The sequence below is a fragment of the Sorex araneus genome, chromosome 8 (genome assembly GCF_027595985.1).
Source record: "Sorex araneus isolate mSorAra2 chromosome 8, mSorAra2.pri, whole genome shotgun sequence".
NCBI classification, from domain to species: domain Eukaryota; kingdom Metazoa; phylum Chordata; class Mammalia; order Eulipotyphla; family Soricidae; genus Sorex; species Sorex araneus.
The window spans coordinates 11309405-11883907 of NC_073309.1; the positions used below are offsets into that span (position 1 = coordinate 11309405).

Sequence of the window (574503 nt, forward strand, 5' to 3'; positions counted from 1 at the left end):
CCACATGCAGGCGGGAGCCCAGTGGGGAATGGAGAATGGAAGGGTCGCAGGAAGGTGGAGGGTACAAGGCATTTCACACATGGTCTGGGGCTGTAACATGGGCCACGTTTCCTCTGTGGCAGAAGCATCCACTGAAATGCTGGGTTTTACCTTCTTTCCTGGGTGTGGAAAATCATGAGTCAGGAGACCAGAGAGATTGTACAGTGGGTAAGGTGCTTGCTTTGCATATGGTCACTTTACGGTTCAATCCCAAACACTGCACAGGGTCACCAGAGCACTGCCAGGAGTGACCCCTGAGTAGAGAACTAGGAATAAACCCTAAGAGCTGCCAGGTGTGGCCCCAATGCCAAACTAACCGATTAAATCATGAGTTAATGCAAAGAAATTGCCTCCTCACTGACCACACCACCTGCTAACACTGAGTGTGGGGATGGGATTAGAATCCAGGTGGGGAAAAGGGAAAAGGCCACACCAAAGGGCAATTGCCCATTAGGCAGGGGAAACGTTGAAACTCTTCTACCTGAGAACTTTTTCTAATGGAGAAAAATTTAAAGTATAGGAGCAAAGCACTTCTCCTAAAGATATTTTTTCTGGAAAACTGTATTTACAGCCCAGCCTTTCCTGCCCTCTGGTGGAGGAAATATAGAGCTCGCTACCAATATAAATATGGTATTGGATTCTTCAGACTTGCACATGGCTTTCTCCATAATCTACCTGATTACTGCCAGGGCTGGATTCCCTGAAGCTCACATAACTTCAACAGCTGTTAACTGTAGTACCAAAATGAAACCTCTGAATAACAAAGCACAGCAACATCAGGGGTTGGGCTGCAAGGCCACCAGACTTGGGGCAAGGGAGAAACTGCAATAATTAGTTTTAATAATATTTAGATGCATATATATTTTAAATAATTAGAGAGAGTGAGAGTAGAGGAGGAGAAAGAGAGTGTGCAGACCCTTAGCAGCCACCAGAAAGCCCTTGTCTTATTCCCACCTTTCTACACAAGGAATGGCAGAATGGCCCACCACCAGGTCCATCATGGAGGAGGGGGCCTGCCACCTTACACCATCACCTTGATAGGACAGTCTGGGACAGAGAAGATACCAATCTCACCAAACTCCTGCAAAAGCAGAGAATCCCAAAGTTGCTTTTAGTGGCTTTCAAAACAATTCTGTAGAAGGGTCCCTTTCTCCCCACATCCTCTCCAGGAGGTTGACTCCATGGCTTAGAAGCTGGCCTCACATTCTGGGGAGAGGGCAGCTCAGATAGGGAAGGGAACACCAAGTAAAATGTGGTTGGAGGCCACGAGGGGGAAGGGTGATGTGTGCTAAATGTAGACTAGAGACTGAACACAATGGCCACTCAACACCTTTATGGCAAACCATAACACCAAATTAGAGAGAGAGAACAAAAGGGAATACCCTGCCACAGTGGCAGGGTGGGGTGGGGGGAGATGGGATTGGGGCGGGGTGGTAGGAGGGATGCTGGGTTTATTTGTAGTGGAGAATGGGCACTGGTGAAGGGATGGGTTCTCGAACTTTGTATGAGGGAAACATGAGCATGAAAATGTATAAATCTGTAACTGTACCCTCAACGGTGATTCACTAATTAAAAAATAAATTAATTTAAAAAAATTCTGTAGAGGTTCACTCAGACCCTGGAGGAAGGGATTGACCACCATGAGTGCCACATTCAATGCCTAATTCCAACCAAAGGCCAACTTGTACTGTAGCTTTGGCACAAATCTATCCCAGTCACGCACAAGAGGAAGCTTGGACTTATTTCACCATATGTTCTAAAAATCATCATATGAAAACTGCTTTGGTAAAATCTAAAATGAGGGGAATATATGGACTGATGAAGGGATGGGTGTTCTAGCATTATGTAACTGAGACTTAAGCCTGAAAGCTTTGTAACTTTCAACATGGTGATTCAATAAAAAGAATAAATTAAAAAAGAAAAAAAGAAAAATAAATAAATAAATAAAATGAGGGTTTTTTTTAAATCTTTTTACATTTTCTTGTTCTCTTGTTGAGAGCAGAAAAATTCATAATCAATAAAATTATTATGAAAATGCCTTTAAAATTGTGAAAGACAAAGGGCCAGAGCAAAAGTACAATGGGTAGCGTGTTTGTTTTGCACACAGCTGACCCAGGTTCAATCCGTGGCATCCCATATGGTTCCCTGGGCACCTTAGTGTAGAGCCAGAAGTAATCCCTGAGCATTTCTGGGTGAGACCCAAAAACGGAACAAAATTCTGAAAGTCAGCCTAGTCTACTAGAGACAGGACTCTTCCCTAAATTATAGACTCTTGATTCTTCACTGGGCATTTCTCAACATGGTGTTAAATACCAGGACAAGGTAAAAGGAATTTCCCTTGATTCTCACTCAAAAGCACCAGGAATTTTCCCACATACCACCCTCATACTTGGGAGAACCAAGTGTTTGCACAACTGGGCCAAGTTCCTATAGGCACATCAGAGAGTAATAACTGGGCCAGAGAAAAGAGCGGATTTCTAAGGAGGAGATAGGACATGAGGAGAAAAGGAACACTTGTAGGTAGTGGGAAAAGGCAGAAACACAGTCTGGGTAGCCCAGTAAGAAATGGCTAATAAAAAGACTGAGCAGGGTGCATCTGAAAGGCCTGCAAGACATGGTTCTCTAAGGAAAAGCACCTGCTGCAAAAGAAGGTAAGACAAGATGAACAGGGAGAACGGAATCAGATAAGCCAGTGCAGGGGCTGTGAAGCTCAGGTCTGAATAGCATCCACAGAACGCCACAAGTGACATCTGGATTATTGATGACATGTCTGTAGATGACTCTGGAAACTGTGCTTCTTGGTGCCCGGAGAGTAGGGGGGCGTGAGGAGGGAAAGCCCTCGGACAGCTGGCTGTCTGCACTCGGGAGGAGCTAGAGGGATTGTGTCGCATCCACAAGCTGTTGTCTATGAAGATTAATTGAGCACAGTGATTGGTTGGCTGTAAGAAAGTGAACCCAAAGTGCCAGAGGTTTACATTCCATGGGGATGGTGGGACACAGCATTGACAGGATCAAGGAATGGGGCCAATACAAAGTTCACATACTTAATGCTGTGTCTGACTCTCAGGTTAGACCAAAAGTTAGTCATTTTGAGAGCCTGTGATGTGACTCAATGGTAGATAGACGACCTTTAAAGCATGGTGTGGTGAGTCACACACCACCAGTGTGACTCCAGCCACACTGTGACTGTGATCCCCAAGCCACAGGTAGCTCCCACTCCTCTATGTACTGTATCCAATTGAGCCTAAGCAGTCTGACCAAGTGTGTGACCCCAGACATCACACTAAAAACTACAACAAAGAGAAGGAAAGAAAGGGGGGAAAGTGTTTGTTTTCCTTCTAAACTGTCATTAACATAATACTTTTTCAAGTGGTCTTAAAGAAGATTCAGAAGTTCTGAAATAGAACTGTTTCAGTTAACATCCACAAATACAAGGAGCTCGGAGTGCCGTCACAATCACCATCTGTATAAGTAAATACCCATAAGATCACATTAGTGATAATAATGCCAATAATTTTGCAACGCATCTTCATTTAAGCATTTATTGACAACGTGTATATTCTCAACACAGTACAAGATCTGGCTAGGAATTCAAACATAAAGAAATAAAATGAAGACCCTGATCCCCAGCAATTTTTAATCAACAAAAAGAGTAAGACAAGACCATAAACAACAGTAGGAGAAGGCAGGTGATTGGTGCTATCTTAAAGAGAAAGTAAATAAAGCACATGGAATGTCAGAGGAAATAAATCCCTTCAACAAGGCACCAGGGCCTTAGAGTTTCCAGGTCTTGGAAAGCAGAGATCAGGCATGTTGAAGGGCCTATTTTATATGCAAGACTATGCAAATGAAGGCAAAGGACTAGAGCTGTTACCAATTGGATTCCACAGGACGTTAAAAGACTGTGTGGCCACCCACCTACGAGATGGTTAGACTTCTTCGTCAAGACCCTGAATGAACGGTTTGAGGCTCTTGTTCCGGAGCGAGCAGATGCCATTGGGCTACACTAGCATGCGACAGGGATGAATGGAGACATTACTGGCGCCCGCTCAAGCAAATCAATGAGTAACGAGATGACAAATGATACAAGTGATATAGATATGTACAATTATATTACCAACATCATAGGGTTTTGTAAAACCTAACTTTCAAACATGATGTGATTTTGATATAAGTTCTTTTACATAGTACATTTTCAAATATTAGCTCCTGTCTCTTTAAGTCAGTAGCATAGCATAGTCTTCTAATTGAATTTGTGAGTGGAATCAAAGAGGGTTTCTATTGTAAACATCAGAAGAAGAAAGATCAGGGACAAAAGAATTCCCTCATTTTCTCCAGTTTCAGACTTATTGTTTCCTTTAATTTAACATCAGTAATAAAACAGATCAATACCTTGCATGAAAAAAAAATCCTAAATAAAAAAAATAAAAGGCAAATGAGGCAGGAGAGCAAGAACTCTATTCACTGCCAGTGATGTATAAAAGAGGAAACTGGAAAAGTAGAGAAGATCTCACAATTGCAATGGGCTTTGTTGGCAGGTACGCAATTTTTCCCCAACTGCACAGGGAAAGAAGCTACTCACTATCCAAATAGTGATTTTGGTGTGACAGAATATGATCCATCAATAGCCCAACAAAATCAGTGTTCTTGACAACATTTAATCTGGCAGAGATGAGCCTGGGACAAGACAGGGGAAAGACAAAAAAATGGGTTCGAGAACATTGTATGAGGGAAACACAAGCACGAAAATGTGTAAATCTGTAACTGTACCCTCACGGTGATTCACTAATTTAAATAAATAAATAAAAATTTAAAAATGAACGGAATTGGTGAGGATGGAGGAGAGTAACAAAGATGCTCTTTGATAATCAGTATCAGAGTCTTAGAGCAGAAGTATACACAAGTAAACTAGATAAACCACTATCGTGCTCTGGACCAACTTCCAACATAATATAAGCAGTAAGTGAACTTTACATAAGTACACAGGAGCAGGAAAGCCCTACCGGACCTATAGCTTTCATGACATCCCCAAGGCTCACACTGATCTTCCAAATAAGCCACCACAATAGAACCTTTCAGCAGTATTTAAAAACTGAAGCAGCAAGGTATATCTGTGTACATGCTCCTGAACTTTTATTAGACTATCCCAGCCCAAATAAACAGTTTTAATACTGACAAACTCTTCTGAAAGAATATAAAGGCTTTATTGGCTGGAATTCTATCTTTTAGTGCTCACTGGCCTTCTTCACTCCACTTGAGATTAAACCTAAACATGAGGGCTACAAAATCTAGTCCTGGTTATTCAATTCTTTGTTCTAACCCCACATCAGATTATCACAGCCTCTAGACTCATAGAATATATCAATCTGCAAACCCACAGTTCTTTAAATGAAGCGTTGCTGAATTGTAGACAAGTAAAATCACAATGAAACTGGGGACAGAAAGACAGTACAGTAGGTAAGATGCTTGCCTTCCATGTGGCCAACACGGGTTCAATCCCCAGCACCACTTATAGTACCTGAACTTGCCAGGAGTGATACCTAGGCAAAGAGTCAGGAGTAAACCTACAGCATGGCTGGGAGTGAACCAAACCCCTCGCCCCCCCAAAAATAAAATCACAATAAAATGAATAGCAATTAAAAGTTGTGGAGAAAAAAATCTGTGTCTCAAGAAAGGAATTTCCTACCAGTGCAAGATTTCGCATTGGCTGAGGGAGGGGGATGAATACTTAATGTGAAATCACCACATTCAATTAAAGGAATTCTGTCATCTTCGTGGAGAAAGGAAATGTTTCTTTCCTTCTTTCATTCTTCAAGAAATTACTGGCAACCTCCCAGTCAGATCTCAGGCAGCCCAGGGACCACTCCTGCCAATACTCAGTCCAGTACCAAACCAGGCGATTCAGTGTTAGGGCCAAGAGCTTTACTGTACTCAGGCCCAGAGGTGCTGGGGCACACCAAGGACACCCCAATAGTGCTCAGGGGGCTATGCCATGGCAGTGGTAGAATCTGGAGCCTACTTCATGCAAGGTGTGAGATCTAGCCCTTTGAGCTTCCCCACGCACCCCCTATCCCAGCCGTCAGATTTGAATGTTTAACTTAGAAAGGAAGACTGAGCAGGTCCAAAGAGCTAACAGTGGGTAAGGTACTTGCCTTACATGCAGCTGACCGAGTAAGCCAGGAGTGATCCATCAGCACAGAGCCAGGAGGAAGTCCTAAGTGTTGAATATCACCAGGTGTGTTTCAAACTCCTTAACACCCCCCTAAAAAAAAAAAAAGAACCTAACATTAGGGGCTGGAGTAATAGTACAGTGGGTAAGGTACTTAACTTGTATGCAGCTGACCCAGGTTCAATCCACAACTTCCCATAGGGTCCCCTGAGTGATTCCTGAGTGCAGAGCCAGAAGTAACCTCTGAGCATCACCAGGTGTGACCCAAAAACAAGCAAGAAAAGAAACCAACATTAGAATGGAGGTTTCCCAGAAATAATGTTTGAAGGGTCTTTGGACCACATCAGCTGTGCTTGCTCCTGACTCTGCACTCAGGGGACCATATGTGATGCCAGGGCTCCAACCCAAGTTGTCCTTATTTAAAGCAAGCATCCTACCTATAGTACTGCTCTCTGACCCCATAAATAATTTTTATGTATTCATGACTTCTAAATTTCCTGCACTAACTAATTAGTTTTAAAAGGAAAAAACACAAAACTTAGCCTCTTGTTCCTATCTCCCCACTGCTTCTGAAAAACCCACTTAGATCACACACACTACTCACCGAACACCAAGAGGCAAGAAGAAATGAGCATACACCCCATAGGAATGCAACCCCACGGTATCCCTCACTGTCTCTGCTCCTGCCAAGTGCTTCGTTCACTGCTGATCCATTGCGGTGAGTCTATCACTCTATTGATAAGCACTCTAATCTCTAGGCATGTACTCTTCATATAAAATCCTAATATAAAAAAACTAACTGGAATCTCTCTTACTATATCCATATTTGCTCACATTACTGGATTAGAAGTTGGCTTTTAATATTATTTGCTTGTCAAATCTGGATGGATAGGTGTTGGATAATATTGGTTTGTCCTTGTTCTTCCCACAGGGAGTTTAGATCTATTGAGTTACTCCCACAACAGTGCTCCTAAGGCACACCCAATTCACCATGCACTAATAATTCTATATTGCTTTCCTCTTTCCTGTCCTTTGCATGGTTTAGTAATGTCCTTTTTGTATAGACACAGGAAGACAGTTGATGCTATGCTTTTGTAACATGGTTAATTGATTCCCAATAATATTTACTTCAGGGAATCCATCAGATTTACTTGACTTAAGCTTCAGTTGCCCTTATGTCCTAACACCCCCAAAAAGAGGGTCCTGGCGAGGGACAAGGATAGATCCTGGGCAAGCTGTAAGCAACCCTGGCATCAAAAACAGACAAGCAAAATGCCATAAGAAATATAATAAATTAAGAGCACGGTCATAGAACAAACTCTGTCATGACCCAAATTCTGTCATGACCCAAAAAAAGTAACTGAATAAGGACCCTTCTGATATTAGGAAAGAATAACCTGGCTGAGGACTGTAGTCTGGTATATATGGCAAGATGTCCATAGGAAGAGCTAACCTTTAAGCTTAATATATCTCTTACTGTGTTCATACAAAATGACTAGAAATATTAGTAAGAATTAAAAGTACTATGATTGTTTAAATGGATTGCTAGCTGAGGATAGGAGAAAGCAATATGCCCTAGATGGGCTCCCGCCCTTGAGCGGATCTCCTAGTAATCTGGAGTGCTGAACTCTCAGGTGAGATTTGTCCTTGAATTAATCTCCTAGAAGAGCTTCCCTGATGGAGGGGCTTTACCTCTGTTTGTTGTTATGATAATGTCCAACCCACCTATGTGTGCCCCACCCTTCATGATTTCTATATGACTGTGCTGTAAGGAGGGGGGAGAAGAAAAATACGCTGGGGGAGGAAAATAACTGCACTGGGGAAGAAATAACTACCGGGGTGGAGGGGGAGAGAAAATAATGACACTGTAGGGGAAATAACTATACTGAGAGAAGAGAGGAGAAGAGGAGAGAGAAATAAATGGTCACTGATTACCAACCAGCCTGGGGCTCTGCCTTCTCCCATTCCTCCATCCTACATTCCCCTGTCGCCTTTGGCCGACCTGGGGAGGGGACTCTCAGCCACCAAACGCATGCGTCCAGATTGTCCATGCTTTTTGAACTCACAGATAGGGGGTTCATTGTTTTTGTCCATTGAACAAAAACAATGATAATTATTGTACAGATTTTGCCTGCCATAGGGTAGGAAATAGCAAAAGAATTAGTGTCCGTGAGTTCCTCTTTCAGGGTTTTTGCCTAAAGAACTCATCCTAATGATGCCCCTGGTGGCAGGTAACATTTAATTTTTCTCTGTGTCACTGAAAAAGAATTAGATGTAAAACTCAGGTAAGAGATTAATATTTCACACCCCAAGGCTAAATACTTCAACATGAATATTCATAAAGGCCTATTCTGAGTGAAATCTCATGTGAGGGTAGGTTTAAAATGCTTGAATATTTTTACATAGTTCAGAGACTGGGCATTCCATGGAGAAAGGCAAGAATTTGGTCAACTACTCTGCTTTTCATTGTACGTCTGAATAGAGGCCGTGACTAGACACCTCTCTGTGCATGTCTCTGTCAGCCTCTATCTGTATTTCTCTTTCTATATCTGTTTCTCTGTCAGTCTCTGTCTCTCTGTCTCTCTCTCGCTGCTATGCACATGTGTGCATGCATGCGCACACGCACATCCACACACACGCACACACACACAACAATCCTACAGTCTTCCAAAAGCCTGAACCCATCTTCTCTCTTGGTGCCTCCTTTATAGTAATGAACACTAGGCTGAATCTGACGCCACTGTTGTCTGGCTCTCTGTCCTCTTCTAGGTTACCAAGGCACTTGGGAAGAGATTCGGGGGAAGGTTGGGATGGAAAGGAAAGGTAGGCACCATCTCGGTGCTGGGTAGATTCACCTTGTTATAGATTCCCCTCAGCCCCCACATTCTAGGATTCCCTCAAGGGGGACCTATCCTAACTTATCCTTCCCTGGCTGCACAGGGTACTTGGTTCATGATAGTACTTTTTTTCCTTAATGAAAATAAATGATGACTCCAAGAACTCTCTTAAGCCTGGCAAAGACTGAATTTATGTAATCAAAGCCAAAAAAAGAGAGTGAGGAGGGTAGAAATTATAATGACAGAGGAAAAGATATTAAGAGTATTTTTTTTAATATTTAATAAAGGGGCTGGAGCAATAGTACAGTGGGTAGAGCATTTGCCTTGCATGCATCCAACCTGGGTTTTTATTCCCAGCATCCCATTTGGTTCCCCAAGCACCACCAGGAATAATTCCTGAGTGCATGAGCCAGAAGTAACCCCTGAGGATCACCGGGTGTCACCCAAAAAGCAAAAAAAAAAAAGTAATAAATAATAAACTGCCTAGCCACACAATCACTGAGCTAAGTAGGAACCCATAACAAGAGCTACCAACCATCCAAAAAGGTATATGCAGGGCTCGGAGTGATAATACAGCGGGTAGGGCATTTGCCTTGCACATGGCTGACCCAGGTTCGATTCCCAGCATTCCATATGGTCCCCTGAGCACTGACAGGGGTAATTAATTCCTCAGTGCAGAGCCAGGAGTAACCCCTGTGCATTGCCAAGTGTGACCCAAAAAAGCAAAAAAAATAAAAAGGTATATGCAGAGGGGAAAGCTGGATGCAGTACGTGCCAGGGTACCAGGGTACCAGAATGAAACATAATCAATGTAATATGAAGGTACAGCATAACATCCCAACACATCCGCAACATCATAGAATGTTCCCCCATGTGGAAAAATATTATTCCCCTAGGATGAAAATGTTTTTGGATTTATCAGTAAGAAATGCATTTTGTTCTGTTTTGTTTGGGGCACATCCTGTGGTGCTCAGGGACTACTCCTCGATAATCATGAGTCACTCCTGGAGGGCAAAGGAGACCATGCTTTTTTGTGGATGGAACCCAGGCCTCCGGCATGCAAAGCATGTACTCCAGAACTTTGACCTCTTTCCCCAGCACTCAGTAGGTAATATTAGGGCATGAAGGGTACACCTCACATTGCTCAAGGCATACTCATGTCCCAGCGCTCAGGGATTGCTTCTATCAGGGCCTGAGGGACCATGAGGGCCAGGGACCAAACCCATTGGTTTGGGGTCAACTACTATAGTAATGTTTAGGTAATGTTGGGGCCGCAGTGATAGCACAGCAGGTAGGGCGTTTGCCTTGCACGCAGCCAAGCCGGGTTCGATTCCCAGCATCCCATATGGTCCCCTGAGCGCCGCCAGGAGTGATTCCTGAGTGCATGAGCCAGGAGTGACCCCTGTGCCATGCCAGGTGTGACCCAAAAAGCAAAAAAAAAAAAGTTTAGGCAATGTTTAGGTCATTTAAGTAATGTTTTCTGTGGACTGCTCCTGCCTCGGGTTTCCTGTTCAAAGAATATGACTAGAAAAACAGAAAGACCATCTGAAGACTGCACGAAGAACTGAGAAGCCTTTCCCCACCATTCAACACCACATTTGTATAGTACAGCCTGTGCTGGTGTTTCTCTCCCTCTGCCATCACAACCCTCCAGAGGATTCTAAATAAGCCCACTTGTAAACTAGCTAGGGAAGAAAATAGGAGCTATTCCTTGGCTTTCCAGGGGCAGAGCCAATAGCAAGCAGGCCTCTTGATGGGAGATCCCTTTAAGTTCCAAGTTATTTCCTGCCAGTCCTGGTGCCCCTATGGTGCACCCCACAGATCAGATAGACCTGTGGTTCTGATAACCAAGAAGGGTTTGGATGGACAGAAAGAGAGCCTTTGTCTGAACTTAGTTTTTGGATAATCTAGATCATGTGCATTAGGCTGCTACATATACTATTATGATATTTAGCTGCGGTATCAATGTGGCATAAATACTGCAGTAGTATCCTTGGAAAACCAAATTTTCAAGTCTATCCCTGGCAATCAATGTAGACCTATTTTTAAAAAATGAATCATGTTACATGGAAGTCTTGAAAACGTTATTTCCTTTTATAGTATTAAAACTAGAATATTATGTTCATCTAACTGCTATTGTAGAAAACAGGTTCTAGATTTCACCCTTCATCTAAAGTCATTTTTGTTATATGTAAGGGTTTTTTTTTATGTTGATGTTCTTTTTGTTGCATTTAGAATCTGTTCCTCCGCCATTTAAATTTTCTTTTACTTACATTAAAATTCATTTATTTAAAAGAAAAAAAAAGAAAGAGAGTCTTTATGTAGGAAAGCAGACCAACGCTCATTGATGGAAGTAGAGATAGGATGAGCAGGACTGGACACGCCTGCAACAGGCCATGCCCCAGATATGTAGAAGGAGTTCCACCAGTGAAAATACCATCAACTACCCAGAAGTGATGAGATTAGCGCCATGACAGCAGAGGACCAGAAGGACAGAATGGCAGTACGTGAACTTGCTAAGCACTAGCCAGCAGGTAACCCTTGTTTGCCTTGGAAGATTCTCCCTCAGGAGCAAAGGTTCTCTGTCATCTCACTTGGGGCTTCAGTGTTCTCTGCTGACTTTGTTTTCTAGCCAATGATTTCTGCTCTTATAGTTCCTTTTTCTGCTTAGTTATGATTTAATTTCTTTTCCTAAATTTCTAACTCAGGAGGTGAAAGTTTCCTAAGAAGGGGTCACTAAATTAAGATTTTTAACTTCCCTAGTTTAGGAATGAGTACAGTAAATGTCCTCTAACACTAGTTCTGTAACCAACACAAATTGTACCATTTGTGTTCTCACTTTTGTTTAGTTATAAGAACTTTTACTGTTTGTTCTGGGGCCACACGTAGCAGTGCTCAGGGCTTACTCCTGTCTCTGCACTCAGGGATCACTCCTGGCGGGCTCAGGGACCAACTAAGATGCAGGATCTAACCCAGGTCAGCTGTCTGCAAGACAAGTGCCCTATCCACTGTCCTATAGCTCCAGCCCTAAAAAAGTACTTTTCCAAAATAAAAAAATAAATATTGTGGTTAATATGTGGTTTACTTGGAAGCATGCAGCTTTATTTTCATATATCTGATGAGTTTACCTATTTCCTCTGTCACTGATTTCTAAATTACATCAGAAAACTTATCTTGTACCACTTTAATTCTTTTTAGTAACTTGCTTTATACATTGTAATATGATCTGTCTTAGAAAATATTCATGGGGCAGGACCGGCCCCACCTGCCGCTGAGATGTGATCCCAGGGGCCACACTCGTGTGGCACCCCCGCAGCTGCACGAGCATGAGGCCAGCTAGACTACTTTTGGTATGGGCAGCTCCTTGCAGAATGTCTCCAGACTGAGAACTAAGCTGCGGCCCCATGCCTGCCCAGGAGGGGAAAGTATTTCTCTCTCTTGCCTCTTCCTTGCCGGGGGTGAAGGGCGTGGCGACCGCAATATTATGACAACCACAGATGAGAGTTACAAGCTTGCAATGATCCAATATCTGGAAGAAATCTCCCTGGACTTAGTTGCTAAAGTACAGAAATCCAAAACCTCATATCTCTTCACAACAGGTCTGACTCTAGTGGGGAACTCCTAACAATAATAGTGAGGTTTTTGGGGGCTGGAGCGATAGCACAGCGGGTAGGGCGTTTGCCTTGCACGCGGCCGACCCGGGTTCGATTCCCAGCATCCCATATGGTCCCCTGAGCACCGCCAGGGAGTGATTCCTGAGTGCAGAGCCAGGAGTAACCCCTGTGCACCGCCAGGTGTGACCCCAAAAAAAAAAAAAAGCAAAAAAAAAATAATAATAGTGAGGTTTTTGTTGAAATATCAAATGTAACCAAAGTAAAGAGAAAGTAAAGTGAAATTTATCACTTACAGGGGAGGGGAGGGGGGCATGTTGGGAGGTGTACTGTGTTGGTTTTTTTTTTTTTGGTGGTGTAATATGGGCACTGGTGAAGGATGGTTGTTTCAGCATTGTATAACTGAGACTTAAACCTGAAAGCATTGTAATTTTCCACATGGTAATTCAATAAAATAAAATTTTATTTAAAAAAAAGAAAATATTCATAATGCACCTGTTCATTTTGAACATAGTGCAGTTTTACCACAATTGCATGGGATGTTTTATAAATGATAAATACATGAAGTTAGCTGATAATGCTGCTCAAGCCTTCTCTGTCATTCCTGATTTTCTTCTTTCCTTCTTTCATTAGTGAATGAGAGAGAAGAACATAAATAAATATAACTAACTTTTTAATGATTGCCTATATCTTCTGAATTTCAATCAGATTTGTTTAATGTATCTTGAAGAGCTGTTATTAAGTACATATTTACTTTTATAAGAAGATTTTAATTTTTACAAGACTGTATAGTAGGTACATAAATAGTAATTGTATTTCCTCTTGACTACTTGACCCCCCTATGCTTCTATTTATGAATTAACTCTTTATCCTTGAAAATCTCTTCTTAGAAATCTACCAATCAGGGCCTGAGTGGCAGCACCATCAGTAGGGCGCTTGCCTTGAACCAGTTTCACTCCCTGGCATCCCATATTGTCCTAAACCCTTCCAGGGGTGACTCCTGAGCTGAGAGCCAGGAGTAAGCCCTAAGTACTGGTAGGTGTATCCCCAAAACAAACAAACAAAAATCTACTAATAATTCTGAGCAAAAAAAAGAGAAGTGATCAATACCAGAAATGAGGAGTAACATCATTACAGATCCTAGATATATCAAAAAAATCATAAGAAAAAATTTTAAAACTATATGAGTAAGACCAGATAGTTCAGTAGGTAAGGCACTTTCCTTTCTTGAGGCCACCCGAGTTCAATCAACGATACTGGAAATGGTCCCTCCCCCACTCCAAGTCCCACCAGGAGTGATCCCTGAGTGCAGAATCAGGACTAAGAGCTGAGCACATCCAAGTGTTACCCAAAAACCAAGAAAAATATACAAATAAATTAAATAATAAATTCAACCTAGGTAAATGGAAAGCTTTCTTGGAAAACACAACTACTAAAGCTCACTCAGGAAGAAGTTAACTTTGTAATGTATGTCTATTAGTAACACTCCAGACCCAGATAGTTCCTCCTGGTACATTCTATCAATACTTGAGAAAGTACTATGAATTCTATATAAATTCTTCCAAAAAATATTTTTGTTCCCATCATTTTATGAGGCCAGCATTATTCTCATACTCAAGCCAAAGACATAATAAGGAAAAATAGCAATTCAATATGCTCCTTTGAACACATATCATAAAAATTTAATTCATCAGGGCTGGAGTGAAAGCACAATGGGTAGGGTATTTGCCTTGCACGTGGCCGACCCGGGTTCAATTCCCAGCATCTCATATGGTCCCCTGAGCACAGCCAGGGGTAATTCCTGAGTGTAGAGCCAGGAATGACCACTGAGCGTCGCTGGGTGTGACCCAAAAAGCAAAAAAAAGAAAATTTAATTCATCTACACCAACAATACATACAGTGGGTATGACAACACAACTTAGTAGATCTTATGCCAGCAACACAGGTTGGGTCAATAGGCAGATATCAATGAAATACACAATGTTAATAAAATAGGAAAACATGATCATCACAAAAGATGAAAGGAAAATATTAAACAAAATTCATTCTACGTTCTTTTTTATAATAAATTTATTTATTTTTAATTAATGAATCACCATGAGGGTACAGTTACTGATTTATACACATTTGTGCTTATGCTTCCCTCATACAAAGTTCGGGAACCCATCCCTTCACCAGTGCCCATACTCCACCACCAGTAAACCCAGCATCCCTCCCATCCTCCCCAATCCCATCTCCCCCCCACCCCACCCTGTCACTGTGACAGGGCATTCCCTTCTGTTCTCTCCCTCTAATTAGCTGTTGTGGTTTGCAATAAAGGTGTTGAGTGGCCACTGTGCTCAGTCTCTAGCCCTCATTCAGCCCGCAACTCCCTTCTCCGTCATGGCCTTCGACTACATTATAGTTGGTGATCCCTTCTCTGAGTTGCCCTTTCCCCAGAATGTGAGGCCAGCCTCCAAGCCATGGAGTCAACCTCCTGGTACTTGTTTCTACAATTCTTGGGTGTTAGTCTCCCACTCTGTTATTCTATATACCATAGATGAGTGCAATCTTTCTATGTCTGTCTCTCTCTTTCTGACTCATTTCACTCAGCATGAAACTTTTCATGCCGATCCACTTAAATAAAAAATTCATGACCTCCTTTTTTCTAACAGCTGCATAGTATTCCATTGTATAGATGTACCAAAGTTTCCTCAACCAGTCATCCGTTCTAGGGCATTCGGGTTTTTTCCAGATTCTGGCTATTGTAAACAGTGCTGCAATGAACATACATGTGCAGATGTTGTTACGATTGTACTTTTTTGCCTCTCTGGGATATATTCCCAGCAGTGGTATTGCTGGGTCAAATGGGAATTCAATATCTAATTTTTTGAGAATCGTCCAAATTGTTTTCCAGAAGGGCTGAACCAGTCGGCATTCCCACCAGCAGTGAAGAAGGGTCCCTTTCTCCCCACATCCTCTCCAACAGCGGTTGCTTTTGTTCTTTTGGATGTGCGCTAGTCTCTGTGGTGTGAGGTGGTATCTCGTGGTTGTTTTGATCTGCATCTCTCTGATGATTAGTGATGTAGAGCACTTTTTCATGTGCCTTTTGGCCATTCGTATTTCTTCCTTGGTAAAGTTTCTGTTCATTTCTTCGCCCCATTTTTTGATGGGGTTGGATGTTTTCTTCTTGTAGAGTTCAACCAGTGCTTTATATACCATTGATATCAACCCCTTATCTGATGGGTATTGTGTAAATATCCTTTCCCATTCTGTGGATAATCTTTGTATTCTGGTCACTGTATCTTTTGCGGTGCAGTCATTCTACGTTCTTGACCAAAAAAAAAAATCTCTCAGCAAACTAAGTATAGAATGGATGGGAGGGTTTTAGGGTGGGGGACACACTCTCTGTGCTCATCAGGTATCACTCTTGGCTATGCTAAGGAGACCATCTCTAGTGCTGAGGATTAAATCTCACGCAAGACAAGCTTCTTAACCTCTGTACATTCTCTCCAGTCCCCAACAGGGATTTTATATGAAAGAGCTATACAAGGATGTAGGACAATGAGAGTGAATCTTTGGGTTTTCTTTTCCTTTAAAATTAAAAAGATATAGTTCACCAGTTGTATTACTTTCTTATCTGTATTACTGATGATGTCATAGCTGGCTACTCTGTTTCAAAATCAGAGGAGCAGAGGGTTAACTATTTATATAAACTATTAATACTGATATTACACTCTTTAACCAAATTAAACAAATAAGCAGATACTTTATCCACCAACCCAGATCTCTTGCAAATGATAAACCCACTACACCCACAAAAGTGCCTTTTAAAATACATCATGTCATGAGAAAAATGCATTAGAAAGTATGTAAGTCTTTTATTAATCATCCAAGAGGGGGATTTTTGGAAAATGCAGTGACAGAGGTTATAGTCCCTCCTCTTTGAACATGTGCTGACTTCTGCTGTCTGTGGTTCTCATTTGTCAGATTTCTTAACGCTCCTCTTAATGCAGTGTCTTTATTTAGTTCTCCCAGAGGAATATCAGCGATTTCTGGGAGTAAGAGAAAAACTTTCTGTCAATTCTGCATAATGACCAAAACAGAGTGATTGAATCACTTAATTGAGGCTCCCTCATTTGTGATGCACTGTACATTAGGCCCATTCACCATGAAAAAGAACATAGTTGGGGTAGGAGAGGGAGGCTTGGTTTACAGTGAAACAGAGAGCCAAGTCCTCTTTTTCTTCCTGATATATAGATAGATATAAATATTTAGACATATATCTATATAGATATATACACATATTTATTCATTTAAAATATATTTTGTTTGTATTTTAGAAATGCATAGAGAGACCCTGCAGCCAAAAGCCTCCAGAACCCAATCACCACCATGCTCATTGCAGATCTCCACATGCTCGGATGAGCCTCATCCATGAGTGAATCTACTGAAAAAGCCAGGTATGTGGGACTTGTAACTGAAATCTCCAGACTCACATGGAGACAGGAATGAGCAACCTCCCCCAGTCTCCCTGTGCTTCCAGTAGCCTGGCAATCACATCCACGAACTACCTCTGGCACCATATAAGCTCCTTAATGGCCATGATCCAGACTCACAAATAAATCTCTAAGAGAGCAACACAAGAGCAACAAGTCACAGAGATGCCTCCAAACCCCAAGGTCACCATCCAGTTAAAAAATTATATTAACCTCATCTGCATAACCATATTTTAAATTTTAGAACACCTAGAGCTTGTGTCCACTACACCACTGATATCCAAAGATTAGCACACCACATTTGATGGGATGTAAAGTAGAAGGCAACCAATCTTGGTGAGGAAAAAAATGTAGAGATAAATATATGCACACAACAACCTTGAACGACATGTTAGTAATCTCTTATACAAGGGTTTAATGGCTCCAGGGTGAAATACAACAATCTTCACACACTTTTATCTAAGGGACTTTTTGGGACCATTTTTAGCGAATTATTTTTAACAAGCAATACAAAATAATTTTGGTCCTGTTTTGGGAGCAGGGTTTGAGAGTTGGTGTGGAAAGATCTGAAATATGATGGTGGGAAAGTGTAATGGTGATGTGATTGGTGTTGGAATATTAAGTGTAATAAATTGTTGTGAACAACTTTATTTATGAAAATAAAATTTTTAAAAAAGAAAGAAATGCATAGAAACTTTGCATATAGGTTACGTAGGAATTTTATAAACCCTTAATAATTTTTATTAGCCCCCAAAATTGCCTCATTCCTGTCCTCACCTGTTGGTATCCCAACAAACCACAGCTGCAGAATGTACTGCTACAAGGTATGTCATATTGATACCTTAGTCAGATGTCCAAAGGTGGCTGATTTGGGGACTATTCTAAAAACTCTCCCACGTCTGCTGTTCTATGATTATTTGACTGACTAGTCTAGGAAAGGTGCCAGTGCAGTCCATGGCCTGTGGATCAACACCACAGCTTTCTGTCACCTTCTCCCCTTGCTCTTAGCCTATGGAACAATGACAGTGTCATTTGGAAGGGCTAGGCCTGATGTTAGGTGTTTCTTCATTCTCTCTCAGCATGGAATAAAACTATTATCTATCTTAGCTACAATTGCTATTACTAAATCCCACTTCAGAAGAATCAAGTTAAGAGTGAAATGTGAGCAGGGGATATTTTCTTTTAATTCGATAAATATTTTTAATCTATAGAAACAGAGTATTTTAATTTTGCATGTGGTCTTTTCTTTGGGGCTACGATTTCTAACCCAAACTTACCTTTCATTCAATAATTTTCAGACCTTTCCAAGATCAAAAATAGTTGTAACCAACTCCATGAGTAAAAATATCTTTGATTCTGTCAGACAGGCAACGGTGTTTTGAGATTTCCTTTATAATACTGAAGTAATTTTAAGTGGGCTAGAGTACCAGGGAGAGGCAAAGGGGAAGATGATGGCCTCTGAACTCAAGTCTCCGAGTTCCTCCCACGTAAACGCTATCTTCTCATCTAGAAAACCCACTTGGGAAGGTCATTGTGAGGATTAAACAAGATAATCCCGATGAAGTGCTAAATAGAGTGCCTGACATATAAGAGAGTTCTTAAATCCCAAAGTGCTAAGGAAGGCAGAGACCTTGGTGTGATCTGAGAAGGACAGACCGCTCCCGTTCCTCTACATGTAGAAACAACTCTCATTTCCAAAGAAAAATGAATGCAACAATTAATTCATTGTTGCACAGTTTACAAAATTTTGAGGATTTCCCCTCAAATGCAACTGGTTGCAGGGTTGTATTCCAAGTATTTTCATATTTGATTACTGCATTTCTTTTATTTGTTTGGGGGTCACATTTGGCAGTGCTCAGGTTATTACTAGTGGTGCTCAGGGGACTGTGAGGTACAGGGGAATCAAACCCAGTCCTCCTGTGTGCTGAGCATATATACTCCAATCCTTTGAGATGTCTCTCCAGACCTACCGAATTCCTCTTGAAGACTAATTCTTGGCCCAGATCCAAGGTATTTTATTTCTGGGTGCTCCAGAGGACTCTATCTTAAGCTCCAAATTCTCAAGAGTGGCTTTTAAATCATAGCTTAGGCATCCAGGTGTCATTTTGGTGTGCTGATGACTAAGATTTGGGGCAGTATCAGATTTGTGGGAGCATAGTTTAGTTACCAAGAACAATTATGGATTAGAAACTTAAATCACTACCTCTGTAAAGAATGCTGGTTCATGCTCACATGTGACAAATGTTTGAAGCCTGTTTACTTCATCTATGGGTTCCTCTGCTCTCACCAATGGCATCTTCTATACTGTAAGTCCTGTCTGCCTCAGGCCTGTTTATGTTAGTTTTACTTGATATTATAACTATACATTAGAGTTATATAGTTCAATAACATGCAAACTGGTGAACTTTACACAAGAATTGCTTGGGGGGAATGAATACTTTAAAAAATAATTTGACAAAGGGCTGGAGTGATAGCACAGCAGGTAGGGCGTTTGCCTTGCATGTGGCCGACCCAGGTTCGATTCCCAGCATCCCATATGGTCCTCCAGCACCACCAGGAGAAATTCCTGAGTGCAGAGCCAGGAGTAACCCCTATGTATTGCTGGGTGTGACCCGAAAAGAAAAAAAAATAACTTGACCTTCTCTCCCAGAAGGGAGCATAATATGACGCTCGCCATAACATGCCACTGGACCCTGTGCCAGGCTGTTTCACTTGGGGTGCCTCAGAGGGGGCAGGTGAAAGTCCTTACCGCCCCAAGGGACCCAACCCCAGCAGCCAAAAACCTCCAATACTCAACTGCCGCCATGCTCAGGGCTGCTCTTCACAAGCTCTGGCAGAACCTCACCCACGAGCGAACCTATTCCTGGACACTTTATACCACACACCCTACCCATACTCCTAGAGTACCCCACCACACTTGATGGGGTTCAAAGTAAGAAGTAAACAATCTTAGAGGAAAACATTTTTTGCAGATATATATAAATCACATATATATATACACATATATATATATATATAAAGCACACAAGGCTCAACTTCTTCTAACAACATGTTAATGATCTTGATCTCCTGTAGAAGGGTTAATGGCCCTTGGGTGAATACAACAATCCTCACCCTCTTTCCTCTAAGGATACTTTTACTTTTTTTTCTTTTTGCATAGGGGTTACTCCTGGCTCTGCACTCAGGAATTACTCCTGGTGGTGCTCAGAGGACCATATGGGATGCTGGGATTTGAACCCGGGTCGGCCGCATGCAAGGCAAACGCCCTACCCACTGTGCTATCGCTCCAGCCCCAGGATACTTTAACTTTTTGCAGCATTTTCAGCAGTTTTTCATAACAAACAATACAAAATATATTATTTCGGTTCTGCTTTGAGGCAGGGATAGGGGTTCTGGATGGAAACACTTGAATATGGTGGTGTGAAGGTGTAATGGTGCTGGGATTGGTGTTTTAATATTATATGTAACCACATATATAACCATATATGTAACCATATACTGTGAACTATATACTTTATAAAATTGAAAAAATATTAAAAAACTAAAAATAACTTGATAAAATCACATCGCTAAAAATGCTGTCAAATGAAATGTTAAACATTGTAAAAATATCACAGATGTAGTTTTCTAAAATTTATCAGCAATTGTCTTTATAGCTACCCAAGCTGAAAGTTGTAGAAATGGTGTATCTCCAGTGTACCTGTAAACTGATCCTGAAAGATAGTCTTAGTTTTGTAGTAGCACTGTGCACTGTAGCACTGTCATCCCGTTGTTCATCGATTTGCTTGAGCGAGCACCAGTATAGTAAAAGTTGATATTTTACAATCAAATAATGAATGTGTTTGAATGTAGAAAGAAAAATCATTTGTACAAATTAATAAAAAAGAGAGATTAACAGTAAGAGAAAGAGAGAATTGATTTGCAATCATATAATGGAAGTCCTTAATGATGAAAAAAGTCCATATAGATCAGTAAAGAGAAAGAGATTATCCATCACGAACATGATGATCAGTTATCTACAGGTAAGTGAAACATTTATCAAAATATTTTACTGATGAATATTTTTATTAAAGTATAAGATGTTACTTGACAATAATACACTAAGCAAACCATTCAAGATGCTGAGAAATGGGCCAGAGGGACTGGAGAGATAGGACAGTAGGTAAGGCTTCCTTGCATGCAATCAACTGGGTTCAATCCCCAGCACCCTATATGGTCCTCTGAGCACCACCAGGAGTTATTTCATGATGCAGAGCTAGGAGTAAGTCCTGAGCCCTACCAGGTGTGGCCCTAAAACAAACAAAAAAAAAGAGCCAAAGAGATTAAGACACTTGGCTTGCACATGATCAACCCCATTTCAATTCCCAGCACTGCATATGATCCCCCAGCATCTCAGGCAGGCATGCAGGCATGACCCCTCAGTACAGAGCAAGAAGCACCACCTGAGCATTTCCAGTGAAACACACACACACACACACACACACACACACACACACACCAAGAAAAAGTTCCAAAGAAACATCCACAGCATGGCCTGCAGGCTTCTCCTAGAGCTTAAAAAAGGCCACTTCAGATTATTGACCAACCAACAAATCCATAGAGTTTAAAAGTGCAACTTGTTTTGTCTGTTACCAGTTTACTACAGCTCACAAAATACAACTGCAGGGATAAACTCTAGACAAAGTTTGATTTTTAAGAGGTATATTTTCTCAAGAAAATGCAGTAAAACTAAGCTCTGTTTTTATAGTTATCACTTCATGACATTCCAATTTTGAGACCTGAGGAGAGGATATAAATGCAGCGTTTTCCCCAGAAAAGTAGCACTGTAGCACTGTCATCCTGTTGTTCCTTGATTTGCTCAAGCAGGCACCAGTAACGTCTACATTGTGAGACTTGTTGTTACTGTTTTTGGCATATCGAAAATGCCATGGGTAGTTTGCCAGGCTCTGCCGTGCAGGTGGGATACTCTCAGTAGCTTGCCGGGCTCTCCGAGAGGGACAGAGGAATTAAATCCGGGTCGGCTGCATGCAAGGCAAATGCCCTACCCGCTGTGCTATTGCTTCAGTGCCCCCAGAAAATTAAACATGTTTTATTTAGTCCATGGACTAAGGAGTACTAGAATGTTTATAAATTAACATAAGCACTTCTGACTTCTTTTAGAAACAATTGAGAATACCAAATATAGGGACCAAAGAAGTATTAAGAGTCATCAAGATGATAGGTATTACTTGTACTATGGTCTTGGGGTAGTTTGAAACTCAGCATATATTGCCTCTTAGAGAAAATTAGTCTTAACTTGACAACTATTGTAGAAAACCCAAATGCAGAGCATACAGATAAGGCACATGGCTTACTAGTTCATCTCAAATGAATCAATAGGTCTAGTGAATTTTAAGAAGATGTGTACAACAAAGAATTGATGGTGACTTTATGTGGGAAAGTGAAATTATGAATGGGACCAAAATCATCTGTGCCATAACAAGAAAATATGGCACTGAATATGAAGGGAAAGATACAAACAAGTCAGAGGCCACAGTTGATCAGGAAGTGGTCCAAATTCCTTTTTACCTTTTACTGAGTCAACAACAGATATCTCCAAGAAGTACAGGGATCCCGGGGAGAGCCCTTTCCAGCATTAACATAGCCTCTTCCTATGTTACAGATTTGAAATAACACTTATTCTTACTCATTTTCTCACCTTTGTAGGCAGAATAAATCATTGTTATCACCTAATGCTACCACTTGTGCATTTCTATGGAAATTTCTAAATTTATAACTTTACTCTCTGAGAAATTATTAGAACAGATTGGGATATTTCTAAAACATCTAAAAAGTTAAAACGATGAATTAAAATGCCCTAGAATATTGAAAAATAAAATGGTAGCTTTGCTAACACTCTTCTTCTTGTATTAAATAAGAGACTAAACAACAAAAGCACCACAATTCAAAATCAACCCTAAATTATTAGCAAGAAGTCAATCTCACCTGATCGCAAATGCTGTGTAACTGTATCTCATGGTGATTCAATTAAAAAAAATAATATTTTTTTAAAAAGGAAGAAATAGTCCATCTCTTTTCTCCCCTCTTTAGAGCTGTTTCTTTAAAGAGAAGCAGTTTCTGTATTTTAGCAAATAAAATTCATGGGAGGGATTCTTGGGCTGAAGAGTGCATGGAAGCTCATTACTGGATTCCATTGTCAGAACCAGAGGTTGAGGAGAATATGGTTTGTCTAATGTGATGGTGTCTTAAGGTTCTCCGAAATAAGAACCCTTAGATAAAGTTTGGGAGAGTTTATTGAAGAGGTGGTCCCTGAACAAATCAGAGAGGAAATGAAGAAAGGGGAAAACAAGCTGGGGTGTACAAATGAACAACCCACTTCTCAGAATCCCTGTGGTCTTGAGAAGGCCAAGACCAAGGACAGGAAAGTGAGACACTCACCCTTCTCGACCTGAGGGCAGACACGGAACGCCTCCCTCTACAGGCTGCCCCACGCCCAGACTGAAGCCTGCAGAGTTATAGGAAGTCCTTGGGAAGGAAAGCAGAGAGCACAGGAGCTGATAATTTGAGGTTAACACGTCTTCGATTGACCACAGCTGCAGGCAGACACAGGCGAGTTAAAAGAACCTGGAAGGGACTTCAACTATACCTCCTCCAGCAGGTTAGGTCCATTTTCTCTGAGTGTCTTCATCTGGAGTCTACTAAAGTCAGACCACTTCTTTGTAGAAGGTACAGAGACCCTGAAGAACTTTCTCACTGCAAGCAACTGATAGTGCTGGACATTATCATTTCAAACCAAAAAAAAACCCACCTTTAAGGGGATGGTGCACATCCTTAGCATGATGGAGACCCAGTTCAGGCACCAGCACTATCTGATCTCCCAAGTATCACTGGCAACCCCTATGCACAGAGCCAGAAGAAATCCCCAAGCATGGCGAAGTATGACCCAAAAAACAAACAACAAAAAACCTTCATATTCATAGCTTAACTGATAAAAACAGGTCACCCCAGAAGTGAAAGCAGAATGGAAGCCACGATCTGGAAATATAAATAAGTGCCAAAGTTAGCTTTTGTCCCACCTAGTGATGTTTTTTTTTCTTTTTGGGTCACACCCAGCAATGCACAGGGGTCACTCCTGGCTCATGCACTCAGGAATCACCCCTGGTGGTGCTCAGGGGACCATATGGGATGCTGGGATTTGAACCCGGGTCAGCCGCGTGCAAGGCAAACGCCCTACCCGCTGTGCTATCACTCCAGCCCCTCACCTAGTGATGTTATCTTTGTTGTCTGCAATAAAGTTGTGTGGATGGGTGAGAGGCAAGGTAAGGGCCAGAGACTGGGTTTAGAGCTATCCAGTGGGAAATAAACTAATAGAAGATACTCAGATCTATTCCACATTAGATCCTCAAAGGGCCACTGCCTTCAAGAAAGAGTGCCTATAAATAAATTCACCATGCAGAAAGGAAGCAAAGGAACTGCGCTCGTCTTACTGCTGAGAGTATTTGTTTAATATCTGGAACAGGGAAGAAGCTGGGAACAGGATACAAAGGAGCCCAGGACTCACCTGTGTTCTCCCCACTGAGCACCATGCCTGTCCCCCTCTGTTCAATACTGTAAAAGAACAGAAATTATTATTCAACTAATTAACGAATTCATTAAGTCCTAGGAAGCCACATAATATTTTAGAACATTTGAATAACAATCCCGCTTTGACTTTAGAATTATTAATTAGGTTCACTTAGAGATGTTTACCACACCAAGTTTATAGGCACAACCAAAAATTTTAAATATCCCAGGGTGCAATTTTCAGAATTTGTGCTTCAGGATAAGAAGACCTCCACTCTCTTAGAAAGCAATTCATCCATTGATCATGGAATTACACCACCCATTCTCAGTCACCTGTCCAGACTCAGGGGCTCGAAATTCCAGCTCTTAGAATTACATGTCCCTCGTGATGTGGATCTCTCCACAGAACTGCCATTAAAAGTGTCCTTATGGAGCTGGAGTGATAGCACAGCGGGTAGGGCGTTTGCCTTGCATGCGGCTGACCCAGGTTCGATTCCCAGCATCCCATATAGTCCCCTGAGCATCACCAGGGGTAATTCCTGAGTGCAGAGCCAGGAGTGACCCTTGTGCATCGCCAGGTGTGACCCAAAAAGCAAAAAAAAAAAAAGGGGGGTCCTTATGACATGAGAATTGGTTTTACCTTGTGGGCAGTGATATGAAAGTTCTAATTGTTTTCACAACCTGCTCTGAGAAGTCACCTACTGTCACTCCTGCTTCATTTTATTCATTTGATGGATTACTAAATGTAGCCCACACTCAGAGAAAGGAGTACTCGCTCACTTACTAGGGAGATGAAAAGGGCTAAAGAATTATTAACACCATTTTGAAACATCAAGCAACCCTAACTCCAATGCCCCAGAGACCAACACTTTTGAGCTTTTAGATCTTTGTTCTAATTCTACATCTTTATGGGTTACTAATATACTCATCATCTACTCACTTTCTATTAAGAAAAAAATAGGATTTATCAGCTTTATACCACTATGCACTTTCCCTTTAACCACCTATTCCCCCGCCCCAACATACACACACACAAATACACACTATTCCTCTTATAGGGTTGTGGCATAATTTTTAGTTAAATTAATAATCAGTGTTTAACTGATTATTGTTAATGGGAATGGTGCTTACAACTGAACCTTACATTATCATTTCAAACCAAATGGAGTAATTTCTCTATTTTCTAGTACAACTCTTTTCCCTAGAAGTCAACAACCATTTTTGCTATTATTCTTGATATTCTCTAAGCCCAACAACAACAAAATATACATAACCAATTTTTCTGAAAACTCTTCAGTTTCCTCTCAATATGTTGAAGCAAATCAGGCAGTCTGTTCACCAAAATTTTTTTATTATATTCATCCTGCTTCTAAACCCTGTTATTCATCTTGTTTGCTAGAGCCTAAATCTTTCTCTTCCATGATCATTCTCCTTGAAATGATGTCATATAAGTTTATCTGCAAGTATGTCTCTAAGAGTAAGTTGCCTTCAGGAAAAAAACTGATAAGATATCTTGCATGGACAGAAATATCTTTGTGCTACTCTCACAGTGGCTTTCTGGAAACAGAATTCCAGCTAAGAAGTGATTGTCTCTAAGACCTTTGAAGATACTGGCTTCTGGCTCCTAAAATCTTTAGACTTTAAAAACCTTTTTTTTTTTTTTTGCAGAACCAGGGTAAAAGCTACAACTACTCAGCTGTAGAAGCACTTGCCCTACATGTGCAATGGTTTTGGTCCCTGGCAAGAACAACAACAATCATAATAATAACCAATCCCTTATATTTTTTATTTCCTATTTCTTACATATTTGGTATCAATTTTTATTAATTTTGTTGCTTCTGTGCCTGGAACAGAGAGTTCTAAAAGAATTGGTGGAGCAACATTCTGAGTGCTTCTACTGAGAACAGTTAAATCAGTGAATCGCAGTAAGCAGATTGCTCTTCTTGTTGTAGTTGGGTCCATCCAAGCCCTCAAAGGCTTAGAGAGAACCAAAACGCAGATATGCCTTCTATTCTGAGAGGATTCTTCCTGCCTAATGGATAATGTCCCTACTTTTTCCTGACTGGGGACTCAAATAGTAATGTCAGCCCTTCCAGGGTCTCCAGATCGTCAACTCTCCCTGCAGATCTTTGGAATAAGCCACCGTCCATAAGTGAGAGAGAATTCTATAAAAGGGATGACTGTGTGAATGAACAACTCCCCTACTGGCTCTGTTGCTCTCAAGGATCCTGACTCATGACTCACACATTGTATTAGGTTCTCAGTATACTCTTTTCATCTAGATTCCCAAGATCTTCTGTTTGGGGGATTTTCCTTGTGTCATTTTTCAAAACTTCTTCTCCTGTCATGTTTTTCCTCCTGTTATCTGCATGCTGAATCTCCTGCATGAATTTCCATATTCTCTTTTCTTTTTGTACTTCTTCTTGGCTTGCACAGGGCCAACCCAGGTTCGATTCCTCTGTCCCTCTTGGAGAGCCTGGCAAGCTACCGAGAGTATCCCATCCGCACAGCAGAGCCTGGCAAGCTACCTGTGGCATATTCAATATGCCAAAAACAGTAACAACAAGTCTCACAATGGAGATGTTGCAGGTGCCCACTCAAGCAAATTGATGAACAACGGGATGACAGTGCTACAGTGCTACTTGTTCTTAGAATATTTCCTTGATTTTTATCTCCATTTTTTCTATTAAATCTTTTTCTCTTGGATCTCATGCTTAATTTCCAATAATTACTTGTCCCCTCATGAATTTATGTTTACCTAAATTATAAGTGCAGTAACTTCCTCTCTGATCATATTAATAAGCTTGTTCTTTCATTTTGTTTCATTTTCCTCTCTCATTCTCTTTTCCCATCTCTGTTTTCCCATTTTGTTTGCAGCCATTTTACCCTATTCCATTTTTCAGGCATTTCTCAAATATATGGCAATTGGCAACTGTCCATTCATAATTAAGTGTGAGACACTTAAAAAAAAGAAAAAGGTTGGGATCCCTGTAGACAGAGACTGTATAATGATTTCAAACTTGAGCAGAGGGAACCCTGGCCATTCTACTAAGATACTCTTAGCTATCATTATTTAAGGAGATTTCTCTGGAGTCAGTTTCCAAATGAAATCTCTGCCCTCCAACTAGATACAGAGAAACCCACTTCAGGCTTTCTAGGAGGTGGGTTCCAGGGAAACTGGTATTTTCCACCCATTCAGCATATTTATTTTATCTTGATCGTAGTTTAGTGCCCACACCTACACTCTTGGCTGTGCCTGGAATCCTGCAGACTAAAGCTTGCCAGGCCCACCCTTTCCAGAGAGGTTGCTAAATTTGGGGGGCATGAAAGATGCAGTGATGCCTGACAGAAGGGAGGAGTCTCTTATTTTCATTTAGAAAAATAAATGCCCTTGAGTTCTAAGATCCAAAACATCTTACTCTGAGATAGAGACCTAAAAAAATTGATTTTTCTTTTCCTCCCTAGACTTCCATAAAGACAACAGGAGCTGATGGAAACGTGTACAATATAATGCCAGCTGGTTTTGCACAAGGTAATTCCAGGGGCGCTCAAGGGAATTTCTTGACTAGTTCATTAACACTAATAGCAGATGCAAGTTCATATCCATACGGGAAAGTGCCTCGTGGAGTAAAAATACACTAATCTACTGTATGGGTTATTCTGTCATACTCTCAGTATTCTGAGGGTAAAAAAACAGAGCATATTCAATATATAAACATCACGTCCTTGTTAACTGAACTTCCTTTCTCTACTCTCACCCTCTTTAATATGGAAGGGAGGATTTTTAATGTAAAATTTCTATTAAGTCTTGCTATTTATAAGGACTTACATGTTACAAGAGGCATCTGAGGTATTTTATAATAAAATATTTCCTCTGGAACATAAATCCTAAAAAGTAATTTTGCTTTACCCTAAGAAAAAAAGCAAACATTCTACATTTCTGTAAAATATAATTCATCATTATTAAATTACCAGATTACATGCACAATTAAACTTATTTATTAAACAAGACATATGCCAACAACTTTGCAATAATCCTCTAAACCATAATAGCAGATTTTCAACTTTAATAACAACATCATGCAGCTAATACTCAAAGGACTCATTTTAAAAGTAAGGGCATTTGGTAATTGAAACCGAAATTATACAATTAAGCACTTGAGTAATTTAAACATGAACATAAGTGTCCTGACTGTGCTGCTCTTGGCTTTTAGTCAAATTTACTAGTGCCAGTTAGACTTTATCACTCTAATTATTTCTGCTTGTATCAGATCTTGCTAAATAGGAATTGAGAATTATTTGCAGCATTTTTTATTCCTATGTCTTTTCTGCTTGAAAAACACATTACTATATTCTTCTTCTAATTAAAGCTTCACACAGATAATCAAGAACAACCCCATGATACTTATCAAGACTCCATAGAAATTTTTTTAAACAGATATTTATTTGTATACCTATTTCCAGAAAAACTCATCAGAGAAAAAGGCTTATTAGAAGCCGACCGTTATTCAGTGAGTATATTTCTTTGTTTGTTGTTGTTGTTGCTGCTTGCTTTTTGGGTCACACCCGGCGATGCTCGGGGGTTACTCCTGCATCTGCACTCAAGAATTACTCATGGTGATGCTCGGGGGACCATATGGGATGCTGGAAATCGAACCCAGGTCAGCCCTATGCAAGGCAAATGCCCTACCCGCTGTGCTATCGCTCCAGCCCCTTTGTTTTGTTTTAGAGGGGCCTCCACAGCACTGCTGACAGCCATTTAAAACACCATGAGGCTTGGAGGCCACGCAGTATCCGTGTGGCGGTGTCAGGGGTCCAGACTAAAGCCCCAGGCTTGCCAGGAGTCCGCTCCAGCCTTTTGCACACTCTCCTTGTTACAAGTGGTTTTGAATCCTCACTGCTTCCCTTTTCCCCACTACCTCTTCTTCCCATTTTCTCCACCAAATATAAAACTATCTGCTACTCTCTTTGCCTCAACCTCAGGAACTCTCTCATGTAGAATAGGCAGTTCCTGAAAAGATAGGGGAGGTAACTGTCTCTAGCTTGGTAGAAATCAACTCTGGAGCATTTCTTTATATATGGTTAAGACTTTTAAACTAAAATAATAGGTTAAACATTTATCCAGCAAACAAAACCTAAAGGAAACTGGGGGTGGCTTTAAGATGGGAGCAAAACCAGCACCTCTTATATTTGCAGAACCCGGGATCCAAGTATGCAGACTCTCTTCTCCTACTTTGATGAATAAACTTTCAAAACAATCAATAACACTGCCCAAGGTTAAAAATAGAATTTAGGGACTCCTCTGATTCCAAGATTGACACAGGAAACCAAGTAATGGTATGCTGGCTGGCGTAAGCCGGGCCAACCCTCCTGTGTCCCTTGAGGGCCTGCTACAACGTTACCACCTGTCCTGTGTATCTCCCTGCTAATATTCTGCTCCTCATCCCCCTCCCCCCAACCCCCGACCCCTGGAAGTATCATTTCCCTAGAAGATGGCCTTAGAAAAAGGCTGCATGGCCTTGTCATCTGCTTCTTTCATACTGTTGATACTGTAAAATTACTGCGAGGGTTAGAAATATTACATCTTAAGAGGGTTGTTTTTGTTTTTGTTTTTGTCAGTATTCAGATGTAGGAGAGAAAACAAGAAATACTGTAAAAGCCCAAAGAGATAGTACAGGAGTTATAGTCGCTGGCCTTTCACATGGCTGAGCCCCAGTTAGATCCCCAGCACCACAGATAGTCACTGGAGCACTGCCAGGAGTGACACCTGATCAAAGAATCAGAGGTAAGAGGCAGACATACTGCCCCTGAACAATGGAAGAGCTATGTAAGTCAGGCACTAAGAAAGATGTTGTTCACAAGACCTTCAAAATCTCATTAGTAGCACTAAGCACAAAGGACTGGAATGGGGAGAAAGGACATTTCGAGAGCAGAGAAATGCACAAATGAAGGAATGGGGATCAAAGAACTGCTAAGTTCCAGGGTACACAGCTGCCATCTAGATGAGTGTTTCTCAATCTTTTCGTACCTGTACTATCAACTGGCCTCCTAGAGTCATGCTATGACCCCTCCATTTATGTCATTTTCAGCTGGGGCTCCCTTGAAGTGCCCTGGGGGTTCGTGGGAGCCATATAGCACCAGCTTGTGAAGCACTGGCTCGGGGCACACCAGGAGGTAAACTTAACCAAGTGGGTATAGTCAGGATCAATCTGTGTGTGTGTATGTGTGTATGACACTCACATTAAGATTTTTTATCCTGTAGGTAAAGGTGAAGGACTGTTGAGATTTTCAGAATAAAAGCAAGGGTAAGAGCAGTTGAAAGGCAGAGGGGATTAGATCTCAAGACACTAAGGAAGTAGACACTTCATTGATGGTGGCCACATGGATGAAAGGCAGGGAAGAATCTAGTTTGTGATTTATCCTTAATGCTGTTGACCAACTTCTCGTCCGAAGTCTTCCCCATCAATTAACTTTATCATTACATTGATTCACATCCTATCTAAGCCTATCTAAGAAAGGAAGTACGTGCTGAATCCTTACTCTGTGCCAACCAGTCCCCAAGTTAGCTGGAGGAGTTGAAGACCAGGTAAAATAGTTTGTCCCAATCCTCCCTAGTCCATCATCAGAGCTGAAACAATAATATCAACACCCAGAAGCCAAGAAGTCATTTCGTTTAGAGCAGCAATGGTAGAAACCTGAACAAATACTCTAGCTGGCAAAAGATAGGGCCGGTGACCGGTGATATGCTGTGATCCTCTTGGATGCTGCAGTCCTGTCAAAAGTGTTGGTTATAAGAAGGCCAAGGAATCAAATCATTTGGTCAGGCAGGTTATGTCACATGACAGTCCCACCATGGCCTTCGGGCTCAGATTTTCATTCGTTGCCTTCTCAGATATTCATTATGAACTCACCAAGACAAATGCCAAATTCTAGAGAAACAGTAGTGAGCAAAACAGGCTAATTCCTGCCACCATGGTATCTAGAATTTATTTGCCACATCAAACCATATAGGTCCACCATCATAAGCAATAGACTATTCCCCATGGGAGCATATAGCCCACTGTATATTACATAACAATAAGAAGGGATTTTAGGGGTTGTTACGGCAGGTAAGGCATTTGCCTTGCACACACAGACCCACGTTCAATCACTTGCATCCCACAGGGAGGCGGTGAAGGATAGAGTTGGGGGGTGAGGGAGGAAAGAAAGAGGAAGAGGAAGAATGGAAGAAGGAGAAGGAAAGGGAGGAGGAGCAGGAGGAGGAAGAGGAGGAGAAGGAGGAGGAGTAAGAGAAGGAAGAGGAGGAGGTAGAGGAGGATGTATAGGAGGAGGTAGAGGTAAAGGAGGAAGAGGAACAGGAGGAAGAGGAAGAGGAGGAGGAAGAAGCAGAAACAGCAGCTGCATCAAAGAAGATGACAGTTTTTCCACCTTTCATGGAGGGATGGGCTGGAGCAATAGCACAGAGGGTAGGGCGTTTGCCTTGCACGTGGCTGACCTAGGTTTGATTCCTCCATCCCTCTCAGAGAGCTCAGCAAGCTACCAAGAGTATCCTGCCTGCAAGGCAGAGTCTGGCAAGCTACCCATGGTGTATTCGATATGCCAAAAACAGTGACAAGTCTCACAATGGAGACGTTTCTGGTGCCCACTCAAGCAAATCGATGAACAATGAAACAACAGCGCTACAGTGCATGGAGAGATAACTCAAAGGGACTCATGCTAGCAACTGGGTATAGGTTCTTTTTTGTAATCTATGTCTTTTTATCCCCCAAGATATAGTAATTTTAAGTAAATGCATCAAAGTTCAGAGAGAAAGAAGAGGCAGGTTCCCCATGGCTCAAAGCCCAATGGGACTGGGAACCATCCTGTAGTTAAGTCAGTGAGGACCAGCACCAGCAGGGCTGACAGCAAGATGGACAAGGAGGGTTCAAACTCCGCAATGACACACACTGGTATTTAAAAACAACACGTAGACAGCAGAAGGAGAAGCATAGGAGATGGTGTGAAGCTCAAACGATAGAATTTACACAAAGGATTAGAGAAACAAACATGAGGCTAGAAGTCAAAAAAGCAGTATGATACCGAAAACATCTTGGGCTCAAGGCCAAGATCAGCATGATTCTAAGGGTGGAGGCAAATAGGGCTCCTTAGTGAGCAGGAGGGAGAAAAGGAAGAAAACATCCCCTTACCAAACTATGTCTGTAGACAAATAATGAGCAATCTTTTACTGGCTAGGGTCATTTATGATATCAAAATGGCTTGACTTTGCTTATAAGAAAAATACAGAGGCCATTGTATACTGATAAGGGCGCTTGCCTTACACTCAGTCAACCTGGGTTTGAGGCCCAGCACCACATATGGTCCCCCTGAGCACTGCCAGCAGTGTCCCTGAGCACAAATCCAGGAGCTTATATTTGGTATAGACCAAAAATCAAAATACATAATTATATATGCATGTGTACACAAAAAATAGCTATATCTAGTTCTATGGGGGAAATAATACACAAATTCTTCAAGCTTAGACTACTCACTTCACATTATAGAAGGAAGAGGAGCAGGAGAAAGAGGAAGAAAAATGATTCTTCTTTTTTTTTCTTCTTCTTCTTTGCTTTTTTGGGTCACACCCGGCAATGCTCAGGGGTTACTCCTGGCTCTGCACTCAGGAATTACTACTGGTGTTTGATTCCCCCTTTTCAGAAATTCTAGCATTTGTGTGAGCCTGAGAGCAGGAGACACAGTTCTGTAATATTACATTTTGCAGTGCAATGGAGCATCTGCCGGGCAGAGCCAAGGAAGCCTCCAAATGCCTAGGGCTGTGGGCACCTCATCACAGTGTGAGCCCCTGTGCCATGCAGCTTATACACATTGCCTCACTGAATCCTAGAACGACACAAAAATATGAAGCATGCAACGAGAGACAGGATCCCTAATAGCTCCACTTATAGGCTGAAACGCTGAGGTGTTCTTCCACGGAGATGAATTACTAGTGTGTTTCAAATACTCCTGGTCCACTCTGTTCAGTAAATGAGCAGCACCTGCTGAAGTCAGCCCACGAACACACAGAGTACCAGCAGGTTGTTTTGTTTCTAAATTCCTGGGCTGGAGAGCTGGCTCAATGGGTTGAGTGTGTGGTTTGCATGCAGGGGGCCCAAGTGCAAGCCCTGTCACTGCATGGTCCCCTGAGCGATCCCCAAACACAGAGTCAAGAGTAGCTCCTGAGCACTCCCAGGTATGACTGAAAAAACAAAAACAGTTTTTTAAAACATTCTTTTTCGGCCATAGAATCAACTTCAAAGACCTGATATTAAATAAAAAGGAGAAATTGTCCAAGCAAAAGAGACCTGAGGCTACTCAAATTGACTACCAAGCAAAACTGTAGAATCACTTTCAGAGGCACATTAAGAAACTAAAGTCTTCTCTGATTAAATACTTTCTTTGTTAAATCCCTCCCAGGAGCAACCGTCTGCAACATTTTCCATGTGGTGACACTTAGGAGATTAATCTCTAAAGGCTCCGTCTGAGCTGTATTTAAAGGCAAGCCCAGAAAGCCCCTTTATCTGAAGAACCCAGATCAAGACCCACACACACTGGCTTCTTCATCCTAAGGTCACCAAAATGCAAACGTCAGGTGTCTGCTGCTTTCTTTAAAGAACACTGAATTTTAAACCCAACGTGTCTAAGCGGGACTCTAATATAATCTACAAATGACCTTCCTAAGTCTTTCCATGGCCCATAAAAGTATATTAATTGTATCATTTTATTTAATTCCCAACTTGCTGTGATGTATTAGCATATTAACATTAACTGTGGGCTTTGATCATTTCACCTTTGGTGCCAACTTACCTGGACAAATTTGATAAAATGATAGTACCCCCCTGTGGTGTTACCCTCATGCCCTACTTGAACATCTGGTAAATGTTACATTTTTCAGTATCTTTTTCACTAATATCAGTGAATAACTAATTAACCTTTTCTAAATTCCAGGAAAAAAATAGGAGAATTCCGGAGGCTATCACCAGATTGTGAGAACACAGGAGACACTGTGGCATTTCACCATAAAAGAAGGACATTTATCGTCATACACAGAATTTTTAGTAGGAGGGAACACAAGAAGTTATTCTCATGACCTCATCCTTTAAGTTTTTATAGTACCAGGGATCCAACCCAGGGTTTCACACATGCAGGTCAAGTACTCTACCACTGACCTACATCAGTTATTCACTGGATTTCATTTTGCCTTTCCAGTACATTCAATATGAGAAGGGGTGGGGGGAGGGGGCTGATAGTGTTTTGAACAGTAAACAAAAGTAAATTCTTCATAAATCAGGAATGTAAAGGAAGTAGGGTATATATATATGTATGTATGTACATATATGTGTGTATATACATATTTAATTCCCAACTTGCTGTGATGTATTAGCATATTAACATTAACATTAACTGTGGGCTTTGATCATTTCACCTTTGGTGAAATGGTGTATATATATATATACACACATATATATATATCTCACTGTATCACTGTCATCCCATTGCTCATCGATTTGCTTGAGCAGGCACCAGTAACGTCTCCATTGTGAGACTTGTTGTTACTGTTTTTGGCATATTGAATACGCCACGGGCACTTTGCCAGGATCTCTCGTGCGGGCGAGATACTCTCAGTAGCTTGCCAGGCTCTCCATAAGAGACATAAGAATCAAACCTGGGTCGGCCACATGCAAGGCAAACGCCCAGCCCACTGTGCTATCGCTCCAGTGTGTAGAGATAATATTGCAGGAAATGTAGTAAAGGTAGAACACTAGTAAAACAGGATGCCTAAATCACCCTTGACCCTAGAACAAAGGAAGGAGAAGGACAGAGAAAGAAAGAAAGAAATTGAGAAAGGAGAAGCAAGACGAGGAGAAAGGGAAGAAATGGGGGAACAGGGGTCAGGGCAGTAGGGTATACTGGTGATATGGGGAAACAGTAGTAGTAGTAGTAGTAGTAGTAGTAGTAGTAGTAGTAGTAGTAGCTGTAAGTACAAAGCATAGACTCTACAATACTGAAATCATGAGATCTAAACTACAACTGCCAAACTCTGTCAAGGTGGCAGGAGGAGTTGGAGAGCATGGGAAATTTGGTGCTGGAAATGTGGTAGCATGCCTAAGACTCATCTATCAATAATTTTACAAATATGGCTCTTTAAAAAATTGCTTTTTATATATACACATACAAATATATATATATTTAAAAGACTCACTTAAGTATTTCCCTCCATAATTCATTCCATATCTATCAGATATAATTTAACTGAATATTATTGTTATGGTTTCAAATACTCAATTTTAATTTCATTGAAGTTGAAATATCATTTAACAAAATACATAAGACTCTGGGTCCCCTACTACTTAGATACAAAGCTTTTCTAGCTTCATTTAATTTTTTCTGTGCTGATTTGCTTCCCTGCCCCTCCTTTCCTTCTATTCCCTGATTTCCTCACTAATTGATTTTAATCTTTTTTCTAGAATGAGTTTTAGGCTGTAAGGCATGAGAGCACTGAATGAATGAATGACAAAACAAAGACCCACAATATTCTAAGAACAATTCCACTCAGGCAAGAGGGTCTTATAGATCAGCTATCTCCCTGGAAGAAGTGGGCTGAGCACTCACCTACGAGTGAATATATATCATCCCACTGTCACCCAAAAGGCACTTCCACACTCAGAGGTGCTTGAGTGCCTTCTTCAGTAACTAGAGAACAGACCAGTACATTTTCCCAATTAGTTCCACCCTGAGTGTAGCAGTGCTGCAGTTTATCTCTGGTTCAGGCCAGTAAGCAATTCAAACTGATTTACAATGAAAATATCAGGAAGCTTTGTTTCAATTTAGTTCAGGTTCAGGTTCAATAAAATAACAGTTCTAGTTCAGGTCTGGAAACGTGGAAACATACCCACTTGTTTCTGATTCACATTCCGTTGGCTTCCTGATTATAATTTAAAATAAAGAGCATTGAATTGTTCTCACTTAGCTATTCAGGTAACATAGTTGAAGCCCTTAACTATGTCCCAGGCACCGCTGTGGATGTGGGAATACAGAAATGAAATGTAGAGAAAGTCCTGCCTGAAAGACAGAGCCGAGCAAGGACAGTCAGGTGAGCAGGTGTAATGACATGGAGGACACTGCAGTACCCTAAGAACTACAGTAAGAATTTGTTCTAAGGGACAGGGAGACAGCTCAACGGGCTGACTGCAGACTTTGCATGAGGGAGGCTGAGTTCATTGCCTGGCACTGCATGGGCCCCCAACCACTGCCAGGAACAGCCTCTATGTACTACCGGATATGCCCCCCAAAATAGAACAAAACAAAAATTTCCTGGAGCTAGAGAGAGAGGTCAGGGGTTAAGGCACCTGCTTTGCATATGGCAGAACCCAGAACTCCAGAGGGTTCACCAAGCAATACCAGGAGTGACCCCTGAGTACAGGGCCAGGAATAAGCCCTGAGCACAGCTAGGTGTGGCACACACAAAAAAAATGAAATTTAAAATGATAAAGCAGGGGCTGGAGCGATAGCACAGCAGGTAGGGCATTTGCCTTGCACGCGGCCAACCTGGGTTCGATTCCCAGCATCCTATATGGTCCCCCGAGCACCGCCAGGAGTAATTCCTGAGTGCAGAGGCAGGAGTAATCCCTGGGCATTGCTGAGAGTGACCCAAAAGGGAAAAAAAAAAGATTAATATGCTAAAGCAAAAGTGTTCAGGAGAACTAGAAAGTCTGCATGTGCCAGGGGAACACAGCCACCTAGGCAGAGAAAGTGCCTTTTGAACGGAGTCCAGGGGGAGGGAAAGTGGTTACCCGGGGAAAGAACAATGGGACGAGTAGCCGAATCCCAGGGGCAGGGGAGCAGACCCGTGGAGCTGGCTGGGTCTCTCCTGAATTCAGGAGGCACCACCCTGCTCAGATGCTGCTGGTCTGTGTCGCTGGGCAATTTCACACCATCCTCACTGCCCCACCTCGGGCTTCTCCAAATACAGGGTTCCTTCACCAAGAGAAAGATGTAAAGTCCCACCACAGAGGGAGGTGCGGCTTGGTCTCCCCAGTCACCCCTGGCTACTTGTCTGCGGGGAACAGCTCCGCTCCCATGGGCTCTGGGCATTGGGACACAGTGAAATGCAGGCAGACAGGACAGGCCACAGGGCATTCCACACTGCACCCTAAGAGGTGTCCTGTGGTCGGACTCACTAGACCAGAGCCCCTGGAAGCAGGAGCCGCAGCAGTGACTCAGGCCTGCACTGCGCCCTCAGGGGCCTGGCTGAGCTCCCCAGACTGGGCCTGGGTGACGGTTCTCCTGGAGGCTGGGTGAGGCGCTCAGAGGAGGCGCCCACCCTCTGCCTAGGACTGGTGTCCCGAGGAGACAAGGAACTTAGGACACACCAGACAGCTGGTCACTGCACACGGAGGGAAGACCTCAGCAGCAAGGCCGCAGAGGCCGTCTGCAAGCTAAGGAGAGGGCCACAGAAGGCATCAGACTGGCCCATCCCACCGTGCTCTCCTGCTGAGCCCCAGAACCGTGGGGGAGGGCTGCGTGCTGGTTAGGTGACTCCTGTGTCTGTGGTCAGTGGGGGCTGAAGCAGATGACTAAGTGCTGCAGCAGCCCCACCCTGCTGGGCTCCCTGCAGGCTGAAGCGGGGGCCAGACCAAAGCCAGAGGGAACTTGATGGCTGCAAACCACTGGCATCTCGGGAAAATCTGATGGGAAGATTGTGATTTTTTTTCCCGTCAGATTTTCAATTTTCCCAGCAGTGATATGAAAACATACCTTCTTAAGAGTGCTTTTTAACCTTTTCCTTTCCTTTTTATTTTTTTGGCCACACCCAGCAGTGCTCAGGGGTTACTCCTGGCTCTGCACTCAGGGATCACTCCTGGCAGTGCTGGGGGACCATGTGATGCCAGGGATCAAACCCAGGTTGGCCACATGGTAAACACCTAATCTGCTGTGCCCTCTCTGACCCTACACTGAGTCTGACCTGTTGGTCCATATTCCTACCAAGGCTCCTCCCTCCCACAATCCCTTCCAAGGGTCTGTCCCACCCTTGTCTCACTCTGCTGTCCCTATTGTTGTTGTTGTTGTTGTTGGCTTCTAGGCCACACCCATCTGTGTTCAGAAACTATACTTAGGGATGACTGCCAGTGGTGCCCAAAGGACCATGTGACACCAGGGATAAAACTGGGCCCCTCACATGCAAAATCTGTGCCCCAGTTTTTTAGTTAATTCCCCAGTCCAAAAGATAATACATCTTAGGGCCAGAGAGATAATACAGTTAAGGTGCTTGACTTGCACATAGCCTGGTTCAATCACCAATGACTGAATTTCATTGCTGAAGATTTCTTTCTAACCTACACAACCCACAGGGTCAGGGGCAATACTACACAGTAGAGGCAGATGCAAAGACACTGATCATACTGCCCCTCTCCTCCAGGGCCCATCCTGTCAGGCAAAGGGAAGACACACACACACACACACACACACACTCACACACACACACACATACACTGAAGAATACTACACTGGAATGAGCCAGAGCAGAGTACTGGAAGTGAGGAAAAGGGAACTTTGTTCCAGGGGAGCAGGTACAAGGATTTGGAAGCCATTCTCTGAAGTGATATAAGATGATGTGGACCCTACAGACTACAAAGGGGCTACAATTCCCTGGGGCCAGCATGAGTGAAAGCACACAAAATACTAGACAAGCAAGAGGCAAGATATTAGAGGGATTATTTAGAGAATAGCCACTGGCCTGGCATAGCGATGAGACCGAAAACAAAAGGGAGAAGAACGGTAGAGGAGGAGGTAAAACGACTGGGAGCAGTGGGAATATATTTAGAAATATAAGCTGGAAGACCTTGACATAAAGAAATTCCAAGTGGAAAAAGATAATTCTAATCCTAATAATGAGCTTCAAGACCAATCTGGTAAATGACTAAGTGGAAAACTAACAAGCACTATTTGATTTTTGTAAGAGACTCCAAACCCAGTGAGGGAGAACCTTGCATGATCATACCCCTGCCTTCTAGAATTAGTGTGTGTGACTGTCAGAGGACAGAGAGAGCATCCCGGAAAAGAAAGTGGGTTCAGCCAGCCTCTTCCTGGCCAGGAGCAATGCCTGGCTTTTGATAAAACATCTCTGTAGCACCCTCGCCAGACCCTCGTGCTCCCTGTCCCCAAACAGTGCTCTCTCTCTCCCTCTGTCTCCCTCTCTCTCTCCCTCTCCCTCTCCCTCTCTCCCTCTTCTCTCTCTCCCTCTCTCTCCACTTCTCTCCCTCTCTCTCTCCCTCTCTCTCTCTTTCTCTCTCTCTCCCTCTCTCTCTCTTTCTCTCTCTCTCTCTTTTTCTCTCTCTCTCTTCACTCCCTTGCACAAGCAACGATAAAAATGTTGGACCCGTCAGCCGGCACATTGAATTCAACAGCAGCACTTAAATCTGCCTCTCATTTTCCTACTGCTTTCCTGGAATTCCAGAGGACGGGGTTATTGTTCAGTGGCAGCCAGCATTATTCTCACAGCAGTGCACATTCATAATCGTTCAGTATGGTGTCATGGAAGCCTGTGGGCTCTTAGCTGAATTTATTTGAAAAAATAAAGTTTGTTTTTTTCCCCCCCAAAGATCTTTACTTAAGTCAGCATGGAACTCTTGTAAAGATAACTACCAATAAGTCACAACTACCTAAGGAGCAGTCTTGTTATTTTTTTTTTAATTCATTGCTCACCATGACAACATAATAAACACACCTTTAGAGCCTCAGACGTGCCCCACAGTTGAAAATGTCACACTTCCTCCTTCATGGGACTCCCAGGTATCAACTCCCTTTTTCTTTTCTTTTTTTGGAATCTCTGGAATTCCAGTGAAACACCAATTTTCAACTGGAAGCAACTACAAATAATTTTGTGATTTAGTGGCCTTATTTTATAACCCACTAATAATTACTATATTCCTTTTTATTATTATTAAAAGAAAAAAAAGCAACCATTGAGCCAATCTGGTTTTGACATCTGTTTTTTCCATTTTTGTTTGGAGCGCTCTTAGATGTTCCTGTGCCCTTTCATAAATGACTAATAGGAAAGATACAAGACTAATAGAAAACACAACTTCATGCAACTTCGTTGACGGTTGGTTTCATTTAACAGCTGGTCTTTAAACTATCCAACATAAAAGCATACATTTTAGGGGGAAAAACTGACCCCAAAACTGCTTCATAAAATAAAGTATTTCATTTTTCAAAGCTCTGGAATTATTTGAGAGGCTGTAGTACTAAAAAGTCCCTAGAGTTGGTTTTTTTTTTTTTAAGAGAGAAAGTTAAGAGTTTCCACCTTTAAATATCAGAGACTAGAGATTTTACAATACAATAAGTGTCAGAAGTAAAACGCAATTCCCTTCAAAGCCATAATAAAAAAAAAAAAAAGAAGTAAAACCCCTGCAGAAAGTTTTTTCTTCCAGTGAGAAAGTGAGGGCCTAAGATGGTAGCTAAGGATTAGAATGGTCTTTCTGCCATGCTGCCCATACATCCCAGTTAGCAAAAGCTCTGGCCTTCTGTACACACCGGTTGGTAATGATGGATTCCACCACCCACCGGCCACTCCCTCTTGGCTAAGGAAATACAAGCAGAAGCATACCCGGAACTGTCGTGTTCGATTTCCCCCATTCTCTGACCAGATAGATACAGCAGCCCCTTCCCCAGAACATAGATGGCAGCATAAAGGACATTAAAGATGTGCCTTCCTTATCCAAATGAGCATTTTTTTCCTTCTCCAGCACCAATGAAATTGTTTTGAAAAAGGGATTGGGGCAACAGCAGTGATATTACTGAGAAAACATTAGGTGGATTTAAGAAGTAGTTCATCAGACCAAGGATTCAAATAGACAAGGGGTAGTATCTCTCAGGAAACAAACAAACAAGAAATAATCCAAAACATCTCTCCCTGGAGGCTTCTTGGACTCCTGTCTCTGGATGGAGCCAGCCAGGTCCTCACATACCAGGGGAGGTTTGCTTTCTCTCCAACAGAGATAATGGGCTTTTCAGCACTTTGGCCAAATTACTGACAGAGGACCTATTTCCCCTTCCTGTGAAAAGAAACTGATAGTGACAGAAGCAAGAGAATAACTTTAACCACTAAATTATACATTGCAAAGAAAGGACGGGTAAATGAAACTCCCACATAATACCATTCCAAATTCCTTCCTGACTGAAAGTTTATAAGCATGGCCAACAAATCACAAACACGCCTGACCTGAATTACTCCCCCCCCTCCCACCCCCAAGATTTCTCACATCCTCAGCCTTCCCATTGTCTTGGAAACATTATTTTTCATTAATACTGCTATAAGAAGCATAATGATTGCATAATTGGGAAATGCCAAGAGATTTTCCTTGAGTGCCCTTGTCTTTTTTCGAGACTAAATTAACAACGCAGCTTTCTCCATTAGGAATCACACTCAGAATTTAACATTTGTGATCATTTTCTCCCAAGTATAAACACTACCACGATCCCTGGTTCCAAATCACTGGTCTTCTCCCCAGTAATATTTGTGCCTGACACACGGACATGCACAGGTGACTGCTAATAAAGATTATCGGTAGAAATGGACTAAAGTCTAGAATATTCCAAATTTTACCATTGTTTTTGCTCTTCACAGAGAGCAAAAATACTGTAACCTTGTATCCAGGTTAACTCAAAATCTAATGAGTCTGTTTCAAAATCCACAAACGTGTGATCACTCCTCTGGACAGCTTAAAATTGTCCCTGTCTATCACACCTTGCCTTCCCAGGATATTAAAAAAAACATGTTCAAACACAAAGTGAGTTTTGGGAGGAAATCTATAAGGGAACAAGTGGGCATCAAAATTCTGATGAGGCACCTTAATTACAACAAAGAAAATAGTGACTCAAACCCCCAAATGTTACACTCTTTTCAAAACTAACAAAACCAGCTGCTACTAATTTATCATGGACGAGCATTCATGCAGGCACATGCATGTGCACACACACACACACACACACACACACGCACACATTCACACATACGTGCACACAAGGTAGTGCTCCAGGTAAGCCAGGAATTACTACTACACATACACTGGCAGCTGTCCATTGTGTACGGAAAGTAAACAGTGCCATTCAAGGCCAGGTGCTCCAGGTGTATTGTCAGTGTTTTCCTGTGGACAATTTATCATTAGCTGTGGATGAGATGGTGCCAAGTTGCCACCAGAGAGACCCGGCGCGCCCAAGTTAAAGAGAGCGGGGGAACAGAGAATGTGTCTTGGTTATAGAACAAAAGAATTCGTTTTATCACTTGCCTTTCCCGCTGGAGAAAATGGCTCCCGGTGTGCTGAAGTCCGTGATAAATGTGCCCCCTCTAGTTCTTTATTGCCTCTGTAAATCACAGGACTGACAGCAGTTAATAAGAAAAGCTTTTGAGTGGTTTTGAAGTTTTGCTTTGTACAAATAAAGTCTCATATTAAAGATTTTGCTAGTCCTCAAGGTGTAGAAAAAGCAGCATGCGAACTTCCCTACTTTTAACTGTTTGTCTCCTTTTTTTAATTTACAAACTCTGAGAAAGAACCCCTTTCTGATGTGCATGTTGGAAAAATAAAAGCAGATCATGCTTTAAATGGCTTTGTGTGCTCAAAGGGTGGCTGGTGCTCTTGAAATCATAATCTCTTCTGGTTTCTTGTAAGTTGGATATTCAGATAAATACCAGAAAAGATATGTGGTGGAAAGAAGGTTGTTACAGTAGATTTATTATTATGTTTCTGAACATAAGTGTATGTTTTACCTCTTTTAGCCAAAGCAAATTTGGGCTCAGTGTTGAAAAAGTGAACTCTAAATTCCACAGCATCGATCAGCTGCCAGGTCAATCAGAGGTCCTGGATCCTGAAAATCTGAAATCATATTTCAGACTGTAATTGACGCTAAAAGGAATAACAAAGCTACCTCACTGAGTAGCTTTTTTTCTCCAAGGAGCTCAAAATACTTTGCCACAACAGTCTTAAAAAATTCCACAGAGAAGGTTTTATTACAGAGGGAGCCAAGGAACAAAAAAAATTAAATCACTTTTCTTAGTATGGCTAAGTTCTCCATAGAACCAAATCAGGAGGAATTTGAGTGGTTTACCCCTTTCATAAGATTCACTTATTTCACAGTGCACCATGTAAGAACTCTACACATATTTCCCTCTCACAATACCTACACAACAGAATACAGAAAGGCTAGCGAGCGATATAAGTGACTGAGTAACAATGCACATATCAGAAACTGGCCAGTTCACAAACTCTGCTTTGTCCCAAGCAACAAGAGCCAACATGAAACTTTAAATGACCAACTTACTGCTGTGTGCAGATTGGGGGCCAGAAAGGAGCAGGGGTTAAGCAATGGCTCGTTTTGATTTTGGTTTTTAGGGTCTTGTGAGTAAGGACACATTTCGTAACAGTATGCATCCAGAATCCAGCTGACCACCAGGGGTTTTATTAAATGACACTTTATACTAACAAATAAGTATTCACATTCTGGTGGCTTTGTCTCCTTCCATGCCTTGCTTTGTTCTAGTCTAGCACCAGCCAATTTTTGCCAAACATATATTTTCTTAGCTCAGCCCCCCTCCAAATCACTGTATCACTGTCATCCCATTGCTCATCAGTTTGCTCGAGTGGGCACCAGTAATGCCTCCATTACGAGACTTGTTACTGTTTTTGACATAACAAATATGCCACAGGTAGCTTTTCAGGTTCTGCCGTATGGGCGAGATACTCTCGGTAGCTTGCCCAGCTCTCTGAGAGGGGTGGAGGAATCGAACCCAGGTCGTCCGAGTGCAAGGCAAATGCCCTACCCACTGTACTATGGCTCAAACCTCCTCTCCCCCCCAAATAGGAGTGAATAATAACCCATACTCTTACAGTCCCCTCAGCTGAGATTTCCAATCTGTACAGGTTGTCCTGGGACTCAGTCAAAAAAAGCAGAAACCACAGCAGAGTTTCCAAAGCTCAGATGTGGTCATCAAGTCTTGTACACTGATGACAAAAGACAGACATGGTGTCCTCTCTCTGCTGTCATCTTCCTCCTTACATAGATTATTCTGTGAGGTGTCCTCTCCTCTGAAATAGCAAGGTGTTTCTCTGGAGGAAAACTCCAGGTTCTAGCTTATTAGGATGCATGTCCTTAAATTGCTGATGGTAAATGTGAACCAGAGCCCTAGATTTGGAGGGCTAATTTTTGAGGTCTGGGAATGCTCATCAAGTTTATATTTGCCCAAGGAGGACTCAGTAGTACAGTGCCCTGCCCTGCAAGCATGAGAGGATGAGTTAGACCCCTAGAACCACCCCACATGAGATGCAAGATCCAGAAGCACTACGACCAAACATGTGGACTCCCTGATCATGACAACAATGCAACAGAGTGGGGTAATCAGGGTATATGAATGAGTGAGAACAGTGTTCCCAGACCAAAACTGAATCTTCCCGGATGTCGTAGAGTGGGGGTCAAGTCGAGGCATCCAGGAGAATGTCCCCATAGCTCAACAGCACACTTGGCACTAGAGGAAGGGAAAGAAGCAATAAGACAAAATGGGCACCAGGCTCCCTGGGCATGGGCAGATTTTCCAGAGTCAGACCCTGAAGACCATGTTAGGCAGTTTCAGGAGACCGTGAGCCCTGGGCAGAGACTCAGAGACTGATGCTAAGCACAGACAGGCACCAGTCCAGGCTCAATCACCCTTAAACGTCACCAACTTACATAGAACTCCATGTATGTGGGGTGCTTTAAATCTGTCTCCCTGGACTGGGCATGCCTTGGTTTACTGAGTGCTTGCAAAAACCTACCCCATTCTCCACCCCAACCCCCAACCCACCCACCAGGGCAGCTCACTCATTATTTTAGTCACCAAATACACAGCATTTTGCACCTGCTCTTTCACCTAATCCCTAAGCAACTGTGTGGCTGGCCCTTATGTATACGAGAAGGGCATTTTAAAAGAGATGCCAGTCTGGGGTTTAAGGTGAGTGACTAAAGACAGAGATCCGGAGTGAAGCAGAAGGGCAAACCAGTGGTGACAATCTGTTCCCACAGGGGGACTCAGGAGGTGATCTGGGGAGTCAGAGGCGAGCACCTGCCCTGCCAAGGGTAGAACCAGTCAGCTGCAGGAAACTTCGCAGCCTGCCCCTCTCACAGCACCAGGAGAAGTACCATCAGCAGAAGCAGAAATAAGGACATCGACCCAGCCCTACCTCCCACTGTGGACTTCTCAGCCTAAAGCTCCACCACTCCAGGGAAGGGTAAGGAGTTTACTGAACTTCACCAAGGGCCAAAATGTTACACTGGGCAGGTCATGTATATTACTAAAATTAGATGGCTCTTTTGGCTAGAAGTAACCAGGCTGTTTCCACTTCCTCGATGTACCATTGCCCTTAAAATAAAATGTAGTTTTCTATAAAGATCTTTGAAACTAAAAAGTGACAATGGGCTGATGGCACATGTCCACCAACCAATTTAAAAAGTAATTCTGGAGCCAAAGAGATAGTACAGCAGGTTAAGAGCTTGCCTTACATGTGGCATACCAGGTTCAGTTCCCAGCACCACAATGGTCCCCTGAGCACTACCAGGAGTGATCCCTAAGCACAGAGCTAGGAGGAAACCCTGAGCAAAACCAGGTATGGACCCAAAAAAAATAACTATCACCTAAATATGTGTAAATTATGACCTGAGCATGTGTATAGCTTGTGGCTATACTTAAAGATGAGTATTCCATGCTAGCATTGACATCTATATGCATAAAAATTTTGAATAATTCTCTCTCTCGTAATGCATGACTCTTCCAGAAAGCTCTGGGATTGGATTATCCATTCAATCTGTACCTACTCAGTAGGAAGGGGCTGTGGAGTTCCAAGTGAGTAGAAGCTATAACTTTGTTAATGAAACTAGTTCCTATTTTCTATAACAAATCAAATTTATAGTCATGTAGGGTTAATTAAGACTTCCCATCATCTGTACACAGATACTATACAAATATAGGTATAGATATAGATATATACATACACACATAGTTTCACATATTCTGAATCCACGAGGTAAGTCCTTCCTTTACTTCATCTTGCAGAGATCTAACCAGAGATATGAAAAAGGGTATTGTTGCCTCAAGAGATCCAGGTTATGCTGAGCATGCTCTGAGAAAACCAGTGTGAAGTACTGTCAAGGCAAAAAGGCAAGTCAGGGCAGGATCACAGCTAAGTTTCAGAAATATTGGTAAGTTCCTGTATCACAGCTAGGTGAATGCATGTTATTTATGTCATTGTTCTTGATACATCATTCATGTACAGTGGTACATTAACATTTCAAATTTTTCAAAAGCTTTGTATTATGGGTACAGAAAAAAATCAGTAGCTACTAAGGACTGGTTGGGTTTTTGTTTTTGTTTTATTTTAGTTAGGTTTTGGTTTTGGGGGGCATACCCAGTGGTGCTCAGGGCATACTTCTGGCTCTGCTCTCAGAGATCATTTCTACAAGGGCTCAGAGATCATACCGTATGCCAGGGACCAAACCTACCTCATGTAAGGCAAATACCCTACCCATTGTACTATCTCTCTGACCCCGACAGCTACCAGGGATTAGAAGGGAGGGAATACTAAGAGCAATACAACCATTCTGAACAATACTGGCATGGTGGATACATGCCATTATGCACTGTCAAGGCTCATAAAATGTATACCACCAAGAGTGAATCTTAATGTCAATTATGAACTTAGGGTGATAACATGTTAGTGTAGGTTCATCAACTACAACAAATGTATATTGTGCAGATAATGAAGGAGGGCTGCGATAGCAGGGCTGGAGTGATAGCACAGCGGTAGGGCATTAGCCTTTCATGTGGCCGACCTGGGTTCGATTCCTCCGCCCCTCTCGGAGAGCCGGCAAGCTACCGAGAGTATCAAACCCGCACAGCAGAGCCTGGCAAGCTACCCGTGGCGTATTGGATATGCCAAAAACAGTAACAAATAAGTCTCACAATGAGAGACGTTACTGGTGCCCGCTCGAGCAAATCGATGAGCAACGGGATGACAGTGACAGTGACAGTGACATGAAGGAGGCTATGTCTGGGGGGGTGGAGGGGAAAGAAGGATTTGGGGGCTTACGGGAACACTCTGTACTTCACCTTTAATTTTAATGTGAACTTAAAACTGCCATAAGAAAATAAGGCCAATTTAAGATAAAGTTTTAAAGACTCTACTCTTCACATTACTAGTCTCTATGCTTCTGGAATGTTCATCTCCAACAGTACAAAATCTATGTTAAGTAACATCTCCACAATGCCTTTGCCAACACATTTCCTCTTCCCACAGACAGCCCTTTCCTCCTCTTGCAGCTGCCGCATCTCCTGCCTTCCTTCTGTGGGGCAAGCAAGGCATCATCATTGCGTTTCCAAGCATGTGCTGTATGTAACACCCAGCCCAGTTAAAATTATTTCCTATATTTATATAATTTCTAAAAATGATATAGAATAGTCATCACAACTACGACCAAACCTATTTTTCAACCTCAAGTAGACTAATTCTACAGTGATGCTTCCTTCACACCCAGTATATCTGAAATGACACCGATGAGTATTTTAACTATTTTCCTTTCCTTGCTGGTGAGTAATCACTACAGCCGTATGAGCTCATTGGGAGGGATGAAAAGAGCTCTCCTTAAAATCACTTAATAGACCCATGCATAATTATCAATTTCCTCCTGAAGTTCACATTTGCTGAAAGAAAAGGAAAGACTCTATTAATGATCAAAACACTTGACTTTCTGGACCTATTCCATTTAATGGGGGAAACTCGGTTCCCTGTTCTTGGGTTACTGCCAGGTGGTCTTTTACCGGGAATCATTCTAAACTTCTAATCACAGTTCAACAACCATCAGCCAAATCATACACAGGTATTGATATTTGCCACTCTGCAGCTAAATTACATCAAATGTCAATGCAATCAACTCATTAGCGAGCTGCTCTCAGCCTCAGTGCTCACTGTCTGCTTCCGCAGCTCTTTGATGGAGCAGGGTAGGGACTGGGTTCCATGTGTCTCCCAGCTGATCAGCTCAATAATATGGCTAATATAAAATCAAAGAAGCCAAGGAAGGAAGTGCTCAAAACCCCAGGGAGCTTGCTGGTTCCCTCTTATGCAGAGTATCAATAGACTCTAATCTAGCAAGAAAAGCAAATGAAGTTTTAAAATTGCTTAAAGAATCATTTTAACCAAAAGTCACAAGAGGTCAATAAAAAAGCTCCATAATTGCCTCTGCATCACACTTGGCTCTCCTGCTTCCACCTCCCCTGCTTTCTGGGGTTTTGCATCTTCCTTACTAATACAGGAACCACAGCAAAGCTGAAGAAGGGGCTCGATGGGGACTGTCATAGGCAGCGCCTCAGTGTTTGAGGTCACCCCAGCTTGCTGTTACGCTGGCCCACTGCTCCAAATTTTATATCTCTCTGTCCCTCAGTTATTGCCTGACATGATTTAACAACTGTAATTCCTTATTTAACGATGTCAAAGGTTTTTAGGAAATTGACTGTATTTCACCAACGATATATTTCTTCTTGATTACGGAGTGGTTAAAATGATTTTAAACCAAGACAGCAAAATAAAGCAGTAATAAAATCAATAAAAGGTGCTTAAAACATTCCTTCTATTAGGTAATGGCATTTAAAATATCCGTAGCTTGTAATGGCACTTAGGATATGCCCAAAAATCAATGAGCTAAATTACTTATTGAACTAGTTAATTTGAACATTGAGTTTTTTATGTATATTGATAAAATGGGTTACAGAATACTCCTGGCAAGTGGCAATACCCCCAGTTCATGGTCAGATGTCTCCCTCTGCTGGGAAAACAAATTTCCTCCAGTAAAAAAATTAAAAAGACAAAAAATTGAAAGATGTAAAATATGTGACCTTAAAAAGTCCATCCCTGGTCTATGAATCTTTGAAGGCTCCAGGAAGTTATGGGAATAATACAAACTCATTAGGGACTGAATAACACATGCACCTTTCAGAAACTAACCTGGACTATATCAATTTATATTCAATTTCAAGTAATGGGTGAGAACTAAAATTTAATTATTTCAGCACTTCCTAATTTTCTGTCCTTTATCCCAAGGTTTTGGGTTTTATTTTTTTAAGTAACTTAGAATAAGATTTTAAAGGCCTTAAATCTATTCACTCTGGTATTAGGAGGAAAGTGGCTTAAAATTTAAAAGAAAAGGAATAAATCAGTGCTCAAAGAAGAGTCTGCATTCTTAGTAATTTAATTTGATCAAAATCAAGTTTGAACTGCCTTTGCAAATGAAGACTTTTGAAAACTCGAAGTTTTAATCCACTAAACAGCTCCACATTCCTCTCTTCCGAGGGCTGGTGTGAGAGCTTCCAATACTATTATTATCATTATTTTTTCATACATCCACTATTTAAAATGCTAAGTACTTTATTGAAAAGGCTCTTTACTGCTTTTCAATCTCTCCCTGCCACTGCAGTCCTAAGCAGGTGTTAATGCTCTGAAGAGTCTGTCTCTGGACTCTTAACTCTGACTACAAAGAAGGGCTTCAGAAATTATAATAAAAGTTGTTAAGAGCGGAATGAAGGTGAAGAGGTTGTTACTAACCAAAAAATTGTACATTAGTAGCACTTAAAAACTTACAGTTACCCAGACCCAAATGGACTCAATAATAGTTTAGTATTTCTCATTCACGAGTCAACACATTTTATTTCTATTTGAAACAGTGGATAGATAGAAAATCTCATTTACTGGATGAAAATATTTCATTAAAAAGTCTTTTCTCATTCTTTATGGGATTTCATCCCCGCCCCCAGCCATGTCAGGAAACTACAGAGAACAGCATTCTTTATTTGCATGCTGAATAGGAATATTTTTCTGCAGACTGAACACACAGGATGGAAATACTATGCAACATACTATCTTAGTTACACAAGACCACTAACCAAAGTCTCACTCTTGCTTGGTACAGATATCAGAACAGATGGCTGAGAGCGATCCTGGCCTTCACACCTCTCCTTGACAAAAGGACACATAGCAGATGAAGAATTACGTCCCAGACTGATGGATGCTAAAAGAAGGGGAGTAAAAATGCTCCGAAACCTGGAGGAGAGAACTAACACAGCCTGGGGAAAGCAGAAAGAAGCTTCTCCTTAGGGTTCTTGACAAAGACCTGGAAATTCTCTAGAAGGCAGTCAGGACCATGAGCCTGACTGAATGGACACAGAAGCAGAGATGATTAGGAAGAGCTGGAAAGACTGGAGTTCCTGGTTGGTTTGGCCAAGAGCAACAACAGTAGGATTCGAGGGGTCATCTGAGGCAGGACGGAAAGATCTTGGATACCTTCCTAAAATTTAAATTTTGACCCATAGACCTTGGAAAAAATTCTGAGAGAATGTGGGCTGGGAGAGTCCCAAAGCAGAGCTCAGGGGGTCCGGCAACACCCACAGTTGATACTTTATCAACCAGGCCAGATGGTTTACCCCAGCGCCACCCCAGCAGTGCTCAAAGGCCTCCTGGGTCACAGAGGGTGGTACTGAGGGGGACTTGTGTAGTGATGGGGACTTAACTCTAATCCCAGTTTTGAAAAAATTTAAGATATAATATCACTTCACTATGGTGATGGTCAAAGAGAAAATACAGTGAAGATTCAGCTAAATGGTCCTGTCCGAACTGGAGGCAGACAAGAGTGGCATGTAATAATCCTAGGCAGGTGGACCAGGGACTCAAACAATGTTTCTCATTTAATTAAAGATCAACCTGGGTTTGATCCCCACCTAGCATCCCATGTTTCCCTGAGCACTCTTTGGAGTAATTTCTGAGTGCAGAGCCAGGAGTAACCCCTGAGCATCACTAGGTGTGGCCCCCAAAATGAAATAATAATAATAATAGTGTAACAATAATAATAATAGGGAGAGACAAAACCTAGCACAGAGATAGGGAACGTGTGACTATTCAGGAGATATCAGAGGATCACTTGGATCACTTGTAGTCCCGTTGATCTTCGATTTGCTCACGTGGGCACCAGTAATGTCTCCATTTGTCCCTGTCTCGTGCTAGTGCAGCCCAATGATATCTGCTTTCTCCAGGAACAGGAAGAGCCTCAAATCATTCATTCAGGGATTTGACGAAGAAATCTGACCATCTAGGGGCTGGAGTGATAGCACAGCGGGTAGGGCGTTTGCCTTGCACGCGGCCAACCCGGGTTCGAATCCCAGCATCCCATATGGTCCCCTGAGCACTGCCAGGGGTAATTCCGGAGTGCAGAGCCAGGAGTAACCCCTGTGCATCGCCAGGTGTGACCCAAAAAGCAAAAAAAAAAAAAAAAAGAAATCTGACCATCTAGTTGGTGGGCAGCCATGAGGTCTTCTGACGTCCCGTGGAATCCAGTCGGTAACAACTCTAGTCCAGCGGTCTTTTCTGAATCACATTGCATGACCGGCCCGTCTGATTTTTGATGCCTTGGCAAATGAGACAGCATCCCTGATTTTTGACCGTCGACAGAGGTCAGAATTCCGGATTCCTTCTCTCACTTGAGTGAGCCGTAATATTCCCAGCATAGCTCTTTCAATTCCTCTTTGGGATAACCTAATAGCATTCTCATCCTTGTTTGAGTAGGGCCCAGGTCTCTGAGGCATATGTTAGTGCAGGAAGAACGATGGAATCAAAAAGATGTGCCCGGAGTCAGAGGTTCTTCGTTCTCTTAACCACTTCTTGAACACTCTTAAATGCATACCACACTGCTCTCTTCCTCCTGCGCAGTTCTGGCACAAAGTCATTCCTCATGTTGACTTCTCGACCCAGGTACACATAGCTGCTGCATTCGGAGATGTTCGTTCCATTGAGAGCAAATGGAGCTTCAGGGACCAGTTCGTTTTTCATGATAATAAAACATGATCACAAAACCCAAGTTAATGCATTAGGTCCCCCAAGCCTGCCAAGATACTAACAATACTGAAAGGTGGAAAGAGAAATATAATTTGAGTCCCTGGAACCTGCAGGACCCTGGACCTTGCCTGTTACAAAAGATGAGCAATTCCCCTCCTGTGTTTCAGCTAGTTAAGCAGAGTTCCACCATGAGCAATCAAGGAGAGTCTGGCCAGGCCCAGAGCCCACACACACGTGTAAAGAAATGTCAGAGCCAAGGTGCTGCAGCTGTATAGCTGCTCCTGCTCCTGTGCCCATAGCGGGTCCCAGCCTGTATCCCTGGCCCCTGTGCATGAGTCTGTGCTGAGTCTCAGAAACACATACTTGGTAAGGCAAGTGTCCAACCAAATTCTGAATACACGTATAGTGATAAGGTGATGGGAAGAGAGAGTAAAGGGTCTTTTGTCTATAACCAAAGCTATTAGTAGTTTTAAATAAACTTTTATTTGGGGCTGGAGTGATAGCACAGCGGGTAGGGCGTTTGCCTTGCACGCGGCCAACCCGGGTTCGAATCCCAGCATCCCATATGGTCCCCCGAGCACCGCCAGGAGTAATTCCTGAGTGCACGAGCCAGGAGTGACCCCTGTGCATCGCTGGGTGTGACCCAAAAAAGCAAAAATAAATAAATAAATAAATAAATAAATAAATAAACTTTTATTTATCAAAAGTTTTATGTAAGCCTCAAGGTTACCACAAAATAAAAATCTTCAGCCAGCATAGAAGAGAAAAGGAAGAGATTTAAAGAGAGATCTTGGGGCTGGAGCAATAGTACATTGGGGAGGGCGTTTGCCTTGCATGTGGCCAACCCAGGTTCAATTCCCAGCATCTTATATCATCCCCCAAGCACTGCCAGGACTAACTCCTGAGTACAGAGCCAGGATAGCTGAGTGTGACCCCAAAAGAAAAAAAAATACAAAGACAGATCTGATTATAATTAGTGTCTTATTATCCATATTCACAGATAAGGAACTAGATGATAAAACTCAAGAAGTCTGTTTTCTTGTGAAGATTGCATTTTTTTAAACACATGCTTTTCTACATTGCTGATCTGCTAATAGGAAGTTAATTTCCACCCATATAATAATAAATAACTACAGAGAAGTTGTAAAACTTAAAACAGTCAAACAAAGGAAACATATCACTCAATGTCAACATTCCAAAGCAACTCCTGCTGGGCCCGGCAGTGGCTCAATGGGCTGAGAGCATCTCTGCGGGCAGGAGCTGAGCTCCATTCCTGGCTCTGCAGAATGCCTGAGCACCAGCAGGTATGTCAAACAAACAAACACACACACAAGCAATAGCAATAAAAACAACTAACGTTAACAGGTTGATGTTTCCTCCTATGCTTTTTCTGCACCACTACTAATATTTTTCATTAACACTGAAGTATTCACAGAGTACTTTTTAAAGCTAATATTTCACATTTCTTACATTTATCAAGAACCGCACATCCATGCAAATTGTGCAGAAAACTCCTTCACAGAGAGGTTAGAATATAATCAGGGCACAGAGCATAATTCAAGGGCAGTTAGTCCATATTTACATATAGGCTTCTCACAGGTGTATTTGCATACAGGCTTCCTCAAGGGTAGGAAAACATTAAAAACATCCAGAATCAACACAAAGTTCAGCACCATTTGCATAAGACTTCTTAGCAATACAAATGTGCATTTACCCACCTTTCCAGGGGAAAAAAAACGAAAGTAAAAAAAAGTTTTTGTGAAAAACTAAAAGTGAAAGTTCTTTTTTTTTAATTTCTGGAAGCATGTTTTTAGGCATTTAACTTATTCAACAAGTATTTATTATCAAGTGCTGCCCCATGTCTGGCCCTAAGTCAGCAGAAACAAAGATGAATAGTTCAAACCCCCTTCTTTGGAGAGCGCCCCTAGACTACCTGAGAAGCCCTCAAACCAACAGGGGCAGAAGGGCATGGAGAGAAGAACAGATCCTGAAGCCACATGCCTCTAACTGTCCCAGGAAAAGACTGTCATTACATTGGTTCCTGAGCCCAGTCTCAAAAGGTGACCTGGGGTTCTCCAAACAGCCAGCAAGGAAGGTGGAGGAACTTCTCCCTTAGCTGCTCTTTGCAGCATGGGGGGGTTGAGACGCTGGAAGGGCAGGCCGGTGTCAGCAGGGGGTGGGCGGCCTCTTTTAAGTCATCTACAGAGGCAAGAGCTGACTGACCAATTCAATTTCTGAAGGAAAGAAATGGAAAATCTAGTGTGACATCCAAGTTTCTGACCAGGTTAATTGCAAGGGGGGAGGGCGGGTGGCAGGAGAGGGGGGCGCAGCTGCTGAGCCCTACAAAAGCAGCAGGCAGCTTGAGAGGAAAACAGCAAATTACATTTCATCCTGCTCAACTTGAGACACCCAGTGGAGTAGGATCCCTTAGAGACAGAAGCCTATCTAGATCTGGAAATCAGGGAAGAACTGTAGGCCTGAGATATTTTCATAAGTTACCCGTTCCTCCTCAACTACATTAAGGCAACTGCAGAAAACCCAACTGCAGGAAATCCATACAATATTTCTAAGTATGAGGGCCATTCACCAAAGTTGCCCACAAAAGACAGTCTTGGCCCTTGCATGCAGACAGACCATGTTCGATAAAGGAAGGTCAAAAGGATAGAGCAGGTGAGGCCAGAGAGATAGTACAGCAGGTAATGCATTGGTCTTGCATATGGCAGATTAGGGCTCAATTCCCAGCACCCCACATGGTCCCCTGGGCAGTGCCAGGAGTGATTCCTGAGTATAGAGCCAGGAGTAACCCCTGAACATCACCAGGTGTGAGCCAAAAATCGAAAAAAACAAGCAAAAAGATAGTGCAGGGTTAAGCTACTTGCTTCGAATGCTGCTGACCCCAAGCACAGAGCCAGGAGTTGTTCCTGAGCACCACTAGGTGTGACCCAATGTTCCTCCCCACCCTACCCCCCACACACACACACACAAGAAAAAGGGAGTGCAGGGCTTGGGGATTAGAATACTCACTGCTACAAGTGTAGGACTTAATTTGCCTTTAACTCTCAAACGCACAGGGAACTTCTACCTGTCTTATCAGACTTCACATGCAGGTTAGTGTGGGCAAAATGATTTCAAAATATGCATGCTTTAAGCCATGTCTTCAGAATCATTTCCATAACTTAGCCGTGTTTTCCTTGCCCTCCCTTCTATCCCATAGGAGACAGGGTGGGGGTGATGTGACTTGGTGGCAATGAAGGAAGAGGCCAAGAGTTCAGTTGACCAGTGGGTGCTGACTGGGCTGGTTTCCACCCCGCTCTGAGACACTGTCTATCTCTGACTGCCTGGTGGCAGAAGACCTTGCTGGCTGTCATTGTCGGTTCATGATTGGGGCATCAAGGACCCTTTCCTGGGGTCTGACTGCTCTGGGAGAGGTCCCAGGCCACCTGGTCTCCCTTCAACCCTCTGACTGTGCCTGGGCTGGCTCAGGCACCCTGCACTGTGGGATTCCGCCAGGGCAGTGAGCTCCAGGCACCAAGGTCATTTTATGCTGCTACCTTTGGCCATGCCACACAAGAGTCAGTCACTATTGACTCCAGCAGCCCAACTAGAAGCTGTCCTCTCACCTGCCTCCCTCCACAGTCAGGCCAAGTCAGGGAGACTCCAGGCAAGCAGAGGTGGTCCTGAGATCGAAACAAGAAACTAAACAGGAATTCCTTCAGGCCCTCCAGGACCCCCACGCTTCCACCACCATCACCGAAAGTTCAAGAAGGGAGAACAGACACTCATATCTCACCGCCTGGCTCGGCAACTGCCTTCACTTTACTCAGGAAAAAAAGGCAGAGGACTCTCGTTTAGCCCCCTCAGGTCCTGTCTTCTTTCTTCCTGGCTCAGGGTCAACCTTAGTGGTCAACATGGTGTTCCTAAGGTCTCTACGCTAGAGTGGCCACAAAGAGAACAGAAAGAATTAGAAAATAAATTCTCAAAACAATGTCCCAGCTTACAGAGCTATTAATGTAATTAAGTAACAACAACTTTGCACATCAGAAACTAAATGTTACTTCTTTCTCTCTATTTTACATTTTCTTTTTTTTTGGGGGGGGGTTGTTTTGTTGGGGCTTTTTGTTTGTTTGTTTTTGACCACACCTGGTGGTGCTCAGAAGTTTCTATGGACTCTGCACTGAGGAATATATTTTCCTGGTGGTGCTCAAGGGACCATATGGGATGCCAAGGATCAAACTCAACTTCACCACGTGCAGGGCAATGCTCTACCTGCTGTACTATGGCTCCGACCCCCTGCTTCACAACTTCTTGACCCACACTTATCAAAGTCTCCCCAAAAGAGAGCAAATGTTGCCTATGGGAGGAAAAGACAGGAAGGCACCAGTGATTTATCAAAGATAACCCACCTTTCTCACACATCACAGTCTCCACAGGAACAGAGAGATGAGCTCAATGTAATAATCACAGTCCAAATACACATATACACCCTCACATTGCTTTTACTTTTGTATACATTATTTCTAAAACTCTTATCTTTACCTTTCCATTCCCTGTTTTCTTGTAAAGCATTAATTTTGGTTGCTAAACTGCTCACATTTTAAAATGATTTTCTTAGTTTTATGGTAAGATGACAGAAAAGCCTAAAGATTTCCTCCAGGGAATGCTGCCATTAAATATATATATATGTAATATATATATGTGTGTGTGTGTATGCACACACACACAACAGAGGCCTTAAGCTCTGTGTGCAGCTTATAAGAGGCAGGGAGCTAATTATTATTGAATACTTCATACCACCATAACTTCATGTATAATCAGTGCTTCATCAGCCATTGCTTTTTCCTTGTTGCTGAAGAACCCCAGGTCTTTTCTTCTTTATCTCCCAACCTAAATAGTCCCTGGAGCCCAGGAGTATCCTACATGCACACGAATCAGTTCAGACAGAGGACCTGCAGATCCTTGATCTTATTTTTTTCCTACTCTGACTCTGGCCATATTATTTTCACACACCTACCTCCTCCAGAACTACTAAAAATACTGTACTATGTACTTGGAAAATAGATCTAAATTATCTCAACACACATCCACAAAGGTCAATGTGTGAGGTGGTAGAGATATCCACAAACCTTATTGGAGCAACCATTTCCCAATCCATCACAAGGCAGCCCTTAAACAGTCATATAAGCCACCTGTATCTCAAGATATCTGGGGGGAAGGAATTTAATATAGAAAGGCAGAAAAAGATGATCAAGGGAGACAAAGATCCTCTTAAAATCAAGTCCAGAATTTAATGAACAAAAGAAAGCAGATTTCTAGGACCTCCCTGAATTCCTCTGAATGGATTTAGTTCTCAGTAATGGCTGCATCATCATGTCTGATTCTTAAGTCCATTCTAAAAAGAGACAATAAGAAAACACTTTCCTTAAGATTTCAAAGTGGGGGGGCTGGAGCGATAGCACAGCGGGTAGGGCGTTTGCCTTGCACGCGGCCGACCCGGGTTCAAATCCCAGCATCCCATATGGTCCCCTGAGCACCGCCAGGGGTGATTCCTGAGTGCTTGAGCCAGGAGTGACCCCTGTGCATCGCCGGGTGTGACCCAAAAGCAAAAAAAAAAAAAAAGATTTCAAAGTGGGAAGGTGCTGGAAAGATAACACAGTGAGTAGGGTGCTTGTTTTGCACGTGGTCGGCCTGGGTTTGATTCCCAACATCCTATATGACTCCCAAGCCTGTCAGGAGTGATTCCTAAGTACAGAGCCAGAAGTACCCCCTGAGCACTACCAGGTGCCCAAACAAAAAACAAAACAAAACAAAGAGAGAGCACAGGGAGCTGAAGAGCCAGTGCAACAGGTAGGGCACTTGTCTTGCATGCATGTTTGCTCAATCCCCAGCATCCCATATGGTCCCCTGAGCCCTGCCAGGAGTGATCTCTGAGTATAGAGCCAGGAGTAAACGCTAAGCACTGCTGGGTGTGTCCCCACAAATAAAAGATTTCAAATGGGGGGAGGGAGAGCAAAGAGATATTACAGTGAGTAGAGTGCTCACCTTGCACAGGGCCCACCTGTGATCGATCCCCAGCACCACGTATCATTCCCCCAAGCCTCACCAGGAGTGATACCTGAATGCAAAGCCAGATGCAAATTCTGAGCACACCTGGTGTGGCACCAAGGAAAGAGCGAGATTTCAAATGGTTTTAGTTATCCACATTAGATGATTTAGGTAGGAGTAGGGTTAGTTTAGTTGGTTGGTTTCCAGTAGGGGGGCCATAGCCAGCAGTGCTCGGGGGTTGCTCCCTGAGAAGCCTGGAGGACCACATGGTGCTCGAATCAAACTGGGAGTTTCTGTATGCAAAGCATGTGCTCCAGTCCTTGGAGCTAACTCTCGAGTTCTTGTACAATTCAAATTTTTTTCTAATTTGATTCCTAAGCCTTATTTGGCACATAAGGGGGAATAAAGCAATCTCTGATCTTCAAAAATCATTCCTTACAAAATCAGAGGGGGAAATCCTTCCCCACTCCTCATTGCAGGTACCTGGCTACCCTAGGAGAGATAGAACAAAAAAAAATTTTTTTCCATTAGGCACGGAAACCCCAGCCAGCCTATCTGAAAACCTCACAGAAGGCAGGCTGACTTCAAACTGTCTTCATCTAAAAGTGCTCTGAAGCAGCATGCTCGAAGATGACTCAAATTTCTTAAAAAAGAAATGAGGACAGCCCAAAGCAACGTCTGCAGAAGCAGGGAGCATGTCTGTCGTGGGGGTGACGGGGACAAGAATCCAGGAAGAGAATCCGAAGCTCCCTGGTTGCACGGAAGGAGGCGAAGGTTCGGAGCAAAAGCCTCTCGGTCTTCCGCGCCGAGACTCTCTGGGGATGGTACATGAAGGTTAAAACTCAACGGCTGGTCCAACAGCAAAGTAAATTATTCGGGTCTCTGAAGAACTGTGTTTGTTTCTGGACATCGGGACGACTTCGAGAAAGTTGTCGGATTTTGTGTGATCTGCCTTGTCAGGGACTTAAACTGACAGGGGCAGTTGAAGTCCGTGTCTCCCGCGTTTCTCTCTAGGGTTTTCCTTTTCCTTCTCTACTCGTGGACGGCCACCCTGGCTGTAGGTGACCATCTGCGTCCTCCTGCGGGGAGGCGACCGGGGACTCGCTGCAAAGGGGCCAGAATCCACTGAGGAGGAAACTCCCTGACACGAAGCACCACAGTGGGATATGAATTACCACAATGGGAGATAAATTACAATGGGGTATAAGTTCCCGACGCTACTTCAAAGCCACCCTCTAACGTTAGCGACTGAAAGTCAGTCAGTTCGCCTCCCGATTCGGGAGGGTTTGACCGGAAGCAAAAGATGGACATTTTCTGGGAAGTGCAAAAAAAAAAAAAGAGGGACTTTTTCCCTCTTTCCGAAGAGCGTGGGGAGGTGAGGGAGCTGGGAAGGAACTCAGTCCGAAACAGTCTCGGGCTACCCGGGACGGTACAACACAGTCGCCAGAAGGTCCAGCCGACCCGACTTCTCCCTTCGCCTTTGACGTCCCGGAGGCGGAGCCCGCCTGCCCCGCCCCGCCCCGCCCCTTCCCCGCCTCAAGATGGCGGCACGAGCGTCACAGGCCGGGCAGGGCGCGCGCGGCCCTCTGGGAGCGGAAGTGGAGGCCGGCGCGGCGGCGCGGCCGGGCCGGAAGAGGCGGGGCCGGGCCTGGCGGAGCCGCGAGAGTTGCGGGCGCGCCGACTGTCGCTGTTTGCGGGCGCCGAGAGCCGGCCTGGGCGGGCGGGTTGCGTCGCGATGCCGGAGCTGGCGGTGCAGAAGGTGGTGGTCCACCCGCTGGTGCTGCTCAGTGTGGTGGATCACTTCAACCGGTGAGCGGGCGGCGCGGGGCGGCCTGCCGGGGCGGGCGGCGCGGGCGCTGCTGAGTCACGGGCGTGCCGGGGGCCGCAGAAGCCCCCTCGAGGTCCCGGCGCCCGAGTCCCGGGCCTCGGCCCGCTGCGTGCTCCGCTGCCCCGGCGGGGTGGGGAGCCGAGGAGACGGGGACGACCCCCGTGGCCGGCGCGCCCCCCACCCCCGTCACCCCGGGGCGGCCCGGCCCGGCCGACTCCCCGGAAGGAAGCGCAGGGCTGCTCGCTTGAGGGTCGCCCGGCGGTGGGAGCCGGTTTGAGCGCCGGGGCGCCAGGGGACCCCGCGTTCCTCGTACACGAGAGACCCCGGCCGGAGCCGCGGGCGCTGGCGGGTCGGGTAGGAAAAGATCCCGCAGGGCGCCCCCCGGCTCCCGGGCCTCGGAGTGTGGGGTGGCCCCTGCGCCGCCCCGGGCCCTTGCACCCGCTCCTCCCGCTGCACCTGTTGAGCGCTCCGGAGTGGAGTTTGCAGAGCACGCGCAGCGGGTGGACGCAGGGGTGCGGGGAAGGGGGGGGTCTCCGGACCAGGACACCCCACCCTGGCCCGGCCAGCGCTGCAGGCCCCCCTACAGGCGCCGGCGATTGAGCCCTACCACCTGTCACGCGCGCCGGTGCAGGAGCCCGCAGCGGACACTGCAGCCACCCAGGGGAGGGTTTGGACGTTGGGGACCCAGGGCGAAGCCAGGAAGTGTGGGGTGTGCTGTGAAGCGTGGAAACGCCCCTCTTGAGAATCCCCCTCTGCCCCAAATCCAAACCGTCGGGAAGGCTGGGCCCTGCCGGCAGCGCGCGGCCGTGCCCCGGGCTCCGTGGCATCCAAACACCGAGTTCAGTCCGCATTTCAGAAATTGTCAGTGCAGACGTTTCTGGAGCACTAACCCAAGGCAGTGCACAGGCAGCGACCGGACCACCGGGGCGGAGTTTCACAGGGGTCCCCGCCAGTGCTCGGGTCACAGAGTTAGTTGTATTGTGCCTGTGTCTCACCTTTTGCTAGTGGTTCAGAGCAGAGAGAGTTTGTGACACTCTGGTGCCCCCTGAGGACCCAAATTCCTTGGAAGGTGCGATCCGGAGACACTGGGAAAAATCCTCCTCGTCCAGCTGTGCTCCGGGAGGGGCCACCAACAGCACACAAACCTCTGATCAGAGTCATTCTCCAAGCCACCACATGGCCTGGGCACTTTGGGTGGGACTTGTTCTAGTGGGGCAGGTCAGCCCAGAGTGGACACTGCAGAGAAGGGCTGGCACCACAGAGCTGGGTCATCTTTACCCCTGAAAAGACTGGAGGATAAGAAGTGGGTGGGAGAGAGTTGAAAAGCAAAGATGGTAAAATGTGGGGTCAGTTTTTTCAAGCACCAACCAAGTTAATGTTTTTTGTTTTGTTTTGGGGCCAGACCAGGCAGTGTTCAGGGCTACTCCTGACTCTGTGCTCAGAGGTTACTCCTGGTCGGTCTTGGGGAACCGTATGTGGTACACGGGGATGGAACCCTTGTACAGGGAGAGCACACTTCCCGCTCCTCACTCCCTCCGAGTAACCTGTTAAAGGTCCTAAGAGTTGAGGAGTTTTCTTCTCTCCATTTTTGTTTTCTCTAAGTTTGTAACTTTCCTCAGTTGTGAGGTGTGATTTTCATAGCCAACTCTGCCAGCAAACTGAGTACATGGGCACCCATTGCAGTTACACAGATTTACCTGGTACTAATGTTGGGGGTCTCGCCCCCAGGTGAGCTGTGTCTGTAGCCTCAGCCTTCCTATGAAGTATATAACTCTGGGGTTCCGGCTCTGCGTCCATCAGAATGACCGTCTCCTTTCTCATTCAGAATAGGCAAAGTTGGAAACCAGAAACGTGTGGTTGGTGTGCTTTTGGGGTCATGGCAAAAGAAAGTACTTGATGTATCCAACAGTTTTGCAGGTAAAAGACTAATTTCATATTTTTTTTTGGTTGTGGTTAACCTGTGAATTTAAAGAAATGTTATTTACTTTCTCTTTCTTTTTAACTATGCCCAAGAGATTGTATTTCAGAGTTGTGTATATGTAGAAGAGGGAAACTCGACCTCAACTGGATAGTAAACACTTTAAATTCAGGCCAACCATTCTCCATGCCACTACCCGGCAGCTTGAGATGGCAGACAGATGAGGAGCTGTGATGAGTAATGCTTTAGGAGAGAACGAGGCAGTTGGGGGAGTTCATCAGCCTCTGCACTAAGGCTTTAACCTGCCCATGGTTTATAGCTGGAGCCAAGGGAGCCAGGCACTGTGACCCATCACTTTCATGAATCTTGATAAGAACATCTCCCATGAATTTCATGATTTGAGTAACATGAAAGAACCAAGTAACTGCTGGTATTACTTCTGGACTAGAGATCTCTAATGCTGGTATCTAAAAGGACCAGGCAGCATGGGAGAATTAGGAAGTGACGGGCTTTTATCAAACTAAAGAATGTGTCTTTGTTAAAGGGAACAGGTGGCAGGTACAAATCAAACACATGGTTCAGGTCTTGCCCAGGGGTTCCAGTTCTCTTTGGCATCCTAAACTAAACTTTTTTTTTCCTCTTTAGTTCCTTTTGATGAAGATGACAAAGACGATTCTGTCTGGTTTTTAGACCATGATTACTTGGAGAACATGTATGGAATGTTTAAGAAGGTCAATGGTATGTCTTAGGGTTTTTTGGGGTTTTTTTTTAACTGCTATGTTAAGGGGGGGTATATGATGTTTAAATAATTGCTTGTCAAATGTCAATGTATTCACTTAGATGTAGGACATGGTAGTAGAGGAATGAGAAAATAAAGAAAGAGTAAGAGTAGCAATTTAAGTCAGCAGCAGGGGAGGGCCCCCAGGCCGCAGGAGCAGCTGCCCGGGAAGGGCCCCTACCCGGAGAGAGGGAGTCGAACCCAGTGGGCATCTGTCCTCGTGTCCCTTCCCTTGATCTCGTGATAAGCAAGGCTTGGCAATGTCTGTTCCCTCTACATTTAGACTTGCAATCTCTGCATCTTGAACTGACATTTGTTATTTATTTTTGTGGAATTGTTTTCCGGTTGTTTCGTGTATGACTTGTATCCTAAAACCAGAGGATAGTGACTGGGTTTCCTGGGAACTCTGGTTTCGAACCTGAGGCTTTAGAAGTCTGTAAAGATTGAAGTAGAAGCTGGGGCTGGGCGTGTGGCTCCGCAGTGGAGCACGTGCTTGCCCTGTATGCATGAGGCCCCGGCACTGGAAATAAAATTCAATAGATGTCTAGGAATTTTTTTAAAAGTGCAGAACTTACCCACCAGGGTTCTTGATCTTTTCTAAGGAAATTGTAGAGCTCTTCATACAACAGTATAAATGCATTTTTTTTTTCCCCAGCCAGAGAAAGGATAGTTGGATGGTACCATACAGGCCCTAAATTACACAAGAATGACATCGCCATCAATGAACTCATGAAAAGATATTGTCCCAACTCAGTAAGTGTACTCTGTCCCTCAGATTCTTGCTATTCTTGCCAGTTAATTCAAGAAAACGTTGTACAAAGAAAGCAGACCATTTCATCATTCTTCTGTCAGTTACTTGTGTTTTTCAGGGTTTTGTGCCTGTCAGTATGTTCAGTAAGTTACTGTAAACTCTTGCTGAGTGCCAAATATGTTAATTACCTTAAACATCTCAGTCAGGAAGACAGAAAACAGATTCAGAGTGGTTATTAAGGTCTTGGAAGTGTGGGCTAGGATTAAAATGTTGGTCGCCTCTACTCTTATTCCCCCCACTCCCTACCTCTCAACTTAATGGTGGTAAAAAAACAGCAAATGATGAATTCGTTTGATGTGAAAACTCAAGTTTTGCTAAAAATCCAGATTTGTGTCAGGTTGAATGGAATAGCTCCAGTTGCCATTCATTGTTGCTGCCATTATTCCTTTGATGAGGTGGTTTGCTGAGATGTATTTTCTGCCAGGTATTGGTCATTATTGATGTGAAGCCAAAGGATCTGGGGCTGCCCACAGAAGCATATATCTCCGTGGAAGAAGTTCATGATGTGAGTCATTTTGCTATGAGTACTACATTACATTTGCTACTTCTCAAGCAGTTGGACTTCTTTGCCTGTTTCCAGAAAATTATTTTTTATCTCCATACAAAAAGAGGGTTGTTGGGGCTAGAGCTATAGCACAGCAGGTAGGGCGTTTGCCTTGCACGCAGCCGACCCGGGTTCAATTCCCAGCATCCCATATGGTCCCCCAGCACCACCAGGAGTAATTCCTGTGTGCAGAGCCAGGAGTAAACCCTGAGCATTGCCGAATGTGACCCAAAAAGCTAAAAAAAAAAAAAAGAGGGTTGTTTTCTGTCAACAGTTTGCTGTTGCATCTTTTTTCCACTGGGAGGTTTTGAACCACTAAATTTTAGAAATAGGGCCAGAAAAGTCTAAAATTCCCTTTTACACATTAAATTAAGGCCCAAAGTAGAAAATTTCCCATAGGTGTTACCAGCAAAGCTAGCACAGCGCTGAATTTAGTTTGAATCTAACGTATTTTTCATAAATTGGACCCTGCTAAGCTGGAATTTTTCCTTCTTGAAGACTCTATCCCTTTAGAAGAAGTCAGAGGTTTTCAAATAGTTGCCAGAGCTGGTGGGAACCGGTGGCCAAAGTGATCAGACGCTTGACGACCAAGCAGCCAGGTGCCTGTTGGGACTCAGCCTGTGTTCCCCAAGGTGTACACCTTGACCCCACGCTCGCCCCCTTGCCCTGGAGCTGGAGTCTTGGATTTGGTTGCGAACAGCAGCAAAAACCGAGCTCAAACAAATAGTTTGTTGTGAAAGTGCACATATGTTTTCTCATAAAAATTAAGTATTCGCACTTTGGGTGAGCAGAGTTCATTTTCGAATTTCCAAAGTCAAAGTCTGAGGCGTAGATGAACGGCTGTCTTTGGTTTGATTGTGCAGTATGTAGTCTTAGATTAATTGGGGCCGGGGGCACTCAACTGCGCTCTAGGCTGACTCTCAGGGGACCGTAATGTGGTGCCGAGATTCCAATGGGGCCGGCTGTGTGCAAGGCAAGTGCCTTGACCCCCTTATACTGCTTCTCCAGCCCCACATTCAGGGATTTTTTTGGTTTTTTGGTTTTCCTGCTTGCTTATTTTCTTGGTTGGGGGCTACACCCTGTGGGTGTTCGGGAGCAAGGCCAGTGCCGTATCCCCATCCTGTCTTTCCAGACTCTTTCTGTGTTTGGGGGGTTGTCTTTGGTTTTCACTTTTGGGGCTACACCTGGCAGTGTGCAAGGGTTGCTCCTGGCTCTGCACTCAGGAGTCACTCTTGGCAGTGCACAGGGGACCGTATGGGATGCTGGGGATCAAACCCAGGTCAGCCACATGCAAGGCAAGGCGCCTTATGGCACTGTCGCTCCAGCCCTTCTCTGTTTAGTTTTTTAAGTCTAGGAAAATACTGGATTCTCCCAGAAAATGTTTCTTTTTTTTTTTTTTTTTTTTGAGAGAGAGAGAGAGAGAGATGTTTGTGGCTCTGTTCTCTTCACGTGCAAGAGGCGAAGATGGGTACAGGTTAGAAATCAGTCAGGCTTTCCTCAAAAAACAGCCAGTGACGAAGTCCCAGCAGCTCAGTCACTGGCGAGAGGACCCAAGCTTTCAGGGCCACCCTTGCCCACCCCCCAGGAAGACCAGAAGAGCCGGGAGTGATGCCCGGTGTGAGTACTGCGTTGTAAGTCGGGCCTTACAGTTCTCTCTCCTCTCAGGACGGAACCCCCACCTCGAAAACCTTTGAGCATGTGACCAGTGAGATTGGAGCCGAGGAAGCAGAAGAAGTGGGAGTGGAGCACTTGTTACGGTGAGAGCACCCCGACAGCTGCACTCCCTCCGGGCTGGGGAGACCAGGGTTCGAGGCCTGCATCAGCTTGAGGCGCTTGGGTTACCGTTTGTGGCTGGGTAGACAGTGCACCTACCTGGAACCTGTCTTGGGGACTGTCACTGGGACAGATGAGTGACATCAGGCTGCCACATCCTCACAGGTCTCTGAGCCGTGTTACACTGAGAGTCTGCTGGAGGCTTTTGTTTTAAAACGCTTTGGTGTCTATAACTGACTGGCTTGGAACAATCATAGTTTTCTCAACTATTATAAGGTTCCATCCAGTTAAAAATATTTCTGCTGAGTTAAGCTTTTCATGACAGTTTCTGGAAACACAGAGAAAAGGCTTTTTAAAGAAGAGGGACATTGAGGTAGGGAGCTAACAGTAAAGATTAAAATTTACCCAGAACGTCACTGTCAGATTAAGTGAAAATGGGTTTGTTTTGGCTCTCACAGTCCTATTCTGAAAAATGCCCCATGATGAGAGAGAAACTACATTTCTTCTAAGGAAAACAAGATGAAGGCGGTTTATCCGTAAATCTTTATAAGTGGAAAAGCCATCTCTAGGAAGTAGGGGATGCCAGGGATTTGTCCCCAGGGGCCTCACCTGAGCTGGGCAGTGCAGTACCCTGATGCCTTTTCCTGCCCGTTGTGTGTCCCTAGAGACATCAAGGACACTACAGTGGGCACTCTCTCCCAGCGGATCACCAACCAGGTCCACGGTTTGAAAGGACTGAACTCCAAGCTTCTGGATATCAGGAGCTACCTAGAGAAAGTGGCCACGGGCAAGCTGCCCATCAACCACCAGATCATCTACCAGCTGCAGGATGTCTTCAACCTGCTGCCGGATGTCAGCCTGCAGGAGTTCGTCAAGGCCTTTTACCTGAAGACCAACGACCAGATGGTAGTGGTGTACTTGGCCTCGCTGATCAGGTCTGTGGTCGCCCTGCACAACCTCATCAACAACAAGATCGCCAACCGGGATGCCGAGAAGAAAGAAGGGCAGGAAAAGGAGGAGAGCAAGAAGGATAGGAAAGATGAGAAGGAGAAGGAGAAAGAAAAGAGCGATGTAAAGAAAGAGGAGAAAAAGGAGAAAAAATAACCATGTAGCTTTCCAATTTGTAAATTAAAATCTTACAAATGAACTTGGTGTGCGGCCGGCGGGTTCTTTTCACTTGAGTGCTTGTCCGAAAGCTGCGGGTCCCGCACGTGGCACTCCAGAGTGGACGGACAGAGGGACGGGTCCTAGACCCAGGGTGCAGCTGTAAGGCGGGTGTGATAGTTCAGGCTTCAGATTGTGGGAGAAACACGAAGTCAGTACAAGTCTTGGTACTCTAAACTCTTCTGGCAGTGAGACCAGGAGGCAGTTGACCCATCTCAAAGACTCTGGGTTTTTGGCCGTTTGTGAAGTTGCCAACCGGATTGCCTGGATCCCCCGCGTGCTTTGCCTCAGCTCACCCGAGTCCTGACCCTTCTGAGCTCCGGGTTGGGGACACTTAGGTGTCCTCTGGGCGTGGCTCCAGCCCAGTATACTGTTTACCTTCAAAGACACGATTAAAACGGCGTGGTTTGTAAATCTGTGTCGTAGTCGTCCTTGACTCGGTGCTGAGCCGCTGTTTCCAGCAGTTGTGATAGTCGATATGCCTCACATGCAGCAGGCCCTGGGTTTGCTCCGCAGTACCAGGAATTTTTTTTTTTCATTTCAGATTGAAATCTTTACAAAAGCACCTCATTCCCTTAAAGACCATGAGTCCTAACTGCATCCACTAACTACATCCAGTTTATTCCCTGAGGTCAGAAGCGGGTTTCCAGAAGGGACACAGGCAGACGCCCACAGCCAGCCTCTCGCCAGCAGGTGTCCTTCCTTAGGAGTTTGGTGATGTCCCATAGGAAAGACCAATGTTCCAGGATTTGAAATAAAATGGCCTTTTTTCTTTCTTAAAAGAAAAAAACACTCCCTAATGCTGAGAAGCTTCAGAGTTCCCAAAGCATCTGTTTTAACTCGATAGGCCTGCCAAAGAGCGAGTTAGTGGAAACTTAGGGGTTAATAATAACCACACTTTTACTCTCCGTGGAAGAAGCAGGTCTGTGGAACTGATCCTTACACAGTCCATTACGTTCCTGGGATAGACGGGAAAACTAGAGACACACGGTCAATGTCAGAGGGCTGTGCTATCCATCTAAATAAAAGAAATACATACAAGTCATGTAGAAATGCACCTAAAGTTAAAGAAGTGTTGAGGCACTTTGGCACAGATTGAACAAGAAAAGAAGCCGGATGCTCACTTTCTCATTTTTTAGTTTCAAGGGCAGGGAAGAGGCAGCCGCAGCAATTGAGGGCTGAGGCTTGGGATAGGGCCACCATCAACGTCCCAAGGGTGGCAGATCCTTGTGGAAGGATGTCATGAGCCTCCCCCAGCTACACAATGTGACAAAAATGTCACAGATTTCCAGTGTGCCAGAGGAACTGGGATGTTTATCAAGCACCAAAGGATGAGGGAGTACTCAGGCCCTGTGAGGTTTCTAGATGTGCTTATCCGCACCTTCCTCGCACGCTCTTCTCATGGAAGCAGCTGGTGGTCTGTGGTGTGCCTCAGGCAGAACCGTGTCTGCCTTGTTAAGGGGGACCTTGTCTTAAAAACAGCAAGCTTGTTCAATCCCCAACACCCTACATAGTCCCAGGTCACACCTGAGCATCGCCAGGTGTGACTCAAAAAGCAAAAATAAATAAATAAATGAGATGTTGGTATGAAGCTAATGTGCTTATCAGTGTTACCTGAGCAGTGTGAGCGCGGGGCTTTGAAGAGGCTTGGTGTTAGGCTGGAAGGTCAGGGAGCTCTGACAGGTGAATCTTATCAGATCAGGCTCTGAGGTTATTGCCTTCCCTCGTTCAGGGGTATCCAAGGGTCACTCGGATAAAGCTGAAAGAAGAGCCAAGCTGTCTGGTGTTTCTGATCTGGCCCAAAAGAAACACTGCTCGAGTTTGGTGCTTAATGCATTTGCTTCCCACACTCCAATAAAACACACTTTATAAAATGCTGTTTTTAATTATGAATTTAAAACTGACTCCGTAACGTGGCACACTTGTTAAATGGATATAAGTCAAACGGTCTTTTCACACATACATCACAGTGTGAAAGACTTGACTGAAATTATTCCCAGTATATTCAGTCATGATATATGGGCCTGAAGTCGAACATTTTATGGGAAATAACTTATTCATTTAATAGTAGGCGTACGTATGCTGAGAAAAAAAAATGGCGTGAAGAAACGTAAAGAAAGTTCCTGATGTTATAAGCCACTTAAAGAGTGAAAGGAGAGAAATTCGTGAGACAAATGTGATGTCACAGAGATGGAGAAGGATCTTAACTGTCCTCCACCAGCTCCTTTGGGGGGCAGCCAAGTGGAGCCGTGCCTCAGTGGCCCCAGGCTGCGAGTGCTAAGACCCCCTGGATGTTTCCTGGGGACAGCATTGGCCTGGCACACGGCTGACGCATGTTGGATCCCTGGCATTCCACAGGATCTCCCAGAGGAACCCTTAAACATCGCCAGGTATGACTCCAAATATTTTTTTTAATTATTCAAGAGTGGGGGTCCCCCTAGGGGGGGCCCTTGATCCAGCCTGCAGCTGAAACTGGCTGGGTTTATTTCCCTGGGTGTTCCCTCTATTTGGTTGCGTTGCTTTTTTTTTGGGGGGGGGCGGTCACACTCGGCGGTGCTCTAGAGTTACTCCTGGCTCTGCACTCAGGAATTACTCCTGGCGGTGCTCGGAGGACCATATGGGATGCTGAGGATCAAATCCAGTTCGGCCGCGTGCAAGGCAAACGCCCTGCCTGCTGTGCTATCGCTCCAGCCCCATCTGCTTGTTTGAGTTGACAAGCAACTCAAACAAGTTGGTGAGGAAGCTAATACGCTTATCAGTGTTACCTGAGCCGCTGTGGTCACACCCACACCTGTGGTCAGTCGGGGACTTCAGACAAGAGAGATGCACACAGGCTCAGTGGGCCCAGAAACAGTCATGCGTGTGGACAGACGGCTGCCGGCCGGCTACCCTCCCAGGGCCTGTGCTGCCCCAGACCCCCACGACGAGTGGAACACACACACACACACACACACACACACACACACACACACACACACACACACCGAAAGGCCCCATCCCGGGCCCGGTGTCCCCCTCTCCCAGCCACTCTCCCCTGCTGTGCTTCCCTCGGCCTGCGGGACCCGCAGCGCCCCTCCCCTCCTGACCTGGGGGATCACCCGCCACACAGAGTAGCATCATAGATGACACCGCGGGCCCAGAGCAAACAGTCCAGTCTCAGGCCGACTCTGATCCTGTTAATGTTCACCCCCTCCGGCTCTGCCAGCTGTGCCCGGGGGGCGATATAAGCAGCCCCGGGCAGCCCCGGCAGCACTGGCCCACCTGTCCCTCTGCGGCTGACCAAGACGGAGCAGGTCACCATGGAGAGGCTGCTGCTGACCACCCTGCTGCTGCTGCTGCCCCTGCTGGCCGTGGACGCGGCATGTTCAAGTGGGTGCTGAGTGGGGAAGGGGCGGCTCTGGGTTGTGCTGCTGCTGGGGACGGTGAAACCCCTCAAGCCCTCGCTCACCTCCGATTCAGCAGCTAATACGGCAAATGCGACTGTGCCTCACCCTGCTGGGACAGGGCCAGGAGCACTCGCCCTCCTTGGGAGCACTCACCCTCAAGGGAGCACTCGCCCTCCTGGGGAGCACTTTCTATTCAGGACCAGAAGTACTCACCCTCTGGGGGAGCACTCCCTCGGAAGGAGCACTTACTCTCCTTGGGAACACTCACCCGGTAGTGAGCACTCGCCCTCCTAAGGATCATTCTCTCAAGTCAGGACCAGGAGCAATCGCCGTCCTTGAGAGCTTTCACCTTCCTAGGGAACACTCGCCCTCCTGGGGAGCTCACTCCAGGAGCAGGTCCAGGAGCACTTGCCCTCCTGGGGAGCATTCACGCACCTGGGGAGCACTCTCCACTCAGGACTGGGAGAACTCATCCTCCTAGGGAAGACTTTCGCCCAGAGATTTCAAACGCAGCCACTTCTCTCATGGCCCTCAAGGAGGCCCCCATGGTCATCGATTCCAGGGTTTGATGGTCTCCTCAGGACCAGAGTCCAGGGAGTGTGCAGAAAGGGGAAGGGATGGGGTGCAGGCCGGGGTTCGGGGTCGCTACAGGGCACCTCTGTCTCTGCAGACCTGGAGGGGAAGGCGATCATCTTCCCCCGGCAGTCGGTCACCGACTACGTGTTGCTGACGGCAAAACATCAGAAGCCGCTGCACAGCTTCACGCTCTGCATGAAGGCCTCCTCCGACCTCACGCGAGACTACAGCCTCTTCTCCTACAGCACCCGAGCCCACAGCAATGCGCTGCTGCTCTACCTGAACAGGCCGGGCGAGTTCTCCCTGACCATCGGCCACTCCGAGATCGTCTTCAAGACGCCCCTGGCCTCGAAGGGCCCCATTCATGTGTGTGTCACCTGGGAATCGGCCACGGGCATCGCCACCCTCTGGGTGGACGGGAAGCCCCAGGGGAGGAAAGGCGTGAGCAAAGGCTATGTCCTGGACGCTCACGCCAAGATCATCCTGGGGCAGGAGCAGGACTCATACGGGGGCAAGTTTGAGGAAAAACAGTCCTTGGTGGGGGAGGTGTGGGATGTGCACCTCTGGGACACCATCATCCCCATAAAGCACACGGGGCCCGCCCACCGAAACGGCAACGTTCTCAACTGGCACTCGCTCAACTTCCAGTCCTACGGCTACGTGGTGATCAAGCCCAAGCTTTGGGCTTAGACCCCCAGCCCACCCCGCCCAACTCTTCCAAATTAAACGCATCTATCTGCCTACCTGCTTTCTGTGTCTGCTGAGCTGGCACCCAGGTGCTGGGGAAAGGTGGAGGGCGGGGACTGAGTCATAGGACAGCAGGGAGGGCACTTGCCCTGCAGTCGGCCGAGCTGGTTTCAATTCTCAGCATGCCATATGGTTTCCAGAGCACTGCCAGGAGTCATTCCTGAGCACAGAGCCAGGAGTAACCCCTGGCCACAAAATCAGATATAAACAAAAGCCAAAATAACCAAAACCAAAACTAAATTAAAAATTTGAAAGGGGGGCCACTGAGCGACAGCACAGTGGGGAGGGCGTTTCCCTTCACGCGGCTGACTGGGGTGTGATCCCTAGCATCCCATAAGTACCCTGAGCACCGCCAGGAGGAATTCCTGAGTGCAGAGCCAGAAGTAACCCTGTGCATCGCCGGGTCTGACCCAAAAAGTCAATAAAATAAAAGATGGAGGAGGAGGGTGTGAATACATGGGAGTCTCAGGCTCAATCCCTCAATCCAAGCACCACTTCAACCAGGGTCTTCTGCAAGAGCACTGAGCTGGGAGCAATGCTGAGCACCGGCAAGTATGGCCCCAGAGCCAGCAGCCAGCACGGGCTGTGGGGCCCAGGGGCGGTAAGCGGCTGCCCCTCCTGACATCCCTGTCATGGCCGAGCCGTTGGCAGCCCACATCCGGTTTCTGCAATGTAGGGAGCCATTTTACAGAGCTTGGCTCTTATCTTCTGATTAAACAGAGGCTTACTTAAATTCCTGTAGCAAGGTTGCACTCCTGATCTTACTGATCTTATCCTACCACCATTTGTTATCACTAGCTAATGCCCATGCCACACCCTGCATTTCTATTGGGGGTCCCGGCAGGCATACCATCCCACCTCCCCCCAGCAGAGAGGCATAAAGACTGCAACTGCCATAGAATAAACGCTCTCTAGCTCCTCCTTCTGGCTCTGTGTCTGTTCATTCGGCTGCGTCCCCTTCGAAGTCCTACAAGGGTCCTCCCTGCTGGACAGGACGGGACCACCACACTGCAACAGCACCCGGCCGAGACAGCCCCCACCAAGCTGCTCCCTTCGGGAGCAGAGTCTGAGCCTCTCCAGTCAGAAGCACCCAAAAAAGTTCCACCCAGAGGTCTGGGTGCCACTCTCTGAGCCATCCCAGAGCAGCCCCGAAGCCAGTCCTGCTCCTGAGCACTGGTCCGGGATGGAGAAGGGGAGGGGGCGCCTCCTCTGCCCCCTCTCTCCAGAGACTCCCAACAGGTGTCCTGCAAATACAGCAGACCCCACCCATGCCAAACATGGCCAGCTCAACAGCCATCTGGGGGGGTGGGGGAACAGAGGGCAGGCGGTGCCCCGGAGAGAGCTGGGAGCGGGCGTGGGGGGACAGGCCCCCGAGCAGCCCCGCCCTTATCAGCGGGGCAGGCCTGATCCCCCAGATACAGGCTGAGTTTCCTTATTTCTGTGCCTCGTGGCCCTCGGAGTGGACGTGGGGGCCGGTGGCTCCAGGGTCAGCAACTCCTGCCATGGACTCGTGCAACCTGCTCGCCCGGGCCCTGCTGCTCCTCAGTGAGTTGGGCGCCCTCGGGGCAGAGGGGGCCGTCCCGGGGTGACTCTGCCTGGGCCCCTGGGGCTGTGGGGACCAGCAGGGCAGGGAGGGGTAACGAGGGAGGGGCTGCAGCTCTCGGGGGGCCTCGCCAGCCCCAGGGCCCGGCGGGTGGGCACACTGACCCTTCTCTGCTCCTTTGCAGCCCTGGGCAGCGTGGCAACAGGTGACTGTCAGACCGGCCGTGCGTCTGCGCCCGTGTCCCTCCCGCCCCCGTCCCAGGCCAGCGGTCTGCTCCATCTGTGCTCGTCCCCCCCACAGGCGTCTCGTCACCCTCCACCCCTCCATCCACCACGTCTGCTGAGCTCTCAGCGTCTCTGCCTGGAGTCCTCCCCCTTCCCTGTCACTTCTGTCCCGTGGATGGTGCTGGCCCAGCCGGGTGACCGGAGGTCTCAGCCACCGTGGCCTGGGCCAGGCTGTCCCCTCACCCGCCCCTGCGGCCCCTCCCCGTAGGACAACCCCCATCACAAGCCACCATGAGCCGTGACAGTGTAGAGCTGGGCCACCCCGACCCTCTCCCGCTCCTCCCCTCCCCTCGGGGGAGCTTGGCAGCCCCTGGGTGCTGGGAAGGGGCAGTAGTACCCCAGAGCGCCCATGGCCAGGCCCACTCATCCACCGGGCCTCCCGCTCAGCGCCCTGACCGCCTCTTGTGACAGCTCTCGGCCTCTGTCTGGGGGCCTGTCCCCGGCCGGGGTGGTACACGCCAGGGAATGTGGAGCGAGGGTTCTTAGTCTGCACTTTCTCTTTCTCTCTCCAGGATCCGCCCGTCTGCAAGTCACCCCAAAATCGAGGGTCTCCCTGAGCCCCCCGTGGAGCAGAATATTCCGGGGCGAGAACGTGACCCTCACCAGTCATCTCGGAAACAGTTCCCTGTTGAATGGCACCACCAGCTGGACACACGACAGCAGCCCTCTGACTGAAAGCACGTCCAGTCCGACCATCTCTGGACCCAGAGAGCTGGACAGCGGCGAGTACAGGTGTCAGGGAGGGGACGCGCAGCCCAGTGACCCCGTGCGCCTGGGCGTCTTCAGCGGTGAGTCTGGACAAGGTAAGACGCAGTGTCCTTTGGAAGCTGGTTCATCCCCCTGTGCCCAGGAGGCCAGACCCCAGCCCTACCCCAGCCAGCGTCCATCCACCTATCTGCAGGCTCCCCGCCCCCTCTTCTGTGCATGTGTGCAGGTCAAAGGGCAGCAGGCACTTTCTCATACGACCCTTGTTTCTCTGTCATGCTGGAGATGAGGGAGGTGGGTGCAGGCGTGTGACCTGGGTGAGTCTGACCCCAGTTGGAATCATGGTTTGCTCCCAGCAACACTCAGTGTGGACCCAAGTCCAAAACACCGAGGAATTATCACTGTATCACTGTCATCCCATTGTTCATCAATTTGCTCGACCGCCTGGAACATCTCCATTTGTCCCAGCCCTGAGATTTTTTTTTTTTACCTTTTTTGGTCACACCCAGCAATGCACAGGGGTTACTCCTGGCTTTGCGCTCAGGAATTCCTCCTGGCCATGCTCAGCGGACCCTATGGGATGCTGGGAATCAAACCCAGGTATGACGAATGCAAGGCAAACACCCTACCTGCTGTGCTATTGCTCCAGCCCCAACCAGCCCTGAGATTTTAGCAGCCTGTCTTTACTATCTTACCCAACCATTGGAGGCTCTCTCAGGGTCAGAGGGATGAGACCTGTTATTGTTACTGTAACTCTCACATCAATTACACCACAGGGAGCTTGCAAGGCTCTTCCGTGAATAATATAGCACTGCATCACTGTCTCACTGTCATTCCTTGTTCATCGATTTCATACGCAGCCTCTTCTCTCATGGCCCTCAGAAGAGGCCCCGCTGGTCAGCGGTTTCAGGGTTAGATGGGCCCCTCAGGACCAGAGTCCAGGGAATGTTCAGGGCAGGGAGGGGATGGGGTGCAGGCCGGAGCTCAGGGAAACTACAGGGCACCTTGTCTCCTGCAGTGCTGCGGGGGAAGGCGATCATCTTCCCCCGGGAGTCGGCCTCCGACTACGTGTTGCTGACGGCAAAACATCAGAAGCCGCTGCACAGCTTCACGCTCTGCATGAAGGCCTCCTCCGACCTCACGCGAGACTACAGCCTCTTCTCCTACAGCACCCGAGCCCACAGCAACGCCCTGCTGCTCTACCTGAATAGGCCGGGCGAGTTCTCCCTGACCATCGGCCACTCCGAGATCGTCTTTAGGACCCCCCAGTCCTCCAAGGGCCCCATTCGCGTGTGTGTCACCTGGGAATCGGCCACAGGCATCGCCACCCTCTGGGTGGACGGGAAGCCCCAGGGGAGGAAAGGCGTGAGCAAAGGTTATGTGCTGGATGCTAACGCCAAGATCATCCTGGGGCAGGAGCAGGACTCATACGGGGGCGGCTTCGATGCCAAACAGTCCTTGGTGGGGGAGGTGTGGGATGTGCACCTCTGGGACACCATTATCCCCATGAAGCCCACGGGGCCCACCTGCCGAATCGGCAATGTCCTCGACTGGCACTCACTCAGCTTCCAGTCCTATGGCTACGTGGTGATCAAGCCGAAGCTTTGGGCTTAGACCCCCAGCCCACCCCACCCTCCTCTTTCAAATAAAACGCATCTGCCTACCTGCTTTCTGTGTCTGCTGAGCTGGCACCCAGATGCTGGGGAAAGTTGGAGGGCGGGGCCTGAGTCATAGGACAGCAGGGAGGGCACTTGCCCTGCAGGCGGCCGAGCTGGGTTCAATTCTCAGCATGCCATATGGTCTCCAGAGCACTGCCAGGAGTCATTCCTGAGCACAGAGCCAGGAGTAACCCCTGGAACAAAACCCAATAGAAACAAAAGCCAAAATGACCAAAACCAAAACCAAAAATAAATTAAAAATTAAAAACGGGGGGCACGGAGCCATAGCACAGCGGGGAGGGCGTTTGCCATGCACACGGCTGACCGGGGTTTGATCCCCAGCATCTTATATAGTCCCCTGAGCACCTCCAGGGGATTTCCTGAGTGCAGAGCCAGGAGTAACCCCTGTGCATCGCCAGGTATGACCCAAAGAGTAAAAAAAAAAAAAAAAAAAAAAAAAATGGAGGAGGAAGGTGTGAACACATGGAAATCTCAGGCTCAATCTCTCAATCCCAGCACCACTTCGTCTGGGGTCTTCTGCAAGAGCACTGAGCTGGGAGCAATGCTAAACACCGGCAAGTATGGCCGCAAAGCCAGAAACCAGCAGCACGGGCCATGGGGCCGCAGGGCGGGAAACTAGCAGCCCCTCCTGACATCCGTGTCATAGCCGAGCCGTTTTCAGCCCACATCCGGTTTCTGCAATAGCCACCCCCAGCCGAGACAGCCCCCACCAAGTTGTTTCACTTGAAGTAGAGTCTGGGCATCTCAAGTCAGAAGCCCCCCAAAAGTTCCACCCAGCGGTCTGGGGGCCTGACTTGAGGGCATTTGCCTTGCTGACTGGGGTGTGTAAAAACACAAAAATGAAAAGGGAGTAGGCACCACACCGGGAGGTTGATGCTGATGATGAGGCAGGTGAAGGAAGGAACAAGGGCCTGGCTTGTTGGTCTCTGTTGCAGTGTATTCCATTCCCATCTCCATTCTCCTCTGCTTCTCCTCCTGCTTCTTCCTCCCCCATGCTACTTCATTCTCCTTCTCCTCTGGATCTGCATGTGGATCTAGCTTCTCCAGATCTGGCCCTGGGACTCGCCTGGGCCCCAGCCCACTCTTACAGCCTCATTAAATCCCCAAGAATGAGGGGATGGGGCTTACACATAGGTGTGGTCACAATCAATAGGGGTAAAGTTCTTTGCCTCATGGGATGCTGCTTCCAGGACAGATTCTCTTTCAGCAGGACACCCACCCAAGGGCGGAATCCCACGGGTGTGTTTCTCCTCTCCTCATCCAACTAACATATAAGCATTCATAATGTTAGTCATTTTGTATGGATATAGCAAGAGATGCATTAAGCTTATAGAATTACTCTCCTGGGGTCATCTCTATCTCAGACTACAGTGCTCAGGCCAGATTAGACTTTCCTATCCCTAGCAGGGTCCTAGTCTAGTCGTTGCTTTTGAATCATGACATGATCTGTCCATGACCAAGCTTTTAACATATAGTTAAGCATTCGGCACTTTGGCAAGGCCCATCTCGATGCCAGGGTAGCACATAACTCACCACTTGCCCTGGGTCTGTCCCAACTCTCGTCGGGATCCTGCTTTTGGGAGAGCTAGGAAGTAAGGGCAGCTGAGGCTTAAGTCGAGAAAGCAGATGCCCAGGAGTGAATAATATTTGAAGCCAATTAAATCCCATGTTACCAAAGCATATTAACAACTGTCTTTCTTTCTCGATACAAAAGGATATTGCTTTAAAGTAAACTATTCAAAAGACATAAGGAGAGGAGAAAGGCAATATTAACTTACTACACAAGTTCATCATGTTAGCAAGGTCTGACCTTACAAAATAACAGAGTCTGATTAGGGGAAGAGCTGATTAACTAGTTGGGGAAGGGGCCATAGAAGTGATTACATATAGACAAAGGAGTGGGAGTGACTCAGGAGCACCTTGATGGCGTGACTGATATACATAAGCTCCTAGTGGCAAGGGGATCAGGACATACCAATGTAGTATAGAATTGTATAGAGATTATTACCAGATAAACCCAACTCTGTGGCAAGGCAGAAAGGACAAACCAATGATATCCTACATGAGGGTTTGATCCCCAGCATCCCCTGAGCACCGCCAGAAGAAATTCCTGAGTGCAGAGCCAGGGGTAACCCCTGTGCATCGCAGGGTGTGACCAAAAAAACAAAACAAAACAAAAAACAAAATTAAAAACTGGAGGAGGAGGGTGTGAACACATGGGAGTGTCATTCAATCCCTCAATTCCAGCAGCATTCCAGAGCACTGACAGGAGTCATTCCTGAGCACAGAGCCAGCAGTAACCCCTGGCCACGAAGTCAAATATAAACAAAAGCCAAAATAACCAAAACCAAAAATAAATTAAAAATTTGAAAGGGGTGGGGCGCGAAGCCATAGCACAGCGGGGAGGGGGTTTGCCTTGCACATGGCTGACCAGGGTTCGATTCCCAGCATCCCATAAGTACCCTGAGCACCGTCAGGAGGAATTCCTGAGTGCAGAGCCAGAAGTAACCCTGTGCATCGCCGGGTCTGACCCAAAAAGCCAATAAAATAAAAGATGGAGGAGGAGGGTGTGAATACATGGGAGTCTCAGGCTCAATCCCTCAATCCAAGCACCACTTCAACCAGGGTCTTCTGCAAGAGCACTGAGCTGGGAGCAATGCTGAGCACCGGCAAGTATGGCCCCAGAGCCAGCAGCCAGCACGGGCTGTGGGGCCCAGGGGCGGTAAGCGGCTGCCCCTCCTGACATCCCTGTCATGGCCGAGCCGTTGGCAGCCCACATCCGGTTTCTGCAATGTAGGGAGCCATTTTACAGAGCTTGGCTCTTATCTTCTGATTAAACAGAGGCTTACTTAAATTCCTGTAGCAAGGTTGCACTCCTGATCTACTGATCTTATCCTACCACCATTTGTTATCACTAGCTAATGCCCATGCCACACCCTGCATTTCTTTTGGGGGTCCCGGCAGGCATACCATCCCACCTCCCCCCAGCAGAGAGGCATAAAGACTGCAACTGCCATAGAATAAACGCTCTCTAGCTCCTCCTTCTGGCTCTGTGTCTGTTCATTCGGCTGCGTCCCCTTCGCAGTCCCACGAGGGTCCTCCCTGCTGGACAGGATGGGACCACCACACTGCAACAGCACCCGGCCGAGACAGCCCCCACCAAGCTGCTCCCTTCGGGAGCAGAGTCTGAGCCTCTCCAGTCAGAAGCCCCCCAAAAGTTCCACCCAGAGGTCTGGGAGCCACACTCTGAGCCATCCCAGAGCAGCCCCTAAGGCAGTCCTGCTCCTGAGCACTGTTTTGAAATGGAGGAGGGGAGAGGGCTTTGGGCTTAGATCCCCAGCCCACCCCACCCTCCTCTTCCAAATTAAACGCATCTGCCTACCTGCTTTCTATGTCTGCTGAGCTGGCACCCATGGTGCTCAGAAAATGGTGGACGGCAGGGCCTGAGTAATTGGACAGCAGGGAGGGCACTTGCCCTGCAGGCGGCCACGCTGGGTTCAATTCTCAACATGCCTTGGGGTCTCCAGAGCACTGCCACAAGGAATTCCTGAGCACAGAGCCAGGAGTAACCCCTGGGTACAAAACCAAATAGAAACAAAAGCCAAAATAACCAAACCAAAACCAAAAATAAATTAGAAATATAAAAGTGGGGAGGAGCAGAGAGATAGCACAGCGGGGAGGGAGTTTGCCTTGCACTCGGGTGACCAGGGTTTGATCCCCTCAGCACCGTCAGGAGGAATTCCTGAGTGCAGAGCCAGGAGTAACCCCTGTGCATCATCGGGTGTGACCCAAAAAGAAAAAAAAATGGAGGAGGAGGGCGTGAACACATGGGAGTCTCAGGCTCAGTCCCTCTATCCCAGCACCACTTCCTCCGGGGTCTTCTGCAAGAGCACTGAGCTGGGAGCAATGCTGGGCACCGGCAAGTATGGCCCCAAAGCCAGAAGCCAGCACGGGCCGTGGGGCTGCAGAGGCGGGATCCTGGCTGCCCCTCCTGACATCCCTGTCATGGCCGAGCCGTTTGCAGCCCACATCGAGTTTCTGCAACAGCAACCAGCCGAGACAGCCCCCACCAAGCTACTCCCCTCGGGAGCAGAGTCTGGGCCTCTCCAGTCTGAAGCCCCCCAAAATTTCCACCAAGCGGTCTGGGGGCCCGACTGGAGGGCGTTTGCCTTGCACGTGGCTGACCATGGTGTGTAAAAACACAAAAAAGAAAAGGGAGCGGGCACCACACCGGGGAGGTTGATGGCGATGATGAGGCAGGCGAAGGAAGGAACAAGGGCCTGGCTGGTTGGTCTCAGTTGCAGTTTATTCCATTCCCATCTCCATTCTCCTTTAAACTCCTCCTGCTTCTTTCTCCCCCATGCGACTTCATTCTCCTTCTCCTCTGGACCTCGATGTGGATGTAGCTTCTCCAGATCTGGCACTGAGACTCTTTCAGCCTAGTTAAATCCCTAAGAAAGAGGGTTTGGTGCTTACACATAGGTGTGGTCACAATCAATAGGGATAAAGTTCTTTCCCTCAGGGATTCTTCTAGGACAGATTCTCTTTCAGCAGAACACCCACCCAAGAGCGGAATCCCATGGCTGTGTTTCTCCTCTCCTCATCCAACTAACATATAAGCATTCATAATATTAGTCATTTTGTATGGACATAGCAAGAGATGCACTAAGCTTATAGAATTGCTCTCCTGGAGCCATCTCAATCTCAGACTACAGTGCTTAGGCCAGATTAGTCTTTCCTATCCCTAGCAGGGTCCTAGTCTAGTCGTTGCTTTTGAATCATGACATGATCTGTCCATGACCAAGCTTTTAACATATAGTTAAGCATTCGGCACTTTGGCAAGGCCCATCTCGATGCCAGGGTAGCACATAACTCACCGCTTGCCCTGGGTGTGTCACGTCCCTCGTCGGGACCCTGCTTTTGGGGGTGCTAGGAAATAAGGGCAGCTGAGGCTTAAGTCAAGAAAGCAGATGCCCAGGAGTGATTAATATTTGAAGCCAATTAAATCCCATGTTACCAAAGCATATTAACAACTCTCTTTCTTTCTCCATACAAAAAGGATATTGCTTTAAACTATTCAAAAGACATAAGGAGAGGAGCAAGGCAATATTAACTTACAATACAAGTTCACTGTCCTAGCAGGGTCTAACCTTACAAATTAACAGAATCTGATAAGAGGAAGAACTGATTAACTAGTTGGGGAAGAGAGCATAGAAGTGATTACATATAGACAAAGGAATGGGAGTGACTCAGGGGCACAGTGATGGGCGTGACTGATTTACCTAAGCTCCTAGTGCCAAGGGGAGCAATACCAAGGAAGTCTAGAGTTGTATAGAGATTATTACCAGAGAAGTCCAAACTCTGTGGCAAGGGAGAAAGGACAAACCAATGATATCCTACACCGTGGATTGATCCCCAGCATCCCATAGGGTCCCCTGAGCACCGCCAGGGGTAATTCCTGAGTGCAGAGCCAGGAATAACCCCTGTGCATCCCCAGATGTGTCCCAAAAAGCAAAAAAAAAAAAAAAAAAAAAATGGAGGAGGAGGGTGTGAACACATGGGAGTCTCAGGCTCAATTCCTCGATCCCAGCACCACTTCGTCTGGGGTCTTCTGCAAGAGCACTGAGCTGGGAGCAATGCTGAGCACTGGCAAGTATGGCCCCAAAGGCAGAAGCCAGCCCAGGCCATGAGGCCGCAGGGGCAGGAAGCTGGCTGCCCCTCCTGACATCCCTGTCATGGCTGAGCCGTTGGCAGCCCACATCCGGTTTCTGCAACAGCACCCAGCCGAGACAGCCCCCACCACGCTGGTGCCCTCGGGAGCAGAGTCTGGGCCCCTTCAGTCAGAAGCCCCCCAAAGTTCCACCCAGAGGCCTGGGGGCCCGACTCCGAGCCATCCCAGAGCAGCCCCGAAGCCAGTCCTGCTCCTGAGCACTGTTCCGAGATGGAGGAGGGAAGAGACTGCATCCTCTGCCCCTCCTCTCCAGAGACTCCCCACAGGTCTCCTGCAAAGACGGCAGACCCCCCCCCAAATACGGCCAGCTCCAGGGGGCACAGAGGCCAGTCGGGGCCCCGGAGAGAGCTGGGAGTGGGCGTGGGGGGACAGGCCCCCGAGCAGCCCCGCCCTTATCAGCAGGGCAGGCCTGATCCCCCAGATACAGGCTGAGTTTCCTTATTTCTGTGCCTCGTGGCCCTCGGAGTGGACGTGGGGGCCGGTGGCTCCAGGGTCAGCAACTCCTGCCATGGACTCGTGCAACCTGCTCGCCCGGGCCCTGCTGCTCCTCAGTGAGTCGGGCGCCCTCGGGGCAGAGGGGGTCGTCCCGGGGTGACTCTGCCTGGGCCCCTGGGGCTGTGGGGACCAGCAGGGCAGGGGGGGGTAACGAGGGAGGGGCTGCAGCTCTCGGGGGGCCTCGCCAGCCCCAGGGCCCGGCGGGTGGGCACACTGACCCTTCTCTGCTCCTTTGCAGCCCTGGGCAGCATGGCAACAGGTGACTGTCAGACCGGCCGTGCGTCTGCGCCCGTGTCCCTCCCGCCCCCGTCCCAGGCCAGCGGTCTGCTCCATCTGTGCTCGTCCCCCCCACAGGCGTCTCCAGGCACAACCAGGAGTAATTCCTGAGTGCAGAGCCAGGAGTAACCCCTGAGCATATCTGGGTGTTTCCCAAAAAGCCAAAAAAAAAAAAAAAGGAATAGTTTCTTTACCAATAAACATCAGAAGAGACTAAAACAATACATAATAAAATACTACTTTTGAGAATATAGTGGGGACCATTGTCTTTTTAGATATAAATTTAAGTTCATATGATGTACCTTCTGCCCTGAAGCATCCAGAAAGCTCTGGTTTCACAACAATCCCCATGTGGCTCTTTCACACACTGTGTTCAATCTCCAGCACCTCATTATCCCCTAAGCACTGCCAGGACCAACCCCCCAGCACAGAGCCAAGGAAGCTCCTGCCTGATCACTGCCAACTGTGTCCCCACACCCCCCCCACACACACACACACAAAATAGAGGCTTTCTATATTCCAGGATTGGAGCGATAGCACAGCAGGTAGGGCATTTGCCTTGCATGCGGCCAACCCGGGTTCCATTCCTCCATCCCTCTCTGAGAGCCCGGCAAGCTACCAAGAGTATCCCACCCACACGACAGAGCCTGGTAAGCTCCCCGTGGAGTATTCAATATGCCAGAAACAGTAACAAGTCTCACAATGGAGACATTACTGGTGCCCGCTTGAGCAAATCAATGAACAATGGGACGACAGTGCTACAGTGTTCTCTATTCCAGTGTTGGATAGCCAAGGCCCCCAATATGCACAGAGCACCTGCAGAAAGGGCTGGGGAACGAGCTGGAGCTCCCCTGTGAACCACATGCTCCATGTCTCAGGGTCTGTGAGCCTACTGCAGAGCTGAGTGTGAAGCCCCAAGCTCACAGGTGAAAGGAACAGCCTTGGGGAGGGAGGGAGGGAGTGAGGGAGGGAGGGAGGGAGGGAGGCCCACTGAGGCAGGAGATGCACCACCCACCTCTGCGGGAAGCCCAGGGCCACAAAGGCCTCTGGCTAATTTGCTGCCATCAGGCACCCTTGCCCCTGCAGCTCACCCGTCAATTACACAAGAAACGGACCCAGAATTGTCCTGGAGAGACTGGACATGACTGACCAACTGGGTTTGACTAGAGACCAAACAAGCAGCTCTGGCTTCCTGCAGCGCAGACCCTACTGTGGACTGGGCAGACTCTGCCTCTGACATCCTGGAGGTGAGGTTGTGGGCTGGGAAGGGCTGGGAATGAACACACACACACACACACACAAACACACACACACACACACACACAGTATTTGCAGGGGCTGGGAACACACACACAGAATATTTGCAGGGGCTGGGAATGATCACATACACACACACACACCAGCATTTGCAGGACCCAGCCTGGTAATGATCACACATACACACACACACACACACACACAGTATTTGCAGGGGCTGGGAACACACACACACAATATTTGCAGGAGCTGGGAATGATCACATACACACACACACCAGCATTTGCAGGACCCAGCCTGGTAATGATCACACACACACACACACACACACACACACACACACACACACACACACACACAGCATTTTCAGGAGCTGGCCTGGTACCTGCCTGCCTGCCTGGTCCTTGTGACCCTTGGAGCTGTACTTCATCCCCAGACCAGGACGCTTTCCTGTCCTGGTGGAGGCCACATTCAGGTCCAAGAACTGGCCTTAGTTCCTCACTGACTTGTGTGGACAGGGAGTTGCCCTCTGTCCATGCCGTCCACCATGGCCTCTCCAACACTACACTGTCATCAATGCATACTAGTCTAGGGGCCAGAGCAATGGTGCAGTAGGGAAGGAATTTACTTTGCACAAGTTGAGTGGGGTTCAATTCCCAACACCCTGTGTGGTCCCCCCAAGCCCACCAGGAGTGATCCTTGAGCCAGGAGTAAGCCCTGAGAACCGCCGAGTGTGGCCCAACAACAACAACAAAACCACACACACAAGCCTAGTGGGTGTCAGAGAGGCAGCTGGCTAGGAGGTCCCAGCCCTCCGTGGTTTCATATGGATGTGACAGGCAAGCTCCCCATGGCGTATTCATCGGCCAAAAACAGTAAGAATGATGGGTCTCATTCCCTTGACCCTGAAGAGCCTCTAATGAAGCACCATTGCAAAGGACAAGTAAAGAGGCTGCTAAAATCTCAGGGCTAGGACGAATGGAGACGTTACTGAGCAAATTGACAATCAACGGGATTACAGTGATAGTGATAGCCCATCCTCTGCAACAGCCCAACCCGTGCACAAGGAGAGGAGACCACCGGGATCCCCCGGTCTGCCACCAGCTACCCCATATGGGAACAAGATCTCCCAGGTCGTCCACAGGTTACTGTGGATTTCTTCTTTGCCCTTTTGTGTTGGGTGGGGATTGAACCTGGGCCTTGCACCCATGGCACATGCAGCACCACTCATGAACCCTGTGCCTAGCCCATGAGTTTTCGTTTGTTTATTGAATTTGGAACCACACTTGTATAATATGCTCAAGGGCTATTCCGGCTATTCCATGATCCCTGGCAGTGCTTGGGAGGATCTTACACAGTGCTAGGGACAGAACTGGGATTGGCTGCATGCAAGCCTAGGGCCTTACCCCTGTACTATCTCTCTGACTCCAGGTTTCTAATTCCAACACCTAAATAAGTTCTTAGAATGAATGTTCGTAGGAAATGCAGCAGTAAAACACCCCTCTGTGGATAAAAAGGACTCTGAATGCCACCACTGGCTTTGGAGATCAGACCAAAAGGAAACAAAACGAGCCGGAGCAGGAATCCAGCCTGTGCTCTCGGGAAGGTGGTTTGCAGTGGGCCCGACTTGGCTGGTTCATGATGCGACACAGATGTGGATTTTTCTCTTCCCCTTTACAATAACGTAATAACTGGAGAGATCCCGCATTTCTCCTGGCCCTATGGCCCAGACCAAGGGGCATGGACTAGGAAATCCAACTTGTTTCTAGAAGGAGGAAAGCAGGAGTGATGAACTATGTGAGCCCCAGCCCAGATGTACCTAGGACAGACTCGGGCCCGAGAGCGGTCAGGGCCATGGGGTAGCTCAGCAACGCCAGCTCCCAGGTGCCGCCTCCTCTGCCAGACAGAACTATCAAAGGAACAGAGCTTCCCAGGCTGATTAAATGTCGCTCCATGCTCTAGCCACACTCACTCACAGGAAGCGGGGACAGCACGTCTGCTCCGGAGCTTCCCGGGAGACCCTCGCCCCATGTAGCCAAGGTCCAGCCGCTGTCAGGCCCAGGGTCCCCAGACCCATACTTCAGTCTTGCCCGACACTTTGCACTGATTCTGTGTCCGACCACGGAATCCTGTGTCTCGTTCCTGAACTGGCCTTTGTGGCTTTCTCTCTCTACGTGCTGCTGCAGCGTCACTGAGTTTGCAGCAGAGAGACAGACCTGGTAATGGAGTCATGGGGCCACTGGGACAGAAAACCCATTTTGGCTTCCAGTAATGTCTAGCACTCCCAAGCACGAGGGCTCCCGGTGGGGGCTAGCAGTGGTCTCTGGGCCTGGGAACAGGACACAGCCAGAGCATCAGCCACCTTGTGACATGTATCCGAGAGGAGGCCGGAAGTCTTACAGAGACCAGCTCAGAGGGGTCAGGCCCCGCGTCGAGGGTGATGCTGAGAGGTTGCTGGGGGAGGGAAGCATGTCACACGGGAGTCACGGGCTCCAGGCTTTGCCACTGACCCGGGTGTGACAGGCAGCAGGGACCACAGAGAAATGTGAGTGTGGACACAGATCAGCTCGATCCAAAGACACCCTCATGCCTGGCCCAGAAATGGGCCGCATGGCGCAGACCATCCGGAAACTGGGCACTAAGAGATTCCTTCCCCGAGATGAGGCTGGGGCACTGCTGAGACCCGGAAGCTTCTCTCTGCACGGGGCAGGGTCACAGTCGCCCTCTCGGTGGGGTAACAGCAGTGAGAGACCACGGGCACCGTGGGTGACAAAGGGATTTGAATCTCTCCACTCCCAAACCCTTCTTGCAGCACTGGCTGATTATTTCGGGGACAGGGGTCATTCCCTGCCCATCACCTTTAGTTTGCAAAGCATCAGTCAGGGAAAGAAACAATGGAACAGTGAGAGCGCAGAGGGGCTGGAAGAGCCGCCGGTGAGCACCGAATGCAGAAGCAGCAACATGGCTGCACCAGGGCTGGGGGCATGGAGCAAACAGTGCCCAATCAGATGCGCGGGGCTAGGGCGAACACTGCACAACTGATCAGAGATGTGGGTCTAGGGTGAGCACTGCACAATCAATCAGAGATGTGGGTCTAGGGTGAGCACTGCACAATCGGTCAGAGATGTGGGTCTAGGGTGAGCACTGCACAATCGATCAGAGATGTGGGTCTAGGGTGAGCACTGCACAGTTGATCAGAGATGTGGGTCTAGGGTGAAAACTGCACAATCGATCAGAGATGTAAGTCTAGGGCGAACACTGCACAGTTGATCAGAGATGTGGGTCTAGGGTGAGCACTGCACAATCGATCAGAGATGTGGGTCTAGGGTGAGCACTGCACAATCCATCAGAGATGTGGGTCTAGGGTGAGCACTGCACAGTTGATCAGAGATGTGGGTCTAGGGTGAGCACTGCACAGTTGATCAGAGATGTGGGTCTAGGGTGAGCACTGCACAGTCGATCAGAGATGCAGGACTGGGGTGAACACCATGATAGATCAGAGACATGGGTCTAGGGTGAACATCATGATCGATCAGCGATGCGGGACTGGGGTGAACATCGCACACGATAAATCAGAGGGGCGGGGCTGCTGTGATCACCAAGCATGGCCAGAGGCACGACATGGCTTCCGCTTTATGGTTTTCTGAATCATCCTTCAGAGGAAGCAGAGATTTCACTCTGGCTGCACAGCAGAACGGAAACTTCTTGTCCACACAAACATCTTTTGTGAAGTCAAGAGGCAGAGCCAGGAGCTGGCCCAGGCCCGAGTGTCCGAGTGGGTGAGGCCTGAGCAGCGTCCCGGCACCTCACTGAAGGGGACAAGACACTGTCTGGGGGCGTCACCCGGGGGCCTGACCTTCAGACGAGCACACAGAATCATCTGAGGGGTCCACGGCAAAGCCGGGGGGGGGGGGGGCGGGGGGTGTTTCCTCTGGAGCGAGTCTCGAGACACTGACGGAGACTTTGGCAGAAGCTCGGCGCTTTCTCAGTCATTTCCTCCCGGGCGCCCCCGCAGCAGCCTCCCGAGCACTGCCAGGTGTGGCCCCCCAACAAAACACGTACCAAACGTGCCCCCCAATTACACGGCCCATCAAGCCAAAGGCCTGGGGATGTGGGGGGCAGCGGTGGATGCAGCTGAGACCACCAGGGAGTGGCCCCAGCTCCAAACAGCTCAACTCCCTGGAGGGGGGAAGGGCAGCTCCGAGGTGGACAAAGGGCCTTCCGGTGTCTAGCGTGAGGCTACCCGGGGCAGGGGTCCCGCAGTGAATAGCCAGTACGTGTGTGACCTCGAGCTCAGACCAGGCTCCCTGCACCGCCCCAGACCCCCAGCCTGGCCCTCGCCCAGCTGCAGTGTCTCCGGGGCCCAGTCCACCTGCAGCTGTGGGCATCCGTGTTCTGCAGTGGGACCCGGGCAGGTGGGGGGAGTCTGGAGGCACCCAGGTGACCGAGGACGGTGGCCATGACCTCTGGGCCCGACTTGGCCGCCTGCCCAAGTGCAGCTCTTGGTGCACGCCACCCGTGCTTCCCCAAGCCGAGCTCACAGGGCCCGCAGACACCCACGCTGACACGGACGCCGCTGCTGACTGTTTATTGCACGAGAAACTGGCAATACGGAGAGGCAAGGGGGCAGGCGTCACAAACAGCCTGGAGACCAACCGAGAGCTAGCGAAGGGCATTCCCGACAGACACCTCAGACAGACACGGATGCACACGCGCACACACAGACACGCACTCCCGAGCCCTGCTCCTACCCCGGGCAGACGCTGCAGGCGGTGGGCAAGTGACCACCACGGGCTGGACCTCCCGGGACCCTGGCGTTGGGGACGGGACGGCCCCACAAAACAGCGGGGTGCCGGGCTGCTCTCGCTAGCCTGCAGTGGAAGGTGCTCACTGTCCCCCTCAGACTGCCCCCACACTCTAGCCACCCAGGGGTGCGGGTGGTCACCTAGATGGTCTCAACAACCCCTCGGCTCGGCTCGAGCCCAGGCAATCAGGCCAAGGCAGGAAGCCAAGGGTACCCGGATACACTTCATTCCTGGCAGCGCCATCCAGCAAAGGGAGCGCCTGTCCCAGGGAGGTGCCAGGATCTATGGCCTCGGGGGTCCCAAGCCCTCCCCTGGCCCTCGGACACGGGGAAGCTGAGCCCCCCTCGCAGACCAGCCTGAGCTCACAGCACTGCTCGGCTGCCGCCGAAGAGGAGCGGCTGTCCGGGCAACGTCCAGGGGCTCCTGGAGGGGGGCGCCAGCAGCACGCCAACCACAGAACCGGGAGCAACCCCAAAGGCAAGTCTGTGTCTAATGGGCAGGGGCAGGGTCTGCCAGCTCTGTCCCCTGGACGCCCAGAGCAGGGTCACCGTGTCAGTGCCTGGCGGCCCTTGGCGGACGTGGGGCAGCCACCCCCCATCTCCACTGCAAACAGCTACGTGTACTGGCGAAGACCCCGGCCCGCGGCACGGGGCAGCGCCCCCTCCTGGTGGCCGCCTCCTGGGCTAAGGAGCCGGATGCCCTGGCTTGGCTGGATCCTGGCCCGCCCGCCCTCGAGGGACACGGAAGGGGGCATGGCAGAGAGGGGCTGGCCCCCAGACTCTGCGACGTGATGGCCAAAGGCGGCCAGGGGGGCTTTATTCCAGACTGCCACCAGCAGGGAGGATGGCGGGTCGGGCAGGCCCTCCTGCCGCCAGCGGGGGACAGTGTGGTCCCACACACAGGGCCACCAGGCTCAGGGCTGTGCGGGGGGTGGGGGCGCTACTCCTGCCCAAAGCCCTCCGTCTCCTCGATGGCGTAGAGAAGCTTCTCCTTCAGCTGCTCGTAGCTCTTGTACGGCGGGAGGTCCAGGCGGTTGAAGCTGCGGAGATGAGAGCGGCACCATGGGGCCAGCAGCCTGCGGCTCACACAGCCTGCCCGCCTGCCGCCCGCTCCACCTGCCACCGCCCACCTGCACACCTGCCACCAGCTCACCTGTCCACCTGTCCATCTGCAACCTGCTCACCTGTCCACCTGCTACCTGTCCTCTGGCTCACCTATCCCCTTGCCCACCTGCTCACCTGCCATCCTGCTCACCTATTCACCTGCACACCTGTCCTCTTGCCCACGTCACCTGCTCACCTGTCCACCTGCTCACCTGTCCCCTTAGCCCCTTGCTCACCTGCGCACTGTCGCCCTGCTCACCTGTCCACCTGCAGGCTCAGGGGCAGAGGGACAGTGCTCCCCAGGCTGAGACAAATCAATTCCCCAGCAGTAAGAAACGCAGGCTGAGGCACCTGACACTTCCCAGCCCCTCCATGGCACCCCAACCCTGGGGCGGCACAAAGCCAGTCCCAGCCCTGCCCCACACCCTATCTGTGAGCTCCAGCCACCCCCAAGCCCGCGCATGCTCACCAGGTGTGGCTCCGTGGCAGCCAGGCCTCCTTGCCCACCTTGTCGATGCAGAACTTCTGGGGTCCGTTGCTGCCTGTGCTCCGAGACATGCCAGGGTCACAGAAACATCCCTTTCCCCGACAGGGGGCAGAGGAACTTTCCTCCAGCTTCAGCCCAAGGTCCAGCGGCTACTCCCCACCCTGCCCCCGCGGGCCCCGGGCAGGACGGGCGCCCTACCAATGAGCTCGGCGAAGCCGCCGACGGGCAGGCGGCAGGTCCCGGTGACGAACTGCAGCAGCCGGATCCGCTTCTCATTGTCCATCTCCTTCACCACCTGCAACGGCCGCGCCCCCCACCGGCCCCGCACATCACTTTGCAGACACGAGCCAGGCGGAGAAAACCCCGAGAGCCCCCTGAAGTGACTGCCTTGGGGGAATTTCCCCTTTGCTCCACGAGCATCTCTGGGGCCCACGGTGGCTCTTCCTGTCCCGCTCAGCTGCCCAAACCCAGAGGACGGACGCCCTGCTCGCAGGGAGAGGAGCTCTGGAGTGAGACGGGGCAAGGCCGAGGACAGCGAGAAGCCACCAAATGGACCCCCTGGAGGTGTAACCTGGTGACTACAGCCCCTGAGCTGCCCTGCCACCAACTATCCAGCTGCCCCCCACGCAGGCTCCGGGGCACTGTGGCGTGCCCCCCCACACACACACACCTCCGGGATCCTCAGGACGCACCTGCCAGAACCACTGCACCTGCTTGCTGCTCTTGGTGTAGTGCCGGTACACCGTGTTGCGCTGCCAGTCGCTCATGTCGATCTCCTGCATGCCGCATAGCATCAGCTGCGGGCACACACGGGGCTCTGTGGGCACTCCGGGGCCACTGCCACGGGGCCATACCCCGGAGCAGGGCTGCAGGGAGCCGGGAGAGGTAGGGGGGCTGAGGGCTCACCTCCAGCTCCTTCTCATCGAAGTAGCGCAGCCACTCCAGGGGCGCCACCTCGTTGAAGCCGTCCAGGAAGGCCTTGGTCTGCTCCTCCACTCCCCGGGTGAAGCGCCAGTCAGTCAGCAGCCTGCCCGGGCACCACACAGGGCAGCTGGCACCGTGCCCGCGCGGCCCCCGCGGTGCAGGGCAGCCACAGAGGGCCAAGGACCACGGGCAGGTGACCCCGGGGACTGGGGTGGGAGCCCCGCGTGGGCGCTCCGGGGACAAGAATGGGCGAGCCTGGCAGTGCACCCCGCAGCCCCAGGGGGAGGCTCACATGATGTACTCCTCCTTGTTCTCCTCCGTCACCCGGATGTTCTCCCCGCCTTCCTTCAGCTCATGGGTGGTCACCTTGCCCAGCGTCTCCATGTCCTGGATGAAGTAGAGCTCCAGGCCGCACTCCTCCAGGTTGTTCTCTCTGCGGACGGGCGTGACGAGGGGCGGAGCTAGGCGGGTCCCCCTCCGTCCTGCCCTCCTGCCCGGGGTCCACTCAGGGGCCAGTGCCCACCCAGGGTGGGGGGAGGGGAAGGGCAGAGAAGAGGAAGCCCCACACCCCCACGCAAGGCGGGGCGCAGCCTCACTTGATCCAGACGATGGAGTTGTAGAACTCGGGGTCGATGGACTCCAGGTCCTTGAGGGTGGGCCGCTTGTTGAGCATGCGCTTGTAGAAGGGCAGCGTGAAGCCCGTGTCGATGAACTTGCCGTGGTACAGGGCCTGGGGGACGCCAGGCACAGAGAGGCTGGGGCCAGCCCCAAGGCTCAGAGCCGCACCTGTCCAGACGGGCACCCTCGGGTGGCCTCTCGTGGCCCTGCCGTTCCCCGGGGATGGAGCAGGTGGCCACCAGGAGCCTTGGGCAAAGGGCCGCTCACGCCCTCGGGGACGGTGCTTAGCGCCCCGTTCGGGGGCTGCCCAGGCGCACAGACGCCCCAAGCCGGCCCGGAGGCAGCCGAGAATAACACAGACGCCGGGGTCAGCCAGCAGCGGCCAGCCGGTGAGTAAGAGTCTGGGTTTTCCTGGGCCGGGCCGTCTCCCTCGGGCAGGAATGTGCCCACTTCCTGAGCCTCCCGCCGGCGGGAGGGAACAGAGCCTGTCCCCAAGAGGGCAGCGGGCAGCACCGGCAGGAAGGGAAGTGGGGGGAAGGGTGGGCCCGAGGCCTCCCAAGCCCGCCCTCTGCGTGGCTCTCGAGACAGAGCCCGAGGAACAGCCCCTCTGCGCTCCCCACCGTGCTCCTCTCGCTACAGACGTGGGTGCCACGGTGCGCTGCCCCCTTCTCTCGGGTCCTGTGGGAGCTGCGTGGGCCCACACCCAAGGCCTCATCCAGACATGGACAACTGTGGGGGGGCTCTCATCCCAGAGACAGGCGGTGGGGGGCAGGTCAAGGGGCACCGAGGGCGAGTGAGCACGGAGGAATGGCCAGGGTGGTTTCTACCTGGTCACTCCCCCCAAGTCAGCCAGAAACCCGCTCGGTGCCTCTGGGGGATGCGCAAGGCGGGCGGCTGGTCTTGGGGATTCTCTCACTCGGGGCATTTTGTGCCAGGAGTCCTGGGGGCGGTGAGTGGGGAGAGGGGGGTCGCGGCGCAGCCCTTACCATGGCAATGAACCTGCCGATGAAGCGGAAGTAGGTGAGGTGGTCGGGGTTGATGGAGGAGGCGGGGTTGATCTGCAGGCAGTAGTTGTTCTTCCCGGCGTACTCGAACAGACAGTACATGGGGTTGAGCACCTCGTGGGACAGGAGGAAGAACCACTCCCTGGGAGGGAAGAGGCAGCTCTGGGCTCCCGCCCGGCCCACCGGCGCTGCCTCCCAGGGCGTCACCCCCAGCCCCAGAGCCCGGCACGGGGCAGGGGCCACACACCTCAGCACCCGGCCAGGGCTTCGCCGCCAGGAGCCAGAAAGGGGATGGGGAGGGCCTGGTTTTCTGGAGACGCAGCCCTGAACCCCCCTCCGCCTCGCAGCCGCTCCAACTCCCACCACCGCAGCTCCCGTGCGCCCCACGGCCCCTTCCTCGCGCCCTTCTAGCGCAGCCCCTGCCCGGGTATGAGCATCAAGCCGGGATTCGGGGCACTTTGGGGCTTGAGCCAAAAGAGCAGGGGAAAGCGCCGAGGGGCGTCTGTGGCCGGCAGCCGAGGAGTCGGTGGACGCAGAGGGTGCCCCGGTATCCTGTCCGTGGTTCTACCCTGTGGTAGAACAGCATGACGTAACCTACCATAGGGTAAAACCACTGGCAGGACACAGAGAGAGACACACAGGCGGGTCGCACCGGAAGCCACCGAGCAGAGGCTGCAGGAGGTCACCAGGGGAGGCAGAGCGACCCACCACAGCCAGCACCCGGAGCAGGAGGCCCGAGGAAGCACGTGAGCCCGCCACCAAGCGAGGGGCCAGGGGGCTCCCCCTCTCTGCCTCGGCCACGGGCAAGGTGTGGCCAGGGAGCCCACTGGGGTGGGGAGACAGACGGGGTTAAAGGGGCGACCACATGCCAGGCCCCGGGCTGAGCGCCGGGGTCGAGGCCACTGGCTGTGACGCAGCTCACGCACGTCGGGCACCCTGACACCCCACGGAACCGGACTTAAGGGGGGGGAGACGCCCCCGGAGTGGGGACCAGGCGAGGCGGTGGCTGGAAAGAAGCTTCCAGGCTCCTGGAGACCCAGTCACTGGAGAGGAGTCGGGCCCTACTCCCTCACCCTCTCCTGGGGACCCAGCCAGGAGGGGTCCTGGAGTGGAGAGGGGGCGCCCCGCTCACCTGGCGATGCCCCCGTAGTCCAGGCCCTCCTCGCCACGCATGATGATGTAGAGCCGGCGACGCAGGTCATAGGGCTTCATGTTCATGATCTGGGGAGACAGAGCGTCAGGCCGGCCTGCCACGCCCTTGCCCACGGGGTGAGTTGGCAGAGGCGGGAGGGATGGGGGGCTGGGGGGGTAGTGGCTCAGGTGACAGAGGCAGGGAGTGGACTGTGTCCACCCTGGGCTCCCTCGCCAGGGCCACTCTCTAACCTGCTGGAAAGAGTCCTCAAAGAGTGTCTGTCTGGACACGCTGACCTTCACGTGGCTGGGGAGGGCGTTGGACTGCGGAGGACAGAAGGCGCAGGCTGAGATCGGGCCGGGCAGGCGCTGGCCCGTCCGCTCTCCCTCTGGACGTGGCCCCCCGAGACCGAGGCCCTCCCGGAGGCTGGGTCGGGCTGAGACAGGTGCCGAGGGAGGCCCAGCCCCGCACTCACGTGGCAGAGGAAACGGAACTGGTGGTACTTCCACCGGAAGCTGCGGTCATAGGCGCCAGGCGACCCTTGCTTCGCCCTGGGAAAAGCAGAGCGGGGCTGGAGGGGAGAAAGGCCCCCGGGAGAGGGTCTGCAGCTCTCGGGCGCTCAGCAAGAGCCCTGCGGCCACCAGGGGGCGGGAGCAGCCTTACCCGGACTCGAAGCCCGGCCGGGGGTCCTTGAAGGTGGTGGTGCGCGTGTTGTGGTCCACGAAGTAGCGCACCCCCTCGCTGGTGTACTTCATCTCCCAGCCCGGGGGCAGCGCGGGCTCCTGGATCATCCTGGACACAGAGCAAGGCTGGGGCTGGCCTCACCTCCTGGGGAGCACTTAGGACGGGGCCTCACGGGGCTGCTTCCTCTGCCCCCGCCCCCGCCCCGGCCCTGCAGCCCTGACCAGAGGGACGGGAGGAAATGCATCCCCCACACCCCACCCCTACCCCGCAAAGTCCTGGGGTCGCTGACCACCCCCCGACCCCACTATCCTGAGGCCCTGAGAGTGGCTCAGGGTGTCTGTCCCTCCACTTCCTGAAGTCGCGTTCTCGGCTGCAGCAGCCACACCTGCACCCGGCAGCTCTGCCGGGGGTCTTGGGAGGCCGGCCCCATGGTGTCAGGCACTGGGGCGGGGGTTGGGGCGGGGGTTGGGGTGGGGGATGCCTGCTGGCCCACGTGCTCACCCCTGGGTGCGGGGATCCTCCCACTGGGTCGTGCGTGTGTTGTGGTTCACGTAATACACCCGTCCGTTGTCCTGTCTCTTCTCTGCGGGGGAGAGACGGTCACTGTGAAACCTCCCGGGTCCGTCCGCTGCCCCCTCCCCGGCCTTCGAGAGAAGGTGCACCCCCACCCCGCCCCACCCCAGGAGAGCCAGGACAGCTGCGGCAAGAAGGACGGGGCTGGGGGGGGCGCTGGCCTCCAGGCTGGGGGGAGGGACAGGACATTCGCAGCAACTGTGCACCGGGCTCTGGCCACACGGGCCGGGCGCTTTGTGGTGGCGGCGGGGGGAGGGGCAGGGAAGGGGGCGGCGAGGCGGCCCTCGAGAGGGTGCAGCCCCCACACACGCTGAAACCGGAGGCCTAATTACAACCAGCTGTCCGCACAGGGGGGTCCGTCCTCCACCTTCTCTTCGCCCCCAGCCCACAGCAAAGCGGGGGTCTAGACTCGTGCCGGCCCCCCTGCACACACCGCACGTGCAGATCACCCCGGGGACTGGGCAGACAAAGGGTCCACACCTCCGAGGGCGCCTGAGATGGGCCCTGGGCGGCCCCGGCCCCCGCGGCTCCTCTCTCTGGCTGTCCCTGAGCGGGGCTAGTGCGGGAGTGGGGGGTGGGGGAGAGGGCAGGGGGGCTGGGGGAGGAGGAGGGGGTGGAAGCCCTAGAGGACACGTCTGAGCTGCTGGTTCTCGCTGGTGGTCTGGGGCATGGGGACAGCGCCTCCCCTCAGGTGGACAGGAGGGGTCCCGGGCAGACCCACCTCTGCCCTGAAGGCCAGACGCAGTGGGGCAGCACCCTCCCCACAGCGGGGCGGGCAGAGAACCAGCCCCTCTCAGCGCGGGGGGCGCGGAGCACGCGCTTCCCAGCACGGGCTGGGCCTGGTCCCCCTCGGCTGTCCCTGGCAGCCCCCACCCCAGGGCAGAGGTGAAGGGAGGGGGCCCGGCCAGCAGCCTGCGGGGGTCTGAGGGGGGCGCAGCGGCTTCCCGCCCAGAAGCCTCCGATTTGAACTGGATCCGCGGCGTGCTGCAGTGCCAGCGGCCACAGCCAGAGCCGACCGCAGGCCAGGGGCCCATCCAGCGCGTTTGGGGCCTGTGCCCCGGGCCCTGGCATGGCTCGCCGTTGGGGAGCCCTGGGGGCTCTGGAGCAAGGGCCGAGCTGTCCACAACTCTGGAGTCGTGGGGGCCTGGGAAAGTCCTCGAGCGAGCACTGAGACTGACCCCATGAGGCAGAAGCGGGCACGGGGCTGGGGCTGGTGGTCTGGGGCATGGGGACAGCGGGGCGGCAGGTGCAGGGACCCACACTGGGGGGCCTGGCGGGGCTGAGCACTGTGTCCCGGGCGTGCTGTTCTCTCGGTTCCCCACCAGCCCCCCAGGGGGAAAAGAAAAATCCCCGCAGTGCTCTGACCAGGAAGGCGCAGAGCAGTCGGCCTGTCTGAAGCCTGACAGCTCGGTGTGTTTCTGACCACTGTCCCGGACCCGCACCCTCCGACCCGCACCCTCTGACTCTGACCAAGCAGGTACAGGAGCCAGTCACCCAGGCTGCAGGGGCAGAAGTGACCCGGCCACTGGCTGGAGTCACAGCATCACCGGCCACCATGTGCCACTCCAGACTGTCATCAATGGGGTGCCGGTGTCCCCTGCTGGACGGGGCCCTGGCGGATGCTTGTGCTTGTCCTGCAGCCCCGCTGAGGTTACCTGTGCTTCCTCGGCTCAGGGACCGGGGGGGGGGTGGGTCCGGGACCGCTCACCAGTGAGGAAGTCCCACCGACACCCCCACCCCACCCCAAGGCAACACTCGTGAGAATGCAGCGGCACTTAAAGGACTCCAGGGGCTGCAGAGGGTCAGCTCGGAGGCTGCCCTTCCTGGGGGTCACCCCCTCCCCAGAGAACACCCTCTGCTCTCGCCCCCAAACCAGCACTCACAGCCTGCAGCCGGCCCACCCAATGGCCAATGCGGCTCCCACCAGGCCCGGGGCCACACGCTGCCCCCATGCTCGCCCACTGCAGGGCACAAGTGCCCGCAGTGCTGCCTCCTGGAGCCGTGCCCTCAGCTAGGAGCACGGCACCCAGGGAAGGCACTCGGGCTCCAAGGATGAGCGGGTCCTGCCGGGGTCCCAGGAAGGAAGCGTGTCCAAGTCTCCCCCGCCCCCGCACCTGATCTACGTCCCCCTGGCCACACCGCCCACCCCGCGGCCCCTCATCAGAGCAGGCTGTGGTCGTCCAGCTTAGCTGCAGAGCGAGTCCAGGGTGGCTCCTTCCGGGCATGCTGCGTCAGACCTGCAACAAAGGCGTCTGGACATCCCGTCAGGACCAGGGTGGCCGCAGACGGGGCACCTGGACAGTCGGTGGCACCCAGACGCCAAGGGTCCCCACGCGACGTGCGGGGCTTCTTCTGTCGGGTTTCCCTGGCCTGCCTTTGGGTCCGGCGCACCCCAGAGGGCAGTTGTTCTGCCCCATGGCCCACTGGGGCTCCAGCGGGGCAACCCCACACGGCGGGCTGGACAGGAGCCACACGGGAAACTGAGGCACCGCTCGGAGGCGGGTGGGAAACAGAGCGCGCACCCGGTACTTACCCCAGCCAGGAGGGAGGGGGCCCAGCGGGTCCTGGTCGACGGACACATTGGAAGACTAGACCGAGAGACAGCAGAACACAGAGGTTAGGGGGGCAGCGGCGCCGTCCCGGCGGCAGGCGACGGCCGAGGAGAGGGGCGAGCGGTCCTCGCGCGCCTGGACACAGGACGTGGCGGAGCCCGGGGGTGGCCGCTCCTCTTCTTTTAAAAAAGAGGCAGCCGGTGGCAGGGAGCCCCGTGGGCTCGGGGAGGGTGGCGCCCCAGGAAGACAGCCGCCTCTGCTCGGCTCCCGCGGCCAAGGCGACTGAAATCACCCACCACCTCCAACTTTCTCCAAGAACCACACACGGGAGGGGAAAAAATATCGCAGGCCTTTCCAATGAAATCATTCCCACAAGCCCTGCCCACGCCCAGCGCTTCCTGGCTGGGGGCTGGGCCCTCCCCGGGCCGGGGGTGCGGGAAGGGGCGCGGGCAGCGGTGTGCAGCGGAGCCCAGACTAAGGGCACATTCACGGCCGGGGGCCCTCGCCCCCCCGAGGAATGTTTGGCTTCCCCTCACAAAGCACCTTTCTTCTCCGCGCCCGACCTGAAGTTGCACAGTGTCCGCGGGTGCCTGTCTGAGGAGGTGGGGCCGGGCCGAGGTGGCAGCACCGGGGAGGGGGGCCGCCTCCCGGACTCTGGGGTCACTGTTTACCTTAAGACCCCCCCACACCTCCACCCCCGCCTCACTCTAGCGCCGAGTCTCAGGGGAAGGGCCGAGAACAGCCGGGTCCTGCAGGGAGGGGGCGCTCTCACAGGGTTCAGAGTTAAATAAAACAAGTATTGTTCGGCGCTGCCTGGCGGGCTGGCCGTTTTTTGGTGTGTATGTGTGTGTGTGTGTGTGTGTGAATGTGTGTGTGTGAGTGTGCATGTGTGAGTGTGTATGTGTGTGTGTATGTGTGTGTGTATGCGTGTGTGAGTGTGTATGTGTGAGTGTGTATGTGTGTATGTGTGTGTGAATGTGTATGTGTGAGAGTGTGCATGTGTGTATGAGTGTGTGTATGCGTGTGCGTGTGTGTATGCGTGTGCGTGTGTGTATGCGAGTGTGTGTGAGTATGTGTGTGTGTGTGTGTGTGTGTGTGTTTTCCTCAAGCATTTTCACTTCACTTTACTGAGATGGCATCGCTACCCGGGGGCGCTGAGTTCTCCGCGCAGACTTGGGGCTGCCTGGCGGGCCCGTTCTAGGGGCCACGGAGCCACACACGGGCAGGAGGATGAATGGGGCTCAGTCTGGGCTTAAGCAAACACCGGTGGCCGTCTGCTGCCAGGAGCCCCCCTTCCCACAGCCCTCCTTCCACCCCCGGCCCGCGGGACACAGACGCTTTCTTTCCAAGGTGGCAGCACAAGGAGCCCTTCCAAAGCAAATTCCAACAAAGACGTTTAAGTCTTGAAACCGTGGGTTCAGCGGAGGGGGCCTCCCCCACCCCACCCGCCCGCCGAGCTGCGCCGGGGTGTGGAGGCTCCGCTCGGGGTGACCCACTGTGATTCACGTGGAGGGGCGCAGGGAGAGGGATCCCCAGTCCCAGAGGCCATCCTGGTGGGGTGGGGAAGCGCATAAAACCCAAGTTCCTCTGGCATCTGAGGCTGGGACGGAAGGAAGAGCAGGGGCTGGAGTATTCGAGACCCAAGGCAGAGAAGGGCCGTGAGAAACACGCGCACGGCAGGGCAGGGACGGGGGACTGCATGGGCGCCGAGGCCCTGCAAGGGAAGGTTCCAGAAGAAGCCACTGAAAGGCGTAGAGGGAAGTGGCATTTGGTGCAAAAAGGCCTCAGGCCTTCTTCCAGAAGGAGTGCCTGGCCCAGGAAGCATCTGGAAGCTCTCGATGGGAAAGCAGCTCCCAAGTGGTCCCTGCTGGGCTGGGGCTGGGCGGGGGGCCCTCTGTCCCCTCTCCTCCTCAACTCTACGGACCAACAGACCCAGAGGCCTGTGCGGACGGCCCCCACGACCTGCGCGGACTAGAAGCTAGCATTCACCAGCCCTGCTCCGCATCCTCGCCTTCGCCCACGTGCCCCGAGGAGAGAAGCCAGAGGAAGGGAGTGAGGGGGAGACAGACCCACGGCCACGGGGGAAGGACTGCCCCGCTCACGGGGACGGCGGAGCGCCTGGCCACCTGACATTCCTTCCCAGTTGGCACAGCCCAACCTGAGCAACCCGACGAGGAAATGAGCGGATGCCAAGAAGAAACAGGAAATGAAAGCCCCGCGCCTGGGTGGGAAAACCCTCACGGCCCCCACCACCACCCCGTGTGCCATGAGCCCACCAGCAGCCCCCTCTCCTCCCGTTACAGCCCGTGAGATGGGGGGCACCCTCAGACCCCCGCGGAGCCCGGAGAGCCCCGGGCTGGTTCTCTCACTCAGCACACGGGCCGGGAGACGTGGGGTGCAGGCCCCGTGCCAGGGAGCTCACGTGAGCGAGGTCGCGTCTCCTGGGGATGCTGCGTGGCCTCCCAGGAATATTTTAAGGCACAAAGTCAGAAATAAAGAATGTCTAGTGAGTGCCGCCAAGAGCACCCGGGGCTGGAGAGGGCCCCGGGCAGTGCCCCCGGGGAAGGCGACTCCCCTCCTGCGGGGGTCCTGCTCGGGTTCCCCTGAGGCTGCCCCACTTCCACACCACGGGAGCCCCAGAGCTCATCCTGCCAACCTCCTGGCCATGGTCGTGGGCAGGAAAAGGAATAGGAACAGCAGCAGGCCCGGCCACAGGGGGCATCTCGGGGATGCCCAGCTGCCCAGGGACAGGCACCCTCTGAGCACCAGAGGACAGAAGGCTGCTGCCCGGGGAAAACACTCGGTGGGCATGGAGATGCCAGGCCAGCAGGGCGCTGGAGAACAAGGACAGAGAAAGCGAAAAGGGCGTGCACTGAGCAGCCGCCAGGAGGGGGCTCTCGTCGGTACACCCCGGGTTTCCTTGATTTCCGTTTTGAGCCGCATTTCAGGTTCTTTGTGGGGCAGGGAGGAAGGACCAAGTCTCCAACTCAGACAAGCAGGAGGAGGAGGAGGAGGAGGAGGAGGAGGAGGAGGAGGAGGAGGAGGAGGAGGAGGAGGAAGGGAAGCTGCTGGTGTAGCGTCAGCTCTTCGGTCAAGCCTTGGGCCCAGGCCAACCCCCAGAATAAGCCTCAGTAAGCGACTCTCTGTAACCAGGACAGGGCACCGCAGCAAACAGGAGGGGCAGCCCAAAGCCAGAGGGCGGGGAAGCAACGGCTGGACAGACGTCGGGAACGGAGTCAGGAAGTCCCTGCTTTGCCGTTCCACAGGGGACCCCTCCACTGAGGACCCTCCAGCCCCAAAGCCCAGCACGCTGAGAGAAGCTCATCAGAACACTCAGACAGCCGCACCCCGACCACACCCGTTCTGCCTGCAGAGCCCCTGCCGGCCCCAGAACACCTCGGACCCCAGGAAAGGGGGAGGGGCCGGCAGAGGCGCTACGGTGCCCGGAGTTCTGCACTAGAAAGTGCAAGTGAGACAGACAAAAATGATGGTGACAAGCATGGAACAAAAGTGCCCCCCACGCCCGCTTCCTTCACCCTGCACTGTGACAGTGATCTCCAGATAGCCCGGAGGCCCAGCAGACACACTGCGGGGAAAGGGGAGGAACCAGCGGCAGGTGGGCTCAGAAGCTGCCCTGACCACCTCGCGGGGAAGGACTGGACCCTCTCTACCTATCTGCAGGCTTTGTAGGTGACCCAGCCTCGGCCGTGCTTGTCCAGACCTGATGGGGCCACATGAAAGCAGCCACAGTCAGGAAACCACTGGACGTGGCACTTGCCCATAAAACTTTTCTTTACAGGACGGGCGGGGGCTCGCTGGATTCCAGGACCCCAGTACGCCAAGCCCTGATCTAGAGCACTGTTTCTCAAGGCGGCGTGGGGGAGGGGTGTCACAAGGCCCCTGCAGGCCCCCGGGATATTCTAAGGGAATAATGGCATACGGAGGGGGTCACAGCAGGAAACTGGGGGGAAGGGGACAACTAATTGGATGGGTGGAGGCAGGGGGACCTCGGGAACCAAGGTCTGAGAGAAGAGGATTGTAGATGAACCTTCAAGGTCCTTCTGTCCTTCTGCTCTTGGAAATCTCTCAGAAAGCTGGTGGCAGCAATGAAGGGAGGATTGGAGGGTGATGGGGGGGGGGGGGCTGCTCTGCTTTGGAGAGCTGGGGTGCAGAGGGGGGATCCCTGGGACGACCGGGCTGGAGGGGCCAGGAGAGAAGGGCACGGCGGGCAGGGTGATGGCGCGTCCCCGCCCAGACGCAGGAGGCCGGCGGCGGAGTGGTGAAGAGGAGCTGTGGAATGTCACGGCGGCGGGTGGAATGCCGGGGTCGCCGCGGGCCTCTCACCTGGTAGAGGAATCTTTGGCTGAAGTGCTGCATGGCGCCCTGCAGCTGGCTCCGCTGCGACTGCCACTGCTCGTAGTTGCGCACGTACTCGGCCGTGGGCCGCTGCCAGGTGGTGGTCCGCGTGTTGTGATCCACATAGTAGAAGCGGCCGCGGGGGTCGGTGCGCTTCTCCCAGCTGCAAGCAGGAGGCCCAGAGTGAGTCCCGGGGCCGCTCCCGGTCCCGCCTGCCAACGCCGGCTCCTCTCGGGGCCAAAGTCTGGCCGCCCCCCCGGAGCCATCACGGAAACTCCCGGGGACTCGGGGATGCAAGTGGGCATCTGCGGTACCCGCGGCCACAAGCAACCCCGTCCTGAACATCAGGTCTTGGTTCCCGCGTGGTCAAGGTGGGCTACAGGGGGCGGAGCCAGGAGTGGGTCATGTGGCTTGAGCGAGCCAATCGGGGTGGAACTCGGGGCTTTCGCTAGGGATGCTGGGAAACGTCAGCAAACTCTCCTGGGGGCTGCCATCTTGAACTGGAGACCCTATGGGGTTTGGTGGTAGGGCAGGAACACTGGGGAGAACGCAGGAGAGGGGTATTGACCCAACCATTGTAAAGGGTTGCGTCTGAAACCAGGATATCTACCCCGAGAATTTTCAGTACACCAGCTGGTTCAAGTCATGCTTTGTAGAATTTCCCGTTTTCTAGACGTTGGCTGATGATGGCTTCCTACTACAGCCTAACACTCTGGAAATCAACACTAGAATTATCTCTTAGCCCGGTCCCTCCTGTAAACTGGTAGTTACAAGAAGAGGTTTGATCGAACCGATCCTTGCTTGAACCGATCTGAAACCCAGTTTGTGTGGTTGGTAACTGAGCTCTTCATGACAGGAAGTGTCGGTGAAAAGGAGCTGCATGGCCCTGTGAAGAAGAGTCGGGCTCAACGGTCTGATGTGCCACAGTGTCTGATGAGGATGCGATCCTTCCACTGTGGGTTCTAATCCACCCCTGGGCGAGGCTGCACTCCAGCAGATGGGGAGGTTCTCAGCTGTGTGTGCTAGGTGGGACGTGATTTCTACACACACACACACACACACACACACACACACACGGAAGTCACCAAGAAAAGGAAAATCTGTGGGACAAAAGAAGTAATTACACTTTGAGGAGGTGTGACGTGCAGGAATTTATGTACTTGTCCAAACTCAGCATACTGTCTGTCCGAGATCAGTACATCTTACTGTGAGTAAATTACAATTCAATTAAAAAAAGAAAGATTTAGAATTCAACCAAACTTCTCCTTATAATTACCAGTTTACAGAAAGGACAAGGCTAGAGAGATAATTCTAGAGTTGATTTCTAGAGTGTTAGACTACAGTATGAAGCCATCATCAGCCAACATCTAGAAAATAAGAAATTCTACAAAGCAAATGCCCAGGCATGACTTGAAAAAATTAATAAGTAGTGGACAGGACGGTTCACAGATTCAGAGGCTTGGGAGACACATCAGCCTAAGAGCAACCTGGAGCTTGCAGTGACGGGGCATGTGGGAGATCTCAGGATGAGGGCATTACTGGCATGCTCTCCGCCCAGACGAGATCCCGAGCAGCCACACACGAACAGCTCCTCCGCTCCTAAAAGACCATGATCCTGGAGGCCCACTACTTTCGGAACCCAGCGGCCTTTTGCAGAAATGCCTCTAGACTATGAACTGAGCTACGGCCCCATGCTGCCCCAGGAGGGGAACAGTTTTTCTCTCTTGGCCTTTCCTTTTAGTGGCAGCAGCGGCAGCGGCATGGCGACCGCCATCTCATAGAGCCCACTAACCAGAGGTACAAGCTTGCAGTGACACGACTTCTGACAGAAATTTCTCTGGACTTAATTACTGAAATACCAGAAATCCAAAACTGCGCAGCCACAACAGCAGCCGCGTGACCTCAGATGCTCTTCATTCTCAGCAATGGAAAACAAATTATCAAATGATGCCTTTTTGGCAGGTCTGATTGTTGGGGGGAAATTCCAAATAATAATAGAGAGGTTTTTGTTGAAATATTGAATGTAATCAAAGTAAAGAGAGAGTAAAGTGAAAAATTATCAGCCACACAGGCGGGGGGGCAGGGCAGCAGATGGGAGGTATACTGGGGTTCTTGGTGGTGGAACATGTGTACTGGTGAAGGGATGGGTGTTTGATCATCGTATGACTGAGACTTAAACCTGAAAGCATTGTAACTTTTTTCATGGTGATTCAATAAAAAAAGAAAAATCAATCAATCAATCAATAAAAGCAACCTGTTGGCCTTGAGTTTGGGTTGGATTGAACAAATCAGACAAATCATTGAACAACGAATCAAATGTAAAAACACTCAAGATGACAAATGGGATAAGTGGAACATGGACTAGATATGATAACGAAATAAGGCAATACCTTTCATCTTGTTAACAGGCTGGGATAATAGCGTACCTTGGTTTTTAAAAAACAAAACAACTGGTTCAGACCTTTCTGTGCCAATACTCTGTTTTGATTCGTCTCCGATGATCCACCTTTGCCTTACTTTTCCTTGCCAAACAACTCTTTAGACCTTGGATCTGTGAATGACCTATTTCCAACTTTAATCCTCCTGTCACATTTTTAAAATGTGTGCTCCCCTTTACTAATAGATTCCTAATAGATACCTAAAAGCCTTTTCTGGCACTTAGTTTTTGTTTTGGGGACCACTCCCTGTGGTGCTCAAGGATCACTCCGAGCAGGGCTCGGGGGACTGTACGTGTTGGGAGAGAGCCCGGGTTGCTTGAATATAAGGCACATGCCTTAACCCCTGTCCACCCTCTCCGGCCCCTCTGGTATGTTTTCCCTATTTTCCACAGAGCTCTTGTCATGGTGTCTGATTCTTGCACGGATGCCCTATTTCCTCCTGAACTTTTTTGGAGGGCTAAGAGGTGAAGCTCAAGAAGGATCTGGGCCACACCCCAAGGGGCTCAGGGACCACCTGTTCCTCCATAACTAAATGCAGTTCCAGGGAGCAAGCTGAAGTCAGCCGTCTCTGGGGCAGGTGTGCCCTTACGCACTGTGCTATTTCTCCAGCCCTCTCCCAAACCACTGAGGACATGAATCACCATTCTGCCTCCCTTGTAGACACTCTGGCCAACTCCATACTTTGTTTTCCCCAAAGTCCTTTTTATCCACCTGTTGGTTCATACTGAAAAGTCAGCCACGGACAGGCTGGCTGGAATCTGTGACTGGTGTCTCACCAGCTGCTCCTAAAAGGTTCCTAAATATCACCATCTGTAGCCCCTTCCCTGACACTGGCCCTTTTCTCTGCAAAAAAAAAAAAAATCCTCATCTCGACATGGGGATTGCACCCCCAACCCCTTTCCCAAGTTTACCCCTGCCTTGAGCTAGAGGCCACACTACCCCCCTACCCCAGGGTGCCAGGGCCTATTAGTCCCATGGCTGCATGTATACACATGTGTCTGTGTGTGTGCACATGGTGGCCGACGGACAGAAGCCACAGTGACAACCTGAGACTAACCTGCCCTGCACATTTCCCTTCCTCCCCCCAACTTCCTCTCCCCCCTCCCCGCCCCTCCCCTGTCTTTTTTGTGGCTGCTGTTACAAAGTCCAGGGGTCACACACTTGGTTGAGGTATTCCTGGAGTCACACACATGGCCACAGTGTGCCAGAGGTGATACTTGTTGTGGCCCTGAGGTCACAGTAGCCAGGGGTTGAGCTCACAGACACGCATGCCCAGTGGGCGCTCGCTCCTCCATCCAGCCAACTCATCTGCAACTGAACTGCAGGCTTTGGGGCCACACTTGGCAGTGCCTGGGCTACTCTCAGCGCGTTGCTAGGGACCAAACCTTGGCCTCCTGCAAGCAGACCACGCGTGCTGGCCCTGTGGGCCATCTTCCCGGGCCCTGAATGAAAGCTTTCAGTCTCAAAGCACACACAGGCAGGGAAAGGTCCTTAAATATCACCATCTGCAGTGTGTGCACGCACGCGCACACACACACACACACGCACACACACTCTGTGTGTGTCTCTGATCGCTGAGGTTTTCCAGGCTCCAAGGCATGGCCAAACATCCTCAGACACCGCATCTCATCTATCCCTTGGTCCCTGAGGCCTGCACTTGCTTCTTACCCTTTGTTGCCATTTGAGCAGGGGGAGGAGGGGTGGGAATGGAAATCTACACCTGGTCAACCACACATGTAACTGGGCCTCCTCTGCACTGCTGGGGTTCCTATCTGGGACAGCACCCCTCCCCCCTCAGAGAAGGTGCTCCTTGCTCAGTCCCTCAGCACAGTCTTCCCAGACCAACAGGGGGAGCCCCTGCTCCCCGGCCTCAGCGGGTGGGGGGGTCCTCCTCTTCCTCAAGGGCAGTCCATGACTATCGCCCCATGCTCCAGGCAGTTGCCAGCAGCTCCGGGAGCAAAGGAGCCTTGTTTCAGGGCTCAGATGGGGGTCGGCGGAAGGAAGCGAGTCCACAGGCTCCACTGTTCCCTGGCTGCAGCCCACTAGTGGCCAGCTGCCTCCCCCTGAACACGCCCTGAGCCCTCAGATGAAACTGAGGGCTTCTGTCCTTCTGTCCCTCTCGGTTCCCCACAAACGCCATGGAAGCAAGAGCCGGGGAGCAGAGGTCTGGGCTGCAAACGCAGGAGGAAGTCCCGGCACGCAGGGAAGATGCCGATGATCCCGAGAGGGAGCTGGGCCACATGCCCCCTCAGACCCTCTGCCGTCGCCGGAGACACTGTCCCTGAGCATCTCTCTCACGTGCCGGCTAGGCCCAGGCCTCCACACTCACAGCCAGAGAGCTCAGGGCCGCTCCAGCCAGGGACACAGCTGCTCTGAACCCCCACCTGGGAAACAGGGTGCACACGGGAAGAGGCACACGGGCTCGGGGATGGAACCCCGGCTCGGACCCGGACATCACATGGTCCAGGGCTCTGCTGGAAACAACCCCTGAGCACCAGTCACCACTGGGTGTGTCCCCATAACCCAAAAAAGGAGTCGCTGATACCCATCACTGGAGAAACTTGGAAACCACAGGCTCTGCGGGGGGCCATGCCGGGGGGGGGGTGGAACCTGGGATCTCACACACTGGCGCCAAGTGCTCTGCCGTGAGCCCCATCCCCGGCCCAGAGTCCGGAAACCGAGAGACGGCTCGGTGATGGGGCAGAAACAGCAGGAACGCGCCAGTGCTTCTACTTTCCACCAGAGAACTGCTCAGGAACATGCCACGAAGAGAGCCGAGCGACGTGACGTCTGGGGTTTGCCCAGCGCAACAGGGAGGGATGGGTAAGGATTTCAGTCAGGAGTTGTCAACTTTCCCACTTTCCCTATGAGCAAGCATCTGTGTGCCGGGGAGCATGGAGACTGCACCTGTCAGGTGCTGGATCCGAGCCCTTGATTGCAAAACTGAAAACAAACACAAACCCCCAAGTGCGCGTGGGCCTCCCACCACGCCCATGGTCTCTGTCACATCCTGGTGGCAGGGAGGGGCCACCCTCCAGGGAAACATTCGGCACAAAAACAGCCCCCGCAGCCGGTGGAACAGGATCACTCTTCAAGATCAGGGTGGCTGGGTGCATGTTTCTTTCTGGGATTTTGGTTGGTTGGTTGAGATTTGGGCCATGCCCAATGGTGCTTGGGGCTTACTCCTGGCTCTGCGCTCAGGGATCACTCCTAGCAGTGCTTGGGGGATGCAGAGACTGAACCCAGGTTGGTCATGTGCAAGGCAAGTGCCCTCTCCGCTGGACCACTGCTTTGGCCCCCGTGGCGCACATTTCTGAAAAAGTTCCGTGACATGAAAATCTCCACCACTGCATGATCGACTGGTGGTTTTCTAAGAAGACAGCATCTCACAGGATGGCAGGTCAATAGTGAGCGCTGGTAGGACCCAAGGCTAAGCCCGGGCTGAGGTGATGGGCCACGGGCCAAGGGGGACTGTGCTGGCACCTGCCTAAGGGGTCCCCATGCTCGCAGAGAGCAGAAAAACGCCAGGGCCCGGGAGACACTGCAGTGTGAAAGCATCTCCCGTCACTGGCAGACAAGAGCCAGAGGCCCTTCCCTGACAGTGTCCCTCGTTCCGAAGCCTGCCTCTTTCCCTGCTCTGGGGAGCTCAGCGGGTTCTCGAGGCAGCGGCTGCCCATGGCACGTGAGTGACCAGTGAACACTCCTGTTCTCCCTGCCTCCCTGTGTCCCACACACGCCCTCCCTAAGTCCTGGGGAGGCCCAGAAGCCAGCACGTGCCTGGGTCAATGTCCCTCCGTGGCCAGTCCTGGAGGTGAAATGCACGAGGGCCTCCATGGAGCCGCGGCCCGGCCCCACCGTCCTTCCCCCAGACTCCAAGGCCGACCAGGATAGCTCTCAGTTCCACAGGGAAACGCCCAGGCCTGCCAGCCGAGGCCAACGCAGGGGTCACGGAAAGGAAGGGAAAAGGAGGAAGGAGTGGGCAGGGGTGGGGGGAGAGTGACAGGGGGAGGGGGGTGGGGCAGGGGCACAGCCTTACCCTGGCGGCAGAGGCCGCTCCCAGGTGGTGGTCTTGGTGTTGTGGTCCACGTAATAGACACGCCCGTTGGGCAGTTCTCGCTGCTCCCATCTGCAAAAGAGGAGGGTGGGGGTAGGGGTGCTGGTTAGGAAGAAAGTGCCACTAACGGCCATGGATTTTGTTGGGGTCTGGTTTCCTGTTTTAGGGGGCCACACCCAGCTGTGCTCAGTACTCAGGAAATCACCCCTGGCAGTGCGCTGGGGAGTATATGTGATGCTGGGGGTGGAACCTGGGCCGGCCACATGCAAGGCAAATGCCCGGCTCGCTGAACTGACACCACGCTGGCCTAGTAGCACGGGTGGACTTTGGAGGAAACAGCAGAGACACCCCCACACGTCCCAGCCTGGGGTCCTGTAGCCCAGAACACCCAAGGGTTCCCCGTGAGTGTGTCTTGAGAAGACCCCAAACCGCCCCCAGCCCTCCAGAACCAAACTGTGTGCTGGGCCAAACCACAGCCACTGGACACCCCTCAATGGCCCCGACGAGGCTTTCCTGAACTGGTATTTCTGGGCTGTTTGGGGATCAAAGTGCTGAGGGGTGCCAGGGACACATAGGCTGTTTCCTTCCCAAAGGTAAGAACCACTGCAGGGTCTCGGGGACACACCTACGTTGGATCCCAGGCACTTCCAACCTTTTGAACCCTCCTACCTCTTTTTTTTTTTCTTTTTCTTTTTTTCTTCTTCTTTTTTTTTGCTTTTTGGATCACACCTGGCGATGCACAGGGGTTACTCCTGGCTCTGCACTCAGGAATTACTCCTGGCAGTGCTCAGGGGACCATATGGGATGCTGGGGATTGAACACGGGTTGGCCGCGAGCAAGGCAAACGCCCTACCCGCTGTGCTATCGCTCCAGCCCCTGAACCCTCCTACCTCTTAAAGCCACACAGCTCACCTCCCCTGTCCACCATGTCCACGTTTGTAGGACACAGAATTCCTTAAAACCTGGGTGGAAATACTGGCTCCCCACCCGAGGCCAGGGGTGCGGTGAGCATGAGGCTGGGTGCAAAGGGTGGACTGTGGGTGTCAATGGGAAGAAGCAGGTAGCAGATGGCCCAGGGAGAACAAAGCCCAGTGCAGGCCCACGCACCTCTCACCCCACGGCCTCAGTGAACTATGAGCCTGGCGCCCACCAGTGACACAGGACCAGCCACCCCTTGGAGCCCGTGTCCTCCACTCGGACTCTATTTGCTTTTAGCCTCAGGACACTACCTGGCAGGTGACCTTCGGGAGCTGGAACAGACGGTTCTGCCAACATGCTTGCCTTGAACGCGCGGGTTTGAGCCAATGCGGTGAAAAGGAGAGACTGGGATGAGCTTCATGCGAGCATCGAGACTCTCAGATCAGGTCTGCGATTGTTCTCCCTAAGTTCAACTCCATCCTGGAGGGATCCACACCCAGCAGCTACTGCAGCTGACCAGGGGGCACCCGGCCTGCCCCGCCCTCCCCCGTGCCGCCTTCCCTTGGTGCTCCCGAGAACCCTCTGTGTACCACGTGTCTAGTGCGCTCGTGAGCACCGGCCCTTCCGACGCCTCCAATCCCCTGTCACCGTGCTCCCTGCCTCTCTCCCACTTGCCTGTGCTCACTGCACCGCTGTCTTTTTGATGGCCCTATCATTTGTGGCACTAACAAAGTTCTGGACAGTCAGGCCCCTCGTCCATTTTGTTTCCCGATAAGCCCCGGAGTTCTGATATGGTGGCGTCACAGAACGCAGCTATCTGTAGGGAAACAGATGGCCGCCAGTCGCAGTTGACTCCTTCGCCTTGAATTCTGCCATGTGATGCTAGAAGTGCGGGGCTCCGTCTGCACCAAGGAGATCTGGTCGAGGGTCTCCCTTTCCCCACAATCAGGAAGCATCCCCAGAGTCAGCCTGGGTGCTTGGCTGCCACGACCGGGAAAGCCAGCCATGGTGAAGGGACAGGGGGCTGAAACACATTCTTCTTCTCTTTCTTCCAGAAATCCTTTAGTCAACGGCCACTTTCATATGACAAGGAGTGTCCTCTTTCGACTTCTTTTATGCTTCATCTGGGGCAAGGAAAGGGAGAGACATGTCCGTGTGTGACGGGGAGGGGGGGTGTCACTGGGGATTCCTCGCTGAGCTGGAATTAACACCTCCCACAGACAGCGCGCTCTCCTGCGGCCGGCCAGCAAGGGGACCGGTGACATTCCAGTCGCAACTGCCCATTCCGCACCTCCATGAGCTCTGCCCAGCCCGTCTCTGATGCCTGCTGATGCTGCCATTGTCCAGGGAATCTCAGTGTTCTCCTGCGAACCCTCTCAATCGGCTGAGCTCGGCAAACAGCTACCAGAGGGCCAGACCTTTCATCCATTGCCTTGCCGCTTCCTTTTTTCTTTCCAATATTGACTTCTTCTCCCCCACCCCTTTTCAAATTGGACTCCTGCTCGGATTAAATGTCCAGGTGGGCGCTCCCTGATCCATGACCTGGCCCAGCTGCTTTTCTTAGAGAACTCGCAACTCCTCCCGAACCCCGCACGGCGCCTGGGAATTCAAACGAGCCGCTCCCCGCCATTCAGGCGACACAGCCGGGCGGTTCTCTGCTCGGCCACCGCCTCTCGCGCTCGTTTGTCCGCAGTCACCGCTGACCCACATAGACGCGGCCTTTCAACTGGCGGGGTTTGGTCTCCGCAGTGAGTCTGGCGCCGACCTTTCATCCGCCGGGGCTGAGGCTTCGGGCTCTTCTGGGCCCGCTGAGATGAATGGGCTTTTCAGGGCCGCTACCCCAGGGTCTCGGCGCGGCGTCCTGGTCACGTGGGTCACCTCCTCCGCCACTCAATAGCACTCTTTGATGCTCTCAGGAACCGTGTTCAAAGCCTCCAGCCCGATGCAGGTCCCTTCCCCACACATTGCTCCTTGGCCTTGGATCAGTGGCACTTAGAGGCGCCGGGAGCTACACAGCCTGGTGTGTTTGGAAGTGCTTAAAAAGTTGCCTCCCCATTCAATTCATCTTAGGGGCTTTAAAAAAAAAAATATATATATATATATATATATATATATAATTTTTGGAACCTGAATTACCTTGTCTCCTGTGGGTGCTAAGAGGCCTCCAGCACCCTACTGTCATGGGGGAGAAAGTGGACGCCTGAATCCCATCACAGCCACACCTGCCCGCTCCTCGCAAGGTTCCTCAAAGGGTCTTGGGGAAATGAATTCTCCGTCCCCGGTCCCGGCAGGCTACACGCTGCCACCCCGATTCTGTCACCCCCAGTTCCTGCGGAGTTTCCCCCAACATGTGGACGGAATCCCAGATTCCCAAGGTGCCGGATTCCATGGGAAGGGATTAAAGGTGGGTGAGAATTTCAGGTCCTCACAAACTTACTTATCGATCAGCTCAAAATATCTACCCCCGGGAGGCTGGCCAGAGGCCCAACGACGCATGCAAAGCCCAGCCCCGCCCAGCCGCCACGCACCCTCCCGCAGCCCTGTGGGAACATGAACACATGTCACTGAACACACACTTTCTCCCCCAGGGGTCAAAAGTCACCCTGGCACCCATCGACACCACAAACAGATGGCTTGCCCGCGCTGAGACAAAGACCCCACTCCAGAAAAAGGGCTGGGAAGGTGTGAGTGGATCTGGCCGTTGCCTGCGTGAGCCTGAAGCTTCCAGGTGCTTCTCTGAACCCGAGAGTGGCATGAGATGCTTCCCCTGCCTCGGGGGTCAGACTGCAGCAGAGTCTGGGCACAGTGGGTGGGGCGAGAAGCAGGAGACTCAGCCGCTCCCAGAGGCAGTCCTGGACCTGCGGAGTGACCCCTTAAGCCCCAGCAATGCACACAAACCCCTTTACAAAGCTCACGCCTCCCTCGTCCCCCTGGACCCCGCAGGGCTGCGCTGTCAGGAACCAGCGCTCTCTGATGCAATCTGATTTTCTTCTCCTTCCACCATTCCCCTCTCTCTGCCTTGGAATAAATCATCTTCTGGGCTCTTCAGGGGAAGGTGAGGACGGAAAGAGACAGGCTTTCTGAGGCTTTCCGAGTGGCCAATCAGTTCCCGGAGATGGTTTCTATAAAAATACTTTTTAAACATTTTGGCAGAGCAAAGATTTCGTGGATGATTTGGCAATGTGGGCAGAGTTGCTCTTAAAAAAAGAAAGAAAGAAAAAGGAAAGCTGGTGGGAGGAACAATGTGTCTATTCTTTCCCCAGGCACTTGGGCCGTTTGGTTGAAACCCCTATGTAAATATCCTTTAGGTCTACCACGTGGCCTGCGGAAATAAGTATTAAAACTGTAGCTCTATCTGTTTCACAGTGTTACTGTATAAATGTGGTTGTATCTATTACAGAATGTTACCATGTGCTGCAGAAAACCTGGAAATGCATAAAAGACGCCCTAATGCAGCTCAGTAAACTAAATTATGTTTTATTTCCATAAGAATTCAGCCACTGAAAAAAGTCATTGGAAATAATAATGGCTTATTCAGATATTTATGTTTTGGGTAGAAAAAGCAAGCTTAAAATAAGGTACACAAGAGGCTGGAGAGATAGCACAGCAGGTAGGGTGGTTGCCTTGCATGCGGCCGACCCGGGTTCGATTCCCAGCATCCCATATGGTCTCCTGAGCACCACCAGGGGTAATTCCTGAGTGCAGAGCCAGGAGAAACCCCTGTGCATCGCCAGATGTAACCCAAAAAGAAAAAAAAAAAAAAAAAGATACACAAGCTACCAATCTGTGACTTAAAAGCTGTATGAATACACTGTTTTTCAATGGACCTAAAATATGATCAATTGTAAGTTAATCTTACCAACATGGAATAAATGAGCACTGTCAATTAAACTGTGGCACTTTGATGCTTGAAATCACATCTCAATTTTAAAGAAGTTAAAATGGAAAACAACATGCAAACCAGAATGAATAGGCAGAGTGAATAAAAAATTTTGTGATATCAAATTTGGGAAGATTTTTTAGGGAAGGATCACACCTAGCGATGCTCAGAGGTTAAACTCCTGACTCTGCACTAAGGAATTACTCCCGGCAGTGTCTGGGGGTTGGTGGAAGACCATATGGGATGCCAGGGATAGAGCCCGGGTCAACTGCATGTAAGGAAAATGCCCTACCTGCTGTATTATTGTTCCAGCCCCCAGGAAGGGTTTTAGACAAGATCTATTTAAAAAGACTATAATAGTAAAAATAGTAAATATATTTAAAAAGACTATAATAGTAAATTTCTATAATAGTATAAAAATTTATACTATTTATAAATAGTAAATTCAAACTATTTACTATTATTTACTATTATTTATTATTATTTACTATTATAAATTTCAAATATGAGTTTCTGAACAATAAATGACAACATAAAAGTTAGAAAGATAGGGGCTGGAGCAATAGCACAGCAGGTAGGGCATTTGCCTTGCACGCAGCCAACCCGGGTTCAATTCCCAGCATCCCATATGGTCCCCTGAGCATCGCCAGGGGTGATTCCTGAGTGCAGAGCCAAGAGTAACCCCTGTGCATTGCCAGGTGTGACCCCCCCAAAAAAAAGTTAGAAAGATAATCATGCCGATATGCTAAATACCACTAATCTGTATAATCAAAATAGCTAAAATTATCAATTTTGGATACGCATATTTTACCACAATAAAAACCAAAGTGAAAAAAATCAAAACTGACCTAATTACTTTTTTTTTTTTAAGAGAAAAGACACGGGCTGGAGAGAGAGCACAAGGGGTGACATGCCGACTAGACACTGGCAAACCTAGCTCACTCTCCGGCACCACACCTGACCCCCACATCTCATCCCTCCCCCAGCAGGTGGGATTCCTGAGCACAGATGCCTGAGCGCCACCAGGATGGGACAACACAAAAACAAAAGAAAAATTATTACAGAAAGAAAAGAAAACTAAACCTCCGTGAAAAGGCAAACCACACACAGGGAGAAAATATTCTCGATGCGATATAACTGAGACATATTAGTATTAAGGAATCTTGCTGGGGTCAGACAGTAGCCGGTAGGGTTCTTGCCTTACACATGGCAGACCTGGGTTCGATCCCCAGAACCCATATGGCCCCCGAACCTACCAGGACCGATGCCTAGGCAGACCCAGGGATAAGCCCTGAACATTGCCAAGCGTTGGCCCAAAACGAAACATATTTTCTTTATAAAGAAACCCTCTGGATTTGGGCTGAGAAGGCAGCCCTGTAGGGGACGGGAGGGCGTGTTCTGCATGAGGGAGCCCCAGGCTCAATCCCTGACACCTCACAGTCCCTCAAGCCCTCCTGGGAGTGGCCCCCAAACCTACACCAGGTGAGATTCCCCCCCACCCACCCATGAAATAAAATAAAATCCTGCAGATTAAGGTGAAAAACACACCAAGAAAAATAAAAGATAAAAATATAGGAGTTGGCAATTCACAGAAAAGGAAACCAAAAAGTGAAATTTTGAAAGGCAGGTAAAAAGAGGCCGGCTCTCCCTGGGCGCGAGGAAGAAAGCCATACGGTGACGCCATCCACAGCCACAATGGAAACCAAATCAGACGCAAGTTTGCTCCGCATTCGGCTGACGCACACTCGGGGGCCTGTGCGCTGGGAACTGACTCAAAGAAAAACAATTTGACGGCAGCTACTAAAGGAAGGAAGCCCGGAAGAAACAAGCGGGTACCACAGAAGACTGTCCAGAGGGAACTCGGCCGAGTGTCGGGCAAGCGCCCGGCGAGCTGTCCTCGCGTCACTGTTTCCCAGGGAAGGAAAACAAGGGAAGGGGCCGGAGTGATAGTCCAGTGGGGAGGCACTTGCTTTGCACATTACTGACCTAGGTTGATTCCCCCATACCCCACATGGTCCCCCAAGCCCCGCCAGGAGTGATTCCTGAGTGCAGAGCCAGGAGTAAGCCCTGAGCATCGCTGGGTGTGCCCCCACGCCACCCCCCCAACACCCTTTAAAAAAAAAAAAGGAGAACAAATTCTGGGACAGGAGCACAAAGTGAGAGCACCAGATTAGGGGGAGCAGGAGGACTGAGGTTACCTGGGGACATGAGATGGGGCAGGTACTGGGTACACCTAGACCACAAATACCAATACCACTGGAAACATAACCCATGGTATACTTAAAATAAATGTAAATTTTGAAAGTGCTTAAACAGCCTCCAGAAAAATTTCACTGTGGTATTGTTTTGCACTCAGAAGGGATCATTTAAAGCAATAGGAAATGTCACTGTCATCCCGTTGCTCATCGATTTGTTCGAGCGGGCACCAGTAACGTCTCTCATTGAGAGACTTACTGTTACTGTTTTTGGCATATCCAATACGCCACGGTAGCTTGCCAGGCTCTGCCTTGCGGTCTCCATACTCTCAGTAGCTTGCCGGGCTCTCCGAGAGAGGTGGAGGAATCAAACACGGGTTGGCAGCGTGAAAGGTGAAAGCCCAACCGCTGTGCTATGGCTCCAGCCCATAGGAAATGTATTATATTTTATTTAAAATGTTACGATACACAGTAACTTTTCACTTAAGTAGCACAAATAAATGTTCACTTAGTCATACAACAGAATACCATCAGCAGTTGAAAGTTCTCTTTTGGGAACGTTAATTTGGGGCCACCCCCAGAGGCATCAGGGCTCACTCCTAACTCAGGGATCACTTCTGGTGGGCTTTCGGGACCATCTGGGGTGTCGGGGTGAAACGCAGGTCAGGTGCATGCAAGGCAGGTCTTACCCTCTACCCTGTCCCTGCAGCACAAGGACCCACACTCAGCATCTCTGCGAGCGGGGACTGGCTCAGGCTAGGGGGCTTTCATGATGAAAGGGAAGGGAGGGCTTTAGCAAAGGCACAGGGGGTAGGGGGTAAGCTCACAGGGATTTCTTTTGGGATGGGGGCTCCCAAATTCTGTTCATGGGTCCATAGGGCCACTTTCAACAACACTGTGCAAAGCAGGCCAGACAGTTCAAAGTCGGGGATCCTCCATGCAGTGGTGCCCATGCCCAGTGATGCCAGGGTCCACTGGGCCATCCATACCCAGCAGCCCACGCAGTGCCAGGGAGCCAACTCAGACCCTGCACCACAGGGCAGGCGGGCCCGCAGCACGCAGAGATGCATTTCTTATATCACCCTCCAGTCTCACATGCTTAAAATATTTGGGGTTTGGGGGGCTGGGGAGAGCTCTCCTGCTCGGTGGGCTCACCCCTGGCTCTGTGCTCAGGGACCACTGGCCGTGCTTGGGAGACCACATGTGGTGCCAAGGACCGGACGTGGGGAGTCACCTGCAAGGGAAGCGCCTGACCCACTGTACTTTCTCTCTGGCTCCCCCAAATACTTTTTATTCTTAACTTTACAAGTACAGTTGCCGAAGTGAGCCAAGTTCAGTAGATGTGTGTGTGTGTGTGTGTGTGTGTGTGTGTGTGTGTGTGTGTGCATGACAGTATATGTGGTCTGGGGCCCATGAAGGGGAACAGCAGCGCCTTTGCAGCGTCGTGAAGACGGCACAGAACAGTCCGTGGGCCTGTCTGCACCACAGCGCAAGCACCAAGCCCGGCATGTGACGGAGGAGGCAGGCAAGACCGACCCTCGGTCCAGGAAAGGCACTCACGGCTCAGCCTGGGGGATGTTTGTTGTAGTTGCTGGTTGGGTATGTGTGGTTCTCCTCTATTTTTTTTAATTTTTTCTAAAAAAGACTAAAAATGCTAACAGGCTACAGAGAATGAAATCATTCATCCCATCACTCACCCACCACGTCTCCCTCCAGCTCTCCAGAAGCCAAGCATTAAGCCAGGGGCTGGGTAACGAGGACGTTATCCCCACTACAGAAAACTCACTGTCACACAAAGCCCTCTACACAGAAAACGGGGGATCCATCTCGTAGGCCAGCCTCCAATGAGAGTGGTGTCAGTACGAACAAGGTATTCGTCCAGAGGGAGGCCAGGGACAGCAGAAAAGGACAGTTAGGCGATGCCCTTCACAGAGTCCAGGAATAGTACACAGTCAGCAAAACGGCCCTGCTCACCCCATAAGGCCCTTCAATCCCACGCAACTCAAACTAAGGTCGGCATCCCATCCTGGGCTCACTCCTCAGGAACCAGTGAGGAACTCAGAGAACATAAGCATATTGGAAATAAAACTCCAGTACCGACACAGCACTGCCGCACCCTCTGGCCCGATGAGTCCATATCTCTCGTGGAAGAGCCAAGAACAAAAGAGCTCATAATAGATTGGAAATTCCAAAATCGAGTAAGGCAGGAGCAGGGTTGGGCGGGGTGGGAGGACTGGTTCTCCATGGGTAGTTTGAGAAACTCTGGCTCCAAACCTCTTAGGAAGGATTTTGTGCCAAAACCGAGCTTGGAAGAAAATTTAATGGCAGTGGCTGGTTTGTAGTTTAGCAGGAGTTCCAAATGCTAGTCTGGAAACCTCTCGACAACTGGGCCAGCCGGGCGCCTGACAACTGTCTCCAGGACCACCTGGAGGATGGGCTTCTCTGGCCCTCCCAAGGTGGGAGTGTGTGCATGTGTGCATGTGTGTATGCATGTATGCATGAGTGTGCAGACACATGTAATGTGCATGTAGGCATGTATGCTTGTGTACGTGTGCAAATGTGTGTGCATGGGTGCATGTGTGTGTATGCATGTGCGTGTGTATGCATGTGGTGTGTATACATATGCAAGTGTGTGTACGTGTGGTATGTGCATAGGCATGTATGTGTGTGCTTGTGTGTGCACGTAGGCATGCAAACGTGTGTGTGTGTGTGTGCGCGCGCGCACACACACGTGCATATGCGTGAATCCTAGACTCTGGGGCTCATGGATTCTCCTGCAGATCTCGTGGCTCCTGGGCCCCGGTGACATGGGCGGGCTGGTGTGAAGCGGGGGCGGGCGAGTCTGCAGCCGAGCACAAGGGCCGCCCTTCTGTGAGCAGCCGAAGCCGAGCTCGGCTGCCAGCATGAAATAAAGCCCCTCTGTGTGCAGGGGCCGCGCGGGCACTGGGCCCCGCACACACTCGGCGTTTATCTAAGCCATGTACACATGGCCTGTTAATGAGCACTCGGTCCCCTGATGGAAACCAGATGTGGGGCGGGCCATCCAAGTGGACCCCTCCCCAGGGCCTGCGGCCTGCGCCCCGTGTCCTCCCCCCAGGCTCTCCTGAGGCCTCCCGGCACCCCCTTCTCTGCTGAGCATTTGTGACCCTGCCAGTGGGCTGCTTTGCTGACAGCTAAATGAGAAGGGACGGGGAGCGGGAGGGGGGTGGGGGGAGCCCAGAGGGGTGCTTGGTTTCCACTGGCTTCGGGAGCCTTCCGTCCCTGAAACAGACGTGCCCATCCAGACACGTACAGGTGTGCATGTGGACACACGGCGGGGATGAACTGTCTCTCTCCTCAACGACCGACTTTAGAGCAGCAAATTCACCGCCTGAAAAGAGCGGGGCCGGGGGCTCCCCGGGCAAACCCCCTGAGTCCCGGGGTCGGCTGCGGAGCCGTGTGAGGAGCAGCCCGCGCCTGGCCCGGCCGCCTTCTCAGAGCACAGGCACTCCCGGTCTCCCCGCCATGGGGGCTCCCACAAGGGCAGGCGGTGCAGAGAGGAAGCCCCCACACAGCCCAGCCGCTGCCGAGGCTGGGAGACGTCAGGGCTGCCGGGCATGTGGGAGCCCCAGGCTCCATCCCCAGCACCCCTACATGCGGCCCCCACACTAAAACGCCCAAGAGTGAGGGTGCCAGGTTCCTGCTCTCGGGAGGAAAACACGGGAGTCTTCTCAGAGCTGCTCTCGGGGGCGTCACAGAAGCAGAGAAGTCCCCCCACGGCGAGGGAGAGCGGGCGCTGGGGTCCTCGAGTCTCCTTGGTGCCAGGCTTCCTGTGGCCCTGGCACAGCCAGCGCAGCGGGAACCCGCACCCGGGCCCGGGGGGAGGGTGAGCCTGAGGCCGGACAGGGCCCGAAGAAGGAATCCAGGGCAGGCCAGCAGGCCAGCGAGGGCGCCGTGAGGAGGAGCGGGACGGAGCTGTGCGGGAGATGACAGGCTGTTCGGGTGGGCGCTGAGGGGCCCTCACACGGGAGCCCACTGCAGCGTGCGGAGGGACCGCCCGCTCCAGGTTCCATTCGTGGAGGCTCCAAGAGTTCTGCAGAAGCAGGGACGGAGACCCTCCCTCCAGGCCGCCCCACCTCATACCCCAGCGGGGCTGGTGTGGGTGAGGCGGGAGGGGTGGAAGGGTCCGTGGCAGCCTTGACCACCCATGGCAAGCCCCCCACGCCCGACCCACCTCCAACCAGCCCCGGAGACTGCAGCGGGCCAGCGCTACCCCTTCTCTTTTTTTTTTCCTTGCTATTTTTTTGGGGGGTCACACCCGGCGATGCACAGGGGTTACTCCTGGCTCATACACTCAAGAATTACTCCTGACAGTGCTCAAGGGACCCTATGGGATGCTGGGAATCGAACCCGGGCGGGCCGTGTGCAAGGCAAACGCCCTACCTGCTCTACCTCTCCAGCCGCCACCCCCTTCTCTTACTGACGGCCCCCGGAGGCCAGCTTTGGCCGGGAAACAGGGGCTGGACACCCACTCTGGACAGCGAGGCGTGTGCCCGTGGGCAGCGGCCTCCTGGGGTTGTAAGAGGCCTAACTAAGGAAAATATGCAAACTCTACCTCAGGAAAGTGCCCTGCCCGGGTGGTGCGGGCAGGGATACGCCTTGGGGAGGGTGGGGAGGGGTGGGTATCCCCCAGACGTGAATAAAGAGCGTTTTCAGGGCCTGGAGTTTTCCAGCTGCCTGGAAACAGGAAGAGCCCAATCCATGAGAACAGTGACCCTCACACACGCGCCTCCACGAAGCCGCGGCCAGCCCTGGGCCGGCCTGCCTGTGGCTGAGGGTGCGGGCGGCAGCCTTCCAGGCATTTGCTCAGCAGAAAGAAAACAGAACAGCTCATGGGGCACACGGGCGGCCATTTGCTCTCCCTCCTGCCAAAGCGACTCTGCTCCATTTTCCCCAAATTATAGCGTGCAGGCTTAAAATTAAAAGCTACCCGGAGATCTTTCGAGTATCCCTAACCACACAAAGAGAAAAGGAGTCTCGGGTAGGGAAGAGCTGGACACGAGTGGCTGGTTATTAATCGTTTCTCCGGAGCCAACACCCCATGAGCCCTTCTCGGAGGTGCCCCCCCAGGTCCCCGCGCCCCACTCCCCGCACCCCACAATTCCCGAGTTGCCACAACTTGGCAGGACACAGTGCTCCAGGGAATTGTGCGATACTTTTCACTTGTTCACTGTTTTCGTAAGAAACACAAGCTGGGGAGTGCGCGAGATGCGACGGTGCACCGTGTGGATGGCAAACACCGTCTGTGAGCCCCGGGTCCGGTTCCGAGAGAGAAAGTGGGTTTTCTGAAGTGACTGAGGAAGGGCATGACCACCCTGCGCAGCGCGGGGTGTGGTGAGCCGGGCCTTCCTCTTCCCGTCAGAATCACCACGGCCAGGCCACCGCAACTCAGCACCACAGTGATAACGAGGGTGGGCGTGGGGCCCACGGGCAGACTGGCCCTGACTGAGGAGTGCAGGTGAGGAGACAAGACTTCTGCTTCCCATTCGGAGCCATTCCCCTCTTTCACGGTCCCTCGAACACCTTTTGGGGGTGGAGTTGGGGGTACCACCAACCAGGAGCTTCTTTTCCTGGGGAGGCGTGTGCGGCTGCTCCCGCCGCCTCACCAAAGCAGACAAACCCTCGGCCGGGTCTTGCTGGGGGTGACAGGAACAAAAACCCGGGCGAGCATACTCCTGTGCCCACGCACGTGGGCCCCACACTGCCACCTCCATCAGTTCACCCGAGGCCTTCCCCATCGGACCTGGTTCTGAAGGGGAGGGGGCGGGCGAGCCCGTGGGCCGGGCGGGCACTGGCCTGGGCCGCCGGGAGACGCAGGGACCACAGGCTGCTGGAAACCTCAGCAGAGAACAGCCGTTACCGGGCGGGATCTGGGCAAACACCCTCCGACGACGGTGCCGGAGGACAAAATGAGCTCCTTGTTCTGCAGCCGCCGCGGGCCCGGTCAGTGTGAGGCAGCATTGATTCGCGCCCCAGACAGCCGAGACGCCGTGGAGATTTATGTTGAACAAGCGGCTCTTGCACGCACTGCTCGGCGGCCGCCTCCCCAGAGACCACCAGCTGCGGAGCCATAAATCTCCCTGTTGTTTCTGCCTTGGGAGGGAGCCCCACGGGGTCTCCGTGAGGGGAGGCGCCGCGCAGCGGGGAGAGGGGAGAGCGGAGGACAGGGGCTACTCACCCCGCGGGCAGAACGTCGAGGGCAGGGACGGAAGCGGGCAGCTGCGGTGCGCCCGAGGTGCTGGGCTCCTCTCCTTCGGCCGGCGCAGCAGGGCCTGGGAGAGACGCGATGGCGGGGTTCGCCGTCACGCTGGCCACGGCAGCGGGCGGGGACGTCACACCAACGACGACCACGGAGGCATCTTCGGGATCGGTGACGGCCACAGGGTCATCGTTCACTGGAAACACAAGAAACCGGGCTCAGGGGCCACCAGGATCAGAGGCTTTTTGCACTTGCTCGCCTGGCATGCGCCCAGCCCAGGTCTGATGCCTGGGTCTCACCTGGTCCCCGATCTCCCGCCCCCAGGAGTGATGATCCCAGAGCACAGAGCCAGGAGTTAAGCCCGGGGCACCGCAGGGTGTGCAATCCCCAAAACACAAAACCCCCAAGACAAACCTGCATCACACTGTATCACTACCATCCCGTTGCTCATTGATTTGCTCGAGCGGGCACCAGTAATGTCTCCATTGTGAGACTTGTTACTATTTTTGGCATATCGAATACGCCACGGGTAGCTTGCCAGGCTCTGCCGTGCGGGCGGGATACTCAGTAGCTTGCAGGGCTCTCTGAGAGGGATGGAGGAATCAAACCCAGGTCGGCCACGTGCAAGGCAAATGCCCTCCCCGCTGTGCTATTGCTCCAGCCCTAACTACGGAAATCGAACAACTCAGTGAGCGCTTGCTCACAGAACAGGGAGGTGGGCCTAAAACCCAAGCACTCGCTTAGCTGGTGCTTCCATGAGTTTCCGCAGCACACCGTGGTGACAGGCGAACCACGAGCGAGTGGCGGAAGAGAGGCAGGCCACAGACCTAGCTCCCAGCCTGCCACCTGAACAGCACCTTCCTTCTAAGACACACTATGCGCAAGGAACCCCCCCCATCATGTGTGTGTGCCTGGAAAGACAGCCCAAAGAAGGGAGTAAGGGGTAAGACTCCAGACAAAAAAGAAGGGGCTCCAAAGAAGACCAGTGACATGTTTCCAAGGCAACACGGACACAGGGCCATGAACAGGCTGATTCCTGACCATTCCATTTTTCAATCTTCTGATGATAACTGACGGTCACAAGGCACCCAGAGCAGGCAGCGCCCTCTCATCCTCCCACTCACCAAGGAATCGGGGAAGGTCTGGAAGACGTACCCTTGGGTCCGCCTAAGGCACACTGCAGAGAGGTTTTCTACATTTGCAATTGTGCGTGTACATCGACGAAGAATGTGCATGTGTGGGAAAGCACACGTTTCATTTAGCCTCATCTTCCGAACTCAGGATTTCTTGGGCCAGAGAAAGCGCTCCGGAAGCAGAGCACACGCTGTGCATGCAGGGGCCCAGACACAACTTCCAAGCGCCCCTGCTGACGCGCACAGAGCCAGAAGCAGCCCCCAAGGACCACCAGATATGCTGCCCCTCCCCCATGACCAAAAACCAAAATTTTAAAAATTGTTTTTTGCCATTCCCCTAACAAAGCGCAAGCAAGACGCTTCTTGAACGTTCCAACGAAGAGCTTCCTTCACGCTGCCATTGCACTGTGGGACAGAGGTGCTGGCTTTTCCCACTGGCTGGTCCCCCGCCACCCCACCCCCCGCCCCGTCCAAGTCCCCGCACAACCCACAGTAAGACTCTGGCCTCCCCATTTCGTATTGGCTTCACAGTCGCCATGCAGAGGTGGACTCGCTGATCTAACCAGGTGGCTGACCCCTCTAGATTTTTCCTCAACTGCGCCTTCAGCATGGAACCAGGAAGTGAACGTAAGAAATTGGACCCCTGGGCTCCTACCTCCAACATAAGCGATACCAGTTAGCAGCCACAGGGCTCCAGGGGGTGCCAGGTGGTTCCCCAAGCATTTGGGAGGATCTCGCTCAGCCTCACACACAACCCCACCAGGTGGGCACGACCCACAGCACCCCGTTTATCCAAGGCAGCCCAGTTCTCTCCAGGCCTCATCTCTGCACATCCTCTGGCTCAGGCGAGGAGAACCCTGCCAAGCCCCGGGCGGCTCTCGGCCCTGGCGGGGAGTGGGCAAGCGGGAAGGAAACCACTTCATGGACGTGAAGCTATTTGCTTTGGATTGGGGGCCACACCCACTGTGATGGGGGGCTATTACTAGCTCTGAGATCTAACCCGGCCCTAGCGGGCAGGGCCTGCTCTCAGCCCCAGGTGCTCTCTCGGACCCGCCAGGCTTATTCCCTAAGAAATGGACAAGATCAGGGGCTGGAGTGATAGCACAGCAGGGAGGGCGTTTGCCTTGCACGTGGCAGACCCAGGTTCAAATCCCAGCATCCCCTAAGCACCGCCAGGGGTGATTCCTGAGTGCATGAGCCAGAAGTGACCCCTGTGCATTGCTGGGTGTGGCCCAAAAAGAAAAAAGAAATGGACAAGAGCACAACTGATGCTCAATTCACTTGCTTCCTCCCCCTGTATGTGAACTAGTCTCTAGCACACGGACTGAACTCGCTGTTTAATAAGTGACTACATCCTGTGAAATGATGTTTTCCCAACACGAACACACAACTTTATATTTAAATTTCTTTCTCTCTTGCCCGAGTGAGTATGCCAGGGCAGATGGCATTTCTCTCTATGCAAATGTATAAATTTTATTCAGTCTTTAAAAAAAAAAAACAAAAAACCCAAAACATGCCATATTTTTAGTTTATGAGAACTCAAACAAAATCATCCTAAAATGTATAAGAGAAATGAACATCACAAGAACAGTCAAGAAATTCTAGGCAGGAGTTCTGTGTGTACACACAAGCAAGGATTGAATTTCTAAAGTATATTAAGACATACAATAAAGGTACAGCAATGAAAGCAACATAGCTCTGACACACGAATAAGCTGAAGTCAAGTGAATGGACCATGAAGAATCAGGGAAGTGGGTCCGTGGTGGAGCACGAGCCTCATGTCTGAGGCCCTGGGTTCAATTCCCAGCAGTGCAATTAATTGATCAATCAACCAGTCAATCAATCAGTAAAGAAAAAGGAAGTTCAGCACAGAACACGAAAGAGAGAGGGAGAGAGAGAGAGAATGCAATGAACAGACTGTGACACCTGAGTCGTGTACTGAAAACAACGGGGTGGGACCTGTTTCTATTGAGCACAGTCAGGAGTGAGTCCTGAGCACAGCTGGTTGTGGCCCCAAAACAAAAACTGAAGTTTCCAAAGAATCTAACAGGACAGCCTGGGGGTCGGCGGGAGTTGGCTCACACTGTGTTCAGGGGCAACGCCTGCCTCTGCTCCTGGCGGTCCTCAGGGGGTTGGACCAAGGTGGCGCCTGACACCGCCACACACAGGTCAAGTGCCTTCCATCCTGCCTTCCCCTTCAGTCCTAGGATACCATGCTTGTTGTTGTTATTATGGGGAAGGGATTGCTTGTTTATTTGGGGGCCACACCCAGCAGTGCTCAGGAATCACTCCTTGCTCTGCACTCAGAAATCACTCCCAGCAGTACTCAGGGGCCCATATGGGGTCCCAGATATCAAACCCGGGTGAGCTGTATGAGGGCAAATGCTCTACTCGCTGCGCTATCACCCCAGCCCCGGATACCTCACTTTAAGCCCTCAGATTTACAAGAATGAAAATATTTGGGCTGGTAGTATAGTAGGCAGGGCATTTGCCTTGCACACGGCTGACCCGTGTTCGATTCCCAGCATCCCATATGGTCCCCCGAGCACCACCAGGACTAATTACTGAGTGCAGAGCCAGGAGTAACCCCTGTGCATCGCCGGCTATGACCCAAAAAGAAAAGAAAGAAAGAAAGAGAGAAAGAAAGAAAGAAAGAAAGAAAGAAAGAAAGAAAGAAAGAAAGAAAGAAAGAAAGAAAGAAAGAAAGAGAGAGAGAGAGAGAGAGAGAGAGAGAGAGGGAAGGAAGGAAGGAAGGAAGGAAGGAAGGAAGGAAGGAAGGAAGGAAGGAAGGAAGGAAGGAAGGAAGGAAGGAAGGAAGGAAGGAAATATTTAAGTATGCTGATGGTGGGGGGAACCAAACGTGTGACTTTCACCTATTGCTCGTAGGAGAGAAGCTGAGAGAGCCCAATGGAGGCACAAACAGGCAGTGACAGTGAAAAGCAACAGTGAGTAGGTGGGTGGGGGCAGGTGCAGAGGCTCAAGAGGCCCTGAGTCGGTCAGAGCTGCAAGTGGGTGGCGGGTCCGGATAACATGAGTTCGATGCTGTGACCTCAGGTGCATCAGAAGGCCTCCACGGCCCGTCTGTCCCCCCTACCTAGCCGGGGCCTCAAGCAGCAGTCTCCACTCCGTCATGCCTTTAAGGAGCAACTTCCCCTCAAATGTGGTTCCCTGGAGACTGCAGGTTTGTAAAGAAAGGGGGGAAGAAATACTTGAGGTTTTTCCATTTCCTTTCTCACTTTTCAGAATAATAATTTCCTCGTGTCCTCTACAAACAGTAAAACAAACAATAAAATCTTGTTTTGTTTCAAAACCCTGACAAGTTTCTGTGGCCCACGGAGCTCTGCGCTCTGAGTGACGCTCCCGCCCATCCCCGCCTCTGCAGCGCCCCAGAGATACGGAACGCTTCAAGCATCGCGATGCAGGGGGAAAGTGTAGAATAACACAGTCCGAGTCCCTGTGTGAGTATTTTTGAAGAAAAAAAGACATATATGTGTGCATGTGCAATGTCAAAAGACTCTGCGAAAGAACAGAAAGAAACAAAACAGGCTTGTCTCTGGGGCAGGAACAGGAAAGAGACTTTCTCGGGCTTCAGCTCTTGTGCTCTGAAAGGAATCATGACGTGTTATGTCCTACCTATTAAACGAAATAACACAAAATTATGGACTGGAAAACCTGAGCCCCGTGGCATGTCGCCGGGAAAGAGCCTCCGATCAATCCAGTTTGGACCTGACCCTTCATGACACAGCAAACTGAGCTGGGGATGGGGGGCGGGGGTTTGCAACCAGGGTGGCGTCGGTCCGGACATCCCCGAGGGCCACGGGGGTGCCACAGCAGCTCACCAAGTGAGGTCTGAGGCCAGACCCCGCTCTGGGAGCAGAGAGCAAAGCCGGTCACCCAAGACAGGCGAACTTTCAGGAGGGGTTGAACGACCCTCTGCAGCCAAGCTGCACCGTCACAGCCCGCGGAGAAGACGCTGAGGTTTAGACAGTGAAGCCCCCGGCGCTCAGCGGGGCACGCCGGGCTGGGGCGCGGGGAGAGGTGAGGAAAGCTGGACGGCCGTGGGTAAGAAAGTCCAGCCCGGCAGGCCTGAGAGGAAGGTGCCCCACCCGGCACAGGCGCCAGGCGGCTCACACACGACTCTCCTCCGACGCCCGGGTCCTTGTTGGGGATGACAAGGTGGCTCCGTCCCGGCTCACACCTTCCCCTCCTCCCGCTGGACTCTTGCCTGTGGCCCTCTGCTCACCGCCCCGGCCCGGGTCAGCAGCCCAGCCGCCTTCCCTCCCCAGGGCGCGCGCCTGCCTTTCCGCCACTGGGCCCCTCACTTCCTGCTGGTGTGCCCTGCGCTGTGTCTTCTCAGATTCTTTTCCTGAAACAAACCTGGGGCCACGCCCCCATCCTGTCCTCCTTTAGCCTGTCCAGAGCGCTTAGTGAGATGGCCCTCAACGCATGAATCTCTGCCGATCAAACCGAGAAGGTGCTGAGACAAGACCCCTCACCCTAGAGAACAGCAGCATTTAGGAAGCCGCGCTCTTGCTCTCGCGCGCTCTCTTTCCTCCTCTCTCTCCCTCTCCCTCTCCGATTTCTGAAATAATTTCACATTTAGAGAAAAGTGGCAAAGGCGGACTACCCTCCACAGGGCACACCTGTCAGTGCTCCAAAATCGACGCTAGCGAACACCATTAGCCACACTGCAGATTCCGTGAGCATCTCACCCGCTTCTCCACTACTGTCACTGCACTGCTCCAAGACCCGCCACGGTGCCCTGCGTGGTTATTATTCCCGCTGTCCTGACGCGGGACAGAGGCTCACAGAGGTGCCGCCCAGAAGCCGCGCCCACACCCACAAGCCCGGGAAGTCGGGGCAAAGGCTGGGCAGGGGGAGAGGGAAAGGACGCGGCGTCACCCCGAAGAGGAGCTGAACGAGCTGTGAGGGTGAACGGACCAAGACGGGAAAAGTCAGTGGAGGCGAAAGGTCCCCGTGCGCTGCGGCCGAACACTCAGCTTCCTGCACGGGGCACTCCTCTGGCTAAGACGTTCTCGGCGCCCTGGTAGCTTCGGAAAAACACAGGGAATTAGACACTCTTCTCCCTGCGCCTGGACACGCGGCCGCCTCACCATCTGGTGAAGGTTCCTTAGGTGCATGTGGGGTGCCCGCGGGGTACACACTGGCCCTTTCCCCCCACAGCTGGGCAGGAGAAGGCGCATGGCAACAATGGAGGCTTTCGAAACCCAGGATGGCTCAAAATACATGATCACATGGTCCAGGAGGAGGAGGAGGAGCAGGAGCAGGCAGCAAAGATGACAAAACAAGCCCTAGCAGGGTACCTGCTGGCAAAGTCCCAACCTCCCCACCCAGCACCCAGATTCACTCCTTTTCCAGCCCACCACACTCCCAAGCGTTCGAGTCTGGAACTGATTTTGCAAATGTATAAACTCTCACAGACGATCGTGACGCAACCAGACGAGCCCTTCCAGACACTGGAGAAATCCACAGGATCGCACCAACGACCCACAGCACAGGGGCCCTGCTCAAAACAGGGAAGACATAAACAGGAGTCACGGTTCCAGAAATGAGGGAACACAGCACAGAGAACGCGGGGAGGGACAGGAAAGCCATGGCAGGAAAAACACCAGGTCGCTCATGTTTCTCAGGTGTGGCTCAAAAAACAGCAACAGCAGAGAGAGCACTGAATAACTGGACACAGGCGGAGGCTGGAGAAAGAACAGCAGCTAGGCAGGGTGTTTGCCTGCACGCAGCTGGCCCCGATTCCGTCCAGCATCCCATGCGGTCCCTGAGCCCACCAGGACTGATTCCTGAGCGCAGAGCCAGGACGCATCCTGAGCATCACCCTCCAAAAACAAAACAGAAAACACAAAGAAGCACGCGCACGGAAGGGGGTGATGTGATGTGTGTTGTTTGCGGGCTCTCGGGGCATCTCTCTCTCTCTCTCTCTCTCTCTCTCTCTCTCTCTCTCTCTCTCTCTCTCTCTCTCTCTCTCTCTCTCTCTCTCTCTCTCTCTCTCTCTCTCTCTCTCTCCCTCCCTCCCTCCCTCCCTCCCTCCCTCCCTCCCTCCCTCCCTCCCTCCCTCCCTCCCTCTCCTTGCGTTCGGTGCTCTGGAGCCGCGGTGTATGGACCGGATTGGGATGGCTCCTCCTTGTGCCCCGCTTCTGTGCGTGCCACTGTGCTCTCTTCTATCTGTCTATCTCTGTCTGTGGTCTGTGGTCTCTCCTCTGGTCTCTTCCGACCTCTCTCTGTCTCTGGCGTCTCTCCTCTGGTCTCTTCCAATCTCTTCTTCCGATCTCTCTCTTCGGAGCCCTTCTGCTTCAGCCTCTGGAGCCCCACTCGCTCTCACTTTTTTTTTAGGGGGGGGGTCACACCTGGCAATGCACAGGGGTTACTCCTGGCTCTGCACTCAGGAATTACTCCTGGCAGTGCTCAGGGGGCCATATGGGATGCTGGGATTAGAACCCGGGTCGGCCGCTTGCAAGGCAAAAGCCCTACCCGCTGTGCTATTGCTCCAGCCCCACGCTCTCACTTCTGACTCTGACTCTGATTCTCACTCGCTTTGTGCTCTTTCTTTCCCCTGCTTCTGGCTCCGACGATTCTCTTTCGCTCTGTGCTCTGCTGCTGTGTCTTCTCCCTCACTTCTGTGTCTTTTCCTTTGCTTCTGTGTCTTCTCCTTGCTTCTGTGTCTTCTCTCTTGCTTCTGTGTCCTCTTTCTTGCTTCTCCTACAGTCTTAGTTTATAAAGCAATCACATAGGGTGGTGACACAAAGGTGGGTTGAACATTAACAAATCAGCAAAGTGAGGTAAGACCACTCCTCCAGGAGATTAACAAAATCTCATCTAAGGAGGTTACTTCAGATTACTAGGAGATCTGCTCAAGGGTGAGATCCCATCCAGGGTGTGTCACTTTCTTCTTTCCTCAGCTAGTAATCCACTTAAATAGTTATAGTAAATTTACTTCTAATATTTCTAACAATGTCATTCTGTGTGAGCACAGTAAGAGATATAACAAAATTAAAATCTGGTTCTTCCTGAGGACATTCACTATATATTCCAGACCACAGTCCTCAGGCCAGGTTAGTCTTCCTAACCCCAGCAGGGTCCTAGTCTCATCATTACTTTTGGTTCATGACAGCATTTGTCTATGACCATGCTCTCAACTTATAGTTGAGTATTGTGGCGCTTTGGCCTGGCCCATTTCAATGCCAGGGTCCATTCCGTCCCTCGTCAGGATGCTGCTTCTGGGGTGCTAGGAACTAAGGGCAACTGTGCCCAAGAGTAAATATTATTGGAGTCAATCGGCTCCCAAGTTACAAAGCATAATAGTAACTGTCTTCCTGTGTCCATACAGAAAGGGCATTGCTTTAAGGTAAACAAAGTTCCCTGCGACAAAGCTAAAAGGACACACCCCATGTTATCCTACAGGCCACAATATTTGTTAGTAAACTCACAGCGTTGCCGAGGGAAAGAAATAAGGCTTATTCACCACTTGAGGAACAGACTCTGCCCAGCTGGGGCAGATGATGTGCTTCGACCCTTTGAAAGGGAATCCAGTGACTAATACTGGATCTCCTTCTTTAAAAATCCACCTCCTGTCACTCAAGGACTTGGAGAAGAAACAAAGGTGTGGGAGGCAATCGGGACTCTGTCTCCACCATACAGAGGAACTCAAAGGGTTGAATGAGGGCTAACTACGACATAGTTAAAAAAAAAAGGGGGGGGAAACATTTATTTAGACTGCATGATTTGGGGGAGGGGGGTCACACACAGTGGTGCTCAGGGGTTGGTGCTGAGAACGGCTCCTGAGAGGAAACCACAGGAGACACCGGGGATCGAACCCGTGTGCTGCACTCTCCCTCCGGCCCCGGGTTCGTGACTTTAACTATGAAATGACCGTGAAAGGCTGTTTGAGAACTGACTGAGTCCAAGCACCGTGCCAGGCACTCGACATGTTTGAGATCATTTTCTTACTGTAACGACCCTCTGAGAAGTAGACGCCTGTCCTAATTTTATTAACAGGAAAACGAGGACACAGGGAGTCACCTTCTACCTCCCTGTGCCCGGGGATCAGAATCCACCGGCAGCCGGCCGGAGACCGTGCCAGATCTTCAAGCGTGGAAATCAGATGTAAGGCTGCGGGGAGAGATGTTGCTTCAGATTAAGTGTTTGATAAAAAAAAAAAAAAATTCAGACAGTAAATCACTGCAAACAAGCCGCCGGGAAGCGCGGCACGGTGATTAGGCTTTTTTCTCAGCCCCCACTTGGGAAACGTGGCAAGGTCCCCTCGACACAGACGAGCGGCCGTCCCCTCTCATTTCCTACCCTTGGGAGGCGTCACAGCTGGGAGACCACGAGCCACCGCCAGGCGCTCGGCTCCGGTTCCGCCGGCGTGTGTTTTTGCACGCCTGCTCCATAAATCCCAGATCCTGGCGTCTGTGGCGGCGCCATGGGATGGTGGGGAGGGAGGGGTGGCTCGTCCCAGCGCCGCCTCAGCTGGCCTCACGGCTCCAACGCCAGAGCCCTACAGCAGGAACATGCCCACCCTCGTGTGTGCAGACCCCCGAGACTCGAGCTCCCACGCGGGGGCTTCTGTCTAGTCCCCAAAGGAAAGGCTGAATCTCTCTGGAGCGCCTGGCTGGGCGCCGGAGGGTCCAGCGGTCCCAGCTTTCTGGGAAGAAGAGCAGCGACACCCCGGCAGGAAGGAGGGACGAGACTCGGGCCCGAGGCTCACCCCCACACAGGAGTCCCGACGACGCGACTCCCACCCCTCACGGGTCAGGCCGGGGACTGTCCAGGCACTTCCCCCATGGCCCGTGACACAGTTTCAGGTTCTGGAGGTGAGACCGCGGGCTGCCGCGGATGCTCTGGTGCCTGCCCCGTCTGCCAAAGCACGACATCCCTGCAGATAAGGCCGAGACCCCAAGAGCAGATCTGCTGAAACGGGCTGAAAAGAGCGATCCCAAAGAGGCACAACACTCTGCCACACGAGCAGAGGCCAGGAGAGGATCTCAGCAACAGTCTGGGCAAGCCCAGCTCGCGGCGTCCCTGGGCGCAGACCGGGAGCCAGGCCAAGCGGGTCCGGCTGCTGCGCACGGCGGCCCCCAGACACCCTGAATCTGCAGTCCGCAGGCTCCTCACCCTGCCAGCACCCTCGGCCACAGGGTGGGGACAGGGCCATCACAGGCAGGAGCCGTACAGGACACCGCCCCTCCCCGCTGCTCACACGGACCCTGGGACAACTCCCGGGGACTCTGCAGCGCAGGGGGTAGGTAGCCGGCCAAGAGCTGAAAGGAACCACAGTGATTCCTGCAACTCGTCCCGCCTGCCCTGCCCACGGCCCTGCCCCTGGGAACAGCAGCGCCAAGTCCATGCCCCCACCTCACCTCGATGACTACCAGCATTTTCCGGGACACTGATCTAAACACCTGCATTCCCCGGGCACACCTACGTCTCTGAGCCTTCCCAGCTGCCCCGGATTACAACAGATTACCAAGTGACCAGTTGTCACTGAAGACTGGACAATCTTGGGACTGGTGGGGTGGTTCGATGGGCTGGAGCACATGCCTGGCACGCACGGGGGGCCTGAGCTGCATGCCCAGCACTGCTGGGCAAAGGCCAAGAGGCCCTGCCATCACTGGGGTTGCCCTCCTCCGCCATTTTTAAAAAATAGAAACAATTAGGGGCCGGGGTGATAGTACAGCAGGGAGGGGATTTGCCTTGCACCTGGTCAACCCGAGTTCGATCCCCAGCACCCCATAAGGTCCCCCAAGCACCAGCAAGAGTGATTCCTGAGTTTAGAGCCATGAGTAACCCCTGAGCATCGTCAGGTGTGATCCAAAAATAAAAAAAAAAAAACAATTTTTTTTAAAAGATTTGACAATCTACATCCCTAGGAAAATTTGATCCCCGGCCCCCTTCTCTGACATGTACTGTCAGCATTATTCTGGGGGCCACATCCACAATGCTCAGGACTTTCTCCTGACTTTGACTCTGTGGTGCTTAAGGGACCATCTGCAATGCCAGGGATCGAACTGAGGCCAGCCGCACGCGAGGCAAGCGTTCTGTCTCCTGAACTGTCTCTCCTGCCTTTCCCTTCTTTCTTTCCTTCTTTCCTTTCTCCTGTTTCTAGATGAGAAGGTGGATGTTCACGGAACCTATCGGCCGGGTTATCACTTCACAGAATATGCATATTTTGAGAGGGGTGGTTTGGGCCATACCTGCCAAGTACTCTGGGGCTACTCCTGGCTCTGTGCTCGGGGGACCAAGTAGTGCCAGGGATGGAAGTGGAATTGGCTGCAGACCAAGACACGTGCCTACCCCCGCACTCCGTCTCTGGCCCCAGTTCACAGTGTGTGCCAATCACACCGCCAGGCAGTGCCCTTAAACACTGGTGTGCATCGGTTATTCCTCAAAATCCTGGAGGGGAAGGCGATATGAAAATGTTCAACAAGTCTCTTTCCCCCTTCTCTGTCAGGATGAGAGACAGCAGGGCCGCAGGGAGTCTCTGTGCAACACAGCCTCTGTCCCCCACTCACAGGGCGCGCAGATGGGGCCTGTCCACCTGGAGGCAGCAGGGCTGGCTCCCCACCACCAAGGGAACCCGGAGTGTCCCCAGCGGCCACCGCGGGGCTGTCCAGGCCGCCTCCCACCCCACTCCAGAGCGCAGCTATCTCCACTGACACTGACCCTCACCCACAAGCCACTGTCTCCTTTCCCCCACCTCGGCTCGTTCCCTTTAAGAACTGAAAGGTGCGGTGTCTCGAAGGATGGCCCTCCCAGACAAAGTCAATGTCGACGGCAAACACACAGAAACAGCAGCACCTTTCACTTCTGAGCAATAAAGAGGGTGAGGGGTGGACGCTGGCCTGGCTCGGCAGAACCTGCCCAGGACCCGAGAACTTGGGCCAGTGGAGAGATGAGAGGATTCAAACCCATCCAAGCACAGGGGTCTGGTCATACACCCCACATACTGACACGGCAGGCAGAGGCCAGAGGTCAGAGTCCCCACGCCCAGAACAGGGGCGGCCGCGCAGGGCGGTCACTCACCTGTGACATTGGCCAAGCTGCTGTGACTCGGGTTCTTGACGGGCTGGCGGTGTCGGCTGCTCCCGGCAGGGCTCTGCTCACCGGCTGTGGCGGTGGTTCTGGCGGAGCTCCCCGAGTGCCTGTGCGTCCTGTGGGGGTCAAAGCATGAAGGACAGGTATGAGGTCACTGGGAAGGAGCAAGGAGTGTGTCGCACCTAACTTGGCGGGTTCCCTCGCGCCCTTTATTGGAGTAAGAGTTTTATTAGCCCCTCCAGCCTTGTACTCGGCCAGAGCTGGTGCCCAACAGAGACCCAGGTAGGCATCCTTCTTGGGGAACGGCCAGAGAGCAAATTTTGTGCAAACTTTTCCACTTGAAGTCAACAAATCCAGAGCCGAGTGCCCCGCACACTTGAAGGGACTTGCAAAATATCCTGTGACTATCATGCTGTTTGGATTGGGCTCAGTGTCATAAATAAACAAGAATCCCTGGACAGGCTACAGATGAAATAATTCCTCCCTGAGGCAAAAAGAGCCTCAAACTTAACCAAGCTCATTTTCTCTAGGAAGACGCTTCCCCTGAGGATGGCAGCAGGGGCGCGAGGTGGGGGGGGGGGGCGTCAGCCCGGCCTGTGTGCATGCAGCTGATCCAGAAAAGACGGCTCATGGCCCGCCCGGCTGGACAAGGAGGGTACAAGGAGGGATCTGGATCCCAGGCGAGAAACGGGGCTCACAGGGAACCTGGGTGACATCTGCAGAGAACACAAGGTTCCAGCCAACAGCAAAAGTGCATCTGGTCATGCCTCGCTCACTCGGCCGGGGCCTCCTTGTCCAAGGAGATTCTGTTCCTCGGTCACTGTTCACTACTGGCCAACAGTGAGACGACTCAGTATTGACCGGAGACAAAAAGACCAGCCTCTCCCCAGGCAAGAACAGAGGTGCACAGGGCAGCCTGGGTCCTGCAGGGTAAGGCAGTGAGAACACTGACAATCAGACACTCAGATCCTGACACTAGCTCTGGAGGATCCCCTACATCGAGTCTACAGTGTGCATGTCACATCTCATGTACACATCATGTCTCATGTACACATCACGTCTCGTGTACACAACACGTCTCATGTACATGTCATGTCTCATGTGCATACTGTCTCATGTACATATCATGTCTCGTGTGCATAACATGTCTCGTGTACGTATCATGTACCATGCATGTCTCGTGTACATATCATGCCTTGTGTGCACATCCTGTCTCGTGTGCACATTCTGTCTCCTGTATACATCATATCTCCTGTATATGTTATGTCTCATGCACATCATGTCTCATGTGTACATCCTATCTCACGTGCACATTATGACTGTGGCCAAGAGACGGCTCAATGAGCTGAGAACACACTTTGCATGCAGGAGGCCTGGGTTTGATCACCAGCATCGCAAGGTCCCCTAGCACCACCAGACATGACCTCAAGATCAAACCCAAAGTGTGGGGCCACAGAGAAAACACTGAGGTTAAGGCACTTTCTCTGCATGTGGTCAGTCACAATTGGAGCCCCCAACATTACATCTGGTCCCCAGAGCACTACCAGGGCTGATCCCTGAGTGCAGAGCCAGGAACAGCCCCTGAACACTGAACACTACTGGGTGTAGCCCCAAATCCCCTCCCCCCCATCAAAATTGAAACAGTGTATCACGTGCTGCCGGCAAGCGCTCACTCTCCAGGCATATAAACCAGCGGCTCCCCAGCGCCAGGCTAATCTCAAGGAGACACTAAACCGCTGGGCTGTCCGGGGGAGACAGTCTCCAGGCTGAGAACTCTGGAGCCTTCTTAGGGCTCGGGGACTGGCTGAGCCCCCACCCGGCTCAAAGGCCCAGTGCCCCCCCACACCCAACACCCTCCAGCAGATCAACAGTCCAGTTTCACATGAGACACCTCCACATTTCACACTACTGACGGGGCCCTGCAGGAGCACAGCAAATTTGATGGGAAAGTTGCGTCGAGGCCTCGAAGCTCAATGAGCAGAAACGACACAGCTCAGCCAGCACACAGCAGCCCAGTAAACACTCAGTGACTTCAGTGACACCTCTGGAGATAACACAGTTTTCACAAATTGTCTTTACTGCACTATTTTTTGATAATTCCGTTTGCCATTTAGTTTTGACAAGCAATATAAAGTAAATGATTTTTCGGCTGCTAAGGGCGCAGGCCTGGGGCTTGGCTGGGGAGCTGGGGACACTGGTGGAGGGAGGGCCACGGCGGACTTGGAGCTGGGACAGCGAATGCCTAAAACAACTAGTTACTGAGCAACTTCATAAATCATGGTGCATAAATAAAGTTCAAACTTTTTAAATTTTAAACAGTGCCTGCACTTGGGTTCGAAGCTGGCACCGGCTGGTCGGCTCCTGGCCGCGTTTTCCCTGCCAGTGAGATAACGGTGCCCCCCACCCACGGGCAGCTCTGCGTCTAAGACTCTCATCCGGGTGCCGGGCTTCACTGCAGGACCACAAACTTCCTGGGGGAGGAGGAAGCGTCCCCGCCAACTCCCTCCTCATGGACGTTCCCAGCACGGCGAGGTCTGAATACTGGTCGGGCACCGTTGGGAAAAGCAAAGCCCGAAGCTTTAGCTTTGCCTCTTGTGTTTTTCTCGCTGTGTCTAGTTCTCTTCATAAATACTTTGAAGGGTAAGAAGGTAAGAAAAAAAAATTTTTTTTAATTTCCTTAGTGGGGACCAGGTAGGGTCTCTACTTTCTTTTCTCCCATTTTCCTTTTCTATTTTCTAATCCCCTTTGAAAAACAGATCTTCCTTCATTTACAGAGCTTTAGGCCCAGGAGTGCGGCTCTATTCCTCTGTACGTGTTCACCTTGCCTGCCACGACGATTTCAGGACCTTCCAAGCCAGAGTCGGCCTCCTCCCTCCCTCTCTTCTCACCCCTCGTTCCTTCCAGTAACCACCGTAGTTTTCACCGAGTCTAGGAGTTAGAATTGCTGAAAATCACAAAATAAAGACAGGCGGAAGGAAGGAAGGAAGGAAGGAAGGAAGGAAGGAAGGAAGGAAGGAAGGAAGGAAGGAAGGAAGGAAAGAAGGAAGGAAGGAAGGAAGGAAGGAAGGAAGGAAGGAAGGAAGGAAGGAAGGAAGGAAGGAAGGAAGGAAGGAAGGAAGGAAGGAAGACTGAGGGGACTGTCTCAGGCCCAAAACTACCACCACAAAAAAAAAAGAAGAAATCCAGCAAATGTGAGGCCCCCTTCATGCCCCCAGACTGCGCGCGGCAGTAAAAGATGGGGTGAGACCGTGCCACTGGGCTGTGGAAATAAAAGTTTAATTTGGACTCTCTTTTTCCATCTTATTTTCCCCCTGAGCTAATTTCATAAATCACATGCTGTCAAGCCACGCCTCGGTCCGGTGAACTATTCCAAGTCCCCAGACTCCAGGGGGCGAGGGGGGGGGCAGGCTGGGTGCAGCGTTTCCACGAGGGCCGAGAGCTCCCGAGGCAGCCGTTGGGGACACTGGTCAGCAGACAGTTTCTCTGAGGAGGACGAAAGGGGGCAGGGGGTGGAGGGCCCATGGGACTCGGGTGGCCCTGGCACCCCGTGCCTCCGCAGAACAGCTGGGCAGGATGACGGGGCTGCCCCCCTTCACGCGAAGGCGTGCGGTCAGTGTGGGGAGGGGACGCTGTCAGCAGAGCCTGACCTCTAATGAGAGCCGTTGCTCGGGGAGGCTGGGCCGGAGGCAAGGAGCTGGGAGCACCCCACACAGCTCCCGGTCCAGGCTCCCCTCCCCCTTCCCCTCCAGAACGCTCTTTGGGGGCCCGGGAAGGGTGAGGGGAGAGCTGGGCTGAACCGCACCCGGGACGCGGCTGCACCGGGCCAAACACAGACGGTGCCAGTGCAGAGCTGGGCCCTGGCACAGGCCTGTGTGCCAACATGCTCGGGGGCCACGGCGGGGCCGCGAGGAGGGAAGCCGTGCAGTGGCTGGGGCGGCTGGGGCAGGTCTGCGGGTGTCCCCTCCCTGCCGGGTCGTCTCTCTTCCCAGGGCGTCCTTCTCTGCTCCGTGCCCCAAGTTCCTCCCTCAGAAGCTGAGGCCTCCCCCCAGGAAAGCCCATCGGGCATCGGGGCGCTCTCCCCGTGATGCCCAGTGTCCACGATGCGGCCGAGGCTCCCTGGGAAGCCTGTCCCCAGGGCCAGCTTCCACCCCAGCTGCACCCAGGGACCCCGGCACGCCTTGTCTCGCTCACCCCTTCCAGACGGCCCCTCAGCGTGTGAGGGAGGGTTACAACCACATGGACGAGACTTTGACCTTTACGCCTGTGCCAGGCGCTGAGATTGTTCGTGGAAAGGTGGTAATGGGTCGTTTTGCCCCGAGATGAATCTGCCTGACACCCCACGATGCTGACACTCGGGCCCTCTCACTCGGGGGCTGGGCTCTCCGACCCACGCCAGACATGCGACACCTTCCAGGGGTGACTGACACATTCTGAAAGGAAGCCAAGGCCTGTCAGCGCAGGTAAGTGCCAACAAAATGAATGGTCCAAAAAGAGTGAAGGCTCAGTGGCCGGAACCTCCATTTTTTTTTTCTTGATTAAAAAGTTTCTGGAGGGGCTGGAGCGATAGCACAACGGGTAGGGTGTTTGCCTTGCACGCGGCCGACCCGGGTTCGATTCCCAGCATCCCATATGGTCCCCTGAGCACCGCCAGGGATGGTTCCTGAGTGCAGAGCCAGGAGTAACCCCTGTGCAGAGCCAGGTGTGACCCAAAAAGCAAAAAAAAAAAAAAAAAAAGTTTCTGGAGAGATGGCTCAAGGGTTGAGCAAACACTATGCAGGCAAGAGGCCTGGGTTTGACCCGAGGTACCTCCTGGTCCCCTGAACAAACCAGGGATAATCCGTTAGGCACCACCAGGTAAGGACAAAAACAAACCAAGAAGACTATAAATTTGGTGGTGGCACAGAAATTCGCGATCATTGAGTCACCCTTGTCCTTTACATGGAAATCAATTTTTTTTCTTTTTTGGGGGGGAAACAGCAGGCAGTTGGGTAACACCCAGCAGCGCTTGAGTGTTACAACAGGCTCTGGGCTCAGGGATCACCCCTGACAGGGCTCAGGGAACCAGATGCTATGCCGGGGATTGAACCCAGGTCAGCCAGGCCCGGGGCAAGCGCCCGACCCACTGTTCACTCTCTCCAGTCCTGGGAATCAACTTTACAAAGCAGCTGCCGACTGGGGCCAGAGCTGTAGCAAAGCGATAGGGCACTTGCCTTGCATGAGGTCAAAGCTGGATTTGATCCCCATTACCCCAAGTGGTACCCAAGGAGTGAGCCCAGAACCAGGAGTAAGCCCTGAGTACCGCCAGATGTTGCCCCCGCATCCCCCCAAAAAAGAAGTTGATGACTTCTAAATTCTAAACTCCTATTCTTTCAAACATACTAATAAGAAAATGAGGGGGGGCATGGGGGGAGATCCACAATTGGGGAAATAAACATGGTGAACAGTTATCTACTGAAGAGTTTGGAAGCAGAATATTTTAGAACACATGAATTGAAAGAGTCATTTGCACCTCCATATTCCCAGCAGCACTGCTGGCAAGAGTCCGTTACCCTGAAGTCCCATGCCCCAAACAGGTGACGAGCAAACACGCTGTGGCACAGTCACTCCAGGGGCCCCTGCTCTGGCGCTGAGAGATGAGAAGACAGGCTGGGATGAGGCTCAGCACTGGCTCTGTATGCGGGAAGCCAGGGCTGACTCCCGGAACTGCCTGGTCCCAAGCCCTGCCAGGGTGACGCCCCCACCCCCACCAGCACCAAGCTTGGAGTAGCCCCTGGGCACTATCAGGTTGGCCCCCATATTCCCTCCCAAAAAAGATACACAATATGAAAATATGTCATTTGTGACAAATAGATGGAACTTGAGGTGGCTGTGCTAAGAGAAAGTGAAGAATAATTACCAGGTTTCGCTCATCTATGGGATTATGACACAAAGGGAAAAAATAAGCTAGCAAAGAAGGGAAAACACAAAATGAACTCCTAGACTCATGAACACTATGGCCAGTGCCATGACAGGCAGAGAGACAGGGTGGGGGGACAGACAGAGGGCGTTAAGGGCTAAGAAGGCACTGGCGGGGCCAGAGTGACGGCGCAGCAGGTAGGGCACTTGCCTTGCACACGGCAGACCCAGGTTCGATCCCCGACATCTCATATGATTCCCTGAGCCTGCCAGGAGTGACTCAAGTGCAGAACCAGGAGTTAACTCTGGCATGTGTGTGCACGCGCGCGCGCACACACACACACACACACACACACACACACACTATGGGGAGTGAAATCTCCACAATCCCCCACTATAAATCAGCAATAAACACATAAAAAGGCACCTCTTAGAAACCGGCCCGGCACACTGAGAATTCCTCCCACTGCCCGGTGTGCGGGAACGCATTTGTCCGAACGACAAGAACCAGGAGGGCACGGCTCTGGCCCCCTCAGCGGACACCGGCTTTTAATAGCAGCATGGAAACAAAACTGAGCGAGGCCAGGCCCCTGTCCAGCGAGGCCAGCGGCAAAATACAGGCCCTGAAAATAGACGTGCAGAGACGGGACGGGAAGCGGTGAAGGTGGGAACAGAAACCGTGTGGCCCGTTCCGAGGGGCCTCGCCAAGCACGCCTCCTCCCCCCAAACCTGCACACAGCAGGTCAGAAGGCAGAGGGAGAGCGGAGAGGGAGAAGCGAAGGGCGGCCGGCAGCGGCCAGGAGCCGTTGCTGGGAAACTGCGGGACCCCTGGCCACCAGCCTCAGCAATGGCAGAGGAGGGAGGTAAGACTCAGAGGGCAGATGATGTGCTTCCAGCAGCGGGCGTCGGGGCCTCTCCACAGCAACTCTGGCAGACCAGCCAACCCACCCCCGGGAGCGTGACGTGGACAATACACTGTGACTCGGCTGGTCGGATTCTAGGCTGGGGGTTAGAGTTCGAGCTTCCTGGTGGCCCCAGGGCTTTGCTGCTGCTGCTCTCCTGGGCCTCGCTCCTCTGTGCTCCTCCCCCAGCCGGGTCCCAGGCAGCCTGTCTCTGGGCCACCAGCAGGGGCCCTGCACTCTCACTGCCATCCCTCTCTCCGGGACACTTCCTCTTGTCATGACGGACTTGTCTGCACCGTTTTTGTCGAACCTGCATGAAGGTCCATGACATCAGGAAGCAGGTCCGGGGTTGTTTGCTCATTTGTTTGGGGAGTGGTTTGGGTTTGTGGGCCACACCCAGAAGTGCTCATTCCTGGCTCTGCACTCAGGGATCACTCACTCCTGGCAGGGCTCAGGGGACCATGTGGGGTGCCAGGGATCGAACCCAGGTCTGCCTTCTGCAAGGCAAATGCCTGCCTGCTGAGCTCTCTCTCTGACCCTGGCTGTCTGTACCTTTGTGTCAACAGTACCACACACACACTTGCCCGACCCCCCACCACAAGCATAAACACACAGACATACACAGACACACACACACACACACAGACACACACACACACACACACACGCTGAGTGAGTGGAGGCAAAGCACTCCTGGGCCCAGAACCTACCGATGCTCAGGGGGACCTCATCACTCACCACCCGCCCCCGCCCGCCAACTCCTGCCCCCTCCTGCAGGAATGAGGCTGCACCCGAGAAGGGCTCGGCCTGACTGGGAACTGGCGAGTCAGAGCTGCTTTCCCGGGCAGGTGTCAGAAGTGACGGGCAGGAGAGAGAATGAGAGCCATCCGAAGCACGAGGGAAGGCTGCTCCCGCCCCGGGCCGGCGGGAGGAAGGAATTCAGGTGGGCCCGAGGAGCTCACCCCACCCGCACCCCCTGGAGCCAGCAGGGAAACAGGGACCTGAGTCCCACAGCTGCACGTGACCAAGTCGCGCCGACACCCAAGGGCGCCGCGGCACGTTCTTCCTCAGCGTTTCCCACCGCACACGCAGCCCTGCCCAGCCCGATGCGGGCGGCACAGCGTCAAGTCTGCGGCGATTCCTCACACAGCGACGGAGACCAGGATGTCTTCTCAGTACCAACAACCGCCAATGTCCACGGAGGGCATGACCCACAAGCCTGTGGCGAGGAAATGCCGTGGGCCGAGCCCTCGCTGCCTGTGCCCCCTCGCTCCAGCCCCGGGGCCTTCTCCCAGGCATGGCACTGCCCTCGGGACACTCGGTGTCCACTGGGAACAGGGCCAGCGTTTCAGGGATGGAAGCGGGCGACAGCCGTTTCTCAGATGCAGTGATCCCTGGAGAACTGAGTGAGGCCTTCTGGTCAGCTGCAGGCACGGGGCCCGGCAAGCTGTCCTCCACACAGGCTGCCTGTGTCTGCGCTCCTCCCGGCTTCCAGCGCTAACCACAAACGCGCCAAGGGCTTGAAAAGAACCGTCTGTGGAAAAGGGTTCGACGTGGAGCCATCAATCACGAAGGAAAAACAGATAGAGTGCAAGAGAGACGGCGCTCTGGGCGGCCAGGCCCCGGCTCGGAAAGTACACGGCGGTCCTGATAAAAGGTCTCCCACACCCCGGGCCCCTGGAGCTGTCGGGGCTCCGGAGTCGGGGCGCCAAGGAATGTACACGGGCAGCAAAACCCACCCTGAAGCGCTGGCAAGTGGAGAGCAGGAACACAGGAGTCTTTCAACTCGACAAATATTTACTGAGGCTGCTACGTGCGGCCGGGCACCTTTCTCGGAGCTCACCCAACGCCGTGCACGTGGCAGGCTTCCCCCTGGGCCTCAGGCCCTCGTGGGAAAGAAAGACAAGAAGGAAGAAGCTTCTCCTTCACCCCCGAGCCCCGGGTCTTTCTGACGGGTGAAGCAAAGGCATGAAGTTTCATTTAAAACAAAGCTTCCTTTGACACCACGTCCTACTCCAGGTTTTCACGAGCTTGGTGAAAACCTTCTTTCACTGTTCAGTTTTTTGTTGTTGTTGCTTTTTTTCTGTAAAACTGTTCTTTCCAAGGCCACGTGTCAGCACACAAAGCAGACCCCAGGCAGAGGCCCGGGGTGAAGCCAGACAGCATCTCCGGGCAGGGAGACGGAGTTCTTGTCCTCCTGGGGAATGTCAGGAGGCAGAATCTCAGAGTCCTATCAAATAAGCACTGGGCTGTAGGGCCTGTCCAGCCTTGAGACTGAGAAACGGCAGGCCAGGCCAGGCCAGGTGATGGTGGATGGGTGGACCCACAGCGGGGGCAGAGGAGCCGGAGAGGGCAGGACAGATAAAAACAGGAAGGGCAGAGGATGAAAACGGCTTCAAAGGCCACAAGGCTGATGCTGCTGTGAGCCATCCGTGCGGTGTGAGCCCTTCCGTGCTCGACCCCACCCCACACTGAGACACACGTGTGGACGGGAGAGAGGGACAAGTCCAGTGTGTCCCGGGGCCTATTTCAAAATTCATATTGTGGACGGATAAAAGAACCCAAGTTCACAGGCGGAGTTTGGTTTACTCCCTCCTGCTCCCCGTCCTTCCCCCGTCAGTGGCTGTTCCCCCAGCGGGTTCTTCCCCAGACGGCTTCATGGCCAAATGTCTTCCCCACTCCACGTCTCTGCTCAGAGATCACTCCTAACAAGGTGTCTGTTGAAGAACTCACTCAACACAGCATTCTACTCTCACGTTCTCCATTTAGGTATATGCTCACACGCTATTCAGTCAAGCCGAATAATAAAGATCAGGGGCCAGAGAGAGAATACAATGGGCAGGGCAGGTTGCGATGCCGGCACCCCCATAAGATCCCCCAAGGGCTGCAAGGAATAATCTCTGAGGTCAATGCCAGGAGCAAGGTCAAAGCATCACCAGCCCAAAGAACAAAACATTTTAAAATAATAAAAATTGGGCTGGAACCATAGCACAGCGGGTAGGGCATTTGCTTTGCACGTGGCTGACCCAGGTTCAAATCCCAGCATCCCATATGGTCCCCTGAGCACCGCCAGGAGTAATTCCTGAGTGCAGAGCTAGGAGGAACCCCTGTGCATCTCCAGGTATGACCCAAAAAGCAATAAAAAAATAAATAATAAAAGTAAATAAAACGAAATAAGAAATAAAGATTAAAAAAAAACACACACACACACACAGAGGCATGCTCAGGGAGTCAGAACTGCCTGGGCCAAGACACGGAACGTTTCCAGGAAGGATGGTTAGACCTGCTCAGAGCCCCGTGACGGCAGAAGGCGTCAGACTGGGGCGAGCTCAGGCAAGCATGGGAGCCAGCCAGGGGCCCGGACAACAGCGCAGACGGTATCGCTCTGTGTTACCCGTCAGCGAAGGGCGCTCGCCGGCTTCGCTGCAGCTCCATGAGACTCCGTGACTCGTGGGACCCAGAGCAACGTCAGTTTCACACTTCAGCCCAGCGACCATGACGCCTTCCGAAGGTGAAATGGAAAAGCTCAGCAGAGCACGGCCGCAGAGTTGGAAAGGGTCTGTCCCGTCTGGGCAGGGAAGCCAGGCAGCGTGGACCAGACCCCAGAGCCCCACCCCCATGGACCCTGGCTCGGAAAAGAGCAGCCACATGCCAAGAATTCAGTGGTGAGGTCCCGCCTCGCCCACACCACCAGAGCCACGGACGCCGGGCTGGCAGCGGCCACGCGGCCCACCACCCGTGCAGTTCCACTTAATTCTGCCTCGTCTTCCCTTGGGACACAGCCACGCTCCCAAGCCCCGTCTTTCCATTTGTGTCTCACTCAGCCCTTTCCCTTTTCTTCACAATTTCCTGGGATGGGAACTTTGGTCAAGGCAGACGTCAGCCCCGCCCAGTGCCCGCCAACGCCGTTCCAAGGGGGCAATAGTCTCGGCTCTGCGGCTGGAAAGCTGCTTTTCACTTGGAGTGGGTTCTTTTAATCATTTTTTTCTCCCATGTAGGGTGCCAGACCTTGTACAGGAGGGACAAGTGTTCTGCCCCCGAGCCAGGGCCGGCGTGGGGTGCAGGGGGCTGCCCGTTCTTCATCCTGCAGAGGATTCAGAAACGGCTCTGCCTGGAGCCACTCAGCACCACTTTCCCCAAGCAAGCACTGGCCGATCAGGCTAAGGGAGCCCCCCGCTCCGCCTCCCACCCTGTGGCTCTCCTACCACACGGGGGCCTGGGGGTCCCCGCTCCCCTCCACACTCACGCCTCCCGTCTCCGCTTGGCCCAGAACGTCAGTCCACACCTGGCTCTCCTCTCCTCTCCCCTCCCCCGCCCCCTCGGCCCTGGGTGGGAGCAAGAGGGGCTGCACGGGTGGGCAGGCAGGAGGCACAGCCCGCTCCCGGGGTGGCGGTGACTGACGGCCGGCCGGCTGCACGCTCCGCTGCGCCAGCAGCTCCCTGACATCTGGGCTGCAGCTGCAGGGCCGGGCGCTCCCTCCGGCCCCCTCTTGCTGGCCGTCCACCCTGCGTTCTCCCAGTTAAGCCATTTCTGCTCAAAAATGCCTCGGCTGGTGTCCTGCAGTGAGCCCGGCGCGGCCAGAGCTTCCACTCACCCAGCAGACCCTCTTCTCAGTAAGCGACCCCCTTCAGAGCTCACCCGTGGGAGGGCTCCAGGGACCCTGCCCCTCTCCCTCCCCTGGGGACACTTGCCACACCCCACAGGCACAGGAGCCGCTGCCCTTGACAAGGGGGGTGCTCCCGTCACTGGCCTGGGGAGTGACTCTGCCCGCCCGCCCGCCTGCCTGGCTTCTTGTTCTCAAAAAGCTCCCGGCCGGCTTCCTACCGCACGCCACACCTCTCCTGGCGCATGCGGGGAAGTCCCCACCAAACGCCTGCAGAGTAAGTAGGACGGGATCGATGGGCCCGGAAGCGTGACCGACACAGCGCTCTCTCCCCGCTCCCTCTGCAGTCTGGCTCCGAGAACGCTGTGGGGCCCGTGTCCAGGTTCTCAACCCTCCTGCCCAGATGCTCCCAGGAGGGCCCTGCTGGCCCCCTGTGCCTCAGTGACCCTGCGTGCTGAGGGCCTGGCTCGCTCCTCCTCTGACGGTGCTCCCGTCACTCCAAGTCGAATCTGGTGGGGGCCCAGGGGCGAGGCTCGGTGGGGGAGCACCTGCCCGGCAGGCACGAGACTGGAGTCAGGCCCGAGTGACCATCACACATGCCAGGTGTAACCTGGACACACGGCCACAGTCGAGTATGTTGGAACATCACAGCTACAGTGTGTGACCCCCGGGGAACGCCACGCAGACATGAGTGCGCATGACCCGCCGGCCACGGCAACAGCGGAGAGGGACAGGGAGAGACGGAAAAGGAAAGATCCGCCACTGGGCAGAAGTGGAGAGAAAAGGCCGTGGCGGGGAGTGGGCAGTGCCGAGGGCACCACGGCCCAGAGCCCGCAGCCTCCGTCCCGAGCAGGCTGCAGGGCCCGCCGAGAGGGCCCCTCCCCTCCCAGTGCCCACTGGGCTCTGCCCCCCGCCCCCCTGCCCCCTGGACTCCCTGGGGCCTTCCCAGCAGAGTTCCCAGCAGACTCAGACCCAGTGGAGTTTATTTTTCTTTCCTTTCTGGGCCAGGCTGTCTGCGGACACCGACGATGAGCTATTTAGAGTTCACCAGAGAACCAGGGGCCCTGTCGGGGCTCCCAGGTCACGGACCGTCGGGGTCATGGATGCAAGGCGAGAGAGCGCGTCGGTGAACGGGGTGTGTTTTCTTCAGCTCGGCATGAAAAGGAACGTTCAATAACGAGAGGGGAGAGAACGTGCCACCTGAAGCTCCCGGGGGCCCGTGGAGAAGATGCTGACCCACACCGGCAAAGCCACACTACATACACACTCACGCACATACACCCCACGCATGCGCACACACATATATCCTCATGCATGCTCACACACTCACACTCACTTTCACACAAGTTACACAAGCCTGCTCTCACACACTCAGTACACACTCGCACCCCCTCTGGCACCTCACGTCGATTCCACAGAGACCCTCCCCGGCACACCCACTCACTCTCACACACTCGTCTGTGCGTGGACTGGAGAAAGGAAACCAACTCTGAGGCTCCTACACAAGAGCTTTCTCATTCAGGAGCTGGAACAGTAACACAGTGAGCAGGGTGTTTGCCTAGCATGTGACTGATCCAGGTTCGATTCCCAGCATCCCATATGGTCCCCCGAGCACCGCCAGGAGTATTTCCTGAGTGCAGAGCCAGGAGCAACCCCTGAGCATTGCCGAGTATGACCAAAAAGCAAAAAAAAAAAAGAAGAAGAAGAAAAGAAAAAAAAAAAGAGCTTTCTCATTTAATCCAGGGAAATTTCATATCTGGTTTTCAAGAAAGTCTATTTCTCCATTACAGACACTTCTATGAAATGAGCCTTTTCTTTTTTTAATCCCTCTGCACACCGGCTCACTCCCCTGTTCCCCACCCTCTGTTGCCGTCTGCCCTGACCAAGGCGGCAGCCTGGGTCGTGGTGCTCCGTCCGGCACATTAGCTGCAGTGGCCCCGACTGCTCCTCTGTGGCGCTGGGGACCCAATGGCAGTGACCTGGGGGTGGCAGCAGCGGTGCCAGGGGCCAAGCTCCCGGTCTCATGCTGGCAGGGCAGGCGCTCTATTGTGGGAGTATGGGAACAACCGGGTGGGCGTGGACAACTGCCTCCCGGGAAGCCCACCCCGGTGTGCAGACCTGTGACTGACGGACACTCTGCAGACCCCTCGGCAAGCACCTTCCTCCCCTCCCCAGGAAACAGTCCCAGTTCCCTGTGAGAGACCTCCAGGGACAGCCTTAAGGCCGTGCTCAGAGGGACAGCGGCTCTCCAGGGAGAGATGCCTTAAGGCTGTGCTCGGAGGTGTGGCGTCACCTGCAGGCAGCCCTCTGGGTTTCACCTGGATACCCTGATTTCATGCCATGGTTGGGGAGGGAAGGGGGAACACAAAATCAGAGGTGAGGAGAAAAAGGGGATAAAAAAAAACACAGCTCAGGACTTGCTGCCTTCCCACTCCGGAGCTGACCACCATTTCCAACCTGCCACTAACTCCAAAGAGGGCTGCTGGCGCCAAAGAGGCCCCCCGGCACTGTCTCCCCTGCACCCCAGGAGCTCACAAGGGCACAGATGGGCCCTGCAAGCCCGGCCCCGGCCCCGCGCTCCCTGCTCGGTCCTTCCTCAGCCCCGTCCGCTCGGAGCCTCCTTTGCCACTGGGCTGTGAATGTGGTGCGGAAGGCAGGGCCGCTCCTGGCACGCGCCGAGCACTGTGTGCCATGCTGGGCAGAGAGAGCTGCAGAGCCGGCACGGACTTAGGCCCGGTTCCCAGACCAGCGCTCATGCCCACAGAGGGAAATAAACATGAAAGGGTGTGCCGGGCACGCCCTGTGCCCCTCGGCGCGCACACGCCATGCGCGTGGGCGGGAGGAACGCTGGCAGGGCAGCTCACAGCGCCACATCACGGTCCCTGTGGCAGCCAAGCACCCGCCGCAACGTTAGCTCTGCGCTCGCGAGCCCCCACGCCTGGTCTGGTCTGACACACGAGCTGGCGATGACTTTCCGCCCTGTGCCCATTCCCCTGGACTGGAGCGACAGCACAGCGGGCAGGACATTTGCCTTGCACACGGCCAGCCCGGGTTGGATTCCTCCGTCCCTCTGGGAGAGCCCGGCAAGCTACCGAGAGTATCCCGCCCGCACGGCAGAGTCTGGCAAGCTCCCTGTGGTGTATTCGATATGCCAAAAACAGTAACAAGTCTCACAATGGAGACGTTACTGGTGCCCGCTCGAGCAAATCAGTGAACAAAAGGACAACAGTGCGACAGTGCGACAGTGCTCGTTCCCCCAGCGCCCCAGCCGGATGCTGGGCCTGGGATGCCTCAGTGAGGGGAGCTCGGCAGACTCGTCTATCAATCAGGGGCTGCCCTGTGGCCTGGCACAGGGGGCACGTCAAGCCCGAGCTCTGAGATCTGCCGGCCTCTGAGATCCTTCAACCTCCCGGGACTGCCACGGGTTGATACTTTCTAAGAGCAGTGAAACAGGGACCGGAGCGACAGTATAGCAGGGAGGGCGCCATGCTGTCTTTCTAACCCTTTTCCTTCTATTTGTTTTTATGCCACACCCAGAGGTGCCCAGGACTTACTCCTGGCTCTGTGCTCAGGGATCACTCCCAGTGGTGCTCAGGGACATAAATGCAGTGCCAGGAATCGAACCTGGGTCAGCTGCCTTGCATGCATCCTCTCTGGCCTGGTAATAACTTTCTTTACTCAAGCAATACCACTAGTGGCATGCTAACCGGTCTGTCTGTCTGTCTGTCTGCAAACCACCCGCTGTCCACGGACTGCTGGTGGTGACCCCATGATGGCTCAAAATGGGTCGATCAGAAGCTTAATCGATGAAAGGTGAGTCACCTGATCATTCATCAGGTGTGGGTCAGATTCCACCAAGGGAAGGAGTTCGGAGCTGGGGGAACCGCCACACTCCAACAATCCTTCCCCGGCTCCAGCTCCGGAGCTTCATGGAGACCGAGAACGGGAGGAAAGTTGCTAAGTCGCGGTCTGGGATCCCGGTGCACAGCACCACGCCTCAGAAAAACCCAGCCTTTGCCCGGGGAGGCAAGTCACTTCCCCTGGGAGACGAGGAGCAGAGCCCTTCCTTCTCAAGGGGCAGGGAACCAGGCCAGGAGAGCGGGGTCCCTCATCCCCTGTCCGAGGGCCCACGGTGAGCATGCAGCAGCACTGCCCCCTTCCCACGTGGGGACACAGGCTTGGGAGCACAGGAGATGGCTGGTCTGCTCTGCTTTTTATGTTTGGGGCCACGGGTGACTCCTGGCTCTGCTCAGGGATCACTCCTGGCAGGGCCCAGAGGGCATATGAGGTGCCGAGGACGGAACCGGGGTCGGCCACATGCAAGGTGAGCATCCTACCCGCTGTGCTACTGCTCCGGCCCTAAGCCGGCTGGGCTGGGTTTCAGCACAGCCCCCGGCCCAGCATGGGTGCACGGAAACTTCCCACCAGCTGGCAAAAGAGGCGGGTGCTGGGCCTCTCAGCATCACCAGCCAGCCAGTCCCCCGCTCTGACGAAGCACCTCTGACCCTCCCGAGAATTCTGAGTGCCATCGTCCCCTCGGGCGTCCCGAGCACCCGAGCGGCTCTAACTGCTGGGAGGTGCAGCAGCTTCGACCCAGCTCCTCCTCCCGCCCGAGCACGGCCTTACCGGGATCTGCCACCAAAGCAGTTTGTGCTGGGGGCTTGATGCCGAGTGTCAGGAGCCACCGCGGTGCCACCGGCGTCTCTCGAGGGCGGCTGAGACCCTAGAATGAGGACCCGGCACAAGAGTAAGTCAGAGACACGGAGAAGCTCGGCCTTGTCTGAGATGTGGACACAGGAACAGAGCTCACGCAGGCATCAGGCAGACACGTCACTCCGAGCAGGACGGACTGTGGCACGGAGGGTCTGGGGACAATCAGGTGACATGGGTCCACCCGCATGGGTGGGGCGTCTTCCTCTGCAGGAAGGGGCCAAAACCTGCCGCCTCACACACTGAGTGAGTTTCAGCCACACCAGTGTGAGTAGGAGAAAGGGGCTGACCACGCACAACGGCGGGCGAGAAATTGGGGTGCCTCTACTCTCGGCCAGAGAGAGAGTCAGGTTCAACCCTGGCACCGCCCGGTCCTCAGGAACTACCTAGGGCAAACCCTGAGAATGGACCAAACATTATTCACTCGTTCAAGAGGCAAATTGGGGAACAGAGAGACAGCACAACGGGTGGGGCATTTGCCTTAGCACTTGGCTGGCCCGGGTTTAATCCCCGACATCCCATATGGGCCCCTGAGCACGCTAGGAGTGAGTCCTGAGTACAGGGCCAGGAGTAACCCCTGAGCACTGCCAGGTGTGGCCTAAACCCCCTGCCCACCTCCGGGAAAAAAAGGCAAATCGGAATCACCAGCTGATACCGTTTATCAAAGTCTGACACCGTTTACCAAAAACCCTCCAAAATTTTTTTGATTCTTAGATGAGCTTCAAAATCCTTGCCAGTGTCTTCAAGGCTGAGCCACCTGCCTCTCAGCCCCCCGCCCTCCCTTCCTGCTCCCCACAACCCAGCCACCATGTCACCACTGTTGCACCACAGGCCAATCCAGCACCCACACCTCCTGCCTGGGCACCCCGTGACCCCACCACCCTGCTTGGCCTCTTTCAGTGGATACCCGCTTGCTCTGAGCGGATGCGCCAGGCCCCCCGGCTGGATGGACTGGCCCGAGCAGCCACCTAACCGGTCATGCACCGGGCCAGGGAGGGGAAGGCCCGTGGCCCCCCTGCCCTGCAGCCCTCCCCGGTGCAGCGCCCAGCCCGCACCTCAGCTCCACCACAGACCCCAGGCTGCTCGTGACGAAACACGGGCCGCCCTGCAGTCCTGGGCATGGGTGGTCCGGGCAGGCCAGGCCCTCTGGCCACTGGGATTCCACCCTCCAGCCCTCGCACGGCAGGGCAAATGTCTCCCCACCCTCGAGCTCCAGAAAGCCTGTCTGGGGCCTGAAAGGGACGAGGAAAATGACGGGAGAAGCCTTCCCAGTTCAGACTGCAGGACACTTCCCCGAGAGATCCGAAACGGCTCGTGTCACACAGGTCAAAGGAGACCAGGTGTCCCCACCCAGGACGGAGCCAGAGACACTCTGTACCCGGCTTCTGTCTGTTCTCCATCAGCCCCAATCCCGAAGGCCCGGTCCCTGTCCCCACCAAGACTGGCGCAGGAAAGACCCCCGCCACCTCCCTGGGCGGTTTCCCTGGGTCTGGGAGAACATCGGGCCCAGGTGCCGCCGGGGAGAGATGCCGACTTCCCAAAGCCCGGGACACGAGATGCTTCTCTCTGCTCCTCGGCCGACAAGCGCGTACTTCGCAGGACCTGACATTACCCAGGTCCCTCACCAGAGCCCTTGACAAGCCAGGCCCTGCATGGCACTGCCCCGGCTGCTGGCCGAGAGAGCCGGGGCGGTGCCCCTTGCCAGAGTAGGGCCGAGCGGTCCCCAAGCCCAGACACCAGGAGCGAGCCTGGGGCTCCCAGCCCTCGCCCTCCCCTCTGCCCTTGTCTGCACAGCTGGGGGTGTGGGGAGGCACTCACCGTCGGCCACGGCACTGCCGTTAGGCACGCTTCCCAGATCAACAGTCGGCCCGTCCAGGAAAATGGTCAGCTCGCCGCCCGAGACGCCGCCCGCCTTGTTCTCTGTCTGTAGGTTCAGGGTCAGCTGCGTGTTCTCCACTGCCGGACACAAAGGGCGAGAGGGCGGGTCTGAGGACTGGGCGGCCCCCGCGAGGCACCCCCTGGCCCCTTCTCCTGCCTCTCCCTCTGCGTGGGGGGCGCGCGAGAAGGACAGGGAGCCGCTGGAGCCGGTCAGCAGGGAGGCCCCCGCTCCTCCCTGCATGGCCTTCGCAGGCCACGGGATTGCTACACGGCCACACCGGGGGCCCGGGGAGAGGAAGTGTGGACGCGTCAGAGGCAGGAAATGATCACACACGAGGCCCCCTTCCCCCGTCCCATGTAAAGAAAGTGGTGGGGGTCGGCGGGGAGCGGACAGCAAGGAGAGAGGTGGGCTGGGCCGGGGCCCAGGGAAACGCGACCCAGATGCAGAGCCCAGGGCCACTTCCCCCATGTGCTGACATGGGCTGGGTTTGTTTTCAAAGTTCAAGCCTGAAGATGTTTCCCCAAGGACAAAGTTTTTCGAACTCCAGGTTCTACAATGGGCCATTTCTCCCCGGTCACGTGGCCCAGGGCTCCTCGGGAAGGCGGGACCCGCTGTCCTTGGCTCTGTGACAGGTGACACTGGAGCCCGGCTGCCCAGCCCTGGAACAGGAGGCAAGTCCAGGCGCCCTGGGAGACGTGCCGCAGAGAGAACCAGCACACGCGGGCAGACGGGAGGCAGGAGCGCCAAGCCCCACGCGGGCTGGAAGTGTGTGCGCAGCCGCCGGTACCCCGGCCCGGGGAGGGCCTTCTGGGAGAGCGTGCCAGTGATCGGCGGGTGAGAGCACTGTTTAGGAGGATTTGTAAAGCGGAGCCGGCCTTCGCCACCTCTGCCCCTGACAAAACAGGCTGGAAAACCGGAGCCCGGCGACCACCCCGCAGCGCGCTGCCTCACTTTATCCCAGCCGCTCCTGTCCTGGTCAAACCTATCCTCCTGGCTCTCGAGAACGAGACAAGACGTGGGTAAGGAAGGGTCTCTCTGAACGCTCCTGAGGCACAAGTTCCCTGCCACGAAGAGCCAGGCCCCAGGCTCTCTGAGGAACGGACAGGGAGGCAGGCAGGTAGCGCCCTGCGTGTGGCAGGGCCAGGGGCTGTCCCCAGCACCCCACTGTCCCCCGGCACCGACAGGAGTGATGCCCAAGCACCAAACTGGGAATAACACCCCAGAAACAAGCAAAACACACACACACACACACACACACACACACACACGCACGCACACACACACGCGCGCGCACGCACACACACACACGGATCAATCTGAGGGTTTATCGTAATGAGGGAGAAACCAGCTCCCCTGCAGCCTCCCCGACTCTCGGAAGCATCTCCACATCCCCCATCACCGCAAACCCTTGGAGTCTTCTGCTGCTCCCGTGACGGGCTGGGCCAGCCCCGAGGGCACTTCCACCTAAAGACTGGCTGCTCGCGGGGTCCAGAGTGGAGGGACGAGCAGGGGCCAGCTGAACCCAGGAGCCGCGCGGCCCAAGCCTGCACCGCTGGGGCTGAGAGATCACCAACACGCCCCACAAGAAACAGCACGTGTCATGGTATCCGCATCTCCCTCCGGCAGGCTGGGAGCCCCGGCGGGGTCCCGAGCAGGGGCCAGCCAGGCAGAGGGGGTCCGAGTCTCAGCCCTAGGAAGGCACTAAGCCTAGCACCCAACCTGAGTGTCATCTCCCTCGCTGCTGCCCCAGGAACGGCACGAGATCACTTCTCAGGGGACGCGGGCACGGGACCAGAGGGCGAGAGCAGGCCCCAGGGAAGTCGCCGTTTTCCTTCCCTCCCTGCGGACGTTGCGGTGTTCAGGCGGGAGAGCGCTGGTCTCCTCAGTGCTGGCCTGTCGGTGGTCCACTCGCTCTGCCCTTGGCCTGCCCGAGCTTGGAAGGTCGTGGCAGCGAACTCCATAAATCCCCGTGGAGGAGCCCGTCACCCCGGCGAGGGCACGTCCCCCTGGCTGCAGGACGCCGGCACTGGCAATACAGTTCAGGTGCCCTGAGTCCCTTCTCGAGGTGGCCGGGACCCTCTGGCTCCCCCTCTGCCCAGGAGGGGGGCGTGAGGGTCAGCAGGAAGGGTGGGGGGTCTCTGCCTGGACACCTCCGGCCACTACGGGCCCAAGAGTGCTGGGCACGAGCAGAACTGGCCCGTCCCTCGTCACATCTGCGGGAGACGGTGCTCCTCAGCACTGTGCCCCGAGCTCCTCTGTGTGGGTCACCAACAGACTGTGCCCCACCTGTCACAGCGGACTCGCAGACACAGAAAGAATCTTACAGGGCCAACGAGAGAGCACGGGGCTCAGGGGCTTGCCGTGCATCCTGCCGACCCCCGTTCGATCCCTGGAACCGTGTATGGCCCCCAAACACCACCAGGGCCACTCCTGAGCTTTGCAAAAGTCCCTGATGGCTGTGGCCCAAGTCGCCCCCCACCCCAGCCAAAATTAACTACCGTGCAACACTTTTCAAAAGCTACACTTGGTCTTCAAAAAGAGCCACAAGGGGGGCTGGAGCAACAGCACAGCGGGGAGGGCGTTTGCCTTGCACGCGGCCGACCCATGTTCGATTCCCAGCATCCCATATGGTCCCCTGAGCACCACCAGGAGTAATTCCTGAGTGCAGAGCCAGGAGTAACCCCTGTGCATCGATGGGTGTGACCCAAAAAGCAAAAAAAGGAAAAAAAGCAACAAAGGGGTTGGAGAGATGGTCAAGTGGGTAAAGCACTTGCCCTGCACTCACTGACCCAGGAGACACAGTCCGATGAGTAAGGCACTTGCCTTTCATGCGGCCAACCTGGGTTTGATCCCCATCACACATACGTTCTCCCGAGCCATGCCAGAAGTGAACCCTGAGCAGAGAGCCAGGAGAAAGCCCTGAGCACCACTGGATATGGCCCAGGAACAACAATAACAAAATAAATAATAATAATAAAGGAACGGAGAGAGGAGGGCCAGGGACGGCTTAACAGACTGGAGACTCTGCACGCAGGAGACATAAGGCCCATCAGTGTGGCCTCCAACATTATAAAATAAAAGGAGAAAGAGGCCAAAGACACAGCTCCATGACGAAGCGAGTATGCAAGGACCTTGCATGGATGAAGCCCTAGGATTAATCCCCAGTACTGTTAAAAAAAAAAAGTAATAATAAAATAAAAGGATAAGAAGGAAACTTCACTATTCAAAGAAAGCTAACTGTTAGATACAAATTTTGACTAAAACCTTGGTTTGGAGAAAAACATTCTGGAGACAAATTTGCACCCAAACTACATCAGAGAATGTCCAGAATTACTGTCCATTCCCTTGGGTTCGGCATTTCAAACAAGACTGTTCTTATTTGGGCTGAGAGATACCGCAGTAGGGAAGGTGCTTCCCTTACATATGGCTGACCTGGGTTTACTCTCCGGCACCACAAACAGGCCCCCAAGCCCCACCAGGAATGATCCCTGAGCACAACCCAGTACGGTCCAAAAGACAAACAGGGGCCGGAGTGATAGTACAGCGGGGAGGGCGTTTGCCTTGCATGTGGCCAAGCCAGGTTCGATCCTCGGCATCCCATATGGTCCCTCAAGCACCACCCAGGCGTGATTCTTGAGTGCAGAGCCAGGAGTAAGCCCTGAGCATAGACGGGTGTGACCCCCAAACAAAAAACAAAAAACAAATTAAAAAAAAAAAAAAACGGTTCACAGAAAACACAGTTCTTATTTATTTATGGAGACGGGAGTAAACTAGGACCGCAGCCTCATTCTCAAATGATTTGTTAGAACAGGCTGAAGTTTTTAAGAGTAAAACGTCATGACACTCACAATTGGCCTTCAAACGGTTCAAGATGGAAAGGAAGAAAAACAAACCCACACCAGCACCAACCAGGCTGGCCCAGAGGCAAAACCACCCAGGCCAGGCCTCGCAGGAGCTCCCCGGGGGGGGGGGGGCCGGGGGGGGTGATCGGACACGAATCGGGGGCGGCCCCAGGTTCTTCCCTGCTTTCCATTTCCAATCCCTTCACATGTTTGATAGTTTCATCACGAGAAACTGGGAAAATGCGGTTGGGTTTTCCTTTTTCTTCATTAGTAAAGCTATTAGGAAACGAAGCCTCTTAGAACAGTGCGTTCCATTATCCTTTTCAAAAAAAAAAACCCCTGAGCCAGGGGAGCCCACAATGCATAATGGGCCTAAAGAAACCAGCAGCTAATTGAGTGACGGGCGCTGCTGCAAGGACCCTGACAGGAGGCCCGCGTGGCTGGAGTTCTCGCTATAAATAGCCACACGCGCCCGCCTGCCACGGGGCCTGCGGCCTCGCACCCGACGCCCGGCGCCTGCCGCTCGCTCCACAATGGGCCTTTCTCCTCGGGCCTGCCAGCCCCACTGCCTGCGAGACACGGCTCAGGAATGGAGGGACTGACCGGGGTGGAGGAACCCAGCTCATTCCTCTCCCTCGCCAGAATCAGATCTGTCGGAGGGACATCACCAAGAGGGGCCGGCCGTGCTTCCCACGCACTCGGGCCCCGGGGCTGGACGGGAGCAGGACACACAGCTCTGCTCTGGGGCCTTTCCAGTCAGGGCAGACCATGTGCACTTTCTAAGTAAACCGCATGACCTCTTGAGGGCCGCAGATGTGGGAGAAGAGAAAGAGGGCCGGAGAGAGAGCACAGTGGGTAGGGCGCTTTGCCTTGCATGCAGCCGACACAGGTTCGATCCCCCGCATCCCATCTGGGCCCCCAAACACTGCCAGGAGTAACTCCTGAGTGCAGAGCCCAGAGTAAGTCCTGAGCATGGCGGGGTGTGACCCAAGAAAGAAAGAAATGAAACAGGGAAAGGAAATAAAAGGTCCTAAAAGAGTTGGGAGGGCGGCAGGAATCAAAAGCCTCCCGGGGAAGATGAGAGGAGCAGAGTGTGCAGGAAGAGCGACATCTGTATCTGCAGGAGGAAGACTCAGGTCAGAGCTAAGGGAGCACTGCCCCAGGGAGGGAGCACCTAGTCTGTCTGACGGCGGCCGGAGCAGGGCTAGCAAGGAGGGGCAGCCTGGGACCCTCTCTGGGACTTTGGCATTGGCTGGACAAGTGGTCGAGAGGCCTGAAAGGCTCAGCACAGAGGCGGGCGGGAGTTCACCCCAGCTATGGAGGTGGGGAGGGCGGGGAGTGGGGGGGTCTGCCAGGAGCACAGGGCTTCAGGGAGATGCGCGCCTGGGCCTCCCGCTGGGCTCCCCGAGGCCCATCAGTCAGGGCCCGTTGGTCTCACGGTAGCCACGCTTCCGGCAAATCCAGGCGCAAATAGTGCCAACTCGGAGCGTGGCTGCAGGAATTGGGCGACCACATCACACACGGGCGAACAATGAAACTGCTCTGCTGGCAAGAGCCTCCTTCCCGCCCCGGGACGCCAGAGTCCCCAGCTGGAGGGAGCATCATTGATCAGCACGGCCTCGGTGGAGGGACCCCGGGGGCCCGGGGAAAAAGACAAACAGGGGCCAGAGAGCGGGTCCCGGAAGGCCCCTGCCAGCGTCAGGACGGTGTGTTAGAAGGCGGGGAGAAGAATCTGGAAGTTTCCCAGGGTGGTGCTGGGGATCCTGGTCAAGGCCAGCAGAGTGAGCGGGCGAGTGAGACCCACAAGGGGGCGGCTGGAGAAAGCAGTGACCACCCCCTCAAAAAGTCACTAGCCTGGGCCAGAGCGCTAGTACAGCAGGGAGGGCATTTGCCTTGCACGAGATCAACCTGGGTTCGATCCCCGGCATCCCATATGGTCCCCCAAGCACCCCCACCAGGAGTAATTCAGTCACTGCAGAGTCAGGAACAACCCCTGAGCATTGCCGGGTGTGACCCTAAAAGCAAAAAGATAAAGAAAAGAAAAGAAAAGAAAAGAAAAGAAAAGAAAAGAAAAGAAAAGAAAAGAAAAGAAAAGAAAAGAAAAGAAAAGAAAGAGTAGCGGCTATCAGAGAGGCCCACAGAGCCGGGCAGTCCTTCGTCTCAATGCTGGGGGGCGGCGGGGGACAGTGGCTGGAACCATTTTCTTTGGCGCCAGCATACCTGGAGCAAAAGCGACCTGCAGAGGAGTTGGACACTGTCCACCGTGAAGTCCACCAAGCTGGGGCAGCCCCAGCACGACATGCAGCTCAGCCTGCTCTCCCCGGCCTCTCCTGCCAGTGTGCAAGTCGCCCCCCCCCACCCCGTGAAGAATTTCCTCCTGGAAAGGGCTGAGCCCGGCCACGAGGATGAATCACGCTTTTCTAAGAGTCTCTCCCTTTCTAGAACATTTCCTTCTTCACTGTGTTTTCTGCAAACGGGACCCATAATTAGAGGTAAACAGGGCCTGGAGGAGCCTGCCGCCCTCGGCCCAGCAGCGGGACAGGCCCTGGGCCCGGCCGCCAGGCGCAACGCTGCCAGGTGGCTCCGTTAGGAAATCTCCAGCGCCCGCCTGGCCTGCTTCTCGGAAGCATCTGGAAGAAAGAACTTTCTGCTTTAGGATCGGTTATCGTCACCGACCCCCCGCCCTGCTCCCGTACCCCCAAGACACACTCCAGTTACAGCCTGTCAAAGGGAAGCCTGTCTTCACTTCCAAGCGCAGAAGGTCCATGCGGGGGCGGGGCGGGGGCCTCGGACAAGGCACAGAGGTGGGATGGTCGGAGGGGGACGGCGGGCTCTGGGCCCAGGCTCGGGAGGCCCTGACAGAGCCGCCCAGGGGAACACACAAGCCCGCTTTCTCCTGCACAGCACTGAGAAGAAGCGGCGTTCACTCTCCACAGAGCCTCGGAACACTGGCCCACAGTGACGCGGCCGGAGGAGAGGCCAGAGGGCAGAGAGCAAACAGTTTCCTCGCCGCGCCCCCCACCCCCCCACCCCGTGCCCCATCACTCACACACAGGCTTAAAGAGAATCTGCTTTCACCTTCTCTCCCGCGACAGCCAGCCAGAAGCTGCCAGCATTTATTCACCGGGGTCTCTGGCTTCCCGGCTTAGGCAGAGCTGAATGAGCAAAAGTCTTGTCTAACTAATTAGCACCGGGTCTAGAATGCCAGAACTTGGGGGGACTCGGAGGGCCCCTGTTGATGCTGCTTCACTCACCCCCTCTCCATCCCCATCACTCATGCTCTGACAGGGTCTTCTCAGAACAGAGGGTGTAAGGAAAAGCCCCCCTGGACCCTAGAGACTCCACGAAGACGCCGAGTTAAAATCAAGAATGAGGGGCTGGAGCGATAGCACAGAGGGTAAGGCATTTGCCTTGCACACAGCCAACCCGGGTTCAATTCCCAGCATCCCATATGGTCCCCTGAGCACCTCGAGGAGTAATTCCTGAGTGCAAAGCCAGGAGTAACCCCTGTGCAGCACTGGGCATGACCCAAAAAGGAAAAAAAAAAATCAAGAATGAAAAGAGGGCTGGAGAGATAGCACAGCGGGTAGGGCATTTGCCTTGCACACGGCCGACCTGGGTTCATATCCCAGCATCCCATATGGTCCCCTGAGCATGACCAGGAGTAATTCCTGAGTGCAAAGCCAGGAGTAACCCCTGTGCGTTGCCAGGTGTGACCCAAAAAGCAAAAAAAAAAAAAAAAAAGAATGAAAAGAAACTCTGCTTATTCCTGGCAGTGCTCAGGGACCGTTTCTGGGGTGCCGGGGATCAAACCCAGAGAGGCCATGTGCAAGCACCTCACCCACTGGGCTGTCTCTCTAGCCCCTAGACAAGAATCCTCAGGGGCCAGAGTTCCGCTCTGAAAAACTTTCTCACTTACAACTTTTCATTTGCTTGTGTCAGAGACCAAACCCAGGGGTCACACGGATAACGCACGCCCTCGGCCCGTGAGCCAGAAAGCCCTGACTTCTGAAAAATTACACTCTCCGGCGAATGGAATATTATGTCCCAATTAAGACTTAGGTGAATGACTGCATGTACAGAGAAGCGTGTACAGCAACACGGAAGATTTATTCACACCACCATGTTGAAACAACAAAAAAATAACCATGAAGTTACAAGCCTACCCGATTTTGCTGACCCTCCCCACGAACACAAGGCATAACTACAGATGTCCCTCCCGGAGGCCCAGGGCAGCAGTGACCCTTCATGCCCCGGCACACAGGTCGTGGCGAGGCCAAGGAAACGGCTTGGGTCCCAGCGAGCAGCAGCCGCGGCTGATTGAAACACGGGGTGCCCCCAATGCGTGACCACAGGGCGGGCGCAGAAGGGAGAGAAGAAACCCTGAGACTACACAAACGGGACGGTCCCGGCCAGCCAGGGCAGACCTGGAAGAAAAGCCTCTAAGTCGGCCTCCAGACGGGCTCTGTTCAACGCGGGCCCGCAAGCTACCCACAATCACCATGCGCCAGAAATGCGGCCGGTCTGACCGAGACGCGCCCAGAATGTCAACTACACCCCAGATTATAAAAGCTGATCGCCCCAGTAAAAGCCTTCTGTCTTGGGGCCGGAGCGATAGCACAGTGGGTAGGGCGTTTGCCTTGCACGCGGCCGACCTGGGTTCGATCCCCGGCATCCCATATGGTCTCCCCAGCACCGCCAGGGTAATTCCTGAGTGAATGAGCCAGGAGTAACCCCTGTGCATCGTTGGGTGTGACCAAAAAGAAAAAAAAAAAAAAGCCTTCTGTCTTATTCCCAGAGTCTTTGTATTGACTCTGTTAAAATGGTAACAGTCTAGATGGAATAAAAGTAAATGCTTTATTCAAGTTAATTAGCCCTCTTAGGTTTTCCTTTTGGGGGAGGAGAGGGGCCCATACCCAGGGGTGCTCAAAACTTATTCCCGGCTCTGCCCTCAAGGATCACTCCTGGCAGGTTCCAGGAATCACACGTGGTGCCAGGGATTGAACCTGGGTCACCGCATGAGAAAGGTAGGTGCCCTACCCATTGTACTATCTCTTCAGTCCCTGCTTTTGCTCTTTAAACAAAAAGATTTGATTCATACAGCAGACACACCCAGGGGTAGGGGCCTGACGATGTGGTACTGGAGGCCTACTTGGTGCTTAGGGGGTCACTGGAGCTGCCAAGGGGTGCCGAGGACCGAAGCCAGCCTCATCCACGCTGAGCGTGTGCCCTCCCCCTGGGCTATCTCCAGTCCTGGCACTTGCTTCAACACGGCCCCATGGGGTCCCCTGAGTCTGCCCAGAGAGAGCCCTGAGAACAGAACCAGGCGCACGCCTCAAGTAAAGATGGGGAGTAAACACCTGCCCCTTCCCCGGGGGCTCCCAGTCCTAGGGAAAAGCCCTGCAGGGCAGAGGACAGCGACCACGTCCCCTCACACAGAGCCAGGATCCCACACCGAGAAACCTTGTGCCTAGAAAGAACAGAAAAAAGGAGCGAGGGGCTGGAGAGATAGCACAGCGGGTAGGGCGTTTGCCTTGCATGCGGCCGACCCGGGTTCGATTCCCAGCATCCCATATGGTCCCCTGAGCACTGCCAGGGGTAATTCCTGAGTGCAGAGCCAGGAATAAGCCCTGTGCATCGCCGGGTGTGACCCAAAAAGCAAAAGAAAGAAAAAAGAAAAAAGGAGCAAAGGCCGAAAGAGCCCAGGTGACGGAGGGGTGGCCTTGGCGGGCGCGGGGAGAGCGCGGGGGCCGAGCGAGCCTTCGAGGCGGCAGCAACCCCGACAGTGCCGAGGTGGCCCCGAGCAGGGGCGCTTGGACCGAGGGCGTTTTCTCTTTCTCCGGCAGGGCTTCCACAAGGCGGGTCCGCTGGAACGTTCGCTCGGGGGGCCCATGTGTTTCCTTTTGAGAGTTCCAACTAAAAGAGCCTTTTCTTTTGCATCTCCGCGGACACCGCAGCCGCGAGGGGGTCGGGCTGCAGCCCGGAGAGGCTCGCGGGAGGGGGGGCTTTTGGCTTCCGCGGGAATTCCTTGAGGTCCGGGGCTTGGCCGCGTCTGCCTGAGGTGCGGGGCGACGGAAAGCAACATACAGAGAGCTTTTCAGACAGCACTGAAGAGCGCTGTACACGCCAACGCCAGGCATCTGGTGCCAATCAAGAAAACAGCAGTCGCTGATGGAGCAGCCGCCATCGGGGGAAGAGAGCCAGGCCAGCACCTCGGCTGGGGATGGACGGCAGCCGCTGGACACAGCCCCGAGCGCTCCCCGGGTCCCTCAGGGTCCCAGAGCCATGGCATAGGCCCCGGAACTCGGTCACAGGAAAAGACGCTCGCACTCGCTACTCAACAGAGAACGGGCACCAACACAGCTCATGTGTGTGCAAGTGTGTGTCTGTGTGTGTAAGTGTGTGCATGTGTCTAACTGTGTACATGTGTGCACATGTGTCCACGTTTGCATGTTCGCATTTGTGTGCAAGCGCGCATGTGTGTGGGTGTTGTGATGTGTGCGTGTACACATGTGTGAGGGCCCCAAGAGGGCTTAGAGTATCTGCCGCCAGTTCCAGAGTCTTGGAGCAAGGCCAGGTGGACGCAGGGAGATGGACGGGGCCTCCCCGCCTCCTGGCAGCACAGAAGTGATGGCGATTTGGGGCTGGGTGCTGGGAGCAGCGGTCGGTAAACTGTGGTGCCTCTGTACCCCCTTAACCAGATGGCAGTCCCACTCTGGAGTCAGGGATGGCACTTGGTGGTAGGATGCAAGTTTTACATGAGTGAAGCCTTAAGTTCAATTCCTATACCACACACACACACACACACACACACACACACACACACACACACACAAATACCGGTTGAGATGAAAAAAACTGGGTGAAATAAGAGCAAAATTAAAAAGCAATATGCATGGGGAGGAATCTTATGCACACATGTATGACTTATATACCAAAAAGGTGTGATGGCATAATATAACAAAATATTCACAGAACTAGCTCAGAATAACAGAAACCCATGGGACTCTCTCCTCCTTCCCCGGAAAGCAAATTCTGCAGAATTTATGGGCAAAGGTCCTGTTCAGTCCCCACAGTGCTGCCACCTACAGAAGTGACCTCGGACAAAGGCCCTGACCTTGGACAGCCTGTTCTCACCACAGGAGATTCTGTCCCATTCACCTCAAAGCTATGCAAAGGGCCGGAGCGATAGGACAGCGGGTAGGGGGGTTGCCTTGCATGCGGCCAACCCAGGTTCAATCCCTGGCATCCTATATGGTCCCCGAGCACTGCCAGGAGTAATTCTTGAGTGCAGAACCAGAAATAACCCCTGAGCATTACTGGGTGTGACCACCCTTCCCCCCCCCAAAAAAAAAAGCTCTGCAGAAAGGCTGAGCCCATTTAAAATATGGATTGAGGAGTCCGAACAGCCCGACACAGAGTAAGCAATCATAACGCTTTTCCTCCAAAAGTGCTAAATAACAGCAGCTAGGTATGTGGGGGGGGGAGTCGTGTGAAAAAACATTTCCAGTTTTAGGAGCACGTGTTTCTTTTACAATCAGAAAGAAATAATGCCCAGTTTGGGGAACAGGAGGAAACGTCTCAGCAATGTCTTGGCAGCGTCGCCCAAGAGGGAAGTCGCCAGGCCTCGAGTCTACCCCGTCGGGGCAGTGCCCGAGTGGTGGTGGACAGGCTGCGTCTCCCTCTCCCAGCGGTCACTCGCCCTCCTTCACAGCACCAGCTCACAGGAACTCAAAATTGGTTTTGACTCTGCCTCTTGCCCGCCCGCTTCTCAGCTGAAGAAACAGTGAACGATTTTTCAAGTTTAAATTTTACATGGCTTTTAACTGAAGCATAATTTGAAAAAAAAAAAAATGTTCTCTCTTCTCCCTCTGTCTCAAGTGCCAGGGACTAGCAGGGTTATTTATCTTTCAGTTGAAAAACTGGAAAAACAGCAGCGTGTTGACTTTCAATAAATGCATGCACTGTCCGCCAGCCAGCCCCCCCCACACCCCGACACGCCCAGCACCCCCCCACGAGAACCCTCCGTCGTAGGAGGGCGCGGTGGGGGCCTCCTGGGGACCCGCCTATCTGTTCCAGGCGTGGAGCATGCATGACAGACTCCACTTAGAAGACGCCGAAATAAACAGAGACTATTTGCTTTCTTTTCCTTTTTTTCCCCTGAAATCTGGGAGACACACATGGGCAAATAAAGACACACATAGAAGCAACTGGCAGGGGCCGGGGGGTGGGGGGCGTGGGTTAGGCCCACCCTGAGGCCCGCCGAGACACACAATGGGGCGCACTGTTGGGGCAGGAGCAGAGAAGGAGAAGGGGAAAGCATGGGGCCGAGGGGCGCCCCACACGGAGACACACCGCCGGCCGAGGGGTCTGTGTGTGCACGGGCAGAGATGGACACACAGTCGGCCGGGGAACATGAGGGCACGAGAGCAAGGGATGCGCAGAGGGAGAGAAGCAAGAGGAAACAGGATTCTCCAGGGGCTGGAGTGATAGCACAGCGGGTAGGGCGTTTGCCTTGCACGCAGCCGACCCGGGGTTTGATTCCCAGCATCCCATATGGTCCCCTGAGCACCTCCAGGGGTAATTCCTGAGTGCAGAGCCAGGAGTGACCCCTGTGCATCGCCAGGTCTGACCTAAAAAGCAAAAAAAAAAAAACAGGACTCTCCTGGTGCGGAGACGCCCCGCAGACAGCCCTGGGTGCCTGTGAGAGCCGTCAGGAAGGGACCGGCCAGAGCCGTGCCGGTGCAGCCAAGCCCCGAGCCATGAAAGGGCGGGACGTGGGGCCGGGGGAACGCACAGCAGGCCCGGGCTCCATCCCTGGAGGAGGCCCTGAGCACACAGGCAGCCTGGAGCCGGGAGCTGTCTCGCTCCGTCCTGCTCCATTTCCCACTCACCGCGGCTAACACAGTTCCTGACTCCTGCTCCACATTCACTGTTTTCTAACCCTCCTCCCCCAAAAAAACACACAGCAGACTACCTGGAAGGGGTCGAAGCCTGAGGGTGCTGAGCCCCACCCCAGGGATCCCCAAACCTCCTGGAGGCTGACAGAGGGCCTGAGACTTCCATTTCGAATATGCTTCCCAGGGGTCCCGAGGGACCCCCCTTGGAGAGCCACTCGCTATTGGCTATTAGACCTTAGGCCGAGGGTGCTAAGCTACCTTTCCCATGAAGCAAACTCCCTCTCTCTCCTGGATTATAGAGCCGGATAAAAACACACCAGGAGGTGGTCCGGGAGACACTACGGAGTGCCGTCCCCATCCCTACCTCCCACCCCCACCCCCTCCACCCCTGGCACTGTGTAATCCCCTAAGTATCACCACGGATAGTCCTGATGGCTCCCAAGCCCAGCTGGAGGGGCCCTGGTGGCTTCTTTGCATGAACCACCAGCCTGCTGGGTGGACACTGGCCCGGGGAGGCCCTGGGTCTCCTGAGCACTGCCCGGGAGACCTCGCCACACACACCCAAACTGTATGAGGAGGCATGTTAAAGGAATACAGGAAACAACTTGAAGACACACGCACACACACACACACACACACACACAGTGGGGAATGGACACCTGAAGACGGGGAGTCACTCACACACACACACACACACACACACACACACACACACAGAGTGGGGAATGGACACCTGAAGAGGGGAGTGGCGCCCAGGAGCAGAGCCCAAGGACTGCGTGTGTGCGGTCCCGGGTTCTGCCCCAGCAGCCCGGGGGAAAGAAACCGTCAACCTCGCCAATGACCAAACGCGCTGGCCCGTGTGCTCCTGACGGGAAGCGCCAGGAAGGAACCCACATGGCTTCGGAGGCGCCCTGTCAGACACGTACACCCCAAATCCACTCGGGAGGAAATCAGCAGGCAAAGCCTACGTGGGCGCCTTCCAAGGCTGACGTGTACTTTTCAACAACGACAGTGCCACAAAATTAATAGGCCAGGGCTGAAGAACTGATCCCAGATTTGGGAAGACTTGACCACAAAGAGCAAAGCATACTTTTTTTTTTTTCTGGTTTTGGGGCCACACCCGGTGGCTTACTCCTGGCTCGGAGCTCGGGGACCACTCCCGGGAGGGGGACTACACGGGGTGTGGGGATCAAACCCCAGCCGACCACATGCATGCAAGGCAAGCACCCTACTTGCTGTACTTCCGCTCCAGCCCAGTAAGGCATACTCTTGCACAGACTCCTGGGTCAGGGAGAAAATTCACTCCAAGTGCATTATTGCAATAAATGGGAAATCTAAATTAGATATCAATATTTCCAATATTTTAAATTCTTGATTTGTGAGACTATAATAAAAAGTTTTTTAAAAAAGCACTCTCTTCCAATTCATCCATTTGCTCAAGCGGGCACCAGTAATGTCTCCATTGTGAGACTTGTTACTGTTTTTGGCATATTAAACACACCATGGATAGCTTGCCAGGCTCTGCCGTGCAAAAATGTTGGTTAGATGCCACGAAGTAGGTTGCAGTGCCTTAACTATATGCGTGCTGCGGGCCGAAGCCTCTTCCATCCTCGTCCAGGGGAGTGCTAACCTTCTCTCCTTTCATACAACACAAAGATACACTAATACTAACAGTCAGTGAATACAGCTCAGAGGGAGAGCAAGTGCTCCCATGTGTAGGTTTGATCTCGGGCACACACACAAATTAGACATATATGCATACATGTGTATATGTATACAAATGCAGCTGGGTAGTACTATACTGTAGTACTGTCATCCCGTCGTTCACCAATTTGCTCGAGCGGGCACCAGTAACGTCCCCATTATGAGACTTGTTACTGTTTTTGGCATATCGAATACGCCACGGGTAGCTTGCCAGGCTCTGCCGTGTGGGTGGGATACTCTCGGTAGGTAGCTTGCTGGGCTCTCCGAGAGGGGCAGAGGATGCAGTTGGGTAACAGGCACAAATGGAGATCTTTGTCCTACTCCTGTAACTTTTCTCTAAAATTGAAATTCTGGAAGGGGGATTTGGGAGCCACACGCAGCAGTGCTCAGGGATCACTTCTGGCATAGCTCAAGGATCACATGGGCTGTGGGGGATCGAACCCAGGCTGACTGGTACCAAAAAAGTGCCCTACTCACTGCACTATCTCTCCAGCCCCAATAAATGACTTCAAAATAAAGAAGTTAGGGACCTGTGCCCTGAGCAATAGCACAGCAGGGAGGGCGCCTGCCTCCCTCACAGTCAGCTGTGTTCAATCCTCAACATCCTCTATGGTCCCCGGAGCCCCGCCAGGAGTAAGCCCTGGCACTGACGGGTGTGGCAAAGGAGGAAGAGGAAGAGGAAGAGGAAGCAGAGGTGGCCTGGGACGACACAGGGGCCAAAGCACCCAACTGCAAGCCTGCAGCCACGAGTCTGACCCCAGCGCCACCCCCATGCCCCAAATACATGCCAGCAGCTCTGTCTGGGAGCCCTGGCACCACCAGCACAGGTGATCTCCAGCGGGCCGTGGCCAGGCCTGTGCCCACATCGCTGCGAAAATGTGCATCCCCCGGTGAGAATGCGTGCGAGCGCCACAGCCCCAGACGGAGCCCGACCCCCAAGCAAGCACGACACTCCCAGTCACGGCACCTTGGCAAGCACGAAGGGAAGGTGAAGTGAGCCCCACACCACGGCACCACGAAGGTAGCATCCAACTGCACGCCTGGTCTGGCTCGCGCTACCCTGTCCCCCTCGAAGGCCACGGCGGGGCGGCTGCAGGCGAGGAGAGCTACGGGAGCAAGCGGAGGGTGGGGCGCTGTCCCCAGCCCAGGGAGAGAGGACCGTCACGTGGGGTAGCGTCTCCCACCCAGGACGCCTTCCCTTACAGGAAGGTCGTCAAAGCTTGAGAGCCAACCGCAGCCCCTGGCTTCCATGCAGAGGGCAGGCGGGCCGCGCCCCGGGAGCCCCCCTCCACTTCGGGTGGAAGCCTTGGGCCGCCCAGGGCGCGGGTGCGTGACTCCCGCCAAGCCCTCGGCCACGGCAGCCACGCCAGGGCCACTCTCAGCCAGGTTTTCGGGGGGCGCGTCCAAGTCTGCCCAGCTCTGCCTTGCTCTTTAGGGAAGCGGCGCCCCCCAGGCCCCCGACACCCCACGTTTTCCATCAGATTCCAGTATCAGGCACTTCACAACCCAACCCAAAGCTGCTAAAGCTGAGGCCAGCCAGAGCCACAGGTGCCGTGGGCACGGACTGGCAACGCGCCCCCAGCACAGAAACCCGCCCTGAGCTGCCGTGCGGGACTATCCGAGACAGGCCAAGACGCCCGGCGAGGCTCAGGGGTTGCTGCCGGGAAACGGCCTGAGAGTCTCTGGGGGAGCCGAGCGGCCGCCCCGCGGACACGCGCTCACGGGGCCTCGGGCACGGGCGGCAGAGAATGCTCTTTGCAGCTCCGAACAGCCCCAGCGCCCACCCAGAAGAGACCAAGTGTGGCAGATTAGTAAGAGAACCCTCCATACGCCAATAAAAAAGCCAACGCCTGCTCCACGTGAAACCACGGGCGAGCTCACGCCTGCACAGGGACCCGGGACACTCGCGCTGCACAACCTCACTGCGTGAAGCCCAGGAGAAGCCAAACTCATCCTGGTGAGATACTGGAAGGGACCAGAATGAGCACGAGGAACGCTCTGGAAGGGACCAGAAGGAGCCTGGGGAACATTCTGGAAGGGACCAGAAGGAGCCTGGGGAACATTCTGGGGCCCTACAAATTTTCCACATATTGAGTTGAGTAGTGGTTACACGGACCTGAACAGATATAAATCTTCATCGAGCTGTATCGTATCTGTGCATTTTAATTTAAAAGAGAAAAACTTCGGTGTCTGGGGATGAAAAATCAAAGTTACGGTCAAAGATAATCCAGTTTTCATAATCCAACAAGAAAGGACAAAAATAAATGGACTACAGTTTCAAGTTAAATTTTCTGAAGGTGTGGTATGATTGTGATCAACAAGCCCAAGAAGTTTCCCTGTGAAAAACAGCATTTAAGAAACCCCCAAGTTGAGAGCAGGCGAGACTGTTCAGCGGGCAGGAGCTGAGCAATGGGAGCAGTCCAGCCTGACCCCCGAAGTGCCCCGAGCAGCCCTGGGAGGGACGCCCGCCCAAGAGCAGGGCTGGGAGCAGCGCCGCACACCAGGACAACCAGAGGGGCTGGAGTGATAGCACAGCGGGGACGGCACTTACCTTGCATGCAGCCACTCCGGGTTCAATCCCCAGCACCCCACATGGTTCCCCCCTAACCCACCAGGGGTGATCCCTGAGCACAGGGCCAGGAGTATAGCCTAAGCATCATTGGGTGGGACCAAAAAAAAAACTCAAAAACTAAAATTAAGGGGCTGGATCGATAGCACAGCGGGTAGGGCGTTTGCCTTGCACTCGGCCGACCCAGATTCAAATCCCAGCATCCCATATGGTCCCCTGAGCACTGCCAGGAGTAATTCCTGAGTGTAGAACCAGGAATAACCCCTGTGCATCGCCGGGTGTGACCCAAAAAGCAAAAAAAAGAAAAACAAAACAAAAAAAACCTAAAATTAAAAAAGAAAACACGATAAAACAAGATCGCCCAAACTGATCCACACACACACACAAAAAAAATTTGGACAAACATACAGAAAAGAAATTTAAATGAGAAAACTTAACAAATATCATTTAAATGAGAAAGCTATTTAAAAACTTTATTTTAAGTATGAAAATCTCATGAAATGATTTTCTCAGAAAATATGAATTAACAAAACTGATGCAAGATGAATCAGAAAAGCTGAACAAACCAATCATTATGGAGAATATACTGAAAAAAATCATCAAAGAATTATTTCAAAGGACGATGCCAAACCCTGCTGGTTTTATGGGTGAGCTCTTTCCCGCACTCATGGAACAGATAATTCCCATGTTATAGTCTGTTCCAGAAGCTGGAAAGCACATTAATTTACTTTATAAAATTAACTTAACCTCAAGATCTGAGCTGACAAAAATAGTACAAAACTGAGGCAAAAGTCACTTCTGGTTACAAATGGAAAACCCTCAAATAACTGCTAGCGTTTGTCAGCAAAGCTAACGAGATTTTCAGGGAATAATCCACCGTGAACAATTAAGTACATTCTAGAAATCCTAAGACTACTGCGATTGGGAAATACAGTGAGCTGAAAGAAGAGGGGCCAGAGAGGTAGAACAGTGGTTATGGCGAGGCGTGATCTCTGAGCGCAGAGCCGGGAGGAAGCTGGGCCATCCTGGAGCACTGCCCAGGATGGCCCAAAATAGCAAAAAGTAAAATAACGCAAAAGTAAATAGGATGAAAATCAAATAATTATTCCATTGATTATTTAAAATATACTTACAAAAACTTTTTTGATTTAATTTTCTTGCAAAAATATTCAGTTAAAATAAACCGAGCAGAGCTGGAGTGATAGTACATCGGGGTAGGGTGTTTGCCTTGCACACGGCCAACCCGGGTTCGATTCCCAGCATCCCATATGGGTCCCCTGAGCACCACCAGGGGTAATTCCTGAGTGCAGAGCCAGGAATGACCCCTGAGCATCGCCGGGTGTGACCCAAAAAGCAAATAATAATAATAATAATAATAAAATAAAATAAACCGAGGCAGATTACTAACACCTACCCTATACCTAGGTAAGAGTCACCAGAAGTACAATTAATGCTTTGGTAAACAGCACAGGAAGACCATCTCATCACCACTCACACAGGAAGTTGCATGCAAAGTAATTAATAAGAAAATATATAATCATCTGCCAGAGTGAGCAAAAAATGATCAATCTTAACAACCACATAAATGTCTATCAAGGGGGCAGAGAGACAGAACAGCTTGGAGAGCATTTGCCTTGCAAGTGACAGGGGCAACCCAGGTTTGATCCCTGGCATCCCATAGGATCCCCTCCCCCCACCTTGAGCACTGCTAAGGAGTGACCCTGAGCATCACCAGGTGTGGTCCAAAAACAAACAATAAAAATGTCTACCAAGAAAATCAAAAAGAAGCTATGAAAAACCTCCACTAAAACTGATTGCGGGGGCCAAAGCTATAGCACAGCAGGGAGGGCATTTGCCTTGCATGCAGTCAACCCGGGTTCAATCCCCAGCATCCATCCCATATGGTCCCCCCAAGCATCACCAGGAGTAATTTCTGAGCACAGAGCCAGGAGTAACCCCTGAGCATCACTAGGTCTGACCCAAAAAGAAAAAAAACTGATTACAGAAGAAAAATACATGAGCTAATCCTCATATACCAACAACACTGCGTTTGAAAGACAACAAGTATACAGGGCATACTTGATATCCCACCTTTTCTTTTAGGGCTGGAAAGACAGCTCCAAGGGCTGGAGCGCGTGCTTTGCACACAGGAGCCAGGGTTCAATTCCCAGCACCGGATGCTCCCCCAGGCACCACCAGGAGTGAAGACCCAACCCAGCCCCGCTCTCCACATACCCCCCACACCCCCACACACACGCGCGCACATGCACATACACACACACACACATGCGTGCACATATGCACGCATGCACACTCACGCCCGTGCATACATGCACACACGCACACACACATAACACATACACAACACATGTATCTGAATGAATTTAGAATTATTTCCCGCTCCTGAGTGGGGAAGATTCAGCATGAAACTGTCCCTACGCTAACTTTCATATAAAAGGACTTCAGGGGCCAGAGAGAAAGCACGAGGGTACAGCACTTGTCCCGCACGTGGTCGACTCCAGCTCTCTCCCCAACGCTGCTCTGGGACCCCCTGCCTGCTCGGAGCAGTTCCTGAGCACAGAGCCAGGGCGAGCCCTGAGCCTCGCTGGGTATGGCCCAAATACCACCAAGCAGTGAGGATTATAATCAAATCTAGAAGTAGAGGAGCGAGGAAAAGGCAGGAACTGGACAAGACACTTTAACTTTCATGCAATGGTATCACATACGCAAAGAAAAGGTGGGGCCGGAGCGATCGTCCAGCAGGTAAAGTGCCTGCCTTGCACACAGCCGACCTGGGTTCCATCCTCGGCATCCCATACGGCTCCCCGAGCACCAACAAGAGTGAGTCCTGAGCACAGAGCCAGGAGTAACCCCTGAGTATCGCCAGGTGTGGCCCAAAAGCAAAAGGAAGGAAAGCAGGAAGGATGGGAGGGAGGGAGGGAGGGAGGGAGGGAGGGAGGGAGGGAGGGAGGGAGGGAGGGAGGGAGGGAGGGAGGGAGGGAGGGAGGGGAGGAGGGAGGGAGAGAGAGAGGGAGAGTGTTTTCGTGTGTGTGGTGCCAGGAGCTAACCCCACACCATGGCTGGGTGGCAGATACAGGCTGCATGCGTGCAGGGCCTGCGCTCGACACTGGGCCCCGGGCCCAGCCCCAGGAGGCTGCGGGACTCGGAAAGGAAGAGGCAGCTGATGGGGGAGATGGATGTCGCAGAACTGTGACGTCCGGGCAGGTGGTTGGAAAAGGCTGATCCAAGAAGGGGTGAAATGGGGAGTCCCTAACCAGGCACGAGTATGCGCGCTCTTAATGGACGCTGAAGGAACAACTCATATCACTGGGGGGAAGATGCATTACTTGATCAGAAGTAATATAGAACTCTCATAGCCGAGGAAAATAAGATCCCTACTCACACAGTACAAGCACGCACACGCACGCGCGCGCGCACACACACACACACACACACACTCTTACTCGAGTGAAAAACTAAAAGTAAAAAAAAAAATCAGCAAAACTCTGAAGTAACTGACTCTAGCTAACCTCAAAGCATCAAAGAAAACTTTGAAAATATAATGGGGACATGGGGCTGGAGCGATAGCACAGCAGGTAGGGCGTTTGCCTTGCACGCAGCCAACCCGGGTTCGATCCCCAGCATCTCATATGGTCCCCTGAGCACCGCCAGGAGTAATTCCTAAGTGCAGAGCCAGGAGTGACCCCTGTGCATCACCAGGTGTGACCCAAAAAGCAATATATATATATATATATATATATATATATGTATATGTATATACATATATATATAAAATGGGGACACATCTAATTACAAAAAAACTAAAACATTTGTTCATTTGTTGGCAGGGGGCGGGGCGCAGGGCAGTAACTTACAACATGGGCATGCAAATAAAATACAGGAAAAACATTTTCAAATCCTCACACCTTAACACAGAGCTCAGGAGAGGAGCAAGAGTACAGCGAGTGGCTGCCAACTTGGGCTTGATCCCGGCACCCCACGGTCCCCCGGCCCCCAGCGGGAGTGATCCCGGAGTGCAGAGCCAGAAGCAAGCACCGCTAGCTGTGGCCCGAAAGCCAAATCAAACACAATGACCGTGCCGACTTGCTCCTCCAGCCGCGTTCTCCCCTGCACACGTGTCCCGCGTGCTGTCTCTCAGTCTCTCCGCTTGCCTTTTTCCACTCGGGAGGAGCCTGTGCTCTCTCTTGCACACGAACTTCCTCTCTTACCCTCCCCTCACACCTTCCTAAGTGAAACGACCCTGGAAGCCGGCGACTGCACCGCGGTAGGATCTGGAGAGAGACCTGTGTGCGCGTTGCAGGGTTCTGAAGCGTTCCCGGTTCACCGTCAGCAGACGCGGGCGGGCAGCGTCAGGCCGAGCACACGCCTTGCACGTGCAAGGTCCTAAATTCAACCCCAGGATCGCGTGTCCTCCCCACTGCTGGGGGCAGCCCTTGCTTTGAAAAGGACAGAGACATGGCTCAGAGGTAAAGTGCATTGCAGGCGTGAGGCCCGAGGCTGATCGCCAGCACCACAAAATGTAGGAATAATAATTTTCTTAAATGATTGGGGAGTGGGGGAGGAAGCAACCCAAGGGTCCGTGGCTGGGAGAATCAACCACACGTGCCCGGTCCACACAAAAGAATACGATTCCGTTGTGGGAAAGGATACTCTGCTTTCTTTCACTTTTTCTCCATCAGTGCCAGGCTGGAAACCAAGGTCGCCCCCCTCCAGGGCCAGTGCCCAACCACTGCATACCCCACAAAGGAGCTGCAGGTACCCACTATTCAAGGGTCGGGGCAAAGGGCAGACACCCACAGCTTCCACTCCCAGGAGGGACGGAGGGGGTGCTGCATGGGGACAGGGCTGGAGTGGGGCGAAAGGGGTGTGTTCGGTCACAGGACAGGGAGCACGTAAGGGCTCCAAGGGCATTTTGAGGTGGCGCCAAGCCAGCAGGGCCAGGGAGAGCCCGGGGCCAGGACACGTGCCAGGCGCTTGGCGTCCTCAGCAGAGCCGCGAACAGCCCTGGGGGCCTCCGGCCCAGCCAGGCCTGAGCACCGACTGTCCGCCCGGCTGGCCCAGGACCACTGGGAATGGCCTCCGACCTCCCTGGGTGCAGCTCGGGAGGCCCCGAAATAAGGCAGTAAATAAATAAGCTATGGCGGAGAAAGAGAGGCCGGCTGCAAAGCATACTGGTGTATGAGTTCAGCTTGGTTTCAGGGAGGGCTGAAATCCTGATATCCATTTGTACGGAGGGAGGGGGTCCCGAGCCACGGGTCTCAACCCTGACGATGCCCCTCGGAGCAGAGCCTAAAGGGGGCTCCCTTCCTTGGTCTGTGTGCCGCTGTGTGGCTTGTAGTTTTCCTACAACTTGGTTTTAGAATCAAGGGGAAAAGCACCTGAGAGGACACTGAAGCACGACCGGGCCCTCCCACCCCGCGACCACAGCCCGTCCCAAGAGCCCCCGACGGCGGGACGATGAAATGCAGACGAGGGGCCGAGGACACCAAGGCCCGCTGCACCCAGGGCATGGCTGGGGCTCCCTCCCGCTGCCCTGGCAGGGCCTGAGCCGGCACGGGGGGCTCTCGCCTACTCCCACCCCACGTCCCGCCCCGGCGGGGGCCCCTTCCAAAGCGCAGGAGGAGAGGGGGCTTCCGCGCTCAGGCCCAGCCGGCCCCGACCCGCCGCTCTGCAGAGTGGCCCCGGCCACGGCAGCTGCAGCAGTACCAGGGGTGGGGGCCCATTCCCATGTCACGTGTCGCCTACAGAGACAGAGTCATAGCACAGGCCCCACGTGCACACATACGCACACACGCACACACATGCACGCACACAAGTCTGCATGCACACACGAGTACACACACGTGCACACACATGTGTGCACACATATGTGCACATGTGCACACGCAGCTCCCTCGCTTGGTTCAGGGCTCGGGGTCAGAGAGGGCTGACCTAGGCTGGCGGCACTGGACAGGCCAGCGGCTCCTGCTCCAGAAAGAGGGGTCACGCGCACCTGGGGCCCCGATGGCCACCCGGCCCACCGGGAGACGAGGCGGAGGCAGCCGCCCGGTCCCCGCCCGCACCCCGGGGCCCGCACGTACTTCTGCCCCCGTTGTTCTTCAGGACGCTGGAGAGGCTGACGGAGGCGGTGCCCAGCAGCTCATTTCTCAGGGTGTGGCAGCTCCAGACCTTCAGATCCAAGTGACTCTGGGCCGTGACATTCCTGGAAAACAAGTGCCCGATTCATCCCTTCCCGGCCCATCCCGCCACCCCGACCACTAACAAGAAACAGATCAACGGCACCCCCCCCGCCCCCCAGAGCAGGGCCGCGCTTACAGAACGATGATCTCGTTCCACAGCAGCTCCGAGCTCCCGATGCGCTTGCCCGTCTTCTTGGTCTCGCTGGGCAGGCCGTCCACCGCCACCTCCACGAACGAGTTGATGCGCGGCTGCCGGCTGTGCACCTTGGGCTTGGCGGACACCACTGCGGGGAGAGAGCCGCGCTGCTGGGGCGCCCGCCGCCCCCTGCTGGCCCTCGGGGCAGACTTGTTTTTTTTTAAATCTATTTTTTTTTTGCTTTTTTTTTCCCGATTTTTTAAAAATGTTTTTATTTTAATGGGAGGACTCTTTTAAAATTGTGAAGCTCGGGGGCTGGAGCAATAGCACAGAGGGTAGGGCATTTGCCTTGCACGCAGCCGACCCGGGTTCGAATCCCAGCATCCCATATGGTCCCCTGAGCATGGCCTGGGGTAATTCCTGAGTGCAGAGCCAGGAGGAACCCCTGCGCATCGCCGGGTGTGACCCAAAAAAAGCAAAATAAATAAATAAATACATAAATAAATAAAATTGTGAAGCTTAATGAAAAGCAATCGCTCCTACCAAAAAGAAAAAAGACAAAGAGAGAAAAGCAGCACTCCAACCTGCCAACACCGGGATAATCGCGGCTTAGGCTGGGCCAATCCGGGGACCCAGGATGGTGGCGGGGAGCACGCCGGGGAGGGGGAGGCCCTGAGCCACCCCACGCACCCAAAAGTCTGAACATCAGTACAAGCAGACTTGTCCCATATGCCTCTTTCCGGTCCTGCCCGGGGGCAGGGTTAATACAGAGGCAAGCCGCCCTGTCACCCGACCCTGGCCAGAACCCCAGCCCCACACATGGCCCTGAGCACTTCCGGGGACACTGCCGGGAGCAGCCCCCGAGCACTGCTGGGTGTGGCCCCGAAACCTGAAAGTCAATTCTCCCCCTGAGTCGACTGTGCCGAGCACTGCCGAGGAGACAGCCTGCACCCGGGGCGCCAGAGCAGAGCCAGGCCCGCCGGCACAGCGCAGACCCCAGCCCGGCCCCGGGCACCTCTCTGGCTCCTTCCAAGTTCCCAAAACTACCTGGGCTCTGCTCAGAACGGGGGACCCCAGCAGCACTGCGTGAATCTACCCACCTCACCCAAAACCACCCCAGCGCTCAGTGCTCCATCTTTCTATTTTTCCTCAATATTTTATTTGCTGAAGGCACTATGAGCCAGGAGAGAGTGAAAGGGAAAGCGCCTGCCACAGAGGCGGTGAGGGGTGGCGGGAGGAACGCTGGGAACACTGGTGGTGGAGAATGGGCACTCGAGGGATGGAGGGACGGTACTCGAGCATCGCACGGCTGAAATGTAATCACGAGAGTTTGTAAATCTGTAACTGTACCTCAGTGATTCATTTAAATTTTTTAATTTTTTTTTTTTTTTGCTTTTTGGGTCACACCCAGCGATGCTCAGGGGTTACTCCTGGCTTTGCACTCAGGAATTGCTCCTGGCAGTGCTTGGGGGACCTTATGGGATGCCAGGGATTGAACCCAGGTCAGCCGCGTGCAAGGCAAACACCCTACCCGCTGTGCTATCGCTCCGGCCCCTCATTTAAAAATTTTAAAAAATTCTATGTTCATTGCAGCACTGTTTACAATGGCCACAATCTGGAAAAAAAACAGAATGCCCAAAAACAGATGACTGGTTAAAGAAACTTTGGTACATCTACACAATGGAATACTATGCAGCTGTTAGAAAACATGAAGTCATGAGATTGGCATATAAGTGGATCAAGATGGAAAGTATCACGTTGAGTGAAATGAGTCAGAAAGAAAGAGACAGACGTAGAAAGACTGCACTCATCTGTGGAATATAAAGTAGCAGAGAGGTACGAGCTTGCAATGATGCAACATGCAATTAAAGTAAAGAGAAAGTAAAGTGAAATTATCAGCTACACAGGCGGGGTGGGGGGCTGGGGAGCTGGGGGGCTGGGGGGCTGGGGAGCTGGGGGGCTGGCGGGGGAGGTTTACGGTGGTTCTTGGTGGTGGAATATGTGCACTGGTGAAGGGATCGGTGTTTGAGCATTGTGTAACTGAGACTTAAGCCTGAAAGCTTTGTAACTTTCCACACGGTGATTCAATAATAAAAAAAAAAGTAAAAAGTTTTTTTAAAAAAGGGGGGTCCCTGAACCACTGAGTTATTCATTGCTGGCTTTCTAGCATAAAACGTTTCCTCACCAGTCCCGCCACCAGCGTCAACTTCCTCCACCCATGTTCCCGTCTCCCTCAGCCTCTCCCTCCCGCAGCCCTTGCCCCGGCCGCAGCTGCCCTCTGGACGGGCACCAAGAAGCTGTGGGTATTAAAGTTTGGGTCTTCGAAACGGGGCCAGCAACACCGGGGATCCAGACGGAGGAGGTACAGCCAGCACACCTTCTCCAGATGGAGCCCCAGCGACACTGAGCAGCAACTAACACGGCTCCCGGATGCGGGACTGGGACACATCCGCGGCCGCGCGACCTTTTCTAAAAACTGAAAACATACAATCTTTTAATGGAAAACTAATTATCAAATGCTTCCTTAGTAGGGCTGTCTTTCTTGGGGGGAAACTCCAACAACAATAGTTTTGTGTTGAAATATGGAACGTAATCAAGGTAAAGAGAAAATGAAGTGAAATTCATCAGTTATACAGTTGGGGGTGGGGGGCGAGTCAGGGGGTATACTGGGGATTTTGGTGGTGGAATATGGGCACTGGTGAAGGGATGGTGCTTGAATATTGTATAACTAAGACATAAACCTGAGAACTTTGTAACTTTCCACATGGTGATAAAATAAAATATATATATATTAAAAATAAATAAAGAAAATAAAGTTTGGGTCTTGAGAGGAGGAGGTGTTGCCTCTGTGGCTCAGATATGTAGCGTCTTTTTCCCCCACTCTGCAGATCGGAGAGGTGTCTCACGAAGGCTCCCGAGGGCCAAGAGGCCGGGGCACTTCTTACAGGCACGAAACTGAAGCCGCACAGCGGACCCAGCAGGCCAGGGACCCCCAGCGTCCCCTGGGGAATGTCACCATGCCAGGCCGCCGAGCGAGCCAGGCCGAGGCCAGGGGTGCAGGGAGCAGCTGTGTCAGCCCGGGCCTGGCCCCGGAGCCCCCGTGCCCGCGCCGTCTGCACCCTCTTCTCCCCCCACTACACAGGGCAGCAGTTCTGAGCCTTTGCTTCTGGTCCCCCCGTGCCAGGCCCAGCGAGTCCCGCCAGGGGCTGGGGGAGCCTCTCCCGGGTTGTGGGACAAAGCCGCCAAGACGAGGCTCCAGTCGGAGCTCGACCTCCAGTCGCCCGCCTGAGGCTGGCCAGCCTCGACCTCCCGGCTGTTTCTGCCAGCTCGTCTTCCTGAGGAGACAGCAACAAGAACAGAGGCTGAGATTCAGAGGCCAAGCGGGAGGGTACCCGGCGGGGGAGTCATGATTCTGGGCAGCGGGGAACAGAGCAGGAAAATGTGCCCTGAGACGGAGGTGGGCTGGCGCCACCTGGTGGGGACAGCATGGCTCTGCATGCGGCCCCTAAAAACAAAATAGGAAGGAGCAGGCCCCGGGTCTGGAACGGGCGTGGTGGACACGAGTGAGTCCAAACCCTTGATTTATGAAGTGGGCCAGAGCGAAGCAAAGAACCCGGCTCCCAGCTCGCAGGTCAATTCTTTCAGCTCCAACATACTTCATACTTTCTTTTCTGTCTGAGGGGGAGTATTTCGCTTGTTTTGGTTTTGGGGTCACATCTGGAGATGCTCCGAGATTATTCCTGAGCTCACTCCTGACGGTGCTCAGGAGGCCAGATGGGATGCCGGAGATCGAACTCTGGTTTGCCGCATGCAACGCAAGAGCCCTCCCCGCTGAACTATCGCTCTAGTCCCCCTCTTGTCTGACCTCTAACCTTTTCCTGCTTTCTTTTTCTTTTTCATTTTTCATTTTGACATTTCAGATTATGCAGAAACATTGTAATAATAGTACAAAGAAATCATATCAATACATCTCCCAGAATCTTTGAAACACTTTTCTCTCCTACTCAGTTTATTCATCTCTCACCTGGCCTTCATACGCATACCCTTTTATTTTGTTAAACTTTTTTTGGGGGGTCATACCTGGTGATGTATAGGGGTTACTCCTGGCTCTGCACTCAGAATTACTCCTGGCAGTGCTGGGGGACCATATGGGATGCTGGGAATCAAACCTGGATCAGCCACGTGCAAGGCAAACGCCCTACCCGCTGTGCTATCGCTCCAGCCCCGCTCCAGCCCCGCTCCAGCCCCGCTCCAGCCCCGCTCCAGCCCCTATTCTGTTAAACTTTTAAGAGTGGGTTGTCCCAGCCATGTCAGTGCCCTGTCCTAAGAACACTGATATTCCCAAACAGAAGCACAGTATGGTGCTTAACATGGGGAAAACAGGCATTTCTGAATACTATCTGCTTTCTTGACTTATGCCTCAGTTGCCTTTAGTTTCCAGCACCCCAAAAGCAGGGTCCCAACGAGGGACTGAAAGGAAAGCTATGAGCTAGCCTGGCATTAAAATGGGCCAGGCCAAAGCACCACAATTCTTAAGAGCCTGATCATGGACAAATGCTGTCATGATCCAGAAGTAACGACGAGACTAAAACCCTGCTAGGGATAGGAAAGACTAATCTGGCCTGAGCACTGTAGTCGGAGATCGAGATGACCCCAGGAGAGCAATTCTATAAGTTTAATGTATCTCTGTGTCCATACAAAATGACTAATATTATAAATGTATGCTTGTGGGACTAAGGAAAAGAGAAACGCACCCCTAGATGGTATTTTGCCCTTAAACGGGTCATCTTGCTGTATGAGAATCTGTCCTAGAAGCAGCATCCCCTGAGGGAAAGAATTGTGACCACCCCTATGTGTAAGCCCCAACCCCTCATGCTTGGGGATTTAACTAGGCTAGGCTGTGAGAGTGGGCTGGGGGGGCCAGAGCCAGAGAGAGAAGGAGAATGAAGTAGCATGGGGGAGGGAGAAGCAGGAGGAGAGTCAGAGGAGAATGGAGATGGGAATGGAATAAACTGCAACTGAGACCAACCAGCCTGGCCCTCGTTCCTTCCTTCACCTGCCCATCGACATCGACCTGGGGGGGGAAGCGACGTGAGACTACCAAAGGCGAGTGGCGGGAGAGACAGAGTGCCACTGTTCCCTTTTTTGTGACTACACAGTGTTGTAAACCATGGTGCCTCAAAGGAGAAAAGAAAAATGTAAAAGTGCCTGCCATAGAGACAGGCTGTGGGGGTGGCAGGGAATCTGGGGACATGGGTGGAGGGAAGTAAAGGGATTGGAGTCAGAACACTGGACGCCTGAAACTCAATCATGAATAACTTTGTAATTCACAGCAATTTGATTAAAAACTATTAAGAGTGAACCGACTGCATTTGGAAGTTGTCACTCTGGTCTTTTAAAATCTCAAATGCTCTTCCCTTCTCTTTTCCATGACAACGAATTTTAAAAGAAATCCTTCCATCAGCTGTCTGAGAGAAGGGGCCAGATTCTGAATTTTTCTGATAGTTTCTTCTCAATTTCACCCGAGTTGAGCATTTTTGTCAGAAGCACAACAGACTATCTCTCTGCGTCTCATTCTGGATACACCGCCGTGTCCTCTGTGGGAGGCTTTGGTCTGGACACTGCAGGTGCTGTCAGCTGAGTCCCCGGGAAGGGTGTATCCTCGCCTCTCTAATGGATAGTTCTTCAGTGCAGTGATAGTTTAAGTATTTCTTGTTCTTAAAAGACAACCAACAGAGTGGAGCGACAGTACGGGGGTGAGGGTGCTTGCCTTGCACACAGCCGACTTGGGTTCGATTCCCCGGCATCCCACGTAGCCCCCCGACCCCCCCAGCATCCGTAGGAGTAATTCCTGAGGAGATCCAGGAGTAATCCCTGAGCTGATTATCACTGAGTGTGGCCCAAAAACATAAACAAAACAACAACAATGAAGAATGACAACCCAGAGCCGCAAGACAGAAGTAACTCGATCTCGAAAATTGAGGACATGTTTGATGACACATAAATGCTAACTTCTTCTACACAGAGGCACATCTTCACATAGCATTTAGCTTTTAAATTCAAAATATAAGGGAGGGGCTGGAGTGATAGCACAGTGGGCAGGGTGTTTGCCTTGCACGCAGCAGACCCAGGTTCGAATCCCAGCATCCCATATGGTCCCCTGAGCACCGCCAGGAGTAATTCCTGAGTGCAGAGCCAGGAGTAACCCCTGTGCATTACCGGGTGTGACCCAAAAAGCAAAAAAAAAAAATATATATATATATATATACATATATATATATATATATATATATATATATAAGGGAGCCGTAGGGCCAGAGCAATAGCACAACAGGGAGAGCGTTTGCCTGGCATGCGACTGACCCAGGTTAGATGCCCGGCATCCCATGTGGTCCCCGAGCACCGCCAGGAGTAATTCCTGAGTGAATTACTGAGCCACGGGTCACCCCTGAGCCTTGCCGGGTGTGACCCAAAAAGCAAAAAAACAAAAAGGAGCCAGAGCAACAGGGCAGCAGGCAGGGCATTCGCCTTATACACGATCAACCCAGCTTCAATCCCCGGCACCCCACAGGGTCCCCTGAACACCCTGAGCGCAGAGCCAGGAACAAGCCCTGGGAACCTCAGGTGTGGCCCAAATGCCAAATAAATAAATAAAGTCAAAAATAAGATAAAAATCACATGTGGTGTCAAAAGTGGCCCCTGAAAAGGTCACGGGCCGGCAGCAGGAGAGAGACTGGCAGACTAACTTCCAACAGCCTCCACACCACCACCGACTTTCATGCCGCATTTCTCCAGTGTTCAGTACTGAGTTGAATATCAGACAAAATAGCTTCTGTTTCAAGACCTTGATGTCTTTTCAAAGTCTGTCTTAAAACTCCAGGCCCCGGCTACAAAGAGACACACAGGAAAGAGAGCAGAGGGGGAAGGGCGCAGCGACGCGCCCCACATTATACCCAGGCTCCAGCTGGGAGAGGCGGGAGGATCACCCCCGCCAAACTCTTGCTGCTTCCCCGCTTGCTCCATCTCCCCATTTCCTGGCACGAGATCACGGAGTCCCTGAAATTAAAGTCACAGCTGACCTGCATTACTGTCCGCTCTCTACACTAGTCAGAAAATGCTCACGGGGCCCAGAGCGATAGCACAGCACACGGGGCACTTGCCTTGCACACGACCAACCCAGGGTCGATCCCCAGCACCCCGTATGGTGCCCCGAGCCCTGCCAGGAGTGAGCTTTGAGCACAGAGCCAGAAGGAAGCCCGAGGTACTGCCAGTTGTGGTCAGAAAAAAAAGAAGAAGAAAGGAAAGAAAGAAAATACCCAAAATCATTCTGAGGAAATATCTGGGGCTGGAGCAATAGCACAGCGGGTAGGGCGTTTGCCTTGCACGCGGTCGACCAGGGTTCGATTCCCAGCATCCCATATGGTCCCCTGAGCACCGCCAGGGGTAATTCCTGAGTGCAGAGCCAGGAGCCAGGAGTGACCCCTGAGCATCGCTGGGTGTGACCCAAAAAGCAAAAAAAAAAAAAAAAGAAAAGAAATGTAACCAAAAATCTCTGGATGTCCATGTGTATTCTAGATCACCCGAAGCGACCTCAGACCTCAGGATGGCACCATGCTCCGGGTGCGACTACTCTGACCGAGGCTCGCTGAGTACTAGAGGTGTGAGTGAGAGGCTGGAGTCCCCTTCTGAACCTTACAGCTCTCATTCCACCAACACTGTGACCAAGGGCCCCTGAGAGGTCACTGGGGAACCAACAGTCAGCAAACCAGATCAAACATCCCTCTTCGAGAACATTTACGTTCCATCAAAGAGAGCCTTCCAGAAAGGAAAGAGATTCCGCCTGGCAAGGATCAAGGAAAGGTGGCCCTAAAAGCCACAGGCATGGCCAGAGGGACAGGACAGCACGTAAGGGACTCACCTTGCATGTAGCCACCCCTGGCACCACCTGGTCCCCCGAGCACCAGTAGGAATAACCCCTGAGCACTGAGCCAGGAGTAAGCCCAGAGAACCTCTGAGTGTGACTCCCCGCCCCATCCTCCAGAAAAGAAAACCACAAACTTGACCATCACCTAGAAAAGCATTTCTCAACTGAATATTCCAAGGGGTTGGCGAAAAATCTCTTACGTTAAAGGGCCACGGAATGAAGCTGGTTCAACCAGGGCCATGGGGCCGCAGAAAGAAACAAGGTCAGAACTGGGGGAGGGGGGCCCAGTCGGGAAAAGGTTACGACACATGGACCCAGAGAAGACATGGGTCTGAAGGAACCACATCAGACTTTCCTGCCAACAACTCTTCTTTTCGGGTCAGCACGATAGAACAGCGGGGAGGGCATTTGCCGTGCACATGGCTGACCGGGGTTCAATCCCCGGCATCCCATATGGTCCCCCAAGCATCCCCAGGGGTAATTCCTGAGTGCACAGCCAGGAGCAACCCCTGAGCATCGCTGGGTGTGACCCAAAAAAGAAAAAAGAGAAAAATAAAACAACTTTTCCTTCTTCAAGAATTCCAACTCTTGGGTGCTGGAAGATGGCATGACTGAAACACAATCAGTAACAACTTTGCAACAGTGTATCTCTTGATGATTCAATAAAAGGAGGTTGAGGGAACGGTTAAAAAAAAATCGGGAAAGTGGTTCAGCAACAAAGCAGTTATCTGGCATGTGTGAAGTCTTCCCCGAGTTCCATCCCAGGCACACACACACGCAAACACACACGCACATGAACACACACACACACACAAATGCACACATACATACATATGCACACACACGCACACATACATACATATGCACACACACGCACACATACATACATATGCACACACACGCACACATATACACACGCACACTCCAGCCATTGCCTGGTGCTCGTGCCCCTTGACCAGATACCGGGTAGACCCCGGCCACCTCTCCGGCCAGCGCCACCCACCTTTCAGCGTGAGCTGCGACTTCTCGAAGGGCGGGGCCGCTCCTGCCCGGCTGGCGCTGGCGGACGCCATGTCATCACCAGGAACCTGCAAGACAGCAAGCAGGGGGCTGAGAGACTGGCACGAAGATGCAGGAACTAGACCCCGTCTGAATAGCTGAGCGGAGAGAATCGGAAGCAAAAAAGCACCGACGTCCATGCCCATGGGGCTGGCCAGGGGTCAGCAGGGCACAAGGCCCCGAGTGCGGCCCCCAGGGGAACCCCCGTGCCAGGCCCGGGCCCCATGACTCTGATGCCCAGGACCCGCAGAGCTGAGTCACAGCAGCCAGTGGGTGTGGGCACCACAGCCGAGCGGGACGCAACCCCAGGGACACTGAGCCTCCAACAAGCACACGGGTCTGTGGCGCGGCCCCCAGCCTCGAGACCAGCAGGAAGCTCTCCCGAGCACCACAACTGAGCCGAGACTGGGGCGGAGCGAAAGTCCAGGGAGGAGGGTGTTCGCCGTACAGGAGTCGGCCCCGAGTGGATCCCCGGCATCCCGTATGGCCCCCTGAGCCCGCCCGGAGTGATCCCTGAGAGCAGAGCCAGGAGCAGACCCTCAGCAGGGCCGGGTGTGGCAAAAAAAGACAGAACAAAACCCAGAAGGTTCTAGAGGAGAGTCACAATTCAACAATGAAAAACAACTAATTTCACTGGAGGGGGGCGGGGCTGGGGGGTCAGGCTACACCGCGGAGCTCCAGGGTCTCCCTCGGTGAACTTGGGACAGCAGATGCCGAGGACAGAACTGAGGTCAGCCACGGGCAACACAAGCGTCTGGCCCCGGGACAATCTCTCCAGTCTTCATCCCATTTTTTTGTTTGGGGACTACGCATGGCAGTGCTCCGGGCTTACCCGTGGCCCTGCACTCCGGGATCACTCCCGGCAGGGACCGGGGGCCGTACGGGGGGCCAGGATCGGCCATGTGCAAGTGAAGTGCACTAACCACTGTCTCATCCCTCTGACCCCCCAATTCCATTTTTTCTAAAGTAGGCAAAGGACCCGCAGAGGCATTTGTCTCTCCAGAGCACTCGTGAAACGGGCCGTGAGCAGGCTCTGCCCACCGCTGGCCACCACGGGACTGGCCAGAGGCAGAAGCCACCTCGCCCTGAGAGCAGACCTGCGGCTCACGCTGCCACTTGTCACTGGCAAATGAAACACGCAGCTCCCCTCCAACGCTGACACACTCCGGGCCCATACCGCCAACTCCTGTCTGGGAACGCCACCCCAACTTCTTCCGACGAGTCTCTAGAGCTGGGAAGCGGGGCCTGAGGGCCAGGCCAAGAGCCGGGGGAGCACGCGCCTGGCCGGAGCAGGCCCAGGTTTGAGCCCCCCCGCGCTGCACGGCCCCCCCCAGCCCCACTGGGCGTGGCCCAAAACAACAGAGGAAAGAGCGGAAGTGGCCATGTCCGGGTGGCAGGCGGTAAGGGTCCCAAGCTTCCATTTTCCACCTGAAACTTCCCACGACTGGCACCAGCAGCCCTCCTGGGATGCCAGGCTCCGCCCCACTCGTTGCCAAGGAGGCAGCTGCCAAAGCCCAGATGGAATCGCTTCCATTTGTTCGTGTGTTTTAAGTGGAAAACTGGTATTTCAGGACAAAAGTCACTCACCCGGCTCGTGACTCTGGGGGATTGGTGCTCGATCCTGGCGTGGCCACCGTACCCACACAGAGGGGGAGCGGGTGGGGGTCCCCTCGACCTCGGCACGCAAGAGTCAGAAGCCAGATCCCTGGGGCCACCCGCCCATGCCAAGTGCAGGCCAGGCAGACGGGACTGTTCTCTGGGACCCCCCCCCAGCTCTGCAACAGGCTGCAATTTCCAGCACAGGTGTGTGGGAGACCCCCAAACAAGAGCTGCAGACCCCAACAAACACTGCGGTGAAAGGCAGGCAAGCACCGTGGCCAGAAACACAAGCCCCAGCGGGCCCCACGGCGAGGGTTATGGGGCCCGGGTCGCAGCCAGGACTCAGGGCAACCCGACAGCGCTGACACCGTGACCTGGGAGGGCTCTGCCAAGCACGTTCTCCCGGGGCGGGGCCGAGAAGCAAACCAGGCCGAGCACCCGGGAGGGCAGGACCCTGGCCTCCTCCCCATTGTGTCCGCACCCTCGGTGCAAGCGGGATCCTGGGGGGAACAGTCTGGACCCCGCAGAAGAGTCGGGGCAGTGGTCAAAGGTGTAAGAGGCTTCGGGACCCCGTTTGTCCTCTGCCTTTCCCGAACAGCAACTGAAAGTGCAGTGAACACGGCAGGGGGCGGCTCAAAGGGCTGTGCACAGGCTGGGCAGGAGAGAGGCCCAGGTACAGTTCCTGACACATCAGGGACCCCCGAGGGGCCACCAGCAGCGATCCCCAAGCACTGAGCCAAGAATAACCCCTCGGCACACCCGGGTGTGGCCCCCAGATAAAAATGCAAACGACACACATGATGAACTGGCTCTAGGGCTCTGGGAAAGGAGTCCTGTAAGGGTAAGTGTAGCTGCAGCTAGGAAGCATCGACTTGGACGCTTCTACTACTCGAGTCAAATCATTCCATGTGTGAAGATTTTAATAAAAACAAAAAAGAATGCGCCTGCCTTCCAGGCCCAGCCCAAAGAAGAACGTTAAAGTGACTCATTTTTTTCTGGACTAATCCATAGGAGGCGAAAAGGCAGGGAGAGCCCTGAAAGTGCTCCTGGAACAAAGGCAATCCCTCTGGAGGGGGCAGAGCGAGCCCGGCGGGCTGGACACAGCTGCGCACGCAGGGGGCCCGGGTGTGATCCCTGCCACCGCGAGGCTCCCACCAGGAGCAGCCTCGGAGCGGGAAGGCAGGCGCGGCCCCAACTAAACAGAAACAGGGAAAAGGAGCCGTCCGCAGACCAGAGCTCACGCAGCGGGGAGGGCGTCTGCTGGTATGGTCCCCTGAGCACCGACCAGGGTAACTCCGGAGTGGAGAGCCAGGAGTAGCCCTGAGCATCACCACGTGTGACCCAAAAAGCCAAAAGGAAAAGAAAAAAAAGAATTCCCGGTTCCTCTACAGATGGGCGTGATCCGCCAGGGGCAGGGCATGCTGCCCCCACCCCACCCCCCGGGTCAGCTCCATCCTGGTCCTCTCCCCGGCCCCCACCTGGCCCCTAGCTCCCAAGGAGCCCACCTGCCTCGTGGCTTTGATCTGTGGTACCACTGGCCCCTGAGCACCGCCAGGAGGGCGTCTCCCCGCCCCCACATAGAGCTACGAGCAGCCTCTGGTACAACTGGACAACTGCGGTGCACCCCCAAACAAAGAACAAAAGCAACGGTCTTGAGGGGTTTCTTTTATAAGTTTTTCTTTCACTGGGGGGCGTGGCAGACCCAGTGGTGCTTTGGGGACCATGCGGGGCTGGGAATTAAACCAGGGACTCCCACATGCAAAACTGTGCGGACTCCAGGTATCCGAGCATCCTCCCCAGGGGATGAGCTTGAAAAAGCCCCTGGGCACTAAAGGGACAGTACAGCGGACCGGGTACTTGCCTCGAACTCAGCAGACCTGGGTTCGATCCCCAGCATCCCAGATGGTCCCCTGAGCACCACCAGGAGTACTCCCTGAACACAGAGCCAGGAGTAATCCCTGAATATCTCCGGGTGTGGCCCAAAAGACAAAAAGAAAAACCATGTAATGAAAAGTAATGGCAAAGCACCATGATGCTCCCCCATCACTGCTCCACTGGCTTCTGCCCTCCAACCCCGTCAGTCAAATCTCTATATTCGGGCACGGTTCCTGCATCACAGAAGTCAGGTCGATCATGCCACGCGGCAAGGCCACCCAGCGGCTTCCCGTCTACGGTGGAGTAAAAGTCACAGTTCTAGAAGGAGCTCGGAGGTACAGAGCGGTAGGTGTCCCCCGCCCCCATCTCCCCAGGGTCATCTCCCATTTGTCTCCCCGTCAACCCTCAAGGTCATGCCAGGCCCGGCCCCCTACCGGGCTTCTAACCCTTCCCTCTAAAATGTTCTTCCTCAGCGGCCCACATACACAGCTCACTCTTTTGCCGCTTCCAGGCATTTAACCAGATGTTGCTTGCTGACGGGCCCTTCCCTGAGCAGCCCGGGAACCCGGGCTAAAACACACACACACACACACACACACACACACACACACACACCACACACTCTCTCTCTCTCTCTCTCTCTCTCTCTCTCTCTCTCTCTCTTTCTCTCTCTCTCTCTCTCTCTCTGTCTCTCTGTCTCTGTCTCTGTCTCTCTCTCTGTCTCTCTCTCTCTCTCTCTCTCTCTCTCTCTCTCTCTCTCTCTCTCTCTCTCTAGGCTCCTCCTGCCTGACCTCTCGGCCCGCACCCTGGCCTGCTCCCTGTCGGGCCTCCGTCCCCTGCAAGGCGAGGGCGAGCTGTGCGCCCCTCGGCGACCCCTGCAGCCGGCCCCTCGGGCGGGCCAGGCCCCGTGCGGGCTTTCCATAAATACTAATCCAGTAAAACGAACCAGGGCGTCCATTTCCTGGAACGTGAAAGGATGATGTTTTGACTCCCTTCGACTAAAGTTGTTTTAATGAGGCAATAAAAAGACTGTCTCTAGGCATCAGATTAGCGCACGATTAGAAGTCTGACAGTAAGTGTTTTTTAGAAAGCTCACCGGCTTCCCGAGGCGCATCGGCTAGGACCTGGCAGCCTGCAAGAGAGCACAGGGCGCGGGGCCAGAGAGAGAGAGAGAGAGAGAGAGAAAGAGAGAAAGAGAGAGAATCACGGGCGGGGCACTTGCCTCTCGCGACTCTGACCCGCCGCCATCCCCGGCACCCCATATGGAGAAATCCCGGGCTAGAAAGCTTAAAACCACAAAGAACACAGCACCTAGCAGGGTGCGCAAGGCTGCCCTGAAACACACAGCCGCTGTCTGGGGTGTGGACACCCCCGGCGGAAGGACAGTAGAAAGGCTCGCTCGGCCCGAGGGGCCCCGGGAGTTCAGAAGGGAAGCGGCGGCCTCGGGGTGGGGCGGGGAGCAGAGGGACGGCAGAGGGGGGCAGAGAAGGAAACTCCAGCTCTCTCTGCAACCATTTCTGTTTTAAAGGAAAAAGTGCCGAAGCCGAGATGGTAAAACGTTCCTCTTCATTAAACCCAGATGGCGGCTTTTACGAGGGCTTGTTATCTTAGTCCCTGACCCATTTGATACGTTTGATCTTTTATGCAATTTAACAATCATTTTATGGGGAGGAAAAGATTGGATCTTGAGTAAGGAAGGAAAAATTAAAGATTATAAACTCCGCCTCGAGGGTCCAGAGAGACAGTACAGCTGGTAAGGTTCTTGCCTTGCACGCAGCTGAACCCGGTTCGATCCCTGGCATCCCGTACGGTGCCCCGAGTACCACCAGGATTGATTCCAGAGTGCAGAGCCAAGAGTAACCCCTGAGCACCGCCGGGTGTGGCCAAAAAACAGAAAACCAAGTAAACAACAACAACAACAACAAATACTCAGCCTTGGGTCTTTCAATAACTGGGGCTAAAGCATTGAAAGTAAGAATTCCATGAGTTACAAGCATGACTTGTAAACAACAAAATCTTTTTTGCTCTATAGTGATGCTTTCCCTACATAGGCAACTCAAGAGACGATAAATTCTTAACTCGCTTCTCATTGAGCTGGTTTAGCCTTTGGTCTAAACTCCAGAGACAGAATTTGCAAGAATGAAATTCAAAGCCCCCACATGGCCTATTCCAAGGGGGAAAGATAAAAAGTCTTGATCTACATTTCACAGCCCCAGCGCAAAATCAATTGCATAAGCTCTAAGGAAGGCTCAGAAGACCTAAAGTCGCCAGGGAAACCGGAGAAACCGCAGGAAACACCGCCATACTCTCTTTCTCCAGTGCCTTTTCACAAGGATAGTCATTTGTCATGAACAGTGACCCAAAGCATTCGGTCCTGTCTGTCTGTCCATATTCTGTCGGCAAGACACCACTGATCAGTCTTGGCTGGGGAAACCGTTCCCAGGCACATCTGCTGAGCTGACCCTTCCTCCAGACCCAGCTGCCATCCCACTGGGGGGGGGGGGGAGAACCAAAACCCAAAATTCCTTCCAAATAAGTGTCACTGAGTTTGATTCGAGTACTCAAGTCTTCTTCAGTTATTGGGTTCTGTCACATAGAGTTCCCCAGGGCTGCCGGGGGCCACCAGCTCAGGAGGTCCTCATGCCAGGCACTGGTGCCAACTCTTTGGAGCTATCTCCCTGGCCTCAGAAGCACTTTTATCATTCATTCATTCATTCATTCATTTTTGCTTTGGAGCCACACCAGGCAGTGCTCAGGGATTATTCCTGGCTACTCCTGGCAGTGCTCGAGGGACCACACGTGGTGCCAGGGATTTGATCCAGGTTTGGCTGCATGCAAGGCAAGCACCTTCGCCCCTGTATCATCTCTCTAGAGTACGAGCTCTTTTTTAAGTGAAATGCAATTCAGGACAGCCTGTGCGTACATCATACCTAGAAAGTGTTATTCCTTATAGAGTTGACTCCACTGTATGTTTATACACACATATGTTGTGTCACGATAGAAAAATCCATGTCAAAAATGGTTGCAGCCAAAATAACTTGAGAGAAACAGCTCTACCAAAACCTCCATGGGGGCAGAGACACAAACACCCAAAGGAGAGAAATCTGAAAAACAGGAACAAGCACCAAGGAATGTGCACACTTGAACTTGGAGGGTTTTGTTTTTGTTTTTGCTTTGGGGGGGGGTCAAACCAAGCGGTACTCAGGGCTTACTCCTGGCTCTGCACTCAGAAATCACTCCTGGCAGGACTCAGGGGACCCCTTAGATTGGACAGGGGTCAAACCTGGATGGGGCGTGGAAGGCAAATGCCCACGTCGCTGCACAATTTCTCTCAAGCCCTCTAGTTTTGGGGTTTTTCTTAATTTGGGGGGGTGTCACACCCAGCAATGCTCAGGGGTTACTCTTGGTTCTACACTCAGGAATTACTCCTGGAGGTGCTTGGAGGACCATATGGGATGCTGGGGACCGAACTCTGGTCGGCCACGTTTAAGACAAACACCCTCCCCACTATCCTATCACTCCAGCCCCTAAACTAGTTCTTAAGACTCTGAACTAAGAGACTGGAACGGTGGGAGTGGAGCAACAGCCCAGTGGGGAGAGCACTTGCCTTGCAGATGGCCAATCAGGGTTCTAGCCCTGGCATCCCACGTGGTCCCTGGCAGCATCAGGAGTGACCCCTAAGTGGCAGAGACAGGAATCAGCCCTCAATACTGCTAGGTCGTGGCCCCTCTTCCACCCCCACAATAAAAAAAAAAAAAATCACTGAACCACGATCCCGTCATGAGAGGCCCAGTGGAGCATATAAGCCAAGGAAGCGAGCGTCCAGGCCACTCACCAGCACCCGAGTCCAGGCGTCTCCCTTGGTTAGCGGTTAGCCAGCTGCAGACACAGGCAGGGCTCCTAGTTATGCCACTCAGCCCACCCGGCACCCACTCCGGGAAGACAGGGCTCCGCTGGGAACACTGCACCTTCCCTCCACACGCGCTCATGCTTGTCCAGTGCTCCCCAACATCAAGGCTTCCTTCTTGGCCTCCTGCCTCTGTCCAGCATCGAGTTACTTCCCCTTCTCCAAAGGCCCAGACTGGGAAACAATCAAATGGAACCAAGCTCTGCCAAGGGACATCCGAACAAAGACCGGGCACATAGAGCGAGGGCGGGTGGACGGGCGTACGGGCGTGCGGGCGGGCGGGCGGGCGTGGAGCTGCCCCGCTGGAAGCACAGTGTGCTCAGAGGGCCAAGAATAAGAGCCTGGGAGGCGGGTCTCGGGGCAAAACAGGAAGCCGATGGCCGGGGTGACACAGGAAGAGGACCTGGCCGAGGTCAGGACTGCCAAGTGTTGGTACGTGGTACTTTCCTAGAAGGAGGTATCGACACTGGACGTGAGTCACTGAGTGCTGCTTTCGCACGCCAGGCAGAGGGGCTGGGGCAGGGCACCACATCCGACTGGAGCACCTCCAGCTGGTCTGTTTCCGAGGGAAACAAGACCCTCGCTCTCCTTCCAAGCTCTCAGGAATCCCAGCATCCATCAGAGCCCAGAGTCAGTCGAGAGCAGCTCCTGGCGAGCTGGGGTCGGGGTTCAGCAAAAGGGGCCCCTACTCCGGGCAGCCCAGAAGCAAATGAAAGCCTCTTGTCATGATGGGCTGGGCGGCCTGCCTTTGACGGTTTCCAGCACCGCGTGGCCCCCCTGGGTACTGCTGGGAGTGACCCCCATCACTGCCACGAATGGCCCCTGAGCACCACCAGGTATGGCCCCAAAATCAAAAGGTGGGGAGGGGGTTGGGCGGGGAAGGAAGGCATCTCAGAGATGTGACTGAGGGTACATACCTTGTACCCGGGAAGCCCTGGGTTCAATGCCCAGCTCCACACTGCCGGCAGGGCTCGGGGGCGACTCCTGGCTCTGTGCTGGGTGTCGCTCCCAGCAGAAGTGGGGGACTAGAGGGTGCCAGGGATCAGGCTGGGGCCTCCTGTGGGAAAAGCCTGTGCTCTGCCCATTGAGCCATCTCTCGGGCCCTACCCTGTCTCTTCCCGATGGATGTCAGCAAGTCAGGAGGCCGGGATTCAAATCGCAGCTCGCCTGTCTAGCTCACCACCCCAGCCAGGTCGCCTGCACTCAATCTGAAGCCGGAGGGGCACCCGCCGCAAGGTAGGAGAAACAGCGACTCCGAACCTTAGAAAACCATTGCCCTGGGTCCCTGGCTGGCTCTTTCCCACCCTCTCGGAGGCCTCTCAGTCACTTAACCAGCCCCGAAAGTTCCAGAAACTGGCACTCGGGCTGAGTCCAGCACCAAAGACGCGCACTTGGAAGAACCATGTCCTGGAGCCAAGAGAAACCCATTAGCTTGTGGTTTTCAAAAGGGCCTTTAGATAAGAAGCAAAAGGGAGAGAAAACCAAGGTCCCAGGACACGGTACGTGTTTTGCTGTACTGAAAACGCCTCCAGGAAGAGCAACATAAACGGAGTTCTTGTTTCACAATGTCACTCCAGGCTGGAAGCGCTCGTGGGTCCTCAGACGCATGGCGCCACGGTGCCCTCGCCTGGCATCGTGGCTTGAGCCCACACCCCCGCCTCGGGTCCCAACAGGCACAGTGGGAACAGGATCTGGCGTCCCCTGTGCAGCCCCCGCCCCTGCCTTGGCGATGACATGTTCTGTTCCTCCAGTTTCGTGCCCGAGACCGACGCTCACCCTTGGCTCCAAAAGCTCTACTCACCCTTCACCCCATTGGCTGGCCTGCTCCGTGCTGGCCCCCCGGGACCCCCTCACTGAGCTACTGCTCAGACCTCGTCCCCGTGCCTGGCTCCCTCTTACTGTCTCCATTCGGCAAATGGACTGTGTCCCCTCCACTGTTCAAAACCCTCCAGGGCCCCGACTCCCTTGAAGCAAGACCCCCATTCTTGTCATGGCCGCCCCCAATCTCTCTCCCTGCCCCCAAGACCACTCTGACTTCGACCACCTCCATTGCCTGGCCCTGTTCCCGCCTCTCCAGACACACTGGTCCCGCAGCCGGCTCAAAACCACGCTGGGAATGTTCCCTGTTCATTCTGAATTTCTTTTTTTTATTTGGGGACCACACCCCGTGGTGCTCAGGGCTTACTCCTAGCTCTGCACTCAATTACTCCTGGAGAGCTCTGGGAACTGTAGATGGTACCGGGACGGAACCCAGGTGTGTAAGGCAAACACCTGGCCCGCTGGGCTTCTGTTCCAGCCCCAACGCCTCCTCCTTGGTGCCACTGGCCTGGCCTTTCCTCTGCCTGGACCTCCACATGCCCATTCACCCACAGGGCAGGCACTGACCCGGGACCTGCTCTCCCGGCAGCCCAGTCCCTGCCCGCCCCGAACCCCGCCTTCTCCACCCTGCAACACAGCAGTGGTCTAGCTAGGAGGTTCTGCCCACTGAGCTCCTCGGCCGAGAGGACTTTCTGATGCCCTACAGTACAGTGTTTACAACAGCACCATCCAGCACAATGTTCTCTTTCTAAAAATCCACTTATAGTGGAGATGAACCAATAGTACAGCGGGTAAGGTGCTTGCCTTGCACACAGCCAACCTAGGTTCCATCCCTGGCATCCCATATGGTCCCCCTGAGCCCACCAGAAGTGATCCCTGAGAGTCAGGGCAAAGTCCTGAGTACCACCAGGTGTCACTGTCACTGTCATCCCATTGCTCACTGATTTGCTCGAGCGGGCACCAGTAACGTCTCCATTGTGAGACTTGTTACTGTTTTTTTGGCATATCAAATACGCCATGGGTAGCTTGCCAGGCTCTGTCTCGAGGGTGGGATACTCTCAGTAGCTTGCCGGGCTCTCCGAGAGGGACGGAGGAATCAAACCTGGGTCGGCTGCATGCAAGGTAAATGCCCTACCCGCTGTGCTTTTCGGCTTTTTTTGGCTCCAGCCCCCCAAAAATTAAAAATGCTTTTTTTTGGGGGGGTTCCAGGGATAGAAGCCAGTCCCTCACACATGTGAAGTGTGTGCTTGGCCACTATGCTATAGTCTTGGCCTTCAAAAAAAAAAATCACTTCAAAATGGTGCTCAGGGCTTACTCCTGGCTCGGATTCAGGGATCACTCCTGGTGGGGCTAACGAAACCATAAGTGTTGTGAGGAATCAAATCCAAGCTGGGTACATGCAAGGCAAGTGCCTTCTTGGCTGTACTACTATCTCTCCAGCCCCAGAAAACTGAATTGTCAAAGTGAAAAGGTGAAACCTAGAATATTTCACAGTTCACATTATGCTATTATATTAAAAATATCACGGGGATGGGGTGGGGGTGGGGATCAGGCAATTAATAGAGTGTATGCAGAGTGCTTGCTTTGCATTTGGCCAACCCAGGTTCAATCCCTGCCACCCCATATGGTCCCCTGAGGCTGCCAGGAGTGACTCCTGAGTGTAGAGCTAGGAGCAAGCCCTGAACTCAGCTGGGTGTGACCAAAAAAATAAACGTGTGTGTGTGTGTGTGTGTGTGTGTGTCTGTGTGTCTGTATGTATATAGACATAAAATTGGGGCCCCAGGGAGATGGCACAGAGAGTAAGGTCCTACCTTGCACATGGCGTACCTGGGTACAATCCCTGGTAGGGTCCCCTAGGCCCTATCAGGAATGGATCCCCGAGCACAGAGTCAGAAATAAGCCCTGAGCACTGCCAGATGAGGCCCCAGTCCTCCCAAAAAAACAGAGAGACTTAACCCTTTTACCTAGTCTTCAAAAGCCCAGTGTTTCTAACCCATACGTATCTCCAGAACACAACAGAGCCCCATGGCTATGACCACCATGCTGGCCAGCACAACCCGAGAACACTGCCCAGCACAGCCCAGGCACTTTTAAATATTCAAGGTGCAAGGCGAAAGCCTTTTTCCCAGGGGCAGAGGGGAGAAAGGAGGGTTTTGTGAACTTCACTTGCATTCAACACTCACAATTTCCGCTGAGAACTATGTCATACTTTTGATACTTAAAACAAGGTTTTAAATTTTGGAGTCACATTCCGCTGTACGCAGAACTGACTCCTGGCTCTGGGCTTGGGGAGCACTCCTAGGATGCACTAGGGCACCATGTGGGGTGCCAGAGATCAAACCCGAGTCTGCTGCATACAAGGCAAGTATCTCACCTGCTATGCTCTCTTCGGCCCATATATATATATTTTTTTTAAGGTAAAACTTAAGGGTCAGAGAGAGATGTCAGTGGGCTGAGGTAGGACACCCCCGGCACCACAGGGTACCCTGGGCAGCACTGAGAGCAACTCATGACAAACAGTAACCCTCCTCCCCCCAAAGAAAAAAAAATTTTGTTTCCTTTTTGGGTCACACCCGGCGATGCTCAAGGGTTACTCCTGGCTCTGCACTCAGGAATTACTCCTGGCGGTGCTGGGGGGGACCATATGGGATGCTGGGAATTGAATCCAGGTCGGCCATGTGCAAAGCAAACGGCCTACCCACCATGCAATGACTCCAGCCCCTCCTCAAAGAAAATTTTTAAAGCAGCTTTCGGAACCAGATGCATCACAGCATTAGAGCACATGCCCCACGTGTCTGTATAGAACCCAGGTCTGATCACAGATAACAAACAAAACCTTTGGTTGAGGATGTAGCTCCGAGATAGAGAGCGGACCTTGTGAAAGTGAGGTCCTGAGTTTGATTCAAAGTACACCAAAGATATAAATAAATCCAACATATTTTCAGGGGCTGGAGAGACAGCACAGGTGTTAAGGCAGAGCTGCCCTGCACATAGCAAGGGTTCCATCTCCAGCACCACATATGCTTCCCTGGGCAGCGTCAGGTGTGATGAGAGGGAACCATGCAGAAATCGAAAATAACCTTAGGGCTGGAGAGAGCTTAGAAAGCGAGACAGACCACAGGCTTGGCCTCCAGGGGGCCCAGGCTGGAAACTTCGTACCACATGGTCCCCAGAGCACTGCTGGAAAAGGCTCAAAAAATGTTTAGAGGGGCTGGAGCGATAGCACAGCGGGTAGGGTGTTTGCCTTGCACGCAGCCAACCTGGGTTCGATTCCCAGCATCCCATATGGTCCCCTGAGCACCGCCAGGGGTGATTCCTGAGTGCAGAGCCAGAAGTAACCTCTGTGCATTGCCGGGTGTGACCCAAAAAGGCCCAAAAAAAATTTTTTTTAGAAATTAAAAAAGAAATTTTTTAAGTCTGGATTTGGGCTTGAGTTTCTGTTGAACGATTCCCTTCTTCTGGAACTGAAAGCAAGACCTTCGCTAGGCCTCGGTTTCTGCAGCTGCCCAACAGGGACGGTATCAACCTGCCCAGAGTGGTGCCTGTTACAAGATTTGTTGGTAGGAGCTCCTGGGGAGAATGCACAAGAGCTTGAGGCACCCACCTCGGCCTTTTTCCATGACCCAGATTCCATGCCCCGAGCCCCACGGGGAGTGATCCCTGAGCCAGGCCCTGAGCACGGCTGGGTGTAAACTTCAAGCTTTTATGACTGGGCGCTAGGGCTTGCTTAAAGCCCAGGTCTTCACTTAGAGCCACATAACCTTCAGGAATCCCTTTCTTCACCAGGCACGTACCAAGTGAGTTAGGCTAACTCACAACCTGAAGGGCACTGAGGGAAGCAGCCAAACAAGAACCGTGCCCTTGAGAGATCGGCAGGGAAAGGAGACCGGTAAACAAGAAAGAGCAAAACCAAGTCATCGCTCAGAGGACTGTTTATTCACGGCGAAGTAAGAATAATACCTTCCCAGCCTAACTCACGGGGAGGCTCCAAAACTTACTAGTTTGATGTTGCCCCAAAAAACCCAAACGCACCGACTCTGTAATACACCTGCAGAGTACCAGTGTTCCCCTGACTTGGAACCCTCCCCCGGACACTGGCTCCTGGGAAGGCCGAGTCTAGCCATCCAGCGTGACCCGGTGCACCCGTGACACCCGTTTCCCTTCCTACGCCTCTCAGCCCACACGCCGCGCAGACAAGAAACAGCCCTCAACACGGGTGTTTAATCTCAAAATCACCGTCTACGTCACGGCCCCAAGCAACACAACGCAGACCTCTCCAGTCACCCTACCTAGGGACGGCCCGTGCAGATAAGCACTCCCAGGGCCGGGGTGGCTGAATAATTTAGACTGAAAAGAAAAGAGGCAAAGTCACCCAAAGTCGCAGCCACCTGTCCGAGGCTTCAGTGGGGCTCACCCCCCCCCTCAGTCATCTCCCCCCAGCACCTGGCCGAGGTCGTGGGCACCGCGGCGGGCAGGCTAAGTCATGCATGGACACAGCTGCATGCCCCCCCGACTTTTTCTTTCTTTCTTAAGTCTCTAAGTTGATGTGATCTGGGCATGGAGACCAGGTCAGAGAAAGAAGAGCCGAAGGGCTCAGATGCCCCAGAAGTGGAAACACCCTCCTCCCCAGGCGGGTAAGTGGGTGTGACGGAAGCAGGGCGCCGAAGATCCGGGGAGCCCTCCAGAAGTTTCAAAACTGCAGGGGCCCGACGTGCAAGTCTGCGCGCAGCTGCGTTTGCAAAGAGCCCGTGCGCCGGGGGTGGGTGGCGCGGCTCCCCCTGCACCGGTCTGCGCCCTCCCCTCGCGACCCCCGCCCGCCGCCCCGGTACCGCTGCCCCCCTCGCCCCCACCCACCCCGCTCCAGGTCCCTCCCCAGGGGTCACCGCCCCTCCATCCCCCGCGCGCGGCGCGCCCACCCGCACCGGCAGGCGGGAGCCGGGACACCCCTCCTCGGAGGCCGGAACCGCCGGCCAGGCCCCTCCCACAGGAAGCCGCCGCCCCCCGGCGCCCGGGCCCCGCCGCCCCCCGGCCCCGGCCGCGCCGTCCGCCGCCCCCCCGGCCCGGCCCGCCAGCCCCGCGCGCCCGCCGCGCCCCCGCGCCGCCGCTCGCTACCTGCCGCGGCCACACCGGCGGCGCCAACTCCTCGGCCACTTCCGCCTTGCACCGCCCGCACTCGGCGCGGGTCACGTGGCCGCGCGCGGTCACCTGACCCGGAAGAGGCTGGCCGGCCCGCAGGTGTGGGCCACCTAGAGGGCCGGGCCGGCGCGCGCCCCGTAGCAGCCGCCGCCGCCGCCGGGCGCCCTGGGCCGCTTTCCCCCTCAGAACCCGGAGGCCTCGCGCTCGCCGCCCGCGCCCCACGCCGGCGGATGCGCCGAGGCTCCGCCGGGCGCCCCGGTGATGCCTCGGGTCCAAGCCGGAGGCCGCCGGTAGCCCCGCGGACAGGTGGCAAGAGGCCTTTCCGCATCAGCAGCTCGGCAGGTCCGACAGGTGACAGACAGTTCGCCCAGGTGCAGCTGGGCTCCAGGTCAACTCGCCCGTAAGCTGCGTGTCCCCGATGCTGCGTGGGACATCTGTACGTGAATGGCTATGTCTACCAAAGCCGGACCGGGCAGCTGGTGTTGCTGGCTAAGCCGCGCAAACCTACGCCCTCTCTGTGCCAGACAGCGTGCTAGGCTCCAGAACCGCCAAGAGCACGGCCGTGGTGAATGGAGTCTCTGTCCTTGTGACAACAATGGATGGTCTTCAGAACGTGTCCCAACACAAAATCTGCTCATAAGGGTAGATTGAAGGACTTGGGGAGATAGTACAGCCGGTCGGGTGCTTGCGGCCCTCTGAGCACCGCCACGAGTAAGTCCTGAGTGCAAAGCCAGGAGTAATCCCTGAGAATCGTCAGGTGCGCGCTCCCTCTCCACCCCCCTTCCAAAATTAAAAGAAATCCATTTTAAGTGAAATCCATTTATGGGGCAAGAGAGCCCGCCCTCGGCCTGCTGTGCTCCAGCAAACAAAGCACGCACTCAGCCCTTTGCATTACCGCCCCAACCCCATTGACAAGTTCAATCTCTCAATTTTTCATTTATAGTTACCAGTAAAATTAATACTAATAGCTAATTGTTTTAAAGCACTGTGCATTCATTATTCTAAGGTCTTTGCCTTTGGTGGGCCCTTTTATGTGTACAGATGCAATCTCTAGTCTCTACTGTTCCTGTTCACATTTCAAATCCAGGAAATGGCTTATCTCCCTCCTTTAAAACCTCCTTTAAAACCTGGGGCTGAAGTGTTAGCACAGCGGGTAGGGTGTTTGCCTTGCACGCGGTAGACCCGGGTTCGATTCCCAGCATCTCATATGGTCACCTGAGCACCTCCAGGAGTAATTCCTAAGTGCAGAGCCAAGAGTAACCCCTGTGCATTGTCATGTGTGACCCAAAAAGCAAAAAGTAAATAATAAAGCCTTAAACCCTACATACATTCCATTCAGAGAATTACTAAACGCTTTTTTTTTTTTAGTTCTATCAGTGCCAGTTTTACTATCCTCATTGTGGAGCAATTAGGGAAGTTCTTGATTTGGTGGCACTGAACAGGTGTGTGGAAAAGAACTGAGGCAAAGCACGCTGCACTGGGCATCCTTGGCACAGCCTCCCTCTGTATGAGTATCTGCATGTATATGCAGTCATGTCACCTGGTGAGGATGTGTTGGGAGAAATGCGTCCTTAGATGATGTCTCAGCGTACATCAGTGTCATTAAGCAAATCTAATGACAGACCTACCATACAACTTGGCTTTATGGCATAGCCTATTGGATCCTATTCGTCATCCTTTATCAACAAGTCATCGAGGGACTGGAGAGACTGTACAGGGGTTAAGGCACTTGCCTTGCATGTGGCCAACTAGGGTTTGATCCCATCACTCCATATGTCCCCAAGTACAGGAATGATGCTTGAGCACAGATCCAGGAGTAAGACCTAAGCACAGTTGGATCTGCCACACACAAACACACCCAAAAAATAGCCATCAAGGTTAAGAATGAAAATACAGTAGGTAGGTTGCTTGCCTTGCACGTGGCTGACCCAGATTTGATGCCCATAATCCCATATAGTTACCTGAGCCCTATCAGGAGTAATCCCTGAGTACCGCCGGGTATGACCCACCTGGAGTGATCCTTGAGCACAGGTGGATGTGCTCAAAAGTTTTTTAAAAAGACAAACTTTGTCAACATGACCTTCTGATAGACAAGATCTTATAGAGAATCTGTTTTGAAAAGAAACTTAGACGTCAACTAATATCCCTCCAGTTATATTCCTTGTGCTAGCAAAGAATTATCTGCTAGCACATTCCGTGCCCAGCACATGGAAGGACGCGGGAGAGAGGGGGGTCAAAGATACCGAAGTAAATAAGGCATAGACTCTGAGCCCCAGTGGCTCAAAATGAAGTCGGGGTACCTATACAGCAGTACTGGCACTGCATATTGGTTCCCCAAGCACCGCACCAGTGACTCCTGAGCACAGAGCCTGGTGAAGTTCCTGAGGACCTCTGGTGCGGCCCCCAAATAAAGACAAAGCAAATTAGAATGACTGCGATCACTAAATCAGAATGGCTGTACCGGCCGACTTTTAACGATGAGCCTGTTTTTACACCCATGTGCAAACGTCAGGAAGACGCTGAGCTGTGGATGCTGCGGTACTGGCACAGGCGTCCCCAAGGCTGGAGTTCTCCCAAGGAGCGAGGCAACTGCACGCATGCGCCCGGCTGGTCCCGCCTCCTAGGCCCAGGAATTGGGGGCGGAGCTGCATGGCTGGTCCCGCCTCCGAGAGAGTCGGGGGCGGAGCTGCATGGCTGGTCCCGCCTCCGAGGCCGGAATCGGGGGCGGAGCTGCACGACTAGTCCCGCCTCCGTAAGAGCCGTGGGTGGAGCTGCATGGCTGGTCCCGCCTCCGAGGCCAAAATCGGGGCGGAATTGGAGTCGTGCGCACGCGCGCGCATGCGTGCGGCTGCACAGACGCGGCCAAGATGGCGCCGGTGGAGCACGTTGTCGCGGACGCCGGCGCTTTCCTGCGGGACGTGGCTCTGCAGGTCTCGGGACCAGGGAGCTAGGGGCTGGTGGCCCGAGATGGAGTACCGGGGGCGGGGCGGGAGTGATTTGGGCCCATCTCCCCGCAGGATATCGGGAAGAACATCTACACGATCCGGGAGGTGGTGCGCGAGATTCGGGACCGGGCCACGCGCCGGCGGCTCGCCGTCCTGCCCTACGAACTGCGCTTCAAGGAGCCCTTCCCGGAGTACATACGGCTGGGTGAGTGCCGCTGCCCGCGGGGGGCTGGGCTCGGGGGGCTTCCCCCGCTGCCCGGGAAGGTCGTGAGGATTCCTGGTCCCCGGCCGGGAGGCGCCGGCGCGTCGTCGCCCGGGATCTCGGCCTCGCCGTGGGACGCGTGACCGCGGCCCGGATCTCCGACGTGGCCAGGGACGCCGAGCTCGCAGCACCTGCAGTCGCGTGTGCTCCCAAACGCCGCCGGCCCGTTGGTTTTGCGTGTGTCAGAAGGCGTTCGGGGGGTGGGGCGTTTTCCAGCCTCGGGTCGGAAAGAAGCGGCTGTTTCGGTCTGGCGTGAATCCCGGAAGGGAACGAACCCGTTATCCCTGGGCTCAGGAATCCGTTCCGACCTCTTGCTAAGAATCTAAGCGATGATGCCCGGGAGAGGGCCCAGGTGTCCAGCTCGCGGACACTTCCCAGCACCCTCAGCTCGTGACTTGGAGTCCTCGCTCTGACAGCTTGCCCGCTGTGCCGTCTCGGTTCCGGTTCTGTTTCGGGTCCACACCACGTGTGTTCTGGAGCTGCTGCTTGTTTCGGGGCTCCAACCCTGTGGACCGTCTCCCCAACCCTAGGTTAAGGTTTCTCAGTCTTTCTGCGGAAATACTGTTAGTGGTTCTTGGGATTTGGTCATAGTAACTGCCAGTTAAGTTATAGCTGCTCTGAGTAATGCTCGATTTATATTTTAGGAAAGGGCCACAGCCTGCTTTTCCTTAGGCAGTGCAGCAGGGGACTCAGCCTTTGTGTCTGGTGTATCAGGAGACAGGCTGTGACTGGCATCACAACTACTCTTATAGGAGAGATGCATGTCCCTGTTGTGTTTTTTGGTTTTTGGGGTTTTTTTTCTTAATGCACAAAAACTCCAGTATTTCCAGGCAGCCTCCTTTTTTGGGTTCATCACAGACTACCACGGTTATTGGTGCAGTGAACTTTCCATCCATCTTGAAATCTGATCATACTATCAGGGTGCATTTTTAGGCTTTCAAAGAATTTTAAAGCTAGGAGAGAGGAGAGTTTCCATTCTCACATCATACAGCTGCAGAAGGCGCACTCCTAGCTTACAAACACTGTTGACGTTCGTGACTCCTCATTTGTGCTGGAGAGCGATGGTCACAATAAACCTGCCTGGCAGGAATCTTGATGGTCAAGAATACAGGGTCCAGGGGCCGGAGCGATAGCACAGCGGTTAGGGCGTTTGCCTTGCACGCGGCCAACCCGGGTTTGATCCCCGGCATCCCATATGGTCCCCCAAGCACCGCCAGGAGTAATTCCTGAGTGCAAAGCCAGGAGTAACCCCTGAGCATCGCTGGGTGTGACCCAAAAAGCAAAAAAAAAAAAAAAAAAGAATACAGGGTCCATACAAACAAAGAAAAATCTGGCATTGAATGAAAATGTTTGCATGTTGATTTTAAGTTCTGTTCATACTTTTACATGGTTATCCAGGAAGTCTTCTGGCATTTGCCCCTAACTGAAATTGGACTGTCTTGCTTGCAGTAACTGAGTTTTCAAAGAAAACAGGAGACTATCCCAGTCTTTCTGCCACGGACATCCAGGTGCTGGCGCTCACTTACCAGCTGGAAGCAGAGTTTGTGGGGGTGTCTCACCTTAAACAAGAACCAGAAAAGGTAAAACAGGAGCATTGCTGGGTTTGCTTTTGATTTTGATTTTTGTTTTGGTTTGGGGGGGCCACACCCGATGGTGATCAGGGATCACTCCTGGTAGTGCTCGGGGGTTGTCAGGGTTGTTTGTGAGCAAGGCAGGTGCCCTTCCTGTTGTGCTGTGGCTCTAGTCGCTCCTTGTGTTTTTGAATTATCTGGCTTTGGGGGTGTGCGGTGGGGAGTGGTGTCCAAGCTGCATGGCTCTGCACGGTGCTACCAGCGTTTCTCCTTTTCCTGCCGCAGGTCACGGTGAGCTCCTCCATTCAGCACCCAGAAACGCCTCTGCACGTGTCCGGCTTCCATCTCCCTTCCAAGGTGAGGCCTCTGTTCCCCAGAGGATGCACGATCCTACCACCTCTGGCCTCTCCCTCCCTCCCTAACATTTTTCGGGGGTTAAATGTCATCTTTCAGCCTCAGCAGCCGCACCAACCCGCAGAGTCCAGGCACCCGGCCACTGAGTCCCAGGAGCTGGAGTTCAGCTCGTTCGTGTTCTGGAGAAACCCTCTACCCAGCATCGAGCAGGACCTCCAGGAGCTGCTGGTGAGGCCCCGGCGTGTGGCTCTGCCTGCCGCTCGCACCCGCCTGGACACTCACCCCCGCCTGCTGTGTTTCAGGGCAGCACAGGTGACGGCGCGACCAGCGAGGAGGAGGGCTCCGAGGACGGGGAGGATGAGGACAGTGACGGGGACGGGGGCGGGTGGATCACCCCCAGCAACATCCGGCGGGTGCAGCAGGAGCTGGGGCAGTGCACCGTCCCGCAGGACGTGCGGGTGGGCTGCGTGACCACAGACTTCGCCATGCAGGTGCGGAGCTGGCCCGGGTGGGGGTGGTCCGCTGTCGTGAGGTGCCTTGTTCCATGCCAGAGACGGGGGTTTTCACGCGTAGGGCAGGGTGACGGATATTTTTTGAGTTTTTTGGTTTGTCTCTGGGCCACACGCAGTGATGCTTCAGGGTTTCTCCTGGCAGTGCCCAGGGGACTATATGGGGTGCCCGGGATCAAGCACAATTTGGCCGCGTGCCAGGCAGGTGCCCTCTTTGCTGTGCTGTGACTAGGCTCAGACGAATCTTGGTTCGCTGAGTGTTTGCTGCTGAGGCTGCCAGGCTGTTCTTGTGTCTGTGTGGGTCGGTGACGCTGGGTTCCGGCTGGCAAGTCGGTGCCGTGCCTGACGAGCCTGGCAGCCCAGTGGAAGAGCACCTGCCCTGCTTTGTGGGAGGCCCTGGGTTTGTTCCCCGAAAGCCCTAGAGCACATTCGTCTTTTCCTTCCCTGGTTTTGGCATCACGCCCGATGCTTGGGAAACCCGCGGTGCCCGGGACAGCAGTCAGGGTTCCCACCTGCAAATCTAGTGCCCGACTGAGCCTGCTGCCATCTCCCCGCCCCGGTCTCCTTGCACAAGCCCTTGAGGGCCCGAGCAGGGCTGGGGTGGGGGGTGGTGGGGCGGGTTCGAGCCACTGCACATGTCACTCCAGAATGTACTCCTGCGGATGGGGCTGCACGCGCTAGCGGTGGACGGCATGGTCATCCGCGAGGCCCGCAGCCACGTGCTGCGCTGCCACGGCTGCTTCAGGTACGTCGGGCGCCGGCCCCCTGCAGCCCTCCCCACCCCCCCCCGCCCCACCCGGCTGCCTGCGGTGGCCCCCGCCCCACCACCCCCTTGTGTTTCCAGGACAACGTCAGACATGAGCCGTGTGTTCTGCCCCCACTGTGGCAACCGGACACTGAAGAAGGTGTCCGTGTCCGTGGGCGCCGACGGGACGCTGCACATGCACTTCTCCCGCAACCCCAAGGTGCTGAACCCGCGCGGCCTGCGGGTGAGTGGGGCACGGCCCTCCTGGGTCTCCCGGGTGCGCTGTCCGGCTGCTTAGGGATCCTTTGTCTGCGTTTCCGGAACCATTTGAGAGTCAACTGCAGGGGTGGCCTTTGCCTGCTCGAGCACATATACTCAGCAAAGGCTTGTGTTTTGGGCCCACCCAGTGGTGGTCGGGCTTAGTCCTGGCTCTGCTCAGGAATCACTCGTGGTGGGGCTCGGGGGCCATCTGGGAGCCTGGGTCAGCCGTGTGCAGGGCACGCGTCCTGCCCGCTGTGTCTGCAGCCTGGTCGGGCCGGCACGCGCTCCCCTGGCTCCCTCCCAGGGCTCCTGCCCACGGCTGTGGGGTTTTGGGTCTCAGCTCCCGACCTGGAGGTACATTAGCCGGTAACCCTGTAGACTGCCCCTCAGTCCCGGCCAGGCCACCCGCCGATGGCACGTGCCACCGCCCTCTCGGGCACTGTGGTAAGGGCTGCCTTGGGAGTTAGGTGACTGTGGTCACCCTGTGATGGCCCACGCCACTGTGGGGGGTGTCGTCCCGGGGCTGCCGTCTGACCAGGTGTGGCAGGCCTGGCCCGGTTTCCTGCAGTTACGTGAAGCAAAGTGACTCTTGTGACCGTTGGCAGGGCGGGGTGGCTCCTGCCGAGGCACGGGGCTCGGCCCTTCCTCTCTCGCCCCTCATTGAGCTGGACTCTCGGTCGGAAGTTGGCGGAGCGTTTCTCATGAGCTCGCAGGCTGCGTCCTTCCTTCTGAAGACCGCAGCTCCGGGCTGCCTGTGGACCTTAGCCCGGATCCTTGACGCCGACTGTGCCAGCGGGCGGCTGTGCCTTTGCAGGTCCCGGGCAGCTGGGACTCGCTTGTCACTTGTCACAGATTGAGCCTTGTCTCCGGGCGCTCAGTTGCTGGTGGACAGTGGGCCTCGGCAGACCCGGGCGCTGGGCCTACAGCCCGGCCCCAGAGTCCGTTCTGTCCTCATAGCCGCCGTGCGCTGCCCCTGACTCCGCGCTGTCGTCTGCTTATTCCAGCACGACGTTGCTGCCGCTGTGGAGGGGGCCAGGCCGTGTGCGCAGGATTCTGCCCGCTCAGGAGCCGTCAGGGCTCGAGCGAGGCCGGTTGCGTGGTGGGCCGGGCACAGGTCAGACCTGCGGCCCCTCTGACGTCCCCCCGCCTCCTCCGCAGTACTCGCTCCCCATGCCCAGAGGCGGCAAGTACGCCGTCAACCCGCACCTCACTGAGGACCAGCGCTTCCCGCAGCTGCGCCTGTCCCAGAAGGCCCGGCAGAAAACCGATGTCTTCGCCCCCGACTACATCGCCGGCCTGTCCCCCTTCGCGGAGAATGACATCTCCAGCCGCTCGGCCACCCTGCAGGTGAGAGACGGCGCCCTGGGCGCCGGCAGGAGGCGCCTGAATCCCAACGCTTCCAGGAAGAAGTTTGTGAAGAAAAGGTGACGGGCACGTGCCCCCCAGCCGGACTGGATCGTGTGGCCGGACGCCGGGAAGTTCGGCCCCCACCCCGCACGCCCCCTGTGGTGCCACTCCAGAGGCCTTGCAGGGAGAGCTGCGTGCCCGGCCCCTGCTCTGCCCACCGCTGCTCAGGGGTGTGTGGGGCAGCCGGGCCCTCCCGGGGCTGGAGCCAGAGCAGGCCTCGGCCGTTCCTGAAGGGGACTTGACAGTGACCGTGTCATTTCTAATAAATGTGGTCACAGGCTTCGTTGTGTTCCAGATTGTTCCTGTCTTAGGCCTGGAGACTGACGCCGGGTTTCTGTGATGGGGGTTTGTGTTGGATATTTGGGCCAACATCGGGCTTTGTGCTCAGGGCTTGCTTCTGGCGGGCTCCAGGCCACCACATACGAGCCAGGCTCAGCCGCGTGCCGCATTACCCGGCCCGTCTGGGAGAAGGCGCCATACCAGAACAGGGCTTAGACCCTGGTCGGCCACAGGCAAGGGAAGTGCCTTATCTCTGCTGTGACTCTCCTGCCTAAGAAGGCTCAAGGCCAGTGGGGTTGGGAGCACTCCTGGCTCTGCTCAGGGATTACTGCTGGCAGTGGTGGGACAAATTGAATTAGCCCAGTACTCCCGTCCCCAAGGCTGCACACACTCTAGATCACCATCCAGGGATCACATGTTTAGAATATTTGTCAAAAAATCCTAGGAAATATGAAAGTGTGTAACTGCCATTTGGGCCCTGGTGCCTTCCTGGCCCCCGGCCCTGGTACCACATAGGCCCCCAGAGTGGCCACCGGCTATTCTCTCTATAAGACATCTGGGGGCGGAGGGGGATGGGCAGTGATGGTACAGTGGGTAAGGCAACACAGCCAACCCCGGCATCCCATGGGGTCCTTCAAGCCCACCAGGAGTAATTCCTGAGTGTAGAGCCAGGGGTTAGCCCTGAGCATTGCCAGGTATGACCCCAAAACAAAGCTTTAAAAAACGTTGGCAACTGGAGAGTGCACAGTGGGTAGGATGCTTGTCTCGCGCCAGGCCAACCTGGTTAGATCCTCAGCAGCCCAAACGGTTTCCCAAGCACTGCCAGGAATGACTCCTGCCAGGAGTGCAGAGGCAGGAGAAGCCCCTAAGCACTGCCACCCCCACCACATGCCCAGAAAAGGTCCCAAGGCAAAGTGCTACCTCAGAGCTCCTTGGAGCTAACTCCTGCGTTTCCTCAGCCTCGCACGTCTGACTGCTGGGACCCTGTGACAGGGCCACATTGCTGAGAAAGCTCAAGTTTATAACCCAGGTGGACGCTGTGGGTCCTCTGTCGATGTAGCTGCCCAATACTGGGCTTCAGGCTGCACCTTGTTCAATCCTGATTTAGCTTTTGTGAAGCTACTTTGTCTCCTGCGGCCTTGGTCCTGCACTGCCCCCACACCCTCGGTCCGAGTTGCCCACACGGCTGCCCAGGCTCGCTTTGGGCAAGGCCACCACCAAACCCTTCGACGCTGCCCGCAGACCTGCATTCTCCCACTTCATCCTTAGGAAGACTGAGCCTTGGCCAGACGTGCCGCATAGCCAGTGAGCGTGCAGGGGAAGATTTCCCCTCGCAGCAGATGTGCAAGTGGGGGGCCTAGAGCACAGAGAGCCCCACCTCTCCCCATCTCCCCATTCAGACTTGGGCCAGCCGGGAAGCCCGGGGTGAGCAGAAGGGGCCCCAGGGAGAGGACCCCTGCCCTTCCCGCCCCCTGCCTGCTTCTGCGCTGCCACAACCACATGCAAGGCAAGTGCCTTCCCTCCTGCCAGGCCTGTAATTGGCAATTGTATGTGTGTGTTGCCGGGAATCAAACCAGGGCTTCACAGGTGGAGACCAGTACTCTACCATGAAGTGTATTCCTGGTCCCCCTGTGAAGAAACGACTTTTGGGGGGCTGGAGCGATAGTTCAGAGAAAGGTGTTTGCCTTGCACACAGCCAACCCGGGTTCGATCCCCAGCATCCCGTATGGTCTCCTGAGCACCACCAGGAATAATTCCTGGGTGCAGAGCCAGGAGTAACCCCCGAGCATCCCCGGGTGTGACCCAAAAAACAAAAAAATCCCACATTTTAACAACTTTTTGGAACCATTCCTTTGGAGTAGGCCACAGAAAGGTGGTGGCGCTCCCTCTACAGGTCACTCAGGGAAAAGCAGCCGGATCCAACCAGACAGGGATTCCCTTCACTCCCTCAGATTCCTGGACACAGCAGGAAGACGGGAGAGCTTCTACCAGCAGGACTCTCCAGCCCCAGCAGAGTGCAGTTCTCTCCTGCCCCGTTTCTCACGGCGACCAAAAGGCATGAAACCTGGAAAGACCAAAGCTAATTTCATAGCCCCAGCTTAAGGCCCCTTAATCTTGATTCCTTACACTGACTTCCTGATCTCGGCCAGTTCCATTCCAGGCCGAGGCCACAGCACTTTTCGGAGACTGATTTGCATAGCAGAGCTCCCCGGAACTGCCTGCATCCCTGCTGCTCTTTCCATCCGGAAACTATATGCAGTGCCGGGGATTGACCCAGGGTCCACTGCACAGAGGACGCCTCATCCGCTGGACCTCGACTGCTAGCGTGACTTGTACCCCCAGCACTTGGGAAATCTAGCGTGAAGATGCCGCACTGTTTGTGAGCGCGTGTATTTACATATTTGGGCTTGGGTCCACACTGCGCAGCGCTGGGACAGAACCCAGGGCTCCCGTGGGTGGTGTCGCAGGCACTGAAGCCGAGCTCTCTTAGGCGACGTTCCCTGTGACATAACTGAAAGGGCGGGGGCTGATTCCAGAACCAGGAGGACAGGAAGCAGGTTGAACCACAGGCTCACAGCCCCAGGCCTTGGCCCATGTAAGGGCATGGAGACACGGGCAGGGCCTGGTGTGCCACCTCCTGGAAGCCCTCAGGGGACTCCCAGGCATCTTTCCAAACACTTCTGACACAGAATATGTGAGTCAGAGATTTAAGCAAACAGTTGGGCGGGGCAGGAAATGGTTTTTTCCTTTTGTTTGCTAGTTTAGTTTGCTCTCCAAAGTCACAAGTGAACCGCCATCACAGGGTGGCTGAGGAATGACTTGTCCTGGGAGAAAGCAGCAACAGAAACGGGCCCCCAGCCCCTTCCACGCCTCAAGTTCTCTGGTCAGAGCCCAAACACCTTCTCTGTGGGGCAAGAGGCTTCTCTTCCAGAGCTGCCCTCTGAGAGGGGTCTCCGTGTCGCCCACCGCGCTGAGTCCCACCAGGAATGTGACTCAGTTCCAGAATGTACCCAAGGCGAGCAGCTCACCCGGGGGTGTCTGACGTGTCCCAGGTGATGTAGATGATGGTGCCAAGATAGGGGGACAGGCGGGGTGGGACCGGGTGACAGCAGAAGGCTCAGATTGTGGACCTGAGCGGGAGCGATAGCACAGCAGGAAGAGCACTTGTTTGCACACGGCCGACCCTGGTTCAATCCCCGGCATCCCAGATGGTCCCCGAGCACTGCCAGGAGTAATTCCTGAGTGCAGAGCGAGGAGCTGGTTCCTGCAGGGACATTGGGTGGGTGGCCACGGGTCCACCGAGGACACAGATATCCAGGTCCCCGAGCAGCTGGACCGGCTCTGAGCACTCAGTGCAGCCCAGCCACACCACTCAGAAAAGCAGGGGGCTTTGGGGGCCCCGCGCTCAGGGAAGCAGCTGCTGCGCACAGGGCTCGGGCCGAGCAGGGGACTAATGAGGCTGTTTGTGTTGGATCATCGGGAGGAGGACGCGCACCCCAGGGGACTCTCCCGTCCCTGCTTCTCTTTTCTAGATAATGAAGACAAGCCCTCGAAGCATCCTCCAGGTCCTCCAGCTCCACGGCACCCGCCGGCTCCCAGGGGGGCGGGGAGAGGCCTGGAGGCCCCTGTGCTCGGCTCACACCCCTCGAGGTCCTCCTGGGCAGAGGCCAGCTCAGAGAAGACCAAAGGGATGCTATTTTGGGAGGGGTATTGGGAGGGTGTTCAGGGCCACACCCAGGGGTGCTCAGGGGCTACTCCTAGTTCTGCACTCGGGAGTCACTCCTAGAGGTGTTGGGACCACACGGATGCCGAGGATCAAACCCGGGCTGGCCATGTGCAAGGCAAGCGCCCTACCTGGCATACTACCTCCCCAACCCCACGACCGGAGGGTTCTACAGTCTTGAATAGTAGCACATTAAAGCCAGTAGGACTGGACGAGGAGGCTATCAGAGCCGCGTGTTCACCCCCAAGGCCCGGAGTGTGACTCAAGAATTCAGACTCTGATAGCAAGTGGGGCAAGCTTGGGGGTGCAGCTGGAGGCTGAGTTCAGGTTCCGGTTCTGGTTGGCATCAGTGACAAGCTATGGAGCTATGGCCAAGCCACATCCCCGCTTGCTGCCTCAGTTTTCTTGTCTCTACAATGGGTCTTCACTCACATCAGTTCACATCATAGACAAGAAGTCCTTCCAAGCATGTTATAGACGTAAGCACAGAAACTCCAAACAGATTCTTCAAAGGAACCATTCTGTATGTCTCGGTTACCTCCAGGCAGGCGGATGATTCCTTAGACATAACACGACAGCACCCGCAACGAGAAGAACGGCCAATAGGACGTCATCAAAATGAGAACTAGAGATTTCAAAAGATATCATCAAAAAAGTGGAGGGAGGGGCTGGAGCGATAGCACAGCGGGTAGGGCGTTTGCCTTGCACGCGGCCGACCCGGGTTCGAATCCCAGCATCCCATATGGTCCCCTGAGCACCACCAGGGGTGATTCCTGAGTACAGAGCCAGGAGTAACTCCTGTGCATCGCTGAGTGTGACCCAAAAAGCAAAAAAAAAAAAAAAAAAAAGTGGAGGGGAAAAAAAAAACAGAGAACAAGAGTAAGTATTTCTGAGGCCTGCATCTGATAAGGAACTTTTTCGACAGTTCAACGGCTGAGCAGGCACTCCACTCTGGGAAGCCTGGGATCAGTTCCCACCACCACCACTTGGTTTTGGTTTTTTGGTTTTTTTTTTTCTTTTTGGGTCACATCCAGTGATGCTCAGGTCTTCTTCCTGACTGTGCTCAGAGAGCTCAGGGATCACTCCTGGTGGTGCACAGAGAACCATATGGGATTGAACCTGGGTTGGTCACATACAAGGTAAACATCCTACCTGCTGTACTATCACTCTGGCATCACATGGTCCCCTAATCACTGCACAGAATGGCCCCTCCCAAGCTTAGAGCTGGGAGTAACCCCCAAGGATTTCCAGGTGTGACCCCCAAACCAAAAAGAAAAACATAAAGTTTTTTAGGAAAAAAACTTTATAACTGATAAAAAGGCAAATTGCTCAATTGAAATTTGAATTTGGGGGGGTCTAGAGATAGGACAGGGGTTAAGGTGCTTGCCTGGTGAGTGTCCAACTCTGATTCGATCCCCAGCGTTGCATTTTGTTCCATGAGCTCTATTGAGTGCTGCCAGGTGTGGCCACAAAACTAAATAAAAGTTGAATTTTGGGACCAGGGATTGTAGCTCAGTTGTGTAAGGGTCTAGATATGATCCCCAACTCTGCCAAATATATTAAATAAAAACTGAACTTTAGATTTGAGTAGACATTTCTCCACAAAGGATTTGTGAATGGCCAATAAGTACATAAGTGATATTAAACATTAGTAACTGTTAGGGAAACACAACTAAACCCCCACACACCCACTAAGGCGGCAGTAACTAGGACAGGCATTATTGAGATAACAGAAAGGGCAGTCAGTCCCAGACTTTGCTCGTGGGACTGTGACATTGGGAAGAGGTGGAAATGTGTCAGCTGCTCAGCACAGATCCACAGAAAGTCTAGTATTCTACAAGGAAGGAAAAAAAGATGGGTCCGTGCAAAATCTTGGCACGACCATTCAGACACTCGGAGCCACAGTGCTCACACTGCTGCATTGTTTACACATCCAAAAGGGGACGGACCCCCACATTCACTGTGAGTGATGGGCGGGTGAGCCACACGGGAGAACGTCATACAGTGGAACATCACTCAGTTACTCAAAGCAATGTTGAACTTGCCGCAATGCAAACTTTGAGGCGCTCTAAGGGAAAGCAGCCAGCCCCTTGAAAATGTGCTCTACCCCTTGCAGGAAACGCCCGCAATGAGCAAATCCACAGAGATAAAACGCAGTTAGTGGTTGCCTAGGACGAAGGGGAGCAAGGCAGGGCGGGGTGGGGCTGGGGGCTATGGAGAGGGGCTGCTGAGGAGTGCCAGATTCTTTGGGGGAGATGTTAAAAATATTCTAAAATGAGGTCGTGGTGCTATTTGCTAATTTCTAAAGCACTAAATGCCATCTGACGGGTCACTTTATGTAGTTTCGTTTGGAGCTGCACGGGCAGTATTTAGAGCTTATTCTTGGCTCTTTGCTCAGGGATCACTTCTGGCAGAACTCAGGGCCAGAATGTGGTGCTGGGATTGAACCCGGGTCCAACACACGCAAGGCAAGCGCCCTGCCTGCTGATCTGGGATGCTCACACACACCTGGTTTGGATGCAGTTTTTTTTTTTTTTTTTTTGCTTTTTGGGTCACACCTGGCAATGCACAGGGGTTACTCCTGGCTCTGCACTCAGGAATTACCCCTGGCCGTGCTCAGGGGACCATATGGGATGCTGGGATTTGAACCCGGGTCGGCCGCGTGCAAGGCAAACGCCCTACCCGCTGTGCTATCGCTCCAGCCCCTGGATGCAGTTTTAACCAGTTTTTTTGCATTTTGGGGTCACACCCGGTGATGCTCAGGAGTTATTCTGGCTCTGCGCTCAGGGATTATTTCTGGCGGTGAGCGAGGGGCCATATGGGGGGGTGGGGATCACTTTCAGCACCTGGATCATGGTGCCAGGATCTTGTGGGGTGTATGTGGGACACACACCGGGGGTTGGGACTCATGACCTGACAGGCACTCCGAGCCCTGAGCCAGTCCTCCGGGCCTGCGATGACCCCTTTGAGAGGGCCTTCCTTGGTTATTGCTCCTAGCTTTTCCAATGGCCATTTATCCCTCGAACCGTTGCAGCCCCCTGGGCGCTGTAGGAGGAAGGCGTCTCTTCTGCTCGGTCACCCTAAGCAGGTCCTTGGCGTTCTGGGCCTGTGATCCCCCACACCAGCCCTGAACCCCCTGCTGCAGACCAGCTCATTCAATTCCCTGCAGAGGGTCAGAGGTCAGAGGTCTCGCCCCCACCATCCCCCCCCCCCCGGGGGACGGTGCCGAAGAGGGGCCCTGCCCTGAAAAGCAGAAGCCAGTGCTCCCCCAGGGGACCCCTCTAGGCAGTCGCTTTCCGAGCCTCCCTCTTCAAAACCCAAGTCTGAAGTCACAGTGACTCAGCACAATCCCAGCCTCAGAAAGGACGGCTGGGCTATAGGCCGAACCTGGGCCGGCGGGGGCTGGGGTGTGGCACCCGGCACAAAGGGAAGGGCAGCGAGTGGACCCAGCCAGAAACTGGCTCTTCCAGTGTCCAGGTGGTTTCGGGGTCTCTGTCTCCCACCCCGCCCATCCCGAGTCCCCCGGGTGCCCTCCTGCCCCTCCCGTCTCCCACCCAGGGACCCTTGTAGACTTGGCGCCCAGGGTCCCTGCCCCACAGGCGACCCCCCAGGACTCTGCATCCTTCCTAAAGCTGCTGACACTGCGGGCTCCACCCTGCGCCCCAGGGTGCTGCCCCCAGCCCCGCCCTTGCTGGCTGCCCAGCTCAAGTGGGCAGGGCTGGCCGGGTATAAAGTAGGAGCCTGCGCCGCTGGCAGCACGCAGAGCCCTTCCACTCTGCAGCCCAGCGCCTGAGGACCTTGCCCAGCCAGCGTTGCTCCAGCAACCAGCAGCCAACCGGCCAATCAGCGCAGCGCCAGAGCCATGGCCGGTGAGTGCAGTGAGCGGGCACCGGGGTTTGCCTTCCCTTCAGGTCCTGATCCGGAGAGGGAGCCCCTGGTTCTACCCCATCCCCCAGAACTGGTTCAGAGGATGTTTGACCTAGGAAGCAAAATTTCCTTTTTTTTTTTTTTCATTTTTTTTTCTTTTGAAGTTTTTGGGTCACACCTGGCAGTGCTCAGGGCTTCTGTTGGTTTTGGGTTTTGTTTTCGGGCCACACCGGTGGTGCTCAGGATTTGTTCCTGGCTCTGCACTCAGGGATCACCCCTGGCAAGCTTGGGGGACCATCTGGGGTAGCCAGGTTTGGGAACCTGGTCAGCTGAGTGCAAGACTTACCCGCTGTACTACTGCTCTGGCCCCGGGGCTTACTTTGGACTCTGCACTCAGTGACCACTCCTGGTGGGCTTGGGGGGATCATATGGGATGCTGGGGATTGAACACGGGTTAGCTGCATGCAAAGCGAGCACCCTACCTGCTGTACTAACGCTCCAGCTGCAAAACTTCCTTCCTAAAACAGATGGCTTAAGAGAGCAGCAGAAGCCAAATCTGGCCACTGGCCCAACTTCCCTGGCCTTGCAGTAAAGTTTGTGTGTACATATGTGTGTGCATGCATGTGTGTGTGTTTGTGTGTGTGCATGTGTACATGTGTTTGCATGTGTGCATGTGCGTGCGTGTGTGTGCATGTGCGTGTGTGTGCACGTGTGCGTGTGTGTGTTTGTGTGCATGTGTGTGTGTGCATGCATGTGTTTGCATGTGTGTGTGCATGTGTGTGTGTGGCCCAGTTTAACCAAGTAGGGAAACAGACAGCAAAATCCAGGTGCATGTGGGAGACGCGGCCCAGCTGATGGCTCCGCTTCCAGGCACGCTCCCCTCTAGCTTCACCACCAACTCCCCGCCCTGCTCCCAAGTCTTCGTGGTTTTGGGGGGTTGCTCTTTCCCAGAGAGCCCCTCTGAGATGCCCTCCGAGGTCGGAAGTCAGCTGTTTCCTCCACAGGGGCAACCCTCAGCCTTTCTGTAACTTCCTTGCGTCTGAAGCGTGTAGACACTCGCAGAGAACCTCATCTCACTGAGAGGAAGCGGGCGAGGCCGGCCGAGGGATGGGACAAGTGACCTTTGGAATCGGAGAAGGGACCCAGCTGGGTGTCCAGGGGACAGTGGGCATTCGGGAGGCGCTGTCATGGCTCCCTGGCTGCCTGTGGCCTCTTCCTTTAGCAGGGCAAGGAGGATTTCTTGATTTCTCAGCTATGGAATGTGCTGCATTTGTCTGTGATTTAGACCCCCAGAGGGTGGGAGGGGCGGGCTGTGTCACGAGGGATGCTGGCAGGTCTGTGGCGTGTAAAGGGCCTAAGCCATAAGCTGCACTCAGCACACAAAAACCCATTGTTGGGGCCAGAGAGAGCACAGTGGGCAGAGCACTGGCACAAGCTGGCCAGGAGTGATCCCGAGTGCAGGGCCAGGAGCCAGCCCTGAGCACTGCTGGTGCGGCCCTAAAACAAAAGCAAAACAATCTCCCCAAAACCTTTGCTTTCCGTCAGTTGCTTCTGACCCGCCTGCAGGGAGCAGGGCTGGGGGCCTGTCACAGAATTTTCCTGATTGATTTTTCATTCCTGCCAAAATGATCATGAGGATAATAAACCTTTGTTCAAGATAAGGGGGCAGCTGCCAGAGAGGTGGTACAGAGGTTAAGGCGCTCACCTCATATGCGGCCAGAGTTCAATCCCTGGCACCATATACAGCCCCCCCAAACAAAGCCAGGAGTGACACCTGAACGTAGAGCCAGGAGCCCCTGAGCACAGAGCCAGGAGTAGCCCAGGAGCACCCCCAAAACCCAAAATAAAAGAGTTGGGCCAGGAATGTAGCTCAGCAGTCGGATATTTGCCTTGAACGTACTAGGCCCTAACACTGCCCAGAACAGAGTGAAAAAGGTAACAGGACTTGACATGACACTGAGGTAGCACAATCTTTTGTTTCACTAAATTTAATCATCAATGAAAATGCAGGTTGGTGCTATCCAGGTTGACCTGAAGCGTTAGGAAAAGCTCTTGCTTCCGGATTTGCCTGAGGTGGAAGAGAGAATGTTGCAAGGGTGCCAGTGTAGACCAGAAGTCAGCTCACAAGGGACGGTCTGAGGGTCAGAGTGTATACCCACAGAAGACAAGCGTTCGTCTTGTCTGTGTGCAAAGCCTGTGCTCTGGCCACGGAGCAATCTCTCTACCCCTGTTATTTATTTATTTATTTATTTTTATTTTGCTTTTTGGATCTCACCTGGCGATGCACAGGGTTTATTCCTGGCTCTGCACTCAGGAATTACTCCTGGCAGTGCTCAGGGGACTATATGGGATGCTGGAAATAGAACCCAGGTCAGCCACATGCAAGGCAAACACCCTGCCTGCTGTGCTATCGCTCCAGCCCTGACCCCTGTTATTTTTATTTAAAAAAAAAAAATTGGGGGGGCATCTCTGGCAGTGCTCAGAGCTTCATCCTGCCTCTCTGCTTAGGGATAACTCCTGGCATGCTATGCGGACCATATGAGGGTGCTGGGGACTGAATCTGGCTCAGGTGCATGCATGGCAAGTGTCTGATTGGCTGTATTATGGTTCCAGATCTGTTTATTATTATTATTATTGTTATTAGTTTTTGGGTCACACCCAGCAATGCTCAGGGGTTACTCCTGGCTCTGCACTCAGGAATCACTCCTGGCGGTGCTCAGGGGACCATATGGGATGCTGGGAATCAAACCCGGGTCAGCCGAGTGCAAGGCAAACGCCCTACCCGCTGTGCTATTGCTCCAGCCCCTCTGTTGTTTATTTTTAAGAATAACTGACACGCCCCAAACCAGTAGATGTTGAGCCCTCAAAGCAAAGGAGAGAAAGTCTGAACTCCTCATTTCGAGGGAAGTAATTTTATGTTCAGCATTTAGGCAAAGATTGTTAGTATTGATAACAAGGGGCTAAGGCACTTCTCTTGCACACGGCCGACCCCAGTTAGACCCCCGGAACCCGTAAGGCCCCCTGAGCAACTGCCAGGAGAGATCTCTGAGCACCACTGTGTTGCCCTCAAATAGAAAGAAAAGATTGGTAAGTAAGGGGCCGGAGCGATAGCACAGCGGGTAGGGCGTTTGCCTTGCACGCGGCCGACCTGGGTTCGATCCCCGGCATCCCATATGGTCCCCCAAGCACTGCCAGGAGTAATTCCTGAGTGCAAAGCCAGGAGTAACCCCTGAGCATCGCTGGGTGTGACCCAAAAAGCAAAAAAAAAAAAAAAAAAAAAAAAAAGATTGGTAAGTAAAACTAGGGCTGGGGGCTGGCTCCACAGGCTGGAGCACGTAATTTGCACGCAGGAGCCCTGCATGGCCCCTGAAGCACTGAGAGTGGAGTTGCCCCCGGGTACTGTTGGGTGTAGCCTCGACTCAAATGTACCCATCTTGTCTACACTATACAATGTGTATATTGCTAGAAAGTGAGCCGACGCGTGCTAACTAGACCAGCGGTCTCGACTGCTGCTGGAAAAGGCTGAGAACCACTGCATGCTACTGACCAGCTTCCGGCTCCCCTGCTCCCCTAAAGACCCTTAATTTACACGGGAAAATAGAAAAAGTTTGAGCCTTCCCAGCCCCCAACGACCTACCAAATAGCACAAGTCTTAAAATAATGCACAACTTGCAGCGGAAGTGGGAACGCCCTGGGCAGTCGGCAGCCTGCAGAGAGCAGCCCCCAGGAAGGCTCTCAGCAGAACTGCTTCACTGCAGGGGTGCTACTGCTTCTAGAATGTTCACTCTAGACGAATGCCCTGCCCAAGCTGAAACTCTCTTGGGGGCCAATAATGCGGCTCAGTGGTGAGCGCATCCTTCTGTGGTTAAAAAGCCCTGGGTCCAAAAACAAACAATCTCTCTCTTCTCTCTCCCCCTCACCCCCCCTTCCCCCCCTTTCTCTCCCTCCATATAGAGCAGGACCCTGTGTTGTTCTTTCAGTTAGGTGTTCTGTAAAATGCAACGGCATCATGTGACCTTTCGAAAAGCAGGGATTAGCTGTCGTGCCCCTGAACTAGCCCAGGCGGTGCACCCACTGTAACCCGGGAAGCCTCCGAGAACAAACCCCGCGAAACTGGAGCAGGCAGCCTGGCTACGAGCAATGCCGGGATCGGTGCCGCCCACCTGCTCGTCCCACTCACGTTTTTGTCCAACAGGGTGGAGTCCAGGGTGGAGATGAGGGGCCTGGCTGCCTTCCTGGCCTCGGCCGGGGCTCAACAGAACGGTCGCTTCCACCTCTGAGCACTGCGCGTGCACCCACCTAGCAGGGGCTCAGCCCCCACCAGGGGCCTGAACCCTGGCAGGTGAGGGTAATGTTACAAGTGGGAAGAGCCATGAATGGGCCCTTCCTGCTTACTGACTTTTGCTAAGAAGTTGCAGGTGCCGGGGTAAGCCCTGAGCTCAGCTGGGTGTGCCCCTGCAGAAACAAAGCAAACCCTGGCAGCTGCTTCTCTCCCTGTCCCCACAGGCACGCGGCCAGGCGCAGGTGGGGGGCGCTGTCGCGGGAACTGTTTGTGTTATTAAATCCCTAAAGCTTGGTAACTTGCTGAGCATCTCAGCTCTCATCCCTAAGGCGCGATTCCGACGCTTCTCACTCCGGAGAAGCCCGGGTTCTCTCTTGAACACAACCCGCACCCACCCACACGCTTCTCTTAAGGAAATTTTTTGAAATAAGGATGACTTTGCTTCTCTAAAAAAAAAAAAAAAAAAAAAAAAAAAAGTGGGGCAACACTACTTGTTTCGCATCGGGGTGCCGTGGCTGGGAGAGCCGGAGGCAGGCTAAGGAGGAGCGCCCCCCTCGCGGTGCTCTTCCCGCAGGCTCACAGGTTGCAGAGGTGGCTCAGCCCAGAAGCACCAAGCACGAGTGCCCCTTCCCTCTGCTCATAGCCCTGGCCATCTCCTTTTTTTGGGGGGAGGGGCTCACACCTGGCGATGCACAGGGGTTACTCCTGGCTCTGCACTCAGGAATTACTCCTGGCGGTGCTCAGGGGACCATATGGGATGCTGGGAATCGAACCTGGGTCGGCCTCGTGCAAGGCAAACGCTCTCCCCACTGTGCTATCGCTCCAGCCCCGACTTCTTGTTCTTATCTGGTTTTTTTTCCCCCTAATTATTTGCAGGCATTTATTGGGACTTAAACTCTGTGTGGTAGGGGTTGTGGATGTTTTCTAGCTGATTGTTATGTCTTTTGGTAAAATATAGTTAGAATTTGGTGGGTGAGGGGTTTGGGTCCGCTGTGCTCAGGCTGACTCCTGGCTCTGGGGGCTGCTATGCTGCTCAGGGGCCATACACGAGGCAAGAGTCCTACCCGCTCCCTACAGCCCCAGTGTAGTCATCCTTTTTACGTGGCTTTATCCATCAAGCTCCCCTTCGTGGTTTCTGAACCACTAGTCTTAAACAGCATTGGCCCTCGGGTGGCTTCAAGTCTCCCTGCTGGGGGATCTCAGGACTCTGGTGGGTGTAGCAGGACTGCAGATATCAACAGTGATGTTGGCATCACTATAAAAAATAGTAATATCAGAGGGGCTGGAGCGATAGCACAGCGGGGAGAGCGTTTGCTTTGCACGCGGCTGACCTGGGTTCGATTCCCACCATCCCATATGGTCCCCTGGAGCACCACCAGGAGTAATTCCTGAGTGCAGAGCCAGGAGTAACCCCTGTGTATCGCTGGGTATGACCCCCCCAAAAAAAATCTGCCTTTCCTCCCATAGTATTTTTGGTTTCCTCTGGCAGTGCCAGAATTGAACCCCTAGCCGCACTCATGCAAGGCAACTAACTGTCCTGCCACTCAGCCACATTCTTAGCCCTCTCACCCAAAATAGCATATTTAACAGATTATATCTTTAAGCTGCCATGGAATTATGGCTTTATCCATCTAGTCACTGTTTCATCCAAATTGTAGCAGTGCTATAGTTCCTGGGCTAGGGTGCAGCTAGCTCCAAGGGGGAACAACTGCCTTGCTCGAGGCTCTGGGCTGGAATCCTGGCACTGCAAAACAAACCTCATCATGTCAAAGACATAACTTTTTATTGGCAGCTGGGCACACAGGTGGTGCTCAGGAGCTCCTTCTGGCTCAGTGCTTGGGAGGTGGCCCACATCTGGCAGAATGAGGGGACCATTCAGTGCCAGGGGTCAAACCCAAGGCACCGGCCCACAATGCATGGATTCCAGTCCTTTGAGCTCTCTCCTTGGCAAAGGATCATTTTATTTTCATGCCAGTGGCTGAGTATGTAAGCACCATTTACTAAGTGAGCCACTGTTTTCCCACTCCATTTAAAAGGCCTCCTCTCTTCCATTGGTATTTGGGTGGGGGGCACTTCCGAAGTAGTGTCACTTGGGCGCTGCTAAGTCTTCCAGGTCAGATGGCAGAGGGCGTGGACCTGGCAGTGCAGGGTGGCCCTGTGCAGGGGGGGGTGGGCACGGGTCTTCTCACGCTGGGCATGTGTCCCAGCTCTCTGTCCGTCCAATAGTGCATTCTTTTTTTTTTTTTTGCTTTTGGGGTCACACCCAGCGATGCTCAGGGGTTACTCCTGGCTTTGCACTCAGGAATTGCGCCTGGCAGTGCTTGGGGGACCATATGGGATGCCGGGGATCGAACCCGGGTCAGCCGCGTGCAAGGCAAACGCCCTACCCGCTGTGCTATCGCTCCGGCCCCCAATAGTGCATTCTACCTGGGTCTGGCTAGAGGCTGCCCGGCGTGACTAAGTGTCACCCTTGGCTCTGTGGCGGTTGCTGAGTGGCTCTGCCATGCCCTGTGTCCCCTGTCCAGGGAAGAAAGCCCTGGTGGTCCTGGCCCACTCCGAGAAGACATCCTTCAACTACGCCATGAAGGAGGCGGCTGTGGAGGCTCTGAAGGGGAAGGGCTGGGAGGTGGCCGAGTCGGACCTCTATGCCATGGACTTCAACCCCCTCATCTCCAAGAAAGACATCACAGGTACCGTCCGTGCCCTGAAGCCTGAGGTCTCTCTGCTGCCTCTGCCTCTCCCCTGGGCCTCGCCAGCCGCCCTGGGCCCCAAGCCTCAGTTGCTTTGTGCCCGGCAGGTAAACTGAAGGACCCCGAGAACTTCCAGTATACCGTCGAGTCCGTCCTGGCGTATAAGGAGGGCCGGCTCAGCCCGGACATTGTGGCCGAACAGAAGAAGCTGGAAGCTGCTGACCTTGTGATTTTTCAGGTGTGACGGAGGAGCAGCGGGGCTGGGGGGCCGGGGAGAGAGCTTGGCGAGGTCTGGACGCGCTCTGCAGGCAGGACGCCTGGCGTTAGGCCCCCTGACTACTGCTGCCTGCACCGTGGCACCGTGCGGGCTTCCTGGCCGGCTGCAGCCGCGCTCCCGCCCGCCCCAGGCGGCTGCCCTCCACTCAGCACGCAGGGTGGCCGCTGCCTGGCACACGCGCCTGGCTTCTGCCCCTGTTGCTGGCTTTGACAACCCTCTCGGTCCTTGTTTTCTACATTTCCCATAGTGGCGGTGGCGGCCTCCAGTCCTGCCTCTCAGGATCACTGTTTAGAAGGATTAGAAAGGGAAGGGGGGGGGGGCGCCAGAGGGCTGGAGCAATAGCACAGCGGGTAGGGCGTTTGCCTTGCATGCGGCCGACCCAGATTCAAATCCCAGCTTCCCATATGGTCCCCTGAGCGCTGCCAGTAGTAATTCCTGAGTGAAGAGACAGTAGTAACCCCTGTGCATTGCCGGGTGTGACCCAAAAAGAAAAAGAAAAAAAGAAAGGGGGGGCCAGAGCCATAGTACGGCGGGGAGGGCATTGGCATCCCATACGGTCCCCCGAGCACCTGTAGGAGTGATTCCTGAGTGCAGAGCCAGGAGGACCCCTGAGCACCGGGTATGATCCCCCCCAAAAGAAAGAAAAGCCAAAACAAGCCAAAACAAAACAACACCCAATTGGAAAGGATCTTGGTTCTCTGCTTCTCTGGGACCATGACCTCCCTTTGATACAAATGAGTTTGTGCTGCAAAAGAGCACAACATTGAAGGCAATTTAGACCTTGCTGATGTGTCCGCTCCATTCCCCACAGGCCCTAATAGGGGCCAGGGCAGAGCCCAGGGCACTTGCCTTCTCCCGGGGAAGGAAGAAGCGCCTTAACTCACACCAGGGGTCATGGGAGCCACGCCCTGCTCCAGTGTCTCTTCCTGACGGAGAACCCACTTCCCGTACCCCACTATTACTATTACGGGATTCTGTTCTCAGCTTGAACAGAACATTCCCAGGGCACAAAGTCATTCACCTTAGGAGCTGCAGACTGGGCGGCCCTCAGGCCCCAGACAATTGAGAAGACCAGCAAGTGCCTGAGGGGCAAAGGTCACTCGCACAGCTGGTGGGAGATACTGGCCGGGAACACAGGGCTCACATTTAATCGGACATTCCTTACCCCACCGGCTCCTTCCCACACACAGATTCCTTCTGATGGAGTGTGTTTCCCTCCTGGAAAGTGATGGTGATTTTTTTATTTGCTTTTTCGGTCACACCTGGCAATGCACAGGGTTACTCCTGGCGGTGCTCAGGGGACCATATGGGATGCTGGGAATCGAACTCAGGTCTGCTGCGTGCAAGGCAAACTCCCTACCCGCTGTGCTATCGCTCCAGCCCCAGTGATGGTGATTTTTAATTCCTGAGTCAGGAGAGGAAGAGCAGCTCCGCCCTTACAGGGCTAGGCCAAACACACTTTCTTCCCCAGTTGCCAGGACAGCCCAGGCCCTTTTGTTTGGGAGCAGGGCTGTGCGTGCCCGAAGGACTGCGTCCCACAGGGCTGGGAGCCCAGTCCAGGCTTTATCACTTGGTGCCACGCCTACGAAGGTGATTTAAGGCACCACATCCAAGCAAACCTTATCTGCAATCGCTGAGGCTTTGCTGCCAAACATGATTTTGTAAAAATGGATTTTATTTAGGGCTGGAACTATCGATAGCCCAGTGAGTAGGGAGTTTGTCTTGCACGTGGCTGACCAAGGTTCAATCCCCGGCACCCTATATCATCACCAGGGCCTCGCTAGGAGTGTTCCCTGAGGCCAGAGCCAGGAGCAAGCCCTGAGAACGCAAAGAAAAAAAAAATTGGTCTGGAGATTTCTCTAAAGGTCAGGAACAGGAGCGGCCAATTGACTGATTCCGGAATGGTCACTTTCTTTTCTCCAATGTGCTAAGTCAGGTTCCCACAATTACTGGGCCTCGTGCCCTCTTTGCAGAAGAAAATCACTTACCATCACCTTTTTTTTTTTTTTTGCTTTTAGGGTCACACCCAGCGATGCTCAGGGGTTACTCCTGGATTTGCACTCAGGAATTACTCCTGGCAGTGGTTGGGGGACCATATGGGATGCCGGGGATTGAACCCAGGTCATCCACGTGCAAGGCAGACGCCCTACCCGCTGTGCTATCGCTCCGGCCCTGCATCACCTTTTCTTTAAGCCAACAACTAGAGCAACAGCACAGCGGGTAGGGCATTTTCCTTGCATCCAACCCAGGTTCGATTCCCAGCATCCCATATGGTCCCCTGAACACCGCCAGAGGTAATTCCTGAGTGCAGAGCCAGGAGTAACCCCTGAGCATCACCAGGTGAACCCAAAAAGAAAAAAACAAAAAAAATATCAAAAACCAGAAAGTGCCCTCCAGCTGCATCTGAGGCGACTAGGGACCGTCCCGGGGGAGCTGCATTGGCCATTTTGGGGATCACCGTTCTGAGTTCCAGAAAGGACAGGGAGGGCCTGCAGAAGAACAGCTCGGTGGACTCGGAGGGCCTGACCTCTGTCCTCTCTCCCCAGTTCCCGCTGCAGTGGTTTGGAGCGCCCGCAATCCTGAAAGGCTGGTTCGAGCGCGTGCTCATCGGGGAGTTTGCCTACACGTACGCAGCCATGTACGAAAAGGGACCCTTCCGGGTAGGTGTGCTCGGCTCCCAGGGGGGTCTGCCCCGACGCTGACTGGGCGCAGCCAGGGGCTGACCGGCCCTGGTGAGCTTGGGGAGATTCCCTCACTGACAGGACATGATGCTTGGGACCGAGTTTAAAATATATCAAGGAGGGGGTACAGAGCCAGGAGTCAGTCCTGAGCACCTCAAGGTGGGGTCCCCAAACTGAAAACAAAACAGACGAGGGGCTCCATCCCCGGCACCACATCTGGACCCCGTGAGCAACACCCAGAGTGATCCCAGAGCACAGAGCCAGGAGTAAGCCCTGAGTACTGCCAGGTGTGGCCCCAAAACCCAAAGCAGAATGGAGGGAAATAAAATGTCCCTAGATAAGGGAGGCAGTGGGGCTCTAACGGGACATGAGACCGGCAGGTCCTAAGGGTTGAAGCTGTGGGGGTGCGGGGGTGGGGGGTGGGGTGTGGGGAAGGTGGATTTTGAGAGTTCCAAAGTATAAAAGAGTAGAGAAAGTCTGTCTTCAGATGCCAGAGATGCAAATCTGGTGGCCCGGGTGTGATGCTCTGCTATTGTATGTCGCCCGTGCAAGGCTGGAGCAACCCCCGAGAAATCGAGTGTGGCCCCAAAGCCAGGGGTCAAAAAAGAAAAGAGCAACAAATGAAGAGCCGGAAGGGACTCCCCCTTCCCGCTGAGCCCAGCCAGGATGGGCTCCTGGGCCCTAGGCTGGGACTGCTGAGAGCCCGCGCGAGAAGCCACTGACAGAGCAATCGGGGCAGACCCCGGGTGTTCCCTGCTGGGGGCGGTTTCAGAAATGCGGGTCCCAGGGTGACGCCTTGTCTCCTGCAGAACAAGAAGACGGTGCTCTCCATCACCACGGGTGGCAGCGGCTCCATGTACTCGCTCCAGGGCGTCCATGGGGACATGAACATCATTCTCTGGCCGATTCAGGTACCTCCCTGACTACCAACCTGCAGGGGGATTCATTACTTGCGCTTTCTCTGGGGCTCGGAACCCCCAGGGAGCAGCTGAGAACAGACATGAGGCGTGAAGAAGCAAGTGGCAGGAGAGTGCCCTGTTGCTTCCACTTAGCAGCCCTGTGTCCCCAGGCTCTTGGACCCACAGAGCAGCCGTCAGAGACCCTCAGCTCCACCCCCCCCCATTCTCTCCTGCCCCTAGACCCCGGGGGCCAGAGGACCCCATCCTTTCCAAGGCCCCCATCTCCCCCCACTCCCTCCCGCAGTCTCCCAGGCCGGTGGGGCCCAAGGCCACTTTAGTGATGATTTAGTGCAGTGAATAAATCTGGAGTCTAACGGGGGGGTGGGGGGGTTGGGCAGTGCCCAGCCTCTTAAGATAATGTCTCTCGTGAGAGGGGGGTGGGCAAATGAGGCAAAAGACAAAGGTGAGGGAGGCACAGAGCAGCGGAATGCACAGCTGCCCGTATGGGCACATGCCACCTGCCAAGAAGCTGCAACTCTCCCTGATGTAATAGAACTTCCGGCACTTTTGGCAGAGGATCCGGGCTGGCAGGGTTTCAAGATTTTATTCACTTAGAGGAGAGCACAGCGGAATGGGCTAAAATAGGCAACAGGCAGGCACGGGGAGGAAGCGTGGCCGGGAACCGGCTCTCCAGGGCACCTCCAGTATCTAATCTGGGCAGACAGCGTGCGTGCCCCTGGGGGGGCCGGGGTTCAAGCTGGGCAGGGCTTGGTGTCTCCTCAGAGCGGCATCCTGCATTTCTGTGGCTTCCAAGTCCTGGCACCGCAGCTGACCTACAGCATCGGCCACACTCCCGCTGACGCCCGGATCCAGATCCTGGAAGGGTGGAAGAAACGCCTGGAGACCATCTGGGACGAGCCCTCTCTCTATTTTGCTCCAAGCAACCTCTTTGACCTGAACTTCCAGGCAGGGTTCTTAATGAAAAAGGAGGTCCAGGAAGAGCAGAAAAACAAGAAAGTCGGCCTTTCCGTGGGCCACCACTTGGGCAAACCCATCCCAACTGATAACCAGATCAAAGCCAGCAAATAAGATTCAAACAATTTAATTTCTTTTAAAAAAGAGCCTGGTCGGGGCTTCTCTAACCGGCGTCCTTGATTTACTTTAATTTTTAGAATCGCTTCTCGGCCTTTTGGCTAAGATCAAGTGTAGTACTTTAGTTTTTAGAGGTGCGAGTGACTCTCTTCCTACCAGGAATGAGAGAACAGACTGTATTCCTACATGCTGGGATAGTTTTATTATTAAACCTGATTCTCAGATCTTGGAAAATCTGACTAGGCACAAGGGGCTACTGAAGATGTTAGACAATACAAATACCCATTGTATTGTCTCTCCAGGTGGGCTGGAGAGACAATACAATGGGTAGGGCATTTGCCTTGCACAGAGCCATCCAAAAAATAAAAAGTCGCTCCAAAAAATAAAAAGAAGATGTAAAACAGGAAAAAGTAGAAAGATGCTAGGCAATATTCTTTAATGTCTTCTACAGAATTTGATTCTTTTAGAAAGAATTTTTGTAGGGAAAAAAATCTGGTTTGACAGCATTCAACTCATTATCTATTTTTAAATTACCTCTCTTATGGCTTATGGCAGCAGGGAATTTGCTTAGAGAAAGAAATGACTGAAGCTGTCTGACCTAAGGGACTTGTTGAGCATTACTGATCCATAGTTGTTTATGAGGTATAAATACATTATGCGATATTGGTTTAATTGCTGCACAGTGACCGACATTCCCATTGTGAGTTACTCTCCCTTCAGCTTTTGTTGTTGGATACAGTATACCCAAGTACCTTGAAATGAAAGCTAATTAAAAAGTCTCTTATTTAACTGTCTTCTAAATGTCTGCAGAAATAAACCAACAAATCTCAAAACACCTTTGTCCACAAACAATCCTTCTGATGTGTATAAACCTCAAAGATTTTTTTTCTTCACTAGTCATCACTGCTTAAATGTGTGTGTGTGTGTGTGTGTGTGTGTGTGTGTGTGTGTGTGTGTGTGTGTGTGTGTGTGTGTGTGTGTGTGTGTGTGTGTGTGTGTGTGTAGGCATACCCAGAGGAGTTCAGGGCTTACTTTTGGCTTTGCACTCAGGGATCACTCCTGGCAGGCTTAGGGGATCATATGGGGTACCGGGGAAGGGACCCAGATGGGTCGTATGAAGGGCAGCACTCACCTGCTATACTATCTCTCTGGCCCCTGACTTTCATTTCATTTACTTATTTATCTTGTTTTGTTTTGGGGTCAGGCCTGGTGATGCTCAGGAGCTACTCCTAGCAGTGCTCAGGGGACAATATGGGATGCTGAGCACTGCCAGGAATAACTCCTGAGCACTGTCCCGAGCTGGGGATTAAAACCAGGCCTGCTGCATGCAAAGTAAGAGCCCTGCCCGCTGCCGTACTATGGCTCTGGTCCCTGATATTCCTTTTGAAGACGTGCTCTGATTCCATGACTTTGGAAATAGAACGTGAGCCTAGGATCTCACCAAGTTTGTAATACTCTTCTTTCTTGGTGGGGGGGGGCACACCTGGCCCAGGGATCACTCTTGGCGGGCTTGAAGGGACCAAACGGGGTGCCGAGTATTCCTTCTGGACACTAATTTAAGAATTCTGGACTACACCAACTTTCCTAGAAGCCTCCTGCAGGCCCATCTTCAGATCAATCTTTTGCCCACATATACAGCATTTTGGATCTAAGTACTTTTCACATCCATCCTTAGTAAATTTCATTTGGTGATCTTATTATAACATCTAGAGATGTTGAAAGTTAAGACTTATTGTTTTTGCAGAGTCAAGGGACTAACCTTGTGCCTCATGTATTCAATATGAACATTCTACTGCTGAGTTAGACTTTTTCTTGTTTGGGGGTGTGGGAGAGCACACACGACAGGGCTCAAGGCTTTCTTCTGGTTCTGTGCTTATCCTCGAAGGGCTGGGGGCACCATATGTGATGCCATGGATTGAACCCATGTTGGCTTCATGAAGGCAAACGCCCTACCCACTGTACCCTCTCTCTGGCCCCTAAGCTCTTATTGGGGTGGGGGGCAAATCTGAAAGTGCTCAGGGGACCACATGCAATATATGTAGGGACATGTAGGGAGTGAATCAAGTTAGCTATGGCAAATGCCTTAACCCCTTTCTAGCTCACTAATGCTCAGCTTTCCCCTCCCCAGCCCCCCAAGAACATGAGCTGACCCAGGGTCTCTCCCTATGAATTTTCACCCTAAAATGTTGGGGCAGCCCAGAAGGCCACCAGGATTTATACACAGTGGTGCCAGGGACTGGACTTAGGGCCTTGCCCCCATCTCTTGAACCATGTCCTTAGTTTTTTTTTTTTACTTTTTTTTGGGTCACACCCAGCGATGCTCAGGGGTTATTCCTGGCTTTGCACTCAGGAATTACTCCTGGCGGTGCTTGGGGGACCATATGGGATGCCGGGGATCGAACCCGGGTCGGCCGCGTGCAAGGCAAACGCCCTACCCGCTATGCTATCGCTCCGGCCCCCATGTCCTTAGTCTTAAAAGGAAAAATTTTTATTATTATTTTGGTTTGAGGGCCACACTCAGCAGGTGCTCAGGGATCAGTCCCGGCAGAACTCGGGGGACCCTATCAGGCACTAGTATCAAACTCGAATTCGGGCTGGCAGTGTGCAGGGCCAGCATCCACCCACTGTGCTATGGCTCCGTTCCTTAAAAGAAAACTCTTGCTTTTGAGTCACACCTGGTGGTGCTCAGGGCTCACTCCTGTCGGGCTCAGTGGACCATACTGGGTGCAGCAATCAAACCCAGGTTGGCTCTATGCAAGGAAAGAGCCCTACCTGCTGCACTATCTTTCCGGCCCCAAAAGGAAACTTTTAAACACATTTAGAACACATTTACTTTACTGAAGTATGTATGGTCTTTTAGAGAGAAAATTGATTACATATGTGATATATATTATAAATACGTGTGTTTTGACTTAGATATGTTAATATGTTATAATATGTTACTAGCAGGCCAGAGATAGTGCACAGTTATCTCTAGTACAGGTACTTGCCATGCACATGGCAATCTCTGGTGGATCCGAACACCATTGAAGTGATCCCTGGGCAGAACCAGGAGAGATAAAAGAGCAGGTAGGGCTCATGCCTTGCACACAGACAACCTGGGTTTGATGCCCAGCGCCCCCCAGCCTCCCATCTGCCAGGAGTAAAGTCCTCAGCAACAGGAGGTGAGGCTCCAAACAAAACAAACTCAGAGAAGCCCCTGAGCACTGCCAGGTGTGGCCCTAAGACAAAAAAATGGAAAATCAATTAGCTGCTACTACAAAACCAAGATTATTATTTTTTTTCCAGTAGGATATATGCTCAGCAGTACTCTGGTGCCACCTAGTAGTGGTCAGATGGGAAGGCCATGTGATACTCAGCCTTACACATGTGCCTGTGTTTTACCACTTGGGCAAGCTCCAGGCTCCAGACATTACCTTTGATAAGAAAGCTTAAGTGCACTGTGTAAAGGAGCACATCAGAAGCTTGTTCTTTGTAAGTCATTATTTGTGAAAGCCTTGAACTATTAGTTTGTAATATTTTTCCTTAACTCGCTTTTCCTCAGTCTACTATGTCTAAGGACTGGAGCGACAGCACAGCGGGTAGGACATTTGCCTTGCACACGGCCGGTCCAGGTTGGATTCTTCCGTCCCTCTCGGAGAGCCCGGCAAGCTACCGAGAGTATCCCACCCGCACGGCGAGCCTGGCAAGCTCCCTGTGGCGTATTCAATATGCCAAAAACAGTAATAAGTCTCACAATGGAGATGTTACTGGTGCCTGCTCAAACAAATCTATAAACAATGGGACGACAGTGCTACAATGTATAAGCATTTTTCTAATGCATATTAAATCATGTCTAGTATGTTTAAAAATAATAGTCACCCATGCTTAACTTGTATTTTGAGTACCACTATTAATATACTGTTTTATGTACCATATTCTAATAAACATAAATTTAGTATGTGGATATAATTTCCAGAAGACAAAAAAAAAGACTGCCTCTAGATATGGGATTAAGACAGTTCTCAATGGAAGCATTTCCAACTACATGAATAGCTATCATTATTATTTATTTATTTTTGCTTTTTGGATCACACCCGGCGATGCACAGGGGTTACTCCTGGTTCTGTACTCAGGAATTACCCCTGGCGGTGCTCAGGGGACCATATGGGATGCTGGGAATCGAACCCGGGTCGGCCGCATGCAAGGCAAACGCCCTATCCGCTGTGCTATTGCTCCAGCCCCAACTATCACGTTATTTAAACTAATAAAGATGAGAATTCTGTCACACCAAGTCACTTTATATACTGTCTGGCAAACTTCTAAACATACAGTAAATACCTTAAAATATTTCAATGCTTCATTTTTCTAAGTGATTTTATAATCAAGCTAATCAAATTTGACTTTCATAAATATGATATTCATGAAGTTTGAGGGGGGAAAAGAAATTACACACTGCAAAATGAAAACTTTCAATGTTTATTTTTGACTGCAGCTGTTTACAGAAATATATTGCGAGTATACAAATGTTCTGATAGAAGCAAAATATCTTTTTAATATTTAACAAGTTATCACAGATAGCTAAAAACATATATGCAAATTAAATTCCCCCAAAGAACAAACTGAAAGTATCTGGTGTCAGTGCTCTGAATCTCAACTATGAAAGCCATATACACAAAAATGTGACCTTTATGTCATTGCAGAACAATGGAAGAAGGCAGGTCAGTGGTTGATCAGTGTGCTCAAGCAAATGAAACTAAATACAAAATTTAAATGGCAAAATGACAGATAAACCACTTGAAAATAGGTTAACATTTATAGTATAAGAAAAGACTAAACGAAAATAAATGTCTAGAAGTAAGCAATTACTTGGAGCTTATCAATTAGAAGGAACAAGGTGAGCAGATACATTCATTCGATCCAAAGACTCAGCTCAAGGTCACTGGAATCAGTGTGTAGCTGTTAGAGTCATGAACACTTCAGTGTAGGACATTCGCCTGATTCCAAACCCACTCTCAAACATCTGATATGCTGGATGTATGTTTGTGTTGTGTTGTCCTGAGATTCATTAATAATAAGGAATCCCTATAAATGATTTCAAACCAGGAAAATTTCTTCTAAAAAAAAAAAAAAAGAGTAGGATGATATGGTTAAACATATTGGTTTTTTTTCCACTGGTTTTTGGGCCACACCCAGAGATGCTCAGGAGTTACTCCTGGCTCTGCACTCAGGAATTCCTCCTGGCGGTGCTTGGGGGACCATATGAGATGCCAGGGATTGAACCCGGGTCGGCCATGCACAAGGCAAATGCCCTACCTGCTGTACTATCATATCACTCTGACCCCTATATATGGGGCTTTAAAAGGAGATATTATAAGGCTGGAAATGCACCGATGTCACTCAGTGGTAGAGCACGTTTTGTATGTATGAAACCCTGGGTTTGATTCCTGACACTGGGGGAAAAAAAAAAAGACATTAACAAATTGAAATCAAACATAATTGTGATAGAATGCTTTGGATTTAAGTATATAATATTCAATAAGGTGGAGGTGTGGGGAGAGGGAGTAAGAAGGAAATAATGTAGCTAAAGCATCTCCCGACAATTTACCTATTAGCCAGCACCAAAGTTTGTAGAGTAAGCCACTTATATTTCCACTGCTAGTTTTAAGTAAAGAAAGCAGTGATTTTTATATAGCGCACATTTTATTTTGAAATGTGCATAATCTTTCATGAGTTAACTGATGATCTGTAAACAGTGGTAGGAAGATTGGAACAATTATATAGGTACTGAATTATATAGGGAGATTAAAATGAATAAATGTACTTATCTTGTGGTTAGTTTGTAATTGGGAAGGGAATAAAACCCAATTATATATGTACTGTTTTCTTAAAATTTATTTTAGTAAACAATATGTCTCAAGCATAAGTTCCAAAAGTAGCTCTTGTACTTTTTTAATTTTTTGTTACTTTTGGGCCAAACCTGGGAGTGCTCAGGGATTACTCCTGGCTCTTTGATCAAGAATCACACCTGGCAGATCTCAGGGAACCAAATGGAGCATCAGGGATCGAATCCAGGCCTGACACATGCAAGGCAAGCACGCTACCTGCTGTACTTACTATTGCTCCAGTTCTAAAATAAGTTTTATCTGTTAAAAAAATAATTTCTGCTTTTCTGACCTGACTAGCCATTTTATTTGGTATCTCAGATGTACATAGGAGTACAAGAAAGGGTAAATAATTTAGTTCAGAGAGTTGGTCTAGTCAGAGCAAAACTGTGGTCTGCTGGTAAGAGGCAATGAATGGAAAGTTTATATTATCACTGCCCACGATATACCAATTTTAGGGATAAACAGGAGGCTTTAGCACCCATCAGTAATATTAGCTACTTAAATATCATAAGAATTCAAAGAAATATTGTATATTGCACTTACATATTTAAATCAGCCATTTAATGTAAACTTTTTAGTAAATGGTAGGGAAATGCCAAACTAAGTTAACCAAATTATCAGTAATTTGTGTGTGTACTTAAAAATATATTTCTATAGGCAATTCTAAGAATAAACTGTTACTGCCAATAAGTGATTATGGGTAACCAAGTCAAGCTGAATTTACATAAAGAATAATATATACTGGCATCTATATATAGAGAGAGTAGAAAAACTTTCTAGATCTTACTAAATTTATATCATTTATACTAGCTCCTAAACTTGAATGTGCATTAGAATCATCTGGAAGGCTTAAGACGATTGCTTAGCCTTTATTCCAAAGTATCTGATTCAGTATGCTTGGGATAGGGCTCAAGTATTTACATTTATAAATAAACACTTATAAGTGTACTGATGTTGGCTGGTAGGCTGAGGAGTCATACTTTAAGAATCACTGATTTCTATATAGTATATATAGAGAAAATTATACCATATATTTCTACACAAAACACAGGAAGAGGGCTGGCTGGCTTCACTCTCAAACATGTAACTCAGTAAGGTGTTTTAACATTTTAACATGTCTAAATCGATCTGCTGAAATATGATCATTTTTCTTGATAGCCAATTAGACTTTAAAGTGTTGAAACCTACATTAAAAAAAATAAAGTGTTAATTAAGACCTACAATATAGTCATTTTAGAAAATAGTCATTAACAGTAAACGAAGTTGGCTAACCAAAGTAAAAAGCAACATAAATATCATAAACAGTTAAGATGTACTAAGAAGGAATTACCACTACACAGCGTTCTTGACTTCTCTGCATTGAGTAAAGTGCATTAATACCAATAGTGTATTAGGGATATTGCATAAAGGTCTGTATCTTCAGTGCCACTACAGTCAGGAAATACTCGCACAGGGAAGGCCACTCTCTAGCTTGGACTGCCCTAACCTGACGCTGCTGGTCCTCTCTTCATAGTACCCTCCATCATGTTATAAAGCTGGGAACACAGGCAGACTTGATAAAACAAACAAACAAACAAACAAAACAAGGGAATTGTCAATCCAACAATAAATGGCTACAAGGAATTCTTAGTTTTCTGGGGACTCATGTATTATCTTCATTTCCTTGGACATTATTTTTCCAAGGCAGACTAACTGAAGTTCTGACAAGTACATTATAATGAATTACTTAGCCCTGTCCAATTAGAAAAACTGATGCTACTACACTGAAATTATGTGTTGCTAAGTAATTTATTTCCATCAGAAGAGGCTTCAAACACTTCCTGACATTTAATTACATATATGTGTCCATGGACTTTGAAATACAGTATAAATTTCACTGGCAGTGAAATAAAAATGATCATTAATTGGCTGAAATGAAGATACATTTAATAAAGCCTAAGCAGTATAATTCTGTAGTTTTGTGTGTGATTGAGGTGGGGGGAGGGCATACCTGGCAGTGTTCAGGAACTTATATGGTACCAGGGATAAAACTGGGACGGGCCACATGCAAGGCAGTGCCTTAATTCTGTGACCCCTAATTCTGGAATCTCTTAATTACCCTGGCTTAAAGGAACAGTTCTAACAGGTAGCTTTTCTAATATTTGTATACCAAAGGGAGTTAGAAACCGAAGTTGTTTTCTAAAAGTAATCAAGAGATGAAAAAATGAAAGATAAAATAGAAAAATATAAAGTCAGAGCTTTTTAAAACCACTTGTTTTTGTGTTTTGGCAATACAACAGCAGAAAAGGAAATTATAAGAAAGGGGCATTATCCTGGTTAAAAAAAGGCACTTTTCCATAAGCATTCAGATATAAAATAGTAATTAAAAATATTTCCTAGAGGACAAAGTGGGGGGGAAAAATAGAATTTATTAATATATGAGGCAAAATAGCTTAAAATAAATGACTTAAGAATTAGGGCACTGGGGCAATTCACAAATGATATTGTATTTTAATATTGATTGCAATTATAAACATAAGCTCTCTGACTCAGCCCTAGTGATATAAACAGGCAGAGGAGAAATCCCCTACTTATTTATTTATTTACTGTTTGATTTTTGGGCCACACCCAGTGGTGCTCGGGCTCTGCGCAGGAATCACTCCTGTGGGGATGGGGGACCACAGGGGGTGCTGAGGATCAAACCCAGGTTGGCTTGCGCACAGCAAGCACCCTACCTACTGTACCAATCCAGCCCCCAATCCTCTTTTCTATAAATGTTTATTCTGCCAACCCATTTATTAGGGTATAAATTTGAAGTTATTCCAACAATAGTCACTAAATTGTACAGTCTATGGTCATGAAGCAGAATAAAGAGGTTCCAAACAATCTTTCAATTACAAAAATACCAGGAAACAATTAAAACATAAATTTCATCAGAAATATGAGCACTCTGAAATTATTTCTAGTGAATATTTATAAACCACGTTGAATTCAAAGCTGATCATTAAAGCATTTAATCTGGTATTTAATTATTGATGTCTCTGAACAGATTTCACATTTGGAAAACAAGCATTTATAATGGCTTAAATGGTCAAAAGGAATCATTATCTTAGTTCTATAAGGGCTCAGATAGAACTTCTCTCACATTTCCTTTGACACCATTTTTCCTAGGCACATAAATTGATGTTCTGATGGGTGAAAAATACACTATAATAAAATTCCCAACTACAGCATATACAGTAGTTAAAAAAAAAAAAGAGAGGCAAGGAAGAAGGAATGGAGGAAGGAAAGCAAGGAAGTCCCTTATTAACACTGCATCTATAATAAACAAAGCCTTTAAACAACCTGCCCCAGAGTGACTAATAAAAACAGATTTACATTGGCTAAATAATGACATGATAGTCTTATTACAAACACAACATGAAAAAGCTTGGAAACAAAATGACTTATAATTTTATCTTCCCCTATTGTTGGTATTGTTATAAAATGGAATGACAATAAAGAAATACATAGAGATAAGCTCCAAGCATTAATGTGAGTTGCTAAAAGCAAGAGTGTAACAGTGTAAAGTAATAAAATGTGGTTCATAATTTAGTCTTTCTGCCATAAATAGATAAAAAATTGTTTTCAAGGCCTTTGCTGGCTCACTGACTCTCTTCTTTAAAAAAGCAACAACTTGTAACAGTAATCTGAAACTGCATTATTAATTAGCACATGTATCAACCACTGACCACTGAGCAATTCTTCGATAAGAAGACAAATACTTTTTGTAACCAAATTGTAGATTAAGAATGCTGTACTTAAATTAACATTGACCTTTAGAGATAAGGGACATTTAACAATGTTAAAAAAAAGTTTTAATCCATCATTACTGAATATGAATATGGTAGCATAGCACAGCCCTTGTATAAATAACCACAAAGTTTACGAAAATAAAAATTGGGTTTTCTGCCTCCATTCAATCACAGTACTACAGTTCAGGTGTTTGTTCTGTTCTAAACTTAATTATAAGACAGAATATTGGTCCCTGGTGACTTGGCATTGGCAACTTGCATTTGACAATGATAAACCTTTGCTGAATAACAGAACAGAACTCAGCACACAAGCCAGTCTCCTCGAATCACTGCATCCATAAAGCAGTATTAACATTGTTTTAGATTGGAATTTGGTGAAGAGTCTCATCTGTAATCTGTTAGGAAAAAAATTCAGAAAAACTCAGAAATCAATTCAACACAATTTTACTTCTACTTGTTTTTGTACCGGCTGGGAGAGCTTTGAGACAACCCCCAGTTGCCAGCTTTACACTTTAAAGTTGAAGCACTGGATTGTGTGGCTGGTCCTTTTCACAACCTGAACTAGACTGGGTAAGTTTTCCTAATACGGGTGGAGAGAGAAGAGAGATTGAGGAAAATGCTTTTGGTTCAGAGAATTTATAAAGTAGTTCTGGATATTACAAGATGGGGAAAATGTTATTAAAATTACAAACATGTTTTTTAGTGTCTTTATAAATAATAGGCATAGAATACAGAAAGCCAATTAATAATAATAATAACAATAATAAAATATTAAATATATAGTGAGCAAAGACTGAATGGCTCATTCTTATGAAACACCATTTGACACACTGCCTTTATGGGTTTCCTTACTCTTCATTTTGCTGAGTGAAAAATCCAGCAAACACACAGTAAGTTGCCTTTAGCCCACAATAACATTAAGGAACTGCCTGATGGAATGGCCACCGGATGAACAGGTCATTTGTTTCAAAAGATACTTAAATACTCAATAAAGACATAACAAACCCTCCCCCCCTCACGGTTATCAGACGCCACGTTGTGGTAGAACATCAGACAAACTCACAAATTTACCACAAAAATGTGTGGCAAAAAAAGAATAGTTTATATATATGTATATATATAAATTTCTATATTTATGCCAATGTACTCACTCAGTACAAATAGCAAAATAGTATACCATTTCCTAAATACAAAATATAGCTTTCCAAAAAAATGAAACACACATTAGATATAAACCATCCAAAACTTGAACGATTGAAAACTGTATTCAAAATTAAATGACCCAGAGTAGGTCTCTTTCTGAAAAGTTCCCTTCATATCGGCAAGAAGCCTGTACTACTGAAAACGTAATTCAATGCCTCTCAATCAGAGAGAGAAAGAAAGAAAGGGTTGAGGGTTCAGGGAAGAATATATGAGAACGAGGAGGAAACAAACTTAGAAGACTAGCACATTCAAAGAGTGAAGGAAGACCATCACAAAAGGGGTAGGGGGAATCTGGAGGAATAAACAAAACCAACACCACTATTCCACAAAGTTCAACTAAATGTAGAGGATAGAAACGAACGAACGAACAAAGACCAAAACAGAAAGTAGCCCTCAACAAACAATTAGCAGGCTATTTTTTTATACACTTACAAAAATAAAATGGACAAGAATACCAAAACATCTTATCTACATATAGAAGCCACACACAATTTGGCCATAAACTGTATTAATAGCTTTCTACATGCCAAAAGGAAAGAAAGACATAAGCATGTATCCAGACAACAGGTTGTAGTGAGAAGCAGGCATCCCACGGGTGGTGAGAACACCCAAAACTGTGTAACTAATGCTACAACTGCAAGTTCTGGAGTGTGTGATTTTGCTCTTTATAGATGTAACATGAGTTAATTCTTCATCTTAAGTCAATGATATGACCCTGTAAAGCCTAAGGCTTGTGGGAATCATCAGTAAGTGACCACTTCAAACTGTAAAGCACTGAGGTGACAAGTGAATTACACTCACTACCGCTCAGGGAGAAGTGATATTTCAAGAAACTTTAGTTTGCTTTTTTTAAAAAATAAAATTTATACTGGTTCCTATTAGAGGGGGGAAAAATCGAAGACTTCAGAACAGCACCGTTCGTGAAAAAATAAAATGCATTGTTTCTTGTTTCTCAAAACTGAAGATAACCCTTCTCCTTTGCCTGTGCTGCAGGAGCTAGTTACTGGGTTACCTCAGATCAAAGTGGCCTTTTCCTTAGCTGCTACAGGGTCACAAAGCTAGCAGTATATTACTAATCATTTAAAAGAAAGTGAGAAATAGGGGAAGGATAATATAAATATAAAAAGGGAACATAGGTCTAAGACTGGGTTAAGAAAAACAGAGTCAAATTACTGTTAGTTAAAACTATTATAGGAGGATGTCAGAACATAATTTACCATAAAGTCTCCCCTTTGCTTTTTTACAGAGCAAGTTAATTACTTTTTTAAGCACAGTTATGGCTAAAACCCTTTAATAGAAACACAGAGAATTAACAACTCTCTGAAAAAATAAAATCAAAAGCATTCCAGCTGTCCCCAGTTTGTGTGTTAGGTAAAGAGGCCTCTTATTTGTGGAGAGCTCTTAATACAGCTTATTTGTCAGAGTAATAATTTTTCAGTTTCTCTATAAAAACTGAAAAAGAAAGATTCCTTCACTTTGGCCAACTGAAGAAAAGATTTCTTCACTTTGGCCAGTAGTTGTGTTTTTTATACTGAAAAAGCACAGCCTTGGTTTGATTTTAATCTTACTTTTTCAAAAGCCATTACTTGACTAAAACAATGCAGGAAAATAATGAATAACAAAAGTAAACATGAATTATTTTCTAATAGCAATTATAACTGAGTCCTCCAGCTTTCAAGCTTTCAACTATGCTTATTTTAAAGAAACAGTGCCTAGGAAAATACCAACAATGAACTCTGTCAGCTGGAAAACACAATAGATTCTCAGTCATCACTGTTATTAGAAATAAAATATGAAGACGTTAACGGTGGCTAATCACTGCAACAGGTAGCATAGATGTGCTCTTTTGCAGTCAGGGTAAAATCTATCCATTTACTCGATCACAGTTCTTTGTATTTTGTTGTTTTTAAAGTAACAGTTCAATAATTGTCATGGAACCACAAGATCTCAGGGCATTCCTGGAATCAATTTTCTTCAAGGTATTTCTAAAAACAAAAAACAACAACAAAAAAGTAATTTAATATAACTGAGCACCACTGAGCATGTACACACACACACACACACACACACACACACACACACACACACACACAAATCCAACACTTACAACTCGAGTTAAAAAGAGCCAGTCAGGTTGTTCCCTTGGTTTTGCAATGAAACAAGCAAATCAATCTTTTCCATGTTCTGGTTGGTGTTTATGGAAGATGCCATTGGAGAATTCTCTGACATTTGCTGAGAAAGAAGTGTTGTCACTGGTGGCTGGCCCTCACTTTGTGGCTGACCTGGCTGACTTATGGCCATCAATTGATCTGGCAATGTGGCTGGTCCAGAAGACAAAAGTTGACTACAGTCTGCAGAGACATTTAAAATAGAAGATTCTTGATTAGTAACTTTCTGTTAAGGTTCATAAGAAGATATTTAGTAATTTCTGGGGGAAATTCATGAGAGGGCGGGGGAGGGCACATTTTGGGTCACACCTAGAGGTGCTCAGGAGTGATCCCTGGTAGCACCTGGGGGACTATACGCAGTGCTGGAGATCAAACCAAATCAGCCTCAACCAAGTGCCTTATCTCTCTGTTCCCAGAAATTCATTTTTGTATCCACTCTACACAAAACTGAAAATGCCAGTTTAGAGCTGCTGCCTTATACCTTATAATGTATGCCTTAAAAGCATATGCACATAATGTATATGCACACTTATATATGCTTATCTACATACATGTTTATACATGCTTATTTATGTTCATGTATCCTTAAATGCCCATAACTTAGGATTTATATGCATGTATGTATCACTTATGCAAATAGCTTGTGCAGCTATTTACAGCTGCCCAAAATGTTCCCAATCATAACTGAAATCCCTGGGTTTTCCTCTAAGCAGTGCAAAAATACAACTTTGCTTATTAATTAACTTATGTCATAGGTCCCATATAATTTTCTTGGTATACAAATACTAAAGATGGATTTCTACCTCCTTAGAAACTTACTGGCTGAGGTATTTTTTGCCACTGTTAAACTATCAGGTTGATAACTTAAAATGGCAAACACATGCACGCTTTGCTTGTAGGAGTCCCGGGTTCAATCCCAGGCACTCCACAGACCCCTAAGCACCACTGGGAGTGACCTCCAAGGATTGCCAGGTGTGCACTGCCCCAAAGGGAGGGGGAAAAAAGAGAAAAAGGCAAACACATATACATTACCAGATTTAATCCTCCCAATATCCTTGTCAAGTATGTGGTATTACCACCATTTTAGATGTGGAAATTGAGGTTCATGCAGATCATATAACTCGCCCAAGAGCTCAGTCTAATTGCTACTATAGCTGGGACTTGAATTCAGTTCTAAGCGCAATCTGTGCTTTTTAAGCCACTGGGTTTTGCTTCCTCCTAATAGTAACAACCTGACCATTTCAATCAATGACTTTTAAGAAATGAGAAAATAGAGTGAGTTTCCTTACTATTTTGAATGCCAAATAAGAACATTCCTGAAGTCTGTTGAGATGACCCAGAAGAATTCTGTAGTTGGTTCATGGTGCCTCCTGTAGTGTTATGAAATAAAGCAGGTTGTGGCTGAGGTGAAGATGTGGCTCCTTGAATGCCAGGCATGTTGTTCTGAGGAGAATAAAGGGGAGACTGTTGCATGTCTTGTTGGTTTATACTGGTCTGCAATGCAGACATGGATGCTGGAGAGAGGAAGAGTGTTACTTGTTGCTCTTGAGAACTGGGTGAGCCTTGGACCAACTGAATCTGAGGAGAGCTGTGGAACAAGGTGCTCTGTGATGATTCAGACTGGGGAGGACCTGGGTTCGGGAGCGTGGACACGGTGGGCTGGTTCTGAAATTGCATAGGCTGCTGCTCCTGATTCATGGGGGCCATATTATTTTGTTGGTGAAAAATTGATGGATTCTGTTGCTCCTGATTAGCCATTGGATTCTGACCTGGGTTGAACATCATGTTTGGCGAGGGCTGCTTCTGAGACGCCATGGTGGCCATGGTATTCTGACTACTGAATAACATGCCCTGTGGCTGCTGCGGCTGCGGCTGCTGTTGCGGCTGCTGCTGTGGCTGCGGCTGCGGCTGCGGCTCCTGGGATGGAGAGCTACTCTGGATGGCAACTATTGAGTGCTGCGGCTGGAAGATGGTTCCTTGTTGGTTCTGAGGCATTTGGTTCGGAGGAAGGGAGCCCAGGGACACCTGAGGCTGGAACAGACCTTGGGGCGAGGACTGAGCCTGCTCCTGCGGGAGCATTGGCGTCTGGATGTGTGAGATGGGAGCCTGCTGTTGGAAAGCCGCTTGTGGCTCAGGGTTGGAAGTTGACTGCAGGGGAGATATTGAGTTCTGAGCCGCGAAAAACGAGATCTGCTCTTCCTGGGCGACTGTGTTAGTCTGAAGATTATTCATCGGATTCTGGGAAAGAAATATATTGGCGGATGGCTGGTCTTGAGGAACAGAAGAGCCCTGGAGCACGGCCATGGTACTTTGGGAATGGAACAGTGGAGGTTGCATTTGTTCCGAGGAGGTTGTAGAAGCCTGGCTGTGGACAATAGGACTAGGACTGTGAAAAATAGAACCTTGTGTTTCCTGGGAAAGATTCTGAGCATCAGCAATAGGGTTCTGAGAATGAAAAAGTTGAGCCTGTGAATGAGAAGACTGCTGCAAAAAATTGCCAGGTTGGAGTGAGATCATCTCATTACTCTGAGGGAATAAACCATTGCCTTGTTGCTGGGTACCACTATTCTGAACACTCATCATACTTTTTGGAGTTGGAAAAAGGTTAACTTGAGACTGACTATCCCCACCGTGCTGCATCTGAACCATGGTCTGAAAGACACTGCTCTGAATCTGTTTCGCTTGCGCTGCAGTTTCTTCTCCATCTCCTGAACTTGATGTCTGGAACAGGGCAGTGCCGGGGGTTGCAACCTGCTGTGTGGTGGTTGTAGCTGTTTCATTTCCAGAAACTGCAGGAGGAGAAGAAAACAATTCACACTGCATTTGCATGTCCTCACTGGAAGGTAACGCACTCATTATGTGAGAAGTCTGTTGGTACACTGGAGACTGCTGAAGGTTTCCGTTCGCTGGAGCAGTGGAAGGGAATAACTCTGACTGAATCTGGGCAGCGGCCTGGCAGATACTCTGCTGCATCTCCATCACCATTGCAGCAGAAGACTCCATCACTTGCTGTTGCTGCTGCTGCTGCTGTTGATTCGATAACGTGTTTTCAGTCTGTGAGTGAACACTCTCAGCTCTTGCAGCTATTAAATTGTCTGGTCTGGTATGGACCGGTGGCTCCGTGGAGGGAAACATTCCAGGGCTTACACTATTTTGGATCTGACTGACTTGCTGAAAAATGTCTGCACTAAGCTGTTCTTGAACATTTTCATTACCATCTGCAGCAGAAAATAAAACTGAAGATAACTGTTGCTGTGCCTCTAAAACTTGCTGGACCAAGTCGACGTTTCCGCTGCTGCCACCAGTAGTACTGCCCGAGAAATTTCCTGCTTGCAAATGCTGAATTGTATTCTGTAACTGACTCACGCTACTTGGGGGCGGGAAAATATTTGACGAAATCTGCTGCTGTAAAGTTTGTGCTTGCTCTTGGAGTGGTGACTGCTGCTGCTGCTGCTGCGCTTCAGTCAGGTGAGACAAGTTAACAACGGTCCCATCGGACTGTAATACCTCTCGAGACTGAGTTTCTCGGGTCTGGAACTGTGTAGCCTGCTGGAGTAACGCTTCACTGCTTGAAGCAGGAACTGTTGAGAAGGCCCCAGGCTGTGAAATGTCCTGTGTCTGGATAGTTGTCAGGGTCTCTGGGTTGTACGCCTTGGGCGGAATCTGTTGCTGCTTTTCATTCTCAGAAGGTAAGTGGGAAGACGGTGATGAAAAAGATCCACTTCCTGGTATGTTCGAAATATTTTCTAATGTTTGTTGAGTTGATCCAACTGTTTTTGTAGTCTAAAATAAAAAGGACCAAGTCAATATGTAAACACTGAAAGAGCTCCCACAACACTTCAAATATTATTAAAAATATATATATATACACACATACATAGGATAAATTTTCCATTCCCTCTTTCTATGTATTTTTTTTTAAGTAAAACAAATTTTATCTGGAGGTTTTAAAGGGAAGGAGGAAGAGAAAGTGAGAGAGTAGAGAGTAATGTGCTCAACAGAGAACCCAGGCTTCTCCAAGGGCGGAGAGAGCCCCTACACACATTCCAGCATTAGACAGGAAAGCATGAAAGTACACATCTGAAGGGGGAAGATGTGGGCAACATATGTGCTCTGGCACCACATGTGCTCAGCCATGTGGGCGCAAGCAGCACAGGGGCTCAGGAAGCATATGCGCTCTATGTATTTTTTAATTTTGGGGTCACACCTGGCACTGCTCAGGGATTATTTCTGGCAATACTTGGGGGGATCATATGCAGTCCTGGGGACTGAACCAGGATCAGCCCCAAACAAGGTTAAGTGCCTTGCTCCCTGTACTATCTTGGCTCTTTCCACTCTCTAAATTTAAAAAAAAAAATTTTTTTTTGGTAGTGTTTGGGATTAAACCAGAGCTTCACACATGAAAGGCTACAAGTCCAGTCTCACTTTATATATTTAAAAAAAAAAAACCTTAAGGCTATGATTCTCAGTGAAAAGATGTCTGATAGTAACTGGAATTTCCCCTATGTTCCTGGGGAATTGAACTCAAGGCCTTACACATGCAAGGCAAGAATTCTACCATCAAGCTACATCCTGGGTAACATCTTTGGAATTTTTTGAATAACTTTTATAAGCAAAGATGTCCAAACAAAGAAAAGAAGAATAAAGAATTACTGATATTTATTAGACAATGTGAGCACATTAATAAGTCACTGAAAAAAAAAATCTCCATTTTTTCCATTAACATTACATAGGTAAAAAGTGGAAAAGAGAAGGGGCTAGAGTGATAGCACAAAGGGTAGGGTGTTTGCCTTGCACATGGCCGACCTGGGTTCGATTCCCAGAATCCCAGTTGGTCCCCTGAGCACCGCCAGGAGTAATTCCTGAGTGCAGCAGAGACAGGAGTAATCCCTGTACATCGCCAGGTGTGACCCAAAAAGCAAAAAAAAAAAAAAAAAGTGGAAAAGAGGAATGATTATAGAAAGACTGGAAAAGAAAAATGTCTTTGATATTGAAAATGCTAAGTCAGTACATTCATAATTAATTTTTGCCATGTCAAGATATATATATATATATATATATCAGGCGTTTATACACACACACACACACACACACACACACACACACACATAAACGCCTGAAATGGCTGGAGCAATAGAACAGCAGTGGGGCATTTGCCTTGCACGCAGCCGACCTGGGTTCGATTTCTCCGTCCCTCTCGGAGAGCCTGGCAAGCTACCGAGGGTATCTCGCTCACACGGCAGAGCCTGGCAAGCTACCCGTGTGCTTTCGATATGCCAAAAATAGTAACAAGTCTCACAATGGAGACGTTACTGGTGCCCGCTTGAGCAAATCGATAAGCAATGGATGACAATGACAGTGACTTATATATAAACATATATAGGAAGGCATTTTACAAGTGATTCATTACGTGTATCCAAAGAGAACAGAGAAACAGAAAAAACAAAAAGCATAAACAGAAATAAAACAACTCAAGTTATAGTAATTTTTATTTTGCTTAATTCATGGTGTATCAATGTAGCTCACCTTAAAAATAGAGGAAGATCTTTTTTCCGCTGTTACTTCCATTGGAGTAACATCTTCACTCTTAATCATGCTGCTTGATATGAGTGGAGTGATCAGAGTGTTAGGAAGGATAGTTACCTTATCCAAGTTACATCCAGTAGTTTTCATTGCTGCACGTACATACACAAACAAAGAAAAGTTTGAAACCACAAAAACCATCAACCACTCCACAGTACCCTCCCATTAAAGTAGCATTAACTTAAAGGCGCCTAATATGGGCCCAACACTAGGTAAAATACCTACAGCAGTTCTGTATTCTTTTTGGACCACACTTGGCAGTGCTCAGGGATTACTACTGGCTCTGTGCTTAGGAATCATGCCTGGCACAGCTCAGTGCGCCTTATGTGGTACCAAGGATTGAAGTGTGATTGGCCAAATGCAAGGCAAGCCCCTTAACCTCTGTAATGTTATTATTATTATTTGAGGGGAGCCATACCCAGTACTGTACTATGGCTCTGGCCCCAGAAAGTGCATTTTTTTTTTCTTCCTGGATCACATCCAGCATTGCTCAGGGGTTTACTCCTAGCTCTGCATTCAGGAATTATTCCTGGCGGTGCCTGGGGGAATGTATGGGATGTCAGGGGTCGAAACCAGGTCACCTGCATACAAGGCAAGTGCTATACCCACTGTACTTTCTCTTCAGCCACTCATATTATTTTTAAGCAATAATCCCAAGGATCTTTCTAAGGTTCCTTGAACTGCATTGCTCAAGACCACCAACCAACAATATATTATAGGAAACATTTATCTGTAAGGAAATCTCCAAGAGGTTAAAAACCATTTGATTACCATTGTTCACTCTTTGCGTATGGTAGCCTGGGAGTATAAAATCTCAGAACTTAATATTTTTCAGTAGTGGGGATCAAATCCAGGGCCTTATAAGTGCAAGGCAAGGTGCTCTGCTGCTCAGCTACATCTCTGACTCTAAAGTCTCAAAAGTAATTCTGTTGTTTGTTGGGTCATACTGGCAGTGCTCAAGTACTCCTGGTGGTGCTTAGGAGATTATATGGGATGCTGGGGATCAAACCTAGGTTGGCTGCATGTAAGTAAATGCCCTGCCTGCTGTCCTTTCTCTCTGGCCCAAGCAAGGAAAATTTTGTTATATTTTATTCATTATATCTATCACCCCAATTTCCTTTTCTTTCTTCTTTGTTGCCTACTTCAGGCTGCCATTGGCACTTAGTAGAGCCTATAGATACGGACACTAACAGTCCTCTGATTATATAACCAAATTCTGATTTAAAATCTAAGCACTGTTTTGAGACGCTGTGGACAGAAACGAACTTCTCTAAGAGGCATAGCTGTTAAATTTCTTATTTGATACTGAGAGAAATTTCAGATGCCAAGCAGGTATTTAATGGTATATATCAGTAGAAAAGATATTTTCTAAGCATTCTGATTAAAAAATTTTTTTTGAGAAGCTGAACAGATGTAGAGCAGGTAGGGCTCTTTCCTTGCATGAGGCAAATCCAGATTTGATCCCAAGCTCCTCAGATGGTCCCCTGACCCCACCAGGGAGTAAGCCCTAAGCACAGAAGGTGTGGCTCAAAAATTCAAAGCACAAACTATCATTTTTCAATCCTAGAAAAGTGACCTTGGATAAATGATTTAATCCTTCTGGAACCTTGGTTCCTCATCTATAAAATGTGAATAAAAATGGTCTACCACATAAAACTTGGAAGATTAAATGAGATAGTATCAGTAAGTAGTTTGGCATATTATCTACCACTTAACATATGTTCAACATTAGCAATGGCTACCCGGAGCTAGGATTTGTAAATTTTCCTGCAGCTGAATCAGATAATCTTGGAAGCTTAATTAATTGCACAGTTTCTAACAATCTACTCTGCAAAGTGTTCATGGTTAGAATTTATAGTATACTGAACACATACATAAGAATGCAGAATTCCCTCCTGAAAGCCATTCGGTGCCTGCTCTTCAAGCCCGCGTTCTCCCTTGAACATGTATCTTGCTTGCTTGTCTCTGTTTCTTTGCTTGCTTATTTCCACTTTGGAGAAGCCTGTCTTCTCCCTTGAACACATATTTCCCCTTTTTCTCTCCTCTCACATCTTTCTAAGCATGTTTCATTCAATAAAAACTACCTTCCTTCACACATACACACACACACAAAAACAACAAAAAAACAAGAATGCAGAATTTTACTACTGACAATAGAAAAAAGTTATAGTTGTTTGATAAAATTTATTAAAACATACGCCATGGGACTGGCGAGATAGTACGGCAGGTAGGGCACTACCCTTGCACACAGTAGACCTAGGTTCAATCCCTGGCACCTCATATGGTCCCACGAGCACCACCAGGAGTGACCCCTGAGCAGAGAGCCAGGAGTGAACCCTAACCCTGCCTGCTGTGGCTCAAGCACCCGCCTTTCCAACCCCCAGCCCACAAACAAAACAAAGCATATTATGCCTCTTAAGAACAAGTACTTTTTAATCTGGGGAGGGGAAGTATGGGGGTCTCCCAAGCAGTGCTTTGGGGCCCCAAAACCACTCTCAACAACTCCTGGCTGGTTGACTGCTAGGGCCTGAAAAAGTGGTGCTGCTCGGGCCTTAAGGTGCAAGGGACCACCAAAGGCTGTACCTAACAGTGCTTTGCATGCCTCTCACCCAGGTACTATTTCCCCAGTCCCTTAAATTTTAAATTTGATTTTTAACTTATGAATTTTAGGGCAGAAACATTCAAGTAAAAAGTGTATCATTAAGTAACTGACATCTTCATACAATAATTTAGTCTCTTTGGTTTCAGTGTTGAGCACTAATCTTATTGCATCAAGAATCTATTTTATATACATTATTTACATATACTTTAAAGATTTTAACAGAGAATGAGGGAAATACCAAGTTGGGAACTAAGTCTGCATTTGAGTTAAACAAGTATTTATATTATAATATGAAAGATACCTTGCAAATTATTCCAAGTACATAAAACAAAATAGTTAAGACTTGTAAGAAATATAAAGAACCATTTATTTACTGTTTTGGAGAAGAATCAACTTAGTACCTTTCATGGCCTCTTCAAAAGAGCAAGGCCTTGCAGGACTAGAAATTTCCTTCTTCACATTTACATTCAAAGCACCAGCTGCTGCTATTAAAAAAAAAAAAGTAATTAAAGTTTGTTCATCTTAAAAATTTTTTAACTGGTATACTTTTTCATAAAACATTAAATTATTTAATAGAAATGCTAAGATATTTTAAAAACTTTTTTGGGGGGGCGCAGGGGGTTGGGTGCCTGCCACCGAGTCTGGCAGGTGCTCAGGGTTCACTCCTGACTGTATTCAGGGATCACTCCTGGGAGAGCTCAAGGGACCATATGAGATGCCTGGGATTAAACCTGGGCCCTAACTGCAATGCTATCCCCCTGACCTCTATTTTTATTAGTTTTTGTGCCCAAGGCAAGCACCCTATCTTCTGTATTATCTCCAGCACCAAGGCTAAGATGAACTCTTAACCATTCTTAACCATATGCTAAGATTCTTAACCATAAGGCTAAGATGAATTCTTAACCATATGCTATAAAATTCACCAAACCAGGTACCTGATAGAACCAGGAATGGAAAAGAAGAGGGTCATGCTTGGGGGCCAGAGCAGTAGCACACCTCGTAGGGCATTTGCCTTGCATGTGGATGACCTGGTTCAACCCTCAGCACCACATATGGTGCCCTGAGTCCTGCCAGGAGATCCCTATCACAAAGCTAGGAGTAAACCCGGAGCACCCTATCCACTGTAACTCTCTCTGGTCTCAAAAGGAAAACAATTTTTAAAAGATGAACTTATGGGCCAGAGCAATAGTACAGTGGGTAGGGAGTTTGCCTTGTATGCGCCCAACCCAGGTTTGATCCCCGGCATCCAGAATGGTCCCCTCAGCACTACCAGGAGTAATTCCTGAGTGCAGAGGCAGGAGTAACCCCTGAGCATCGCTGGGTGTGAGCTAAAAAGCAAAAGCAAAAAAAAAAAAAAAATTATGCTAACAATTATCTAAATGTGATCAAATGTAGCCTTATTTATGAAATATTTAAAGCAGAAGGCTTAAAAGTTTATCTGTTTTAAAGGGAGATTTCTAATAATCAACATTTATCACCAAGAAATGATTAATCCTTATTGATTGGGAGGAACAATCTGTACAACATAATCACACAAGGGGCTAACATCCAAAACACATAAAGCACTCGCAAAGCTCAACAACAAAAACAATCCCATAAAAATGGAGAGAAGAGATAATCATATCAGACATTTCTTTAAAGAAGACATAAAGATGGCCAACAGGTACACATAAAAATGTTCATCACCAATTACCATGGAAATGCAAATCTAAAGGACTGAGACACCTCACACCAGCAAGAAAGTCCTATATTCTGGTCTTTTTAAAAAGACGGGAAACAGTAAGTGCTCATGGACATGTAGTGAAAAAGGAACTCCTGTTCACTGCTGGTGGAAATCCGCTTTGGAAAATGGCTTGCAGACATCTCAAAATATTAACTTCCATCTGACCTAGTAACTTTGATCTTGGCATCTGTTCCAAGAACACAAAAACATGAATCTGGAAAGACATGTGAATTATCAATATTCACTGTGGCACTATTTATGATACCCAAGATCTGGAAACAACCCAGGTATGGTTTTGGACCACACCTGGCAGTGCTCAGGGATCCTCTTGCAGGCTCAGGGGACTATATGTGGTGCTGGTATCGTACACAGGTCTGGGGACTATACTGGCACATAGCCCATGGAAAACTGCCATCTTTCCCTGATGCTTTTTTTTTTTTTTCCACCTTGTACTACACGGGGTTAGTAAACTTACAGATATAGAAGACTGGTTCATTCTGAAAGTATGCCTCAGACAGGAATGAACTGAACCAATGGAAGCAAGGCAGAAATCAAGAACTGGGGGCCGGAGCGATAGCACAGCGGGTAGGGCGTTTGCCTTGCATGCGGCCGACCCGGGTTCGGTCCCCGGCATCCCATATGGTCCCCCGAGCACCGCCAGGAGTAATTCTTGAGTGCAGAGCCAGGAGTAACCCCTGAGCATCGCTGGGTGTGACCCAGAAAGCAAAAAAAAAAAAAAAAAAAAAAAAAATCAAGAACTGAAGAAATTCCTTATCCAGAATGGTCTCTCTACTTTTGCCAGGAAATGCCACACCTGTGAGGCCAGGGGTTACTCCCAGCTATGTGCTTGGAGGGGAGGGGCCACTTCTGGCAGGATACTGTGGTGCCAGAGATGGAACATGAGCCTTTCACACGCAAAGCGTATGTTCTAGTCCTTTAAGCCATCTATCGGCCCCAAGTCTCTGGTATTTTTATCACATAAATTAGAAAAGATTGTAGGCAATAGCTCCATGTCATTATATCACTTATCACCCCAAGTTTACATCTCCAAAAATCCGTCCTATAAGTAAGTTAGAATAAATGATCAGCAGTTTTCTAAATTGTCACTTTCACCTTATAAGGTATATTCAGTGAATGGCAATTCCTATTACAAAATAACTTATAAAATAATTTATGAAATAACAAAACTTATAAAACTTAGAGTTTTCTAGATTTTCTTTTATTACTAAGCACAGAAGAATTATTTCTTTAGGGGCCAAAGATACAGTACAAAGGGGAAAGTGCTTGACTTGCATGTAGCTGACCCAGGATTGATATGGTCCCCTGAGCACAGCCAGGAGTCACTCATGAGCATAGAGCCAGGAAGAGCCCTTGAAGACCACCAGGTTTGGCTCAAAAAGTCTTTCTCGCCGCAAAAGAAATTATTCCCTAACAATGTGTAAACGCAGTGTTCAGTGGTCATCTTCTCAGGAAATATGCCATTTCCAAAAAAAGAGAAATGACAACCAAACCCAATTCAACCTAACTTGTTCATTTTAGAAGAGAAATGTTTTGTTCGGCTGGTCTTCTTCATACCTTTCTAAAGAACTAGAAAGTACATGTTTAGTTCAGATATTTTTCTTTTAACATACCTGGGTCTGGAGTGTAAGTAAATGGCTGAACATCATGAGATCTTCCAGCATTGGTCACTACATATATTCCCACCGATACAGGTAAAGTTATATGTTGGTCATGATATGGAGGAACCTTCACAATCAGATGATTCTAATTTAAAGAAAACTATGAGTCAGAAAACAAGCAATATTTAAATTTTAAAAATAATTATAATTAAGTATACTTCCTGTAAACTGTAAGGTTGGAAAAGTATGAAGAGAAAATCAAAGTATTTTAAAGGTTCAGATTCACAGGCCTAGGGACAACAATCTTAAGATTGCTTTGAAAGGGGCCAGAGAGACAGTACGGCCTTGCATGCAGCTGACCCCAATTTGAATCCCTGGCACTGCATATGGTTCCCTGAGCACTGACAAGAGTGACCTCTAAGCACTGCTAGCTGTGGCACTCTTCTTTCCCCCAAGAAAATTGCCCATAAGGTAAAATTAAAATTTTTACAAGTTGTTCTTTCTCCTGTCAAATTCATCTCATCCCCATTCCTCATGAGGTCGCTGCCTTTCTACTTGCTTTGCTTTCCCATTCTTTCTTCCCCCTTTCACAGAACTAGGTTTGTACCTATTTTCAGGCCTTACTCAAATGTCACCTCAGCGAAGCACTTTCTGATCATCCATCCTCTTTAAAGCAGCACCCCTCTGTAAATGGTCACATATATTTACTTCTCCAAGAGCACTTATTACCACTTGAAATTACTGTGTTTTCTTACCTTTCTTTGTCACTCTCCAACCACAAGAATGAATGCTCCATGAAAATTTAAGATTATTTATTCTTCACTCTATCTCCCCTTCCAATAAGCACTTACACAAAATACACTCAAAAATTGGGGCTGGAGCAATAGCACAGTGGGTAGGGTGTTTGCCTTGCACGCAGCCAACCCGGGTTCGATTCCCAGCATCCCATATGGTCCCCTGAGCACCGCCAGGGGTAATTCCTGAGTGCAGAGCCAGGAGTAACCCCTGTGCATCGCCGGGTGGGACCCAAAAAGAAAAAAAAACACCAAAAACAAAATACACTCAAATATGTGTGTGGAATGCGAAAATAAATTTAAAAAATAGAAGCCACACCTTGGCTATGATAGGGAATAAGGGATCAAATTCACAGCCTCAACCATACCAGGCATGTGTAACACCACTTGAATGATCTCTCTGACCCTCAAATAAAAAATTCTGAGGGGGAAAAAACACCAAGCATGTTATCAGTTACTACATGTTTTGTATAACCTTAATAGTACTGTAGCACTGTCATCCCTTTGTTCATCGATTTGCTCAAGCAGGCACCAGTAACATCTCCATTGTGAAACTTGTTACTGTTTTTGGCATATCGGATACGCCACGGATAGCTTGCCGGGCTCTGCCATGCAGACGGGATACTCTGGGTAGCTTATCGGGCTCTCCAAGAGGGATAGAGTAATAGAACCTGGGTCGCCGCATGTAAGGCAAATGCCCTACCATGTGCTATTGTTCCAGTCCACAACCTTAATAGGGAAATGTATTTCAATACAGTTCACTGCTTTCTTAACTTTCATTTATAGTAAAATAGAATTCAGCTTATCTGAATCTATTTTTGACATGAAAGAGGCAGAAGGATCAATTTTTCTAGAACAGTGGCAAAAAATGGAAAGGGAGGGGCCAAGAACATAGGGAAAATGATTGGAGCATGCATGGAGCACTTGCCGAGAATGAGCAAGGTTTGAGTTTGATCCCTGGTTCCACATGGACCCCTGAACACCACTGGTGTGGCGCGGTTGGTCCCCTAGCATTGCTAGGATGGCTCTGGAAGACCACAGCACCAAGTAATACTGCATCACTGGGCATGGGTCTGAACAGCTGTCAGGCCAAATATAATGGTCTCCAGGCCTGCTATGTAGATCCCAAAATGGAAAAGAAAGGGAAACAGTTTATAAATGTTTCACTGTAACTTCATCAAAGGTACTACAACCTTTTGGGGATGATCTAATTTTGTATTGTTTTGTAAGCAAGTGCTCTACCCACTGTTTTGTACCTAGAAGCTAATTTGAACCATATCTGACATTTTCTCCTCTTCCTTAATGTACTATGGTAATAGGAAGAAATCACTGTTACTGTCATCCCGTTGTTCATCTATTTGCCTGAGCAGGCACCAGTAACATCTCCATTGTGAGACTTGTTACTGTTTTTGGCATACTGAATATGTCACAGGTAGCTTGCCATGCTCTGCGGTGCGGGCAAGATACTCTTCGTAACTTACTGGGCTCTCCGAGAGGGATGGAGGAATCGAACCCTGGTCGGCTGCATGCAAGGCAAATGCCCTACCCACTGTGCTATTGCTCCAGCTCCAATGGGAAGAAATACCAAGGGGAAATGATTATGTTTTAGGACATGATTTGCAGGTGGCTGATGCAACTGCTGACGGCTGAAGCTAAGGTAAACTGTGTTGGGGCCACATCCAGCTATGCTCCTAGCACTACACTCAGGAACTCAGGAATCACTCCTGGTGGTGCTTGGGGATCATATGGGATGCCAGGGATCAAACCTGGGTTGGCTGTGTACAAGGAAAATGGCTTACCCACTGTACTTCTTTTTTTTTTTTGAGGGTGAGGTAAATTTGATGACAATTTTTATTTTGCTAGACAATACTTGGTTGACTCACATGAACAGACTATGTGACAAATGGGCCAAAATTCAAGATCTCAATTTCTATCCCTTCAATTTATTTCTCAAGCCTCTTAAAACATTTTTAGAGGAGCTGGAGAGATAGCACAGCGGGTAGGGCGTTTGCCTTGCACGCGGCCGACCTGGGTTCAAATCCCAGCATCCCATATGGTCCCCTGAGCACGGCCAAGGGTAATTCCTGAGTGCAGAGCCAGGAGTAACCCCTGTGCATCGCCAGGTGTGACCCAAAAAGCAAAAAAAAAAAAAAAAAAAAAAAAAAAAAATTTAGAAACAGTTACATTATAAATATTTCTGTTTTATGGCATAATAATGTCTCCTAAGTTAGTTAACTAATTTTCTTTTTTGGAGAGTAGGGGAACACACTTGGCGGCTTTCCCCGGGCTCTGTACTTAGAAATCACTCCTGGTAAGGGCTTGGGGACAATATGGGGTGCCCAGGATTGAACTGAGGTTGGCCACGTTCAAGGCAAGCACCCTACACATTGTACTTTCCAACCTCTGTATATAGTCAGATATCTTAAGACAAGCTATGCTTTTAAAATCAGGTGAGAAACATTTGTTGGGGGGCAAAAATGGGAGAGACATAAATACATTGTTCTCCAAAAACACATCTCTATCAATCCAACTTACAAATGTCTTGAATCTTGTCTACCCTCATTTTCACTTTTTATATTGATGCATGCATGTATGTATGTATTTATTTTTGCTTTTTGGGTCACACCCAGCGATGCTCAGGGGTTACTCCTGGCTTTGCACTCAGGAATTGCTCCTGGCAGTGCTTGGGGGACCATATGGGATGCCAGGGATCGAACCCGGGTCGGCCGCATGCAAGGCAAATGCCCTACCCGCTGTGCTATCGCTCCGGCCCCTCATTTTCACTTTTTAAACTCAACAATTATATCACAAAGCCATCCTATCTAGAGTTAAGGAGATAGTGTAATGGGTAGATATAGTATTCTAGTCTTAAAGCTATTTGGCAAACTAACATTAAAATTATTTTTCTGAACAAAAAAAATTGTCTTTGGTAATTAGTGATGAGAAATCAGTATATAAAAACCAAATTTGTATCTTATCAGCGTGCTTCTATTCCACTTGCTTTGAGAATACAGTTAAAGAAACCTAATTTGAACCCTTTCAAAAACTAAAAAGAGCTCATTTTGTTACTACTTCTTTAAGTTTCCTCAATCTGAATCTAGAAATTCTACTATGTTGGGAAGAGGAAACTACAAGAGATACAAGGACAGTGGTGGACGGTCTTTGGCACTTAGGGACCATATGGGATACTGGGAACTGAACCCGGGTGAGCTACATGCAAGGAAAGCACCTTACACACTGGGTTATTGCTTTGGTCCCTATTTTTTAACTCTTACACTCTAAAATATGCCACATGAAGAATCAAGAAAACTAAAGCGGATAGTTACAATTTATAATTTTCTCTTTCTGAATACACTAGTGCCTAGTCCATGTTTCACAAAACAAGTCACTCATAAATAAAATTATATACCTCTTCCAAGTTTCTCATATACTTGCTTTTAGTCTCTCTCCCTCTCTCCCTCTCCCCTTCCTCCCACTCTACAGCATTTGATATATATAAAACACAATTAAGGTCACATAGAACTCATCTAAGTTTGTTAAAATGAAAAGATACAGAGATACAAAGACCATATATGTGCCTTTCTTATTTGGTTACAAGAGCAGGGGACTTAGAAGCAAATATTAAAGTATTGTTTTTATCAGAATTTCTTACATAATCAGAAATGTTTAATTTTGTAGTTATAAGTGAACAGCTATAACAATTGCTGTTCACTTATACTGATAAATCTCCCAAATTATCTCTAAAAATTTTTATCTATTATATCACTTTCTGGGCATTTTAAATTAATTAATTTTGGGGCCACACCTGGTGATGCTCAGAAATTACTCCTGGCTCTGCACTTAGGCATTATTCCTGGTGGTGCTTGGGAACCATAAGTAATGCTGGGGATAGAGCCCAGGTCAGCCATATTCAAAGCAAGTGTTCTACCTGCTGTACAATCTCTCCAGCCTCATTTTAAATTTTTATTTATTTATTTTTTGTTTTGGGGCCACACTGGGAGTACTCTTGGCTTTGAGCTCAGACCTAACTCCTGGAGTGTCTCGGGGACCATAAGAGCTCCAGGAATTGAATATGGATCTGAGTGCAAGGTAAGTGTCTTAATCACTATCTTTCTGGCTCCCCTGGGTATTTTTTTAATAGGGAAGCTTTTTCAAATATCTTGTATAAACCTGATATTCCTTCACTGACCATATTCAGCAATTCTTTTTTTAAAAATACATTTTCTGAACACTTTTTCTTTTAAATATTTATTGTAAAAAATTTCTTTTAAATATTTAAATATTTACTGTAGCACTGTAGTCCCATTGTTCATCGATTTGCTCAAGCAGGCACCAGCAACATCTCCATTGTGAGACTCGTTACTGTTTTTGGCATATCAAATACCAACAAATGTAAAATACCTGCCTAGCACATAGCAGCTACTCAATGTTCCCTTGGGCTGGGGAGAGCTCAAGGACTAGAGGGCATGTTTCGTAGACAAAAGGCCTGAGTTTGATCCCCAGCATTATATGGGTCCGGAGAACTAAATTAGAAGTTGTCCTGAGCGCCACAGGACACTGCCCCAAAACAAAACAAAAGTTTTCCTTTGTTTTAAATAAAGAGCAAATTAAGGTAACCCAAATTACCCAAGCAAATATTGATTTATTAGCAATGGAATTTAAAGTTTCATTTTAAAAAATAGAGAAGTTTCTGGGCTGGAGAGAGAGTATAAAGGTTGAGTGATGCTTTGCACACAGGAGGCCCAATTTCTACCGCTGGCATTGCCTTTCTGCCTAACACTTGGAGAAGCAACCCCCAGCACAGAGCTGGAAAGGAGCAGTCATCACTGGCAGGTGTCAGCGCCCCCTCCCCCTCCACCGCCCCCAAGTGTCATTTAGTCATCAACACTTAATTTTATGTCAGTTAAGAAAATTCAAGAAAGAATCTTCACTTAAATGATTTACAACAGACACAGATAAAGAGGAAATTTAATCTGCTGATTCAGGAGAATTTCAAAACAAAATGATTTCTCAGAGTAAATAAACTACAGAAAGGTTTAAATTATACCTGATGAAATAATTCCATGTCGATTTCAGCTTCCGACTTCCAAGAGTTTTCATCTAATAAATAAATAAACAGTGACTTACTAAATTTTTGAAAAATATTTTACTTCTAGCTGTGATTATTTATTTGCAACCAAGTGAAACATACAACAACGTGTATGCCAGTTTTATCACTACTTACCAGAAACATTCTCTTGAAAAATAACTTTAGTTCCTTTTAGAAAATTTTTGCCAATTAAAAATACTTCTTCTTCTCCTTTCACTGAGCAGCTATGCAAGCTTTTCTTTAGGATTTCTGGCACTCCTGCTGGCTGAGCTGTAGGAATACATTAACATTACATAAAAACAAAGCCACTAACATTTATTTCCCATCTATAATCAGCTCTTTTATGGCCCTACTAGTTGTCTTTATTATCTTTGAATTTTATTTCATTTATTCACTTTGTTTGTTTTTCCAGAGGCTGGAAGGAGGAAGATAGGGGAGTTAATATTTTGTATTTCTGGTTATACAAGGTAATACAGTTCTACCACTGAGCTATACCCCAGGCTCTTGGCCTGTATTTTGCAACTTAATTTTTGTACTAACAGAGAAAAGAGGGAAAAAATGTAAAAGATCATATTACATTTTAATAGTACAGTAAAATTCTGAGATAAAATTATTATCTAAGATAATTTATTATGTCATCTTTGCTCAGTTTAATAAATCATAAAAATGCCCAAAATATAAATTTGATCAACTTTTTCTTTTTCTTTTTTTTTTTTTTTGCTTTCTGGGTCACACCTGGCAATGCACAGGGGTTACTCCTGTCTCATGCACCCAGGAAATACTTCTGGTGGTACTCAGGGGACCATATGGGATGCTGGGAATCAAACTTGGGTCAGCCGTGTGCAAGGCAAACGCCCTACCCACTGTGTTATCGCTCCAGCCCCTCAACTTCTTATTTTTTTATTTTTTGGGTCACACCCAGAAATGCTCAGGGGTTACTCCTGGCTCTGAACTCAGGAATTACTCCTGGTGCTGCTTGGGAGACTGTATGGGATGCTGGGGATTGAACCTGGGTCAGTAGCGTGCAAGGCAAATGCCCTCCACACTATACTCTTGCTCAAGCCTCAACTTTTTATCTTAATATTAAAAAATTCAATCTGAGGCAGGGTGGGGGTAGAATGGGGGTATACTGGGGTTCTTGGTGGTGGAACATGTACACTGGTGAAGGGATGGGTGTTTGATCATTGTATGCCTGAGACTTAAACCTGAAAACTTTGTAACTGTTCCCATGGTGATTCAATTTAAAAAAAAAAATCCAATCTGAAGGACAAGAGAGATAGTAGAGGAGTTAAAGTGTTTGCTTTGCAAGTGGCTGATCCTAGTTCAATCCCTGATATCACATGATCCCCCAAGAACCATGGGGGGAGTAGCCCTGGAGTCCCGGAGCACCACTGGCACGGCATGGGTAACCTACATCTTTGTCTATACAGAGATCAATAGAGAAGTGTATGTATGGTGTGAAGGATGGAACTAAGGCCTCAAGAATGCAACAAATATTCTGTCTGTTTATGGACCTATATATTTTTTTTACTGCAGTTGATTGAGTAGGGATCATACTAGGTGGGGCTGTGGGAGGAGGAGCTCAGAGCCATACTCTCTGTCTTGCTGGGGTGAGGATGGGAAGCATAATCAGGCTACAACACAACACTGCCGAGTGAGAACATGACAAGGTGAACACGCAGTATGTGCTCTGTGACTGAGTCTCATAAAAAATTTTCTTTAAGGTTCTAGACACAAGATTCAGAGGATACATATCAAAAGAATACCTGAAAATAAGACTGAACCCAATTCAATATAATTTTTTAAAATGACTTGCTTTGGGTTTTTGGTATTCAGTGCTGTGTTTTGGCTCAGTCTGAGAATCTCTCCTGGCTTGGTTTGGGAGAATCGTATGAGGTGTTGAAGGTGAAACCCACATTGGCTGCATGGAAGGTCCTACCCACAGTCCCATCTTTCTTGCCCTCAGCACGTCCAAGGAATTCTACCTCTAAGCCACACCATGGCCCTCAAAATGATTCTTTTAACAATTTTTTTGTTCTTGGGCCACACCCAGAAGTGCTCAGGGGTTACTCTTGGCTTTGCACTCAGGAGTTAATCCTGCAGTGCTCAGGGGACCAAATAGGATGCTGAGGATCAAGTCTGGGTTAGCTGCATACAAGACAAGTGCCCTACATGCTGTACTATTGCTCTGACCCCTCAAAATAATTCTTTATACCCAAGGATCATTCCTAAATTGGTACAGTCTAAAATTAAACAATGCCGGCCGGGTTTTCGGCCCGGGCGCCCATGCCCCTGCAGAGCCGGTGGATGTGGAACAAGCGGGAACCAGAGACAGCTTTAGGAATTGGGGTTCCAGCAAGTGCCTGCACCCATGTATGGAGACTGTGAATTAAGCCTTTGCCCCACGCCGGCTAACGGAGGAAAGAACCTTCCTTCTTGGTCTCTCTCCCCTCCGGGAGAAGGCGTGGAGTCCGACATTTTGTGGGTCCGTTGAGAAGGTACGAACTTGGTGGCGCGGAAAAAAAAAAAAAAAAAATGTGTGCTTTGAACTTGAAACAGCCGCAGGATACAGAGCCAGCCCTAGTCGGGCCCGTGCTCGGCTCCGGCCGGCCGGGTTTTCGGCCCGGGCGCCCATGCCCCTGCAGAGCCGGTGGATGTGGAACAAGCGGGAACCAGAGACAGCTTTAGGAATTGGGGTTCCAGCAAGTGCCTGCACCCATGTATGGAGACTGTGAATTAAGCCTTTGCCCCACGCCGGCTAACGGAGGAAATATGTAATTTCTGGCAGAATTTTCCCAGGATTTTATACAGAAATCCAAAACCGCGCGGACGCGGCAGCGTCCGCGCGACTTAACATTTATAATTGTCATCAATGTGAAAGGGTTCCATTTGAACAGGTCAGACTTGGGGGGGAAACTCCAAATAATAACAGTAAGTTTTTGTTGAAATATTGAAGGTTCTTAATGTAACAGCCACCCCTGGACTATGAGCTAAGCAAAAGCCCCACGCTGGCCAATGTGGCGTGGAGTACACCATACTATGAGGCGCAGGAAGGGGGATGAGGGGGAAAAATTAAAAAAAAAAAAAAAAAATGGAAAAGGAAAAAGAGAAAAAAAAGAGAGAGAGAGAGGTATGTCAACTATAGTGAGTTTTGTGTTGAATTATGGAATGTAATCAAGGTAAAGAAAAAATGAAGTGAAATTCATTAGTTATACAGTAGGGGGTAGGGGGTGGGGGCGGGGGGTAAACTGGGGTTTCTGGTGGTGGAATTTGGGCACTGGTGAAGGGATGGGTGTTTGAATATTGTATAACTGACATATAAACCTGAGAACTTTGTAACTTTCCACATGGTGATTTAATAAAAATTTAAAAAAAATAAAATTAAATTAAATTAAACAATGAAGTGCAGGGCTGGAGCAATAGCACAGCCGGTAGGGCATTTGCCTTGCACGCGGCTGACCTGGGTTCGATTCCCAGCATCCCATATGGTCCCCTGAGCACAGCCAGGGGAGATTCCTGAGTGCAGAACCAGGAGTAACCCCTGGGCATCGCCAGGTGTGACCCAAAAAGCAAAAAAATAAAAAAAAAATGAAGTGCAGTTTTCAGTTATACAAACTAACCACAGTTAAAATAAAAGAGGCTTACAAGGTGTTTTTTTTTTTTTTTTTTTTTTTTTTTTTTGCTTTTTTGGGTCACACCCGGCAATGCACAGGGGTTACTCCTGGTGGTGCTCAGGGGACCATATGGGATGCTGGGAATCAAACCCAGGTTGGCTGCGTGCAAGACAAACGCCCTACCCACTATGCTATCACTCCAGCTCCTGGGCTTACAAGTTTTGAGCAGCTAGATCTAATGAATAATTAGCTTACCAATTTCTGTAAGCCAGGATTTCCCAATGAAAACTTAGTAGGTATTATTTAGCTAAACTGGTTCCAAAGTCAAGTAAATCTGGGAGATACTGAATCAAGCAATTTAAAATAAGCAAAAGCATTTATTCTAGTATTTTCTATTCTGATGTATTTTATAAATGCCCAAGGAGCAAGCATTGCAAACTGTTTCCCAAATGGATTTCATTTTGTTATTATTGTTCTAACTTTTTTGGTTTTGGGGCCGTACCTGGTGGTATCCAGAGCTCATGGAGCTTGGGGGACCAAATGGGGTGCTGGGGATAGAACTCGGCGTTCAAGGCAAGTAACCTACCCTCTGTACTAACACTCAGGCCTTGTTCCAATGTATTTGACTCCAGAAACTTTCTTTCTTATTGATACTTTAATAGCTTCTACCAGAATAATCTCTGGGTTACAGAATGTAATTACATACCTTGTAAATACTCAAAAAGTAACTCTCCTTGAGATGGGCTACTTCCCCCCACTTCCCAATACTCCTGGAAGCACTGGTGTCACTCTCCATGAACCAACGACAGTGCCACCATGTAAGCTCTACTACAGCCTTACTTCAGAGACCCATATATACAACTCAAAAGAGATCAAAATCTGCAGTTAATTTCGGACCACACAAGGCTGAATAGACCGGGATGAATTGAAGAGGGGCAGGCCAGCCTGGTGCCTGCCCAAGTAGAGTCCACGCAGCTGCTTGCTCCCACAGTCAAACTCGCCCATCATACCCCTGACCTGACCCACCATCTCAGGACAGATCTCATGGAGACATAATCTGCTGAAAATTCTGGCATAGAGGTTTTGTGACTGAAATCTCCAGGCTTTCTCAGGCTCGGGATAGGCTACCTCCTCCCACCTCTCTGTGCTTCCAGAAGCCTCGGCAGTCACATCCACACCGCAAAGCTGCCACTCAATTGAAAAGCTATTCCAGTCTTACCATCCTGATAAAAATACCGAATACCCTGAACAAACACCATGACCCCTTAGGACCTGTATTGCAAACCATAATGCACAAAAGAAAAAGGAGAGCAAGAAGGAAAGTTCCTCCCATAGAGGAAGGCTGGGGGTGGAGGGTTGGGTGTTGGGGGATGATGGTAGGGAAACAAGGGAAATTGGTGGTGGGAAATGTACACTAGTGGAGGGATGGGTGCTAGATCACTGTATGACTGAATAGCTTTATAATGATCTATCTCATGAATATTCAATTAAAAAATTTTAAATATAATGTTCATGCCCAATTCAATTAGCTTAATCAACGGAAGAACAAACAGCAGTACTCCTACATTAAAAAAAAAAGTAATTCCCTGGGCCTGAAGTGACAGTACTGAGGGTAGGACACTTGCCCTATAGGCAGCTGACCTGTGTTCAGCCCCTGGCACCTGATGTGCTTCTCTAAGCCTAGCAAAACTGATTCCTGAGTGCAGAGGCAGGAGTAAGTCCTGAGTACCACCAGGTGTGAACTGAAAACAAACATTAAAAAGTGGGGGCTGGAGCAATAGTACAGTGGGTAGGGAGTTTGCCTTGCATGCAACTGACCTGAGTTCAATCCCCAGCATCCCATATGGTCTCCTGAGCACTGCCAGGAGTGATTCCTGAATGCAGAGCCAGGAGTAACCCTTGAGCTTCAACAGGTCTGACCCAAAAAAGAAAAAAAATTAAAAAGTGATTCTCCTAAAGATCCCGACTACTTTGACACACTTTACTATTTGTTGATTAAATGAACCATTTATGTTCTGTACAAAAGAAGACTTAAATACTGCTTTCCTAATTCAACTTCTAAATTAATGAGACTTTTAACTAAATTCCTTCCTCTTTACTTGCACCTTTGATATTTAATTTTTTATTTATAAGGATGCAATATGGGAAACTGTTACTGTCAAATTATTAACTGCCCCGCTTTCCTTAGTAGACCCTACAGAAAAGCAATAATTTTTCTCCATTAATAGCTGGCTTGCCCTGTGATTTGTTTGAATAATGAAATGTAAACTGAAGTACTGTTTTAGTTCCAGTGGAAAGCATTAAAAATAATCACAAAGTTTCATCTCCTTTTTTTTTTTTTTTCAGTACAAAAATAACAAGGTCCCAGCTAAGCCCGAATTTCAGAGTGAAGAGAAAGGACCTGTTTCCAAACTGCAGCCATACTCGGGAAGGGGAAGGAGAAATTAAAGTGTCATTGTAAACCACTGAAATTTTATTGGCTCTGCAGCATCATTTAGCCTTGCTTACCAACACAAACAGTTCATCTTATCAAATATTTGACAAGATTTTGCAGTTGTCAAAGAGTTGAAGAGAAATTATGACTACATAAATAAACACTATCTAGAATTGAGTTACTGTATGAATAGAACAGAAGCAGTTATTGGCCCTACACTGGCAATATCCCTTTATTTATCTGGGCAGTATCCTGTTAAATTAAGAAATAGCTTATAAATTTTAGAAGTAATTGGATCTATATACTTGTTTATAAAAGATATTCAAGGGGCTCGAGTGATAGTACAGCGGGTAGGGTGTTTGCCTTGCACGCGGTCGACCTGGGTTCAATTCCCAGCATCCCATATGGTCCTCTGAGCACCGCCAGGAGTTAATTCCTGAGTGCATCATGAGGCATGAACCAGAAGTAACCCCTGTGCATCGCCGGGTGTAAGCCAAAAAAAAAAAAAGATATTCAAGCTGCCAGAGAGAGAGTATAGCAGATGGGCTCCTCCCTTGCATAGTCAAGCCAGAATTGGTCACGACACTCCGACAATCCGTATGATCTTTCAGCCCCACCAGAAGTGAAACCTGAGTGCAGAGCTATGAGTAAATCCTAAGCACAGCTATGTATGGCACCCAAACAATAAAAACAAGTCAAAAAGAGATTACATTTTTGGGGGAGGTGTTCGGTCCACAGCTGGTGGTATGCAGAGCTTACCCTTGGCAGGGCTCAGGAAACCATAATGGGTGCCAGGACCTGAACCCGGGTCAGGCAACTGCCATATCACACTGTACTGTATCTTCAGCCTTATAATTTGCCATATTTGAGGGGGGGCTGGAGAGGGTACAGTGGGTAGTGCATTTGCCTTACACAAGATAATCTGGGGTTTATTCCTGACACCCCATATAGTACCCAAGCCCCTAAGGGAGTGATTCCTGAGTTCAGAGCAGGGAATAATTCCTGAGCACTGCCTGGTGTAACTCTAAACAAAATAATTAAAAATATAGCAATTTTTTAAATTAGAAAATAAGACTTATAACGGTTATTATTTTACATTGTAAACATGGCAGATCATTACGTTGTATATCTGAAATGAATTTCCCTGTCAGTTACACTTCAATTGAAATAAAAAGAAAACAAAACAAAACAATAGGAGATACGAATTATAACATTCATCATATGAATATGTAGATTACATTAACAAAACAAATAAGAAGTCTATAATCTTCTTCCATCCTCTAATACAAGGTGGAAAGTTTATGAAATTGATGTCTACTGGGGCTGGAGGGATCGTTCAGCGGATAGGACTTGCCTTGCACAAGGTCAACCTGGGTTTGATTCCCAGCATCCCAGATGGTGCCCTGAGCACTGCCAGGAGTGATTCCTGAGTGCAAAGCCAGGAATAACCCCTAAGCACTGCCAGGAGTGACCCAAAAATCAAACAACAATGACAACAAACTGTAATTAATGACTATGAAAATATATTACTTATGGCATTAAAATATGTATATACATATATATATACACACATATATATATACACACTAAGGGTGGGGGCTGGAGTGATAGTACAGTGGGTAGGGCATTTGCCTTGGTGGCCTACCTGGGTCTGATAAATAAACAATGAATAAATAAGGGAGGCTGTTCACCTGAAGGTGTAATGTTGATATATCCTCTATATATTTATATTACACAAAGAACTAGCGCTTGTTACTCTTCAAGGTAATTTAATTGCCTTGTTTTTGTTTTAGGTCACATGTGGAGGTGCTTAGGGCTCACTCCTGGCTCTGTGCTCAGGAGTTACTTTTGGCAGCTCTTGAGAAACCCATATGGGGTGTCAGGGATTGAACCTAGGTTGGCTGCATGCAGCCCTCTAGCTCTTATTTTAGTCCTGACTCTAGAAAGTGATCACACTGCTTAAAAACTATTAAAAAGAATCAGCCACCTTCCTGATTCAACAAGCACTTTTAGATATTTTTTTGATAGTCTCAAAAATAAAATTGAGGGGCTGGAGTGATAGAACAGCAGATGCATGCAACTGACTCACTTTTGATCCCAGCATTCCCCCAAGGACTGCCTGGAGTAATTCCCGAGTGAAGAGCGGGAGTAACCCCTGAACTCTGCAAGGTGTGGACCCAAAACCAAGCAATCATCCCACCTTCCCCAAAAATACTCACTGCCCTGTCTGCGACCTCTGGGTCCCTGGACTGAGGAAGGCCCTCCTCCCACCCAACCCCTCTAGAAAAAAATAAATAGGAAAATATTTTTCCAACTTATAAAAAGTGCTCAGAATGCTTTATAATAATGCTTGTGAAAGTTAAAAAAAATGTGAAGAATTTGTTAGAACTCAAGGATAAGCTTTTCCTAAAGTTGTGGGATACACTGAAATTTGTTAAATTCAGTCAACTTTAGTATAATAAGCTTTATAAGAAAATCTTATATACATTATTACATTTTCCATGTGTAACAGTAGGGTGGTTACTAGAAATGCAAAAATTTTAATTCTTAATTTGGTATAGCCAAATAATATAAATACACCAATATTACAATCACATATACCTTTATCAGGCATATATAAAGATGTCAAGGATATAATGTAAAAGATTCGTTCATGACCTTAAAAACAAATAAAAAGCAAAAAATGGGTTCAATGGATGATACTGTATCACTAAGTAGAACGCAAGGCTTTTGTTAAGGTCACCAGGCACAACAACAATGAATTCTGGCATAAGCGCTTCCTTCCAAGTGTCCGTAGAAGGAAAATCAAGTGCCTGTTTCCTCTCCTTCCTTCTGCTTTTATCCCTTTGGCTCCTCTTCCCTTTCCACCTCCCTCTCATCTTCCTGTTTCCTTCTCTCTCCCATTCCAATTCTAAACTTTAGCCTACTCCCTTTCTCCAGTCATTCTATTCTAATTTTCAAAGCTGCCAAAATTTAAAAAAAAATCCATATTCGTGGAAATAAACACAAACCTGAAATCCAAAACATCCTCTGGTGGCTTTTTTAGGGCCACACCTGATTCTCCTCTGTGGACCATGAGATACTGGGGATTAAGCCCAGGCCTCCTGTGTGTAAAAGCATGTGCTCCAGCCATTTGAGCTATTTTTGTCAGAACAAAAATTCTTAGTTTAGCTTTTTATTTATAAAAAGATTTCAGGGTCCAGGGCTGGAGCGATAGCACAGCGGGTAGGGCGTTTGCCTTGCACACTGCCAACCCGGGTTCAAATCCCAGCAACCCATATGGTCCCCTGAGCACCGCCAGGGGTAACTCCTGAGTGCAGAGCCAGGTGTGACCCAAAAAGCAAAAAAAAAAAAAAAAAAGATTTCAGGGTCTGTCGTTTTAGCTTTGTATTATTTATGCTTATCTGACTTTCCCTTCAGAGATCCCTACTTCAAAGACTGTGTCCAAAACTGGTGAGGATAAAATTCAAGACACACAAGTCTTCTTTATGAAGAAATGTAGCCTATGAAGAAATTCTAGTTGCTTCAAATCTTCCCACTTCCTCATGTGTATCTTTTTATTCCAATTACATCAAGCTTTTTAATGACCCTAAAAGAAGCACAAGACTTCAGGGAGTGTTTTTATACATTCTTCCCTCTGGCCAAAATGATCTACTCATCTAAGCCCTTCTTCTAGGCTTACCTCTGTCCTCTAAGTCATAGCCAAGCAATTTGGATAAGACATATTTTGCTATGTTTTCATGGTGCTTTATGCAGCTATTATAGTCTTTGTATCAATCTACATGGATATAATTATACAATATATAGAAGGTTATAGAAGGAATTTACTGTTTTCCCGCTAGACAGTAAATTCCAGCTTAAGTAACTCCATCTCAAAGTTTGGCACATTACAACTATTCATTACACTGAAGCTTTCCAAAACATTCATAAAAGCCCCATCTACAGTTAATTCTGCTCAGGTAGCATATTTCTTTTATTTGATGCACTAAAGGAGGCTCTAATACACAGCCACAATTAAACCGGGAGTTTTTGGAACATTATATGACTGAAACCCAATCATGAATAACTTTGTAGCTGTTTATCTCACTGTGATTCAATTTTTAAAATGGAAATATTTATTGTATTGCTTTCAGAGGAAAAAAATTAAAAATTCTCTATCCTCTACCATTAAGAGGGGGGAAAAAGCATTAACAGAATGACTAATGAAATGAGGCACTAGTTTGATGAAACAAAACGAATTTTAGTAGTCTCATTTGATGCAACAGTTGAAGACATCAAAACATTTTACTGTTGGCCAAATTTACAGCTGATAACATGAATATGAAAATTTTTAGCAGTTTTTAGAAAATGGGTTAAGCAGTCCAGAGATGGCCCAATGAACTAAGCACATATTTTGCGTATGAGAAGCTTAGGTTCGGTTCCTGCCCTGTCTGGTTCCCTAAAGGGCACCAGGAATGAAGTCTTAGCAACAAGCTGTGAGGACTCTCAAGTACCACAAGATGTGGCCTCAAATTAGATTTAAAAAAATAATATAATAATAATAATAATAATAAAGAACAGAAAATTATCAAATCGAAGGAACTCAGTTCTCTTTGGTATTTTCAGAAAGATGCTGAAATTGATAACATTTTAATGTTTTTTTTTTTCAACATTACAATATAAATGTAGGGGCTGGAGCAATAGTACAGTGGGTAGGGTGCTTTCCTTGCAAGAGGCTGACCTGGGTTAGATCCCCAGTATCCCATACAGCCCCTGAGTACTACCAGGAGCAATTCCTGTGTGCAGAGCCAGGAATAACCCTTAAGCATTACCAGGTGTGGCTCAAAAACCAAAACCAAAACCAAAACAAAAAAGGGTAATTCTATGAGACAGAAAGCATGAACTTGAATCTATATAAAGTAAATGATTATCTATTTGCTAATACTTAGTTATTACAAGCTATATAGCTACAGCTATCTACTATTACTTTATAATTGATTTAAAATAAAGTTCTTTTTTTATTCTGTAGAGGCAGTAGTCCAAAACAATGAAAATTTGCCATCTACTACCTTGAGCAAACAGGATTTCTTCCCTTTCCCTTAAAAAACAAACAAACAACAAACAAACAAACAAAAAAACAAAACCCACCACCACAACAAAAAAAACCAAACAAATCATTACCATTCTAATAATATCACAAAGTTGCTAGGATTAAATGGGATAATGTAAGCTCCATTGCAACACTCACTTAAGAAAGGAAAAACGACTTGCCTGCCTGGTAGCTGGCAGCAGGTTCTGGGTATGATTTGTCTTCTTTTCCTGCTCGGTAACTGTTTACTTGCACAAAGGACACCGTTTACTTGGAAACTTTCCCTCCTTCCCTTCGTTGCTATTATTGCAGTACTGGGGTTTGCCAATGACCATGGCACTTGCACACTTGATAGTGGTGCAGATACATGTGCTGTCTGGAATGCTTGCTGGGGTTACCATACTTCTCTCAGACACCTTGTTGTGCTCCAGAGCGGGAAAACTTGGCAGTGACATCAGAGGTTACAGTGAAGCTAGGACCACACTTGGAGCAGGTGGACAGTACTAAGGGTCAAACGCATGGCCTCAAGCTTGCAAGACAGCCACTTTTAGCCACTGACCCACCCCAGGTCTCAATTCATGAACTATTTTCATTTGAATAATCAATATCAAACTCATTAAAAAATTGTTTTGTCATTTGACAAGCCGAATAGAACAATTTTCTTTTGCTCTTCTGAATTCAGGTATAAATCACAAGGAAGCAATGACAAAACTACACTTAATGAAAATCTTAAGTGAAAATTTTCCTATCGCTAAAGGGAAATGTGAGGCACATACATGATTGAATTTAAACGCATACAAATGTCATTACTTTTTATGGCAAGGTTAGAAAACTACAATTTTCATTTACCACTTTCCAGCACTAGAGACTGCAATCAAAACTCCAATTACTATATATTTACAAAGTTCTGCTTACTCTGCTCTTTCTCACATTCTAACACGAAACAATTATAGTAATTTACCACACAATAAAGATCCTGGGAAATTCTTTGACTCTGCAGTTTACTTCTGGCAATCTATTTCAATTCCTTGATTTTTATTTATTTATTTAATTTGGTTTGGAGGCTGTACCTAGAGATGGTAGGGAATTGTTAAGTAGTGCCAGAGAACAAACTGGGAGTGGCTACAGGCAAAGCAAACACCCTACCTGCTGTGCTACCCTTCTTGATTTTTAAAACTATTTTAAATTTCTTTCTTATTTACTGTTTTTGAGACCACACCAGCGGTGTTCGGGAGCTACTCCCAGCTTGGGAGTCACTACCAGCAATGCTCCAGCCCTTTAGACTCACTCTATGGCCTGACTCCTTCACTTTATTTTATTTATCTATCTATTTATTTATTTTTGGGTCACACCCGGCAATGTGTTGGGGTTACTCCTGGCTCATGCACTCAGGAATCACTCCTGGTGGTGCTCGGGGACCATATAGGATGCTGGGAATCAAACCTGGGTCAGCAGTATGCAAGGCGAACACCCTACCCGCTGTGCTATCACTCCAGCCCCATGACTCCTTCACTTTAAAATCCAGTAGAGGCTAATAGGAAACTATAAAATGCTCAATATATCTTTTGGACTTTATTCAAAATTATCCACCTTTGCATTTAGCCTAAAAATTCTGACTACTGCTCTTAAAATATTTCAAATTTTACTTTATCACAAGTGGGGCATATAGAAAACATTTACAATTTAGTACTGTCTAGAAAAGGTAAGCAAGCAAATAAAAAAAACTCCACATATTTAATACATATTCTTACTTACTACACAAAATTGGAGAAGATGGTGTTTGCAGGGTCAAAGTGGAGCCATCTTTTCTTGTGATATTAACTCGGAAAACCAATCTGGCACGAGTGCTTTTTTTCTTGGAACCAGCAATTCCTATTCTTGCTTCGACATCAGCATTCCTTAATTTCAAGATTCCTACGCAGTCCACCCTATTATACACACACACATGTACACAAAATACGTTAATATAGTTTCTGCTGTATATTGTTCTTAGTAAGTTTCTTTTCTATTCTGTATTTGTAATACAATCATAAGTTTTCAAATTTAAAATGTACATAAAGATACATTAAAAAATATCTATGACACCTAATCTTTTCAACTTTTGTATATAATAACAGAAAAATAGTAAAAAAATAAAATCACTTCTAAAATCTGATTTACAATAAAAGATGCTTTATTTGTGTTAAATAAGCTTAGTGTTTTTCTTAGTGCATTCAGATACTATGCAGATACTATTGTAGCACTGTAACACGGTCACACTGTCTTCCCATTGTACATCAATTCGCTTGAGTGGGCACCAATAACGTCTCCATTGTGAGATTTGTTACTGTTTTTGGCATATCGAATACACTACAGGTAGCTTGCCAGCTCTGCCTTGTGAGCAGGATACTCTCGGTAGCTTGCTGGACTCTCCGAGAGGGATGGAGCACTCTAACCCTGTAGGATAACATGGGGTTTGTCCTTTTAGCCTTGCCTCGGGAACTTTGTTTACCTTAGAGCAATGGCCTTTCTGTATGGACACGGGAAGACAGTTAGTATTATGCTTGTAGCTTGGGAGTTGATTGAATCCAATAATATTTACTCCTGGGCATCTGCTTTCTCAACCCAGTTGCCCTTAGTTCCTAGCACCCCAAGAGCAGGGTCCTGAGGAGGGACGGAATGGACACAGGGCAAGCTGTGAGCTACCCTGGCATCGAAATGGGCCAGGCCAAAGCGCCACAATACTCAACTATAAGTTGAGGGCATGATCATGGACAATGTTGTCATGATCCAAAGGTAACGACGAGACTAGGACCCTGCTGGGGTTAGGAAGATTAACCTGGCCTGAGGACTGTGGTCTGGAATGTATAGTGAGATGTCCTCAGGAAGAACCAAACTTTATATCTCTTACTGTGCTCATACAGAATGACATTGCTAGAAATATTAGAAGTAGATTTACTATAACTATTTAAGCAGATTACTAGCTCCCACCCTGACACACCCTTGTTTGGAATCACACCCTTGAGCAGATCTCCTTAGATGAGATTTCCTTAGATGAGATTTTGTTAATCTCCTCAAGAAATGGTCTTACCCTTCTTTGTTGATTTGTTGATGTTAAACCCACCTTTGTGCTACTGCCCTATGTAATTTGCTATATAAACTAAGACTGTGGGGCAGAGAGGGAAGATAGAAGAAGATCCAGAGAGAGATCCAGAGCCGGGAGAGAAGCAGGGAGAGAGAATGAAATAAACTGATCGAGCAACCAGTTTGGCCTTCTTCCTTCCGTTGCCTGCCCTTGACCAACAGCCACACACAGCGATTCCAGAGCACCGAAAGTGGGTGGCGAGACAGAGCTGCCCAGAGAGCCCGAGAGTGCACACGCCTCCTGTCGGTGTGGCTTTAGTTTTTTACATAATCCGGTGTGCCTCTTACAAGGCAAACACCCTACCCACTGTGCTATCGCTCCAGTCCGCAGATACTATTAACACAGAAATTCAGTGTCAGGGGCAGAACAATAGTACAGTGAGTACAACACTTGCCTTACATGTGGCCTATTTAAGTTCGATCCCTGGCACCCTGGTCCCCATGCTCTGCCAGAAGTGACTCCTGAGCACAGAGCCAGGAGTAAGTTTTGAGCACTGCCAGGTATGGTCTTCCCTCCCCCACAAAAAAATTAGTGTCAAAAATATAGCTCACCACTGGAACACATGCTGTGCAAGTGTAAGACCCTGCGTTTGGTCACTCATACAATATCTAAACCCCTCCAAAAATACATAGTCCCAGAACGTTATTATTATTATTACTATTATTAAGTGTAGGAAAACAAAAGGTGAATCTAGATCAGCAAAGTTTTTCACATCAAGATGAATCATGACACCATGAATGATGTTTGTTGAATAGTTTTTCTGGTTTTTTGTTTGTTTGTTTGTTTCTGGGCCACACCTGGCAACGCTCAGGGGTTACTCCTGCGTCTTCACTCAGGAATTACTTCTGGTGGTGCTCAGGGGACCATATGAGGTGCTGAGCATGAACCGGGGATCACACCTGGTTGGCCACATGCAAGGCAAGCACCCTGCCCGCAATACTACCTTCCCAGCCCAAATAATCTGCACTGCAAATTACAATCCCTCCTGCTATTTGCAAAGTTGTACTGTACAGTGAGAAATATTCTCCTGAGTACTCACGCCAGAGTCATGTTGTTGCTTGGATCGAGGCCGACTTCAATGACAGTAGTGCCTTCAATGTCAACTTCTTTGCAGGGGGTTGTATTTCGCCCGGTTACTCTGCAGGCCTGATAAAATCCGTGGGGTTTCACTCGACCAGAGTCATTGCCCACAAACACTTGCAGCACCACTGGTTCATTATGGCCTTCCAGCTGTAGTAAGAGACCATGGAATTTAAACATTAATTAGCCTTTCAAATAATGTTACTGTAAAGTCTCTCTCTTCCCCTCCCTCTTTCCCACTCCCTACTCCCTTCCATTTTGTGTTTGAGCCATATCCAGTGATTGCTCCTGGCCATACTTAAGAGGCCTTATGCTATGTGAAATTGGGGACTTAACCAGCATGCAAGGCTTGCAAGGCCTCACCGACTCCGTACTGTCCTTCTGGCCCTTAATTTATTTTATTTATAATAAAATTTAGATGATATCAAGGTGATGATATTTTGCTCACAGTTTAGCATATTTTCACATATATATAAATAAAATTCATATATAGCACTGTAGCACTGTCGTCCCGTTGTTCATCAATTTGCTCAAGTGGGCACTGATAACGTCTCCATTGTGAGACTTGTTACTGCTTTTTGGCATATCGTGCGAACGGAATACTCTCGGTAGCTTGCTGGGCTCTCCGAGAGGGACAGAGGAATTGAACCCAGGTCGGCCGCATGCAAGGCAAACACTCTACCCACTGTGCTATTGCTCCAGTCCAAAATTCATATATATGTGTATATATTGTATCGGCAGAGCCTGGCAAGCTCCCCGTGGCTTATTCAAAACGCCAAATATAGTAACAATAACGGGTCTCATTCCCCTGACCCTGAAAGAGCCTCCAATACAGCAGCGTTAGTAAAGACGAGTAAGGAGAGGCTGCTAAAATCTCAGGGCTAGGACGAATGGAGATGTTACTGGTGCCCACTTGAGCAAATTGATGAACAACAGGATGACAGTGATACAGTGATACAGTGACATATTATATATATGAATTTCACCTTTCTATCATGGCTAGTTTGTTAGTTAAAAACTAAATGCCACAGGTCAGGGAGATAGCAGTTTAGGGTGCTTGTTTGCCTTGCATGCAGCCAACATGGGTTTGATGCTTGGCATCCAAAAAGTTCCACCAAGCACTGCCAGAAGTAATTCCTGAGTGGGAGCCAGGAGTAAACCCTGAGCACAGCTGGGTGTGATGATATATGCCCCCACCCCCACCCCCGTCAAAAAAACCCTAAAAAATCCTCTAAATGCCAACACCACCATAAAGATACTGCTTAAACCGTTAATAAATTTAGGAGAGCTAGTAAGTAAAACAAGACATTTTTTGTATATTGCTGAATGAAGTAAGCACCTTCACTGTAGGAAAACCTTGCTGTGTTCTATCCTTCACAGAACCACGGCTACCCTCAGTCAGGTACCGAGCTCGGTGCTGGGTCTCGGGCTGCACAACAATCTTCAGCTCCTTCCCCTCGCTTTTAACAGGATACTGTCCACACAACATAGGGCTCTTCTTTGCTCCAGTTCCTTTTTGGTTTTCTAATGTTCTGAGAAGTCAAAGAACAACATGGAAAAAGATCAGAGAGTTTTCTATTAAGTTATCGAAGATAAAGGAAGAAACAGAATAGACAATAATGTCAAAAACAACTACCAACAAAATAAAACAAAATCCAAGGGCATATACATTTAATTAGGTAAAATATCTTTAAAATTTTATAATAAAGTTTAACTATGAGATGCAAAACTAAGAGTGACTAAGCTGGACAGGGCAGATAAAAAAGGCACAATGTGTGGTAGGAGGAAGATTAAATGCACAAACTGGGAATAACAGGAAACAGAATAACTAATGTCACTATAATCTTTCATGTACTTCAGTCAAAATAAAATTCTTTAATTACGTATTATATGAAGCAACAAGATCAACTATAATTATTTTTAGTGGGATTTGCAAAGAAAAAGAAAAGTGCAGTGGTAAAAAGAAACAAGTAAAAGACCTTTTAAAAAACCAAAGTAACAGGCAACATGTTCTTTTGGTTATCTTTCTCTGTATTTGAAATAAAAAATTAGTGATTCAAGTTTTAGTGGAAAATTAGCTTTACTCACAAGCTTTTCCTAGGTCTGCAATTTTTATGAGATTAAATAAATCTCCGGGTCTATACAAATTTTATAATCTGAGCTTTAAGGTGGCATATATAAATTTTAAAACTGTATTTCTACGATAATTTATTTTCTATGTGAAATGTATGTTTAAAGAAAAGTATTTCAAATGATAAAATTCCATGCTGCCCATTTAAGTTGAAACATTATATATAAACAGAAAAATAATGTCAGTTTTAAAAGTTTTATTTATTTCTTTTTGGTTGTTGGGCCAACCCAGTGATGCTCAGGGTTACTCCTGGCTCTCCATTCAGGAGTGAGTCATTCCTGGCGGTGTTTGGGGGACCATATGGGATGTCAGTGATATAACCTAGGTCAGCCGCATGCAAGGCGAGCGCCTTACCCACGTACCATCTCTCTGGCCCCTTAAAAGTTTTTTAAATGATCAATGTGCATTTTAAAATACAGTTAAAATCATGGGATGTAGCTCAGTGGCATAGTACATGGCCTCACACATGTAAGGTCCTGGATTTGACTGTTGGCACTTGGAAATTTAAAAAAATAGCCATAGAGTCTGGGTCTATGAGGTTTTCTGAATGACAATACCAAAGATCAAACCCAAGACCTCATGCATGATGTACTCCATCACTCAATCAGGTTCCCTGTTCTCTATGACTCTGTATATGAGATTTACACTCACATTGAAGATCCAGGAGCCAAGAAACAACAGGAAAAGACTTAAACTATAAAAGCAAACAGGCCCCAAGAAAAAATATAACTTCAAACATAAAAAAATAATGGTTTAGCAACTTTTAAACCTGGCTCTAATGTTCACTGCTCTAGCTCTAATTATGTTATTGCTTCGTCATCATGTATAGAGAAACGGCAGTACTTCACTGCTACAAGGCTGAACTACAGCAGTTCAGGATTATTATTAGGACAGAGATAGAAGAATGGAGGAAAAAAAGGATGCACAGGTATTAAAACTGATGAGGTAAGAGGGAGAGTTCTAAGGATAACTACTTGTGCCCTTAAGATGTGTCTAATCACCTTCATATTCCCTGAACCTTGCACAGCTCCTGAAAAAGTAGTTGCTGGAAAAATATTTGCTGATGAAGGCAAACAGGGAAAAAGGGACAAAAGAACAGAAAGCAGAAAGGTAAAAAAGAGAGCATCTAAAATTAAAACGAAAAAGACTAGATCCTACCTAACTGGCTAAGGAAGGCCATTCATGTAAGCCTGACATACTCAAGTCATTTAAAAGATTCTAGAAGAATTAAGTTCTATAAACCAAAACATTAAACTGAAGCTGGAACAAACTAAACCTTATTTTTCTTTCTATCATTGTGTATAAAAATTCAAACGCTTGCTCCGAATAAAATATACAGTACACCCTTACACATAATTCTACAATGCTACTGCTTTTCACTTATTCACTTATTTTAAAGTCAAAGCAAAAAAATTTATCTACAGGAAGTATATAAAACCTCCTCAAATATGCATCGAAAGAAACTGAAAGAAAATACAACAAAATACTAACAGCTATAATGAATGGTTAGAATGTGAATTATTTTCTTCTATTTTTGCATCTTACAAATGTTTAAAAGTGGTGTTTTATACAGACAGAAGAATGATTAAAAATGTCAATGTGGCAAAATACTGTTTTTATATCCTCTTTCTAGTCAAGCTAATGTTTATGAGGGTAAGTAGATGATAAGGATTATTTGTTATTTCATAAAACAAGGTATTTCATTGGGATAAAGACCCTTATGGCTGGGCCACAGACCAAGCTCAGTAGTAGAGCAATCGCCTTGCATGTGTGAGAATCCTGGGTTTGCTCCCAAGGATCACAAAACAAACCTCTGTCTGCACTGACAAAATATACACATTATGGCTTAAGAATGCAGGTCATTAAACAGTTTCACGAACAAATCCTTAAAAATTTCTTTGAATTTTTTTTGAAAATGGAATATATGTGTTTGTACTATGCTGTAAAACCACACACACACACACACACACAAAAAAAAAAAAAAAAAAAAACCAAATAATTCTTAGGAGTAGTCATGTAACTTGAAGACTTGAGGACTTGAGAAAAAGGACGGGAGGAAAGCTCGCCGCCCCCCCGAGACCATGCAGACAGACTTGCCAGCTGCCTCGGGAGGGAGGCCTGAGCTTCATCCCTAGCACCTCAAGGTATGCTAAGTACCGCCAGGAGCTTACCAGAGCACCCAGCCAGGCTGAGCACTGCCAGGTGTGGCCCAAAGAACAAAAAGAAAAAAAAATTTAAAAAAGAAGTCGATTAGCACATGGGATTTTACTTCTAAATGGTATCTATACAGCAAACCACTCTTGGTATATTCTATTTAGAAGTATTCAAATATTTCTATTTTCTCTGTCCTGCTTTAGGTTTTCTATGTCACAAAAACAATTTTTACTACAAAATACCTAAAGTAGGTTTCACATCCAGATGACATCATCTTTTCATTTTTAGACTATCTAGAAAAAAACAGTGCTACTAATTCTTGAGACAGTTGAAAAATTTTAAAATGACATGGACTGGAATGTCTAAATCACTAACAGTCTTTAAAAACATGGTTAACTTTCTTAATAAATTGAAATGTTATATAATATTTTATAATACAAAATGCTATTTTCATAATGAAGCTCAATAAACTGTTGTAGCAACATATTTGAGAGCACATTCAAAAAATATTTAGCAATATATAACTGCAAATGTAAGGTACATTACAGCTGAGGCAATATACTTTGTCTTTCAAAACATTTCTAAATTTCTTTCACTTCTAATATCTTTCTCATTGAAGAACGTAATTTTTATTTGAGAGCCTCTTATTTTCAAAGGACTACTTTTCTATATATTTATAATGGTTTTATCTTTTTTATTGATATCATTTTATAAATTCAAATTTTAAGCTTCCATCATTTCCATATATGCCAGTGTCAAATATTTTTCCATTACCTAAGAAGCTGGACATTTCTTCTGCTGCTTGATGAGTTTCTGTTCCATGAATTATTTCATGAGAGATTTTTGTCTTGACAAATATTATTATACTTTCCCTGGGTAACCTCAAATCATTTCTAAGATATATCTATCATACAAAAGTAGAAGCAGAAAAGATGTAGGTCAAGTTATCTCTTTAATAGCAACTGAAAATCATGTGTGTTGACTATCTCTTAAGTCAAAATCTTATCCTTCATTTGAAACTTAACATTTATTTCAGTATAAAAATTAAAATCTCGCCTGGAACTTAAAAAAAAAAAAAGCCTTCATTATTGCCCAAATAAAGATATACCAGTATCTGATGATAAATATAAACCTCATAGATCTGTGCTATTATGTTTAAGAGTCTTATTCTATAATAATCTATAAATATTATGTTCTAGAATGTATCATTTTAATATTTCCTTTTAGATTCATTTGTTAATCCGAATTTTCTAAAAGTAAAGAACATTTAATGTGCATTTTAATTTAAATATATCACTCCTGCTGAGGATATGGCTCAGTAACAAAGCACTTGCTTTGCATGCGTGAGACCTGGGTTCGATCCCCAGAACCACCACCAAAAAAAAAAAAAGCGTGTGTATATGTAACCCCAAAGATTTTTTAAGTGAGAGCACAGAAGAAAACACTATCGAATAATGGCAGCTACTGCTTTAAAAATATACTGAGAAAGTAGCTAAAGATATCTGTATATCTTTATAACGATCTATTAGTCAATATTTTAAAAAATTATCAATGATGTCATCAAGTAGTAAACCAATAGTTTTTCTTTCACTTTGGGGCAGTTTGAAAGTGTAGATGATTATGAGCAAACTAAAGGGCCATACCTTGTCTCCAAAAAAAATATCTCTCAAATCCAGTGAATCTAGTCAAAAAGTCTAGCCATTAAGTATTCGAATGAAAGTACTGAAGAAACTGAAAAATTAAAATAGGTGATAGAATTCTATATGTCAAAGAATAGTCTGAAATATATTTAGTGAATGGTGAATGAATTTGCGGAGTGAAAGAAAACTCAAACATGTACTAAGGTCCTGTTCTATCACCTTCGAATAAATAACCCAGAATCACAAAAATATTAGTGACTTTAAAATATGAATTTACACATTAGGGCAAATAATCTTGAATCTTAAAGTACACAAATCTAAATGTTGATAACTAACATTTAGATTTAGTGTATCTTGTTTCCAACAAAGATAAATAAAAGAAAGCCTAAAATCCTCACAGAAACAAACATAAACTGAGTTCTATGGGGAGACAGCATGAAAGAAATAAACTAGGCCTTGTGAAAACGAGTTGTTTGAACTACAGATGTGTAATGGTACTATTTCTATGACTAAGAGTCTTTTAAATCCTTTAACAGTATTAATCCATCTGAAATATGTTACTTCAAACAGACTTTTTCCTATACTTAATATTGATAAAATAAGACCTGTTGCTAAATCCTATTAATAGCTTTTCTAGAGTGAAACTTGGTGATTTAAATTTTTCATGTATTTCAGTGACAAAATTAGTATCTTTGCTTTATATGAGAACGAGCAGAGTAATTAAGGAAAGTGGGGAATGATTTTTTTTTTTTTTGCATAATGGTGATAGAACTTTAAAAAAAGGTGAATACCAACCCATTTCCTGCTTTTGAGTTGCCTTTGTTGTCCGTGGTAAGCTGAGAAAGCACATAGTGAGGTGCTTTGGCACTGTCGGCATCAAATATATCCATATTAGATTCTTCACAATCTCGTCGTTTGACCCCCGGCCTCTGCTTTGGATTTCGTTTTCGTGATTTACGAGGTACCTCAGTGTTATCATTGTAGGAACTGGTGCTCATGTTACTGAAGTTGGAGGGGGAATCCTCCATCCACATACTGCAGCTCTGCTCAGATTCCAATCCACACCCCTCATCCTGGCAGGACATCCGACTGTTATCCAGCAAGTCCTCAGGTGGTGGTGAGATGTACAAGACTGTGTGCCTCTTCGGTGTTGATGGATGCTGCTGAACTGTGTTACTGGTTAACTGCTTGTCACTTACCCCTCTGTTACTTACCCCCAAGGCTGAGGAGCAGCTCTCCACTTGCATAGCCTTGCTGTCGGTGACTGAGGTAGAATAAATGGTAGGGCTGGAAGAGGTGGTAAAGGAGCTGCAAGCACCGCCCATGGAGGAAGAGGAGGGAGCTGAAGAAGCATCTGCAGTGTACAATTTAAGAGTAAATACACTATACATGTTTTTACCTATACTGGCTAGCAGTCCCATTGAAAATGTGATTTGTGAACTGATTGTTTTTCCCCAAAATGAATAGTTGGAATTTGGTCATGTTTTAGATATTAACGCTTCAAGCAATACAAGGCCTAAGAAATGCAATTTTTAAAATGTCCAAATAGCATTATTTTACTCGTTATAATTGATAAATTTTTTAAAATCTAATTTAATATTTTAAGCTGTAAAGCAAGAGTAAAGCTTTTATTGCCTCAGCCAGATGTTCTGTTGAATTTTAATCATTGTAAATAATAAAGAAAACCCCAATATAAAATATATGCTTGTGGTCCACATTCAATGCCAATTAAATAATTCATCATAGAATTTGAAAAGTGGGACTGTGCTTAGCCACAAAATATTAAAATAAGTTTCTAACCTATGAAGCAGAGAACTACAGGTCATTTTTAATGCAGACACTCCCTGCTTCAGAGGCAAATCCTGGAATAAAAATATGAGAAAATAAATGAGAAAAGAGCTGCTGATTATTCCAGATATCAATTATAAAATGAGAAATAAATAGGAAAAAAATAAAATCAACTGAATTGGAGGTAAAATGGAACTGGTACCATCAGTATGATTGCTATAAAATCTAGAGGAATGAGAGTGGGAAAGGTTTGATTTGGAACATGCTGGGCTGTAGAAAACAAGTTAATCATTGAGGGTCTCCAGAAATTGGAAGTGGCAATTCAAAACTATAATCTCTAAAATAAATAAATCCATCTTTTATAGTAGACTAAAATGCAGAGTAAAGGTCAATTACTGGATGGATTTCTTTTATAAATAGTTGATAAAACATTTAGTAATTGATTACCACTGTCCATTTCATAACTTTTTAACATCTGTCTGATGTTAAATAGTAAAGGAATTTTCTAATGTGAGTAATAATAAATTCATTAGCTAAGTCTAACAACAACAAAAAATTCTGGAGATTACTAAAATTAGTTTCTAGAAAACCATTTGTTTATTCTGTTGAAAAACAACAAAAAAGATTTAAGTAGATCTTTTTCAAAATGTAAGGCAACTGGCAGAACAGCTCACTGAAAATACTACTTTAACCTTAACAATGCAAGCTCAGAGGCATACTAGTACTGTTAAGGTTGGAAGCTGTCAGCCCTAAAATTTTATAAAAACTACTTTCTCTTGTGTAAGATATAAAAACATTTATAATCATACACATATAAAAATAAAAACAGATAACATGTGACAGACAACTGAAAAACATGCTTAAATCTAAAATTAACTTTACCTATAACTAAGTATGCCACTGTTTTAAAGTGGCCTGATAAAACTTAAAGCTGTGATGTGCAGTAACAGGAACTGCAACATTCATAGCAATAATATAAAGAATAAAATATAAGAATGCCAATGTTTAGGTAATAAAAAGCTAAGAATTTATTGATTGGGTTTTTGGGCCATACCCGGCAGTGCTCAGGGCTTACTCCAGGCTCTGAGCTCAGGGATCACTCCTGGCGGGTGCTGGGGATCGAACCCAGGGCGGCCACGTGCAAGGCAAGCTCCTTACCCCCTGCACTATCTCTCCGGTCCCCAAAGATCTATTTTAAAAATGAAAACATGTACCAAAACACTCAAATCACTTGAAAGAATTTAATTCATCCATAATTTTTCATTGCAGTCAAAGCTGAAGAGAATAGTAATTAATATTAGCTTTCAATAATATAACCTATATAGTACCACATGGAAAGATTTTTCCCAACTACCGTTAAGTGAGAGCCTAGAACAATTAGATGATACCAGTTCCATTTTCCATTTTGTATCCTTGTCAAATGCAGTAACTGAAATTGGAAAATTCAGTCACTTTAAACTGCATTCCAATTTAAAGAAAAATTTATCAATTTTGTCTCATGCATTAAAGCAATGTTTTTTTGTAAATCAATCTTTTTAAAGATTTGTAAAAACTATAAAATCTATATGCTAATGTCAGTGACAGTTTAGGAGCTGATTTGTAGCCACTTTGGGTTTAAATATAAAGATTTTTTTCCTTTTTTCTTAAAACATTATATAGTTTATTTTAAAAATTAAAGAAAGAGTGTAACATTCCTCCATCTGTTCCAACTATTGGCAAAAATAAACCTAATTGTTTTTGGTTTGTATGAGCCTATATGCTTTATTTTCAGAGAAATACAAGTATGCAGCATGTAATATTTGCAGTATAACACATAAAGCATGCAGCATTAATGCTGTGAACTTGTATTTCTATTATGACTCCTTTCTCCCACCCACCCATTTTAAATCTAAGTAACATGCACATGAGAATGCAGAATATGAACATCTCAGGGATCCCTGTCCATGACAGATGGTAAGTACAAGTGAAAAACAATCATGAACTCAAAATCAAGGTATGTGGCACGTATAAATTTAAATGGAAGATTTAACCTCACATTGCTCTTTGCTGAGCTGTATATAATCTTATCTTTCAAATCTCATCAAAACATTCCTGGATATAAACCCAACTGATATAATCATACTAAAATGTTTGTTCTGGGACAGGTATGCCAAGCTGTGATCTCATACCCTACATAAATTAAAATATACTACACATTTTCCTTGGATACTTAACATAAAAATTTTGTATTTTACCTGAAGTTTCCTGTATTAAATAAAAAGGTTCATTAGCACAAAACTATAAAACTGAAAGCAAACTGTCAGAAGACAGCAGCCAGCATCTTTTAATAAAAACATTACTTTAAAAAGTCTACCTCAGTTTGATCCTGAATTACAAAGATTCTATTCATTTTAAGACTGTAACAACTGAGGCAATTTTTTTTTTTTGGTTTTGCTTTTTGGGTCACACCCAGCGATGCACAGGGGTTACTCCTGGCTCTGCACTCAGGAATCACCCCTGGCAGTGCTCAGGGGACCATATGGGATGCTGGGAATCGAACCCGGGTCGACCGCGTGCAAGGCAGATGCCCTACCTGCTGTGCTATTGCTCCAGCCCCTGAGGCAGTTTTTTAAAACTATATGATTGTTTCCAAGATTATCACTGTGCTCTGTTGGTGATGAGAATGGAACATAAAATCTTTTATAAAGTTGTTACACTTCCTTGGGGACACTGTTGGAGGGAACAGGACAGGACACTCTGGTGGTGGGTGAGGTGCTGGGATGACGTATGCATGATACTATCATTAACAGTATGGTAAAATAGAATAAAAGGAATGTGGGCCCCTTATTATGAATAATACTTTTTGTAGAGGAAGGGATCTCCCAAGCAGTGCTCAGGGAGCACAGGGGTTGAAACAGGCTGGACAGTTCACTGTTAAGAGTCCAAGGATGTAACACTGCTAGGGCCCTTCACGCCAGGGACTACTAAGACCACTCTAGGTACTTGAGAGGCTCCAGGGCTATACACAATGTTGCTCCAAAGACCATTCAGACCATTCAGTGTGTCCTTTAGTATGAACAAAATAGTTTAACTCACATTGTATGAAAGGACAATGCTGATGCGTATTGCTTTATCTATACTTTATTTATTTATTATTATTATTATTTTTTGCTTTTTGGATCACACCCGGCGATGCTCAGAAGTTACTCCTAGCTCTGCACTCAGGAATTACCCCTGGCAGTGCTCAGGGGACTATATGGGGTGCTGGGAATCGAACCCGGGTCAGTGGCATGCAAGGCAAATGCCCTACCTGCTGTGCTATTGCTCCATATAGTTGAAACTACACTTGAAATATTTAAGTTCTCTCTCTCTTTTTTGTCTTTTGTGCCACACCTGCTGTGCTTGGGACTTAATCCTGCACTCAGGGCCTGCACTCTGGGATCACTACTGGTGGGCTCCGGGGACAATATGGGGTGCAGGAGATAAAACCCAGAAATTTATTTAGAACTAAAGTTTGAACAACAGCTTTTACTGGCTCTCTGAGCAGAATAGCCATGATATATTTCTATCATTTGAGTTGCAAACAAGGCGTGTGCTTTACCCACTGTGCTATCTCTTTGACCTCAATATTTAAGTTCTTGTGAATGAAATATATAAACTACCTCCCCTCCATTTTTTGCTTCTTGAGTCACACCAGTGATGCTCAGGAGTTATTCGTGCCTCTGCACTCAGGAATTACTCCTTGTGGTGCTCGGGGGACCATATGGGATGATGCTGGGGATCGAACCCAGGTCAGTCACATACAAGGCAAACACCTTCCCTGCTGTACTATCCCCTGGCCCCCCTTCCCCTTTCTTTGAGTGTGTCAAAAATTGAGTCAAAAACTTTATCTGTCAAAAATTTAGGAACCAATCCTTTATAAAGTTGGATATTTTTTCTCATTTTCTTCTTAATATTATCTCACTGAAATAACATGTGATAAAATTTTTTTTTTTTTGCTTTTTGGGTCACACCCAGCGATGCACAGGGGTCACTCCTGGCTCTGCACTCAGGAATTACCCCTGGCACTGCTCAGGGGACCATATGGGATGCTGGGAATTGAACCTGGTCGGCCACGTGCAAGGCAAATGCCCTACCCACTGTGCTATCACTCCAGCCCCATGTGATAAAAATTTTAATGAAAATATTATCTTTAAGCCTAGAAGACTTTATTTTTCTTTGTCTATTACAGTTTTGGTGGGGTGGGCACAGCTAGAGGAGCTGGGAAACCAATATAAGAGCTCAGGGTTCAAACCAAGGTTGGTCACATGCAAGACAAGTGTCTTATGCCAATACCACCTCTTTGGCCATGACTTTTATTCTTCTGTAGCATTTTCTGTGACCTGAATAAGTTCAGTAAACCAAAGGGAATTGGACATAAAAGCCATTTCTACAATTTATTAATATAAATATATAATCTTAAAATGTTAATACAAAAATTTGTAAGAAAAAGGAGGGAACATTTACTTTATATGTAAATCATATATTAACATTATTAGCATAGCCAATTATACCAAATGCCAGTAATAAAAAGGAACTTAAATTGTATGTGTGTGGATACATATATATATATGTGTGTAAATATATTATATATGTACATAATGTATATACACACAGAGATGCATGGCCACTTTTAAGACTAGATGAAATAATGAAGTTTCACTAAGACTATTCCAACTAGCTAGGATAAAAAGAATGCAGATAACATAACAGCTACATAAATACTCCAGAATTTGCAAGTGTTAATAACTTTACGTGAAAACGTATTTTAAGGCTGGGGATGTATTAATAGTAAACTCTGTGCCTTGCATGTGTATGAAACATGGGTTTGAAACCAAGCACCATATACATAAAATAGATTTTAAAAGGTATCATATACAGAAACTCATGTAGGTTTTATGTACTCTACGCTTAGACTACATTTTGAAATTAAGAACACACACCAACTACTTGTTATATGGGGTTGGAGTGGGCCACACCAGTAGTGTTCAGGGACTGTTCCTGTCTCTATGCTCAACAGTGACCCCTGGTGATGCACAGAGAACCATATGAGGGGCCAAAGATTTGAACCAGGATCACATCCATTACAGCTGCACTCAAGAAAAGTAGCTTGTACTATTCTCTTCAGCCCCTATTAGATGTTTTTTAAACTACCATTTTATTTTAGTGTTTAAGATACCATAAGGAGATATTAATTTATACTTTTCTTCTTATAGAAAACTTTGGAATTAGAAACGTTCTTTAAAGTTCTCAAAAAAAATCGATGTAAAATGTGACAAATCATGATATTTAACTTTCAAAAATAAAAAAAAAGGGTGTGATTCCTGGCATTTAAATATACTCAAAAAATTATACATTTTTAACATTACTGTAATATCTGTTAAGTCTACTTTAAAAACCATAAATACATTAAATTTTCAAGTGTATTAAGTGAACCAATAGTGGAACGGAGAAGGGGTAGCTGTTGGCTCTTCAGAAAATTATAATAAAAACAACATAGGATATTTGGAAACAATTTCTGGTCTGAAACACCATAGTTATTCTTTTCATGTTTTTCTTTTCTTTTTTTTTTCTTGTTGGTAACAATAATTTCAATCTAAACATCTTGCCTGATAAAAGTCATCAAACATAAGGACATACTTTAAGATGGAAGAAGAGATATTTAGAGAAAAAAACCCAGCAATTATGGACAACATTCTTGTTGCCATGGGACTGGGAACATCTAGAAGACACAAAGTGGCTGCAAACCTGCTTGGTCAACACCTTACATGCCAACCTTCGTTTTCTACTTTTCTTCTTCTTCTTCTTATAATATTTATGTAAAGTTTAAAACTTTACAAAATGTTTAGTTTTAATCAGTATCAATCCACTATTTAGAAACAAAGAAAAATAAAGGAAGGAAGAAAGAAAGAAAAGGAAAAATAGACTTATAAAGAAGTCTGAAACAAGACCGACCTATCCCCTGGGTGAGACTGGATGGGGAAAGTATCTCTGGTACTATTTGTCTTCACTACTGACAGACACTGTCACACAACCCACCACACGAGGCCTGTCTTTGAATGGCGAAGCTAGAATGCAAGTTAAGTGCATTAATAGAAAAAACAGCTAGCATCCCAGCACATAAAATAAGCAATCCAGATTACTTTATAAAACCACAAAACTTCAAAAATCGTAGGAGTGATCATTTCATCCACATGTTTAAAACAGTTTCAATTTCCCATCTATATTTTCCCCACCCAATATAAGTTTACATGCTAGGTTCTAAAACAATTTAAAAAATTAAAACTATAAACACCTAAATAAATTAATGTGGGAAAATTTCTTATCCAAAATATTTGTTAATTCATATTCACCAATTCTCCCATTAACAATGCAATCTAATCCATAAACCAGAATGCTTTCGCTCAGACAGCATTTTTAGGGTATGCTCTGCTCCAAGCTCTTTTAAAGAGTACAAGAGACTATGAGCTGACTGACAAACTCAAGCAGTAAAAATCTATCTGTTCTTTAAAGGTAAAAGAATTGTTTAATTTCAAATGCTTCATAAAAGGATTTTTTGAAACCTTTATACTTTACAAGTTATAAATGATATGTGCACACAATGTCTGGTCCTAGAAGCTTTATTTTAAAAAACAACAGTTCGGGGGTTGGAGTGATAGTACAGAGGTAGGGCATTTGCCTTGCACCTGGCTAATGAGGGTTTCATCTCTGGCACCCACTATGGTACCCCAAGCATGCCAGTAGTGATTTCTGAGTGCAGGTCCAGGAGTAGGCCCTGAGTATCTCTGGGTATCACATAAAAATCAAAACCAAATAAAAACACAACAGCTACAACCATTGCTGGAGCTGAAAAGTTTGTTACTGATATACTGAAGACTATTTTTTAGTCTTCCAAAATGCCAGTTATTGCAAAACACAATAGTAACTTTCCCAATTTTCATAAGAATTCTCTTAAAATTATTTACCTTGTAAGCGTAATATATTCACAGAATATTTAAAAATGTCTACTGAAAAACAAAACCACTTAATTCTAAGCAATGTTTTAATATAGCTGTTGTTCTATTCAACCCAGAGTAAGCACTAGGTAAGCATGATAAAATTTTGTTTTAAAAACTTTTTCTACTGGAGGAGAAAGATGGTTTCTATAGTGTTTTAAGTACTACTGTGGTATCACTGATTGATACTTGGTAAAGAAACTTAAGTCCAGAAAGAACATTCTACCCCAAATAATTTAAACATAGAAAAGGAATCATTATACTCGCTGATAACTATATGTATTACACTATAAAGACTGCAGGAAGTTCATGTTAAAAATGAAGACAACTATTCCTCAAAGACTCATCTGTATCATTACAATCTTCTAATTTAATTGGGTTCTACACTGGGCCTGGACTAAAGTGTATATTAGACCAAATTGTGAACAATATGAGCTAGGTGGAAAAATAAAAAAAAAGCTATAATTGCTCTACTAAAAGTTTTGACAATTGATCAACATTTTTATCACTTCCTCTTTTTTAAAAAAAAAAAGTGAGAAATCTAAAAGGTCTTTTTTGTTTTAGGGCCATCCATGGTGTTGCTCAAGGGCTCATGAGGTATTAGGGATTGAACCCCAGGCTCCTGCATTTAAAGCATGCGCTCAGTCTTTTGAGCTATTTCACCAGTCCAAGGGAGAACTTTTAAACAATCAGTACTGCAAAATCATCCAGTGGCTTTTTTTGTTTGGTTGGTTTGGTTTCTGGATCACACAGAAGTGTCTACTCCTGGTTCTGTGCTCAAGGATCTCTTCTGGCAGGCTTGGTAGACCATATGGGATGCATGCAAGGCAAGCACCCTACCCACCTAATATCAATCTCGGTTATTTATTTTGTTTTGTTTCTAGGCAGTACTTGGCAGTGCTTAGGGGATACTCACAGCTCTCTGCCGAGGGGTGAAGCTGATGGTGCTTGGGGAACATGAGGTGCCAGGGATGAGCTGAGCCTCCCACATATAAATCATGTGCTCAGCTCACTGAACTTTCCCTACAATTCTCCAACGTGTTCCTAGTGAGAGAAAGTGAACCCCATGGCTCAGGTATAGCTGTACCCTGACTGAACTTCAAAGTAAGATAAAATAATCAACTTTGTGAAAAAAATCTAAAATTTATTGTTTTTATTTCTGAGTTATACCTGGCAGGGCCCAGGAGCTAAGTCCAGTTCCCAATGTTGGAGTTGGTCCTGAAGGTGCTGGAAAGACCATCCAGAGCCAGGGAATGAACCCAGGCCTCCTGTATGCAAAACATGTCCACTGAATTATTTTTCCAGCCCAAACTTTTCTATAAATGTCTTTTTTTTATTTTCTTTTTGGGTCACACATGTCGATGCAGGGGTTACTTCTGGCTCTGCACTCAGGAATTACTTCTCGAAGTGGTAAGGGGACCATATGGGATGCTGGAAATCAAACCTGGGTCGGCTGTATGCAAGGCAAATGCCCTAGCCGCTGTCCTATCACTCCAGCCCCGTCTTTTGTGGTAAATGTCAGAGCTATGTGATCTTATTTTAGAGGGGGATAGGCTTCTTGTGCAGAGCTCAGGGTGCTGTGGGACAGCTTTGACAACTCAGTCAACCGGCCAGACTACTCAATACTATGGCCTGAGTAGCTACATCTAGAGTGTCGGGGATCAAACTTGGGTCCTGTGCATGCACTGCACATGCCCCTGACTTCTGAGCTATTTCCCTGCCCCCAAAGTAAGATCTTTTTTGGGGGGCATACCTAGCAGTGCTTAGGGCTTATTCTTGGCTCTGTGCTCATGGGCCATTCCTGGCTGTGCTTGGGAGACCACACGTGGTGTCAATGATCGAATGGAGGTTGGGTGAGTGCTGGATGATCTTTCCAGGCTGGTAAAATCTATTTTTAAATCTTACTAACTTAGAAAAAAACATATGTGGGAGGGAGGTCAATGTTTACTGATGATGGCAAACTGTCAATTAACATTAAGCATTTTAAATATTTATCTTCATAATAATCTTAAAAGTTGATATAATTGTATAGTTAAAAGACTATTAGAAATTTTTATGACTTTCACAGGTTTGTATCTAACATCAGTGCTTCCAAAAACCACCCCCATGGGAAAGAGGTTGGAATGATCCAGTGGGCAATAGTAACCATAGTGTAATAGGGATGCTTTCTGTTCATTTAAAGAAGGTACTGAGTAATTTTTTTTTTCTGAAGAGAATCAAGTTTGGGACCTATGTTTCATGATAGAAATGATACAATGATCAGATACAAATTAAGACTTTGTGATTCCCAAAGCCTACGGGAATCTTGTTAGATTTCATACATGGAATAAGTAGAAATAAATAAATCTCTAATGCATATAAAGAGGGAGTGTGCTAGACTTAGAGGTGCTTTTTCATCATTCATTTTTAATTATTTTATTATTCATTATTATAGGGAATGGCCACACCCAGAGGCCACACACCAGAGTTTCTGGTTCTGTGCTAGGGAGCAACTGACTCCTGGCTGTGCCTGCTGAACCATATGTGATACTGGGGACTCAGGCTGGGACCAGTGGGATGCAAGACAAGGGGGACCAAGGGATGCCTTAACCTCTACCATTTCTCTGCCCCTAATTTACTTTTTGTCATAAATTTGTGCCACACATGGTGCTTCTCAGGGCTTACTCCTGGCTCTTCACTCAGGGATCACTACTGGTGGGGCTTGGGGGACTATATGGGATGCCTGAAATCAAATTCAGGTTGGCTGCGTGCAACGCAAGCACCCTACCTACTGTACAGCAATAGTTGCTCTGGTTCCCCCAAAAGTCAATAATTTATTTTTATTGACAGTAATACTGAGGGGAGGGGGAGGGAGGGATGAGTTAATGTTGCCACGGTGGACTAAATTAAGTACAGCCAATGAACATATACATGCATTTAAAAATAAAATTAATGCACTTATGCCAGAGGTAGATTCATCATTTATCTGATATACTCTACAATTTTTGTTACTCTTTTTGGGAGTGGGGGTTGGTTTTTATTTCTTGAGGGGTGCACTCCTAGTCTTGCTTGGAGCTAACTCCCAGCTATGTACACCCAGCAATGCTAGCAGATTATGGGATGCTGGAGATCAAACTGAGGTTGCCCACAGGTAGTCAGGCACCTTAAACCCTGTACTCTTATCACTCCAGCATCTTCTGTCACTTTCTACATTTTAAAGAATCTATCATATGGTTATCCTTTAAAACTATTTTTATAGAGGCCACTTCTGAAAATACTTGAGCCTTGTGGTACTCAAGAGATCACCAGGGTCACACCCAGTAGTGCTGGGGCAGGTGATGCTGGGGATCAAACTCAGGGTCCTGGAATGCCTGTGCTGGACACTTGAAAACATCTCCTTGGTCCCTACCTGCTGTGTGTTTTATTTGTATGTCTGTTTGGGGACGATATGTGGCAATGCTCAGGGTACCATATGCAATGCTGGGGATTGAAATTGCAAGGCAAACACCTTAACCCTGTATATCATATCTCTCTGGCCCCCAACTTGGTATTTAAAAAATATATATATTTAATATTTAAAACTAAAACCCATATACCCATGCTCAGATTTAACAAATGCTAACTTTTAAGCATGATTTTATATTTAAAAGAATATGATCACAAAAACCCCGCATTTTGCAAAAACAATACCATCAATTCATTTGGGTAGTTTTTGGTGTTGTGAAAATGGTTTGTCTAAACTACTGAGAGAAAAGTCTCTATTTCTAAAACCTTTATTCATTTACATACTGAACCTCAAGCTCATAGCTACCTTACTTATAAGACAAAAATAGAAGTCTTTTTTTAAAATGGGGAGGAATACAAATTTCAGATGGGTGAATTTCAATTGCAGCTTGCAGATTTTGATACTTGGCTCCATGGAAAGAGAAGTTGTGTAGAAATACGTCCTCCCCCCAACCCACCCCCATAACTTACCAATAAAAAGATGCTACTGATGAGAATATGTGAATTGTGAGTAGTATTAGAGGCAGAAAAAGGTTTGAGAGACACTCTTTTATCCAATATTCTGGATTATGGATTAGCAGCATCATGTTTACTCACTTTCTCAGTAGTATGTAAAAGGGAAAAAAATCTAGATTGGTGAATCTAAGAAATACATTTTTAACAATTAAATAATAAAGAATGTACATGAAGACCTATATGCCCAGTTTCTAAATTTTAAATTGATTTAGAATTTGTGAAACACAAACCTTTATAGCAGAACTAGAAGTCTGTTTCCATCAGGCCCTCATACCTGATAGCAGCCAATCCTGCTCCTTCAAAACTCTGAAGAATTAACTATGTCAAGAGTCATCATTTTTAACCATTTCATATTTAAACAGCAAATGCTATAGATTAAAAAAAATCTCTCAGAAGTCTAAATTAATTTGTCTTTCCCCAGACATCCAGTCTTTTTGCTTGCTTTTTTTGGGGGGGACATACCCAAAAGTGCTCATTGCCTACTCCTGGCTATGCACTCAGGGTTTACTCCAGGCAGGGCTTGAGGGACCATTTGGGGTGCCAGGGTCAAATCTGCTGCGTGCAAGGCTAGTGCCCTACCCACTGGTACTATTAAGTCCTGTCCTTGCCCTTCTGACCAGGAAACACTGACTGGTTATTTAACTACAACTACCTCTCCTTGACAATATGTCACAGAGGATAGTAGTATCAAATAAAAAGCAACCTTATTGTTACACACTAACTCATCTCCCTACAATAATTATTCTGTTAAATTCTCTTGTCCATATGGAATATGACAAAGATACCTATAATACTATAATTTGAGAATAAGGCTACTGGTTGCTAAGTGCAATATTATTAAATGTAAACTTATGTTTAAAGTTACAAATGAATTGGTTTTAGATCATATAGTCTTTCTGTACTATTAGAAAACTGAAGGCTACCTCTATTCTCTTCACCATGTTCACAGTATCAGTAACTTCTGGATCTAAGATAAGATTCTTTTACTTCAAACTACTTTCTTTGGTCATTTTTTTGTTTTTTTATCATTTTCAACTTATACCAGACAAACTAATTTATCTGAAGCTAATTTTCTCAAATATATGGAAAATCAATATAGGTGACTAATTTATACACTTTCAATATTTATAACACTTTTGAAATTGAATTTAGTACTATTTAAAAGGAAGCATTCTTTTCTCAAACCTAGCTAACATTCTTTCTTGTTTGTTTTTTTACTTTTTGGGTCACACCCAGCAATGCTCCAGGGTTACTCCTGGTGCTCTGCATTCAGGAATTACTTGTGGCAGTGCTCAGGGGACCATATGGGATGCTGGGAATTGAACCTGGGTTGGCCGCGTGCAAGGCAAACACCCTACCGGCTGTGCTATCACTCCAGCTCCATTAGCTAATATTCTTTCAGCTTGTAAAAGGACTGGATCTACTGTCAACAGATGCTACACAGCACAGAAGAAACAGACTTTTAGTTCTATTCAAATTCAAGATATCTTTAAAAACCAATTCCAAAATACAAAGTCAATTTCTACCTGTGGATTTAAAGTAAAGTATTTTATTAAAGTCTTTAAAATTAACATCTATGATTCTATATAATTTTAAAACTAGACTTAAAACTTTAAATTTCAGAAAAATTGTTCAGGGACATTTTGGAATCCAGTGGATACAAAGTGAAAACAGTCACGTTGCCAATTATTAATAAATGTCCACAATTAAATCCACAGACTCTCCAATAAAATATCTGACAATACATGAATAGGGAGCAGGGCAGGTTAAGGTTCTTTGATATATTTAAAACTGCCCTAAGCTCAACGAGGAAGGCTGTCTACTGCAGCCCAGAGCAAAGACTGGTTAGGGGCACACTGGTCAGTGCACAGGAGAAAAATATCTGAAGCATACTCAAAGTCTTCATTTAAATGACAATCCTCTACTTCACTTGTGTTTAATAAAAAGAATTTCTTCATCATAATGCTCTAATATACTTTACATGCCATTATGCATCATTAATAGGGCAGAAAAAACTTTGGAACATATATATACATATATATATATGTAATTTTCCCTTTTAAAATACCAACAAACTTAGCAAACTATAAAAAGAACTGGAGCTGGGAAAGCAAATATTATTGAAAGCATTCTTAGTAATTTATCAACTTTTTTATTAGTTTATCATCTTTTACCTAATTTAAAATAAAAATTTGTACCAATTTTATGTAATTGTAAAGTGTGTGATTTGAGAGTTGAATAAAAATAAATTTCAAACAGTACTTCTATTTCATGAGTATAAGAAAATGTATTTATATTACAAAGATTATATTAAAATCTTCCATTACTTTTTTTTTAATTTAAATTTTTGTTTCTTTGTTTTGTTTTATTTTTTGGGTCACATCCTGCGATGCACAGGGCACTCCTGGCTCTGCACTCAGGAATTACTCCTAGTGGTGCTCAGGGGACCATATGGGATGGTAGGATTCGAACCCGGGTTGGCCGCGTGCAAGTCAAACGCCCTACCCGCTGTGCTATCGCTCCAGTCCCATTACTTTCAAGTAAATTTTTTAAAGTCATAAATTTTTAAACAGAGAGAAAAGGTTATAGTAACATGCTACAAGTAGAAAAGATACTTGAGTCCTTTTCCAAATTATACAAAATATTTTCTATCTGAACTAATAAAAAAAAACTGTTAGAGACTCAAATACAATTTTCTATCCATAGCCTGGTATTTAACCTTTCTCAATGTATAATCAAAAAACAAGCTTTAAAGTCATTCTCATCTTCAAAGACATGATTCCCTCTCAGAGAAGGTCTAAGAGAAATGCAAATATGAAATTTTAAGAAAAATCATATTTAGAAAATTTTAACAGTATAGATTTTAAAAGTTCTAAAATAAACCCTCAAATCACACTCCTTTTGATATAAACTTCGCCAACACTGTTCATGTTGACTTGGTAATATACTAGTTTTCTTTAATAAAGTAAATAAAATGCATACCAGCAGCAACTACAGCTGGAGGCGGGGAGCCTGCCTCACCACCGCTTGTCTGACTCATTGATGCTACAGATGTTTCTCGAGATGGAGGTAACTGTAACTCCTTTGGGAGAAGATCATAGACAGATTCTGTAAGGGAGAGAAGGAAAATGTTTTAAGAATATTAAAGTCAACAATCTGGGAGATGAGTAAGAAAATTAATTGTTTTTACTTATAAGGAAAAATATTCACATAGCTAAAAAACTTCCATCCCTATAATTACTGTTGTGAAAATTATTAAGTATATAATTTTGTCGTATAATTTTACTAAAAGACTAGAGGGGTTGGGTCACACTCCATATGGGGTGCTAGGGAGCAAATCTGGGTTGGCTGGGAGCAAGGCAAGCATTCCAACCACTGTGCTTTGGGCTCAGACCCCGAAAGAATTTTCCATTCATTCCGCTCTTTTTCTTTCTTGGTTTTATCCCTTAAGTTCAAGATGAAAGCCTCTAGGAAAAGTTGGTAAGTTTTTCTTAAATGGGTAAGACATGACATAATAGGAAAAATGTCAAATAATCCAAGATGATTCAATATCTTTCCTCTGCCATGAGCACAATTAATGGCCCTTTACATGAGATATGTACAGAAGTGGGAATCAGCTTTAAATTACATCACTGCCTAACTGTGTGGGACTTTGGTTTTTTTTTTTTTGCTGTTGTTGCTGTTGTTCAGGGACCATACCTGACGGTGCTCAGGGAATGCTCCTGTCTATGAACTCAGGAATCATTCCTATCAGTATTCAAGAGACCATAGGTGATGCCAGGAATTGAACTGTGTGCAAGGCAAACATCTTAATCCCTGTACTTTTCTCTCTGGACCCTGTACTATCTCTCTGGCTACTAATCTAAGTTTTGACCCAGTACATTTTAGCAAATAATTTTATTCTCTACCAAAATGTGTTTTTACCTCCTAAGTAAGCTAAAAATAGAATGTCATGACTCAAGGAAAGAGTTCTTCCTAGAGGGATCTCCAACTCCAGAAAGGCAAAAGCATACTTATAAGCCTAAAAGCATAAATGTCTACATTCTATTATGATTACTTCTTTATCACAGACACAAGAATATGCATGTTTCCTTGGGTTTTTTTGGGGGGGGGTTTGGGCTACACCTCGTGATGCTTAGTAATGACCCTTGGAAGTGCTTCAGGAACCATATATGGTGCCAGGGATTTAAATCAGGGTCACGGTTGCCACAGCTATATACAAAGTAAGTGCCATAACTCCTATGCTATGCCTTTGTCCCCAAGAATATATATTTCTAAATTATTTTATAATACTTTAATATCCCCATTAATATATTTCTACTATTTGGGGCTGGTGAGATAGCACAGCAGGTAGGACGTTTGCCTTGCACGCGGCCGACCCGGGTTCGATTCCCAGCATCCCATATGGTCCCCTGAGCACCGCCAGGAGTTAATTCCTGAATGCATGAGCCAGGAGTAATCCCTTTGCATCGCTGGATGTGACCCAAAAAGCCAAAAAAAAATATATATATATATATATATACACACATATATATCCACTATTTAAAAATTCACTTATATTGTTGTATACTTTTTGGACAAAAAGTTTTAAAAATATACTGTAAAGGTAGCAGAATCAATGTTGAAAGGAAGTTCAAAAGGTCAATCAGAGCATAATATTTTATTTCAATTACAAGACAGCAATCTTTTATTGAAACAATTTTTGGTTTAAAACTGCATGGAGAAGCATATCATTTTGAGGGCCTTATTATTTACATTAGTAAGTTTAAAAAAGTAAAAAATAAAACCCTAAAATCCAGAAAGACATGTATTATTTTATTCCTTATAACAATACTTCTAGTTGCTGATTACAAAATTACTAACTACTTTGCGCCTCCCAGTCAATCACGAAAGTATGTATCTTAACTTGGATGTGGACATCAGTAAGAAAAAAAAAATGATGGAAAGCTAAAATTAGAAACTGAACTATTAAATGAATTTTAAATCCCAGCAAAGCATCAACTTAAAAGTTTCTCTGAAAATAACTCTGCAATTGAGCTGAGGAGATAGCTCACAGGGCTGAAGTACAAGCAGGTCTTATGTGCTCAAGCCCCCGTGTTCTCTCGATACCTCATGGCCCTGCCTCACGCCCAGCACTGCAGGGCCCAAGCAGCTCTGCCTCACCACACCTGCGCACTGCACAGCCCTGGGCATGGAACAGTCCAGGCCAGCTGGCAAAGAGTATCAGCTCGAGTGCGGAGAGGGTCTCATAAGCACTGCTTGGGAGGATCCACTCAAAACACCTTACTAACTAACACCTGACACTTTCATCTTCAAACTCCTTACTGTCTGAATGTAACAGACCTGACTGAAATTTTTCAACTTGTTAAACATTGCTAAAAGCCTGCAGTAAATTATTTCTATCTTTCAAATATATGCATGCAAAGTAAGGAGAAACTAAGTAAACCTTAAAGGCCATATCATCAATCATTTACCATTTTAATGTTTAATTATTAAAATTTGTTTTGGGAGCAATACCCAGCAGTGCTCAGGTCTTACTATTAGCTCTGTACTCAGGGTTCTCTACTGACTAGAGCCGGAGGGGGTCTAGAAAGCATTGGGGGTTGAACCTGGGCTGGTGCTTACCCAGGTACCATCTCTCCAGCCCAATCAATTTTAAATTTTATTTATTTTGGGGTTTGGGGACACACCCTGTGGTGCTCAGGGGTAACTCCTGGCTCTGCACTCAAGAATTACTCTTGGAGGTGATTGGGGGACCATACGGGATGCCAGGAATTGAAAACGGGTCAGTTGCATGCCAGGCAAACACCCTAATTTCTGTACTATTGCTCTGGTCTTTCAATTTTTTATTTTAATACAATTATCTTTTTCTACAGTATTGAAGAGTTTGTTATACATAAAAGTAAAGCATATTCAAGTTCCTATTTTTATCCAAACAAAAAGGAAATATCAAAATATGTCAAGGGGGAAAAGTTAACTTAGTTCCAATGACTAAGAACATCTTACTGGCCAAGCCTAGCTCTCTACTTTTCTAATTATAACAATAAATCAAAGCTAAATCGACCCTTGTGGATGGAAGCATTCAATCTTTCCTAAAGCAGTGTAAAAGTTGGTACTGAGAGCTACAGAGAGCAGGGCGCTTGACTTGGTTCAATCCTCAGTATGCCATATGAGTGATCCCTGAGCACTGCTGGATACAGCCCAAAAAATAAAACCAAACAGGTAGAAAGCTGTAAAATAAAGTAGCTAAATACATTTTTTACTGTGTTGCTAATACTACTGCCAACTAGTGGTAAATTATATCGGAATGATGCATTTTAAAATCTTCACTAGTCAAAGAACTCTTAAATAAGAGCACTGGGACTTTGAATCCACAAAAATAGCAGTCCTAAAGTAAGTCTGGGGCATGTGTGTGGGTGAAATTTATTATATATGTTATACATCAGTAAAACTTTTTTAAAAAAGACAATGGAAAGAACAAGTATACACAAAAATTGCTCAGGAGCAAGGTGGGTCTCAATGTTGCTAAAAAACTTCATAAATAAAAATATCTCTTCATATAACATCTATTTGTGAAAAGTAAAATAATGACAAAACTCAAGTTGTAACTTGCTTTTTTAAAAATCAGAAAAATGCTGTTCTTACTAAACTCAGTAAAATATCTCATCTTTTAAAATTCTTTTTTTCTTTTAGCCACAGCGAGCAAGTGTCCAGGGCTTATGCCCGGCTCTGCATTCAGGATTCGTTCACTCCTGGCAGGGCTCAGGGGACCATATGGGGTGGAAGGGACCAAATGTGGGTTGGCCATGTGTGAGGAAAGTGCCCCACCCACTGGTCCCTCTTTTTTATAAACAAAAATTAATTAAATAAATGACTCTGAACAACAGCACCCCCCAAAACATATGTGTTCAATTTGGAAGGTGCAGAGATTACATCAACATCAACAACTTCAATAAAGATACTTAACTCGAAAATGATACAGGTCCAAGGAGAACAAATCTAAGAGATGTCATAATTCATCACAGAGCATGAAAGGTTGAAATACATGCCCAATGAATGAATAAGGTGAAATTTATTAAAAATGAAATGGCTGGCAAAAAAGGCTCTTGTTTGCAAAGTACTTAAGCACATTCTCCCTTTTTTTCTTTCTGGCCACACCTATTAGAGCTTGGAGGGGGGGGGAAGGTCTGTCACTCCCTGAGGTGCTAGGGGTCCAATCCAGGACTCCATGCAAAGCATGTGGTCCAGTCGTTTGAGCTGCCTCCCTAACCCCATTCTTCCTCTTTGAGTCTAGAAATGATTTCATTTTTGTTTTCAAAGAAATTCTCTCCTTGGTCTGCCAGGATCTGGCTAACATATTATCATTTGCAGGGGCAGGGAGGTTGGGCCACATCCAGCTGTGATTACTCCTGGTTCTGTGCTCAGGAATCACTCCTGGTGGGGTCTGGGAGACCACATGCATAGTGCTAGGGATTGTGAGCAAGGTAACTGCCCTTCCTCGTACTCTCTCTCTGGCCCTTGGTTGATATAGTTCTATTGTATATATCTTTTCTATTGATGTTGCTAATAATTCTCATAATCACACTAACTAAACAGTTTGTTATGAATTTTAGTTCATTATGAATTTTAAGTGCACTGTAAGTATCCATATAAAACAAAACTAGGGCAAGTGAAATATGATAAATATTAACATAAATTATTAAATAAGTGTATGAAAAAAGAAATTAGACAGAATTTCTTATTGGTGAAATAGCACAGGGAAACTGGGGAGAAGAAAGAGACAGTGGAATAAAATAATTTTCAGATCTTAAAAGCAAATTAATTCTTGCCAATGTTTCATCCAGTTCCTCACTCCTCCCGGTACCATTAAATTCCAAAATTTTTGTAACTTTTATCCCCAACTCATCCTTGTTGACCTGACAGGCAACATTTAATATTTGATTGCTTTCAGGAGGGAGGGGAATGGGGGTGGGATTCAGGCCATACCTGCAATGCTCAGGGCCAACTGGCAAGGACTATCTGCTGTACTATCATTCCTGCCCCAATATTCAATTGCTTTAAGGTCAGAAAACAAAGACCAAAATTATTAGAGCCAACCTACTTTACAATTTTCTGAAAACTACTTATTTATTTTCAGGTAACAAAATCAAGTTTTGTTATTATAAAATCAAGTTTTTCTATTACACCTTATAATAGAAAAATCAGGTTAAAGGAACAATATAAATGGGAAGAAAGCTCTATAAATAATATTTTGTTCAATTGCCAAGCAGCTAACCAAAAATATCTGTGGTAATACTTTTAGCTTAAATTTTTCAAAAAGTTAATTAATAGTACAGATTTTAGTTATTCAGATAGTAGATGTTCCCAATACTGGAAACACTGAAATATACATCTTTAAATGTACCTTTAAAAAATAGAATTTTAGGGGCCAGAGAGATAGTACAGTTGGTAGGGCATGTCTTGCATGAAGCTGACCTGGGTTGGATCCCTGGCACCCCATATGGTCCTCCAGACCAACCTAAGAGTTATCCCTGAGTGCAGAGCCAAGGAGTTAAGTCCTGAGCATCAAAAGGTGTGGCACCCAAGCAAACAAAAATGATTTTTTTTACAAGGCTCTAAACACAAAGTAACCCTTTAGGGACCCCTAAAAGTTAAGATTTTTCAGAGAGAGAGAACGAAAGGGAATACCCTGCCATAGTGGCAGTTTGGGGTGGGGGGAGACGGGACTGGGGAGGGTGGGAGGGACGCTGGGTTTACTGGTGGTGGAGAATGGGCACTGGTGAAGGGATGGGTTCTCGAACTTTGTATGGGGGAAACATGAGCACAAAAATGTATAAATCTGTAACTGTACCCTCACGGTGATTCACTAATTAAAAAAAAATAAAATAAAAATGAGTTCAAAGGCCAAAAAAAATGCAATAAATAAAATAGGAGGAAAAAAAAATAAAAGTTAAGATTTTTAACATGCCCTGGGATAGAGTCTGGGAAGTGCCTTGCTTCTGCATCTCTCTATTAATTCTCTCAGTAAGCTGGTCAATGCCAAGGCTGTGGTTTCAGGTCAAACATTCTAAAACAAAATGTCTAGCAGCTCCACTATGCCAACATAGTTCTGCATTTGAAGACAGGCAGCATTTATTCCGTGAAAAACACTTCATGCTTGACAGTCATCATCTTGGCTTCTCCATTGGAAAAACATACTGGCTGCAGGTCTACTGGATATCTGGTTTCTAAAAATTTACGAAGTCCAAGAATAACTGGTTGGAGATGCTCTGTTTTAAGAAATTTTCATCTAAGTCAATTTACTAGTTTGCTGCCACATTTACTTGATCACATGATTTATCCCTGATTGTACTGAAGAAATTGGGTTTCTGGAAGGAGGTAGCTATACCCAACAATACTCAGGAGACCAAGTGGTGTTGGGATGAAATCCAGGACTCCCATATGAAAGCACGGACACCAGACCACGGAGCTATCTCCCTGTCCCTGATTGTACTATACTATATAATTCCCCTAAAGTAATGTTTTAAGGTAATTTAATATAAAGCAGAATAAAACTAACTTCAGTTCTATGATTAAATAAAGCACATATTTTCTTTTCTAGAGTTATTTTTCACTTAAAAACCTGACAATTTTTGCTACTGCTTGGGTCAACTGGCAGTGCTCAGGAGCTACGTCCAGCTCAGGGGTTGCTCAGGGTTGCTCCTAGAAGAGGAGGAAGTTGCAGGAGGAAAGGAGGTAAGAGAACCGCACGATGTGAAGTATCAAACACAGGCCTCCTGCAAAACCTGCTCCAATCTGCTATCTCCTGGTTCCACAATTATTTTCTAAATAATTAAATACATATATATTTAAAATAAATACATATTATTGAATTGTGGCAAGATACTGTTACAAAGTTGTTCATTATTGAGTTCCATACAATGTTCCAAGACCCATCTCTTCACCAACATATATTTCCCATTTCCCCTCCCATCCCTCAACCCCTGCCTGCCTCTATAGTGATACTTTTCTGCTTTTAAAAAAATTTTTGTTTTGAAGAATTGTGGTTTGCAAGACTGTTACCGTAAGGTTATCTTGCATATCTCTTTACCTCCTTTCAACACCCAGTTTTTGTCTAGTAGAGTGATCACTTCCAACAATCATTGTCATAGTGGTCACTTCTTGTCCTAACTACACTCCCCCTCACCCCACCCCCATCCTTGGGGCAAGCTTTCTACCACAGACCAGTCCTCCTGCCCTCGTTTCTATTGTCTTTTATTATTATTCTCATACTATGTTTTTTTATATCCTGAAGATGAGTGTGATTATTCTATGTCTGTCCTCTCCCTCTGACTCATTTCTATGTCCATCCATGTAAAAGCAAATTTCATGGCTTTGTTTTTCCTAACAACTGACGACTGCATAGTATTCCATTGTGTAGACGTACCACGGCTTCTTTATTCACCCACCTGGGTACTTGGGTTGTTCCCAGATTCTGGCTATTGTGAAGTGTTGCAATGAACATAGAAAAGCAGATGGTTTTTCTGCATTGTATTCTGGCACTCTAGGGTATATTCCCAGGAGTGGTATTGATGAATTAAACGGAAGCTCAATTTTTAGTTTTTTGAGGAGTGTCATATTGTTTTCCAAAAAGCCTGAACCAGATAACATTCCCTTTCTAAATAAATTTAATGATTATAAACACAAGATAAAGTACACTAAACATTTTGAATTATATACATTGTTAGCTGATATTATTTCCTGAAGAGATGATTTAAGTCTGTCCCATTTTTCACTCCAAAAATTTCATTTGACACAAATAAATATGGCTCATTTATAATTTTCAAGGATCTTAGATCAACTTTTTTTTCTAACGAGTTTTAAGAACTGAGGTAAAGGTAAGGTAAGGAGGCCCAATAAAGGTAAGGAGACCCTGGGGCTGAAATGTAATAAGCCTAGAAGGTTGAGAAGAGATTACTTGGAGGAGGGGTGCCCTTAAACAGCATGAAGAAAAATATGGGGAAGGGGGAGACCATGAGCAGAGTTCAAAGAAGGTAAAGAATATATGGAGGGTTGAAAGCAAAGAGGCAGAACACAAGGAGAACAGGAAGATGAACCAAACACGGGATGGAGTCCAAGAAGGTAAGATGAATAGAATATATAGGGGCCACAGAGCTGGTACAGAGGTTAAGGTGCTGCCTCGCACGAGGCCAATCCCAGCTGACCACTACTGGGGGTTGCTCCTGAATAGTGTCAGAAGTAGTGTCCAAGAACTGCCAGATGTAGCTTCCAAACCCAACTATGAAAGAACATACATGCAAAGCAGGCAAGGTTAGATCCTGGGCACCATGAGGTCTCTGAACAATGCCAGGTACAGCCCTGAATGTGCCTAAGCAATGTCCTGGTGGCCCATGATTGGGAGTAAGAACCCAAGCAGCAAAGAGGACGTCCACATAGTAGGAACTGTTCGGGATGAGAAAAAAGAGTGCAAGAAGAATGGGGGCTAGGGAGTAGAAAGAAGACAAAGCAGCTCAGGAATTCTAGCTACAAAATATTAATAGAAAATGCTACTATTTCTTATAATAAAATGGGATAAATCTGGAAAGAGATTTGTTTTGCTAGAAGTTGAGGTACTTACAGATCATTCAAATTAATGTCCTAGAGGTGCTGGGGATCAACCCAAGTCACCTGCATGCAAGGCAAGTACCTTACACACTGTACTATGTCTCCAGCCCTGTTTATTTACTTATTTTGGTTTTGGGGCCACACCAGAAGCACTCAGGACTACTCCTGGTGTAATGTCTGGGAGGTAATATGGTGCTGGGGATGGGACAAAGGGCTCCCATATGCAAAGCATGTGCTCTAGCAATCTGAACTATCTCCCCTGGGCTTGGGGGCTTTATTTTTGCTTTCTTATACAAAATCTATTCTTTTTTTTTTTTCTTTTTGGGTCACACCCGGCGATACACAGGGATTACTCCTGGCTCATGCACTCAGGAATCACTCCTGGTAGTGCTCAGGGGACCATATGGGATGCTGGGAATCGAACCTGGGTCAGCCTCGTGCAAGGCAAACGCCCTACCCACTGTGCTATCACTCCAGCCCCTAAAAAATCTATTCTAACCTAAAATAGAAAGTTACTAATCTAAAGTTATCACTTATTTTTTCATGTGACTTGGTGCAAGTTACTTTATCTCAAATATAAGATGTCAGTAACATCTGTCTACCTTGTAGAGTTGAGAATGCTAGCAATAATAGATTCAACATATCTAGAATGCACTGTCCAGCATAAGGTAAATATATTTTAATTTTTCTAGTGATTAATTAATTTAAAAGCAATTTACTATGAGTAAATAGCAAATTGAACATGAGCCCCCACCAAAAAATGTTTTTGTCCTTGAGTCTTTCTGAAAAAAAACAAACAAACAAACAAAAAAAAAAACAGAAGATTAAGAAAATAGTATTAGAAGTTCAAAGTGGAGTAGAAGCTATAGGAAAAAATGCATGCACCTTTAATAAAGAATAATGTGGACACATTTTAATAAAACAGTATTGGCATGGATTTGAGGGAAAAAATCCTCATCCACTGCTGGCAGAAATGTTGAGTGGCTCAACATTTCTGGAATACAATGTGGACACATCTCAGAAAACTAAAAATTGAGCTTCCATATGATTTAGTAATTCTACTTCTTGGTATCTACCCAAAGGTCTCAAAATCACTATTCAGAAAAAAAAACATTTTGCATTCCTATATTCACTGCAGCTATTCCTATAGCCAAAATACAAAAACAACAATATGGAAACAATATGGAAGAACCAAGAATCCAAGAACAGATAATAACTGGAGAAAGAAACTCTGTGTGTGTGTGTGTGTGTGTGTGTGTGTGTGTGTTTTACAGTGCTGTTAATGATAGGGTTTTATGTATACAATAATACATTACTTCTTCCACTGGAGTGGACCCCACCTCAACACTCCACCTCTGTCCCCCACCATGGCAAGTTTTCTCTAGACCAATTCTCAGACTCTTGCTCTGGCCATCTGTTATCCCCTTATTGGCTTGGGTTTTTAATTTTTTTAGTTGGGGGTAAGGGGAAGGCATGTATACACATACACACACACACACACACACACACACGGAATAAGTATAGCTATGAAAAAATATGAAATGCAATTTGTCATTCCATGGATGGAACTGGAAGTCATCATCATGCTGGGTGAAGTCAGACACAACAGGGACAGATACTAGATCTCTTTCATGTGTGGGATAAAGAAATACAGAAGGGCTAGAGAGACACGATAGGTAGGGCATTTGCTCTGCATGCAACAACCCAGATTCGATTCCATGGTCATTCAAGCACTATGTGGAGTGATTCCTGAAGCACAGAACCAGGACTAACACCTGACTCCTGAGTCTTGCTCAGGGGTGCAAACCGCACCCCCACACACACCCCAAGCAAACAAACAAAAACCCAGTAAGGGAATAACAAATGTCCAGAGCAAGAGTCGGAGAATTGGTCTACAGAAAATTTATCATGGTGGGGGACAGAGGTGGAGTGTTGAAGTGGGGTACACTCCAGCGGAAGAGGTGATGTTGTAATGTTATATACATAAAACCCTATCATTAACAGTACTGTAAATCACGGTGCCTAAAATAAAAGGTAGAAAAGAAAAGATGTGGGCACTAATTTAAAGAGAAAATAGTCAAAGAAGGATTCTCTGAGAAGTTCCTAAGGATAAGGGAAAAAATCAGCAACTCATCAGAGAAAGAAGCCTCACAGGGGCAGGAGAGAGAGTAAAGAGGGTAGGGTGCTTGCCTTGCACGAGGCTGACCCGTGTTTGATCTGCATCAGGCCCCCCACAGACCGCTAGGAGTAATTTCAGAGTGCAGAGCCAGGAGTCACCCCTGAGCAACAACAAAAGATGAAACATCACAATATGAGGGAACAGCAATATGCAAAACCCTGCCACAAGTGGGGGTGGGGAGAGGGAAGCGCAGTAAGGACTGAGAAGGGACCACTATGACAATGATAGTTGGAAATGATCACTCTGGACAAGAATTGAGCGCTGAAGGACGTAAACTGATATACATGGTAACGAGAGAGAGAGAGAGAGAGAGAGAGAGAGAGAGAGAGAGAGAGAGAGAGAGAAAGAGAGATAGGTGTCTGCAATAGACTGGTGGGGGCAGTGGCAGGAGAGAAACTGTGGACACCAGAAATGCACACTGGTGAAGGGTTGGGTGTTGGAACATTTTATGACTGAAACCCAATCATGAACAACTTTGTAACTATGTATCTCATGTTGATTCAATAAAAAAAAAAAAAGCAAGGGAAGGGTCCTTTAGCAGGAAAAGATATGGCGTATTTGAGTAACAAAAAGGTGCATAGTGGGGCAAAAATATAATTACCAAAATATTTATCCTGCCCACAGGAGTTAAGTTTAGGGAGCAGATGATAAAGAGTAAACTGTGCAGGGCCTTGGCATTTTTATAAGGTCAAGAATATGTTTACTGTATGAAAGGACTGGAATGGTTACATGAAACATAATTCAAAGCTGATAAAAATAAAGGGGGGTGGGGGCTGGGAAGAGAGGAATACCAATTTTGTCAGTCCTTTTTGGTTTCTTGTTTTGTTTTGTTTTTTCGCTTTTTGGGTCACACCCATCGAGGCAGTGCTCAGGGATTACACCTGGCTTTGCATTCAGGAATCATTTCTGGTGGTATTCAGAGGACCATATTCGATGCCAGGGGTTGAACCCAGGTTGCGTGCAGGGCAAATGCCCTACCCATTGTACTATTGCTCGGGTCCTTTCAGTGCTTTTTTGCTTTGTCTGCTTGCTTGTTTGGGGGTCACAACTGGTGGTGCTTCAGGGCTACTTCCTGCTCATTGCTTGATGATTGCGACCAGTGGTAATTATATTTTAGGAATGGGAAACAAGGTAAAACAACAACAGAAAAAGAACAAACAGGGGCAGGAGAAACAGTTCAATGAGCTTGAACTTATGCTTTACATGCAGGAGGCCTAAATTCAATTCCCAGCACTACTTGGTCCCCCATGAACTAAGCCAAGAGTAACCCCTGAGCACTGCTGTGTGTGTATATGTGTGTGTCTATGCGCACGCATTTGAAGTAACCCCAAACCACCAAACAAAATGGCAATAATTATTATCCAAGCAAGGCTACAGGCATAGATGCAAATATAAACAAAAGCTAAACACACATTAAACAATATAGTAGTGCCACAGTTTCCCAGAATTAAAATGTGCCAACAGTTTACACATAAACCGATATGCTCTTAAAACACATCCCAGGCCTCTTGAGTATGACCTGGGTGCCCACTACACTGCCCACCGGAAAAAGGGTGCCTGTAAAAAATACGGAAGTTAGGGCACATGCCTAGCAGGTGCACATGCCTAGCACCTGCCCTGGGCTCACTCCCCAGCACCACATGCTGCAGCCCTGGAGGCCCTGGCACTCTCAGGGTGGCCCAGATATACCCACACTGCAGGTCCAGAGCTGCACCACATCCTTCGGCCGGGTTGGGTGAGAAGAGTAAGTGGGGGCCCTGGGCACCCAAGCACTGCTTGGAAGCCTCCCACTCCACAAGAAAAGAAAAAACCACAAAAACATAGATAGCACTCATGCCTGAGAAGTAGTACAGGGGTTAAAGTGCTTGCCTTGCTTGTGGTTGACCCCAGCTGGATTCCAGCACGGTCCTTTGACCACCAGCAGCAGTGATCCCTAAGCACAGTATCAGGAGTAGCCCCCCAGCAACACCAAGTGTGGTCCAAAACCACATATAAATAAGCCTGGAAAGTAAAACACAGGGGGCTGGAGAGATCGCACATTGGCTAAGGGTTTGCCTTGCACGTGGTTGGCTGACCTGGGTTTGATCCCAAGCAACTCATATAGTTCCCAGGAGTGGTTCCTGAGCACAGAGCCAGGAGTAAGTCCTGAGCAGTCAGAAGTGGCTTCCAAATGATAAATAAAACACAGAGCTCCCCTGAATGTGATCACTCAGGCACTACAAAATAAAAAATTCTTTCTGTAACAAAAAAAACCTACACTTTCTCCAGGATACATCTGTACACCCCCAATCCTCCCCCAAACTCCCACCACTCCCCACCCTAAATTGTTCTGTTTCTTGTGATATCTTCTGAAAAGTTTTGAATTAGTTGCCACCTTTCAAGAATGGAATTTTATACAAAAGTCCTGGACTAAGTATATATTCCCACAGTTAACTGGAGCTACCTCTTTATACTGTGTCTTCCAGTTTCTAGTTACCATTTAGTCAATTTCACTGATTAACACCATCTCACTCCTGTTAGTATCTGAATTTTTATCTCTATTTCAGGGTTGCAAGATTACCATCTTTTAATAAAATAGGAGAAAATGAAGACGAAACCCGAGTCTGCTGAAAACACTTTGTAAGAGCATAGATACAAAAGCAGACTCAATGTTCTTTATCACAAAGATCATAGCTTTCTGGGTTCCTCTCTAAGGCAAAATTAATGAAAAAGTACACACAATAGTCAAGGGCTGGTAACTACCTTATTCTGAGGAGGAAGTAAGAATGTAGTACTTGGGCCAGGGGAAAAGCTAAGTAAAATCTGTTTGATCCCAGCTCTACATGGCTCCAACTACTGCAGTGGTGCGGACTTGCATGCAGCTCACCCAGGTCCGATTTCCAGCATCCCATGCAGTTCCCTGAGCACAGAGTCAGTAACAAGCCCTGAGCACAGCCAACTGTAGTCCAAAACCCAAAACCAAATAAAATAAAATGGTTTGATGAGGCAAAGAAATAGAAGGTCTATCAACCGATAGCAAATCTTCGGCACAGATTACAGAACTGAAAATGCCAAGTTAAGGAGTGTGTCAAGAGGCTGGAGTGATAGCACAGCGGGTAGGGCGTTTGCCTTGCATGCGGCTGAACCGGGTTCGATTCCCAGCATCCCATATGGTTCCCTGAGCACCGCCCGGAGTAATTCCTAAGTGCAGAGCCAGGAGTGACCCCTGTGCATCACCAGGTCTCACCCAAAAAGAAAAAAAAAAAAAAAAGGAGTGTGTCAAGGGGAATGGTGAGGTTGACTTGATACAATATACAGACCCTGGTCAAGGGCCTTGGGCACTCTGGTAGTAGTGGGGTGAGGTAACTGTGTCCATCAAAACCATAAGCATTTTACACAACTGGAAGCACAGTGATACGAACTGTAATATTTTTTTTAAAATGTGCTTGCCAAGGGGATGTGGGGGAGAGGGACTGGACTTGAGGCAGTGGAGGAGAGATGCTGACGGTGGTGGTAGATATGGAACAGTGGCCCCTGAGTATTGCCAGTACTGTCCCAAAGCTAAAATATTTTTTTAAGTGTATGTGATTATATTTGAGTCTCAATAAACACATTTTAAGAACAATTCCCTACTTGACCACCAGGTGGAATATGCCACCTAACCTGAAGCATCCACTCTTATTAGGGGGAAAACACTTCCGCATATACTAGTAACTGAATGTGTTGCTAGATATTGTAAGAACATCTGTTTCAGCAAATTTCATACATAAACAAGAGATAAATTTATCATGGAGAAAAGAAAAAGATGGTTTTCCTTTTAGTACCATATGAATCCCAGTTCCAATGTACTCCCGTACAAATTACTTTTTTTAATCTCTACTTTTGTTCTGAGGACTGAAATGATAATGCAAGAATCCAATTACCCAAGTTCTTAGAAGAAATTAAATTTTAGCTGTTCATATTAATTAGGATTATCAATAATATGCTAAATATTTGGAGGCCTCCCGAGCGATGCATAGGGATACAGGAATCAAATTTGGAGTCTCCCAATAGCCTTTGAGCTATTATTAATAAAATTAGCTGGTCTGTTATTATTAATATTAGTGACACTTAAATTTAATAACTGGTAAGTATCTCCATCCCCAAGAGCTGCTAGCACTAACATGTTAATTGCTCACATCTCAAAAAAAGATATATTTTTTTTATTAAAGTAATACATACAAGGGACTCAGATAGCTCAACTGAGAGTACATCAAACTTAATTAGAGGATTCAGGTTTTAAGTTTTATTCCAGCACTACCTATCTGGCTTTTAGTATTTAATTCTTACCAATAGCTTTGGGAAAAAGATGGAACATATATATGTATATATAAATGTATACATATGTATGGAATGGTAATCCTAAATTATACACATCACAGAACCAGGCATTAATAGATTAAATGTTTTGTTACAAATACTATAATGCATAAATTTTAAAAGATTTAGAGCTCTAATAAATATAAATACTAAAAATTATAATCTATGAGAAAAAAATTAAATGACGCTGTTATAAAGCATCAGAACATTATAAATGTTCTGATACATAAAGGTGACTATTTTGACATTTTAATATTTAAGTTATAAAAAAGTGATAAAAATATATAGATAGTATGGGAAGGAAGGAAGGAAGGAGGGAAGGAAGGAAGGAAGGAAGGAAGGAAGGAAGGAAGGAAGGAAGGAAGGAAGGAAGGAAGGAAGGAAGGAAGGAAGGAAGGAAGGAAGGAAGGAAGGAAGGAAGGAAGGAAGGAAGGAAGGAAGGAAGGAAGGAAGGAAGGAAGAAAAAGACAGGCAGGCAGAAAGACACCCATAGACCGAAGGACTGAAGCACAAGCTTGTGAGGTCTCTGGATCCAATAATCAACACTACATGGTCCCTCACAATGCTGGAAGTGATGTTCAAACATAGTACCAGGCGAAGCCTGAGTACAGGTACTGCCTCAAACGAAAGACTGTTATTATTATAGGAAATATGGAAATATTTTCTATCTAGAAAGAAGAACATGAAATCACTTTAATTCCCACTTCTTAAAGATGACATTACCATTTTAGTATTTTCTACCTGTCCTTTATAAAAATGCTTAAAAATCTGGACCAGAGAGATAATACAGCATGTAGGTGCTTGTCTTGCACACAGACCACCTGATTCAACCCTAGCACCCTTATGATCCCAGAGCGCTGCCAGGAGTGATCCCTGAGCATAGAGCCAGGAGTCAGTTCTAAGGATGGCCAGATACGGCCCCAAAATAATTTTTAAAAAAGAAAAACCAATCATTCAATTATTTGAATAATGAGTTCATTTATACATTAAGTAAAAGATAACCAAGATTTTGATGACTGTTCTTAATTGCAAAATAAAGGATATTCACAAAATAAAATGTTTAGTAATTAGTTTATCTTATAAAAGTCTTGTTATGTTTTGGGCTGGAGCGATAGCACAGCGGGTAGGGCGTTTGCCTTACACTCGGCCCACCCGGGTTTGATTCCCAGCATCCCATATGGCCCCTGAGCACCGCCAGGAGTGATTCCTGAGTGCAGAGCCAGGAGTAACCCCTGTGCATCGCCAGGTCTGACCCAAAAAGAAAAAAAAAAACAAAACAGTGTTATGTTTTAAATTCCTTTCATTTCACAAACTGGAACATTTACGTTTAAGATTCCTACCTATAACTAAAGTAGCAGAGCTAGGACTTGAAGCCAGATCTCTCTGACTTATATACTATTAAACGTGTGACTGTACTATTGGATAAGTTTGGGTGTGGTCATGAGGAAATCCTTTTATTCTATTTTCAAGATAATATTAGGGGCTAAGAGATAGTTCAATGGTTAAATTCCTGGCACCAACCCCCACTCCCAGTATCACAGGGAGGATACTCCTGAACACTGCTGGGTGTGACCATGGAGGTCCCCTGCAACACTAGACTGGCCTGGATATCCCTAACTATGAGGGCCCAAGAAGCATCACATTCTCAGGCCTTTGCATCAAACCTAAAGCCAGGTTGGCTGAGGACCTCCAGTGAGGCCCTAACCTCCTGAGTACCTCTTGGGAGCCCACCAAGTAAAACTAAGAAAATGAAATACTGGACCAGCGATATTAGGTTGGGCTCTTGCCTTGCTTTGACTGACCTGGGCTCAATCCCCGTGACTGCATGTGGTTCTCTGAGCACAGCCAAGAGGGATCCCAATACAGAGGCAGGAGTAAGCCCTGAGCACTGCCAGGTGTGGCTCCAAAACAAAGTAAAATATTAGAGTCCATGAGTAAGGAGAATATTTAAATATATTTTATTCTTCCTACAAATTGTAATAGACTTACATTTAATGATTTCAGTAAGTGGCTGAGAAAACAATGTACTATATAATCTTATTTAAGCCGAAATGCAGATAGTTACATGTAAATCTAAAAAAAATCTCATACATGTAAAGTGTGCACTCTATCAGAGAGATACATTCCACTTTTCCATAAGTTTAAAACTTCAAAGCAAGTGTATGTATACATAAATTAATTCTAGATTAAACATAAAGCAATATTATCAAGGCAAATACAAAAAACAAGATCAAAGTGAGGTAAAGTTGAAAAAGATGAGTCTCTACTTTGAAACATTTCCTACCTCACTCTTATTGTTTTCATATAATATTAATCTTACTAATTATGCTCAATTCTGAAATTACCCGAATCACACATGTGTGCAACATTCTCAAAGAAGAGCTTTTAAACTTTGACAGGAAAAATCAGACACAAACTAATATGACTATGAATTAATGGCCTAGCTCAAAGCAGTTCAAAGATATTTTTGTTTTAATTTTAGGCAACACCCACCAATGCTCAAGGGTTACTCCTGGCTCTGTACTCAGGAATTACATTTGATAAAAACAAAAGTGGTATTCATTAGTCGCCTCCATTCACTTCCTCCACTCAAATTTATTATTCAATCACCAGTTAGTACTTGGCTTCTGTTTCCACTACTCCATTAAAACTGCTGTTACCTATAAACTCCTAAGTGACTTATTTGCAACTTCTGTCACTACTGGTTACTCCCACTTTCTGGAAACTTCCTTTCCCATTGTTTCTCTCTCTCTTATTTTTTAAACTTCACTGGCTCTCTACTCTTTTTTTTTTTTATAATTTTCAAATATTTGGGGTTTTTTTCCTCATGATTGAAAGAAAATGGTTTATAATTTTACTCTCCAATTATAATTTCAACTTCAACCATGCAACATATATATGTTGATGATTATCAATATGTTAGCCTCTAGTTCCACAGATACAAGTGCTTGCTCAGAATCTTCATCTGGATATTTATGTAGACCTTTCATCCTTAATATGAACAAAACCAATCTGTCTCATTTTACTTCCTTCCACCTACCTGCCCACCAGACTGAACGCCCTCTCATTACAAAACTCCTTTCTTCTAACTGCTCACAAAAAATAAAGTTGGATTATCTTCCTTTACTTTTATCTTCCTTTTACTTCCTTTACTTTACTTTTCCCTCACTTTCATCCCATTGATAAACAAATTCTGTCTGTTCTTCCCAAAAGATATATATTCAGTATGCCATTACTTCTTACTACGTCCACTAGTATTTAGTGGTATGTCATTTTACATGGACTAACACGACTGCCTCTTAATTTATTCTTTCCCGCCTACAGTTTATCATTTATGATGTAACCTGATAATCCATTTAAAAGCTATTTCAAATGGCATGTCTTAGCTCCATCCCCGAATAAAACACATTTTTGCAAAAAAAATTCCCTTCCATTCTTCTCATTTTATCTCCTAAACTCTCCCCCTTATGCCCACTACCTCTACTACCTCATCACCGCCTTGCTATTCCTTTAAAATGCCAAGCACCTTCTCAAGTCTCAAATCCTCCAAATGGAAAGTTATTTCCCCAAAAAACTTCATGTTACTTTCTCAATTCCTCTTGGTCTGTACGCAATCACTTCTTTGAGGCATTTTGGCCACCCTATATAAAATGGGACCAGCTATCATATCCTTCCTAATCTTAGAGTCTATAATTTCCTGATATTTTAAGACTAAGTTGTAAATCATATAATGTAAGGAACATCTTTCAAAAGTGATTAATCTGGTGGTTTTGATTATATTCACAAAGTTCTACAGTCATCACCACTATCAAATTTCAAAATTTTTGTTTGTTTTGTTTTGGGGTCACACCCTATGGTACTCAGGGCCTACTCCTGGCTCTGTGCTTAGGGATCACTCCTGACAGGCTTGGGGGATCATATAGGGTTTGGGGGATCAAATCGGAGTTCTCTACAAGCACCCTACCTGCTGTATTATTGCTCCAGCTCCTCTAAAACATTTTTATTTATTTATTTTTTGTTTTTTTGTTTCTGCTTTTTGGGTCACACCCAACGATGCTCAGGGGTTACTCCTGGCTTTGCACTCAGGAATTACTCCTGACGGTGCTTGGGGGACCATATGGAATGCCGGGGATCGAACCCAGGTCGGCCGCGTGCAAGGCAAACGCCCTACCCGCTATGCTATCGCTCCGGCCCTCTGAAGCATTTTTATAAGCTGAAAAGAATCCTTATACCCATTACCAGCCTAGTTCCTAATTAACCACCAATTTTTTTTTTCTTTTTGGGTCACACCCAGCGATGCTCAGGGGTTACTCCTGGCTCTGCACTCAGGAACTACTCCTGGCGGTGCTTGGGGGACCATATGGGATGCCGGGGATCGAACCCGGGTCGGCCACGTGCAAGGCAAACGCCCTACCCGCTGTGCTATCGCTCGGGCCCCAATTAACCACCAATTTACTTTTCATCTCTCATGGATTTGCCTATTCTCACCCTCTGACACTTGGTAAGTATTTGTTTATTGTCTGTTTCCAACCACTGGAATATAAGCCACAAAGGCAGGGACTTTTCTTTTTTCTTATTTCTATATCCCCTCCACACCTAGATTACTGCTTTGATGCATAGTGAGGTTATCCCACAATCAACTTAATTTCAACATATCTCAAACTGAACTAATTATCATTTGCTGCCTCACTTTCCACTATGAACCATCTGTGTTAAAGTAGCTCTTACCAAATTACAATGAAATTGTGTCTATCTGTCCTGTTAACAATGGCAAGACCCTTTATATCAAGCACTGAGCACAAAATACAATAAATAAATGGTCATTTTTCATATTCAGTGTATTTATGATTTAAATAATGGTTAAAGTTAAACACCATTGTGGTAACAAACTATAACTTTTATCTCTTTATCCTTGCTTTTACCCTGTTTTGACCTAGTAGCTTTTTCTCTAGACAACAGATTACTAAATCTAGCAAGAATAAGAATTCCTTAGTTATCTATCTTCTGTTTACTTCAGGTTTACAGATCATTGGCATCCCTGGGAATGACGGATTCAGACTCAAGTGATAGGGTGTAGTAGCGAGGGGAGGGTGGTTATCTTGCATGTGGTCGACCTGGGTTGAATCCCAGGCACTCAAGCCCTGCTAGGAGAGATCCCTGAGCACTGCCGGGTGTAGCCCAAAAACAAAAACAGAAGCCAGGCTAGAAATGAATCGGTAGCAAGAGAATCTAATAGCCAAAGTCAATTTTCAGAGGTGAAAATTGTACCCAGGGGTGACACCATGCCAAAGAGTATATAAATTTAATTGTTTTCAACTATCAGGATCATATGCCTTTTGCTATACAAAGGAACCACAAGGCATACATGATAGGCATATAAAAGATTATCTGTTGACAACATTTCTATCACATTTACTTTCCGTGATACTCAGTCCTCTTTCCATTCCCACTGGACTAACTCTGTCTCTTATACAGGGCCTTTATCAATCTTATATAGTCATACCTTTCTGCCCTACTTAGCTTTCCCTCCCCTATCACAGCTCTATGATCTTGTTATATTGAATTATCTTCAATTCTCCAAACATACCAAATTTACTCACCTCCAAATGCTCCAACCCCTGGCACCACAATGCTTATGGTCCCCTGAGAACTGCCAGGAGTTCTATACTATCCTGAGTATAGAACCAGGAATAAGCCCAAACATCTCCAGATGTGGTCCCAAAGCAAAACAAAAACAAATGTTCTGACTAGGTATTCTAAGCGCTCTTTCTCTATATAATATAACCTTCATATGATCTTTGTTGCCAACAATAGAAAACATACAACCTAATGATGCCATTCCGACAGGTCTGACTGTTTGGGGAAAAACTCCAAATAATGATAGTGAGTTTCCTGTCAAAAAATTGAACGTAATCAAAGTAAGGAAAGAGTAAAGTGAAAATCATCTGCCGCACAGGCAGAGGGGGAGTGGGAAGGGGGGTATGCTAGGGCTCTTGGTGGTGGAACATATGCACTCGTGAAGGGATGGGTGTTTGAACATAGTATGACTGAGACTTGATCCTAAAAGCCCTGTAACTGTTCTAACGGTGACTCAATTGAAAAATAAAATAAAATTTAAAAATATATAACCTTTTCATATATAATATGTATATTAAATATTATACTATATATAACTTGATTCATTTTTGTTTTAATGATTTCAGGGTAAGTTTAAACATCACTTCCTAGTCAAAGACCTCTCTAATGACTGGCACTCTCCTGTGTCTTGTTTCTCATGGATCTGGACTTTTTTTTTTTTCAGGGTACCTATCATACTGTAGCACTGTAGCAGTTGTCTCGTTGTTCACTGATTTGCTCGAGCGGGTACCAGTAATGTCTCCATTGTGAGACTTGTTACTGTTTTTGGCATATTGAATACGCCACGGGTAGCTTGCCAGGCTCTGCTGTGCGGGTGGGATACTCTTGGTAGCTTGCCGGGCTCTCCGAGAGGGACAGAGGAATCGAGCCCAGGTCAACCACGTGCAAGACAAATGCCCTACCGGCTGTGCTATCGCTCCAGTTCACAAACATACTGCTTTTATTTATTGGGGAGGAGGGTGTTGAGGCCACAGTAGCTCAGGGCTACTTTTGGCTCTGTACCCAGGGGTTACTCCTGGCAGTGCTCAAGAGACCACGCAGTGGAGGGGATTGAACCCGGGTCTCCTACAGGCAAAGTATGCATTCCACTGAGCCCCCTCTAGTCCTTACACACTATTTTTAATAGATTACATGCCAGTCTGTCTCCCCAACTAGAAGTAAGTTCAGCAAGGGTAGCATGAGATTTTTACTTTTTACCATTAAACCTATAATTAGTAAGCAACTGGTCTTGGCTGAGGTTGTAGGAAAAAGGGAATGGAACAAGTCAAGATACTTTTTATTTCACTTCATAGGATCCCTGACTGTGGGGCTATGCGGACTGCCTAGCCCCATGCAGTGACACAGGGATTAAGCTCAAGGCTCCACACTTGCCTTAGGCATTCTGAAAGCCATTGAGAGCTGGGTGTTTTCTTGCCAGGAATCTAGCAGGGCTGTCATGATAGCCTCAAAGCAGGTGGCATCTGGTTTAAAATCTAGGTCTTGGGGTTTGCCAGGCAAGCACATTAAGCACTGAGGCATCTTCTGCGCCCCAGGATATGTAAACACACACACACACACACACACACACACACACACACACACACACACACACACACAGCTCTTCTATTAAGTGGTTAACTTAATACAGTTAAGTTAATAACTTAAAGTCTCTTAAGCATCTGGGGTTTTCATTTTATTATCTACATGATGGAGATAACTATCTCAGGTATCAAAAAACTTAAATATATAAAGTGCTCCACAAAATTCTGTGCATTTTAAAATCTTCTTTCCAAACAATTCGCTTTGGCCTGCTTTTGATACAAGATTAGTATAAGCTATCTACTTGCCCACTGTCCTTTAATGTAATTTTAGCTGTTGTTCATCTTAACATGTCAGTCCATTATTGTTCAAGGTAACTTTTCTCAAATTGAAATCAATTTGATGTATGTACTAGAAAAAGATTAGCTTCAATTTCATTCTTACCAATTTCAACAAAACAGTAGTAAGACTTTCCCATACTTATTTAAATAGTCAAATGCTAAATGAACTAAGACTAAGATAAAGCTAGTTGAAAATAACATTTGGAAAAAAATTCTAACATTAGGGAGCTGCAGAGATAGTACAGCAGGCAGAACTCTTGCCTTGCATGTGGCCAACCCGGTCAGATCCCTGGCATCCCAAATGGTTCCCCAAGCACAACCAGGAGTGATTCCCTTAGCAGAGAGGCAGAAGTAAGCCCTGAGCACAGTCAGGTATAGCCTCAAACAAAAAACAAACAAAATTCTAACAAGAAGAAAGTTTCAAATAAAGCTTTTTTTTGTTTTTTGGCCACACCCAGCTGTGCTCAGGGCTTGCTCAGGGCTGACTCGGGGCTCTGAGCTCAGGAATCACTCATAGCCTTGATTCAGGGGATCATATAGAAAAATAATAAAATTTAAAATTCAATTTACCATTTTGCTCCATTAATTTGATTCCTTTTCTTCACTGCATTCTATACACCCACAACTTTAGCTTTACATACCCTTTTAAGCTATAATCTCAAAATAACTGTTAAAAATGTAACTGTGCTTGCTACAAAAGAAAACTAAAGGTGAATAATCAAGTCAAATGCCATTTCAACTTCTGTCTCACATGTTTACATTGTCTAGAAGAGAAATATAAAAACAGTAAAAATGACATTTTTTAACTTGACCAACTGAAATTCTAAGATCTGGAAAAGATTGTGGGTTGAGCACCCCCAGCAGAGTTCAGGGCTTACTCTTGCTTCTGTGTCTAGGGATCACTCCCAGTATAATATAACCTAGAGAAAATCTGGAATTATACTGGACATTTCCATGAGTCTTCACAAAAACTAAAACAAAATTGCTGATTAAGTTTTTAAAAAATTAATGATAAATTTCCCAGGTAAATGGATGTGAAGTCATTCCTATATTTATGCCTCTCTGCCCAGCTTCTAACTTCGAAGCATATACACTATTAAATTAGCACTGTAGCACTGTAGTCCATTGTTCATCGATTTGCTCGAGCGGGCACCAGTAAGTAACATCTCCATTGTGAGATTTGGTGTTACTGTTTTTGGCATATCAAATATGCCATGGGTAGCTTGCCAGGCTCTGTCATGCAAGCGGGATACTCTCGGTAGCTTGCTGGGTTCTCTGAGAGGGATGGAGGAATCAAGCCAGGGTTGCAAGGCAAATGCCCTACCTACTCTGCTATCACTCCTACAAAAGCAAATTACTCCATTCAAAAATTTAAGAGACCAACCTAAAAGAACTATTTTAAAGAAATTAGCAACCGAATAGTAAACCCTGATTAGCAGTTATATCTCAGCCCTAAGATCTACACTAACACATCAGATCCTACACTGAAATTACAATGCTAGTATTGTTGAAACACAGTATTTGACTACAAGTACCTTGGATAGCTCAGAAACAGCAAACATTCAAATCTGAGATTAATAAAGAGGTAAGATCACAATTTCTGCAATTATTAACAATATATATTTCCCGATGTTTGCCTTAAGATAGCAGAATTTCCAAGATAAATTAAAATTAAATTTTCAATAACTGAAGACTTTCAGCTAATACATGATACTAACACAGATGCAAGGAAATTGATATTGATAATTGAAAATTATATTAATAATATAAACTGGTACAACGATGTTTTGTCGGGGAGGGAATCTTCCAAACAGTACCTAGAGGATCCATAGGCTAGTCCCAGTAGCACTTGGCCAACTGGGTTATATGTTCAATGTAAAGATAAGCATATGTAAGAATGTTCTCTCCAACTGTTAACAAAAACAAAAACTAGAAGTACCGTGTATGTCACCAATGAGAGAGTTAATAAACAGATTGTGGCAATGAAAGCATACACACATAATACGATGAAGTCTTCAAAATAACTCAGGCCAATAAGCGGGTAAGGCTTCTGGCCTTGCACACAGCAACCTGGGCTCAATCCTTGGCACCACATATGGTCTCTGAGTACCACCAGGAGTAAATCCTGAGAATAGCCAGGTGTGGTTCAAAAACAAAAAAAGTTAAAACATTTTCGAAGAAAATAAAGACACTGGGCACAGGAAGGGGTCGGGGTAGAAAGCTGAAAGATAGCTTTCCTCTGTCATCCAGGTATCTCGAGATTAAATGAATTGCAAGCGATAGAAGAGGAAGCCATTTTTGGAATCGCCTGACTACAAAATTTTTCCTTCCTCAGATAAACCAAGAATGAGAAAACTGAGCACAGGGCTGGAGAGAAGAGACAGCACAGCAGATAGGCCGCTTGTCTTGCATGCAGTCTGGGTTCAATCCTCAGCATCCCATATGGCCACCCAGGCACCACCATTCCTGAGTAAGAGCCAGAAGTAAGCCCAGCGCTCCTGTTTGGGTGAGGCCCCAAAACATAGAAAAAACAAACATGAAAACTGAGCCTTGAAATTTAGTGCAATCATCAATTGGGGGCACAGAGAGCTCAATATACTGAGTGAAGGCTCTGCATGTAGGATGTCTAGGTTTTATCCCTGCCACTACATACAGTACCCGGAGCACCTCCAGGAGCAACTCCCAAGCACAGAAATAGGAATAACCCCTGAGAACTGCTGAATCTGACCCCCCAAATCAAAAACACACACAAGAGAAATGAAATAGACAATAGAAGAACAGCAGAGAAAATCAGTAACGCCAAAAGCTAGTTCTTAATAAAGATTAATAAAGTTGACAAAATTTCAGCTAGACTGACTGAGAGAGCTCTTTAATAAAAGTGCAAAATAAAATAAATAATAAAATTAAACTAACCATCATCTTTCTTCTGAAGTTTGCTACCCCAAGCAGTCCACTACAATCACCAAATGATTGTAAGGCAACCCTGATTACATACTTAAAACAGATATTTTTAGGAATAAGTTGGTTTCTGTAATTAGAATTAGAATAGAAAAAAAATGAAGTTTATAATCAAGATTCAATCAGTAAATTATTATGTAATATATGGACCAGTCACTTTATTAAAAATAACTAGAAATTCGGGCTGGAGCGATAGCACAGCGGGTAGAGCCATTTGCCTTGCATGCAGCGAACCCGGGTTTGGTTCCTAGCATCCCATATGGTCCCCCCGAGCACCATCAGGAGTAATTCCTGAGCACAGAGCCAGAAGTAACCCCTGTGCATTGCCAGGTGTGACCCAAAAGCAAAAAAAAAAAAAAAAACCACCTATAAATTATCAAAGTACCTAATTAATACCTAAGATACTCTTCATGAAATCTAAGTGCATTTATCAAGAAACATAATTACTGATCAAGATTAATTTAATTTTACTAACTTAATTATGGTTAGTCTTATTTTCTAATAAATTCTGAGCTGTAACAATCTAAGAAAACATTCTTCTAAATAAAAAGCATTTTAGTAGTTAATAAATCACATTAAAGATAAATTAATTAAGCACTTTAATGTTCACACAAAACAAATACTGAACCACCCAACACTGCCTCTTACCCAGTCCTCTGATGAATGGAATTATACTGAAGTTTAACAAGTATCCACTGTTCTCATTAACTTCCACTAATATCCAATTAATATTACAAATACAAAGAGAATACCTTTTTGAAACTAACATTTTATAGTTTCCATAGCTACAGAAGTATGTCTCACTTCACTAATGCAGCTTTTCTTTTTCTTGTCTCACTGCCACAATTCTGTGACATTTATCAGAAAACTTGTGATTCTCTTGCTACTATTAAACGTAAACATTTGCTTTCCAGAAATCAACAAATCAATCATAGTACTAATAGTAAAAAATTTTCCAATCTAAAGACAAATAGGTGTACTTAAGTTTTTCATAAAGTCACATAAAGTTTTTTTTTATTATCTAAACACAGATCTAATCTTGTTTAGATCTTTATTTACACTTAATGCTAAGATTTCAGGTCCTATACAGAAAATAAAAGAAATTCAAACTCTCTGAAACAGAGAAGAAAAAAAAATAAGCAATTCTGACAACCAAAATATATTGTTAAATGTGAAAATGAAGTCTCTTTTCCATGCTATCACAAATTACTTGTCACATTAACTTTACATTAAAAAAGAAATCACTACTCTTAAATACAACTTAAATACCTTTGCTGCTATTAAAAATATATAATAGTTGTCCTAGTAAACGAAACGATATAGACTCTATTCACAGTGTGTTTTTAGAGCCAGTCATAAAGGATGAGAGAGAGTACAAGGAGGCAAGAAACTTGCCTGGTATGTTGCTGAAATCTGACACTGCATACAGTCCTCCGAGCACTTTCAGAAATCATTCCTGGACCCAGAGTCAGGAATAGCCCCAAAGGCCTGGGTGTGGCCCAAAAACAGAAAAGAGAAAAAAAAGGAAATCTTGCCTGTGGAATAACATGAATGAATCCTGAGGACATTATGCTAAGCAAAATAAGTGACAAAACAGACAAACACTATATAACCTCACATATATGTTAAATCTATTCTGTTGTTTTGGTGGCTTGAGAGACCACACCCACAGTGCCCTGGGTCCAATGACTTAATCCAGGACTCCTACATGCAAAGTATCTGCTCAATTAGCTAGGCTAGCTCACCAGTTCCTATGTGTAGAATCTTTTTTTCTTTTAAGGAGAGAGAGCACTAGGCCCCATCTAGAGCTCAACTGGCAGAGCATGTACAAGGCCCTGCATTTAATCTGACACCACATGGTCTCTTTCCCTAGCACCTCAGGAATAGCCATGGGGGACCTGTACACTGCTGGTCTGAGCACCAAACCTTTACACCACAACTGATGTCCTTGCTGAGCATCAGTGAGTGTGAACTCTACCTTTTTTTTTAAAAAAAAAAAAAGATGAATTCATGATACAGGAAAGAGGCTGGTGGTTTCCAAGAGGTAGAAAAAGGATGGGGGTAGGGGATAAAATGAGTGAAGGTGATCAAAAGTTAGAAACTTCTGTTTGTAAGATACATATGCTCTGGTGATATATTCTACAGTCTGGTGACCAGAGTTAACAGCCCAAGAGAAGCTGGGGGTTAAGTTTAGTGGCAGAGCACTAGTCTTGCATGTTTGAGTCAATGGGTTTGATCCCCAACACTGTTTTAAAAAAAAAAAACTAATGAAAGTATTTAGTTATTCTACTGCTAGTATTATACCAATGAAGTTAATACAAGTACAGCTATCTCAATTAGTGTTTTAGATGTTTAAAACTCCCTAGGGCCCTTAAGAAATTTAAGGCTAAAAAAGAAAACATCAATCTATAAATAATATTATTTTTGTACTGACACACTCGTTGTCATTGTTGGTATGGTGTATATCTGGCAGTGCTCTGGGGATCCTGTAGTGCCAGGGATCAAATCCTGATGCTAACATACAAAACAAGCACTCCAGTGCTTTAAGGCATCTTCCTGGCCCCAACATATATTTTTATGTTCTGTGTGCACTTAAAAAATATATATATATGGATATATATATATGGGGCTGGAGCGATAGCACAGTGGTAGGACGCTCGCCTTTCACGTGGCCAACCCGTATTCGATTCCTCCGCCCCTCTCGAAGAGCCTGGCAAGCTACCTGTGGCGTATTGAATATGCCAAAGACAGTAACAATAAGTCTCACAATGAGAGATTTACTGGTGCCCGCTCGAACAAATCGATGAGCAACAGGATGACAGTGACATATATATATGTATGTGTATATATATATATATATACACACAATCTGTAGTTATTTGAATGAGAGTACTGAGAGTATCCTGCCTGCACAGCAGAGTCTAGCAAGCTCCCCGTGGCGTTTTCGATATGTCAAAAACAGTAACAACAAGTCTCACAATGGAGACATAGTACTGGTGCCCTCTTGAGCAAATCGATGAGCAACGGACTGGCAGTGACAGTGAACTCTAAATATATATAATCTGTAGTCATGTGAATAAGAGTACTGAGAGTATACTGCCTGCACAGCAGAGCCTAGCAAGCTCTCCATGGCATATTCGATATGCCATAGACAGTAACAATGATGGGTCTCACTCCCCTGACCTTGAAAGAACCTCCAATGCGACACCGTTGGTAAGGACGAGTAAAGAGAGGCTGCTAAAATCTCAGGGCTAGGACGAATGGAGACATTACTGGTGCCCGCTTGGGCAAATCAATGAGCAACGGGATGACAGTGATAGCGATATATATAACCTATAATATAGATATACAGATATCCAGAACCCTCTCTTAAACTCCCTATACTGGATCTGGAGAGAGAGTACAGTGAGTAGGGCATTTGCCTTGCACATGGTCAATAGGGTTCGATTCCTATCAACCCATATGGTCCCCAGAGTACCTCCAGGAGTAACTCCACAGGCCAGAGCCACGATAATCCCTGAGCATCGTTGGGTGTAGCCCAAAACAAACCAAATAAAAACCCAAAACCAAAAAATTTTATACACATTTTCTTCATCTCTTCCAACCCATCTTCTCTAGTATCAATACTTGTCATTTCTATTCTATAATTTATAATATTTTTGTCCATTCATCAATTATATTGCACATACGAATGATAACAATGCAGTCTTGGCCATTCTCCTAATTAATTTCACTATGCATAATTCCCTTGATTTCCTTCCATTTTGCTACAAATGGCAAAATTTCATTTTTTGGTAGTTGAGTAATATATGCATAGACACACATCACATCCTATCCAATCATCTATTGATAAGCACTTTGGTTCTTTCCATATTTTAGCTATTATAAGTAATGCGGAAAAAAACATATAGAGTGATATAATTTTAAGTTGATGTTTTCATATTTTTTTGATATACACACAGAAGTGATGTTGCTGGATCGTATGGTAGTTCTATTTCCAGTGACAGTTTTTTAATTTTTTTTTCCAGTGACCTATTTTTATGGGGGGGGGTTGTTGGGATAAGGGGGTTGGAATTTGGCCCACATCTAAAGGTGATCAGGTGTTGCTCTGGGCTTTGTGTTCAGGAGTAAGGATCATATGGTATTTCTAGTTCTTGTGACATATTATTTTATTTTATATTTAAAAATTTTTTTCGTATAAACTTATTTGGGGTAAGGTTTGGCCCACATCCAATAGTGCTCAGGGGTTACTCTGGCACTGAACACATGTTTAGCGGTCACTTCCAGGGGTACTCATGGGATTATATGTGGTACCGGGGATCAAACTGGGGTTGGTTAGAAGCAAGGCAGCACCCTAAACCCTATACTATCTATCTCCACCCTCTTCTATGATTTTTCAAAAGTGAACTTGGTTCCTGGAATATCAGTCTAAAATAATGTGATCAATTAATTCGGGGGGGGGGGGAGATTCACACTGCAAAACCTCAAGTGCTCAGGGATTCCTCCCAGCTCAGTGCTTGGGGAGCCATGCAGTGCCAGGAACCAAAGCCAGGCCTTCAAAGCAAGCACACGCTAGCCCTTTGAGACACCTCCCTTGCCCATGAGATCCATTAACAGTTGTTTGGGGTGGGTGCTGAAGACTGAGCGTCAACACATTCATTCACACACATACTCTACATTCTACTCATCCCCCCAAATCCTCCCAGATCTGATATTCTGAAAAAGGCAACAGACATCTCGCTTGCCCCTTTACTCAATCTTTATTTTTTTAAGCAATAATTAAAGACATAGTCATCTGACCCAAAGCATCTACTTTCAAGTATTAGATACAGACAGGGCCAGGGAGATAGCTTAAATAGGCTACAATATAAGCTTTGTATTACCAGGGTTGATAACTGTACCACATGGTCCCCCAAACACTGTCAGGAAAGCTCCTGGGCACCAAGAGATAGAGCCCTCATTCAATAAACAAAAAATTATAAATTAATCTTCATCTTAAATTCAATGTGATAAATAAAATAGCATTTTAAAAGGTTTGAAATTTAAAATATACATTTTAAAAACTTTAAGTACACTTTTAATTTGTAGTGTATCTAACATAGAATTATCTATGTATTTATAAATAGAACACTACTCATTTACTTATAATACTTATTCCTGAATATACTTTTTATTGCTCATGCTTGTGGACATTTAATTCCATTTTACATAGTATACTTCAAATAAAATCTTTGTTTCATAATAAAAACCCGGTGAACAAGCAACACTTAAAAACTGGGGCAGGGAACCAGGGAAATAGCTCAAAGGGCTGGAGCACATGCTTTGCATGATAGAACCCTGGTGATCCCTGGCAAGGTCTGGCTGCCCCCTAGCACTGCCAGGAGCAGCCCAACACTCCCTCTAAATAAATACATGGAGCTAGGTGGATAGCTTAAAGGGCTGAAGCACATGCCTAGCACACCTAAGGTCCCAAGTTTATGCTCCAGAAGGATTCAGCCCACCACTTAGCAATGCTGGGTATTGGTGGTCCCAAGAACCACTGGGCCTGAGCACTGAACCGCCCAGCCTACACATCTGGGTTAGGTATCACCAGAAGTGGCCCCGCCCCTCAACACTACTTAGGAAGAACTCCTCTTTAAAAACAAAACAAAAACTAGGAAAAAGAAACAATATCCAATTCTCTAATACTTTCAATTACAACTTCATTGAGAAAAATGCCTACAAGATACATTTTATACATTTTTTTAAATTTTATTTTACTGAATCACTGTGAGATAGTTTGGGTTACAATCTCACAATGATCAAAACACCCATCCTCCACCAGTGCACATTCCCCACCATATCCCCGGCATACCCCCCCTTTCCTACCCTCCCCCTGCCTCCATGGCAGACAATATTCCCCATACTTTCTCTCTACTTTTGGGCAAGATAGCTTGCAACACGGACACTGAGAAGTCATGTTTGTTTGTTTGTTTGTTCTATTATCTACTTTCGGCATGCATCTCCCATCCTAACTGATTCCTCCAGCCATCATTTTCTTACTGATCCCTTCTCTATTCCATCTGCCTTCTCCCCTCCGCTCATGAAGCAGTCTTCCAGCTATAGGACAATCCTCCTGGCCCTTGAATCTACTGTCCTTGGGTGTCAGCCTCATTCAATACTCCACAAATGAGTGCAGTCCTTCTATGTCTGTCCCTCTCTGACTCATTTCATTTAGATGATACTCTCCATGTCTATCCATTTATAAGCAATTTTCATGACTTCATCTCTGCTAACAACTGCATAGTATTCCATTGTGTAACAAAAGATGTGAGCCTGGAAAGATAGTGGAGCAGGAAAGGCACTTGCCTTGCATGAGGCAGACCCAAATTCAATACCTAGCACTGCATATAGTCTGCAGTCCCTGCTAGCTGTGGCTCCTGAGCAGAGCCAAAAGTAAGCTCTGAGCACAGACAGGTATGGTCCATAAATAAAATCAAAACAAAAAGCCCCACACTAAGAGTTGTGTTAGCTTATTCACATGACTACAATGAGGGGCTGGAGCAACAGTACAGCAGGTAGAAGATTTGCCTTGCACAAGGCCGATCAGGGTTTGATCTTGGACATCCCAGATGGTCCCATATGGTCCCCTGGGCACCGCCAGGAGTAATTCCTGAGTGCAGAGCCAGGAGTCCCACACATATAACCTCTTGCAAAAAACTATAAGCAACACATGGTCATAATCTACGTGTAATTCATGAAAATACAAACACTATTATTAAGAAACATATTTTCACATAAGTATCAAAAATCATCCCTAACTTCTAGAAACAAAGCCAGGAAAAACCCCTAGCATAGGCCAGTGTGGCCCAAATTTCCCATTTTTATTTTTTATTGATAAATCCTATAGGGGGCAGATAGTATAACACTTTATTTTTACTTTGCTGGTAGGATAATATTAAACACAAAGGTGTGAAGCTAAAGTATTTAAAATCCATATTACTATAAACCAATGTCAAACTAATATTTTTTTTTTTTTTTTTTTTGCATTTTGGGTCACACCAGGCGATGCACAGGAGTCACTCCTGGCTCTGCACTCAGGAATTACCCCTAAGTGCCACATGCAAGGCAAACGCCCTACCCACTGTGCTATCTCTCCAGCCTCTGTCAAACTAATTTTTAAAATTATTTTAAAGAACTTTATTTTGAGAGTCACCCACCCTTCTTATTCGACATTCTCCTTACACGTGCCTTGCACATGGCTGACCCAAGTTCGATCCCCAGCATCCCATATGAGCACATCCAGGAGTAATTCCTGAGTGCTGAGCCAGAAGTAACCCCTGAGCATCACTGGATATGACCCAAAAAGCCAATAAAAAAAAAAAAATTTAGCATCCTCCCTTAATAATTTCACTTCACGTATACTTCTTTTCTTAAACCTTTTTTAATGTTTTCCCTTTTTCAGGTCTGAGGAGTTCACTCAAGTGGTACGAGCACTTACTTTGGCGCTAGGACATAGAGTAAAAGAAAAGTGCCTTGCATCCTGCAGACACCTGGAATCCCTGGAACCACATTATGATCCCCTGACCACCACCAGGGGTCACTCCTGAGCACAGAACCAATAGCCCTTGAACACTGTTGGGTATGGTCCAAATACAAAACTAAAAAAAAAAAAAAAAAAGCAGATACCTAGCACACACAAGACCCATGGCTCTCTGACCCCATGCAATGCTGGTGAACCCCAGTAGCACGGTGCATCAAGGTAAACAGCGTTGCACCACTGGGCCAGCACTGAATACATCAGGCCCACAATGGAAGTATGAGCATCTTGCTCATACAGGTAGGCCCCCCCCAAGACCTGTTGAGTACAGGCCCTATTTTGAGAAGATTTAATTCTTTAAAATGCTTTCCCTTTTAGGTTTTGATTAACAACAAACATTACAGGGAAAGGAGTAGAGTATACATTGTATAATCTATAACTTCTACTCATTTATATGAAATTCCAGTGAAAAGGCAAACTAATCTACAGTAAGAGAAAAACAGTTCAGCCTTGAGAAAATGGAGTGGGAAGAAGAGATTACAAAAGAGGGGTGACTCAAATGTCCTATATCTTGACTGTGATGATTACACAAAAGCATAAATTTGTTAAAAACCCACAGAACATTTAAAAATCAGTATACCTCTGTATCTGGCATAAGACAGTTTTCAGGTGCTAAAGCGATAGTACAAACGGTAGGGTGCTTGCCTTGCATGTGTCCAACCCAGTTAGGTCCCCAGCAGTCCCAATGGTTCTCCAAGCCCCAGGAGTGATTCCTGAGCAGAGAGCCAGGAAAAGGACCTGAGAGCAGCTGAATTTGTGCCCTTGCCCCACCCCACCCCCAAAAAAGCAGCCTACTCCACATCACAAAAATACATAAACGAATGATTGTTTGGAAAAAAGGGGGACAGTACAGGGAAAGGAAGCATGCAAGCAGTGAAAGTGGAACAAGCAAAATACAAGAGGCCTCAAGACATGCGTGAAAGACAAGCGGGCAGTGGCTTGAAGTTAACGGAGCATTATCACTATTCAAACAGCACTTTGTAGTTTTCAAAGTCCTCATTATTTCCATTGTTCATTCAATTAGTGAGCAATAATAATAATGTCTCCACTGAAGAAAGGAAAGTGTACATAATTTTCCACAGGTTCTCAGGGCAAAATCAGAGTTAAAGTCATTATCTTCTAATATCTAACAAAATTATCAGGAAATTGAGGAAACAAAGACCAATCACAGCATAAAACTGAACTACTGAGGCCCTGTTAGTACTGTTTTGCTGTTATTGCTTATCTCTTCTCAAATTTAAGTTGACTCTGAAACATATCAGCAAAAACAGGGAACAATGATTTCTAAGTTTCCATAAAACTGTCAATGAAATCAATAAATCCATGGAATCCCTCATTTCCAAAGCAATTCTCCTTTAGAGGTGCCCTTTTCACCCTTTTTCATACCATTGCCACACTACACAGGTGGTCAGAACAAGCCATTTGCTTCAGCCAAATCTTAAAGACACCCACCAAAGCTGGGTAATGAATGATTCGCTGATTTTGAATGTTAAAATCCTTCTCACTAGATGAAAGCTGTTTAAGAAATCCTATATAAAGTATGCTTTTTATACCATCTGACCAGCATCACATACCACTTTACTGGGGCCTAAAGTATAAAAAGCTGTTTGTACTCTTAGGACACATAAACTGAAAACTCTGGTGTAAAACTGTTCTTTTAAATTCCAATGTCCTCCAATTGCTACATGCCTTGGGAAATTAGTGAATTCTTTCATACCTCAATTTGCTCATCTATAAAATATAGATACAGATAGTACCTCAAAAAATAACTAATATTGAATATTTTTAAAAATTGTAAATGTTGGGGCTGGAACAAAAGCACAATGGGTAGGGCATTTACCTTGCACACAGCCGGCCTGGGTTCGATTCCCCGCATCCCATATGGTCCCCTGAGTACTGCCAGGAGTAATTCCTGAGAGTATAAACCAGGAGTAACCCCTGTGCATCGCCGGGTGTGACCCAAAAACCAAAAAAAAAAAAAAAATTGTAAATATTAGTACACATAATTTGCTCAAAATATTCTTAACTACTAGACCAAAGAGACAGATAGCTCAGTTGGTCGTAGAAGGCCCAAATTTAATCCCTGGAACCACACAATTTCTTAAATAGTGCCAGGAATGAATGAGCTGAAAGTAGCCCCTGAGCACCAATGAGTCTATTCCAAAATCCAAACATTTTTTCAATTATTAATAGCATGGGGTTTATTTTTCTTCTTTTAAACTCTCAATGCTGTTTCTTTTAATGTATTCTACGGAGACTGCTTTAAGTATTTTGTTTTTAGCTAAAATCAAATTTATAGAGTTCAGCAACTTAGCTCACTATAAGGAATTTTTCTGTTCTTATTTTACCTTCAAAATCGAGTATTAAACTTACTAAAGAACTAACCAAGTATTTTTAAATGGCAAAGAAGTTATCATGTCTGGCCAGTAGTAATCATTATCAACTAATTATCAAATAGATACTAATAAAAATAAAAGCAAAAGCAAAATATAATAGCTACTGAGAATTTTTAAAATTTAGAAAATCTCAAATAATGCAGATTTGGAAGCTGAACTTATTATCTTCAGTTAATCTGTAAAGAAAATATCTATCTTTTCATTAGAGTATGTGCTCATAAATTAATCTTATACTTTATTAGTTATTTTAAACCCTCATATTTTTAATTTTAAGCAGCATGGTTTACTGTTACCCTTGATTTTTAATGAGCCATTAAATAGAACCTAAATCTATTAAATAACTTGAAATGAAATCTGAGTAAAAGATATACTACAATAGTCAACACTTCTACTGAAGACTGTCTTCTATCTTCTTATTATTTATTTATTCATTTATTTGGCGTTTTTAGGTTGGAGCGATAGCACAGCAGGTAGGCATTTGCCTTGCACGCAGCAGACCCAGGTTAGATTCCTCTGTCCCTCTTGGAGAGCCCAGCAAGCTACTGAGAGTATCTTGCCCGCCCGGCAGAGCCTGGCAAGCTACCCATGGCATATTCAATATGCCAAAAACAGTAACAAGTCTCACAATGGAGACATTACTGGTGCCTGCTCGAGCAAATCGATGATTAACAGGATGACAGTGATACAGGGATTTGGCTTTCTGAGTCCTACCCAGTGATACTCAGGGATTACTCCTGGCTCTGCACTCAGGAATTACTCCTGGCAGTGCTCGGGGACCATATGGGATGCTGGGGATTGAAACCAGGTCATCCGCATGCAAGGCAAATGCCCTACCTGCTGTACTATCGCTCCGACCCCCTTCCTTGTTTTGGGAGCCACTCCCAGCAATTTACTCCCTGCTAGAGTTCAGGCGTCACCCTGCTGTGTGTTGTGAGGTCCATGTTGTCGGTGCCAGAAATTAAACCCAGTACCTCACACAAAGTAAGTGCACTACCAACAAGTGATATCCCAAAGCCTTAAAACTATTTTATTTCTCTAAAGTTAACAGTACTATTCTGAATCACTACATACTCAAGGCCAATTGATGTTTTAGGTTAATTTATCTTTCATTGTTTTCTCAAATTATGTTGTTCTTAAAACACAATCTGGAGTAACTTTCTTCTAAAAAAAGTTACTTTCTTATGTAGCACTGTCCTCCTTTGTTCATAAATTTGCTCTAGTGGACTCCATTTTGAGACTTGTTGATACTGTTATTGGCATATTGAATACGCCACGGGTAGCTTGCCAGGCTCTGCCGTGCGGGCGGGATACTCTCGGTAGTTTGCCAGGCTCTCCGAGAGGGACAGAGGAATCGAACCCGGGTTGACTGCATGCAAGTCAAACGCCCTACTCTCTGTGCTATCGCTCCAGTATGTAATATAAAGTAATAATATTTCATGTTATATAATATAGGAAATTAGAATGCTAGTATACTAAGAACAGAAACTCTAAGTGAGACTACCTTTTTGCTTTTTGGGTCACACCCGGCAATGCATAGGGGTACTCCTGGCTCTGCACTCAGGAATTACTCCTGGCGGTGCTGGGGGGACCATATGGGATGTTGGGAATAGAACCTGGGTCAGCCCCGTGCAAGGAAAACGCCCTACCCGCTGTACTATCGCTCCAGCCCCCTGAACTAGAATCTTAACTCTATAACTATATGACTCTAAGTTAATGAGAGCCCTTATGTCTCGCGCGTCCTCATCTGTAAAATGAAAAATACTCAATGGTTGACAATTCAATGAGATCTGGCACGTAAACCTCCCAGCATAAAGTAAGCATGAATATTTAAATTTTTATTCAGCTAACATTTAAGTGAGAATTTGTTACAGGTTAGATTTAAAGCTTTAAATAAATTTGCCTCAGGGTTGGAGAGATAGAACAGCAGATAAGGCACAGATCTAAAGGATCTGTGCCAACCCAGGTTCAATATTCACAACAACATGAGCCCCACTCCACCCCTAACTCAGAGCAAGGAGTTGCCCCCAGTACTTCTAGGTGTGGTCCTGAAATCTGTAATTTTTTTTAAAGTTATAAACGAAGGGTTGGAGAGATAGCACTCCAGGTAAGGCTTTGCATGCGGCAGACCCGGGTTCGAGCCCCAGCACCCCCATATAGTCCCCTGAGCACTGCCAAGAAAGACTCCTGAGTGCAGTCAGGAGTAAGCCCTGAACACTGTTGGGTGTGGCCCCAAAATATTATAAATAAATCTGCCCCAAATAATCTTCAAAACTGCCTATGTATGAAGACGCTATTACTGCCCACATTTAAAAGTGAAAAAAATTAAACCACAAAATGATTAAATGATTAAACTGAAGCCACACGCAAACAAGAATTTGAATCCAAGTCTGACCTCACGGCCTTTAATGTTGATACATATTACGAGGTACACTATGGATCAGAAACAACTTCCTATCGTATAACGTATCTTTGATAAGTGGGATAGGGAGACATGGGAGACTTTAGAATATATATGAATTAGTGCCTTTCCTGGAACAAAACAGAGTAGTTTAAAAGACAAGCTATAGATCACTGTAATACAGAAGTACTCTGTATGAAATATGATACCTGATATTTGCTTTAAAATAATTCTGCTTGGGGAAGGAAGGGAGAGGATAAAAGAAGTCAGATTAGATATACACAACTAATTGCCAAAGCTTGGCGATGGGTATAAATATAGAGGATGTTATTTCGTTCTTCTTTTGAATATTCCTTTAAAAGCCCGTAACAGGGGGCAGAGAGTGAGTACAGCAGTAGGCCTACTTTGCAGGGTCTACCTTAGCATCCCATATAGTTCCAAGAGTCCATCAGAAATGATCCCTTGAGTGTACAGTCGGGAATAAACCCTAAGTACTGTAGATGTGGCCCAAAAGAGAACCCACAAAAGCCTGTAAAAAGGAGCTGGAAAGATAGTACAGCAGTTTAAGAGCTTGCCTTGCACTCGGCCAAGCTGAGTTAATCCCCAGCAATACATATAGTCCCCTGAATCCCATCAGGAGTGATTCCTTGAACAGAGTAAGCCCTGAGCACAGCTGGGTGTGGCCCAAATAAAACAGAATGCCCATAATAAAAGGTGAACAACAGAAATAAGATAAATTAAAGCTATTCATTATACAAGTAAAGAATTTTTTACAATACGTTGTGTACAGATACAAAAGAACACCACATACTTGATAACTCTACATTTTACATTTACGTGTAATCTGAACGGGCTGGAGCGATAGCACAGTGGTTGGGTGTTCGCCTTTCCCGGGGGCTGACCCGAGTTCGATTCCTCCGCCCCTCTCGGAGAGCCTGGCAAGCTACCCATGGCGTACTGGATATGCCAAAAACAGTAACAATAAGTCTCACAATGAGAGACGTTACTGGTGCCTGCTCAAGCAAATCGATGAGCAACCCTAATCGATGAGGATGACAGTGACAGTGTAATCTGAAAAGAGTCCTACTTTTAAATAACTGAGTATTCACCCAAGAGTACTTAAGTACAAACATGTAACCATGTACAAAATTATTTCTATTTTTATTAACTTGCTAAAATACTTGCTTAAACAATTAACATACTTTTCTCATCTCTCTGCCTCTATAACTCTGGTTTGCTGTCCAGAAAATGAGTTTGTGCAGATAAATATGACTCTACAACATGGTTACAAATTGAACAAAATGAATAAAAAAACAGAAATCTGCTTTACTAGGAAACAGTTCAAAAAGTCCCTCATTTCAAATTGCAGTTGATTTTCATACTTATATGTATCTATGGGTTTCTTCTTCTTCTTCTTCTTTTTTTTTTTTTTTTGCTTTTTGGGTCACACCCAGCGATGTACAGGGGTTACTCCTGGTTCTACACTCAGGAATTACTCCTGGAGGTGCTCGGGGGACCATATGGGATGCTGGGATTTGAACCCGGGTAGGCTGCGTGCAAGGCAAACACCCTACCGGCTGTACTATGGCTCCAGCCCCTATGGGTTTCTTCTTATAACTGTTATGAACAATCTGAAAACCTTCTGGACTGGAGCAATAGCACAGCGGGTAGGGCGTTTGCCTTGCACACAGCCAACCCGGGTTCGATTCCCAGCATCCCATATGGTCCCCCGCACACCGCCAGGAGTAATTCCTGAGTACAAAAACCTGGAGGAACCCCAGTGCATTGCTGTGTGTGACCCAAGGGAAAAAAAAAAACTTTTATATGCTTTCAGTTATCCCTAAGATATTAGCTGACAATAAGCCAGACACTACAGTAGGCATTTTCATATATATTAGCTCACTAAATTTAAGATATATACTTTCTTCAAGGAGGGGAGCCACACCCAGCAATGCTCAGAGGTCACTCCTGGCTCTTCACTTAGGAATTAGTCCTGGAAGTGCTCTGGAGACCATATGGGATGCCGGTAATTGAACCAGGGTGGGTCATGTACAAGGCAAACGCCCTACCTGCCCTACCTGCTGTCAAGTCCAGCCCCAGTATATACTTTTTTTTTTTTTGGCTTTTTTGGAGGTCACACCCAGCAATGCTCAAGGATTAATCCTGGCTCTGCACTCAGGAATTAACTGCTGGCAGTGCTTGGGAGACCATATGGGATGGCAGGAACTGAACCCGGGTCTGGCCATGTGCAAGGCAAACGCCCTACCAACTGTACTATCACTTTGGCCCGCAATATATACATTTTTATAGAAAAAATACCAAGTATAGAAAAGCAAATCATTTAACTCAGTTTACAAAACGAGTTAAGTAGCTAAACTGGTATTCAAACTTAAGCTTAATTTCAAAAACTTGTTTTCCTTACCTACCATATGAAATCAAATACCTACACTCGAGTCAAATATTTAAGTCCTTGGGGTCAGAGCAATAGTACAGTGGGTAGGATATTTGCCTTACATGAGATCAACCAGGTCTCATTTGATCCTTGGCATTGCATATGACCCCCTGCACACCACCAGGAGTAATTGCTGGTTGTGGTCCAAAAACAAAACAAAACAAAAATTTAGGGTCTCTGTAGACTACAAATGTTCAAGTACTGGTTACTCACATTTTATAGTAGTAGTTTAGCTTTGGGTGAATAGCACCAGCCAAAACATGAAGCCATTTTTTTTTCTGTGCCTTCCCCAGCCCCTATCTCCTCACTTTTGCCTCAGGCTGCCTATCTCAATGGAGGGAAATATACAAACATCCTTGCTATCCAATTAAAGAAATAGAAGATTCAAAGATGATCTATGTGAAATCACTCCAAGCATTTCTAAAACAAGACACACATTCTTTTGTTTCTTAAGTGATTAACACACACACACACACACACACACACAGAAGGTTTTCCCAAATAAAGGTCAAAAGCTTAAAATTATTCTACACATTTTTTTGGTATTTCCAAAATCTTTTTCTAAGCACAGTTCAATAATCATCTTTATTATATGTCTTTCCTTTTGCTAAAACTAACGTAATAGAAAATACATTAATGCTTTTATAATAATTAATATATCATTTTGAAAAGCTCAATCTATAGACGCACTAAATTCTGGGGGCTGGAGAGACAGTACAGCAGGTACAGTGCTTGTCTAGCATGTGGCCCACCAAGATTTGATCCCCTACACCCCAAATGTCTCCCAGAGAAGGTCAAGAGTGATTCCTCAGTGCAAAGTCAGGAATAACCCACAAGCATTGCTGGGTGTGACCTCAAAACCCAAAATTAAAGAAATGAAAGTTCTGAATTCTGAATTTTCAAACTTAGTGTTTACTCTATTTAATTTTATTCTTGATCTTACTGTTTGAACTTTTCATAGATTTGTCCTAAGCTAGATTTAAGATCTGGAATTCTAAAGTAGAACACCCAACACACAATTTTAGTGACTTGGGAAGGTTTCCCCCCCCCCCCCCCAAGGCTTCTCAAAGTATTTACAATTAGTAACAAGCACATCAAATACAGTAACAAAATTCACTAGAACATTCAACTGCTCTAAAAGAAGAATCAGGCTCTTTAGGAGAAAACTACATTGTATGAGTTTGCAAAGTTTCACACTTTCTCAGATAAACTCCATTTCAGAGAAAGTCTTTGCATACGCACACAATAAGCTTTAAAATGGCACTTTGCTAACCTTCCAATAGTCCAGCTCTATGAAAATTCTGTGATGGGTGTAACTTCAGAGAATCTGAAAAACACAAAAAGCATTAAGTACTTTTTATGCTGAATAACTGAACTTTAAAAAAAGAAAGAAACCCAGGATAGTATAAGCACTAAACCCCGTCTTTGTGAACAAACTGCACCAAAAGGCTGAATTGAATTGGCGCTCTCTATATTGGTCTGTATGTTTAACTTAGGCTCTCATAAAGTATTTATTTCATGAAAAATTATCTGATGATTACTGCATAGACAGTGTTAATATCGTGACTATTTTTAGCACCCAACTCTACCACATTTACCCTCCAAGAACCATCTCTGGACTTGGTCTCTCCCTTCTGACTTTCAAAACTATAACCTTCCTAAGCAAGTTCAGGTAATACAGCCGAAAAGACACACCGGATGGTGACTGCCAACTAGAGTCATCAGAAGAACCAGACAATGGCTACAGTTACTAAGTAGGGCTCTGTGTACAAACTCAGGACAGTCCGTCTATAAAGTCCAGCACCTTCCAGGGCAAACCACGGCAACTCTGATTCACTTCAATCACTAAAACGCACTACCGTGCCACTGAACCTCAAACACACACACACGCGCACACACACGCACGCACACACGCACACATGCATAAACACACACGCAAACGCACACGCACACCCGCCTTTTGGAAGTGGAGGAATCAGCGGATGGATACAACAAACTGGAGGACGCTGAATTTCTCGGGCAGGAGGAGGTTCACACACTGGACACACTTTTTCTTTTCTTTTCAGACGGGGAAATGTCTAGTTTACAAGTCAGGTATGTCTTTTTTTGCTCCCCGCCCCCATTTGCCGTGGTTTCAAATTAAAAACAAAAATGTTTCTAAAAAAAAAAAAAAAGGACGGAGCTGGTGAGTGAGCAGCGCCGTGGGCGCGTTTGGGGTGGCCGGCCCGGGCACGGGGAACCTGTTTAACACATTCTTGCGGTGTCCAGCATCGGAATCTCACCCCAGCTGAGACCGGCTCCCACGTTCATCAGCCCATCGATCCCGGGGATCCCCTTTGCAAAGGTCCTGGCCGGAAGTTTGAAAACAGGGGGTGGTGGAGGTGTAGGGAGGGGGTGGGGGAGCATCTCCGTCCCGGGGCCGCCCCCCACCTCCCCCCTTTCCCTGCCACAAAACCCTCCCACGGCGACGGCGAGAAAAATTCTCCAAGGGCAGCAGCGCCTGTTGGCGGAGCGGATCCCCCCCACCCCCCCCCCCCGGGACGGGCGCGGGATCCAAGTAATCCGGAGAGAGCACCCCAGCTCCGTAGGAGAGAGGGCCAAGGGGTAATTAGAAGGCTGCCGAGGGGGGGAGGGTTAAGGCGGGGGGGGGGGGAGGCGGCGGAGAAAATTCAGGAGCTTTCCAGCCGGGCGATGACGGGCAGAGGAAGAACGCTGGGCGCGGGGGGCCGTCCCGAGCCGGGGAGGGAGTGGACTAGGCCGGAGGGAGAGGGGGGCCGAGCCCCGGCGCACAAACAAGCCGGGGCGCGGGGGGGCGGGGGGCGGCGGGGACCCCCCCGCACCGCGCGCGCGCCGGGCGCCCCCCCCCCGCCCCCGGGAGCGGCCGCGGCCTCGGGTGGCCGCGGCGCTCGGGCGCGGGGCGCCCTGCCGCAGCGGCCCGGCCCGGCCCGGCCCCGGCCCCCGGCCCCGGCCTGCCTCACCTCTCGAGTACAGCGACTTGGGCGACTCCAGGTCTAGGTCCGCGCTGAGCAATGAGATGAAGTCCGAGGGCATCGCAGCTCGACCCAGCCCGGCCCGAGGGCGGCGGGAGGGGGGGAGCGGCGGTGGCGGCGGCACCTCCTCTCCGGGACCGCGGGCACCGAACCGGGGGCGGCGAGGCGAGGGCGGCTGCCGCTGCCTCCTCTCCTCCTCCTCCTCCTCTCCTCCTCCTCCTCCTCCTCCTCCTCCTCTCGAGGGCAGAGACTCGCACCGGGCCGAGCACGGAGGAGGAACGGCGGCGGCGGCGGCGGCGGCGGCGGCGAGGCGGGGGGCGACTCCGGCGGCGGCGACTGCTTCCCCGCGAGTCCGGAGGGGGGTGCAGGGCGGGGAAAGGGAGGCGGGGAGACGGCCAACGGGTCCGTTTCGTGCTTCTCCTCCGCGCACACTGACGGTCGCCGCCACCGCCGCCGCCGCTGACAGGAATCCGGGCCCCGCCCCCCGCGCGCCACTGCGCAGGCGCGGCGGGGGGGCGGCGCGCGGCGGGAAGAGCCGGGCCGGCGCGCGGAGGGCGGGGCGGCGCGCCGCGGAACAGCATCAACACGGGCCTCGCTTCCTGCCGCCGCGGCCGGAGCCGCCGGGCCCCAGCCGGGCTCCGGCCGCGAGGGCGGGAGGCGGCCGCGCCTGGGGCCCCGCAGAGGGGAAAAGGCTGTTCGCGCCCGCGCCCGCGCCCGCAGGAGGCCGGTCCCCGGGGCTGCGCGCGCCCGCCGCCGACCCCCCCCCCCCCCGTCCCCCAGGGGCGGGCAGGCCGGTGGAGCTTCGTGGCTTGGACGCAGCTTTTGGGGGGCTTGTCCTAGCGACGACGTCTAAATGCAAACTGGCCAGGGGACTGTCACTCCTTTCTTAATTAGGAAATGGCAGGCCAGCTCCCCAACACCTTGAGTGCTGTGTTTTTTGGTTTTTTTTTTTTTTTCCATTTAAAGTCTCTTTCTCTCTTCCCCGGGCCCATTTCTTTCCCACCCCCACTTGGTCCTTTAGAGACTCAAAAACTAAAAGGATCTTTCGGATGGTGCTGGAGGGGTCGGCTTTATTCGAAGCAGAAGGTAGAAGACAATTTAAAAATTTGAGCCTATGACTCCCAACTAGAAGGGGAAAAAATATACGGACACGGACAAAAGCAAACTTCAACACCACACTTCCAACCTTTAAAAAAAAGGGGGGGTTTTGGGGTTTGTTTTTTTTTTTAGCCCTTTGGACTAAGCAGGCAAGAATGGAAGAACACATTAAATTGAGTTTTTGCTATTCTGTTCATAGTGCCCGAAGTTTCCGTTGCAAAAACTGAAAATCCTCCCTTACACCGCAGACCGTTTCCTGAGTCTTAATAGCCTTTTGCAGATTTTTAAAATCAAGTTATTAAAATATCAATTGGAGTGCAGAGTAGGCATCTTGGGAAATAATTTGGATTTTGTGTGGAATATTGATGCCGGCAGCCACCTGGGCTACATTTTGAAGCTATTTGAGATGGTTTCATTTTTTTGTTATTTTAGCTACAAGGATAGTTAAGAGTTACAGATCCTTAAAATTGGTCTATTGTACTCTCTTCCCCTTATATAATGTCTTTATTTTCTCTCTATAAAAATTATAACTTCCTCCAGGAAGTTGTGTCATTTATCTGGACTTGGAGTGTGGGACTAAGAGAAACTCCCATCCTTGGAGGCCACTGGGGGTACCCCTGGGGTGCGGCCTTTTGCAAAGCTTCTACCTGCAGACCTAGAATTTAAACCTGTGTCATCAGAGCCTACCTATCTTTCCATCTGCACATCTGATGTAGGTTGCCCAATTATCTTCGCTGCAGTCGGCATAGCAATTAGCCCTATGAACATTTTCTTCCTGTTACAAGTGAGAAAGCATTACAAAGCCACCCCAAGATGGCAAAGCAGCCTAGGAAATGACCCTCAGATCTCCATGCCACTGGACACTGCTGTCACAAGTCCCAAGGGAAGGAAGTCCCTTCCTAACTGCTTGGAGTCCCACTTCCCTTGGAAGAAGATTCCAAGCCCACATTGCTCAACCCGCCCAGGCTTTTGAATTAGAGCAAACACCTCTGCGAGCCTTCTCCTCCCTCCATTAGTCAACGCATAATGTAAGGAGAGGAAATTGCATTGCATGGGGCAGAGCCCCCAAACTAAAGGGGAAAAAAAAACCCAGAAAACTTGGATGAATCACTATGCACATACCCTTTTTCCCCAGACCTATGATCATTCACCAAACTTAGGGTAGAGAAGGAAATCCCCCACCGTCTCCTGACCCTAATTAACAAGTCAAGAATTGACTAGGCCTCTTCCTTCCCCTTTCCTCAACACTTCTCTGCCCAATTGTGACTTTTTGTTTTTCCCAGCCTAAGTGCTATGTTTTCCCCTGATTAGGTGAGAACAAAGTGAAGAATGCGACCCCACCCCCCCACAGGTGAGGTTTAACCCAGGCTTTGAATTCCCCTTAGATTGGGGTTGTTTGGATTCAGGGTCCTACTCTATCAAGTCCTGCACCAAGCAATGATTATTTCTAAATGGCTGTTTAAAAATGTACTGATCCCTCTCTTTGTCTTTTGATAAACCCTTTTTTCGTTGTTTAGTTGAAATTGGATAATTTTCATAGTTCCATAATTTTCAAAGCTGTGCTTTACAGTTATAGAGGCACCTATTTTTCATTTGTCCTTCCTGTTTCAGTGACTAAAACCACAAATTTATTAGTAAATAGTATTTGACTCTGATCACAAAGTATCATAATGTCCTTCAAAACCAGGATTACTGGAACTAATTATTTGAGTACTGTGTCCTAGGTAAATTACATATTACTCCTAGTTCCAGTGATATTTCTCTTTATGGTCACCAATGTCTCAGTCACTTCCCCATTTATTTTATATCTGAAATAATCTAAAGTTGTATAGATAGACATAGATATGGGCCAGGGCCATGGTATAGCAGGTTGGGCTCTGTGCTCAGGAGTGGTGCTTAGAGAACCATATGTGGTACCAGGGTTCCAAACCAAGATCACAGCCACCACAGTCACCTGCAAGGATTTGATATTACCTCCTATACTATCCAGCCCCTAAAATTATCGCTGTATCACTGTCATCCCGTTGTTCATCGATTTGCTCGAGTGGATGCCAATAACGTCTCCCTTTATCCTAGCCCTGAGATTTTTAGCAGCCTCTCTTTACTCATCCTTCCCAACGGTGCTGCATTGGAGGCTCTTTCAGGGTCAGGTGAATGAGCCCCATCATTGTTACTGTTTTTGGCATATTGAATACGCCACAGGGAGCTTGCCAGGCTCTGCTGTGTGAGCAGGACACTCTTGGTAGCTTGCCGGGTTCTCAGAGAGGGAGAACTAAAAAATAAGAGGTCGCATGGCCACATATACAGTCGCTTACTTCTGGGAGCTTTGTTTTATAGTCTCCGGATCTTGTTCATTGATGGGATTACACGGCACTGGGGCAGTTTGTGGATGTGACTGCCTAGCTACTGGAAAATAGGGGATCTGGGTGGAGGAAGCCCAGTCCTGATCTGAGCAGGCTTAGAGGTCTCAGCCCTGGGTCCTGTACACCTGGGTTCCTCTGCCGGTTTCTTCACACGTGTGGCTCATCCAAACTTGTGGAGGGTGGCTTGAGCAAGGCTGTGGCTGAGTTCAAGTGGCCTTCGGCTGCCGGGGCTCTGCTCGGGGCAGGGAGGGAAACTCAACCCGCCCCCCTCCAATTTTTAAAAGACCGTAGGGGGCCAAAGAGATAGTACAGTGGGTAGGGCACTTGCCTTGCATGCAGCCAACTTGAGTTCAATCCCAGCATCTCAAAAGGTCCCCAATGAGTACCACCAAAAGTGGTTCCTGGGCTGGAGCATACATCGGGGAGGGCATTTGCATTGTATGCGGTCGACACAGGTTTGATCCCCAGCATTCCATATGATCCCCAGAGCACCATCGGGAGTAATTCCTGAGTGCAGAGCCAGGAGTAGCCCCTGAGCATTGCCAGGTGTGACCCAAAAAGAAAAACAAAAGTGATTCCTGAGTGCTGAGCCAGGATTAACCTTGAGTGCAGAGCTCAGAAGTAACTCCTGAGCATTTCCACATCTGACTCCCCCAAAACTAAAATAAATAAATAAATAAATAAATAAACAAATAAGAGTACAAGCAGCCATCACCCATGCATGCACATTCATGAAATTTTCTGTTTACAACAAAAAAGTAAAACATTAAGCATGTTAAATTTGGAAATTTCCTCTCATTGAAAATGACAATAGAATTGCAGAACAAAACATAAAGCAGATTTACTAGCTTGAAGAATTCCTTTATATCACTTCCCAATCATATATCACATTCCCTCGTTACTTGATTCAAAATTTCATAAGAACCCAGACTCAACTGTAAGGTTGTGTATCTTATGCAATGCAGTGGTAATTTTTATATTGGTGGTGTGTTCTTTAACCCCTCCTGGACCTGTTCAGGCACTTAGTGAATTGTGTAGCTGGATCTACTCTAAATGGAAGAGGTTCAAATATCAACCCCTGAAAAGGAATTAAATAAACTCATACAGAACAGAGGAATGTGTTGTCACAAGATCTACAGAATCTTTGTCATTGTAATACAATTAAGGCTGTTAAAATAATTTTAGTCACACGTATATTGTAAAGAACCTGCTAAACAAACACAAAATCTGAAAGGAAATTTTCCAGAACGATTCAAGTCAGAGACAAAAAAGTTTAGACCGCAAATTATCTTTGCCCCACCTTGCTAGCGCTCCTTAATAATAATGGAGAACTGATAGTGGTGGGAAATAGCAGTGACCACATTAGTGCGGAAATTGTAACCAGATTCTTATTTGTTTATATGTTGTCAATTTCCACCCTTAGAACTTGTTCTAACAAATATTTCTGAAGGTGAAATTCATTTCACAAGTTTTGCCATTAGATTTAGAACATTCTCAACTCTCATATCTTTCAAAGTGTCTGAATCTGATTGCTAGGCACTGAATTCACTTTGAAGACGTACTTCTGTTCTTTTTGAGTTGATCTGCATCCAGGTGTTCATCTGAAGTCTTCCAGAGACCATTTCAGTCCCACAGAATCTAGGCTAATTGAGGTCCTGAGATACAGTCCAGGGCCAGAGTGATAGTCCAGTGGGTAGGGCTTTTGCCTTGCACACAGCTGACCCGAGTTCCATCCCCCGCATCCCATATGGTCCCCTGAGCACTACCAGGAGTAATTCCTGAGTGCAGAGCCAGGAGTAACCCCTGGGCATCGCTGGCTGTGACCCCCCCCCAAAAAAAAAGGAGAGAGGGGCTGGAGCAATAGCACAGCGGGTAGGGCATTTGCCTTGCACACAGCTGACATGGATTCAATTCCCAGCATCCCATATGGTCCCCTGAGCACTGCCAGGAGTAATTCCTGAGTGCAGAGCCAGGAGTAACCCCTGGGCATCGCTGGCTGTGACCCCCCCCCAAAAAAAAGAGAGAGGGGCTGGAGCAATAGCACAGCGGGTAGGGCATTTGCTTTGCACACAGCTGACATGGATTCAATTCCCAGCATCCCATATGGTCCCCTGAGCACTGCCAGGAGTAATTCCTGAGTGCAGAGCCAGAAGTAACCCCTGTTCATCGCCAGGTGTGACCCAAAAAGCAAAGGGAGAGAGAGAGAGAGTAATCTTCCCCTGATGTGAGCGGACTTGTGGATTGTAAGAATAAAGGTAAGTGCCAAGAAACTGAAAGGGTATATTAGGGAGGAGACATTTCCACAGGAAAAGAGAAGCCTTTGGGACTATCAAGCCAGGAATGGAAGGAAAATGTCTTTTGGTTATTCCAAGATTAGGCAGGTCAGACATGTACAAAAGTCCTGACTGACACCTTACATTTACCTTTTCCATATCTAATGATCATATTCGAGTCTAGCAGCCTCGCCTCAGTCATCATCTTAGTTTGACAGAAAATATAAATTAGAGATGATTTGGAGGATGTGTTGGGGCACACCCAGCCATGTCAAAGCTACTTTCCATTTGGAACTCGAGCTCACCCTGACAGTGCTCGGAAGATGTTGAGGAGCTACAGGCTTAATCTGGGCCCATTGGATTCAAAGCACGTGCTCTAGACCATTCGACTATGTTTCCAACCCTGGATTAGAGATGATTTTACAGTTTCCTATCACCCTTTCTCTTCATTGAGGAGCTTTCCCCCTGAGACTCGTGGCTTTGTTCCATGCATCTGTGGTCTCCCTGAACTTGTATATAATATACCAGTACGTTCAAGCCCGACTTATACATGGCTTTTTCCCAGGAGAAAGGTCTTTATTTTCAAATAATATCTAAGTAATGAAAAAAAAAGAGCCAGGGTGACAGTACAGCAGATAGGGTGTTTGCCCTGCTTGCAGGACTGACCCAGGTTTGATCCCCTAGGGCACCATGTACATCCCTGGAGCCCCTCCAAGGGTGATCCCTGAGCACAGAGGCAGGCCTGAGCCCTAAGGACTGCTGGATGTGGCTTAAAAACAAACAAATCAATAACAACTAAAACCTAAAGAAAAAAAAAACACCCATAATTCAGATAAGATGGAAAACGTTCCACATGGAGGAAATTCATTCTTCCCTCCCCTCATTCCAGAAATGGACACCAGAAACGATGCTGGTACAGGAAACATGAAGCTCTGACAACCAGGAATACAAGGGGTCACTTTTCAGCCTGATGTGGGAGATGAGTGAAAATAAATGTTTGCTTTATGACGGTGTTGGAGTTTTGTATAGATATCTAGAAGTAAATTATCCATTTGCTTTCGTAGCTGATAGACGGGGAAAAGAGGGAATGTTATCCAACACACATCACTCTGCCCTGTCCACTAGCTCCCTCACTGATTTCTCTTCACACCAATCTCAGTTTCTCACCTACCGCAGTTACATCAGGCCAGACAGTGACAGGGCAAAGTCCTGACGACAAATGTTTACATTGGGCTGTATCACAGCCATTATGTGCCGATACAAATATTCCACGAAATACCTGGGCTCCACTGGACTTTGTCAGCAGATGCTCAAAGAAACACCGAGTGTCTTTTTCAGCTTTGTTGAGGATTATGACTCAATACTTAGGTTAGGGAAGCAACGATAAAATTGTTGGATTGCTCATCCACAACTAAGCCCCAGGGTTGATGAGCTAAGTTAGAGTTATTGGATAAACTAGAACGACTTTAGAAATAACATATCCCACCTGGAAAGAATCTGTTCCAGCTGAATAAAGAAATCAGACTATCCCAAACTTAGGAGAAGACATACAGGGATCTACCCACAGGTGTTTGAATCTGACTCTAAAATATTCACCTCAGAAAGAAGAAACTTCATTTGTTTATTCATTCAATGTCTCATCTTGCAAACATGCTGCTCATCCTTCAAAGTCCAGTTCAGATATTATTTCATCCAGTATGAACTCATCCTGAATCCATCCAAGGATATTAATTGTTTCACCTCTGAATTTCTATGACATCTGATTCAAACTGTTGAAAATGATCATCACAGTGAATTCCAGTACAGGAATCTCTAATAATTGTAAACACTTGATTGTACTGTCTTTGAGAAGAACAAAATAAATAAAACATACCCCAGCTTCAAGTAACTTAATTGACGGGACTAGAGAGATACTACAAAGGGTAGGGCATTTGCCCTGCGTGCAGCCAACCTGGGTTCTATCCCCAGAATTCCAAATGCCCATATGATCCCTTGAGCCTGCTAGGACTAGTTCCTGGTGCAGAGATAGGACTAACCTCTGAGCTCTGCCAAATGTGGTCCCCAAACAACAACAACAAAATAACTTATGAAGTATGCCAAGCACATATTTTAGCACGCAGGCAGAATAAAACAACAGATAAAGTGTCTGTTGATATTATAATAGGAAACTGATAGTAGGTACGGAGATTAATGGAATAAAAGAATAAACTGGACAGCAAGAAAAGGGTAGAGCAGAAAGGCTTTAAACATTATACCAAGGATTTTGTCTTTATCTTCTGGGCACTAAAATGTCATTGAAGGTTTGGAGACAGGAGCTATATTTTATTTTGTTACTTTTTTGTTTAGGGGTCCACCAGCAATGTTCAAGGCTTACTCCTAGCTCTGCGTTCAGGAGTCACTCCTGTTAGTGCTCAGAGAACCATAGATAGTGGATTAGAACTAGGGTTGGCTGTGTGCAAGGCAAGCACCTTAACCCCTGTGCTATCGCTCTGGCCCCAGAGCTTTTTTTTTTTTTCTTTTTGGGTCACACCCGGCAATGCACAGGGGTTACTCTTGGCTCTGCACTCAGGAATTACCCCTGGCGGTGCTCAGGGGACCATATGGGATGCTGGGAATCGAAACTGGGTCGGCCGCGTGCAAGGCAAACACCCTACCCTCTGTGCTATTGCTCGAGCGCCCCCAGAGCTGTATTTTTAAAAGAAAGTAACAGTATTTCATTCTGGAACCGATGGCATCTCAACTGGGGGTGTGTAATCTCTTTCTTTTAATTCATGGGGCTCTTGCCTCTCTCTGGAGAAGCCCATGTTCTCCTTGAACGGGTTTTCTATTTCTCACCCTTTTAATAAATCTTCTATACTTCCAAAACAAAAATTAAATAAAGAAAGTAACAGGGGTGGCAGCATGAAGTGTGAATTGGCAATTGAGAGACTGGAAATAGAGCCTGGAGATTACAAGTGACAAGTGAAGTACAAGTGAAACCCTAAAGAGAAGGGAAAATGTGGGGAAAAAAGACTCACATATAACTTAATGGAAGTAGAGGAGAGAGAGAGAGAGAGAGAGAGAGAGAGAGAGAGAGAGAGAGACTAGGTATGTGCTTTACACATGGGTGACCCTGGTTCAACTCCGGGTACCATATATGGTGCACCCCCAGCACTGCCAGGAGTGATGCCCTGAACACAGAGCCAAGAGTAAGCCCTGAGAAGAGTTAGGAGTAGCCCAAAGCCTCTCCCTATCCCAAAAGAAAATTTCATGTAAGTAGAGTCAAAAGCACTTAGAAACTGCTTTAATGATGAGTGGAAGAAAGAAAAAGTCTAAGAATAAAAAAATAAGGAGATGTAGAAAAAGTTTTGAAATACCCACAATAGTTTTTTTTTTCATAATTAGAATCACGGATTATCCTACAGAGAGAGAGAGAGAGAGAGAGAGAGAGAGAGAGAGGGAGAGAGAAGGAGAGAGAAGGAGAGAGAGGGAGAGAGAGAGAAAGAGAGAGGGAGAGAGAGAGAGAGAGAGAGAGAGAGAGAGAGAGAGATAACAGAGAAGCAAATACCACCAAACATGAATCACCCAAGAAAAGCTCTACTTTATTACCTGGAATGGCAGCAAAAACTCTAATCAGAAAAGAAATGATCCTAAACTTACGTCATACTGGTAGGAAATCCAAGTGAATACAACGCACTGAAACTCAGTAAGAGAGTAAATTGATAAGAAACCAATCTACATGAGCGTGGCATTCCCAGTTTTCACTCCAAACATTCTTGAGCATTAACATTTAAGCCTTTAAATGCTTACTTTCATCATAACTGAATGTGGAAGAATTTCAAGAATCTTAAAGAATCGTAAAGGTCAACAATTCTTCTAAAAAAAGAACAAAAGCTTGTAGAAATAATAATTTTTAAAAAGTAGTCATAATGTCTTTAAAAAGAATCAATTTGCCAACTTCCCATTCACGGAAGACTTGAATAATGATGCACCTGAGGCTTACACTGTAAGATGAACCAAGGACCAAAAGCCAGGTACAAAAGAGAGTGAGGGAATTCTGTACTCTGCCTGACAGCCCAAACTGGAGTCTTATGGGACAAAAAGACTGCTTAATCTTTGTAGTTATTAAACACCATTTTTTAATGCAAGAGGAATATTTTATTTCATTTTATTTTATTTTTTGCTTATTGGGTCACACCCGGTAATGCTCAGGGGTTACTCCTGGCTCTGCACTCAGGAATTACTCCTGCCAGTGCTCAGGAGACCATATGGGATGCTGGGAATCAAACCCGGGTTGGCCGCGTGCAAGGCAAATGCCCTACCCACTGTGCTATACCTCCAGCCCCTTTTTCTGTTTTGTTTTGTTTTTTAGGAGGAATATTTTAAAAAGAAAGAAACATTTAGGAAGAGAACAACATGAGAAGAAGTGTTTAGGAAAAGAATAGCATGAGAATACGTCCACTTCACTCCATCGGGGAAGACAGGATGGAGTAATCTAGATCACGGGTGCTAAGCAGACCAACCCCAAGGCCCCAGCCTGATGTGGGCTTCAGCATGTGGTGCTCGATTCAGATGTGGTAGCCAGTGAGTTCAATATAGAACTGATGTCTCCTAGAGTATTCGTATTCCTTAGTGGCCAAATGTTACCCAAGGACAGTGCCAGGGAGTTTGTTCAAGTAGTAGAGCACGTGCCTAACGTGTGCCAAACTCTGGCGGCCCCTAAGCATTGCTGGGTGTGCTGAGGGGCCACCAGGAATTAAAAGTTACCAAATTAAATTAAATTAAAAGTTACCAAATAATTGCAATAATGCAATAATTCGTATGACCCAAGGAGATATCTGATATAAGCATATTTCTGACAGATGTCCCACATACCTATTTATGTCGCATCTACCTGAGATGATTTAGTAGAGTAGAAAGTGGATTGACTCAGAACTAGGAGTTGTACATGCCAGTTTCAGGCACCTCGTAAACAAGGATATTTGGGATGTCAGCAGACTATCACTGTACTCCTCAGGTGTCTGGCTTTCTTCTACAGAGGAGTCTTAGCTTTCCCTTTGGATTTAATCCCAGCTGAGGTGAGGCTGGAGCAACAGGCACCATCTTGCCACCAAGAGGAAAGAGCTTGTCTGAGAAAGGGGAGCAGAGGGAGCATTGAAGAGACAGGAGAGAGTCAACCAGAACCTGCAAGAATTATTTGAGTCTCTGGAAGAAGCCATACGTGACTTTAATCACCCAAACTGATAATGCACACCCCACATGCCCCTATTATGTTGTTTTACAAGAAGTCCCCCCTTCCTGTCACTTCAGAGTGAGAAAGTCTTCACTTGATTTCAGGTTTATGAAACTTTCTTGTCTCCTCTGGATGAAGTAAGTGGGAAAGATTATCAGGCAGACATTGTGTTTGGCTGCAAATAGCAAACACCAGTGGCTCAAAGGCTTTCCCCCACACACACACCCCGCCTCCCCCAATCTAAGAGCTCTGGATAAGGTAATCCAGGGCTAACCTCCCCAGCCCATGATGTCATCAGGCTCACAGGCCTTCCACCTGTTATCCAGATGGTCCTTGTTCTCACACTTAAAATATGGCAGCCAGGGGCTGGAGTGATAGCACAGTGGGTAGGGGCGTTTGCTTTGCACGCGGCCGACCTGGGTTCGATTCCCAGCATCCCATATGGTCCCCCATGCACCACCAGGGGTAATTCCTGAGTGCAGAGCCAGGAGTGACCCCTGTGCATTGCCGGGTGTGACCCAAAAAGAAAAAAAATGGCGGCCACCTCCAGGCATTACAGGAGGAGATATTCAAGATGACAGGAGGAAAGAAGGGGAAAGGACCCAGGGGACAGCTCTGATCACTGCAGGATCCTTAGGCTTCTACTTACAAACCTTTGGCTAAAACTCATCACTCCATCTGAAAAGAAGACTGGGAGATGGGTGGGTTTTTTAAAGCTGGGTTCGTTGATTTTCTGTGTGCTTTCTGAGGGTCAGATGGCAAGAAGTGAGAAAGGATAAGGTTGGTTAGATATTTACAGATTTGGCTATGGACCACATAATAACAAAGGGCTTCTTTTATATATGCATATGCACACACATGTGTTATATACGTGTATACATATATATTTCTTTTCACCATTTTGCTTCTCAGTGGAAAAGAGCTATTTTCTGGAAAGGGAGAACATTTTTCAAAATCTTAAATTAGAGGAACAGGTTGGGGAATATAGTAGCAAGAGCTGGAGCTCAGGCTTTGCTCTGGGAGCTCTGGGTTCTATGCCTGGGACTGCGTGATTCCTTGAGCACTGACAAGTGCCCCTCTTCCCCCTCCCCCCAACTGCAGACACAGAGGCAGATCTCATAGATGAAATGTGGATGGGAGCTTTCACACTGTTCGTCACAAATCTTCCCTGAAGATTTCCAAAATTTTAAAATTTCAGTCTTTGGACAGCATATGCACACTAAAACTTAGGATTTGAATTCCTTCTTTTAGTTTTTTTGGGAGATTTTTGTTGTTGTTGTTTGAGTAGGTTTTTGGGTTTTTGTTTGTTTGTTTGTTTGTTTTTTTTTTTTTTGGTGCTGGGGATCAAACCCAGGACCTCACATGTGTAAGGCAAGTGTGTACCACAGTCACATCCTTGGCGTTTGGATTCCTTTATCGAATCAAAAAAAGTCCTTTGCTTTCCACTTCCAGTTTCCAGTCCTCACCTCAAATGATGCTGTCTCTTTCCAATTAAATTGTAAGCTTGTAAAGAGCGGAGCCTAACACTTTGCACAATGCAGGATTTGTAGTAAGCGATTGGTAATGTCTGAGCAATGAATGGCTGAATGAATAATTGAAATCTTCATTTTTATTGCTCTTCTTTCCTCTGTCCTCAATACATGCTTGTTAAGTGACTGCATTTCAGCGTCATTACCAAGGTGATTTGTATCCTGGGAAGCCAGCTTGAGAAAGTCCTTTATTTTCTACCTTTAAATCCTCTCTCCCATTCTATACTGAGCTCAGCCTCAGGAGTCAGTCCTCCAAGCACCTCCCTTCACCTAATTGCTTCACGCAGGCCCCTTCCCATTTTAACAGATTAAAGGTCTTACCTTCAGGAAATTCTGCTTATGTCTAAATTAAATTCAGCACACAGCCATTTCCTCTTCCTTTGCTCTCTAAGTTGGCAGAACACAGTAGGTAACATATTTACCAATGCTTTATAAAGATCTAACTAGTTTTTTTGTAAAATAAAAAATAAGTTATGTGGGTGTTTTTTTTTCTCACTACAAAAACAATACATGTTCATTGTAAAACCCAGAAATAATAGCAGAGAAAATAAGAATATAAATTTTTCTAAGAAAATAACTCAAAAGGAAGATCACTATATATATATTTCTTCCTGAAATTTTCCTAGGTCCATTTGCCTCACATACTACCAAAATTAGCTCTACTGCATACAATGATCCTGAATTTTTTTTTTGCTTTTTTTTTTTTGGTCACACCCAGCGATGCTCAGGGGTTACTCCTGGCTTTGCAGTCAGGAATTACTCCTGGCGTGCTTGGGGGACCATATGGGATGCCAGGGATTGAACCCAGGTCGGCTGTGTCCAAGGCAAATGCCCTACCCGCTGTGCTATCGCTCCGGCCCCGATCCTGAATTTTTTTTTATTTAACTGTGAACATCAGTACACATAAATATTATTAGTATAGTATAAGGACAGAGGGATATTCCATTACAGAATATAGCGTAACTCATTTAGAGAATCCCCTACTTTGGCATTTAATTTGTTTTTCAAAAATTCTTGTAAATACCACTGAGATGAACATCCTTGGAGCTCATCTATGCTTCTAGTCTTTTCTTATTTCCTTTAGATATATCCCTTAGTAAGTCATTCTCAGATTCTCAGTAAGAAGGAAAAATAGTATAATATGGGCTAGAGGGAACCTAGTCCACAGAAGCTCCTTTTCATTATTTTGGGGCCTAAAATGTGTTTGCCTTGCAGGTTTCAGGGCTTATTCAGCATAATGCAATGCAGTGGTTTTAATACAACCTGTGGCGCCACACCTGGAAATACAAGCTCTCTGCAGAATCCTGAGAAAGTGCTGATCACAAAACATAGGACTTCATGCTACAACTGAAACCATTTCTGTTTAAAAAAAAAAAACAAAACTCTGTGAAAACCTTGAGAAAATTTGGCCTATTGATTTTTCCCCCTACACTAAACTGGCATGACATGAAGGTTTAACTTGTAGTTTCCAGTTTAATTTTTTTGCCTTTTAGGAATATACTTTATGCTACCTATGATGAGCCTGGCAAGCTCCTCTTGGCGTATTCGATATGCCAAAAACAGTAACAATAGCAGGTCTCATTCCCCTGACCCTGAAAGAGCCTCTAATCGTTGGGAAAGATGAGTAAGGAGAGGCTGCTAAAATCTCAGGGCTGGGACAAATGGAGACATTACTGGTGCCCACTCTAGTAAATCGATGAACAATGGGATAACAGTGATACAGTGATACAGTGACACACTAAACTGGAAAAAGACTGGCATTATTGGATTTAGTTGAGCTCAAAAATTACTAGTTCCGGGGCTGGCGCAATAGCACAGCGGGTAGGGCGTTTGCCTTGCACGTGGCCGACCCGGGTTCGATTCCCAGCATCCCATATGGTCCCCTGAGCACTGCCGGGGTAATTGCTGAGTGCAGAGCCAGGAGTAATCCCTGTGTAATGCCAGGTGTGACCCAAAAAGAAAAAAAATTACTATTTCCTTTTATTTGTAGTCTATACTATGTCTCATATTAAATGGGGTGCTGGTGAACCACACCCACTGGTGCTCAGGGCTTACTCCTGGCTCTGCACCCATGGATCAAACCCAGCGGGGTGCAAAACAAGCACTGTATCCATTGTACTCTTGCTCCAACCCTAACCTACATGTACAAATCTCTTAATCACCCCAAAACCAGTCTCCCCATTTGCCATTCACAGAGTTATCATAAGGAGAAAATGAGCTAGATTATAAGAATATGCTTTGTAAAGTCTAATATTATAACACAGATGTTATCAGTAATTAATATTGTAATAGGGGAAAAGTTGAAAAATTCAGGTTTTACTAGAATTGAATTTATCTCAAAGATCTAACATAAACATAAGATGCAATGATTTGAAACCACTCTAACAAATCTTCACTGAATCTTTATGATAGATTCAAAGATAGATTTGTTTCTTATAGAAACAAACACCAGGTCAACTTTCAAAAGGTGGGATTAAATAATTCCCTCCGGAGAAGGCAGATGGAATAGAGAAGGGATCAGTAAGAAAATGATGGCTGGAGGAATCAGTCGGGATGGGAGATGCATGCTGAAAGTTGATAATGGACCAAACCTGATGACCTCTCAATGTCTGTGTTGCAAGCCATAATGCCCAAAAGTAGAGAGAGAGTATGGGGAATATTGTCTGCCATGGAGGCAGGGGGAGGATGGGAAAGGGGGAGGTATACCGGGGATATTGGTGGAGGGGAATGTGCACTGTTGGAGGGATGGGTGTTTGATCATTGTGTGATTGTAACCCAAACATGAAAGCTTGTAACTATCTCATAGTGAGTCAATAAAATTTAAAAAATAAAAAAATAAATAATTCCCTCCAGTCCTAAAATGGAATTGTCTGTCAAGTGGGAAGGGACTCCCATTTCCTGCACTTTGATTCTTGTTGTTCTGCAGTTTATTCCTATTTGGAGACTTAAAGGAACCTGAAGCTTCAAAGCAAGTAATTTGAGGGTCGAGGTGATTACTCAAGGACTTCGGGGCTGGAGCGATAGCATAGTGGATAGGGCGTTTGCCTTGCACGTGGCCGACCCGGGTTCGATTCCCGGCATCCCACAGGGTCCCCTGAGCACCACCAGACCACCAGGAGTAATTCCTGAGTGCAAAGCCAGGAGTAACCCCTGTGCATTGCCAAAAAGCAAAAAAAAAAAAAAAAAAAAAAAAAAAAAAAAGGACTGTTGTACGTGCAACTCTGGTACCACTTGGTCTCCACCCCCACTACTGGGAGCAGATCCCTGAGCACTGCACCAGGAGTAGCACCTCAGCACCACCACGTGAGCCCCAAAACAACAACAAATTTCAAAATACAGAATATAGTTCAATATTATAATCATAAGTACACAAAAACATACATGAAGAAGACCGAAAGTTGTTTTTGCTCTTCGATGGCAGCTTTAGAGTCTTTCTTTTTTAAGTTTTATTAATTGTGACATAAATTTTACTTCAAATAAAAATTAGAAAACATTTTCTTTTGTTCTTGGGCCAATGCAGCTGTGCTCAAGGCTAACTACTGGTCTGAGCTCAGGGACCACTCCAGCTGGTACAGGCCTTAGCAGGGATCAGAGCAGGGTTGGCTGTCTGCAAAGCAAGCATTTTACCCTTATATTCTATTCCAGTCCTCTGGTCTTTTTTGTTTGTTTGCTTGTGTGTGTGGCGGGGCCGGGGGCGGGGGGGCGGGAGTGGGGAGGGGATTGGGCCCATCTGGCTGTGCTCCAGGCTTGCTCCTGGTTCTATACTCAAGGTTTATTCCTGGTAGTGCTCAGGAGACCAACTGTATGTGATATCAGGACCCATTTGGGTCAGCTATGCGCAAGGCACCCTACCCGCTATCCCATTTCTCAAACCCCTCTTGCCTTTTAATTTTATTTTATTTTATTTTTTTGCTTTTTGGGTCACACCTGGCGATGCATAGGGGTCACTCCTGGCTCTGCACTCAGGAATCAACCCTGGCGGTGCTCAGGGGACCATATGGGATGCTGGGAATCAAACCTGGTTTGGCCGCATGCAAGGCAAACGCCTTACCTGCTATGCTATCACTCCAGCCCCCCTCTTTTCTTTTTAATGTAAGCCATTCTCACAAGCTGGAGCAAATGATTTTGAGGAAGACCTTATGGGTAAAGTGCCCTTATCATCTCATTACACCAAGGTATTCTCTCATATGACCCACAGGACTTCCATCTTGCTGTTGACCTTGATCACCTGGCTGAAGAGTAAAACCATTTTAGGGTTCTAACATTCGAAGTGTGAAAAAGAGCAAAGAGAAAGGAAAAGAAAACTTTCCTTTATTGCTGGTGCTAGTGGAAGGATCAAGAGGCAAAATAAGTGAAAAACCTAACTGCTTTGCATACAATCCAGCAAACCCAGAAGAGTTGAAAAACTCATGTCTATACAAAAGCCTGCATAAAGATGCTTTGAGTAGCTTTATTCATAATTGCCAAGGCTTGGAAGCAATCAAGATGTTCTTCAGTACCGGTAAACTGGGGCTCATTAAACAATGGAGTAATATTCATCACTAGAAAGGAAACAAATTGCCACACCATGAAAAAGCAGAGAGGAACCTATTGCTAAGAGAATGAAGCCAATCTGAAAGGCTATGTATTGTAAGAGTCCAACTAGAGGAAATTATGGAAAGACAAAATTATGGGAGGAGGACTAGAGTGATGGATGGCACAATGGGTAGGGTGCTGGCCTTGCACTAGCTGACCCAGGTTCAATCCCCGGTATACCACATGGTCCCCCAAGCATGGCAGGAGTGATTCCTGAGTGCAGAGCCAGGAGTAACCCCTAAGCCCAGCCGGGTGTGACCCCCCTCCAAAATACAAGAAAGGGGGGGGAAAAGCTATATAGGGAGTAAAATCAATGGGTTCCGGAGGCAGTGGACAAAGATAAATACGGGGAGCACCAAGGATTTCTTTAAGGTGGTGAGATTACTCTACATAATAGTTATACTGGTGGATACATGTCATTACCCAGACAATGTGCAGTAAAAAGAGTGCACTGTGCTATAAACTCTGGGCTTTGGGAGGCTATGATGTGTCAATAGCTCATCAACTGTGTAAATGTACCACTATGAAGGGGAAGTCAAAGGGAGAGGCTCTGCATGGGAGGGGAACTTAGGGAAAGTGGGAAATCTCTGTACTTTCTCCTCTCTTTGGTGTGACCCCTAGTAATATCTTTTAACATAATGAATTCTTTTTGTTGTTGTTTTGAAGCCCCACCTGGGAGTTCTCAGGATTTACCCCTGACTCTGCTCAGAGATCACTCTGCAATACTGAAAAACTAAAAAATGGGACATAATATGATCACTCAAAACCCTGCATCCAAAGTCTTGGCTTATTGAAATTGGACCAGTTTCCCAGCCCTGAGATCTTAAGTTGCAACTTAAGCTCAAATAAAATTGGACAAATAAAGTTCCAACTTAAAGACCTTAAATGACTTAAAGGTCATTTGAAATGGTTTTTCTGTCTCTTGTCATTTCATTATACCCTGATAGATACAACTGATATTATCACAACTTCATCCAAATCCATGCCAAATATTTTTAATGTTCCATCTTTTTTGTTTTGCTTTTTTTTATTGAATCACTGTGAGATAGACCCTTACAAAGCTGTTCATGATTAGGTTTTAGTCATATAGTATTACAATACCCACTCCTCCACCAATGTATATTTTTCAGTACCAGTGTCCCAGATTTCCCTCCCATCAGCCCCTGGCCCCACTCCCCAGACTGCCTCTATGGAAGGTGTTTTTCTTCTCTCTCTCTCTCTCTCTCTCCCTCTCTCTCTCTCTCTCTCTCTCTCTCTCTCTCTGTCTGTCTCTCTGTCTCTCTCTCCTTTTGGGCATTGTGGTGTGCAATATTGATACTAAAAAGTTATCAAGAAACATCTCCTTACCTACTTTCAACACTCAGTTTTTGTCCAGCGTGATCACATGCCCAATTTTTTTCAACTTTTATTTTAAAAGGAAAAAGACAACAAATGTTAAGAAAGCCTAAATGCCTACACTTTAGTCCCTAGAGGATAATTAAGCACACAGCCATCATCTCTAGGGTTTACAACATACAAATTATTCTGGTTAAGTCTGTTGATCAAAGCATAAAATCAATAAATGAAATAAAATAAATACTTGAAGTGGGAGGAAGTGGTTTGTATAAGATGATGCCTGACAAAGTACTATATACGTATCAATTAGTTCAGATCAAGTGATTCTTTACTTTTTAAATGAGTAAAATTTCAAGGGCTAGAGCAATAGTACAGCAAGTAGGATGCTTGCCTTGCATGTGACCAACCCAGGTTCGATCCCTGGCATCCTATATAGCTCCCCCAAAGCACCTCCAGGAAGGAGTAATTCCAGAACGCAGAGTTAGGAGGCCAGGAGTAACCCCTGAGTATCACTGGGTGTGACCCAAAAAGACCAAAAAAAAAGGTTAAATGCATAAAATTCCAAATACACAGGAAATAGATACCTGAGATACATAATCAAGATTGAACAAGTACAACATTTCCTAATGTTTAGAAAGGAATGAGGCGTTCTAGACAATGCTAAAGTCTCCCTCGTCATCCTTTTCCCTCCCCATCTCCCTCGGCTTTAGTAACCACGATTCTAATGTCGGAATTGTTGTACTTTTCCTACATATCTACCTTTCGTTGCTCAGGTTTGCATTTTGCTATCTTTTAGCAGATGCAAATACCATTTCATATAGATTCTGGCCAATGGAGATCCCCTTCTATTTGTTTGCTTTACCTGTTTTTCTTTTTCCATTTGGGCTGTCTTTTATAGCACTGTTAATATATACTAGTTACAAATCTGTGGTTGGATCTATGTGTTAAAAAATGCCCTCTGCCTTGCCCTGGCTTGCTATGCCTGGTTTAATGGCATCTTCTGTCATACAGAGCTCCTAGAGGCATTTGAAAGACTCATATACAATAGCCAGGTCTTGAATAAAAAGGGCCTTATCCCATAGTTGATAAATTTGCTCTGAGATCACAACATATGACTGAACAACTGCCTCTAAAACAATTAAATTAAGACCTTTCCAACAGGACCAGTACTCTGTGGGATGCTCCAAATGGTCTGACATGAGGACACAGTTGCCAGTGCGAGTTCTGGTGTGTGACAGGAGACACTTTGGAGTCTCCAGCTAAGCTCTCTTGAGTGGATTAAGACACAAAAGGGCTGTTCCTGGGCATGCATGCCACCTAAGGAATCATACTTTACTTTTAAAATTGTGTTTTGGTTTGGAGTCACACCTGGTGGTGCTCAGAGCTTACTCCTGCCTCTGTACTCAGGGATCAATTCTGGAGAGGCTTGGGGGATTTATGGAATTCCGGAGATCACCCAGGTTGGCTGCATGCAAGATACGTACCCTCTAGTCCCAGAAATCATACTTTAAACCAAGATTCAAAGTGAATTCTGCATAAAAACATGAGTTCTTTAATTGATTATTTATTTTTGTGTTTTCTTTTTCTTTTTTATTGGGGGGTGGGAGAAATGGGCACACCTGGCTGTGCTCGGGGATTGCTACTGGGTCTGTATGCAGGGATCAGTCCTGAAGGCTCAGGGGACTATATGGGTTGCTGGAGATTGAACCAGGTTGGGGGCGTGCAAGGCAAGTGCCTTACCCTTTGTACTATCTCTCCAACCCCAAACATGAGTTATTTTAGGTGTTTTTAAGTGTCAGTGAAGCAGAAGGTTTCTGTGATCACAAATGTTTGGGAAATGTTGGGATAGAACTCCTCTAATTGTGGTCACAGTGATGGCATAGCAGACAGGGCACTTGCTTTGCATGGATGCGACCTCAGTTGGACCTGGTGCTACTGCATGTGATCCTCCGAGCCCTGGGCAGTAGTAAGTCAGTAGTAAGCCCTGAGCACAGCTAGGTGTGAACCAGAAGCCCAAAGTCCACCTCCATCTTGGACTTCAACTGGGATTTTGCTCCGCCCTATAAACCATGGGCTGGTTAGAACAGTCAGGGGTTCCCACCCAAAGTCATTTAACCATGGAACATTTTTCTGTGGATTCTTTCTTTTTTCTTTTTGGGTCACACCCGGTGATGCTCAGGGGTTACTCCTGGCTCTGCACTCAGGAATCACTCCTGACGGTGCTTGGGGGACCATATGGGATGCTGGGAATTGAACCCAGGTCAGCCGCATGCAAGGCAAATTTCCTACCCACTGTGCTATCGCTCCAGCCCCTCCATGGATTCACTTTCAGCAATGAAGAATTGTTAAGTTTGGGACCAGAGAGATAGTACAGGGGTTACGTTGTGCAACTGACTCAGGTTTGATCCCTGGCACCACATGGTCTCCTGGGCACTGTAAGGTGTGGCTCTGGGGGACCTGAGCTTTGCTGAGCTGGCCAAAACTTGCTGCGAGGGTCCCCTAGAGCACCACTTAGATCCCCCCACCAATAATTGCCTATTTAAGATAAAGTTTAGGATTTAAGTTAAGGATCAAGTTTAAGATGCAGAGAAAGAACAAGGAAATAGTAGGAGTAACAACAAACTACGCTAATAATAATAATCATAAACTGTTAGTTCTTTAGTGCTTAAAGTAGGCACCATAAAGACACTTCATTGTATCATAATCTTGCCACTGCACCCAAAAGATAAGTAATATGATCCACATTACACATATGAGAAAAGTGAGACTCCAGTGGCTTAAGTTCACAGAATAGAAATAAAATTAAATTAAAAAAAAAGAGAATTAGGAACAAACCAAGAGCTTTCAGAGCTGAAGAGAAGTGAAATAAGACATAAAATACAGAGATCGAGTCCCTCAGACTCATATTCCCATAAGCCTCATTTCATCATCCTCTGATCTCCAGGGGGCAGATACCATTACTGTTCCCATTTAACAGCTGAAGAGTCTGAGGTTTCACTTTCCTTTCCTGGTGGGTTCTCGTTCTTCAAGAGGGATCCTAAACTCTGGGTTCAGGATAGCATCAGTCTAAGCACAGTATGAAAACAAAACATCCCCAACACAACACATACTTTTTTATATATATATTTATTTATTTATTTTTAATTAGTGAATCACCGTGAGGGCACATTTACAGATTTATACACTTTTGCGCTTATGCTTCCCTCATACAAAGTTCGGGAACCCATCCCTTCACCAGTGCCCATTCTCCACCACCAGTAAACCCAGCATCCCTCCCACCCTCCCCAATCCCATCTCCCCCCACCCCACCCTGCCACTGTGGCAGGGCATTCCCTCTGTTCTCTCTCTCTAATTAGCTACAACACATACTTTTTTAATAAAAGAAAGCTAGGGACAGAGAGATAGTATGGCAGGTAGAGTGCTTATCTTGCATATGGCAAACCTGATCCCCGACACCAGCACCCTATGTGGTTCCCTGAGCACAGAGCCACGACTAAGCCCTGAGCACTGCTGGGTGTGGTCCTAAAATATAAACAAACTAAAATACAAAAGGGGGCCTGAGTGATAGTATCGAATTAGGATACTTGTGTATGCAACTGACCTGGGTTCAATTCCTCAGAACCCACATGGTCCCCTGAGCCCTCCAAGAGTGATACCTGAGTGCAGAGCCAGGAGAAAGCCCTACACATCGCTGGGTAGGGCCCCAAACAACATAGTCAATAAACAAAAACAAACAAAAGGACCCTATGAATAAGAATAAAATGAATGAAGTCAGCAAAACAAAAACAAATCTATATGCTAAATTATTGGCTACTAGAAAGAGGAAGGGAAATTAGGTAAAAGGGGTTCACCTTATGGTGAAGAAGGGTATTAGACTTTAGTGGTAAACTTAGAGTACTATGCTCATACAGATTTGTAACAATGTACACTTGAAAACTGAATAATGGCACAAACCAATACCACAAATTTTAAAAATTGGTTAAAAAAAAGAGAAAGAAAAGTAATCCTTAATAGATTTACTTTCCAGTTTTTATTGCAAGGTCATGTGAAGTTTTTAATAAAATGACAACACTTAAATTTTAAAAATGAGTATAAATTTTACACTCAAAAGGGCATTATTTTTTAGTGGGTTGGGGGGTCCTGGGCCACCAGGACTATACCCAATGTGTTAGGAAGGCCATGGGATGCCTGGAATTGAACCCAGGCCTGGAACTGACCTCTAACCCCAAGAGCACTGTACTGTTATATACATAAATCTGTATATAACTCTTACTCCCTTTCTCTCTCTCTCTCTCTCTCTCTCATTCTATCATCTGTAGCTATTTATTTTTACTCAATGAGCAAAGTGAAAATTCCTACCTCTTGACAGACGATGGTGCTTAAATCAGTCTTAAACGTAATCTTCAATTTCTGTTATAAAGGGAACAAATAAAGGTTGGTAGCAAATATTACAAAATACCTATTTTTTTCCTGATGTAATGGTAAGTACATAGGTACATTTTCTGGTTTTAATTATTTCTATCTTGAACTTCTTAAAATACTAAGAAATTTTTGTTGTTTTGTGGGCCACTCCCGGCAGTGCTCAGAGGCTACTCCCAGTCTGGGCCCAAGGGTCGCTCCTGGTGGTGTCACTCTTGGCGGACCATGCGGTGCCAGGACTTGAAACCTGGCTTCCCGAATGCTTTGTCTGTGCTCAATCCATTGAGATATCTCTCTGGCCCTAGCAAAGAATTTTAGTCTCCTGTGAGGAGGCGCCATGATAAAGTGTTTGCTTTGCATACTTGAGATCTGGGTTTAATTCTCAGCACTTGAAATATTTATGTAAATTGGAGGGAGCAGATCAGCCATACCCAGCAGTGCTCACCAGCTATTCCTGGCTCTGTGCTAGGAGTGACTCCTGGCAGTGCTCAGGGGACCATATGTGAACTCTCTTGCAAATGTGAAGTCAAAGATTCAAACCGGGGTTAGCTGCATGCAAGGCAACCACCTTAATCTCTACAATCTCTCTGAGCCCACAGACATATATTTCAAAAGAAAAAGGGAGAGAAATAACATTAAAAGATGTTATTCTGTGGCTGGAGCGATAGCACACCGGGTAGGGCATTTGCCTTGCACATGGCCAATCCAGGTTCCACCCCCAGCATCCCATATGGTCCCCTGAGCACTGCCAGGAGTAATTTCTGAGTGCATGAGCCAGGAGTAACCCCTGTGCATCACCGGGTGTGGCCCAAAAAGAAAAAAAAGTCATTCCTTTATTCTTCCTTCTGCTTTTCTATAATTTTCAGAATTTTATAATAAGCCAATCCATAAGGGAAGGAAAGTCACCCAATCATTTTGCTTCATGCTTCAGTTTCGTTTGTGGCAAAGTGAAGACAAATATCTTGTTAATGTCAGAAACAGCATCAACGCTGACCTCTCCTGCATACCTCCCCATTTCCCTTCCCTCTGCTGATGCTGTCGTGATGACCAGGCTTGGTTGCGGTACCAACACTCTGGCAGGAGAGTCGCACTCGTGGCCGTGGTCTTCAGTCAGGGATTTGATGCTGAGGCACATTCTGATTATAGTATTTGTTCACCTCCATGTCCACTTACGGTGCCAATTCCCGACTGTGGTGCTCACACCTCTCATGGGCGCTCCCAATAAGTATTCTAGGACACCCGACTCTAGTGCCCACTGAAACTGCTTGTGGTGCCTGGAGCTCACAGACAGCAAAGCTCAACTCAGGTGGCAACGGAGTGAGGGACTGAACGTGTGGCCTTAGGCTTCCAACTCAGGCTCTTGAAGCCACTGAATTATGTGCAGGACCTTATCTGACATATTTGTACGTACATTTTTACCAACATAGCCCAGTACCAAGAATCTTGGGTTAAGAAAGTGACAGAAAAGCCCCTCCTGTCCTAATGGTATTCCCGTACTTAGATAAGTGGGCTAAGCCCTCACATGAGTGAATCACATGGGCATGAGTCACGGACAAGATGTTGAGGTCTATTGTCCCTCATTTCTAAGGAACAGAATATATATTTGCCTGCACGTGTGCAAATTCTGATCTCCTGAATTGTGGTTACTGCTCAGAGACAATGGGCACATTCAACATTAATAGAAATGAGAGATTTACCGGAATTAGATAGGGCTCCTCTTACAACGTTTTATCATTCATTGCCTTGACATTACCAGTTGGGTAATAGCAGGTGTGAGTGAGTGGGTAAAATGACTCTGCGTCACAATCACATGGGGGGTGGGGGGGGTGAGAAAAGCGTGCAGAGCACGGAAACCTTTTTTACTTTTGTAGCTATCTGAGCAAGCAAAGCTTCAAGTTTCCAAGTCAAGTGACAGATTTATTTTAATGTAATTGGATAATTGGAGTTTTCCACTGTCAGAAACTTTTATCCACTTCATTACTTAGGGGATTAAAAAGAAAATCTGATCTGGTGTTTTATGGAGCTTTCTCTTCCCAGGGAAGAGAAACTGGGAATACAGGACATGGGATATTATCTATTTCCGCTGCATCTGACCGAGCACTGTATATTCTAGATCATTGCCAAAAGTGTAAAGTCTGCCTCCCAGTTCTATTGTCTCAAAATGATTAGGTTTTAGCTGGGAGAAGTAATCACTGAAGCCCTCTCATGTTACAGGTTTAAAAAAAACTCAAGCATAATTTTGACCAGAACTAATGAAATTAAATTTATCCTTAGTCTTAGACACAGCAAATCCACTCAAAAGAGTTCAAGGAGAAGCCGAAGGAAGTATCCAAAGATTAGTTCATTACAGCATTCTTTGCAACACCAATAAACAATAATTTAGGAACAGTGTAAATGTCCAACAGTAAGAGGGTGGCTAATAAAACACACCATAGTACTATGCTAACTGGACAGAGATTTAAAAACAAAATGATTCAAAGAGTGAAGTTGCAAAAACCTATAAAAAATACATTTGTGTTTTTAAAAAAAACCTTTTTTATAGGGGTACAATATGCATAATATGTAATCTGAAACTGACTATAAATATCTTCTAAAATGTCTAGTACTGTATTATTATTATTATTATTATTATTACACAGGCAGTTATATAAATTGGGCAAGGGATTGGACCACACCAAGTGTGCCCTGGGACTGTTTCTAGCTGTCTCTGTGCTCAGGAATGCCTCCGGGAGGTGTTCGGAAGACCATATGCAATGCTGGGAATTAAACCAAAGATGCAGTCAGAGGGGTTACATTACATGCAAGGCAAATACCTTACCTCCTGTTCTATCCCTCCATCCCTAGCTAAACACATTTAAGTAAAGTAACACTAGTCATTTTACAAGTGTTCAATAGCCTCATGTAGCCAGTGGCTACTCCATGGGGCTGGATAGATGCATACCATTCCCATAACTTCAGACAACTCTATTAGTCTATGCTGATTAGAAAAACACAAGTCAAAATCATAAGATCACAGAGATAGTAGCAAAACCAAAACTGAATACTACCACTAAAGTGTCCTTTGCGTAAGGATACTTCTGAGTCATGGATGAATGTTTTTTGGGTTTGTTTGGGGCTACACCCAGCAATGTCCAGTGCTTACTCCTGGCTCTGTGTTCAAGAATCACTCCTGGTGGGGCTCAGGGGACCATAGGCGATGTCAGGGATTGAACCCGGGTTGACTGCATGCAAGGCAAGCACCTTACCTGCTGTCCCATTTCTCTGGCCCAGGAATGGATGGATGGGTCTATTCATTTATTTAGAACCCCTCACTTAAAACGTGCTAAAACCTGGGTTTAGACTTTGGGAAAAACAATTCAGTCTATGTTTTGCCTCAGTTTCAGAGGACAAGGTAGGCAGCTGTCAATCACCAACTGTACCCAAAATGTCTTTTCTGAGAGGCCCTGTGTAAGGACTGTGTCATCAGTGACCTAAACAAAGTCCCTGTCCCCCAGGAACTTGCAATGCAGCCAGGATTCCCCAGACTCTGAATATTTCCATGAACTGAACTGTCCTGTAAGATGTTTAGCAGCATCCCTCACTTCTTCCCATTAAATACCTGAGTAATCCCCAGTTTTGAGAGAACCAAGTGTCTTCAGACGTTGCCAAATGTCTCCAGCGGGACAAAATATCCTCCAATCAAGAGCCACAAGGAAAGAGTGACATTAATCAAATTGAAACAAATAATTTAAGCGGTGACAAGTGTGCCAAGGACTGAAAAGGGGACCTTTTCATGGGGTCCCTGAAAGCATTTGGCAGGAGCCTGGCCTCACCTTTATGGGGGAGATGAGGCCATGGCAACAGTGCTCTCTCAGCCAGACCTGGCACCGGCACCTTCTGAGCCAAGAATATCATGTGGATGGTCTGGGAGGCAGAAAACTGGCAGAGGAGGGGAAGTCAGGAAAGGGAAGGTAGGCCGGGCCTGATGCATAATTATTCATTTCGGATCGGACTTTCTAAAGCTCATTCAACTGGCACAGCTTGGGCAGGCTGCCATCAGCTTCAGGGTTGGGCCGGGAGAGAAGGAAAGAGACTAACCCCAGCGCCCAGCTCCCACCCAGAGACGGGGAGGTCAGACAGAAGCAAAGCACGGGTCGGGAGTTTGCTCATATCTCGTTTCTCCAAGCACTGGGACAAGAGCTCCCTTCGCTCTACTCTGAGCGCCTACAACGAAACAAATCATAGCGAAGAGCAAGGGAAAAGACCTGGTAGCTACCAAATACTGCTATTCCCAGTGGCCCCAGGAGGCATGAGTCCCCAGTGGGGAGCTGTGATCAGACCTTTAGCTGTTCCTCCCCTTAATGAGGCCAAAAGGGACTCCTTGGAGCTAGGGAGTTTATTTTAATATTTTGGAAACTGTGTTTTAAGTGTCTGCATTCTACTTTAGCTTTCTCATTTTTCCTCCTCTGAAAACCCGTGGGCCTGGGCGATAAGAGAAGGAAGTTAGAAATCTCTTGTCTTACTCATGTATTTCACAGACAAGCCATTGAGGCCCAGAGTGAGGAGGCAGATAGCTTACAGTTGTGCCATCAATCCATTTGAGGCAGAGTCAGCCTCAAATCTGCTCTTTTTCCTGTATTTGGGAACAATAAAATAATATTCATAGGGCCAGGAATGTGGCTCAGTGGTAAGAGCGCGTGGCTCGCATGTACACTATATTTGTATGTGTGTGAGCAAATGAAAAAGTAATTTATCTAGGGGCCAGAGCCATAGCACAGAGGGGAGGGTGTTTACCTTGCAAGCGGCTGACCTGGGTTCAATCCCTGGCACCCCACATGGTCCCCTGAGCACCAACAGGAGTGATTCCTGAGTGCAGAGCCAGGAGTAACCCCTGAGCATCACCGGGTGTGACTCAAAAAGCCAAAAAAAAAAAAAAGTAATTCATCTCTATGCAATGTGAGCATGTAATTTTGAAATTAAAAAAAAAAAGGACAATGGAACAAATTGTAAAGTCCTAATAAAATCTGAATTTTTTAACAATAGAAATATGTAATAGTAAGAGTCATAATAGGTAATTGTAACATAGTAATAAAAATAATTATATTTAACAGCAGTAACATTTAATAGCAATATGAAATCATATTAATAAGTTTTACTAGTAGTAACATTTAATAGTATCAATATTGCTGTCTCAGTTTTGAGAGAGGCCCATTGTTATTTAAGATGGTTCACACATCTGTCCTTGACCCTGTTCCCGGTTATCTCTGGAGTTCTGGGCAGGGTATAATCTCTGTGCTATTTTTGCAGATCTTTCTAAATCTGAAATTACCCCCCCAATATCATTTTTAAAGCACTAAAAATGCATTAAAACAAGTTCAAGCAAAACAGATTCAGGTAAAGTAGCAAAAACAAGGTTATATGAGTCTATTTTTAAATTCGAACCACTTTTACTAGCTCAGAGTGTCTTCTAGGCATTTTCTGTCTTTCGATTATTTTTCTGAGCACCACAGCCAGCAGTGCTCAGGACTAACTCCTGGCTCTGTGCTCAGGGGTCACAGCTGTTAGGGTTCAGGGTGCGCATGTGACACCAAGGTATCAAACCTCAGGCAGCCCTGTGCAAGGCGAGTTCACTACCCACTGCATTATCTCTCAGGTCCAGGCATTTGCTTTTAAATACATTCAAAACACACAGACTTTAACCATTCTCTCTCCATGGGCCCTTTTTTTTTTTCTTTTTGGGTCACACCCGGCGATGCACAGGGGTCACTCCTGGCTCATGCACTCAGGAATCACCCCTGGCGGTGCTCAGGGGACCATATGGGATGCTGGGATTCGAACCCGGGTCGGCCGCGTGCAAGGCAAACGCCCTACCTGCTGTGCTATCGCTCCAGCCCCGGACCCTTTTTAATGATCATAAGAAGGTGGCATTAAACTCAGGAAATGCTATAGATACTGGGGACCTGATCCAAAGTGGACTGGACCTATCTCCAAACTCCAGGCTGATCCTGGGGTTCAGGAGGCTGTGCCCTGCTCAGTGGTGCTAGGCTTGGGGTAGGGTGTTGGGGGGTGGGTAGAGCTCATGGAGGCCCACTCGATGCGTCCCAATCATATACTCTGGCACGGACACAGCCACGGCTGTCGGCAAGAATAGCGAGTGCGACTTGGGATGTGTCCTGTAAATATCCTTTACAGATCCTGTAGATATCAGGAGCCAGGTGGGATGTGTGAAACTTTAGGGCCTCGGGACAGCAAGGTCACATCCCCCGGTGACGGACCCCCCATCCCGGGTGTGCTGATTTGAACCCATGGTCAGGGATTCAAAACCCCACTCCAGCTGCACTCTCTTACCGGGAGCCATGCGCTCCGCTTGCCAGGAATGGAATTTTCACACATTTAAGGTCAAAGTGGAATTTCTGGGCGGGATCTCAGTGAATCATCAAGCTAGCGACCACGTGCAGGGGCCCTGAATAGGAGGAAACCAACACAATAATACGTTGAGTTTTTCAACGCTGGGCAGTGGGCAGTTCAGGACCCTGAGCTCCCAGTGACCTCCCCAACTGAAAAATCACCTCTGGTTACGTTAGCAGAGCGGCATTCTGCATGACTCTCGCTGGCAAAACAACCTGCAAGGGGGGCCCCTTGCAAAGGAGGAAGCCATGAGCTTGGCCTCAGCCCTCCGGTGAGCAAGCCCAGCGGGAAGCACATTGACCTGCTCTCTGGTCCTCCCCTCTCTGCCACAGGGGAGGGTCGGTGCTGTCATCACCGACTCGACAGGGAAGGAAACTGAGGCCCCAGAAAGGCGAGACTCCCCCCCCCCAACAGGCCCTGCAAGTACTAAGCCACGGGGAACAGAGGCTGAGTCAAGCGCTTCACAATGTTTCAAAGTTACTTTGCCAGTAAACTATATATATATTTTAATTTCCTAAACCTAAAAAAATAAATAAATAACTTGCATCGACAGCATATGCTATCCCCATACTGCGGTTTATGTTCTGAGACCAGATGGCAAAATAAAAACCAACCGTCGCTTCTGGCACTCAAACAAGCTCTGGTTACACTTATCTACATCAAGGAACATCTATTTTTTTCCCTCCCTTATTTTTTGAAAAAATGGAGGCCTCACCTGGTGGTGTTGGGATGGGGAGGGAGAAGGGTTGGGGGGTTCCAAGGATCAGACTCAGGACCCGGCACATGCCAGAGAGGTGCTTATCACTGGAGCGATCTCTGGAGAGCTCACGGCAGATGGAAACAGATTTGCAAGGAAAATTTTCCCAAGCACAGAGTCCGCAGCCATGACCATGCTAGGTATCAAGTGTTGCCCTTGCACCTGACATTTGCTCCTGACACCGCTTTAGCATTTCATTATTTAGAAAGTAAGCATGGCATCAACAAACATGACATTTATTTGTTTAGATGTTCTTTTTTCTCCTCAGCACTTTATTCTGAAAACTTTCAAACATATAGACCAGTTAAAAGATTTGTTTTTTAAAAAAGACTTACATACCCATGACCTAGATTCTACCATTAACATTTAACTTAACTGCTAAAAAAAAAAAAAGTTTTTAGTAAGTGCCAAGGGCCAGAGAGATCGTACAGAGAGGTCAAGGTGCTCGTCTTGAAAGCCACCCAGACAGGTTTGAATCGTAGGCGCTGCCAAGGGTCACTCCTGAGCACAGAGCCAGGAGCAGCCCCTGTGCAGTGCCTGGTGTGGCCCTCATAAGCGAAAAAGGTGCCAAGAGCTCCAGTGCTTTATTTCCCGTAACACATTCACACTGCCACGTCATGGATGAGGAGATCGAAACGCAGAGTTGGAGTGACGACAGACTCCTCTACAGAGGAAACCGCTCTAGTTTTGTTTGGAACGATGGAAGCTAAATGAATTTAATTTGGTGGAATTTTATTTATTCAGTTCATTGAGGATAGAAATTCGTTTTCTGAATCAGAAGTTTCCACTTATAAAATCCAGCAGAAGGATCTATGTGCTAAGAAGAAAGGGGTGGTTCTTTTAGTTCCCATTACAAGGGATATGGATTTTTTTTTTGGGTCACACCCGGCGATGCACAGGGGTCACTCCTGGCTCATGCACTCAGGAATCGCCCCTGGCGGTGCTCAGGGGACCATATGGGATGCTGGGATTCGAACCTGGGTCGGCCGCGTGCAAGGCAAACGTCCTACCCGCTGTGCTATCACTCCAGCCCCTGGATTTATTTTTTTAAAAAAGAAAAATGGTACAGCGTAAACACATGCACAAACATGTTGGCTGCAGTGTTATTTAAAGGAAAAAGAAAAAAAGAAACAATTTAAACGACCATATGAGAAAGACAGATGATTCTGGTATGTTTAAAAGCTGGCACATGACCCAATTGGGAAAGATTGTCTTTCCAGGGCTAGGAGGATGGTTCAAAAGGTTGGAACACATGCTCTACATGTGGGAGCCCCAGGTCTGACTCTTGACACTGCATGGATTCCTGAACATCACTGGGAGCAATCCCAGAGCACCACACTGGGAGTAAGCCCTGAGTACCACCTTGTTACCTGAAAACATGTCACTCTGTCATAAAATCACACATGCACAATCCCAAAGTAGTGTGTTGTAGATGCTAAGATTAGGTATAATTCTGGAGTATACGGAAAGACTATCCTGAGTACAGAAGAGGAAAACTGCAGTCGAAGTAGACTTTGAAGGACATTGTCATCCGAAACATGGGTCGAATGTATTTAGTTTCATTGTCGAATGCCAAAGATAGTTGGCCCCAGAACAATATGGGAGCCTGAAGGTGCCAGACCCCTGCACAATTGAAAACATTCTTATAACTTTTGACTTTCTTCAACTTGAACTATTAGTAGTTTTCCAGTGATCTGAAGTCTGACCCATAAATAATCAGTTACGTTATTTTTTATGTTATAGAGGTAATGCACCATATTTTTACAGTTAAGTAAGCTAGAGAAAAAGAGAATCTTACTAATAAAATAGAAGGAAAAAGAAAAGCATCGGGGCTGGAGCAATAGCACAGCAGGTAGGGCGTTTGCCTTGCAAGCGGCCGACCCAGGTTCGATTCCCAGCATCCCATATGGTCCCCTGAGCACCGCCAGGAGTAATTCCTGAGTACAGAGCCAAGAGTAACCCCTGTGCATCGCCAGGTGTGACCCAAAAAGAAAAAAAAAGAAAAGCATCATGAGGAAAGAATTTGTAGGAGCCGGGAGCGAGTAGAGTGGTTAGAGAGTACTAGGAAGCACCCATTTCTATAGCATCACCAGGTGTAGCTCTGCAGGCCCCAGTACCAATGGGGTGGTCCAGGTATCCCTGGTGCCACAGGGCCCAAGCTGCGTCCCTCGTGCATTGACCCAGCAGTCTGACTGGCCAAGAATCCCAGGTGAGACTCAGACCTCTTGAGCATCTCCTAGGAATTCATCCCACCCCCTTAAAAGAAAAGACAGCATTTACACCATCATACTATATCAATATTGTTTTTTTTTTATTTTGGGCTTTTATTGGGGGGCAGTGGGGGAATGCCACACCTACACCCAGCAGTGCTCAAGGCTTACTTCTGGCTCTGTGCTCAGGAATGACTCCTGGCAGAGCCCAGGGGGCCCTATAGGGTGCCAGGGATCCAATGTAGTGTGGCCGTGTGCAAGGCAAGCACCCTCCCCGCTGTCCCATCACTCGGGTCCCACTAGATCCATATTGTAGGTTGATGTTGTCTGTTTCCCAGGAAACTCACCACAAAGTGGACCCACAGTGTTAGAGCCAGGTGGCTGGGGTCCACCCCGGAAGGCAGAGCAACAAGAGTGCCACATCCCTGCTCCTGTGAACACCTGCATCAGCAGGGCATCCTGCCTCCCTCCTCTCTGGGTCACAGCGGACTCCTCTGTCTTACTACTCAGAGCCACTGCTCTCTGCCTGGCTCTTCTTTCCACTGGAGGCTGCTTGGCCATGCCCACATTTTTGACGGTCACAACTTGGAGGGACACTGTTGCCAGATGAAGATTGACACTAAACAACCTATAATACACAGTGTCGCTCCCTCCCAACAGCCCCTCACACACAAACACACACACACACACACACACACACACACACACACACACACACACACACTCCTCTCAAAGAAAAAAGAGAAAATGGTTTGGTTCAAAGGTCAATAGCCTTTGAAAGGTTGAAAAATGCTTCAAGTTTAAGCTTCAGGATCTTTCCTGGAAGTTACAGAGAGACCTCGGCAGGGGCGGCGAGCTGATGGCATGCAGGAAAATGACAGCCCCAAGGGCACAGGCGTCCCTGAGGGAGGACTTACCCCTGGGATTTCAGAGGTTCTGGGGGAAACCTGTGGGAAGACAGAGTCCCGATTTGCTGAGAATCCTGCTCCAAAGGTTTATTTGCAAATTGCTTCTTTGGCAAGTCCCAGAGCGCCCGCCTGCCTCCCTCCAGAAGGAGGCCAGATGGCGGAAAGCAAAGGCTCCAGAGATAAAATCAGAAGGCCTCGATCGGATCCCAACTTTGCAAGAATGAAAATCTACTCTGCTTCTCTAAGCCCCTGTTTCCATTTTTGAGAAACAGGGCTGGGCCTGCTCCCTGTCGCCCTGCCGAGGACCGGTATTGGCGCATGCCCGGGTCTCTGCAGCGGGTCGGGCAATACCATAGGATCCTTTTCGTTGGTTATACTTTCAGGGTGACAGGGAAAAGAGTGGTAACAAGCCAGTCCATATCGTATGTGTCCAATTTCTGTTCAATATGTATCACTGCGGAGAAAATAGCTGAGAAGTAATGATAGCAAATGGCTAACACAGATTGTCCCAGAGAAAGGAGAAACATAATACACACAAAACACGGGGGAAACACAACATGAAAACCACACTGCTTTGGAATTGCACGGTGAATAGACGTTATCTGAAGTATTGCTATCTAGTTCGGGGGCTGGAGAAATGGTTCCTGTTTTGTGTGTGGGAAACCTTGGTTCAATCCTCAGCATCACAGGATCCCCCAAACACTGCCAGGAGGAATCCTCAAGTTTCGAGACAGGAAGTAGCCCCTGAGCAACACTGGCTGTGGCCCCCAAATCAACAATTAAAAAAAGATTTTTTTTCTCCCAAAGGATCTTTATGAAGTAAGGACATCCTTAAAATGTAATGTAAGCAAACAATCATAAGACCTGGAAATTATGGCGATTTATTATGGCCATTGGGGTGTCCCTCGCCTCAGAAGGCTATTGAGCATTTCAATGTGGCTTGCCCAGAGTGAGATGTACAAAAAAGAAAGAAATAGATCATATTAATAATTGTATATTGATAGCACCGCGAGTAGGGCATTTGCCTTGCCCATGGCCGACCTGGGTTCGATTCCTCCGTCCCTCTCTGAGAGTCTGGCAAGCTACCGAGAGTATCCCACCCGCACAGCAGAGCCTGGCAAGCTACCCGTGGCATATTCGATATGCCAAAAACAGTAACAACAATTCTCACAATGGAGACGTTATTGGTGCCCACTCGAGCAAATTGATGAGCAACGGGATGACAGTGACAGTGACCCCATGGTACTCAAGGGCTACCGTGCTACTCTGGGGATTGAACCCCAGCTTGCCACATGCAAAGCATACATTTAGTCCTTTGAGTCATCTCTCCAACCACATAAATAATTGTTTTAGATGTGTGTTATAAAAATTTGACCATATAATAAAAAAAAAAAAAGAATGCAAGGGGTGGGGGAGTGGAATGGAAAAATACCAAACTTATCTCCATGATCAAATCTAAGTGGTAGGATTATGGGTGACATCTCCAGCCTCTTTACACTTTTTTGTACTTTGCAAATGTTCCATGAGGTACAGATCTCCTTGTGATAATCCCCGAAAGGGCAGAGCGACTGAGGAGTCTCTTCTGCATTCTAGGGCAAGTGTGCGCTTTCTTAAATGACTGCCTCCTCTGGGGACTGTTTCTTGGTGACTCAGAAATCGGTTTTCTAGCTCGTAGACATCTTACTCTGCCCTCCACTCTCCCGGAGGGTAGGGGGCTTTTTCTCGGGCCTTCCAGGAGGAACAGAGGCTGTGAGGCAAGTGGGGAGCAGTCCCCGGATGTTCAGCTCATCCCTGGGCAAGGAAATGAGTCAGGAGTGAGTCAGCCCCGCACCCTGCTTCCACCGGCGGGTCCGTTCCCCATCTCTGTGCAGTCTGTCACCCTTTCCCCTGAAGCACATATGCAACCTGGAGGTGGGCCAGGCTGAGCCTGCTGAGGGCTCCCAGGCACCTTCCTTCTGGTGCTGCCGTGGGGTCACCACCAGGTCCCCTTGGAACTGCCCTGCACCCCATTCTGCACGACTGGGAGATGCACGCCCATTGTGAAAATAATGACTAGGAAGGGGCTGAGGCAAGATCTGAATTCAGGCCCAGATCCCAAGCCTGTGTCCCCACACCTGGCCGTACCCCAGCACTCGGGCTCACCTCAGAGCTCTCACCTGTCTCCCTAGAGAAAAACCTAAAATAATAAGTTGTGCGTCCCTGGACCAGAAACTGAAGTGGTCAGCTACTGTCTTCCACCTGACTTCACGGGTTTCACCCCTCACAGTCCCAGACCTTATGCCGAAATAATAGAAAAGAAAAAAAAAGAGAAAGAAAATGGGTGCGACCATTATGTGAAGCTTATTTTAAAACTGTGCATTCTTAAAAATGGGAAAAACACAAAGCAAAAAACACCAAGCTCTGAGAATTATTCGGTGGCTCTTGAGGGGAAATACAGTGGCAGCAGGGTGGGGAGGCCCGGGCTGAGGCACAGGAACACGTGACAGGGCCGCCCCAAGAATGCCGCCCCCTCGCAGCTTCCCCGGGCAGAGCGGCAAGCCTAGGGAATAAGCATTTGCCTTTAAAAAAAAAAAAAAAAAAGACCTTTTTCATTTGGATGGTGGGAGTGTTATTTATATTTTGTGCATAACATTCACATGGTTCCAAAATTATATAATAGATATATATGCATGCCCCGCCCCACACACGTCCTACTGGAAACTCTTCCTTTGATTGGGCCCCCATCTGGCTAGTTCCTGCCCCACTGTGTGGCTGCTCCTCTCACTAGGTTCGTGCGTATCTTTCCAGAATTTCTTTATGCAATACAAATAAATGCATACACACACCCAGCCGCCCCTGTATTTCTACAGAAGTTGCACAATCTTTCTATAAAAGTAAAAATATGAGGCCAAGAGAGATAGCCGGTGGATGCATGCCATGGGACTGAGTTCAGACCTCACCCCCACAGACACCCCACCCCAGTGCAGAGACCTGCCCACCACTCCCTGTCACCGTCGGATGTGACCCTGGAGACCCCCATCACCTCAGGTCCCGGCAATTCTGAATCTTCTGCCCTAGTCCCTAGGCCCCTAAGCACTGTTTAAGAGATTAAGGGACAGCCCTCCGAAAATAAATGCTGGAGGATACATACTGTTCCTAACGCTACAGGGGAAAGGAACAGTATGTATATAGGTACTTCTTCCTGAGGACATCAAGCTTTTCCCGTTGTTTTCATAAACGGGGTGGGGTAGGAAGGTGGGGAATTGTCAGGGATGAGATCTAGAGTCTCCCACACGTGAGGTATCTCCCTGCTTCCACATTTGCTAGCAGTCAAACTTCAGGCGGGAGAGAGAGGTCAGCGGGAAAGGCGTTTGCCTTGCATGAAATTGACCCAGGTTTGATCCCCAGGCTCGATCCCCGGCATCCCACATGATCCCCCAAGCTTGCCAGGAGTAATGCCTGAGTGCAGAGTCAGGAATATCCCCTGAGCATCAGTGGGTGTGACCCCAAAGAAAAAAAAACCAAAATGTCAGATTTAATGAGGCATAATTTAAATAGCAGGAAAGTCTCTTATTTTTAGTTCTACAAGTTTTGATAAATACACTCACTTGTGTAGCTGAAATCTAGATATAGTCTCTCACCCTCCCAAAGTGTGTGTGTGTGTGTGTGTGTGTGTGTCTATGTGTCTGTGTGTCTGTGTGTGTGTGTTCCCAGGGATCTACTCAGGGCATTACACATGCCAAGCACATGCTTCACCACTGAGCCACATCCTGGCCCTCCACCCACAATTCCATCGTGCACCTTCGCAGTTCTGTTACCTCCAGCCCCTACCAGCCACCAACATGCTCTCTGTCCTGATAGTTTTTGCCTTTTCCGGATTGTCGTATAACTGCACTCATGCGGTAGGTGATCTTCTGTGTTTTCTTTCATTGGCAGAATGCATTTGCAATGGGTCCCGTCATGACCGTGGGAGCTGTGTGCAGACAGTCTATTCTTTGTTATTGGAGAGTTGGATTCCGTGGGACAGACGGAGCCTACTTGCTCTGTCCAGTCATCAACTCAAAGCATCTGGGTTGTTTGCAGTTTGGGGCAGTTGGGAATAGAAATGCTGCAAATATCTGCATCTACGTTTGGTGTGAAATGTTTGTTTCCGTTTTTCTTGGGTAAACAAATATATCCAGGATTTCCGGTTCAGAGGAAAAACCTCTGTCATCTCATCTTTTATTACTGTGGGGGCCACACCTGGAGGTGTTCCGGGGTGCCAGGTACCTGACTCAAGTCCTTACATGTTGTCCTACCACTGGCACTGCCATTCTGGGCTCTCACTTGACTCCTTGTCACCAAGCTTTCTAAAGAGAGAATCCCAGGGGCTGAGAGGGTTAGTGGGTTAGCTCCCCCGACACACACCAGCCATCAGGTGAGGGGTAAGCTGAGATTTACATTTTCTTGTCGCCGATTTTTATTTCTGTGCTGGTGGAGGCAGTGGGTGAGGGGGTCACTCCTGGAGATGCTCGGGGGACCCATGGTAGTTGGATCCCAGACTTCCTGCATGCAGAGCAAGCACTCCAGCCAGCTGGGCTCTCTGTAGCCCATGAGTGGGGATCTGAACTCAGATCTGATGGCACCCGTGGAGTGGGGGAGGGGAGCAGAAGGGGAGGAGAGGGGAGGGGGGAGGGGAGGGAGGGAGAAATCATGCACCTTTTCAAAGGATGTAATACTGTGCTTCTGCCACTATGTTAAAGGGAGTCCAGGACGCCTAAGGTGTGAGAGCTAAAGTCTCAATAAAACCCCAAGCCCCCCCCCATCCTTTTTTCCCTAATTCTGGCTCCCTGACAAGAATGCAGACTGGGGGTGAGAGGAAGTGCTGGCAGGGCCTCCCCTAGGCTGGTGGTACGCTCGAGTGCCTCGCGAATACCAGCTTTCCCAAAGGGAATGAGCCCTAATGTTTATGAGCGGGGATGGAATGTGCTCTTAAAAGTTTATAGTTCACTTAACATGCATCATCTCATCAGAGAACGATTTCACGAGGGGGCGGACCTGTCTCCCCGGGACCCACCCACAGCGCCTCCAACACCTGGCGAGTCAGCTCGGAGGGAGCCTACTCGTGACCCTCCTTGCCCCACGCCCCCCAGAGCTGCACCACCCTCCCTCGGTGAGCGACAGCCTGGCGATTCCACACGCCCTCCTGGCACGCCTGGATTGGCAAACTGGTGGCCTGGAAAGGGCACGGGCTGCCAGTCCTTCCGTGGGGAGCTGGGGGACCTGACGCCGGCTCTCTGAGTACCCCCGCTCGCCGGCTCTCTGAGTACCCCCGCTCCACGAGGCGGCGAGGCGGCCGGCAAAGCCTGGCCCCCATCTAGTTCTTTGACAGAGGCAGATGCCACGGAATAAATGAGCCCTGGGGGGTCGTGGCTCCCCTGCCTGCCACCTCCAGGCGCCACAATCCCATTTTCTGCAGTGCCAGGATCAATACAGACTTGACACCGATAGCGGTGGTGTGGGGTGGGATTCCTCCCTCTCCTAGCACAGCCTAGATGTTGCGCCCGTGGAGGGCAGCGGGAAGCCGCAGCGAGGTACACTTTCCTGTACCCCTAAGGCCAGGCCCCAGGGGATGCAAAGCGGGCGGTTCATCAAGGGTGGGGGAATAAATGATCCTTTGCTTGTGCATCTTCGTCAGGTGGAAGCAATGCTGACCTCTGCCTCCCTGGGCCGCAGGGACAGGCGCCCGCAGGACACTTTGCTCAGTGGCCTCCCTGCACTGTTTCCGGGTGAGCTGAGGCCTCATGTGTGAGTCAGGGGTATCTCCTGAGTCCCATCAAGTGTCACAGGGGATGACCCACTTGTCCTGATGTTCAGTGAAAGTTCCGCATCCCAGAAAACCTCTTAGTCCCAATCAGATGCAGAGTCAAGCTACTGTCCTACCTAGCTCTTCCGCAAAATTCACTCCTAGCCAATGCTCAGAGCCTAGAAGTGCACTTTTGACATTCCAAACACCTGGAATCCGAGAAACTATGATCATGAGTCTGTGTCCACAGTTGCACATGGAAACAATGGGCTAGGATGGGGGGAGGGGCTAGGATACAGGCAGCAATGTCTCTTAGAGAGAGACAATAATAATGCTGGAAATGGCACTTTGCCACAGATTCCACCGGTCCATGTTACTCATTGGTCTGACCTCCTAGCTCCCAGAACACTGGGGTTTCAAACCTGTGGTAGGAATCCACTCTGATCTCAAAGGAGTTTCCAAGTGTGAGGGATAAGTTGCCTCTTGGCTGCAATTTTTCAAATGGTCCAAGATAGGACTATTTTAGTAACTGCCAGGCAGCAAAAATTTCGCAAGTAGTAGAGCCTATGCCTTACTTATGCGAGGTCCAGGCTCAAATACGCCACGGGTAGCTTGCCAGGCTCTGCTATGATACTCTCAGTAGCTTGCCGGGCTCTCCGAGAGGGACGGAGGAATCGAACCTGGGTCAGCTGCATGCAAGGCAAACGCCCTACCCTCTGTGCTATCGTTCCAGTCCTAACTAGCAATAAATAATAATTTTTTCAAAAGCCAAAGTAATGCAAACTGAGACTCTACATCATTTCACATCAAACTTAAAGTATTGTCATTTTTCTAATGTAACGGGTAGGGCGTTTGCCTTGCACGCAGACTGGGTTCAATTCCTCTGCCCCTCTCGGAGAGCCCGGCAAGCTACCTTGAGTATCTTGCCCGCATGGCAGAGCCTGGCAAGCTACCTGTGGTGTATTTGATATGCCAAAAACAGTAACAACAAGTCTCACAATGCAGACGTTACTGGTGCCCGCTAGAGCAAATCGATGAGCAACGGGATGACAGTGATAACACTGAACATTAAATGTATGCTCAGATGTTTTTCTGAATTGACCCTCAAATACATATTCTAGTTGCAAGTAACAGACACAAAGCAGGTTAAAGGGAGAAAAAATGAGAAAGCAAAGGAAGAAGGGGTAAATGGAGAGGGAGAGAGATGGAGACAGAGAGAGAGAGAAATTTAATTGCTTCTGCAATCCAACTGCAGACCTGTGGGAGTGGATGTCTGGATCCAGGGTCAGCTGGATGCAGAGGCCTAGGCTTGGCTCCAGCTAAACTCAGATCCAGCCATTGTTGCAAATCAGCTTCATTCTCTTGGCTACAGTGTCTGAGGAGGAGAAGAGCAATAGTAGCTCCAGGCTCCTGTCTGTTACTACTGACTCTGAAACGGGTGGGGGTGACGGTGAAAACTTCTTTTCTAACAACCGAAAGATCAGTTAGAAAAATCCTGAGGGGGGTAAAAATAAGAAAGGAAAATAAAATCCTAGGGAAGCGTTCTATTTTAAATTTTATTTGTTTATTTGGGGGACCACACCCAGCTGTGCTCAGGGACTATTTCTGGCTCTGTGTTCAGGAGTCCTGGCAGTGCTCAGGAGACCGCGTTTGTGGTGCTGAGGATTTGAACAGGGGGCCAGTGGGATGCGAGTCAGAACCTTAACCCCTGTACTATCTCTACCATCCAGAGGAAATCTAATGGATCTGGTGGATCTGGCTTTGTTTCTCTGGTGCCACCTGGACCATCATGAGTTTTTCCCCAGGAAGTGGAATGGGTGGTAGGCAGGCCAAAGCATAGCCATCAACAGTTTGCTCTCCCCAGTTAATGGTTCACCTCCAGGGGCTTGAGAGAGAGCACAGCGGGCAGGGTGCTAGCCTTGCATATTGCCAACCCGGATTCCATCTCGGGCATCCATGCGGTCCTCTGAGCACTGCCAGGAATGATATCTGAACACAGAGCCAAGAATAAACCCTGCGCCCAGCTGGGTGGGGCCCCAAAACAAGACCAAAAAATAAATCCTCTCCTGGCCCCTCCAGGCCGGGCAGGTCTGGCCTGAAATCTAGGTTTTTAGTAGGGCTTCCTGGAACAGCAAGGCTCACCATGCAGGTGCTGCTTGAATGGTGTGGCTTATGCCATCTCATTTTACCTTCTCTTGGGTCCTCTAAGGGACTTGATTATCCCTGTTCTACAAATGGTGAAACTAAAACACAAAGCAGTTAAGTACTTAAGCAGCATGCCTAAGTGGCAGGGCTGGGCGTCCATCACCTGGTCTGGCCAGAGATCGTGTGGCCCAATCTCCCGCTGCTGACCTGCAGAGACCTACACACTAGATGATGAAAGCTTTGTCACAAGTGCCTGAGTTCGAGCAGCGCTCAAAGGTATGGCCACTAATGGCCTGGCTTTTCATCTGTGCGCGTGGGTGGGGTACTGGGTAAGAGGTCCCCCAGATTCCTGCCATGCTTGCTGCCCGCACTGGGAAGCTGGCTTTGATCTGCCCCTGAAGCCACTGGGCCCAGCACTATCTGTTCATCAGCCTTCTGCCAGGCACCTTGGCCCAGACTCTCCTGCCGCATGTTTGCTTCTCACCGAGTCAGCCGCCAGTGACCTGAGTCCTTCATCACAAATCAGAAAAGTGGTATTTTGGGGTGAGTGTGTGTGTGTGTGTGTGTGTGTTTTGGGTCCAGCCTGTGTCTCTAAACGAATACAAACAGTAATGTGTTTCTTGTTTGTCTGGGGCTTAGGGGAATTCAGTTCAGTCAAAGAAAAGTGTAATGAGCTGCTGCCCTGAGTAGAACTATGAGGTCAGGGTTATAGGAATAAATGAGAATCAGATTCTGATCTAAAAAAATTGTTAAGCTACCTCTCCACACCCCTCACCCCTTATCTCTAAAACGCTGCATTCTGGATTAAGTTAAAGCTTTCTTGAAGGTCTGGGACCCTTCAGTTTCTCAACTTTTCCAGATTCTCCTAAGGGCCAGTCTCATTTCCCTAAAACGCTGCTCTTATTCAGACCTGGGAGGTCTCTCCCCAACACCACCACGGCTAAATCCAACCTTTAAATCTGATCTTATTTATGTCTGATAATCCTCTCTCCTTACCACCCCAATCCAAGAGAAAGAGTCACTCCCCGCAGTGTTAACTTTAGGAATTTGGTGGGTTTTTTTTCTGCTTTTTGGGTCACACCCGGCGATGCACAGGGGTCACTCCTGGCTCATGCACTCAGGAATCACCCCTGGCGGTGCTCAGGGGACCATATGGGATGCTGGGATTCGAACCCGGGTCGGCCGCGTGCAAGGCAAACGCCCTACCCGCTGTGCTATCGCTCCAGCCCCAACTTTAGGAATTTGGGTTTGTCGATTATCGATTATCGCTACCTGGTCCACAAAACCTTCCATGGAATTAAGATGAGCAATTCTTGGTTGGCTTAGGCCGCCATGTTTTAATCACATGATCTGCTCCTCTGCCCACAGCAGATTGGTTCTGAGTGATCACCTGACTCAGGGTTCTCCACCCATAGGCTCACCTGGACCAATCAGCTGCATTTCCCTTAGCCTTAGAGGTCTCTGGGAGTAGGTGAGGATGAGAGACTCTGGTGTGGCAGTGTATTGTGTTCAGCTGTGAAACTTACATTAAGTAAATCCTAGCAAGAGAGGGAAGAGGGAGAAAAGGGCATCGCGAGAGAAAGGGGCAGAAGTGTGAGAGCCTCTTTGAGGCGCTGCAGACAGAGAGGAAGGGAGGAGAACCAAGCCTGTTTATCAAGTCAAACCATCTCGCGTCTCTAGCAAACTCCTCTTTCCAGCCTCGGATGTCCGGCTTACTTTGAAGCAGACCGAATTAATTTGAGCAAGTTTAACGCAGCCTTACTTTCTTGCAACTAGACCATGAAAATGTCCATGCCATAATTATGACAGCTCACAATCAAGTGGAGATTCTCTGCCTATTGTCAAGAGAGAAACAGCCTTTTATTCGTCATTGTATCTCCACCATTTTGCCTCTGTGGCTAGGTCATGTTCAAAAGTTCGATTTAAAGGGGTTGGCGGATGGTCATGAAGGACTTTTCACCTGTTAAGTCCTCTGCCTGGCTTTCCAACCTTTCACCAGCCATCCCCGTATCTAACCTCATTTCCCACTGCTCCTCTCTCCACACCCTTCACGGTGGTTAAACCAGTGTGACCAAGACATTCGACTCATGCTGGAATGCCCTCCTCCCTCCCGTTCACCTATTTATCTAATACCAGCCCCCTCCTTCACTCGATCCTCAGATACGGACTTCCCACTCTGTGCCGGCCATTGTGCTAAGAGCCAGGCGGGGGAACAAGTGTGAGAAGCATTCTCTTACCTAGTGGCTCTGCCGTGGGGTCTGGCTAAGAGCTGCCCAACACCCAATTCGTTGTCCTCTTTTCTGATGACTTATGAGATTAATTCTTAGTGTGCCCCCCCACCCAACCCCCTCACTGCTAATACTTTCTCCCCAGTTTCTTGTGCACCCCCATCCTCTTGCTAACTGCATTCTCTGTGCCTTGCAGTCTTGAGTCTGAATGTCATCCTTTTTCTATGTACATTTATAAGACTCTGCATTGGAGACTTCGTGAGCACCTAAGGAGCAATTCTTCACCGCCTGCCCTCCCGATTGAAAGTGTCTCCTGCCCCCTTGGCCTGGAAAAATGGCAGGACAGAGAGGTATTTGTCTTTGCAGTCCCAGGAATAAACAGCCAGGGTTTCAAGTGGGTCCCAACAACCCTGGCCATAAAGCACCATCTAAATCCAGGGGAGAGATGAACAAATAGAGGTTTTATTTGTTCTGCGCAGTCCCCGGGACTGGGGTGTTCTGGAGGAGGGTTTCACAGACCTCCTCACCACAAACCCACATGCACAAACAAGAAGCCACTTCTCTGCAGCCTCGTGTCCAGCGCGCTCTCACCACGGTCACCTCCTTGTCTCCAGCACGTCTGAAAGACACCTTTCAGCTCTGCCTCAGTACTGCAGGGAGAGGGGGCAGGGGGGCAACAGGGGTGCTCGATTTCATTCTCTCCCCCAGACATAAGCCAAGGTGGTTCCTCCCAGACCCGGCCCAAGAAGCCCTCACCACAGAATGTCCCTGCATAAAGAAGGTGCCTTTTTTGAAACACAAAGTTCCCCTTTCAATGCAGGAAGGGAAAAACATAGTCCACCAACCAACCCCCAAACCTGTCCGTGGCCAAAAATCTGGAGGTGCCCGGCAGGATGGAAGTGAATCATTGCTCTCTCCTCTGAGTGCAGCCGCAGCAGCAGTAGGTGACTGGAAGCGGCCGTGTGCCCGGCAGAGACCTGATTCGGAGTCTCTTTTGCTCGGAAGCTATCCATGCTGGAAGGGAATTAACTTGAAGCTGATTGGTTGAGTTCAGGGACTGACAGTTCTGAGGAAACTATGGCATTGTCCGTTAGGGACTGAGCCTCTTGAGGCTGAAGCATGAGGCCCAAGAAGGAGCAGAGAATGAACCAGGGTGGGCCACGTGCAGGGCAACCTCCTCGCACTATCTCTCTGGCCCCTGCTCCCGGTTTGAGACACAATGCCTTTGACAAGAGATTTTGGGTTTTATTTTCTTCTATTGGGCCACACATGGATTCCTCCCAAACCCAGCCTAGTCTTACCCCTGCACTCAGGGACCACTCCTGGTTTCCAGGGTAACATATGAGATGTTAGGGATTGAACCTGGGTGAGTTGCATGCAAGGCAAATGATCCACTTGCTGTACTGTTGCTCTGACCCAAACTTTGGATTTTTTATAAAAACGTAGTAGATTTTAACTTTTATTCTGCCCTCACTCCGGGGATGCTTCTACCATGCCTGGGTAGATCACTTACTTGGTACCATGCTCTTCTAATTAATTGTTGGGGCTCTCACACACTTGGTGGAGTGCACAGGAAACCACAGGCTGTTGGGGCCAAAGAGAGAGTACAGCAGGTAGGTGTTGCCTGGCATGCCTCAACTCCAGGCTGGATCCCGGGAAACTCATATGGTCCCCTGAGCTTGCCAGGAGTGACCCCTGAGTGCAGAGCCAGGAGTAAGCCCTGAACACAGCCAGGTGTGCCTCTGCCCCACAAACCCCCCCCCAAAAAAAAAACCCAAATCCTAGAAATCACATATTGTTGTGATGCCACGTATCCTCAACTGCAAAGCCAGTGGGGTCACACTTGCTCATAAGTGGGTGGGTTCTGGGGGTTAAGCAAGAGGTCGCACTGGCTTCAGCTTGAAGTAAGACAGTTTTTATTGAAAGATTTCATTTATCTTTCAAGAAGATTTCTTGAAAGATTTCAAGGTTTATTTAGAAAGATTTCAGCGAGAGACAGAAAGGAGTGTGTGTTCAAGAGAGAACAGAGGTTTTTTTCAGAGTGGACATAAGCAGACAAAGAGACAGGAGACACGCAAGCAAGACATGTGTTTAAGGAAGAACAAGAGCTCAAAGAGCGAGTCTCACTGGCTTCAACTTATAAGGCAAGAGGAGCTCAGCCACGAACGCTCCCCTGGCCCCATACATACAAGTTCCCCAATATTTTAAGTTCGACAAAATAGTCATAGCTAGAAACTCAAAAGTAAAGTCATCCTAAATTCTCTGCCCGTGACTAACATTATCGGTATATCATTCAATTAAATTCTAAAACCAACCAACCAAGAGCTGGAGAGAGAATCCAGTGCTGTGGGTAAGGTGCTCGCCTTGCGTGCCACCCCACAAGAGTCAGCCCTGATGTGACCAAAACACACACCAAAACACACACACACACACACACACACAGTTGACTGGGTCTGGAGAGAGAGTGCAAGTCTCTCAAACCCAACCCATGTCCATCCTCCAGCACCACACGCGTGGCCAGGACAGCCCTGGAGCCCCAGGCCTGCAGGGCCCGAGAAGTACCACATCCTGGGGCCTCACTTTGATCCACAGGCCCAGTGGCCAAGTATCACCAGGAGTGACCCCTAGGTCCTCTTGAGCACTTCTTGGGAGTTTCTACAGTCCCCCCAAAATATCCCCCACAATCTTCTTGTTGTAAGAAAGCTAAGGAACTTATCTCGGGGCTATGTGGCTCTCCGGTTTAGGTAGAGTCGTTTTTTGAGCCTCTTACAAGGTGTGCCTTCCTTCCTGAAGCCTGGTAGGGGTTGACAACCAAATTCTTCTGCACTGAGCGTTTTCCTGGCAGAAGAGGGAATTGGTGGGTGTGTCAGAGCCTGGGGACTGGGAGCAGGAGGGCTGGAGAAAGATGGCTGGCAAAGCGTTCCCAGGGCTGGGGCTGGGCTGAGGAACCTGTTTTAAGAAGTGAGGTCTAACACTAACTCTCTCTTTTTTAAAAATTCCCTTCAGTTTTTGGTCCACACCCAGCTGTGCTTAGAGCTCACTCCTGGCTCTGCACTCAGGGCTCACTCCCGGCAGGCTCGGGGGACCATGTGTGGTGTCAGGGATCAAACCTGGATCACCTGTGTGAAAGGTAAGTGTCCTACCCACTGCTCTACTTCTTCTTGGCCCCTAACACCACCTTCTTAAAGAAACAAAACAACTTTCACTGAAGTAACGATAGTTTTTTTTTAATTTTAGTTATTGTTTTCTATTTAGTTTATTTAGCGGTGCTCAGGGGTTACTCCTTGCTCTGCCCTCAGGAAGTACACCTAGCAGAACTCTGGGGACCATATGGGATGCCAGGGATCTAATCCAGGTTGGCTTAGATCCCAACCTTACCCTTTGTACCTCTCTCGGGCCCAGAGTAATGAGAGATTGATGGAGAAATTTGTGCCACTACTGTCTTCACAAGTAGCACCCCAGATAGCCAACACCAGGTCAAGCACCCTGAGAGCCCCCTTCTTGCTCTCGTCCATTCATTCCTCCACCCAGGTCAATCACCATTCACTTTGAACAGCTTGGACTAGTTTTGCCTGTTCTGTATATTATCTGAATGTGTCATGCGTTTAGTCTCCAACTTCTCTCATTAAACTGTATTTGTGAAGTTCATCCATGTTGCTGCAGATAATCATAGATCTTTCTTTCTTGTCACTATAGTCTATTCCATGGTATAATTATAAGGTGATTGATCCATCCCTTCTATTGTGATGACACTTGATTTCATTTATAAAGAATGCTTCTATAAATATATTCAATATGTGTGGTATTTCCTTTTCCTCCCAGTTAATTTTAAAAATGTCAAGCATATAGAAAAGTTGTATAATAGATAGATATATGCATATAGAAAAGTTAAAATCATTGAGAACAAATATAGGAAGTGCATATATAAATACATTTAATGAGCATGTACGTGTATTCTAAATTAGCATGTTATAATATTTTAATCACAGTGATATGCCTCCAACCATCCATAAATCCACCTTTCCCTGATCCCTCTGAACGCATTTCAAAGGAAGTTCACATACCCTTTTTACCAAATTTTTGGTATTACTATCATTGATGTAAATTTAATATTTTATTGTGGGTTTTTCTTTGAGGGAAAATCTATACAAAGTAAAATGCTTGTATGTTAAATATCACCCAATAAGTAAGCTTGACAAATACATAAACCCATAAAAACCTAATACCTATCAAAATATAAAAAGTATTATCCAAAAAAATAAGGAAATGCAAATAAATCCTCTGTTCACAGGTTGAAAGGATTAATATTGTCAAAATGACCATCCTACTTAAAGCACTATATGAATTCAATGCAGTTCCTATAAAAAATATCCATGACATTTTAAAAAAGACATAGACCAAATGTTGTTGAAATTTATAATGGAGTAATACCCCCCACTACCACCTGAAAAGCCAAAGTAATCCTATGGAAAAAGAAGATGGGAGAATTTTTCTTTCTCAACTTTAAGTTATACTATAAAGCTACAGTAATTAAGACAGTATGGTACTGGAATAAGGACAGACTCTCAGATGAAAGGAATAAAACTGAGAGTCAGAGGCAGATAATGAGGTTTATGGTCAGCTAATATTTGACAGAGGAACTAAGAGTATGAAGTGGAACAAGGACACTCTCTTTAACCAATTAAGTCTTTAACCAAATGGTGATGGAAAAACTGGTCAACCATGTATTGAAAAATGAAGTCAGATCCCTAGATCATATCATGTTCAAAGGTCAATTTTAAATGTATTAAAGAACCCAATATTGGACTGGAGCAATAGGACAGCAGGTAGGGCATTTGCCTTGCCTCCAGCCAACCCTGTTTCAACCCCCAGCAGCCCATCCCTGAGGCCTGCTAGGAGTGATCCCTGAACGCAGACTCAGAAATAAGTCCTGAGCATTGCTGGGTGTGGCTCCAAAACAAAAATAACAATAAATAAAAATAGAAAACAAAGACCTCTATAAAGGAGCTGAATCCATAATTATATTGAGGAAAACATAATCCTTCCTGACATTAAATCTAGAGGCATTTCAATGATTCAATGCCACCAGACAAGCTTCACAGAAGCAAAGATAAACAAATGAAATTACACCAAATTAAGAAGCTTTTACACCACAAAAATAAACAATAAGCAGAATAAAAAGACATCCCACAGGGGGCCCAAGAGATAGTAGAGATACGGGGACACTAGTCATGTGTACAGCTGACCCAGGTTGGAGCTATGGCACCACATATGGTCACCTGAGGCCCACCAAAAGTTGATCCTTGAGAGTAGAGCAAGGAATAAGCCCTGAGTACTGCTGGGTGTGCGCCAATTACCCCCACCAAAAAAAAAAGACATCCCCAAAATTCTCTTCTGAGAGGATATTTGAGCTTCTATGTTCATTACAGCACTGTCCAAAAACAGGTGACCGGATAAAGAAACTATGGCGCATTGCCCAGCTCAATCAGCTTAATCAATGGTTGAATAAATAGCAGTACTCCCACATTTAAAAAGAAATAAATAAACTGTGGTACATATACACAATGGAATACTGCTTGGCTATAGGAAAAAATAAAATTATTCCGTTTACTACAGAAGGCTTAACCTGTATCATCTTAGCAATCTTTTTTACAAGGACTTAATGGTTTCAAGGTGAGATACAACAATCTTCATTAACTTTCCTCTAATTAAAAATCTAATGATAAAATTTTTATCATTCTCTTAGTAAATTATTAATAACAAACAATATGGAATAAATTATTGAAGGCCTACTATCGGAGCAGGCATAAGGGGTGGTTGGGAAAATTGGAGATGATATTGGAGGGAAGGTGTAATGGTGGGGGAACTGGTGTTGGAACATTGAATGCTTGTAACAAATCATCATAAACAACTTTGTAAACCACAGTGTTTATATAAAGTGTAAGGGGATGGGGGTATGGTGCTGCCATCAGGCCAACCTATACCTGTGGGGCGAGTACATCAGCAGCCTGATGGTGCCTTCAGACTTCCTGATACCCCAAAGTCACCGCTGTGCCTTTGGCCAGACCCCAACAACTTGGGACCAAGTTTACCAAGAAATTAAGCAGCCAAAAGTTAAGTATGTAGGAGACACACCCACAAACCACCTGTGGCTCAGCTATATAAGCTCAACACAGGCAGGGGAAGGGTTGGAATGGAGGGAGGAGGCGAAAATACTGGGAATTTTGGTGGTGGAAAATGTGCACTGGTGAAGGAATGGGTGTTTGATGATTGTATGACTGAAGCTCAAACGCGAAAGCTTTGTAACTGTGTCTCACGATTAATTAAAAAAAGGGGGGGAAATAATAACAAAATAATAAAATAAAATTGACATTCAGAATATAATTTTTAAAAAAAGTAATGTGGAGGGGCTGGAGCCATAGCACAGCTGGTAGAGCATTTGCCTTGCATGCGGCCGACCTGGGTTTGATTCCCAGCATCCCATATGGTCCCCGAAGTACTGCAGGAGTAATCCCTGTGCATCGCTGGGTGTGACCCAAAAAGAAAAAAAAAGTAATGTGGAGATTGGCCACCATCCAGATCACAAGGCTGTTTCTCCTGAAAGGGAGCATAACATGAGGCCCCCATAACCATGTCACTGGACTCCATGCCAGGCTGTTTCACTTGAGGCGCCCCAGAGGGGGACAGGTGAGAGCCCTCCCCGCCCCAAGGGACTCAACCCCAGCAACCAAAAATCTCCACAACTCAACCACTGCCATGCTCAAGGCTGCTCTCCATGCACTCGGGCCGAGCCTCACACATGAGTGAAAATGTGGAACTTTGTGACCCTGCACTCTGGGCTCAATGAGACCAGGAACGGAGATCCTCTGCCCGCTTTCCCCAGTCTCCGGTGACCCAGGGATCACACCCATAAACCACCTCCTGCTGGCACCAGATAATCTCGCCATCGGCCACCATCCAGATCACATGGCTGCTTCTCCCGGAAGGGAGCACAACATGAGGCCCCCATAACCATGCCACCAGACTCTGCGCCAGGCTGTTTCACATGGGGCACCCCGGAGGGGGGTGGGTGAGAGCCCTCCCTGCCCCAAGGGACCCAGCCCCAGCAGCCAAAAACCCCCACAACCCAACCACTGCCATGCTCAAGGCCACTCCCCATAGCTTGGGATGAGACTCACATATGAATAAATATTTTCCTGGACCACGCGGCTGCTTTTGCAGCCACACGAAACATCATGAAACACACCCTACCCACTCTCCATAATTACCACACCACATTTGATGGGGTTCAGATGGTAGGCAACAAATCATAGAGGGAAATATATATATATATATATGCATATGTACATATTTTCAGATATATATACCAAAGCTCACATCACCCAAACTTTATCAACATGTTAGTGATATCCAATAGGATGTCTTAATGGATCCTGCCAAAATAGAACAATCTTCACACTGTTTCCTATATGAACATTTTTTAACATTTTTTTATTATTATTATTTTTTAATTTGTGTTATCACCATGTGGAAAGTTACAAAGTCCTCAGGCTTATGTCTCAGTTATACTGTATTCAAACACCATCCCTTCACCAGTGCCCATATTCCACCACCAAAATCCCCGGTATACCCCCCGCCCCCCACCCCAACTGTATAACTGATGAATTTCACTTCATTTTCTCTTCACCTTGATTACGTTCCATATTTCAACACAAAATTCACTATTGTTCTGGGAGTTCTACCCCCAAACAAGATAACCCTACTAAGGAAGCATTTGATAATTAGTTTTCCATTAAAAGATTGTATGTTTTCAGGTTTTAGAAAAGGCTCGAATGTGTTCCAGTCCCGAATCCCGGAGCCGTGTTAGTTGCTGCTCAGTGTCGCCAGGGCTCCATCTGGAGAAGGTGTGCTGGCTGCACCTCCTCCGTCCGGCTCCCCGGTGTATATGAACATTTTTTGTAAGCATATTCAGCAGTTGTTCATAACAGACAGTATGAAATATACTATTTTGGTTGTGTTTTGGGACAGGGCTTGGGGCTTGGGATGGAAACACCCCGAATTTGGTGGTGGGAAGGTGTAGTAGTGGTGGGATTGGTGTTTGAATATTGAAGGTAATCAAACATTGTGAACTAACTTATAAAATAAAAAATACTTTTAAAGTAAGGTGGAGTTCATGCTCAATTCAATCAGCTTAATCAATGGCTGAATAAATAGCAGTGCTCTTACATTTAAAAAATAATAATAGAAAATAAAGTGTAAGGGGAAAGTTGGAAAATGTAAATAAATTAATTAGATGGCAAAAATAAAGTTATTTAGCTTGTTGCCATGTGGATGGAAGTGAATGGTGTCATTCTGAGTGAAGTGAGTCAGAAGGAGAGCGAAAAACACAGAATCATCTTTCTCTTAAGTGGGGATATAAAGCAACGTAGTAAAGAAGTAACAAATATCCAAAAGCAACAAAACCTAACAACTGGTCTAAAAAACTGAGCTTACTGTGGAAGGTAAATGGTAATGGTAATGGGATTATTGTGTGGGGGGGTTACCCTTAGACAAGGGTGCAGGGAAGTAGATACTTTGGTGGAGGGTGTGGTGTTGGAACATTGCATGCATGAAATCATCATTAAGAATATTTTATCACAGTGACTAAATTTTTTAATTACCTAGAAAGCATTTCCCAATCAATGTCAATGCCCTCCACAATCAGTTCTCTCTCTCTCTCTCTCTCTCTCTCTCTCTCTCTCTCTCTCTCTCTCTCTCTCTCTCTCTCTCCCCCCTCTCTCTTTCTTTGCATATATTAGCTTTGCCCGCTGCTTTAGAACTTCATATAATTGCAATCTTACAGATCTTACAATATAGGCCTTTTTGTCTAAAGTTTCTTTCACTCATAAGCACAATGTTTATGAAATTCATTCATGGTATTGCATGAATAAGTAGTTTGTTCCTTTTTATCACATGAATATACCACAATTTGTTTATCCTTTCTCCTATTGACTGACTTCTGGGATATTTCCAGTGGGATCTTTATATGGAAAAAGGCTGTCACCCTTGCCATCCTAGTCATTTGGTGGACATATGCTTTTATTTCTCCCAGGTAAATAGCAAAAACTGAATCTGCAGGTCATCCCAGTTTCACATAAAACTTCCAGACCATTATTTCAAAGTTGCTATATGATCTGATGCTCCTACCAAGATAGATAAATTAGAAGAAAAATTAAAAAGTGGGGAGGATAGTTGGGCCACACTCAGTGATGCTCAGGTTTTCCTCCTGGCTCTGTGCTCAGGAATTACTCCTGGTGGTGCTCAGGGGAGCTTTATGGAATACCACATCAAAGCCAGATCGACCATGTGCAATGCAAACACCCTATCTGCTGTACTGTCACTCCAGCTCCAGCAGGAAAATAGCAGTCAATATTTTTTGCCATATTTGGTGTTGACTTTTTAAATAATAACTAGAGGACATACCGAGTTGTACATGGAAGCCAAGGCCACACTTGGTGGCGTTGGGGGTGTGTATGGGCATGTGGTAATGGGGATCAAACCAAGGACCTTGCACATATATGGCATGTGCAAGGCATATACATACATACATGTAAGGCACATGTACTACATACCTACATGTAAGGCATGTACTCTACTACCCAGTGCCATGTCTGTCTTTTGAACTTAATTTATTATAATGGATATATAGTGATGGTGCATAGTAGTTTTAATTTGCATTTTATAACTATAGCTTGCTATACGAGCTAATAATGACAATGAGCATGATTTCAAACACTTAGTGGCCATTCATCCACCTTTGTGAAATATCTGCTTACATCTTGTCACAGATTTTATTGGGTTGTTTGCCTTGATAGCTCTTGAGTTTTAAAACTTCCTCCTAAATCAAATTCCAAGCTTTTGTTAGATATGTGTTTTCTTTTAAACAATGCTTGCCCGTCTATACCTGCCTATTCAATTTCTTGACTGTTTAAAAAATTCTGAATTCTCACCAGGTCATGAAAATGTTCTCCTAATTGTCTGGATTGACTTAGTCTCTACCTTCAGGCCTGTGATCTATCTCAAATTAAATTTTGTATGTGGTAGAAGTTTGTTTGTGCAGATATCAGCTTGTTCTAATGTCAATATTAGATAATGTCAGTTATTGAGAAGGGTTTAATCTCCCTATTAGATTATTTATGTACTTTATTTACGAATATACTATAGAATTATTGGAAGTTTTAAAGTCCTCTTAACTTTTCTTTTTCTCCTTTTCTCTCTCTCTTTCAGTATTGTTCCAGATATTGTAGGTTCCAAGTATAAATTTTGAACCAGCTTGTCACTTGGGGGAAGGCATTTTGGGGTTGCACTAGGCAATACTCTAGGGACCAAATGTGATGCTGGTAATATAACTGGAGCTGCTGTCGCAAGGCTATGCAAGGCAAGTGCCTTGATCCCTGTACTATCTCTCTGGCCCAGCTTGTCATTTTATTTATTTATTTATTTATTTATTTATTGCTTTTTGGGTCACACCCAGCAATGCACAGGGGTTACTCCTGGCTCTGTGCTGAGGAATTAACTCCTGGCAGTGCTTGGGGGACCATCTGGGATGCTGGGAATCAAACCTGGGTCAGCCACGTGCAAGGCAAACGCCCTATCCACTATGCTATTACTCCAGCCCCTCAGCTTGTCATTTTAAATAGAAACCTACTAGTACTCTGAAGTAGAATTTGCTAATTATAGAATTGTTATCTGAACAATATTGAGTCTTCTGGTTCTTGACATGACATAGTTACTTAGATCATTTTTTTCCTTCTTCTTCTGAGCAACAATATACAGTTTTCAGAGTACACAACTCATTTCTGCTGAATTTCACTTGTATCACTTGTCGTCCCGTTGATCTTTGATCTGCTCAAGAGGGCACCAGTAACGTCTCCATTTGTCCCTGTCGCGTGCTAGTGTAGCCCAATGATATCTGCTCACTCCAGGGACAGGAAGTGCCTCAAACCATTCATTCAGGGTTTTGACGAAGAAGTCTGACCATCTCGTTGGTGGGCGGCCACGCGGTCTTTTGACATCCCATGGAATCCAGTCTGTAATAGCTCTAGTCCAGCGGTCGTCTCTGAGTCGCATTACATGTCCTCCATGAACTGTATTGTGGATTCACCACCAGGATCTCACCATTCTACAAGGAAGTGATCATTGACGTAAAGAGAGGGGGTTGACAGGGTGATACCATTTCACCGAAACTCTTCAGTGCCACCCTCGAGAACGTCATGCGACAACTAGAATGGGAAGGAATGGGAGTGAAGATAGTTGGCAACTACACCACCTCCGCTTCGCTGATGACATCGTTCTCATAACGCCAAATGTAAAAAACTAAAGCACGCCGAGGGGCACGTGCACTTTCGGGCTCTCTGGGCGGCTCTGTCTCACCGCCCGCGTTCAGTGCTCTGGAACTGCTGTGTAAGGACTGGATCGGGACGGCGTTGGTCAAGGGCAGGTGACGGAAGGACGAGGACCAAACTGGTTGCTGATTAGTTACCGTTTATTCAATCTTCCATCTTTCTCATCTCCCGCACTCCCCGCTCCGTCCTCTCTCTGGATCTACTGCAGCCTCTCTTGCCTCTCCTGTCTCTCTCCTCCCTCTTTCTCTCTCCCCCCTCCCCCCCCCCCCCCCCCCCCCCCCCCCGCCCAGGCTACACACAGCCAGGTAGCAAAATCATCATAAGAAAGCCCTTCCCGAGGGCTGGGCATTCCAAAACCCTTCCTGATTCTTAAAGTGTTTTTCTCCTCTCCTTAGTCCAAAGACTCATTAACATCTTAATCCTAGTTTATTTTTGTATGGACATAGCAAAAGATACATTGAGGCTTGCAAGGCAGCTCTCCTGGGAACATCTTGCCAAACTCAACTACAGCACTCAGGCCAGATTAATCATTCCTCACCCTAGCAGGGTCCGAATCTAGTTATCACTGTTTGGATCATGACAACAGTTGTCCATGACCAAGCTCTTAACTTATAGTTAAGCATTAGGCACTTTGGCCAGGCCCATCTCGATACCAGGGTAGCACACAACTCACAGCTTGCCCTGGGTCCGTCCCGTCCCTTGTCGGGACCCTGCTTTTGGGGGTGCTAGGAAGTAAGGGCAGCTGAGGCTTAGGTCAAGAGAACAGATGGGCTGTTGAATTTATTCCTCAATATTTGATATTTCTGGCTGTGCTCAGGACTGAACCCTGGTGGTATTTGGAGGAACCATATACATTACCAGGGATCAAACCAGGGTCTGCTGCATGTAAGCCAAGTGCTTACCCTCTTAACTATCTCTCCAACCCTCCTTGTATTTTCTGCTGTGGATTCCTTAGTATTCCTATCTAAATGATCAGGTTATTTGCAAATAGAAGCTTGACTTTTTCCATTTCTAGTCTTATCGCACTGGCTAGGATCTCCAGTATTGAACACAAGAGGTGGGATATTCTACCCCACTGGTCCACATGGGATATTCTACTCCACTGTTCCCAATCTACAGGTGAGCACTCAATATTTACCATTTATATAAAGTTGACTGTAGATTTGAAAGAGATTCCCTTTTTCAGACTGAGAACTATTTGTTATTACTACTTTTCTGAACATTATTATAATAAATAGACGTAAAAATTGTCTATTTTTTCTACTTAGGATAACTATATTTTCCCCTCTTTTTGCTATTGTGGAAAGTTATGATGATTTTCAATTGTTGGATCAGCCTGCACTACTGAGATAAACCCCACATGTCATAATAAATTATTCTTATACAGTCATATTTTATTAATATGATGTTATGGATTTTTGCATCTTATTTCATTCAAATATTCCTTTATAACATCCTTCCTCTCTTCCCTCTCCTTCATCTCCCTTTCTTGTTCTTTCCTCTTTTATACTGATTTTTCGAGTTTTTGTATCAAACTTATACTAGTTCCAAAAAAACAGACCCTTTTATATTTTCTGAAAGAGTTTGTATAGCATTCATAATAAAATTTTATTCAGTATTTGATAAAATTAATTATGAACCATATAGATATGAAGTTTCCTTTGTAGGAAAGATGTTGATAATGTATTAAATTTATTTACTAGCTAACAGAATACTCATATTTTCTATTATATTAATTTGGTATAATTTTTTAAAAATTCACCATTTTACATACATTATTTAATTTGTTGGTGCAATATTTATTATGACAATCTCTTATTAAACTTTTTGTGTCTGAATATCTTTAGTAATATATCTTATTTCTAACATTAGTAATATATCTTCTCTTCATGTGGTAGGGGAATGTGACCAGTTATAGAGAGATTAATAAATTTCATTTATTCTTCAGGACTAGAGTGATAGTACAGCGAGTAGGGCATTGACTTTATATACAGTCAACTAGAGTTTGGTACATGGAATCCCATAAAGTCCCTGGAGCACTTCCAGAAGTAATTCCTAAATGCAAATCCAGGAGTAACCCATGAGCATCACTGGGTGTAGCCCCCAAACAAAAAATATGTAGATATATATTTTTCTATTAACTAACTTTTGGACCTAGTTTATAGATTATGGAATTTTTTTAAATGATTTTTATAAAATCAATCATGATTTATTACATTCAATATTCCAACTCCAGTCCCACCACCAGTGCACCTTCCCACCACCATTAATTCCAGTGATCCCAACCACCCCTCAACACTGCCCCTATAGCAGGCCCTGAATAATTTATTTTATATTTCTTATTATATATAATTCACTATAAATGATCAAAAAATATTTCCTTAGAAGAGGGTGTGTGAGGGGCTGGAGCAATAGCACAGCGGGTAGGGCGTTTGCCTTGCACGCGGCCGACCCGGGTTCAAATCCCAGCATCCCATATGGTCCCCTGAGCAACGCCAGGAGTAATTCCTGAGTGCAGAGCCAGGAGTAACCCCTGTGCATCGCCAGGTGTGACCCAAAAACCAAAAAAAAAAAAAAAAAAGAAGAGGGTGTGTGAATATTGTTGTATCTCACCATGGAGCCATTAGACCAGATTATAGGCTTTCCATTTTATAATTTCTTCTCTTTATTATTTCCTACCTAGCTTTTAATTTAGGTTTTCTTTGTCCTTTTTTCTAGCTTCTGAAAGTTAAACAATAAAACTTTCTTTTCTAATATAGGATTTAAAGTTATAAATGTATTATTTAACAAGTTTTGCTATGTCTCATTTTTATAATAATTAGGCTCAAAACATTTAATGATCTCTATGATTTCTTGGACTACTATTTAGAATTATACTACATTTACAAGTATTTAGGTTTTTCAACATGTTATTTTCATTGATGTACAATTTCATTCCATTTGTGGCCAGATAATATATTCTATATGATTTTGTATTGGGACTTATTTTATGGCTCAGGATACAATCTGTTTTGGTAAATTCATCAGGAGCACTTGAATTTAAAATTATGTATATTCATTGTCTGTTTTTTTTTTTGTTTCTTAAATTTTTTTGCTTTGGGGCCACCCAAGATGGTAAAAAGGAATTACTTTCAGCTTGATACTTGAGGTACCAACTCATGCAGAGCTGGGGGACCATGTCATACTGGTGATCAAATCTGGGTTTCCTGATGCATAACATGTACTACAATCCTTTGAGCACGTCCCCAGTCCCTGACAATACTGTTTTTTTGTTTGTTTGTTTATTGTTATTGAGCCATACCTGGCAATGCTCAGGTATTACTCCTGGCTCTGCACTCAAGAATTACTACTGGCAGTGCTCAGGGAACCACATGGGATGCGGGGGATTGAACCCTGGTCAGGCACACACAAGGCAAGTGCCTGACCTGCTCACTGTGCTCTTTCCAGCCCCTGAAAATAATGTGTATTCTTCTGGATGACCATTTGTTGCCAGGGTTTGAACCTGGGCCTCTTACATGCAAAGCCTGTGCTCCAGCCCATTATCTATGGGCATTTCCAACCCCTGAAGGGACATTCTCCAAAGAACATGTACAGATGGCAGCACACATATGACACATTGTCCATCTTTTATTATTAGCGAAAAGAAAATCAAAACAATGATCTCTCCCCTCACATCTGTGAGCATAGATGCTATCCAGAAGACAGATACAAGTACTGAAAAGGTGTGGAGAAAAGGGAACACATATGTGTTGCTGGTGGTAATGTGAATTAGTGCAGACATTTTGGAAAAGTGTGGAGGTCACTCAAAAAGTTAAAAATTAGAGCCAGAGCAACAATACAGCAAATAAAGCCTTTGCTTGCCTCGAATGTGGCAGACCCAGGTTCAATCCCCAGCATCCCCTATGGTCCCTCAAGGACTGCCAGGAGTAATTCCTGAGTGCAGAGTCAGGAGTAACCCCTGAGCACCACCAGGTGAGAGCCAACACCCCTCTCCAATTTTTTTTTTAATTAAGGGGCAGGAGAGATAGTACAGTGGTGGTGGGGCACTTGTCTTGCATGCAGCTGTCCCTGGTTCGATCCTGGCATCCCATATGGTCCCCCAAGCTCTGCCAGAAGTAATTCCTGTGTGTAGAACCATGAATAACCCCTGAGCATCACTGGGTGTGCCGCCAAAACAAAAAATTTAAATTTAAAATCCCATATGGGGGCCGGAGCGATAGCACAGCGGGTAGGGCGTTTGCCTTGCACGCGGCCGACCCAGGTTCGATCCCCGGCATCCCATATGGTCCCCCAAGCACTGCCAGGAGTAATTCCTGAGTGCAAAGCCAGGAGTAACCCCTGAGCATTGCTGGGTGTGACCCAAAAAGCAAAAAAAATAATAATAATAAAAAAATAAAAAATAAAATAAAATAAAATCCCATATGTTTGTTTATCCCATGGCTGCAATATTTACTCCACTACCACACACACACACACACACACACACACACACACACACACAACCACTTTTAACTCTGAGCTAGAGATACACTATGGCAGTTGAGGCACTTGCGTTGCATGCGGCTGTTCTGGGTTCCACCCAAGCACTGCATGATCCGCTGAACACTGCTGGAAGTGACCCTCAAGCACTGAACATGGAATAGTGCTTGGCCACCACCAGGTACAGCTTTACTCCCCGCCCCCAATACTTAAACATTATCTTGAAAAGATATATGCAACCTGTATTCAACAGGTCATTGTTCATAATAATCAAGAGTTACAATCAACCAAAGCACCCTCAGAAGATGATGGAGAGGCTAGAGCAATAACACAGTGGGTAGGGCGTTTGCCTTGCACACAGCTGACCCGGGTTTGATTCCCAGCATCCCATATGATCCCCTGAGCACTGCCAGGGGTGATTCCTGAGTGCAGAGCCAGGAATAACTCCTGTACATTGCCGGGTGTGACCCAAAGAGCAAAAAGAAGAAGAAGAAGAAGAAGAAGAAGAAGGAGGAGGAGGAGGAGGAGGAGGAGGAGGAGGAGGAGGAGGAGGAGGAGGAGGAGGAGGAGGAGGAGGAGGAGGAGGAGGAGGAGGAGGAGGAGGAGGAGGAGGAGGAGGAGGAGGAGGAGGAGGAGAAGGAGAAGGAGAAGGAGAAGGAGAAGGAGAAGGAGAAGGAGAAGAAGAAGAAGAAGAAGAAGAAGAAGAAGAAGAAGAAGAAGAAGAAGAAGAAGAAGAAGAAGATTGACTAAAGAGGATACACAATCAGCCATGAAAAGATTAAATCCTGACATCTGCAACAATATGAATGGGCTCAGAGGGTATTATGCTTAAATATGTCAAGTGGAGAAAGAGGAATACCATATGGTTTTCACTCATATATGACTAATGTCAAGAAACCAAGTAAGGAGCTGGAGTGATAGTACAGTCCGTAGGGCATTTGCTTTGCACAAGGCTGACCCAGGTTCGATTCCCAGCATCCCAAAGGACCCCCTGAGCACCACCAGGAATGATTCATGAGTGCAGAGTCAGGAGTAACCACTGTGCACTGCTGGGTATGACAGAAAAGAGAAAAGAAAAGAAAAAGCAAATGTTTAGACTCTGAGTCCAAACTAACTCTTACCAGAAGGGCAGTGTAATGGGCAGGGGGAAAACTGGGTAAGAGGGGCCAATTGTATGGTGAAGGCTGGAATTAGGCTTTGAGTGGGGTTGTATAGGCAGATGTGCTACCGTCTGCACACCTGGGACCATATATCCCGTTAGGATGGGGCCCAGCGGCCAGCCCAGGGACACAGAGCACCTGCTTTGTGAGCAGGGGCTGTGTGATCAATCCCTGAGGCCAACACTTGCGCTGGGCAAGAGCCAGGCAGCTGCTGCCTGTGCTTCCCATCCTGGCAAGTGATTTCTGGTCATACTGCAGAGAAGTGGGCAAGTGACACCGACCTGATATGTGACCTCAGGGGAGCCCCACAACCAAGTGTGTGCGTGACCATCACCCTGCTGCAGGGTTCACTGCAATGACATAAGCAGAGGGATGGAAGCAGAAAACATTCAGTGAAAATGTTTTCATTGAATGTTCTCCCACTTGAATTGCTCACTCCTCATCTCTGTTAACTAAGTATAGGTCATATTCATTGCTCTTGATTTCTAATTTTGAAAAAGTAATACTTCTATTTTAATTTGGTTTTGTTTTTTAGGGGTGTATCTTGACTCCACACTCAGGAATTTCTCCTGGAGGTACTTGAGGAGACCATATGGTGTGCCAGGGATAGAACCCAAAGCAAGCGCCTTACCTGCTATACTATCTCTCCGGCTCAAAGAATAATTTTGTTTTGCCTGGGGGTCACACCCAGTGATGCTCAGGGGTTACTCCTAGCTCAGCATTCCAGAATTACTCCTGGAAATTCTGGGACCATGTGAAATGCTGGGAATCAAACCTGGAGCAGCCGCTTGCAAGGCAAGCACCCTGCCCACTGTACTACCTCTCCAGCCCGGGAACACATAATTTCTTTTTTCTTTTTGGGTCACACCTGGCGATGCTCAGGGGTTACTCGTGGCTCTGCACTCAGGAGTTACTCTTGGCAGTGCTCGGGGGACCATATGGGATGCTGGGAATCGAACCCAGGTCAACTGCATGTAAGGCACCCTACCAGCTGCACTATCACTCCAGCCTGGAACAAATACTTATAAAGAACATCTTGGACAAAAAGGAGACAGGAATAAGTATAACCAGATTTTATTTAAAAAGAAAAATGAAAATGATTGCAAAATGTTTTGGAGCCCAACATGCTGGGATGCGAGTGCCAAACGGGAGGGAGTCAGCGTTGCTAATCAGCAATTTCAGAGTGTTCGGGTGGACACTGGTGAAACATTAGTTGTTCTGGTTGATAAAAGTCTGAGTTTATCATCTGGGCTCGAGCTCAGGCAGGCAGAGGGAGCAGCGTGCGCCAGACCACAGCTACTGTCATTCCGACATGCTGGGAACACACTAGCTCACCAGGACTTAATCAGGAATCTGGTTTCTGTTGCTAACTTCCTCAGCAAAGTCAAATTTCCTCAGAACTGATTTGTTATTTGATTGCACAATATTCAGTGATAATTCTTTAATTATTTTAACAGATCATTTGTTTTTATGGGGGGTGGGGGAGGGCGCAACACCCAGCAGTGCTCAGGGGTCACTCCCAGTGGTACTTGGGAGCTCATGTGGTGCTGGGGATTGAACCCGAGTCAGCAGAGCACGAGGTAAGCGCTGTGACCCTGAGCTAACCCAGACCGCTTCCTTTTCTTCCCCACTCTGAACTCCAACATTTCATCTGCAGCTGCTGGCCAGGTCAGTCTCATAGAAACTTCCCTAAGCACCCAGCAAAAGAGATACAAGTATCTTTTAATATCTTTAATATATGTTATATTGAGGTGACATGGTTACAATTGTGTCATCTTCACCACCTTCAAAGTATCAAAGGAAACATTAACAGCTTGGGAGTGAAAATGAAACCCCTTGAGGACCTGCTGAGCGTTTGTCTGTAACTGCATTACTGAGATATAATTCATGCACTACGCAATCCATACTCCATAACCTGGGCCAGAGAGACGGCTCGCAGGGCTGCAGGGGAAAGAATCTGGGGGGACCACCGGGGGCCGTGCTCTGGGGCTATTCCCAGCTCTTTGGTCAGGCGTGACCTCCAGCCAGTGTTCAGGGGACCCTATGTGGCGCTGGGGATTCGAACCAGACTCATGGTCACTGCAAGCTGCATGTAAGGCGGGTGGCATTACCTCCTGCACTATGTCTCCTGCCCCTCCATCATTAATTCTTGCAGGGAAGTGTCCCCTGAGCTTGGTATCTCCTACCGTTTCTATGGGTCAGGAACCGGGAAGTGGTCGAAACGAGAGGCTGCTGCTGGGCTCACAAGGCCGCAGCTGAAGGCTGGCTGGGAATGCAGGCCCTTAACTGGGGACCTCAGGCATGTCTGGGTATAGTCAAAGGAGCAGGCTTCCCCCTAGAGAGCCGGCCAGGACACAAAGTGCAGACCACCTTTGTAGCCATACCCTGGCACTCACCTCATCTGCCAGCCACTGAGCCAACCTGCTTCAGGAAGGCGTCTTAAAGTTCAAGTCACCATTGTTTCTGGGGTGATGATCCAAACCTACAGACCTGAGGGGCAAGGTCTGACAAGTTGACGGGGGTCCAAACGGCCCTGTAATGAGCACCCACGAATTCAAGCATGGAGGCTTGTATCCTGGCTCTCCTGCTGGGAATCTGAGGAGAGCCTTGATGCATTAGGACAGAAAGGATAAGGGACCAGGACGAGCGCTGGCCTTGCACACTGCCTGCCTGGGTTTGATTCCCAGCCCCATATGTGGTCTCCTGAGCCCTGCCAGGAGTGATCCCTGAGCACAGAGCCAGGAGTAAGCCCTGGGTACTGCTGGGGAAAGAAAGAAAGAAAGAAAGAAAGAAAGAAAGAAAGAAAGAAAGAAAGAAAGAAAGAAAGAAAGAAAGAAAGAAAGAAAGAAAGAAAGAAAGAAAGAAAGAAAGAAAGAAAGAAAGAAAGAGAGAAAGAGAGAAAGAGAGAAAGAGAGAGAGAGAAAGAAAGAAAGAAAGAAAGAAAGAAAGAAAGAAAGAAAGAAAGAAAGAAAGAAAGAAAGAAAGAAAGAGAGAGAGAAAGAAAGAAAGAAAGAAAGAAAGAAAGAAAGAAAGAAAGAGAGAGAGAAAGAGAGAAAGAAAGAAAGAAAGAAGGGAAGAAAGGGAGGAAGGGAGGAAGGGAGAAAGAGAGAAAAAGAGGAAAAGAGAAAGAGAAAGAAAGAAAAAGAGGGAGGGAGGGAAGGAACAAAGTTTATAAACACACACTCACACACACACACACACTCACACTCACACATGTCCCAAACAACTCTGAGCTGTCCTTGGATTAAAGCCCCTGGTACTCAACTCTAGCTGAGGCTGGCCTTTGTCCCCATCTATCTCAGCAAAGCTTTCCTGGAATATCACTTGGGTTATTTAATCTAGTCATTAAATCACTTTCTCTCCTGGCAAGCCAGCAGGTTTAAGCATCTACTGTGTGTCCCCAGGAGCAAATCCCAGGATCAATTGAGACTAGGGTAGATGATAAGCCACAAATGTCCCGGCTTGGCCAACAAAGACCATTGTCAAACCACCCCCCACCCCCCACCCGCCCCCCATCTTGAGGACTCAGAGGCCAGGGCCGAAAAAGATTCTATTTTCAAAGTTAGCCATAGAGAAGTCACAGCCTGGAGAATGTTTCCGGATTTATCTACATTTAGAACCCTCACGAGGACAAGAAAGAGAGAGACTGAGTAACAACTCTAGATGAAAGGAAACTAATGACATCACACAACTCAGTGTGGTTCAGCTTCTCGATGGGGGGAAAGAATCATATTTAAAGCAGGTTCTGGCCAGAGTGACAGTACAGCTGGTAGGGTGCCTGCCTTGCATGTGGCAGACCTGGATTCTACCCCGGCACCTCAGCGCTCTCCGGGAGTGATCCCTGAGTGCCCAGCCACGAGGAAGCCCTGAGCACTACCGGGTATGGCACAAAATAAAAATACAATAAAAATAATAAAACGTGTTCTGGGAAATTGTTGAGATTAGAATATAAACTGTAGATGTGACCACAGTTTGGGATCAACGCTAACTTTTGGAAGCTTCATAACCATGAAGCCGCTAGGGAATAAAGCCTTTTTGTTCTTAGGAAACACACTGAGATTTGAAGGGGTCGAAGTGGCCCTGAGATGCAATAAAACATTCTGCATACACAGATGTGTAGGCACCGTCGTCCAGGAGCTGGGCAGGAAGGGGCTGTGGTCAGCACCGACTCAGAAGCCACCGGCTTGATCGAGGCCCGGACGGTGCCCCAGTGAAAGTCCAACACGTTGGCCCTTTGGCCCTGAGGACTCACTGACTATAAACCACAGAATAGCTTGCTGCCAGCCAAGCCTGGCATCACCAGCTGCCGCAGTGCCGACCCACTGACTTCCAATTAGCGGCAGGAGGAAGCAGAAAGGCTGCGAGGCCCCGGGGCTGCAGAGAGGAGGCCGGGAGATTCCTGAGCAGAGCAGCGAGATGAGGAGGCAGCGGCCTGACGGCGGCAAGAAAGGGCTTACTAGACCGTGAGGGCCCTGGGCGGGCCCGGCCCCCGGGACACGGCCTGCGGTGCGCGGAGCAGGGACCAGCCTCCCGAGGGTCACCACTTCCACGTGACGTGAGTGTGTGGCCCTACCTGGGCCCAGCAAACGCATCAGCACCCAGCGAGCTCTCCTGAACAGCCGACGCGCCAACGTCCTCCACCACCTGACTCTCTCCACTGAGCGTCACGGACAAACTCGGGCCACCCCCTGCATCGAGTGTTGCCCTGAGCCCCTTCCCAAAGACGTGGGAAGGGGAGGAGAGGGGTGATGGCTCAAAGTCGCTGACCTAGAAAATGCCCAGGTGGGGATTCACACGCCAGGCTGGGACACGACTGTGAAGCTCCCAGCCACTGGGTGGCCCGAGAGCCCCCCTGCACCCTCCACCACCGCAAGCTGCTTCTGAAGCCTCAGACTGGGGAAGTAAAGGCGGGTGGGGACAGGAAGAGACAGATCGGGGGTGGCTGTCAAGCAGGCCGGCGGCAGAGGAGAGAAAGGTTGGGGTCTGCTGTTCCCTAGGATGCTGGAGCTCCCGTGTCTGTCCCAGTGGGAGGACGGAGGAGGGGCCTGAGCACCTGGCGAACTGCTCGGAGGAGGCGGCTTTGGGGTGGAGTGAGTGGTGCTGGCGTCAGGAGAAGGGTGGGGGTGGGAAAGAAAATTTGGGTTGATGGAGGGACCACCCAAGAAGGCCATCCCCCGTCCCCACCCCACCCCCAGCCCCACCAGCACTACCGCCTTAGCATTCCCCAGCGGGGCCGGGGTTTCCTCCTCCTTGCTCTGTCTGCAGCTGCTCTGCTCTGGTGGACCTTGACGTTTGATGAATGACTAAGTGGTCTTATGCTTTCAAGAGGAGAGCTCTGGGGTCCTGAGGGAGACCGTCACGAGGCAGCCCACCCACGCATGGGGGAGTCTCCAAAGGCCGAGCAGGAGACGCACTTAGGGACTGTGAAGAAACACACTGCTGGGCTGGAACCATAAGACAACGGGCAGGACATTTGTGCTGCACGAGTCTGAGCCCAGTCCAACCCCTGGCACCCTAATGATCCCCTGAGCACAGAGCCAGGGGTATGCCCTGAGCACGGCCAGGAGTGGCCCAAATATCAAAAAAAAAGAAAGAAACACAAATGCTCATTCCGTAGATGTGGTGTGGGGGACTGTCCATCTTCTTCTAGTTGGCTCCTGGACCCCACTCTGAGCAGCAAGACCCCCCAGTGCCCACATTTGAACACCCCAGCCTCTGCCCCCGGCCCCCAGGCCGCCGTAACCACGGGTTCCCCTGTCCCTCCTTCTGCCCCATCCTGCTACCGAGCGGTGGTCCTGTGGGCCTGGGGCCTGGAGCAGGAGGGGACAGAGAATCAGTGTCCCAGAGTCCTTATCTTCCCAGCCCTCCCGGCCCACGGGGAGCCCAGTGCTTGCTGCCCCCACTCCCCGCCCTCTGGCTCTGCCCACTCCCCCCTCCTGTCCCCACTCCGCCACCTCCTGGGGCTCGCTTTGCCTCCTGTCAGGCTCTCTCCGACACTGAAGGTTGCATTTTTATCAGGACGGGTTCGAGCCCAAACAATGAAGATCCAACTGTAGCAAGGGGTGGGGGAGAGACAAGAAGGAACCAAAGAGAGAAGGCATTTGCCCTTTGCAACTTTGAGTTTTTTTTTTTTTTTGGGGGGGGGGTTGTTTGTTCATTTGTTTGTTCATTTGTTTATATTACACCCAGCGATGCTCAGGGGTTACTCCTGGCGGTGCTCAGGGGACCGTATGGCACACTGGGGATCAAACCCGTGCTGGCCGCGTGCAAGGCAGATGCCCTACCCACTGTGCTATTGCTCCAGCCCTGTGTTCGCCTTTTGTTTGTTAATCTTTGGGTCACACGTGGCACTCCTGGCTCAGGGGTGGGGAGGGGTACACCGGATGTGCTGGCAAGGCGGGGGCAGTTTCATACAGGGACCCCAAATCAAAGTCAAAGCTCCAAATGCAAAACACGCTGGCGCCTTGGAGCAGTCCGCCTGCGGAGAGACGTATCTTTTGTGCTTGTATCTTTTGTGTCTTGTACCTTCTGTTTCTCCTCCGGGGCGCCAGGGACGGAATCCAGGGCCTCCTCGCACACACGGGCAAGTGCTGCACCGCGGCCCCCAGCCGAGAAGGCACTACCTTTGGTGTGTACCAGTGTTTCCCCAGGTTTTCTTCTAACTCTGCCAAGGGCCCGAGGTGCGTCTTCTTCAGGGAGCTGGGAGGCGGCGGGTGCCAAGGGCGTCAGCGCGCAGGCCGTGTGCAGGGCCGCCGGCGGGTGAGGCGCTGCAGTGGGTGGAAGGCGACAGGCAGACCTCACACAGAGACCGGCGGAGGAACACCAGGCAGCGGCTTTGTTCTGAGGCTCAGGACCTGGCGGGACCTCAGGTGGGAGGGTGCGAGGTCACTGAGAACCATGGAGGAAGGGGGAGAAGACCCAAAGGCAGCCCCAGCCCAGAGGCCAGAATAGACTCTCCTTTGTGGCCTCCTCCAGGAAGCCTTCTGGTACTCCCAGGCCATTCTCTTGGCTTCTGTGCGGAGACTCCCCCCATGTAAGAGTGAGTCTCTCCCCCACTGGCACCCACTGGCCGCAGGTGCCTGGGACACACACAGTCCTGGGCCGTGTGTGCAGAAGGTTCATCAACCTTCCCAGCCACCATTTCCTAGCTAAGAAAACCGAGGCTCAGCCAGAGCCCGTCCAGGGCTTACGAGAGGCTGGCAGAGCGGCATCTGGGTGCGGACTGCCTGTGCCTGCCAGGGGGTGTCCGAACCACCCAGCGGCGCCCAGGGCCTCAGCGGGCTACACCTCCTTGTGGTGCCTGGGATGGAACTGGGGGTAACCAAATACAAGGCACGGCCTGAACCCTGCACCGTCACCTCTGCCTGAATGTTTGTTCTTTCTCTCTCTCCTCTTTCTTTCTTTTCTTTCTTCTTTTCTTTCTTTCTTTCTTTCTTTCTTTCTTTCTTTCTTTCTTTCTTTCTTTCTTTCTTTCTTTCTCTCTTTCTTTTGTCTTTCTTTCTCTTTCTTCCTTTTTTCTTTTTCTTTCTTCCTTCCTTTCCTTTTCTTACCTTTATTTCTCTCTCCCTTCCTTCCTCCCTTCTTTTTTCTCTTTTTCTCTCCCTCCCTCCTTCCTTCCTTCCTTCCTTCCTTCCTTCCTTCCTTCCTTTCTTTCCTTTATTTCCCTCCCTCCCTCCCTCCCTCCCTCCCTCCCTCCTTCCTTCCTTCCTTCCTTCCTTCCTTCCTTCCTTCCTTCCTTCCTTCCTTCCTTCCTTCCTTCCTTCCTTCCTTCCTTTTTCTTTCCATATTTCTTTTTTCTTTTTCTTTTCTTTTCTTTTCTTTTCTTTTCTTTTCTTTTCTTTTCTTTTCTTTTCTTTTCTTTTCTTTTCTTTTCTTTCCCTTTCTTTTTTCTTTTTTTCCTTCTCTGGGGGAGCACACCTAGCTCTGCTAGGAATCACTCCTGTCTGGCTCAAGGGACCATGGTGGGGGGGCGGGTGCCAGGGATGGAACCCAGGTTGGCCTCATGCAAGGCAAGCACCCCAGCTGCTGAACTATCACTCCGGTGCCAGAAAAGTTTTCTTCCCAGCACTGCGTGATCCGCCTGGATTTCTGGCTCTTTCAGGAACTGCTGCGGCCACCACCCAAGGAGCAGCGCACACCCAGCACTTCACTTATTCCTCACAGCACCCCCTTGAGGAAGGGCTTAGGATTGCTCCTATTTTAGCGGAGGAAGAGTGAAGCCAAGATGTTACTTCACTTGCTCAAGGGCATGCTGCCAGGTAGGCCGGCAAGCCAAGGTTGGAACCCAAGAGACCAAGTTGAAGTTCATGCCCCCGGCCGCTCCATTCCTTCAGGGAAAGGCCTAGGCTGTCAGCTTTAAAAACAGACTTTATTTTAGGGCCAGAGAGATAGTACAGAGGGTAGGTGCTTGCCTTGCACACAGCCAGTCCGGGGCAGGATTCCTGGAACCACAGATGGTCCCTGAGCCCTGCTGTGAGTGATGCGTGAGTACAGAGCCAGGATAAGCCCTGAGTGTCACCAGGTATGCAAGCCCCTCCCCCCATAAGAGAAGCTGACTTTATTTTGCAGCATGGTTTTAGATGTATAGAAAAATGATAAAGAAAATAACAATGCTTTCCTTAGACCCCCCCCCACGGCATGTTTTTCTTATCATTAACATCTTTTAATCCTGTGGCATGCAACCACAATTATACCAGTGTTGACATGTCATATTAGCTACAGACCATAGATTATTCTAATTTGTTTAGTGCCAAGACCCTATCCAAATACTACCTTAAGTCTACAGATATAGTGCAGGGGTTAAGGTGTTTGCCTTGCACACAGTTTGATCCCTGCCACCAATATAAAGTCCCCCAAGGGGCTGGAGCAATAGCACAGCGGGTAGGGCGTTTGCCTTGCACGCGACCGACCCGGGTTCGATTCCCAGCATCCCATATGGTTCCCTGAGCACCGCCAGGAGGAATTCCTGAGTGCATGAGCCAGGAGTAACCCCTGTGTAATGCCAGGTGTGACCCAAAAAGCAAAAAAAAAAAAGAACAAAAAAAAAATAAAGTCCCCCAAGCACCACCAGGAGTTATCTCTGAGCCAGGAGTAAGTCCTGAGAACTGCCTGGTGTGGTCGAATACACAAAACAAAAATGAACACTACATTACCCTGAGTCATTTTGTTTCCATTAAGTACCTTTTCGCTGTGACAATTTCTCAGCCTTTCCTTGTTTTTGTTGACCATAGGAGTTTAAAAATCTTTGGCAAAACCTGCATGACAAAAAAAAAAAATTGTTTGCAGTGCCCAGGGCCACACACTCACAGGTGACACGTGCCCTATTACTGGAAAACAGCTTCACGGTTTTGAAGTTTGCAGTCCAAGAGGTAAATATATTCACACTTCTGCACCACAGAGAGGGTTCAAGAGGTTTTCATCTTGCGATACTGAACCAGTATACTCACTAAACCACAAATCCTCCTTCCCTTCCTCCAAGCTCCGGAACCCTGTGTGCTGTTTCTGTGAATCTGACTAGCAATCCAGGGAAGTGCAGCTTTTTCAGTGAGTATGATGGCCTCCAGTTCCACCCATAATATAGCATGGGTTAGGGAATCCTTTTTAAGGGCTGAGTAATATTCCCATAGGACCTATTCCCACATTTCATCATTTCATCAGTTCATGAACATGATTTGCTTTTTACCCTTTACTCTTGTGTAAATGTGTAAATGCTACTGTGGAGCTGGAGCTATAGTACAGTGGGTAGGACTTTTGCTTTGTATGCAGCTGACCCAGATTTAATCCCTGGCATCTCATATGTACCCCCAAGCATTGCCAGAAGTAATTCCTGAGTGCAGAGCCAGAAGTAACCCCTGGGCATCGCTGGGTGTTACCAAAAAGCAAAAACAAACAAACAAAAAAAAATCATCATAATCATCATCCCATTGATCGTCAAATTTCTCGAGCGGTCTCAGTAACGTCTCCATTCGTCCTATCCCTAAGATTTTAGAAGCCTCTCTCCACTCGTCCTTCCCAACGATGCTGCATTGGAGGCTCTTTCAGGATCAGGGGAATGAGACCTGGAACAAAAAAAAACAAAAAAAGAAAATGCTGCTGTGAATGACCTACATCTTAGCTGTTTCCCAGATTTTTTTTTTCTTGAGTTGGACCCAGGAGTGAAATTGCTGGATTATGGGCAACTGAGGAGCCACCATTCTGCTTTCCAGAGTGGATGGAGCATTTACACTCCCATTCACGGGATGCGGGACTCCACTACCTTCCAATTCTCTCTGACTTCCAACCTCTACCCGCGCTTGAATTTAGTTTGCTTGGGTTTGCCATTGTTGTTGTTGCTGTTATTTATGCAGTGGCCATCCAGATGGGTGTGAGGTGGTAGGATTGTCTTGATTTGCATCTCCCTGATGAGTAGTCCTGGGGGGCATTTTTTCACATGTTTAAAGGCCATTTGCTGTTTATGAAGCTGCTTATGAAGAGCAATATTCCCTCCTGCCCTTGGCCTGTACTGTAACTGGGTTGCATGGTTTATTGTTGCTGACTTAGAGGAATTCTTTCTGTAGAGGAGATGGAATTCCTTATCAGGTCTTTAATCCGCAAATACTTTCTCCCACTCTCGGCTGCCTTCTCGCTCTGTTGACCGAGTTCTCTGAGGCCCTCAACAGTCCTGTGGACAGTGATCAGGTACTTTGTGGCGGGCCCTGGCGGGGATTAGTGGGACGGGCTTCTCATGATCTATCTGAACTTGCAGGTCTGGGGGGGAGGGGGGCGGAGTGCCACCAAGTGCCAATTTCATCACCACATTTCAAGGCTCTCTGACTGTTGACTCTGTCGAGTCACCGGGCTGACGCGGTGGCAGGAGTCCCCGGCGTCCACTTCCTCTCTCCCCTCCTCCACCCTGCGCTCACTGAAAGCAAATCTTCACGTGCAACTTGTGCGGCTTTCTCTACCCTGCACACACATCAATACATAGTCTCACTCGCAAATTCTTTAAATTATCCCTGGGGCCCAATGATGTATACAAATAACATATTCATACTTAAAAACAACAGTAATGGGCCAGGAGAGATGGTACAGTGGGCAAGGCATGTGCCTGCACATGGCTGACCTGGGTTCAATCCCCAGAGCCCTGAGGACTGCCTGGTGTGGTAAAAAAAAAAAAAAAAAAAAAAAAAAAAAAAAAAAAAAACAAACAATACTTCCAGAATCAGGAAAATAGTTCAGAGGGCTGAAGACCAGGCTTTGTATGTTGGAGCCCTGGGTTGCACCCCTGCTACCACATGGTCTGGTGTCATCAGGAGTGACCTCCCAGCCATCACCCCTGCCAACACTGTGTAAGGAGTAGCCTCCAGCACCACCCCCTTTTCATTTAGGTGTAGATCCTACATTAAAAGGTAAAAAACCTAAATATGTTTGTGAACTAAAAACCAACAACTTTTGGGGCCGGAGCAATAGTACAGCAGGTAAGGCGTTTGCCCTGCATGCTGCCAACCTGAGTTCGATCCCCAGCATCCCAAATGGCCCCCCCGAACACCGCCAGGAGTGATTCCTGAATGCAGAGCCAAAAGTAATCCCTGAGTATCACTGGGTAGGACCCCCTCCCCCCAAAAAAGCCAAAAAATACCAAACAACTTTTGCCTCCAGCACTACCAGAGTTTCAGGTTAAATCATCAGGCCCAGTAAGCCCAGTGATGCTGGGAGGGGCCCCCAAGGGCCCCAGCACTGCTCAGGAGGAACCTCCCTCCTCAAACACTTTCTCAGGCGAACCAGATCGAGTCTACACAAAGCACACAACAGCCCCTGCTCCGAGCTGCAGCAGTGCTCAAGGTTCCTCTGCTTTTTTCCCCTTCTTTTTGGGTCACATCCGGCGATGCACAGGGATCACTCCTGGCTCTACACTCAGGAATTACCCCTGGCGGTGCTCAGGGGACCCTATGGGATGCTGGGAATCGAACCCAGGTCGGCCGAGTGCAAGGCAAACGCCCTCCCCATGGTGCTATTGCTCCAGCCCCGGTTCTGCCGCTCTTGTCCCACCCGTGCAGCTCCCCTCACTTCCCCTCGCTCCCCTCCTTCACCGCCAATGTCTCAGCACCCCTTTCTCTCCTGTTCCAGGCAGCAGTCACACGGATCGCGACAGGAAGATCTGAGGCTGCAGCCCTGGAATCTGAGGGTACAGCTGGGTGACACACACAGCCCTTCCACAGTCCTGCCCCGAGTTTCTCGGCCTTCCCCGATCACGGCCCCTTCCAGTCTTCTTTCCCTTCTGTGCCCTCCCCCCATCCTACCAGCTGACCCTCTAGTTTTGTGGGGCCACACAGTGGGACACAGGGTCCTGTCTAGCAACACCAATCCTGAGCTGAATATCCCGTGTTCACTGGTGTCGTGTGGGTCCCACCACGCCCTGTCCAGAGTCCCCCCTCCTGGTTATTCCCCCACCCCAGGTTCCTTTTGTCTTTTCTAACCCAAATGGAAGTGCACAAGTTTTCCCTGTTCAGTTTTTGTTTGTTTGTTTGTTTGTTTGAGACACCTTCCATGGAGTGGAAGGTGTCCATGACCTATTCGAGTGTCTGGTCAGTATTTCCCCCCATTTTACTGCTGAGCAATATTCCAGGGGCAGTGCAGGACCCCAGTCTCTCCACTCTCCTAGTGGGGACCCATGAGCAGCCTGTGGGAAGGTGACTCGAGCTGATGTGAGCAGTCTGTATTTGTGGGGAGGCAGGAGGGGGTGCCAGGGATCGTGCCCGGACCCCCACACACACATGTGCTTCCTCTACCAGCCTTTTTTGCTTGTTGTTTTTCTATGTTCTCATTTCTCTTGGATAGGCTCTTGACAGTCACTACCAGCGCTGAGAACCCAGTTGGTATTCAGGGGGGGAGAGATTCGGCTAATGGAGGTATGGAACAAAGAGCCGCGAGCTGGCAGAGATGATTTTGTGGGATAAAGCAGATTTTGTATTAAAAAGTGCCAGCGTTGAGCATGAACGTCAGCTGCAAAGGCTGACGGAAAGGAAAGGACATCTGAGGTAGCGACTCCGATACTCAGCGGAGAATCTGGAAAGAGAACAAGCTTCGAAGCACCCAGACAGGGGGACGAGAAGGAGACTCCCTCTGGCAGGGGACAGAGACGTTTGCCCCCCTCACTGCTTGGACAGGGGGTTCTGGGGTGCCCGTCCAGGTCACAACCCAGAGGACTTTGGGGGAGGAGAGTCCGGTGAGAGGCTCACCCGGCCAAGGGGCGCATAATTAGGGCAGTTTTTTATTTTAGTTTATTTTTGGGGAAGGGGAGGGGGGGTCTTTTACACCCAGCTGTACCCAGGGGTCACTCCTGGCCATGCCCAGGCAACCACACGGTGCCAGGATCAAACTGGGGTTAGTCACATGCAAAGCAAACACCTTCATTACACTGTTTTCTCTCCCACCCACCCCTATATTTCTCATCATCTCTATCTTTGGGAGGAACATAAACATCATCTGTTTTTTCCTGCTGAGATGGACTCCTGAGTGGCCACACAGCAATTTCGGTCCTGGCCATGGTCATCCAGGAGAGGATCTGGCTGGGTTTTCCGCTTGCTCTTGAAGATATTCGTGTGTGCAGTTGGGAAATCTGGGTGTCTGCTGTTGGCTGGCCATGAGCACGTCTGCCGTGAGAAGCTACTTCCAGCTCAGACAGAGTCTGACCCTTCTTTATAGAAGGGGAAAACTCTTCTTCCCTCAATAACCGGATTTTTTTTTCTGATTACAAAGCATTGTTTGCCATAGAGTTAGACACTACAACATACGAGCAGAAGAAAATAAAGATCACTCATCACTTCACACTTCCCTCGGTGCTAACTCATATTAATGTTTACCAACGCACTGAATGAGGGTTTCATGAGTGCCTGCCATGAACTGGGTCTCTGGAAATCTAGCTCGTGAGGTTTTTGATATTTACGACTTCGTGGAATTATCCACTTTGTCACCTGCCTTCCACTGAGTGGAAGTCATGAGCAGTGAGCACACATCATTAACCCATCTGCAAATATGTCCTACAAGGTTCCAGCTTTTCACATTAATAAACATTCTCAGAGATGGATTTTGAGCCAAATGATGATCATATTTCTGGGCTAGAGAGACGGTATGGGGGGAAGGCAGTTGGCTTGCATGTGGCCCCTTCTGGTCTGTTTCAGGCAACAGTCACACGGATCACAACAGGAAGATTTGAGGCTGCAGCCCTTGAATCTGAGGGTACAGCTGGGTGACACACAGCCCTTCCACAATCCACCCCTGGGTTTCTCAGCCTTTCCCTGAATACGGCCCCCTTCTGACCTTGTTTCCCTTCTGTGCCCTCCCCCCATCCTACCAGCTGACCCTCTAGTTTTATGCTATGTCCCCCTTGGAACAGCGTGGGGCCACACAGAGGGACACGGGGCTCTGTCTAGCAACACCGATCCTGAGCTGTCCATCCCATGTTCACCACGTACAGCATGGTCCCTAAGCACTGTCAGGAGTGACCCCCAAACACAAAGCCTGGAGTAGCACCCCCTCCCCATCCCCAGAACACACAGTATGGTCAACACCTCCCATCCAAAGATTATCTTTATTTATCTTTGGATGACTGGTCTGCAAACTTGGCTGTGCTCCGGGCTTATTTCTGGCTGGGCTTGGGTACACGCAAGACAAGGGCATCAAGCCCTATACTATCTCTCTGGTCCCCCAGCGGTCATTTGCTTAGGGTGATTCCTAGAAGTACGATGCAGAGTTGACTATGGTTCACACTTGGGGTGCTTTGAGCAAGCGACAGCAGCAGCGCCCCCGCCTCCAGCCCGTGTTTATACGCCTCTGTGTGCAGAGACAGTCTGGGACTCCGACCTCCCGCACAGTGGGCACAAGGCACAGGGGCATGCACTTTTATTTTCAGTTAAAATTCAATAAAATTAAATAAATAATTCAGGTCTTCCGTTACATGGATCGAATTTCAAGGGCTCCACGGGCATATGGAGCTGGTGACCCCTCAGCCGTGCAGGGGAAGTGCCCCGGGTGCCTTCGGGGAAGGACGCTCATGGCCCCGTGGGGTGCAAAGGGTTGCAGTGATTTCTCCTTTTTTTATTATTTTTGTTTTTTTGCTTATTTTGGGTCACACCTGGCGATGCACAGGGGTTACTCCTGGCTTTGCACTCAGGAATTATCCCTGGCAGTGCTCGGGGGACCATATGGGATTCTGGGAATCGAACCCGGGTGAGCCACGTGCAAGACAAATGCCCTCCCCGCTGTGCTATCACTCCAGCCCCTATTTCTCTTTTTATTACATTTCTTGGCACCTTTATCATGAGCATTTATCAAGTATTATTTTTATGCGCTATATGTGAAATGCATATATAACCTATTTTAAACATCTATTGAGAATCCCTTCCTCTTTATAAGGCCTCTACTTCTTGGCCACTGCCCATCTCTAGATGTTTGTGGAAAGTTTTCAGAGTTTCACCACGGGGTTTGAATTCTAATTTCTTTCCTCGAGTAGCGGTTCAAAGATTCTGTATTAAGAATTACTATTTAGGGGCCAGAACAATCATAGAGTGGGTGGGTAGGGAATTTGCCTCACGTAGAGCCAGCCTAGGTTTGATCCCCTGCACCACACTGCGGTCCCCTGAGACAGGAGTAAGCCCGCAGCACTGTCAAATGTGGCCCCCAAAACAATAACAACAACAACAACAACAAGAGAATTTCTTTTTTTTTTTTTTGCTTTTTGGGTCCCACCCGGCATTGCACAGGGGTTACCTCCTGGCTTTGCACTCAGGAATTACTCCTGGCGGTGCTCAGGGGACCATATGGGATGCTGGGAATCGAACCCGGGTCGGCCGCGTGCAAGGCAAACGCCCTACCCGCTGTGCTATTGCTCCAGCCCCAACAAGAGAATTTCTTTTCAGGGACTGGGAATAGAGCTCAGTATAAGCATATTAACCTCACACATGAGGCAACCTGGGTTCAATCCTTGAACCATGGGGGAGGGGGAACGTCACAAATTTCTATATCAATTTACATAAGCACAAAGCAGTTCTGGAAGGCGACATAAGAAGTGAGGAACATTCCTTACCTACAGCAGGAGAGTGGGTGTCTCTGCAGTTAGGGACGAGAAGGGGAGGGAGACTGTCCATGTGCATTTATCACCTGTTTAAAAATAGATCACAGAGTGTGATGGCACTGGGCCTCTGCGGTGGGTGTGTGAGACAGCTCTGTGCCGAGGAGGCGGGAAGCTGTGCCCGGCCATGCTGGCGTGTGATAAATCAATGGTAAATCAATAAAATTGAAAAAATGAAGACTGGGGCTGGAGCAATAGCACAGCGGGTAGGGCGTTTGCCTTGCACGTGGCCGACCCGGGTTCGATTCCCAGCATCCCATAGGGTCCCCTGAGCACTGGCAGGAGTAATTCCTGAGTGCAGAGCCAGGAGTAACCCCTGTGCACTGCTGGGTGTAACCCAAAAAGCAAAAAATTTAAAAAACAATTAAAAAAATAAAAATGAAGACTAAAATGGATCATGAGGGCTAGAGAGATACTCTGAGTGGTAAGGCACTTGCTGTGCATGTACCTACCCCTGTTTGATCCCGAGCACCCCATATGGTCCTCTGAGCACTGCCAGGAGTGATCCCTGAGCACAGAGCCAGGAGTAAGTTCCGAGAACCGCCGGGATATAGTCCACAATCCCCCTACCCCAATTAAAATGGATCAAAATACAAATTTAAATGATCTTTTTAAATATGATGCATCTCAGGAGACACGCACATATACACACAGACCCAATTTTAAAAAATTGTTTAAATTTTATTGACTCACTGTGAAATTAGTTACAAGCTCTCATGTTTGGGTTACAATCACACAATGGTCAGACACCCATCCCTCCACCAGTACACATTCTCCACCACCAATATCCCCGGTATACCCCCCTTCCCACCCTCCCCCTGCCTCTGTGGCAGACAATATTCCCCATACTCTCTCTCTACTTTGGGGCATTATGGCTTACAACACAGACACTGAGAGGTCATCATGTTTGGTCCATTATCTACTTTCGGCACACATCTCCCATCCCAACTGGTTCCTCCAGCCATCATCATTTTCTTTTTTTTTTTCTTTTTGGGTCACACCCAGCGATGCTCAGGGGTTACTCCTGGCTTTGCACTCAGGAATTACTCCTGGCGGTGCTTGGGGGACCAAATGGGATGCCGGGGATTGAACCCGGGTCAGCCGCGTGCAAGGCAAACGCCCTACCCGCTGTGCTATCGCTTCAGCCCCAGCCATCATTTTCTTAGTGATCCTTTCTCTACTCCATCTGCCTTCTCCCCTCCGCTCATGACGCAGTCTTCCAGCTATGGGGCAATCCTCCTGGCCCTTGTATCTACTGTCCTTGGGTGTCAGCCTCATGACACACAGACCCAATTACCAGCAGTGGGAGTTCCCTCCCAGCGGGGCACTAACCCGGCTGGGGAGCAGAGTTGTGCGGGAGAGCCCATCTAAGCCCACCAGGCGACCCCTCCCTGCTTCAGTGACCCAGGGTCTGAAAATACTATACACAAAAGGATGGATGGAGAGAGAGTGAGAGGCCCTAGTCACATACCTTTTCATTTTTTTGTTTAAAAACATATTTGGGCGTCCATCCTTGGTGGTGCTCTGGGGCCATCTAAGGCCGAGAATCAAAGCTGAGGTTCCCAGGGACAATGTAGGTGCTTCAGTCCCTTGGGCCATTTCTCCAGCCCGCCCTTGAATGTCATGATAGCCTACTGTTAAAATCATTCTAGTTACAAGTGGTTATTGTTCATCTCTGACCATTTCCAATTTATAAATAAAATGTCCTCGGTACAGAAGTACGGGAGGAAGCAAGGTATATAGCAGGTTTATATATGATTGGAAGCAAACAAAGGGGTCTCGGAACAGATTCCCTGTCCGACAAGGGACCCTCATGGCAGCGATGAGTAAGAATCTGTGAGGATCTATAGGAAGGAGCCGAAAGGCTCAGATCTGAACCCGATCCTCATGGCTTTGGGTAATCAGTGAAGATTCTGCGTATTCCTTGGGCTTCCCCAGAGCCCTACCTCCTTCTCATTCTTTTAACTGGGGTGGATGGGCGGGATTTGGGGCCACACCTGGTGGTGCTCAGGTGATGCTCAGGAACCACACGGAGTGCCAGGAATTTGAACCAGGGTCAGTGTCAGACAAGGGAAATGCCTCGGTCCTGTCCTACCCCCCGGCTCCCCCACACTCCCAATTTTCTAGCAATACTAATGAGCACAATAAAAAGACAAGGCCCCAAGGAGCCCGAGAGAGCATGGAGCGGTGAGGATATTTGCCTCGTCTTCGATCCCCGGCACCCTAGAAGGTCCCCTGAGCACAGCCAGGAGTGATCCCTAAGGGCAGAGCTTACTTAGTAAGCCTTAAGTACTGCTGGGTGTGGCCACTCCAAAAAAAAGAGGGGCCCCCAAACTTTCCTCTTTTCCCTGCCTAGGGCACCCTGGACAACCTCTCCAGATCTCCTCACAGACCCCCACTGTCAATCCGTGTCCATCGGTGGCCGTAAAGCTGGGACAGGTCTGCCTGTCCCCGCGCCACCAGCTCTGTGCTGGAGACGTGGCCGTGGGCCTCCCGTCTCCATCCATCCTCCAGGTTCTCGGCCGCTCCTTTCCAGAGCAGCGGGATGAAGCCGAGATGATCGTCGCCAGATCCTGGGTGACATGTTGGTGGAGGGAACAGGCGGGGACGGGGCACACGTTACGTCCAGGGTTCTGCAGGCAGCCAGTGCGGCACCCTGATTTCCTCCTGGCCTGCTTCGGTTCTGAATCCACTTCCAGGCCTGCCTCACATGGACCGAACCTCCTTGGCTTCGCTCTCTGCATAGGGGGTGGCCTTGGGCCTGGACCCGGGCTACTCACCGGCTCCTCTGCCCCGGGGCCCCAAGCTGGGAGTCAGGGGCGTTTCCGCAGGCCTGGGTGCGACTGGTGTGGGTGTCGGGAGGAAGTGGGGACACAGTGTGAGTCACCTTCAAGTGTCTGTGAGGCTCAGAATTCGCCGCCCAGGACCTGGAGCGGGTAGAGAACCCCCCCTGTGGTGGGTGGCCGGGACCCCTCCCTCCAAGGCCAGTAACAGGTTGAGCCCCAAAGGCCGCTCTACCAGCCCCGCCGGACTGGAACCGGCCAAGCCGCAGGGACGGAGAAGAGATTAATGATTGCCAGGGGCTGGGGACGGGGTTTGGACAGTGACTGTTCCTGAATCCAGGTGACTTTCTGGAGTGAGCAGAGTGTTCTGGAGTCCACGGCTGTTCCGTGAATATGCTGAACGCCACGGCCCCTCTGACCCTTTGTGCCACAAGCTGGAGCCTCCCGGACTCCGTGCTCCGCGTGAGCTTCAACACGGCGACACGTGTGTCTCTCCACGGCGGATCCTCCCGGGACAGCCCCCGAGTGACCCTTCAGCACAGTTTTCAACAAAAAAAAGGGCACCTAACAGAGAACAAGAGAATTCACACACAGAAGAAGGGTATCGTTACTCGGTGGAACTTGCCTTTCGGGGACGACGAAAGAGCGGCGCTTAGCCGGGGAGCCGCGCTGGCGCAGGGGCCTGGGCAGGCTCCGTGTGGAGCGTTGCCCACAACGACCCCCTCAGCCGGCTCCTCAGTGAGGGAGCAAGGCCTCCCCCTGACTCCCGAGCGGACGCTTTTCAGCCGATCCTCCTCTCACAGGGATCCCAACTCCAGCAGAAGCGTCAGACCCAGGGACACAGTGTCTGTCCGTCAGACCCAGGGACACAGTGTCTGTCCGTCAGACCCAGGGACACAGTGTCTGTCTGTCAGACCCAGGGACAGTGTCTGTCCGTCAGACCCAGGGACACAGTGTCTGTCCGTCAGACCCAGGGACACAGTGTCTGTCCGTCAGACCCAGGGACACAGTGTCTGTCTGTCAGACCCAGGGACAGTGTCTGTCCGTCAGACCCAGGGACACAGTGTCTGTCCGTCCAGCTCAGCTCACTCACTCAAGCACACAAACAGGGAGGGGAAAGACGACGGTTCTCCCTCAGGAAGAACTGGGGCGGTGGGCGGCGGGCAGGCGGCCCCTCAGAGGGCTCAGAGCACCACAGAGTCTCCTGTGGCCCCGGGCACACCCCTGGTCTGGCGGGTGGGGGGTGGGGGGTCGGCCTGGCCCTGGGTCCATCACCAGGACCGTCACCCGCCTCGCTGTCAGGTGGTCCAGCCCATACCTTCCTTTCCTGAAGGTTCCAGAACGGAAAAACTCCGGGGTGGCAGGCCTGCTCCTACGGAGTGTCGGCCCAGGGGTCCCACTGGCAGCGTTGAGAGTTTGCCGGCCTCACCCGCACCCCGAGGTGTCCCACAGAGCAGACGACGACGAGCGCATCAGGTGGGGCTCAGGGCCCAGGATTCCCTCGTCCTTGTCCTGACCCGCCTCCAAGACAGGTCAGCCGCCACCATCAGTCTGTCATTTTGAAAGGCAAGCCGGGGGGCACAGGCGTGAGCTCCCAGGGACCCCTGGTTGATTTCACCTCAGTGGATTTGTTGTTTTCGTGAACGAGCCCGATGGAGACCCACACTCCACCTTTCTCTATAGGACTCACTTGGCTCCTTCGGGCTTCCGGCCAGTTAAGGCCTGCCCTACCTGCCCTACCTGCGCACTCGGCACATCCATGGTCTGGGAAAGCCTGTGACTCTCCCCCTCCCCACCAGGAGCCTCGTTTTCACCTGCGGAGAAGCAGAAACTCTGGGACAGGGTTGCAGGAGGATCAAGGCGTCTCCCGGGCGCTGGCCTGGGCTCATTAGCCAGGACAATGTGGAAAGCATTGCAAGTCAGAGGATCTGGTTTGGATCCCAGCTCTGTCACTTGTTAGCTATGCGACCTTGGGCAATATACCTAACCTCTCTGAACTTCAGTTTCCTCATCTCAAAAAAAAAAAAAAAAGGAGGCTAATAACACAGACCGTGCAGGTTTATTGCGGGATTAGATGAGATCAAGGTATGCAGTTGGCACTTAATACCCACCAGCACCCCGTCTCTCCCCTGCGTGCCAAGGAGATTAACATTCTGCGGAAACAAGAGCGGCCAAGGAACTTTCTCCCGAGGAGGACTTGCTTCTTTGTTGTTGTTTCTCTCGAAAGGGGCAAGACCTCCACCGCGTCTTCTGAAACGTGGCCAGTGAACGTTTGTAGGGACCCACCTGACAGCTCACGTGGGCCCCCACGGCCGCTGGAAATCCTCCTCCCCGCACAGAGGTTGAGGTCGCATGGAAAACTGCAAATCAAATCTCATCCGCCCTCTGCTCTGGGCTCCAGTGAGACGCCAGCCTCCCGGCTAAGCGCCCGCACATGCGCTTTTGTGCTTCTCTGGGCCAGCTGGCCCGGCCTCGGGGCCTCCGCCGCTTCTGTTCCCTCTGCCGAGCCTCCACCTTCCAATGGGGGCACCGCTTCCCACGCCTCAGGACTCGGCTCCCACACCCCCTTCTAGATGTTTCCTCGGGTCTTTTGGTCAGGGGGAGGGGAGGAGTTGGGGCCAGCAGTGCTCAGGGACCGTCTGGTGCCGGGGATGGAACCAGGGTCGCTGACATGCCCTGTGCTCGCTGATCACGGTGCCCCCCTCTGACTTTTCTTCCCTGCCCTCATCCCTGGGTTAAATCCTCTGTTCACCATGTCCCCCGGGGGCCCGGAATACAGCAGGCCGCCATGCGTGTTCGTGACATCCATGCACCCCTCCGTCACCCCATCTCCGCATTCATCCGTGAGGTGCAGAACGGGCCCCGCTCGGTGCCGGAGCGTCTGCGATGCAAGTGTCTAGACGGCCCTTTTATTTTTGGCATTTCTGGCAGAGGGACTTGCTTCTGGAATTTAACAAAACCAGACAACGCCTGTCTCCCCAGAGCCTCGCCCAGCGCGGTGCCCCCTCTGCCGGGGCTGAGCGGGGCGGCCCAGAGAGAGACGAGGTTTTTGATGAATCCTGCTGGAATATTCTGCAGCTTAAAAAAAAAAGAAATGGAGCCTCTCTGGGCAGCAGCCTTGAAGGCGGCGGCGGCGGCCAGCAACCAGCCCTGGACCCTGCTCCTCAGCAGTCCGGACACATGGGATTAATTCAGCCCGGGCCAGGGAAGAACTGAAAGGGCCAAGAAAGGGGTTTGTAAGAGCCTGACTGAAAACAAAACTTGGCTGCGGTGGGGGAGCAGGGGGTGCTGTGGAGGGCTGGGCAGGGCGCCCTCTCTTTGGTGGGTGGGGGGGAGATCTCAGCCTGCGGGTGCTTTGGGGCAGGGGGGAGTGTCTCATGTTTCCGTGGGGTTTCTTCGGTAAACTCTGGGCCCCAAAAGGTTAAGAACTGCGCCGGGGCCGGCCCACACCATCTCCATCCTCAACACAACCTGGACTGAAACGATCACGAGAAAGGAAAAGTGCTTCGTGCTCCAAAGAAAACAAAGGCCGTTTCCAACAGGAATTGGCTGTCACATTCTCTGCACTTGGAAAAAAAAGCAACCGAGCATCCGCCCAGCCCGCCCGAGGCCCATCCCTTAAGCCCAGGTCTCCGGGGAAGGCCGCCGGCTTTTGTTTTCCAGCCTGTGGGCAAGCGGCTGGGCAGGGAGCCAGAGGGGAGAGAAGCTCCGAGGAAAACACGAACCGGGGTGACAGTGTGCGGTCTAGCAGCCCCGAAGGTGAGCTCCGGCCGGCGCCCCCGGAGGGGCCGGGCAGGGCTGTGCCAGTGGCAGATTCCATCCAGGCCCGTGGGCTCCGTTTGACCCTGCCCGGGGTGTGGGGTCTGCCGTGCCTGTGGCTCGCCCGGGCCCACCCCAGTACTCCTCCCCGTGTGGGTGATGGGGATCGGACTGGCCTGTGGGGGGCCCTATAGTGCTCCCAAGGGACTCTCCCTGCCCCCCACCCCGCTGGCTTCTGCGGGGGGACCTGGGCCGTGGCAGGACTCCCACCAAGCACTGGGAGGAGGCCGGGGCGAGCAGGTGGGCCCGGGGCCAGCGTGCCGGGCCAGCACCCACTGTAAGCTCCAGGGAGGTGCCGTCTGCACATGTCCTGCTTCTGGGAGGCGGGCCCGGGGCGGCAGCCCCCCGCCGGGGCCTCTGCGGCCCAGCCTCACCCCAGCCCTGGGGACGCACTGGCCAGCACTGCCCGTGTTTGTCTATGTCAGAGGTCTGCAAGCGTCTTGGCCCGAAAGCCGCTTTCACAGAGGAAGAGCAATCACTCCGCGCTCCCAGGAAACTGAGCTGCTTCGAGCAGAAAAACAGAATGGGGGGGAGCCCTGCGCCCCCCACCCAGCTCCGGCCCGCGCCCCACAGGGGCCGGCATCACCCACGGGGGGGAAACACTGGTTTCTGTTCTGTCTTTGGTGTGCTGGGGTCGGGGGGCCCTGGCGTTCTCCTGCAGGCTTCCCCTTCCCCGGCCAGAGCACGGGGTCCCGCCTCCCGCGGCGCGCCCCAGCTTAAACTCCTGAACCCCAAATCTTTTGGGGCCACACACCCCCACGTGCTCTTCAGGCCGCCGTTGATTGCCTCCCGTGACCCTTTTCTCTCTGTGTGTCTCTCCACGCGTCAGGCCCGCGGGCGAGAGGCGGCTCCGTGTCCTGCAGCGGCTTCTCCGGGCACCCCGGCCCTTTCCCCAGCCCTCGGCCGAGGCCCGGAGGGACGCACAGGGGCGCCTTCTTGGGGCGACCTGGGACCAACCAGGAAGTACCTCCCTGTCCCTCACCAGGCTCGCCCAGGCTTGCCCGCACCACTGCAGACGGTCCCTTCCTAAGCCCCGACTCAGAGTGTCTGTCCTGACAAAGGTTTGACCACACATGGGTCACGTTTCCCTCCAAGCCCCCCCCCCACCGTGGCCCTAGCAATGCACTAACGGACCTCTGGTGTGTCTGAAGTACTGCCTCCCGGCTTTGAGTGATTTTAATTTACATCTTTAGATGAGACCGACCACAAAGCACACATCATAAGGGACGGGACTCAGTGGATTTTAATATAGTCACAAACTCACAAATAATGAGGTCATCAGTAGGGCCTAATTCTAGAACATTCTCGTCACGTCAGGCAGGAACCCTGCACCCATTAGCGGTCACCCCCCCCCCCCCGCCTCCTCCATGTCCCTCTCCCGCTACCCCCCCTGGCAGCCACTTCGCTCCTTTCTGTCTCCTGAATTTGCCTGTTCTGAACATTTCACTCAAGTGGAATTACGTAACGTGGTTTTCCGCATCTGGCTTCTCTCACTTCGCATCATGTTGATGCTGTAGCTTCTGTGCAGTTCCTTTTCTGCTGAATAACACCCCCTGGCGCGGGGACTGTGAGTCTCCTTTCATCCGCTGATGGGCCTTTGGGCCTTCTGGCTATCACGAATCTGTGGCAAGGAACATTCGTGGACCCGTTTTCGCGTGGAATTGTTCTCGACTGTCTTGGGTAGAAGTGGAATTACTGCGCGTGCAGGACCCGGAGCCTGACGCTGGGGGAGAGTGCTGACACCCCGGTGGCCCAGGGCACCAACTGGGCACGGTCTCTGGCCTCCGTGTAGGAGAGAACCCACAAAGGTGTGACAGGGATATAGCCAGAGGAAGCGTCCAGCCCCGCACGCCCACACGAGGCCGACGCCAGGATGTCCATAGCGGAGACAGAAGCCTGGGCATATGTCTGTGTGTGAGGGGGGTGAAAGGCGCTGACACAGTGACAACCAGCAGCAGAGAGGGCGAAGGTGAGGAAGAGACAGCGCCCCCGAGGTCTGCCCGGCCACGCCCGGTCTTCAGGGGGTTGCTCTGGGATTTCCCCACAGGCAGCACGAAGGGGAAGGAACGCTTCCTGCTCTGGCTGGACCCGCTGTCCGTCTCCATCCGGCCGACACTGGCAAATTGCCTGCTGGGTGCCAATATCAGAAACTCAACAGGGGTCTCTGGGTGGTTGGCCCAAAGAACCACAGTTCTGAGGAGGAGCCCTACGAAGGCGGCTCCTAGAGGGGCCGGGGGGCTGGAGGCCACAGTATCCACTGCAATTAGCCTGTTGGTGGTAAGAGCCGGATGAGGTGAAGCCAATGCCCCATTTTACAGACGAAGAGACTGAGCAGGGCCAGGCTTTCTCAGCAGCAGCGCCGTGGACACTCTGGGCTGGGGTGGGGAGACTGTGTGTGGACCCCTGGCCGGTCGCCGCAGGAGGCTAACGCTGCTCCTCCAGTGGTGACCAAACCCATTGTCTTCATGGGTGCCCGAATGCTGCTGCAGCCAGGAGCCAAGGCAGCCCCAGTGCACGCGACACTGTGTCAGCTGTGTTCTCTTGGGTAGGCGGATGCAGGTCACACCATACTCAGCGGTCTCACAAGTCGGGATGAAGAAACGCAGAAGCCCCCTCAGAGCTAACGCTGGACAGAGTTGAATCCAGACACATACACACACACACACACACACACACACACACACACACACACACACACACACACACACACACGGCCAGCACCACTGAGCTACCTACCCTCTACATTCTCCTTCTGGGGAAGGGTGGCCACACTTGGGAGTGCTCTGGGAATGCTCCATGAGGTGCTCAGGGGGACCACGAGGTGCTGGGGACCAAACCTTTTGCACGCCAAGTCTACATTCTGCCCTGGAGATCTCCCTCCGACCCACGCACCGTCTTCTGAGTTTTTGTTTGGGGCCCACACCCAGTGGTGCTTAGGGCTGACTCCCGGCTCTGTGCTCAGGGATCACTCCTGGCGGGCTCAGGGGACCATAGAGAGTGCCAGGATCGAACCCAGGCTAGTAAGGTGCAAGGCAAGTGCCCTCTACCCACTGTTCCTGTGCTTCCGGCCCTCGAGTTTCTCTTCCTACACGCTGGGATGCGAATCCCTGGGTGCCGACTGGGAATTCCTGGGGCCGCAGCGCCAGCCATTCCCCGTTTGGCTTCACGAGGGGGTGACTCTCCACATGGAAGTCTCTCCCCCGTGAGAACCGGCCTTGCCAGGGCCTTGCTGCCGCGTGCCCAGCACTGCTGCCGCTGGTACGGCCGAGGGTAACTTTCCTCAGCTGCTTCCCTCTAGGGAAGCCAAATCCTTCTCCAGATAATTTGGTCCCCAAAGCCCATATATTCTTCCACAAACAACTAAGCGCATTGTCTCTCCACAGACTCGAGGTGTCGGTCGAGTGGGCCGGCCATAGGCTGATAACAGCCGAACAATGCGCTTCCAGAGGATTCTAAAATACAGCCTGGCGTGGCCGCCCAGAGAAGGCCCGTGACGGGTTAGTCATATCCTTCAAGATATAAACAGCTCGTGTGGAGGTCTGGGGACCGCAGAATACTTTTCAGTAAATATTTATTTTTTAAAACTGTGGCATAACTTACCTGCAGAAAAGCGCACAAATCACACAAATCATACACAGCCCAATGAACTCATCCCAAAGTAAACACGCCCGTCGGCTCCCCATCCGGATGAAGAAATGACGGGCATTCCAGAAGCCCCTCTCGGCTCCCCTCCCAGAACTCGTCGCGCCCTCTCGCTCGCTTCAACCACTATAATTTTCGTCTTCTGACCTCCATATTTTGGATGTATCTGATGGCCCAGATAATTCACTGTGGAGGCCAGAGTTCACCAGGGGCTGGGAGGAGGATTGCTGCCCCGTGACTCATTCCTCCTCCGAATAGTTTACCCATGAGCTTCCAGCAGCGAGTAACAGCAACCCCAACTCAGATGCTCGAACAATAAGAAAATTTATGATCTCCGCATCAAGGGACGTCCTGCCCGAGGGGGAGCCTCCGGGTTCACTGAACTGGCAGTGCCCAGGCCACCAGGAGCCAGGTACTTTCCATGCCTCCACGTGCCGTTTGGTATCGGCCTCACTCCCCAGGCTGCTGCGGGCAGACACTGCGGTTCTTCCCAGGACACCTCCTCCTTGGAGTCTTCAGGAGGTTCTTGTCTCACTGGGGACAACTGTGTCATGGGGGCCAGAGCCGTAGCACAGCGGGGACGGCGTTTGCCTTGCACACAGCTGACCTGGTTCATCCCGTGTGGTCTCCCGAGCACCACCAGGAGTAACTCCTGAGTACAGAGGCAGAAGCAAGCATGGTCGGGTATGGTTCCCTTCTCCCCACCCCACCCCCCCCCAAAAAAAAAAAACTGCATCCCTTGTAGCACCAAACATGGGCGCCGGGGCTGGGATTACCCTCAGGGTCCTAGACTTATCATTGGCGTGGGGTAGTTATTGAAAAGATCACGCTAAGCTTGGGAACGGGCAGGCCCAGAATGGACCCAGAACCTGTTCGGTTCAGCTCATTCACAAGCACGCCTAATGTGGCTAAATGGTAACAAGGGTTAGAAACAGGGGAGATTTGTGGCTAAACAGACGGGTGTGGATTCAAGGTTAGAGGTAAGTAATTCTCTGGGAGGAAAGAATAAATTGACCGTGACAAAATAAACACAGCCGTTCTTGCCCTCTCTCTCCTCTGCACGTCAATGAGCTTTATCTCGGAATTGCCCTTATGGGCAGTGAATTGTAAACCTATTTTTTAATTTAGTTGCATTTTTTGATTCCCCCAATTTATTAATTTTTAAAAAGTGGTCGATGTACTGTGATTTACAATAACGTTAGTGATGGTCTCCTGTGCGTATCATTCCAACACGGCACCCGGCCACCAGGGCACCATCCCCCTGACTGCAGCCTCCCCGGGGCCTCCCTCTAACACCACCAGACTCAGTTCTGTGGCTCAGTTCTCTCCTGTTCATTGTTTTTGCTGTGTACCTTTAAGCCCCACACACCAGATCATTCTGTATCTATTCCTCTCCTTCTGACTTCACTCAAATACCTTCTAGTTCCAACCTAGTCACACACATCTCCTAACTCTGTACTTTGTAGAGCTGCATAGTATTCCATTATGTATATTTACCACAATTTCTTTGTTTTGAGCCATCCTGAGGTGCTCAGGAATTACTCCTGGCTCTGGATGAAGGAATCACTACTAGCGGAGCTTGGGAGACCATAATTGGTGCTGAGGATCAAAACCCAGGTCATCCACGTGCCAGGCAAGCACCCTACCTGCTGTACTACCTTTCTGGTCATATCTGATTTTTTTGTTTGCTTTGGGTCATACCCAGTGATGCTCAGGGGTCACTCCTGGGTCTGTACTCAGGCATTATTCCTGGCGGGGCTTGGGGGAGCACATGGATGCCGGGGATTGAATCTGGGTCAGCCACATGAATGGAAAAAAAAAAAACCTCCCCGCTGTGCTATAGTTCTGGCCCCTCTGACAATTTTTCTTTTTTGGGGGGGGTCACACCGAACAATGCCCAAGGGTTACTCCTGGCTCTGTACTCAGGAATTACTCCCGGTGGTGCTCAGGGGACCATATAGGATGCTGGAAATCGAACCTGGGTCAGCCACATGCAAAGCAAATGCCCTACCCGCTGTGCTATCGCTCCAGCTCCTCTGACAATTTTCTGATCTGTTCAGCTCAAGTTGAGCATTTGGGCTGTTCCCAGATCTTGGCTATTGTACCAAGCTCTGTGATGAGCATAAGTGTTCAAATGCATATATTCTTTCAAAATAAACCTGGTGGGTTTTTTTGTTTTTCTCTTTTTAAATTTTTTAAATTTATTTATTCTTAATTAGTGAATCACCGTGAGGGTACCGTTACAGATTTATACATTTTTGTGCTCATGTTTCCCTCATACAAAGTTTGAGAACCCATCCCTTCACCAGTGCCCATTCTCCACCACAAACACAGCATCCCTCCCACCCTTCCCAATCCCATCTCCCCCCACCTCCCCCCACCCCACCCTGCCACTGTGGCGGGTATTCCCTTTTGTTCTCTCTAATTAGGTGCTGTGATAAACCTGGTTTTTAAAGTTGTCAGGAGTTTGTGATCAAGTGGTGGAGATAACATTTTGGTGTCATTAGGACAAAGCTCTCTTCCTTGAAAACCACATGAAGGCACGTCACACACGTGGCATCTCATCTAAACACTGTCCGGTCAGTGAATCACGGGTTGTCAAAGGACCCCGGGTCTTTCAATTACTGTGGTAACACGATTCAGACCCAATATATCTGAATACCTTCCACATAAAATAAACTAATTTTCAAATAAATAATATTACAAATGAGTCATGGACACACACACACGTGCATTTGCGGTACTGGGAATGCAGCCTGAGTACACCCCTTTTACCAGTACCTACTCCATATTAGAACAGGTGAAATTCACGGGAGGGCGTTCAGAGAGATGTGAGTGGGGAGCCAGGCTCATCAGTGAAAGGTCACGACAGACACAAAAGTGTCATTTCTGTGCTATAATAAACATGAGCATGGATAATAGGACAAATAATATTTCAATTATTGTCTAGGTACGTACATTTTACATATACAAGGGCTTGTGTCCCAGTATTTTTATATTTTACTTTTGAAATCTGTTTCTGTTTCTTGGGTCACACCCAGCAGGACTCAAGGAAGTATTCCTGGCTCCATGCCAGGGGTCACCGTTGCAGTGCTCAGGGGATCATATGTAGTTTCAGGGATTAAACCAGGGCTGGCTGCATGTAATGCAAATGTCTTAACCCCATATTACCTTTCTGGCCCTTAGAAAAAGTCTTTAAATCATCATTCATAGTGGATGAATTTGTAAGAGACTATTCTCAGACCCCACAAGAAAGGATGAAGACAAGGACAATTCCAACTAACCACTGAAAAATCCCGGATATCCTTCTGAAATCTAGCACAAAATTAACATTTTGAGGAAGTGTCTTTCTCACAAATGTTTCCAATTTTAACTGGCACTAAATTTATAAGGCAGTGAACATATCAACACAGGCATTACATATCAAATAGGTACAGTTTGGATATGAGCAAATTCATCAATGACACGCCTGATCTCAGAGGGTCTCAAGCTTTAGGGAAAAAAAACTACGTAAAAATATAATAGCCCATCATCATCATCAATCACGCCAGCCATGCCAGAGCTACTGCACATCCACCAGGTATGAAATGCGCTAAAAATTCCTCTTCTTTGCGAACACAGGAGTTTGGACTGGGATTTCAGCTCAGCTACTAGGGCACGTGCCCAGCGGGTGCAAGGTCTGGAGTCTGAATCCCAGCACCACATGTTCCGAGGACCCCCTAAGAATGGCCCCGAGAAAAAATAGTTCTGTATTATTCCTGGCACAGAGCTAGACAGGCATACCACTGGCGCTCAGGGGTCTGTCCGTTTGCTTTTTGGTATAGGCACTTTTAAAAGAAGGTTAATACTTCGTGATACCAAGATTCAGTAGGAGAAGAATCTTCTAGTGAGGAACCAAGATGTTATGAACAAGCCTCTGTTAATTTCAGCCCTAAAGGTCATATCAAGGTCGTAGAGAAATGCTCTTTTCCACTGGACCAGCAGAGGGCGCATTTCCCAGTTCACTGTGACTACGCCGGCCACCAACCCAGTGTGTTCTGTGCGTCCCGGAGAACAGACCAGGTGAGGATTTCTCTTTTATTTCATTCCTTAGCCTCGTTATTGTGTGGCTTTTGGAAGGGGGCGGCGATAAACAAGTTAGTTCAAACTACTGTGTTCAAAGACCCTTTCCTGCTAGTGAAAAACAATCAAGTATAAAATTCTATGGACCAATCTCCCGTGCAGAATCCCAGATAATGTACAGTCTGCCGGCACGGACACAGAGCACCCCCTCCCCTGGCCCACCCCATTTCTTAAGCATACACAACCTCAATTCAGCAGGGAAGGAACAAGACAAACAGTAACTCTCTGGGGAAGAAACTGATACATACCACAATGCAGGCCAGCATCAGAAACCATGTCAATTGGCCTGTGTCCCTGAGATGAGGTGATCACAAAGTGTCAGCTTAGGGCTGCAGAAAGGGTACAGAGAAGCACAGGGTACAGTCCCCTGAGCACCACCAGGAGTGACCCCTGAACACAGAACCAGGAGTTAACCCAGTCCCGCTGGATGTGCCGCACCCCACCCCCATGCAAAATAAACAACAAACAGTAACAACAGGGCCTCTCTACCTCTATCATCTTTTCCTTCCCCCAACCCTAATCTGTCTAATCATGAGAAAAACTCAAATTCCAACAGCAGGCATCCCTCAGTGTACCTGGCTAATACTCAAAACCCGGTAACAAGCAGTTCCAACCAGGACAGGTCGGAAGCCTGCCTCGAGGAAGGGCTGGGGAAGTGGGCAGTCGGGGTAGTGAAGGGGCCAGCGTGACTATGATGGTTGGAAGGGATCGCTCTGGATGGGAGATGTGTGCTGAAAGTGAGTCAAGACCTGAACATGATGGCCCTCAGCATATACAAACCATAATGCCCAAAGGGGGGAGGGGAAGGGGAAAGGAGGGAGAGGGAGTGAGAGAGGAGGAGGGGAGGGAGAGGGAGTGGGGAGGGAGACAGAGACAGAGACAGAAGTGCCTGCCAGAGGCAAGCTGCAGAGGGGTGGGGGGTGTGCAGGAGGATTATGGGGGATGCTGGTGGTGGGAAATGTACACTGATAGTGGGATGGGTGTTGGATCACTGCACCCAATCACGAAATGCATCCCACTGTGATTCAATAAAAAATATAATTAAAAAAAAAAAAGAACAAGAGCCCAAGAAACCATCGCAGGAAAGAGGAACCTTGATAGTTCGGTGACTAAACGTATTAAGGTGTCCTGGAGACTCTAGGGATGCAGGACATTAGGTGAAACGGGACTGATGCAGCATAAGCTATTCCAGCAGTGGGCTCATTAACCGTAACATAATAATGTGAGGAGTTAATAACGGGGGACACGGGGCATCTAATTTATCAGAACTCTCTGTACTATCTTCACAATCCTTTCTGTAGATTAAAAGTTGTTCCAAGCAAGTTTACTAAAAATATTTCTGCATCACAAAGGCTGGCAGTCGTATCTACTGAGAACATCCGACTCGCCTGTGGTTTGCAGGCATGACGAGACACTGGGACTTATCTCAAAGTTTGACTTGGGAGTCCTCAGTGCTCCCAGGTCCAAGCTGGCTGTGATGGAGAGCTCAGACACAGATAAACCACACTGAGGCAGTAGACACGGATACTATCTGGTCAACCAAAGTTGGATGGGCTTCTAGGAGTTTCTATCAGGTGTTTAGAGGGAGACTCATGTAGCCACCCTGAATTCTATCCTCTTCTGAATTCTAGTTCGGATCCAGCTGGCTTTCCCGCCCTTCAGTTCTATGAAATACCCATTCCGAACTAGTCATAACAATTTCCCTTTTATTGACGTTAGCTATGCTGTTTTTATTATCCAATGGCAAAAACAACTAATCTCAAGTGTTTATCTTTTTAGTGAGGAAGATTTTTTTTTCTTCCCCATAATACCTAGATGGCACGGAGTGAAAAGAATTTCTGCCCTGTGGGAGAGGCATTGCCAAGGCAGGTATTTTAAGGAAAGAAAACATACATTAGCAGATAGATGCGTCTCCAAAACCAACCAAAGTCAATTACGACAAAAAGTAAACCACGAATTCCTCCATGAAAGATCTAGAGCTAAAATCCAGCTCTCCGTCATGCCAATAGTGATGTCTGAACAGGCCGCAGTTACCATGGACGGTCCAGATTAAAAAGTACTCAACTTCGGTTCTTCCTAATACTTTCTAGGCCAGCTCATTGGGCACATTTTCACAGAATACTAGAAAACAAAGACATACACATGGACGTGCTGTTTTGTCACTGGTTAAAGGAAGGAAAAGGTCGGATAAGAGCTAACAAAAAATAACAAAAGTGTCCCAGGGTCCGAAAGTGAGAAGGGGGTCAGATCCTTTGGCAAGTTCATTTTCTTGTGTCCAAGGGCTATGAATGTCTCCCAACTCCTTTCTTCCTAACTAGGTTTCCTCTCTGTGTGAACGTGTGTGCAGACACACTGTCACTGCAGACACCGTCCTACTGTTCTGGAAAGTAAGGCATCTCCAATTTTTTAAGTCTTAGGTGAGGAAACTAGGGGGAACAGTCCCCAAAGCTTCTGTAGGTTAAACGCAAGCACCTGGGGTCTTCTCTTACCACGTCCCATGCGGCTCAACACTGGCGCCGGTGTTTTGGCAAGACTGAAGCAGGCACAAACAACAGGCCACTGCTGCTTCGAGGCTGGCACCAAGGGATGAAAAGTCCTGTGTCACTCCTGTAACAAACAGCGTTTGTCTCTGTGCCTCTCCAGTGAGCGGGAATCTTCTTGTGCTCCAAGTTGCAGAGCAGAAAAACGGACTTCCAAACCCTATGCCTCGCGACGCGAAGCACAGTTCCAATTCCCACGTGATTTATAGGAATTCTGAAAAGATGAAGGCCTTGCAAGGGGCCAGCCCAGGTCAATCCCCAGCGTGGTGCCCGGGGCCAGCCAGAAGTAACTCCCGAGTGCAGTCACAGTGAACCCTGCGCACCGCCAGCTGTGCCTTCCCCCAAGAGCAAGACTACAGGGATATGAACTATGAGGATTCAGGATTAAACATCCTATTCTGCGGAATGGGTTCTCATTTCTAGTTACTAATCCCCAGCTAATGAGAATGAAAGACCAATGCCTCCTTAGAACTGTGAAGTGGGCCATCGGTTCATGGTAAAGCAAACTGTAAAAATGATTTATCTCCCCTTTTTATTAACAGTCACTGTAACCTCAATTTCAGTACTGAAGTCTCCCCACCTGTTTAGCTATTTCTAAGAAAACCACCATTTGTGGATGAGGACTGCACAGAAATGCTCACTTTGCACTGGCTTCTTGACTGATTTCCGTGACAACAGAACTCCCCTCGGGCCTCTCGGGTTTCCACGTCCCACCCACCAACCACGGCAAAGCGTTGACTGTGCATCTCATGATTACCAAATGGGCCACTCGCTGCAGTGAGAAGCTGACAACTGCAGAACTGCCCCCACGTCACGCTGAACACCACCAGCACAAGAACGAGTCGCTTGGGCCTTTTTTCCATCCAGAATCCATGAGGATTTTTCAGAGCCAACATTTCCACATTTTAAAACAAAAAACTTAAAAAGAAAAAGAAAAAAGGACAACTGCAAGGCAGAGCAAGAAAAGGAAAACAGTATCTTTATTGTGTTAGTTTTAACAAACATTCACTGTGTGCACATTCCAGCAGAAAGAGACAAAGATCTTTGTTCAAAATATGCTGAAATAAAATAGGTAAACAAACTCCATTATTGAATACACAAAAGGAATGTCCACGTTACTTGTCCACAGTGGAGGGTGAAGTAGAAAGAAAGGAAGTGAAAGAATCAGAATAATGTTCTGGCCAAGGCAGGGCCCAGGTGTGGGCAAGGGGCTGTTCTGAAGTCCTAGCAACTCGGGATGAGGGCCGAAACTTGATTATTTCTGCTCCTTGGAACCTCCCCTCTAAGATCACCCCCACAAATTCCAAACCGGTCCCTTTCAGAGCACAACAGCCAAATGTGACTAAACTCCCCATTACTTCTGTGATACTTGGCAAGAGATACTCCTTTTTTTTTTTTAATCAACTTCTTGTTGAGACAAGCCATGTCTGAATCCATTTCTCCTGGGGAAGGAAGTAGTGAACATTTAATGTTTTGCCTTTCACTCTCCTAAGATGGAATTTAATCAGAAAGATATCACTTGAGATTTTAAGCATGAGATCCCATTAAGTAATGCTATGCCTGGCCTGAAAAAGCATTTTTCGTTGCCCTACATCAGAACTAAATGAATCTAAATTCAACAACACTCCTATTTCACAACAGACGCACTCGGGACAAGCTAAAAGAACTTCAGGGGCTCAGATGACAGGTTTCAATGGCGTTTTTTATTTCCATGTAAGAAATAAACAGAATATAAACTTTATCCCCACTGCTTTGAAGATGGTAGAAATCCTTTAGAACTAAAAGCAAAGGCTGATCCCCGCAAACCAAAACCAAAACCCATTTCCACAGAGGGCGGCTGGACAGACGCTGGTGTTCTGGTGGCCCAGCTGGGCCCCGGCCTTCGGGATCCTCGGTCCTGGTGGCACCGGTGCCACGCCGCAGCCTCTCGTCATCCTCAGGAACAAACAACGCGACACCCCAGGCCTGGCCCCGGGGCCCTGCTCCTCTGGAGGGGTTTCCACCACCTCCCTGTGTGCACTGTTTGGAGAATCCAAGCCCGCCTCTCTGGGAAGGGCTTTCTCAGACAGAAGCCCCTTCTAACAGGTCTGGCTACACACTGTATTCCTTCATTGTTCAGAGAGCCCCGCGCAAACGGTGCAACAAGCTACCTTTCAGCCGGCTGTTGATGTAGGCAGTGGAGGAACAGCACGCGGCCCAAGTGTGGTTTTCATACCACAAAGTGCCATCACATCAGCAGCAGTTCAAAAGTCCTGGGAATTGGACACATTTTATTCTGGGTAGATACAAAGTCCGAGAACCTTTTCCTCTGATTCTGAGTAAGAACAAGCCGAGATATAAACAGGAAAAGGCAGCCAGTATGAAATTTTAAAAAGACCTTTTGCATCGGTGTTTACAATAAAAAAAAATATCCAAAACACCAAGTTCACTCGACTCGTTCTCCAATGTTTCTTACAAGCCAGTTTCAGTCTATACGGAGACTGCCAACAAACTTTTACTTGATCCAGGTTATCTTCTGGCTTAGTTGCAGCCTGAATGTTCCCTTTCGAGCTCCTCAATGCTCCTTTGTTGGCGATCCCTACCCCACTGCAGCCCCGTGGCATCCTGCAACGTAACTTTAGCGCAACTTTATGTGCGGCGAGTCTGTCTGCCTTCACACAGAGGCGCATCAGTTAGCCCCCTGCTGTCAACAGCCAAGGATTATTTTATTTCCAATTAAATTTTATAAGACATACAAAACATTTTCTAAAGATAAAAGTGGGACCACACCCATACCCCTAGTATATAAAAAGTCAGGCCCAAGTCCCCCAGGTATTCCAGAAGGCCACCAGCCAATCGTGGGAGTACAAGGCTTGATGAACTCTGAATCCACCCAACTGCAAAATCACAGGAGACGGGCCTGGGCCGAACTGTTCTTAAATAGTTAGCTGGGCAGTTTCCTGTCTTGTCAAGCCCCTGGCCAGCTGGAGGGAGGAGGCGTAAAGAGCCGCGTGAAACCAGCAGTGCTCCCAGGATGGGACCAGCAGTGCTCCCAGGACGGGAGCGTCACCACCAACAGTGGCGAGCAGGAAGCAGCCAGCGTGTCTGCTCAGGCGCTTCCGCAGAAAGAGAAGGCGAGTCGGAGATGTCAGAGAAATTCCTTAACCACGAGGGAATAGTAACGGATTTCTACATAATCACCTTCTCAAGGAAAACATTCATTCAAGAGAAAAACTACCAGTTTTTTGTTTGTTTTTTTTTTTATTCTCAATGGAAAACAGAATAAAACCACAAATTGGAGCCAAGGAAGTAAAAAAGAGATGACAGAGAAAACACCTGCCATAACTGCCCACATCCTCCTCACGCCGACTCGCAAGGAAAGTTATTTTACCGGGGTAAACAGATCAAATATTCTACCTCAACTTTTATAAAAGGTAGGATCAAGTTTTTGCTAACCAAGAAAAACATAAAAGCATCAAAATTTTCTGGTAAAATCCTACAGACGTAATTACAAATTTGTATTTGACCAAGAAAAGTTGGTTGCAGGAAGGGGAGGGGGCAGGAACAGCTCAGCGGCGGAGCACTCGACCTAGGAGTCCTGATGCGAGAGAGACAGAGAAACAGAGAGAGACAGAGACAGGTGGGGGCGGGGGAAGTAAACAGATGGCGGTAACCCGGTGTTAATGTGCCGTTTCGAAACTCCTGTCCTAATGTTTTCAACAGTCTTTTAGAAGGAACATTTGCCATGGCATTTACCATCGCACCCGTCTCCATCTCTCCCTTTCCCTTTTCTCCGCGTTCTCAGTAAACAACAGGGAAGTACCGCGCAGCGCCAGGTGGGAATAAGCAGCCTGGACTCCTTGGGTGCATGCCCGGCCTGCCACACTAGCCCAGGGAGGAGGGGAGGGCGTTTGCCTCGCACGACAAAACCCGGGTTTGCCCCCTGGCATCCAAATGGTCCCCCGAGCACTGCCAGGAGTGAGCCCTGAGCGCCGCTGGTGGGGAAGCATCCTCCTGTGTACTTCCAGAGAGTGCTCGCCGCCTTCTGGCGCGTCTAATATGCAGTCCAATGTTTTGAAAAGCATTTTAAGGGGGGGGGCAACGTGACTAAGAGTGACAATCAGGAAAATGAGTTCGAAAGGTAGAGAGCCTGTGGGAACCGAGGCAGAGGAAGCTGAGGCAGAACAAGAACGGTTAGCAAAGCTCCGAGTCGGTGTGGGGGGCGGGGTGCCTGGCCAACCATCGCGGCTCCAAGGGGCGTAACGGGGCTAGGATGGACAGGACACTCCTGTCCACGGGGCAGGACTCGCAAACAGGGCAGTACTCAGCGTCCCAACAGTCTCTGGTTCTCACTCCCACGTGGGTTTGCTTTCCAGACTCCGACAAGGCCTCCTCAGGAAGATCGGCTTTCTGACGTGAAGTAGCGGTACAGGAAGCCTAGGAGAACAGCGCCTATGATGGGGAAGATCCAATAGGACCAGCAACTACGGGCGGGGGGAAAGCAATAAAGACATCAGCGTTGTGGACCAGACGTTTGTTTTCAACACTCACATTTAAATATCTTTACACGCAAAAAAGGTTGGTGTTCTTCGGTGACTTTAACTGCTTTAATACACACAGCAGTTGGGGTGGGGGGAAGCAAGGATCTGGAATGGGCAGCATTATTAAGCAAAGATTTTTACAAGATTAAAAACAATGTATTACACGAATATATATGTATATGCAAAAATACACATATGTATGCCTATATATGAGCACATACAACATGGGCTATAGGCTAGTTCTGGGTTATAGTATTTAGGATAAAGTTTTTTCATGTTTTTCGCATATCCTAGAATTAATATTTTAAATAGGAAAAAACACGGCTGTGTGTGTGTGTGTGTGTGTGTGTGTGTGTGTGTGTGTGTGTGTGAGAGAGAGAGAGAGAGAGAGAGTGAATTTTGAAGTAGTATCATGTAACTACTGGCACCTGGCTTATATGTGGTGTTTGTTTTTAAAAGAGAAACTCCCCACCCCACCCCCGATTTTTTTCCCCCTTTTTGGGTCACACTCAGCGATGCACAGGGGTTACTCCTGGCAATGCTTGGGGGACCATATGGGATGCTGGGAATTGAACCCGGGTCGGCCGCGTGCAAGGCAAACACCCTACCTGCTGTGCTATCACTCCAGTGTACACCCTCACTTTTTGGGTCACACTCAGCGATGCTCAGGGGTTACTCCTGGCTCTGTACTCAGGAATTACTCCTGGCGGTGCTTGCGGGACCATATGGGATGCCGGGGATTGAAGCTGGGTCAGACACGTGCACGGCAAATGCCCTCCCTACTGTCCTAGCTCTCCAGCCCATTTTGGTTTTTGTCTTTCCCTTTTCATTTTTCAGGACCACACCTGACTGCACTCAGGGCTCTCTTGGCTCTGCCCCAGGGATACCTGGTAGGGCTCAGGGACCGTACGGGGTGCTGGGGATCGTACCCAGGCCAGCTGCATGCGAGGCAGTCGCCCTCCTGCTGCATAGTGCTCTGGCCCCAGTCCTGCTAGCTTTAAGGTCTGGTTCTCCCATGACCCAACGACCGAGTGGCCCTGCTAGTGAGAACAGCTGCAGTCTTGGTATTAAAAAATGCTGAGGCCAATAAAACCAGCTGAGGTTCAAGACTGAAAATGATTTTCTCTGCCTCAACATGCCTAGCACTCTGTACATTTAAGACCAGCAGAAAGCTGCTCAGGATAATTTAGAATGTCAGCCAGGAAGCTTTGTTTAAAACAGGCAAGCTGGCATGTAAAGCCGCAACGTGAAACATAGGAACTTTGCAGAAATCTCCCCCTAAGAACGATGAATTCAGGTATCTCCAAGAGCAACCTCAAGAAACAATTCAAAAGTGGGACCTTTGAGAACTCAACCCTGAAGAAAGATGCTTCCGCTGAAGAGATCGAGACCCCAGAGCCTAACAGTCCTGAAGCGCTGCTGAGGCTGGGCCAACAGTTCCTGGCTGCTCCAGGGACAGTGCTCCCTTGCTGGGAGAAGCATGCAGGTACCACCGGGAGCTGTGATTCCTTTCCCTTTACGGCAGTACTCCACTGTACTACTGCCCTCCCCCTTCAACTGAATCACTGTATTAGAGACTAGGTATCTGGGCTGCTCCTGATGTTTCTTGTACAGGGTTCCTATTACATGTGTGCAAACACTTCTGAGTATAATATCCCCAGTAGTGAGTCAAAAATCAATCACATTGTCAAATTTACTAGACAATTCCAAGGTGTTTCACAAAGTGATCATATCCATTTTACACCCACAAAATGTGGATCTACTTCCTAAGTATCTTATTTTTGGTATTTAATTTTGTTTTGTTTTGTTTTTATCTCATTTGCTTTTGGGCCACATTGGGCTGTGCTCAGGAATCTTTCTTGGCAGGGTGAGGCGAACAATACAGGTGTACCAGAATCAAACTAAGGATGGCCGTGAATGGGAAAGAACACCACCTATTCTAAGAGCCCCAACAATTTTAGTGTCCGACAATCAAATATGTATGAAATACACTTATCATTTGACTTTGTATCACTGAGTTATTTGAAAAGCCAATTTATAGGAATTCTTTATGTACCCTGTGTAGTGGCTGGAGCAATAGCACAGCGGTTGGGCGTTTGCCTTTCATGCGGCCGACCCGTGTTCAATTCCTCCACCCCTCTCGAAGAACCCGGCAAGCTACTGAGAGTATGGAGCCCGCACGGCAGAGCCTGGCAAGCTACCCGTGCGTATTGGATATGCCAAAAACAGTAACAATAAGTCTCTCAATGAGAGACTTCATTGGTGCCCGCTCGAACAAATCGATGAGCAACGGGATGACAGTGACAGTGACCCTGTGTAGTGATTCTTTTTTAGTTGTTTGTGGGGGGGTACCTGTGGAAGATGCTCAGGGCTTACTGCTTGCTCTGCGCTCAGGGATCACTCCTGACTGGATTTGGGGGACCACATGGGGTGCCAGGGATTGATCCAGGCCAGCTGCATGCAAGGCAAGAGACCCCTGCCCCACTTTCTGGTTGCCATTTGTTTCTTAATCTGTTCTAGGCACACCTAAGTCTGCGCAACTTTACAAACCATTTTGTAAGCCTTCTTTATACTCTCTGTAGGGATTCTTCATCACCTTCATCAAGCCTACATTTATGGCAAGTTTGTGGCTTATGTTTTCAAAATCTCTAAAAATCTTAAGTGCTTAACATTAAAGGAACTGAATTTACTAATAGTTTCTTGGAATTATGCATTCGCAATACTTTGTCCATCACTTCAAACTAAAAAGATGTAACAATTTTATGAGAAAAAAATGACACATTTTCTGCCTTTATGCACTAAATGCTTTAAGTCAGATATAAGATAAAGATACTCTTGCACGGGGCTGGCTCTGGTATGATCCCCAGCGTACCATATGGTCACCCAAGCACCGACAGGAGTGCAGAGCCAGGAGTAACCCCTGAGCATCGCTGGGTGTAACCCAAACGCCAAATATGCAATCCCTTTTATTTTGTTTTGTGTTCACACCTGGTGATGCTCAGGAGAAACCCCGGCTGTGTACTTAGGTATTACTCCTTGCAGTGCTCAGGGGACCATTATGGGTTACAGAAAAATCAAACCTGGGCTGGCCACATGCAAGGCAAATAAATGCCTTACTGGCTGAGCTATCACTTCACGGCCCCCCTCCTATTTTTTTACATATTAAGGACTACAATCTCTCAAGTAGAGACAATTTTAGGATGGGTATGATTAGCTTTCAGAATACTTGTATATGTATTACTATTAAAACTGTAAGAAGTGTATTATAAGTAAACCCTTGAGAAAACCCAAATCCCCAATATGACTATAGTACATATCTTTTCTTGTGCAAACTATGAAAGTAGCACCTATGCCAGAGAGCAGTTGTGAAGACTAAATTAGATTTCTTTAAGTGGAAGGAGCAAGGTGGGCTAAGCCACAGACCTGGCAGGGGCTTCAGAGCAGTCACGTATCCATGTGACCTCTAAGTGCTATATATATATATTGATGCCAATATATATCTCAAAAAAGACTTAATAAAGGGCCGGAGCGATAGCACAGCAGGTAGGGTGTTTGCCTTGCACGCGGCCGATCCAGGTTTGATCCCCGGCATCCCATATGATCCCCCAAGCACTGCCAGGAGTAACCCCTGAGCATCTCTGGGTGTGACCCAAAAAGCAAAAAAAAAAAAGACTTAAAAAAGGGGTTGAAGCGATAGCACAGCGGGTAGGGCGTTTGCCTTGCATGCGGCCGACCCAGGTTCGATTCCCAGCATCCCATATGGTCCCTGAGCACCACACCAAGAGTAATTCCTGAGTGCAGAACCAGGAGTAACCCCTGTGCATTGCCAGGTGTGACCCAAAGAGCAGAGAAAAAAAAAAAAAGACTTAAAAACTACTCAAGGCACAAATTTGAGATTACTCAAAATGACTAAAATTCAAATTCAAATATCCAAATCCTAATGAACTATTAAACTGACCAATAATTTTGGCCAGAATTAACTGTTAGAATGCCTTCCTCTTTTTGCCACGCTGGGGGAATCAAGCTTGCAAGGCAAGAGGTGCTCTACCACAGCCCCACAGCCGCAGCCCCGCACTGTACTCTTCGGTTACATTGGGGAGGTGCTTAAGTCTCTTAAGGGGATACTGACCTTTGGCACGCATCGCTTTTCGAAGGTTCCTAAAGATATGTATTAAAAAAAAGAAAAAAAAGACGATTAACAGAGTATATAAATCTTGAGCATTTTTTATAAATACTGTAGCTATCAACAGAACATCATCTTTCATACATTTTGAAAATTTAGATGTAAAAGGTAGACTGGGAATACTATTTCTGATTACATGTTGGTTCTTCCTAATGAAAAATCAGGGAGGAAAGCATAGAGAAATTATCTAAATTCTTTTAGATATATAAAAATGCTTCTGATACAAACTCTACTGAAATGAACTAAAATGTCACGATGATATGACTGGTTCAACTGGGCTTGCTACTGGCAGTAGCTAGCAGTGCGATTTCTGACAACATTAAAACTCTTTTTTGGGGGGGAGGGGCGGGGGGGCTCAGGGCTGACTCCTAGCTCTGTGCTCAGGAATCACTCCTGATGGACTCAGAGGACTATATGGGGTGCCTGGGATTGAACCAGGGTTGGCCCCATGCAAGATCAGCACCCTACCACCATACTATTACTCTGGTCTCACATTTCTAAAAATATTAATTGTCAAATGCTCTAGATCACACACATGACTGTTTCATGGATAAGAAGAATAAATTTGTTTATCTCTGAAATCACAGGAATTATGATAGAGACCTTATTTTACAATGAAAGGGAAGAGAAATACCAAAATAAATTTAAAAATAAAACTTTGACAATAAAACATAATAAAATAGTAATATAAGTAACAACATGATGAATCCTGAAAACATTATGCTAAGTCAAAGAACCAGATAGGAAATACCTTATGTTATCTAATCAGTTCCTTTATGTAACTATTCAGAACAGGCAAATCTATAGAAGCAGAATATAGATCTGTGGCCTCCGAGGAGTCGGGGAAAAGCAGCGGGGAAGAAAGGGAAATAACTACGGGGCATGTGGTGCTTTTGGAATGTTGCAGAATGGATTCTGATTCTGACTGCGCAGCTCGGTGGATAGGGTGCCCTTATAATGCTCTGTCCGCATTATAAGGACAACTAGATGGTATAGAAATGGATTTTAGGCCCTGGCCAGCCAGCCTTGCTCCGGGGAGCGGGCAGTGCTGGGAACGGAACACAGGGCTCCCGCATGCGGGCAGTGCTGGGAACGGAACACAGGGCTCCCGCATGCAAAGCCTGTGCTCCATTTGTGCCCTCCCGTTCCTAAACATTTTCATCCAATCGAGGCAAGTATTAAATGAAGTTGCAGCTGATTCCATTAACTAGCTTGGTGGAACAAAGGTTTGTTGACTCACTGCCAGAGGCCGGGCATATCTGCAGCTCAAAATATCATCTTTGCCAATAGGTAGAGGTATGCTAGAGTGTGAACACAGAATGATCCACTAGTTAACCTCTGTTCTCAGGCATCTCCAAGGATTTCCAGAAACCCTACATACAAGCCCAGAAACTGTAGAGCAGAACATGAATTTCAATTTTGTTAAAAAAAAAAAAAACTATCATGCAAATGACTATATGCCCCAAACCTGGAAAAAAAAATTAATCTACAGGCAAGTGAAACTTCTAATTAAAAGATTTTAAAATGGCCACATTCAAACTATACTGTCAAACTTTAAAGCCCTTGATATGACTGTTTGGAACATTTCTGCCAGAATAGTTAAGAGTCAGGTTAATTAAAATGTGCTACAGGCCAATCTTTGAAAATTACATTTAAGTAGCTTACAGATTTGGAAGGTGGAAGCGACAGTGATTGTATATACAAAATTAATTCAGATTATCCCTTTTAAAAATTCCACCAGGGGTCGGAGAGATAGTACAGAGAGTAAAGCACTCGCCTTGCATGCAGCTGACCCTGGTTCGATCCCCGGCATCTCATTTGACCTGTAAGCTGCTAGGAGTGATTCCCGAGAACAGAGCTACAGTAAACCCCAAACACTGCTGGGTGTTGCCCCAAAAAAACCAAAACAAATAAATTAAAAAATTTAAACCGGGACAGGAGCAGGAGCAGGGAGAGAACTCAAAAGTCAGAGTGAATGCACTATACGCTGGTCCTCTAAGCACTTGGCCAGAGTAGCCCCCAAGCACTGCCAGGTCTGGCCCCTAAACCAACCCTCTTCCCCGCCTAAACAAAAGACACACCCAAAGCTGTGATAATTTGAAAACCTTACGAGATTACAGAGTACAAATGTGACTTCAATCTGTACTTAGGCTAAAAGCCATATGGTTTATGTAACTATATGCACTACGTCTCAAAACTCTGACCCAATTTTTAATGACCCAAAAGTCCTGGATGCATGCTAATGACAGTGAGTCTCGGAAATAAAAGAGTGACTGAGAGAAGCCAGAGAGTGAATCAGGACTGTAATACGGGAGGCTGAAGATACGACAGCAGGTAGGAAGCTTGCCTTGCATGCAGCCCACTCAAGCTCCATCTCCAGCACCCATATTGTGCCCTGAGCACTACCAGAAGTAATTCCTGAGTGCAGAGCCAGGAGAAAGGTGTGGCCCAAACATGCCCCCTCCCCAACAAAACTGTAATATGCAAACTCATCATCATTTTTGTTGTTGTTGTTATTTAGATTTTTTTGTTTGTTTTGGGGGGCCATACTTGACAAGAAGTCGGAAGTGCTCAGGCAGTACTCATGGCTCTGTACATTACTCCTGGTGGTGCTCAGGGGACCATACTGGGTGCTGAGGATTGAACCCGGGCTGACTTTGTGCAAGCCAACTGGGGACTGAACCGAGACTGACTCATGCAAGGCAAGTGCCCTGCCCACTGTACTATTACTCCACCTCCCCCACCCCTTCTAATAAGCAACACAATAAAAATATATGACAAAAAATGGATTTTTCACTGTTAAATCTACCTGGAGGCAAAAGGCGAACTGGCCTAACTGGAGGAAAGGGAGACAGTGTATCCTCTCTGCAGTGCAGGGGTGGGGGGTGGGGAGAAGCAGCCCTGTGCCTTCACTCAGAGCCATGGAGGACTCGCTGAAGGCACTGCCCCTTGGGAATCAAGTGCATTAGTAACAGCGAGGAAGAAGTCGGAAGTCGTTTTTAATTTTACAAAACTGAAAAGAAAAAGGCGTGGGCCCCAGGATGGCTCCCTGGGAGAGCACTGCCCTGCCAGCCCTTCAGCAGCTGCTGTCGGGGACCCCGGCACCACCACAAAACATGCCGTCTCAGCTAGAGCGCAAACCGTGGCGAGAACCACAACCCAAACCACCCCGTGCACAGCCTAAGCAAGTGTGCGACTCCCCGCAGCCCCCGGGAGCACTGGGCAAGAGGCGCGGCCGGCTCTTCCCAACAGCAAAGGGAAAGGGAGAAACAGCGAAAAGAAAAGAAAAGAACGGTGGGGAAGGCGGAAGGAAGGACAGCAGGGCGAGGAGGGTGGGAGGAGAAACGGGCTCCGAAACGCATTCCTTCAGCCCACCTTCCAGTCTCTATGCACTGTCCCCACGGAAAGCCAGAGTCTGAGGGGCGTTTATGTGAAATTCCTATGGCGCATGACCGCCTTAATGTATTCCTTTAGGGTGTTCAGGCATATCTAACATGGTTCTATTCGTTCCTACACTAAGCTTCAGGCAAAACTTTTGGTCAAAAGAACAAATACATGATCTTTGGCAAGGGATGCCCAAATGGGAATGCTTTCAGTTACGAGGGCAGATCAAAACCAGTTCTTCTAGGAACAGTCTTACTGAGTTATTAATTAAATACATGTCTGTCCATTTCCCACACAGAGCGTGGGATATACTTCCAAATAGCCCAGCAGCTTTGGGTCCACTCTGATTTTAGCTCAGAGTCAACTATTTAGGGGCGCAGCAATAGCAGAACATGAGGCACTGACCATTCACATGGCCCAACCCCACATAGTCCCCCAAGCCCGCCAGAAATGATCCCTGAGTGCACATCCAGAGTAAGCCCTAAGCATCGACTCCCAAACAAAAAACAACTTTTTATTGACCCCCATACAAAAAAAACCTTTTTATTAAATGAACTAATTTCTAAAGTTCACTTGAATTCACTGAGGCTTCAGTTTCCCATAAAATAAATCAACAGTGGGGCTGGAGCGATAGCACAGAGGGTAGGGCATTTGCCTTGCACACAGACGACCTGGGTTCGATTCCCAGCATCCCATATGGTTCCCCAAGCACCACCAGGAGTAATTCCTGAGTGCATGAGCCAGGAGTAACCCCTGTGCATCGCCAGGTGTGACCCCCCAAAAAAATGTATCAACAGCATATAAATGCTAAACTGGGGGTTCCATTCCCAGCACCCCATATGGTCCCCTGAGTACTGCCAGGAGTGAACCCTGAGTACAGAGACAGGAGTAAGCCCTGAGCACTGCTGGGTACAGCCCCCAAAACAAAAACAACAAAAATAAATGCTGTTTTAAACATGAGTTTTACAGAATAAAAGGAACTATTTCACTTTATTAAAAATGTTAATAATGCTGCTCATAAATGAAAATATACCTAATACCTTAGATATAAGACAAGGTCAACGCTAAATCTGTTTCCCTGCTTGAAGAGGTTAAAGGTGCAGACCAGATTAATTTGAATTCTCTTTGTTTGCTTGCTTTTGGGGGGGTTATACCCAGAAGTGCTCAGGATTATTCCTGGCTTTGCAGTCAGGGATCACTCCTGGCAGACTCGGAGGATCATTTGGGAACATGGGTTGGCCGCACGCAAGGCAAGCACCCTACCCGCAGTACTGAATTCTTCAGTCATAATTAAGTAAGGCGGCCTCGTTTTCTAACATATGCACATCCTGGCAAACGCACAAGCGTGGTCTCCCAAAGGTCAGGGAGAAGGGCCCCTCCTCTCCTGTGGCTCGATGGAGACACATAGGAGCTTCTACTGCCACACACAGGACTGCCGTGTCACAGCTGGTGCATGAGGGTATTTAACCAGATGATCCATCCTCCCAGAGGTACAGCCACACGGCCCTGGCCCTCTCTGCTCCAGTTACAAGGACAAAGAAATGTCCCGACCTACCAACCCACGCCCCATGCCAGGGGTTTGTGTTGGTAACAAGTTTCCCCAGCAGCCCTGTTTACATAACTCCCCCAGAAGAACCCGAGAAGAGGCCAGGCTGTGGACTTTGGTCACCGGGACATGGGAAACAATGCTCAGAATTACCATGAGGGCTCTTTGAAGTCTGCAGGCCGCACACTCTACCTTCAACCTGAACAGTCTGTACTGAGACTCTCACAGGCTTAGGACATACAAAAGGAGCTCATGGTTTAACTCCTCAATCGCGTGCTTGCCATTCTAAGAGGATCCAAACATTTAAGATCAGAAGTGTTTGAAGACACAGGACACCTTCAGCATATTTAATAAGAAGTACTTGGGTGGCCGGGTAATTTTGCATCTTTTTACTTAGAATATATTTTGGCATCCAGGTGGGTAGGAACTGTGTACTTTTTTTGAACTGTACTAAAAAATCCTCCATATTACAAAACTCATGGCATGAGGTATCACTATGAATTTTAGTGTGAAGTTCATCATACAACCTAAACATTTTCTATAGTAAAGTACATGGTTTCAACGTCTTCTAGTCCCATGACATAACCATGGGGTATGAATCTTAAGGACAACTTTCTCACAAAGCTCCAATGTAGTAATATCTCTCCCACGATAAAAAATATTGTTTACCAATCACTAACTTCTGGGGCATATATCCCTAAAGTCAGTTCAGTGTACAAAAAAACCTATTCTTGCATTGAAGAGAAAAGTCCAAAGGTGAAAAGTACCTCTAGGAGCTGGAGTGATAGTACAGCCAGAGAGCGGTTGCCTTGCACGCAGCTGACCCAGGTTCAATTCCCAGCATCCCACATGGTTCCCTGAGCACGGCCAAGAGTAATTCTTGAGTGCAGAGCCAGGAGTAACTCCTGTGCATCGCCAGGTGTGACCCAAAAAGAAAAAAAAAAGTACCTTCTAAAACAAATTTTAAGGCTGGTGGATGTGGCTCGGAATAAACACTTGGCCTGTAAGTGTGGACCCCAGGGTCCATCCCCAGCACTATCAAATAATAGTAACAATAATAAAAACAAACTTAGGGGCCAGCAAGATGGTACAGCACTTGTCTTGCACACAGCTGATCCCTACTCAGTCTGAGCCCCCAGCACCAAGTATGGTCCCCAAGCACTAACATAAGCAACCCCAGGGCACAAAGCCAGGACTAAGCCCTGAGCAGCACTGGGTTTGACCCCCAAATCAAAAAATATAAAATAAAATTTTATGCAACTCTCTCAAGAACTTATGTGCTTAGTTATATAACACATCAGTGCATAAAATAATGAAAACAGAATTTCTACTGGGACCTAGGAAGTAATAAAACTTGTTTTACTACTAGAAAGCTAATTTGAAAAGGATTCAACCTTGTTTTCTGACACTGTTTTGTAAAACAACGCTTAATTTTAAAACAGATCTTATCAAGAAGTCTTTAATCCTTGTGATCTTCAACAAAAGAGCACTTTGTCTTTTTTTAATTTATTTTTTAATAAGTGAGTCACCGTGAGGGTACAGTTACAAATTTACCCATCTTTGTATTAAGAGCACTTTGTCTTAAAGAGTGATTTTTCCTTTACATTCTAAGCTTTTTAAAGCCACTATGCGAAAAATTAGATAAAAATAAGGAACAACTAGACAATGAGACAAAAATTCTTTGGTAAATAGCAATCACTAGTCATCACAAAAGCCACCCAGGACACAAAAATATATTCAAGTACAACTGACAGACTGCATCTAATATGAAGGAATTCAATGAATTTTTCTAAGTTAAACTTCTATTTGACCCCTGGCACTTGACAATCGAGTACAGAGGCAAGCACAGTACTCATGTGCAACCCTCAGAGAATACTGCGACAAAAGATGTGTGTGTTCACAACTACAGCTGAAGAGGAAGAACTGGGCCTCACAACAAAGGAGGGGAAAAGCTGTACTCTCAATGCACGCTAAAGGGCAGGAGAGATGGTGCAGTGGGCAGGCGCCTGCCTTGCGTGCAGCCGACCTTGGTGTGATCCCCAGCATCCCCTTGGTTCCCTGAGAATTCCTGGGTGAAGAGCCAGGAGAAACTCCTGAGCACCACCATGTGTATGCACGCACGCACGCATGCACGCACGGAGGAATGTGGCTCACTACTAAAACCTGGATTAATCCCTGGCACTGCAAAAATATATAAATAAAATGGTTGATTAAAACACATGTATACATGTGTTAAGCAGATTTTTTTCCCCAAAATAAAGATCACATTTTGATTCCGCAAATGTGAGCTTATCCAAACGTTTGTGTATAGAACTCTAAGAATCTATTTAAAAGAATGGAGAGAGAAGGCTGGGGAGAGAGCACAGTGGGCTGGGTGCTTGACTGGCACATGGCCGACTTGGTTTGATCCTGGTGCCCCATATGATCCCCTGACCTTGCCAGGAGTGACTCCTGAGTGCAGAGGCAGGAGTAAGCCCTGAATACTGCCAGGGGAGACCCCCCCAAAACAAAAGAAGAGAGAGAGAGAGAGAGAGAGAGAGAGAGAGAGAGAGAGAGAGAGAGAGAGAGAGAGAGAGAGATCTTCATGAAATAAAAAATACTAGGAAAATTTAAACTAAAAGAAGCAAGGCATATTCAGCTGGAGGAAAAAATGCATCAGGTAAGGGGCTTCCTTGCACATGGCCTGACCAGGGTTCGATGTCTGGCGACCCATCGGTGTCCCCTGAGCACCTCCAGCAGTGATCCCTGAGTGAAGGGCCAAAAGGAAGCCCTGAGCACCTCCAGGTGTGGCATAGACAACAAAAAAATAAAAGAGAAACAAAACAAAATTTACAGAAAATGGTCAAGTTATTAGGATTATAATTTCTAACAAGATTTGACCAGTGAAGTAGCTAAACCTAAATATTAGCTGTTGAATAAAGGAACTAGTGCACATTCTTTTTGGGTTTTTGTTTTGTTTTGTGGGCCACACCTGGCGGTGCTCAGGGCTCACTCCTGGCAGGGGTCAGACACCAGGTGTTGTGCTGGGGACAAACCTGGGTTGGTCACCCAAGGCCAGCGCCCCACCGCTGCGCAATCGCTCCAGCCCCTCTTCTGCATATTTATGTATTGTGGTACTGGCCATCAAACCCAGGACCCCAAACACATGAGGTACGAATTCTACTCTTCATTAAACACGCCGCCTCAGGAACGCGCCGCAGGTCCCCAGGACGTTCTTGCACAGACGAGTCACGCTCTGGACCTGGTCACTTTTATTGTGCGGGCTGCTGAAGCAAGCAGCAGTGGCCAGTGTCTCTCCTGAGCCGACGACAGACTGAGAGATAAAACTACTATGGAATACAAAATCAAAAGAGAGACTTGATGGAACACAGCATTTCTAGGTTAGCTGCAAAGCGCGGAAACAGACAACTGGCACAGAAAACACTAAGTCTGTTTCTAAGGTAAGTTTCTATAACCAAAACAGTTTGGGGGGGAGGGTTTTTTTTGTTGTATTTAAGTGCTAGGAATCAAAGCCAAAGCGTCACACACACAAGACAAGTGCTCTAGGGCTGCGCTACATGCCTGGCCTGACAAGAAAAATCTCAAGCTTAGGGGCTGTAGCCATAGTACATTGGAGGGGATGCTTGCCTTGCACTTGGTTGACCCAGTTTCAACCCCTGGCATATGGTTCCCCAAGACTACCAGGATAGTAACTCAATGCACAGAGTTAGGAGTAACCCTGGAGCATCACCAGTGTGACCCAAAAAAAACAAAAATAAGTAAAAGAAAATTCAGGTATTCTCAATCTAGTAACAAAATAACAGCGACCAATTATTTGCTTGTGTTATACCAAATCCAGCATGTTTAAAGTAAAAAAAAGCCAACTGGGAGGGGGCCAGAGATGTGATTCAAGTGGGTGGGAGGCCCTGGGTTCCACTCCTGCACTGAACACAAGTGGGTGTGGCCCTGGAGGCTCCCAGGCACCAATGGGCCTGAGCACTGTGGGGTGAGAACCCACAACAATCATATAAATATGTAACAAAAAACAGGGATTTAACTTAACTATGTTGGGGAAAAGACCAAAACCACCTGCTGGATCTTTCCCATCTTGCCTTTTCCTGGGCCTCCCTATTCTGAGACACGATACTGAAATTAATAATCAATAACCTTGCAAGGGCCTCTAAGGGTTCAAGTGAAAGCTGAACAGAGTCACAGGTTCAAAGGGCTGGAGAGCATTCTCTGCATAAAGAGGGACCAAGTTCAATCCTAGCACTGCACCATCCCTCCAAGAAACAAAAACTGTGAGGGCGAAAAGGAGGCAGGGAGTGAGGAAGGAGGAAAGAAGAAAGGAAGGAAGGAAAGAAAGGAGGGAGGGAAAGGCGATCACATGCTTCTCGCTTTAAGGCAAAAGCTAGAAATCACTCACATTAATGAGGAAAGCATGTCAAAAGCTGGCATGAATTCTGGCCCCTTGGGAAAGTTCTTGAAGGAAATTACAAAATATGTCAATGACCACATTAACAGTAGGAGGGAGGACCAGGGAAGTAGTTCAAGGGGCTATAGCACATGCTTTCACTCAAGAGCCTTGGGTTTGATCCCTGAGCACCGCTGGGAGCAATCTCTGAGCACTGAGCTAGGAACAGACCCCAAGCATCACTGGATATGGAAATTTTTTTTTAAAAGGCAAAACAGTCTTTATAGCAGGCATGACCAAAGTTTCAGTAGCCTGGACAGAAAAGTACATCGGCCCCAAGACCCTAACTCTTCATTTCAATGAAGGCTGAGAAGAATGAGGAAACTGGAAGAAATATTTGCAACCAGCAGGGGTGGTTTGTAAGAGACTCAGAAAAGACCCCACTTAAACAGCTTCAGGCCACTTCCGTAACTTGAAGGTAAAGCAAGATGTACTGGGGCTGGGGAAGCTGCAGGAAGGTATTCAGACGACCTGACTAAGATAAGTTCAATGTAGGGGAAACAGCCTTTATTATTAATACTGTAAATCACTCATGGTATCTAAATTTTAAAAAAGGAAAGAAGAAAACAGTCATATTGGAAGATGCTACAAAGGATTTGCACAGTTGGAAAAAAAAAAAAAGACAAGTTAATGCCTGCATTTACCCTTCAAAGGATAGGCTCTTTCATTAGAGGATAACAGAGCTGGTTACTTTAAGTTGAAGCCAATGCTCATTGATTGCACTGAAAATCCTAGGGCTTTAAGAATTAAGAATTAATTCTAGGCTAGGGAGATGACTCAAAGGACTGCAGCGCAGGCTGTGCATGTGTGAGCCCGGGGTTTGATCCTTGCACATAGGATCCCCTGAGCACTGCCAGGAGTAAACACTTGCAGGAGCTGGGAGCAGTCCCTGAGCAAGACCAGATGTGAGTCAAAAACACAAAAAATTAACTCTGTTCTGCCCGAGCTCTGGAAAAGGTACAACGAAATCTGGGAGGACAGTACATCTGTGGCAACATAGCTAACTAAATATTTGAAGTCCACCTGAGCATTAAACTACGGCACCGTGCCAACCCGGGTAGGGAAAGGTGTTTGTCCCTTCCACCTTTTCTCCCCGGCAGCGTAGTGGCTGCCACCTTTTCAGAGCCTACTGGACAGACAGGTATGAGAGTGCACTGATGTGACATGCGGGGCCTCTTGGGATGGGAGGTGGAACCGGCCCCTCTCCCCACCCCAATGAGGCCCTGAGTTGCCGCCCACAAGTGGCTCCTGACTCCTGAACGGCCATGATCCCAGAAGCACAAAAAACAATCTCAGAACCCAGCGGCATTTGGCAGAAATCCCTCCAGACTTATTACTAAAATATCAGAAATCCAAAGTGCTCTTCATATCAGCAATAGAAAACAAATTATCTAATGATGCCTTTTCGGCAGATCTGAATGTTGAGGAAAATTCCAAATAATAATGGTGGATCGTTTGTCGAAATGTTGAATGTGATCAAAACGGAGAGAGAGTAAGGTGGAAATCATCTGTCACATAGACGGGGGTAGGGATCTGATGGGGGGGTATACTGGGGTTCTTGGTGGTGGAGGGTGTGCACTGGTGAGGGGATGGGTGTTTGATCATTGTATGACTGAGACATACTGGAAAGCTTTGTAACTGTTCTCACGGTGATTTAATAAAAAATTTTAAAAATTAAAATAAATAAATAAATAAATATTTGAAGTCCACCATGCAGACTATGGACACTGAACACCGGCTATTTAGTGCAGCCTCCTCCACTTATTTAGTGGGAAGTAACTGCAGATAGCACAGAAAAGAGCAAGAAAATTAGAGTTTAAAATCAGAAGTTGAGCATAAAGATAGAATTGAATTATCATGAGACTGTGATCTCAAGATAAAACTTTTAAGAGGAAGAGTCTCTTATAAAGGAACAAAGGAAGTGGTTTCTCGAGATGGAATCTCCTGGTGAGGAAGCTAAGATCATTACTGAAAAGGCAAGTAAGATTTAGAACACCACAATCCACTTAGTGATAAAATGTGTCAGGGTGGAAAAGGATTTACTCTGATTTTTTTGTTTTGCTTTGTTTTGGGGCCACGCCCAGTGACTGAGGACCATATGGGATGCCAGGGATAGAACCTGGTTGTTTGCAAGGCAAGCACCTCACTGGCTATAATATCTCTCTGGCCCCGATTTACTCTGATTTTAAAAGTTCAACTGTGGGGTAAGATATTATCAAAGAACTTGGCATGCCACAAAGAAATCTGTTTTTATTTTTCTGTTTGGGAGCCACACCAAGCAGTGCTCAGGGGTTACTCCTGCACTTTGGAATCATGCCTAACATGCTCGGGGGACCATATGGGATGCCAGGGATCAAACCCATGTCACCCCCTACAAAGAATTCTTTCAGGAAAGGAAAAGTCAATCAAAGCTATTAAGCATAATTGCCTTATTTTAAGAAACTGAGGGTAGGAGCAAAGTTCCAACCTGGGCCAGCCACATGCGAGGCAAATGTCTTATCCACTTACACTATCTCTCCAGCCTCCACAATAAAATACTCTTGGGGTACACTTTCCTTTTATTATTTTTTTTTACTTTTTGGGTCACACCCAGCGATGCTCAGGGGTTACTCCTGGCTCTGCACTCAGGAATTACTCCTGGCGGTGCTCGGGGGACCATATGGGATGTTGGGAATCGAACCTGGGTTGGCCGAGTGCAAGGCAAAGGCCTTACACTCTATGCTATTGCTCCAGTCCCACACTTTCCTTTTAGACATAATGACAGTATATACTTATTAGACTCTAGTGCAGTGTAACCATAGCTTTCACACATTCTGGGAAACAAAATATATCTGTGTGCCTGGCTTTACTGCAGCCATGTGCAATACAAGCCTCAGGATCTCCTAGGTGTGCCTGTACATGAGTTAGGTCAGGACAAACCAACAGTACTCACAAAAGTGCTTTAAAAAGGCAGTTCACTCCCAGTCACCAGCGACTCAACTGTTCAGAGCAGCAGAATGTAACGAGACAGAAGAATTATTTATACACACACTCTGGACTGAGAGCAACAGATGGCAGACCGTGTCAAGCAATCTCTCGTGTTGAGAGAATTCTTGTGTCGAGGCCAACTGCTAACTATTGTGTCAAACTTGTTCAGCAAAGGGGAGGGAGCTTCATTTCCAAGACGTCCTAAGCAGCAACTAAACATAGCTAATGGGTGGAGACAAGGGCCCGTGAAGGGAGATGCACTACGCGGCTGTGAGAAGCGAAATGGCTTCCCTATTTTTTTCCTGGTATGCATTGCAGTGTACATTAAGGGTTTTCAACATATAATCATCCTGGGTTCTTTTGCTGTGTCACCAGGTAAATGGGCATGGTGTGGGCCTATCTACGCCTACAGAATGAGAATTAGATTTGAGAAATAGAAACAAAAAGGCCTATGCAGTCAATTATGAACAGTTTACAATTCCTTCCAGTCTTCTAAGAGAAAATCCACTTTCCAAATCTTTTTCCAACACAGAATAATCATTTCCTGTGTTATTTAATATAAAAATAAGAAATGTTATTTTATTATTGGAGCCATAAACTACTTTCTTACAGAACCATATGGAACATGGCTGGAGTTTGAACATTGAACATTGTTTAATAGAAGCAGGAACAAAATGTTTTCTACTGTTCAAGACTCTGTTATTCTTTTTTCCTGAGATGGTGCTAAGTCCAAATGCCTGGAAAATAGGATTTCTGCATTTTTTTTTAATGATAGTAATTCTATTTGAGTCAACAGAAATAAAAACAACTGAAACGTAATAGAAATAAATGACATCTTACCTTCTTACCACTCTCAGTCTTAAGGTCACTCTGTTAAAAGAGGAAAACATAGTGAAACTCTCATTATGAATTTGTTTCCAACCTGGAAATATGAGACAGCATTCTGAGACTAGGAAGTTCCCTGAGACCTCAGAATTCATAGAAATTCTACCCACCCATCCTTGGCTCTGTCCTAGTAAGACCCCTTGTTCGAATCATAGTTTTAAAAGGCAAAAGGGGCTGGAGAGATAATACAGCACGAAAGGCACTTGCCTTGCATGCAGCTAACCTGGGTATGAGCCCCGGCACCCCAGGGGGTTCCCCAAGCCCACCAGGAGTGATCCCCAAGTACAGAGCCAGGAGTTAAGTCCTGAGCACCACAGTTAGCAAATCACTTGGAGCAAGTAATCTGCAAAAACAGCCAAAGCACTGTTTACATAGAAAGGCCATTAACTGCATTACAAAATAGACCAGTAAATAAAAATAATTCAAAACCATTTCCCTTGGTTTTTTTTATACATGTGCTGCTTTGCAAACAAAAAGTATCATTTTAGTAAGGCTAGATAGATGATTTAGGAGAAAATCTTGGCTTTATGGGAGGGCTGACTTGTGCTTGAGTAATTCATTGCCTATGATCTCTGTTAAGTAGCTCCCTCCCCATGAGCACGTTAACTCGGCTCTTACCGGATGCACATCACCAATATAGTACTGCTTCAGCATCTCCCTGGCATCCAAGGAGTGGCCAACGTCTTCGAAGCTCTCACTCGCGTCTGCTCCAGCCTGTTCCAGCAGCACCTCTTCTCCACCAGGATGCTACAAGGAACAGGGAAGAGGAGGGATCTCTTAGGAGCAAATCAGTTTTGCTACTTTCCCCTCCCTATCTCTTCCCCTTTTTCTGGAGGGTAAGGGGGGGGACACTGGTTGGGCCACACCAGCAGTGCTCAGGGCTTACTTCTGGCTCTGCACTTAGGGGGTCACTCCTGCCGGGGCTCAGGGAACCTCATGGAGTTTCCAGGATCGAACATGGGTAGGCCACAGTGGGACTGGAGTGATAGTATAGCAGGGAAGCCGCTCGCCTTGCATGCAGCTGACCTGGGTTCAGTCCCTGGCATCCCACGTGGTCCCCTGGGCACACCAGGAGTGATTCCTGAGTGCAGAGCCAGGTTCTCCCCTGAGCATTACAGGTGTAGCCCCAAAACAAAATCAAAGCAAACGAAAAAAGAACAAATCAACAATTGATGTCACAGTAACAAAGTGCAATGAAAAGAATTGGACATTTTTTCAAGAATGTTCAGGAAAATAATACAGGTTTATAGCTGAGGAAACCCAGGACCCAGGCTAACTGAAAGATACTCTACAAGACAACTGATCTTGGAACTCCAAAACTATCAAAGTCATTTTAAAAATCAAGGAAAAACTGAAGAACTGTTACCAAATAAAGGAGGTGAGAGACAGGATCACTGGAACAGCATGTTTCTGGGTTGATGCCTTTGGTCAACATTATTGAGACAGCTGCAGAAACCCAAAAGGGAACTTGAAGGAAAATGAGGGCTTACGGAATTCTTCATTCTATTCTCACAACTTTTCTCCACGTTCCAAATGTTTTCAAAATAAAAGGCTAAGTAAATAGAAGGCACTGTAGCACTGCAGTCCCGTTGTTCATCGATTTGCTCGAGCGGGCACCAGTAACGTCTCCATTGTGAGACTTGTTGTTACTGTTTTTGGCATATCGAATACACCACGGGTAGCTTGCCAGGCTCTGTCGTGCAGGCGGGATATTCTCGGTAGCTTGCCAGGCTCTCTGAGAGGGATGAAGGAATCACACCTGGGTCAGCCACGTGCAAGGCAAACAACCTACCCACTGTGCTATCACTCCAGTCCAAAAGGCTAAGTAAATAAGTCAAAATACAATAATGGCCTTTATACAAAGTAAATTCTATCTATAAGCAGATTTTATCATTTACAAGGCAGATGACATTACTAAGAAACTGAGATTTGTGCCAGAATGACAGTACAGCGGGTAGGGCACTTGCCTTGCAAGTAGCCGACCAGGATTCGATCCCTGGCATCTCATACGGTCTCCTGAGCATTGCCAGGAGTAAATTCCTGAGTGCAGAGCCAGGAGAAACCCTTGAATATCAGCTGGGTGCGTTTGCCCCCCCAAAATAAAATATTGAGATCTCTTATTTTCCTTCATTGTAAAATGAAGATAAAATATGTTGTACTTATCTAACCATTTACCAACGTTCTGTATTACATTTAAATGGAAATAACTAAATTTGAGTTGTAAATTTTTCAGGTTTTTCTGTTTTAAGAGTTGTTCTTCTTGGGGCCGGAGCGATAGCACAGCGGGGAGGGCGTTTGCCTTGCACGCGGCCGACCCGGGTTCGATCCCCGGCATCCCATATGGTCCCCCGAGCACTGCCAGGAGTAATTCCTGAGTGCAAAGCCAGGAGTAACCCCTGAGCATCGCTGGGTGTGACCCAAATAGCAAAAAAAAAAAAAAAAAAAAAAAAAGAGTTGTTCTTCTTGGGGGAGGAGGGGAGTGGTTGGGAGGGGCGGGCCACACCTGGTGATGTTCAGGGGTTTCTCCTGGCTATGCACTCAGGGACCACCCCTGGCAGATGTACCCCAGCCCTCTCACGCAAAAAAAGGGAGAGAGACATTAATTTCTGGCAGGTGTATAGCTAAAGGTTGCCTGAAAATAATTCTGTCTGGATTAAACAATCAAGGGAAGAAGCAGAGCACCATTTCTATATGGCAGTAGATGAGATCTGCATGTTGAGTACTATAATCAAGTACAAGTGACTCTTGACTCTGCAAATTAATTCATCCTGTGTTTTCTTTAAAAAACTAAAGTGGAAGTAAAACTGGGAAAATCAAGATCTATGGAGTGTACCAATGCCAATAAACAGTTATTTTATACTACAGTTCTGCAAAATGCTATAATGGAGGTGTGGAAGGAGAATGGGAAAGGGATCATTATTATTTTTTATAACTGCACATGTGTCTATACCAATGAAAACTTCACTGCCGGGGGCCAGAGCAATAATACAGCGGCTGGGGGCAGGTGCTATTGCACAGCAGGTAGGGTGTTTGCCTTTCGAGTGGCTAACTCAGATCCTCAGCATCCCATATGGTCTCCTGAGCACCACCAGGGGTAATTCCTGAGTGCATTGAGGCAGAAGTAACCCCTGTGCAATGCCTAGTGGGGGGGGGGGGCAAAAAAATATAATAATAACAATACAGCAACTAAAGCATTTGCTTTGCACATGACCAACCCAGATTCAGTAACCACCCCATTCCGTATGGTTCCCCCAGGCACTGCCAGACGTGATTACTGAGTGCAGAGCCAGGAACAACACTTGAGCATCACTGGGTGTGACCCAAAAAGTCAAAAACAACAACAAAAAACTTCACTTAGTTTTTTGTTGCCTGATAGCACAGCAGGTAGGGCATTTGCCTTGCATGCGGCCGACCTTGGTTCGATCCTCGGCATCCCATATGGTCCCCCAAGCACTGCCAGGAGTAATTCCTGAGTGCAAAGCCAGAAGTAACCCCTGAGCATTGCTGGGTGTGACCCAAAAAGAAAAAAAAAAAATTTAAAAAAAAAACTTCACTTATCCCCCAAACCAACAATGATCCCTGAGCCTATAGAGCAGGAATAAGCCCTGAACACAGCTGGGTGTGACCCAAAACAAAAACAAAAACTTTATTATAGCAACACTATATCATTGTCATCCTGTTGTTAGTCAATTTACTGGTGAGCAGCGGTTATGTATCCATGCCTCCCAGTCCTGAGATTTTTAGCAGCCTCTCTTTGTCTTTTCAGTGTCAGGGAAATGAGAGGTATTGTTACAGTTTTTAGCATGTTGAATATGCCACAGGTAGCTTGCCAGGCTCTGCCCATATACCATGGTCCGCAAAATTAAATACACACACACACACACACACACACACACACACACAGAAATGAAGGCCAGAGCAACAGCTCAGTGGGCTGAACACATATTTTGCATGCAGGAGGCCTGGTTTGAACCCTGGCCTCGTGCAGTACCCTGAAATCCTCAAAAAAACAAACCCTGAGTACACAGACAGGAGTAGCTGCTGAGCATGGCTAAATGTGGCTCAAAAAAATAAAATGAAAAGAGAAAACTTGTCCTTTGAATGGATGAGTAAGCACATGTAAGAGTATTTTTTGCCTTAAAAGGACTTCTGATATATGCTTTCACTGCCTGGGCCCCATTAAAACTGAGGTAGCATGAGATTTCACTGTGCGGGCAGGACCTACAGCCCCTTTGTCAGCATGAAGTTAAAGAACACAGAACTCTGACCAGTCTCCCTTTATTTTTTTTAGGTATTTTTTTTTTTAAACAGAAAAGGGGGAGATGTAGGATGACATTACTTTCTCCTCTCCCCCCTTGCCATGAGTAGCTTGTCCCGGTTTTGGTTTGGAGTTTAGGCTTACCCCAGGCACACCCATCAAGGTGTTCCCGAATCTCTCCCATCCCTTTGTTTAGCTATAATCACTTCCCTATGCTCTCTTCCCCAAAACAGTTAATCCGCGGCTTTCCCTTAATCTGACTCTGCTAATTTGTAAGGTCAGACCTTCCTAGGACACTGAATATTATAACATTGCCTTTCTCCCCTCTTTATGCCTTTTGAATAATTTACTTTAAAGCAGAAATCCCGATGGGGAGTGGGGGGGAGGCCTGGAGCGATAGCACAGTGGGTAGGGCGTTTGCCTTGCACGCGGCTGACCCGGGTTCAATTCCCAGCATCCCATATGGTCCCCTGAGCACCCCAGGAGGAATTCCCGAGGCAGAGCCAGGAGTAACCCCTGTGCAATGCCAGGTGTGACCCAAAAATAAATAAATAAATAAATAAATTCATAAAATAAAGAAATCCCTATGGGGGATATGATGTAGGCAGGTGGATTAGGGAAGAGCCCCCACCCCAATATCATGCAGTGAAATTCGTATTCGTATGAATAAAGCCCCTAGTCCGAAGGCTGATCCAGCTGTGGATGCAGAAAGCAAGGCCTGTTAAGACATTCTCCAGCAGCAGACCCTGAGGAGACTGGAACTAAAGGAAATTACTGCAGAACCCTCAATTCCTTCCTCTAATCTGATTAACCTTCTGAGGCCAGCCCAGACCAGAGAAAGCTGGACCCACCAGGACAAAACCCAGCAGGGACAAAGGTCAAAAAAAAGTTTTCAAAGAGGATCCTCAACCACTCCCAAGTCTACCCCACCCCCTTGTCAACATCCCTAGCAATGGAGTCTTACCTAGCTTGGAGAAACCCAACAAAAGCCACTGAGACAGGGGCTGGAGAGATAGTAAAGCTGGTGGGGCATTTGCCTAGCATGCGGCTGGACAAACCCAGGTTCAATTCCCAGCATCCCATTTGGTCCCCAAACCACAACAACCAAAAGGAGAGAGAACAAAAGGGAATGCCCTGCAGCAGAAGTGGGGTGGGTGGTGGAAGATGGATGGGAGGGATGCTGGGAACATTGGTGGAGGAGAAAGGGCACTGGTTGAGGGATGGGCAAATGATCATTGTATGACTGAAATGCAAACAAGAAAGTTCATAAGTTTGTAACCATACCTCACGGTGATTCACTAATAAAAACTGTCATTGTCATTCCGTTGCTTATCAATTTGCTCTAGTGGGCAACAGTAACATCCCTCATTGTGAGACTCATTGTTACTGTTTCTGGCATATTGATTACACCACAGGTAGCTTGCAGGCTCTGGCGTGCAGGTGTGATACTCTCCATAGCTTGCCGGGATATCTGAGAGGGACGGAGGAATCGAACATGGACTGGCCACGTTCAAGGCGAATGCCCTTCCGCTGTGCTATCACTCCAGCCACTTATAAAAACAACTAAATTTAAAAAAAAGAATGACAGCACTTAATGTCTCTATACATTGATTTTCAATAAATATTCATTGGAAAAAGAAAAAAAAGACTTCCAGGGCCAGAATAATAGTACAGTGGATAGGGCACGTGCCTTGCATGAGGCCAACCCAAGTTCAATCCCTGGTACCCCATGTGGTCCCCCATCAGGACATGATTTCTGAGAACTGAGAACAGAACAAGGAATAAGGCTTGAGCACTCCCAGGGGTGCATGTGTGTGTGTTCCCCTCAACCTCTCCCTCCTGCAATAATCCAGATGACTAACTCAATGGAAAGGATAGGAGACTGGGCAGAGAAGAGAATATGAAGGATGTGTAGGAAGAGTTTCAGGACAAAAATGGTGTTAGGAAAATAATGATGTTCTCTGTAGGTGAAAATTCTACACTGATGCAATAAAAATGTAACAATAGGGATACACTGAAGACTTGGAAAAATGAAATCTAGAAACATGTAAGATGCCAGAAGCTGCAAAATTAGTCTGAGTGATATAAAAAGCAATCACTCGCCAAATAAATTAGCAGAATACCTCATCAAAATAAGATAGAGACCAGCATGAGTTATCCCAGGAAGGCCTGGCCACAGCTGGGCCGATCTCTGGACGCTACTGGGATGGGGCAGATGAACTCCTGGCCCTGCCAAAGGCCCAGCGTTTTACCCACCCACACCTGGCTCCTGTGACTGCCAGAGAAATGACCCTGTTTCAGGACTGATCCCAGAGATGCCAGAGAGACCCCAGCAGTTGATCGTCCCAGCTCCAAAGCCCCTGAAGCAGGCAGCCACAACACCTCCAGACTCACAGACCTGCCAGCCCAGGAGAAACACAAACATTAGATGGGAAAACTGAAGGCCACTGAGCTTCAGTGAGTGTACAAAGACAGCCTACAGAATGGGAAAGGACATTTACCCAATACCCATCCAATAAGGGGTTGATATCAAGGATATACAAGGCACTGGTTGAACTCCACAAGAAAACTGCCGACCCGATAAAAAAATGGGGTGATGCAAAAACAGATGACTGGCTAAAGAAACTCTGGTATATCTACACAATGGAATACTACTACGTAGCTGTCAGAAAACATGAAGTCATGAAATCTGCATGTAAGTGGATCAACATGGAAAGTATCATGCTGAGTGAAATGAGTCAGAAAGAAAGAGACAGACATAGAACGATTGCACTCATATGTGGAATATAAAGTAGCTGAGAGGTACAAGCTTACAATGTTGCAATATCTGACATATTTCTCTGGACTTAGTTACTAAAATACTAAAATACAGAAATCCAAAACCATGTGGCTGCTAGTGTGGTCTCTCGACCTCATATCTCTTCATTCTCGGCAATGGAAAACAAATTATCAAATGCTTTCTTTTCAGCAGATCAACTTTAGGGAAGAGAAACTCCAAATCAATAATAGTGAGTTTTTTGTTGAAATATTGAATGTAATCAAAGTAAAGTGAAAGTAAAGTGAAATTTACCAGTTACACATGCGGGGTGGGGGCTGGGGAAGTGGGGGGAAGGTGGGAAGTATACTGTGATTCTTGGTGGTGGAATATGTGCACTGGTGAAGGGATGGGTGTTCGAGCATTGTATAACTGAGACTTAAACCTGAAAGCTTTGTAACTTTCCACATGGTGATTCAATAAAATAATAAATTAATTTTAAAAAAATGGGGTGATGAAATGAACAGAAACTTCCCCAAAGAAGAAATCCGAATGGCTGAGAGGCACATGAGAAAATGCTCGACATCACTAATCATCAGGGAGATGCAGATCAAAACAACAATGAGATACCACCTCACACCACAGAGACTGGCCCACATCCCAAAAAACAAAAGCGACCTCCCAAAAAACAAAAGCGACCGGTGTTGGCGTGGATGTGGGGAGAAAGGGACTCTTCTTCACTGCTGGTGGGAATGCTGATTTGTTCAGCCCTTTTGAAAAACAATATGGACAATTCTCAAGAAATTAGAAATTGAGCTCCCATTTGACCCAGCAATACCACTCCTGGGAATATATCCCGAAGAGGCAAAAAGGAATAGTAGAAATGGCATCTGCATTTCTATGTTCATTGCAGCACTGTTTACAATAGCCACAATCTGGGAAAAACTGGAGCGGCCAAAAAAACAGATGACTGGTTAAAGAAAACTTTGGTACATCTACACAATGGAACACTATGCAGCTGTTAGAAAAGATGAAGTCATGAAATTTCCATATTAAGTGGATCAACATGGAAAGTATCATGTTGAGTGAAATGAGTCAGAAAGAAAGAGACAGACATAGATTGCACTCATATGTGGAATATGAAGTAACAAAGAGGTTTGAGCTAGTAATGATCTAACTTCTGGCAGAAATTTCTCTGGACTTAGTTACTAAAATACTAAAATACAGAAATCCAAAACCTCGAGGCCGCTACTGTAGCCACACAACCTCATATCTCTTCATTCTCAGCAATGGAAAACAAATTATCAAATGCTTCCTTTCCAGCAAGTCCGACTTTGGAGGGGGGGGAAACTTCAAAGTGAGTTTTTTGTAGAAATATTGAATGTAATCAAAGTAAAGAGAAAGTAAAGTGAAATGTATCAGATACACAGGCGGGGTGGGGGGCTGAGGGGGTGGGGGGACGTTTACTGTGTTCTTGGTGGTGGAATATGTGCACTGGTGAAGGAATGGATGTTTGAGCATTGTGTAACTGAGACTTAAGCCTGAAAGTTTTGTAACTTTCCACATGGTGATTCAAAAAAAAAAAAATTAATAATAATAATTTTTTTTTTTAAAGAGTGAAAGCAGTAGTAGAAGGCCCAAGGCACCCAACAGCTCAGTAACGGCCTCTGGGCATGACTTTAGCAACACTATTAGGAGACACAGGTTGTAAGAAGCAATATAAATTAATTAGTGCTGCTAAGGGAGCAGGCTGTGGGGGGTGGGAGACTAGGGACACTGGTGGGGAAGGGCACACTGGCGCTGGGAATGCTCAATACCTGAAACAACTATGTGAACAATTTTGTGATAGTTTGTGATTTACACACAGAACTGTTCACAATAGTTTTAAAATAAATACAAGATATGGCAGCCGGAAAGATAATAGCCCTGGGTAGTGGACAGAAGGAAATGGGGCAGATGCACATTATTTGCATCTGGATTAGAATGAGTCCAGTTAGACAGGGCATCACCGAGGAGACTAGTGCTAGACAGGGTGTGACCCTGGCCAAGTCCCCACTGCATTCAAGACTGCAGAGCCAAACATACCTGTCACCCACTCTTCCCCAGCCTCACTGTTACAGAGTGCCACAATTCATGAGGCATCTTCATGGTAATCATAACAATTCCAATTCTACCGTAAGTTGGGAGGTTCCCAAACGTATTTGGCCTACTGTCCTCAAAACAAAGAACACCAAGTATCCCCTTGGGAACCACTTCTTGACTCAAACAGAAAAGTACCCCCACAACTTCCCCCGAGCCTGCCCCATCACTCTCCACTGCCCAGGGCTGGATTCTAGAGCACAGTGAGCTCAAGCCCACCCACCATGCTGGGCGCCCACTCTCCGCCCTTGCTCCTCGATGGTGTGTGAAGCACCCATGGCACAGACTAAAGAAATAAAGCCAATCTGTCGACCAAGGCATCTAACCTAGACAGTGCTAGAGGTTAATATGTGTTTCATTTCAGTGCCATATCCTGTGGTGCTCAGAAATTACTTAATTTCCAGCCTTCCCGCTTCATACTCAGTGACTGCTGCTGGCGGTGCTGGAGGTCTAACCAAGCACGCCCTCTGGAGCAGTGAGCTCGATCCGGCCCTGGATGTTAGGCTTCCGTCTTACTTCCCTGGAATTACCCACATGGGAAGAGTCCAAGCATTATAGCAGCCAAGCAAGGGATGATCAAATGGCACCGAGCCGGTCATGGAGGAGAGTAGGGCTGGGTGTAACAGAGCCTTTGTCCTGATCTGGAGGTCAGACAAGCTCTCCAATTTGCACAGTTATTACTGGTGTAAGAACTCATCTTCCATACAAGCCTAAGGCGTCTGCCTAACGCACCTTCTCTTCACTTCGGCTTCAGTGCGGTAAGCACTTAGGAAGCAATCAAAAGACATTCAAAAACCAGCATGATTTTTTAAATTAAGACTAAAACAAATGGCTAGCATTTATTGAATTTTTAATGTCAGTATAAGGCCTTTACATGCGTTATCAAAATTAACTGTCACAAATGTAAACAGGGACTATGGCCTGTATTTACAGGAGAGGACCTTTACAAAGCATATTTGCCCAAAGTTATACAACTATTTAGTGGCCAAGCAGGAAACCGGAACTAAACACTTGAACCACAATAATTAGCATCAGTCATTCAAATTATATTTCATACATGTAAGAATGACTGGAGTGATAGCACAGTGGGTAAGGCCTTGCATGCGGCCGACCCGGGTTTGATTCCTCTGTCCCTCTCAGAGAGCCCGGCAAGCTACAAAGAGTATCCCACCCGCACTGCAGAGCCTGGCAAGCTCCCCGTGGCGTATTTGGTATGCCAAAGACAGTAACAAGTCTCACAGTGGAGACGTTACTGGTGCCTGCTCGAGCAAATCAATGAGCAATGGGACCACAGTGCTACCGACAGTGCTAGATCTAAGGATGCACCAAAATTTTCTTTTTGGGGGGGAAGCCTTCAGAGAAGGGCTCAGCGAGCCTGGGGGCCACTTGGTAACAGCAAACCAGGCCTGAGCCGTGGTACTGCTTGGGTCCTGTAGTACCTGGGTCCACAGGGCAGCTGGGCTCGGGGCCATACCGGCTGATGCTTGGGGGCTCCAGGGCTACATACCAGGTGAGGCTCTGGACGGGAACGGAACCTAGGTCGGGTGGATGTAGTAAGCCCCGTACTATCTCCCTATTCCTTCTTCAGAAGACTTTTAACCCATGTCCCACTGCCACCACATAAGCTCACCTACCAGCCCTGCTGCAGTGACTCATAATTGAATCTTGAAAGAGATTAACTAGCTGCAAAAACATTCTCAGATACATGGTCCTGGCGGAGACCCCTGGGGCAACCTTAGGTCCCCGCCCTACCAACGCCCCAACAGCCGCACTCACACCCCAACAGCTGCCACCGTGCCTGCGCCAGTGCTGCCCAGCTAAACACTCTGCATGTTCCGGAGTGACACCTTCAAATCCTACAGTACCAATATCCCAGTAGGAGCACACAGATTGAACGGAACGCAGAAACCAACCCATCTTGACTAAAAAAACATTAACACAGAAGGCTTAGCTTGCAACAACAGCTGAGTAAACCCTCAGACAAGGACTTAATGTCCCCATGGTAACGTACAACCATTTTCATGAATTTTCTTTTACTGAAGTATTTTCTGATCATCCCATTAGCCATTTAGTGGTAACAAGAAATATAAAATCAATTATTGTGGGCCTGCTGCAGGGGCAGACTTAAGGGGTGGTTGGGAAAACGGAGACAGCGGTGATGGGAAGGTGACAGTGGTGGTGGGATTGGTGTTGGAATAGATCCAACCATCACGAACAACTTTGTAAATCACAGTGTTTAAATAAAGTTGGGGGGGAGACATTTAAGAAAATGAAAGTGCAAAACACAAGCCTGAGGGTCAGAGAAGTACAGAGGTTAAAGCATTTGCCTTGCATGCGGCTGTGACCGTGATAATGGTTGGAATGCTGGCACCATCTACAGTTCCCTAAGCACCAACAGATGTGGTGCTAAGCAGAGAGCCAGAAGTCCCTGAGTACAGAGACTGGCCTCTGAGCAACACTGGGTACGGCCCCAAAACAAAGGAAAAAGAGAGACTAAAAGAAATCATTCACAGCATAGGTATCTGAAAGGACTCACATCTGGAGTATGTACAGAAAATTTTCAGGTCAATAATGAACAAACAGACTGGAGTGATAGCACAGTGGGTAGGGCGTTTGCCCTGCACTCGGCCGACCCAGGTTCAATTCCTCCATCCCTCTCGGAGGAAACTACAGACAGTATCCCACCCGCACGGCAGAGCCTGGCAAGCTCCCTGTGGTGTATTCGATATGCCAAAACTAGTAACAACAAGACTCAATGGAGACGTTACTGGTGCCCGATCGAGGAAATAGATGAACAATGGGATGACAGTGCAGTGCAATGAACAAATGATCCAATTTGGAAAATAAACAAGTGGGCTAGAAATACAGCCCAATGGGTAGGCCAACCTGGGTTGTATCCCCAGCATCCCATATAGTGGAAGAGGCTTTTCTTAGTATGATCTATTCAAAAATGAAAAAATTATCCAGTTCCAGTAAAGAAGACCTGCATCATACTCTCAATCCATCCAATTTTAAAATCTAAAGAAACCTAATTCCATACTCTACAGTGGAAAAAAACTAACACCAACCTTAACATAAGGGGCGCAGGCTTATTAAATCCGACTACTTCGGTTCAAACCCTACCGCACCCCTTAACCTTATGAATTTGCAAAAACTCTCTCTGCCCAGTTTTCTCACCTCTGAATAGGAGGCTGGGAGGGTTGAAAGAGAAATTACACGTTAAGCCCTCAGAATAAGAAATCCCAAATATGCCGACCACCTGCTCACAGATCTAACGGTCCAGGTGAGGTTCACCTCAGCTGACACCAATGGACCTCTCTGGAAGTGGGGGAGGGGGCAGCAGCTCCCACACTGGCCTGCACCAGATTAAGGGCCACACCACAGCCCTGACGCGTGCAGCTGCACGACTCATCTACTCAACATTTAGAGTATCATGCTAAGTGAAATGAGTCAGAAAGACAGGGACAGACACGGGACTGCACTCATTTGTGGAGTACAGAAGAACATCACATGAGGCTGACACCCAAGGACAGTAGATACAAAGGCCAGGGGATTACTCCATAGCTGGAAGCCTGCTTCATGAGCGGAGAAGGCAGATGAAATACAGAAGGGATCACTAAGAAAATGATAGCTGGAGGAATCAGTCTGGATGGGAGATGTGTGCCAAAAGTAGATAATGGACCAAACACAATGACCTCTCAGTGTCTGTGCTGCAAGCCATAATGCCCAAAAGTAGAGAGAGGGTATGGGGAATATTGTCTGCCATGGAGGCAGGGGGAGGGTGGGAAAGGAGGGGGTATACTGGGGATACTGGTGGTGGGGAATGTGCACAGTGCTCCTGAGGCACTTCCATTCCACTGTCTTTACTGTAAACTCCTCTCTGTGCTTTCTTCCCCAGCTGGTCTATCACCTTTTTCTCCTAATCAGACTCTGTTAACGTATAAGGTCAGATTCCTCAGAAATCTGTGATTTTATATGTATGCGTGAAATATTGCCTTTCTCCTCTCCTTAAGTCTTTTGAATAGTTTACTTTAAAGCAATGTCCTTTTCGTACAGACATGGGAAGACAGCTAATATTATGCTTTGTAACTTGGAATTTGGGGGAGTGGGACCTGGGGCTGAGATCTCCAAACCTGCTCGGATCTAGACTGATCCCCCATTTCCCAGTAGCTAGGCGGTCACACCCAGAAACTGCCCCCGGTGCCGTGTAATTCCATCAGTGGCCAACATCCTGAGACTATAAAACCAAGCTCCCGGACATCTTATAGCCTAGTTCTCCCTCTCAGAGAACCTGGCAAGCTACTGAGAGTTTCCTGCCCCTGCCCGCATGGGAGAGCGGGAGAGCATAGCAAGCTTCCCGCGGCATATTCATATGCAAAAACCAGTAACAATGATGGGTCTCATTCCCCTGACCCTGAAAGAGCTTCCAATGCGGCACCATTGGGAAGGACGAGTAAAGAGAGGCTTCTAAAATCTCAGGTCTAGGACGAATGGAGACATTACTGAGACCGCTCGAGAAAATTGACAATCAATGGGATGATGATGATAATATCACTGACACTGTCATCCCGATGAGCTCAAGCGGGCACTAGTAACGTCTCTCATTGTGAGACTTACTGTTACCGTTTCTGGCATATCAAATATGCCATGGGTAGCTTGCCAGGTTCTGCCATGTGGGCACGATGCTCTCGGCAGCTTGCCGGGCTCTCTGAGAGGGGGAGGAATCGAAGATGGGTCAATGATGATGATGTAATTTGGGATTTAATTGGCATCTGCTTTCTCGACTTAAGCCTCGGTTGCCCTTAGTTTCTAGCACTCCAAAAGCAGGGTCCCGACGAGGGAGTGAATAGACCCAGGGCAAGCTGTGAGCTACCCTGGCATCAAAATGGGCCAGGCCAAAGTGCCACGATTCTTAAATCTAAGTTAAAAGCTTGATCATAGACAAATACTGTCATGATCCAAAAGTAAGGACAAGACTAGGACCCTGTTAGGGATAGGGAAGACTAATCTGGCTTGAGCACCGTAGTCTGAGATCGAGATGACCCCAGGAGAGCAATTCTATAAGCTTAGTGTATCTCTTACTGTGTACATACAAAATGATTAATATTGGGGCTGGAGAGATAGCACAGCGGGTAGGGCGTTTGCCTTGCACGCGGCCGACCCGGGTTCAAATCCCAGCATCCCATATGGTCCCCTGAGCACGGCCAGGGGTAATTCCTGAGTGCAGAGCCAGGAGTAACCCCTGTGCATCGCCAGGTGTGACCCAAAAAGAAAAAAAAAATGATTAATATTATGAATGCTTATATGTTTGTTGGACAAGGAGAGGAAAAACACACCCATGGGATTCCACTCTTGGGTGGGTCGTTCTGCTGAAAGAGAATCTGTCTTAGAAGCAGCTTCCCCTGAGGGAAAGACTTTACCCCTATTGATTGTGACCACACCTATGTGTAAGCCCCAACCTCTCATGCTTTGGGATTTAATGGGCTGTAAAAGTGAGCTGGGGGATCCAGATCCGGGGCCAAGAGGAGAAGGAGAATGGTGAGAGATTGAGAAAGAGAATGAGTAGCATGGGGGAGAGAGAAGCAGGAGGAGAATCAGGAGAGCGGAGATGGGAATGAAATAAACTGCAACTGAGACCAACAGGCCTGGCCCTTGTTCCTTCCTTCGCCTGCCCATGGCCATCGACCTTCCCAGGGTGGGGGAAGTGGAATGAGAGCACCTGAGACTACCGAACAGGGGCGGCGGGAGAGACAGAGCCCCGCTGCGTTTGCACAGCCTCCCAAAGATAACTCATTTATATTACCAATTCTAAGTGATTACATTTAAAGTACAGGATGACACTGTAATCACGTGCATTAATATTTTTTTGAAGAACAATATATAGGTATAGGGCATTAAGATTAGGAGGAGCCCATAGAAACTATAGGTTGGAGAAAAAAGATACGTCCTCCCCCTTCTCTTCCAGAGGAAGGTGCCATCCTTGGCTCCTTCCCGCCCTCGCCAAATCCAGCGCAATAACAGGCTCTATCACCATAGGACTTTCCAAGCTGACACCCTCACTAGCCCCCCTGGGCTGAATTCCTACTTATAATTGAGTTCAAGTTTGTCCTTCAGTCTCAAAATGCAGGCGAAAGTGACACCACAAAATCATTAAGTCACATGTCACTTCTCTGCTCCAGTGGCTTCCCATCTCAGAAAATCTAAATCCTTCCTAAAAAAACACATATACATATCTGCAAAACTTTCTTCCTCTGGGACTAGAGTGATAGCACAGGGGGTAGGGCGTTTGCCTTGCATACGGCCAACACGATTTGATTCCCAGCATCCCATAAGATCCCCTGAGCACCGCCAGGGTTAATTCCTGAGTGCAGAGCCAGTAAGCCAGGAGTAACATCTGAGCATCGCCAGATGTGACCCAAAAAGCAAAAACCAAAAAATAAATAAATAAATAAATAAATAACACCTTCTTCCTCCACGCCCCATCAGGCCAACCTCATCTATGTATGATACGGCTTCAACAGCCTCCCAGCCCCTTCCTCAAGCCTTTGAACTTGCCCCTTCCACTAGGAATGCTCTTCCTGCAGCTACCTGCAAGGCGAGCACCACTATCTTCCTCCCCAGCCTTCAGTCACCGCACCAGAGCCTTCACACCTGAAACGGCAACCCCGCATCCTCACACCCTCCCCTTCTACATTCCACAGTCCTTCTCCCAGCTTTGTCTTCCAAGCAACCATCACTACACCTAACACAGTACACACTTCCTTATTTACTTTGCTTCTTGTAATCTCCATAAGGGCGGAAATGTTTATCCACACGCCCAGCACACAGAAATAGTATCTGACATGCTGCAGACACTCGATAATCACCTGAGTAAGTGAATGAACCTGCTTGGGGATGGCAAAGGAAACAGGGACAGAGACTGCTGGGGAAAGGAATGACCATGGCAGGGCAAATCTGACAGCTCCGACTGTGGCAGCAGGGGCCCACCTGCACAGACTCTGGCTCTATTCGCATGTGCTGACCCGACCAGTAACCGCCACTCCTGAGGCAGACCGCCTGCCCCCTACTAAGCACTGTGTGTTCCTTTTAAGTTCATTATTCAGAATCACTTAAGAAGAAATGGGGGCAATGGAACCACAAATGAAAAATCAGATTGCCTAACCAGTGACACGTGTTACCATCCTGAGGAAACATAACCATGAGGCAAACACAAAAGGACATAACTAAGGCCCAAAATTCGAAGCCAGAACGCCCAGCTGGCCCCTGTCCTTTCACAAACGTGGAACGTTCCCATTTGGTACAATTTGGTAGGTTATTTTGGGAGCCAAGGAACACTATTAGCATTAATTTATATGGAAAAAATGCTTAGCATTCCCAGACCCCCAAAATAACCTGCCAAATCACAACAAATAGGAACATTCTATTCTCAGATAGCAGGGGGATCTAGAATACTCTGCAGACAAGAGAAACCAAGGGATCCACCCAAATGGCTGCCACGGATCAACCATATGACAAAACTCTCTAAACCTGTTTCTCCTAGCTGGGATGAGTCACTCCCAACCAAATCACCCTCAGCTGGCTACATATGGAATGAAATACTCAAATAGCACTTTTCCCATTATTGTTTGGGAGGCAGTTTGAGGCCACATGCGGAAGAGATCCAGAGTGACACCCTGGCAGTGCTCAGGGACCATATGTGGTGCCAGGGATTTAAACCAGTTGGCAGGAAGCAACAGTTGAGAAGGCGCGTGCTCTACCTCCGTATTGGATCTCCAGCCCAGCAATAACACTTTTGTTTGGGGGCCACACCTGGTGTGCTTAGGGCTTAACTGCTGGCTCTGTGCTCAAGGATCACTCCTGGCAGGATGAGAGGGGCATACATCGACCCAGGTCAGCCAAGTACAAGGCAAGCACCCTACATGCTGTACAATCTCTCCAACCCAGTAACAGCACCTTTAAAAGCCTAAAGTGTCGTATAAATACAAATAAAACAAGTTATTAAATTTTATGGCTATTCATTTACTGGTCACTAGGAAGATTTAAATAACAAGATCTAGCGGGCTGGAGATATAGTGCAGCGAGGAAGGTATTGTCTTCAATGCTGCCAACCCAAATTCGATCCCTGAACCACTTAAGTGCCCTGGGTTCTACCAGCAGTGATCCCTGAGTATGGAGCCAGCAGTCAACTCTGAACACTGCTGGGTGTGGACTGAAGATCAAAACTTATAATAATTGTGATTTGTGGGGGACAGGGATGTATCTCAGTGGCAGAACACACACCTTACTTGTGATGAGTCCCTGAGATCAGTCCCTGACACCTCAAAAAATCAAAAAGTTCTTCAGGGGAAACTTGGGATTTAGACATTTTTACTAATTTATGGCTGGAGCGATAGCACAGTAGTTGGGCAGTCATCTTTCACACGGCCAACCAGAGTTGGGTTCCTTTTGGAGAGCCGGGCAAGCTACTGAGAGTATCGAGCCCGCACGGCAGAGCCTGGCAAGCTACCCCTGTGTATTGGATATGCCAAAAACAGTAACAATAAGTCTCTCAATGAGACGTTACTGGTGCCCGCTCGAACAAATCGATGAGCAACAGGATGACAGTGACAGTTACTAATTTATGAGTCAGGATGCAGAAATGTCTCCCCTAGGCCCAAAGTGAAGAGGAAAAGAAAAATTTACCAATATATCTGATTCAAAGAAAAAAATCTAAAACTATTCAGTTCTAACAAGGTCATATTATGCACGAGTTTCAGTCATGACTAAGATTATTAATGGCTACTGACAATTACCCACAGAGAAAAACTATGCACAAAGTACACGTAACACGTACATGTATCCGTACACATGCACGGTGCCCCACGGGTGCAATGGGGGGTGGAGGAAATGACTTCCAAGAGACCTTTTCCCAAGGCTGGAATGCCTCTTAATCTTCTTAATGGGGCCATGATTACCAGGGTGCATTCTTCGACGGGGCTCACCAAACTGTGCGTTTTCAATGGGCCCAATTTGCTGCGTGGCAATTACAACTCAATAAAAATCAGAAGAAATCCTAACTCTGGTTCCTGGAGTTTAAATTTTAAGAAGAAAAAAAGACCCAAACTCGGTTACCCGAGTTTCAAGCACCTGCTCAATGGGATTCACCCACGACCTTCTGGCCTCAAGGTCAGCCCAAATTAGGAAGCGGTGGGGCGGAGGCAGCGGGAAAGGTGGGGGGTGGAGGAGCGAACCCCCCGGCATGACGTCAGGGGCCCGCGCGGGGGGCGAGGGCCGCAGAGCCCGTGGCGTGGGCGGCCCGGGGCGCTCCCCGCCCCCCCTCTCCCGCCCGGCTCCCGGCGGCTCAGTCTCCCGGCCTGTGAGATGGGGCCGCTGGGCACCGTGCGGGGGCTGCGCGCCCCGGCCGCCCCCGGGCCCGCCGCCGGCCCCCGCATGGGGCCCGAACCCCCCGGCTCGCCGCAGCCCCGGGGCCGCCCACCTCCCGGGCCCCACCTCATTGAGGAAGCGGGTGATATCGTAGACGCGCCCGTGGATCACCAGCCATATCTCCTTCGCGGAGTTGCGCTTCGCCACCTCACTCAACCGGTAGTAGGTGACGGGCTTGTCGCCCCCGGGCCCTAGCCCCTCGCCGCCGCTGGCTTCCTTGGCCGCCATTAGGCCCGAGACCGCTGCGCCGCTACGGGGGCTCGCACGGCGAACTTCCTGAGGGAGCCGGTCCGCAGCGCTCCGCGGCTTCCGTAACCGGGCCCCGTTAGGCCCGCCGGGCGGCTCCTGGCAACGGCCAATCACACCCCGAGAAAGAACCTCGTGCGTTTCCCTCTCGCCAATGAGACTGGGGATTCGGTTTCAAGTCCCGCCCGCTCTGCCCATCCACGGAGGGAGACCTGGTTCGAGTCCCAGTGAGCCAATCAGAGCCTCCCATCTCCAAATCTCGCCAATCAAATGCCTTGATTTTGGAAAGGCTGTCTAAGGCGACAAGTAGGCGCCTCGGCAGAGGCTATTCCTTTGCCCTGTTTTAAGTACCTGCCGAGAATTGGGAGGAAGGACCGAGGGTCTATGGTCAGGTCTAATCCGTGGTGGCGTCCGGAGTCCCGCAAAGCCTGTTTCCTCGGATGTCTCGTCCAGTCTCGGATGTGCAGCTCCATATGGCAGCCTCGAGGCTGGGATCTGGTGGATCGATCCTGCTGGGGACGGATGGAGCAGATTTTTTTCCAATTGAATCATCGTGAATTTTCAGTTTTACAAAGTTATTCATGATTAAGTTGCAGGTGAAATGTTCCAGCACCAATACTTCACCAGGGCCCACTTCCCTGCACCAGTGTCCCCAGTTTTGAAATCAGGGTCCGGGGGCTGGAGTAATAACACAGCAGATAGGGCATTTGCCTTGCATGCGGCCGACCCGGGTTCGATGCCCAGTATCCCATATGGTCCCCTGAGCACCGCCAGGGGTGATTCCTGAGTGCAGAGCCAGGAGTAACCTCTGTGCATCGCCGGGTGTGACCCAAAAAGCAAAAAAAAAAAAAAAAAAAAAAAAATCAGGGTCCGGCCAGAGCGATAGTGATAGCCTTGCACGTGGTGGACCCGAGTCGGACCATCATCCCATATGACCCCCCCAGCACCGACTGGAGTGATACCTGAGCACCACCGGGTGTGACCCAAAAATCTGAAACACAAAACGGAACGCTTGCTGAGCCTTTGAACTCTTTGGTATAGATTACAATTTTTTTTTTCAGATTAAAATATTTTAAGTTGGAGCTGGAGTAATAGTACACCTGGTAGGGCGTTTGCCTTGCATTTGGTCAACCGGGGTTCGATTCCCAGCATCCCATATGGTCCCTGAGCACCGCCAGGGGTAATTCCTGAGTGCAGACCAGGAGTAACCTCTGTGCGTCACCAGGTGTGACCCAAAAAGCAAAAAATATGTATTTTTTTAATTGATAATTGAATTTGTCTTAGAATTTCAAACAAGTAACTTGAAAAAAAAATAGAAGGAACTATACTTTTTCTTTTTGGCGTTTGGGCCACACCTGGCTGTGCTCAGGGCTTACTACTGGCTCTATGCTCAGGGATCACTCCTGGCAGCAGTGCTCAGGGATCATGTGGTACAAAGGGTTAAACCCGGGTCAGCTGTTTGGAAAACAAGTGTCTTACTTATTGTAACTATCTCTTCAGGCCCTCCCATGAAATTTTTTAAACTTAGATTGTTAATATTTTTCATGGTTTTTTTCCTCCCATTTATTATTATGATTATTGAAAACAAACATTTCAGTAAGAGAGATAGTACCGGTGTAACTGCTTGCTTTATATATAGTCAACACCAGTTCACCCCTGCACCTCAGTGGCTCTCCTGAGCACCTCCAGGAGAGGAAGCCTTGGTTCTAGACTCAGCACCATACAATCCCTGAGGACTGCTGGGTGTAACCCCAAAATAAGAAAACAAAGAAACACAGATATTGTCAAAAATCTGAACAGACTAGAAGACACACTAAATGTGGTGTGGTGGCCAGAAATGGATCTCAGAACTGGGAAAACTGGCCACATCTAAGTAAAGACATAGACCAATTTTGATTTCTTTATTTTGGGACAAAGGTAGCAGAGTGATGTCAGATAGCACTATCATGGGAAATGGGGTCAAGGGTCTACAAAACTTTGATGTTTCAAGTCTTCAAGAAATCAAAAACTGGGGCTGGAGCAATAGCACTGCGGGTAGGGCGTTTGCCTTGCACATGGCCGACCCTGGTTCGATTCCCAGCATTCCATATGGTCCCCTGAGCACCGGCAGGAGTAATTCCTGAGTGCAGATCCAGGAGTAATCCCTGTGCATCTCCAGGTGTGACCCAACAAAGAAAAAAAAATCAAAAACATTCTAAAACGAAAAGATTAACTTGGGTGGGGGGAGGGATGGAGAGAGGGAGGGGTGGCTCCCGCTTTGCAGTGTTTAGGGACTGTGGGCCACATGGCTAGATGGTCCAGTGCTCAGGCCCTGTGGAGCTGGGGGCCACCAGGACCATGCCCTGTGGTACTCCGGGGCCCAAAGAGCAGTGCCAGCTCCCTCTGCACGCAAAACATGTGCTCCCGATCACTGAGTTACTCTGCTGGCCCCTAAGAGGTTGACGGAGATGGGTGGAAGGGTTCCCTCTCCCAGTGGCATTCAGGGACTACTCCCTACACAGTGCTTGGCGGTTGCTCCTGGCCATGCTCAGGACCACACAGTGCCAGGATGGAACCCAAGCTTCCAGCACACTAAGCCTGTGCTCAACCTTTGGAGCTCTCCAGCCCACTGAGTTTCCAAAAATCAAATAAGGGTGTTGAATCCCAGCAGATATTTTTTTGTATCTATTGGTTTACTCCACGCTAGGCTGTTTTCACTCGGGGTGCCCCAGAGGGGGACGGATGAGAAACCTCCCCACCCCAAGGGACCCAGCCCCGGCAGCCGACCTCCACTACCCAACTGCCGCCATGCTCCAGGCTGCTTTCCAGACATTATAAGACACTTCTTACCCATTTTCCATAATTACCACACCATGTTTGATGGAGTTTAGACACTAGGCAACAAATCATAGAGTTATATATATATATGTATATATATATATACACACACATATATGTATATATATGTGTGTGTGTGTGTGTGTGTATACACCTCTCGGAGAGCCCAGCAAGCTACTCGGCAAGCTACTGAGAAGAGCCTGGCAAGCTACCTATGGCGTATTCGATATACCAAAAACAGTGACCTTAGGTCTCATTCCCCTGACCCTGAAAGAGCCTCCAATGGTTGGGAAAGGCAAGTAAGGAGAGGCTGCTAAAATCTCAGGGCTGGGAGGAATAAAGACGTTACTGGTGCCCGCTTGAGTAAATCGACGAACAATGGGATGACAGTGATACAGTGATCTATTAGTTTGAACACAGGATTTTTTTCCCTTAATTTCATTAGTATGGTGAATTAATTGAAAGGCTGACTTTATATTCACGGGGTCTCACATGGTTATGATGTGACTTTTTTTTTTTTTAACACATTGTTGGGTTCATTTTGTTGCCCTTTGGAGAAATACTTTCATGAGAAATACTTTCATGAGAAATACTGGCCTGTAATTTTCTTCTTCTTCTTCTTTTTTTTTTTGTAATTTTCTTCTTGAGTACGTACAGTTTTTCCTCCCAGTTCTTTGATATTTATTGGCTAACAACATGGGAATATTATTTGTGCTCTATTATCCAAGACCCAACTCTTAAAGAAACTTAACCTTTTATTGGAGGGGGGAGGGCACTCCCAGCGGTTCTCAGAGTTTACTCCTGGTGGGGCTTGGAAGCCTAAGTGGTGGTAATGGGGGTCAGTCATGCACAAGGAAAATGCCCTATCCATTGCACTATCTCGCTGGCTCAGAAATGTAACTTTCTTTCTTTTTTTTTTTTTTTTTGGCCACCCCCTGTGATGCTCAGGGCTTACTCCTGTGCTCAGGAATTACTCCTGGAGGTGCTTGGGGATTGTCCAACCAAGGCGGGCTGCATGCAAGGCAAACGCCCTGCCCACGATACTATCGATCCAGCCCCCAGAAACTTAACTTCCTAAGGGGGGAAAACTGGCATTAACTGTACGACATTGTAGTTTTGTTTGCCTGCAAGGTAAGCACACTCCAATCCCCCCAGAAGACATTTTTCACATTAAAATTTTTAGGAGTTTTGGGGCTGGAGCAATAGCACAGCGGGTAGGGCGTTTGCCTTGCATGCGGCCAACCCGGGTTTGAGTCCCAGCATCCCATATGGTCCCCTGAGCACCACCAGGGGTGATTCCTGAGTGCAGAGCCAGGAGGAACTGTGGGGTCCTCCCTGCGGGCGTCATCCTGTCCCGCAGGGAGGACCCTTCGAGGGGCTAAAGAGGCGAGGCAGCCAAATGAACAGACGCAGACGCAGAAGGAGGAGGAGAGAGAGAGTTTATTCACAGCAGTTACAATACTTATACCTCTTGGTGGGAGGGGGTGGTATGCATGCTTGGACCCCCACAGGAACAATAGTAAAATGTTGATCAGGTATGGCCGTTGGCTAGTGAGACAAGTGGTGAAATGATAAGATCACAGGAATCCCAAGCAGCCTCCGCTTGACTAGACGATAAGAGCCAAGCTCTGTAAGATGGCTCCCTACAAGGAACCCCTGTGCATCGCTGGGTGTGACCCAAAAAGAAAAAAAAAAAAACATTAGGAGTTTTTTCTCTTTTTTACGAATTAGAAAACTTTGTCCCCATGTCACTGATTCCTGATAACGCTGGGTTCAGTGTAGGAGACACAGCTCCAGGGGACTGGTGATTTACCTTGCGAGCTCATTCTGGTTTTGTACTAACACTGGATTTGAAACAAGAAACCGTCAAGAAAAATATGGGAAAAAAAAAAAAAGGCGCATATGCTGCCTGAGCCCATGTGCTGCTTGTGCCATGTGGCCGAGCACATGTGTCGCCCGCATCTCCCCCCTTGAGATGTGTACTTTCATGCTTTCGTGTCCAGTGCTAGGATGTATGTAGAGCTTCCTCCACCCTTGGAGAAGCCCGAGGTCTCTCTTGAGCGCGAATATTCTTACTATTCTCTCTCCCACTTATCCCTTCCTCCCTCCCTCAGAAACTTCTGAATAAAATCTATTTACTTCAAAAAAAAAAAAAAAAAAAGAAAAATATGGGACAGATTACTTGAGAATCAGCAAGGAACCAGGATTCTGTCCCATTTTTTAGCAATGTCACCACCAGTGTCCTCCTGATCTGGGGGGGGTGAGGAAGAAGCCCCCTGTCCTGTCCCAGGAATGGAATGCAGAGGGGGGCTCTCCAGTCAGCTCTTGCTCTGCAGGGGAGTATCTACCCGGCCACCTGAGCTCTTTCCTTGCCAGCAGCAAGGCAAACTGTCCAGGCTACCATAGCGCAGCATTCTCTTTACCTTGCAGGGGGGGGGGGGGAAGGTGGGCAACCCAGGGTCAGGGAGGCTGAGGAAGCTGGTACAAAGCTAGGAGCCCGGGGCCTGACTTCAGGGAAAGCCCTGCTGCCAGCTTCCACCCGCTGTTGCAACCCCAGGGCAGTCTGGCTCTGTGCCGGCACAGCTTCTGAGCTTTCCGTGGGATTGACTCGTGTCTTATGTCGGTGGGACGAGACTCCCACGAGCCTCGCCTAATTTCTAGAAGAGGAAAAAAAAAAATCCTGGGTTGGTTTCCCATGCGTTGGGGTTTGGTTTTGTCCTCCGGTGTTCGGTTTTTGTGTTTGTTTGGCTTTTATTATTTTTTTTTTTGGTGGTGTTGGGAATTGAACCCAGGAACTCACACATGCAAGGCGAGTGCTTTTTTATAGTTTTTTTTTTTTTTTTTTTGCTTTTTGGGTCACACCTGGCGATGCACAGGGGTTACTCCTGGCTCTGCACCCAGGAATTACCCCTGGCAGTGCTCAGGGGACCGTATGGGATGCTGGGAATCGAACCCGGGTTGGCCGCGTGCAAGGCAAACGCCCTATCCGCTGTGCTATTGCTCCAGCCCCCAAAAGGCGAGTGCTTTTATTGATTTTGGTGGGGGTGGCGGGGGTCAGGGTTTGGGGCCACACCCAGTGGTGCCCAGAGAGCCATTCCCAGCATAGTGCTGGGGTTGCCTGCGGTGCTCAGGGCTTATGCAGTGCCGGGCACTGAGTGCGGGCCTCTCTTACAACGCTCCCGCCCCCAGCGAGTGTTTCACGGCTGGGCTACATCCTCAGCCCAGCTACTCTGCTTTCCCAAAGAAAACATACATATGCAAAACTCTACATGAACATTTAGATCCATAAATACGTGTATGTGTAAAGTGCATATAAATTCTAAATATCCACTTTGTTTTGGTTTTATGGGTCACTCCTGATATTGCTTGGGGGGGGGGGATTCTGCTGCGCCAGGATCAAGCCCAGGGCCTGGCACATGCCAGCGTGTGCACTAACCCTCAAGTCGCATCTGCAACCTCCACATAAGCCCCTCCCCCAGCTGTTGCTGGGGCTGGAGACTACTCCCAGCCTGGCAGCCGAGAGATGGATCAAACCCCAGACCCCCTCCTGCAAAGGCCGTGCTGCACCTTCTGTCTATCTCCCCGGTCCCATTTTTACTTCCTTATCCTCTGCCACTCTCCCCTTTTTATAGAGACTAATTCACTACACACACTTTGACCAGGTTGTCTCACTCACTTATTTTTTTTTTAATTTATTCTTTTATTGAATCACCATGCGGAAAGTTACAAAGCTTTCAGGTTTAAGTCCCAGTTATACAATGCTCGAACACCCATCCCTTCACCAGTGCACATATTCCACCACCAAGAATCACAGTATACCTTCCCCCCCAACACGCCCCCACTCACTTATTTTCTGACACTTTTCCCTATCACTTTAGGAAGAGCTGCCTAATCCTTTCCACAGCCATGGCATTCCGAGTAGATGGTCACTTTCTCCCCAACTGCCTCTACCACCCGGGACCCAGGGTTACTGGGTTCTTATCTTCACTTGCAGAAAAGAATTTCAGGAGTAGACAAGCAGTGAAGTAACAGATTTTATTTAGAGGGTTTTGAGGGAAGGAGGAAGGAATAAGCGGAAAAGAAAAAACAAAGTAGGAGTAACGCGCTCAAGGGAGAACTCGGGCTTCTTCGAGGATGGAGAGAGCTCTACACACATCCTAACACTAGACATGAAAGCATGAAAGTACACATCTCAAGAGGGGAGATGTGGGCAACACATGTGCTCAGGCACCGCATGTGCTTGGCCACGTGGGCGCAAGCAGCACATGGGCTCAGGCAGCATATGCACGCGCTTCCTTTGTTCAAGGTGACCTTTATAGGGTTTCTTCAACCTGCCCCCATGTGGGGATTCTTCCCAAGTAAATGTCCATTGCTAAGGAGGTTACCAGGGAGGTTGGGAGTGGTGATGGCCTTCTTTACACTGGATCACATTTTAATCAGATTAAGGGAGAGGTCTAGTGAATTCGAGGAACTTCATGGGGAGGAGTCCAACCTCCTCAGGGTCTGCTGAAGGTCTTATCAGGTCCGTTTTCTGTATCCACAGGGTGGGTCAGTCTCAGGATTCTCCTTCCCAGAGACTTTGTTAATCTAAGTTTCATTGCCAAGGGCCTTTCCCTATCTACCTGCCTACATCAGTTTGTTTATTGTTAAATGAATTAAACAGGGAGGCCAGCAGACCAGAGGACTCTCAGACCTATCGAAGCAAACCTAAATATAAAACTGTAGGGGCTGGAGCGATAGCACAGTGGGTAGGGTATGTGCCTTGCACCCGGCTGACCTGGGTTTGATTCCCAGCTTCCCATTTAGTCCCCCGAGCGCAGCAGGGGTAACTCCTGAGTACAGAGCCAGTAGGCCAGGAGTAACCCCTGAACATCGCCAGATGTGCCAAATTTCTAGTCTAGATGAATTTTATCTTTAAGAATTCATTATTTTGGGGGCTGGAGCAATAGTACATTGGGTAGGGCGTTTACCTTGCATGCGGCCAACCCGGGTTCGATTCCCAGCATCCCACATGGTTTCCCGAGCACTGCCATGAGTAATTCCTGAGTGCAGAGCTAGGAGTAACCCCTGAACATCGCCAGGTGTGACCCAAAAAGCAATACATACATATATATATATATATATATATATATATATATATATTACTGTAAATGCCTCCAGGTTGCAAAACAAACAGCTAAGGACAACCAACCAGAAAGAGCCGACCAGCCTCCAAACCAGAGGCCAAGGAGCATCTTTTGCTTCCCCCTTTTCTCAGCTCATCTCTCCTGGGATCCGCGTCTGTGGAGCAACTGTAGTCACTTCTGCCGGGCGCTGCCCCATTGGGGTTGGCTGCTGCTGAACTAAACTAGTCAAACGTTTAACATACCTCGTTCATCCTTTAGTTTATCTCCAGGCTTTTTGTTGTGTTTCTTGATATACAACAAATATGTTCATTTCTCATTTCGCTCAAGTGCAACTCCCTCTGGGTTCTAGGCCTAGAAATAGGGCTAGCTGCCCCGAGAAGACATTTTTTTTTCTTTTTGGGTCACACTCGATGCACAGGGGTTACTCCTTGCTCATGCACTCAGGAATTATTCCTGGTGGTACTTGGGGGAACCATATGGGATGATGGGAATCGAACCCAGGTCAGCCACTTGCAAGGCAAATGCCCTACCCGCTATGCTATCGCTCCAGCCCCAAGAACACTTTTACAGTGTGTGCTTTTACAGTTGTGGTCCATATTAACAAATCGCCCTTCCTATAGAACATACTGATTCACACATCCACCTACAATGCATTAGGAGGTCAGGTTTCAAAAAGTCATAGCAGGGGCCGGAGCCATAGCACAGCGGGTAGGGCGTTTGCCTTGCACGCGGCCGACCCGGGTTCGATCCTCGGCGTCCCATATGGTCCCCCAAGCACCGCCAGGAGTAATTCCTGAGTGCAAAGCCAGGAATAACCCCTGAGCATCGCTGGGTGTGACCCAAAAAGCAAAAAAAAAAAAAAAAAAAAGTCATAGCAGCAGTGTGATCAATAGAGCAAAGAGCAGAAAATCGGAGTCTGAAAAAGATACACTTTCGACAATACTGCTGTGTGACCAGAACTTTCGATATGGCTCCGTGGAGGAGTGGATGCTTTGCATAATGGGGGCTCTGGGTTTTCTCAATCAGCCTCTCTCCCTCAAAAAACAGACGAGAACATTGTTTTGTTTTGTTTTGTTTTGTTTTGTTTTGTTTTGTTGGGGGGGAGGCACACCAGCCACAAAACCATAGAGCTTACCCCTGGCAGTGCTTGGAAACCATATGTGGTACCACTGAAGTTGGCTGCATGCAAGGCAAGTGCCTTCACTATTATACTATCTCTCCAATCTTGTGGCAGTGATCTTTTCTTACTCCTGGCTCTGCACTCAGGGATCACCCCTGGCATTGCTCAGGAAGCCATTTGGGATGCTGGGGATCCAACCCAGGTTGGCTGCATACAAGACAAGTGCCCTACATGTTGTAGTATCACACCAGCCCCATTTAAAAAATCATCATCATCATCATCATCATCATCATCATCATCATCATCATCATCATCATCATCATCATCATCATCATCCCGTTGATCATTGAATTTCTTGAGCAGTCTCAGTAACGTCTCCATTCGTCCTAGCCCTGAGATTTTAGAAGCCTCTATTTATTCATCCTTCCCAAGGATGCGGCCTTGGAGACTCTTTCAGGGTCAGGGGAATGAGACCCAGCATTGTTACTGGTTTTGGCATATGAATACACAATGGGGAGTTTTCGAGGCTCTCCCATGTGGGCAGGAAACTCTCGGTAGCTTGCCAGGCTCTCCCAGAGGAAGAAGTAGGCTATAAGCCTTATAAAGGCTATAAGGCTTCATGCATGAGGCTCATCCAAACTGTCTTCCCCGGGGCCCCTCGGAGGGGGTGGGCTCCAGCTTCCCTCCCTACCCCGAGCAGAGCTCCCACGGCCAAAGACCTCTAGAGCCTAGCCACAGCCATGCTCAAGGCCCCTCTCCACATGTTTGGACGAGTCTCATGCATGAAGGAACTGGCAGAGGAACCCAGGTGTGTGGGACCCGGGGCTGAGACCTCCAAGCCTGCTTAGATTGGGACTGGGCCTCTTCCGCCTAGATTTCTCATTTTCCAGTAGCTAGGCGGTCACAGTCAGGGACTCCCACCGGCGCCGTGTAATCCCACCAACGGCCAACATCTAGAGATTATAAAACCAAGCTCCCAGAACCATGTGGCCACAAAGCCTAGTTCTCCCTCTGGGAGAACCTGGCAAGCTACCGAGAGTTTCTTGCCCACAGGGGAGAGCCTCGCAAACTCCCCATGGTGTATTCATATGCCAAAACCAGTATCAATGCTGGGTCTTATTCCCCTGACCCTGAAAGAGCCTCCAAGGCCGCATCCTTGAGAAGGATGAGTAAATAGAGGCTTCTAAAATCTCAGGACTAAGACGAATGGAGACATAACTGAGACCACGTGAGAAATTCAATGATCAACGGGATGATGATGATGATGATGATGAATATAAAATAGTAAAAATAATTGTTATAATGTGTGAAAATAATCACAATAATGTTTTTTGAGAAAAAAAATGTAGATAACCTTAGAGACAGCATTGGAAAAATGAATTCATGATCAGTGAGAAGCAGGAGAAGCAGAGGAAGGAGAGATTAAAAAACATAAAGATAGAACAGAGGGTCCCTACAGGGCACTTGCCTTGCACTCAGCTGACCTGGGTTTGATCCCCAGCACCACACATGGTTCTCGGAGCCCTGCCAAGAGTGAGCACTGAGCCAGCAATAAGTCCTGGTTAACACTACGTTGCAAAGCCAAACAAAAATTTTAAAATCCGAAGAAGGGGGCGCTGGGGAAGCAGTCTAGGGCTTGGGGAGCATGCAGAGACCCAGGTTCCTCCTCTGTTCCCTCCTGGCCTTCAGAGCACTGCGGGGCACTCCTGAGGCCGCCAGCCCTGCAGGGCCCAGAAGCACGTGCCCTCAGGCCTTGGAAGCAGCTGAGAGTCACCTGGAGAGCCTCTGGGGCTCCGGAGCACCCCTGGAGTGATTCCCCAGACCACAGCTGGGGGGGAGGGGGAGGCAAAGCAAAATAAATAAAGGGCTACAATTTCCCAGACATGGAGCCAGGGAAATAATGGATTTGGAAGGATGCTAAAATTCTGAAGTCCTTTCTACTGTAAGAGAGTCTTTTTGATAAAGATAATCTAGGTCACCGGATGAATGACCAGCACTGTTTGAACTACAGCCCGCCGGCCTAAGCCTCGCCCACACAGGGCTGCTTTCAGGCTGGCGCCGCCCTCACCCTGCGCCAGCTATCTTTGGGCAGCGGCCTTTATCTAGCCAGCTGAGGCACAGAGACCACGGCAGTGCTGACTTCATCTCTAACATGGTCTTTTTTTTTATATGCAAATGTCACTGTCACGATCACTGTCATCCCGTTGCTCATCGATTTGCTCGAGCGGGCACCAGTAACATCTCTATTATGAGACTTCTTGTTATTGTTTTTGGCATACTGAATACGCCACGGGGAGCTAAGCTGCCAGGCTCTGCCATGGCAAATGTACATTTTATTTTTTTCCTCGTTAAAAATCCTATTTTTTTCTTTCAGGTTGTCTGGGCAGACAGTCAGTTTCAAAGTTGGCTCTGCGGTACAAGTCTGTCCACAGTTACTACTTGCTCAACACAAATTAACAATGCAACACATTTTATATGCAACTATGGGCCTGCGTGTAAGTGCACAGATCAATCTTTTTCTAAATATTTAAAAATATGTATTTTGAAAATATTTTTATTATTAACAAGTATGGAAAATAAAGTAGGAACAAAAATAATATTTACTCTTAATTCACATACACAGACAGAAGCGATAGCACCGCAGGTAGGGCGTTTGCCTTGTACGTGGCGAACCCGGGTTCGATTCCCAGCATCCCATATGGTCCCCTGAGCATCGCCATGAGACAGGAGTAGCGTTGGGTGTGACCCAAAAAAAGCAAAAAAAAAAAAAAAAAACCTTAAAATATTTTTTTGTTTAAAAATATTTATGGCTGCTTAAGATTAAAATTTCTGATTGTATTTCCAACATAGGTAATGTCATCATTAAAACAAGTTGACAAAGAAGGAAAAAAAAAGGATTAAGTTGTGGCTCAAGTGTTCTGTGTGTTTCAGGTCCTGGTTCTGTTCCCGGTGCCACAGGGGCCCCCTGAGCACTTCTAGGGAGTGGATCCAACTTCCTACTCATTCATGAAGTCAAACATTCATGTTTATAGTTAAGGGTCCAAAAGGAACTTACTTATCTCCAGTCTAGATCAACTCCTTATAAACAATCCTAATGGAAAAGAATTTCTTGTGTTTAGATGGTTTCATTTCTGCTCCTCTCTCTCTCTCTCTCTCTCTCTCTCTCTCTCTCACACACACACACACACACACACACACACACACACACACACACACCCTTTCTCCCTCCCTCCCTCCCTCCCTCCCTCTCCTATTATTTGTGGATTATCTTGTCACTTTTGAGCTGGGTTGTTTCTACATGCAAGCCTGAGCTGACTTGAGGGGATTCTCCCTTGGCCTGAAGGTCACCCATGGGACCTTCAAGTTTTATCATCCTGATATCAAGTTAAATGTGACTTCCTTACCATGTTGATCCACTTATGTGCAAATTTCATGACTTCATCTTTTCTAACAGCTGCTCCAGGGGTGGTGAGGGGGATACTGGGATCATTGGTGGAGGTGAGTGGGCACTGGTGGAGAGATGGGTAAATGATCACTGTATGAGTGAAATGCAAACACAAAGGTTCACAAGTTTATAACTGTACATCACAGTGATTCACTAATAAATTTTTTTTTTTTAAAGTGACTTCGTTGGTGAGGTGAAGTCTGGAGGCCGATTCATCACCTTCATCGCTGCCTTCTTTCTTTCCAGGGTTATCACGATTAAAATATTTTTCTGATGTTCCCGTTGACTGATCTCGCACCATCACAGGCTGAGTTTCTGTTGTGGTGCGAGGCACAAAGGAGGCGCCAGACTAGACAAATGCCCAAATTCTGGGAAGAGGGGAAAGGGGCAACGTTTCTCAAAGGAGGTTTTGGAAATCCGAGTGTGGGAAAGGAACTTGGCTTTGCCACGGACTCGAGCGTGCTTCCAAGCAGCCCCAAGCCCCGGGCTTTTCATCTTAAACACATTTTAACCTCGTGCTAACTCAGAGCGGGGGACAGGAGACCCACCCCCGGCGAAGTTCAGGTTAGATTTGGGACACTGGGATATTTTCTTTCATCCATAATCACTGGATCAAGGTCTATAAATCAAATCGTTAAGACACAAAACACAAACAAGGTCGTAATTTGTTTCTTCCTGCCCTCTGTTTTTCTTGGCATGGAAAAACTCAAGCTTTTCCTGACTCGGGCTGGGGAATGACACTGGGGGTGATTCATTCCCAGGGGCCTGAGTAACTGGCCTTTCATTCCTTCCCATTCTTTCCCCCGTATTGTCCCCGCTCCTGTAAGGAAACACATTGAATAAAATCATTCTCCTACTGATTAAGAACCTTCCCTAAGCTCTTTGTTCCCTTATATATTCCCAGAATCAAATTTTGTAGCTGGGGAGGTCAAGGCAGCTGAGGATGGATGCTGGTATTTCTGAGACAGAAGCAAGCAAGAGTCTGGCTTCGGGAAACCACTTCTTTTGCCTTGTTTTCTCAACAAAGCTGAGCATCACATCTCAGGAGATTGTCCCTGACCCCCTACGCAGAAGATAGGTGCATCCAAGCCTCAGTGCCCTTCTCTAAAATGAGGGGCCAGACTAGTAGTTTCTTCTCAAATAGATGCCGCTAATGTCAACCATCCCTGAAGTCAGAAGACAGAAAGAGAAGTAGTAACAAGGAAAAACTTTGACTGGACAGCATCCATAGATCTTAAGATCAAGTGGAGGAGAAGACATCATTTCCTTCTTTTATTTTTTGCGGGGGTGGGGTGGGGAGGCCCACATCTGGTGGTGCTCAGGGGTTACTCCTGGCTCAGGAATCACTCCTGAAGGTCTTGGGGCACCTTATGGGGTGCCAAGGACAGTGCCAGGGACTGAACCCGGGTTTGCAATGGGGAAGGCAAGTGCCCAATCCACTGTACTATCTCTGAGTTCCTCATTTTCATTTTTAAAGGAAACACCCCTACACTGGTGAGGGGTGTGGTGTTAGAATTCTGTGCACGAGAAACCCTTACTAACAGTCTTATAAACCACAGAATCTCAATCAGTTTAAAAACAAAACATAAACTAAACACCATTTCATTATAAATATTTTATTTTATTTTAAGAATGGGGCTGGAGAGATAATAAACACTTGGTTGACTCAGATTCAGTCCCCATCCCCATATACGGTCCCCAAGCACTGAGCACAACTGGATGTGACCCAAACAAAGAAACAGTAATAGGACCAGAGAGTACAGAGGCATTTGCCATGCATGTGGCTAACCCCAGTTCAGTCTCCTGTACCACATATGGTTTCTGAGCACTGCCAGGAGGGATCCCCTGAGCACAGAGCCAGGAATAGCCTTGAGCAGCGCTGGGTGTAGCAAGCAAGAAAGTAAGGAAAGCAAGAAAGGGAAGGAAGGAAGGGAGAAAGAGAGGGAGGGAGGGAGGGAGGAAGAGAGGGAGGGAGGGAGAGAGGGAGGGAGGGAAGAAGGGGGCGGAAGAAGGGAAGGGAAGAAGGGAAGGAGGGAGGAAGGGAAGGAGAGAGGAAGGGAAGGAGGGAAGGGAAGAAAGAAGGAAAGAAGAAAAGAAAGGAGGGAGGGAAGAAGGGAGGGAGGAAGGAAGGGAAGGAGGAAGAAAGAGAAGGGAGGGAGGAAGGAAGGAAGGGAGGAAGGAAGGAAAGAAGGGAGGGAGGAAGGAAGGAAGGGAGGAAGGAAGGGAAGAAGGGTGCCACAGAGTAACTCACAGCAGGGCCCCTCCCTTGCAGGCATAAGGCTTCTAGCTCAGTCCCTGCCCCTGTCCCTGCTCTGAGTGCCATCCTGGAAGCATTGCTGTTTGGATGCAAGCGGCACAAGAAGAGTGATTTCTTGTGTCCCACAACCAAACCAAGCGTGTGACAGAGCACCCACAGCGATTCCAAAACTCAAAAGTGTGCGACACCTCAATGAGCGCCCGAGGAAGTGTCCAAACACCTTGCAGTGTGCACAGACATAAGACAACGCAGACAGGAATGTGGCTCAAGGGACAGAGACTGCAAGTGCAGGGACCAGAGCTCCGTCCCCGCACTGTCCCCCCATCAGTGCCAAGAATGCACCCAACTTTTGAAAATAAAACATAGAGAAGGGGGGAAATAATAAAAATTATTTTTTTTCGGGTTGGTATGTGAGCCCCAACCTTCCGCCCCTCTCTGTGGAAGTGGAACAATTTATTTTCCGAGCAGTGGGCGTTGCACACAGAAGGCCGGGAGCAGAGGGGGCCGGCGTGGCCACGACCCCTCCGGGTGAGGCTGTGGAAAACTACCAGGACACCACACCCTCCTGCGCGCTAGGCCGCTAAGAAATCACCCCTTTGGTGCTTTTATTTTTCCCTCCAGAGGAAATAACCCCAGTCCCTCTCACCTGGGGCTGCAAATCTAGCTGCCTTGCCTTGCCTCTGCCTTGAGTCTGCCCTCTGGGCCAGCTTCTAGCGTCCTGAATCGGGGCAGTCAGAAGAGGGATTGATTCTCTCTGGATGAAGCATGTAGGTGAAAAACATTATTTGGGGGAGATTTTTGGCCACACTCAGCGATGCTCAGGGATTACTCCTGACTCTGCACTCAGGAATCACTCCCGGCACTGCTCGGGGATCGAACCCAGGTCAGCTGCGTGCAAGGCAAGCGCCCTACTGCTGCCTGCTGCTATACTTTCTCTCCAATCCCTGGAGAATGTGAATTGTTTTAACTTTTTTACTTCAGTTTTGACAGTCTTTCCCATGAAGCCCAGGCAGCAGGGCCCAGGGGGCCCTTCACAAGTCAGGGGAGGGGGATGAGGAAAGGAAGAACTGCTTAACAGGTGCCTGTTTCTCTGAGAGCTCGCTCTCCTCAGCTACCGCGAGAAAGGGATGTGGAAGCTCCTTGCTGAGCCTCTCTCAGGGAAGGAACTACCTACCCAGAGTGGCGAGAAGCGTTTTCCTCAGTCAGAGTTCTATTTCTTCCACTTACGGGACACTTAGAGAACATGAGCCCAACTGAACCACCACCTCAGCAAAGTGCACATGCGGGCCCAGAACATAGTATAGCAGGGAGGGCGCTTGCCGAGCACGTGGATGACCTGGGTTTGATTGTCAGAATACAGTGGTACCTGTGCTCGCTTCGGCAGCACATATACTAAAACTGGAACGATACAGAGAAGATTAGCCTGGCCCCTGCGCAAGGATGACACGCAAATTCGTGAAGCGTTCCATATTTTTGCACAGCGGGTAGGGCGTTTGCCTTGCACGCGGCCGACCCGGGTTCGATTCCCAGCATCCCATATGGTTCCCTGAGCACTGCCAGGAGTAATTCCTGAGTGCATGAGCCAGGAGGAACCCCTGTGTGTGACCCAAAAAACAAAACAACAACAACAAAAAAGAATACAGTGGTACCTAGAGTACTGTCAGGAGTAATTCCTGAGGGCAAGACCATGAGTAACCCCTGAGCATCCCATATGGTCCCCAAGCACCGTCACAAGTGATCCCTGAGTGCAAAGCCAGGAGCAATCCCTGAGCATCCCATATGGTCCCTCCCAAGCACCAATAATTCCTGAATGCAGAGCCAGGAGTAATCCTTGAGCATCCCATATGGACCCCCAAGCACCGCCAGGAGCAACTCCTGAGTATCGCCAGGTGTGACCCGGAAAGACAAAGAGAAAGAAAAGTTCACATGAGCCCAGAGAGATAGCACAGTGTGTAGGGTGTTTGCTCTGCACGGTGCCGAAGCAGGTTGGATCCCCGGCATCACATATTGGTTCCCCAGCACTGCCAGGAGTAGTTCCTGAGTGCAGAGCACCGCTGGGTGTGGCCCAAACCCCGTCTACCCTCCCCGCCAAAAAAAGTGCACATGCAATGTTGAACTTAGTTATGTGAACTGAGTTCCACCTGCTTGCCCTTCTGCTTCTTCCCATTCTCGTTCTGGCCCTGGAGTAGCTGGTTATTTAGCCCCGCCTCCCTGCTTAGAGGGGCGTGACCTGTGATCCAATCTGTCCAATCAGAGTAGTTCGTTTCCCCGGGCGGTGGGAGTGTTGCTGCGGGGATGGGCACATGACAAAGAGCAGCCAATCAGAGGGAGAGCACTCAGGCTGGGGCCTGCCGACTGGCGGCCTTTGACAGATACTGAACTGGAAGGTAAAGCGGGGGCTCTTTGCAGCCCCTTGGAAAGTCTACAGAAAGGCTCGGGGGCCTGAGGAATAGTAGAAGGTTAAGGTGATCGCCTAGATTGCGGACGCGACACTAGTCAGGATTGAGGCACCAAGCGTGGTTCCCCCAAGCACTCAGAGCACAAGGCCAGGTGTACACAACGGGCCCCCTCCAAAAAAGACAAAAGAAAGAGAAAAGAAAGATGCCCCGAGGGCATTTTTGAACCCTTGTATCATGCCATAATCTGCTCTTGTGGTTACATGCCATCAATTAATTCTCTCTCCTCTCTCTCTCTCTCTCTCTCTCTCTCTCTCTCTCTCTCTCTCTCCTTTCTCTCCCACTTCTTCCCTCCCCACCAACTCCCCAGGATCAAACCCCAGACCTTACACACACCCCTGCCCATGTGTTTCATTTCTACTTAGAAACCTGGGCTAGAATCTAGTTGTCACTTTTAAATTTGTTTTGGAGGTGCTCGGAAGCTACTCCTTAGCTTTGTGCTCAAGGTTACCTCCGGGCATGCTTGGAGGATATGTGGTGGGGGGGGGCGGGGGAGGGGGGTAGAATAGGGGTTGGCTACAGGCAAGGCAAGCTACTTTCTGTATTGTGTCTCTGCCCAACTCCCCCCCAACTCCCCCCCCAACACACACACCACTTGCTGGTTAAGCGTCTAGCTTTGTTGCCACACCCAGGAATTTCAGGTTTGAAAGTTTACTCTAGATAAATGTTTTTTAGAAAAAACTTTTTTTTGTTTTTTTATTTTAAAACAAACTTTAATAGGGCAAGGACAATTGAGATAAAATATTCAAAATGTAGCAGACAATTATTGTCATTCAATATGTAAATGCAAAGGAAAAAATATGACCTGTATATTTTATATGTGATTTACATGAGGAAAATGAGTCACTGTTTTCTGCATTATTCTTTTATAGAAAAACTTTTTTCGGGGGCTGGAGCGATAGTACAGCGGCTAGGGTGTTTGCCTTGCACGCGGTCGACCCGGGTTCGATTCCCAGCATCCCATATAGTCCCCTGTGCCAGGAGTAATTCCTGAGTGCAGAGCCAGGAGAAACCCCTGTGCATCGCCGAGTATGACCCAAAAAGCAAAAAATAAAAAATAAAAAAACTTCTTTGGGGGCCAGAGAGATAACACATTAGGTAGGACTCTTGTTGCCTTGTTTGTTTGTTTTTGCTTTTTGGGTCACACCCAGCAATGCACAGGGGTTACTCCTGGCTTGTGCACTTAGGAATTATTCCCGGTGGTGCTTGGGGACCATCTGGGATGCTGGGAATCAAACCCGGGTCAGCCATGTGCAAGGCAAATGCCCTCCCCACTGTGCTATCGCTCCAACCCTTCTTGTTGCCTTTTGATCCCTGATATTCCAGAAGGTCCACCCAGCACCGCCAGGAGTGGTTCCTGAGCACAAAGCCAGGAGTAAACCCTAAGCATTGCAGGGTGTGCCCCCACCCTGCAAAACCCTTTCTGACTACAGCCGGTAGTGCCAGTGCTCAGGGACTCCTCCTCCTCCCAGCTGAGGCCACTCCTGGCAGCGCTCAGGGGACCATGCAGTGCTAGGGATTAAACCCGGACTCCCACATGCATTGCTCTCCCAGCCCACTGAGCTATCTCTACATAAATATTTCAAACCTTTCAACTAAAACACTGCTCTCAAAATTAAAAAAAAAAAAAAAAAGACCCACTTCCCAAAGTAGGATTTGTACTGCTGGCCCGATTCCCCAGACTCTATAGATTGGGTTTTCTCATGGATTTAGGATCAAAGGGCTCCTTGGGGTTATGTATTCCTTTGAAATGGATTCAAAGGCAAAGGGAACTGGAAAGCCTTCATCCCCGCCCAGTGAATCAGCATCCCGGGAGCACAGGTGACAGGCCCCGGCCCAGCCGTCACTGTCTGCTACACCCAAAGGTCACAGCTCTGAACCTGACCTCACTTTTCCTTCTTCCTGCCCCTTCTGTGGGTTTTCTGATAAGGTGCCCCAAGTCAGCTGTGACACTGTTTTCTCTCTGGGCAAACAGTCCCCAGGGCGTGCACTGGGCCTGGACTCCCAGCTGCTTCCAGCTCTCCCTCGGGCCACAGCCCTGTAATTGCTGCATTCCAACAAATTAGCCATGTGACAGAAGATTATTTTTAACTTCAATAGAGCAGCTCCCTCTTTTAATATATCATGCTTGGCCCACATTCCCCCGGTGAAAGGGCACCATCGGCTACTTCTGAGAACTTTTAATTACTTCAATTGTTTGCAAAGCTCTTAGATTCTTGGAACAAAACCAGCCTTTTCTTTCCCTCCCAGCCCTGACTCTCCCCCATTCGTTATCTGCTGGAAACTCTGAGTGAGAGGGTCTGTGGACTAACTGCTCCAATGGGGCTCCCCAAATTCCCTCTCACCTCTCCCAACTGTTTTTTTGTTTGTTTGTTTGTTTGTTTAGATGCAAATCCAAGAGGGAGGACAGAGAAAGGTACCAAAGCCACTAAGAGTCCCACTCCAGCTCCACACCAAACCCCATAGGTGGCAGGCTGGGGAAACGGTGATGCTGGGAAGACCAAGTACTAAACCCTTCCCCAGGAGGTGGGTGTCCCAAAGACGGGTCCCTGGGATGGAACTGATCCTCTCCTCTTCACGCAAACCAGACAGAACAATGTTCATGTCAGCAACACCACAACGGCACAAAGACCCAAGCCCCATCGCCAACGTTGTGCATTTCCTACACTCCAGTTTAATCTCGGGAGGCTGGGCCAGGGCATGTGTACAGTGGACAGGGGGCCTGCCTCATATGCGGTCGACCTGGGTTTCATCCCAGTACCCTATACGGTCCTCCAAGTCCAGCCAGGAGTGACCCCTGAATACAGAGCCAGGCACAAGCCCTTAGCACCAGCAGGTGAGGTCAACCCTTCCCCCCACAAATATTTCAGGAGGCCAAGGATAAAGACTGTCAACCACCCCAATAGGAGGGTAGAGATTTGTGTGTAACTGGGGTCTCCCTCAAATTGAGAAGTAGGTGATTTTTTTTTTTTTTAATCAGGGCTACACCCAGCAAGGCTGAGGGGATAACGGGTCACTCGTCACTCGCCTGATGCTCGGCTCCACTGTGCCTGCCTCAGCTGACACGTGAGCTTGGCTGGGGCTCTGGGGGGACACTAGGAACTCACCAGAAGATGCAGAGCCAGGAGTACCCCTGTGCAATGCCAGGTGTGACCCAAAAAGCAAAAAAAAAAAAAATGGGGGCTGGAGTGATAGCACAGTGGGTAGGGCGTTTGCCTTGCACGAGGCTGACCCGGGTTCAATTCCCAGCATCCCTATGGTCCCCCAGCACCGCCAGGAGTGATTCCTGAGTGCAGAACTCGCCAGAAGAGCCGGAATAAGGGGGCCATGCTGTGCTGGGATTTGGGCTCAAGCTTCACACATGTGTGTGCACACTTTAACATTTGAACTTTCACCCAAAGCCCAGGAAAAAGGCAATTTCTTCTACATTAATTTGGCACATATAATTTCATTTAAATTATAACATTGTGCATCATTCCATCTATCGCCTATACTACTCACGCATCTCAGTGAATTATTTGCTTTGGTTTTTGTTTTGAGGCCACACCTGGCTGTACTTGAGGGCTACTAATCCCAGTGGAGAAGTAGGTGGCCACTCCCAGCCATGTTCAAGAGATCATGCAATGCCAGGAGTCAAATCCAGAACTCCAGCATGCAAAGCATGTGCTTCAGCTCTGTGAACCACCTCGGGGTCTAGGAGTTTAGGGAATTACACAAAGACAGGTGTATGTGCGTGTGTGTGTGTGTGTGTGTGTGTGTGTGTGTGTGTGTGTGAGAGAGAGAGAGAGAGAGAGAGAGAGAGAGAGAGAGAGAGAGACAGAGACAGAGACAGAGACAGAGACAGAGACAGAGACAGAGACAGACAGACAGACAGACAGACAGAGATTGGTGTGGTGCCAGAAAAAGGGAAGAAAGAGACAGTGAGACCAACAGATACACAACTGTCGGCTGGGGGAAAGCCTGGTAAGTTCAGAGAGTTGGAAAATAGTCTGAGCGCAGGAGCAGATGTATGCATGCGGCCTGGGTTCCGTGCCCGGCACCAAACAACCACAAAAGACCACTTAATTGGGGCTGGAGCCTACAGAAAGGAACTGTTCTAGACTCCACAGCCTCATTGTTTCAATTTTTTTAAACAGAGGCACATCTTTTTTTTTTTTTTAATTTTATTGAATCACCGTGAGATAGTTACAAGCTTTCATGTTTGGGTTACAGTCTTACAATGATCAAACACCCATCCCTCCACCAGTGCACATTCCCCACCACCAATATCCCCGGTATATACCCCCTTTCCCACCTTCCCCCTGCCTCCATGGCAGACAATATTCCCCATACTCTCTCTCTACTTTTGGGCATTATGGCTTGCAACACAGACACTGAGAGGTCATCATGTTTGGTCCATTATCTACTTTCGGCATGCCTCTCCCATCCCGACTGGTTCCTCCAGCCATCATTTTCTTAGTGATCCCTCCTCTATTCCATCTGCCTTCTCCCCTCTGCTCATGAAGCAGTCTTCCAGCTATGGGGCAATCCTCCTGGCCCTTGCATCTACTGTCCTTGAGTGTCAGCCAACAGAGGCACATCTTACAAAAACAAATCATTTTCCCGCACAAGCTGATGCATTTGGACAATGGCAAATGCTCTTGTAACCACCAGCCACATGGAAATGGACGACGTTTCCTCCCGCCCTGTGTTCTCAGGACTGCCCAGTCAGGCCCCTGCATTCTGGTCCCCATCTCATAGGTCCCTCCCGTTTGTTCTCCATTTACCAGTCTGAGTGGGAGCACACAGCGTGCACTTTTTTTGGGTACATTTCTTTCTTTCCGCGCTCCATTTCTGAGATTTGCCCGATAGTAACAAACTGTGTGGCATTCTTCTCTTGGCTTTGTGGGAATTCCTGGGGAGGAGAAATTCAATCCTAGCCTGCACGATTTCATTGCTGACAGATTTCCCCATCCAAGAAGCTGAAGTCAACTGCCACGGACACTGGCAACGTCAGCGATGTGATGTTTCCGATGGACCAAGAGGGATGTGTGTCACCTGGGTTAATGCAATTACACTAGAAGAGAGGCCAAAAAGAAAGTACAGTAGGTAAGGTAAGCCATCCCCGGAGTAAGCCCTGAGCACTGCTGGGCGGGACCCATAAAGAAACAAACAAAACACAGTCACCCAATGACACAGTCTAGGGGATATATCCCATCATTAATTGACATGGGATTTAATTCAGCCATGGCCAAGTGCTCGAGATGAAAAAGAAGCTGGTGAAACTCCGACTCCCCTGACCCAGCTCTTATGCATCCGTGAATCTCCTCTAGACACCCACACTCATGGATGTGACATTCTGTGTGGACCAGGACTCGAGTGATGGGATTTGAGTTCCTAGCCAAGATTAGAAATAAGCACCCACCACCAGGGATCTGGCCCAGTGAATCGGAAGGGGATCCCAACCGTGCCCCATGAGCAGCTCTCCAGCACGGGAAACAGGGGATCAGAACAGGGCTCCCCGTACAGCGCCCGCCCTGGAGTTAGGGCGCAACAACTATGCACGTTGTGTTCTTTATATTTTGGTGGATAATCTCTCTTCTTGGAGAAAACGCTGGTGGTACTGGGATGGGAACTGAGAAACTGGGGGTCACACAAAGAGGAACCAATGTCACTTGGTGTTCTTGGAATCCTCTGCATGTGTGCGGATGACCTAATCCAGAATAAATGGGTACGATCCCAATCTGTTTTTTGAAGTTGGCAGAAGTGCTTGGCAGAGCTTCCAAGCACCTGGGCCCCGGAGCTGGGGGCAAGGCCCTGGTGTTATTGAATGGGGACAGGAGGAAAAGGCCGCTTCCCGGTGTCCCTGTGTCACTCTGCACAGGAGGCACCAGGAGGACAGAAGGAAATCAAGGCTGTCTTGAGTCACATATATTTCACAATATTTATAAAAGCCTTAGGCAGCTCCTTCCTAAATGTGAAATAATGTCAAGAGAGAAGCATTTCAGGAAATGTGAGTTCCTCTCCTCAACCTTTCCTTGGGACCATCCCATTCTGGTCTGAACTGCACAGGGCCAAGTTCATTCACAGGGAACATCTGCGTGTGAGGAAGTGGCGGGATCGGGGGGGCAGAGAGCAGCTGACAGTAGCCCGCGCTGCCCGTGTCCTGGCCCCAGCCCCGCTTGGTTGGTTGTAGGGCAAGAAAGGGCTATACAGCCCTTGATGGTTACATCTTCAAGATTTGTCGTGTTCTGTGTGAAAGGAGGGAAAGTGGAGGGAGAAGGTGACAAACCTGCATACTGGGAATGTTGGTATTCTAGAAATTTCTGAGTTGGCAGAGTACAGCTCTATGGCTGCTGTCTCCCTGGGCCTCTAATCAATCAAGATATAGAAAAATTACTCTGGCTTTGAGTAACAAGTTTATAATGATCCCATCTCAATATTTGACCATCGTTTTTCTTATATTTTAATTAAAACTTAGTTTCTAGTTTCTGTAAGAATACATTCCTTTCCTTTTTGTTTGTTCTTGGGTTTTGTTTCTGGATCAAACCCCACAGTGTTAGGGGGCAACACCTGGCTCAGTGCTCAGGAGTCAGTCCTAGAGGCACTTTGGATGGTCATGCGGTAGTAGGGATTGAATCCAGGGATCCTGCATGTGATGCCTGCTCTCAGCCCTCTGGGCTATGTCTCTGGTGCCCTGAATAAATTCTTTCTGGAACATAATTAGAAGGCTGCAGGTACAGTGTTTTTTTTGTTTTTTTTTTAATTTTTTTAATTAATTTTTTTTTTAAACTAGTGAGTCACCGTGAGGGTGCAGTTACAAATTTACCCATTTTCGTGCTTGTGTTTCCAGCAGGTACAGTTTTGATTCTCTTTAAACATGCCCCACAGAGGCCGGATAATAGTACACCTGGTAGGGCATTTTTGCCTTGCACACGGCTGACCCTGGTTCAATCCCCAGCATCCCATATGGTTCCCCGAGCACTGCCAGGAGTAATTCCTGAGGGCAGAGCCAGAAGTTACCCCTGAGTATTGCAGGGTGTGACCCAAAAAACAAAAAATTAAATAAACATGCCCCACAGTGCCATTTTCTTCCTTACCTCAAAAAATGATACTTCTAAGCTTACATACATTACAAATGTACTACTCATGAAAAAAAAATGTACTGCTCATAGAAAATATGTCACATGCATGCGCTTAAATAAACATATACTATTTACATTATTCTGTAGCTCGGTTTCTTTCACTTAGTAATATAATGAACTTTATATGGTTACTGTAAGTCAGTTCTTTTGTCTTTGGGCCACACCCAGAGATACTCCGTTGATGACCAAGACAAGCACCCAGGTGAAACCCGGGTCAGTCCCTGCAAGGCACGCACCCTCCTCACTGTACTACTATCCCTGCCCCTCAATTCATTCTTTGAACAATCTAGCTTTTTCATAAAATTCCGTTGTATTTGACTATTTCTCTTGCGATAGGCTTTTGAGGAACTCCAGCTTCTCAATTCTTTATTCTATTAGTTGTAATTTTGATGTTATAGCTCTGACTACAGAGTCGTGAATCCCCAGGACCCCCCCTCCCAGGCCCACTCAAGATTTATCATTCAGGAGTGATCCCTGAGCTCGGAGCCATGAGCACGCCCTGAGCACAGCCCGGCGAGCCCCCCACCACAGCCCCACACAGAAATTGCTTCTAAATAGTCACGAAATAACTCAGTGACTCATTGGGAGCGGAAGGGAAGCCTCCAATACATTCAGCTCTCTGGTTCTCAAACCTGGCTGCACGCTGTCCTCGGGTCTCTTGTTTTTGTGGTCTGAGGGGCCAGGGATCAAACCCAGGGCCTCACAGGTGAGGTACGTGCTCACCCGTGGAACTATAGCCCCGGCCCTGCCTGTCCGTTGGAACTGCCCGGGCAGCGTGGGAAGGACGGACTGTTCTCGGCACCAAGACTCTACCGCAGGCCGGAGTGTGGCCGGCACCGCGAGGTGCGAGTGCAAAGCCCGTATGGGAACCGTTTACCTACCTGGTAGAAAAACACAATTTGTACTCAGGCTTTTTTCATTGTTTTGTTTGGGGGCCACACCTGGTGGTGCTCAGGGCTTAGTCCTGGCTCTGTGCTTAGTGGTGCCTCCTAGAGGGCTTAGAAGCACGTATGTGTTGTCAGGGATCGAAACTGGGCTGGCTGATGCAAGGCAAGCGCCCTCGCTGCTGTACGAACGCTCCCGCCTCGAAGATCCCCGATTTGTTTTATGGTTTTTCATAGTGAGGGTGGACACTTGTGTTTCAAGACGGATTGTCTTTTAGCAAAAACTCTACGATGAACTTGTTTTTTAAAAATCGGGTTGAGCTGCGACAAAGGACAGCGGGCAGGGCCTGCCTTGCACGCCCCTAATTCAGGGTCATCCCTGGTACCCATGTGGTCCCCGCAGCCCTGCCAGGAGTGAGCCCTGAGCACAGCTCCATGTGGCCCCCAAACAAGAAAAATACGATTCCTGGAGCGCCACCAGGAGTAAAAATCTGGGCACAGAGACAGGAATAAATCCTAACCACCACTGGCAACTCCCCGCCCCCAAATAAAATGAAAATGAGGCATATCTAGTGAGCTCAGGTACTACTGGCTGGAGCGGGCAGAGGGCAGCCAGGGCTACTCAGGGCATCTCGGGGCCCGACCAGGCCGTAGTCACCCCTGGGCCTCCTGCTCCCACTCAACAGAGAGACAGAGGAAGGGAAAGGACGGAGGAAGGGGAGGGGCAGGAGAGCACGATCAGGAGAGGAGAATTAGACTTTAGGCTAGACGTCCAGAAACGGCTCCAAAATCACACCGTGAACCGAGTCAACAAACCCGTGCCTGCGTCTGCCACCACGGCAGCCTCAGCGCTGGGCAGCTGCCAACTAGCCCGGCTCCCGCGCCAGCATCTCTGTGCCTTCGCTATGGTCCATGTCAGCCAGGCGAAGGCTCCATCCCCGACCCCTCCGCCAACCCCCCATCTCTCCCGACGCACACGCTGAATCCAAGTCACAAACAACTGTAGCTGCGAAGGACGAGGAGGGACGAGTGTCGCAAGAATCAGGAAGCGAGCGGGGAGGGGCCAGACTGATTCTGAACCAGCCCTGTCTCAGTATCTGCCATAACTTGCTCTGTGTCGCGCCTGGGAAACAGGCCCGGTCTTGTTAGGAGAAAGAGAGGACGGTCGTCTAGTTGTCCCCATTGCACGGAGCTGGCTCGGACGCCGGCATCCAGCCTGGCCTCAGCTGCACCCAGGCGGGTGAGACGGTGCCGGCCAGGGCCTGCCGCAGGAGAAGCCAGGACGCAAGACCGCAAGCCAGGGCCGGGCGACAAAGGACAGCCAGCGGGACCGCAAGAACCCACCCGCACTGCTCAGAGTTCCTGCCGGGTTCCGGGGGCCGGGGGACTCTCTGCAAATCCATGCTGCACCCCCCATCTCTTTGCCCCCCCCAGGGAAAGAACCTGAAGGGACACACACAAAGGTGTAGAGCAGTTCCCTGGGGACCTGCCCCTCTAGGTCAGAAAAGAGAGCAGGGCCCTGGAGACCAGCTGTTCTACGCGCGCCAGAGGCCCAGGCGCATCCATATGATGTAAGAAGGACAGGGAAGGCCCCTCCCAAGGCAATGACGAGAGCTGACCTTGCAGAAAACAGGGAAAACAGGAACTAAGGCCTGAAGAGACCCTCACCCATCTACAGCAGCCGACCAGGAGAAGCTCTTGCAGAAACAAAAGGCCAGGAAAGGAACTTCAAAGACCATCACCACACCCAGCCCCCCCACCCCCCTGTAATCTCTTTAGCAACCGAACTTTGACCTAGGCAGAAGCCCCAGATGGGGGCAGATTGGAGAAACCCTATAAAGGCCACCTGGAACAAAGGAAGGGGGGCATATGCTGCCCGAGCTCACGCTCTGCGTGTGCCCACGTGGCTGAGCACACATGTCGCCAGCATCTCCCCTCTTGAGATGTGGACTTTCACGCTTTCGTGTCTAATGCTCTGGTGTGTGTAGGGGCTCTCTCCGCCCTTGGAGAAGCTCGGGTTCTCTCTCTCTTTTTTTTTTTTTTTTTTTTTGTTTTTGGGTCACACCTGGCCATGCACAGGGGTTACTCCTGGCTCTGCACTCAGGAATTACTCCTGGCGGTGCTCAGGGGACCTTATGGGATGCTGGGATTTGAACCTGGGTCGGCCCTGTGCAAGGCAAATGCCCTAAGGCTCGGGTTCTCTCTCCACATTACTCTCCACTTTATCCCACTTTCTCTTCCTCCTTCCCTTCAAAACCTCCAAATAAAATGTTTTACTTCACCGATGTCTACTCCTGAAACACTTTTCTGCGAGGCGAGGCAAGACCCGGTAACCCTAGGTCCCGGGTGGCAGAGGCGGATCAGGAGAAAGTGACTGTCTTTCTCCTCCCCACTTCACCTAAGCCACCCGTGGGGCCAGCCAATGTCACCTGGACCTGATGTGGCCCCTGCAGGCACCTCTGGGCGCGACCCTTAGCACTGAGCAGGGGAGGAGAGGGTGGAGTAAAAGAATCGGGGGGCGGGGGGGGAATGTTTCGGACCGGGCTTTCTTTGGGTCATTTGTCAAAGAATCTTTCTGCAGGAACACAAGCTGTTCGCACAGCTCTCCCCGGGCAGCCGCTGGGCGAGGGCGTCGGAGGCCAACGGAACAGCCCCGTGTGTCTCACTCAAGCTGGAAAGGGCAGCCGTGGTTGCACCTCAAAGTCACATCTTTCCAGGAGGATAAAGGAGTTGGTGTTTGGGAGAAAAGAATATGTAACGGCTTGGGAAGAAAACTGCGGGTGAGGGGCTGGAGCGATAGCATAGCGGGGAGGGCGTTTGCCTTGCACGCGGCCGACCCGGGTTCAAATCCCAGCATCCCATATGGTCCCCTGAGCACCGCCAGGAGTAATTCCTGAGTGCAGAGCCAGGAGTAACCCCTGTGCATCGCCGGGTGTGACCCAAAAACAAAACAAAAAAAAAAAAAACAAACTGCGGGTGGGCTGCAATCGCGTGCAGCCCTTCCTACATAGCAGCTATTTTAGAGTGCGAGCCAAGCATGTATCGAACTTCAATCTGCAGCAGAACGAAAATCCCAGGAAATGGAGAGAACCCAGACATGTTCTAACCAACAGTCCAGGCTGATCTCCTTTTTCAGGGGTGTGGGCGTGTAGGAGCTCTGCCAGCAGTGCTCGGGGTCTCAGACCCTAGGCTCTCACACATAACACAAAGCCTTGGCTTTGAGCAATTTCCCCAACCTCTCCCAAGTTCAAGCCTTCTGCTCTGTGATTTAGCTCATTTCTCTTTTTGTCTGTTTGTTTGGGGGCCACACCTGGCGGTGCTCAGGAGTTACTTGTGGCTCTGCACTCAGGAATTACTCCTGACAGTGCTCTGGCGCATGGGATGCCAGAGGTCGAACCCGGGATGGCTGCATACAAGGCAAAGGCCCTACCCAATGTACTATTGCTCTGGGCCCAGCTCAAGTTTCTTTTTTTTTTTTTTTTTTTGCTTTTTGGGTCATACCTGGCAATGCACAGGGGTTACTCCTGGCTCTACACTCAGGAATCACTCCTGGCGGTGTTCAGGGGACCATATGGGATGCTGGGATTCGAACCCGGGTCGGTCGCGTTCGGGTCGGTCTCGTGCAAGGCAAACACCCTACCCGCTGTGCTATCACTCCAGCCCTCAAGTTTCTTTTGAACCCAAAGGAATGGGGGTTATGACACACTGTCCTTCCCTGGAGACTCTCGAGTAGGATCAAAAGATCAGAACGTGAGAAGGAATAAATCTCAAAGAAACAGGTCACTTGGTTCAGCAGAATGTGAGAAAGGAGCATCAGTATCAGGGACGTGTGGTTTTACATATAATTCTGGTTTTGCTTTTGTTTTGATTGAGTGTGGAGGAGGGAGGTAGGCCCACCTGGCTGTGCTCAGGGCTTACTTACTCCTGGCTCTGTGCTCAGGGATTGCTCCTGGTGCCACTTGTGGGAACCATATGCAGTTGCCGTGGACCGAACCAGGGTTAGCTGCATCCAGGGCAAATGTCTCACCCTTGGATTATCTCTCTAGACCATGCATGCATAATTCTTATTTGCTTAAGCCTGTATCAAGCAATACTGTAAACTAACACTTGAACAGGTTTTTCCATCTGCCAAGTCATGGCGAATGATGCAGCGCTCCTGCATGCAGAACGTGTCCCCCAGCCCTGAGTCGGCTCCCTGGCCCCTGTATTTTCTCATCAAAGCATTAGATGGGTCGGGTCTCAGAGGAGCCCAGCGTCGTGCTGGAACGGCAGGCAGCAAGTTGACCCTCCCGGGGTCTGGCTATAAAAAAAAAGCCTGAGCAGCAAGAACAGGGACTTGTGGTTAAATGTTAACTTGTGTTTATTTCCCTACAACTGCCTGCTGTTTAATTTGGCCAGCCTGGTAAAGATTCTTTCCTAAGCCTGTGTATAATTTCTAAACACCAGTCCTAAGACCTTTACACACATGTTAGATATTTACTGAGTGGGAGAGTTCTCTTTCTTCGTCCTCAGTGAGTTGCATAAATACCAACAACTTCCCCCAAGTATTCTTTGATGTCCGCTGAAGAGAATAATGGCAATAATTCATCCTGATCAGCTAAGGGTTTGTAAAGCAGATAGATTCTCCGATAAACTGATTAATTTCAGGGAGCAATGGGACTTGCTTCTTCCTGATGCTGACTCTATTCTTAAAGCCATTACATTTTAGAGCTGGAAATAGGTCTTTTAAGATGTTATTCCCATATCCTCTGATTTAACAGACGACAAAACTGTGACCTGTTTAGAATCAAGGACAGAAAGTAAAAAAGAAAAAGTCATCTAGAGGCATTTTGCCATGATTCTTACAATTAAGCATTTTTTATGGTCACTGCTCTATATTCCCCCTACAATCCAGTGATCAAAGTACAGTACTTTGGCTAGAATTGGAAATCTGTGCACTAATCCGCAGCTTTCCGCTGACGTCAGAGCCATATGAGCCACTGCTGCCCCCTGCTGGAAAATTTTAAGTCTTGCAGGCTCCGAAGGTTACATGGAATTAAATCATTTTTTTTTATGAGTAATACTTTCTTAGGTTAAAAAAATTTAAACAGGGACCAGAGAGATGTTCCTTTGCATGTGGCTGACCCAGGTTTGATCCCCAGAATCCCATATGGTCCCCTGAGCCCCGCCAGGAGCAATTCCTGACTCTGCAGTCAGGAGTAAGCCCTGAGCATTGCTAAGTGTGGCCAAAAGAAAAGTTTAAACAGAGCCATGAACATAGCCCAAAGGTCTGCAGCACATGCTTTGCATGTAGGAGGCCTGATTAACTCCCAGGAAGGGGTCACCTGGGAGCCCTGGGAGTGACCCCAGAGCACTAAGCTGGGAGCAGCTGCCAGCTCAGCAGCTTGTGGCCCAAAAGTTTAAAGTTCAAACGAAACTTTATGGACGAAAGAAGAGAAAAGTTAAACTTTTTTTCCTATAATCAAACTTATCAGTGATAAGTTAAAAATATTTTCCACAATTTTTCTTTAGCATATGTATATATATTTTCTACACAAGTAGAATTATACTGTGTACTTTGCTTTGTTGCTTTTCTCTTTTTGCTTTTATTGATATGACTAGGAAACATGCTCAAAGACTTGCTAAAATATTATTTTAAGGTGCCGGAGCGATAGCACAGCGGGTAGGGCGTTTGCCTTGCACGCGGCCGACCCGGGATCCCCGGCATCCCATATGGTCCCCCAAGCACCGCCAGGAGTAATTCCTGAGTGCAAAGCCAGGAGTAACCCCTGAGCATTGCTGGGTGTGACCCAAAAAGCAAAAAAAAAAAAAAATAAAAAAAATAAAAAATATTATTTTAAATAATGTGTTGAATATTTCTGCAACACACTGTATGTTGGAAAATCTCATTGTTTCTTGGTGGAGATATAACATTCCAACGTATCATAAATTGTTCTTCATGTCCTTTTTGATGGGCTAAAATAAATCTCAATAATCGTAGGAGCTTAATTTTGTTGAATGGTAGTGAATTGTTTCTGGTGATGATAATAATACCAAAAATTTTATTCAGGGACCACAGAGTTCATACAGGGGTTATGGCATTTCCCTTGCAAGTATTTAACCCCGGTTCCATCCTTGGCGCTGCACACGTTTCCCTGAGAACTGAAGAGTGACCCTGAGCACCGAGTCCTGAGCACCTCCAAGTATGACCCTTCAAAAAAGCCCACAAACGTATGCTTAATACTTTCCCACTTTCAAGTATTTCTTTCTTTCAAAAATCCTGTCTTTGTGCTTATATTTTGGAGCACTGAATAACATCTAGGAAGAAGTATATAGATTCAGAGTCAGGTAAATTTTAAGTTTTGGTGGATACTGCCAAATTGCTGTTTACAAAGAATAAGTCTGTTTTTGTTTGGGAGGGGGATGTCACACCCGGCAATGCACAAGGGTCACTCCTGGCTCTGAACTCAGGAATTTCTCCTGGCGGTGCTCAGGGGACCATATGGGATGCTGGGAATTGAACCCGGGTTGGCTGCGTGTAAGGCAAATGCCCTACCCGCTGTGCTATTACTCCAGCCCAAGAATAAATCTGGGCCAAAGCGATAGTACTTGCCTTGCATGCAACTGACTGGGGTTCGATTCCCAGCATCCCATATGGTCCCCTGCGCACCACCAGGAGTAATTCCTGAGTTCATAGCCAGGAGTAATTCTGAGCACTACCTAATGTGCCCCCAAACCAAACCAAAATTTAAAAAAAAAAAGTCTTATCATCCCCACATATGAGTGGACAGCCAGATGCTTATCTCCCAGAGTACTGAAAGGTGCTCCATGGGTGCAGCTCAACTGCAGCAAGCACTTGTCTTGAGTGTGAGGCCCTGGGTTTGATTCCCAACACCACAAAGAATTAACTACATGACCTTCTTTCTGCATCTTCACGGCCCCCTCCCCACGAATATGTACTCAACAGCCCCCACCTCCTTACTGTGGTACCAATGCTCGGGGCTGAGATCACTCACATAATCTATCCATTTCTTGCTATTCTGTAGGAGATAAGTCATCATTGTCATCCCGATGCTCATCGATTTGCTTGAGCGGGCACCAGTAACGTCTCCATTGTGAGACTTGTTACTGTTTTTGGCATATCCAATATGCACGGGTAGCTTACCAGGCTCTACTGGGCAGGCGAGATACTCTCGGTAGCTTGCCAGGCTCTCTGAGAGGGGTGGAGGAATCGAACCTGTGTCGGCCGTGTGCGAGGCAAATGCCCTACCCACTGTGCTATCGCTCCAGAGCACGCTAATATATAGGTATATATTAGACATATTGTACACACACACACACACACACACACACACACACACACACACACACACACACACACACACCCCTCCTGGCTCTGTGTTCAGGGGTCGAACTGGGGCTGGTGACATGCAAAGCTAGGCCTTGACCTCTGCACTATCTCTGTGGCCCCCATATCCACGTTAATATGGTTACTCATTTGCTAGTCCCTGATGCTTATCCAGCGCCTGCTCTGTCCAAGGCCCGGGGCTTCCGCTCTCAGAGGCAATACGGCTGTGGGGGTGGGCTCAGGATTTTTCACAATGCCAGAGGGTGGAAGGGGTCTAGTGGTGGGGGGGATGCTGATGGAAGAATGTTGGCTAGTGGCTGGGCAGGGGTGGGAGGGTAGGGAAGAGCAGCATGTGAGTCACTCTAGTGACCCCTGGCATGCTGGGGGTCCCCAGCCATAGTCCTATATGGGACAGAGCACTGTCCTTTCTGTCCAGGCTAGAGAAGGTCACGGGACACTTTACCTCTGCTAGCTTAGAGGTCACGCTCATGAAACTGATGACTGGGGCTGGAGCAATAGTACAGTGGGGAGGGCATTTGCCTTGTATGCAGCCCACCCGGGTTCGATTCCCAGCATCCCATATGGTCCCCCGAGCACTACCAGGAGTGATTCCTGAATGCATGAGCCAGGAGTAACCCCTGTGCATCACCGGGTATGACCCAAAAAGCAAAAAAAAAAAAAAAAAAAACCCAAAAAACAAAAAACAATTGATACTGCTTCCACCGTCTGTGGGACACTTCTCCCTGCTCCCCAAATTTCCTGCCCTGGAGTTTTGTCCCTGGGGTAGTCCTGAGCCCAAGCAGATACTGTTTCCAGTATCTGGTCCTCGAGGTAAAATAGTAGCAAGAAAAAAGCAAAACAGGGGCTGGAGAGAGAGAGAATCCTGTGAGCAGGTGCTTGCCTTGTGACCTGGGCTGCGGCCCTGGCACCCCACTGGTCCCCCCAGCACCACTGGGAGTGATTCTGAGTGCAGCGGAGGGTCAAACTCTGAGCACAGCTGGGTGTGGCCCAAAGACAAACAAAACCCCACCAGACAAAAACAAAACTGCTCTTCTCACTCTAGGAAAGTGCCAGTCTGTGACCCTTGCCCTGTGACCTCTACCCCCTGCCTGTGAGCCCTAAACCCTCATCCCGTGACCCCATTTGGTGTGTGGGAGATTGGGGAGCACACCCAGCAGAACTCAGAGGTCACTGAAGCACTCACAGTAAAGGAGGAAGAGTTTCCGGGGTAACCAAGAGAGAAGAAGAGCAGATAGACCCGAGACCGCAGCAACAGTCGGGACGGGCAGCGGAGTTGGATGGCAACTGCTGTGGAAAACCGTGTGCCCTTCTTTTGTACGTATGTGATTCTCCACAATGAAAAAGAAAAGGTGTGGGGCGGGGGGCTGGGGAATGGGGGGGATATATACTGTGATTCTTGGTGGTGGAATATGTGCACTGGTGAAGGGATGGGTGTTCGAGCATTGTATAACTGAAACTTAAGCCTGAAAGCTTTGTAACTTTCCATATGGTGATTCAATAAAAAAATAAAAAAGAAAAGAAAAGAAAAGGATAGGGGCTGGAGCCATAGCACAGAGGGTAGGGTGTTTGCCTTGCACTTGGCCAGCCCGGGTTCGATTCCCAGCATCCCATATGGTTTCCCGCGTACCGCCAGGACTAATTTCTGAGTGCATGAGCCAGGAGTAACCCCTGTGCTTCGCCGGGTGTGATCCCAAAAGCAAAATTTAAAAGAAAAGAAAAGGATATCAACGCCAATGACAGCGCAACCCCCTTGCACCTTTGAAAGTTGAGGTATAGTTAACTACTCTTGGGCCAGAGCAATAATAGCACAGTGGGGAAGATGTTTGCCTTGCATGAGGCGAATCTAGGTTAGATCCCCAGCATCCCATCTGATACCCCGAGCACTGCCAGGAGTAGTTCCTGGGTGCAGAGCCAGGAGTAACCCCTAAGCATCGCTGGGTGTGACCCAAAAAGAAAAACAAAAGATCAGATAAAGTTAACTACCCTTTTTTTAAAAAAAAAAAATTGGAGTCACAGCTGGCTATGGTCGGGGATGACTTCTGGTGGAGCTTGGGGGACCACCGGGGTACTGGGGATCAAACCCAGGCTGGCTGTGTGCAGGGAAAGTGCCCTACCCACTGTACTGGACCTTTTAAGGGCCATTGTAATGGCCCTTAAAATTACCCACTTTTTTTTTTTACTTGAAGAATGATGTTTATAGTTTATCTGTAGTTGCCCCTAACTAGGAACGATCTTAATATTTACAGAGAATGGATAGTTCAAGTCTGGATTTTCACAGACAATGCTCAGGGGTTACTCCTGGCTCATGCACTCAGGAATTCCTCCTGGTGGTGCTGGGGGACCATATGGGATGCTGGGAATCGAACCCGGGTTGGCCGCGTGCAAGGCAAATGCCCTACACGCTGTGCTATCACTCCAGCCCCACACTGCTTTCTTTTAGGGGGGGATTTAGACCTGCCAGAGTTTGGGGCTGTGTCCTGGTTTCGTGCTAAGAGGTACTCCCAGCAGGGCCTGGAGGCCCAGGGGGCCCGCACCCAGCCTGTTGAGCTCATGCCCTGACCTGCACACTCATAAATTTGAAATCATTTTTCTCTCCTTGAAATCCATGTCTGCCATCAGTTGGGGTGGAGCTGCTTGGGATAAAACTTTGGGTTTCGTATCTGTGAGGCACTAACGTAGTTTACTTTGATGTTCGTATCACTGTATCAACTGTCATCCCGTTGCTCATCGATTTGCTTGAGCGGGCACCAGTAACATCTCCATTCGTCCCTGTCGTGTGCCAGTGTAGCCCGATGGTGTATTGGGGGCTCTTTCAGGATCAGGGGAATGAGGACCGGATATGCCAAAACAGTTTGATGTCTGAAAGCTCATTATTCAGCTTTGATTATTCTGCAATAATAATAGATTTATATCTGAAAATATTTTTTTTCCTTTTTGGGTCATACCCAGTGATGCACAGGGGTCACTCCTGGCTCATGCACTCAGGAATTACTCCTGGTGATGCTTGGGGGACCATATGGGATGCTGGGAATTGAACTCGGGTTGGCCACGTACAAGGCAAATGCCCTACCCACTGTATTATCACTCCAGCCCCTATATCTGAAAATCTTTTTTTAAAAAATGTAAGCAGTGACCACAAGCCTCCAAGCTCCAACAATTTTCCTGGGGCTTAATTTAGCATTTTAATTATAACTGTATACTAATAACATCAAAGTAGCACAGAATTATTCCCATCAAAATTCATCTCTTAATGAGAGCAATAAGGGAGTAGTTAATGGGGCTTTAATTAGTCTTTTGAATTATGCCTTTATGTGCCTCCACACTCAAATTTTTAGCATAATATACCCCACAATAAGATTAAGATGGCATGTCTTACCTTCTGCACAGTTCAAAAGTGTCTGCGGTGGCCAAGTAGATAGTATAGGAATAGAGGCGCTTGTCTTGCATGCAACCAATCTGGGTTCAACTGGTTCTCTGAGTACAGCCAGTGATCCCAGAGAACAGTGCTCAGGGGTAAATCCTGAGCACCACCCGATGTGGTCTAAAAACAAAAACAAAAGAAAGTTTACACATGTAGGTTGGTCTCCTTGAAAAGGCTTCATGCCCTGACATGGGTTTAATTCCAGCTTGAAAGACTTCCAGTTTCAAATGTGGAGGAGAGAGAATTCTACCCCCATCTGAGATGTGCCTGCCCCAGCCTAGATTCTTCTAGCTGCCCCCAGTAATATATTCTAATTTATTCCTTATTCCTTTGCAATTTTCTTTTTTTTATTTTTCTTCTTTTTGTGTGTGTGTGTGTAATTTTCTTTTTTGACTGTGCAAAAAACCAAATCCAAGACTTAAACCTCCAGAGGAAATGGGGGTTAGCACACATCCAGCGGTGCTCAGGGTTTGCGCCTGGTTCTGCACTCAGGGATCGCTCGGGGCAGGGCTTGGACGACCATATTGCATTGCCAAAGACTGAACCCCGGGCTGGCCTTCAAGGCGAGAGCCTTGCCTGCTATACTCCTTCCATCTCAGCTAAGGAAATATTTTAATACAAAGGAATATATAGTTGGGGCTGGAAAGACACTACAAGCGGGTAGGGCACGTGTCTAGCATAAAGCAGATCCCGTTCGATCCTGAGAATCCCATACGGTCCCCCGAGTACTGTCAGGAATAATTCCTGGATGTAGAGCTAGGAATAACCCCTGAGAATCACCAGGAGTGGTCCAAACAAACAAACAAAAAAAACAAAAAAACCCCAAACCAAACAAAATAAGGAGTATTACTCCCTCTATGAGCACATTCCCCGTATGTTTCTCTCCTGAGGCGACCGCTTCTGCACTTCTGTATTCCTTTTTTTTTTTTTTGGTTTTTTTTTGGGGTCACACCTGGCGATGCACAGGGGTTACTCCTGGCTCTTCACTCAGGAATTACCCCTGGCGGTGCTCAGGGATGCTGGGATTAGAACCGGGGTCTGCCGCGTGCAAGGCAAACGCCCTACCCGCTGTGCTATCGTTCCAGCCTGTAAAAAACTAAAGAACGCCGAGGGGGGGTGAGCACTCGCGGGCTCTCCGGGCGGCTCTGTCTCACCACCCGCGTTCGGTGCTCTGGAACCGCAGTGTGTGGACTGGATCGGGACAGCCGGTGGTCAAGGACAGGCGAAGGAAGAACGAGGACCAAGCTGGTTGCTGATTAGTTACCGTTTATTCAATCTTCAAGCTTTCTCATCTCCCGCACTCCCAGCTCCGGCCTCTCTCTGGATCTACTGCTCAACTGCTGCTTCTCTCTCTGGCTTCTCTCTCTCCTCCTACTTACTTGTCTCTCCCACCTTACCCTCCAGGCTACAACCAGCCAGGTCGCAAAATCAACATAAGAAAGCCCTTCCTGAGGGCAGGGCACTCCAAAGCCCTTCCTCACTCTTAAGGTTTTTTTCTTTTCCTTAGTCCAGGAACTTATTAACATCTTAATACTAGTTATTTTTGTATGGACATAGCAAGGGATACATTGAGGCTTGCAAGGCAGCTCTCCTGGCAACATCTTGCCACAGGCTCAGACCACAGCACTCAGGCCAGATTAATCATTCCTCACCCTAGCAGGGTCCAAATCTAGTTATCACTGTTTGGATCATGACAGCATTTGTCCATGATCAAGCTCTTAACTTATAGTTAAGCATTAGGCACTTTGGCCAGGCCCATCTCGATGCCAGGGTAGCACACAACTCACCGCTTGCCCTGGGTCCTTCTTGTCCCACGTCGGGACCGTGCTTTGGGGGTGCTAGGAAGTAAGGGCAGCTGAGGCTTAGGTCAAGAGAACAGATGCCCTGGAGGAAAATATCATGTAGAGTCAAATGACTCCCAGGTTACAAAAGCATAACATTTGTTAAGTCTTCCTGTGTCCATACAAAAAGGACTTGCTCTGAATAAACTATGCAAAGGACTCAAGGAGAAGAGAAAAACATTATTTACAAGTCAACAGAACACCAAGAAAGAAGCTACAAATAAACAAAGAGGAATAGGAGCACTGTAACGGGAGTAACCCAATAAACCTAAACTACTGAGGCTATGTTATCCTACACCAGCCCCTCTTTTTTTTTTTTTTCTGCTTTTTGGGTCACACCGGCAATGCACAGGGGTTACTCCTGGCAGTGCTTGAAGGCCCATATGGGATGCTGGGGATTGAACTCTGATCGGCCACGTGAAAGGCAAACACCCTACCTGCTGTACTATCGCTCCAGTCCCACCAACTTATTTTTTACCTGAAGTCTTCTTTTTTTCTCTTTTTTTTTTCTATTTGGGCTATATCAGCTGTGCTCTGGGTTTAATGCTGGCTCTGTGTTCGGGGATCACTCCTGGTACTGCTGTAGGCAGTATATTTGGTGTCCTGATTGAACTGGGAATGGCAGTGAGCTAGGCTAGCACTTTAACCCTTGTACCACCTCTCCAGCCCTCTTTTTCAAATTTATTTTTTTGGCGGGAGAATATTGGGCCACATCCTGGCTGCACCCCTGTCATGCTCCATGGACCATGTGTGGTCCCAGGGGACTCAAACTAGGATCAGCACATGCAAGGCATGTGCCTTCGCTCTGGCCTGAGATTTTTGGTTATTTAGATATTATCAATTTTGCTTTTTTTACTAATCGTTCTATAAAATGTTATTTTTATTATTTAAAAAACTGTCCTGGGGGAGAGAGGCAGATGAAAGGGCTGGAGCACATGCAGTCCAGAAGACCCTGGTTTGGCACTACGTGGTCCCCACAGCAAAAGAGAAGACCCTAAAACTTCAGAAGCACTGGCCACGTTGCCTTTGCCTTTGTTAAAATGTGAATTTGCTTCACAAAATTTCCCCGCTCTATTTCACAGTTCTGGTGTTTGCTTCCTTTGGGGGATCACACGGGCTACTTGAAGTGGCTCCCCGCAGGAAGGGCAAATGAACCCGGCCCGGCCTCCCCCGCCTGCGAAGCGTGCACTCAGCCCAGAGCGGCGGCTCCGAGTTTCGCAATTTTGAGAGTCGTGGATAAGCTTCGTGGAATTAATCGTATCATTTATAGTCCCGCGAATCTCACGCAGCGGGACAGACGTTCAAGCCACGGCCTGACCCTTGGAACCGCAAACCCGTTAGTTTCCCCGCCGGGGCAGCTTGGACTTCAAGTCCCGGCAGGCACCGCGCGGGCACTCGGCGGACTACGGTGTCCGAGACGGGGCCCGGGCCCTCCGGTCTTTCCCTCCCAGAAGCCCGCGGGCGGCGCCAAACCCCGTTCGCATCATGGCCGCGGGAGCCGGGACGGCGGGCTCCGCTTCCGGCCCGGGCGTCGTGCGTGACCCGACGGCGTCACAGTCGAAGAAGCGGCCGGGCCGGGAGGGCGGGGAGCGCGCGCGGCGGTCGGGCGAGATGGCCGGAGGAGGCGGGAGCAGCGACGGCAGCGGGCGGGCGGCGGGCCGGCGGGCGTCCCGCAATGGCGGGCGAGCTCGGCGGGGGCGCCACGAGGCGGGGCTGGGGGGCGCCGCGGCGCGGGGCGCGGGGCAGGCCCGGCTGGAGGAGGTCGTCAACCGCTGGGTGCTCAAGTTCTACTTCCACGAGGCGCTGCGGGCCTTTCGGGGGAGCCGCTACGCGGACTTCAGGCAGATCCGGGACATCATGCAGGGTGAGGGCCGGGCCGCGGGGCGGGCGCGGGCGCGGGGGCGCGCTGGCCGCGCCAACATTGTCCTCTCTCCCAGCTCTGCTTGTCAGGCCCCTGGGCAAGGAGCATACGGTGTCCCGGCTGCTGCGGGTGATGCAGTGTCTGTCGCGCATAGAAGAAGGGGAGAATTTAGGTATGGCGGTCTTTGCCTCCTCGGGGTTTACTTCTTCGGGGGGTCCGGCGCTGTTGTTTGCAAAACTTGGGTTCGGGGTTTTGGGGCGCTGCTGTGCCGATCACTGTGGTCTTGTTCCTTAGAGGCGGAGTCGAGGCTTTTGGCTTTAGTTTCCTCCACTTAAGAGTCTTTGGGGGCCGATTTTTCTGTGCTTTTTCGTTTCCTCCCACCTGTTTCTTGCTCGCCCCGAGCCTGCAGTTACCTCAGTGAGTTAGGACGGACATCTCCCCCCTCCTCATCCCCCAGGGGAAAGTGGTTTTAGAGTCTCAGCGCATTTTTCTCAATTGGTCTCGACACAGCTGTTTAGCCCAACCCTCTTCCTTGTCTGGTCGCTTAAATCTGAGAATCCTTGTGCGTTGAAATTTGAGATTCAAGCGTATGTGTTAAAAATAATTTTGTCTTTCAAGGGTCCCATTAAATTTATTGCTTCTTAAGCCTGTAACCAGTATGTCCAAATCTTAGTACATCTGCATGCTTTTTTTTTTTTTTTTAATCAAAGCTGTTTGGGGCATAACTTTTCCACCCCTAAGGAAGTAGCCTAAATGCAAACTGTGCTTTGTCCTAGACTGCTCCTTTGATATGGAGGCTGAGCTCACGCCACTGGAATCAGCCATCAATGTGCTGGAGATGATTAAAACGGAATTCACACTGACAGAGGCAGTGGTCGAATCCAGTAGAAAGCTGGTGAAGGAGGCTGTAAGATTCATTTCTTTTTTTCCTTTTTAACAAAAATCTGAGGTCTTTGGGGGAAGACGGTGCTTTTCTGTTCTGTGTGGGGTAAAGAGCAAAGTGTGCAGGTGCAGAGAGTTGCACGGGGTCCTCTTTCCAGCGCAGGCTGATGGCACTGATGGCAAGGTACCCAGTGTCTGTAACTTTGGTGATCTGCCTCATGGCCTTGGGGCTGGGGCGAGGGGCAGGGGGTGGGGGTGACAGTGCCAGAAGTAAAGTGGAATTGAAGAATTCTCACCTTTTTTTGAGCACTGTGAATGAGCTTGAAATCATTGGGCTAGGTTTGCTCACCCTTACTTACAGGAGACTAGCTGGAGCCTTGGGAAGCGTGGGGCTGACTTTGAACTATTTTGTGCATTTATTTGTAGAAAGAGAAACTTAGGGGAACATTGCCTTTCAGCAGAGTCAGAGGTATTGGATCACCAGCGGGTTAGAAAACCTGGTTGAAGGCTGGGCCCTCGGCACTGTTCTTGACAAGAAAAGCAGCCGGTGAAGTGGGTAGGAATTTGGGACTGCCGTGGCGCAGTCAGCTTTAAGTAGAACTTACTTTTTATTTAAAACATAGGAAGTGACCATGGGAACCAGTCAGGAAAAGCCTTTTCTTCTCCAGTAACCAAGATTAGGGGTTGTGGGAACAGATGCAGAGGTGGGGCTGGAGAGAAACAGCTCAGCGTGGCCTTGGTTGTAAGTAAGGAAACCGCCAAGAATAACCCCTTCCCTCCAAGGATGGGGTCTCAGTTGCAGGGAAGAAAACCCGGCTGAGCGAGGAGGAGTTTCTAAGTCCCTGTGTGTGCTGGGTTCTCAAGTGCCTTTTAAGAAACTGAGGTGCAGGTATTTTATTTATTCAGTAAGGACCTGGGGTGGGAACTACTTTTAGTCTTGCAGAAACTGCTTAATCTAATATTATTCCATTCCAAGGAGGAATAATTTCAAGAATAGATTTTAGTATTAGTTAGTCAGATCTGTGTTGGAGGAGAAATGCCACAAGGGAGGAGAAATTCATGCCTACTCTCAGATTAGCTAGGAATTCTTTTTGATAGGAAAAAAGTAAAATGAAATCAGGGTAATTCCTGTAACTCCCATTACTGTGCTGTTTGAGAAGTGCAGCTTCCTCACAACACAAGGCTATGGATTTGTCCTGCCCCTTTCCAAGAAGAGTCTTTGGACTTCCATCTATTGATTGCTTGTTTATATTGTTTTCCTAGCATTTAACATCACAGCCCTCTTTCTCGGGACTTAGTACTATCCGTAAAAATCTAAATTCCCTTAACATAGTCATTTTCTTTGTTTTTTTTTTTTTTTTTTTGCTTTTTGGGTCACACCCAGCGATGCTCAGGGGTTACTCCTGGCTTTGCACTCAGGAATTACTCCTGGCGGTGCTTGGGGGACCATATGGGATGCCGGGGATCGAACCCGGGTCGGCCGCGTGCAAGGCAAACGCCCTACCCGCTGTGCTATCGCTCCGGCCCCAGTCATTTTCTTAGGTTGACTTCCTTTTTCCATTTTCCAGCAGGTATCAGATCTCTTGTTAAACTTTGTGCTGTTCAGTAAGTTGGCCTAAGAGAGCTTAAAACAATAAGCTGGGTATCAGGTTGTGGTTTAACTAAGCGGTTCTGGCTCAAGTCCCTCATGAGAAACTCAGGTATTTCCTCGGGTTGCACTCGGCTCAAAATGCAATTGGGTGTCTGGGGTGAAAGTCAGTGGGGCTGCGCGCAGGCTTCATATGCAAGGGCCAGTCCTGGCACTCTGCTCAAGCACTACTCTGCAGGACCCCCAAATACATTTGTGTGTGGCCCCACCCAAAATAGATTGTGTCCATGCTGGCTCAGATTTTTCAGGACTCCGTGTCCTCACTGTTGGCTCCTTACATCTGCACAGGTTTATATCCCACAGGACAGCTTGCTTCCCCAAGGAACTGACTTGTTCTGTTGGGGGTAGGGGGTCACACCCATCAGTACTAGAGCTGTCTGGGACCGTGCAGTACCTGGGATTACACTCAGCCTCCTGTCTGCAAAGCATGCGCTCTAGCTCTTTGAACTATTTACTACAACTGCCTCCTACCCCATTTTAAAAATGAATGTTGGAAGTGACATTGTGCTGCTGATTGGACAGACCAGACCAGCTGTGGATTATGAAGTAGAATAGGAATGTGTAGGAAACTGCGAGTCTTACCGGTCATCTTAGAGATTGGCTCAAATTATCTTGACTTCTTGGATAGCAAATACCATATTAATTTGTCAAATTAAAACTTATATGATCTAGGGGCTGGAGCAATAGCACAGCGGGTAGGGCGTTTGCCTTGCACGCAGTCGACCTGGGTTCGGATTCCCAGCATCCCATATGGTCCCCTGAGCACCGCCAGGAGTAACCCCTGTGCATCTCCAGGTGTGACCCAAAAAGGAAAAAAAAAAAAAAAACACCCAAACTTATATGATCTAGGGATCTCTGTAGGTTTCTTTTTAGGAGTCTTTTTAGGATCTTTTTAGAAGTCACAATTTTTCATAATGCCAAAATGTTGGTTGGCTTTTCTATTTTTTGTTGGTTTTTGGGCTCACTCCTGGCTCAGTGCTAAGGCATTACTCGTGTTGGGGCTCGGAGGACCGGATTGGGTGCTGGGGACTGGCCTGGGTTAGCTGCATGCAAGGCAAGTGCCCTACCCACTGTGATCTCCCAAAGGCCCCTTGATTGACTTTTTCAATATATTTTTGTGTTTTAGAATGACCGATGGTGAATTGTACCAGTTAGTAGTCATTGTTTTAATTGCCACGTGTGGCAGTTTAAAGGATGGGAGAGTCAGTTTCAGTTAATATGTTTGAGGTATAGCAAAAAATATTAAGTATAGGTTCTTGAGCAGACATCTTTTCAGTATTTTGTGTAATGGAATTAGGATGTTTGCCTGAAGCACTTCTGTGTTGAGAAGCAGAATAGTGTTTTTTTTGTTTTGTTTTGTTTTTGTGTCACACCTGGCGATGCACAGGGGTTACTCCTGGCTCTGCACTCAGGAATTACTCCTGGTGGTGCTCAGGGGACTATATGGGATGCTGGGATTCGAACCCGGGTCGGCCGCGTGTAAGGCAAACGCCCTACCTGCTGTGCTGTTGCTCCAGCCCCATCAGAATAGTGGTTTATAGGAAAAGAACTTGTCTGACTGAATTGTATGCTGATAGAGATGCTTTTTAAAAGAGTGTCATTTTTACTTGAAAAAACAGGTTCTAGTTATTCAGATGTTGGTAATTGGCAGTTATTTCCTTGAGAAGATGATGTGAAACTGTTACCCTCCAGGAAAATAGTAACGTTCCTCAGTAGTGGTAGAATTCAAGCTGTCATATAAAAAGCAGAAGCATTTCAATGTTTAAAACTTTAATTCTGATAAGGTTGGTGATGATACAGACAATTGGGATTTCTAAAATACTTCTGATGAACATGTCCGAAATGGAGAATCTACGTAGCTTCGCTGATATTTTCCGAACAATGCATAACACCACAAGATGATTCATGAGTAAAAGGTCATTTAAAATACAAGACTCGGGACAAGAGAGAGTATGGACACTAAGGTGCTTGCCTTGCACGTGGTGGACTCAGTTTCAATTCCAGGCACCTAGTATGATCCCCTGAGCATAACCAGGAATTATTCTTTAGCTCAGAGCCAGGAATAAGCCCTGAGCATTGCAGAGTGTGACCTAACCTCCTAATCCCCCAAAGTGCAAGATAGACTATGAGGTTTTAATGTTAACAGCTTAGGAAAAGTGTGTAGAATTAAAGAGTGTTATCCACAGTTTCCTTAAAAGGAAATTAAAATACCCTCCTCCACCTTTTCTGAATTCCTGTATGAGGCCAGGCTGGGTGGATGTGGGGGTTCAAGAATTAGATTAGGGCCTCACACCTGCAAAGCATGCACTCTTAACCACTGCACTGCATCCTTGAGGTCGCCAGATTTTTGGTTTTGTTTGGGGACCACACCTGGCAGTGCTCAAGGGTTATTCCTGGTGGTGCTCCGGGGACCATATGGGATGCTGGGGATTGAGCCTGGGTCTGCTGCATGCAAGGCAAGCACCCTACCCACTCCAGTCCCAGGCCAAATATTTTAGTTTACGTCAACCATTATCAGCAGACTGAATGCAGAAGCAGATTCGAGGATCCATCTTCTATTAAACCAGATATTTAAAAGATTGCAAGAATGTAAAACAGTGCCACCCTTCCCATTAAACTTTTGTCTTAGAAAATATAGTAATTTTCTTAGATGTACTTGTATTAACCTGTAATTTGTCATTTTTTAAAAATGAATTAATAAATACTTTAAAATTTTCTGTTTTATATTTCTAATGCGGTGCACATCAACAAATACATCCCCACACAGACAGGAAGCTCTTCAGGGTGCTCATTACCATTAGCAGTACAAAGAGTCCTGAGACCAAGAAGTTTGATAATTGCTTTTGTGGACTGTTAAGATATTGACATGGCATGGGTTTTCTCTCTGAGGAAAGACTCAGATTTCTCTGGAACACGGCAGCGGAGATGACTGTGTCTGGCATGTTTTTGCAGAAGCATAGAAGCATTAGTTCCTGCTTTTTGTTGTCGCTTTCTCCCCTCTGCTCCTGACAGGGTGGGGCTGGCATAGCAAATACAATACATGCTCTTTGAACTCTTTTTTTCTTTTTGGTGGGGGGAGGACCAGACACACCCAGTGGTGCTCACAGCTTACTCCTTGGTTCTGCACTCAGGAATTACTCCTGGCAGTGCTCTGGAGAACCATATGGGATGCTGGGGATTGAACCCGGGTCTGCTGCGTGCAAGGCAAGTGCCCTCCGCACTGAACTATTGCTCCAGCCCCTGAACTCTAGTTCTTAAAACAAAATGCTTTTTTGATGCAGTTTTTGAAGCATTCGTGCTTCCTAGGAAAGCCTGGTTTCCTTCTGATTTTTGCTGTTTTAGCTTTTTTCCCCCACCTCAGTGAGTTTGGTTTTCTCTTCCTCTGTGCTTTCTCCCAGTCTATAGAAGCCTGCCTCATCTGTATGTAAGGTCTGTGTTTAGCACTTCCTTTTTAAGTTAGCCAGAGACTTGGTATTTCACACATTCTGATAAATACATGAGAAAACATTTCTGAGAAGTGCCAAATGAAAAAGCAATTGTTTTTTAAAACAACTACATTGGTAGATCAGAGAGAGCTTAATGTTTGCATGGGGGAATCCTGGGTTTAAAGAGTAGGTTCACAGCACAGCCTCTGGAGGCAGGCTTAGAATTTGAAAGCATTCCCATTTCCTTTCACAAACAGAATAAGGTTTATATCTTAGATCTGGGAAAGACAAGCATACTCTTTCTTCTCTGACAGTTTCAGCAAGTTCCAAACACTTAGAAACATAAATGGTAGCAAGCTAGTGGGGAGGTGTCCAGAATGTGAAGGTGCACCAAACGTGATGAATAGTTTGCCATTGGCCCCTCTCCATTACTGCCTACCTTGCCTTTGAGGAGTCTAAAACCCAAATGCACTCCAGGCGTAAAGTGAGCTCTAAGAGGAGCTTTCTCCACTCTGGGGAGCAGGGACGTTGTATTCCTAAGGGTCTCAAAGGATCAGAGAGGATCACATACTGATTTGTGTTTTAGGGTTTTTTTTCCCTTTTCTCTCCTGCCCAAGCACCCAGACAGCAGTACTGGTAACAGCCGTATAGACACCTAAAACTGAAGAATTTCCTTCACTTAATAGTGGAGCTTTAGAGCAAAGGATATGCTGTGTGCTCTGTGCTCTAGAGGACCTTTTTTGTGTGTGTGACGAATTGAACTCAGACTTCAAAAGAACTTCAGTACATGGGAATCGTGATGTGCAGCTGAGCTACATTCTGGTTTCTGAGCCACACCCAATGATGCTCAGGGCTTATTCCTGGCTTTTCAATCGATCAGGGATCACTCCTGGTAGGGCTCAGAGGACCATAAGGATGCCAGGTATCAAACCCAGCTTGGCTGTTTGCTGTATTGTACTCAGCCCCTAACACCCAGTCCTTTATTGTTTGTTTGTGGATCACACCTGGTGAGGCTTTGGGGTTTCTCCTGGCTCTACACTCAGAAATCTCTTGGCAGTCCTCAGAGGACCATAAGGGATTCCAGGGACCGAACCAGGGTTGAACGCATACAAACAAGCCAAGTGCCTTACCCCATGTACCATCGCTCCAGGCCCTCCAGACCTTTATTTTTAAAACTGTTCTGCTTAGCTCTGGATGCTTGGAGATCAATCGGTATATAATCCACGTTGTTTAAGAACATGATTAAATTAGCTCATGCTGAAGAATGCTTTAGATTTCAATATTCATGACTTTATTTATTTTTTGTTTTTTGGGTCACACCCAGCGATGCTCAGGGGCTACTCCTGGTTCATGCACTCAGGAATTACTCCTAGGGGTGCTTGGGGGACCATATGGGATGCTGGGATTCGAACCCGGGTCGGCCGCGTGCAAGGCAAACGCCCTATCCACTGTGCTATTGCTCCAGCCCCAATATTCATGACTTTAAAAAGCAACAGCAAACTAGTTTTCTCAGCCTGATAAAAGTCAACTACAAAAACCCTAAAGCTAACATATTTAATGGTTATAAATGCAGTGCTTTGTTCCTGAGTTCGAAGAAAGGCAGGGATGACCATTCACATCAGTTCCATCCTACAGTATCCTGAAAGCCTACCCAGTACAGTAAACTAAAAAGAAGTAGAGGACACGGGGCTAAAGTGATAGCACAGCGGGAAGGGCGTTTGCCTTGCACGTGCCCGACTCGGATTTGGTTCCTAGCATCACATATGGTCATCCGCACACTGCCAGGAGTAATTCCTGTGTGCATGAGCCAGAAGTAAACCCTGTGCATTGCCAAGTGTGACCCAAAAAGCACAAAAAAAAAAAGTAGAGGACGGTAGGGGCTGGAGAGAGTACAGTGTGCTAAGGGTATATGTGGACCTGGGTTTGATCCCCAACACTATATACACTCCTTTGTGCCCAGAGCCAGGAGTAAGCCCTGAGCATAGTTAAGGTGCCCCCTGCCCCCCAACACACATACACAAAAGACCAAATTGGAAAGAAAGGAATAAAATGTCCTTAGAAAATCTCATAGAATAAACACAAAACAGCTATAGTTTCTCAAGAGTGCATGCTACTAGGTCAGCACACAAAATCACTATATATTAGCAACAAACGTTTTAGGGTTGGGGGGAGGGTATAAAACCTGGCAGTGCTCAGGGACTACTCCCAGCTTGGTGCTTAGAGGACACTGATCCTAAGGATCAAACCCAGGGCTCTAGTATATAAATTTACTTATATCCTCCCCTCCCTCTCACCTCTTTTTTTTGGCTTTTGGGTCACACCAGTGATGCTCAAAGATTTCTCTTGCCCTGCAGTCAGGAATCACTCCTGGTGGTGCTTGGGGTACTATATGGACTGCTGGGGATGGAATCTGGGTCAGCGGTGTGCAAGGCAAGCGTCCTAACGGCTCTACTATTGCTCTGACCCCGCACTTCAGCCTTGTTGAGCCATCTCCTCAGCCCTAGTTGGGACTACTGTGAGATGAGATTACCAAAACAGTGCTGTTTACAGTAGCTCTAGGAAAATGGTAAGAAATATTTAGGTATAAGTCTGGCGAGTATAGGATCTACATGTGGAAACATAAAATGCTGATTAAAGAAGACCTACTAATTGGAAAACTATACCATGTTCAATGACTGTAAGACAACAGTTAAGATAAATTTTCCCCAATTGAAAATTTAATGTCACCAGTCCAGCAGGATTTTCCTAAATACAGTTTGATTCCAGCACACATGGAAAGAAAAAGGGACTAGAGTAACCAGAATATCTGTGAAAGAACCAGTGAGGGGCTGGAAAGAGTACAGTGGGTAAGGCTCTTGGCTTGCATGCAGCCAACCTAGTTCTCTTCCAGGCACCACACGGTCCCCTAGGCCCTGCCAGGAGTGATCCCTGAGCACCAGTGAATGTGGCCACACACCTCAAGGAATAGCTCAGGGGCTTAGAGCGCCTGCTGGGATGGCAAGATCAACTGGTGCTGCAGCCGAGTGTGAAATACAAGGGCAGCTCTGACCCCCGGGCTGCACTTCCGGCCACACCACAGCCAGGTGTGTGTAAGCATCACAGTAAAGGGGTGCAGTCCCCAGAAGGCACCACAACTGAAGCATGTGTGGGCACCAAGACCTGGACTCCACTGTCTAGCATGCACATGTGTGAGCACAGCCTCCCCTGACGAGCCCTAGAAACAGTGCATGATGGCTAACAACCACAGCATGTGGCGCTGGGAGAGCACCTGGCTGTGTGCAGGCACCGGAAGCTGCTGTGTGGCCCATGGCAAACACAGCTGATGTGTGAGCAAGCACCAGCCATGCATGGGTGTGGCCCCTCTGGTTATCACTAGGTAGGGAAGGGGGGTGTAAAACATAAAGAAATTAAACTGTCATCCCATTGCTCATCAGTTTGCTTGAGCGGGCACCAGTAATGTCTCCATTGTGAAACTTGTTACTGTTTTTGACATATCGAATACGCCACAGATAGCTTGCGAGGCTCGGCCATGCGGGTGAGATACTTGGTAGCTTGCTGGGCTCTCCCAGAGTGATGGAGGAATAGATCCCGGGTTGGCCGCTTGCAAGGCAAACGCCCTACCCGCTGTGCTATCGCTCCAGTGCCATAAACATAAACATAAAGCGAGCTTTTAAAAAAGTTAGTATGAACGACAATACTTAAAACTGTTGGCAGATATTTGTAGAACAGAAGAAAGAATCCATACCCAGGGGCTGCAGCAACAGTGCAGTGGATGTTTTTGCCTTGCATGTGGCTGACCTGGATTTGATCCCTGGCATCCCATAGGGTCCCAGGAGCACTGCCAGGTGTGACCCAAAAACCAAAATGAAAATCCATAAACAGACCCATACAAATTGACAGATTAAAACATCTGGAGGGAGGGTGTGCTAAGCAGGTATTCCAGGCAGTGTCCAGGCGTGCAAGGGAACTGGTACTGGGAATCAAATCCAGACCTGCGGCATAGGAAAACAAGCACCTAACCCTTGGGGCCATCTTTCCAGTACTGCTTATTTTTTGTTTTAAATTTTTGATTGTGCTAAGAATAGAACCCACGCAGGGCCGGAGCAATAGCACAGTGGGTAGGGCGTTTGCCTTGCATGCGGCCGACCCAGGCTTGATCCCTGGCATCCCATATGGTCCCCCAAGCACCACCAGGAGTAATTTCTGAGTGCAAAGCCAGGAGTAACCCCTGAGCATCGCTGGGTGTGACCAAAAAAAAAAAAAAAAGGATAGCACCCACAACCTCAGACTTGTTAGATTTGTTGGGTACCACTTAGCCACATCCCAGCCCTAATCTGGTTTTTTGAAAAATACAAAGGCAATTGAATAGAAGTAGTAGGAAAAGGAGTGTTCACTAAATGTTATATATTGAAACACTAGGATGCCCCCAAAACCTTGACCAAAGACATGAAGTAATCCAATGTGGATCATAACATAAATGTGTCCAGTACCAAGGAAGCTTTTATTTTTATTTATTTTTTTTGCTTTTTGGGTCACACCCAGCAGTGCACAGGGGTCACTCCTGACTCATGAACTCAGGAATCACCCCTAACGGTGCTCAGGGGACCGTATGGGATGCTGAGATTTGAACCTGGGTCGGCCGCGTGCAAGGCAAATGCCCTACCCGCTGTGCTATCACTCCAGCCCCTAAGGAAGCTTTTAGAAGAAACATGAAACTTGCCTTGCACACTGCCTACCCAGGTTTGATCCCAGCATTCCATATGGTCCCTGAGCACTGTCAGGAAAGAGCTCTGAGCATCACCAGGTATGGTCCAAAAGAACAAATGGGGGGTGGGGGGCTGGATAGGTTGTACAGTGGGTAGGACACTTGATTAGCATGATGCCAACCTGGGTTTGACTCCTATTTCTTTGAATGGTCCCACAAACCCTGCCAGGCATAATCTTTTTTTTTTTGTTTGTTTGTTTTTTGTTTTTGGGTCACACCTGGCGATGCACAGGGATTACTCCTGGCTCTGCACTCAGGAATTACTCCTGGCGGTGCTCAGGGGACCATATGGGATGCTGGGATTTGAGCACAGAAGGGCATGGGCTACCATGCTTCACTGGGCTGACCCCTGAGCACTAATCTGATTTTTAAAAATATGAAGACAATTGAATAGAAAAGAAATAGAATAGAATAGAAAAGAAAATTTGAGGGGCTGGAGTGATAGCACAGCGGGTAGGGTAGGGCGTTTGCCTTGCACGCGGCCAACCCGGGTTCGAATCCCAGCATCCCATATGGTCCCCTGAGCACTGCCAGGGGTAATTCCTGAGTGCAGAGCCAGGAGTAACCCCTGTGCATCGCCAGGTGTGACCCAAAAAGCAAAAAAAAAAAAAAAAGAAAAGAAAATTTGAATAGAAGTGTGGTAGAAAAAAGGATAGTGTTCGATAAATGATACTGAAACATTTGAATGCCCCCATGCAAAAAAATTAAACCTTGAACAAAGACATGAAATGTCAGGTTTTGGACCCACCCTGCAAAAAAAAAAAGAATAAAAGACAACAATCTTGTATCTAAGTTTTTTGAGGCTAATGAGGAGGTCCACACTTGGCATTGCTCAGTGTACCATATGTGGTATCAGGAATCAAAACTGGGTCAGCCACATGCAAGGCAAGTGCCCTACTCACTGTACCGTCTCTGCAACTCTACCGAGATACTTTTTTTGGTTTGTTGTGGTGGCGTTTATTTATTTACTGAATCGCTCCAAGACTTTTTCTTTTTTTCTTTTTGGGTCACACCCGGCGATGCTCAGGGGTTACTCCTGGCTCTGCACTCAGGAATTACCCCGGCGTTGCTCGGGGGACCATATGGGACGCTGGGATTTGAACTCGGGTCGGCTGTGTGCAAGGCAAATGTCCTACCCGCTGTGCTATCACTCCAGCCCCCACAAGATACTTTTTTAAAAACTGAAATGGGCTGGAGTTATAGGTAGGGAGCTTGCCTTACACATGACCGACCTGGGTTCTGGTCCCAGCATCCTGGTGGATGATTGCTGAGTGCAGCACTAAGAGTAAGCCCTGAGGGGAGGGGGAGGGGGAGGGAGAGGGAGAGGGAGAGGGAGGGAGAGAGAGAGAGAGAGAGAGATTGTAATTGTATTTCACTTTTTTGTCTATGTTGTCACAATGGGCACAATCACATCATTTGAAAACAGAATGGTGGGGCTGCGGGTAGGGTGTTTGCCTTGCACTCGGCTGACCCAGGTTCGATTCCCAGCATCCCATATGGTCCCCTGAGCACCACCAGAAGTAATTCCTGAGTGCAGAGCCAGGAATAACCCCTGTGCATCACCGAGTGTGACCAAAAAAGAAAAAAAAAAAACAGAATGGTATCTATTGAATAAATACTATAACTAGGTAGGTATTTTGGCTGATTGCGTGTTTGGATTAATGCTGCGATGAAAATAAGGATGCAAATGTTCTTTCAAATCATTGTTTTAGTATTCTTTGGATACTTGATTAGGGCTTGTACTGTTGGATCATGATATTTCCATTTTTAGATTTTAAGACACGGGAATATTTGGGTGCATAGTGAATTTTTTTTTTTCCCTTTTTGTGTCACACCTGGCAATGCACAGGGGTTACTCCTGGCTCTGCACTCAGGAATCATCCCTGGCAGTGCTCAGAGGACCTTATGGAATGCTGGGAACCAAACCCAGGTCGGCCGCATGCAAGGCAAACGCCCTACCCGCTGTACTATTGCTCCAGCCCCAGTGGGTTTTTTAAAAAAATATTTTTATGATGTTGATTAGTCAGTATATACAATGAAACAACAGTACACCCGAGAACGTCCCTTTTACTATAAGCCAGGTAAGTGAGAAATATAAAGGTGAGGGGTCGGAGCCATAGTACTGCAGGTAGAGCACTTGCTGGCGGGTTCAATCCCCCAAGCCCTGCAAGTAGCGATTTTTGAGCACAGAGCCAGCAGTAAACACTGAGCAAGGGTCAGGAAAAAATGGAAAAAAAGAATGAATACCCGATTGAACTCATCCGACAGCACTGGGGAGAGTGCAGGAGTTAGGTGCGCAGGGCTGACCTTGGCTTGATGTAGTCAGCACTGTGTATGATCTCCCAAGGACTTAACTACACCTTCCCAGCACTGAGGGTGGTACCTACTACTCAGGAGTGTGGCTGTGCTCTGTGCAGAGGACAGACTCCAGGATTAGTCAAGACTTCTCTATCATTCCTTCATAGAGGAATAGAGACCCTGCACTCTCTGGGTCTCTAGCACCTTAACCTCTTCCCTTTGAGCAGGGAAAGTGTCTGGGCCCAGTTTCCTCCGTGTGTGAGGTACATTTCGCAGACTCTGAGGCAGTATTTCTTGTTAGAAAGTGGGGGTGTATTTGGTCTGTTTCCAGTTTTAAACAGGACTCCTTTTCTCTGGCTAGTTAAGTGCTAGCACTTGATTCCCTTTGCTGCTGGGCCATGCTGGGTTCTTCCGGGCTGGGTCCTGGGGTCTGGGATTGAGAGCCTGAGTGGGTGCTGCAGAAATGGCCCAGGCCTTTCCTGAGGGCCACTGGCAGAGCTCTCCAGTCAGGAGATCACTTCCTTGTTGTTTTTGTTTTTGTCAGTTGTTTGTGTTTTTAAGTCACAGTCATCAGCGCTTGGGGGCTGCCCCCCGCTGTTGATGGTGCAGGGGATCGAACCTGGGGCTCCCACATGTCCAGTTCTTTGAGCCTTCTCAGGCCCCAGCAAATCTTTTTATTCCCCACTCCCCTGTAGCCCCTTCTTCCCGCCTGGGGACCCTCAATGACTCCTGTTCATGCCTTTTCTGAGGAGACCCTATTCAAAATGGGTAAATTGTGCTATAATTCAGGGCAAACTGATTCTGCTGTTGGTCTAGTCTTTTTTCTCTCTCTCCCTTTAATCCAGCGTAGTGTTTAAATCTACAAAGAGAGCTTATTCACAGCACTTAATAATTGTTACTTTTTTGTTGTTGGGCCACACCCACCTGTGCTCAGGGCTTACTCCTGGCTCTGTGCTCAGGGCTCCCTCCTGCAGGTGCCGGGGATGGAACTCGGGTCTGCTGTGTGCAAGGTAAGTACTGAACTTGCTGTATTAGCTCGAAATGTTGCCTTTTAAGTATAGGGAATTTGAGGAAAAAGGTGTTGGGTGTATAAGACTCAGTTTTACTTTTTCGTACAGTTTAATATTATTAAACACTGTGATTTCAACATTTTAAATGACTTCTTCCTTTTGTAGGCTGTTATTATTTGTATCAAAAACAAAGAATTTGAAAAGGCTTCAAAAATTGTGAAAAAACATATGTCCAAGGACCCCACAACTCAGGTAAATTTGATGTGACTTAAATCCTTCCCCTGTTTGTGGGAGACATTTGTTAGGAATGTTCTCTGACTATTCATCTTTAAAATTTCAGCCTGTCTTTCATATTTTGGTATTCTGTCTTTTATATTTTACATGACTTACTGTGTTATACTGGATTTCCAAACTTCTTTTTTATTAGAGAACTATACATAGTTGATTTTACTTATCTCCTTTCTGGGAGATAAGTAGGGACAGAGTGTTTAAGCTATCAAAACCAAAAATGAATAAATAAATAATAAAAGGAAGCTATCAACACTATAATTTTTTTTTGGGGGGGCTATACCCGACTATGCTCAGGGATCACTCTTGGCGGGGCATGGGGATGTGGTGGCAGGGACCGAGCCCAGGTTAGCCACGTGGGGTAAGCATCGTTCCTGTTGTTATCTAGCTTCACCATGATACTTCTAAACTTAGTTACTTAAATGTTGATCCTTACAGATTTGAGAATCTGCCTTAGTAGAAACTTTTTCTGGAGCCAGAAGTTCTTTTGGTATCTTGCTGTTTTTTTTCTTAATTTTGGGTTTTCGAACCAACACCTAGCTGTGTTCAGGACCTGGCTGTTCCCGGCTCTGTGCTCAGGGATCATGCCTGGCTGTGCTAGGGGACCTAGTGCAGGGGACTGAACTGCAGACGCATACAAAGCAAGTGCCGTAAACCCTATACTAGTTTCTTGGTTCCTCAAATTTAAATTTAGTTTTGGGAAAGAGAATATGTTTGATCCCTGAAAACATGGAATTCCCAAGCATCACTGGATGTGGGCCCTGGACGCTCCTGGTAATCCTGGCACCACATGGGTCCCTGAGCACCCCTAGGTTGGCCCAAGCTGCACCACATCCTTGGGTCCTTGTCTTGGCACTGACCATTGGCCTGGTTACCTCAGTAGCCAAAAGGGGCTCCTGTACATCCTGAGCACTGCTTGGGAGCCCCATGCCTCCTCAAAAAGGTGTGTGTGGGGGGAGGGTAAAAAGGTACTATTTATAGTTAATATAAATTCAGAAGTACAAAAAAGAGCTTATTGAAAATTCTGACTCAGTCAGCCTCGTTCCTTTTCTTGGAAGCAGTCGGTGCTTTTTCTTTTATCCTTTCATATACTCTTTGCATAAGCTGGCGGCTAAGTGTGCATGTGTGTACACACACACACACACACACACACACACACACACAGACCCGTTTTCCCTGCTCTTCCCATACATGTATGTGAGAATACTCTGCCCACAGATTTGAGTGTTTTTTAAGAGGGCCCCTTCCTGGGGTGCTCAGGGGCAGCGGGGCCACCTGCAGCAGCACTGGGGAGGTCAGACAGTACCAGGAGGTAAACTCCGGCTCTCACATGTGGCTCGGCGTGTGTGAGAGTATCTCCTTCACCTGAATCTGTAAGTTACTTTCTTAAAGTTGCTCATTGTGTGTTAATAGGTGAGGAGATTCTTTTTTGGGCTCTATTTTTGAAAATTAAAAATGGGAGCTGTCGGGGTGCTGGAGAGATAGTACAGTGGGTAAGGGTGCATGTCTTGTACACAGCTGACCTGGCTTTGGAACCAGGTAATAGGTAGCTATAGACTAAAGATGAATAACTTGGGATCAAACGTGATTTAAAGTCTGGGGTCGTAGCTGAGTGGCAGAGCATGTGCCTTGCATTTGGTAGTGTGGAAGACCTGGATTTGATCCCAAGCACCAAAAGGAGGAAAAAACTTTTTCATGTATATTTACACTTAAGCTTTCTTCATGTATTTGGTGGTGCCAGGAGTGGAACCCAGGGCCTTATTCATGTGAGGCACATGCTATACCACTGAGTCACATCTCAGTCCCCACTTGGTAGATTTTGCTTTTTTTTTTTTCTTTTTTTTATCTTTGTGCCACATCCAGCTATGCTCAGGGCTTACCTCTGGCATCTGGCTCTGTGCTCACTCCTGGCAGTGCTCAGGAGGAGTAGAGGTTGGGATTGGCTTCTTGCAAGCAGATACCTTCCTTCCAGATAGCACACTCTGGCCCAATAGCATGTCTTAACTCACTGAGTTTTCAGAGTTCTCCATCCTCATGATGAAATATTGGTCCTATGTAGAAGCTGAGGAATGACCTCCTGAATATTATCCGTGAAAAGAATGTGACCCATCCTGTTATCCAGAACTTTTCCTACGAGATCTTCCAGCAGAAGATGCTGCGCTTCCTGGAGAGCCACCTGGATGACACGGAGCCCTACCTCCTCACGGTGGGCTGGCCACTCCTCACCAGGCTGTAGCTTTGGGGACGTTCAGGCAGTGGGAAAAGACAATTTGTTTTAGATGTGAAACGAGTGAAAGTGTGGGAAAGACTCGAAATTTTGTACAGTCTTCCTTAGTGCTTTAAAATGAAATCTAGGGGGCTGGAGTGATTGCACAGCGAGTAGGGCATTTGCCTTGCATGCAGCCGACCCAGGTTCGATTCCCCATCCCATCTGGTCCCCCGAGCACCGCCAGGAATAACTCCTGAGTACAGAGCCAGGAGTAACCCCTGAGCATCGCCGGGTGTGACCCAAAAGCAAAAAAAAAAAAAAGAAGAAGAAGAAATCTATAGAAGCAGATACCTGGCAGAGGGAAGTGGATCACAAGGCCTCTCCTCACATTCATTTCACTATTCTATATGAGAATAATATTTTGATGACAGTAGAATATAAGTAGTTGGTGGAGTTTCTCATAGGAGATGACTTGAGTTTGGGGAGGTAGAGTGTTTTATATACAGCATGGTGGTGGTGTGGATAGGAAGAAGGCATACCTGGAGAGAAACTGGTTAGAAGTGTGCTGAGACAAGGGGCAAACAAGAAAAAAGAGGGCGAGGTTCTGCATAATGAAGGGAAGAATTAAAGACTATACTCTCTTGGAAATAGTCTAAGGAATTGTACCAAGATTTCTGCGAGGGGGAGAGAGTCATACCCAGCAGTGCTGAGGTCTTACTCCTGGCTCTGTGCTCAGGGATCACTATTGGGAGACCATATGGGTGCTGGGATTGAACCTGAGTCAGTTATGTGTAAGGCAAATGCACTACTGCTGTGGTACTGCTTCGGTCTGTTTCTGGTGGTTTATTTTTTTTTGCGTCACATCTGACAATGCCCAGGGGTTACTCCTGGCAGTGCTCAGGGGACCATATGGGATGCTGGGAATTGAACCTGGGTCGGCCGCATGCAAGGGAAAAGCCCTACCCACTGTATGCTATCACTCCAGCCCCTGGGCCTGTCGGTATGTTGAAAATATCCAAGTTCCTAATAGTATCTGTGAGATCCATATTAAGCTCAGGTCAACAATCCTCATATTTGACACACCTCAACTTGTAATTTGTAATAAAAACCTTACAAGTATTAGGTCTGGCCTTGGAGCCTTTCCTGTGTGACCCAGGCAATTGGGAAATAACCCGCCACTGTTTTTCTATGAGGAGAGAACTCTCAGCTCTTTAAGACACTAGTACAGGTATTAAGGCGTTTTCCTTGTGTGTGGCTGATCCTGGTTTGAGCCTTGGCACTGCATATAGTTCCCGAGCACCACCAGGAGTAGCCCCTGAGAACTATCCTATTAGCCCACCCCTCAGACCCCCGTCACCCCCCAGAAATAGACATACTTATCTGGTTACAGATACATATCTGAAATGATAATATATTGCAGACTGATTGGAAATTTTCAAGTCATGCATAAAACCTCAACCACAGGAAAATAGATAAGCAGTTGGATATGGAGCAAGATTGAGAGTAAGATTGGCTAGTACTCAGGGTTTCATATGATACACATAAAAATTTTTCAGAGTTAAGGCAAAATGTAATTACAGAAATAACATAAACTTGTATGCACAAGAAAAGGCATGTCAACATTAGTTACCCTAAGTCTGAGAAGAAATGTTTGGCTTTTGTATATAATGTGAAAGATATTTAGGGGGTTATGTAAACTCATCGCTCAAAAGAGGGAATAGAGTAAAATCATATAATTATTTGCTAAGGATTAAAGCATTCCTGCAGTATTGATACAGTTTTGCACCTTGAAAAAGTGTTTTCCTATAGAAAACCACCATTTTTTTGAGGAAAGAAATGTGAGGGAATGCTTGGCCCTTCCCTCCCTCTCTAGTCTGGGCCTGGATTGGATCTTTAAGTGGGAGCAGGAGCAGAGAGCGCACGAGACCCCGCTTCCTCTCTTCCTGATGGCATGCTTCCTTTCCAGGTGGCCAAGAGGGCACTGCGACCAGAGGCTGCTACTTCGGCAACCCTGAAGGAAGAGAAACAGCCAGCTCCAGAGCCCGTGGCCAAGTCGCCCCGAGAACCTGCCAGGTGAGAGCATGTCCTTTCGAGAGCCGGGGAGGCTCTGGGGAGGAGGGATCTGCTGGAGGGAAGGCAGCCCCTGCCAGTGATCGAACTCCTCCCGTGTTCTGCATTACTCACTCAAGGCCCAAGAGAGGTTCCTCTAAGGTTCTCTTTTCCTCTCTGTACTTCCGATGGATTCCTAATCTTGTAACATTCACGAAACGGGGCTCACACTTCTCCCCAGATCACAAGTTTAAACTTCTTAGCGAGCACGGCAGAAATGTCAGGGAGCAAAGTGGGCGGAGGGTCGCAGTTTGAGAACCAGACCTGGGGCGCAGAGCAGTTGACGCTTCAGGAGTGCTGCAGGGGGACAGCTCCCAGGATGCCCAGACTTGGGATCTCTGTTGAGGCACTGGCTCGCTCGCTTTGTGGGAGAGTGTATGTGCCACTGATAGGATGCCATGGAAGATGAAAAATGTTTCTTTCTAACATTATCAAAGTTTTACTAATAGTTACTCAGTTAATTAATGCTATTGTTACTACAGTTCCTGGCAGTGCTTGGGGAACCATGGGCTGAACCATGAGGTCCCACACGCACAGCCTGTGTCCAGCCCTCTGGACTCTCGCCCCAGCCCTGCTCTCGGAGCGCGCATTCCCCCCGAACACGGCTCCCGCTTGCTTGTCTTGGTGTTTTTTGCTTATTTCCACTCTGGAGAAGCCTGTTCTCGCTCTTGAATATGCCCTTCTCCTTCTCTCTCCCCTCACAGCTTTCTAAAGTGGGTACAATAAAAAACAGCCTTGCTTCACCAATAAATAGGTAAACCAAAACTTACAAACTTCTTAGGTAGCAGGACACATTTGCCAGCTAACTTTGCCCTCTAAGGTTGCCAGTTTGCCTCTGCAAAGAGTTTTCACTTGCAGCATATACTAATTATTTCAAATGCTAGTTAGGTCTGGGAGTGTGCCTTTGCATGCAGGGATTCTTCAATCCCTAGGACTGCAGAAATAAAAGTAAATGATAATTTGTTTTTGAAAAGGCAGTTTCTCATTGTTTCAAACAATGTATAGCTCTTATTACTGAGAATTCTCAAGAAAACAATCCTAAAAGTAATACAGAGAAGAAAGGACAGTTTGGAGATCAGTCTTTTACTTTTCTAACGTTTGGACTACAACACCTCAGACTCCCAAAGGGAGATTGGTTGGCTTTCCAGAGGGAATGGGAGTCCTTAGGCACTAACTGCAGAATCCTTGCAGAGGGAGAAGTGTTATTTCTATCCACATAGACTGGCTTAGAAAGCACGTAAGCTTGGCTCTCTGGAGGCCATACCATTGGCCCTAGCTACTAACAAGATACTTTTCCTTGGATTTCATTTACTTGGGGGTGGAGGTTTCTGGGGTTGCACCTAGAGTGCTGGTGACCATGTGCTGCTGGAGATTGAACAGGGCCAGCCGCATGCACAGCAAGAGCCTTAACCTCAGTCTTCTCTTTCCAGCCCCTTACTTGAATTTGATTCGATAGTACAACTTAACTTTCTGTGCTACGTTTTCTGGAGTGCTCAGGGGCCACTCCTGACAGTGCTGGGAATTGAACCTAGACCTCCTGCATGCAAAGCTTGTGCACTAGCCCTTTGACCTACCATCTCCCACCCCACCTCCACTTTTGTCATCATCATTATTTGGGTGCTCAAGTCACCAGTGCAGTGCTGGGTCAGCAGCATGCAAGGCAAACACCATACCTCCTGTGCTATCTCCTTGGCCCCCTGCCTTCTTAATTTTTTCATTTTTTTGGCTTTTTGGGTCACACCCAGTAATGCATGGGGTTACTCCTGGATGATGCACTCAGGGGACCATATGGGATGCTGGGAACTGATCCCGGGTCGGCCTCGTGCAAGGCAGACGCTTTACCTGCTGTGCTATCACTCCAGCCCCTGCCTTCTTTTAGTAAAGCATTCTTATCTTGAAGTATCCTCTAACTTGACGCTTTACGCGCTGAAGAAGTTGTGGCTATCTCACCGGTGGTCACCCTGATCTCTGTCTGCATTACTTGTAGGCAACTCCAGAATCCCCCAACCACCATTGGAATGATGACTCTGAAGGCAGCTTTCAAGACTCTGTCTGATGCCCAGGATTCGGAGGCAGCATTCTCGAAACTGGACCAGAAAGACCTGGTACTTCCCAATCGAGTGGCCACACCATCTCCAGTCCTCAAAAGCAAGAGACCGAGGAGAGATGACAGTGAAAGTTCAGCCCTTGCTGAGGGCGAGGGCGGCTCTGAACTGCAGGCCAAGAGCAAGCGCATGACAATAAGCAGATTGGTTTTGGAGGAGGACAGCCAGAGTACAGACCCGGGCTCAGGCCCAGACTCCTCCCAAGAGAGCATGCCAGCATCACCACCCAAGCCCACCGCTATCAACCAACCCCTCCCTGGGGAGAAGAATCCCAAGTATGAAGACCTCCTTTGTAGCAGTTTTGGGGCTGGTTGGTGGTCCTGGTTGGGCCTGGTATTGATTCCATGAATGAAGCCACTTGCAGCTAAGTTATGCGCCATCAAGGCTTGCTCAGACTGTTAGCATGTGACTCGGGAGTGGGGAGTGACGACATAGCCCCTGCCAGTGCTGAAGTCCCATGCCTGAGCGTCCAGGCTTGGCACTGGGGCATGAGTGAGGACGGAAAGGTTTCAAAGCCTCCTACTCATCGCTGCTTTCATTCCTAGCCAACTTCTCAGTGCCTACTACATGGTAGTCTTGTTAAAAGAAAATTGAATCAGGCCACATTATATTCTGATCCTTAGAAGAGACATGAATATTTATAGTTTTGCACCTTCTATGAGCATTCTGTGACTTGGCAAATTCAGTAAATATTTACCAATTGCCCATTTTCTCCTAGGTTCTGGGGCAGTGGTTAGAAAGCTTTCATTTGGCTCCACCTCAGGACCCCAGCCTGGCTTTCGAGTTTTGCTACCCTTTGTGCCTTGTTGTGGGTCCTTCCTCCGGGCAAACTCGTCTGCTTGCTTTCTCTGGAACACAATGTATTTGTTTCTGCTACTGTACTCTTCCTGTCATTACCCATGGTTGGACTATCATCCCTTCATCATTGCTTGTCAAAACCCCATCCATCTTTCAACAGGAAGAGAAGCGGATGCTGACTGCTTTCGGGGGGCCCAGCACTTTTGGGTATTACCTTACTGATTCTCTGCCGTCTGTACAATGTTAGTGATAGATTGATTAGCCCCATTTAACTGATTAGGAAAGCACAGAAAAGTTACTTGCCTGAACTCACAGCTGCAAAGTGGCAAGCTGGGCATGGGATATTTAATTCAAATCAGTCATAACAGACAGGCCCATGGCCTATAGACCATATACACCATGCTTCCTCTTAATTCTGCCTCCTCCATGAGTCTTCCCTGATCTCCTTGCTGTAAGTGATCATCTTGCTGGGCTCCCCAGGCCACTGTTATCTCGACCACTGCTCTCTGTCGTGGTTGTATGGGGACCTGTGTTCTGGCATGCATGTGTAGGTGGCCTAAGGGGTTGGGGCATTTGATAAGTGAAATCTGTGCTCTGTGCACCACTACCTACATGTGAAAGTGAGTCATAAGTTGACAAATGGGCATAGCCGGTGGGAAACAGATGCAGCTCCACACACTTGCTCTCATTTGATATATAAGCTTATTATGAAGCTTAAGTATTCCACCAGATGGGAAACAGGAACAGGGAAGGATTATAGTGATTTTTATAAAGGGAAGGCCTTGTGAAGGTTTCAGACGTGTATACCTTTCAAGTCAGAGGTGTGAAGCATGATGGGTACTCTAACGCAAAAGCCGGCAAACAATAGCCCTGGGCTAAATTGGCCTACTGCTTGTTCTTGGAAATAAAGTTTCACTGGAACACAGCCACATCCATCATTTTGATGCTACATTGTTGAGATAGTATCACCTACGATGCCCGAGATATAATCAGCCTTTTAACAGAAAAATAGGATCCAGTGATCTCAGCTCTAAAGGAAGTGTATGTGATGGGTGTGCTGGGGGTTCCAGGAAAGAACTAAGCTTGTTCAGATTTGGAAGTGGAGTAAACTTTGCAGAAAAGCAAACAGTAAGTTGGCCATGGAGTGGGGGTGGGGCGGGAAGATAAGGCGGCAGGAGCCTCTTGCATCAAGGTGTGCAGGTCTGGCATGCTCCGGTGGGGCCTGTGTGGCAGAGGACAGTGCAGAGGAACAAGAGTCTGGGTGGACAGAGAGGCAGGTCTCGAGTTTCTGTCCTATCCCGACAGGCAGAGGTTTGTAGACCAGAGAACCTTTATCACCTGTGGACTAACTCTTAGATGTACATTCCCAGGTTCCTGGCTACTAAATTAGAAAGGGCAGAGGACGTCTCTGTAATCTCTTCTGGGGGGGTGGGGGATTGTATGGGACCAGGGATCGAACCTTGGCTCCAGTGCTATGAGCCACCTCTCTGGCTCTTTGATCAGCTTCTCTAACTGCCCCTGGTAAGTCCAATATAAGCAACCTGAAGCCCACTGAGGGTTTCCTGAGAAGGTACGAGAGAGAAGGGACTGCCCCGGAGTGCACTCGGGTCTAGGGGATGTAGGCAGTGGAACTAGAGGATGGAATGGCAAGAGCTGGGTGATCATCTGGAAGGCAGGGCCACAACTACGAGAATTTTATTTCCACGGCATTTGACAAAGAAGTACTTAATAGATATAACCAATAAAAGTAATTCATGGTTCTTGAAATTTAAAACTATAAATGATCAGTAAAGGACTGATATTTTGTGCTTTGTGGGCCACTTTTGTCTCGCCTTTTGCTTTTTTTTCCTGCTTAACAATCTTTTAAACATACAAAAAACCACTCTTGGCACAAGAGCAGTACAGAACCTAGCAACCTCGGGCCATAGTTGGCCCGAACTTCTAGGCCATGAGCCCCTAGATAGATCATTGGGGGGTCATTTGGCTCCACCTCAATAAGGAGCACAGACTTGCAAGTCACCTGACTTGCCCAGTTGCAAAGCCACCTAATGGTTAATTTGAAGATCAGATCTCAGCCCCTTCCATAGCACAAGGAGTTAGGATGCACCCAAAGGTTTGTACAGGTCACAAATGCATACCAAGGCTGGCTGCAGGAAGAGAGAATAGGATAGGCGGAAGCTCAGGCCAGGGACCCGGAGGTTTAAGGCAACTTTATTTTAGCACTGAAATGAGCGTCAGTTAATTCTTAGTAGCTTATACAGATTAGTAATATTCCTGAGAAGAAAAAAACCTTTTTTCATGCTTGTCTCAAATTACCAAAAATAATGCTAACAAGACCTATTCTAAAAACAAGTAACTGAAATTAGAGGCAAAAACCTCTAAGTTTAACAGAAAACTCACAGAACTCAATGAATTTTTGTTTGAGGGGGTCTCACACCCGGCTGTGCTCCATATTCAGGGCTCACACCTGGTGGGAAACATGGGCGGTGGTGCCAGGGACTGAACCAGGGTCATCACATGCCAGGCAAGTGCCTGAACCCCGGGCTATCTGTCCAGCCCATTAGAAATTGTTTCAGTAAAGATAAGGTTCGTGCTATTTTATTTTCTCAGGGCAGCTATAGAATTTATAAGGTAAAAACAAATTGATTCGATTTGCTAATAGAAAAAAATTCTAGAGATAGAATTTTCCATTTTGAAATTAGGTTCTTGGATTATTTTTCAGCCTCAGTTTTTCTGGTTGTGTTCAGATATGTGCCACTTAATGGTCTCAGGAAGGGTTCTGTTTGCTCTTGCTTTTTTATAGTCACGGTGTAAAGTGTAATTCCTTGGCAGCTCTCTTTAATCCCAGTACTGCCTGGGCCAGAGATGTGGCTCAGTATCAGCACTCGCCTGGGCACGAGACACTGGGTCCAATCCTGTCTCCCCCACCACCAAGTAATTCTATTATTTAATAGTATTTGTCTAGTGCCTGTAGGGAAGGAGAGTTACTATGCTAGGTGCTTAGGGCGAAGATACCGCCTACCTTCACACAGTTGGGGTTAGAGGCTCAGTACACATGAAAGCAGGACCATCACCGGAAGCAGGAACTTTTTTGTAGTTGGGGTTGGGTGTCTGGAGGTCCTTCAGAGAATCTCAATTTTCAGCCTGTCATGCTTAGCACATGCTGCTGAGGCCAGTGGCTCTGCCTGGGGGCTGAACCCTCAGTGTCCGGGTGATCATTTGGTGCCAAGATCAAACTGAGTTCTGCTCCATGGAGGCAGATTTTTACCCCTATATTAGGTCTCCAGCCTGAGAAGCAAGGCTTATGGGTTCCGGGTGTGAGTGTTGGGCATGCTTTGTTGAGAATGGCCTAGAGAGATGGACAGGATTTTACTTGGTCAGGAAGGGAATTCCACACACAGGGAATAGTACATGAAGAGATGGGAGAGCACAGAGCTTACAGGAGGAAGGACTGCTGGAGATACTGCGGGAAAAGGAGCATTAGGGCAAGAAATTGAGAACATACTGATGAACCCCATCCCCATTTGGGAACTGAGACTTAATTGTCTAGGTAACAAAAATCCATCACTAATGGTCGAAAGGTGTGGTGATTTCAAGGTAGCTGTAGGGGAAGGGGCTGTGCTATGAAGGACCCCTGGCTTGTACTAGTGGAGTGCGGAGGAGAGAACCATTACCAGGAATTCTGTGGTGAGGAGGGAGTTGCAGCATCCGGGTTAGAAGAATGCTGAGACCTTTAAAACTTACCAAGGAGCCAGAGACATAGATAAGGCACTTGCCCCCAAGATAAACACAATACTAACAACAAAAACAATACAGGACCATGAAGAATTTGAGGGAGAAGGTGCTGAATTTATTTAGGGAGTGAGTGCCGAATTTAAGGGGATGTTCCGAAAGCCAGGAGAACAGTGATATGGGGAGGTCTTGCCAGGGAAGGAGAAAATGGCAGATTTCAGAATTGTGTGCAAGTGAACGCCAGTGGCGGCATAGGGCAGGGTGGGGTCAGGACAAAACAAGAGGTGACTGATGAATGTTTCCCCACCTGTACTCTAATCTCCCCGCAGAACATCCAAGGGCAAGTGGAATACCTCCACCTCTAATGGGGTTGAAGAAAAAGAGACATGGGTGGAAGAAGAAGACTTGTTTAAAGTTCAGGGTAAGTTAGGAGATTCTCTGTGGTCTCCCCTTAACTGCATGTTATTGTCCTTGCATGTTCTGTAAACTGCTTGTCTACACTAGAAAAAGGGTTTTTTGCGGAGAGGGTTGGTTTTTGTGTAATACCTGGTGATGCTCAGGGTTTACACTGCCAGAAGTAATTCCTGAGTATAGAGCCAGGAGTAATCCCTGAGCATCACTAGGTGTACTATCTCTCCAGCCCCCCGAAAAAGTTTCAATTTCTCATTTTGACTAGGCATAGTTTTATGTCCTTTCCCTCTAACCAATGTTGATCTTTTTCCTAAAGCTTATTTTACATAGACATAAGTGGCCATAAAGGGTCAGAGACATAGTACGGGGGTTAAAGCTCTTCGTTTTATCCCATCCTCTCTGGTCCCCCAAGGCCTGCTGGTAGTAATCCCTGAAGGCAGAGCCAGGAGTAACCCTTGAGCACCGCCAGGTATGGCCCAAAACAACAGAAATGACCAAGTTTCTGTTTTCTTAATATTTGTATATAATATCTGCTAACACATATTTTGCTTTTTTGCCGGGGGTGGGGGGATGGGGGGAGGAAAGTTTGAGCTACACCTAGCAGCACAGCTAGTCTGGGGTGCCAGGGATCTAAAGATGGGTCAGCCCCTTCTTCACTGCTGGTGGGAATGCCGACTGGTTCAGCCCTTCTGGAAAACAATTTGGACGACTCTCAAAAAATTAGATATTGAATTCCCATTTGACCCAGCAATACCACTGCTGGGAATATATCCCAGAGAATCAAAAAAGTACAATCGAAACAACATCTGCACATGTATGTTCATCGCAGCACTGTTTACAATAGCCAGAATCTGGAAAAAACCCGAATGCCCCAGAATGGATGACTGGTTGAGGAAACTTTGGTACATCTATACAATGGAATACTATGCAGCTGTTAGAAAAAAGGAGGTCAAGAATTTTGTAGTTAAGTGGATGGGCATGAAAAGTTTCATGCTGAGTGAAATGAGTCAGAAAGAGAGAGACAGACATAGAAAGATTGCACTCATCTATGGTATATAGAATAACAGAGTGGGAGACTAACACCCAAGAACTGTAGAAATAAGTACCAGGAGGTTGACTCCATGGCTTCGAGGCTGGCCTCACGTTCCGGGGAAAGGTCAACTCAGAGAAGCGATCACCAACTACATTGCAGTCGAAGGCCATGTGGGGGAAGGGAGTTGCGGGCTGAATGAGGGCTAGAGACTGAGCACAGCGGCCACTCAACACCTTTGTTGCAAACCACAACAGCTAATTAGAGAGAGAAAGCAGAAGGGAATGCCTTGCCACAGTGGCAGGGTGGGGTGGGGGGGAGATGGGATTGGGGAGGGTGGGAGGGACACTGGGTTTACGGGTGGTGGAGAATGGGCACTGGTGAAGGGATGGGTTCCCAAACTTTGTATGAGGGAAGTGTGAGCACAGAAGTGTATAAATCTGTAACTGTACCCTCACGGTGATTCTCTAATTAAAAATAAATAAATTATAAAAAAAAAAAAAAAAAAAAAAAAAAAAGATGGGTCAGCTCAATGCCAGACAGGTATTAGTTCTGTACCGTTCTCTGGCCCTGGGCTTTGTTTTCAGTGTCACGTCTTGCATAGTCCTCAGGGGACCATACAGTGCTAGGGATCAAACCCAGAGCTCCAGAACTCCTATCGTGTGCTCCAGAACACCTTTGAGTGATCTTCTTAAGCCATTTTTTATAGTCTAGCAGAGAGTGTGACGTGCTAAATTTTAATTTTGGAAATTCAAAACTATCTAATGATGGGGCTAGAGCGATAGCACAGCAGGCAGGGCGTTTGCCTTGCATGCAGCCAACCCTGGTTCGATTCCCAGCATCCCCTATGGTCCCCTGAGCATCGTCAGGAATAATTCCTGAGTGCAAAGCCAAGAGTAACCCCTGTGCATCGCCAGGTGTGACCCAAAAAGAAAAAAAAATGAATTCAGGGGACTGGAAAACAGCTCAAAGGATTGAACACCAAGTTTAATCCCCAACATTCCTAGAAGTGAGCCCCCAAGAACCAAGCCACAATAAACCTGAACCTTGCTGGACCTTCAAAGACTTTCCTGAGGCTGGGAGTGTAACTGTTAGAACACTTGCCTTCAATGTGGGGCCCTGGGTCTGCCTCCCAGCACTGCTCAACACAATAAAACCCTTCATTGAAGAACAGCTAGAAAAAACAAGGTCTACAGAAAATAGGGGAGGTAACAGGAACACTCACACTCAACAAAAATGGCATTGTTTTTTAAACAACAGAATCTAAAAATTCTAGAAAACCTCCACTTTCAAGCAAATCCAGATTTGTCAGTTTTAGAAATCTGCTTCCACTACAGTATGAAATACTTCATCTTATTTTATTTCTGATTTGGGGACCACGCCCACCAGTGCTCAGATGTCACTCCTAGAGGTGCTGGGTGACCATGTGCCTATGGGGGTGGAACCTGGGCCTCTAGCATGTAAAGCATGCGTTGTATCAACTCAGCCGATTGAGATGTCCCTCTCGCCTAAATTCACCTTTTGGGGGGAGTTGGAGTTGCACCCGGTGGCACTCAGGGATCATTCAGAGCGCTGCTCTTTGGTAGGAGCATATGTGTGCCAGGGATCAAATCAGAGTGTCGCATGCAAGGTAAGTGTGTTAAGCCTTGTATTATCTCTCCAGCAGTACTTCAGTTTAGGATAATATACTTGGGGCTGGAGAGGCATTACAGGGCTTAAGGTGCAAAGGAACTTTCTCCTTTGTTTAGGAAACATTGGTGGGACTGGTTTGGCCATTCCAACAAGTTTCATGTTGATACAACTTTGCCTTTTCTTGCAGCTTTGTCAGTGGCTCTCACTGGCTTGAAATAGTGTATTTTTCATTTTTATATTTGCCCAGAGCTCTCCAGCCTTTTAAAATAATTTTGGCAGGGCTCAGGAACACTGCATTCTTGGGCCATAGAATCAGTCTTCTTCTTCTTTTTTTTTTTTTTTGCTTTTTGGGTCACATCCGACAATGCACAGGGGTTACTCCTGGCTTTGCACTCAGGAATTACTCAGGGGACCATATGGGATTCTGGGAATCGAACCAGGGTCGGCCACGTGTAAGGCAAACGCCGTACCCGCTGTGCTATGACTCCAGCCCCTAGCATCAGCCTTCTGGGCCAAGTATTACCAGGAGTGGCCCCTGAGTCTCCTGGGCACTGCTCAGAGAAGAAAACCAACCAGACCAACCTTGGCTCCGTGGTAGAGCTCCTGAAGTCTCCAGTTCAGTCCCCAGTACCACCCTAAATTGCAGATACTGGTACACTGTGACAACAGCAAAGGGATGGGGGAAATTGAAAATATAAACAGGCTGCAAATATAGTACAGCAGGTAGGGCACTTGCTTTGCACACAGCCAACTTAGGTTCCATCTCTAATACCACATATGTTCCTGTCCCCTGAGAACTGCTAGGAGTGATCCCTGATAACGGAGTCAGGAGTAAGCTGGTATTGTCCCAAAACAAACCAAAGAAACAGATTGTGGGGAAAACCCTATTTCTCTTGGTGCATGTTCTGAGGTCTGATCTGTTCACAGGGTGAGAAAAGATCACATAAGAAAGCTTGTGCACATCTCACATGGTATATAAGAATGAAAAGCAATACTTACTACCTTTCTTTTTAATGAATTAAACTATAAAATCATTGTATCACTGTCATCCTGTTGCTCATCGATGTGCTCGGGTGGGCACCAGTAACGTCTCCATTGTGAGACTTCTTTTTTTTTTTTGTTTTTGTTTTTGGGTCACACCTGGCGATGCACAGGGGTTACTCCTGGCTCTGCACTCACGAATTACTCCTGGCGGTGCTCAGGGGACCATATGGGATGCTGGGATTTGAACCCGGGTCGGCCGCGTGCAAGGCAAACGCCCTACCCGCTATGCTATCACTCCAGCCCCATCCATTGTGAGACTTCTTGTTACTGTTTTTGGTATATCAAATATGCCACAGGTAGCTATAAAATATATATACGTAGTATGTGAATATATGTGTACATGTGTGCAAGTACAGATATATAATATTCTGTGGGTTTGTTTCGAGGCCACACTTGGTAGTTCTCAGAGGCCACTCCTGGCTCTGTGCTCAGGGAAAATTTTGTAGTGCAGGTATTCGAACCAGGGTTGCGGCCACAGTTGTATTATGAGGCGCATGCCTTAACCTTTGCACTCTCTCTAGTCCCTACATTCAGGTTTTAAGTACCAGAGCTTCTCAATAATTTTGTAAAATTGCTGATCTAGGGAGATAGCTGGCATCCTGGAATTGGAGACCCCTAGTTTGATCCCCAGTACTACTGGTCCCATCAGCACCCTGGCATGGCCCTACTGGTCTCCTAAGCAGCACATCACTGGTCTCAGCACTGGACTGGCAGACATAGTTGAGCTAAGTATTGCTGGCAGAGGTCCCAGCCCTGCTCCCAAAAATATCTTTAAAAAAATTAACAGAGAAAAGATGTTGGTTTTCTTAAAAGAAAGAAAAAACCCCACAAAATTCCCCATCACCAGCCACCATGTATGTAACATATGTTGTTTATAAAGTGTGCTTTGTACCAACTGTCAGAGCCTGAAATTTTTTTTTTTTTGCAGAAGACAAAAAAAATTTTTAGTGGTACTTTCTTAAAATTTGTGAAATTTGAATCATTTTTTTCCCTTAGGAACATTCTATGTCTTTTTTTTTTTTTTTTTGCTTTTTGGGTCACACCCGGCGATGCACAGGGGTCACTCCTGGCTCATGCACTCAGGAATTACTCCTGGTGGTGCTCGGAGGACCTGAGGGATGCTGGGATTCGAACCCGGGTTGGCCCCGTGCAAGGCAAACGCCCTACCCGCTGTGCTATCACTCCAGCCCCTCTATGTCTATTTCTTATGGTTTGTAAAGACAAAGGTGAACTCTGAAATAAGTCTGCTTTTATTTTCCAGCAATACCAGATGAAGAAAATGCAAGCAGTGTAACAAAAAAACAGGTAATTTGAAATTGTCTTTTCTGATTGTGTGGGCGAAAAGTAAGGGTCTACATCTTACCATGTACCTATTTAAAATAGAAATTATAATTCTTCAGATACCCAAATTAAAGTTACTCCTGGAAAAAAAAATCTAGAACAGAAACCCAACTCATTATAAACCAAGAAGAATGAACAGTGCATAACTTTAAGTATTAAAAGTATAAGTGATGACTGAGAATGAAAAGGCAGGGGCCGGAGCGATAGCACAGCGGGTAGGGCGTTTGCCTTGCACGTGGCTGACCCGGGTTCGATCCCCGGCATCCCATATGGTCCCCCAAGCACCGCCAGGAGTAATTCCTGAGTGCAAAGCCAGGAGTAACCCCTGAGCATCGCTGGGTGTGACCCAAAAAGCAAAGAAAAAAAAAAAAAAGGAATGAAAAGGCAGGTCATTTCACTGTCACTATCATCCCATTGCTAATCAGTTTGCTCGAGCGGGCACCAGTAATGTCTCCATTGTGAGACTCGTTGTTACTGTCTTTGGCATATCGAATACGCCACGGGTAGCTTGCCAGGCTCTGCCATGTGGGCAAGATACTCTCAGTAGCTTGCCGGGCTCTCCGAGAGGGACGAGAGAATCAAACCTGGGTTGGCAGGTCATTTAAAATTATTAATGTCCATTCCATGGTGTTACTGCTATTTAAAAAAAATCTGACCTGGGACTGGAGATAGCACAACGTGCAAGGCATTTATTTGCCTTGCACACGACCAACCCAAGTTTGATTCCCAGCATTCCATATGGTCCCCCAAGCACCACCAGGAGTCATTCCTGAGTGTATGAGCCAGGAGTAACCCCTGTGCATTGCCGTGTGTGACCCAAAAAGCAAAAAAAAAAAAAAAAAAAAAAAAAAACCGAGGGTTTTTTTTTTTTAAAAAAATAATAGATCAAACCCAGGTCAGCCACGTGCAAGGTGAACGAACACTCTACCCACTGCGCTATCGCTTTGATTCCTCCACCCCTCTCGGAGAGCCTGGCAAGTTATCGAGAGTATCTTGCCCGCACGGCAGAGCCTGGCAAGCTACCTGTGTCGTATTCGATATGCCAAAAATAGTAACAAGTCTCACAGTGGAGATGTTACTGGTGCCCGCTCAAGCAAATCAATGAGCAACGGGATGACAGTGACAGTGATAATAGATTATCCTTGTAGGATTCTTGACTACCTATACTATATGAAAATATGAGTAAGTTGTGATAAATTTTTTTGTTTTCTTTGCAGAAGTGGACTGTAGAAGAAAGTGAGTGGGTCAAGGCCGGAGTGCAGAAATACGGGGAAGGAAACTGGGCTGCCATTTCTAAAAATTATCCATTTGTTAACCGAACAGCTGTGATGATTAAGGATCGTTGGCGGACCATGAAAAGACTTGGCATGAACTGAAACCGGCTTTCATTTCCACAGAATTCACAGAATTCACAGGAGCATGGTTCCTAATAATAGTCCCTGGTAGTCTTATTTTTTTCAGAAGCTGGACTGGGGTAGGGTTTTCGGCATCCTCCTCCGACGTGGGGGAGTCCCAGTTTCACTTCACTGTTGAAGATCATGGACCTGAGAAACAGCCAAGTCTGCCCATGTCCTTGGCATAGATGACAGGCACATAGCTTATACAGTGCCAGAATATCTTTAGTATTTCCCTTCTTTAGTGGTTTGCTTGAATTTAAACCCCCAGTAATTAGTAGAACCTCCTAGGAAATGGTGGAGTCTGTCAAGAGCCATGATGATTCCATGATCTGTTAAAACCAGCAACACGAGCATTATTTGGAGTGAATCTGTTCCAGGTAAAGCTTTGGCTCTTGATGCAAATGCAAAGGAACTTTGTCACAAGGCTGATGTGAGACCCAACCCGGTGGATTCCGACTCCCTTAAAATCTGTTGCGCTAGTTGTGACTTCAGCATTGAGATTTGACTGTCTTGGCATTTGCTCTTCATATTTGCTGAGCTGTATAGGCAGGTTTAACCTCCACTTCTCATACGTGTGGGTTTTTTTTTCTTTTTATTTTAGGTAAAATGGTGATTGTAGATATGCTTAGCCCCGACCCCGTCCTCTTTTCCCAATTCCTTTCCTTATGCTGGACTTTTAAAGCTTAAAAAATCCTGATGGACTATAAATGCCTAATTTCATTCTTTGTGAAATGGTCGCTTCCACCTGATTCCCTGATTGTGCTGTTAGTGTCTTGAACAGGAATCCGACATTCCCTTCTCCTTTTGTACTGTGCTGTGCTTATTGTCTTTCTGACGTACTTAAAGATGGTCTTTTTAGAAAAATTTCAGTAGCGTTTTCTGTAATCTTTTTTTAAAATACGGGAATTATTGTCCATAACATGTAGCATTCTTCATTAAAGTCTTGCTTCTCTCAAACATAAGTAGCTGTCTGATTGCAGCACAGCATGTATGAACAGATGAACATAGAAAAAGGCTGTGAGCCCTGTGCACTGCCCGGTGTGACCCAAAAACCAAAAACGCGGGGAAAGACCTGATGTCATCCAAAGTTAATTTTTGAATGTGATAGTGCATGGACACAGGGCGGTTCATTTCTGCAAAACTTAGTTCAAGCCAGGGAATTTTTTTTTTGTGGGGGGGCGTCACACATGGCAATGCACAGGGGTTACTCCTGGCTCTGCACTCAAGAATCACCCCTGGCAGTGCTCAGAGGACCATATGGGATGCTGGGAATCGAACCTGGGTCAGCTGCGTGCAAGGCAAACGCCCTACCCACTGTACTATTGCTCCAGCCCTGAGAATTTCTTCTTTGAATGAAAGGTAAGGATTAAAAAAAACAAACAAAAAAAGCTATTACTTAAAAATGTGTCCTGTGATTACTAGGTGTAAACTAAACACACCATTTCTCCCTAATAACTACATGTTTATTTTTTCTTCTTTTTGGGTCACACCCAGCGATGCACAGGGGTTACTTCTGGCTCTGCACTCAGGAATCACACCTGGTGGTGCTGGGGGACCATATGGGATGCTGGGAATCAAACTCAGGTTGGCCGTGTGCAAGGCAAACACCCTACCCGCTGTGCTATCGCTCCAGCCCCGCCCCGATAACTACATGTTTATCAATTAGCCCGAACTGAAACTGCTAAGAAAATGAAGGCTTAGTTTCCTTTAGATGCAGCCAAGTGGACTGTAATCTTTCAAGAGAGTAGGTTTAAGTCAGGTTCTAGAAGCCCTTCTTTCAACCCTGATACCAGGTGATGGCCCTCTTTAAGCAGAAGGTCAACACTCAGATGCGCTTGGGAAAGCAAATTATCCTAGGGGCTGAGCCTATGTCTCAAGTGGCAGAACATGTGCCCAGCAAAAAAAGTCCCAGTGCCGCATGACCCCCCCAAGTAACATTGGATACCGCCCCTATAATCATTTTTTAAAAAAGAAATGTATACCATAATCAGTATTTTTTAAATTAGAGGAATACATTAAGTCTATTAACATGTTTCAACATACTGTTTTTAGTAATACTACTGAAATGTGCACAAACGTAAAACTCTGCCTATTACACCTAGAATCATAAAAATTACCTTGAACAGATGACTGTGTGCTGAAACTAAGTCAGTGTTCATAATAGTGACTTCAGGGGGGATGCAGGCTGAGCAGGGTCACCAGTGCCTGTGCCACTGTGCTAGGAATCCTCTTGCCCACTTTCACTTTAGTAGATGCCACTATGATGAAGAGCTCCTGTTCTTCAGATTGCTGTGATGTCACTGGCCTTTGTTGTCTAACTGATCACAATTGTGATGTCTGTTCTTATTAGTGTTAACACTTAAAAGAATTACCACTTGGAGTCATGCTGAAGCAGCATGCTGGGATCACCAGAGTTACACTGGGTGGCTGTGACACTGATCTTTTGCTTTTCTAAACTTAGTATTTGGGGATGAACCACACTAGCCGTGCTTGGGAAACCATAAGCAGTGCCAGAAATTGGCACTTGGAAGGCAACACCTTAACCCCTCTACTACCTCTCCTGCCCCTGATGTTTTACTTTTTTAAGCTTATGACTGAAATAAGATTGTCAGACTGCAAGCTAACAAATTCTGACCTGGTGGGCAAGAAGGTGAGGGCAAGCCAGAGAGAAAGAAAGTAGAGGGGTTGGGGCTGGAGAGACAGCACAGCAGGTAGGGCGTTTGCCTTGCACGTGGCCGACCCGGGTTCAAATCCCAGCATCCCATATGGTCCCCTGAGCATGGCCAGGGGTAATTCCTGAGTGCAGAGCCAGGAGTAACCCCTGTGCATCGCCAGGTGTGACCCAAAAAGCCAAAAAAAAAAAAAAAAGTAGAGGGGTTAAGGCATTTATTGCATGCAGCTGACTCCAGTTTGATCTCTGGAACCATGTATGGTCCTTCAAGCACCACCAGGAGAGATCCCTGACCACAAAGCCAGGAGAAAGCGCAGAACCAGGAGTAAGCTCTTAGCATTGATGGAAGTGGCCCCCAAACCAAAATAAAGAATGTGAGGCCCAGTCTGCTCTCTCAGCTGTGCTTGTTGCCATATGAACCCGCCACTGGAATCCCTGTCTATCTCCGCTAATGCAGTAATGGCACTTCCTTTCAGGGCTAAATGCTGGCATGGAATGAGTGGATGTATAGTGTTTAATTAGCCCTTCTGTGGTGCTAAAAAAGTCATATTAAATGGAGGGTGGGCAGAAATGAGTATAGGGGGTAAGGTCCTTGCCTTATATGCAGCTGATACTGGTTCGATCCCCAGCCGCACAAATGGTCCCCTAGCAACAGCACTATGACCCCAAAGCAAACAAAACATCGATTGCATGTATAAGGGCTAGAGTAAGTGCCATGGAAGCATAAGCCTGGGTTCAAGCCCTAGCACCTGGCCCCTTGAGTACCACTAGGAGTGATCCTGCATACTGCTGGATGTGGCCCCCAAACAAAAGCCAGAGAAAGAGCAAGGTTGAGATGGGGAGTTTAAAAACTTAAAAGATGGGAAGATGGCTCAGTGACTTAAAGTATTTAGGAAGTAAGGGTTGGAGCAATAGTATAGTGGGTAGGGTGTTTGCCTTGCAAACGGCTGACCCAGTTTTGATAACAAGGAACCCACACAGTTCTCTGAACCTGCCAGAACTGATCTCTGAGCACAGAGAACCACTGGTGTGGCCCCAAATCAAGAGAAGAGGATTTGCCAAGCAAGTATGCCCCCTTGAGTTCAAATCCCAATGACGTGATCCTTACAATCCTGCCCGGTGGCTTAAAAAGCAACAACTGTGAAGTGTGAACCTGATCCCTATTGCTGCTACCCAATTAACTAAGCCAATCCTGGCAAATCCTGACAGCCCCTCTGGTTAGGAGCTCTGCAGTTTTTTTCCCTTATAAAAGCACTGATTTACAGAGCACTGTAAATAAGCATTGCTCTACTTACAGTGTCTTCTCCAATACATTGCTTCTGACAGAATTAGTGGAGTGGGTGCCATATGGCTTAAAAGTACACACATTAGGGGGCTGGAGTGATAGCACAGCGGGTAGGGTGTTTGCCTTGCACGCGGCCGACCCGGGTTCAAATCCCAGCATCCCATATGGTCCCCGGAGCACCGCCAGGAGTGGTTCCTGAGTGCAGAGCCAGGAATAACCCCTGTGCATCGCCAGGTGTGACCCAAAAACAAACAAACAAAAAAAAGTATACACATTAGGTACCTATGTGTGTAACTGTATCTGAAATTTAAGGATACTCCAACAGTAAAGACAACTCTGGGTGAGACCTAGATGAAGTCTCAATCCTAAGGGCAATGTCTGATTGGTCTAGGATTTAAGGATACTTGAATGATGCCTAGGGCAGCGAAGTAGCGCACAGTAAAGAGTACTGGGAAGCCACATGTAACTAATGCAGACCTTCAAACTTATTTATCCTGTCACAGGTTTATAAACAGGCTCTGTGGCAAGGCGGGAGAAATAGGTTGACTGTTTGAGAGCACCAAATGCCTTTGAGTTATCAGGTGGAAGATAACCAAAGAAGGATTATCAGTGGAGAGGTATAACCACTACTTTGCTCTTAGACTTGTGTGTGTGACACTCCCAGTGATGCTCGGGGGTCACTCCTGGAGGTGTACAGGGAACAATATGGGATGCAGGGGATTGAACCCAGGTTGGCCGCATGCAAGGCAAGCGCTCTATTGGTCCAGCCCCTCATTTGGACTTCTATACACTGCCATGAAATGCTTTGTTGTCTAAGCTGCAGCACTAGGCAGAAAGGCAACTTTTGAACTTCTGAGACAGATGTTGCCCATGTGTTTTACTAGAGCAAAATGGTATCCTCCAGCAATTTGACATTAACAAGAGACTTTTTTTTTTTTTTTTGCTTTTTGGGTCACACCCAGCAATGCTCAGGGGTTACTCCTGGCTTTGCACTCAGGAATCACTCCTGCCAGTGCTTGGGGGGACCATATGGGATGCTGGGAATCGAAGCTGGGTCAGCCGAGTGCAAGGCAAACACCCTACCCGCTGTACTATCACTTCAGCCCCAACAAGAGACTCTTTCCCCTATCTTTGCCAGTTTATTTTTATGGTGCTGAGTTACCCCTCAATTATGTTTATTTTGGGGCTACTTCCAGTGCAGTTCTCAGGACTGTGAGCACATTGGGAACATGAGAACCTGAGGATTGTATCTGGGGCAACTGCATGCAAAACATATGCTCCAGCCCTTTAAGCCATTCCCCAGCTTCAATGTTTTATCCCCAAGAACTGAAAAGGAAAGAATGAGCCCAAAGAAGTGAAAATACTTGAGGTAATAGATTCTATCAGATAGCACCTGGAAGTTGTAGGTTTGGTAAGCCACTCGTGAGGGGAAAGCAGAAACTCTCCCAGTGAGCCCAACCCAGGAGAATCATGCCAGCTGTGACTGACTGCATGGCCAGTCTGCAGCTGGCCCGCGTGGCCAGCCAAGTTAATGATTACCTTGGTGGTGGCTGGTTCCACTGGGCCCCAGCAGTTCACCTGCAGAAGTCTCCAGAAAGCAGCATGTTCTCTCTGCTCCTTGGAGCCATACTGGTGGTTCTGAACCTAGCGCCATTTGCTAGGACCCAGAAGACGGAACCTCTGAGTGGCTCTGTGGACCAGCCACTCTCCCGAGGAGCAGATCGCTATGACTTTGCCATCATGATCCCTCCAGGAGGCACAGAATGCTTTTGGCAATTCGCCCATCAGAGTGGATACTTCTATTTCAGTTATGAGGTGGGTATGTGGGCACACTGGGGGACTGGTTGTTTATTTCCCTTTGTAAAGTGGGTCAGATACTGAATGTAAAGCTCTGGATTGTCTTTATTATGCTGTGATTTTCCCCCTGCTAATAAATACTTGCAGTTGTATGGAAACTCTCAAATGTCAGAAGTGACTGAAACATATGGTTTGGCTTTCCAAATTGGGGTTGTTGGAAGTGTGTTCACAGCCCAAGGGCCAGCCAGAGGTGTGGCTCAGTGGGAGCATATGCTTTAGGTATACAAGGCACTGTATTCAATCCCCAGCTCCCCTCTGCCCCTTACTGCCTATTACCTCCCCCCAAAAGGCTATGGGACAAATACAGTACCTCCCAGAGTAATCAAGAAGTTTACTTGGTCGAAGATGAGGGGAAGAAATACATGTATCACAACAATATGATATGGTAGAGTTGAATGACGAGTCATGACTTTTGAGATCAACCCAGAGGTTTCAAAGATGCTCCTGTTGGTGTGGTTTTAAGGAGTGATATTGACTAGCTTGCTTTAGGGACATTTCTAGCAAAATAATGAATTACCGGCTCGAGGTTAAGTCGAAGTCCTGTTTCATTTTCTCTTCAATTTTTGGGCCACATCCAACTATGTTCAGGTAATACTCAAGGCTTTGTGCTCAGGGATCACTCTTGATGTTGTTCATGGAGCCATATGGTGTCAGGAATCAAGACCTTAACCCCTCCCTGAGGTGTTTCTTTTAGAACAGGTCAGCAATTACCAACTGCGGATGTAGATCAGAGGTAAAAACACTGGCCTTTGCAGATATAAAGTCCTGGGTTCAATCCCTGGTTCCCCAGAAAGAGTTAAGGGCTGTTCATTTCTTTCTTAATCTTAATAATCTGTGAATTTTTTTGTTTAAATAGCAAGACTACTGATCTGACTTTATTCCACTATCACTGTCACTGTCATCCCGTTGCTCATCGATTTGCTCGAGTGGGCACCAGTAACATCTCCATTGTAAGACTTCTTGTTACTGGTTTTGGCATATCGAATATGCCACGGGTAGCTTGCCAGGCTCTGCCATGCGGGCTAGGTACACTCAGTAGCTTGCTGGGCTCTCCGAGGGGGCGGAGGAATCAAACCTGGGTCAGCTGCGTGCAAGGCAAGTGCCCTACCCGCTATGCTATCGCTCCAGCCCATTACACTGTAACTTACAATTTATTTTCAATTAATTTATAAGAGCTTTTACTTATCTCTGAATTTTATTGGACAGTGGCTAATCACTGTGACTTCTATTCACCCAGACCCAGCTGGGAGACAGGTAGCTACTGAGGGACCCATTTACTTGCTGTCAAGCATCTTAAATAAGCCTAAGTCTACATTCTACCAGGATGGTCAAAACAAAGCCAGTAAACTGCCAGGATCATAAGTGGCATAAAAATAATAACTGATTCGTGCTCGTTGTAGAGTCTTCTGAAAGGCATTTGAGCAATATTGTCTCTACAAGGCAGGGTGTTTGGCACAGTTCTTTCCCCACCCTCCACATCACCCAGGTCTCAGTTTGAATTCTGAGGGGGTTTGACCTTCCCAGCCCAGACTGAGAACCACCGTGCATGGGATGGCGCTCGTTAAGCCAGCTTCTTGATGTAGCAGCAGCTTTTCTCTCCCTTTAACATGTCTCGGCAGGTACAGCGAACACTGGGAATGTCACACGACCGGCATGTTACTGCCACCGCACATACGCCAAAGGGTTTCCTCATAGATACTTCTCAGAATGTTCGAGGCCAGATTAACTTTTCTACCCAAGAGACAGGTGTGTTTTCATCACCCACCTACTGGGATAGTAATGTTTCTTTGAAATTGGGAGAAATAATAAGGAAGGACTAAAATTAATTGAGATGCAAAACCCTGTTATCCTACGTAGTGTTGATAAAAAAAATTGGGGGACAGGGGATATAACTCCAACATCAAAACCCACTGTTTCCCTTGCCCGGTGGCCCAGGTCGTTAAGTAGCAACCCAGATGTAGCTCGGAGAGTCTCCAGGTGAGTCATTCCTCTAAGCCCACAGCCCAGACTTTCTGTCTCTTCTCCAAACAGATTACGATGCAGGACTAAGACAGACGCCCACCCACAATACACAATTCTGATGAAAGAATTTATTATTGGGGACCTTTTTTCCAGTCAGCAAATACTCGAGTCAGTCACCAAAGGCAGACAAAAGTGAACGCACAGCCATGTGAAACATCCACACTTGACGACAAAGCGCTTTCTCAGAGAACTCCCCAGCCCACAGTACTGGGCAGGTGTAGAAAAGGGCGGTTTGTCCACAGCAGCATGAGACACTGTGGGATGTTTAACATCCTTGGCGCCACTATATGGCAGTAGTGCCTCCAGTCTGGCAAATATATGTGACCTCTAATTCTGCCTCCCCTGTGGCCGCCACTCCCACAGACAATGACCCCAGCTGACAACAGCAAAGCAGATATTCTGCTACTAGTCCTGTACAGACCACTCTGGAGGAAGTTCTTGGGGCACTGCAGTTTCTTTCACTCAGTACACAACCACCCCACTTCAAGTTCAAGAACACTTCAACTTCTTTTGTATACCCACCTCTTATGAGCAGGCAACCATGCTCTTAATTTCAACTCAGTCTGCATGGCGGAAGTTCCTCAGCAATCATGGGAATTGTAAGTTGGAAAACAGGGAAAAAACCCTGCTTTCTATACCAGACAGGATGAATGTTATTTGGTAAAAAACAAATTATAAACCATATTTAGTGAAATAAATTTCATTATGAACAGTGCCTTACACACAAAACACGGGGACTTTGTACTTCCTAAGTAAATAGAAGGTGTTGTAGAAGTAAATTTTAATTTTTCGTGTGTTTGTGTGTGTGGAGAGGGGCTTGAGTTTGGGCCACACCTAAGCTGTGCTCAGGGGTCCTTTCTGGCAGGGCTGAGAGGACCATGTGGTGCTGGGAACTGAACCCATCTCCTGCATGCAAAGCATATACTCAGACCGTTGAGCTATCTCACTGGCCTTATAGCTGACACATTTAACACAGAGGAAGTATCTCTGAGGAAGTAATGAACAATAATACTGGAATGACCCCATCTTTTCACCTTCCCAGCACCAAGCTGGAAACAGCCCCTAACAGTGGGATTTGGTTTTTGCTTCTGGCACATACTAGAATTCTTAAGGGTAATGCCTAGGGATGCTTGAGGGATCCTTGAGTGCCAGGGATTGAAATAAGAAAAAAAATGTGTATTCCATTCTTTAAGCAACCTTCCTAGCACTAGGGGATTTTAACTCTTGATCTTTGGACCAGTGACAGTCCACAGAAATTTTCTGTTGGTTCACAAAAAACTGTCACTTAGCACATGGTATGCCTGGGGGAAAAAAGTCATTTTATAATATTACCTTTAAAAGCAGGCATGGGTCAGAGAGATAGTCTAAGGATTAAGACAACAATCCCTTGGGAACTAGAGCAATAACACAGTAGGGTAGGGCACACAGCTAACGGGTTCGATCCCGGCATCCCATATGGTCCCCCAAGCACTGCCAGGAGTGATTTCCTGAGTGCAGAACCAGGAATGGCTCCTGAGCATCGCTAGGTCTGACCCAAAAAAAAGCTCCCCCCCCCCCCCAAAAAAAAAAGTAGCTCCTGAGCACTGGTGGCATGACCCCAAAAACGAAACAAAACAAATAAATAAACGCACACTTGAGCCCCAGGGGCTCATCCCTGGCACTTTATGGTCACCTGAGCCACTGAACGGAAGGCCACTCCCTCCACCGCTACAGAATCCCCGAAATATCAGATTATAGTTCTGGTGATCCCTAAGCATTAGTGGGTATGACCCTGGTGCTGCACTGAATGTTGCATCGAAGTCTCCCCCACACCGGTCCCCCCAAAAATCCCAAACAACCCTGAGGCTGTGGATTCGGCTTATCAGTAAAGACTTGCCTTGCATGCAGAAGGTCCAGGTGTGATATCTGATATTGCATGGTTTGCAGACTGTTGCTGGAATGACCCCACCTGCCCAGCACCAAGCTGGAAACAGCCCTTAAGATCTGCCAGGTGTGGCCCCGAAACAAAGCTGAAGCAAACTAAAAAAACCTACATATTCTTTCTGCCTCGGCAGTCCATAAAACATTTCTATTTTCACCTATTTACATATAATTGTAAAAAGGCTGCAAACCACTTATCTGGAGGGTGGAACGTCAACAGAGAGGGAGACCAAGCTTTGGTGATGATCTCAGGATTTCTACAGGTTTTTATCAGCTTTGTTTAAGCAACCAGCAAAATCATTTTGGTTCTGTGCAAGTGTATCTCAACTTTGGAGTTTTCTACGAGGACATCGAGGTGAACCACAAACATAATGAAAGAAAACAGCTGAACGATACTCTGGATGCAATCGAGGTAATTACTTTGTGAGAGAACTGTGAAAGGGGATTTAAATCAGAGGCAAGAGGGACTGGAGAGATAATACGCTGGGTAAGGCATTTGCAGATGACCCAGGTTCAATCCCAGTGTAGATACCTGAGCCCCTATCAGAAGTATTTTCTTAGAGCAGAGCCAGAAGTCAGCCCTGAACACTGCTAGGTATGGGCCTCCGTCCTCCCCCCTAAACAAGTCTGCAATGGGCCTGGGGAGATAGCTCAAGGAGCTAGAGCGCAATCCTGTTTAGCACTGAATTTCCAATCTGAATCCCCTCCTGAAAAGCATGTACCCCTACCCAGCAGCACACTGCTGGGCCTGTGCCCACGAGTGCCCCGGGGCACTGTGGCTCTTGTCTAACCACACACAAAGAACAGACACCATCCAGAAGGGAAATGATGTGCTAAGGACTCAATAAGATCTAGAAACACTCTGGAGGACCCACTACTTTGGGCACTGATGTTTTTCATACAAAATCATTTTTCAAAAACCATAAAGTAGGGGCTGGAGTAATAACACAGCAGGTAGGGCATTTGCCTTGAACGTGGCCGACCCGGGTTCATTCCCAGCATCCCATATGGTCCCCTGAGCACCGCCAGGGGTAATTCCTGAGTGTAGAGCCAGGAGTGACCCCTGTGCATCGAAGAGTGTGACCCAAAATAAATACATACCATAAAATACAGGCCATTTTTTCAAGATACAGCAAAATTAGCATTCTAAACAAATAGCCAACTTATTATATATTATAAAATCAGACTACTCAACTTACAGATGACTTCGAAATCTAGATAGGCTTACTTCCTTTGTCTTGGGGCCACACCCAGCGATGCTAGGGGTTACCCCTGACTCTGTACCTGGTGATCACTCCTGGTGGGCTTGGGGGACCAGATGGGATGCCAGAGATCCACCCTGGGTTGGCAACACGCAAGGCAAGCACCCTACTGCTATACTATCAATATGGCCCCTTTTTTCTTTCCCACTGTGTCACACAGGAGAGTACACGAAAGGTACAAATGAATATTTTCCATATGTGGAGATACTACAACTTTGCGCGAATGAGGAAAATGGCTGATTTCTTCCTTCTTCAATCAAACTATAACTACGTGAACTGGTGGTCTACAGCCCAGAGCCTTGTTATTGTTCTTTCTGGGATCCTGCAACTGTATTTCTTGAAACGTCTCTTCAATGCCCCAACAACTACAGACACAGCGAAGCCCAGATGCTAAGGCAACTACAGCATCCTAGCTATTTTCTGCTAAGGCAAAACGTTTGTTAAAGTTTTGGTCACATCAACTTTGTAAAGTCAAATGGAAAATAGAAGTTTAAGTTCATTGTCCTAGTTCTAATCCATCTAGAAAGACAAAATAGCAATAAATAGAAAATATGCAAGTTTTGGTGATGTTTTTGTCACACTGGGGATAAAACCAGGTCCTCATATGTGTAAAGCATGTGCTCTACCAGTGAGTATATCCCCGGCCCCGACTTTTCTTTAATTATGTATGAAATGCTACCATCAAAATACTGTTCAGGGGTCAGGGAAGTGCCGCTAAGGGCTGGAGAGTAAGCTTTCCATGCAGGAGTCCAGGGCTGGAGGCCCAGAATGGCATGGTCACCTGAGCACGATCAGGGGCAACCTGAGCACTGAGCCAGGATTATCTCCTGAGTACCTCTGTGTGTGGATCAAACAGCAAAAATTAAAAAAAGTTACCAGTTTGTTCAGCAGTTCCTTGACCTTCACTAATTAAGAAGTTTTTAAAGAAGGACCCCAACCCCACCAGCAATACCTCAAAGGAAGAAGCACATATCCTGCCAAATTTCACTCTGTACCACAGAACCCCCAGAGCACCCTACGGAATAGCCCCAAGCCAGGAGTGACCCCTGAGCAGCTTTCCCAGAGAAATATTTGGTATAGCCCCTACCCCACAAAACCAAAACCAAAAACTAGAGACTCTTCGAAGGGACAAGAGTTGTAAAAAAAAAATGGAATTGGAGATGTAAAATCCAGCTTTATATGTTTCATTAAAAAAAAAAAAAAAAAAACTTGGTACTTTTTGTACTTGAAAAGTTTTTATTTTTTTGGTTTTTGGGCCACACCTGGCAGTGCTCAGAAGACCATAAGGGATGCCAAGAATCAAATCCAGACTGGCTATGTACAAGGCCAAAGTCCAACCCACTGTATTGCCACTATTACACTACTAAAATTTATTTTATAGGAGAGATGGAGAAGGATGGAATAATAAATTATTGCTTCAGAGTCCCATTAGTCTTTTTGTCCTGTTAGAAAAAGTTCATAGAGGAATTATGTTTATGGAAATCATAATAATGAAAATAACATCTTGGAATCACACCATTCAAAATAGAATGCAAAAAAGTTCATAAAAGCCAGTATAATAAAATTGTATTAATAAGTTCCACTTAGCAAAAAAAGTTGAAATACAATATATGCAATATAAAAACAATTCTTACCATTTGTCAGGCATTGTACTAAGCAATTTATAATCCTGCTTTCTAATTTTAAAAACCTCTTAGGTAGATGGTTAAAATGCCTTTGTTTCTTAAATACAAGCAAGTAAAGTTTAAAAAATGCAATGACTCATCGAGGGCCATAGACATGGTACGGGTTAGAATGAGGGTTTGAATCAAAGTTTTTCTTCCTTACCAAACAGCATCTACTATCCACAAAATCAGCAAAATAAATTTATCTTATTTAGACAAATTTCATTTTGTAAAACCCTAAATGTGACCTACTATTCAGATATGGTGTTATCGTCCTTCCATAATATACATAAATAAGGGAGAAAATCCATTGTGTTCTGATGAGTTTAGAAAAAACTGTTATCACAGATAACAATACGCTATTCTTGTCCTCAGTCCCAACGACTTGAGACCTTTGATCAGAACAAGGAGTTCTCTGATTCAAACACGACACAGTATTCTATTTAGTCACAAACACAAAAATCTGAAACCCTGTTTATAAATCATCTCTCCATAATAATAATAATCCAGCCTGTAGTTCACCTGTAATAGAAAGAACATTTAAGCTAAAAGTCCCTGAAGAGGTCACAGTGTCGACAACATTCAACACGATGGCGGAGCCCACACAGACACAGGAAACAAAGCTAGGCCCCTCCACACAGCCACAAGTCCTTGCGGTGTTTTCATTTTAAGTCAAAGTCTCTTCATGCCGTACATACTCCCCAATGTCTGCTTGATGGAATACCACAATCGCCATGGGGTCTACTTTTCTGCAGTCTTGTGTAGACTTTGCTGCCACCCCAAAACCCTGGGATTCAAAAGAAGAGACACTGATTCACACAAATCGTTCGATAAGCAGGCATTGAGGGCTGGAGTGCACAAAGATGCAGAGCTCTTATCTTTGGGAAAATTCAAAACATGCTGAGAAAATTAAACCTCTGAGTGCACAGACCAAAAACACCCCTTTCTTCAATAAAAAAGAACTGATATTTTCTGTAAGTTTCCATAGCTACTCACCAAAGGGATGTCGGCCATAGAATACACCACAACTCCCTGATACTGAGAAGTATTTTCTGTGATTCGCCCCAAACCAGACTTCAACACATGGTTCCCGTACAGGAAGGACTGCTCGGCTCCAGGCTTGATCCACACTTTGTACTGTACAAAAACCAGAAAACCCAAGGGAGATAAACATCCCAACAGGTAAGACGCTGCAGGATCAACGAATCATTTGTGAAAATTCCTTTTCCCATTTCTGATTTTTGGGCCACCCCCCAAGATGCTCAGGGGTTACTCCTAGCCCTGCACTCAGAAATAACTCCTGGAGGTGCTCAGAGGCCCCTATGGGATGCTGAAGATCAAGCCCGGGTTGGCCTCGTGCAAGGCATACGCCCTACCCCGCTGGACCATCGCGCTCTGGCCCTGCTTAAAATCACTTTAAGGAACATCGAGAAAGAGGCCTGTAGCTCTCAAATTGCTCAGCCTTAGGCCAGAGCGGCGAAGAGATTCTTTCCTTCTCTCTTTTTTTAAGCAGGGGGTTCTGGGGTCACACCTGGCAGTGCTCAGGGCTTACTCCTGACTGCTGTGCTCAGGAATCACTCCTCGTGGGGTGCCAGGGGGGCTCTATGCGGTGTCAGCGACTGAACATGCTCCAGGTGCAAAGGACCGTCTCTCAGGATGCATCCCTCCACTCTCCGAGCAGCTGGTGGCCCCCTCGACGTTCCCCCGTCCCTACCTCCCCCCCGCGCCCCGCCCCACCCCATCCCCGCCTCCCCAGCAAACCTTGGCGTAGGGGGCAAGGTAATCCAGCGCCGTCACGTGCAGCCGGAACTTGCGGGTCTTCGTGAACTTGCCGAAGCAGGTGCCCAGGGACACCAGTTTGTCCCCTGCGATATTGGCGGCCAGCTTCAGGATCTTCTCGCTACAAGGGGAAGGAAGTGGGGGGGAGGCGGCTGCGGGCGGCTTGGGGGGGTCCCCGCAGCCCCGGGACGCGCCGCCGCCGGTCCTCCCCCCGGCCCCGCCTCACCTCACGTAGTACACTCGCTCGTTGTGCAGCCTGAAGCAGTACGTGCCGTCGGGCCTGTCGACCAGCAGCTGAAGGTTCTCCCCGATGCTGAGGAAGGAGAGAGGCCCTGAGGCGGCGTCCGCGCCGCGCCCCCACCGCCGCTCCCCACCGGCCCCCTCGCCCCTCCGCCGCGCGGCGCGCTCTTACTATTTGGCGACTTTCTCGAACATAACACGGGTCTCCTCTTCAGTTAAAGGCCGCATTTTCCCGCTGGGTCCGAGCACCGGATCCTCGTGCCTCGCCGGCCGGAAGCGGAAGTCGCCGCCAGCCGTTCCCTGGCAACCGAAAGCCGGCCTCTCTAGCCCGCTTCCGGTTCGCCTCGCGCGGGCGACCGGAAGACCGGCGGAGACCGGAAGTTGTCCGAGTCGCTTCCGGGGAGGGCAAGCTCGGTGCCGGCGCCCTCACGGGGCTGGAGGTGTGACGCCGTGGCGGGAAGATGGCGGCTGCGGCGAGCCTCCCGGCTTCGGCCACGGCTCTCGGGGAGGTGGAGGATGAGGGGCTCCTGGCGTCGCTGTTCCGCGACCGCTTCCCGGAGGCGCAGTGGCGGGAGAAGCCCGACGTGGGCCGCTATCTGCGGGAGCTGAGCGGCTCCGGGCTGGAGCGTCTGCGACGCGAGCCCGAGCGCCTGGCGGAGGAGCGGGCGCAGCTGCTGCAGCAGACGCGCGATCTGGCCTTCGCCAACTACAAGACCTTCATCCGCGGCGCCGAGTGCACCGAGCGCATCCACCGCCTCTTTGGCGACGTGGAGGCGTCGCTCGGCCACTTGCTCGATCGCTTGCCCAGCTTCCAGCAGAGCTGCAGGTGCGACGGGCCCGGGCGCTGACGGGGCTTGGAATAGCGGCCGTCGGCGGTGGTAGCGACAGCTAAGTCTTGGAATAGCCCCTCCCTGGAGCCAGGCCCTCCGTCGTTTTGTTGATCTCAGTTCAGCCTGGCGGTGGGCACTGCTGGCACCATTGGGTGTATGAGGAAGTGGAGGCACGGTGAGGTGTCAGGGCGCAGTTCGTGCCTGCGTCAGAATTGGAACCCAGCAGCGCGTCCTTCCACATTAAGAATGTTGTGAGGACCAGGGAGATGGCTCATGGTCCACTGCATAAGCTTTGCACGCAGGAACCTTGGGATCACGCCCCAGAACCCTATGGGCCCCCCAACATCACTGGGAATGACCCTGAGTGTTGAGCTGGGTTGGTTGTGTGGTCCACAGGAATTTTAATTATGAGCATTAAACAAAAGTACAAGTAAAGCATAAACTAGATTCAGGTATTCACCAGTGCTAGCTTCATACGCATATTTATATAATGACACGCACGATAGGAATAGCTCAGAACAAATCTCATCTGCTCCAACCAAAAGTTTCACTCATAGAAGTTGACAAGGAAACCAGCCCATGTGAAAGCACCAAAAATTAGCAAAAATTCCCTCACTCTGGCACCCAGTCACCGATGAAAGTTAAATCCCCTGTGAATCTTTGGAATTTGAAGATTTTGTACCTTTCCCTATCCCAGAATAGAGGACTTCATTGAGAAGGTCTCCACGGTTATGGAGGGGAAATGGAGACTTCTCCACAGGAGAAAACTAAGGCCAAGGGAATTTGTAAGTTGGTGTGACTTCTAATAGTTGATGCTATTAAGAAAATAATGCAGATGATTATTACTAAAGGAACACTTGCTCTGTCAACCTCTGTATAGTGCTTTTCACAGGTGATGCCATTTAATCCTTGCATCATTATGAAATAGATCCTATTGCTATATCACTAACAAGAAAATATTCAAAGAACCAAGGTATCTTTGCCACAAACTAAAGTGGCAGATCAGGTTTCATTTCTGTCATGTATTTGTGCCATTGTGGACAAGTTGCTGAACCTCTGGGATTTGTCTCCAAAAGAGTACTTACCTGTAGGTATAGATTGAGGATTAAAATTAGAGCAGTCAGGGGCTGGAGTGATAGCACAGCGGGTAGGGCATTTGCCTTGCACGCGGCCGACCCTGGTTCAAATTCCAGCATCCCATATGGTCCCCTGAGCATTGCCAGGGGTGATTCCTGAGTGCGTTAGCCAGGAGTGACCCCTGTGCATTGCTAGGTGTGACCCAAAAAGCAAAAAAAAAAAAAAAATTAGAGCAGTCATCCAGCCCAGGTCCTGATAGGTGCTTGGGAACTGTAGCTAAGATTTGAATGTCCAGCACAGTAAGGAAGCAATTCTGTCCCTAGGAACTTTGTGAAAGAGGCTGAGGAGATCAGCTCCAGTCGCCGGATGAACACCCTGACTTTGAACCGACACATGGAGATCCTGGAGATCCTAGAGATTCCTCAGCTCATGGACACCTGTGTCCGCAACAGCTATTATGAAGAGGCCCTGGAGCTTGCAGCCTATGTCCACCGTCTGGAAAGGAAATACTCCTCCATCCCTGTCATCCAGGTAGCTAACCTGCCCAGAGAGAACTCGGAGTTACTGAGTTCTCGAAATTAGTGTGGTTATTACTGACCGCGTAGGTAGAAACCTTAAGAAAACTCTTTGCATGTTCTATATCAGTTTCTGCCAGCCAGCAGGCTTAATATGAAATGTTCATTCATGCAGCTGATAAGCATTTCTTGTGTGCAAGGCACTGACAGCGGTGCTGGGTACGGTGTGAATAAGGCACACAGGCCTTGGCTGTCATGAATGTAAGCCGGCAGTTGGCAAAGGAATGAATTAATAATGATCCTTTCAGATAGTGGTAAGTGCCTACAGAAAATAGACCAGGATTGGGGTGAGAGATTTGGGTGGGTTTCTCTAGGAAGGGCAGTCAGGAAAGCCCTTCTGCTGAGCTAACTGTTAGCCTGAGACCCAGATGATCAGAAACATCAAAAGGCAAATCAGAAAGGGGGAAGGACAAATGCTGAGGGTTAAGGAAGGAGGAATTAAGAGTGTTTCAGAACTACAGGGAGGGGAGCAGAGATATAGCACAGCAGATAAGATGCATGCCTGGCACATGTCTGACTCAAGTTCAATCCTGTATTTCATGTGGTCCCCAGAGCCCTCCAGTAGTTATCCCTGAGTGCAGAGCCAGGAGTAAGCCTGTGTGTGTGGCCCCAAAATAACAAGAACTATAGAGATGGCCAGTGTGCTTAGATTATAGTGAGCTAGGGACAACAGTGCATAGCAGGCGAGGCTGGCTTGAGGAGTCAGAATTATTTAGTTAAAAGAAGGATTTTGAGCTTTGAATCACAGGTTACCACGCAGATAAGCAGACCTTTGCTTGCGGACCTGTGAGCATCAGCTGCAGATCACTTTGCCAGAATAGAAGAGCCGTGGGAATGTGGTCTTCAGGGTTCGTGGAGTGGGTTCAGGGAGTTTTGCTCCCAGCCTGCAGTGTCTTACCTCCTCTACCATCAGGGCATCGTGACTGAGGTGCGCCAGTCCATGCAGCTGATGCTGAGCCAGCTCATCCAGCAGCTGAGGACCAACATTCAGCTCCCTGCCTGCCTCCGCGTCATTGGCTTCCTGCGGTGCATGGATGTCTTCACAGAGGCGGAGCTGAGAGTCAAATTTCTCCAAGCCCGAGACGCTTGGCTCCGTTCCATCTTGACTGCCATCCCTAATGACGATCCCTACTTCCACATCACCAAAACCATCGAGGCTTGCCGTGTCCATCTGTTCGATATCATCACCCAGTACCGGGCCATCTTCTCAGATGAGGACCCACTACTGCGCCCAGCCGCGGGCGAGCAAATTGTGAATGAGAGTGCCATCTTCCACGGCTGGGTGCTGCAGAAAGTCTCCCAGTTCCTGCAGATGCTGGAGTCCGACCTGCACCGGGGGATCGGCGGTCGCCTAGACTCCCTGCTGGGCCAGTGCATGTACTTTGGGCTGTCCTTCAGCCGCGTTGGGGCGGATTTCCGTGGCCAGTTGGTTCCTATTTTTCAGCGGGTGGCCATCAGCACTTTCCAGAAGGCAGTTCAGGAAGCTGTGGAGAGGTTTCAGGATGAAATGATCTCCTACACCCTCATCTCAGCTCCAGCCATCCTGGGCAGCTCTAACCTTCCCGCAGCTGTGCCGGTCACCCAGCCTGGGACCCTGCAGCCACCAATGGTTCTCTTAGACTTCCCACCCCTTGCCTGCTTCCTCAACAACATTCTGGTCGCCTTCAATGATCTGCGTCTCTGCTGCCCTGTGGCCCTAGCACAGGATGTGACGAGGGCCCTGGAGGATGCCCTTGCCAAGGTAAGTGCCTCCATCAGGGACCAGACCTTAGTAATGGGCCAGTCCTTGTGAAGGCGATGCCTGCTGTCTGTGGAGAGTGTGGGGCCAGGAAGATGGCACAGGGGCCCTGCATGTGGCCAACCCCAGCTTAATCCCAAGCAACTCGAGTGATCCCCGAATACAGAGCCAGGAATAGTCCTTGACTTCAACCGATTATCCCCTACCCCCAGCTCTTTTTTTATAAAGGAGCAGGGGAGATGGTACAGAGGTTATAGAACTTGCTCTGGATGCAGCCTTCCCTTGGTTTAATGTCCAGCACCACGTATGGACCCCTAAGTACCACCATGTGTGACCCAAAAATATACAGAGTTGTGTGGCTTGAGAGATTTTTCAGGTTGAGAAGCTCTGATTAGTCTCCTTTGAGATACAGAACATCTGTGAAGTGGCACAGCTATAGTAATGAATCACTAATCACTAATGTATTGGTTTTCTATTGCTGCAAAACAAACTCCCACAGCTTGTTTATAATTATGTAAACAATAACAGTTTATAACTGCAGTTTTATATCCCAGTTTCTGTGGGCCTAGGAACCCAGGCACAGCACAGCTGTGTTCTCTATACAGAGCAGCCTAACTTTAGAGGTCACAGTGAGATATAGTGACAGGGTTCAGACATGGTGCTGGGCTACCTAGGTTCAAATCCCAGCTGTGCCACTTCTGGTCCTGTGACTTGCATTGTTTTCTGTTGGCTATTACTTCCTTGGCTTCAGAGGTCTACCTGGTAGAAACACTTTATAATGCTGCTGCATTTTCTTAGATCCAGTGTAGTTCCAGTTCAGTTCCAGTGAGGTCTAAACCATGTCTTCCCTGCACAGTTTCAAGATGCTCTTACACTAGAACTAGAAACTATATGTAAGCAAAGTGTATTTAAGTAAGAAATACATTAGCAAAGTGACAGAACTGTGGAGAGGATCATTCATATGAATTTAAGCAAGGTGATATATTATGTACGTTTAAGATGGGTTCATTTTCCTCACGAAGCTTGGGGGTGGCGTGTTTCGTTGAGCTCGGAGCACTGCAGATGGAGCGCAACTGACCCTGTGATTGACACCCCTGCCCCAGGTCACCAAAGTAATTCTGGCGTTCCATCGTGCTGAAGAGGCTGCCTTCAGCAGTGGGGAGCGAGAGCTCTTCGTCCAGTTCTGCACTGCCTTCCTGGAAGACCTTGTTCCTTACTTAAATCGCTGTCTCCAAGTCCTTTTCCCACCGGCTCAGATAGCACAGACATTAGGTAAGAGAAAGGAGAAAGGATTTTTAAAACGACTTTATTGGTATGATTTACGCAGCGCATCATCCATATATACAGTACATGTTTAGAGTATGTGTGACCATTTACTCTAAACTCCCAAATAGACTCCTCATGCCCACTTGTAGTCATTTCCCCAGTCCCACTAGGATGTCTTTGCTGGACATTTATTACAAAAGTACCACATCCTTCCATTTATATGACATGTCCACAGACATCGTTTTACATTTTTTCCCAATTTGCCATTATTTCGCGTGCCCCGCCCCATGCTGCTCCCCGCCCTGCGTTTTCCCTTCCTCCCCGGTCACCTCTCAGCGCTGTCCTTCTTCCCGCCAGGCATCCCGCCCGCCCAGCTTTCCAGGTACGGGAACCTGGGCCACGTGGACGCCGGCGCCTTCCAGGAGCCGCTCGCCTTCCTGCTGCCGAAGAGAGAGCCGCTCCCGGGGCTGGACGACGAGGCGGTGGCCGAGCCCGGCGTGCCCGCCGCGGCCGCCGAGCCGGGCCCCGCGCCGGCCGCCCCGATGCCCGAGGCGGGGGAGCCGGGCCCGGCGGAGGCCAGCGCGGGCGGCCAGCAGGCGGCAGCCTGAGCGGTGCGTGCGGGGCCGGGCGGGCGGGGCGTCCCGGGGCGGCGCGCGCACCCGCCTCCCGGCGTGCAGCGGGCCTGGGCCGGGCGGCGGCGGCGCCATGAGCCCGCTGGGCACAGTTCTGCGGCTGCTGCGGGCGCCGTGGGCGCTCGGCGGTGCCCGGGCCTGCAGCTCCGCGGCCGCGGCGGGCGGCCCCGAGGGCCCGGCGCGCCGGCGCTCCTACTGGCGCTACGTGCGGCGGCTGGTGCGGGGCGCGCCGGCGCCCCCGTACCTGCACGTGTGTCAGGTCGGAGACCCCGTGCTGCGGGCCGTGGCGGCTCCGGTGGAGCCCGCGCAGCTGGGGGGCCCCGAGTTGCAGCGGCTGGTGCAGCGGCTGGTGCAGGTGATGCGGCGGCGGCGCTGCGTGGGCCTGAGCGCGCCGCAGCTCGGGGTGCCGCTGCAGGTGCTGGCCCTGGAGTTGCCCGAGGAGCTCTGCCGCACCTGCGCGCCTCGCCTGCGCGCCGCCCGCCAGATGGAGCCCTTCCCCCTGCGCGTGTTCGTCAACCCCAGCCTGCGGGTGCTGGACCGCCGCCTGGTCACCTTCCCGGAGGGCTGCGAGAGCGTGGCCGGCTTCCTGGCCTGCGTGCCCCGCTTCCAGGCTGTGCAGATAGCAGGTGCGGCCTCGCGGGGCGGGCGCGCTCTGCAGGTGGGAGAGTACCGTCGGGTGCCGGTAGTTCCGTGACGCCTGAGCCTGGGGCGGGAACAGGGCCCCCTGGCAGGTGAAAGGATGGTCGGTGGGGGAGGGCGTGGAGTGGTACCCCATTTCCTGTTCTCCCGCTTTGTACTGTGTTGGTGGGAACCGAAAGCAAAAGAGCTGGCGGCTCCGAATGAAAGTGCTCGGAAGATTGCTCACCTTGGCTCCTGCGGGGGCGCGGCAGCCTTATCATTGAGCAGGGAACCCCTCTGGGGGCTCAAGGCAGCTACTCTCAGAAGCCCAGGCTGCGACTCATGATTCCTTGAGAATGGGAGGTGTGGGGTCAGCATTTCCTAACCCCGCTGTCTCTTTCTTTGCAGGGCTGGACCCTCAGGGAGGGCACGTGGAGTGGCAGGCCAGCGGGTGGGCAGCCCGCATCCTGCAGCACGAGATGGACCACTTGCAGGGCTGCCTGTTCATTGACAAAATGGACAGCAAGACCTTTACCAATGTCCACTGGATGGAGGTGAATGACTGAAGCTGCCCTGCAGCATCCAAGATGCTCATTACGAGACAAACACTTGGCCTTTGAGTTGGGCCTGCACCAACTTAGCATCCACTTGACAGAAAATGCTGGGCGACCAAAAGCAGGCCACAGCGAATTGTTTGGAAAGATGTTAAATATTTGCCCTGAAAGAGTTGTGAGCAAAAAGCTGCCTTCAACTGGAGAAGAAAATACTTCACTACGGAGAGATTTCCTGACAATTGGGTAGAGATAAGTGGGACAAGTCAGCCACTTTCAGGACTTCATAAGGGCTCCCCAAAGCCAAAATTTATTAACAAGGTATTCCCAGACTGTTGAAAAATGCGGACCACGTTTGTGTGGCCATATTCACCAAATTCTGACCTTCATTGGGCCTGTGTGTATCTTGCTGCAGGGCCTCTCCTGGCTTAGGCATCACTTTGCTGGTGGAAATAAAATGCAGGAAAGAATGGCCCATGCTCCTGGAAGGGCTTAATGACTCGTTAGTTTTTGGGGGGCACACCCAGAAGCACGCAGGGTTTCTGGCTCGGGCTCCAGTGTGGAGGAGCAAACCTGGGCCTCCTGCATACGCTCAGTTTATGGGGCCGGGCCTGCAGCCCTCGGTGCCAGTGAAAGCCCACACACACGTAACAGGTTCATCTCGGCCGCTTGGTTTCCACCTTTAGTAGATGGGGAAGATTTTTCTACTGACACCTCTTGGGCGAGTGGTACTTGGCTCATATTAGGAAGATTAGAAAGACATTAAGAATTTTCAGAGGGGCTGGAGCAATAGCACAGCGGGTAGGGCGTTTGCCTTGCACGCGGCTGACCCGGGTTCGATTCCCAGCATCCCATATGGTCCCCCGAGCACCGCCAGGAGTAATTCCTGAGTGCATGAGCCAGGAGTAACCCCTGTGCATCGCCAGGTGTGACCCAAAAACCAAAAAAAAAAAAAAAAGAATTTTCAGAGCTCGGGGCCAGAGTGATAGCACAACGGATAGGGCATTTGCCTTGCACACGGCCGACCTGGGTTTAATCCCCAGCATCCTATATGGTCCCCCAAGCACCGCCAGGGGTAATTCCTGAGTGCAGAGCCAGGAGTAACCCCTGAGCAATACTGGGTGTAACCCAAAAAAGCAAAAAAAAAAAAAATTTCAGAGCTCTCCAGGAGACTCAGAAGGCAAGTGCGAGCTTCTGCACCAACCAGGCCTTATGAGGCCAGTAAAAGTGAACAGGGTCTCTGCATTAAGCTTGGGAGAGAAATAGGGCCCAGCATTACAGGGGTGAGTATATACCGACTCCCTGGGGAAGTCTGTACAAAGCCCTTATTTACCTGAAAACATGGATCCTTAGCAAAACTAAAATTCAGTTAACAAGGTCCAGAAGCTTCTTCCAAACTTCTTCCTAGGTGCCACTGTAAAGCAGACCGGTAGTGTTTCTTGGGCATTTGGACCCTGCGGCCCAGACTGCCGAGTGGACACTAGAAAGCCTGCACCTGTGCCACTCGCGTGCATGAGGTTCCTGTTAAGGCCACACCCGCAGAGGACACTGGGTTTGGCTAAGGAGCCCGAGACACTCCTGCCCAGAAGGAATCAATTCTTATATTTCCAGTAGGGAAAACCTCTCCCATCCCAGGCAGACAGCATGCGAAGCTGACGAAGGCCTCAGAAGTCCTCTCCCACAGCAAAAGCTATAGCAGGCAAATTTAGGAACGCTGGTGGGGGAGAGGTAGGGCGGGAATTACATGTCCCCGCATTCGTGGTTTAGATGGGGTTGCTTCAGCTCTGAGTGACTGGGGCATCCATGCAGTGTCACTCGTCCTGAGAAGGATCCTTAAGGAAGGAATGCCAGGGCATCTGGGAAAGCCACTCGAGAGCTGAGGAGGACGTGCAGCAACGCCAAGCTGTCTGTGAGCCCGTGAGGAAGCGGGCTCAAAGGGCCAGGGTGCTGGAGTAAGCGCGTAGGGTACTTGCCTTGCCTGTGGCCAACCTGGGTTTGAACCCTGGCACCCCATATGGGTCCCCAGCACCACTGGGAGTGATTCCTGAATAGTTATCCCTAAGCATCAGTGGGTACGCTCCCCCCTACACACCAAAACAAAATAAAGGGGGGCTGAACCCCCCTTGCACTGGGAAGGGGCTCTGGGCCTAAGCTGTCAGGATTCCGTCAGGTTGGCTGCATTCAAGAACTGCTGCTGACCAGCTCTACGAAACAGCGCGTGGTTAACCTGACCGGGGCCAGGCGGTACAGTGGCCGGAGTGCCCACTGCCATGTGGGAAGGGAGAGAGGCGCTGGCCTCCCGTGGTGGCCTGGCTGCTCGCTCGCAAGGCTGCCAGCTCCAGCCCGGGAGCACCGAACTCAGGAGCTGGAATTCAGACAGCCATGGGGGCTGGAACGGGCGTTACCAAGGACATCGCCGAGGCTCACCCTCTCGGCAGGCGGCCTCATGGGGATAGCGTGGCTAAGGCTCCCGAGAGCCAGGACCTGAACTCTGACGTGCACTCTTAGTGTTTGGTTTGGCGGCTAGCCCTGGGCTGAGTGCTTGGTCCTGTGTGGTGCTGGGGTTCAAACTCAGGGCTCCAGCGTGCCAGGCGTGTTCCAATCCGAGCCATGACCTCCACATGCATGGGATGTTTAAATGCTGGCAGCAAGGCCTGAAGAGATAGTACAGGGGTAAGGCGCCTGCCTGACAGGGCCGGCCCCGGTTTGATCCCTGGCACCCACCAGGAGTGATCCCGGTGATTGAGTTCTAACTCCTCCGCTTGCCCCCAGCCCCCTAATAATAAAATGTTGGCCGACAACCAAATGGAACGGCTGCCGGCCATGTCTGACCCAGCGCTCCAGCCTGCAGTCTCAGGTGTGGAGCTGAAGGGAGGCAGGAGCAGGTCCTTGAAGCACCCTGGCCCAGTCCTGAGGCCCGGGGGGAGAAGGGCTCCCGCACCCAACTGGGAGCAGGCTGGGAACGGCGGCCGTGGGGACTCCGCTCACTGCCAGCTCGGAGCAGAAGGCAGAGAGAAGCCCGGGGTCAGCAGAAGCTGAGCGACCCGCAGAGGGTCTCAATCAGAGGCAGAGGCCGTGGCTCACAGGAAGAGGATTTATTAGCCCGTTTCCAGGGCAGGGCCCCAGGAGCGGTGGTCGGGTTCCGCGTTCTCACATTCTCAGGGAAGAAAAGGCAGACGAGACCCGGCCCGGCTGCTCTGTTTGCTTCTGTCCTGCCGGCACCGGGCTCGTCCTCCCGACCTCTCCTCTAGGGAGGCCTCGGCTGGGGCCACCTGTGGCGGGTGCCAGTGGCCCGGCTGGGCTGGGCCGGGCCAGGCCTCATCAGTCACTCCCGGGGCAGCACTGGGGGGAGGGGACACGGGCGGGGGCCGGGCAGGCTGCAAGGAGCCCGCAGCACTGCCGCTCCCACTCCCTCACGCTTCTGGGCCATTTCAACTTTATTTATAAACACGACGAAAATCCAAGCAGCATTAATTTAAGGGAACGTAAAAGGTTGGAAAAAACAAAAAAAAGGAAAAAGGAAAACCACAGAGGGGCAGGGCAGGAGCTGGGGAGCATCCCGGAGAGGAGAGGACGCGTGAAGGGCCAGTGTCCACGGGGGCCCCGTGTGCTTGGCGGCTGCCCGGGGCGACCTTTGTCTACTCCCCGCTGGCAGCCAGAGGGCAGCGCGGCCACTGCGGGGCTATGACAAGCCCTGGAGCCCTGGCTGGCCACCGACATGGGGCCGGACGCGGATTCGCCCCCATCTCCCACCTTCACCGGCACCCTCGTGGGAAGGGTTTCTAACTCTCCTGTCCAAAGTCCTCTGAGAATTTCTTCACTTTCAGGAGATCGTCGGCATTCACGGTGGGCCGGGTGGTGGCCAAGGACCGGAGCATGTCCGACTGCAGAGACACGAGGCGCTGCTGAGGCAGGAGCCGCGCACCCCCACCCCCATGCCACCAGGCTTCCGCCCTCGAACCCAGCGCGCAAAATCAGCCGGTCCCCACGAGCAGTGTGCCGCCTCCTGCAGTGCTCACTGCTGCGCGCCCAGCTCAGGTCCGGGGCAGGCAGAGGCCGTAGGGCACCGAGCAGACAGACCCAGCTGGCCGACACCGAAGGCCCGGCCCTGTAAGACACTGCCCACCCTGTTGGCCCCGGCCACCCAGGGCACGGAAGTCTGTGTGCTTCCCAGGACCCAGCTGCCCTCTGGCCACTTACCATGCAGACCACAGGCTCTAAGAGTTTGTCACCAGGGACATCCATCCAGGTCATCTCGATGGCCCCCGGGTCCCCCGGCGAGCAAGGGGTCAGCAGGTCATCGATGGTCATGCCAGGGTTGGTGCGGGAGGGGCCACACACCTGAAACCACAGGTGAGGGTCGGCCATCGCCCCTGGGTGTGCGGGGACGGGACCTCAACCCCGAGGCCTGAGGAGATGGTGCAGGTGGGCTGTGAACCAGGGCTGGGGTTCTGGGTCACCACCTGAGGAGGGAGGGGGCGCCGTCGAGACCCTCGGGCTGAGGTCAGAGTGGCTGCAAGTCTGATGGCAGAGGTTTGTGGTCGGCTGCTCCTGATTTGTTTCTCGGGCCACACTCGGCAAGGCTCGGGACTTACTCCTGGCTCTGCACTCAGGGGTCACTCCTGGCGGGGTCTGGGGGACCATACAGGTTGCCAGGGATCAAACCCGAGTTAGCTGTGCCCTCCCTGCTGGGCTAGCTCCCCTGTTCCCGCCGCTGTTCTCCAGGTTTGGGGCCCAAAGTGCCTTGCCACCACCCCTCGATTCCATCAAGTCTCCCCACGAAAGCAGTGACACGAGAAAGGGGTTTCCGGGGGCTGGAGAGACGGCCTGAGGGCTACCGTGCAGTCTGCATGCAGGACCCCGGTTCAACCCACCCCGCCACACGACGTCCTGAGACCGCTCGGTGCAGCCCCAAAACCAGGAACTTTTTCCACCTGAAGATTCTTCCCCCGGAAACATCCCCCCAGTATCTCCAAGACGCCTTTCCTTCTCTCCGGCAGCTCCTGACTGGAACCCCACCCAGGGATGGCGATCCAAGAAGCTCTGTCCCTTTTCCCCTGTGGCCGCCAGGAGCCACTCCCAGCTCTTTGCGGGACTCGGGGGCTAGGGGCGCTCCTGGTGGTGAACCCGCATACAAGCGGCTCTGCCTCGCCCCTGCAGTGGGACCCAGAGCGCAGGCATCTGGGCTACAGCCAAGAGTGTCTCCGTGGGGCCGCAGTGACAGCTGAAGGGTAGTTGCTCAGCATATGGCTGACCTGGGTTCGATCCCCGGCATCCTAAAGGGTCTCCTGAGCACCGCCAGCAGTAATTCCCAACCACAGAGTCAGGAGTAACCTCTGAGCACTGCCAGGTGTGACCCACAGAGGCCAAAAAGAGAAAACACAAAGGATGTCTCCGACACCATGGCGGGGCAGAGCAGGGCCTGAGGCAGTGCTAGATGAAGGACAAAGGGGAGCTGTGGGGACAGTGATCCTGAGAGCTCCTCACTCCCGCTCAGAAGGGCAGAGGGAGGAGCCGGGGCTCACTGCACTTGCCTTTGGCACCCAGGGAGGTGCAGAACCTGTGTCAGGAGCCACCCGGAAGGCGGGGCGGGCCCTTCTCAGCTCCCTGCGGCCCACTCACCTTTAAAATTCTCTTTTTTATTTTGCGTTGTTGCTGTTGCTCTATGGGCCACTGGCGGTGCTCAGGGATTACCATTCCACGCCTGGCTGTGCTTGGGGGACCATATTCTTTTCTGGGGGTGGAACAGGCTCTCTCACCGCCCCCTCACCTTTTTGAAGTGAGTGGCGGACTGCACTTTCCTGACGGGCTGCATGAGCGAGTCCCGCACGATGACGCTGATGTCGGCGCCCGAGTAACCTTCCGTCTTCCGGGCCAGCAGCTGGATGTTGGCTTCGGTGAGGTTGTGGGGGGTGCTCCCCAGGTGGAGCCGGAACATCTGGGCGCGGGCAGCTTCCTCGGGCAATGGGATATAAATCCGCTTTTCAAACCTAGAGAGCCAAGCAGAGGGCAGGCCCTAAGAGTCGATGACAATGGTCTTGCTGGAGAGGGGCCATGGGGACCCCCAGAAAAGCCTCCCCAGAGGGCTGTGCTCATGGGCAACACCGGGAGGCCCGAGAGAAAGGGGCCAGGTTGCAGCAGCATGGCAGTGGACGCGGCTGGAGAAGGACCCAGCCCCCTGGGCAGGCTCACCTCCTCCTGATGGCGGAGTCCAGCACCCAGGGGATGTTGGTGGCACCAAGGACCAGAGTCCCATCGTTGTTATTCCCCACGCCTGCAGGCACAGGGACACAGTGAGAGCCGGCGGGGCAGGACCTCGGGCTCCGGAGTCCTCACAGGGTGTCATCCCTGCGCCCCTGTGAGCCTGCCCCCCCGGAAGGCCCCAGGGACCTCGCTGAGACAGAGGCCCCTTACTGACAGGACACCTGTGTCCGGCACAGCAAGAGACGGGGCCCCGGCCGCTGCGGGCAGCGCGTACCTTGCATCTGGACCAAGAATTCCGTCTTGATCCTCCGCGCTGCCTCGCTCTCGTTCTCGTTGCGGGAGCCGCAGAGGGAGTCCACCTCGTCGATGAAGATGATGGACGGCTTGTGCTGCCGAGCTAGCTCGAAGAGGTTCTTGACCAGCCTGTGAGGGAGACACGCAGGCGGAGTCTGGACTGCACGCCCCACGCTGCACCTAGCCAGGGGCCCTGCCAGCCCACTCCCCTGCCAGCAGCTCCCTTGGCTCTTGGGGAAAAGGAGTGACCAGGGCAGCGCTGGAGCAAGAGGAAGAGCGAGGCTGGGTGCCAGCGTCCGGCACAGCGGGAGTCTGGGCCGGGGCACGAGTCACTACAGGGCCCACACCTGGTACCCAAACACGGCCAGTCTGTCTCCCTTCCCTCTGGTGCCCCCGGCCGTGCTCTCCCCGGCAGCGGGGACCTAAGCCGCACGCAGAACACGCACTCCGACCCGGCCGAGTCCCCTCCCGGTGGCCACTGGTCTCGGTCAGCGTCCCACCCAGTGAGCTGACGTGCCAGCCGTCTCCCGCCGGGGCCAACTCACTTCTCACTCTCCCCCAGCCATTTGGACATCAGGTCCGAGGAGGACACAGAGAAGAAGGTGGAGTTGTTGGCCTCTGTCGCCACTGCTTTGGCCAGGTAGGACTTCCCTGTGCCGGGGGGTCCGAAGAGCAGTATCCCACGCCACGGGGTCCGCTTGCCTGCGGGAAAGAAAACCCTGCTAGGCACGGGGGCGGCGAGCAGCAGGGGGCGTCAGTGCCCCCCCCATGGAAAGAGCACCTCACCCAGGCGGTCGGCCATGGCCACCTCGGGGTCACGCCCAGTGACACTAACAGCAGACTCCTGGCCCCATGGCCCCCTGACAGGGCCCCAGGGAGCCACCCCTGGCCTTCCCACGCTGAGCTCTTACCCGTGAACAGGTGTGGGAATTTGATGGGCAGAATGACAGCTTCCTTGAGGGCCTCCTTGGCCCCCTCCAGCCCAGCCACGTCATTCCACCTGATGTTGGGCTTCTCCATCACCACGGCTCCTGCGGGAGGGAGGTGGAGCCTGGACCCAGGACCCGGCCACCACACCGGGGGGAGCCACCGGGACCCTCACGTGGCCCCTGCCATGGCTGTGGCCCCAGGCCTCTTACCCATCAGCTGTTCTTGCAACTTCTTTTTCTCCGGATTATCCCCTTCACTGTCACTATCGCTGCTGGGAAAGGAGGCAGGGAAGAGGGTGAGAAGCTGGAGCCGGAGGGCAGGGGGGCTTAGAGTCCCGCGGCCCTCTGCAGGGCAGGGGAGATTCAGCCAGACCCTGGGGCAGCCGGGCCAGGGAAGCGCTGCTGAAGTCTGAGGGGCGCAGCGGGGTGCAAGGCCTCACTGCTCTCGTGGAGGCTCTGGGGGCCCACACTTCCTCGGGGCATCTCTCTCACTCTGGGGACCCTCCCCACCCAGGGGCAAAGCCTCTCTCCCACTCCATGGGTCCCCTGCCCTGCCCTGGCCCTGGGCACCTGCTGACTAAGTCTTTGTAGGGGACCGGGCTGGGGGGGCAGCACAGCCCTGGGTGAGAGGTCACAGAAGCTGCCTTGACATTGGAAATGGGGGGCAAGCTCCATTAAGGACCCGCTCGGCACCCTTGGCACCTCGGAATCTCATCTCCTCCGTTGAGGGGACGGGGTGACTGAGACCAGCAGCTGGCCTTCTCGGCACCCCCCATCTGCCCCTCCGAGCACACTCAGGGGAGTGCGCCCCTCCACCAGAGGAGCCTGAGGACCCGGCAGTGGGGCACCTGGGCTGGGGGAGCCAAGGCCGCAGCGAGCGAGCGGCGGGGCTGGGTTCTGCCCGGGCGTCTGAGCCGTCCTGGGCTTATCCTGCCACACCGGCTCCCTGGCTGGCCCACGGGCGTCTCCGCGGCGCCAGGAAGATAAGCAGTGTTCTGGAAAGGGCTGCAGGAATGCAGCTGGTGGCACTGTCGCTAGGCGGAGCGGGCACCCCAGAGGCAGGTGCCCAGCGCTGGCGGCAGCACGGGCGGGCACGCACCCCTTGCTCTCGCTCTGGCTCTCCTTGACCGGCTTCTTGCCATGCTTCTCTTTGCTCCGCAGGTAATCCTTGAGCTTCTCGGCCCGGTCTAGGTACTGCATGCACTTGGCGCGGATGCTCTCCTTGGCCTTGTCGCTGTGCGCCTCATCTGCAGACGGGGAACCGGAGAGGCCCAGTCAGCCCCAGGACGCCCTCCCCTCGGGGACGCGAGGCGCGGGCCTGCGCGGGCCACTCACACTTGATGGCGTGAAGGAAATACTCCACGGCATGCTGGTAGAGCCGGAGCGCCTCCTCGTAGTTCTTGGCTTTATCCTCTTCCGTGGCTTTCGTCACCAGATCAATGGCTTTCTGGGGAGGCAGAGCGAAGGGCTCAGAGCTTCCAGAGATCCCCAAAGCCCCGGGGGTCACGCGAGCCGGAGGACGCCGACGAGAGGAGTGCCAGGCCTGAGACGTGCCAGTCACAGCGCGCTACGCCGGCCTCCTT

General features: G+C 48.3%; 13 protein-coding genes, 2 non-coding genes and 1 pseudogene across 24 annotated transcripts in view; 10 read left to right on the top strand and 6 right to left on the bottom strand.

Annotated features, from left to right (window-relative positions):
* The first annotated feature begins 60294 nt into the window (after positions 1 to 60294).
* Positions 60295 to 67905, top strand: PSMD7 (proteasome 26S subunit, non-ATPase 7). The gene is made up of 7 exons (XM_055146343.1): positions 60295 to 60480; positions 62325 to 62416; positions 63063 to 63155; positions 63851 to 63948; positions 64431 to 64511; positions 66216 to 66307; positions 66989 to 67905. Exons 1-7 carry the CDS (start codon positions 60407 to 60409, stop codon positions 67425 to 67427), a joined length of 969 nt encoding a protein of 322 aa, XP_055002318.1. The 5' UTR covers positions 60295 to 60406; the 3' UTR covers positions 67428 to 67905.
* A 2881-nt stretch (positions 67906 to 70786) lies between these two features.
* On the top strand, positions 70787 to 72156 carry LOC129406779 (mucosal pentraxin-like). The gene is made up of 2 exons (XM_055145606.1): positions 70787 to 70856; positions 71544 to 72156. Exons 1-2 carry the CDS (start codon positions 70787 to 70789, stop codon positions 72137 to 72139), a joined length of 666 nt encoding a protein of 221 aa, XP_055001581.1. The 3' UTR covers positions 72140 to 72156.
* Positions 72157 to 73655: 1499 nt separating this feature from the next.
* Positions 73656 to 76366, top strand: LOC129406836 (mucosal pentraxin-like). Its single transcript, XM_055146310.1, has 4 exons — positions 73656 to 73741; positions 73924 to 73944; positions 74536 to 74826; positions 75747 to 76366. The coding sequence occupies exons 1-4, from the start codon at positions 73699 to 73701 to the stop codon at positions 76340 to 76342; spliced, it is 951 nt and encodes a 316-aa protein (XP_055002285.1). The 5' UTR covers positions 73656 to 73698; the 3' UTR covers positions 76343 to 76366.
* A 12373-nt stretch (positions 76367 to 88739) lies between these two features.
* On the bottom strand, positions 88740 to 199107 carry WWP2 (WW domain containing E3 ubiquitin protein ligase 2). The gene is made up of 24 exons (XM_055145930.1): positions 198959 to 199107; positions 184592 to 184676; positions 175665 to 175812; positions 175430 to 175551; positions 152253 to 152390; positions 150351 to 150447; positions 134313 to 134440; positions 122107 to 122323; positions 108879 to 108968; positions 102393 to 102567; positions 98030 to 98084; positions 95425 to 95506; positions 94903 to 95031; positions 94715 to 94790; positions 94491 to 94562; positions 94240 to 94328; positions 93090 to 93249; positions 92082 to 92215; positions 91778 to 91918; positions 91468 to 91588; positions 91254 to 91358; positions 90760 to 90856; positions 90544 to 90616; positions 88740 to 90010 (listed from the first exon to the last, which is right to left on the bottom strand). The coding sequence occupies exons 2-24, from the start codon at positions 184659 to 184661 to the stop codon at positions 89911 to 89913; spliced, it is 2619 nt and encodes an 872-aa protein (XP_055001905.1). The 5' UTR covers positions 184662 to 184676; positions 198959 to 199107; the 3' UTR covers positions 88740 to 89910.
* Positions 166585 to 166707, bottom strand: LOC129406913 (U6atac minor spliceosomal RNA). The gene has a single exon (XR_008631333.1). It is a non-coding gene; the product is annotated as a U6atac minor spliceosomal RNA (small nuclear RNA).
* Positions 199108 to 201782: 2675 nt separating the features above from the next.
* On the top strand, positions 201783 to 207309 carry NOB1 (NIN1 (RPN12) binding protein 1 homolog). The gene is made up of 9 exons (XM_055145696.1): positions 201783 to 201912; positions 202000 to 202132; positions 203639 to 203769; positions 204046 to 204117; positions 204214 to 204342; positions 204417 to 204605; positions 205271 to 205368; positions 205468 to 205612; positions 206788 to 207309. Exons 1-9 carry the CDS (start codon positions 201850 to 201852, stop codon positions 207055 to 207057), a joined length of 1230 nt encoding a protein of 409 aa, XP_055001671.1. The 5' UTR covers positions 201783 to 201849; the 3' UTR covers positions 207058 to 207309.
* A 7158-nt stretch (positions 207310 to 214467) lies between these two features.
* NQO1 (NAD(P)H quinone dehydrogenase 1) lies at positions 214468 to 227662 on the top strand. The gene is made up of 6 exons (XM_055145769.1): positions 214468 to 214908; positions 221714 to 221878; positions 221986 to 222116; positions 224702 to 224815; positions 225646 to 225747; positions 226519 to 227662. The coding sequence occupies exons 1-6, from the start codon at positions 214902 to 214904 to the stop codon at positions 226822 to 226824; spliced, it is 825 nt and encodes a 274-aa protein (XP_055001744.1). The 5' UTR covers positions 214468 to 214901; the 3' UTR covers positions 226825 to 227662.
* On the top strand, positions 226909 to 226977 carry LOC129406927 (U2 spliceosomal RNA; annotated as a pseudogene).
* Positions 227663 to 231269: 3607 nt separating the features above from the next.
* Positions 231270 to 338147, bottom strand: NFAT5 (nuclear factor of activated T cells 5). Of its 7 annotated transcripts, none has more exons than XM_055146563.1 (15): positions 337672 to 338147; positions 335967 to 336020; positions 294276 to 294401; positions 279289 to 279847; positions 273908 to 274100; positions 272528 to 272718; positions 270120 to 270292; positions 257384 to 257518; positions 257207 to 257259; positions 251378 to 251510; positions 248425 to 248505; positions 245365 to 245513; positions 241128 to 243621; positions 239778 to 240021; positions 231270 to 239655 (listed from the first exon to the last, which is right to left on the bottom strand). In XM_055146563.1, exons 1-14 carry the CDS (start codon positions 337742 to 337744, stop codon positions 239786 to 239788), a joined length of 4650 nt encoding a protein of 1549 aa, XP_055002538.1. In that variant the 5' UTR covers positions 337745 to 338147; the 3' UTR covers positions 231270 to 239655; positions 239778 to 239785. The 7 variants fall into 7 exon arrangements, with proteins under 7 accessions (XP_055002538.1, XP_055002537.1, XP_055002540.1 ...); XM_055146562.1 differs by having other exon boundaries at positions 248425 to 248508; XM_055146565.1 differs by lacking the exon at positions 335967 to 336020.
* Positions 338148 to 431885: 93738 nt separating this feature from the next.
* LOC101545270 (cytochrome b5 type B) lies at positions 431886 to 471767 on the bottom strand. The gene is made up of 5 exons (XM_004600562.3): positions 471503 to 471767; positions 453480 to 453608; positions 452817 to 452846; positions 439573 to 439601; positions 431886 to 435386 (listed from the first exon to the last, which is right to left on the bottom strand). The coding sequence occupies exons 1-5, from the start codon at positions 471662 to 471664 to the stop codon at positions 435296 to 435298; spliced, it is 441 nt and encodes a 146-aa protein (XP_004600619.2). The 5' UTR covers positions 471665 to 471767; the 3' UTR covers positions 431886 to 435295.
* Positions 471768 to 487815: 16048 nt separating this feature from the next.
* On the top strand, positions 487816 to 487922 carry LOC129406937 (U6 spliceosomal RNA). The gene has a single exon (XR_008631344.1). It is a non-coding gene; the product is annotated as a U6 spliceosomal RNA (small nuclear RNA).
* A 5311-nt stretch (positions 487923 to 493233) lies between these two features.
* NIP7 (nucleolar pre-rRNA processing protein NIP7) lies at positions 493234 to 558494 on the bottom strand. 2 transcript variants are annotated; one of them, XM_055145085.1, is made up of 6 exons: positions 558379 to 558494; positions 558193 to 558279; positions 557949 to 558087; positions 557184 to 557324; positions 507636 to 507800; positions 493234 to 493959 (listed from the first exon to the last, which is right to left on the bottom strand). In XM_055145085.1, the coding sequence occupies exons 1-5, from the start codon at positions 558432 to 558434 to the stop codon at positions 507648 to 507650; spliced, it is 576 nt and encodes a 191-aa protein (XP_055001060.1). In that variant the 5' UTR covers positions 558435 to 558494; the 3' UTR covers positions 493234 to 493959; positions 507636 to 507647. The 2 variants fall into 2 exon arrangements, with proteins under 2 accessions (XP_055001060.1, XP_004600621.1); XM_004600564.2 differs by lacking the exons at positions 493234 to 493959; positions 507636 to 507800 and adding an exon at positions 556073 to 556974.
* On the top strand, positions 510988 to 544468 carry TERF2 (telomeric repeat binding factor 2). 2 transcript variants are annotated; one of them, XM_004600891.2, is made up of 10 exons: positions 510988 to 511385; positions 511459 to 511554; positions 512159 to 512289; positions 525576 to 525662; positions 527758 to 527904; positions 529874 to 529980; positions 532004 to 532396; positions 536981 to 537072; positions 542030 to 542073; positions 543327 to 544468. In XM_004600891.2, exons 1-10 carry the CDS (start codon positions 511007 to 511009, stop codon positions 543483 to 543485), a joined length of 1635 nt encoding a protein of 544 aa, XP_004600948.2. In that variant the 5' UTR covers positions 510988 to 511006; the 3' UTR covers positions 543486 to 544468. The 2 variants fall into 2 exon arrangements, with proteins under 2 accessions (XP_004600948.2, XP_055001059.1); XM_055145084.1 differs by lacking the exon at positions 527758 to 527904.
* TMED6 (transmembrane p24 trafficking protein 6) lies at positions 544614 to 555530 on the top strand. The gene is made up of 4 exons (XM_004600563.2): positions 544614 to 549277; positions 550939 to 551065; positions 553525 to 553673; positions 554684 to 555530. The coding sequence occupies exons 1-4, from the start codon at positions 548933 to 548935 to the stop codon at positions 554915 to 554917; spliced, it is 855 nt and encodes a 284-aa protein (XP_004600620.2). The 5' UTR covers positions 544614 to 548932; the 3' UTR covers positions 554918 to 555530.
* A 111-nt stretch (positions 558495 to 558605) lies between the features above and the next one.
* COG8 (component of oligomeric golgi complex 8) lies at positions 558606 to 565968 on the top strand. Its single transcript, XM_055145607.1, has 7 exons — positions 558606 to 559032; positions 560437 to 560644; positions 561602 to 562429; positions 563530 to 563698; positions 564050 to 564297; positions 564341 to 564950; positions 565351 to 565968. The coding sequence occupies exons 1-7, from the start codon at positions 558668 to 558670 to the stop codon at positions 565506 to 565508; spliced, it is 2586 nt and encodes an 861-aa protein (XP_055001582.1). The 5' UTR covers positions 558606 to 558667; the 3' UTR covers positions 565509 to 565968.
* Positions 565969 to 568573: 2605 nt separating this feature from the next.
* The window catches only part of VPS4A (vacuolar protein sorting 4 homolog A), a 10051-nt gene continuing 4121 nt past the window's right edge, over positions 568574 to 574503 (bottom strand). Inside the window, exons 2-11 of one of the 2 annotated variants that reach the window (XM_055146265.1) lie at positions 574256 to 574367; positions 574020 to 574167; positions 573131 to 573189; positions 572903 to 573022; positions 572537 to 572693; positions 571972 to 572120; positions 571686 to 571767; positions 571264 to 571483; positions 569694 to 569834; positions 568574 to 569377 (exon numbers count right to left, since the gene is read on the bottom strand). In XM_055146265.1, the coding sequence (XP_055002240.1) occupies positions 569276 to 569377; positions 569694 to 569834; positions 571264 to 571483; positions 571686 to 571767; positions 571972 to 572120; positions 572537 to 572693; positions 572903 to 573022; positions 573131 to 573189; positions 574020 to 574167; positions 574256 to 574367 (1290 nt within the window). In that variant the 3' untranslated portion in view covers positions 568574 to 569275. Of the gene's footprint in view, positions 569378 to 569693; positions 569835 to 571263; positions 571484 to 571685; positions 571768 to 571971; positions 572121 to 572536; positions 572694 to 572902; positions 573023 to 573130; positions 573193 to 574019; positions 574168 to 574255; positions 574368 to 574503 lie in introns of both variants that reach the window. The other variant, XM_055146264.1, reaches the window with a different exon arrangement.

Bases quoted from the DNA above. Each gene is read 5' to 3' on its own strand.
- PSMD7 (XM_055146343.1), top strand. From the start codon at position 60,407: ATGCCGGAGCTGGCGGTGCAGAAGGTGGTGGTCCACCCGCTGGTGCTG. The intron at 60,481-62,324 runs GTGAGCGGGCGG...TTTCTCATTCAG, and splicing joins GTGGTGGATCACTTCAACCG to AATAGGCAAAGTTGGAAACC. The intron at 62,417-63,062 runs GTAAAAGACTAA...TTTCCTCTTTAG, and splicing joins TGTATCCAACAGTTTTGCAG to TTCCTTTTGATGAAGATGAC.
- LOC129406779 (XM_055145606.1), top strand. From the start codon at position 70,787: ATGGAGAGGCTGCTGCTGACCACCCTGCTGCTGCTGCTGCCCCTGCTG. The intron at 70,857-71,543 runs GTGGGTGCTGAG...CTGTCTCTGCAG, and splicing joins CGTGGACGCGGCATGTTCAA to ACCTGGAGGGGAAGGCGATC.
- LOC129406836 (XM_055146310.1), top strand. From the start codon at position 73,699: ATGGACTCGTGCAACCTGCTCGCCCGGGCCCTGCTGCTCCTCA. The intron at 73,945-74,535 runs GTGACTGTCAGA...TTCTCTCTCCAG, and splicing joins CCTGGGCAGCGTGGCAACAG to GATCCGCCCGTCTGCAAGTC. The intron at 74,827-75,746 runs GTAAGACGCAGT...TGTCTCCTGCAG, and splicing joins CAGCGGTGAGTCTGGACAAG to TGCTGCGGGGGAAGGCGATC.
- WWP2 (XM_055145930.1), bottom strand. From the start codon at position 184,661: ATGGCGTCCGCCAGCGCCAGCCGGGCAGGAGCGGCCCCGCCCTTCGAG. The intron at 152,391-175,429 runs GTACGTGCGGGC...TGTGTCCGGCAG, and splicing joins GAAGAACAACGGGGGCAGAA to TGGAGAACACGCAGCTGACC. The intron at 102,568-108,878 runs GTAAGGCTGTGC...TCCTGCTTGCAG, and splicing joins GAGCGGCCTCTGCCGCCAGG to CTGGGAGAAGCGCACCGACC.
- NOB1 (XM_055145696.1), top strand. From the start codon at position 201,850: ATGGCGCCGGTGGAGCACGTTGTCGCGGACGCCGGCGCTTTCCTGCGG. The intron at 203,770-204,045 runs GTAAAACAGGAG...TTCCTGCCGCAG, and splicing joins TTAAACAAGAACCAGAAAAG to GTCACGGTGAGCTCCTCCAT. The intron at 205,613-206,787 runs GTGAGTGGGGCA...CCTCCTCCGCAG, and splicing joins TGAACCCGCGCGGCCTGCGG to TACTCGCTCCCCATGCCCAG.
- NQO1 (XM_055145769.1), top strand. The intron at 221,879-221,985 runs GTACCGTCCGTG...TGTGCCCGGCAG, and splicing joins CTCCAAGAAAGACATCACAG to GTAAACTGAAGGACCCCGAG. The intron at 225,748-226,518 runs GTACCTCCCTGA...GTGTCTCCTCAG, and splicing joins TCATTCTCTGGCCGATTCAG to AGCGGCATCCTGCATTTCTG.
- NFAT5 (XM_055146562.1), bottom strand. From the start codon at position 337,744: ATGCCCTCGGACTTCATCTCATTGCTCAGCGCGGACCTAGACCTGGAG. The intron at 336,021-337,671 runs GTGAGGCAGGCC...TGTGTTTTTCAG, and splicing joins CAAGTCGCTGTACTCGAGAG to ATTCTCTGAAGTTACACCCA. The intron at 270,293-272,527 runs GTGAGTACTCAG...TGTGTATAATAG, and splicing joins AGCAACAACATGACTCTGGC to GGTGGACTGCGTAGGAATCT.
- LOC101545270 (XM_004600562.3), bottom strand. From the start codon at position 471,664: ATGGCGGCCAAGGAAGCCAGCGGCGGCGAGGGGCTAGGGCCCGGGGGC. The intron at 453,609-471,502 runs GTGGGGCCCGGG...TGTTCCTTGTAG, and splicing joins TCACCCGCTTCCTCAATGAG to CATCCTGGTGGAGAAGAGGT. The intron at 435,387-439,572 runs GTCAGTATCCCC...CCCCGCCCGTAG, and splicing joins AAAAGCGATGCGTGCCAAAG to TTGCTGGTCCTATTGGATCT.
- TERF2 (XM_004600891.2), top strand. From the start codon at position 511,007: ATGGCCGCGGGAGCCGGGACGGCGGGCTCCGCTTCCGGCCCGGGCGTC. The intron at 511,386-511,458 runs GTGAGGGCCGGG...CCTCTCTCCCAG, and splicing joins GATCCGGGACATCATGCAGG to CTCTGCTTGTCAGGCCCCTG. The intron at 511,555-512,158 runs GTATGGCGGTCT...GCTTTGTCCTAG, and splicing joins AGAAGAAGGGGAGAATTTAG to ACTGCTCCTTTGATATGGAG.
- TMED6 (XM_004600563.2), top strand. From the start codon at position 548,933: ATGCCAGCTGTGACTGACTGCATGGCCAGTCTGCAGCTGGCCCGCGTG. The intron at 549,278-550,938 runs GTGGGTATGTGG...ATGTCTCGGCAG, and splicing joins ACTTCTATTTCAGTTATGAG to GTACAGCGAACACTGGGAAT. The intron at 553,674-554,683 runs GTAATTACTTTG...TGTGTCACACAG, and splicing joins ATACTCTGGATGCAATCGAG to GAGAGTACACGAAAGGTACA.
- NIP7 (XM_055145085.1), bottom strand. From the start codon at position 558,434: ATGCGGCCTTTAACTGAAGAGGAGACCCGTGTTATGTTCGAGAAAGTC. The intron at 558,088-558,192 runs GTGAGGCGGGGC...TTCCCCTTGTAG, and splicing joins GAGCGAGTGTACTACGTGAG to CGAGAAGATCCTGAAGCTGG. The intron at 507,801-557,183 runs GTGAGTAGCTAT...TTTTGTTTTTAG, and splicing joins CTATGGCCGACATCCCTTTG to ACCACATCGGGTGGTGCTCA.
- COG8 (XM_055145607.1), top strand. From the start codon at position 558,668: ATGGCGGCTGCGGCGAGCCTCCCGGCTTCGGCCACGGCTCTCGGGGAG. The intron at 559,033-560,436 runs GTGCGACGGGCC...TTCTGTCCCTAG, and splicing joins AGCTTCCAGCAGAGCTGCAG to GAACTTTGTGAAAGAGGCTG. The intron at 562,430-563,529 runs GTAAGTGCCTCC...CCCCTGCCCCAG, and splicing joins TGGAGGATGCCCTTGCCAAG to GTCACCAAAGTAATTCTGGC.